We start from the raw sequence: 576,716 nt of genomic DNA, 5'->3' as shown, positions 1-576,716 counted from the left end.
TGAAGGTCAGGAGCATGGAGAAGAAGATGCCAAACAGAGTGGGGGCTGGGATACAACCCTGTGTCACTCCATTCTTCACTCCGAAACTGTCGGAAGTGGAGCCATCAAACTGTACAGTGCAGTGCAGGTCATCATGCAAGGAGTGGATGAGACTGAGGAGCTTCAGTGGACAGCCAATTTTTACCCAAATTTTGTAGATCCCTGTTCTGCTGATGGTGTTGAATGCCAGTGAGATTTAAAGTAAGGTAAAGGGTTATACTCTGTTCTCTACGCTTCTCTTGTAGTTGGTGTATGGAAAAAATCATATCCACAGTAGATCTGCCAGCACGGAAACCACACTGCACTTCCAGGTATGCTCGGTCTGAAAGTAAATGGAGTCTTTTAAGTATGACCCTAGCAAAGGCCTTCCCGGAGACACTAAAGAGTGAGATACCCCTCTAGTTATTGCAGTCTCCTCTGTCGCCTTGTCGTTTTTGCATGGTGTGATGATTTTGGCATCATACATCTCCTGTGGAACAGAGACTACTTTCCAGCAGAGAAGGAGAAGGTCATAAAGGTGTGGCAATAGATGGGACTTCCCCTGCTTGAGCAGTTGGGCTGGGATTCTGTCCTCACCAGGTGCCCTTTTGTTCGCTAGGTGCTCTATGGCCTTCTCGAGCTCCAGTGATGAAGGTTCTTCGTCTAACTCATCCATGACATTGGAAATTGCGGGAGAGCATTGAGAGCAGATTGGGAGATGTCCGATTCACCACTTCTCAAACCTGTCCTGCCATTTATTGAGATCATGCCTTATCTGTGACCTAACTCAGATACCCACCTTTTCTCCATATCCCTTAATTCCTTTGGTTAACAGAGATCTATAAATCTGCTCACCACCATATGCTCAGTGCAACTAGTGAAGGGTAATTAATGCAGCCTTGCCAGTGTCCCTCAACCTCCAAAAGGCATTTAAAAATATATGTTGAGAGAATTTGTATACTTCTATAGGAAAAAAGTTGCAGGAACATGAGGAGAGCACAAGGAAGTGGGACTTACTGGATAGTTCTTTGAAAGAGCCAACACAGGCATGATGGACCAAATGGTCGCCTGTGCTGTACGGTTCTATAATAAGAAATAGACCAAAAAAAATTGGATATATATTTTCTGATACAATTTTTTTTAGAAGGAGGAAAGTTTATTGTTCAATTTTTTGGCAAGAATTATGACATGGGATACTTGCTCTTGTATAGGCCATCAACCTGAAAGGTTAACTCTGTTTCTCCCTCCGCAGGTACTGGTGATGGTAGTGTAGTGGTAATGTTACTGGACTAGTATTCCAGAGGCTGGACTAATGATCCACAAACATGAGTTTGAATCCTACTGTGGCAGCCGTGGAATTTTAAATTCAATTAATAAATCTGGAATAAAATGCTAGTCTCATTAATAACAATCATGAAACTACAGGACTGTAGTAAAAACGTATCCGCTTCAGTAGTATCCTTCTAGGGAGGAAATCTGCTGTTCTAACCCTGGTCATAGGATCATAGGAAATAGGAGCAGGAGTGGGCCATTCAGACCATCAAGCTTGCTCTGCCATTCAAACAGATCATGGCTGATCATCCACCTCTATGCCATTTTTTCCCACTATCCCCATTGTGATGGAAATCACACCTACCAAATGGAAACATATTAATTTCATCATATGGAACACTATTTTAACACTTACTGGACATTGAAAATAACTTATTTAAAAAGACCACAGAGCAGTGGCTGAAAACATGACTGCACATGGACATTCTGAGACAGTTGCACAGAGACACAATGAAAGTGCCCCCTGATTCAATTAACCAGATGGGTTTTGTCCAATAGTGATGATCAAAAGACATTGAGAGTCATTGAATGTGTAACAGCCAGCATTCCACTTCCACCCACCCACCACCCCCCCCCCCCCCCCCCCACCGCCCCACACTGAGTGTGTCTGGTAAGCTTTGAAGATTCAACAAACCTTGCAGGCGATGCCGTTTCAAATACAGAGCTGGTCACATGACTAACCTGCTGGCCAACCTGACAATGATTGAATTGTGCTCATAGTAAAGTTTTGAGACAGACTGCTTTTGAAGACTAAAGAGAAGCAATGTCTCTCTCTCTCTCTCAGTACGTCTCTCACGCAAAGTTCCAGGGACCCACGGAGGTAACAAGCCTCGAGACAGAAGATCTCTGCAGTCTTCTGGTACCAGTGAAGCAAGTTTGAAATTCTGCATTGGGCCCCAAGGAGAACTGCAAGACTTAACTTCAATCAAAGAATTTACATCCAACCCAAAACCAGTAACTGAATTCCATCTACTACTTAAAATCTCCCCCCTTTAATTCTTTCTCCTCCTCTGTATCTATTTGTGTGTGTGTTTATCACGTATACATGCGAGCGTGGTTGTGTCACGTATTTTGAATAGTTTTAACTGATTTAGAGTTTTAAGGTTAATAAACTTACACCTTTCTTGTTTAAATCTGAGAAAACCTGTTTAGTTGATTCCTTTACAGTTACAATTGACAATTAGAGAGCAGTGAGCAAGGACTCACTGAGGGGGAAGCTAAAAAAACACTGCGTTTTAAAAGTTAAACCCTGTTACGGCCAAAGCATGAAAAGGCCGAGAGGGGAGCCCTAGACCCCTTCCTCACCTGGTCGTAACACCATATCCCTTGATGTCGTTCGTATTCAGAAATCTAACGATTTCTGTCTTGAACATGCTCAATGATTGAGCTTCCACAGTCCTCTGGGGTAGAGAATGCCATAGATTCACCACCCCCTGAGTAAAGAAATTTCTCCTCATCTAAATCTTCAATGGCCTGTCCCTTATTCTGAGACTGTGTCCCCTTGTTCTGGACTTACCAGCCAAGGAAACATCCTACCCACATCCATCCTGTCATGCCCTGTAAGACTTTTGGAAGTTTCGATGAGATCACCTCTCGTTCTTCGAAACTCTAGAGAACACTGGCCCAGTTTCTGCAATCTCTCCTCATAAGACAATCCCGCCATCCCAGGGATTAGTCAGGTAAACCTCATTGCACTTCCTCTATGGCATGTATATCCTTACTTTGATAAGGAGACCAAAACGGTACACAATACTCCAGGTGCAGTCTCACCAAGGCTTTATACAGTTGAAGCAATACATCTTTACTACTGTACTCAAATCCCTTTGCAATGAAGGCCAACATACCATTTGCCTTCTTAATTGCTTGCTGCACTGCATGCTAGCTTTTAGTGACTCATGAACAAGGACACCCAGGTCTCTTTGGGCATCAACACTTCCCAACCTCTCTCCATTTAAGAAATACTCTGCCTTTTTGTTTTTTTCCACCAAAGTGGATCACTTTACACTTATTCACATTATATTCCATCTGCCATGTTCTTGCCCATTCACTTAACCTGTCCAAATCCCCTTGAAACCTCTTGCATCTTCCTCACAACTTACATTCCCTCCTAGTTTTGTGTCACCTGCAAATTTGGAAATGTTACAATCGGTCCCCATATCCAAATCATTCTTTAGATTGTAAACAGCCGTGACCCAAGCACTGATCCTTGCGATATTCCACTAGTAACAGCCTGCCATCCTGAGAATGACCCATTTATTCCGATTCTCTGCTTTCTGTCTGTTAACCAATTCTCAATCCATTGCAGTATATTACCCCAATCCCATGTGCTCTAATTTTGTTTACTAACCTCCTGTGTGGGACCTTATCAAAAGTCTCCTGAAAATCCAAACACACCACATCCACAGGTTCTCCTTTATCTATGCTACAAGTAACATCCTCAAAAAACTCCAACAAGTTTGTCAAACATGATTTCCCTTTCAAAAATCCATGTTGTCTCTGCCTCTTACGACCAGGTGAGAAAGGTGTCTCAGGGTCTCTTTCAACCTTCACCTGGTCTTATTGTAACAGGATTTAATTTTAAACACACTGTGTTTTGAGCTCCCCCTTGGTGAATCTTTGTTCAACACTTGCCAATTATAAGGCAAAGAAACCAGCACACCAGGTTTTCTCAGGTTTAAAGAAGAAAAGTGAAATTTTATTAAACTTAAACACTAATTCGGTTAACGCCTACAGATACACAGCGCCCCATGCTAGCATGCATACATGATACGCACATGCAAATAGAGACAGAAAAGAGCAGAAGAAAAATAAAGCAGAGAGGTATCAAGCAATATTAGAAGAGTTTCTTGTTACTGTGCTTTGAGCTCAGTGTAGTCCTTTTGTAGGTAGTTCTTGCTTTTTGTTGGGGCCCAGTATTCTTCTTAAACCTTGTTCACTGAAGGAGACTTTTCTCTCTTGGTTCATGTGTCTTCAATGGGTCTTCAGTTCTGTGAGAAAGAGATGGGAGCAGACAGGAGAGAGGTCTTTTCCAGTCCAGGAGCAAATAGTTTTCTGAGTTCAAATTCTCTGTGGCAAGTTCAAATTCAAAAAATTTCAACCGCCAGTTAGTCATGTGACTAAACTGGTGTGACCAGGTCTTCGGTGTATTGGGGAAGCAGGGACAGGTTTCTTTGTTCCAACACTGTCTGCTAGTATGCAAAAAAGGTCTTTCCGGCGAGGGGCCTGGCAATTCCTTCAGATAGGCTCTCTTTTCTTCCCAGCCACACTTTTAAGTTTTAATGTTCATATGGCAAAATAATGTGTGCCTCATTCTTGGCAGGTGGGGGCCTGCATGACTCTGCCCAATCATATTATTTTCCAAGTGTCCTGTTATTTCATCCTTTATAATGGATTCCAACATTTTCCCTACTACAGACGTCAAACTAACAGGTCTGTGCTTCTCTGTTTTCTCTCTAGCTCCCTTCATAAGTAGTGGGGTTACATTTGCTACTTTCCAGTCTGCAGGAACCCTTCCAGAATCTATAGAATTTTGAATGATAACCATCCACTATCTCTTCAATACTCTGGGATGTAGCTCATCTGGTCGAGGGGATTTATCAACCTTCAATCCAATTAATTTTTTTGAGTACTACTTCTTTATTGATACTAATTACTCTCTGTTCCTCATTTTTACAAGTCTCTTGGTTCCCTCGTATTTCTGAGAGATTTTCTGGTTTGGCCTACATGATTCTGTGAGAATAAAAAATACTGAAATGTTGTTTCCAAGAAGTCATTTCTACACAACATAATGAAATCACTGAACAAGGGAACTGATAAGGGGATGTGAGTAAAGACCTTGAGACAGTACGGCAGTTAAAAATTGTGCTTATGCAGAGAAAAGAAAAACAGCAAGAGTTAGAACAAAGGATGTAGTGAATGAGTAACTGACAGCTGCAAGTTAAAACACACAAAATGGAGAGCCAAATAAGGTAAAACAAAAACAAGAGCTGGGGGCTAGAAAGTTAGAGTAGGGGGAGAAGTAAACAGAGGAGGAGACTGTAGCAACCATAGGATAGGTTAGTGTCATAATACGTTATAACCAATAATGTAAAATAAAGGCGTGGACAAATGGATTTGTATTGTATAAACATGAACTGAATATGTTGATCGGTGTGCCTGCTTGAAGGACACCCGATCTTGCAAGAACGTTTGACTTGGTGTAAATTATTATCAAGTGGGCTACGTTTCTCACAATTCTAGACCCATAGCAATGTGGTTGACTTTTAATGGTCCTCTGAAATGGTAACAAGCTACTCTGTTCGAAGGTGGCTCACTGCAAACTTCTCAAAATCACAGAATTGCTGCAGCGCAGGGCATTTAGGGATGGTTAATACATGCTGGCCTTGCCAGTGACGCACACATCACAAGAAAGAATTTTTTAAAAATGCCTGTTGAATATTTCCAGCATTTTCTGTTTTAATTTCAGATTTCCAGCAGCCACAGTATTTTGCTTTTTAAAAAAAATCCTTCCTACCTTTGGAGGGGAAGGTAGTGCCAGAACTTGATTGACATGCATATATAATAAAAGCAAAATACTACAGATGCTGGAAATCTGAAAGAAAAACAAGAAATGCTAGAAATACTCAGCAGATCTGGCTGCATCTGTGCAGAGAGTAGCAGAGTTAACGTTTCAGGTCAGTGACCCTTCTGTATTAACATGCACAGCCGTGTCCGTCGCTAGCGTACCATTGGTAGACTGGAATGTCAATCATTGTGCTGAGGCATGCGCATTTGGCGGTCTAGTGCCGGAGCTGATCGGCGAGGGGAAGGCGGTGCCAGAGTTTTGATTGACGTTCATCCTGGTCCCACCAACCGATGCTGACGATTGGTTCATCCGAATGTCAATCATTATAATACCGCATGTCCATTGGATGGACTGGTGACGGTGCTGATGGGCGGAAGGAAGGGGGTGCCAGAGCTTTGATTGACGTTCACCTTGGTCCCACCACCCCCCCCCCCCCGCCCCTGGCTTTGCGATTGGCTTTCCGGACGTCAATCATTGCACGAACGCATGCGCGTTGGGTGGGCTGGAGCAGAGGCTGCGGCTGGTGCTGGAGTGGATGGGCGAGGAGGCGATGAAATGTTCTTTGGTGTTTATCAGTTTGACGGATTATAACGGTAGGATTTTTGCATTAAACTATTGTAAATATTCCCAGGGAGGTGACATTTATTTATTCATTAACAAATAACGTTGCAGCTTAATCTCTGAGAACCAGCCTCACTAAATAAATAAATGTTGTTTTTGTTGAAGTCGAGACCAGGCCTCAAATCAGGCCTCGGGGTCTTTTCTCCTCCTCACTTTTGATTCTAACCTAGACAGAATCCGTGACACAATTTAAATACCGGGTTCAGTTTTCATTTTAAATATTTTTCATTGGTTCCATAATCAAAGACAAGTTAATGGTCGATGAGTGAGGCTGAATGGGTTTCACCAAAGGCCTGTTGCTGTGTGGCTTCCACCGATTTTAATAACGCTTCACCTGCCATAATGCTACCAAGTGGATGCCCAGAAAGGCTGGATTCATTTGGAACTTATACTTTGGGGCGATTCATCGCAGTATTTATTGGATGTGATATCTCCAATTACTTGGAAAAAGTGAATTTCCTCATGTTAGGAGTTGCTTTTCCACGCAGTTTCTGTTCTGTTAAAATTACACCTTTTGTATTTTTAAAGTTTATAAAATGTCTTTATTTTAAAATGGTTGGATGTATTAGAACTGAAACTTTTAAATATTGAAATTAAAATTGCAGGCTGAAATTTTATTTGCCATTTTGAATTTTTAATGTAGTGCTGCTTAATTAATTGTGCATCATATTCAAAAATAATGAAACTGTGATAATTCAAGTTTGCTAACATAATAGTGACTACATTTAAGAGTAATTAACTGTGCAGTACCTTGGGAGGATTTTACTTAGAAGTACTGTATAAAATACAGATTTCTTCCATGTAATGTCAGGAAGATGTGGTTAATGTGCTCCTTGATGTGAAACATTTTCTGAATGTTGATTTAGTAATTTGGTATACAAACACTTTTTGTGTTACTATAAGATATAGGTTGCTTAATCAACTACTGAGCTAATTTACTGCTTGGTAAATAATTTTAAAAATGTGTTGGACAAATTACAAGTTATAGAATTGAATAATCTAATGCTCTGAAGTACTGCTTTGGTCATGTTTAATGTGTAGTGGAACCTTGCTTTCCTAATTTTTTATGATCTCACCAAGGCTTCAAATAAAGCTAGAGAATTGAAATACATCTGTACAATGTAACTAATTAAAAGTAAAAACACTGCCAATGAACACTAATTTTGCAAATACTTTTTCTAGTCCTTCAAAACCTTAGACTCTAAATTTATATTTACACGATTATTGTATGCAAATGCCTTAATGCGTTCATTTGAAGTTTGTACCTCCACTACATATGCTAAGAGGGTGGTGGAAGTGGAGACAGTGATTTCAAAAGGAAATTGGGTGGGCACTTGGGAATAAACTTGCAGGGTTACGGGGTTAGAGCGGGGGAATGGGACTGACTCGATTGTCCTACAGAGAGCTGGCGTAGACATAGGTCGAATGGCCTCCTGTACCATAATGACTTTGACGACATCATTGGAGGAGTAACCAATTTGTTTGAATATCTCTGCTAAGATAGCAAAGAACAAACTAACAAAACAGTCGCAATCCAAATATAGAGAGACATGGCAGCCCATTTCCATACAGCAAGGTCATACACACACCAATGAGATAAATGACCAAATATTATGTTGCAGTGGGGTTAGCTGAGTGATTAGTGATGGCTAGGATGCTTAGGCTCTTGGAATCATGCCATAGGATCTTTTACAACCACCTAAGGGAGCAGACTGGATATTTATTTTGCCCCTCATCCAAAGGATGGCACCTTCAACAGTGCAGCACTCCCTCAGTAGTGCATTGATTATACACTCAAGCCTAGAATAGAACTTGAACAGAGAACAGACAGAAATGTGACAGCTAAGTTTTCACTGTTTATGACCTTTTGATGCAAATGATTAATTGCATTTTCCTGTATCTCTGCAGGTGTTGATCAGTAGAAGATGGTGTCAAGGACTCAAGATGATGAACTCTGTCTAATCGCAGGCGTTGATTAAGCTGAATACATTGTGATTTCCAATAATTGAGACAGTGATTCTGAAAGCTGTCTACTTTAATGAAAAGAACAATGTAGTCAGCTTAACTGAATCATCTGTAAAATTTGATTAGTACCATAACTTTCAGATAATTCACTTGGACTGGCATATGTTTAATTTTTTAGTTGGGTGGTTGAGTAAGATATAATTTATTTAGATTCTTTATAGCTTAGTATTAATAAGTTTTGAAAGATGGAGACATTTGCAAGTATACCACCTATGCCCAAAGAGCCACTGAATGTGGAGAATCAGCCGTGTCCCCCACCTCTTCCTCCAAGTACGCCGCCGCCTCCACCACCTCCCCTGCAAACGTCCAGTGACGCAGAAGTTATGGACGTTGGCTCTGGTGGTGATGGACTTTCAGATACTCCCACTGGGGACTGTAACACGTGCAGCCAAGACCAGCTTCTTACGATGGAATCCACTGTCTTTAACAACCAATTCACAGCAGTATCGGGAAGCTGTCCACTGAATCCAAGAACAGCACGTCATGCACCAGCTGTTCCTAAGTTTGCCCCTGATATTAAGTTGCTCAAAGATGTAAAAATTCGAGTTGTCTTTACAGATAATAGTAAAAGCAAAGACAGGCAAGTAGTTTATACCGGTGTTGAATCTGGTGAGAAAAATACCGAATTTACCAGAAGCATGAACGGAGATTTGCATGGCACTCCTTTTGACAGTAGTAGAGCAATGGGGTCAGGGGGCTTCTGTAGTAAAAGTACTGATAAGCAAGAGGTTGAAGACAATCAAGAGAAAAAAGTGGAGTTTGCAGTACTTGATGAACTAGAAGACTTTCCAGAAAACTTCGAAACAGATGATGTAGAGGGAACAGGTTTCAAATCTGAAATGATCATTCAACAGGATCACGTCGATGAAGAAGCTCTGAGTTATTCATTTGAGGTATGTGAGCAGGGTTCAAAATACTCACGTGCACATGTGATTGCACGTGGATTTTTCCTTGTGTTATATAAATGCCTTTCCTTCCTTTTTCCCTTTGGTCCCTTGCACCTGCCTGGTGCATGTAACCTTTCTTATTAAAGATTGGCCTGTCATTAAATTGCAAATAAAAATTCTTAACTGAGATTTGCAGGTCATTCTGATGAGATTTCTAATTGTTCACTCAAAATTTACATGCATCAGGTAATATGTATAGTATTTTGAACCCTGTGTATGTTTTTCTAGTCCTTTCTGACCAGAACATCTTGCCCATCTACATAACTTTTCAAGCTGGTAAAGCATCAAAAAGTTCTATTTATTTCTTTCCACAGTACAGCAAGCTATATTTATATTTATGCATAAAAATAGTAAGGGAAAACATTTGCATTATTGGTGAATATGCAGGTTGTCTTAAGTTTTTTTTTTAATGTAAAAGTATCCTTCCATTCCTACTTTTCTATTTCTGCAACTGTGGTTCTTCAGTCAATAGAGTGGATGAACAGAAATACAAACTGCTGCGTAGTTCAGATGCCAGTCCCTTGTCTATGAATTGGTTAGTCGGAGTTGTGTCCACCCATCTGTAGGTGTGTATGGATGAACCAACTCTGAAGACTGACCAGAGCATTAGATAAAGCTCAATACAGTGATGGCAACGAGCCCAGGCTGGAACTTTAAACTGTGACAACGGAAGTGTGCAACAAGTATCTTTTGCATCTTCAGTATATTGTATGTGTTTCAATTTGAGATAACCTGCCCACTTTATAAATAGCTGTAAAGCAATTTATTTGTAGATATACAAGAACCTATTTTCAGTGCTTCAAAGAAAGCTATTGTTATGACAATGACATCAAATTTAAATCATAGCATTCCATGCAATGTCATTGTAGTTATAAACTCCAGTGATAAAATACAGGTTTGACTTTGGGCTAACCATTGTAATGCTTAGGTATGTTATACTTTTATTAGTTTATGAAGCATTTTTTGAAGCACAGAACCATTTTTCATAACTTAAATGCTTTTGAAGCTAACAACTTTGGTATTATTAAATGCTTTAAAATTAGTCAGAAACAAATTGGAGGTACCGGGATGATTGATTCATCGTTTCTGTGTGAGCTGAAACTTTAATCCAGAGAGGAACATGAGCATTCTTTTTTAGTAACATGAGCTCTGAAATTAACTGATAGGCTTAAGGTGTATGTATTTATTTCAGTCATCTAGTATCTCTTGTTAGTTTTGGGACAGCTTGGTAAATGAATAGTATTGTGATAATTCTTATACAGATTGCTGCAGCATGCTATAATCTTTTAGTTTCAATTTAATGGGACAAACGAGATTTAAATTACACAATTGATGCAACTAAAGTTAAAAATCATTTTTTTTCTTTTGAAATGCCCCATTTAGAAATCTTCATACTATTATAGTAGGATGGCCTTCAATGCTGTATTTTACAGGATGATTTTGATAATGATGTTGATGCGCTCCTGGAGGCAGTACTACCTCCTCCCAGAAAGAAGAAACGGGTTGAAGAGGAGAATATTGGTGACAGCGACCACCAGTCTGATGAAGAAACAAGTGTGCAGCCAATGATGACCAAAATTAAAACTGTGTTAAAAAGTAAGTGGATTATACGACCTAACCTAGTTTTCTTCCCTTTCCTGTTGAAGATGTTGTGCACTTCAGTGGGTTCTAGCTATATCCCATACCTCAGTCATGACAATTTTTCGCATGTAATATTGAGTGTTGGCTGAAGATCTTGCTATGAAGAGCATCACAAATGAGTGCCATCCACATATGTACACTTTTCAGGGATCATTGGTGTCAATTAGAAGCTGTAACTCTGACTGATTTGTTTTTGCCTATGTTAATACCCCAGCTACCACTTGGGCTAAAATCAAATTGGGACAGGCACCGGTTTGAGCCTGGAACCTTTCTGGTCAGTTTGGCTTAGTAGCAGTATGTACACTATTGTTGAGGGAAGCTTGCACTATAAAGGTGCATTAATCCTCTGTTGGAGAGATTTTGACGAGTCTAGGGCGGCACAGTGGCGCAGTGGTTAGCACCGCAGCCTCACAGCTCCAGGGACCCGGGTTCGATTCCGGGTACTGCCTGTGTGGAGTTTGCAAGTTCTCCCTGTGTCTGCGTGGGTTTTCTCCGGGTGCTCCGGTTTCCTCCCACAAGCCAAAAGACTTGCAGGTTGATAGGTAAATTGGCCATTATAAATTGTCACTAGTATAGGTAGGTGGTAGGGAAATATAGGAACAGGTGGGGATGTTTGGTAGGAATATGGGATTAGTGTAGGATTAGTATAAATGGGTGGTTGATGTTCGGCACAGACTCGGTGGGCTGAAGGGCCTGTTTCAGTGCTGTATCTCTAATCTAAAAATTTAAGTCTGAGACAGGTTTCTACAGATCTGTCACGTTTGCAACAACAGCTTGATTGTTGGATGGCCATTGCTAAATGTGGCACAACTGTAAACTGCAAAATTTTATTGAATTTAAAAAAATTGTGTCCTTGTCTGAAAGAAGAGCTAGAGTGTTGGATAAAGCAAGTAATCTCATCCAACATTAATAAATTTGAAGCCCTCAGGCTTTAAACAGATGTTATATTGATTCCTGTCTCCTCTCAGCCAGTTCAGTGCTTATTATTCAAACACATTTAAAAGCAATACTTGGGGCATAAAAAATGTCATTTTTGTAGTAAAATTTGATGTTAGAAAAGGCAACTCATTATTCATTTTTGCATCCATGGTTGAAATCAAGTTTAACATGTGGTATACAGTAGATTTGGTGCAGGTGAAAGCTCTTTCTACTCTACCTTACTCCTACCCTTATGTGGCCATTATCTTTTGACATGAATCCTCGTTCCTGACACTGACATTGCTGTATTTTATTGAGATTATACTAAATATTATATGAACAGCTGTAGGACATTTAGTCCTTCAAGCCTGTTGCGCCATTCAGTGAGATCGTGGCTGATCTGTGACCTAATTGCATATACCTTGGGTTAACAGAAATGTATCAATCTTGGAAGAGAATTAGAAAATTCTGCCACATGTAGAAGTGTTTCCTAACTTAATTCCTGAATTTTTAGGCTATGTTCCCTAGTCATGGATTTCTTAACCTATGGCAATCGTTTCTGTCTACCAGTTCCCCTTAATATCTTGAAAACTTTGATCAAATTACTCCTTAATCTTGTAAATTCCAGGGGATACTACCCTAGTTAGTGTAGTTTTGTGTAATTAAGCCCTTGAAATTCGGGTATCATTCTAGTAAATCCATGCCACCCTCCTTTCAGGGTCAGTATATCCTTCCCAAGGTGTGGTGCCTAGAACTGAGCACGGTACTTCAGGTGGTCTGATTTGGGCTTTGTATAGCTGCAGCATGGCTTCTAACCTCTTGTATTCTAGTCCTCTGGATATGAAGGCCAACATTCCATTAGCCTTTTTGATTATTTTCTGTACCTGTTCGTGACATTTTAATGATCTGTGTACCTGGATCCCCAAGTCTCTTTCAATCTCCACTGATTCTAGTTCGTCACTATTTAGAAAGTACCATGATCTATTCTTTTTAGGTCCAAAGTGGATGACCTCACACTTGCCTATATTGAAATCCATTTGCCACAATTTTACCCATTCACTTAATCTATTAATATCCTTTGTAATGTTATGCTTCCATCTACACTGCTGACAATGCCGCCTATCTTTTGTGTCATTGGAAAACTTGGGTATGTGGCTCTCTGTCCTGTAATCTAAGTTACTAATAAATACAGTATGACAAATCCATGCTCATTCTCTCTGATCAGCTGAAAATTTAAGGTGTTCAGTTGCCCCATTCTTAATTATAGACTCTAATAATTTCATGACAACAGATGTTAGGCTAACCAGCCTCTAATTACCTGGTTTCCTCCTTTCATCTTTGTGCTGAATCATAGCTGAATGCAATTTTCCAGTCTAAAGTAACGGTTCCTGAATCAGGAGAACTTTGGAAAATTATAGTTCAGGCATCAGAAATGTTCTCACCTACTTTAAAACCCTGGATGGAAACCATCTGACCCTGGGGATTTGTCACTGTTATTTTCTTCACCCTGAATTTGCTTATGTTAATTTTGGTGAGACCCCATCCATGATTCAATATTTTTCTTGGGATGCTGACTCTCCTGTAAATATAATTTTGCATGTATCTGGTAGGGTTTTGGAGGGAGCAAGAGTGCCTTTTGTTGCTGAGTTCATATGCTGTAATTATGGACATCAGTTGTCATATGTGTAAGAAAATTTGAATCTGACAAACCAAATAGGGTTGCAGTGTAATTCATTGTTTGTGTTTGAACAAGTCTTTGACACACACACCGTCTTTAAAAGTAGGCTTAAAAAGCAGTAAATGCAATTATCCAGTTTTTCCCATGGTGAAACATAACCTTCATTAATCCTTTCATTTTAAGGAATTTAAGGAAAGCTCAGTATCTTTAAGGGCCACTTCGCATGCACCCTGTCCTAGATGATTCATTATAGCATAACAAGTGTATTGTGAACAAGATCTCCAGAAATGAGAACGTTCCTAGAAAACACCAAATGCAAACTTTTTCATCATGCTGGCCTATTGTCCCACTTCCTATTTCAAGACAGTCCTAACTATCTTGTTTCACTGTGGCCAGAAAAATAAGTCTCTAGACAAGAACCTCATCCTCCACCTCAGCGGAAGCTAAACAGCACAGTTAGCTAAATTGTACCCTAACACAATTGGGAATGAAAAATTTCATATTTTTAGCTGTAGTATAAATCCACAAGCCATTTATTACATTGAAAGCGCAAACGTTAATGATATGGGGTTAAACAAAATCCTAACCCTACATATACAACTAGGCTATCTTGTATCTGGAAAAGTTATCTCGCTCTGGTTGGCTCAGAATAAATAAAGGCAGTTTTGTAAATTGCAGTATTTTGATATATTGCAAAATAGATTCTAGTCTGTGGTCATTTCTGGCTTTAAGCTGAAAATTGATGTAGTGTATATGTACTGATAGACCCACCTTCCCTCAGTTAAGGAAGGAGTTTTGTCCTGTCATTCTGTGCTTAATTTTATTACTGTATTTTCCATTGAGATAACGTGAATGCAACAAGTCTAAACAGAGGCATTGGAACATCCCCTCTTTCTCCAGCATAAGATTTTAATATAATCTCTGAGGCTGCATTCATGCCAAAATAGGAGAAGTTTAGATTGTTTGCTAAGTAGAAATTTAATTTGAGACTGAATACATGCATATCACTTAGGATCCTTTGCAACCTTCTAAGAGAAGATGTTTATCACTTGAATCTGGCTCAATCACAGGCCCAAGCAGTTGAAGGGACTGCAAATTTATCCAAAGGTCTTGCACTTCCTGATTTGCCTCATTCTTTCCTTTTCAATTCCTGTTGGCATAGGATTATTGGCGAGGCCATCAGTCAGTTTCCTAAATCTCACCAGAATGCAGGCTGAAAACTGTGTTGAACCTTCCACTGCATGGTTTTCTGCAAAGTTTCAAACAGTCTGGTGATCTTCAGTGTTTTAGTATATCCACATATAACTGGGCCTTGCAATTATCGAATGTGCTTTGTTCTGCTTGAGCATGCTCTACAGTTCTGTGTTTTGGAATTATAAGGAAAACATAATGTGACAATTGTTTGTATTGGTCGGACTAAGGCGAGTTATCAGAGGGTGACCACCTTGCATAGAACCCAAGTTGTGGAGTTGGTGACTTCAGGAAAGGGAGGAAGGGAAAAAATTGCCAGTTGGTTACTGAGTTCTTTCAGTATGGAATTACAGCTTTCTTGTAGAGACTTCTTCAGTTTAAATAAAACTGTTACAAAAGCTATGTCTGGGTTTCTGCTGCAGTACAAATCATCAAAGCAAGTCCAGCACACAAGAACTAGGAGCAGCAGTAGACCATATGGCCCATCGAGCCTGCTCCGCCATTCAATATGATCATGGCTAATCTTGGGCTTCAATTCCAGTTTCCTGCCCGCTCCCCATATCCCTTGATTCCCTGCGAGACCAAAAATCTATCTATCCCAGTCTTAAATGTATTCAATGGTGGAGCATCCACAACCCTCTGGGGTAGAAAATTCCAAAGATTGACAATCCTTTAAGTGAAGTAATTTCTCCTCATCTCAGTCCTGAATGATTGACCCCTTATCCTGAGACTGTGTCCCCGTGTTCTAGATTCCCTGACCAGTGGGAACAATCTCTCCGCTTCTACCCTATCAAGCCCTTTCAGAATCTTGTATGTCTCAATTAGATCGCCTCTCATTCTTCTAAACTCCAGAGAATATGGGCCCAATTAACTCAGCCTCTCATCAAAGGACAACCCCTCATCCCAGGGACCAATTTAGTAAGTCTTCGCTGCACCGCCTCCAGTGCAAGTATATACTTATTTAAATGTGGAGACCAAAACTGCACACAGTATTACAGGTGCAGTCTCACCAAAGCCCTGTACAGTTTTAGTAAGACTTTTTTATTGCTGCACTCCAAACCCCTTGTAATAAAAACCAACATGCAATTTGCCTTCCTAATAGCCTGTTGCACCTGCATATTAGCTTTGTGCGTTCCTTATACGAGTACCCCCCAGTCTCTCTGAACATCAACACTAACCAGTTTCACACCTTTTGAAAAAATATTTTGCTTTTCTATTTGTACGACCAAAGTGAACAACTTCACACTTCCCTACATTATACTCCATTTGCCATCTTGTTGCCCACTCACTTAACCTGTCTATATCTCTTTGTAGCCTCTCTACATCCTCCCCGCAGCTTACCTTTCCACCGAGCTTTGTATCATCAAAACTAGATACATTATTCTCTGTCTCTTCATCCAAGTCATACTAATATAGAGTGTAAATAGCTGAGGCCCCAGCACTGATCCTTGTGGCACCCCACAATTCACTGCCTGCCAACTTGAAAATGCCCCATTTATGCCCAGTCTCTGCTTCCTGTCTGTTAACCAATCCTGTATCCATGCTAATATATTACCCCCAACACCATAAGCCCTTATTTTGCCTATTAATCTTATATGTGGCGCCTTATCGAATGCCTTTTGGAAATCCAGGTATACTACAGCTACTGGTTCCCCTTTATCTACCCTACTAGTTACAACCTCAAAAAAAAACTAATAAATTTGTCAAACAGGATCGCCCTTTTGTAAAACCATGCTGAATTGTTCGAATCATATTATGCTTTTCCAAGTGCAGTGTTAAGACTTCTTTGATAATAGTTTCCAGCATCTTCCCAACAACTGATGTTAGGCTTAACTGGCCTGTCGTTCCCTGTCTACTTCCTTTTTTGAAAAATGGTATTAGATTTGCCAACTTGCATTCTGACGGGATCAGCCCTGAATCTAAGGAATTCTGGAAAATCATATTTTCTGGAAAATTGCATCCACTATCTTTTCAGCTATCTCTTTTAGAACCCTAGGATGTCGGCCATCTGGTCCTGGGGACTTGTCAGATTTTAGTCCCTCAAGTTTCTCCAAAATTTTTTCTCACCTGATATCAAGATCTCATTCAGTCAATGAATGAATGAGAAAGAAAAGTTGGAACAGATGCTAATTTATTAGAACTAAAAATAAAATGTTAGAAATACTCAGTAGGTCTGACGAGCATCTGTGGAGAGAGAAACGGAGATAATATTTCAGGTCTGTGACTGAGAACTGGGAAAAGGTTAGCCTGAACTAAACTGGAGGTCTGTTACCCCCATGTTTGTTTTCATCCCTCATTCTGTTGTTATATTGTGACTGAATTAAGATGACTTGTGCTTTGCTTGGTATTTAATTTGTTTTAATCTTTATAGATCGTGGCCGACCACCAAGTGAACCCCTTCCCGATGGCTGGATCATGACATTCCATAATTCTGGTATTCCAGTTTACCTGCACAGGGAAACCAGAGTGGTTACCTGGTCGCGACCTTATTTCTTAGGAACCGGAAGCATCAGGGTAGGAAATTAATTTTAAAATATTGTAAATAGTTAAATCCATTTTCTGTCCAGGTGGCCCTCCAATTTTGTTTTAATTGATTCTGGGCATCGCTGATAAGGCCATCACTTGTTGCCATGACATGATGGTGTTGGGTCTTGCTTCATGAGCAACTGCAACCATGTGGTGAATGTACTTTCACTTGGGGCTCACTTCGTGAGTGTTGGTGAGCTGTTCTTGCATCTTTGCGCTTTCAGCAGAGGTTAACTGGATAGCGATTGATGGCTGATTTTGTTCTTGTGTAACCCAGGAATGTGGAATCCATTTATACCATCCCATTTGTTCCTCTGGTTAAGATAAAACTGCAGTAGGCCTTGGATTGAACTCAGGTTATTTTTGACCTGCATTCTGAATTCTCTGTTTTCCCACAAAGCCATTAGCATAGTTTGATTTATTTTCTTATACCTAATAAAGACGTTTAGTTTCCTGAGCTGTGTTTTGTCAGGGACGTTATGATTTATTATCTGTGATGGAGGGAGTTGACCATTCCTTTTTTTTTCTTCCCAACCCACCCTGTCAATTTAACTCAGTAGAAAATACATTGTGCTACTGACAGCAGTGGAAATCTATTCATTTTGAAGGCATTGGATTGGTTTGTGCGTAGGGTGGATTGTGATTATTTTAACTGATATGTGCAAGTCTGCATGTTGTCATTTCAGACTTCACGTGCTCTTATCTGCTGGAATGATAGATTATGCTACCTGCTTTCTTCTCCGCAGCCACAGCCCTTAATAAAACTTTTTTTTTGTTTTTCCATTTCTTCTTTCCCTCTATTCCCCAGCCCAAGGTTGGCCCTCATCCACGCTAGTTATATTGTTTACTGTTGTTCTCCCAACAGTCCCAATAATTTGTCTGTGGAGAAGATTTCTTCAGTCTCAACTTCCATGTACTGCTCTATTAGAATTTGCTATGTGAAGTGCAAGAAAAATGTAGGGTGACTTGAACTTGATATGTTTTATTTTTCCCATCCCCACTGTTTTCCCTTTACCAGTCCTTCATGGGACATGTAGTCTGCAGATGCCTTGTTCTGAGTTGATTGCCAGGAGAGTAGGCTCATGAGGATTGCGTTCTTTTTGGTACTTGACATTGTGGTCTTGTCTTGATGCTTCCATGCAAATATTCTTTCTTCATCAATCATCATAGTTAATTGTCTTTACCAATTGTCTCAGAAATCTTAAATATCAGTGGATTGAAAGTTTCTTTTTGTTCTGTGCAGAAACACGATCCTCCACAGAGCAGCATTCCCTGTCTGCACTATATGAAAATGAGAGACCAAGAAGAGAGAGAGCAGAATAAGCAGGCTAGTAATGGAGAGATAACCAAAGTGACCACGAATGGAGAAATGTCCCCAAACAATTGTGAGAACACACCTATAGAAATAAATGAGGAACCAGACTACACTGCCACTGATCACAACTCTGTTACTAATTCAGTACCTCTTAGTAGCTCAGGTACACTATACTCTAAATCCTTAGATGAAAGAGACACCTTGGGTGGAATCATTGCAGCAGGAGCCCTCGGACAGGTGAAGGCCAAAGTAGAAGTATGCAAAGAAGAATCTGTTGGTAAGATGATTCTTGTTCTCATCTAAAATAGAACAGTAAGTGGTTATTGGGGCTAAGAATTTAACACGTGGCTCATGGTGTGGAGGTGTACATGTGTGTGGTGGCTTTTGATTTTTTTCTCACCTTTTTAAGATCTCCATGGCAGAGGACCTGCTGCCATGCTTCTCCCAGGGCCGCTTGGGTTTTAGTTGCATGGAGGAGGTCTGATTTGACTTAGCCACTTTATTTTTTGTTGCATGTTGCCTTTCTCTTGGCAAGTATCAAGTCCATCAAGCTGCCCCATGATGACACAGCCAAGATTCAGAATACTTAATTTAAGGTTTTGAACTGTCTTACAAATTGTATTATGCAAGAAATTGGAAGGCAGTTCTGTGTACTCGGCATTACCACAGTTATAGGCACTGTAATGTATTTTATCAGATCCATATAAGTCACCATGCAAAATGAGAGCTGTTTTGTGCTTGCTCTTTGTAAATGTGGCCATTATATTACCTGACTTAATCATGTTAGCTGTCTAATTGGAATATAAACACAAAACTCTTGTGATGTTTTCTAAGGATTTATATTTGACCTCTGCACATCTGTCTTTTGGTGCATTGCATTGTTTCTTGGAGTGCATGCTACAAATCTGTGTTCGTGACATAGATGGTCATTTTGGTTTTTATTACGTTAAGATAGTTTCCATTATCCGTAGCTATCAAAAACAGTCTTTGATTAAGTAGTACAAAATGACTCTCAAGGAATTTTGCATTTCATACAGTATATTTTATGTAACCGTCTAAATGTATATCCTGGGACTGGCAGTCTGGAAAAGTACACTGAGTACACATAATTTCTACTGTTTGTTTCCATTTTCATTATTTATGCAATAAAAAAAATCCACAACATTTCCAGCTATTGAGGAATTTAAAAAATACCTGGAAAAGCGCTTTGATTTCGAACAAGTCACTGTGAAGAAGTTCAGGACCTGGGCTGAACGACGTCAGTTTAATCGGGAGATGAAGCGGAAGCAGGCAGAAGCTGAGCGACCGATATTGCCTGCCAATCAAAAGCTCATTACTCTCTCTGTCCAGGATGCACCCACAAAAAAAGGTACAGGCAGTGTGTAACTTTTCCACTAATTTCGAATATAAACTGTTTATAATTATGCCTGCAGCATCTCTCAGGAAATTAACTTGTAGTTTCTGTGAATACATTCAGAATAGTATGCAGACTTGACATCAAGCTTGTGTATTAGGGTGTTGACACTGGCACCCTAATATAAAAAATTCTAGCTATTGTGATTTTATTTTTCTTCCTCGAAACATCACCCTGACGTCTGCACCCCCAACTCCTCCCCAAACACACAGCCACGTGATTTGAACTGACAACAGGAAAAGCATTCAGTTTAAATTATTCCCATTTATTTGAGAGAGATTTGGTCATGTTGACATATCTCAATTATATAAAGCATTTAATTGACCATGTTTGTTTTGGTATTATAAAATAAAAGCCTGTGTAGTTTTGTTATTGGAAAGGTGTAATACAGTTGTTTGTACATACTGAGTCGACCAACTGCAGCACGTACTCATGGTTTTTATGCAGGTTGCTGCATAGCCCCAACAAGAGGAAATAATCTCTCCCTATTCAATACTGCTACTAACTGAGCCATGCTGACAGTATTACTGTATGAGTTAAGAATTTCTATTTTTTCTGATGAAACATACTTTTAAAAGCTTTACTCTTCATAGAATCTTGGTCACCTGCTAGGAAGTGAGCAAGAATGGCCTGGTGATGATGGCTTCCTTGTGATTTTTTTTTGTCCCCTGCCTTCCTGTGTGATATGTGCAGATTGACATTGCTCCAGTGTGATGTGCCTCTTCTATTAGATTGCTTTTTACATTACCATTGCGGTGTCTGGCTCGAAGCGCATCTGCAGCGCAATGTCGGTGAATTCCTGCTGGTACTGGCGCCCGAGGCTGTCGCACCTCACGGAGGACGCGGTGAGCTTTCTCGGCGGCGATGGTGGGAGCTGCTGAAATGTTTTATTACTTGCACCCCCTTCCTCCACCCCCTTCCCAGCTCCCCCCTTGTGGCCCATCCCAGACTGCCATCATTAACAACGAGCTCAGTAGACTCAGTGTGGACATTGCAGTACTTCAGGAGACATGCCTCCCTGCGAGCAGATCACTAACAGAGCAAGACTACACCTTCTACTGGCAGGATAGGGATCCTGAAGAACCAAGACAGCATGGAGTGGGCTTCGCCATCAGAAACTCTTTGCTCAGCATGATAGAGCCACCTTCAAATGGCTCGGAACGCATACTGTCCATCCGACTGCTCACCGCCTCTGGTCCAGTACACCTACATCTATGCTGCAACACTCTGCTCCCCACCTGAAGCTAAAGATCAGTTCTACAAGGAACTCCATAATATCATTAGTGGCATCCCCAATACCGAACATCTGTTTCTGCTGGAGGACTTTAATGCCAGGGCTGGGGCCGACCGTGACTCATGGCCCTCCTGCTGTGGGCGCTATGGCATTGGAAGGATGAATGAGACTGCTTGAGTTGTGTACCAATCACAACAACGGAAACATCAGAGTAATGTACAATGGCATTAAGAGAGCTTTTGGGCCAACCATCAAGAAGATTGCCCCCCCCCCTTCAAATCTAAATCGGGAGACACAATCACTGACCAACGCAAGCAAATGGATCACTGGGTGGAGCACTACCTAGAACTGTATTCCAGGAGAAATGTCAGAGACTGCCCTCAATGCAGCCAGTCTCTGCCAGTCATGGATGAGCTGGACACACAGCCAACAAAATCGGAACTCAGTGATGCCATTGATTCTCTAGCCAGCGGAAAAGCCCCTGGGAAGGACGGCATTACCCCTGAAATAATCAAGAGTGCCAAGCCTGCTATACTTCCAGCACTCTACGAACTGCTTTGCCTGTGCTGGGACGAGGGAGCAATACCACAGGACATGCACGATGCCAATATCATCACCCTCTATAAGAACAAGGGTGACCGCGGTGACTGCAACAACTACCATGGAATCTCCCTGCTCAGCATAGTGGGGAAAGTCTTTGCTCGAGTCGCTTTAAACAAGCTCCAGAAGCTGGCTGAGCGTGTCTACCTTGAGGCACAGTGTGGCTTTCAAGCAGAGAGATCGACCATTGACGTGCTGTTCTCCCTTCGCCAACTACAGGAGAAATGCCGCGAACAACAGATGCCCCTCTACGTTGCTTTCATAGATCTCACCAAAGCCTTTGACCTCGTCAGCAAACGTGGTCTCTTCAGACTACTAGAAAAGATCGGATGTCCACCAAAACTACTAAGTATCATCACCTCATTCCTTGGCAATATGAAAGGCACAATTCAGCATAGCGGCGCCTCATCAGACCCCTTTCCTATCCTGAGTGGCGTGAAACGGGGCTGTGTTCTCGCACCTACACTGTTTGGGGTCATCATCTCCCTGCTGCTCTCCATGCGTTCAAGTCTTCAGAAGAAGGAATTTTCCTCCACACAAGATCAGGTGGCAGGTTGTTCAACCTTGCCCGTCTTAGAGCGAAAACCAAAGTATAGAAATTCCTCATCAGGAAACTCCTCTTTGCTGACGATGCTGCATTAACATCTCACACTGAAGGGTGTCTGCAGAGACTCATCGACAGGATTGCGGCTGCCTGCAACGAATTTGGCCTAACCATCAGCCTCAAGAAAACTAACATCATGGGACAGGACATCAGAAATGCTCCATCCATCAATATCGGCGACCACGCTCTGTAAGTGGTTCAAGAGTTCACCTACCTAGGCTCAACTATCACCAGTGACCTGTCTCTTGATGCAGAATTCAACAAGTGCATGAGAAAGCCTTCCACTGCTATGTCCAGACTGGCCAAGAGAGTGCGGGAAAATGGCGCACTGACACAGAACACAAAAGTCCGAGTGTATCAAGCCTGTGTCCTCAGTACCTTGCTCTGCGGCAGTGAGGCCTGGACAGCATATGTCAGCCAAGAGCGACGTCTCAATTCATTCCATCTTCGCTGCCTCCGGAGAATCCTTGGCATCAGGTGGCAGGATCGTATCTCCAACGCAGAAGTCCTCGAGGCGGCCAACATCCCCAGCATATGCACCCTCCTGAGCCAGCGGCGCTTGAGATGGCTTGGCCATGTGAGCTGCATGGAAGATGGCAGGATCCCCAAGGACACATTGTACTGTGAGCTCGTCACTGGTATCAGACCCAACGGCCGTCCATGTCTCCGCTTTAAAGACGTCTACAAACGCGACATGAAGTCCTGTGATATTGATCACAAGTCATGGGAGTCAGTTGCCAGTGATCGCTAGAGCTGGCGGGCAGCCATAAAGGCGGGGCTAAAGTGTGGCGAGTCGAAGAGACTTCGCAGTTGGCAGGAAAAAAGACAGAAGCGCATGGGGAGAGCGAACTGTGTAACAACCCCGGCAACCAATTTTATTTGCAGCACCTGTGGAAGAGCCTGTCACTCTAGAATTGGCCTTTATAGCTATTCCAGGCGCTGCTTCACAAACCACTGACCACCTCCAGGCGCTTACCCATTGTCTCTCGAGACAAGGAGGCCAAAGAAGAAGAAGATTGTCCAAAAACATATTTTTGTTCTATTTCAAATATTTGACATATTCTTCATATGCATACACATCTGAAACATCCCCAACCAAAAAAGTTACCTCCGCTCTATATGTGAGCTGTTCTGGGACAAGTGATAGGGTAGACTTTGCTGATTGCTCTCCCTGGGAGGAAGTTCCTTGCCTCTTGAGTATCTCCTTATGGCATAGCTGACTTTGAGCGTGCCATTTTGATAGTAATGAGAATACCTAGGAAAATAGGCAAGAATTTCTCATTATTTTTCTTGGGCATTCTTTAAAAAGTTGCTTTGGATTGCTTTTTGTGAGAAGTTGCACCACAGATCATTGGGATACATGTGATCACCAGCATGTCAATTGTGGAATGGAATTATCTACTTTATATTTAGTGGCTCGGATAACTGCTATTTATTATACATTTGCGTAGGATAGACGTAGTTTTACTCTTAGTTATGTTTTTAGTTTAGGGAGTCTAGAACCAGGGGACGCAATTTCAAAATCAGGGGAAAGCCACTTAGGACAGAGATGAGGAGAAATTTCTTTACCCAGAGGGTTGTGAATCTTTGGAATTCTCTACCCAGAGAATTTCTTTACCCAGAGGGCTGTGGAAGTTCAATCATTGAGTATGTTTAAAGCAGGGATTGACAGATTTCTAAATACAAATGACATAAAGGGATATGAGGATAGTGTGGGAAAAAGGCATCGAAGTGGATGGTAAGCCATGATCATATTGAATGGCGGGGCAAGCTCGATGGGCTGAATGGCCTACTCCTGCTCCTATGTTCCTACGATTGTGCAGTGTTCAATTTCATTCGCAACTCCTAGGATAATGAAGCAGTCCATGACTGTGTGCAGCACAACCTGAACAACATTCAGGCCTGGGCTGATAAGTGCAAGGTACATTTGTGCCACAGAGGTGCCAGGCAATGCCCATCTCCAACGAGAGAGTCTAACCACCGCTCCATGACATTCAGCAGCATTACCATAATCAAATCCTCCACCACCAACATCTTGGAGACCACCATTGACCAGAAACCTAATTGGACCAACTGCATGAATACCATGGCTACAAGAGCAGGTCTGAGGTTGGGTATTGTGCGGCGAATGAATTTTTCTTCTGACTCTCCAAAGCCTGTCCACCATTTACAAGGCACAAGTCAGGAATGCAATGGAATACTGTCCACTTGTTGGATGGGTGTGGCTCCAACAACACTCAAGAACTCATGGACACCATCCAGGACAAAGCAGCCCGCTTGATCGGCACCCCATCCAGCACCTTAAGCATTCACTCCCCCCAACTCTGGCGCACAGTGGCAGAAGTGTGTACCATCTTCAAATGCACTACAAAAACGTGTCATGGCTTCTTTGACAGCACCTCCCAACTCACAACCTCTACCACCGAGAAGAACAAGGGAAGTACATGCATGGGAACGCCACCTCCAAGTTCCCTTCCAAGTCGCACATCATCCTGACTTGGAAATATATTGGCCATTCCATCATTGTCAATTGGTCAAAATCCTTCACCGCATGGTCTGCAGCGGTTCGAGAAGGGCAGTATATACTGGCCTTGCCAGCAATGCCCATATCCTGTGAATAAATGTTTAAAAATGACATCTACAGTTCATGTTCATCATCCTCAAATCTAAAAATGAAGTTGTTTTCTCTTTGCACTTTCACCTGCAGCAGATATACTCTTGCTATTTTCTGTGTCATATGGCTCTATTAATATCCCAAAGACCTTCAATTCCCTTTCTTGACTAGATTGCATTTGGTTGCACTTCTGGGTCGGGAGGAAAGGGAGTTCTTGTAAACCTGAAGCTTATGAATTTTGAAATTCTACCCTTAAGTTCTGTGCCTTATCAGCTCCTTTGTTTATTCTAAAGACCTGTATCATTTCTTTTCGGTCTTTTTCCAAGTGAAAATAAATTGTCACCTGAGTCATTCGTTTTAAATTAATCCATTAACACCTGGAATCATGCTCGTCATTCTTTGAACTCTTTCCAGTTTTTTGTGCAGGGGATGGTAACGTCTGTAATATTATGATTGTGAGTCCGTAATATTGGTGATTAGTTCATACTAACTGCATGATTCCACAGCTCTGTCAAGTTTGGGAGAAAAATTTCAGCAGTTTTCAGCTGCCATGAGCCCATTGCCCCCTCCTGTAATTCTCCTCCTGGGGATTTTTCCCCATTCTGCTTGTCTTTGTGCTTCAACTTGGCTCCTCCATCCCCAGTTCTCTAACCATGCTCTACGTTTTATCTCCAAGGCCCATCGAAGTGCTCCAGCTCTTCCTTTTTCCAATATCCAGATCCAGTCATGTATTCTAGGTCTGCCTCCACTCCCTTTCACAGGCACTATTTCAAGTGTTTCAACTTCCACTCTTAGGCCTTGTTTGTTCTGAGTTCCCACCCAAAAACTTGCTTTGCTGCATGCACCATAAGCCAGAAGTGGCCTCACCATGACCCATGCAATGTTATAACTTCTGGTTATCCATTTGCCCTCCACCTGCACCACAATATCCAATTTACCTTATTGACAGGTGCTTTAGCTTCAGCGTTGGAGTTCCATTAAGTTACATAACTTAAATTTACATAGCAAGAAATGCTGTTACCTAGAAATAAACATGTATAGAATGACCTTGAGTGATGGGGAAAATTGAGTCATTAGACATACTGTATAACAGATAATGAACCGTTAAAAAAAAAGCATTGATTTGTACTGTATGTGTTTATATGTTGCATTAATCATCATAACTGGATTGATCATTTAATGGAAATTTGATTGAACAAGTATGAGGCATTTATCAAGTGTATGATTTATTTCATAAGGGATGAATGATTAATTTAGTGATGGTACTTAATGTGGATGCTGCATTGCAGTTGATGAAATTTTAATAGTATTCTGAGCACAATGCACAAGGACTTGCAACTGCTTGTGATTGCAGCTTTCTTGGAAATAATTCAGAATTAATATTTTGTAATTTCTTTGTCAGAGTTTGTCATTAATCCAAATGGGAAATCAGAAGTTTGCATACTGCACGAATATATGCAAAGGGTCCTGAAGGTTCGCCCTGTTTACAATTTTTTTGAATGTGGTAAGTCTCCTTTAGTGAGCTTGTTTTACAAGTCTATTTTAAGCTGTTCCTGCTCCATTTGTCTCTGTTGAAGAGGGCAGCTCACCAGAACTGCAAACTGCTTTATGACAATACTGCGCAGTGGGAAGACCCTCCCCATTGACAGCTCTGCAGCTTGGGTCACCGCGTGTATAATTGGGCAAAGTGGCTGCTAATCTTAATCAGGGCTTCTTCATGTAGCCATAGAGCTGTGGGGAATGTACAAAAAATCCATGATATTGAGAGACCCAGCTTCTATTTTTGTAAAGTAGAATTATAGGGGTTTGCTGCAATTTGACAATGTCAATGCTGCTGGTATTGAGTGCACAGTATCGAAACAGGAGGTTTCCAGCCTCCAAGAACACCAACTGCCCTGACCTCTAATGTAAACACTACATGATGGTTGGAGGCAGTTGCAACTAAGCAAACCTACTCATGTATAAATTGTGAATGGTCACTGCCGTGGAGTGGCATTGCCCAGCCATTGGCAAAGATAGTGGCATGGAACAAAATATTTGCGAACAAATATAAGAAGCACAGTAGTGTCATGGTTATAATATTGGACTGATGGCAACCTAGGTGTTGAGAGCTCAAGTCTTGCTATAGTAAGCAATGAGATGGAATTCAGTAAATCTGTTAACTTGTGCATTGGTGCACAAATAAAACTGATCCAGGAGCTGTGAGGTTGTCATAAAAGCCCATCCCCTTCAGTAAGGTCCTTCAGGGAAGAGAACCTGCCTCCCCTACTTGGTCTGGCCTATGAAACTCTAGAGCACACTATCTGGCAAGCTGTTAATGTCCTCTGATGTACCCAAACAAGCTACTTAATTGTCAAGGTAACTCAGAATAAGCAATAAATACAACCTTGCTGTTATCGTCTCCATCCTGAGAACTATTTTTTTTAAAAGGAGGTGTGCCTGACCCATCTACTGTATAAACTGCCCTGCAAATACAACTGTGTTAAGTTCCACAGCAATGGGCCTGGGAGTAGGCAGTTCTTAGATATAAAAGTACTATTTATTTGGCTGAGCTTTAAGTGATTTGCCAATTTTTCCCTGCCTGGCTGTTTCCAAAAGACTTAATGTTTTTCTATAAAGCCTTGTTTTAAAAATAGACCACGATAAAGCTACAGCTTTAAATTATTCCACAATACATTAAGTTTGACATTTTTCTTCAAGAAATGCTAATTTTTCAATCATACATACATTTCAGAAAATCCAAGTGACCCTTTTGGAGCCTCAGTCGTTATTGATGGAGTAACCTACGGTACAGGAACTGCCAGCAGCAAAAAACTTGCCAAGAATAAAGCTGGTATTTATAGTTCATTAACAAATTAACTTTTCTTTGTATTTGTCACAGATCACCAAATAGGTTGTATGAAGAAAGCCCATTTAATTTCATTTCATACTAGCTCTCCATAGCAACATCCAGTTTTTTTTTATTCATTCACGGGATGTGGGTGTCGCTGGCTCGGCCAGCATTTATTGCCCATCCCTAATGGCCCTTGAGAAGGTGGTGGTGAGCTGCCGCCTTAAACCGCTGCAGTCCATGTGGGGGAGGTATACCCACAGTGCTATTAGTAAGAGAGTTCCAGGATTTTGACCCTGTGACAGTGAAGGAACAGTAATATCATTCCAAGTCAGGATGGTGTGTGGCTTGGAGGGGAACTTGCAGGTGGTGATACCATGTATCTGCTGCCCTTGTCCTTCTAGGTGGTAGAGGTGATGGGTTTGGAAGGTGCTGTCTAAGGAGCCTTGGTGAGTTGTTGCAGTACATCTTGTAGATGGTACTCACTGTTGCCACTGTGCATCGGTGTTGGAGGGAATGAACGTTTGTGGAGGGGGTGCCAATCAAACAGGCTGCTTGGTATTGATGGTGTCGAGTTTCTTGAGTGTTGTTGGAGCTGCACCCATCCAGGCAAGTGGAGAGTATTCCATCAGACTCCTGACTTGTGCCTTGTAGATGGTGGACATGCTTTGGGGTTTCAGGAGGTGAGTTACTTGCTGTTCTTGTAGCCACAGTAGTTATATGGCTACTCCAGTTCAGTTTCTGGTCAATGGTAACCCCCAGGATGTTGATAATGGAGGACTCAGCGACCGCTCAGGACAAAGACCCCAATCAAAATATATGATTCTGATTGCGTGGGAGCACGCACTGTCAGTTCAATCTCGTCGCTCCACAGGTCACATCATATTTCTTTAAGCTATCCAAATCGAAGAAAAAAGCGCCAAATTGAACAATCTAGCAACCCCTGGCATCTAACAAACAAGGTATCTTTAGATATCAACAAATTAACTTTATTAAAAAAAACTAAAATCTTAAACACTGCTCAGATCAAGACCTTATGACTTCTTTAAATAAAACTAACTCCCGCGTTCACATACACATATACTCAAACTCACAGTAGTTTGGTTTTTAATTAACTGCCCGCAAAAATTAAAAAATAAAGTCTTTGCAAGTTACGGTTCTTTTTTTTCCCAGCGATGAACACAGCAGATACCAAGTGTTACGACCAGGTGAGAAAGAGGTCTAGGGGTTCCCTGGCATCTAGCAAACAAGTTTAAAATCATTGTTCATGTGGTGAAATTAATATGCCTCATTCTTGGCAGGTGGGGGGCCTGCATGACCCAAGGAATTAATTTGGCTTGAAGCTTTGTAGAATTTTGAGGGAGAAACAACATAGCTTTTTTTACTTCAGTTTAAATTGACTCAGGGAGCTCTCCTTCCTTCACTTCCTGGAACAGTCTCTCAACTGACTGCTGTTCAGCTAATGTTTTTAAATGTCAAAACTGCAGCATTGAATCTCTGTCTTCTCTCTGTGTGGCTGCTGCTTGGCAACTCGAATGCACTTTGGCACACTGAGCTTCCAGAACTTGCTGCCTTAAAGATGCACTGATCTTTTACAGTGTTAACGGCGCACCACACTACTTCCGAGGAGGAAAAAAAACATTGGACTTTGACAAATGTCAAGGTGAGATGGTTAGATTCTCTCTTGTTTGAGATGGTCATTGCCATCCAGTTTTTTTTTTAGTGAGTCCAGTGATCATAAGATCATAAGAAATAGGAGCAGGAGTAGCCATTTGGTCCCTCTGTTTAATAAGATCATGTCTGATCTGATTGTGGCCTTAATTCCACTTGCTTGCCGGCTTCCCCCAAGACCCTTGATTCCCTTATAGATCAAAAATATAAGCCAGCCTTGAATATATTCAATGACCCTGCCTACACTGCTGTCTGGAGAAGAGAATTCCAAAGATTAACAACCCTCAGACAGAAGAAATTCCTCTTCATCTCCATCTTAAAGGAGTGACTCCTTATTTTTAAACTGTTCCCCAGTTCTAGCTTTCCCCACTAGGGCAAAGATCCCCTCAGCATCTACGGTGTCAAGCCCCCTCAAAATCGTGTATGTTTCAATAAGGTCACATCTTATTGTACTGAACTCGATTGGATACAGGCCCAACCTGCTCAACCTTTCCTTATTAGACAACCCCTTCATACGAGGAATCGGCCTAGTGAACCTTCTTTTAACTTCTTCAAATGCAGATATATCCCTCCTTAAGTAAGGAGACCAAAACTGTATGTAGTATTCTAGGTGCGGTCTCTCCAATGCCCTATACAGTTGTAGCAATACTTCCCTACTTTTATATTCCATCGCCTTTGCAATAAATGCCAATGTTCCATTTGCCTCCCTAATTACTTGCTGTACTTGCATGCTAACTTTTTGCGATTCATGTGCAAAGGCACCTAGATCACTCTGTACCGCAGCATCCTGCAGTCTCTCCATTTAAATAATATTTTGCTTCCTATTCTTCCTGCCAAGGTGGGCAATCTTACATTTTCCTACATTATACTCCATTTGGCATATTTTTTCACACTTACTTAACCTATCTATATCCCTTTGCAAATACTTTGTCCTCCTCACAACTTGCTTTCCTATCTATCTTTGTATTGTCTGCAAATTTGCCTACAATACACTTGATCCCTTCATCCAAGTCATTAATATAGATTGTAAACAGTTGAGACCCCAGCACAGATCCTTGTGGTGGTCCACTAGTTACAGTTTGCCAGCCTACCAATTTCGCCATAAGAGGCATCACAGTCTTGCCTAAAGCTCTCTTTACCCACATCTACAGACACACTTTTCCTACAAGGATGTTTGTTCAGCTGTCTGGAGACAGAGCCCCGACTTTTTTCCTATCCTCTCTAATCGAGGGATGCTGAAGCCATTATAACACTACCACTTTCATCCCAGCTGAGATCATCTAGGTTAGCGCAATCAAACCTAACCTTTCTCGTGTCTCTGGTTCAATTACCCGATGTATAAGCACTGAGATGATGCAGGAGTTTTTTATTAAAAGAAAACTTGAATGTTAGATACTAACAGCTCTCTCCTGGAATTGCTCACAGTGACTCAGAGAATATGCTGTTTTATACGTGAGGGCTGTGAACAACAAAATGTGACTGGGAAAGAACAGTGGGAAGTAACAGTATTTATAGCAAGCGTGCACAATATGCAAGATTTTTGATATGTTGACTGTAAACGTTTTTTAATTTTATAGTTATTTAATACTCTTTTATAAATAGTGGATTAACAATTTTTTTTCCTATGACACTTTTTTTTAGTGATTATAATTATAATAACCATTGTGCAAAACGATTATAATTTTATCTGCTAATTTTGCCAGCCCGCGCTACACTGGAAATCCTCATTCCTGATTTTATCAAACAGACCTCGGATGAGAAGCCCAAAGACAGTGATGAACTTGAGGTAACTGTGATGTAGTTTTAACTGTTCTTGTTTTCTGTTAGTTTTTCTATCCCTTGCATTCTCTGCTACTCCTCAATTGACGATCACATATAAAGTAAAAAAAATTAATGTACAATTCTTTACCATGTTCATTTTAATAGTCTTGTACTGCATTGTGTACAATGCGTTGCTATTAATTGTGTTTTTTTTACCTGCACTCTATGATCACCTGTTTCAATCCTGTGCTTTGTTTTCTATATAATTTTATTTCTTTTTATATGCTTCAAAATGGTGAGTTGAAGTAATTTTGTTTGAAAATTTTGTTGCTATTTTAATGCGTAATCTGTTTCTGACCCTCATCTCAAAGCTGAAAAAAAATCCTTCCGTGCCCAGAATGTCATTTCCAAAAGAACACAATGCATATTTAGTTTTTTCTCCTATGGGGGATTAAAGAAGGAAAGCTTAGAAATTACTTGGAGTTTTGTGTAAGGTTAAACCATGTAGATAACAAATATAGGGAGTACTTCTAGGAGTGGAAGTAAAAATCAGTATTACAAAATGCCATGTTATGAAGTATTCAGTTTGAATGTTTCTAGGCTTTGATGTAAGGAGTAAGCTGTGTCGTGCTGTTGTAGACATTTCTGACTTTTGAAATACAGAGAAAAGGCTTCTGCATGTAGTTGTAAGATGAAGTATCTCTAAATGTCATTCCTGATGTCTCAAGTCTACTATTTGTAGCTCATAGGAACTTACCTGGCAGCTTCTATTTTTTTTAAACTTACATCATATGGAGTACTTTTGTATGTCTAGCTGCATTCTAGTTCCACACACCAAATACTAAAGCACAAATTTATCAAATCACAACTGAGCAGGACATAAAAAGAATCCAATAACACCGGCTGACCTTCTGCATATATTAATGTTAACCTTTTATAGGAGAATTCCACTTCCAGTCAGCTGTTGTGAAGTCCAACTGCACAGTTGATCGTAATCTTTTTATAATTCCATCTGAGATTCTCACTTAGTTCTTTGATTCATGGTTGTTGGTGTTTGTGCTTCACGGGCTTGGGGAGGTGTTTGGAAGTTTTCTTTGTAGTTAGATAGAATTTCCATCTACCTGAAAGCACACCATGTAACATGAGTAATTGTTCGCAATATGAATCATTACCCTTCCATAAGCTATTTGAAAATTTCGCCCATATTAACCAGCAGTGTTTATTTTGGGAATTTTTGATGGCTGCTGCGTATCTGGCTTAAAAACGCCATTTTATACAGAGACACAGACCAGTTAGTATTTCATTTAAGTTAGGAGGAAAAAAGACTGAATCACTAAGGTTGGTATTTTGTACTCAAAAATTCAAAGTAGTTGAAAAGTCTTCTTACATTTTTTGAAAAGGAATATATTAAATTCTAGCTGGGTTCCATTGGCTTCCTGTTCCTTATGCATTGGATTCAAAGTCATTTGTTCTAAATTCTTCCATAGTTTAGCCTCCCGCTACCTCTAATACCACCTTCAGCCCTAAATATCAGCCTGTGTCCTTTGGGCCTCATACTTTTGGTTCAGCTTCCAATTAATCTTATCCTTATTCTCTGCAGCTTTTATTGTAAAACTACCTGCCTTGCTATTTCTCTTCAACTTCTCTTTTAAAAATGTCCTCTTTTTTTTCTAACTCTTCTGTGGCTGCTCAGTGCCCATTAAGTGATTTAGAATACTTCCATATGCAGCAAGACCTGGACAACATCCAGGCTTGGGCTGATGTGTGGCGTGAATGTTATTTGCCACTTAAGTGCCAGGCAACAACTATCTCAAACAAGAGAGAATCTAACCTTCTCCCCTTGATGTTCAACGGCATTACCATCGCTGAATCCCCCATTGTCAACGTCTTGGGGTCACCATTGACCAAAAATTGAACTGGAACAGCCCCGTAAATGTGGCTACAAGAGCAGGTCAGAGATTGGGAATTCCGAGTAACTCCTCTCCTGTCTCCCCAGTGCCTGTCCACCATCTACAAGGCACAAGTCAGGAGTGTGATGGAATTCTTTGCACTTGCCTGGATGGGTGCAACTCAAACTTGATACCAAGCGGCTTGTTTGACTGGCACCCCATCCACAAACATTCATTTCCTCCACCACTGATGCACAGTGGCAGCAGTGTGTACCATGTACAAGATGCACTGTAGCAACTCACCAAGGCTCCTTCAACAGCATGTTCAAAACCCACAACCTCTACCACCGAGAAGGACAAGGGCACCAGATGCATGGGAACACCACCACCTGCAAGTTCCCCTCAAAGCCACACACCATCCTGACATGGAACTATATCGCCGTTCCTTCATTCTCGCTGGGTCAAAGTCCAGGAACTCCCTTCCTAACAACACTTTTGATGTACCTACACCCCAGGGACTGCAGCAGTTCAAGAAGGCAGCTCACCGCCACCTTCTCAAGGGCAATTAGGGATGGGCAATAAATGCTGGCCTGGCCAGCGACACCCACATTCCCCAAACGAATAAAAGAAACTTCATATTATTAGGCTTCGAATATGAATGGAGGCAACAGTTTCCCTTTTACCCCTTTTGCCATCACAGCTCCACCCCCAATAGAAATTTAGTAGTTGTGTGCATTGGGAATTCATCTTGTCGAGGTCTGGCTATTTATCTCTGATTATCTGGACCTTTTGATTTTCAAGTATGTGGGTTGAGAGGCGTGGACATGGCTGAGATGCAGAACTTAGTGGAACAGTTAAACAAACCTGTGTCCCACCTCTCCATGTTAAGACACATTGGTAATGATAAATGATGTCTCAAATTTGACTTTTTCTTTAAGTTGCAGCAACACATTTCTACATAACTGCTTAAAATGTAACTGAGCTTTGAGTAGCCTTTTATTCATTACTTAACATAGTGTATATGTTCTCTACTGTGCCAAAAACTGATTGTAGTCTGCTATCAGTCAAGTTTTAATGTTTGCCATGGCTTGGGTGCAGTGGTGAGGGAGGGTGGGTACGTATTTGGAGACAATAATATTGCTCTTTTATGCAAGTCAGCACGAAAGTTTAGCCTTCAAACAGTTAACCTTTTAAACAACTATTTTGTGTAACTAGCAGTAGCAAACTAGGACAATAATTGGTTACCATTTTAACTAGTTATGAGTTACTTTTTTCTGCCCCCTCACTTCCCTGAAGATTTTGGCTCTCAGCCGTTGGTTTTCACATGCATTGGATGTCCTTGAATATCTCGCCCAAGGACCAATTCAGCTGGACAGTGAGTGTCAGCAATGTGTTTGAATGTGGGTGAGAGAAGATCACAGCTGTGCCTGTCTTCTCCCACCATCTATAATTGCTCACTTTTCAGCAGAGGTCATTAGAAAGCTATTGAGAAGAAAAAGCTAGCTGATTTTATTTTTCCACTTTGTCCTTGGACATTGGGATGCTGAGGCTAATGTAGCTATGATTGCTGAGATCATCTAACTTAGCGCAGGCCAGGAATTGAATCTGGGATCTCCAGAACTGATGGGCTCAGTAGCATATAGACTGAGCAATTGGGGCATATTATTTTTGGCTCATTGTGCGGCAGATGTCTTGGCCAAGGTGATGAGCTGGAGTCCTAATGTCAAGACTCACCAGCGCTATACTTCAGCTGACTGCAAGGAGTAAATCCAAGGCAGCCATGATTTATTTTAGCTTGTGGGAAGTAGCTCCTTCTCCAAACAGCGCATCTTGCCCTTTACAACCCTTAGCCTTTGTCTTTTTCACTCTGTTCTCTTTAAACCTTATCTCTGCAATCTTGCACAATTTCCCTTTTGATCAGTTTTTTTGTACTTGATATAGTTCGTCAGTGCCATCTAGTGTTAACACTTCACGTTGAACTACAACTAAACACATTGCACAGTAATTGGATTTTGTAGTATTAGTTGATGTTCAGAGCTCAAATTAATGTAAAGGAAAAGTGAGGTTTTGATTTGTACAGTTTTGATGTGGATTTCTTCCCATTTTAGTACTTCAACCACATCAGTATTGAGGACTCACGGGTATATGAACTGACCAATAAGGCTGGCCTCCTGTCACCATATCAAATTCTCCATGAGTGCCTTAAAAGGTAAGCCATAAAGTTGAAGCTTCCTTCGTGTGATTACCTGTATATCTTCACTTTTTAAGTAAAACCTTGTTTTTACCTTTGCTTTTTGGCATTTTGGTAAGAGCACTTCAGTTCCATACATACAAGTCCTCTATTTCTGTGTGAGAAACCTTGTTGGATTTTATTCTGAATGATTTTGTGGTTCATGAATAATAAGGGGCTGTGTAAATTTATTATTATCAGTTATACTTCAGTAATGTGCACGTTTTAGAAATGTTTTTAGACCCAGTGCAGTGGTATTAGATATAACAAAATTGTTGGCTTAAGGTTTAAATTTAGCAGTACATTAACAATCATCTGTGCAGTTAATTGTCATAAATTACAAGTGCGCTATAATTCATGAAAATGGGACCATAAAATTCATTCGTATTGACATGTTTATTCTTCTTAAGTCCTATGTTCCTAAAATAACCCTATACTGGTAGCACTCTCGCCTGAGTCAGTTTGTGGGTTTAAGTCCCATTCTAGAGACTTGAGCACAAAGATCTAGGCTGAAGTACTGAGGCCATGATGCTGCTGTCAGAGGGTCCATCTTTCAGGTGAGGCATTAAACCCAGGCTCATCTGCCCTCTCAAGTGCACATAAAAGATCCCAATCAACATCACTAAAACAGATGATCACTTTGCTGGTTATGGAGCTTGCTGTGCCCGTATTCCTATGTTACAACAGTGACAGTGCTTCAGAAGTGATTTGTTGGCTGTAAAGCGTTTTGGGATGTCCTGAGGTGGTGAAAGATGCTATATAAATGCAAGTCTGTCTTTGGGCAGCTGCATCACTGTCTGAGGAAAGAAATTGCTGGAATAGCATTCCTGTGCAAATTTTCATTCTTTGCCGTCATGACATTCACTGATTCCAAACTTGATAAATGTCGTGCTTGCTGGCCACCCTCTGGTTTCCTTTCCTATTTTCAGAGTCATCACTATTGCGTTTATTTTTGCCTTGTGCTCCAGACTTTACCCATTGCAGACTGTGCAGCCTTGCTGCCCTCTTCTGGGTTTGGTGGATGTTTCTATGTAGATATCACTGATTATTGTTCTTGCTAAGAGGAGGGATGTTAAGTTCAAACTCTGGTGCTTAAGGCAGACCTCAACATCAAATGTTAGTTGGCTCACGCCCATTTATTTACAACTTCGGTCTGATAAGATGTGGAATGTGATCTGATAAGGAAACCAGAAAGATTATCTACCAGTAGTATGTCTTTCTATATCCTTTGTACATACATTATTTTCCAAATGTTTCTACTTTGCCCTCCTCTGCCACAATTTTCTAACATTTGAGTATTTTGTGGTTTAATTTTTTCAATATGTTGAAAAAAGCTGAGAGGAGTCTGTGGAGAAACTGTCCCTGGTGATTTCCTGTTCTCCTTTCTCTACCCCACAGATAAGGTACGAAGAATGTGGAAAACTATGCTGAGGGAGGTTAATCTCTGCTGTGGGGTGGTGTTTGTTAGCCATTTCAGATTATCCTCCAACTCATTTTAACATAGATTTTTGTACATTTCATATTTACATTAGCATGATCCAAAAGTAGGTGCACCAAGGATTTTCAAAATTTTGAGCATCTTTTAATTTTGGTCTCATAAGCTGATGAGCTCAGTTCTTAAACTGCATTTTAAGATTGAAGTGGTTATGTATTTCGACCTGTTGCTTAGAAATCTCAACACAGCTTAAATATGTCTTTGGATGCAATAACTGTTTTAGGTGATAAGGAATGAATGAACCTTCCTGGCTGGTCTAGCTTGTTATGGTGACTTGATTTGAGGATGTAATGCAAGTGGAAAGAAAGAAAAGAAAAACTTGCATTTATATAGCGCCTTCACGATCTTGGGATGACCCAAAGTGCTTTACAGCTATTGAAATACTTTTTGTACTGTGGTAACGTAGGAAATTGGCAAGTCATGCTGCAGCTGTACAGAACCTTAGTTAGGCCACACTTAGAATATTGCGTGCAATTCTGGTCGCCACACTACCAGAAGGACGTGGAGGCTTTGGAGAGGGTACAGAAGAGGTTTACCAGGATGTTGCCTGGTCTGGAGGGCATTAGCTATGAGGAGAGGTTGGATAAACTCGGATTGTTTTCACTGGAACGACGGAGGTGGAGGGCCGACATGATAGAGGTTTACAAAGTTATGGACAGAGTGAATAGTCAGAAGCTTTTTCCCAGGGTGGAAGAGTCAGTTACTAGTGGACGTAGGTTTAAGGTGCGAGGGGCAAAGTTTGGAGGGGATGTGCGAGGCAAGTTCTTTACACAGAGGGTGGTGAGTGCCTGGAACTTGCTGTCCGGGTAGGTGCTGGAAGCAGGTACGATAGCGATGTTTAAGAGGCATCTTGACAAATACATGAATAGGATGGGAATAGAGGGATACGGTCCCGGAAGTGCAGAAGTTTTTAGTTTAGACAGGCATCAAGATCGGCGCAGACGTGGAGGGCCGAATGGCCTGTTGCTGTGCTGTACTGTTCTTCTTGAAATGTGGTGAGCAAATTTGTGCACAGCAACCTCCCGCAAGCAATATGACCAGATAATCTGAAATAAAAACAAGAAATGCTGGAACCACTCAGCAGGTCTGGCAGCATCTGTGGAAAGAGAAGCAGAGTTAACGTTTCGGGTCAGTGACCCTTCTTCTTTTATGCTTTTATGACCAGATAATCTGTTTGTGATGTTGGTTAAGGGATAAATATTTTCCAGGATGTAGGGAAGAACACCCCTGCTCTTCAAATTGTGCCCTGAGATCTTTTATGTGAGAGGGCATTTGGGACCTCTGTTTGATATTTCATCCAAAAGAGAGCACCTCACGCTGCAGTACTCCCTCAGTGCTGCACTAGAAGCTACTGGATTTTGTGCTCAAGTCTCTGGAGTAGGATTTGATCTCTCAATCTTTTGAGTTGGACGAGAATGCTACCTGTTAAGCCATAGTTAACATAACCGGTTTTGTGTGCGTGATGCCTCCATTCCATGACTCCAGTATTAAAAGTGGGCAGAGGGCAGGTGCTTCCCCATAAAGAGAAAAAACTGAGTTACCTGAGACAGTGCAAATACATTCTCTTGGTGATTTGGAAGTGTCAATTGGAGAAAGCAGGTCCCTTGGCTAAAAAAATACACAGTAGTTAAAGCAATAGCTGTCACAATAGGTGTGTTTGCGTCTTTTTAAAAAATCATTTTTCTTTTTTGTGCGTAATGGTGAGCCCCTCAGCAACATTTAAAAAGGAGATGCATATGTAATAAGTACATTTTGACCTGCCTCCCCCACCCATTGCCTCATCAGGACAAATCAGTTTTTCTGTTGATGTCTTTCATTTAGAGTCAGAGCCTTTTATGACAGAGGCCATTCAGCCCGTCCAATCCATGCCAGCTCTTTGCAGAGGAATCCAGTCAACCACACTCCCCCGCTTGATCCCTGTAGCCCTGCAAGTGCCAATTAGAGAAAGCAGGTCCCTTGGCTAAAAATATACACAGTAATTAAAGCAATAGCCTTCAGGTGTCCATCCAATTCCATTTTGAAATCATTGCTTGTCTCTGCTTCCACTACCCTCGTCGGCAGAGTGTTCCAGGTCATTATCACTCGGTGCGTAAAAAAGTTCTTCCACACATCCCCTATGTATCTCTTACCTAAAACCTTCAATCTGTGTCCCCAATCCTTATATCAACAGTTAATGGGAACCAATTTTCCTTGTCTACCGTATCTAAGCCTGTCATTATCTTGTACACCTCTATTAAATCTCCCCTCAGTCGTCTTTCCTCCAAGGAGAACAACCCAGCTTTTCCAACCTAACCTTGTAACTAAAATCCCCCATCCCTAGAACCATTCTGGTAAATCTCTGCACCCTCTCGAGGACCCTCACGTCCTTCCTAAAGTGTGGTGACCAGAATACAAAATTGATTATGGAACTCATAGAAAGAAACACCTTGTTATATAATCCCTGCAGTTTAACCCAAGCTGATCAGGAAGAAAATGTTACCTCTTTTGAGATCATAGAATCATGGAATGATACATCACATTCAGCCCATCGTGCCTTGAGACTGCAAGCTGCAGCTACAGAAATCTCTTTGCATATTTAGTTTGAGAGAATTCGAGTCTCAAAGGATGGATTGAAGTTTTTAGTTCAGGTTCAGATGTGCAACCATATATTAACGCTGTAAGTGCAGAAAGAAGGAATTATAGCCGCACAGGTTTAGGAACCACCCTGGTCATATTGGAGATCTGTAATTCTAAAAGCTGCTGCAGCACTACCTCTGGTTTTGCAGTGCAGTTGTATAGCCGATTCAGTCATGAGGGTCGGTGCTGGATAGCCCTCCCTTGGTAAGATTTCGGCCAGCACTCGTTCAGATGCCACAATAATCTGGTGGTGGGCTCTGCATGTGCTTTTTTGTTTAAACCCTTCCAATCTTCAAATTACAGGAAGGAGATAAAATCCCACGGTGGCAAATTGTGAATACATCTGTGGCTGGCACAGAAACATAATCATGGAAGCCGCTGAATTTTCATTTTTAAAAACCTAACTGCTGCATTGAAGTCCGTCAGGGAAGAGTACCTTCCGCCCCTAACTCGCATGAGTCCAGTTCCACATTATTGGGTTGACTATTTGTTTATGCCCATGGGGAAAACTAAGGATGGTGAATGAATACTGCCTTACCAGTGTTGCCCACATCCCAAGAAAAAAAAATCCTCGAGCTGCTTGAGCTTTCCAAGTATAACTGGAGAGCTCCACAAATCACTCTTGAGCATCTCTTTACCCTGAGTCTGTTATGATACCTTAAGGGGTATGTAAATGAGGGGCAGCCATAAGCATGCAGTTACAGTTGGCAGAGGTCGGACTCCAGTATTAAAGATGCTATTTCTAAGAGTGAAAGTATAATAAAAGTTAAAAATGTGTCCTTGTGTATTGCTAACTTGAAGCACAGGCCTAATTTGAGTTGTGTGTGCAGTGACATTGTTCATCTACATTCCATATTCTTGTCATGGTACCAGAATGTTTGACTTTAGTTGCTTCATTGCTGTGAGGTTATTAAAATCCGTTAAGTTGAACACTACAATTCAGAGTAAATACATTTTAATTTTCAGAAACCATGGAATGGGCGACACAACTATCAAGTTTGAGGTAATTCCTGGTAAAAACCAGAAAAGTGAATATATCATGACCTGTGGCAAGCACACAGTGAGAGGCTGGTGTAAGTATGGAAATGAATGTAGATGCACTTTTGTTTTACGTCCAGTATTCTGTAATGTTTCCTTCACAAAGTTAGTAGATAGTTAAAATGATTTACATGATTGTGATTTGATTACTGAAATATTTATTGCATACAGGTGTCTATTGGGTGCCCAAGTCATTGTTGGCTACAGAGACATTATACTCTTGAAGTCATGCCCCGGCCATTCATTAGAAAACTGGGGGGGGGGCGGGGGGAAATTCTTTCATTGTACTTTCACAATGCGGGGTTAGTTTGAAAATACCAAATTGTTATGATATGGGGTGCTCATGGATTCCTGTGTTTGCTTCGTTCCTTGTTATTTGATTTCATCTTCAAATATCTGACCCAGACAATACCATTATCAGAATTTTTGTAACAGACCTAGCTGGCTAATGTGCTGTCTGAGTGCAGATTACTGTTCATGAGATGCTTTTCTTAAAGGGATGAATTTTACTGGCCCCTCGACGCCGCAGGTCATGGTGTGGGGCCGGTAAAATGCTGCGGGGAGAGGCCCGCCTCGACCCACGATGTTGAGAAGGGCCCGCTGCATATTCCCAGCAGCGGCAGGACCTCGGTGTGCCCCCCCCCCTTGCCACCAGGTGGCAGGCCCTTCATCTCCAAATTAAAATAAGGCCTAATGAAATTCAAGTTAACCTGCCTGCAGGCGGTGGCTGTCCCACTCCGATATAATGGCTGCCATTCGTGCTCCGCGCGCCTTCAGAACTCCGCACTGAGTTCTGGGCAAGAACCTGGTGGGGAGGGGGGAGCAATAGAATTTTCAGGGCAGGAGGGGTGGAGGAGCGGGGAAATCAATTTTAATTGGATGTGGGGATGGTGAGAAGGTGTTGAGGGTCAAAGGGAACTAATTTTGGGGGGAAAGTTCTGGATACTAATAAAAGTTTATTATGGGGGGAGAGGGCAATTAATATATAAATTACTCATTGGGAGTGGAAGATGGGATTTAGAGTTAAAATTTAAATTTTTTATTTCCCAGAGATCAGGACCGTTAAATTTTAAAATGTTACTGAAGGACTTGAAGCCCTGTAAAAATGGTGCTGGCGCCTGCGCGGCGGCACTGGATGCCGTTGCTGGGGCCGTGGCGGCTGCCCCCTTAGGTCATTGGGGGCGGCAGCTCCGCCCCCTCTATTTAAATGAGCCCCCAAGCAAAATATTGCGGGGGCTCCATGGCGGTCGCAGAATGCAGGCACCGCGCTGAGTTTAAAGGGCACCGCCGCGGAGCGTGCACCCGAATAAAATCCAGCCTAAGATCTATAGCGGCATTTGTGTAAGATTTTAAAAAAATGTTACAATTATACACAAATGTAATATTTTCTGCAATTAGTAGAAATTTCAGTTAACTATTTTGGACACCCATGATTAATTGCTGCCATGAATCTGCACCAAAATCTCAAATTTGAGAAAGGCCCACTTGGAAGTGAGCTGCAGAACTGTAATGTAATTAAGTGGCTCTTGTTTTAAGCCGAGTTGGGCTTCAGCACTTTGTAAACCGCAAACTCTGTTGGGTATTAATCTTTTTGGTCTCATTACTACATCAACAGTTTTTTTTTAAGTTTGACTAATTCTTGAATATATTTATTTTCCCTTTTCCATTCCTAATTTTTTAATGCATTTTGAAATGCACTTTTGTTTTTAGTTTTTGTTTCTACTGATTAACATCTTGCCTATGGTTGGAAAGTTCATTCCTTGCTTTCACTTCAACCATTCATTATTGAATCCAGCCTATTCTAAAATGCAATTATGTGTTCAAGTTCGTCATTGAATGGTAATTACATGTCAGGATGTTTGTTTGTGGTATGGGAGGTTTTAAACTTGTGGTTGCTCATTATTTTTTCATATTAATAACCATCCTATTGGCCTTTGCAAATGATATAAGTAAATCAAATATCTGTGTAGGTTTGCTTGGAGCACTACAGACCTGATTAGATTAGATTAGAGATACAGCACTGAAACAGGCCCTTCGGCCCACCGAGTCTGTGCCGAACATCAACCACCCATTTATACTAATCCTACACTAATCCCATATTCCTACCACATCCCCACCTGTCCCTATATTTACCTACCACCTACCTATACTAGTGACAATTTATAATGGCCAATTTACCTATCAACCTCTGGTTGTATTCCTCATGATTTGTTTGTCTGTTCAGTGAATAGCTAAATTATACAGACCAGTTAAGCTCCTCGGTTTCAATCCCCAAACGCTGCTGAATTAAATTGTATGTCAGAACAAGAAAGGATTACTATAGTTAGTTTCAGAACCTGTAGGTTATGGGAGGGAAATTGGTCGGGGTTGCCACTGCTGATTGCTGCTCGGTGCCTGTGCTGTAAGGATTTGATGTGTCGACCCACGGTGAGGTTGTGACGCATTCCACCTTCACCCCTCTCCCAAAGTCATGTGGATGGCAACAGCTATTGTCAGCGTCCTGGTGTGGAGAATGGTTGCCCGAGAGAGGTACTGATGGGCATATAATACCAGTAACTAACATTGTACCCCAAAAAGGAGTCGACACCTTCAGAGGAAGAGTGAACCTTGATTGACAGTTCTTTGAGAAGTAGTGAATGCTTGCCTATCTTTTTAAAAAAAAAAAGCATTTAAATTGTTGCCAAAATTGGAGTTGTAGTTCAGTTTTCCACAATAAAATGAACTAATGTCTTTTTATTAAAAGGTTTCCTAGATTCTCTGGGGTAATGGTAGGTATCTTGTAGTGATGAAGCCTTATTTACATTTCACCATTTTATCTGTTTCTGGTTGGTGAAAGGAAGAGATAACTTTACTCCAAAAACCTAGACATTAAATTCAACAAACTGAAGCCTTTTGATGTGTTGACTATTAATAGTATAGTTTTACATAAATTCTGTGCAGACGATGGTAATGGATTTCAGTTCTTTGTTTTGTGAGATAGGATTATTTGATGGCTGAATTCAAGTTTCTGTCCTGTGCATCCATTCATCATGTAAATTAAGCTGCCAACTATAGTTATTGCTATGTTTTTGTTTTGTTTGCTGGGGAGACTTTTGTTTTTCTTCAGGTGTGGTAAGTGCGCTCTAAACCCAATACACTCTTGAATAAAATTTAAATCTCATGGCTAGTACTGTGATTCATACTTAAATCTGTATGCATGGTATTGGGGGTTACCTTAGTGTTTACATGTACCTGCTCACCTATCTGGCTTAAATCTGATATCTGACAGGAAAGGAGGTCATGGATAAATTGTCTGGTGTAATTAAAAACAACTGCAATTTTCAGGCAAGAACAAACGAGTTGGCAAACAGCTGGCATCTCAGAAAATCCTACAATTACTACACCCTCACGTCAAGAACTGGGGGTCACTACTACGCATGTACGGCAGGGAAAGCAATAAAATGGTCAAACAGGTAAATTGTGAGGTAATGAGATGAATGTAGTATTTCTGTGGCAGTGGAATCCAGGCTTGAACCACTGCATTTGACATAGAGCTGCTGTGTTTTTTGTGGGAACTTAGGTTTCATAAGGGGATGTAAATCTCACACTTGGTTTTAGGAGAAAGCGTATGTGTGAAATTTTTTAAGTGGGATGGGAAAATGTTTTAAATCTAGATGATAGAATTTCGGTAGAACCTTTTGCAGCATGAATTAAGTGAAATTTTCATTTTTCACTTGGAACACTGATAGGATTTTACCAACTGGTTAGATGTTATTCCAATATAGCCAAGAGAACCATAATTCCAACATAAACTTTCTGATGTCATTTTTGTGTCCTAAGGCACCATTTCATTGACGTATTTTTATTCCAGTTCCATGAGCAATTAAGCATTTTGCAAATGCTTTCCAAACCTCTTTTGACTATACATTTGAAAGGTTTGCAAGATAGGCTAAGTAAAACTTTATTTGATGTCAAAGGCACATTTGTTACATCCAAGTACTCAGGTTAAAATAATAAATTAGAGATTTTAATTGGCTTTTGCATCCTTGGCAGTGAGTCACAGCAATTTGTTCTTTTAGTTCCGCTGTTGTGATGTAGGCAGATGCAGCAGTCAATTTATGCTTGAGGTCTAACAAACAGAAATTAAGTAAACAACCGCTTAAATCTGTTTCTGCAGAGTTGGTATCCTGGCCGTTATTTATTCGACAACCAAGAGAACTAGCTCCCTGATGCCTCTTGGAAAAAGTACAATAGCATCTTGTATGTTCATGTGAAAGGGCAGACAAGGCTTCAGTTTAATTTCTGGATCTGAAAGATGGCACCTTGATTACTACAGTATTGTACTGATGTCAGTCTTGGCTATGTGATCAAATCCTGTAGTGGGGCTTGAACCTACAACAGCCTGACTCAAGTGAAACTTGAAAATGGAGTCAAGCTGTCCATTAAGTATGTATTCCCGAGGCTTTCTGGTGATAGTTTCGTGCTTTATTGGGGAATGCAATAGTAAGAACCAAAAAGATGTCTTTTAAAGTATTTTAATGTTTGAATGATAAAGGAAATTTATGGCTCTCTCAATTTTTCACTTTTTAAAAAGTATATTTTCTTGTATGAACTACTTCTACAAACAGAATTGATACAGTCCCTAATAATAGATCTCTGTTTGAATTCAATAAGGAAAAGGAATAATGTTCTCTATAGTCAATATAGAAATTCAGCAACATTGAGTTCCAACAGAGCAGCACATTCTGACTGTGAGGGTCCCAAGTGATTTTTTATTTTATTTTGAAGGTCTGTATTCAGTTCCCAGAGAGAGGACTTAATGTTCAAGGCACATATCAGCCTGTACTGTTGTACAGTTAAAGGCGATGACAGCCATGTCTAAAGAAATTTCACATTAAGTGTTGCGCATTTCACCACCTTGTTTTAAGGCACTCAGTAATGTGCCAGTAATTGCACCTGATGCACAATGGTCTTGCCCTGAGTGATTTTTGCAAGTGGAAAAATTCAACCTTTCCTTGGTATTCCTGTTACTTGACTTAATTAAGGCACTTTTTTTTTCTCCCACCTCTGCTATAACCTGTGGTAATTAGCTTTTTGGTGTATTTGTCCATAGTTTATATTCTACCTATTTAAAATGCATCTATTTCTGCTATTTTAACACAGGAAATGTCTGATAAAAGTGTGATCGAACTGCAGCAGTTTGCCAAAAAGAACAAACCGAATCTGCATATTTTGAACAAGTTACGCGATGAGATGAAGAAACTGGCACGGGATAGGGTAAATATTTATCTGGTTTTGGGTGGGTGGGGGAGCAGGAACTCGTACTTGGAGTGGTACAAAAAGCTTAAATTCTGCTAGGCATTTTTGGTTTATTTGAAATTTCTGTTTAGCAAGGCACTTTGTTCTTGGTTTTCTTGCCAAGTTTTTGCGCCCCGTTCTTTCTCTCCTGCCAACCTACTGTTCCAATGGTACTCAGCACTCACCTTACCTAGTTGGCGATCCTTCAATAGTGAGCCTTGACCACGTGTGTCAGCAAACTGCAGTACCAAGTCTGATCATGCCCACATATGATATGAAAACTAATTTATAAGGGTTTTAAAACAGATTCTAATTTGTTTTCTTCCCCGCCCACAAAGGAGGAAACTCGTAAGAAGCCGAAGATGACAATAATGGAATCAGCACAGCCAGGCAGCGAACCTCTTTGTACTGTTGATGTGTAAAGTACTGCAAAATGGAGAGCAATAACGCACTGGAGAAACTCATCCTCAACAATTTCTTTGTTACCTTCTTACAGAGAACTTAATATGTTGCAAAATGCAGAACAATTTTTAAAGGTTCCCCCACCTTGACAGTGTACCTACTGCTTTAATTATGCATTAGCATTTTGCATTACAAGGCAATATTACTGAACTTGAATTTTTACCTCTATGTTGGGAAAGGGCACAAGGCTAAAGGTAGATTGAGTGTGTATTGGATGATATTGGTGCCCCAAAAAAGAACCTTTAGACCTGTGAACTTTTTAATTTGATTTTTCAGGTAAATTTTAAGACTGATTTAATGGCCCACTGAGTTCCCTGTATCGGCCAACTACAGAATAGTGATTAAATTGTCATTGTGCACTGATCTGTTGGTCAGTTAGACCCTATGGGGGTAACCTGCTGGAAGAAGTTGTACTTTTCATTGTTTACTTGTAAGCTGGTGCCAGTGAGAAATGGCTTTCAGTAGACAAAATTTAAGTTATTTCTTTTAATATGAGCTATTCTTTTTGTAAACAAATTTTAAGCAATTTATCAAGGAACTTTGTCAGTAAGTTACATATTTTAATGAAGTGACACTCAGCTAGTCATCATTGAAGAAACACATAGTGTTTATATGTGGAGATCGTATGAATCAAGGGTTTTAGGAACCATGGATTTATATTGGAGATTTTAGAGCTTAGGTTACTGGCATTTTGACTGAATAACCTTTATAGGATGGTAATCATTAATGAACGGCTCTTAAATTAGAAGAAAGTGACTATCGTGGTCTCTAATACATGGACACAATGGCTTTTTAAATGCATTTTGTAGTAATTGTGTTGTGACCTTGATTTTGTTAAGGGAGTCTGTTAATATGCATCATTTTTATATGTAAATGGGTCAAAAAGTCTAGATCCTCTATAAGTAATCATAATGCATGTTTGAGACGACAAGATCCTCTTGAAGAGCTTGCAGCGTTTGTCTTTCACTCCATTTCTGTCATTTGGCACAAATACAGAGTGTGTATTTCTGTGGTGGTAGTTTAGTATAACCAATGCTAAACTGATGTTTAGCTTTGGAATTGTTGCATCAGAGCTGGAGTTGCAGCCATTTGTGTTTTCCTCTGATTCTGCTTTGCAATGATATGTTAAAAGACCAGATCTTTCAAGTTTGGACAGTTCCAATTCTCTGTCAGTATTTTTTTGTAGAAGCTTTATCATTGTTAAAGCTGTTGTCTGTATTCATTTTTTAAAATTATAGTCGGGCCCACTGTTTTAATTGGAACAAATCATTAATGATGCAAACAAACAGGTTTGATTTGTCTCACTGCTAGAAGTAGAGTTGATAAAAAGAATATAATGTTCCTCCACCTATAGTTTAACTTATTACCAGGCATGCAGATTTGGAGGTTTTGATATAGAAGCTTGAATTAGTTCTCATTGTCTTACACTTACTTTGTGTTGGGAAATGACTTTCCTTTCAACAACTTAGTTTTACCTCACTTAAACCCAGGATAATAACCTGAAGGAAACCAAGTACCATGACTAGCTCCTGTGCACTCTTGGTAATGTGAACCAAAGCTTAATAAAAGTGTCTTATGCAAACTGACAAACAAATAACTTTTTTTAATGCTTGCTGCAGGCTTCAACAGTGGCATAGAGAGGGGGAAACAAAAAGATTTAAAAATTGCAATAACTGCTGGAACAAAAACTTATACTTAAACTGCTGTGCACTGTCATTTTGTGAAGTTTTTTGTGTGTTCTAAATGTCTCTACTTTTCTCTGTTGAATGCAGCTTTTCTTGCCTTTGCACATAAGCACAAGTGCTGCTGCGAGAGAGTACAGATTGTGGTTTTGCGAATTTGCATTTGTGATCAACTAAAGTGTGAACTGAAATGAAAACTATTGTCTTGCCTTCATCCTAATTGATTTGTAGCTTTAACATTGGTATTTGTGCATATGGATTGTACCTTGTGAGTACATTATATTCAATGTGGATATCTTTTTTTAAAAAAAACTTAAACCCATCAACTAGATTTGCTGCCTATAAGGTAATCATGAAGTAAAGGATTGTAATTTGACTGCCTTTTTTTCAATCCATTGGAAGCAAAAATTGTGATTATGGGTTGTATCTTGATTGGGCATAGTGCATTGTTTCATCTTTTTAAGCATGCGTCTGTCTTATTGGTGCATCATTGTGTAAATGGTATTATAGGAAGAAACAACCAATAAGCCTGAAAAGATGTTAAACTCTATTAAATAATACATGATAAATCAGTTCCAGGATTCAGAAAAACGTTTACTCTTAAATGCATGTCAAATACGTAATAGATTTAATGTTCATTCAAAAGAGGAATTTTTTTAAAATTAAATTTTTGATTAAATACAGTAGCCCCTCTAACAATCCAAGAAAGTTATTGCTGTCTTACGCAATCTTTAAAATTTGGAGACAAAGTGAGAGGCAACTGCGTTTTTTTAAACTTGCATTTGTTTTGTTTAAAGATTCGAGGACTTGACCTCACTTTAAATGTAGCTATCATCCAGTTGCAATTACTACTGTTCTTGATGTCTGAAAATTTATTCCAGCAAAGCTAATGATATTTCGTATGATTGAAGTGTTTAGATGTGACTATTTACAAACTGGCATAAAGCAAATTAATTTCCAGTGATTATCGAAGCATTCATAGAAAGCTGAATTCTGATTAGTAAAATTCTCACAAGGTTTGATTTTTGTTTGGTATCCTTGGAGGCTACTAGCGATATTGTATTTGAATCAAGAAAGAACACTGCAGCTTCCCTGGTTTTACAAACTGGTTCACTTGTATCATCTCAGACTTACTTTATTCCTTCATTAACTGATTATGGCCTTCGTCTTAGAACTTCTGATTTTAAGTAAACCAATCACCAATATTACATTTCAGTCAAGAACACAATCTTGCCCTTCTCCAGTGACTAATTAATGAAGTTTCTCAAATTGAAGTGTAAATTTGTTTTCATTTGGGCAGTTAAAGGAATGAAGTCCTTAAGTAGTGGAATTTTAAAGGGTGAAGTCATTCAGAGTATATTATAATTTGTCCTGATTTGTGAAGAAACAAAATTATGCAATTGCATTACATGGAAAATTTGGTCTGGCATCTTTTTTAAACAAAAATTAGAATATACAGTTTAAGTTTTGCCCTCTGTTTTTAAGTCATTTGTGTTTGATTGGGGAACTTGCAGTGCAAGGGTGACGCTGCACTAATAAATTGTGCATTATGTGCAGTTGCCACAGTAACAGTGCTATTGTAAGTGGCTACTTTCAGGCTTCACATTCATGTCCTTTGGCCTATGCTTGCTGCAACCTGCACAGCCATCTGGATGTTTGTGTGGTCCTTTTCGTGTGACACGTATTTTTTTGCTCTGTAGTTTGAAGCAATAAAGTTTGATAATTCATTATAAAATGTTTATTTCCCTTGTCCTACTTTGATTTGAAAACAAGGTGTTTAGTAAAAAATGTAGAAACTTGATAAATGAGCAGTAGAAGTATTATACACTGGAACACTCTAGTTCATACGTCCTTATAGGCTTGGATTAAATTTTTGGCTGTCTGCAAACATGAGTTAAGATCAAAGCTGTGGACAATCGGTAAATCTTGAGTATGGATAAGAAATTGGCTAAAGGGTACTTGTTCAGATTTGTCAGGTTGGGAGGAAGGTATTGAATGGGGTGTCCTAGGAATCTGTATTGGAAGCACTATTGTTTTCATCAATGACTCAGGAATCCAATGCAAACTGGACAAATTTGTGCATGATAGTAAACAAGGAGGGGCAGTGAAATCTGAGACAACAGCTTAAATTACAGAATGTGCTGGACAAAGTCTATAAATAGCCAGAAAGGCTTAAGAAAATTGATGTAGACATATGAGGTGGTGCACATTGGAAGGAAAATGGACAACACACACGCCACAAAATGTGTAAGGATAAAGACGACCTCATGGTCGTTGTCGTAGACCCAGGGCTCAACATGTCCAACTGATGAAAAGCAGCAAGCCAAAGAACCAAAACAGAATATGTCAAAGGAAATCATACAGTTTATACAGTTCGTTGATCAGACCACATGAATACTGTGTAGTTTTGAAAGCCTGAATTAGATGAAAAACTTAGGCTTTTCAGCCTGGAAATTTGAGGTAGGATTTTATGGTACTAAATTGTACAGGCAAAATAAAACCAGATGATCAGTTTTGCGTAATGAGTGGAAGAAATTATAAGTTCAAACCAATAAAAGGCAAAAACTGATAGTTCTTGGGGCGTGATTAATAAATAGAATGGCCTCGTAAATATAATAGACAAAAGATGAGAAGCATTCAAGAATCAATTGGACATTAGAGTCAATAAGTGCCCCCCCCCCATCTTTCATGGTAAACTTAAAAACCAACTAAACAAATTAGGGATGTGATCTGAGTCACGGGTAAGCACTGTTGTTGACCAGGTGCCTAACTGGGCTATTAAAAGCATTTAACCTCTAACATGAAGTCGTACAAAATGTGTTTCATGGCTGAAGGTGTGTTTTTCCATTTTGCTGGTCTTAAATAATTGGCAGAGGAAAAGAAAGAAATTTAGTTAAATATGATACTGCCCCAAATGAATTTTCCTAGGAAGCAAATCTGCAGATAAATATTGGTTAGCTTCTACATTTTGAATTTTTGTGTATTTGCAATGAGAACTGCATAAGCACATTACATATTTCAGCAGCTTGCCCAGGCTGAAGCAGTACTCTATTGTTGGAGATGGTGTTATTGGAACAAGCTGTTAAACTGAGACCTCCTTATCTTCATGTTCCTGATTTAATGGCAATATTCAAAGAGCAGAGGGATTTCAATGTCTTCAACATTTGTCTCTCAACACCACCAACAACCTTGATTAGTTACTTATTAGCAGTTTGTGGGACATTGCTGTGGGCAAATTGGCTGCCACATTTCATATTACAATGTCAATACTACAGGACATCCTGAGGTCATGAAAGATGAAGAAAGGCAGGTCTTTTTAAAACCATTAAGTGGTTTCAGACATCAAGTTTTCCACAATGTAGTTTTCCCTTGCTCTCGGCTACGTCCTCAGTAGGAAACATCAATGCCTGCATCTCAAGCAGGGCAGAATCAAGTTAGAGGCAACTCCAGACACTTCAGTACATAATCTCAGCTTGACAGTCCAGTGCAGGACTGAGGAAGTGTTGCACTTTTGGTTGAGATGTTAGGTGTGCCATCTCGGGTGGATTTATAAAAATCTCTGTACTATTCAAAAAGGAAGGGAGTTCTTCTGGTGAGCTGGTCAACAATTATGCCTCAACCAACAAAATTGTTTAATTAGTTGTGTGCTTTTCTTGATGAGGTTTAAGGTACTGACCACATTTTATTTAGTTCCAACAAATTCATACATGTTAGGAACATATACAGAATACATGAACCATTCACACTGAAGTCCTAATTTTCATGACTGCAGCCATAGTGCTGACTTTGTTACAACAGTTATGCATGTTTAAGTAAATTTAAAGCAAAATTGTATTTCATCATACATTAAATTGTTACATGCTGAATAAGGTTATACACATGGTATATTAAGATGTGATTAACAAGGTAGCTTTTCTGATTAATCCCAATTAAAAAAAACACGGTCATTTGCATCAGCTTTAGTCTTGCTTTCTGTGCACAGCAGGAGGGTATAAAGCATTTGAGCTTATTCCACTCTCTCAAACAATATTAACAGCTCATAGTACATTGTATGTGGGAAGAGATCGACAGCCATGGCTTTAACTGGACGGAAAGGAGATCCCTTCACTCGGTGAGATGGGGCACGACAGAGGCTGTAGCAAAAGGTGGAGGAAAATAAGTCATTTATATAGTGCAGTTTTCTACAAAAACTATTCACATTAGAATGCTGCTGATTCAATTAGTCTGTAAAGTGTGCGGGTGAAGACCCCAACCATCCAGGAGATGGTAAAGAATCCTTATTTAGGGGGAAAAAAGTTAATTTTAAACTAAAGACATAACTCACATTTTAGCTGAACATTGGTAGAAGGAACAAAGATAAAGATAAAACAAAATTAGCAATTAATTTGTATTAACCTAATTCTTTTTACTGCAGCATCTCAAAATTGCTACTACTGATATTCAAAGTGCCAGTGCAGATCAACTTTGTTTAAATAACCTTTCATTCATATACTTTTACCACAATAAGCTTGTGGCACCACAACCTTCAGGAAATAAAATATACTAGTTAGGACATCTGGTGTTCTGTTAACTGAAATTTTCACATGCCAGCACTAATTTTATTGGAGCCTGGAATTTCAAATCCAAATGGTATCCATTCAATTTTCTAATTGTATTACTTTTCAATATATATTTCCCCATTCATTGCACACTTCACCTGCTGTGAAATATACTCAATTCTCTAATCAAGGTTCTTGATCATCCAGCTTTGCAAAAGTTCTGAATCCAGTGTTTGAGCCATGGGTTCATGTTAGTTTCTGCAGGTTGCATGTTCCCAGTGTGTTGGTCACACTTCAAAGGCCAAATTGCAAAAGTGGCTTCAACGCACCCATCTTCAAAACTACATTTCATAACCATTTCGCACAGAATGACTGTGCTCTGAACCCTGTCAAAAGATGGTACTTTGCGGCAGCAGATTGGACAATAGTACATTTAAGACTACTCTAAGGACCCACCCTTCATGATTGGAAAGTCAAATGCATGACAGAAATGTGAGGTGACGCCTTGTCTCACACCATTAGGGGCACTGCATACCAATACACAAGATGATCACAGATGAAAACTGGAGTGGTGCAGCTCTAACTGTAACTTACAGGTTCCATGGTGTTGTGTCTTTTATATACACCAGAGAAAAAACAAATTGGTATAAGAGTTCCTCAACTTAGTTTTTATATTGAGTGCGCTAAAATAATAAGTGCATAACTTACTCCACAAAATTGTTCATAGCTGCTCGGGCATTGCAAGCAACATAAATTAGACTTTTCAGGTGCTCTGCTCTCCTTATTGCTAATACAACTCTGGAATCTGAATGTCAAAAAAGCATATTGTTAATAGAATATAGAATCCTCAATTATCAAGAGAAAAAACAAAGGAAATGTCTCTAATTTTGGACCGGCAACATTCAATAATGCAGTGCTCAGTATCAAAATGGTTCTTACGCAGTCCTGCCCTGGGTGGGTCCACAATAGCAACCAGGTTTTGCGATGTTAAAGAGTTAATTACAGTGGGAAAGAGATCTTCAGCTTTCCCACACAAGAATTCCACATTAGATAGACCTGAATGGAAGCAAGAATTAAACTGTTACAAAGAAATGTAAACAGTGATTTAGATAAATATGCTTTCTGCCAGATTTGAATAGGAAAATTGAACTTGTGTAAATTGCCCAACATTAATACACTGATGAAGCAAATAGAGAACGTTTTTAAAATTTGATTTGATTCAAGTCAGATCAGGAAGCACTGAGTTTCAGTACTTAGCACAATCCAAACCTTGAACAACAATTGCTAGTAAATATTCCCTGGGAGACGTTCTGCAGGTTTAGCCTGTTTATCTGTGAGAAGCGACAAAAAAACAGAGCTTAGGGCTGAGGGAGGGAAACATACAAGATTGATCCCTTTCCCATATCCTTCATGAGCAGGTTGGTCAAGATGTGTCTTTGACAGCACCAGGGGCAGGGCCAAGAGATGGCCCACTCTGCTCTTATGACTAAGGAAGACACTATAGCAGTGAGGGATTAACATGGTGGTCTCAGGGTGAGGGTTCTGAAAGAGGGGAAACCTGAACTTGACATGGTTAAGAGATTAACAAGTAAATTTACTACAGATAGTACAGTAAGTACTAACCATTTAACTCTGCATTCACCTTAGCATCTTCTATAGCTTCCTGGCACATTTCAATTCCAATAACTTTCTTCACTCTCTGAGCAACAAGATAAAAAAAAGTTAATACTATTTATCAAAATATCTAATCCCAATATCAGCATTCCTTGTATTACTCTACTGCTTCAACAAATGTAAGAGTTAATAGTTGATCTCCAGGGAAGTCAGAAGAATCCAGAGCCTAGTTTTTGCTGTAATGTAAACCTTTTGCGGCCTCAGCTCAGGTGCCCCCTTGTTGGTCCTACTAGGTCCAGAGGGTTAATTAGGGCCTCTGATTTGTGGTGGCGGTGTGACTTTCATCACCAAATCCCATCTTGGTCTGCCTCCTCGCTCGTCTGGCACTTTCTTCTCCTTTCAGCATCTCATCTTGTTCCACCCTTCTCACCTCTCATCTAAAATCCTCGTTCTCTACCACCCATCCAAGATTCAAAAATTTTCTCACTAAGATATCTTCACTGCTTTCCTCCTTCAGCCTCTGCACCAAGTAGTCTCATCCTCGGTGATTTCAACCTCCATCTCAATTCATTATGCTCTCTTCTCATTTTATTGCCCTCTTATCCTCCCTTAATTTCCATGTAAACATCAACACATTCACAGCCAGCTCCTTGATCCTGCCATCTCACATGGCCTTGCTACTCCCATTGTATCAATATGGATAAGGTCATCCTCTTTCTTGTATCGTTCTCCACCCACACCCTCCTCCCAACCCTCAAATTCCCCCTCTCAGTTCCTTCTTACTTCCTTCTCAGTTCACCCCTAGGAAAAAACTCTCTCCCAATTCATTTACAACCGTGCTTTCAAAATCCCAACTGTCTAGGCTTTGGCCCTCCGTTCACCACAACATTTCTGCAGCTACCAATCTGTTCAACCTCACCCACACCTGCAACTTTGAAACACTAATCCCCATTAAAACCATTAGTCTCTCTCACCCTGGCCATTCCCCCTGTATGGCCCTCATCTCCGCTCCCTTAAGTCCAAGGGTTGCAGACTTGAACAGATATAGCAGACAACTGGTTTAGCCATTCACTGCCAGATCTGGCTGGACCACATAAAACACTAATGGGTTCTCCTCTAATCTGCCAAAACTGCTCATTAATCCAGGACCATAGAATGCAAAGATCATCCCCAGCTTCTTTTCACTACTGCAAAGATTCTTCTTAAACCTCTCTCCTCCACCCTCACCTCCAACAAGTACAAGAAGCTCAAGGGCTTCTCTGTCATTAAGACTGAGAACATTGCTCCACCATTGGCAGCTGTTTCTTCAGCTGCCAACTCCCTAAGCTCTGAAATTCCCTCTCTAAACTGCTCTGCCTCTCCTTCCTCCTTCAAGATGTTCATTAAGACCTAATTCTTTGATGAAGCCTTTGGTCATCTGCCCCAATATCTCCTTGTGCAGTTCGGTGCTAAATTTTGTTTTATAATACTCCTGTGAAGTGCCTTGAGATGTTTTATTAAGTTAAAGACGCTATATAAGAATAGTTGCTGTTTAAAGGAAGTTTGCAAATTCTCAGACTCTGCCATGACACTGACCATAGGGAAGACAACACATGGAGAGGTCAAATACTTTATACGTGGATAGAGAGCAGATGAGATCCCCTTCCAGCCTGACTTAAGTGGTGCAAACACAAAAGTCATCCACCAATTTCCCTTCCAGTGCTGTTTTAAGCAAGTGAAGATCAAAGATAAGACAGCAAAGATTGCTTTAGGTGACTTTGGCAGGATAAAAAAGTCTTTCAATCTACTTTTGGGTGCATAAAGCTCTTCTTTCTTGATACTGACTATTTACAGAGGAGAGCAGCAACTTGAGTAGAGATACCAACTGCCTTGAGGATGAAAGCAACATGGACATTAGTGTAATTTCAGTGAATCACTGCAAGGTAATAAAGTCCCAATCATTAACCTCCTGCATTTTCACTTTTTTTGAAATAGAGGTTCATGACAGAGTCTCCTATTCAAACTAATTTTCCCCCAGAGCCTTAAATCTGTGGAATTACTAAGTCTTCCCTTACCCCACCACCTTCTCAAGGGCAATTAGGGATGGGCAATAAATGCTGGCATAGCCAGTGATGCCCACATCCCATGAATTAATTAAAAAAAATTCCACAGCATTTCAAAACCCAAGCTTCATATCAACCTGCACTTCCCCAAATGATGTTGCCTTCTGTCTTCTCAGTATTGGTGATGCCTTATGCTATTGGCCCTTGGTCCTGCAAGGTTTCTCAGAACAAAACCTTTCACTTACCTTTGCGAGGGAAAGCCCAATAGTTCCAGTGCCGCAGCAAACATCCATCACAATACTGTCTTGGTTAAGATTGGCCCAGTCTCCAACTGCTGAATAAAGCACCTCTGCAGCCTGAGTATTCACCTAGATACAAAAATGTTTACATCCTTGTAATAATATTTGACTAGCCAAGACCCACAAAACATTTGCAGTCATATTAGTATCTTTATTGCAATAGTACTTCTTCACATTTCTACTTATTCTGTCACCAAAGACTTTACAAAAACAAAACTTCTTACTGTGGAAAAAGCTACATAAAGCTGTCCACGTGTAACAACAGGCCTAATATAAATAAATAAATACAAATTTTGTCAAGAGTCTGGCCTTTTGACTTGTTGATAGTCATAGAAAATGAAAGTCAAATCGGGAACTGTTCTCTCCTGAGTCGAAAAGGCAGGTTTACATCTGATGGCTCAATATTATTCAAGGAGTAAACACTCTTGTTTTCTTGAATAATGCCTGTTATAATTTCAGCATCTATCATCAAAGAAAACAGCTTCCTAACTATAAATCTTGTTCCATGACAAAGTCCTTGTTTAGGATTCAAGTTTCGTAGAAACATAATAACTGCTCTTTCCTCGAGTCTAGGTTTGTGTGGTGGCATGCCCATTGGAGTCAGACCAGGTTGTCCAAACTTTTCGGGTAGAGGGCCGCAATACAAATTTTGCTCGGCCCAGGAGACCAGTGAGCAAAATTCGCAAGATAAAGGCATTAAAAATTTATCTTACTAATAAAAACAACAAAAAATGTGCATTTTTGTGAAGAAGCTTTAAATGAGAAGACTAATTGACTGACTTACTTTCTCATCACTATATTGAAAACTGATTTAGTGACATACCTGGCATTGTTTTTGCTTGCATAAGTAGTCAATCTCTGCCCGCACATTTGATTTAGCGATGCAGAGTATTCTGAGAGTGAGAATCTCCCTCTCTCGTCCTCTCCGTGTTCCCCCCTGTATGTTCTTCCCCCCCACCTCTCTGTGTCGTCCTCGCTCTGTGTTCCCCATCCTCCCTGCTTCTCCCCCCTCTCTTTTTCTCCCCTGCATCTGTCTGTCTCTCTCCTTCTCACTGTGTTACCCCCTCCCTCCCCTTCTCAGTTCCCGCCCTCCCCTTCTGTGTTTCTCCCCCCCCCCTCTCTTTCTCTCTCCCATCTCTCTGTTTCTCCCCCCATCTCTCTCCCTCTGTTTCTCCCCTCCCATCTCTCCCCCCCCTTCTCTCTCTCTCTCCGCTCCCCCCTTCTCTCTCTCTCTCCGCTCCCCCCTTCTCTCTCTCTCTCTCCGCTCCCCCCTTCTCTCTCTCTCTCTCCGCTCCCCCCTTCTCTCTCTCTCTCTCCGCTCCCCCCTTCTCTCTCTCTCTCTCCGCTCCCCCCCTTCTCTCTCTCTCTCTCCGCTCCCCCCTTCTCTCTCTCTCTCTCCGCTCCCCCCTTCTCTCTCTCTCTCTCCGCTCCCCCCTTCTCTCTCTCTCTCTCCGCTCCCCCCTTCTCTCTCTCTCTCTCCGCTCCCCCCTTCTCTCTCTCTCCGCTCCCCCCTTCTCTCTCTCTCTCTCTCCGCTCCCCCCTTCTCTCTCTCTCTCCGCTCCCCCCTTCTCTCTCTCTCTCCGCTCCCCCCTTCTCTCTCTCTCTCTCTCCGCTCCCCCCTTCTCTCTCTCTCTCTCCGCTCCCCCCTTCTCTCTCTCTCTCTCCGCTCCCCCCTTCTCTCTCTCTCTCTCTCCGCTCCCCCCTTCTCTCTCTCTCTCTCCGCTCCCCCCTTCTCTCTCTCTCTCTCCGCTCCCCCCTTCTCTCTCTCTCTCTCCGCTCCCCCCTTCTCTCTCTCTCTCTCCGCTCCCCCCTTCTCTCTCTCTCTCTCCGCTCCCCCCTTCTCTCTCTCTCTCTCCGCTCCCCCCTTCTCTCTCTCTCTCTCCGCTCCCCCCTTCTCTCTCTCTCTCTCCGCTCCCCCCTTCTCTCTCTCTCTCTCCGCTCCCCCCTTCTCTCTCTCTCTCTCCGCTCCCCCCTTCTCTCTCTCTCTCTCCGCTCCCCCCTTCTCTCTCTCTCTCTCCGCTCCCCCCTTCTCTCTCTCTCTCTCCGCTCCCCCCTTCTCTCTCTCTCTCTCCGCTCCCCCCTTCTCTCTCTCTCTCTCCGCTCCCCCCTTCTCTCTCTCTCTCCGCTCCCCCCTTCTCTCTCTCTCTCCGCTCCCCCTTCTCTCTCTCTCTCCGCTCCCCCCTTCTCTCTCTCTCTCCGCTCCCCCCTTCTCTCTCTCTCTCCGCTCCCCCCCTTCTCTCTCTCTCTCCGCTCCCCCCTTCTCTCTCTCTCTCCGCTCCCCCCTTCTCTCTCTCTCTCCGCTCCTCCCCTTCTCTCTCTCTCTCTGCTCCTCCCCTTCTCTCTCTCTCTCTCCGCTCCTCCCCTTCTCTCTCTCTCTCTCCGCTCCTCCCCTTCTCTCTCTCTCTCTCCGCTCCTCCCCTTCTCTCTCTCCCCGCTCCTCCCCTCCCCCACTCCCTGTGTTTCTCCGCTCCCCCCTTCTCTCTCTCCCCGTTTCTCCCCTCCCCCCCATCCTCTGTGTTTCTCCGCTCCCCCCTTCTCTCTCTCCCCGTTTCTCCCCTCCCCCCCATCCTCTGTGTTTCTCCCCTCCCCCACCCATCTCTCAGTTTCTCCCCTCCCCCACCCATCTCTCAGTTTCTCCATCCCCCCCCCCATCTCTCAGTTTCTCCACCCCCTCCCCCCACATCTCTCTCTCTGTTTCTCCCCTCCCCTCTCCCCTTCTCTCTGCTCCCCCCCCCCCCCCCCCCCCCACCGACAGTTGCACTGAGCGGGAGCGCTGTGCTCAGCAGCTTTGTGATTGGTCAGTATGTTTTTAAAAATCACGCTGAGTTTCACAGATGACAGCTGCTGAAGTAGGAACACGCTTCCCAACATCAGACAGACTCAGGGATTTCCGGCGGGCTTTTTAAAAAAGTCGGAAAACCCAGAATCTGTCCTATGTTGGGAAGCGTGTTCCTACTTCAGCAGCTGTCATCTGTGAAACTGACAGCGGATGTTTTTAAAAAGGCTGCTGTGCAAGGCGACAAAGGGAAATTTCCCATCTCCATCATGGAGTCCCTGCGAGGATGAGGAACGGCCACAGGCCGGATGGAAACCTTCGGCCGGCTGGATCCTGGTCCATGGAACGTATGTTGGACAACACTGGTATAGACTGTTATCATCATCTTTATCTATAGAGTCAAAGCTGATGTGTTCTTTTAATTCACCTGACACAGCTTTTCTAAGACTTTTTCATTCAAATCTAGTGAATCTTCATTCTTTGCACAAAAATAGCTTTTGAATAATAAGTTGTGTCAAATAATTGCCCCTGCCATTTTGCCACACTTAAACAATTCCATCACCTCACTCACCCTTCCCATACAATCCTGCTCTTGCTGTCCCCATCCCTCACGGAAACAATCTTTCCAGCCAGGGTAACTTTGCTGTTGGGCTCCCCTTACCTTCCACAGTTTAAGTTCTCTGCCAACCCCCTACCGCCACCACCAACCGTCCTCCGCATGCCCCATGTGCCTCCATGCACCAGGCTTCGCCCATCAGATCAACCCACCAACAGACAAGCCCCTTAAACTGACCAATCAAAACAGTCCAGACGGACAAAAACTATTAGAATAGATTGATTAGGTTATGAAGATCCCAGCACAAAACACCCCTTTTTTTGTCCCTGTATATAATTGAACCAGGACATACTTCCTTCAATCAAGAGATCAACCTGGTTCCAGGCCACAAAAAAAAGCTACTTCTCAGTAAGACAAAAGCATCCAATTAATGATTTTCTTTCTCCTGATATGGGAAAATGTCTGGATCCCAATAAACACCTTTGGAGAGGCACTAGCCATCTTTGCTATGCAACATCGCCAACACTGGGAGGAGGGCATGCAGGTGAAAGGGAAAACAAATACATTCTACCACTCTATGCTGGAAAGGTTCACTGCAGAATCCAAGTTTAAAATATTTTGAGAGACCAGGCAGTGTGGTGGGTTAGCGCACTGTCCTTTTCCCCACCACCACATCCCCCCCCTCCCCACCACAGCCTGGTTTTAAATCCAGCCCAGATGTAGTTTGTTCTCTTTTCAGACTGTAAAGACACTATCTGGTTAATGTTTAGATAGTATAAACCCTCTTCCCAATGACCGCAGCACAAAAGTAGTTCATAATTTGATAGTAATTATCAAGTTTACTGAGCAGTCACAAGTGGGAGATGATACCCTTCTACAGCTAGGGTTTAAACACCTTGCTGCAGCAGAGCAGAGCTGTCCGTTTGGCTGTGCTATTCCCAAATGGGAATGCTTGATGCACTCACTAAGAACCTGCAATGGAATGTGCCCCATTTGGCAGCACTATATCCACAAATGAAAGTTCACTTCTCAAAGATTGAAAAAAAAAATCAATTTCACCTGGAAAAATGCATGAGGAGAAATCCTGAACTTAAGTCCAAGCAGCTCTTCATATATGTACTTCTCCCCAGTCACGTGGTCCAAAGGCAAGTCTTCCAAGTTGGGAGATTTTCTGGAAGTGTTCAAAACTAAACCATTAGATTCTAAACTGATACTTTTCCTCCAAAACTTTAGCTGCAACTTAAAAAAAGTTATATCAATTAGAGACTTTGACAACTGTCTGAAAAAGTATAACAACTTGCATTTTTACAGCACTTAACACATCCCCAGGATGTCCCTTTAAAACCTATAAATGTAATCCAGTGGGCAATTTGCAACAAGGTTCCACAAACAGCGAATACTGAATAAGTGGATAATTGCTTTCTGATGATTTTGGTCAGGACACTGCCAGAACTCTATTCCCTGCAGGAGATTACAGAAATGGGGAGGGGCCAGGCCATGGAGGATTTTGAAAACAAGGATGAGAATTTTTAAATCAAGGTGTTGCTTAACTTGCAGTCACTGTAGGTCAATGAGTACAGGGGCCACGGGTCCACAGCACCTGATGCCAGCAGGGACACGGGCAGCAGAGTTTTGGATCATCCAAGGTTTAGAGGGTAGAACATGGGAGGCCGGCCAGGTGCGTGTTGGAATAGTCAAGTGTAATGGTAACAATGGCACAGATAAGGGTTTCAACAGATTAGTTGAGGCAGGGGCAGAATTGGGTGATGTTACAGAGGTGGACATCGGCAGTCTGAGTGATGGAGCGGATGTGATTGGAAGCTCATCTCAGGGTCAAATATGACACCAAGGTTGCAAACAGTCTGGTTCAACTACAGGCAGCTGCTAGGGGGAGGGATGGGCAACATGGACCTGGGCTCATGCACACATCAGAGATGGATTGCAAGGTGAAGTTAGGACTGTTTTCCTTGGAGAAGGCCGAGAGGTGATTTGATAGAGGTATTCAAAATAGCCTGGACAGATTAGATAGAGAGAAACTGTTCCCACTCGTGAAAGGAGCAAGAACGAGAAGGCACAGATTTAAAAGCATTTGGTAAGAAGCAAAAGTGACATGAGGAAAAACTTTTTCATGCAGCGAGTGGTTAAGGTCCGGAATGCGCTGCCTAAGAACGTGGTGGAGGCAGGTTCAATTGAAGCATTCAGAAGGGAATTAGACAGTTATATGAAAAGGACGAATGTGCAGGGTTATGAGGAGAAGGCAGGGGAATGGAACTGAGGGAATTGCTCTTTCAGAGGTCCATTGCGGACACGATGGGCCGAATGGCATCCTTCTGCACTGTAACGATTCAGTGATGAAACAATTTAGGAAATTAAGCTGGATACAAAAACAACACTGAGCTAGACCAGATGGCGAATTTTCATGTTGTGGATGTGAGTGTATGCAAAATCCCCTACAAAATATTGACACATGCTTAAGGACCCCTGTCCTAACTTGTGAATGATAACATCACTTGTCCAAAAAAAAAAATACTATTGCAAAAAACATTTATTGGTACACAACAATAAACATGCTAGTAAGGAAAAAAATATAACAAACTGATGAGGCCGAATGATATCGGGGCTCCCATTGCAGACTTTATAGGTCCGAGGAACGTCAGTTTGAAAACCTGTGATTCAGAAGAACAACTTTCCATGCTTTTTGCTTTTGCACTTTGTTTAACCTGCTTGAGAGGGGGAGCCAGAGAGAAGACACTTTTCAATATCTGCTTGCTTTTATACTGGAGAGCTGTATTTCACAACTTAGTGGATTTTTTTTTGAATTCCAAAAACTATCGCTATATATTGCATAACGATATGCTTCATTTTAAGGACTGTCTATCATGGTCATCCTTTGGCACAGTTACACTGCAGGTATTGAGAGGGAAGCTAGTAGCTGCTCAGTGATATGAAACCAGAATTGCTGAGTACTTTATCTGTTCTCTGGTGAAAATGTGAAGCTCAGTGCAAGTATTTACCTACCCATAGGCAGACCTCCTTTCACAGGCATCTGAATATTGTTTTTTTTTTTAAATGGTAGAGTCAGATGTCCCATCAATTAACACTGCAAAGTTTAACAATTTTTACAAGTTCCCAGGCAATCCATCAAAATTGGTGCTAAACACAATTCACCAAATCTGGATCATTCTTTACCTCTGGCCTTCTTCTGCAAAGTAAAGTGAGGTGACTCCACAATCCTTCCCATCACCTTCTGTGAAATATTTGGCTAATTCACCTTGCAGTTCTTCTAGTTCTGGTTTGGTTAGTTTCTATAAATAGTGGGGAGGGGAATTAAAAGACACAGAAATTCATCAAGTAATGGAGGGAAAAATAGCAGCGCAACTACAAAAGACAAAACAAAAACCGAGCTCTAAAATTAAAAGCAATGTGTAATAGTTATACAGCAGACACACAGCCCCATGACAGAAATCTCTGAACAGTGGCTTTGTTGAGATTCAGAGGTGCAGATGAAAGACATGATGCCTTTCTACTGGGTAAGAATTATGTCCTCCTCCCTCTCTCTAATGGTCAGCTCAGAACAGCAGAATCTGGGTCCAGGTTATGAATGGGGAAGAATAGAGGAAGATGGAGAAGGAGGAAATAAAAAAGGAATTCATATCTTCAAAGGTGGTTGGAAATGTATTTGAATGTGCAATAAACTCTAAGGGTTCAGATGATGATGTAAACCTCATACTTCTTCTCCCATAGCTGCTGTTATCTAAACACATGCATTAATGTTTTGTAACAGACTCCCAGTATTACTTCAAAACTATATTCCCTCTTTTAAAAAAAACTACAGTCTTAATGGGGGTCAAAAAGTCAACAGTACGATGCAAAAGCCAAAATGATTGGTTCGATCGACCTTGACAGCTGATGGCCTCTCCTCCACTCAGATTCAACTAGATATATGTAATGTAATTACACTTTAGTTCATATTGATAAGGACTGTCAAGTAACATTCACATTATCAGCCAATAATAGATTTGCTTCACGAAAACACATGTTTCATGGGACTCAAGGCATCAGAGGTGGCAGAAAGTATAGCCTTGAACAATTCTCTATCCTTTGTTCCTGTATTTTATGATTTAGAACTGCTAGTCAATGCCAGCCCCAAAGCAGAGGTTTTTGTGGAATCTCTTTGATATGAAGTTACTTTACTCAGTGACGTAATGAAAGGGACAGAGGGCTGTGGACAGCATTCGCAATTCAAAATGTCACTGCAGCAGAAATTCAGGCTGCTGAAGACATTCCACACAAATGTTTGTTCCTAGGTTACCTCCAACAAGCAGATACGAGACATAAAAACACAGGAACAAAAGAAAGACAACCAAACTGGCAAGTGTACAAAAAGTTTTGCCACCTTTACATAAAACTTCAGACGAATTCTACATTTGGTAGATTAACTGTTCTTCACCCATTTTCTCTTGACTGGTACTAAAGAACAAAATTACCAAATATCAATCAAACTTCAAAAACTTAATTACTGCCAACAGTACCTGAGGGTTGAAGTAAATTATAGCCATGATCTGCTTGGCTCTAGTGATGCGTACAGTCAACTGCTTCCAGTGACCTTCATATGTTTCTGGGCTATACACAGAATAAGGAGATGACCTGCGAACCAAAACACATGATCAGAAACATGATAAACTGTTAAATAAAATGAGGGCTGGGGAAAAGGGGGGCCTTTCCATAGTTTCATCGGTGGCTTGAATATGAATTATTTCAGCACGATCCAATTTGCTGCTACTCTCCTTTCCATGACACCTTTTAACCAAATTAGCGAACAGGCTACAGCCAGGCTGTTCTGGAGTGACTCTTCTGGAGTGAATTTCCTCTATTGCTATTCTGATTTAATGTTGTATCACCAGACAATTGCCCAAAACAATGCTGCTGTTTTGTTTATAGCTGCGACAATGGCAACCACGTATCAACAACGACCACTCAAGCGTTTCAAAAGAAATCTCTCTGTGTCCGTGTGTTTTAGACTACAAAGTAGCTTGCAACAAAAAATGCCCTGATTACTGTGTAGAATTCTGCAGGGCATTGTGACAAAAATACAAGAATATTAGATTCTGGCAGAGGTAGGCATAGACAAACAGCACAAGTCTAAATCCCACCCTAGACTGCTGTTTGCATGGGCGTATTTCACAAGATCACTGAAAATAAACCAAGGCACCTAGTCTAAGACGAATACCTTCCTTCAAACCAATCCAAAGTGGTAAAGAGCAGAATTGGTAGAGAGGTAGGAGTTGGATTACACTGTTTTCCAGGTGAATGGGAGGCACCATTTCCAGGGCAGGCAGGGGGAAACAACAGCAGAAAAGGGATATGAAAAAAAGCGAATAACCCACAACTTAACAGGAAAAAGTAACAAGGTAATCCACTGAAATAGTAAGCGGATTTAATAACCTTATGTAATTTTGAAATGCCTTGACAACTTCCTTTGCTTTGGCTGGAATATGTACAGTATCAAATGGCTCTACAACTGCACACGATCCTCCCTTGTATTTACCCAAGCGACATCCTATAGTTTTATCTTCTCCATTTGCTCCAACGCCAATTAGAAATTCGCACTTGTTACGGTATTCAGTCTGAAACAGAAAATCGCAACGCTGGAAATAAACTGGCACGATTGAAGCCATAATTAATAAATACCAAATCTGCACTGTTGTAGCCACTACATTTCATGCCACTCAATGGATTCAGGCAGCATCTGTTTGGATTTTTCAAAGTTAGTTAACAATTCAAAGATGCTAAAGAATGTCTGTGTGTTTGCATGTGCACATGTATGCACATGCTTGTGTCAACAATGAGGTAGTTAGCCAAAATGGCTACTAACTAATTATCTGCAAACTTTGCAAGACCAGAAACACTCTATTAGCTAAAGACTGGGCTGTTTATTTCCATTTAGCATATAGGCTTTCAATATTCATGCTTCCCCAAAGGCCCTGGAACTATTTCCACTAACAAGACTCCATTTGACTCAACTACTGATTGGAGGTTTTGCAGCTCAATGTGCCATTTCCATCCTTCTAACTAAATTTACCAGATGGGATCTATCAGCATCTGGAAGAGTCGATCAATGTTCAGAATCAGAAAACCTGAGCATCAGCTTTTCTGCGCAATTACAATAATGTATCTGAACTTCAGCTGTCCTCCAACCCAACCTGAATCACTATTATTCACTCAAATCATAGGGGAAAGAGCCTGGCTACAAGAAACTGAGACCTGAGATGAATTCACATTGTCATGCGACTTACTGGATGTAAACGTACCTGCAGTGGTGACGGCTTCACTCCCTCTAAAGGGCAACAGCTGCCACCAAATATCTTTTTCTGTTGAAACACCCATGGCACAAAGGCTCGATTATGCGTTGCTATTTCTCTAATATTTAAAAAAAAACACATGGGAACAATTAGATTCCACTAAACTAAGTTGGTCCAATAAAAACCCAATCAACTGATCGATTTCAATGCTGTTTGTGGAGCATCTTGGTGCAGATTTGCTGCAACAATTGACTGTTTAATCAGTGCAGTTCAAATTTACAGCGTGAAGCACTGAGATGCAATAAGGTCTAATACAGACACAGATCTCTATTTTGGGGCACAGTAATTTTTGTATTTGAATTTGATTTTCCTTCTTCACTCCCCTTCCCAAATTTTGCTTACGAGCTTCAATACCTCATCGGTCAGGAAGGCCAACCCAGACTAGACTTCGCAGTGTTCACAGACCAATGCTACTCAGCAATACATTTATTTCAGATTCTGCCTCATGCTGCTCTGGCCCAACATTCATGGAAATATGTACAATGAGGTTGGCCAGATCCACCAAGGGCTCATGGACTCAGCATCTCACAGCACAGTGACACAGCAGAACACATGTGTTCATTTAAGTGAGGGAAGCTTTTTTAAAAATTCAGTTCAGAAAAGAGACCACCTCAAAAAAATGTCCCCTAAACACCCTCAGTTACTTTTTCCAGTCATATTGTCATTTCTCCATAGTTTTGCAGCCTAGACGGTGACACCTGCCTGCTCTCCAGCCACCATCAATACTTTGCCCAGCTGCCAGTGGGCCACTAGTAAAGACATCCCACCTGATTTGTCCTCTTTCTTGTGCTGCGCAGCTTAAAGAACTAAGCATTAGACTGAAAGCAAATGATGAATCATATTTACACAGCGCTTTAATGCAGTATGCCTTGACAGATGCACAAGGAAATATGGAACCCAGGCCAAAGCAGGGATGTGGATGGATGACCACGAGTTTGGTCAAAGAGGTGGGTTTAAATAAGGCTCTTAAAGAAGGAGAGGAAGGTCAAGAGATGGAAATCAGTGGAGGGGGTGCAGAGAATTCCAGAGTAGGGAGCCTAGGCAGCTATAGGTATTTCTGCTAATGGCTGGAAATGCTGAATAAGCCAGAGTGTTCTGGGAGGATGGGGTGCTACAGAAATGTAGCTCATGCTAATGGGAATGGCAAGACTACAGTACATCATCAATCAATATCATTAGGATTGTACTGGTGAGCTGTGGGCGCCAGTCGCAAAATCAACCAGGTAGAGTGCCATCCAAGGGCTCAACTAAGTTTTGGGAAAGGGGGGGGGGGAGTTGCAGTGGTCAGCACAACAATCAAGTTTCCACTAAAATTGTTTACAGCTCATTATTTAATCAAATTGATATTCGTTTGTAATTTGTTTTAAGCTCCTAACATTGAGGGATACTAGTGCTGGAGAATGGAACACACTCCTATTATGGACACTCAGTGGCAGCACTTCCATATCAAGTATAGGGTTATTCAATTCAAAGGAATGCTTCCTCTACTCAGTTCTAACAATGCACATGAACAGTCAAAATAGTGTTCAGAATTAAACTGTACTTATTCCACACTTAACCATCCTGGCCAACTGAGTGGGAATGCCATTATGGACTGCTGTGTAATGTGGACCCCAACCAGGAACTGGCCTGAGAAATTATCCAAACTCAATTCACTTCGAATCCCTACAGCCTGCAGAGACTTCCATTTCAGCACTCTGGGTTAGTGTTGGGTTTCTGACCAACAGACAGCTGCATTAAAAAAGGCCAAGTGGTGCGTGTGGCATGCACGTTATTATAAAAGACATGCCTTCACATTAGCTGCTTCACTATCAAACCCAGAATCCCAAGCCTAGCATACATACGTGGTCAATAATGTCAACACTTGCAAGACATTCTGCTCTTTCTTTTTCAGCTGTTCTTCATATGGAATATTCCACAGGGGTGTCACAACATCAGCAATTTGTTCACTTAAAGCTCTGTCCAAACCTTCCCCTGGAACAGCGCGTTTCTGTTCGTGATTATCATTCTCCGTGCCTTCCTGCTTTCGTTTCTTGGCAATAGGATCAGCTTTTGGTTTTGCTAATCGAACACGCAAATTCCTATTTTTCCAAACTTGCCCCTGAAGGACCTCCATGGCACGGTCTCGTTCTTGCTCTTCTTTAAAAGTCACAAATGCAAAAGGCCGTTTTCCAAAGAGTTTAATTTTATGAGGAACCAGGCTATTTCTGCTGAGGAATTTTCTTAAATCACTGAAACTTACAAATTTTGGGAGGTTCTGTATTTCAATCTTGTAGATCTCAGATGTAAAAAGATCACATTTGATATATCGATACACGTCAGCCTCAGTCCCTTCCATCTGAGTTTCATCTGAGATACTGGAATCTTGATTTTCCTCCGGCATGGTTAATTTAGTTGTTTCACTGGTTTCCTTTTGAACCTCTCCAGGAGGAATGCTGGTTCCTTCTTCCGCCATTGTTTCTCCAAGATTCTAAAATACATATATCATCATTACTATTCTGCAAACCCTTTCTGCTGACAGACACAAAACTAGCATTCAGTGCTCCCAGATCAGGCATTCTACTGCCAAATAATCCCTCAATTTCAAATTCAGAACAATACTTTAATGTATCAACATGAATCATTGATTTTTCATTCCCTGTCAGAGCAATGTTGATCATTGTCAAATTATGAATTTTTATTCTTGCATTGGCCTATGCCATTAGAACCAAGCCTGAATGGTTAAATGCTTTATTACTCTGCCCCCTCCCCATAGAAGACCCTTACAGCCATTGGCCAGCAAATTTTCATCACCTCTATCCAAAATGGATTCAATGTGAATAATGAAAGGATGCAGAGCATCATCCAGTCCCCTCTATTAAACTGAACACAGACAGAAAAGATATTCAAGAGCAGTCCAATGCAGTTTGACTTTAGATCGAGTGTCAACAAGTCATGAGTTCAGGATCTGAGCACATAAATCAAGGCTGATACTTTGATCTAGTACTGAAGTAATGCTGCATTGTCAAAGGTGCTGTCTTTTAAATAAGATATTAAACCAAGGCCCCATTTCCTCCCTCAGGTGAACATGAAAGATAAAGCAGCATTACTTGAACAGCAGGGAAGTTCTTATATGTCCAGGCTAACATTTATCCTTCAAACACCAATTCTACTATTCAAGAAAAGAGGGAGAGAGAAAACAGGGAACTAAAGGCCAACTAGCCTGACATCAGCAGTCAGAAAGATTTGAGAATTTATTAGGAAAATGTTAACAGAGCACTTAGAAAATCATAAATCTGTGTTGACACTGCCCAATCTTATGATAGGGAAATCATTTGAGGTTTTTTTTGAGGCTGTAACTAGCAGGTGTAAGATTTTAGCGGTATATGCCACCTTCTAAGGCAAGAACAGGCTTGGCAGCAAAGCTTTGTTGTGAATTGACTTTATTGAGACAAAGCTAGGACAAGTTTATTAAGTTTTAAGATAAAATATGGTCACATCCTCAGGCAGTGAATAACCGTCTAATGCAGATTATACTACACGTTTCAGGAACTGGACGGTAGAGCGCATGACTAGTTTCTCTTACAGCTTTTGGTCTTCAAGCTTTTTCTCTCTCTCTCGTCTTGTTTGTTTGAAGATTCTCTCAGCTGTACAGAGACAAAGTCAAGGCATTTTTATCTACCCCTCCCTTTCCCCAATCGTCTTCAGCCTCGTGCTAAAGCATGCTTTCCTTAACCAACCAAGGATTATTTTGTGGCTGTTGCTAACATTTCTGATTTATGGAGGTAATGCCCTTCGTATTGACTACTGTATCTCCATGCTTTTGCATTCCATGGTTCCTTATCGCATTGGGAGACAAATCTACATTTGGTTCTTTCAGAAGCTGCTCTCACTGACTGCCTTCAAAGTCTAGCCCTCTTTGCTGTCAGTAAGCTTTTTAAAATTTGATATAAAATCCTAGAATCCCTCTACCTTGACATCTTGTCTATACTGTGCCCTATTTTCTAAGTTTTCCCAATTTACCATACTACAAAGAAGAGTTCTATTAAAGTTTAATGTTACTTCATGATAATAAGTTAGTTGTTATTTTATAATAGTTAGATTTTAATCATTAGTATTCTGGTTAGTAACCTAACAATCTGATACAGGATAGAAAAGGGGAAAACCAGTGGATGTAGCATATTTGGATTTTCAAAAAGTATGTGGTAAGATTTATTTCGGGGTAGTGTGATTATGTTATTGAACTAGCAATCCAGAGACCTGGACCAATAATCAGGATACACAAGTTCAAATTCCATGCCTGCAGCTGGAGAATTTAAAGTAATTTAATTAGGGCGGCACAGTGGCGAGCACCGCAGTCTCACAGCTCCAGCGACACGGGTTCGGTTCTGGGTACTGCCTGTGCGGACTTTGCAAGTTCTCCCTGTGACCACGTGGGTTTCCTCCGGGTGCTCCGGTTTCCTCCCACATGCCAAAGACTTGCGGGTTGATAGGTAAATTGGCCATTGTAAAAAAAAAACATTGCCCCTAGTGTAGGTAGGTGGTAGGAGAATTGTGGGAATGTGAGAGGGAAAATGGGATTAATGTAGGATTAGTATAAATGGGTGGCTGATGGTTGGCGCGGACTCGGTGGGCCGAAGGGCCTGTTTCGGTGCTGTATCTCTCTTTGACTCTAAATAAATCTGGAATAAAAAGCTAGTATCAGTAATGGTAACCATGAAACTATTGGATTCTCAAAAAAGCCATCTGGTTCATGAATGCTTTAGAGAAGGAAATCCGCCATCCTTACCCAGTCTGGCCTGTATGTGAATGCAAACCCACAGCAATGTGGTTGAAACTTAGCTGCCCTCAAATGGCCTAGCAAGCCACTCAGTTGTATTCAAGGCAGTGGCTCACCATCACCTTCTCAAGGGCAATTAGGAACGGGCAATAAAAGTTGGCCTTGCCAGCAACGTTCACATCCCATGAAATAATAAAGGGTCACACAAAAGGTTATTGCACAAAATTGGGACTCATTTAATTGCTGGTAATGCATTAGCACAGATTCAGGATTGGTTAATGTACAGAAAACAGATTAGGAATTAACGGGTCATTTTTGGGTTAGCAGGCTACAACTGATGAGGTACTGCAAAGATCAGTGATCAGCTAGTTACAATCTACTTGGGGACCAGGTGTATTCAAGTTTGCTGTCGATACAAAGTTAGGTGGGAAAGTAAGCAGTGAGGAGGTTGCAAAGGAATATAGAGAGTTTAAAATCAGTGGGCAAGAATGTGGCAAATGAAACATAATGTGGGCAAGTGTGATGTTATCCACTTTGGTAAGAAAATAGACAAGCACAATATTTTTTTTAATGGAGAGAGACTGAGAAATGTTGGTATTCAGAGGAATCTGTGTATCTTTGTATATGAATCATAGAAGGTCAGCATGCAGGTACAGCAAGCAATTAGGAAAACAAATGATATGTCATCCTTTATTACAAGGGATTGGAGTAAGAAATCTTACAGAAATTATATAGGGCCTTGGTCAGAACACACCTGGAGTACGGTGTACAGTCTTGGTCTCCTTACATAAGGAAGGATAACTTGCCTTAAAGGAAGTGCAACTGAAGTTCACTGGACTGATTGCTGGGATAAGGGGAATCATCCGATGAGGGGACACCAAGTAAACTATATCTATATTCCCTAGAGGTTAGGAGAATGAGAGGTGATCTCAGTGAAACATAAAATTCTTAAGGGGCATGACAGGGTAGATGCTGGGAGGATGTTTCCCTTGGGTGGGAGCCTAAAACTAGGAGGTCACAGTCTCAGAATAAGGTTTTGCCATTTAGGAGTAAAATGAGAAATTTCTTCAAAGTATGTGAATATTTTGAATTTCTTACCTCAGAGCTCTGGATACTCGGACATTAAGAATATTCAAGACAGAGAATGATAGATTTTTGGATACTAAGAGAAATCAAGATTATATGGTATAGTGCAAGAAGGTGGAGTTGAGGTAGATCATCAGCCATGATCTTGTTAAATGGTGAAACAGGCTCGAAGGGCCAAATGCAGAGAGCCCTCATTATTCTTTATTAAATTTAGATAAACTAAAGGTAAATAGTGTTTAATTAACATGACTGAGTTTTTTGATGAGGTAACAGAGGGTTGATGAGGGCAATGCAGATGATGTGGTGTACAAAGACTTTTAAAAGGCATTTGACAAAGTGCCAATAATTAGCTTGTCAACAAAGTTGAGGCCCATGAAATAAAAGAGACAGTGGTGACATAGATACAAAGGAGACTTGAGTGACAGGAAAGGCAGAGACTATTGGCAAACAGTTGTTTTTTCAGACTGCAGGAAGCTATACAGTGGAGTTTCCCAGGGGTCAGTAATAGGACCACTGCTTTTCTTGATATATATTAATGACTTAGATGTACAGGGCACAATTTAAAAATTTGCAAATGACAAAATGTGTATGTATAGTGAACTGTGAGGAAGATAGCGATAGACTTCAAGAGGACAGACAAGTGGAATAGATGAACATTGGCAGATGAAATTTAATGCAGGGAAATGATACATTTTGGTAGGTAGAACAGGGAGAGGCAATATAAACTGAAAAACACATTTCTAAAAGGGGTGCAGGAACAGAGACAGGGTGAATATGTGTATAAATCGTTTAAGGTGGCAGGGCAGGTTGAGAAAGTGGTTAAAAAGGCATATGCGATCCTGGGCTTTATAAATCCAAGCGCAAAATAAAAAAAAGTTATGATGAATCTTTATGAAACACTGGTTCAGCTTCAACTAGAGTATGTGTCCAATTCTGGGCACCACACTTGAAAGATGTGAAGACATTAGAGCGGATGTAGAAACTATTTCCAAGAACGGTTCAGAGGATGAGGGACTTCAGTTATGAGGATAGATTGAAGAAGCTGGAGTTCTCCTAAAAGAAGGTTGAGGGGAGATTTAAGTCATTCAAAATCAAGGAGGGTTTGGACAGAGTAGATAAAGGAGAAACTGTTCCGTTTGGCAGAGGGATAGATAACCAGAGGACACAGATTTAAGGCGATTGGCAAAATAAAAGGTGACAAGAATATTTCTTTAATGCAGCAAATGGTTCGGATCTGGAACATACACCCTGTTAGGGTGGTGGAGGCAGATTCAAATGGGAATTGGATAAGTGCCTGAAGATTTTTTTTAAAATTGCTGGGCTATATGAAAAGGAGGGGAAGTGGGACGAGCTGAATTACTCTTGTAGAGAGCCGGTGTGGAATCAACGAGGTCAAATGGCCTCCTTCTGTGTTATAATCATTTGATTCTTTTGCCTGGAATCTGGTTTTGAATAATTACAAGTGCCCTACACAGAAAAGTCATCCAAAAATATTTGTACATTCAATGTGAAACCATGTTTTCAAAACAAGTTCAAGGCATTTTAAAAGCCAAAGAAGCAACAATAATGAAGAGTGCAAATTATTAAAGCAGCAATTCCAACAGCAAAGAACTCGTTAAGGACAGGAAAACACTGGCATTTGCGTTTTAGAACTAGTAAGAAAATAAAAATACGCATCTCGCTCAGAAAAATTAACTGCTAAACAGCCCAAGATTATATTATGAGGGAATTTGTCTCCTAATACTCTGAACACTGATGCAAAGGGGAAAAACACCCTGACATTCACTGTACAATTGAGAAGGCATAACTATACAATTGAAACATACACAAAGTACCCTAACCTGTTTATTTATTTATTCGATTATTTTACTCACTTCAACTAATTGACTCTCTAACAGTTCAGCAGACCACACTTGCAGGGCGCCGCCATTTTGTAAAGGCCAATGTGGGCCACGCCGCACAGCATTGTGGGAATAACCCTCCCGGGAATGAGATAAAACATAAAAATATTTAAATCCCTTAATAATCTCCGACAATTAAAGACTAGTTTGTTCTTTTAAAAAAACAATGTAAATTAATTTTGATTGCATTGATGTAAAGTGAGGCTGTTTCTGATTTTTGGGTGCCCACTCCCTGGTTGCTAGGGAGGCCATATTGGACTGAGGTAAGGTGGGTGAAAAATCAAGCGCGAAAGTAAAACGGGAGAAGGAGCTTTTATTGTTTCTCATCTATAATCTGAAGCCATCGTCCCTTAAAATGGCAGATGATAGAGTAAGTATTGGTATGCACTTGAAGTACAAGGACTCTACTATTCATCCAGGTTGATATTTCTGTTGGATTCAATAGCTAACGGGTTTTTTTTTAATTAGTGAAAGTCATGGGCTGTCTTTTTTTTGAGGGGGGGATGGATCCGCTAGAGCCGGCGGCTGGGATTTTACTCCTGAATCCAGAGAGAGAGCGTGAGTTGGAGAGGCCGTTGTCATTTAATTCGACGGTTATGATTTAAAGAATGGAGAGCAGGAAATCTAAATCTGTGAATTTGTTTTGTCTGTTAGTGTAAACTTAAATTTTACGGTATAGTTTATTTTCCTCGAGGCCTGATTTCCTCCCTCCCCCCCCCCCCCCCCACCACCATCCTTTGCAGTAAAGTTTACCCCGTGGTCCAGCGGTGGCCTAGATGGCGATGAATCATTCATTTTAAAATTAACAATTTTTTTCCGATGTAGTTTTATCAAAGTGATTCGATTTTGTTTTTCCGCATTAGTTATGATAATTAGGGTCCAATACTATGCAGAAGACACTGTTTGTAAAGACAACACTAGTTCGTGATCTAGTTGGAAAGAAATGAGGTAACGTCTATACTGTATGAATTTGTTAAAAATATACACCACCTTTCTTAAGCCATTAAATTTTAATTTGAAAATGATGGATTACTTATGGATTGGTCATACAATCTTCCTACCTAGTTAGTGTGACTAATTTATTTTTAGAGGAAAACACTTGTTACTGTGACTATATTATATTTTTAAAATGAGAGTACTTGTGATCACTATAGACCATTTTCGTGTTGAGTGTATAAAATAGTTCTCTTATCTATGTAACAGGTGAATTTCTCATGCCAATTATTAAATAAGTTCCAGCTGGCATCTGAATTTTATTCTAGGGAGCTGGTGGTATAAGTAAGTGTACAGACCCCTTTCCTATCCTGAGTGGCGTGAAACAGGGCTGTGTTCTCGCACCCACACTTTTTGGGATTTTTTTCTCCCTGCTGCTCTCACATGCATTCAAGTCTTCAGAAGAAGGAATTTTCCTCCACACAAGATCAGGGGGCAGGTTATTCAACCTTGCCCGTCTTGGAGCGAAGACCAAAGTATGGAAAGTCCTCATCAGGGAACTCCTCTTTGCTGACGATGCTGCTTTAACATCTCACACTGCAGAGTCTCATCGACAGGTTTGCGGCTGCCTGCAACAAATTTGGCCTAACCATCAGCCTCAAGAAAACGAACATCATGGGACAGGACGTTAGAAATGCTCCATCCATCAATATTGGCGACCACGCTCTGGAAGTGGTTCAAGAGTTCACCTACCTAGGCTCAACTATCACCAGTAACCTGTCTCTAGATGCAGAAATCAACAGGCGCATGGGAAAGGCTTCCACTGCTATGTCCAGACTGGCCAAGAGAGTGTGGGAAAATGGCGCACTGACACGGAACACAAAAGTCCGAGTGTATCAAGCCTGTGTCCTCAGGCCTTGAGGCCTGTGACCTTGCTATATGGCAGCGAGGCCTGGACAATGTATGTCAGCCAAGAGAGACGTCTCAATTCATTCCATCTTCGCTGCCTCCGGAGAATACTTGGCATCAGGTGGCAGGACCGTATCTCCAACACAGAAGTCCTCGAGGCGGCCAACATCCCCAGCTTATACACACTACTGAGTCAGCGGCGCTTGAGATGGCTTGGCCATGTGAGCCGCATGGAAGATGGCAGGATCCCCAAAGACACATTGTACAGTGAGTTCGCCACTGGTATCAGACCCACCGGCCGTCCATGTCTCCGCTTTAAAGATGTCTGCAAATGCGACATGAAGTCCTGTGACATTGATCACAAGTCGTGGGAGTCAGTTGCCAGCGTTCGCCAGAGCTGGCGGGCAGCCATAAAGACGGGGCTAAAGTGTGCCGAGTCAAAGAGACTTACCAGTTGGCAGGAAAAAGACAAAAGCGCAAGGGAAGAGCCAACTGTGTAATAGCCCCGACAAACAAATTTTTCTGCAGCACCTGTGGAAGAGCCTGTCACTCTAGAATTGGCCTTTATAGCCACTCCAGGCGCTGCTCCACACACCACTGACCACCTCCAGGTGCTTATGCATTGTCTCTCAAGATAAGGAGGCCAAAGGACAGGTCTAATTTTCACATCGTGTCTCATTCTTGCTGTTTTTTCATTTCTCCCTCTTGAAGTGAGTAGATGCTGATTTGTACCGTTTAACACAAAAGCAAAATACTGCAGATGCTGGAAATCTGAAATAAAAAAAAGAAATGCTGGAAATACACTAACCTGAAACGTTAACTCTGCTTCTCTCTCCACAGATGCAACGTTTCAGGTCAGTGTATTACCATCATTTTCTGTTTTTTATTTCAAATTTCCAGCATCCGCAGTATTTTGCTTTTATATTATTGTAAAACTCAGCAGGTTTGGCAGCATCAGTGGAGAGAGAAACAGTTAATGTTTCAGGTTGATGACGTTTCATCAGAACTGGTCTCTTATGACGAAAGGTCATCAACCTTTAAGGTAACTTTCTCCACAGATGCTGCCTGACTTGCTGAGTACCATTTAACTGTGCACTTTCTCTCTATGTAATATTATTTTGCATAATTTTTAGGAGGACTGCTGACTTGCTTGGTGTTTTTCTCCTCCCATTGGTAGGTTGGCTCGCCAGGTATATATGGGACATTTTCTGGGCAACCATCACCAGGTTTGAACTTGAGTCTCGTGTAAAATTAACATAACGCTATTTTTTTCCTTTTGTGTACTCATTACAAATTGTGACATTTACTACTGTTTTGAAGAAAAGATTTTATTTATGGTTTGATTATTGTGTTTGCAAGAAAGGCAAATGTAACTTTATTTTGGTGGAATGTTTGCAATTTTGATAAGTGTTTACCTTTTGATAGGTGCAACTCTCTGATTGCATTGCACACCTCAACCTCCATGTGCCTGATGAATGAATCCCAATGTAAATGTCTTCCATTATATAAATGCAGGTTTTCAAAATTAAATGTATACTTTCAGTTGTCTTTGCTTTGGAATCTCCAAGTCCTGAGATCTGGATCTGCATGCATTTCAATCAGTGAAGTGAAAGCTTTGTTTCTGATGCATGTATCTAAAATGAATTGAGGTTTTACAGCTGATTCCAGTTCATAGTGGACACACGTGTAGACACAAAGAGAAAACTGGCATCGCCACTTGGGTCACGAGTGACTTGTATGGGTAATGGAAATGTATTCCATTAAGAAACTCCGAGAGTTTTGGGCTTAAGCACATAGAATGTCTCTGGTATGACCCAATGGCACATTTAGGGAGCAGATTTTGTAACTCGCTCATGATGTACCTGTGTTGCACGTGCTTGATTAAAAAGCTTCTTTAAAAAATCATTTGCTTGGCACTGATATTTCTCCACTTGAACGTTACTCTCCTCTTCCCCTTCCCGCCGCAAAATTAAACTTTAGTTTATCCAGTCCTTCCAATAGCTTAAAAAATGCTGTGTGTCTCAGCATCTTAATTTAAGATAGGCATTGTGTCATACCAGAGAGGAGCTGGCATTCCATGTGCTTTCTAATTCCTGCTGCCGCCCCCCCCCCCCCCCCCCCCCCCCCCCCCATTCAGGTCATTTTTGACCAGTGTTTTGTTGTTTGTAAATGCTATTCACTCATTTAAGCTGACCTCAGTTTCTTCCCTGATGGCTGTGTGCGTTGTAAGCCCTGCAGTGATTGATCAGCATTTCAAAATAGTAGGCAGAACCTTGCAAATCAAAACTGGGCAAAATGACATAAATTAGTGAAGATTTGATGGTATACAGTCTATATTTCAGGCATTGGATTTAATAACTGCTCTTTCTCAAAGTACACTTCAAAAAATGCACACACAAAATGTAACACAGTCAACTAATTAAATGACATTCAGTTATGCTTTGGATTTTTTTTTTTATCCCTAATCATTTTTCCACCTCCTGTTTTGAAGCTACTTTTTCTTGAGGTATGGTGCCATGTGTGTTATACCCTTCAGGAAGTCTCCCAAGTGGCCACTGTTGAGGTGTAAATGTCGACAGTAAGTGTTAGTAAGCTAGTTATGCTTGGATGTATTGCAACTATACCTGATCCTGTTCTCTACTGATGACCACAAGTGCATGCTTGCATCCATCAGGGATTGCTGCTAAGTGATCAGAGATGAGAGCTCTGGCCATTGGAGTTTGAGGAGGAGGATGGGTTGCAATTTCTGAAATGAGATGGTTGGGAGGCCAACAATGAAGCAGTTGGACAGAAAACTTTGTATAATAATAAAACAAAAAGGGTTAGGAATTGTTTTATGCTGCACCCTGCATATAATCCATTTTTAACTGCAGTCTAAGAATTAGTGTTTGCGTACTGAAATGGCTTAACATCATTCACTGGATTTAGTGGGGTCTTGCTTGTACATTGTACTTTACTAGTTTAACCTGCATTCCAAATTTATTAAATTGTTGCCATGTAGGCATGTGTTAGAATTTCAATATTCATTTGTTATCCTAGATAACAGACAGAGAAGGTGCCTCTTAAATTGTCTAAACAGGTAAATGATATTCCAGCCAACAAAATTAATGTACCAGCCATTGTTTAGACTTGTTTCATGTATACCTGTTTTGTCTTTTCCATAGGAAGCAGGAGACCATGACACTTCCGCAGAGAATGTGACTGAAGATTCCAACCACGATCCTCACTTTGAACCAATAGTTTCTCTTCCTGAGCAAGAGGTAAAAACATTGGAAGAAGATGAGGAGGAACTTTTCAGAATGTAAGTAATATGTACTGAAGTACAGTGTAAATTCGTATAATATGCCTGGGGATAACTCAGTCAGACTTTTACCGGCAGGTCTATAGTGAACTTTTGGTGGCGTTCTTCATCTTTAGCTTGGTGACTTGTGCTCTATAGTACATGGTTTTGTAACTCCTGTTTCTGACTTGATAAGTTACTCTTGTCTTAGACTTGTCTGGTCTTCCAATTTCTCTCTATCCTGGTACTGCTGTGACTTGAGTTTATCTGGAAAAGTGCATTCACCTGCTTCTGGGCCTGTGCCCCATCCCCTGTCTGGTCTTGGGATCCCCAGCATTGGCTTCCTGTTCTCCTCTTGTCTCTTCTCTGTGTACAGTGATAGCAAGGAATAAATAAATAACTTGTGCTTATATAGAATCTTTCACGTGCTGTGGCATCCCAAAATATTTCATGGCCACTTTTGAAATGTAGTTACTGATATTTCTGTTGGGGAAACCTAACAAGCCAATTTGTATGCAGCAAGGTCCCACACACAACAATGAGTTGAATGATCAGTTAATCTGTTTTTGGCAGTGTTGGTTAAAGAAAGAACTTGCAATTATATGGCACATTTCTCAACTTCTGGGCATCCTAAAGTGCTTTACAGCCAGTGAAATGCTTTTCAAATGGAATTAGGGAAATGTAACAACCAATTTGTGCACAACAAGGTCCCACAAACAGCAATAAAATAATTAGAAGATCTGTTTTAGCGATTTTGGGTAAGGGGATAAATATTGGCCAGGACACTTGGAGAATACCCCTTCTCTTCTTCAAGTAGTGCCATGGGATTTTTATGCCCACCTGAAAGGGCAGTGGAGCCTTAGTTTAACATCTCATCCAAATGACAGCACCCCTGACTATACTGTCGTGTCATCCTTGAATATGTGCTCCAATGGAGTGGAACTTGAATCCATAACCTGCTAACTCAGAGGTGAGAGCTAAGGTTGACATGTAATGCATGAATGTTGGCTATAGCACTGGGAGAGGACTCTGCACTTTTTTTTTTGGTCTTTTTCTTCTACCTGAAGACAGGCCTTGCTTTAATGTCTGAAAAGACTACACCTCTGACAATGCAGCATTTCTTCACTACTGTAGTGAAGTGTCTGCCTTAATTACCTGCTGAAGTCTTGCATTGAGAGTGCTACTTAACCAGTCTTACACTTGTATGTGGAACAGCCATCCTGGAAGATGGAGAGAGGATGGTGCTGGAGCTTACAGCATATAGAATATCAGAACTTGTTTGAGAGTACATTCTCAAGTGTGGAGGTTACCGAGACAGGGAGCAGTGAGATGTGGGGATTTGAACGCAAGAATGAGAATTTTAAGTTTGAGGCATTGGTGGACCTGGAGCCAGTGTAGGTCAGTGAGCATAGTCTGATGGGTGAATGGGACTTGGTGCAAGTTAAGATACAGACAACAATTTTGGATGATCTCGAGCTTATGGAGGGCTGCTCAGGAAAGCATTGGCATATTCCAGTCTGGAGGTAACAAAAGCATGGACAAGGGTTTCAGCAACAGTTGGGCTGAGACAGATGCAGTATTACAGAGGTGGTAGTAGGCAGTCTTGGCGATGGGGAAGGAAGCTTAGTTCAAGGTTGAATAGGAAGCTGAGGTTGCAAACAGATTAGGACAATCTCAGACAGTGGCCTAGGCAGAAGATGGAATCTGTGGTATGGGAGCAGAGTTATCACATTTGTCTTCCTAATTTTGGCTCATCCAGAACTGAATGTTGGTCAAGCAGCATCAAGGTAGCGGTGGGGTGGAGAGGAGTTGCTGGTGAGGTAGAGCTGGATGTCGTCAACATGTGTGGAATATGAAGGGTTTTTGGGTGATGTCGCTGAGGGATAGCATGTAGATGAGGAATAGGAGGGGGGCGTAGAGAGATCCTTCGGGTCGCCAGAGGTAATGGGGCAGGAAGAGAAGCCAGTGTAAAATATTCTCTGGTTTTGACTGGATAGATAAAATTGAACCAGTTGAGGGCCGTTGGAAAGCATAGGGGAGGCATTAGAGGAGAATTATGTTTGGTAGTGTCAAAGGCTGCAGACAGGTTGAAAAGGAAGAGAAGGGAAGTGTGTCATGGTCAAAGTCATTGTGGCTTTGATTTGGGCCAAAAAAACAAGGTTGATGGTGATGTATGATGTCAAACAACTGGAGGAAGAGTGAGATCTTTAATTCTTCAGGAAATGAAAAATTCTGTTGTGTGTTTTCACATATATTAGGCTAGAAATTTTATGGCAGTTGTAAAAGTTTCATGACTCCTGTTTTTGTTTATTTCACATTTGGTTTGGAGAGTGAATTACAGGTGCATTCCTGTGACTTCAGCCCTAGTTTAGCTCTCTGCTATTCCAGGGAAGGGAGATGTTTGCAGAAGAACAGTGCAGACCTGTGATTGGCCCTTCCTTCTGAATGTGAAATGATTTGCTGCTATTGGGCGGTTCTGTATTTTTAATGGAAATTTCATTTATTTTTTTCCCCTCACTGCCTTCTAATCCATAAAAGATTCTGCAAAGCTCCTTTTTCTAAAAGCATTTAACAATGTTTTAATGCTCATTTGGGTTACAGTACATTACAGGTTATATTACAGTGCCAACCATTTATAGCCAGTACAGTGGATGCTGTAACAGAAATTTAAAAAGAGTACTTTGGTTCGAAGTCCTTGCCTCCTTCCAAAGCCCATGTGAAAATGTCGGGGCCGGGGTCATCACATACGTTCAATAGTTTTTCTTCCCACTGTCTCTTATTTGAGTGACTTCTCAGCAGCCAAGGATTATTTTTTTGAGAACTGCTGAAGGAAATGTTTGATCGAACCAAAAACGACAGTGCCGACTACACTTCCCATATTCTGCTTAGCGGAACCACTTCAGATAATAGAAATGAAACTGCCCTGATCAATTTCAAATTTTCCTGGACCACTGCTGCAGAGTTTATTCACTTATTTCAGAAAAGCACTGGCATATTTCAGTGTTCTTGAACCTTTTGCAGAGCAGATGGAAGATGACCAACTAGCTGCTTGAATTACCTGAAATAACCGGTCGACTTCTTATGGTTTAAGCAGCACCTTTATAATGGACACTTATGGTACTGGCAAATGGTTAGCGCCATTTGCTCAATGCAGGTAGCTGTCGGGGATAAATGGGGACTGTATATGGTACACAGTTATCTGCTGTGCTTGGTGAGACTTACTTCTGCTAGGGATGCTAAAACATCATACGCTCAAGCAGCCTTTGCACCCATAGACCCTCCCCTGCTATGGTTAATACTTAGTTTCAAGTTGCTAATTTCCCCTTTTAGTACAACACTCCTGAATGTGTTTGTGTTAAGAATTCAGCTGAGTATTCTTATTCACCTGTAGTTTGTTTTCCAGACAACAAGTAATAGCGGAGCTAGTACCGTTGGGTCACTGACCATAATAAATTCCAGATGTTCAGAAATAGTTGTTTTGAGGTAGTGTTACCTTTTTTCCAATCTGTATTGTTGGAACAAAAAAATCCTCCCTTTTTTGGGGCCAAAGTATCCAAGTATTACTTAAACTATGTTTGAATTTTTATGTTTATCAAAATGGGAGTTCTGTGTGAGGAAGTCTGACAAAAATTTGGGGGCCTTGCATTGTCCAAATTATTGAAATTAACTATAGGAGCATAGGAAGTAGGAGCAGGAATAGACCATTCAGCCCCTCGAGTCTGCTCCGCCACTCAACCAGATTATGGCTGATTTTCTACCTCAACACCATTTTCCCACACTATCCCCTTATCCCTTGATATCATGTATAAAAATCTGTCTTGAACATAGTCATAGAGTTATACAGCACAGAAACAGGTGCCGGCCATCAAGCTCCTATATATTCTAATCCCATTTTCCAGCACTTGGCCCGTAGCTTTGTATGCTATGGCATAACAAATGCCCATCTAAATACTTCTTAAATGTGAGGGTTCCTGCCTCTACCACCCCTTCAGGCAGTGCATTCCGGACATACTCAATGACAGAGCCTCCACATCCCTCTGGAGTAGAGAATGCCACAGATTTATCGCGAGTGAAGAAATTCCTCCTTATCTCAGTCCTACATGGTCTACCTCTTATTCTGAGACTTTGTCCTCTGGTTCTACACTCCCTCAGCCAGGGGAAACATCCTTCCAGCATCAACCTTGTCAAGTCCTGCATGCTTCAGTGAGATCACCTCTCATTCTTCTAAACTCTGGAGAATATGGGCTCAGTCTTCTCAATCTCTCCTCATAGGACTGTCCTGCCATCCCAGAAATCAGTCTGGTGAACCTTCATTGCACTTCCTCTATGGCAAGTATATCCTTCATTAGGTAAGGAGACCAAAACTGTAAACAATACTCCATGTCACACTAAGACGCTATACCGCAGGAAATTTCAGACTGAAACACTCTCTGCTTTGCCCAACGATACGCTTTAACCTCAACCAAGTGCACAGTATGGAACTGTAGGAATCTTTTGTGCTGAGCGCTCTTGTTATTAGGGGCCTTCCAAATCTATTTCGCTTAACACCTTTTATTTTGCTGGATTCCACTCCAGGTGAAAGGATAATACGTTGATCTACTTTATCTACCATTTAGTCTTTTTTTAAATAGGCATATAAAGTAGATAATGGCCACCACTAAATACTTTGAGAAAGAAAACGGTAAGATGTAAACTGGTCTAACCTTGTTTTTGTTTCATCAGGCGTGCAAAACTCTTTAGATACGCATCAGAGAATGATCCTCCTGAGTGGAAAGAACGAGGAACTGGGGATGTGAAGTTGCTGAAGCACAAGGAAAAGGGAACAATTCGCCTTCTGATGCGGAGAGATAAAACTCTCAAAATCTGTGCAAACCACTATCGTAGGTCCCTTACTCCCAAATTCTAAATTATACTTGTAGATTTGCCTGCAGTAGTTGTCGGTCATCTTAAATTCTTTGGGGATCACTATGTTTTTGAGTGATTGATTATGTAAGTCAGGGAATCTCAACCTTTTTGCTTCTGAGGCTCCCAGGTTATAAAAATTCCATGGACCTCCCTGCAAAATAGTTTTTTTTTGTATAAAAACTAGTTATACAATTAAATATGTATATTATTTATGTTTCAATTATCACGTGGCCGCTATCATCCAGTCTTCCTCTTGTTGGGCTGAGATTCTCTTTTCTCCATACTCTGACGAGAGTATCTAACATAATTATCCTTACAATTTGCAAATTCTTTGTACCATAAGCAAGCATTTTTTAAGATGCATATACTCTATAAATATGGAACAGGACACAATTCTAGTTCTCAATGGTACAGCAAACAGCAACTTTTTTTGGGAGGGGGTGTCACACGCATAAGATGGAACTAAGAAATCAGAAGCGCAAAGAAAACATGGAGACACCAAGAATATTGCCAACTGAGTTGACGCACGTAATCATGGCCCTGGGCAAACAACAGATAGAGCTTTAAGTCACAGCCTCTTTCTGGCACAGATTCTTGCTGTGTTATCTCCTTGCCCTTGCCCCTCTTCCTTCCTCTGGGGTCCAAACAACGATTTCTGCTACTGTCTTGCACAAGGGCTGTTATGCTTTCCCTACCCCTCTTTTTCTCTCTCTATACACTTCAACCTGTGCAAACACAGAGACTCTGTCTCAGACCCAATATCATTGGACGGCATTCCTTGATTGACTAGGCATCTTGGCCATTACTTGTCCCAACTCAGATTCTGATTAGTCCAATACCACGTCACTTTTTTCTTCGATATTCTCTGGTGGTTTTTGGCAGCTGCCTTAAAACCTTCTCACAGACACCCCCCCGCCCCCTCTTGAGACCTCCTGATTTAAGCTATTATCGCATATGGTAAAACTCTTGGGTTACACAGAACACACTGGGTATCCAGGTCTTTTGAAAATATTGACTACCTAAAACTGTGGAATAATCATCTTGAACTAAATTGAAGCCTATTGCTCAATTATGGTTGATTTTCTTTGCATTAAACAAATTGTTATATTAAATACTACAGTTACTTCAGACAACTGACCTAATGAAAATATTGCTGTTTGTATGATGAACAAATGGCCATTGTTTATTTTGATGAGTGAAATGCTAATTTTGTGTTCTTTCTTTCTAGTTACACCTACAATGGAGCTAAGGCCTAATGTAGGTAGTGACAGGGCATGGGTTTGGAATGCACCTGCTGATTTTGCTGATGAAGAACCCAAACCTGAGCTTTTGGCTATCCGGTTTTTGAATAAAGAAAGTAAGTATTTGTATTGCAGTCATAAGTTTTATTCCTGTAATCTATCCAAATGAAATTATACACTTAACCTGGATTAAGCAGTTTGCTGTATCTTCTACTGCATGAGTACTGTTCTGTATTTCGTAACCAGCCCAGATTGTCCAAATTAAAATGAGGCTGCACCTTACTGGGAATTTGCAGAGAGAGGCAGCTGTCATTTGCTCCTTTTTTGATATTTCTGTGCAAAGAATGTTAATATTTTACAAAAGTTTAAATTTTTTTTTAGTAAAAGTACATTTCAAGTAAAATATACTTGAGCCTACTGGACAAGCTTTGGGTACTACCTCCTGCCAAAAAAAGATTTTGTGATATGCTCTTCCTGCTGATGGAGCCCACAGTGAAATGCAGTCTGATGAACAAGTGTGCTTCCTGTGCCTCTTTTTTGCAATTCCTCGTCTTTTCCCTTTTTTCCTCTTTCTTTACAACTTCTCCCACTGACTTCCTTCCTCCAACTTAGCTTGTGCTGGAAATTTCAAATTGGTTTTGACCAACACATGTTGAAGATGAATTAGTAAGTTAAAAATGGTGTTTGGGTCACAAAATTCCAGTTAATGCATTAAATAGTTGTGGCAAGCTCTGCCTATGGAAATATCTATTTAAAAAGGTTAACATTTACCTGTAAGTGATACTACTATGATTGACATTTACTGTGTTACATCTCTCATAGTAACATTGGTTGCAAAGCACTTTACTGGTACAGAGTTTAGGCTGTGAGTCAGTATGCAGTTCAAATCCAAATCCACTGGGTGGCAGTGCAAGAACATGAGAGGTTCTAGTAAGATCAAAGTAGGTGGATTAAAGGTAAATGTGTCAAATCAAAATCAGGGAAAGCAATAGATGCAACACGTTTTTTGACTGAAGCCTGAAATGTGAACATTTTAACACAACTGAGTAAAATTCTACACACTTCCTGCTTAAGCCTTCTAGTTATGGCTGATGGTGATTTGAATTGAACAAATCTGGGAACTTGTGGGCTTGCATCAAAAAAAATAATCATGAGTGTCTGGATTTTCATAAAAAGACAACTGGTTCACTAATATCCTTCAGGAAAAAGAACCTTCCCCTATCCTGTCTGATCAACATGTGATTCCAGGTGCACATTTTGTGGTTGACTATTAGTGCCCTTGGGCAACTCGGGATGCGTATGAAATGCCAGATTCCCCTATGCATTCTCCACCACTGAAAACAGCCAGTCGCTTAAATTGGCCAAAAAGGAATAATAATTGCTCATTTGCACTAATGTCAATCTCAGTTGCCAGTTGTAGCATCTGAAGAACTCTGTTTGTTTTGTGCTGTGTTTACTCATTCGTTTGCACCTTGCAGATTTTGTGATGAATTTAAACTGAGATTCTCCTAAGCTGCAAACCAAACTAGGCTTAAGACAATGTACAGTCCCTGCTGCATATACACAGAGGGCGTTAAATGCACCAGACCCGCTAATCACTTCCACACCCATCAGAAATTAGGTACACATTTCAGTTGCACTATTTAGAGAGGAAAGCCTTAACCAGAAAATGATTTAGTGATGGTACCATTACCTGTTTGTCTATTAATTCCGATTACCTTTGGTTTTATCTTTTATCAGCTTCTATTTTTTAAATTATTCGTTAATGGGATGTGGGCGTCACTAACTAGGCCAGTATTTATTGCCCATCCCAAATTGCCCATGCGAAGGCGGTGGTGAGCTGCCTTCTTTAGCTGCTGCAGTCCATGTGGGGTAGGTGCACCTACAGTGCTAGTAGGAAGGGAGTTCCAAGATTTTGACCCAGTGACAGTGAAGGAATGGCAATATAGTTCCAAGTCAGGATGGTGTGTGGCTTGGAGAGGAACTTGCAGGTGTTGGTGTTCCCATGCATCTGCTGCCCTTATCCTTCTTGTTGGTAGAGGTCGCGGGTTTGGAAGGTGCTGTCTAAGGAGCCTTTGTGAGTTACTGCAGTGCATCTTGTAGGTGGTGGTGGAGGGAGTGAATGGCACCCCATTCACAAACAATCAAGCAGGCTGCTTTGTATTGGATGGTATCAAGTGTCTTGAGTGTTGTTGGAGCTGCACCCATCCAGGCAAGTAGACAGTATTCCATCACACTCCTGACGTGCCTTGTAGATGGTGGACATACTTTGGGGAGTCAGGAGGTGAGTTACTCACCTCAGGATTTCTAGCCTCTGACCTGCTCTTGAAGCCATGGTATTTATATGCCTACTCCAGTTTAGTTTCTGGTCAGTTGTAAGCCCCCAGGATGTTGATATTGGGGGATTTAGCGATCATAATACCATTGAACATCAAGGGGAGGTGGTTAGATTCTCTCGTTGGAGATGGTCATGCCTGGCACCTGTGTAGCGCAAATAGTACTTGCCACTTATCAGCCCCAAGTCTGGATATTGTCCTGGTTTTGCTAGATTTCTACACAGACTGCTTCAGTATCTGAGGAGTCGCGATCATCCCCTCTTCTGACCTTATGATTGAAGGAAGGTCATTGATGAAGCAGCTGAAGATGGTTGGACCTAGGACACTAGCCTGAGGAACTCCTGCAGTGATGTCCTGGAGCAGAGATGATTGACCTCCAACAACCAAAACCATCTTCCTTTGTGTTAGGTATGACTCCAACCAGCAGAGTGTTTTCCCCCTGATTCCCATTGACTCCAGATTTGCGAGGGCTCCTTGATGCCATATTCGGTCAAATGCTGCCTTGATGTCAAGGGCAATCACTTTCACCTCGCCTTTTGAGTTCAGCTCTTTTGTCCATGTTTGAACCAAGGCTGTAATGAAGTCAGGAGCTGGGTGGCCTTGGTGGGACCCAAACTGAGCGTCATTGAGCAGGTTATTGCTAAGCAAGTGCCGCTTGATAGCCCTGTTGATGACACCTTCCGTCACTTTACAGATGATTGAGAGTAGACTGATTAGCTGGGTTGGACTTGTCCTGCGTTTTGTGTACAGGACACACCTGGGCAATTTTCCACATTGCAGGGTAGATGCCAGTGTTGTAGCTGTACAGGAACAGCTTGGCTAGGGTCGCAGCAGGTTCTGGAGCACAGGTCTTCAGTACTGTTGCCAGAATGCTGTCAGGGCCCATAGCCTTTGCAGTATCCAGTGCCTTCATTAGTTTCTTGATATCACGCAGAATGAATCGAATTGGCTGAAGACTGGCAATTGTGATGCTGGGGACTTCAGGAGGTGGCTGAGTTGGATCATTCACTTGGTACTTCTGGCTGAAGATTGTTGCAAATGCTTCAGCCTTATCTTTTGCACAGATGTGCTGGGCTCCCCTATCATTGAGGATGGGGATATTTGTGGATCCACCTCCTCCAGTTAGTTGTTTAATTGTCCACCGCCATTCGCGACTGGATGTGGCAGGACAGCAGAGCTTAGATCTGATCCGTTGGTTATGGGATTGCTTAGCTGTGTCTGTCGCATGCTGCTTACGCAGTTTGGCATGCAAGTAGTCCTGGGTTGTAGCTTCACCAGGTTGACACCTCATTTTGAGGTATGCCTGGTGCTGCTCCTGGCAAGCCCTCCTGCACTCTTCATTGAACCAGGGTTGGTACCCTGGTTTGATGGTAATGATAGAGTGGGGGATATGCCAGGTCATGAGGTTACAGATTGTGGTTGAGTACAATTCTGCTGCTGCTGATGGCCCACAGCGCCTCATGGATGCCCAGTTTTGCATTGCTATATCTGTCCAAAACCTATCCAATTTAGCACATTGTTAGTGCCACACAACACGATGGAGGGTATCCTCAATGTGAAGACGGGACTTTGTCTCCACAAGGATTGTGCGATGGTCACTCTGTATTGACAATATTCCGGCAATAGTACAGAAGAGCTGTACTCCAGAACTTGCTGCGCCCCTAGCCAAGCTGTTCCAGTACAGCTACAACACTGGCATCTACCCTGCAATGTAGAAAATTGCCCAGGTATGTCCTGTACACACAAAGCAGGACAAGTCCAACCCGGCCAATTACCGCCCCATCAGCCTGTTCTCAATCGTCAGTAAAGTGATGGAAGGTGTCATCAACAGTGCCATCAAGCGGCACTTGCTTAGCAATAACCTGCTCAGTGGCGCTCAATTTGGGTTCCGTCAGGGCCACTCAGCTCCTGACCTCATTGCAGCCTTGGTTCAAACATGGACAAAAGAGCTGAAAAGAGGTGAGGTGAGAGTGACTGCCCTTGACATCAAGGCAGCATTTGACCGAGTATGGCATCAAGGAGCCCTAGCAAAACTGAGGTCAATGGGAATCGGGGAAAACCCTCCACTGCCTGGAGTCATACCTAGCACAAAGGAAGATGGTTGTGGTTGTTGGAGGTCAATCATCTGAGCTCCAGGACATCACTGCAGGAGTTCCTCAGGGTAGTGTCCTAGGCCCAACCATCTTCAGCTGCTTCATCAATGACCTTCCTTCAATCACAAGGTCAGAAATGGGGATGTTCGCTGATGATTGCACAATGTTCAGCACCATTCGTGACTCCTCTGATACCGAAGCAGTCCGTGTAGAAATGCAACAAGACCTGGACAATATCCAGGCTTGGGCTTATAAGTGGCAAGTAACATTCGCGCCACACAAGTGCCAGGCAATGACCATCTCCAACAAGAGAGAATCTGACCATCTTCCCTTGACATTCAACGGCATTACCATCGCTGAATTCCCCCACTATCAACATCCTAGGGGCTACCTTTGACCAGAAACTGAACTGGAGTAGCCATATAAATACCGTGGCTACAAGAGCAGTTCAGAGGCTAGGAATCCTGAGGCGAGTAACTCACCTCCTGACTCCCCAAAGCCTGTCCACCATCTACAAGGCACAAGTCAGGAGTGTGATGGAATACTCTCCAATTGCCTGGATGGGTGCAGCTACAACAACACTCGAAGCTCGACACCATCCAGGACAAAGCAGCCTGCTTGATTGGCACCCCATCCACAAACATTCACTCCCTGCACCACCGATGCAAAGTGGCAGCAATGTGTACCATCTACAAGATGCACTGCAGCAATGCACCAAGGCTCCTGAGACAGCACCTTCAAAACCCGCGACCTCTCCCAACTGGAAGGACAAGGGCAGCAAATACATGGGAACGCCACCACCTGCAAGTTCCCCTCCAAGTCACACACCATCCTGACTTGGAACGAGATCGCTGTTCCTTCACTGTCACTGGGTCAAAATCCCTGGAACTCCCTAACAGCATTGTGTGTGTCCCTACCCCACATGGACTGCAGCGGTTCAAGAAGGCAGCTCACCACCACCTTCTGAAGGGCATTTAGGGATGGGCAATAAATGCTGGCCTTGCCAGCGACGCCTACATCCCATGAATGAATTTTTAAAAAAGACCCAGACTAGCAGCAAAGTCCTTTAGGACTCAGCCAGCTCGATCAGTAGTGGTGATACCGAGCCACTCTTGATGATGGACATTAAAGTCCCCCACCCAGAGTACATTCTATACCCTTCCCACCCTCAGTGCTTCCTCCAAGTGCTGTTCAATATGGAGGAGTACTGATTCAACAGGTGGGGGGAGGGGGAGCGGGCAGTCGGTGGTCATCAACAGGAGGTTTCCTTGCCCATATTTGACCCGATGCCATGAGACTTCATGGGTTCCAGAGTCAATGTTGAGGACTCCTAGGGCAACTTTCCACGACTGTATACCACTGTGCTGCCGCCTCTGTTGGTCTGTCCTGCCCGTGGGACAGGACATACCTGGGGATTGTGATAGTGGTGTCTGGGACATGGTCTGTAAAGTATGATTCAGTGAGTATGGTTATGTCAGGCTGTTGCTTGACTGGTCTGTGAGACCAACTTTGGCACAAGCCCCCAGATGTTAGTAAGGAGGACTTTGCAAGGTCAACAGGGCTAGGTTTGCCATTGTTGTTCCCGGTGCCTAGGTCGATGCCGGTGGTCCGTCTGGTTTCATTCCTTTTTGATTTCGTAGCAGTTAGATACAACTGAGTGGCTTGATAGGCCATTTCAGAGGGCATTTAAGAGTTAACCACATTGCTGTGGGTCTGGAGTCACATATAGGCCAGACCAGGTCACAATAGCAGATTTCCTTCCCAAAAGGACATAAGTGAACCAGATGGGTTTTTACAACGATTGACAATGGTTTCATGGCCATCATTAGATTAGCTTTTTTTAATTCCATATTTATTAAATGAATCTAAATTCCACCTTCTTCTGTGGTGGGATTCGAACCCACGTCCCCAGAACAATACCCTGGGTCATATGTTCGTATAAGCAAGGGGGTGGAAGGTTATCGGCGGTGGGTGGAAATGTGGAGTAATTGGTTCAGCCATGAACTTATTGAATGGTGGAGCAGGCTCGAAGGGCCGAGTGGCCTATTCCTGCTCCTAATTCGTATGTTCGTCTCTGGGTTACTAGTCCAGTGACAATACCCCGATGCCACCGCCTCTCCTATTAAATGATGTGCTGAAATTGTGCAAAGCATCTTCCAAGAACTGTTAAATGTTGGTTACTAATAGTTTATTTTTTTATTTTGCTTTTTTCCTTGCACCATATTTAATACATAAATCAATAATTGTAAATTAACTTCTGCCAGACAAAGGAGCCATGATCAATACATAATGTGCTCTGATCATATACTGTGATAATGTCGCCCATTATACTGCCCATAGCTGGCAAATTGCATTTGCACAAATGTACCCACAATAAACAGTAGGGACTATATCACAAAAGCATTTTTTCAAAATGTTCCATTTGGACCACACCCATTTCTGTATATGCATGTACTTTGATCAAATGCCACTGCCAAAGGTTTTGACAAGCTGATGCAACGCACTGACTGGAGAAGGTAGAGGTTGGTGTCAGCCTGTCAAAAACTCACTGCGGTAGAAATTCAAAACTCAATTTAGCAAAGTGACCCCTCCACCACTGGCAGGTGGGTGTAATTAAGTATGTCCAGTTTACTTAAGTAGTTTCCATTAGAAATGTGGACATAACATTTTATAAAGACAAATGTATGATTTTAAAATGGGGGCCTAATTGTTCCTGCATGACTTCGCCCACTTATTTCCAGACCGCCAACCTTGCTTCCTCTGAAAATCACACTTGGTCCTGACTCTCCTAAGTATCATTATGGGAGAATGATTAGTGCCTTCTAAAAATAGGATGCCTCTGCTATCAACCATCATTTCCCACATGAAGGAAGATAGTTCCTCAAGTGGCAAAGTTGTGCTGAATTTTGACATCCAAATTCCACCAGATTTCAGTAACAGAACATGATGTACCTCTGTTCCGCAAATATCCAGGAAAATGAGCATTACTCTGAGTAATGGAATTGCTGCAGTACATTAAATCTGTCTTTACACTTATAAAATGGGTGCCTTATTCTGGGTAGTTAAATTGTTTATGCATTGGAGTACATCTCAGTTTCAGGAGAATTAAGTTTTATTCCTATAACTGTCATTGTTTTTCGCTTTCCTTTTTAGATGCACAGAAGTTTAAGGCAAAGTTTGAAGAATGCAAGGAGAAGATGAAACTAAAAGGTGAGACACATTAATTCTGAGTAGCAACATATTCAAAATAATAAAATGCTTATAAGTAGGGGTTTACTCCGTTGCGATCTCGTAGACTTCATGGAAATCATAAAAGACAGAATTGTCTGCAAAATTAACCTTCTCCAAATATTCAATATAAAATGTGAATTACTCACAAAATAGTTTGTTTTAAAACTTCATGGTTACAGTGATGCAAAAGCACTTTACTCCTTCCTTTGTGATGAAACCCCAGTCGTTAGCTCGTTGGAGTGCGTATACTTTGTATGACGTACAGTACTGGTGACATCACTTGGTTGAAAACCTTGTCAATTTATGCATTTAAAATAACCTCAAGGTGACAGACAAATGAAAAAAGGCAAAATATATTTAAACTCAGGATCGTGTGAAGCAGTTCCTAGTCAGAACCTTGCATGCAGATGGCAGTAAATTGTTTGCAAGAAAAATCTTGATTGATTCAGAATTCAATATTAAATGCAAGTCAACTGGCCAGAACAAAAAGCAAGTGGCAGAGACCTTGGCGTTTAAAGGAGCAACTGAAAGCAGTTCAGCAAGAAGAGAAGCAATGTTTGAGTTAGTGGAGGCTTTCACTGCTGCCAACATACCTTTGGAAAAACTGGATAATCTGAAACCAAGGGAGTACTTCAATAAATACGTAGCAAATGCTGAAAGTTTTCTTTGTGCGAGCAGACTTCAAGATTTTTTACAAGTAGTAATTGATTCGCATGTTGAGTCTGTTAAATCTGCATTGGTGGAATGTGATTTATTTTCAATCATAGCCAACAAAGCAACAGATGCACGGGACAACCATGTTTCAGTTGTACCTGGCAGCTGGACAATGACCTGCCCTTGTTTCTAACTGAGCCTGTTCATCTGGAGTCTGTAAATTTCTCAACAGTAGCACAATTCGTATTAAAAACTATCGTAAACTATGGCATAGAATTCAACAGTTTCTGCATTTATCTCTGACAATGCAGTGTACATGAACAAAGCTTTTTCTGATGTGCTTCAAGGAATTATGCCAAATGCAATACATGTTACCTGCAATGCACATATTCTTTCCTTGGCTAGTGACATGTGGTGCACAAGTTTTGCTGACGTGGATATCCTGGTTTCTTCTTTTAAAAAAAAAAACATGTAAGCATTGTCCAAGCCGTAAATTACGATTCCGGGAGTCAGTTGCCACTCAACGTGGCAACATACCTGCAGCAGTGTTGCTTCCACCAGAACCAGTGATTTACGAGGTGGAATTCATGGTTTAATGCAGTTAGTTACCATGCAAAGAATGTACAATACTACCAGAAATTTGTGTCTGACGAGCTTGCAATCACTCCAGGCACACAGTCCTTGCTTAAGCTCCATGATCTTTTAAAACATAGTGACATTGAAGACCAAGTGAAATTTGTGGCTGCAAATGCGAGTAGGTTCATGCAGCTTCTGACTTGGTTTGAAAGTCAGAAGATTTCTATTCAAGTATGCAATAAAGTGATCGATCTGATCAGTTGAGTTGAAGATATGGCCGTGCAACAACTTTCAGGCTGCCAAGCCGAAAACTGCTGCAGACAAGAAGTCTCAGTCAATAGCAGCAAAGTTAAATCAGTACTACAGGTACAACCAGTTAAAGCCACCTCTATTTTAAACAACCTGCTGCCTACTTTTTTAGTGCTGTTTGCATTTTTGACCCAAGTCAGGTATCTTCTCTGTGGTTTGACCCCAATCTAATTAAAGCAATACCTGGATGGCAGAAAAAGCATGACGATGAATGTGCTGCTTACTTAATCTTTGTCAAAGAATGCCAGATGCCGTTAAAAGTGACTGAGTTTTGGGACACTGTTTCCAACCGGTTTCCCCATCTGCACAAGTTGGCAAAGCGCTGCCTTACAATTCTATTTAATTCTGTGAATGCAGAATGTGCGATCTCAATGTACGGTCAAATATTTACACCCCAGAGACAAGGCTTGTCAGCTGCAACTGCTGGTGGATGCTGCATGCTGACATTCAAGAAATAAAACTGCCTGTTTATGGAGGTGAGCATAAATGTGTATTTCTAAGCTTTGGAGGTGATATACTTTATATGAATGCAGCCATGAAATATCTGCAGATTTTGCTATTTATGTCATGACAGACATTTAAAAAATGTTTAATTTTCCACTATTTAAATAGACCCCTACTTATAAACAATTGTAAATAATACATTATGATGTTTGAAAAATCAGTAATTGAGAACTTCGTTAGTTCATATTTAAGTTAACAGGTTTGTTGTATAATAGTTAATAACATTTTATATGTGTGTGAATGCATAGCTGGTTTGAGTCACCAAGGATGCTTGTCCACGCTATCCATGCATGTAGTTGTTGGTAGATTGTTCCAGGATGAGGAAATTTATCATTTGTAACCAGTATATAAATGTGTTTTCTGCAATAAGTTTGAATCGTACTATAATACTTCTATAGTTCAAGACCTTGATTTAATATCAATAGATATCATCAAAATCTGAAAGTTCTACCCAGTCATGTACACAAGGTACTATATTATTTCTATGACATGTTTATGCATTGCACCATGCAAATTATCTATTGGCAAGATAGCTTCTTAGAACCCAAGCACTACTTGCACACAGAAAAACACCTTGACTTGTTTCTTACAGGAGCATGTTTACTGTTGTCATTGAAATAAAGGAAAGTATTAATGCTTTCAAATAGTGCAATCCAGAGATTCCCTTATAGCTTGGTTGCAGAAGGACAATTTATTGGATGATTTTTATAAGATTTTTTTTTGTCCAGTATTTAATCGCTAGCTTTCCATTTGCAGGTGGAGAGTGATTTTTCTTTTCCTCTCTCCACCTCCCCAACTCGGGATTTAAGGTTAAGGAGAGATTGATCTAGAGAAAACTTGGAGGGCAAGTTTCTTCCTGTACATAGCTATTAATGCACAATATTCTTTAATTGCCCATTTATCTTAGTTAAAGAAAAAAACCTGTATTTATGTCTTCAGGATATCCCAAAGCACTTTACAGACAGTGAAGTTTTTGTTTTAATTCATTCACGGGATGTGGGTGTTGCTAGCCATTTATTGCCTGTCCCTAATTGCCCTTGAGAAGGTGTTGTTGAGCTGCTGCCTTGAACCGCGGCAGTCTGTTAGGATTATCGTTTTTCATATCTGTTTTAGTGCCGCTTATTTCTAAGAGCAGTCAACCATACTGCTGTGGGTCTGGAGTCACTTATAGGTCAGACCCGGTAAGGGCAGCAGGTTTCCTTTCCTAAAGGACATTCGTGAACCAGTTGGGTTTTTAACAACAATCCAGTAGTTTCATGGTCACCATTACTGATACCAGCTTTTTATTTTAGACTTGTTTAATTAACTGATTTTAAATCAGCTGCCGTGGTGGGATTTAACTTGTGCCTCTGGATTAAGTCCAATACAACCACTATGCCAAAATTTACTTTTGAAGTATAGTCAATGTTATTATGTAGGCAAGTATGGCAGCCAATTTTCATGCTACAAGGTCCCTTGAAGAGATGAGATAATTGGCCATATAATCTGTTTTTGTGGTGTTAGTTGAATGATCATTATTGGTCAGGGTACAGGGAGATCTCCCCTTGTCTTTGAATGGAGTTCTTATTCATAAGAAGCCTGTTGACACCCATTTCACTGTTTTCTATAAGGTAACAATGAAAGTGCAGACAAGGTTGCTGAAAAGCTAGAGGAGCTTTCCGTTAAGGAGGATAAAAAAGAATCCACCAAAGAGGAAGAATGCGAGAAGAAAGAAGCGACCAGTGAAAAAGCTGAAGAGAATTAAATAATCCTGGTCCTTGTTTCCCTTTTCCTTCTTTTACAGCAGACTGTAATGAACTGGGTTTGGACACGGATGAGCCCTTTTCTAGGCTTTTGCCCTGTGGTCCCAAATTGGTTATGAAGATATAGTACCTTCACAGAATGTCATTCCTCAGTCATCAGCCACCGTAAATGTCCTAATGTTTTTTCCTTTAGTGAAACTTCTAGGAGTGTTAACTACTGCCTTATCTATTTACAGTCTTCTGAGAGAATAATTTAATTCTATTGCTTTAATTCCTGAAAAATGGTGACTATAACATGCTTTACCATGTATGACTGACTTTTTTTTTAAATTCCTTTTTTAAAAAATTCCTTTTTTTTCTGTGAATAAGACTCGATGCCAGAATTCCCACATTGGGTAGCACGTGGTTTATAACTAAATAAAATTTAGTTAAGTTGTACATGAGAAAACTTGTTTTTTTTTTGGTTTTTTGCCCTACAGTGTTTCTGGATGGGTCAAATATGACACCAAAATGGAAATTGCATTTAAGGTTTTTTTAAACTCTTACTGTAGATTCTTACCCCCCCCCCCCTATCTAAATTGGTTACATTAATAACCGACATTGCACAATAGAAAGATTAGTGGTAAGTTCATTGCAGGTTTAAGTGAAGTTTTATCCCGAAAACTCTTAGACCTGGAGGAGGAAGAGACAAAATTTATGTTGTAAATTGGCTTCGCTTGACTAGAATATCCTGATCAGGAAACTGTCGAGCAATGATAGACTGGTGAAGTTCTAGTCTGTTGTACCCCTTGGAGCTACCCTAGAACAAATGTAAACCAGTACAGGTCCACATACATTGCTATCAAATCAAACATAAGATCTTGTACTGAAATCAAATACTATCTGTGATGGTACCAACATGATGCATGAATAATGCATGTGAAGAGTGAGAGTGATGGTGATAGTTTGACAGTGGACTGTTTTGATTTTCTACTGCCTACAGCTGTGCTGCCGCTACACAGCGGTATCTGTATTTGTAGCAGTGTGACATTTGGCATGTGCACAATTAGTTAAACTGACATTACCTACTGAAAGGGTCACTCAATTTAAGAGAGAAAACTTCTGATAAGTTTGCATATGCTTGACATGGACCACGAACATTTGTGTATAATCTTTTCTGTTGGAATGAACTAACCATCTTGATCTACTGTTTTGTAATTGGGAAACTTATAAAATGGAACTGTTGAAAATTGATAGTCTCGTTAGGAAATTTGCAATAAAGATTTTTGCAAACGGCATGCAGTGCAGAGAATTTGTTTTCTTGGTCTTTTTAACAGATAAATAACACATTTTTTTCCATCCCTTCATTCTCCTCCCCGCCCCAACGACTTTTTGGCACCTGAACGTTGCTCTCCCATTGTATTTGAGTGGTGCCGGATGGGTCCCACCAATTCCACTCTAAACTATTTGGTCGAAGCTAGTTTTTAGAACAAAACTATTAAGGGCCTGGACACCACAAAATTGCTGCATGGCTTGTCGGCCTGCTGGTGGCAGACTTTCCCCCGACATTTCAGGCGGGGCTACTGCCTGATGGTAAAATTCCAGCCATGGGAGGAGGACGATGTGGTCAACTGTGTCAAAGGCGGCGACAGGTTGAGAACGGCGAGGAGGGAAGGTTTACCTTTTGTCACAGTCACCTAGGATGTCATTTCTGTCAATTGTAGGTCTGAGATTTTTTTTCTTGAATCGCTGGTGTACTGTGCAAGATACAGCCTCTACCTATGTTGTGTCTTCAAACCCTTCTGCCTTGCTTCACCTCTTCCCACTTTCCAAACTCTTCTGAACCTAAATTATTTCAATATCTGCTCAGTATTCAGTTTGACTTCGTTCATACTGGAAAGGCTTCCCATAATATTCCAATATTCCCTGGATTGGTGGGAGCTGCCAGAGACTGGAGAGTGGCAAATGTGACCACCTTATTCAAGAAAGGTGTAAGGACAGTCCTAGCAACTCCAGGCCTGTTAGTTTAACATCAGTGGTGGGTAAGGTTTTAGAAGCAATCGGGGAATAAATAAATGGACACTTAGAGAGGTTCGAGTTAATTGAGGATAGCCAGCATGGATTTATAAACGGGAGATCACGCTTGACTATTTTGATGTAGTAACAGAAGGTTAATGATGGGGATGTGGTGGATGTTGTTTATATGGATTTTATGAAAGCGTTTGATAAGGATCCATAGAAAGGGCTTGTTAACAAAGTTGAGGCTCATGGAATAGGAGGGTCATTGTCCAATTGGATAAAAACCTGGCTTCAAGACAGAAAACAGTGAGTCATAGTAAATGGTTGCTTTTCAAACTGGAGGATGGTAGATAGTGGTGTTCCCCAAGGGTCAGCGCTGGGGCCACTTTTTTTTTTGCTATATATAAATGACTTGGATCTTGGAATACAATAGAATTTCAAATTTTATGATGACTTGGAGGTGTGGCAAACAGTAAGAATGATATGAACCGCCTGCAACAGGACATAGATCAGTTAGCTGCATGGGCAGACAGATGGCAAATGGAATTTAATACTGACAAATGTGAGATGATTTTGGCAGGAGGGAGAGGCAATATATACATAATGGCACAGTTCTAAAGAGGGACCTGGAGGCGCAAGTGCATTGATCTTTGAAGGTGGCAGGACATATTGAGAGCGCGGTTAGTAAAGCATTTGGGATCTTGGTCTTTGTAAATAGAGGCATTGAGTACAAAAGGGGACTCGGATTGAAGGTTTTGGGCAAGAGATGGATTATGAGGAAGAACTTTTTTACACAGTGGGTGGTAATGACCTGGAACACTGCTCAAATGGGTGGTGGAAGCGGAGACAATCGATGACTTCAAAAGGAAATTGGATGGCCACTTGAAGAAAATAAAGTTGCAGGGCTATGGGGAATGAGCAGGATGTGGGGCTGACTGCATATCTTTGTGGAGAGCTGGCATAGACTCGATGGGCCAAATGGTGGCTTCCTGTGCTGTAAACGACTCTGACACTCCTGTGAAATACTTCGGGATGTTTCATTATTTGCTTACAATGTATAATTGTAAGTTGGTGAATTGAGTCCTGGGAATATCAATGTATTTTGTTACAAATTCCAAGTCTTCAAATCCAGCCAGTCAATTTTCCATGAATAACATGCATTTTTATTGTTTCATTTGAAATGCCCTTCATGCGATGGTGGAACAATTACATACTGTGGGTACTAACAATAATATAAAAGCAAAATACTGCAGCTGCTGGAAATCTGAAATAAAAAGAAGAAATGCTGGAATACTCAGCAGGTCTGGCAGCATCTGTGGAGAGAGAAGCAGAGTTAACATTTCAGGTCAGTGACCCTTCATCGGAACTGGCAGAGGCTAGAAATGTAATAGGTTTTAAGCAAGTAAAGCGGGGGTAGGGCAATAGATAACCAAATAAAAGGTGTTGATAGGACAAGGTCACAGAGAATAACTGACCAGAAGGTCATGGAGCAAAGGCAAACGGTATGTTAATTGTGTGTTGAAAGAAAAAGCGTTAGTGCAGAGAGGGTATTAATTGACAGAAAAATATAACAACCTGGCCCAAAGCACAAATATGACTTTAAAAAGTAGTGGGTAGGCACATGGTAAAAGAAATGATGAAATAAAATAAACCAAAAAAAAGCTAAAAGTAAAAAGTGGATCCCGTCATGCTCTGAAATTATTGAACTCTATGTTCAGTCCAGCAGGCTGTAGTGTGCCTAATCGGTAAATGAGATGCTGTTCCTCAAGCTTGCGTTGATGTTCGCTGGAACACTGCAGCAATCGCAGGACAGTTATGTGGACATGAGAGCAGGGGGTGAGTTGAAATGGCCAGCAACTAGAAGCTCAGGGTTATGCTTTCGGACTGAGCGGAGGTGTTCTGCAAAGTGGTCATCCAATCTGCGTTTGGTCTCCCCAATGTAGAGGAGACCACATTGTGAGCAGCGAATACGGTATACTACATTGAAAGTACAAGTAAATCGCTCGATCACCTGAAAGGAGTGTTTGGGGCCTTGGTTAGTGAGGGGAGAGGAGGTGAATGGGCAGGTATTACACCTCCTGTGATGGCATAGGAAGGTGCTGTGGGAAGGGGACGCGGTGTTGGGGGTAATGGAGGAGTGGACCAGGGTGTCGCGGAGGGAACGATCCCTTCGGAATGCTGACGGGAGGGGAAGATGCATTTGGTACTGGTATCACGCTGGAGGTGGCGGAGGATGATGCTTTGGATGTGGAGGCTGGTGGGGTGGAAAGTGAGGACAAGGGGAACCCTGCCATGGTTCTGGGAGAGGGGAAGGGTTGAGGGTAGAGGTACGGGAAATGGGTCGGACATGGTTGAGGACCCTGTCAACCACAGTGGGGGGGAATGCTCAGTTGAGGAAAAAGGAGGACATATCAGAAGCGCTGTCGTGGAAGGTTGCAACATCAGAGCAGATGCATCGGAGACGGAGAAACTGGGAGAATGGAATGGAGTCCTTACAGGAGGCAGGATGTGAAGAAGTGTAGTCGAGGTAGCTGTGGGAGTCGGTGGACTTATAATGAATATTAGTAGACAGCCTATCCCCAGAGATGGAGACAGAGAAGTCGAGGAAGGGAAGTGTCGAAGATGGACCATGTAAAGGTGAGAGAAGGGTGGAAATTAGAAGCAAAGTCCAATCTCTCTACACCTCCATCCCCCACCAGGGCGGTTTGAGGTTCTACAGGGCTGGCGGCCTTTTACAAATGGTGCCAGCTTCTGCTCCCGCATCAGGTGGCACCGTTCACGGCGTCGCTGAGGTTGCCCCCGCCACATAATTGAGGGTGGCAGCTTCCCTGCATTTTATAATGAGGCGCTGGGCTGAAGATCACGGCGGTGTGATAGCACCCAGCCCAGGCTTGTGGGCTGCCATTTTGCACACCTGGTGCTGCGAGGTAAAAACATCCAGCCCATCTTGTGTGAGTCTGCATGATGAACTTCGGGTATTTCTGTTCAACTTTGAGTGGCATTGTAGTTGAGCCTGGTCTGTCCTTACTCAACATAGAATAGAATCATAGTTCTTTTGGGCCTCCTTATCTCGAGAGACAATGGATACGCGCCTGGAGGTGGTCAGTGGTTTGTGAAGCAGCGCCTGGAGTGGCTATAAAGGCCAATTCTAGAGTGACAGCCTCTTCCACAGGTGCTGCAGAGAAATTTGTTTGTCGGGGCTGTTGCACAGTTGGCTCTCTCCTTGCGCCTCTGTCTTTTTTCCTGCCAACTACTAAGTCTCTTCGACTCGCCACATTTTAGCCCTGTCTTTATGGCTGCCCGCCAGCTCTGGCAAACGCTGGCAACTGACTCCCACGACTTGGGATCAATGTCACAGGATTTCATGTCGCGTTTGCAGACTGTTTAAAGCGGAGACATGGACGGCTGGTGGGTCTGATGCCAGTGGCGAGCTCGCTATACAATGTGTCTTTGGGGATCCTGCCATCTTCCATGTGGCTCACATGGCCAAGCCATCTCAAGCGCCACTGACTCAGTAGGGTGTACAAGCTGGGGATGTTGGCCGCCTCGAGGACTTCTGTGTTGGAGATACGGTCCTGCCACCTGATGCCAAGTATTCTCCGGAGGCAGCGAAGATGGAATGAATTGAGACGTCGCTCTTGGCTGACATATGTTGTCCAGGCCTCGCTGCCATAGAGCAAGGTACTGAGGACACAGGCCTGATACACTCGGACTTTTGTGTTCCATGTCAGTGCGCCATTTTCCCACACTCTCTTGGCCAGTCTGGACATAGCAGTGGAAGCCTTACCCATGCGCTTGTTGATTTCTGCATTTAGAGACAGGTTACTGGTGATAGTTGAGCCTAGGTAGGTGAACTCTTGAACCACCTCCAGAGCGTGGTCGCCAATATTGATGGATGGAGCATTTCTGACGTCCTGCCCCATGATGTTCGTTTTCTTGAGTACAGCACAGAAAATCCCAAACATTTTCCAGCAGGAATCACTGGATGGAGATCAGGTCCAGGAATCTTTGCCTATTTTGTCCTACCCATCACCCCAACCACCAATCACTGCCATACTGACAGATCAACTGACTTGCACAGACCAACAATCATACCCGAAGTAGAAACAGAAAATGCTGGAATTATTCAGCAGGTCACTCAGCATCTGTGGAGAGTGAAACAGAATTAACATTTCAGGTCATGACCTTTCATCATGAAAAACATTTTCCAGCGCTTTCTGTTTTTATTTTCAGATTTCCAGCATCCGCAGTATTTTGCTCGTGAATCATACCCGAAGTTTTCTCAATCTCCAGACGGGACAGTATATTTATCTATTATCTACAGGGGGTCCCATGTCTCCCCTTTATGAATACTAGAGCAGAATGAGGGGTGGAGATGGACAGTGCAGTGGCATACTAAATTTTAACATTATACCCTGAAGCAGGAGCTTACCTGTTTGATAGAACATAACGAATTGCCATAGAAGTGTCCTGAAATATTATTTATTCCTGGATTTCATATCCAATTGGAATGTGATACAAAAATGTTTACTTAAAACTCGAAATAAGTCTAAACCACAAGAATTTTTAAATGCCTTCCTGTAATACTGGCTATTTCCAAAACAAGCTACGATTTCCTGTTTGTAAGGCTCTTTTCTCCCTGTCCAGTATTTCAATGGACTAAAGAGAAGCAATTTTCTATGACCCACACTGACTTTCAGTCTGACAATGCCTAAATTTTCAAGTTTTCATCCTTTAGATTAGATTAGATTAGAGATACAGCACTGAAACAGGCCCTTCGGCCCACCGAGTCTGTGCCGAACATCAACCACCCATTTATACTAATCCTACACTAATCCCATATTCCTACCAAACATCCCCACCTGTCCCTACATTCCCTACCACCTACCTATACTAGTGACAATTTATAATGGCCAATTTACCTATCAACCTGCAAGTCTTTTGGCTTGTGGGAGGAAACCGGAGTACCCGGAGAAAACCCACGCAGACACAGGGAGAACTTGCAAACTCCACACAGGCAGTACCCGGAATCGAACCCGGGTCCCTGGAGCTTATGTTCAAATTCCTCCATGGCCTTGATCCTCCCTATTTCCTTAACTACCTCCAGCCTTGCAAGCCCCCAAGATCTCTGCACCACTCAATTCTGGCCTCTTGTGCATCCCTGATTTTCATCACATTACCATTGATGGCCTTCCTTTAGCTGCCTGGGTCCTAAGCTCTGGCATTCCCTCCCTAAACTTCTCTACCTCTCTCGCCCGTTCCTTAAGACACTCCTTACAACTTAGCTCTTTGACCAAGCTTTTGGCCATCTGTCCCAATATCTCCATGTGGCTCAGTGTCAAGTTTGTGTCTGATAATGCTCCTGTGAAGTGCCTTGGGATGCTTTTACTACATTAAATGCAAGATGCTGTAATATATTTCAGTGACGTGAACTTTGACAATGAGCACAAGATAATTATGGATAGAGTCAGAGTCATTTACAGCACAGAAGGAGGCCATTCAGCCCATCAAGTCCATGCCAGCTCTCCACAGAGCTATGCAGTCAGTCCTATTCCCCCTGTCAATCCCCATAGCCCTGCAAGTCTCTTTCCCTCGTGGCCGTCCAACCTCCTCTTGAAGTCCTTGATTGTATCCGCTCCCACCACTCCTGTGGGCAGCAAGTTCCAGGTCATTACCACATGCTGCGTGAAAAAGTGCTTCTTCACATTCCCCCTGCATTTTTGCCCAAAACCCTCAATCTGACCCCTAGTCCTTGCACTGTTAGTTAATGGGAACAATTCTTCCTTGTCTAACTTAACTAAACCTGTCATAATCTTGTACACTTTGATTAAATCTCTCCTCAATCTCCTTTGTGGAAGGAAGAACTTGATCCTATCTTCATTCATCCATAAAAATTCTAAAGCATCCCCTGTTACAACATCTGAGTGCCTCTTAAATGGTTTCTACCTTCACTACTGTATCTGGAAATCCATTCTACACATTGATCACTTTGAAGGATCTCTTGATAAGTCTTATTGATTTGAACTGGTATGCCCTTGTACTTTGCAATTTATTTTACCTTTTTCATCCCCTTAACTATGCCCAGATGCCTCTACCAGATTACCACTTGGATTTATGCTTTCCCAGCTCAAAACACCCAATTTTTCAATACTAGTTGGTCAGTCTCATGGTATCTCTCTTGTGTTTCGACAACCTCTATTGAATGTTATACTCGAGGTGTGGTTTGACCAGAGCAAAGTACTGTTTGATCATTACTTACTTTGACTTTCATTATCCTGTTTCAGCTATGTAACTCAACATTCTATTAGTTTTTTGATTGCTGCTCTGCATCATTTGGGCACATTGAGTGTTGAATCTGCTAAGACTCTGGATATCCTTCAACTTTATCCGTAACCTTTTCACATCAATCATGGTGCATATGGGCTGACTATTCTCCCTTCCTTTACACTGGTCTACTGAACTTGATCTGCAATTGTTTTGTGTTTGCTCAGCTAAATATTACACTAGATCTTGCTGGAAAAATAACAGCATGTTATGAATGTGCAAGTTGGCCAGCAAGGTCAGGATATTAAGAGTTACGGTGTAACTTGGGGATCGATATAAGCCATTTGCTTCACATAAACAATACCTCACTCTCAGCCTTCCCACTATTTTTAAGAACTTGCTGGATTTGCATAGTAATTGCCCATGAAACTCACAGCAGAAAGTTAGGGCTGGAATTTAACAGAGTAAGTACCTTTTTAACAATCTGATAATTGTTAATGCAATGCCGATCAATCTCTCTGGTCCAGAAAGAGAACATTTAAATCATTCACTCATTACTGCATGTAGTAAATTGTTGTTACAGCTATTTAAAAGTTAAAATTTTTACATTTTTTGTCTTATGTTTTTTCTCTCTCAGTCCAATCTTTCCCTCTCTTTATTTCTCTTTCTGTATCTGATTTGACTCTAATACATGCTCCTATGATGTTCCTCTGTTTCTTTCTCAATCCTTAAATTTCATTGGTTAAGGAAATAGTCTATGCGTTCCACTGTTCACTGAAGTCCCAGATGCATCGCTATGATGTGTCAGCTCCCACTTCCAGCAAGTTATTTCCATGCAAAAATGTTATGAGTTGAAGAGTACAGGAATAACTGATGACATAAACCATGAGATACCCCACTCCAGCAAAATCTGAGCCAGTACAAGAACAACTTATATAGCATCTTTAATGTAACAAAACATCCCAAGGCATTTCACAGGAGCATGATGAAACAAAATATGACACAGAGTCACGTGAGATATTAGGTCAGATGACCAAAAACTTGGTCAAAGAGGTAGGTTTTAAGGCAAGTCTTAAAGGAGGAAAGCGAGGTGGAGAGGCAGAGGTGTAGGGAGGGTATTCCAGAGCTTGGGGCCTCGGCAACTGAAGGTGCGGCCACCAATGGTGGAACGTATAAATCGGGGATGCTCAAGAGCCCAGAATTGGAAGAGCGCAGATATGTCGGAGGGTTGTGAGGCTGGAGGAGATTACAGAAATAGGGAGGGGCGAGGCCATGGAGGGATTTGAAAAAAAGGGTGAGAATTTTAAAATCAGGACTTTGCTTGACCGGGAGCCAATGTAGGTCAGCAAGCACAGGGATGATAGGTGAACAGTACTTGGTACAAGTTAAGAACATAAGAAATAGAAGCAGGAGTAGGCCATTCAGCCCCTCAAGTCTGCCCCGCCATTCAATAAGATCATGGCTGATCTGTCCCAGGCCTCAACTCCTCATTTGGGCCTGCTCTGCATAACCCTTGACTCCCCGAGATTTCAAAAATCTATCTACCTGCTCCTTAAATACATTTAGTGACCTAGCCCCACAACTCTGAGGTGGAGAATTCCAGAGATTCACCACTTTCAGAGAAGAAATTCCTTCGCATCTCAGTTTTAAATGTGTGCTCCCTTATTCTGTAACTACGTCCCCTAGTTCGAGATACGGGCAGGAGAGTTTTAGATGACCTCAAGTTTATGGAGGGTAGATTGTGGGAGACCATCCAGGAGTGCATTGGAATAGTCAAGTCTAGAGGTAACAAAGGCATGAATGCGAGCTGCAGCAGCAGATGAGCTGAGACGGGGCGAAGTCGGACAATATTACAGAGTTGGAAGTAGGCGGTCTTAGTAATGATGTGAATATGAGGTCAGAAGCTCATCTCTGGGTTAAATGTGACACCAAAGTTGTGAACACTCTGTCTTAATCTCAAACTGTTGCCAGGAGAAGGGATGGAGTTGGTAGCTAGGGAATGCTGTTTGAAGCTATTGTATACAGATCCTGCTCCAATCTTCCCAATATTTAACAGGAGGAAGTTTCTGCTCATCCAGTACTGGATGTTGGATAAGTAGTTTGATAATTTAGCAATGGAGGAGGAGTCGAGACAGGTGGTGATGAGGTAGCGCTGAGTATCATCAGCGTACATATGAAAACTAATGCTGTTCTTTCGAATGATGTCACCGAGGGGCAGCATGTAGATGAGAAATAGGAGGGGGCCAAGGAGAAAGGGGGAACACCAGAGGTAATGGTGCGGGAGCAGAAAAATAAGTCATTGCAAATGATTCTCTGGTCCGATTAGATAGATAAGAATGGAACCAGTTGAGAGCTGTCCCATCCAGCTGGACAGCAGTGGAGAGGCGTTGGAGGAGGATGGTGTGGTCAGCGTTGTCAATGGCTGCAAACAGGTTGAGAAAAACGAGGAGGGAATGTTTATCTTTGTCACAGTCACATAGGATGTTGTAGTATATAAACTTTTTCTGTAATTCCTGCTCTGCCTTCACAGTTCCACTGCCCCTCCTAGTTATCAATTCTGGGAATTGTAGAAAATCAGCAAGCCTTCTGGAGTGACACTGGTGCATTCTGGGAGCCTGCTTGGTTGGTTAGCATCTTTCCATCTATGAAAGATGATGGACACGCAGCAAACAATCCATTTAGGTGGGGTGTCTTCTCTTGGTGCACCTTCGTTGATGGCTGTGAAGACCAATCTTTGAGAGGCAGGTTCTGCTGCACATGAAGCTGCCAAGTGATGCTATGAGTTGTTGTTTTTGACGTTCGTGCCTGTTGCCAAGCTGCTGTAGCCACTGGTCATCATGGTAATGCACACCAGTCCACAGGACGTGTCGCCATTTCCCTCTTCCACCAGCTAGTGACTCCCAGGTGCGATAGTCGACATTTCAGGCCTCCATGTCATGCTTGTAAGCATCCTTAAAGTGGAGCTTTGGGCACCCCACTGGCCGTCTGGCCCCGGCTACCTCACCATACAGAAGGTCTTTGGGTATGTGACTATCTTCCATCCTGCAGACGTGTCTGATCCACTGAAGCCGCCTCTGATTAGTGCCAACACACTTGGGAGCTCTGCCTTTGAGAGGACTGCCACATTTGTGATTTTGTCCTGCCAGGATATACCCAAAACGCACCACAGACAGTGAAGATGGAAATTATTGAGCTTTTCTTGGTAGCTGTAACTCACCCATGTTTCACAGCCATACAGCAAGGTGCTGAGAACACAGGCCTTATAAACCATCAGCTTGCTCCTAAGGGTCAGCTTGGTGTTATCCCATTGGTGTTGCAAGTCGGCCAAAGGTGGTAGCTGCTTTCCCTATGCGTGTATCGAGCTCTGCATCACGGGATAGATTGTCTGTCACTGTGGACCCACGGTAGAAGAACTTGCTAACCACTTCCAGTGGAGTGATATTTAGTGTGATCAGAGGATGAGATGCAACACCTTGTCCCATGACTGCAGTTTTCTTGACGCTTATAGTCAAGGAGAACAAGTTACAGGCACTTGATTCTGCTTCTTCAGACAGACTTGGAGAAGTTCAGTGAAATTCAAGTCCCAGGCTTCTACAACATGGAGTAACTTTTAATTAAAAACAAAGCAACAGAGCTAAGAAAAACCTTTTCCAATCCAACCAGTGAACAGAAAATATAAACACAAATGGGAGTGAATTGTCTGTGCTTCAGCATTAGATTTACAGGCTGCAATTTGCTTACACCTTACCTGAAAAGACCAATTGAGTCTTTAATACAACTTTAGTTGCTTCCTATTGGTTTTATTGACAATCCACCTTTTTAATTTTCACTTACCTACTTACTTTTATATGACTCAATCCTGATTACCTTTTGATCTCTTGCATATATTTTAAAATAATTCTTGGCATTTATTCTTGATTTCCTTATTAAAATGAGTATTGCTGTTTGTCTCCTGGGGATATTCTTTTCTGCATCTCTTGAACTTGAGGTTCCAAACTTCTGGACACAGCTGCGAATAAAACACTTTAATTTATTAGTAATAAAAATTATTGAAAATGGAAAGAAAATGTCAATGAATTCGGACTTTTTTTGGCAGTGGGAGGTCATGTGATGAAACCTCCAGGAATATGTTGAAGCACAATTGGCAAACCCACTCGGAAGTTACGAGCTTTCGTTTTCCAGTCCTGCCTCCTCCTCTCGCTTAATCCTCTCTTAGGCTTCTCATGGCATCAAAAGTTATTTTTGGCTTTCATCTTAATTAAAATATCATTGGAACACAAGTTTTCTTCCACCTCCAAGCTGTTAATCATTTCTAGTGCTCTATTGAGCAGGAGGTGGGGTTGGGAGTGTGCCATCTGTCCGGGTGCCCTTCATTGTGTGTTGGCTGAAGCAGCTCCTGATTATCGCTGAAATTGTTTCTACTTTTGCTCCTCTCTTATAATTGTCCCGAACCTGCACATCTTACTGAGAGATATTTAAATCACATTATGGGTCTCCATACCCTATCTTGCCTTCAAAAAAGCACCATATACCCGACACGTAGACTTGCTGGCTACTAGCCAATTTTCATTTCTTAAACAGTAGTTGTTGAATGGAAGCAAAATACTGTGGAGGCTGGAAATCTGAAAATGCTGGAAACACTCAGCAGGTCTGGCAGCATCTGTGGAGAGAGAAATAGAGTTAACGTTTCAGGTCGATGATCTTTCATCAGAGCTGGAAGTTAGAGATCAAACAGTTTTTAAACAAACATATAGGCAGGGAAAGTGGGGGGGGGGGGGGTGGTGGAGGAGGAAAGAACGAAAGGGAAGATTTGTGATAGGGTGGAGGACAGGAGAGATTAATTGATAAAAAGGATGATGGTGCAAGGCAAAAGGAAGTGGCAATGGGACAAGTGTAGAAGCAAATAATGGGTCCAGAGGAGCTGTAAATGGCAACAGCAGAATCATGACCTGCTGTCCAAAGCAGGATGGTTAAACAGGATTGATACCAGATTAGGTAAATATTCTTAACTCCATATTGCTATCAATGAAATGTATTGGTGCTGACCCCTGTTTTAACAACAGCCATTTGCGGACTTGTTTTATCTCAGAATCTGGATTCCTCATCAAGCAAAACGTCAGCTTGCTTTGGGAAAGGTTGCAAGGGTCAAGGAAGCATTTCTCCCATAGTACTCCCCTCAAACTATGTTCAACAGCAGGGGGAGTAAGATGCTTGGTTTTCTGCACCGATGGGAAACACATTGCATTACAGATTGGAGCGAGGCATCGAGACTTTAAGAATCAAATCAGGTACAGAAAGCGAAATAAAATGAGAGAAAAAAAATTGGATTAAGAGATAGAGAAAGAAGAGATATGAAGGCAAAGTAAAGTTAAAATTTGACATTTTTAAAGTCTGTAAGAAAAATTTACCACCTGAGGTATGTGACTCCAGAATTTAAATTGTTCAATTTCTCAGCCAGCGAGTTTGATTAGCATTCACAGAAATCACAGAATTGTTACCGTGCAGAAGGAGGCCATTCAGCCCATCGTGTCCCCACAGACTCTCCAAAAGAGCAACTCCCTCAGTTCTATTCCCCCGCCTTCTCCCCGTAACCCTGCACATTCTTCCTTTTCATAAAACTGTCTAATTCCCTTTTGAATTCTTCAATTGAACTTGCCTCCACCATGCTCTCAGGCAGTGCATTCCAGACCTTAACCACTCGCTACTTTAAATCTGTGCCCTCTCGTTCTCAAACCTTTCACGAGTGGAACAATTTCTCTCTATCTACTCTGTCCAAACCCCTCATGATTTTGAATACCTCTATCAAATCACCTCTCAGCCTTCTCTTCTCCATGGAAAATAGTCCTAACTTCTCCAATCTATCTTCATAACTGAAATTCCTCATCCCTGGAACCATTCTCATGAATCTTTTCTGTACTCTCTCTAATGCCCTTACGTCTTTCCTAAAGTGCGGTGCCCAAATTGGACACAATATTCCAGCTGAGGCTAAACTTCCTTGCTCTTGTACTCTATGCCCTATTAATAAAACCCAGGATACTGTATGCTTTATTAATCGGGCTCTCAACCTGTCCTGCCACTTTCAATGACTTATGCACAAACACACCCAGGACCCTCTGCTTCTGCACCCACTTTAGAATTATACCCTTTATGTTATATTGTCTCTCCATGTTCTTCCTACCAAAATGAATCACTTCACATTTCTCTGCATTGAACTTCTTACAGTTCACAATGCTTTCAAGTTTCGTATCATCTGCAAACTTTGATAATTATCACATTGTTAAAAAGTACTCCTACTGTTAGTTACAAGACTTAATGTTCTGAGGCAAGTTCAATGGCCAATTAATGTGCAAATCCAGCAAGTTCTTAAAAATAACGAGGAGGCTGAGGGCGAGATGCCATTTGTGCAAAGCAAGTGTAAATCAACCAACAAGTTCAGGAGAACTACAACTCACACCATAGCCCCTAATCCTTGAAGTTGCTGGCTGATTTGCACATTATTAACATGCGTGCATTGTTAATGCCATTATTTTTCCAGCTCAGTTTGGCCCATTATTTTTTAAAATATTCTCCTTTCTCTCCTGAAGGCGGCAATAAGGTTCCACAAGCATCAGCCAATTTCCAGCACTTTGCACAATTGGCCAATCTTCATGTGTGAATCCGCTTAATGATTGTTGGCAGGCTAGTAGACCACAGAAGCTATCACAGCCAAGGCTAATTCTGTTCCCATCCGATGTTCAATTACTGAGCACTTTATAGCAGGAGTCACAGGATAGCGATCAGGAACAGTGGGACCAATCAAGTAATCCCAAAGTTACACATAAACTTTTAGACTCGCATTTTGTTGCACTGGAGAAAGCCAGTTGGTGAAGGATAGAATTGGATCCAATCTTTACACAATTTTATAAGCATTTACAGAGTTACACATTATGAGCATATACCTCCTAACCCAATAACCACAGTTTCAATAAAAGCAAAATACTGCGGATGCTGGAAATCTGAAATAAAAACAAGAAATGCTGGAAATACTCAGCAGTTCTGGCAGCATCTGTGGAGAGAGAAGCAGGGTTAATGTTTCGGGTCAGTGACCCTTCTTTGGAACCCCCTTCGGAAGAAGGGTCACTGACCCGAAACGTTAACCCTGCTTCTCTCTCCACAGATGCTGCCAGACCTGCTGAGTATTTCCAGCATTTCTTGTTAACCACAATTTCAATCTGTGTCTATTTATAGGGGCACAAGTGAACCGTCAACGCCCACCACTTGCCTACAATTAAACACAATTCATATACATTTTGCTGAAGCCCAGTTCTAAACACCTACATATTCCATTTTTTCTTATATAGTGTACTGCAGTCCATTATTTTGAATCTATTACATAAAATAATATTTATATGCATTCAACAATTTATGTTATAGACCAGAAAAGGTGATTACTTCTTGATGACATTAATTGGTACTTATTTTAATTGCTTTTCCACTTGTGAGGTGTCCAAAATTAGGGGCCATAAATATTAAATGGTCACTAATAAATCCAATAAAGAAACTTCTTTGACCAAGAGAGTGGTTAGGATGTAGACTTTGCTACCACTTGTGGTAGTTGAGTTCAATAACATAGATGCATGTAAGGAGACACTACATAAATACATGAGGGAGAAGAGAATAAAAGGATATGTTGATAGAGTGAAAACTTAAGGTGGGAGGAGGCTCATTAACACCGGCACAGACCAGTTGGGTCGAATGGCCTATGTCTGCTGTACATTCTATGTCATTTTCTCAATCAACAAAACAGTTACTTATTGCTTAAAAACCCAGAAACAGCGATTGATAAAAAGCTCCAAAATCAGTTGGTAAACACTGACCTGATGTTTCATATGATTAAAAGTGAACTGCAAGGTTGGAAAAAGACAGTGTGTTACTAAGCCATGCAGCTCAGAAGACCCCAGCTTTTGATTATTAGTGTATGTTCAGTTGGCTTATCTCAACTGACCAGAAGCAACTACTACAATTGACTTAGCTCCCCTGCTAAGGGATAGAGAAGGTGAAATCGACCAGGGCTTCCACACCTGCTGCTGATGCCATGCTGGAAAGTGGACGTGTGCATACTTCAGATGAGGACAAGGCCGTCTGGCTGTGATGGCCTCCACAGTCGATTGGTCTGACACATAGTAACAATCCAGGCTCACAGGCAGAGAATAGTAAAGGTCGGTACTGGAAGGTAAAAAATGACTGCAGAATCTATTCCAGCATGGATCAAATGCCTTCAGAACAGGAGGAAGGGATGGGTCAAAAGGAGAAAAAAGGAGGGAGGAGCTGAAGATAAGCTTCGGTTCAGCTGTGATTCTTCCACAGTTGAATAGCCTACCTACACTCTCAATGCTTACACATCATTAATAGTCATGGCTGAGGTTTCTATGGAAACATATCCCAACAGAATCAACATTTTTACTCGAGGGGGAAATCAAAGAAAATTTCCAAGAATTGTTATTTGAAAAAAATTAAAGACGTGGAAATGGCATTTCAATAAAATTGTAAGCTCTGATATATCACAATGGATAAATTACCTCTCAAGTATGACAACTACATTTTATTAGATTACTAACAATCAAATTCAGGCACTCTTCAGGGATCAGAACTATCTTCAAGCTGAGGACTTGATTTTACTATAAAGCTGATTTTATAAAATAACAAAAAATAGTTGGAGGTAATGGCTACAACCCAATCTCAGGTAATATTCATGCAAATCTGTCATCACCCAACATTCACACTGTCACAGGGATCACTTGATACCGATCAGGATCCAGCAATGCTGGAAGATTTTCTCCTCCTTAACCCAGATGCATGAAGCTTACCTGTAGCACCCTTTTTCTCAGCTTCTATTGGACTTCTTTTCAAAGGCAATGTTTACATTGAAGGCAACAATTGAAAATAATGCTCTAGGTTCCAAATTCTTTTTCTTCCTGTTGGTCATGAAAAATAATTGAGTCACCAAAAGAGCTGATTCAGTGCATTTTATCTGGGTTAATCATCACTGATTTGTCTGATGATAGGATTTGATCTGAATGTTAATCCCTCTTGATGCCTCTTTAGATGCTGCTATTTACAAAGACTGTTTGAAGGCTCTTGGACTTGTCTCTCACACACTTTACAACAAAGCACTGCTGCTCTTACATAAAGTGGCAGCCCATATTTTCAACCCATACTCCCAGCAAGGGATTATCCAGCTGGAGCCAGATGGCAAGACTTGATGTAGATTGTGGGAGGAATGCTGTACATCATTTATATAGCACTGTGTGTAAACACAGTGTATTAGAATTCATCATTTGGCAATAACGGAGCCTTCATTGCTGCCTTGCTCTATTCTTGAACCATATAGACCAGATGGCTCCAGGTTTTTTGATCTTTGGTCTGTCTGTGCTCAGTTAGTTAATCTCAGTGTTTGTGGTGTTGCAACTGGCCTCAGTACTCCAGCCTAGAGAGTAGAAAACTCAGCCAGGATTCTCACTCCTGGATATAATTTAATGATTAAATGTCTGTGTGTGGATGCCGTGAGAACAAGATTAGACTGGGCTGTGATGCTGTCTACAATCTGCCAACACTAATTTTCCTAGATGCACACGAGAAGAACGACCACGGACGAAGTAGCAGAAAGTCGTTAGTATCCATGGAGCTGCATCAGAGCAAGACTCAGCACCTTCTGGGAGGGGGTGAGGGTGGGGGGAGGTGGGGGGAGCAGGGGCAGAGGTGGAGGAGGGGAAAGCAGACATAACCTGCCAACAGCAACAACAGCTTGCATTTATATTGCATTTTTAACGTAGTAAAACATTCCAAGGTGCTTCACAGAAGTGTCATCAGACAAAATTTGACACCAAGCCACATAAGGGGATATTAGACATCTGACCGAAAGCTTGTTCAAAGTAGCAGGTTTTAAGGAGAGTTTTAAAGGAGGAAAGAGAGGTGGAGAGCTTTAGGAAGGGAATTCCAGAGCTTAGGGTCTAGGCAGCTGAAGGCATGGTTACCAATGGTGGAGCGATTAAAATCAGGGATGGGCAAGTGGGCGGAATTGGATGAGTGCAGATATCTCAGAGGGCTGTAGAGCTGGAGGAGGTTACAGAGGTAGGGAGGAGCACAGTAAACTATTGAAAAGTTTTAATCTTATCATTTGTCCAATCTAATTTCCCAATAGTCCATCCCAAGACAACTATTGGTGATTTGTGCATGAAGTTAGAGTAATATGCTCGTAACTGTTCTGATTGGTGTGATGTAATAGGTCATTATAATTACACGGAGCATCTAGTTTGTTGATAAAACACAATTAGTTGGAAAAAGAAATTCCTTGAAATCGCAGTTCTACTTTGCCTGAGTAGTTTCTACTGTACGAGAAGGAAGAAGAGAGAAGAAAGAAAACAAATGACTTGATACAGTAGTACTTTATCATACCCCTCAAAATATTCCAGAGGACTTCATATTCATGAATTACTTTTGAAATGTAGTCACTGGCAAACACAGCAGCCAATTTGCAGAAGGCTATAAACATCGAAATGGAAAATATAATAGCATAGTAATAGTAACATTTATTTTGTAAATGCTATACTTTGACTTAGAAAGCATATTTCTGGTACTTCCCTAATTGTATTGCACAATACAGAATAGCCCAGATAAATCCAGCGAATTGAAATTGTATTTAAGATTAAACAGTTATTCTACACACAACCATTTCTATTTACTCTAAATATCAATACCATTGTCTAGAGCTATGAAATCAAATCATTCTGAGAGTGTAATTTTCGTCTATTGTTATTTGAGATCATATTTTTGACCTTGCTCTATACAAGAGCAGCTTGTTAATGAGACCTCTGTTGCTTGGTCAATAAGGCATTTTCTAGTGTGGAAGTAAATCATACATTGAGCATTAAGGTAGTTAAGGCAGTGATCAGCCCACTGAGCAAGGCAGAGGGATAGTCAGTCGGATTCTCACCCCGGATCACTTAGTAATACTTCCTGATGACATTCATACGTGTGTAAATGCTAAGTGGGGATAGTATTGGACTCACCTGTTTTGCCACCCCCATTGTAATTAGCTGACCCAGAATACTTAGCTGAGGTACTCATGATATCTCAGCAGAAGGAGAGTGCTTCAAGATAGAAGGAAAATTATCTGCTTTGAGAATCTTTTGTCAATTAATAATTCATATCTTGAAATTTGTAGAACATCATTACGGTATATATTGTCTAACGAACAGTTGGCATTGAAGGCATTCCCTGGATAGCATAGTAGCAATGTTGGCCCTTTTATCAAATCATAAGTCTTGCAATAAAATTGAAATTAACAAAAAAGTCTTTCTGGAAATGAGAAAATGTAATACCTCTATAATGGTACAATGTGAAAACCTAACAGAAGCTGAACTTGCACCAGTCATGGGAAGGCATGTCCTGTGGATATAACTTAATCTTGATTTCTCTGTCTCCAGTTTGTTTTGTAAGTTCAAGGGACACAGACTTGAAAGGATATGGTGGCCAACTGGTTTAGCCATCAACCCCAGATCAGGCTGGGCCGCATAAAACACTCTCATCTGCTAAAACTGCTCACTATACCAGGAACATCTGTGAATACACCATCCTCTTCCTACGCCTCTCAACTGTTGTCCAGCTGGGTGGGACTGCTCTTAACTGGCTCCGTTCTTATCTATATAACCATATCCAGAGAATCACTTGCAATGGCTCACTTCCAAATCACATTGAACAGTGAGAGCAGAGAAACAGAGAGCCGCTGGGGATCAGTATTCAGGTAAGTTTTTAATTTAATTTAATTGAAATCAAATATAGCGTAAGTCTTGATCGATTTCTTAGTATATAAACTAAAAACTAAAGCGGATTAAAAAACTAAAGACCCGTTGGAAATTTAAAAAACAAATTAAAATCTAATTAAATAAAATAAAGATGCAGGGCCACGCGATGTGTTGTACCTGCATGATGTGGGAGCTGGTGGACCACATTGTGATTCCTAGTGACCACATCTGTAGCAAGCGTTGGTTACTCGAAGAACTCCGGCTCAGAGTTTATGAGCTGGAGTCTGAGCTTTGGACACTACAACACATCAAGGAGGGGGACAGGAGACAGTCACACCCCTTAGATTAACTACCTTGAATTCGACCAGTGGTCAGGGACAGGAGGGTGTGACTATGAGTGAGGCAGATAGAGGGATCCAGGAGGTAGTGTTGCAGGAGCCTCAGCCCTTGTCCTTGTCCAACAGGTTTGAGATTCTTGCTCCCTGTGTAGATGAGAGCAGGGACTGTAGGGAGGATGAGCAAACTGACCACAGCACCGTGGTATAGGGAGCCATTTAAGTAGGGGGAGAAAAGAGAAATGTAGTCATAATTGGGCATAGTATAGTTAGGGGCATAGACACTGTTCTCTGTGGCCAGGATCAAGAGTCCCGAAGGCTCTGTTGCTTACCTGGTGCCAGGGTTCAGGATATCTCATCTGGGCTGCAGAAGAAAGATCCAGTTGTCGTGGTCTACGTAGGTACCAATAAAATGGGTAGAATGAGGTTAGAGGTTCTGCTGAGGGAATATGAGCAACTAGGGGCTAAATTAAAAAGCAGAACCAAAAAGGTAATAATCTCTGGATTACTACCTGAGCCACGAGCAAATAGGCAAAGGGTCAATAAGATTAAAGAGGTAAATGCGTGGCTCAAAGATTGGTGTGGGAAAAATGGGCTTGAATTCTGGGACATTGGCACCAGTACTGGGGAAGGAGGGAGCTGTTCCGATGGGACAGGTTCCACCTAAATCATGCTGGGTCTCGAGTCCTGGTAAATCGCAAAACTAGGGCTGTAGATAGGGCTTTAAACTAAATAGTGGGGGAAGGATTCCGTGACAAAGTAGACGTAGAGAGGATGTTTCCTCTTGTGGGGCAATCTAGAACGAGCAGTCATAGTTTTAGGATAAGGGTAGTGGATTTAAAACAGAGATGAGGAAAAATTACTTATCTGAAAGAGTCGTGAGTCTGTGGAATTCACTACCCCAGAGTGCGGTGGATGCTGGGACATTGAGTAAATTTAAGGAGGAGATGGACAGATTTTTAATAATGGGTTGAAGGGTTATGGAGAACGGGCAGGAAAGTGGAGCTGAGGCCGAGATGAGATCAGCCATGATCGTATTGAATGGCGGAGCAGGCTCGAGGAGCTGAATTGCCTACTCCTGCTCCTAGTTCTTATGTTCCTGCTCCTGCACCCGTTACCTCAGGTATCCTCCAAGGATCCATCTTTGGCCCCCTCCTATTTATCATCTACATGCTGCCCTTCAGCAACAGAATCCAAAAGCACAGCGTTAGTTTTCACATGTACTCTGATGACACCCAGCTCTACCTCACCACCACCACTATCAACTCCTCCACTGTTGCTAAATTATCAGACTGCTTATCTGACATCCAGTACTGAATGAGCAGATACTTCCTCCAATTAAATATTGGAAAGACTGAGGCCATTGTTTTCCGTCTCTGCTCCAAACAATGTGCCCGAGCTGCTGATTTAATCTTGCTCCCTGGCAACAATCTGAGATTAAACCAGTCTGTTTGCAACCTTGGTGTCACATTTGATCCTGAGATGAGTTTCTGACCACATATTCGCACCATCACTACGACCGCCTATTTCCACCTGCATTACATCGCCCAACATCCCCCATCTCAATTCATCTGTTGCTGAAACCCTCATTCATGCCTTTGTTACCTCTAGACTTGACTATTCTAATGAACTCCTGGCTGACCTCCAACACTCTATTATCTGCTGCCCGTGTCTTAACTCACAGCAAGTCCCGTTCCCCTATCACCCCTGTGCTTGCTGACCTACACTGGCTACCAGTCAAGAAACGTCTTGATTTTAAAATTCTCACCCATGTTTTCAAATCCCTCCATGGCCTCATCCCTCCCTGTATCTATGATCTTCTCCAGCCCCACAACCCTTCAAGACATTTGCATTTATCTAATTTTGGCCTTTTGAGCATCCTCAATTTTAATTGCGTCACCATTGTGACTGTGTCTTCAGTTACCTGGGCCCTAAGCTCTGGAATTCCCTCCTTACACCTCTCCACCTTGCTTTCCTCCTTTAAGACACTCCTTAAAACCTACCTCTTTGACCAAGGTTTTGCTCATCTGACCTAATGTCTCCTTATGTGGCTCGCTGTAATATTTTGTTTTATAATGCTCTTGTGAAGCACCTAGGGATGTTTTGTTACACTAAAGGTGCTATATAAATATGTTGTTGTTGTAATGTCATTCTTTCATTTCTACCTTTTTTCATTACTTCTCTCTAGTTTTGTACTTTACTGTTTACTAACTTGGTCCTTCTCCAGAATTGATAACTGATAACTAAACATGATGCTTTTGTAGGGACCGTATTTGAGCATATTTTATTAAAGACTTGCATTTATATAGCATCTTCCACAACCTCAGGATGTCCCAAAAGGCTTTACAGTCAAAGAAGTAATTTTGAAGTGTAGTCACTGTTGTAATGCAGGAAACGTAGCAACCACTTTGTGCATAGCTAGCTCCCACAAACAATGAGAAAATGACTAGATCTTCTCTTAGTATTGTTGGTTGAGGGATAAATAAATATTGTCTGGAACACTAGGCGGGAACGGCTGTGCACTTATTCAAGATAGTCCCATGGGACACACATCTGACTGAGAGGATAGACGGGGCCTCGGTTTAACGTCTCATCCAAAAGACATCACCTCCGCCTCCGAAATATCTACTTTTTTCTATGAAATTGAGGCCCCATCTGCCCTCTCAGGTGAATGTAAAAGATCCTATGGCACTATACCCCCGGTGTCCTGGCCAATATTTATCTCTCAATCAACATCGCAAAAAAATCGGATTAACTGGTCATTATCACATTGTTGTTTGTGGGAGTTTGTTGTTTGCAAATTGGCTGCACGATTCCTGCATTACAACCGTGACTGCCCTTAAAAAAAAGTACTTAATTGACCGTAAAATGCTTTGGGATGTGCTGAGGTCATGAAAGGTGCTAGATAAATACAAGTGTTTTCCTTTTGTGCGGCTTGATGTCAAATGTTGTTTGATGATGCTCCCTGTGAGTGCCTTGGTGTTTTATTATGCCAAAGGTGCCATATAAATGCAAATTGTTGAATAACAGAAGGATTGATAACCGGAGGACACAGATTTAAGGTCATCATGAGGAGAAAAACATGTTATGCAGCAAGTTGTTGGGATGATGAAGGATCACTGACCTGAAACGTTAACTCTGCTTCTCTCTCCACAGATGCTGCCAGACCTGCTGAATATTTCCTGCATTTCTTGTTTTTATTTCAGATTTCCAGCATCTGCGGCATTTTGCTTTTATTATATAAGTTGTTGGGATGATCTGGAATGCATGTAAGAGTGGTGGAAGCAGATTCAATAATAACTTTCATATAGACGCACGTGTAAAAAATAACTTTTGAAGGGGAATTGGATAACTGATGGATTCTCCTGTTGCTTCAACAGATGAGTGTTCAGCAAGGAAACTGTTTGGTCACCATCGAGGTTGGTGCCATCTCATGTGGGATGTTAAACCAAATCTTGATTTGCAGATCCTATTGCAAATATTACATATGAAATCACTATTGGAGGGTGGGTGAAGGCACCAGCACTGCGGCGTGCTTGCCTGTCCTGTAAGGATCTGACTCTGCTCTCCTCAAATGTTGAGACTGCTTGATGACGGCGAGGTCTCCATTTGGATCTGTCCATGTTTTTTTATATATGTAGTAAGGCCCAACTTACAAGCTTTGAGATAAAAGCAAAATACTGCAGATGCTGGAAATCTGAAATAAAAACAGAAAGTACTGGAAATATTCAGCAGGTCTGGCACCATCTGTGGAGAGAGAAGCAGAGTTAACGCTTCAGGTCAGTGACCTTTCATCAGAACATTATTACAGGCTCTGAGATTGGCTTTCAGAATGTATTTGTGTCTAAATTTGGGAAGTCCTATGGTGCGGGCTTGGAAGGAAAAAATTTGCAGGGCTGCGGGGAAAGAGCAGGTGTGAAGTGGATTGCTCATTCAAAGACCAGAGCTTGAATGGCCACCTTCCTAAACTGTCTCAGTCTCTTAACTCCTCCGCGCTCAGCATGAATGGAACAAACAGCAACCAGATCAGGTGGGCGGGATCCGCCCCGCCAGCCGAGCCAATAGGAAAAGTTTAGAGGGAGCGCGAGGTTCCAATCAAAAGGAGGGAGAATCTCCGGCCCATTGTTCTATGCAAATCAAGAGGGCGGAGATTCCGGGGGGGCGGGGGAACGGAATGTCCAATCAGGACGAAAGGGATGTTCCGGAGCTGGGCTGCGCTTGACGACAGCAAGCCCCGCCCCCTGGCGCTCACTGTCCATCTGGCGCGGTTGCTAGGGGGGATTTTTCTGCTGCCTTCCTCCTCCGTCCGGTCTGCCGGTCTCGGCCTCCTCACTCGCCCGTCAGCCTGTCGCTCAGCTCGGTCGGTGGCGACGTGTTTCACTTCATTTTATTTCATTTATTATTTTGTTTTATTTTTGTTGCGCGCGCGGCTCAGCCCCTCACTCTCTCCCTCTCGAGACTATGTGGAAATTACAGGATGCCCAGTGGAAAGAAATTTAAACCCACCAAATACATACCGGTCTCCACAGCCGCCGCCTTGCTAGTTGGTGCTACCACCTTGTTCTTCGTCTTCACGTAAGTAACGAGGGAGGGAATATTCTCCCCGTCCCCGGCTGGGGGACAGAAAGCCGAGTGGGTTTGGATTGATTTGTGTCTGGGGTTACTAGGCGGTTAGTTTGACAGAAGCTGCAGGCCCGACGGTGCTGTCTGGGCATCTGCTGCTCCATTTCCATGATCTGCTTCTCTATGCAATTGTATTTATGCACCAAATATGTATATCAGTGTCAAAGACAAATCTGAATGCGTTGCAATGTAAATTGCATTCTACTTTTTAATGTACATTGAAATCTATTCATCTGGTTGTGATTTATTTTGCATATTGCGATTGTGTATATTTTTATGTATGTATGTGTATATATATATATATATGCATAAGTAATGCATGGATGAGTGTATATACATAAAGTATTACATATGTGTGTGTGTGTATGTATATATATATATATATATATATTACATTGTTATAGATATAGTTGAAGGGCTTAGTCCATTTCGCGTCTCATTTACTGCAAATTGCTGCTTTCTCTCTGGGAAAGCAGGTTCAAACATTGTTGATTTGCGAATTTTTGTAATTCATAATATTTGCAGGATTAAAATTGTATTTTTGTGAATCAGGAAATAAAGTCTCCCCAATTGGTGTGAATTGTGAGATGCGACTTTGCATTGTGTCTTAACGTCTGTCCCGGGTTTCAAATCATTGGTAATAATTGGTGATATATATGGTCCGATAGTACGCGTTGGAAAAAAGGCGAGAAACATAAGTTTTCAGTGCGGGAAGTGTTGTGGATGAAACGCGCGTTGGAGAGAATAAAACAAATGAGAGCTATCTATTAAGGGTACTTCGTGTCTAATAATGTGATATTTGAAAATAGGAGTTAAAACTTGTTTTTTTCTGTTATGTACAAGAGACTTTATTTTTTAATGCTGGTTTGCACTGTTTTGAATATATATCTTAAACGTTTATGCTTACGGGGTGATTCTAAGGGAAACTAAATATAAAACCGTAGCCTAATCCTGACAAACTATAAACAAGAATAAGCGTATTGCATTAAACTCAACTCTTGGATTTCACTCTGCAAGCAGATGTCAACACAGCAGAAATGTAATTGCATTTGTAAAATAATTGTTGGCCCAAGAACTTTTTGATTTGTTTAAAAGGTATTGTGTTGAACTTAAATTATGTGCAACTCTTTAAGAACAAGGCCAACAATATGAATTATGTTGAGCTCTGTAAAAGGGCTCATTTATCTTCCCGTTTCTCGTGCTGATAGAGAGATACAGCACTGAAACAGGCCCTTCGGCCCACCGAGTCTGTGCCGACCAACAGCCACCCATTTATACTAATCCTACATTTAATCCCATATTCCCTACCACATCCCCACCTTCCCTCAATTCTCCTACCACCTACCTACACTAGGAGCAATTTACAATGGCCAATTTACCTATCAACCTGCAAGTCTTTAGCTGTGGGAGGAAACCGGAGTACCCAGCAGAAACCCACGCGGTCACAGGGAGAACTTGCAAACTCCGCACAGTCAGTACCCAGAACTGAATCTGGGTCGCTGGAGCTGTGAGGCTGCGGTGCTAACCACTGTGCTGCCCCATGATGAGTGGCCTGAAACTGAAACGTTAATATCTAACTTTCTTTTCAGATGCTGATGAGCCTGCTGTGTATTCTGTTTTTATTTCAGATTTCCAGACATTGCATATTATTTTTCTTGTCGCATCTGTTTGATTCATTGCTCTCTTTCTCTTCCAGCAACGGCAGCCTTGGAAAAAATCCTGTCCCTTTTCCCACCACCCCCGCCCCCCTGCCCAAAGTGATAGCCCTTTTCCAGTCTGTTCACTGTCACTGTTGTGCCTTTCTCTTAAAATCTGTTATACAGCTATATTTTTTTTCTTTCTAGCCAAGGTTACCATTTTTTTGTGCACTTGGTTCTTCAACTTTCTCATTTGTTCTTCAGTTCTTGTTGTGTGTTCTAACATGGCTCACTTGCTTTCCAATTCCCAGGCTGACCAAGGATCGATAACCTAACTTTTTTTTCTCTCTCTCTTTAAATGCCAATTGCGTTTTCTACTTTTTAATTTCAGGTTTCCAGCATTTGCAATTTTATTTTTGAAAAAATCGTACATTTAGTAGATATAATCTGGCATTTTCAGTCTCACAGTACTGCTGATCTGCAGTCTCGATCCTGCAGTGCTTTAACAACCTATCTGTGAATGGAACTGCTCCAGTCATTAAGTGTGGGTTGACAGGAAAAGGATTTGTTTGCGCTGTAGTTATTGGAAGTGATTCTGCTGCACTACATTTTGAGTCGGTGTAGAAACCTGTTTAGGATGTTATTTCTGTCCACGTCAATATTTTATGTAGATATTGAAAGAAAATGCGCGTTGTAAGTTGACAGACTGATTTTTGATGGTGCCTGCAATTCCTGGCATGTTAAGTGCTTCAAGCAGTGTGCTGTATGAAGATTTTATATTTGGCCACGGGAGGTTGGTTTTTTAAAGTGCAATATTAATCATACATTCTATCTTGCAATATAATTGACGGCTCCGTTTGCCGCCTCCTCGCATTCCCAGCTTTTTTTTTATATAGGATTGCAGGACTGTTGAAGGCTTCACCCTCCCAGTGCTCCCCTTACCCAGTATGAAATGCTGGGATTATGACAGAACAGGTCTCCTCCATACACTCGGTTGCTGTTTGCAAATTGGAGGTGGACTGGGGGCTGGGGTTGGTGGGGTTGGGGCTGGGGTGGTGGGTGGGAAATGCTCTTGTGACAGAAATTGGACACTGCATGACTTTAGTTTAAAAGTTTACTGTTCTATTGGCTCAATACTTTTAATTGAGCTGTCTTTTTTAAGGAGAGGTTGTGGGGGTGTGTGGTGGGAGGTGCGCTGATTTTGGGTTGAAGTGAAGGAATTCATACTGTTGAGTCGCAGCTGGAAATCCCATTGGTGGATGTTGCGGAAACCTCTGCATTCCTTGTGGGGTAGAGAACACTTGGTAAACTGTCCAGCATACAGCACAGTAAATGTGCTGAGGAAGCAAGGGCAGAAGCAATTACTGTATATCTCATTAACTAAAACTCCTAGAGCAGAAATCTATGGTCGGGGAGGGGCTGGTAGCAATACAATGTTGCAATAGAGCCATGTTTGGAGGTACATTGAATTATTGTAATTGATTTGTCTTAATTTCTTCAATTTTCGTCATGCCGTTGCCGCAGTACAATAGGTCAACAAAATATGTTTAGCTTTCAAGGGTTACTCCCAGTCCATTATGATCTTAAAATGCAATTGTTGGAGCATAATAAGAACATGAGAAATAGGAGTAGGCTATATGGCACTTGAACTTGCGGTGCCATTCAGTAAGATTATGGCTGATCTTCTACCTCAATTCCACTTTCCTGACCTATTCCTATATCTCTTGATTCCCTTAGTGCCCCAAAATCTTATTGATTCACCTTGAATATGCTCATTGAGCATCTGCAGTCCTGGGATAGAGAATTCCAAAGATTCACAACCCACTGAGTGAAGAAGTTGCTCCTCATCTCAGTCCTAAATGAGTGACCCCTCTGCTGAGACTATGACACTCCAGTCAGGGGAAACAGCCTCTCAGCAACTAACCTGTCAAGCCCTCTAAGGATTTTATACGTTCCCTACATTCCCATGAGATCACCTCTCATTCTTCTAAACTCCAGAGACTATGGGACCACGCTACTCAATCTGTTCTCATAGAGCAACCATCTCATCCCAGTATTCAATCTAGTGAATCTTCATTGTATCCCCTCCAAGGCTAATATATCCTTTCTTGGGGAAGGAGACCAAAACTGTATGCAGTACTTGCAGCAGACTTCCTTACCCGTGTTCTCCAATTCCCTTACAATAAAGGCTAACATACCATTTGCCTTCCGAATTGCTTGCTGTACCTCCATGTTAACTTTCTATGATTTATGTACAAGGATGCCCAAATCCCTTTATTGGGTAGCTGTGGTGTGTGGTTGACCAGCACAATGTATAATTCTGTTGATATAACATCTGACTTCTATTCCCCTTGTGGTACACTACAAGAGAGAAGTGCATTCAAGGTTTTGGTACTCCATAATGGGGCCCAGAGGTTACTTACAGTCTCTCTGTTCCCCTTCACCTGTGCCCTCAGCAGATGTACTGTTGGATATACTCTGGGGAAACTGTTGGTACCAAAATATATAATGGCGAGATTAGGACTGTGGGCTTTGATGAAGTAACCTCCCTTTCATCTTCAACGTCCTTGGAATGTGTTGTTGCCTCCCAAATTCATGCCCATCTTTCCAGAACTCTGTGTTTGAATCCTTCCAATTAGGTTTCCATCCCATGACAGTACTGAACTAGCTCTAATCAAAGTCACAAATGACATCCTATGTGACTGTGACAGAGGCATACTATCCCTCCTTGTCCTTCTGGACCTGTTTGCAGTCTTTGATACAGTTGATCACACCATCCTCCTCCAACGCCTCTCCACTGTTGTTCAGCTGGTGGGAACTGCACTTGTTTGTTTCCGTTCGTATCTATCTAATCGTAGCCAGAGAATCGCCATCACTGGCTTCTCTTCCCGTTCCCACACAATTACCCCTGGTGTCTTCCAATGATCTATCCTTGGCCTCCTCCTATTTCTCATCTACATGCTGCCCTTCGGCGATACCATCTGAAAACACAATGTCAGTTTCCACCAGTATGCTGATGATGTCCCGCTTTACCTCACCAATACCTTTCTTGACTCCTTCACTGCCTGTAAATTGTTAGACTGCTTGTCTGACATCTGGTACCTGATGAGCAGAAATTTCCTCCAGTTAAATATTGGGAAGACTGAAGCTGTTGTCTTTGGTCCCTGCCACAAACTTTTGCTCCCTTGTCTTGACTCCATTCCTCTCTCTGGCAACTATCTGAGGCCGAACCAGACTGTTCGCAACCTTAGTGTCATATTTGACCCCATGATGAGCTTTCAACCACATATCCGTGTCGTCACCTATTTCCACCTCTGTAGCATCGCATGACTCTGACCCTGCCTCCGCTTTTCCACTGCTGAAACCTTTATCAATGCCTTTGTTACTTCCGGACCTGACTATTCCAACACACTGTGGCTGATCTTCACCTTGCTACCTTCTGTAAACTTGAGGTCATCCAAAACTCTGCTGCCCCTGTTCTAACTTACACCAAAACCCATTCATCCATCACTCCTGTGCTCCCTGACCTATACTGGCTCCTGGTTAAGCAAAGCCTCAATTTTAAAATTCTCATTCTTGTTTTTAAATCCCTCCATGGCCTCATTCTTCCCTATCTCTGTAAATGTAATCTTCTCCAGCCCCACAGCCCTCTGATATGTGCACTCCTCTTGAGCATCCCCGATTTTAGTCGCTCCACTTTTGGTGGTGGTGTCTTCAGCTGCTGAGGCCCTAAGCTCTGGAATTCCTTCCCTAAACCTCTCTGCCTGTCTATCTTGCTTTCCTCCTTTATGGCACTCCTTAAAACCTACGTCTTTGACCAAGCTTTTGGTCATCCGCCCCAGTATCTCCCTATGTGGCTCGGTGTCATATTTTGTTTTATAATTCCTTTGTGAAACAACTTGTGACATTTTATTACATTAAAGGTGCTATATAAATACAGGTTGTTATTAATAACCCAGTACAGAATTAAGGATGAGTCAAACTGCAGCAAACTGGCATTGGGCAGATTTGGGACTTAAGTCTTGTTATCTTCTTGGCTACCAGTTAGTTGCATAGCAAAAGGCACTTCTTTATAGCACCAGCAGAGCAATGAGGTCTGTGCATCACCTTCCCTGTTTGGTGCTGCTGCCCTTGAACCCCATTAAAGTGGAAATTGATGGCAGTTTGTGGGATCCACAAAAATGTGCATTGCTGATGTTGGTCCCTCTCTCCAGGGTGGCAGAGGGAGAGCTTGTGGGTCGTGGCATTACTTTTAATGTGGTTGTGAGTTATCTGTGAGTTTCTTTTCCTCTAATAGTGTCAATGTTTAATATTATCCAGCTTTGTCACGATAATGCTTTCAACTTGTTGATCTAGGAACCACGATTCAGTTTTAGTTTGAAAAGAAACTTGTGTGAAGCATTACTGAGAGCTTTCTGAATATAGAATCATAGCACAGAAGGAGATCATTTGGCCCATCGAGTCCGTGCCAGCTTTATGCAAGAGCAATTTTGCTGGTCCCATTCCCCTTCCTTTTGCTGTAGCCCTGCAGATTTTTTCCTTTCAAGTGTTTATCCAATTTCCTTTTGAAAGCCAAGATTGAATCTGCTTCCACCTGCTCTCAGGCAGTGCATTCTAGATCATAACCACTCACTGTAAAAATGATTTTCCTCATCTCACTTTAATCACCATAAATCTATGTCCTCTGGTTCTGCCCCTTTTGCCAATGGGAACAGTTTCTCTCTCTACTCTGTCTAGACCACTCATGATTTTGAACACCTCTATCAAATCTCCTCTAAATCTTCTCTTCTCTTTAAAGAGAACAACCTTAGTTTCTCCAGTCTATCCTAATAGCTGAAGTCAGTCATCCCTGGAGCCATTCTAAATCTTAGAATCATAGAAAGTCTAAGGCACAGAACGAGGCCACTTGGCCCATCGTGTCCATGCCAGCCGAAAAACGATCCACCTATTATAATCCCACCTTCCAGCATTTGGTCCACAGCCCTGCGGATTATGGCACTTGAGGTGCATATCCAGACTCCTTTTGATTGAGTTGAGGGTTTCTGCCTCAACTACCCTTTCAGGCAGTGAGTTCCAGATCCCCACCACCCTCTGGGTGAAAAGATTTTTCCTCAAAAATCACTTTAAATCTATGCCCCCTAGTCACTGACCTCTCTGCCAAGGTAAATAGACCCTTTCATCTCCACCATAACCAGGCCCCTTAAAATTTTGTACGTTCCAGTCAGATCTCCCCTCAGTCTTCTCTGTTCCAAGGAGAACAACCCCAGCCTATCCAATCTTTCCTCATAGTTGCATTTTTCCAGTCCTGGCAACATCCTTGTAAATCTCCTCTGCACCGTCTCTAGTGCAATTACATCCAGAACTGCACACAGTACTCTTATCTGCACCCTGTATGAAGTCATCTCATCCTTCGTAAAGTGTGGTGCCCAGAATTTGACACACTACTGCAGTTGAGGCCGGACCAGTGTTTTGTAAAGATTCATTATGACTCATTATGCTTTTGTACGCTATGCCTCTATTTATAAAACCCAGGATCTTGTATTCCTTTTAACCACTTTCTCAACCTGCCCTGCCATTGCAGGTATCTTTGTTACTGTAACCCCTTTAGAATTGCCCCTTTTAGTTTATATTGCCTCTCTTCTTCGTACCAAAAAAAAATTATCACTTCACACTTCTCTGCATTAAATTTAATCTGCAGGTGTCCATCCATTCCACCTATCTATGTTTTCTTGAAGTCTATGGCTATCCTCCTCACAATTCACAGTAATTCCAAATTTTGTCGTGTTTGCAAATTGTTATTTGCAAATTTTGAAATTGTACCCTATACACCAAAGTCTTGGTCATTAATATATATCAAGAAAAGTGGTGTTGCTAGTACTGACCCTTGAGAACCCCACTGTACACCTTCCTGCAGTCCAAAAACAACAGTTCACCACTAATCTCTCTTTCCTGTCACTCAACCAACATCACATCTATGCTCCACTGTCCCTTTTATTCTATGGGCTTCTATTTGCTGGCAAGCCTGCCATGTAGCACTTTATCAAACATCTTTTGGAAGTCCATATACACCACATTAACCACATTACCCTCATCAACCCTCTCTCTCCTACTTCATCAAAAACGCAATCAGGTTAGTTAAACAAGATTTGCCTTTAACAAATCTGCGCTGGATTTCCTTAATAAATCCACCAGTCCAAATGACTGTTAATTTTGTCTCAGATTATCATTTATAAAAGCCTTCCCACCACAGAGGATAAACTAATTTGACCTGTAATTGCTGGGATTATCTTTCCATCCTTTTTTGAACAAGGGTATAAAATTAATCTCCAATCCTCTGGTACCACCCCTGTATTTCAAGAGGACTGAAAAATTATAGCCAGTACTTCTGCAATTTCCACCTTTACTTCCCTCAGCGTCCTCAGATGCATGCTATCCATTCCTGGTGACTTATAACTTTAAGTACAACCAGCCTTTCTAGTACCTCCTGTTTATCAATTTATAGCCCATCCAGTATCTCAACTACCTCCTCTTTCACTATAACTTGGGCAGCAGCATCTTCTTTCATAAAGGCAGACGCAAAGTACTCATTAGTACCTCAGCCATGTTCTCTACCTCCATTCACAGATCTACTTTTTGGTCCCTAATTGGCCCCACTCCTCTTGCTACCTTTTTATATTATATACCTTACTACTATTTATATGCTATAGAAGACTTTTGGGTTCCCTTTCACGTAAGCTGCCAGCCTCTTCTCATACTCTCTCTCTGCATCTTGTATTTCCTTTTTTACTTCTCTGAAATTTCAATATACTGCCTGGTTCTCACAATTTGAAAATCCTCCATAAGCTTGGGTGCATCTTTCCAGCTGGAAGGATGTGTTTGTCAACAGTACTGTATAATCAGTTGTAAGGAGATGACTTGTTTTCCAACAACAGCTTGCTTTTATATAACACCTTTAACTTAGTAAAATGTCTCAAGGCATTTCACAGGAGTGTAATCAAACAAAGTTGGACACCAACTACATAAGGAGATATTAAGACAGGTGGCCAAATGCTTGGTCAAAGAGTTAAGTTGTAAGGAGCATCTTAAACCTCTTTGCCTCTGTCTTGTTTAGGGAAGGAATTCCAGATCTTAGGGCCTAGGCAGCTGAAGGCACGAATGTCGGTGGTGGAGTGAAGAAAATTGGGAATGTGCAAGAGGCCAGAATTGGAGCACAGATACCTTGAAGGGTTGTAGGGCTGGAGGAAGTGACAGATCAGGAGGGGCGAGGCGAAGGATGGATTTGAAAACGACTGTGAATTTTAAAATCGATGTGCTGCTAGATCGGGAGTTAATGTAGGCTAGCAAGCACAGGAGTGTTGGTAAATGGGACTTGGTGCGAGTTATGATATAAGCAGCAGAGTTTTGGATGAGCTCAAGTTAATGGAGGGTGGTAGATGTGATGCCAGCCAGGAGAGCATTGGAATAGTTGAGTTTCGAGGTAACAAAGCCATGGATGAGAGTTTCAGCAGCAGATGACCTCAGACGGGCAGTGGAAGTAGGTGGTCTTGGTGATGGAGACGATAAATCTGTGCATCCCCATGACAGCTGAGGTTTGGGAGCCTGCCATGTGGTAAATCATGAGCACTAAAATATTTCCTACCACTCCAAGGTATAGTACTTTTGAGCTCCAATGTGTCTGTACTGTACTAGCCATATTAAGCTATTTCTGCTTTTGGATTTCAGGTTGGTAGTTGTGAAGATTCACCAGCAATTTTTCTATGATCTTAACATAAAACATTCATGTGTACTATTTATGAAGAAATTTGTTTTATTGCATGTGAATCTAAAGCCTGCCAGAACCACAGATTGTGTACTTGGCTGACTGTCTTTGATTATTCTCTTATTATTTATTATATTCTTGGAGCAGACTTGTAGTTTGAACATAGGTCCTGGCAGATGTTCGGATGAGATTAGTTTGCTTTGAAATCCATTTGACCCGTGTGTCTTGAGAGGATGTTGAATGTTTTAGTTACATTAGACAACACTAGAAACACGGTACGGTTGTAACATTTATTATCGTTCATACTTGGATTGCCTCGACACTTTGCCAGATGTATTATTGGTACATGTTCAAAAACAGTTTTTACTCTTTCATGGGATGTGGGCATCGCTGACAGGCCAGCATTTGTTGCCCATCCTTAATTGCCCTTGACAACTGAGTGGCTTGCTAGGCCATTTCAGAGAGCAGGTAAGAGTCAACCACATTGCTGTGGGTCTGGAGTCAGTTGTAGGCCAGACCAGGTAAGGACGGCAAATTTCTTCCCTAAAGGACATTAGTGAACCAGACAGGTTTTTTAGACAATCAATGATAGTTTCATGGCACCATTACTGAGACTGGCTTTAAATTCCAGATTTTTAAAATTAATTAATTGAACTTATTAATTAATTGAATTTAAATTCCACCAGCTGTCGTGGTGGGAAATTTGAACCCATGTCCCCAGGACATTGGTCTGGGCCTCTGGCTTATGAGTTCCGTGACATTACCACGACACCACCATCTCCCCCTGTTTGAAAGCCTTGCGTATATTGCAAAATTTTGGTATTTAAAAAAAAATTTGTTTGCAAGTTTTCTCCTCTCCTTTCACGGGAATGGTTCCAAAGCACTGATACATTTGTTCCCCAAGTGCCCATCTTTCAGACATCCTGTTGTTGTAAATGTCTCATGCCGTGCCAGTGTACTGCCCAAGGGCAGGTCCTTTGCTCTTTTTCTTCACACAGGAGAGATGAGCATGACCTAGGAAAGAGTGTATATGAGGTGGTTTCCTGTTGCCTTCCTCAGACTGGAATGCAAATTGAACCCGCACTGTTGACATTATTCTGAACCACATGTTAGCCATCAAGCCAACTGAGCTACCCAGTCCCCAAATGCCTTGTATTATCAGATAAAATAAACAAGATGTGTTTTGGGGGGCGGGGGGCCAAAAATGCTAGTTTCCACAAGTTTTCTCCAGAGGCTGCAGCACAGTCAAGTGTAATATAATTGGGAACCAGCCTTGGTGTTTGAAACAGGGGCGGCCTTCTGGCAGTTTTCACGCATTCAGCCTGCCCATACTGACCAAGAGAAACACTTGCTGCTCTAGACTGTTGAGTTTGAAAATGATTCCATGTGCATTGCTATATCGTTGCTAGGCCATTATCCTGGAATTCTCTACCTAACACCAGTGTGAAGACACCAACACCACAAGGACTGCAGCAGTTCAAGGATAAGGCTCATCGTTCACCACTTGAGGTTATTGAGCTCTCCTGGCTGGCATTACATCTACCACCACTAGCAGGGCCAAGAACTAATATATAAAATGGCACCGTGCAGTTGGGACCTAAAGCTGTTCTGCAACATACAAAATCCTTGAATTTTCAATGCAGTGTCTTCAGAATGAATTAGCAGTGTAAAGGTTTATCATGGCTTTGTTTTTAAAAAAAAAAGGCAATTTTTCTTCTGACTTAAATTCTGTACATTGGTATCAATGTCCCAAAGATTAAAAGTTTGCTTTCTTTAAACATGCCTCTGTTGATCCTGTACACTTTTAATTATTAAATTAACATTCAGTGTAACTGATAGTAATACTGGAATGGAACCAAATTCTTTTGGGCCTCCTTATCTCGAGAGACAATGGATACGCGCCTGGAGGTGGTCAGTGGTTTGTGAAGCAGCGCCTGGAGTGGCTATAAAGGCCAATTCTGGAGTGACAGGCTCTTCCACAGGTGCTGCAGAGAAATTTGTTTGTCGGGGCTGTTACACAGTTGGCTCTCCCCTTGCGCCTCTGTCTTTTTTCCTGCCAACTACTAAGTCTCTTCGACTCGCCACAATTTAGCCCTGTCTTTATGGCTGCCCGCCAGCTCTGGCGAACGCTGGCAACTGACTCCCACGACTTGTGATCAATGTCACACGATTTCATGTCGCGTTTGCAGACGTCTTTATAATGGAGACATGGACGGCCGGTGGGTCTGATACCAGTGGCGAGCTCGCTGTACAATTTGTCTTTGGGGATCCTGCCATCTTCCATGCGGCTCACGTGGCCAAGCCATCTCAAGCGCCGCTGACTCAGTAGTGTGTATAAGCTGGGGGTGTTGGCCGCTTCAAGGACTTCTGTGTTGGAGATATAGTCCTGCCACCTGATGCCAAGTATTCTCCGAAGGCAGCGAAGATGGAATGAATTGAGACGTCGCTCTTGGCTGGCATACGTTGTCCAGGCCTCGCTGCCGTAGAGCAAGGTACTGAGGACACAGGCCTGATACACTCGGACTTTTGTGTTCCGTGTCAGTGCGCCATTTTCCCACACTCTCTTGGCCAGTCTGGACATAGCAGTGGAAGCCTTACCCATGCGCTTGTTGATTTCTGCATCTAGAGACAGGTTACTGGTGATAGTTGAGCCTAGGTAGGTGAACTCTTGAACCACTTCCAGAGCGTGGTCGCCAATATTGATGGATGGAGCATTTCTGACATCCTGCCCCATGATGTTCGTTTTCTTGAGGCTGATGGTTAGGCCAAATTCATTGCAGGCAGACGCAAACCTGTCGATGAGACTCTGCAGGCATTCTTCAGTGTGAGATGTTAAAGCAGCATCGTCAGCAAAGAGGAGTTCTCTGATGAGGACTTTCCGTACTTTGGACTTCGCTCTTAGACGGGCAAGGTTGAACAACCTGCCCCCTGATCTTGTGTGGAGGAAAATTCCTTCTTCAGAGGATTTGAACGCATGTGAAAGCAGCAGGGAGAAGAAAATCCCAAAAAGTGTGGGTGCGAGAACACAGCCCTGTTTCACACCACTCAGGATAGGAAAGGGCTCTGATGAGGAGCCACCATGTTGAATTGTGCCTTTCATATTGTCATGGAATGAGGTGATGATACTTAGTAGCTTTGGTGGACATCCGATCTTTTCTAGTAGTCTGAAGAGACCACGTCTGCTGACGAGGTCAAAGGCTTTGGTGAGATCAATGAAAGCAATGTAGAGGGGCATCTGTTGTTCACGGCATTTCTCCTGTATCTGACGAAGGGAGAACAGCATGTCAATAGTCGATCTCTCTGCACGAAAGCCACACTGTGCCTCAGGGTAGACGCGCTCGGCCAGCTTCTGGAGCCTGTTCAGAGCGACTCGAGCAAAGACTTTCCCCACTATGCTGAGCAGGGAGATTCCACGGTAGTTGTTGCAGTCACCGCGGTCACCTTTGTTTTTATAGAGGGTGATGATGTTGGCATCGCGCATGTCCTGGGGTACTGCTCCCTCGTCCCAGCACAGGCATAGCAGTTCATGTAGTGCTGAGAGTATAGCAGGCTTGGCACTCTTGATTATTTCAGGGGTAATGCTGTCCTTCCCAGGGGCTTTTCCGCTGGCTAGGGAATCAATGGCATCACTGAGTTCCGATTTGGTTGGCTGTATGTCCAGCTCATCCATAGCTGCTGATTATGGGCACTAAGCTCATTACTGATATTAGCTCTTTATTTTCAATGTTTGACAGGGTAAAATCTGGAAGAACATTCTACCAATCGTAGGAGCTCCATTCAGGCATTAACAATTTTACAACTAAAAGTTTCTTGACCTAGATTTCCGGTTTTCAAATATCATCACTCGTCGTAGCTATGTACCTGCTTTCTAGTCAACTTGAAAATTTGCAGCTTGCTTGTTATCTGTTCTCGACCAGACTATTTTCAATTCAAAATGCTTGCATGGTCCCTAGTTTGTTTCCTGTTTGCTGGTCCAAGATGGGCACGGCTATAATCCGTTGTCATCAATTCTTTGTTAAGAGGAAATTGAGCAGGATTCCTGTTCTAGTTTGCTATGCAATGATTATGTTGGAACATGTATGTACGTGCGTGCACATGCTTTTGTGTTGATGTTGAGTAAGCTTAGATGGTTAACTTATGAGGACAGTTTGTGTAAACCTGGCTTGTATTCCCTTGAATATAGAAGATTTAGGGGTGATCTGATCAAGGGTGTTTAAAATGTTGAAAGGATTTAATGGGGTAAATACAGAGATACTATTCCCTTGGCGGGGGAATCAAGAAGAAAGAGACATCATAAAATTAGAGGTAGGCCATTTAGGAACAAAATCAGAAAGCACTTTCTGACACAAAGGGTAACAAAAATATGGAATTCTCTTTTCCAAAAGGCTGAGATTTGCGAGGACAGTTGGAGCTTTCAAGACTGAGATGATTGGATTTTTGTTGGGTAAGTATATGGAGCAAAGGTAGGTAAATGGAGTTGAGGTACAAATTAGACATGAGCTAATCAAATGGGGGAGCAGGCTTAAGGGACTGAATGGCCACCTCCTTTCTTAATATTCCTATGACGGGATCAGGCTTAATTGTGATAGCTCCTGCAGTTGAATAGCTTTCTGTCGCTACCTCTCAAGGTTCACATGTAGATAATGGGTACATGAGAGGTATTGGAAGATGACTGATATTCTTGGAGCTCTATCCCAGCAAGGAAATGATGCCTCTGGGAGGTGAAGGGAAAATGTTGGCAGAGCCAGAATAGAGCTTGTGCCATGAGGTGGCTTAGCCTGTGGTGCACCAGCTTGTTCCTCATATGCACTACAGTTACTGCCACAGCTGTGCCTTCTAGAGAGAGATTTTAAGCAGAGCCTGGATGTTTTCCCACATAGAGGGAAAAAAAAACTTTGGGCTATGTTTCTAAGCTCGCTGGTGACTTTTGATTGGCAGTGGTAGCGAAAGGGTGATATTTTTCTTTTGCCACCATCTCAGCTGGGGAACTGTACCATGCAGAAAACAGCATTTTATCTTGAGCTCTGCTGCAACTTTCAATGGGGGAAAAATATTAAAAATTTAATGTCGCCTGTGGCTCACTTGGTAGCACTCTTGCCTTTGAGTCAGAAGGTTGAGCACAAAAATCTAGGCTGATACTGAGGGAGTGCTGTACTGTAATAAAAACAAGAAATGCTGGAACCACTCAGCAGGTCTGGCAACATCTGTGAAAAGAGAAGCAGAGTTAACGTTTCGGGTCAGTGACCCTTCTTCGGAACTGACAAATATTAGAAAAGTCACAGGTTATAAGCAAGTGAGGTGGGGGTGGGTAATATTTGTCAGTTCCGAAGAAGGGTCACTGATCCGAAACGTTAACTCTGCTTCTCTTTTCCACAGATGCTGCCAGACCTGCTGAGTGGTTCCAGCATTTCTTGTTTTTATTTCAGATTTCCAGCATCTGCAGTATTTTGCTTTTATTTGAGTGCTGTACTGTTGCAGGTGCCGTCAGCTGATTGAAATGTTAAACTGAGGCCTCACCTGCCCCCTCGGGTAGATGCAATGGCTCCCATGATGCTATTTTGACGAAGAGCAGAGGAGTTTTCCCTGGTATCCTGGCCAATATTTATCCCTCATTCAACATCAGTAAAACAGATTGTCTGGTCATTATCTCCCAGCTGTTCGTGAGAGCTTGATGTGCCTCAATTGGCTGCCATGTTTCCTACATTACTACAGTCACTACACTTCAAAAGAAAGCTTTGTTGGCTTGTAAACCACTTTGATATCCTGAGGTCATGAAAGGTGCTATATAAATACAAGTCTATCCTTTTTCTCTTTCAGTCTGAAAAGTGTTGTAAATGGAAATCCAATTTATCAGTCAATGTAATGCATTTTCTTCGACATTTGTGACTGGAGTGAAGTACAAGATTTTTTTTCTTATACATTAACAAGTAATATGAGTTCCGACATTCCTGCTTACTCTTCAGCTAATAGACTTACAGTTCATCTGATAGCTGTTTGATGATCCCTGTTGCTGATCAGTAAAGTGTGTAAAACCCAGTGCTCTGCCAACTCCTGGAAAATGCAACAGGCTGTCAGTCAGGTGATGTACAGTAGTCATTTTGGCTTTTACTTCATGTTCGACTAACCAGTGAGGCAAATACTTTAGATTTAAAACTAGGATAATGCCTAAATTGCAAAAGGAATTCCTGCTTGCCACCCCAGAATGGAAGTGGTTGAATTATATTAAAATGTTGTGGAACAATTTCATGCTATTTCCACCTTTTGACCTGTGAAAAATAACCTAGGAGTACAACTAGATCATAGATTTTCTGTCTCCTCACCCCCACCCACCTATTCTTGAATTGCAGCGAGATAAGATTATACGGAGCCAGGATAAAACACTGATGGAGTAATCCGAGCAGATGAATGAAGTGTATGGCACAAGGAGCTTAAGTACAGTTTTCCTATAGCATAATGGCACCAGTTAGCCTTATAATAAAACTGTGGTGTGGAATCTCTACATGGACATTGTAAACCAACAAATGTATATCCCGGTGATCCTTCATTTAAAAAAAAAATCAATTGATGTACATTATTTTAAAGGTGCAGATGGGCATAATTAACAACCACAGCTCATCTTTTCCTGAACAAGAACCACTGTTAGATAGATCCAGGTAAAGATAAAACTGGGTACACGAAACATGCCCTAAAATTTTTATCTCCAGTTGGAAAAAAAGGGATGCAGATGTTCAGATGTGTACTGTTTTATATTTGATGTAGCTCCACTGACTCCCACAAGTCTCACAGCCATCAGTAACCCAACAAAAACTCATCTTTCATTTATATAATGTCTTTAATGTTCTAAAACGTGCCAAGGTCCTTCACAGGAGCGTTATCAAACACTTGGAAAATTGTTAAGTCAACACACATATCGCACCTAAGAATTTGTGTTGTCTTCCCTTGTATACACATGCCCCCTACCTACCCACTCCCACCCTTACCTGCCACAGTACCTCCTTCAACCAGTCCTGTGACTTTTTCTTCACACCAGCTGCCAGTATTGCACTGTGATCAATGAGAGATTCACTCCTGTGTATCTGCTGTTACCCACCACCTTTGAAAGTGATTGATTGCTGTCCTACATCTGGTGGCATTGGTAGGATGCTGGAAAAAATGCTGTCAGTTAACGAAGTTTGATCGGGGTTCTGTCCAAATTTCTACTGCTGCAGCATTTACATAATGAGTTTTGTGAATTATAGTCTGACATTTTAAAAGCAAAAGTAGCAGGTTCTCCCCCTCCACCTTCATTAGGCCACAGAGGTCTGACTATAGGTATAGGTGTATATTACCACTAAATATATTTTATAGTCTGCAGTGGTGGGGGTCATAATTAATAAGTTAATATTAATGGGCATCATAGTTTCTTAAGTCCATTTGTGAGACTGGAACATAGCAAAATTCAAGTAATTGTTATTGATGGCTTATTAAGCTTACATTTGTAAAACAAAGTGAAAATGTATTAAATCAAATACTGATCATTTCCTGCCCCCCCCCCCCCTCCAATCCCCAGTATGCATCAGAGACTAGTCTCTCGGAATGCTGTGATTTTAATTTTTCTCATGGTGATAACCAGTGCCTGCAGTTTAGCTTATTGGCAAACAAACAGTGCCTAGCTAATTGGACAGGCCTTGGACAATTCACAAGGTCGTTGAATCTTGGTGTTTGTATTGTGTTGTATGCTTCAGAGTCAAGGCATTCTGCTTTCTTGTCTAATGAATGACTTTGGTGAATAGCCCTATGTTGGAGGCGAGCCTATGAGATGAGCGTGGCCTTTGGGAGAATGTGTACAACAACAACAACATGCGCCTTTTTAATAAAATGTCCCAAGGCACTTCACAAGAGCATTATCAAAAAAAATTTGACATGAGCCACTTAAGGAGATAATAGGGCAGATGACCAAAAGCTTGGTCAAAGAGATAGGTTTTAAGGAAGAGAGAAGGTGAAGATGTTTAGGGAGGGAAATCCAGAGCTTAGGGCCTTGGCAGCTGAAAGCACATCCACCAATGGTGGAGTGATTACAGTGATAAACTGTTCACGTTTATCTTTTTCACCAGTATTCCCACTCCAAAGTCAAGGGGGGAAAAGGAGAAAAATCTTTGTGTACAAAAGCAAATGACTTGGTTTTAAAAGTGGCCCATGAGATTTGGCAAGGAAACTTTAGCTTCTACAAAAGACAAAATACTGTGGATGCTGGCAATCTGAAATATAAACAGGAAATACTGGAAATATTCAGCATCATGTAGCGTTACCTGTGATTCTCTCACCGCAGATGCTGCCTAACCTGATTTGCTAAGTATTTCCAGCTTTAGATTCTACTTGTGTGTAATAGTGTAAAACAATGATTTGAGGGTGCAGAATTGCACTTTTGGGAGCTGGCATTTGTATCTGGAAGGATTTTTTTGATTATAATTGATTTGTGAGATGTGTTGTTGCCCTGATGGAATGTGATCTGTTTGAATGTTATAGTTTAGGTATTCTATTGAAATTTTGAGAATTATTCTTTAATTGACTGTTCTGTATCAGCATTTGGTGTATTGTAATCTGGATTCGAAGTCATGTTCTGTGTTGATTCCGTTGTATAACCTGTGGCTAATGGTCCTGTAGTTAGATCCTGATGAAAGATGGATTCCAAGACCCAACTATTTTCTGCACTTAGTGATTTGCATTATTCAGTGGTGTGAGATTCAGGAGGGGTACTTAAAAAAAAGTAATTAGGAGAGCAAAGAGGGGATATGAAAAGCAGAATAAGCGGGCAAAATAAAGGAAAATCCCAAGGCATTTTATAAGTATATTAAGGGCAAACGGATAACCAGGGAAAAAGTAGGGCCCATTAGGGACCAAAGTGGCAATCTGTGTCTGGAGCTGGAGGGCGTAGGTGAGGTTTTAAATGATTACTTTTCATCTGTGTTCACTATGGAGAAGGACGATGTAGGTGTAGAGATCGGGGAGGGGGATTGTGATATACATGAACATATTAGCATTGAAAGGGAGGAAGTATTAGCTGTTTTAGTGGGCTTTAAAAGTGGATAAATCCCCAGGCCCAAATGAGATGTATCCCACGCTGTTATGTGAGGCAAGGGAGGAGTTAGCAGGGGCTCTGATACAAATTTTCACATCCTCTCTGGCCACAGGAGAGGTACCAAATGGATTGGAGGACAGCGAATGTGGTACCATTATTCAAGAAGGATAGCAGGGATAAACCAGGTAATTACAGGCTGGTGAGTCTAATATCAGTGGTTGGGAAACTATTGGAAAAAATTCTGAGGGACAGGATTAATCTCCATTTGGAGAGGCGGGGATTAATCAAGGATAGTCAGCATGGCTTTGTCAGGGGGAGATTGTGTCTAACTAACTTGATTGAATTTTTCGAGGTGGTGATGAGATGTGTAGATGAGGGTAAAGTAGTTGATTGTAGTCCACAGTTGATGGACCTCAGTAAGGCTTTTATTAAAGTCTCACATGGGAGATTGGTTAAGAAGGTAAGAGCCCATGGGATCCAGGGCAATTTGGCAAATTGGATCCAAAATTGGCTTAGTGGCAGGAGGCAGACAGTGATGGTCGAGGGTTGTTTCTGCGAGTGGAAGCCTGTGACCAGTGATGTGAATGTGGAGGTATGATCCATAAGTTCGCAGATGACACGAAAATTGGTGGTGTCGTAAATAGTGAGGAGGAAAGTCTTAGATTACAGGACGATATAGATGGGCTGGTAAGATGGGCGGAGCTGTGGCAAATGGAATTTAATTTAGTTTAGTTTAGAGATACAGCACTGAAACAGGTCCTTTGGCCCACCGAGTCTGTGCCGGCCATCAACCACCCATTTATACTAATCCTACACTAATTCCATATTCCTACCACACCTGTCCCTATATTTCCCTACCACCTACCTATACTAGGGGCAATTTATAATGGCCAATTAACCTATCAACCTGCAAGTCTTTGGCATGTGGGAGGAAACTGGAGCACCCGGAGGAAACCCACGCAGACACAGGGGGAACTTGCAAACTCCATACAGGCAGTACCCAGAATTGAACCCGCGTCGCTGGAGCTGTAAGGCTGCGGTGCTAACCACTGCGCCACTGTGCCGCCCTGAGAAGTGTGAGGTGATGCATTTTGGGAACTCTAACAAGACAAAGGAATAAACAATGGACGGTAGGACCCTCGGAAGTACAGAGGGACCTTGGTGTACTTGTCCATAGATCACTGAAGGCAGCAGCACAGGTAGAATAAAGTGGTTAGGAAGGCATATGGGATAGTTGCCTTTATTAGCCGAGGCATAGAATGTAAGAGCAGGGATGTTATGATGGAGCTGTATAAAATGCTAGTTAGGCCACAGCTGGAGTACTGTGTACAGTTCTGGGCACCACACTATAGGAAGGATGTGATTGCAATGGAGAGGGTGCGAAGGAGATTCACCAGGATGTTGCCTGGGCTGAAGCATTTCAGCTATGAATTGAGACTGGATAGGCTAGGATTGTTTTCCTTCGAGCAGAGAAGGCTGAGGGGGCACGTGATTGAGGTATACAAAATTATGAGGGGCAGAGATAGGAAGAAACTTTTTCCCTTAGCGGAGGCATCAATAACCAGGGGGCATGGATTTAAGATAAGGGGAAGGAGGTTTAGAGGGGATTTTGAGGAAAATGTTTTCACCCAGAGGGTGGTTGGAATCTGGAACACACTGCCTGAAGGGATGATAGAGGCAGGAACCCTCACAACATTTAAGATGTATTTAGATGAGCACTTGAAATGCCATAGCATACAAGGCTACGGGATTAGAATGTTAGGCGCTTGATGGCCGGCACAGACACGATGGGCTGAAGGGCCTGTTTCTGTGCTGTATAACTCTAGGACTTTGTACCTTTTTTGGGAGAGGGGCTTTGGACTCTGAATAAGTGCCGAGCATCCCAGTCCATAGGACAGTGGAAGCTAATTGATAAACTGTAACTTTAGCCCAGAGTTTGCAGGAGTAGGGCATCTCCAGAAAGATGTGTTCATAGAGTTAGATGAAGAGGAGTGGGAGGAGGCTCATGAGCATACATGCTGGCATTGACCTGTCGGGCTGATTGGCCTGTTTCTGTGCTATTCTATGTAATCTCACAGTGAGTACAGTGAGTTGGATTTTTTTCCTCACCCTTCAGCTCCAATTAATTTTGTACTGCAAATTGCTGGAAGTGCAGTTTGTGGCGGTTTGCAATTCACAGTATATCTTTTCTTCGTGATAAATTGCTGGGTTTTCACAGTCTAATAATGGCATGCACATTAAACTCAATGTTATTTTTCCAGAAAATTTGGGCCCTTTGTGGTAGTCAACATGCAATTCATAGAAGATGGAGAAGTCACAAACAATTGAATGTGGGGACAATGCTTTAATGGCCAGATGGCCTTAGGATTTAAACAATTTGTAAACTGCTAAAGGCTGGACCAGTTATAATTTTCAATGCTTAATTATAGTCTAATTAATTTAACTTTTTAGAATATACAGCTAGGAATCATTTCTGTTGTACTTAAACAAACTCATAATTTTATAAAGTTTCAACTGCACTTGCAAAATTGTTGCTAATCAATATAAGCAAATTAATACCAAGACTTCAGTAAACTATATTAAAGTATTTTCATTTACTGTACCATGTAAAGTGTCATTCTTGGCTCAGTGGTAGCATTCTCACTTCTGAGGCCCTGTCTGATGTAAAAGATCCAATGGCACAATTTCGAAGAGGAGTTCAGTTCTCCTGGTATACTGGACACTATTTATTTCTCCATCAACACCTAAAACAGATGATCTGGTTCTTTATTTTGTTGCTGTTTTTGGGAGCTTGCTGAGCACAGATTGGCTGCTGTGTTTCCTACATTACAACAGTGACTGTACTTCAAAAGTACTTAGCTGGCTGAAAAGCGCTTTGGGATGTCTTGAGGTCATGATAAATGCAAGGTGACCATATATAAATGCAAGTCTTTCTTTCCTTTTTACCATGAAATGGGAGGGAAGTGATTCAGATTTGTATAGTTTCCCTATTTTATTCCTGCAATATAGCCTGTTTCTGCTCTCAACTATGTCATTCGTTGGAAGCATCAGCAGCTGCCTCTCACAGGCAGGGAAGAATAAAGTTGGAGGCAAGCAACCTGAAGCCACTTTGTAACCCTACAAGATAATGGACCAAGGGGAGCATAGGCAGAGGCTTTAGGGCAGTGCACATGACCACCCCTGCTCAGTCAATGGTATATTATTGAACCTGGAGTACCTCAGAAGAATAGGAGGGGAAGCAAATTTTTATAGGCTCTTTCCAAATTGTTTTTATTTCAAAATGCAGAACATATGAATATTGCATGACATTTCCCCATTGCTGAGGCTCTGCAAATAAAATCAAGGAACAAACTTGGAAAAGTTCAACATACAGCGACAAATTTTAAATTCATGATTACGTTAGTCAATCTCTTACACAAAATTCATGTGATATATAGCGCTCCTTGGTGAGTGTTGGCAGGATCATGTTAATTACTATGTCAGAAAAAGCTACACCCTGAAGTCACGGCTGTTTGGTGAAATGAAGAGTTTTGCTGTGTTCAGTTGTAGCAAAAACACTCTAGGGAGAGTGCCACTCTACAACCACTTGATATTTGCTTCAAGTTAAAGCCAATTTTATTTTATTTTTTTGGGCTGTTGAGATAATTTGAAAAGAAATTGGAGTAGACTGTGCGATACTGCAAAGCAGGTTATAGTGACTTGAGGCCTGTTTAACATCTCAATTTTAATTTCCATTGTGGAAATTAAAATCTAGAGATGCAAAACCGGCTGCCAATTTGCTATCCCCCATTTTACATTATCGCACGAAGTCAAATCGCTGCCCCATTCTGTTTAGTAATTAGAATATTATCCCCTAGAGAATTCAGGGCTGAAGAATCCATGTGGGTAGTTCAAAAACCTGTTGAAGATGAAAATGAAAAAACTGTTCCTTTTAAGTTAACCAAATCCAATTGGTGGTTTTACAGCAGTGAAATATCAATTTGAAGGTTTTACACTGGCTTTTGAAAGGTCTCTTGAGTTTAGTAATATTATATTAGAAACCAAGCTTCTGTGTGTTTGCCCCCCACCCCATTCTCTCCAGTTTTCTCAATTTATTCAACCTACAACAGCAACGTTTTTTATATATAGCCATTTAACATTGTGAAACATCCCAAGGCATTTCACAGGAGCATTTTCAGACAAAATTTGACATTGAGCCACATAAGGAGATATTGGGAGAGATGACCAAAAGCCTGACCAAAGAGCTAGATTTAAGGGCGGCGCAGTGGTTAGCACCGCAGCCTCACAGCTCCAGGGACCCAGGTTCGATTCCGGGTACTGCCTGTGTGGAGTTTGCAAGTTCTCCCTGTGTCTGCGTGGGTTTTCTCCGGGTGCTCCGGTTTCCTCCCACAAGCCAAAAGACTTGCAGGTTGATAGGTAAATTGGCCATTATAAATTGTCACAAGTATAGGTAGGTGGTAGGGAAATATAGGGACAGGTGGGGATGTGGTAGGAATATGGGATTAGTGTAGGATTAGTATAAAATGGGTGGTTGATGTTCGGCACAGACTCGGTGGGCCAAAGGGCCTGTTTCAGTGCTGTATCTCTAATCAAAAAAAAAAAATTATAAGGAATGTTTTGAAAGAGGACAGAAGTGGAGAGAGTTAGGAAGAGAATTCCAGAGCTTAGGGCTTAGGCAGCTGAAGGCACAACTACCAATAGTGGAATGATTAAAATAGGGAATGTGCAAGATGCTAGAGTTAGAGGAGCACAGTGATATGGGTGGGGTGGTGGTTGTAGGGCTGGAAGAAGTTACAGAGACAGAGGCCAAGCCATATAAGATTTGAAAACAAGTTGAGAATTTTAAATTCGAGGTGTTGCTGGACCACGAACCACCGTAGGTCATTGAGCACAGAGTAATGTTCCACAGGCAGCAGCAACCTTTGGGTAGCTCACCAAAATGCCCACTCTTAATGAGAGTCCTGGCAGTCAATGAATGTTGTTAGACTATCTGAGCATATTGGCATTGTACCCAAGACAGACTCTGTCTGTAACGTCGACATGAACATTTTCTAACGGGTGTTCGGCAGAGATCAGGCATGGGCTCACTGGCATCCCTCATCCATTCCTCTTTGACCCACAGTTGCCCTTGATGAGACCGGCTAACCCAACATTCAGTGGACTGTTTGGTCAGATACACTGAAATATAAAGGTTTGACATATAGAAAGTGTACAACAGAATCTTGAAGAAAAATAAGCTGTCAGTTATTCAGAGAATATTGGTTTTATATTCCTATTTTCTGCCTTTTTTGTACGTGCTGTGTGAAGATGTTCTATCTTCTTCTTTGGCCTCCTTGTCTCGGGAGACGATGGGTAAGCGCCTGGAGGTGGTCAGTGGTTTGTGGAGCAGCGCCTGGAGTGGCTATAAAGGCCAATACTAGAGTGAGACTCTTCCACAGGCGGTGCAGATAAAATTGGTTGTCAGGGCTGTTTCGCAGTTGGCTCTCCCCTTGCGATGTTCTATCTGAAGTACCATATCCGTCAAGTACACACCAGGTTTCTTAACAAAACTTGTGCCCTCCCCGGTGGCAAGTAAAATTTTTTTTTATTCGTTTGTGAGATGTGGGCATGTGGGCTGGCTAGGCCAGTGTTTATTGCCCATCCCAAATTGTCCTTGAACACAGTGGCCATTTGCTAGGCCATTTCAGAGGGTATTTAAGAGTCAGCCACATTGCTGTGGGTCTGGAGTCACATGTAGGCCAGACCAGGTAAAGATGACAGACTTCCTTCCCTAAAGGACATTATTGAACCTTCATGGTCACCGTTAGACTTGCCTTTAATTCCAGCTTTCTTAGTTGAATTCAAATTTCACCACCTGCTGTGGTGGGATTCGAACCCATGTCCCTGGAGCATTAGCCTGGGCTCTGGATTACTAGTCCAGTGATATTACCACTATGCCACTGCCTCCCCAAAATGTTTGTTCTATTCAGTGCAAATACTGTGAAATGCTGTGGAATATGTAACACTGCACTTAGCCAGCATTGACTGTGTCTAAAATGTAATCTTACTGTGAAAGGGAAATCATGTTTAACCAGTTTATTGGAACTCTTTGAAGAAGTAACAAATGCTGTGGATAAAGGGGAACTGGTGGATATACTATACTTAGATTTCCAGAAGGCATTTGATAAGGTGCCACATCAAATGTTATTGTGGAAAATAAAAGCTCATGGTATAGGGGGTAACATAGTGGCATGGATAGAAGATTGGCTAGCTAACAGAAAACAGAGAGTAGACATAAATGGGTCATTTTCTGGTTGGCAGGATTTAACGAGTGGTGTGCTGCAGGGATCGGTACTGGGGCCTCAACTTTTTACAATTTATATAAATCATTTGGATGAAGGCAGCGAAGGTACGGTTGCAAAGTTTGCTGATGACACAAAAATAGGTAGGAAAGTAAATTGTGAAGAGGACATAAGGAGGCTACAAAGGGATTTGGATAGGTTAAGTGAGTGGGCAAAGATCTGCAAATGGAGTATAATGTGAGAAAATGTGAAATTGTCCATTTTGGCAGGAAGAATAAAAAAGCATATTATCTAAATGGTGATTGATTGCAGAGCTCTGCGATGCAGAGAGCTCTGAGGTGCAGAGGGATCTGGATGTCCTAATGCATGAATCACAAAAGGTTAGTATGCAGGTACAGCAAGTAATTAGGAAAGCTAATAGAATGTTACCGTTTAATGCAAGGGGAATTGAATACAAAAGTAGGGATGTTATACAGGCGTTGTTGAGACCACATCTGGAGTACTGTGTACAATACTGGTCTCCTTATTTAAGGAAGGAAGTCAATGCATTGGAGGCAGAACAGAGAAGGTTTACTAGACTAATACCTGGAATGGGTGAATTGTCTTGAGGAAAGATTGGACAGGCTGGGTTTGTATCCAATGGAATTTAGAAGAGTAAGAGGCGACTTGATTGAAATATATAAGATCCTGAGGGGTCTTGACAGGGTGGATGTGGAAAGGATATTCCCTTTTGCAGGAGAATCTAGAACAAGGGGTCACTATTTAACAATAAGGGGTCATCCATTTAAGACAAATGAGGAGAAACCTTTTCTCTGAAGGTTGAGAGTCTTTGGAACTCTTCTTCAAAAGATGGTTGAAGCAGAGTCTTTAAATATTTTTAAGACATAGGTAGATAGATTCTTGATGAGCAAGGGGGTGAAAGGTTATTGGGGATAGGCGGGAATGTGTAGTTGAGGTTACAATCAGATCAACCATGTTCTTATTGAATGGTGGGGCCATGTGGCCTACTCCTGCTCCTAGTTCATATGTTCGTATGAGAGCATGTGTCTTTGATAGTGAATTAGCAGTGCGTAGAGATGGTTTTTAATTTCTATTTGATGCTGTCTTCTTTTAGAGAAGGTGGCATTATTTTAATCTCTTGGTGACTGTTGGATTTTAAGATTTTCCTGAAAGAGATGTCTTTGGGTGTTCAGACAGTGGCACCTATTCAGTAAATTGGCTTGTGGCTGAATGTCTTAGAGGAGGGTGGGGCAGCACCATGTCTAAGCATAAAGCTGCTGCAAGCACAATAATTACATTTAAACCACATGAAGAGAGACTTGCTGTTGTGGTTTAACAACGTGAGACTTGCTATGTGACTAACCTGTTTTATCACTTTATTCAGTATAAATTGTAGATTCAAATGGTCTTTTAGTTTTTAATGCTCCTGTTTCCCACTGCATGATTTTTAGTAACTTGCAGAATAAGCATTTTAATGTTGTAAGTGTGTTCAGTTTTTCAATCTTTTGCATACTGTGTTTCATCCCTATTGAGAACAGTAAATAACTTCGTCAGATATACTTTCTCCGTGTTCTCTGCCTAGTGGTTGGGAAGTATCTACAGGACCAACATTCAACACGATGTGATGTGAGGGAGCAGAATGACTAAACATTGCTAACTGTGTTTGAAAATCTGCTTGGGTTTCACTTCAGTTGTCATTGCTAAATTTTTACCTACTGCTTGCTCTCTCCCCAATATCACTCAAGTTCACAGACTTAAGCAGTTTCTCTTACCCACCCACCCCCGCCCCAACCTTACATACTGTATGAGGAGGCTACATGATTTCAACCAAGAAAGAGAACCCTTGACTTTCACAAATATGCTTTCTGTTTTGATAAAGATTCAGACACAAGAAAAAAATTGAGGTATGAAGGAATTCAGACAATAACTTGGAAGTAGATGATCAGCTGATGAAGTTCTTGCTGCCACTTTGAGTCTGAGTGATATGGTTACTGATAAAGAATGGAAAACCACATTTTTGATGTCAAGAATGAGTTGCAGCAAGGAATTTCTTTGCATAGCAGCCAGGCATGACAAATGTTAGAATAATTTCCTGTTCATCTATGACTGTTTTGAGTTTTTCTTCGCATGTGGTATCTTAGAAAAGATAAGACAAAAACCTAAATAAGGACAAAATGTTTCGTAACATTATTTTGGGTTTCTGGCCCTCATGCTGACTTTTCTTTTACCAGACAAGCTCTTGTTCTGAGATGAGTGTCACTAAATGAGCTTTGCTTTGCAAAATTGTGTTGCTTTAAGAAAGGTCAAGTGTTCAGGGTAAATAAAATTATGTGCCCTTAAAAGAGAAATATTTTCTTCAAGTTTTTAAAATAAAGAGTGAAGCATATTTATATAGTTGCTTTTGTGACCTCAGGATGTCCTGAAGGTTTTATAGCCAATTAAGTATTTTTAAAGTGTAGTCAATGTTGTATTGTCAGAAACACAACAAATCTCTCACAAACAGCAGTGATGTTGGTTGAGGAATAAACACTGGCTAGGACACTGGGGAAGAATACCCCTCCAGTTCTTTGAAGTAGTGCTATGGGATATTTTACATCCATTTGAGAGGGCAGATCATAGCATTTGTTGAAAAATGTATCCAGCAAAAGCTTATCTCCAGGAGCTTCACCTCTAACATCAATCTACTATACCAATTAAAAACTAAAATTCCTTTCCTTTCACTCCCTTTTCCCCTCCCAAAATTGGATTCAGTATGAAGGATGGAATGCTTCATCCCAATTTCAGAATCACAGAATAATACAGTGCAGAAGAGGCCCTTCGGCCCATCGAGTCTGCACCGATGCATTAAAACACCTGACCTGTCTACCTAATCCCATTTGCCAGCACTTGGCCCATAGCCTTGAATGTTATGACGTGCCAAGTGCTCATCCAGGTACTTTTTAAAGGATGTGAGGCAACCTGCCTCTACCACCCTCCCAGGCAGGGCATTCCAGGCCATCACCACCCTCTGGGTAAAAAAGTTCTTCCTCAAATCCCTCTTAAACCTCCCACCCCTCACCTTAAACTTGTGACCCCTCGTAACTGACCCTTCAACTACGGGGAACAGCTGCTCCCTATCCACCCTGTCCATGCCCCTCATAATCTTGTACACCTCGATCAGGTCACCCCTCAGTCTTCTCTGCTCCAGTGAAAACAACCCAAGCCTGTCCAACCTCTCTTCATAGCTTAAATGTTCCATCCCAGGCAACATCCTGGTGAATTGCCCCTGCACCCCCTCCAATGCAATCACATCCTTCCTATAATGTGGTGACCAGAATTACACACAGTACTCCAGCTGTGGCCTTACCAAAGTTCTGTACAACTCCAACATGACCTCCCTACTTTTGTAATCTATGCCTCGATTGATAAAGGCAACTGTCCCATATTCCTTTTTCAACACCCTATTAACCTGCCCTTTTGCCTTCAGAGATCTATGGACAAACCCGCCAAGGTCCTCGGAACTTCCCAGTGTCAGGCCATTCATTGAATACTTCCGTGTCACATTACTCCTTCCAAAGTGTATCACCTCACACTTTTCAGTGTTAAATTCCATCTGCCACTTTTCTGCCCATTTGACCATCCCGTCTATATCTTCCTGTAACCTAAGACACTCCATCTCACTGTTAACCACTCGGCCAATCTTTGTGTCATCCGCGAACTTACTGATCCTACCCCCCACATAGTCATCTATGTTGTTTATATAAACGACAAACAATAGGGGACCCAGCACAGATCCCTGTGGTACGCCACTGGACACTGGCTTCCAGTCACTAAAACAGCCATCTGTCATCACTCTCTGTCTCCTACAGCGAAGCCAATTTTGAATCCACCTTATCAAGTTACCCTGTATCCCATGTGCATTTGCTTTCTTGATAAGTCTCCCATGTGGGACCTTGTCAAAGGCTTTGCTGAAATCCATGTAAACTACATCAACTGCACTATCCTCATCTACACACCTGGTCACATGCTCAAAAAATTCAATCAAATTTGTTAGGCATGACCTCCCTCTGACAAAGCCATGCTGACTATTCCTAATCAAATTTTGCCTCTCCAAGTGGTGATAGATTCTCTCCTTCAGAATTTTCTCCAATAGTTTTCCTACCACTGACGTGAGACTCACTGGTCTGTAGTTCCCTGGCCTATCTCGACAACCTTTCTTAAATAGTGGGACCACATTAGCTGTTCTCCAGTCCTCTGGCACCTCCCCCGTGGCCAGAGAGGAATTAAAAATTAGGGTCAGAGCCCCTGCAATCTCCACCCTCTCTTCCCACAGCATCCTGGGACACAAATCGTCCGGACCTGGAGATTTGTCCACTTTTAAGCCTTCCAAATCGTCCAATACCTTGTCACTCCCGATGACAATTTGCTCAAGACATTTCACAATGACATTAACGGGGTTCCTTGGCAGATGGGGCCTTGGTTTAGCAATTCATCAGAAAGACAGCATCTCCGACAGTGCTTCCTCCATACTGAAGTGTCAGTCTAGACATTGTGTTCAAGTCCCAGGAGTGGCATTAACAGGGTACCTTGGCAGATGGGGCCTCGGTTTAGCATCTCCGACAGTGCAGTACTTCCTCCATACTCGAGTGTTAGTCTAGATATTGTGTTCAAATCGCAGGTGTGGGACTTGAGCTCACAACCTTCTGACTCGGCGGCGAAGTCCTGCCATGGCTGACTCCATTATTTGTTTTTAATTTTGTGATGTATTGATTACACTGTTTGTGTGTGTGTGTGTTGAAATGATGATGGAAAATTGCATTAGAAATGGCTAATTTGGTAATTTGTAATTCTGTACATCTTTGATCGTAGTTTGTTAATGTTTCGGGTATCTGAGGAATGGATGGGAGCTGTTCCTTCTGTGCACATGTGAAGCAAATTTCCTGGACCTTGGCCAAGGAACCCTGTTAACGTCATTGTGGAATCGGAATGAAGCATTCCATCCTCCATACTGAATCTGATTTTGGAGAGGAAATGGAGTGAAAGGAAAGGAATATTTTTTAATATCAGTATTTACCAAACGTTAGAGGTGAAGCCCCTGGAGAGAGATGAGCTTTTGCTGGATAGGTTTTTCAACTAATGCTATGAAAGGGACTACAGTCATCTTGGTGTATGTACTTTGTTTTTACAAGATAGCTGATACCTGATGTCAGGTTTAAAGTTTAGAGCTTGCAATTGGATTGATGCCTTGGTTCCAGGGGAAGTAAGGGAACCAAGTAGGAAATGTGTACTGGGATAAATGACACACCTGAGTGTGTTAGCCCTGTAGATACAGGGCTAAATAACAAAAAATTCTTTGTTTCAGTACATAAGATGGACTCCAAAAGTTGCAGATTATAAATTTCACTTTGCCACAGCAATTTTTCTGCTGAAATTTTGTGTTTTTTTAAAAATAAGAAGTGTGATTGGTTTGTTTGAGTTAAGGTGATGAGCTGTTCTTTGACAGCTGGCAAGTGCTGGCTGTACACTGATGCACCTACCTCACCACAGCACCAAATCAAATCCCTCCATGGCCTCGCTCCTCCCTATCTCTGTAATCTCCTCCAGCCCCACAACTTTTGAAGATATCTGCACTCCTGTAATTCTGGCCTCTTGTGCATCCCTGATTTTAATCGCTCCACTATTGGTGGCCGCGTCTTCAGTTGCCTAGGCCCCAAGCTCTGGAGTACTCTCCTTACACCTCTGCCTCTCCACTTCGCTTTTCTCCTTTAAGACACTCCTTAAAATCTACCTCTTTAACCAAATTCTTGGTCATTGACCTAATATCTCCTTTGTTTTATAATGTTCCCGCAAAGTGTCTTGGGATGCTTTATTACGTTAAAGGTGCTATATAAATATAAGTTGGTGGTGGTGGCACAGCGGCCATTGTCATCCAGGATTTTGACCCAGCCACAATGGTATTCTTTGGTGTGCTTTCAGACATCTGAGTGGCCTAAGATAAATTCAAAGACACTTAAGTCATATTCATGTCGGACAGGAGTCACATATAGGTCAGAACAGGTGACGATAGCTGGTTTCCTTCCCTAACGGACATTAGTGAGTCAGTTGGTGTTTTTACAAACTATTCATCAGCTTCTGATCACTTTTACTGGTACCAATTTTTAAAATTTTAAATTTTTGTTTGAACTGAATTCAAATTGTCAAACTACCATAGTACGGTTTAAATTTACGTTCTCCATAAACCGCTTGTATGTTCAAGAGGCAAGACTGTTCCTGAGGAAACAAAGGAATGTCTCAAGACGGGTTAACTGTACTTGTGCACTTTTTAGCACCAAGCTTAGAGTGACATTGGTGTAATCTATTCTAAGGCTTCTAGTGCAGGGAATATTGCATGCTATGGCAGGAGTTTTTTTTTTTAAAAGGCGGCAGGGGAGAGAGCAAGTCAATCAGGGAACTTCTCCAGAACTTTGAGAGGGTTTGTCTGGGTTATTTTTAGAAAGTCAGATTTTGGACCCCAACAATTTATATGAATTACATATAATATGGTTCCTTTAACTCTGGTTTACAAACATACTGGAACACACTACTGCAGCTTTCATGCAGTAGGAGCTAGTTTACGTTGAGCAATCTAAAAGATGACTAACCTAGTTATGAGAAAATTGAAGGGTTACTGGAAGGCATATGTAAGTTATTAGCACAAAGCAGAACTGATACAGGATGAATGCTAGTGATGTGAAAAGTTTTAGTTTTGTTCTGTGTAGCAACATTGAAAAATAACCCATTCACTGTGTCCATACACAGCTAGAGAACTTCTATTCCCTCGGTGCCTCTTAGCAAGTGCACCTCCTATAGCTAAAGGTTAGATATTATATTCCCATGTCTCTGTCAGTGCTGAAAATAAACATTATTTGCATTCATTTAGCACCTTGTCTCAAATCACTTTATATAATGAATTTGCTTTTGGTGGGCAGTGAGTGACTGATGTGCAGTTATGTGTGCCATTAAATCTCTCAGATGGATGAATAACAACTTAATCTGGGTTTTTTTTTGTTGGCTAAGGAAGGAATGTTAACTATGGATTTTTACTGTCCATCTAAATCACTGGAACTGGCAGACCAGATCTTATAACAATGCAGCACTCAGTATTGCACTGGCATCTCAGCTTGGCTTCTGCACTCAAGTCCTGCTTTGAAGCCAGCTGCTTGAAGGCCTGCAATAAGAACATAAGAAATAGGAGCAGGAGTAGTCCATATGGCACCTCGAGTCTGGTTCGACATTCAATAAGATCATGGCTGATCTGATCTTGGCCTCAACTGCACTTTTCTGCCTGTTCCCTATAACCCTCTACTCCTTTATAGTTTAAAAATCTGTCTGTCTCAGCCTTGAATATACTCAATGAGTCAGCCTCTGCAGCTCTCTGGGGTAGAGAATTCCAAAGATACACTCTCAGAAGAAATTCCTCCTCATCTCCACTATAAATGGGCGACCCCTTTTTCTGAAATTATGCCATCTAGTTCTAAATTCAACAACCTCTCAGCATCTACCCTGTCAAGCCCCCTCAGAATCTTATGTTTCAATAAGATCACCTCTTATTCTCCTAAACTCCAATGAGTATAGGCCCAACCTCCCTGCTCAACCTTTCCTCATAAGACAACCCTTTCAATCCATGAATCAACCTAGTGAACCTTTTCTGAACTGCCTCCAATGCAAGTATATCCCTCCTTAAATAAGGAGACCTAAACTGTACATGGGAACTCTAGATGCCGTCTCACCAATGCTCTGTACAATTGTAGCAAGACTTCCCTACTTTTATACTCCATCCCCCTTGCAATAAAGACCAACATTCCATTTCCCTTCCTAATTACTTGCTGTACCTTCATGCTAACTTTTTGTATTTCATGTGCAAGGACACCCAGATCCCTCTGTACTGCAGCATTCTGTATTCCCTCATTTAAATAACATTTTGCTTTTCTATTCTTCCTACCAAAGTGGATAACCTCGCATTTTCCCACATTATACACCATCTGCCAAATTGTTGTCAACTCACTTAACCTATCTATTATCAGTTTGCAGATTCCCTGTCCTCACAACTTGCTTTTCCACCTACCTCTGTATGGCCAGCAAATTTGGCTACAAAACACTCGGTCCCTTCATCCTAGTCATTAATATAGATTGGAAGAGTTGAGGTTTCAGCACTGATCCCTGTGGCACCCCATTAGTTACAGTTTGACAACCTGAAAATGACCAATTTATCCTGACACTCTGTTTTCTGTTAGTTAGCCAATCCTCTATCCATGCTAATATGTTACCCCCAACATCATGAACTCTTTTTATGCAGTAACCTTTTATGTGGCACTTTATCAAATGCCTTTTGGAAATCCAAATACACTAGATCTACTAGTTCCCTTTTATCCACCCTGCTTGTTACATCCTCAAAGAACTTGTAAGAAATTTGTCAAACATGATTTCCCTTTCATAAAAGCATGCTGACTCTGCTTGATTCTGTGATGATTTTCTAAATGTCCTGCTACTACTTCCTTAATAATGGATTCCAGCATTTTCCCAAGGACAGATGTTTGGCTAATTGGCTTATAGTTTCCTGCTTTCCCTCTCCCTCATTTCTTGAATAGGGGCTTTACATTTTGGGTTTTACCAATCTACTGGGACCTTTCTGGGATTTAGGGAAGTTTGGAAATTACGACCAATGTATCCACTATCTTTGCAGCCACTTTTAAGACTCTAGGATGCAGGCCATCGTGTCCAGTGCCCCAGGATCATGCTCCGTCAATATTTTTCCCCCTGCCTGGTCTGTGTTTTGTCCTCATTCATAGTGACGTAACTGTGGGCAACTCAAATGCAGGTAGCATCATACAGGCCTGACCTGCTATACATGTGCACGCACACACACACACACACCTCTGCAGCAGAGATTGCTGGATAAAGACAAGGAGCTGAAATCCAAATGGTGCTGAGGTCAATTGTATTGGTCTTATTGCGGCCCCAGTTGAGAACAACTAGTTTAGCATAAACTGAGGATCAAGCTTGGAGTCTCCATGATCCATGTGGCTTGGATTACACTAACAGCTTGCATTTATATATCACCTATAAAATAGTAAAACATCGAAGATGCTTCACAGTAGTGATATCAAACAAAGTTTGACACCAAGCCAATAAGGACAGATGTCCAAAAACTTGGCCGAAGAGGTAGGTTTAAGGGGTGCCTTAAAGGAGTGGGGAGAGAAATGGAGAGGTTTAGGTAGAAAGTTCCAGAGTGTAGGGCCTAGACAATTGAGGGCACAGCTGCAAATGGTAGAGCGATTAAAATCAGGAATGTGCAATAGGTCAGAATTGGAGGAGCGCAGAGATCTGAGTGTTGTAGGGCTGGAGGAGGTTTGAGAGATGGGGAGGGGCGAGGCCATGGAGGAAATTGAAAACGAGGATGAGAATTTTAAAATTGAGGCAATACTGGGAGTCAACGTCGGTTAGCGAGCACAGGTGATGGATGAATGGGACTTGGTGCAAGTTAGGATATGGGCAGCAGAGTTTTGCGAGAGCTCAAATTTACTTGCCATATAAACTCAGAATGCTTCCTGGGGAGTTTTGGTTTTATTTTTAATTGTGTTCACAATTGTTTTTTTCAACCTAGTGGGTTACTAGTGGAATTTGTACTAGACTTACCTTGTGCATGGATCACGTGCTCAGCCGTGGAAGAAAAAAATAAATCACTTGTGACCTTGATTGATAGCAGGATTGGGATGTCCAAACTCCAGATCAGCCTGCCCTTCCAACTGAAGGTCAAAGCATTTGATTCAACTAAAGATGTTGAATATATAGAAATGGAAAATGTGTGTATGTGGTAGGATGGAGGGCCACTGTCAGACTTGAGTTCTGTAATCCAGTGGGCTGAAAGGTATCCTTTTAATTAGATACGTCAATGATGTGAGATTATATCGGGTTAAAGTGGTAGGAAAAACTTTGAATTGAACAAATGACAAAATGTTTGGGAACAAAATTTAAAACTACTTGATGTGGAGTTGAATTGTGCAAAACTTTTAACATTTGATATGATTTGTAAAAATATTACGTTGTATCATGTTGGCTCCACAGAATAATTTTTAAAAACATAGTTTGTCGATTTCAGAAATGCAGTTCTATAATTCACATTTTGTCAACTTATGAATAACCAGGAGTATTTCAATGACTAGGAACTGTTTTGCAGTCCATTTATGCCAGGGAACTGTTATAGTGGAGATTGCAGATTGTTGCTGCCTCTTTCTTAAAAATATCCTGTGATTCATTCATCTGTATTGCATGGATTTCAAGCAGCTTATGAATTAATTTATTCAAAACATGGCCAGTAAATGTGATGAGTTAAATCCTTTAATTGTACCTCTTCGGAATGATCTGTCAGAAGATTTGGCAAACAGAAGCGAGAAACTACCTGACTGTATTGCTATTTTGTGGCTTTTTGATAACTAACATGTTTGGTTGAAAGTAGGTGATGCTTCCACGTAGATTCACTTGCATTTTTCTCTCTCTTGGTTCAATTGCTGACTGAAAATGTTACATTGAGAGTGAAATTTCTATCATTATGCACTCTCTCTGATGTGTGAAAATGATTGTTGCTGGAGTACCTTAGGTTGTAATTCAAGCTTTTTCTCAAAAACCTTTTTGTGTTTACAGCTTGATGACAGTTTCTTAAAGTGATCCAAGACTCTTGTGAACCAAACCCCTATGTCTTTTATCTGTGCTATACATATTTTAGGATGGCCCACACCAAACAGTTAAACTTCATCTGCTGTAAATTGTTTGCTTAAGAATACATGGGTTGTCTGTAATGTTTTCTGGTCATCACAGAAGGCTGAAAATTGTACTGTTGCTCTCTTGAATTGACTGCACATGAATGTTGGATTTTAGGATTGAGTGAATGTATCTGGATTTGCTCATATGACTCTAATACGTTATTAATGTGCATAAGTATCCACTGATGGTACTGGCCAGAAAAACTCATTTCATAACCTTGTGCTAGGTTGTGTGTAGTTTTATTAATTAGTTTTGAAAAATTGATTTGATAAACAACCATTATTACTCAATTATTTACTATCTATGTTAATAACTTGGAGGAGGGGGCAGAGTGTAATATATCCAAATTTGCTGACAATACAAAAATGGTTGGGAGGGCATGTGATGAGGACATAGGAATCTGCAAGGGGATATAGATAGGTTGAGTGAGTGGGTAAAAATTTGGCAGATGGAGTTTAAAGTCGGAAAGTGTGAGGTCATGCAGTTTGGCAGGAAGAATGAAAAGGCAGACTATTATTTAAATGGCGAGAGACTCAAAAAAAAAAGTGCAGCACAGAGGGCTGCAGATGCAGCAAGTAATTAAGAAGACAAATGGAATTTTGGCCTTCATTGCTAGGGGGTTGGAGTTTAAAAATAGGGAAGTCTTGTTTTATTTTAATTAAACAGCACTGAAACAGACCCTTCCGCCCACTGAGTCTGTGCCAACCAACAACCACCCATTTATACTAATCCTACATTAATCCCATGTTCCCTACCACATCCCCACCATTCTCCTACCTACACTAGGGGCAATTTACAATGGCCAATTTACCTATCAACCTGCAAGTCTTTGGCTGTGGGAGGAAACCGGAGCACCTGGCGGAAACCAACGCGGTCACAGGGAGAACTTGCACACTCCACACAGGCAGTACCCAGAACTGAACCTGGGTCGCTGGAGCTGTGAGGCTGCGGTGCTAACCACTGCGCCACTGTGCTGCCCCAGTTGTTACAACTGTACAGGGTGTTGGTGAGGCTGCACCTGGAGTACTGTGTACAGTTTTGGTCCACGTATTTAAGAAAGGATATACTGGCATTGGAGGCAGTTCAAAAGAGATTTATTTATTTTATTTTTATTTAGAGATACAGCACTGAAACAGGCCCTTCGGCCCACCGAGTCTGTGCCGACCATTAACCACCCATTTATACTAATCCTACATTAATCCCATTACCCTCTCACATCCCCACCTCCCCTCAATTCCCCTACCACCTACCTATACTAGGGGCAATTTATAATGGCCAATTTACCTATCAACCGGCAAGTCTTCGGCTGTGGGAGGAAACCAGAGCACCCGGCGAAAACCCACGCAGACACGGAGAACTTGCAAACTCCACACAGGCAGTACCCAGAATTGAACCTGGGTCGCTGGAGCTGTGAGGCTGCGGTGCTAACCACTGCGCCGCTTTAGTACTGATATATGACCATGCCCGATTACCAGATTATGTTGCTTGCTTGGCCATTTCCATTTGTTTTCACCATACTGGTTTTTGCTTCTCAAAGTAGTTGTGGCTCCAGTTTTAATTTCAACTTCACCTTAACTTCATCTTGTGAAACCAGTTTAACAATAACTTGGATAAAATGCAAGGTGAATGCATGCAAATATGTGGTCTTTAGATATGTTAGGAATGTCATAAGTCATTCTCTGTTGGCAGCCAGTTCACAAGGTAGATATCATGATGATAAATCATATTACCTACTCTGACTACAGATTTCTCTGCTGTTCTGCTTCCTTCTGTCTCTGAATCGGAAGAGACTACCAAAATCCTTGAGTTGATGAAGATCATAATTTCTCAGCATCTGTGTGGTGCTGATATTATCTTCACTTGCCTGTCCAAGCCTGGGTGTTTTTTTATGTCTTAATATGCACTGTTTTCTTATTGGAAGAGTTATCAATGAAGCTGAATACCATTGAATTGCCTTACTCCTGACTTTATGTAGAAGGAATGGCCATTAATGAAATGGTTGAAGATGGTTCAGCCAAGGATGCTTCCCTGAGCTCTTGCATTGAAGTCTTGGGACTGTAATAATTGGTCTCTAACAACCATGACCTTTGTGTCAGATGTGGCTCCAGCCACTGGAAGGTTTTCCCCATGTCCTCATTGACCTTAGTCATTCTAGGAATCCTTGGTTCCAGGTTCGTCCAAATGCTGCTTTGATATCGATGGCAGTTACTCTCCCCTGTCTGCTGCTATTCAGTTCTTGTGCCCATGCTTGGAGTGATGAGGTCTGAAACTATGTGGTTCTGACAGAACCAAACTGCAGTGGTGAGCAGGTTATTTTTGAACATGTCTCACTGGATGGCACTATTGACAACTTCTTCCACCACTTTTCTGATGGTTCAGAGGAGGCTGATTAGGCAGGAATTGGCTTGGTTAGATCTGTTCTGCTTTTTGTGAATGGTATATACCTGTGCAATTTACCACAGTATCGCGTGGATGCCAGTGCTGCTCTTGCACTGGAATATCTTGCCTAGAAGGGGACAGCTAGTACTGGTGCACATCTTCAGCACTGCAGCTGGGATTCTGCCATGGGCCATAGCTTCGTTGTCTCCAGTGCACTAAGCTGCTTGATATCGTGCGGAGTGAACTGAGTTGCCTGGATGCTGGTATCTATGGGGTTTTCTTTGCTCTAGCTAACATCCTGCATCAAACACTCTGGCACAAGCTACTAGTTCTCTCCAAACAACCATCTGAGCTACATTGTAATCTCCTCTTACTATTTGTCCTCTCAGGTATCATGTTCTTCATCCTAATTTTGATGCCTTCATCCCCCAAAAGATTTTGTATGATGTCATTCCCTACCACTGTACCTCTGCTACCCCCAAGTGAACAGGTTCCTCTGAACTGAAATTTGTGCATTGCATAATAGACTCCAAGTGACGTTGCCTGATAGTTCACCCATACCTTTTATGAGTGACTATATCCATACCTCACCCGTACCATTTCCAGAAATGCTAATCCATGCTTTCATTAGCTAGAGGATTGTACCCTGTAGCATCTTCTAGGGTGCTTACAACCCTTCACATTTGAGCTAAGAAAGAAAGAATTAACTTGCATTGGTAGAGTGCCTTTCAGATCCTCTGGATGTCTTAAAGCGCTTGACAGCTCATTTAATACTTTTAGATGTATAATCACTGTTATTATGTAGGCAACTGAAGCAGCTGATTTGTACGTAGCAAGATCCCACAAAACATCAATGAGATAAATGACCAGTTTTGGTCATGTTGATTGCTAAATGTTGACCAGAAAACTGGGAGAACTCCCCTGCTCTTTTTCAGGTAGTGTCACAGGATCTTTAGCACCCTCCTGAGCAGGGAAATGAATTTTATTTTTCACCTTATCTGAAAGGTGAATACTCCAACAGTGAAGCACTCCCTCAGTACTGCACTGAAGTGCCAGCCTGGATTATGTGCTGAAGCCTTTGGAGTGGGGCTTCCGCCCAAGACCATCAGTGCTACCATTGAGCTGAAGTTGACAAGCTAATCCAGAACTCCACAACCCATGTCCTCTTTCACACAAAGTTTAACCCATCCCTCCAATCCTCGATCTGAGCTCCCTGTGCTTTGATGAATTGGCTTGAGTGTCCTTGCAGCTATCTAAAATCACTTTGGTGTCTCACTCCTCCAACCATACTCGCCCCTCCTGATCTTTGTAACCTCCTTCAGCCCTACAACCCTCAGAGAAATCTGCGCTCCTCCAAATTTGGCCTCGTGCATCCCTCATTTCCTTTGCCTCACTATTGGTGGCTGTGCTTTGAGCTGCCTAGGCCCTGAGCTCTGGAATTCCCTTCCTAAAACCTTCTACCTCTCCTTTTAAGATGCTCCTTTAAACCTACCTCTTTGACCAAGCTCTGGGTCATCTATCCTAATATCTGTGGCTCAGAGTCAAATTTTGTTCGACAATGCTCCTGTGCTTTGGGACATTTTACTATGTTAGCGGTGCTATATTAAGGCAAATTGTTGTTGCATTTGTTACATTGACTGAGTTATCGCACCACTATTTGGAGGTCAATCATTCTCTCTCAAAACTATTCTCCCTCTCCCTCTCTTTTCCCTCTCCACCCCCCTCCCCGCCCAACACCTTCAGAACCTCTCAAGAAAACATTTTTATTGTCTGTGCCTTTAGTTATCTTCCTCCTCTTTTCCTCCCTGCTCCATTTACTTCATTCTTGTTCAGTGCTCATTACTTCTACTTCTGAAATACTCAGATGTTCTTTTTTGTTGCTCTGCCCTTTTCAGATCTATGTTTGTTGCTAAAATACAAATGAGTGTACAAAAATCGTGAATATGTAGCTCATGCATAATGTACTGTTACCCAGGTATGTATTGAAGCCCTTTCCTGAGTGGTGTGAAACAGGGCTGTGTTCTCGCACCCACACTTTTTGGGATTTTCTTCTCCCTGCTGCTTTCACATGCGTTCAAATCCTCTGAAGAAGGAATTTTCCTCCACACAAGATCAGGGGGCAGGTTGTTCAACCTTGCCCGTCTAAGAGCGAAGTCCAAAGTACGGAAAGTCCTCATCAGAGAACTCCTCTTTGCTGACGATGCTGCTTTAACATCTCACACTGAAGAATGCCTGCAGAGTCTCATCGACAGGTTTGCGTCTGCCTGCAATGAATTTGGCCTAACCATCAGCCTCAAGAAAACGAACATCATGGGGCAGGATGTTAGAAATGCTCCATCCATCAATATTGGCGACCACGCTCTGGAAGTGGTTCAAGAGTTCACCTACCTAGGCTCAACTATCACCAGTAACCTGTCTCTAGATGCAGAAATCAACAAGCGCATGGGTAAGGCTTCCACTGCTATGTTCAGACTGGCCAAGAGAGTGTGGGAAAATGGCGCACTGACACGGAACACAAAAGTCCGAGTGTATCAGGCCTGTGTCCTCAGTACCTTGCTCTACGGCAGCGAGGCCTGGACAACATATGCCAGCCAAGAGCGACGTCTCAATTCATTCCATCTTCGCTGCCTTCGGAGAATACTTGGCATCAGGTGGCAGGACTATATCTCCAACACAGAAGTCCTTGAAGCGGCCAACATCCCCAGCTTATACACACTACTGAGTCAGCGGCGCTTGAGATGGCTTGGCCATGTGAGCTGCATGGAAGATGGCAGGATCCCCAAAGACACATTGTACAGCGAGCTCGCCACTGGTATCAGACCCACCGGCCGTCCATGTCTCCGTTATAAAGACGTCTGCAAACGCGACATGAAATCGTGTGACATTGATCACAAGTCGTGGGAGTCAGTTGCCAGCGTTCGCCAGAGCTGGCGGGCAGCCATAAAGACAGGGCTAAATTGTGGCGAGTCGAAGAGACTTAGTAGTTGGCAGGAAAAAAGACAGAGGCGCAAGGGGAGAGCCAACTGTGCAACAGCCCCAACAAACAAATTTCTCTGCAGCACCTGTGGAAGAGCCTGTCACTCCAGAATTGGCCTTTATAGCCACTCCAGGCGCTGCTTCACAAACCACTGACCACCTCCAGGCGCGTATCCATTGTCTCTCGAGATAAGGAGGCCCAAAAGAATATTGAAGGATTGAGTATAATTGTAGGGATACACTGCAGATGCCTTTGACTATTTTACTACAGGGCTACTTGACTAAAGACTAAGTTGTGAGCTTTGCAAATTTTGCAAAGCAGCTGCAAGATGTCTAGTACCTGCTATTACTGAAAAAGACTGAGAAGAGTCAAGGGAACATTTGGACTGTCTTATTTTTTGAATGACCATGATGCAGGTTAGCTTAATATGGCTCTCGTATGTATCCAAACACCACTTATTCATGATTCAGAACTCCTAGGCATGTAACCGAAGAACTTCTTCCGATTCATGTGTGAAATTCAGGATCAAACTTGTGAGACAGGGAAGTGGATGCAGGAAAGGAGGGCCCCAGAAGGATCACTGAGCGGCCTGGAGCAAAAGGCAGTCTCTAAATGGGTGCTCCTCTTTGTCAAAGCCCTTCATATGAGCATGTGGTTAAGCAGCTGGTGCTGAATAAGCCTAATACAAGGTACTGGACTTGGAGGTCTAGAGCATTAAGGTTGCAGGCACTATGCAAGCTATTATGTGGGTCTTTTTACCCAGCTGAAGCCAGATATCTGATAAAACCAATAGGGAAATCCTAGGAAATTGGACAACAGCTGATGGAATACATTAACTGGAGACTGGGTGTGAGAACATGGCATATATTTAGGGATCAGCATCTACCATGATTGGGTTGCAGAGAGGCAGTCAGCTGCTGCTGCTGAAATTACATAGCTCCACATTGTGCAATGGTGTAGAATGTGTGCATGTTGTTTGTGGCAATGCACTCCCAACCTTTATGGTGAATTGTGCTGCTGATGCACTTGAGCTTCTAATGCTTATTGAGAGCTACCATTTATGAGAGCTCAAAACTGTGTTTGTGATCTGTCTAGTGACTGTCTTGCTTGGGATTACGTAGCAACCATGCTGGGTTAGAGGTGATTTCAAGATAATACACTTAGCAATAGAAGTCTGGAAACAAGTTGACCTTGATGATCTGTTACTTGAACCAGGCAGGCCCTCAATAGCCCAAGGCACTGTTGATCAGCCAGTCAGCTTAACTCACTAACAGAACCTGTCACTAGTGGCTGGGGTTCTCCTCACTCACCTCCAGTGAATTCTGCAGACGAAAACCCCTAATGGATAGTATATTCCTAGCTGAAGGAGCAACAAGAATCTTTCTAGTAAGCTCAATGATTTTAGTTAGTCAAACTCCTCCACTAACAATGTTTTCAGCTGTAACACTTTTTTCTGTGTGTCTCTGGAGCTGTTCTCTGGAAGCGAGGAGAGGGGAGTCCTCAGGAGTGTGTCAGTATTTTCAGGTGGTTCTCGACAAGAAGTTTGCCAACCACTGGCCAAAGCACATGGCTTCAGTCCTCAAGGTACAGTATCATTAGAGGTTTTGTAAGTAAAGAACAGTGCTTGGATGAGATCATGTGATTGAGTTTATGTGGGAAGTAAAGGCATGTTTTAAAAAAAACTCCCAAGTAAATCAACAAGACATTAACAAAGCCTATTACTTTGGTTTGTTTTCTCTCATGCATTCTCCTCCAATTGTGAAACGTACCTGAAAAGTACCATAATTATTCCTTATTTGACTTGTTTTATTCCAACAAATTTAGAGAATTGCAGTAATTGTACACTTACCAGAGCCATCTTTTGTGTTTCTTTAAATGCTACTGCCTCGGGCTTTTTGTTTATTTTTAGTCTTTCTTACAATTAACTTTATCAACCCTACATAATTATGGATTTTGATTATTTTATGGAATTTAGGAGAATTGTATGTGGCAAGAAGTTTTGTAGTGAAGGTGTAAGAAAATAAATTAGAAGCTAGGCCTGGAAATTGAAACAGTTCAGAGCAGTGTGATATTTCTGTATTTGATTTAAAAGAAGTGACTGGGAAGCACACTGGTCCATACTGGCATTTGTATGTGCTATCATGTGATTTGTAATTGGTAAATGCATTCCTTTGCTGATTGTATGTTTGAAAACAGGAATTTCTGTTAAATAATTTTAAACATAAATCGCCCTATTAAAATTGGGCATTGACCAGTTGTGTGTCTGGGATGTCAGTGTGATATTTCCAATGTTAAGTAACAAAATGGGTCTGTAGATGCCCAATCTATATGGCTACTTTCAAGCAATTAGCTCTGGTAAACATTCCCAAGATAAATGCAGGTAGAGAAGGCCAGTCTGCCCATCATAGCTGACTAATCCAGAAAGACCTGACAGTCCCTCCATTGCAGCATCCAATTCCTTTTCATTCTGCCTCCAGGGCAGTGTCTTATTTATAAATAACTAGGTTTAAGAAGGAAGCTATCTTTCTAAACTGCTCGATGGAGTCAACAGCTCAGCTATCAGCAGGAACACAGGCCATGATCTCCTGGATGGGTTTTGATTGCCTGAGGCGGGGTTAGAGAATGGCCCTTTTGGGTGTTTTTTTTGTGTCTCCTAATTTTTCCTAATTAATGCTTAGTCAAAGCAAAGTCTGGATGACGCATAAACAGATGCACTGTCATGTCTTTGAACTTGATTGATTGACAGCTCTCTATTCAGAGCAGTTTTGATTTGAAATGTATGCTATTGATATAGTTAGTTCAGCCCAGTTTTTGAAATTGCCACTTGGATTCTGTATTCGAATTAATTGCATGGGCTACATACAAGCATCACATTAGGTAGTCTGAGAAAAGCTGTTTCCTCAAAATCCTGCAGGTTATCAGACTGTATAAGGGATACATGATGCATGATATTAGATGTTTTAACCCCTTGTGGATTGATTCATTTTATACAGTATCTCTCTGCTTCTGTGTATTCATAAATCTAAATCTTAATTTTAGCTTGAACTGAGTGACCTCACATGCATCGTCTTCGTCTTTTTAAGATAGCAGAAAAATTTAGTGGGCATCTTACATGGTCTCCAGCGCATTATGCTATAATTAAAAGGCAGTTGACCCCATGCTGCGATAACCCATTCACAAAACACATAAGGGTGCAGGTTTTAGTTCATAGGAGATTCTGCCTCCTTAGGGAAGCTGCAATTTAGTTGAGGACTAAATTAAGAGCCTGGAGAAAGCCTAACTCATCAATGGCATTGTAAAAAAAAAAAAAAAAATTTGAGTTGCAGTGTTGAATGAGGCTGAACGTTGATGCCTTGAGAGAAGTTGTTTCAAACAATGCTATGTTGAGTACAGAATTACTCATTGTATTTGATTCTTCCTCTAGCGGTTATAATTTGTTTTGCTTTTGCAAGGTGGAGGAGGATGGACAATGCTATGGAACTGTGCCCTTCATTGTATGAAAAGAATGACTTCCCATTTAACTTTCTCCTCCGAAGTTCTGGCAAGTAGCACAATGCAGGTTCCTACAATTTTCTGTAAAGTTCTGTTGTCAGTTCTGCCGCTAGGGAGGTGCTGAGTACCACCCACAGGGACAGAGATTGTTTCACCTGAAGCTGGTAGTTTACAATTAGCAAGATCAGGACAGGGGTTATAAACTCAATGATACAATATCGAGAGTCGTTACTCTGAATATTGATAGCCTATGAGTAGCAAGTTCAAGAGAAGGTTCAAGGGAAAAAAGCATGATTTTCAGGATGATTATTTAGGAGGAATGCAATTAAGACTGGAGCTAAGTATGTACAAATAAAATGGCGAGCGTTTTCATCATTGCAGCATTATGAAGGAGGCCTGCTCCAAGGAGATTATTTTTACTTTGGTGACTCCAGTATATTTACAGGCACCCTATAAGTATAATTTTTTTTTTTAAGCATTTTTACTTAAATCTCTTGAAGGTACCACCTTGGTGCTTATTAAAACTTAGACTCCTTTAAAGGAAGGTAATATGGTGAAAGAACTGAGGGCATTCCACATTGAGAAGATGTCAGATACAGATGAGGGCACTGAAGAGTAAGATACTGTCAGCATAAAGATCTGAGTTTTGGAGCAAAGAATGAAGATGTAAATTTTGTCTAACATGGAAGTGAATTGATGGAGACCTGAAAGGCCACTGGGTTCAAGCTGTAGGTTAGACACAACCTAGGAGTACAACTTGATTACCTTATGAGGTGTCTGTTTTTTATCCATGAGCCAAGAAAATGAATGTAAACATGTTATTCAAGCATGGTAGACATTACAACAGATCTGCTTCACGCATGGACTTTTCAGTAGGGGTGTCAGGTGGTGACCCCACATAAATTACCAATGTCCAGATGAGAGGAAAAATCAGAATAGTGTGTTCGACACATGGCTCTTCCAGTCCCAGGTTGGTTGCTTTCTATTTGTGTGCTTGTGTACATGAATTTCTACTGTTGGCTTCATCTGAGCCATTGAGCAAGTCTGCTGCCTTACTGATGGACTTAAACCAATCTGGAGCAGCCTTTACCAATACCTCTGATCCAGACGTTCAAATGTTGCAACAAATAGCAGAAAAAAGCAGAGGAAGCTTCAGTGGAGTTTGTGTACAAGAGAAATATCATACAGCTGCTGCAGGTGGAGAAGATTGCATTGAAGGAAACAATGATAGAAGCAGCAGAGGTAACACAAAATGGAACTGAGCAAACTGGACAGTGGCTGCAGTTGGAGCTGACCAGGTTCAGCTGTGAATGATGGAATAGTCCAGGGAGAGCAGCGTATCAGCTGAAGACAATAAAAAGAGAGAGGACCAAAAGGATAAGGGAGCAGCAGGCTCAGTATAAGATGGTAAATGTTTAATGTTACAGGGGTTTGATTTTTATTTGAAGCATTGGCTTGGATTTTTAGAATTTGAGTGTCAGTAGGAAACAACTCAAATGACAATGCATTTATATAACCGGAGCTTGCATTTACATATCATCTTTAACATAGAAAAAAGTCTTAAGTACCTTTTACAAAGGCAGAATCAGACAAAAATGGATGCTGAGCCAAAGAAGGTTATATTAGGAGGGCTTGTTTAGAGGTGGCTTTTAACAATTGGCCTTTAAAAGTGAGGAAGGAGCAGAGGCAGAGAACAGTGTTGTGAACGTTTTGCACACTGATGCTGATTTTTTTTTTTGCTGGTAAAGTACTTTGTTTGAATGCTTGTGAGTCGCATAGGAAATTTAAAATGTAAGGATAAATTTCCAATTGCGCTCTCTTGGCATGAAACTCTGTCTGCAGGAGCACAGATTAGGATATGGTTCTGATGCCTGCAATTTTCTGCCCTATAATTTTAGTGCATAGAAAGTTCTCACTGGGTGTGGTATATGAATCCAACTCCCCCACTCCAAAAGATTGGACACCCTTGCTTTATGTCACGCATGGGGGGAAAAAAACAAAAATTAACATGGGAAAACACTCGTTAACTTGATTGTAGATTTATAGCTGTAACTGATAGTAAACAGAATTGCAAGATATAAACCCAAAATAGTGCTCTATAAACATAAGAACATACGAAATTAGGAGCAGGAGTAGGCCACTCGACCCCTCAAGCCTGCTCCGCCATTCAATAAGTTCATGGCTGAACTGATTACTCCACATTTCCATCTACCCCTGATAACTTTCCATCCCCTTGCTTATCAAGAATCTATCTACCTCTGCCTTAAAAATATTCAAAGACTCTGCTTCCACTGCCTTTTGAGGAAGAGAATTCCAAAGACTCACGACCCTCTGAGAGAAAAAATTTCTCCATCTTAAATGGGTGACCCCTTATTTTTAAACAGTGACTCCTAGTTCTAGATTATCCCACAAGGGAAAACGTCCTTTCCACATCCACCCTGTCAAGACCCCTCAGGACCTTGTATGTTTCAATCAAGTCGCCTCTTACTCTTCTAAATTCCAGCGGATACGTGCCTAGCCTGTCCAATCTTTCTTCATAAGATAGCCCACTCATTCCAGGTACTAGTCTAGTAAACCTTCTCTGTACTGCCTCCAATGCATTTACATCCTTCCCTAAATAAGGAGACCAGTATTTTACACAGTACTCCAGATGTGATCTCACCAATGCCCTGTACAGCTGAAGCATAACCTCCCTACTTTTGTATTCAGTTCCCCTCACGATAAACAATAATATTCTATTAGCTTTCCTAATTACTTGCTGAACCTGCATACTAACCTTTTGTGATTCATGCACTAGGACACCCAGATCCCTCTGCATCTCAGAGCTCTGCAATCTTTCACCATTTAGATAATATGCTTTTTTATTCTTCCTGCCAAAGTGGGCAATTTCCCACTTTCCCACATTATACTCCATTTGCCAGATCTTTGCCCACTCACTTAACCTATCTATATCCCTTTGTAGCCTCCTTATGTCCTCTTCACAATTTACTTTCCTACCTATCTTTGTGTCATCAGCAAACTTTACAACCATACCTTTGGTCCCTTCATCTAAGTCATTCATATAAATTGTGAAAAGTTGAGGCCCCAGCACAGATCCCTGTGGCAGACCACTCGTTACATCTTACCAAGCAGAAAATGACCCATTTATGCCTATTCTCTGTTTCCTCTTAGCTAGTCAATCTTCTATCCATGCCAATATGTTACCCCCTACAACATGAGCTTTTATTTTCTGCAATAACCTTTGATGTGGCACATTATCAAATGCCTTCTGGAAATCTAAGTACAATACATCCACTGGTTCCCCTTTATCCACAGCACATGTAACTCCCTCAACGAACTCCAATAAATTGGTTAAACATGATTTCCCTTTCACAAAACCATGTTGACTCTGCCTGATACCTTGAATTTTTCTATATAACATCTTTAATAGCTTCCAACATTTTCCCTAAGACAGATGTTATGCTAACTGGCATGTAGTTTCCTGATTTCTGTCTCCCTCCATTTTGAATAAAGGAGTTACATTTGCTATTTTCCAATCTAACGGAACCTTCCCTGAATCTAGGGAATTTTTGAAAATTAAAACTAACGCATCAACTATCTCACTAGCCGCTGCTTTTAACATCCTCGGATGATGTCAGCCCACAGCTCCAATAATTTGTTCAGTACCACCTCCCTGGTGATGGTAAGTTTCTTGAGTTTCTCCCTCCTTTCCAATTTCCTGATTTACAGCTAATATTGGGATGTTACTTGTATTCTCAATAGTGAAGACCGATGCAAAATATCTGTTCAATTCATCTGTCATCTCCTTATTATCCATTATTAATTCCCCAGACTCACTTTTTATAGGATCAATGCTCACTTTGTTAACACTCTTTTCTTTTAAAAATATCGATAGAAACTCTTACTATCTGTCTTTATATTTCTAGCTAGTTTTCTCTCGTTCTCTAATTTTACCTTCCTTATCAATCTTTTAGTCATTGATTTATTCTGTCCAATCTTCTGACCTGCCTCCCATCTTTGCGCAATTATAGGCTTTTTCTTTAAGTTTGATACTATCTTTAACTGTTTTAGTTAACCACGGAGGACGGGTCCCACCCTTGGAATTTTTCTTTTTCGTTGAAATGTATCTATTCTGTGTATTCTGAAATATCCCCTTAAATGTCTGGCATTGCATCAAACCTTAACCTGGTTTGCCAGTTCACTTTAGCTAGCTCCACGTTCATGCCCTCATAATTGCCCTTACTTAAGTTTAAAATACTAGCCTTGGAACCACTCTTCTCTCCCTCAAACTGAATGTAAAATTCAATCATACTATGATTGCTGCTACCTAGGGGTGCCTTAACTATGAAGTGATTAATCCTATCTCGTTACACAATACCAGGTCTAGTATAGCCTGCTGTCTGGTTGGCTCCAGATGTATTGTCCCAAGAAATTATCCCGAAAAGATTCTATGTACTCCTCATCTAAGCTATGTCTGTTTTGTTTAGTTTTGTGCATATTATGTACGTGTAAAGTCAAATGTCAGAAAGTAGCACAATAAAAATAACGTCAGCAATCCAGGCTTTAATAGCACAATATTCGCTAGTTGAAATTAGTTCCTTGTTTCAATTATCCTCTGTGCAAGAGTGTGAGAGGCATCTGATTTCTTGGTTATTTTGCATGTGAACTATTCACTTAGAAGAATAAGAAGAGTATATGTTGATTTGACTTGCTTCATTCATTTTTCTTCCTCTTCCTTCCACTCCCTGTTTTTTGGAAAAATCTTATTCTCCATTTTGTGACACACAAAATATCCATACCAAACTGATAACTGCACAGGAATTCGCAGATTAAGCTTTTCAGTTGATCTTTTGTGGTATTGCTGCGGTGACTTGACCAAGTACAGCCTTCAGGTGCTGGGGCTGATCCTGAAGTCGGGGATATTTGGATCATCCCTTTCTTTCTCTCAACCCCCATCTTTTTGCCCTATTTAACTCTATTTCTATCTACTTCATTATTTCTCTCCTCTTTTCCCCCCCCCTCCATTTCTCTTTGCTTTTGTCTCCCCCTTCCCTTCTTTCCTCACTTTTTCTCCCCTTCGCTTCCTCTCCACTTCTTCCCTCGCTCTCTTCCCATCTCTGTCTTTCTCTCCCTCTCTAGCTGTCGTCTTTTGCCACCCCACCCTTCGCTCACACTCTCTTTCAAAAAGGTAGTCTGAATGTACACTATCTCAATTTGTTTTTAAAGTTTGTTTTTCAAAAGATTTATTTATTTATTCAAGAAGGGTAGCAGGGATAGACCAGGTAATTACAGGCCGGTGAGTCTAATATCAGTGGTTGGGAAACTATTGGAAAAAATTCTGAGGAACAGGATTAATCTCCGCTTGGAGAGGCAGGGATTAATCAGGAATAGTCAGCATGGCTTTGTCAGGGGGAGATTGTGTCTAACTAACGATTGAATTTTTCGAAGAGGTGACGAGTTGTCTAGCTGAGGGTAAAGCAGTTGATGTAGTCTACATGGACTTCAGTAAGGCTTTTGATAACTAATCTCCCCTGCGGGACCTTAAGAAGGTAAGAGCCCATGGGATTCAGGGCAATTTGGCAAATTGGATCCAATATTGGCTTAGTGGCAGGAGGCAGAGGCTAATGGTCGAGGGTTGTTTTTGCGAGTGGAAGCCTGTGACCAGTGGTGTGCCGCAGGGATCGGTGCTGGGACCCTTGCTGTTTGTAGTGTGCATGAATGATTTGGACGTGAATATAGGAGGTATGATAAGTAAGTTCGCAGATGACACGAAAATTGGTGGTGTCGTAAATAGTGAGGAGGAAAGCCTTAGATTACAGGACCATATAGATGAGCTGGTAAGATGGGCGGAGCAGTGGCAAATGGTATTTAATCCTGAGAAGTGTGAGGTGATGCATTTTGGGAGGACTAACAAGGCAAGGGAATATACAATGGATGGTAGGATCCTAGGGAGTACAGAAGGTCAGAGGGACCATGGTGTACTGGTCCATAGATCACTGAAGGCAGCAGCACAGGTAGATAAGGTGGTTCAGAAGGCATATGGGATACCTGCCTTTATTAGCCAAGGCATAGAATATAGGAGCAGGGAGGTTATGATGGAGCTGTATAAAATGCTAGTTAGGCCATAGCTGGAGTACTGTGTACAGTTCTGGGCACAAAAGAGGAGATTCACCAGGATGTTGCCTGGGCCGGAGCATTTCAGCTATGAAGAGACACTGAAAAGTCTAGGGTTGTTTTCCATAGAGCAGAGAAGGCTGGGGGGGGAGGGATGTGATTGAGGTATACAAAATTATGAGGGGCATTGATAGGTTAGATGGGAAGAGACTTTTTCCCTTAGCGGAGGAGTCAATAACCAGGGGGCATAGATTTAAGGTAAGGGGAAGGATGTTTAGAGGGGATTTGAGGAAAAAAAATTTCTCTGCGGGTGGTTGGAATCTGGAACGCACTGCCTGAAGGGGTGGTAGAGGCAGGAACCATCACAACATTTAAGCGCTTGAAACGTCATAGCATACAAGGCTACGGGCCAAGTGCTGGAAAATGGGTGCTTGATGGCCGGCATGGACATGATGGGCTGAAGGGCCTGTTTCTGTGCTGTATAACCTTATGACTCTATGAACATATTGTTGAATTTGAAGCAAAATATGGTTGATTGGTACTGATGTATCCTGGGAAACTTGGTGCATTGCACATGTTAAAGCTGCGTAATCCAAATTCAGCTCAGTTTCAGGCCTGAGCAAAAATGTAAACTGCAAGTTCAGGCTTTTGGGAGAGGCTGAGCCTTTCAAGCCATTAAAAGGCGCAAATAAATCAATGGATGCATCTAATAATGTTACTGTGAAATAAGTAATTATTTAATATTTTTGACATTAGAAATTTTAGTTACTGAAGAACAAAATGGCAATTGAAAAATAATTCAGTATAATTTTAAGAGAATTGTGAGAACCAGGCCATGGTTGCACAACTAAAATTGCACTTCTATTTGGGAAAAGCCCTTGATAAATGTGAACATCGGAATTATATAATGCATAAAGTGTGAGAAAAACATGACAACAGGAGTTTGTGTACTACAAGTGCAAGATATCTAATAGATTGTACATTGGTGCGTTGCAGCCTTAACACCAAAGTGTGTATTTAACACACTAACATTTGAATCACACAGCTTTTGGAATATCTTATTAAAGTAGAACATAATTTTTATGCAGGCAGGTGTACCTTAATCTGTTTAGGACTATGTTTTAGATGTAAAATGTAATTGTCCTAATTCTACAAATGAGTACAAAAAATAACATATTTTGATTGTTTCTTTGAATTTTTAATTCCCCAAGTGTTTAAAAACAACTAGGTTTAGAATGTTCTAGGCTGGAATGTAAAAGTATTTTAATGTGAATTGGTTTTGGGTTATGAAATTAATTCTCCCCCTCCCCCCCACCAACATACAGGATACAGAATGATGCAAAATGTTGAAAAGGTTTCCAGCAGGATTTTCTACTAGAAATGTTACATGGAATTCTCTTATTTCAGTCATATGCTACTACTGACATTCTATATTTTTCTGTACTACTTGTTGGTATGTTCCCATTTCAGAATAGTCAGCACAGAGCTTACATTTGTGACATAGGAATTGCTTGAGATAGCTATAAATTTCAAAAGCAGAGCATTATAAGAAATGTTACATTCAAAAGTCTGCAGTAGAATGGTTATTAGGTGTTTGTTATAGATTCAACGACTGCTGCAGTCATGTTATTGCACTGGTAGCCAGGGTGAGAGAGACAGCTGTAAAGCTGTTCATCATGGAAATAACAGCTGTATCTAGTGAGCTGTGTTGTAGTGGCAGGGACCAGATCACAGAATCCCAGGAAGATGATGACAAGTAGGTAACAGATGCTTGTGCTGTCAACCATATTCAGACATGAAGTCGGATTCTAAAGGACTAAATGGCAGGTTCTTCAAATATCAAAATGGACATAGAGCAAATGGGCTAGTAAAAATTCCAACGAGTCTTCTGTTTAAATCTTAAAGTTTAGCTTGCTTTGGGATGGATGAAATTGATTCAAATGCTGAAGTACTGGACTTAAAAATTCCAGTTACTTCACGATTACACTTGTATTTAGGCATGAGCGTATTTATTAAGAAAATTCAAGGTCAAAAATGGCCCTTCAGTCTACCGAAGCAACTGCAACTTAACCCTGCCTATCATCCAACTGTATTTTGAATTCCTTTAATGTCTTTGACTGCACTATCTTATATGGTAAATTGTCCCATATGTTCATCACCAGTTGAATAAAGGCATCTTTTCAAGAACCCTCCTTTCTGTTTTGCTTTTTGCTATTGTTGAATTATGTCATCTAGTCCTAATAATCTAACTCATTCACTGTGAGCTCATTTTATCTTTTGTTTTAATTCATTCATGGGATGTGGGCGACGCTGGTCAGGCCAGCATTTATTGCCCATCCCTAATTGCCCTTGAGCAGGTGGTGGTGAGCTACCTTCTTGAACCGCTGCAGTCCATTTGGGGTAGGTATACCCACAGTGCTGTTAGGAAGGGAGTTCCAGGATTTTGACCCAGCGACAGTGAAGGAACGCCGATATAGTTCCAAGTCAGGATGGTGTGTGACGTGGAGGGGAACTTGCAGGTGGTGGTGTTCCCATGTATTTGCTGCCCTTGTCCTTCTAGTTGGAGAGGTCGCGGGTTTGGAAGGTGCTGTCTAAAGAGCCTTGGTGCATTGCTGCAGTGAATCTTGTAGCGGGTACACACAGCTGCCACTGTGCGTCAGTGGGGGAGGGAGTGAATGTTTATAGATGGGGTGCCAGTCAAGCGGGTTGCTTTGTCCTGGATGGTGTCGAGCTTCTTGAGTGTTGTTGGAGCTGCACCCATCCAGGCAAGTGGAGAGTATTCCATCACACTCCTGACTTGTGCCTTGTAGATGGTGGACAGGCTTTGGGGAGTCAGGAGATGAGTTACTCGCCTCAGGATTCCTCGCCTCTGACCTGCTCTTGTAGCCACCGTATTTATATGGCTACTCCAGTTCAGTTTCTGGTCAATGGTAGCCCCTAGGATGTTGATAGTGGGGGATTCAGCGATGGTAATGTTGTTGAATGTCAAGGAGAGATGGTTATTTTTTTTAAAATTATAAATACAGCACTGAAACAGGCCCTTCGGCCCACCGAGTCAGTGCCGACCAACAACCACCCATTTATACTAACCCTGCAGTAATCCCATATTCCCTATCACCTATCTACACTAGGGCTCAGATGATTGACCTCCAACAACCACAACCACTGTAGCATTAAATTTTATTTTTTTATTTTATTTAGAGATACAGCACTGAAACAGGCCTTTCGGCCCACCGAGTCTGTGCTGACCATCAACCACCCATTTATACTAATCCTATACTAACCCTATATCCCTACCACATCTCAACCTGTCCCTATATTCCCCTACCACCTACCTATACTAGGGGCAATATATAATGGCCAATTTACCTATCAACCTGCAAGTTTTTTGGCCGGCGAAAACCCACGCAGACACAGGGAGAACTTGCAAGCTCCACACAGGCAGTACCCAGAATTGAACCCGGGTCGCTGGAGCTGTGAGGCTGCGGTGCTAACCACTGTGCCACTGTGAAGTCTTACCCTCTTGCCTTGCTTCCTATATGCTCATTGCTTCTAGACTGCAGAACTTCTGTAATCTTTGCTCATAGTTGATTCACTTTACATTTTAGATCATTTTTGTATGGCCCGGTATTGCAGTCTAAATTGTATGTAGTGCTTCACATGTCGTTCAACTAATGTATTATAACACTTCACCATAACGTTTGTATGCTTGCATGTCTCTATTCTACTCTATATATCCAATTCAATTAAAAAAAAAATCTCCTCTATATTGTTCTGATATTGGAAGGAGACATGTCTACTTTTTTTCTGGTTGCTTTCAAACTCTTCCTGTACGACTTCATTTGCCTTCATTGTATAGCTGTGTTGCTATTTTTTTTCCTTCCAAATAGGCAGTACTTAGCATTTTTCAGTAATAAGTTGCTTTTGTCATTTGTCCAATTGTATAAGAGATCTAAATCCTTCCATAAAATGTGACCTGCATCCTCCACCCTAATGCACTCCTGTTTTAAAATTAACAAGCATATAATTTGTTTCTCCAACTCCAACAAAGGCTTGAGCACTGACTCCTGTGATGCTGCACTCAGTACCTCTCCCTCAGTCGGACAGTATACCTATTGTGAGAGCTCCATGCTTTGCATTTCTTATTAATACTTAAGTCCAGTCCCATTTCTACTCTGGATTCAAGTAGGATTTCTGTGCATTCAGTAGGTACACATTTTTAGCTTTTATAATTTTATTAATACTGGCTGGCAGTGTTTTATGTTGTCTTGATATTTGTCTTTTTCTCTCTCTAGCCATGTCCTTTTTTGTTCTTGTTCATATATAAGTGCTTTCCAGGAAAAGGGAAGAAAAGAGGACAATGGAAAGTACCTGGTTCTGGAATCTGCTGTTTTTCCTGAAACACGTGCCAGCTTAGCTAGTTTTTTACATTTCTTGCACTTGTTCTATGGTTTTCGAAGTGTAGCGTGTTAACAGTGGTAGAGTTGATTCTTGGCATTGCAAAGGTCATTTTAGTAATGTAATATGGAAAATTCAGTGTAAACTGCACCATTTTCTGTAGCCCAGTTTGTATGATGACTACCTTCTGTCAGGCAAGCCCCCCCCACCTGCCAAGACTGAGGCACACATGATTTCACCACATTAACATTAAAACTTAAAATTGTAAGCTCCTGGCTGGAAGGACATTTACATAGTACCAGACGGTGTTGAAACAAAGGAACCAGTCCCTGCCCCAATATACAAAAGAGACCTGGTCAAACCAGTTGGTCACGTGACCATCTGCTGGCCAACTAGGGGAGTTTTAAACTGGAAAAACTGAATTTGAACTCTGAATGTTGTGCTCCTGGAACTGAAGCAAGAATTACCTCCCCTCCTGTTTGCCTACTCCTCTCTCAGGCAACTGAATCTTGTGAAGACATGTGAAACTCAAAGGGAGAAATGTTTCCTACGTGAACAATGTTTAAGCAGAATACTGGGCCCCAACGAAATGCAAGAATTATCTACAAAAGGACTATACTGTGAGTGAAGCACAGTAACAAGATACTGCCTCAAACTGTTCCACTTTTTTTTTTGTCCTTATCTGCGTGGACGCGTCATATATCCGTAGGCGTGAACCATATGAGAGTTTAAGTAAGTTTAATAAATTTCACTTTTCTTCTTTTAAACCAAAGAAAGCCTGTTTGCGCTCATTTCTTTGCCTTATAATTGGAAAGCTGTGAACAAGAATTCACAAAGGGGGAGCTAAAAATAGTGTGTTTAAAATTAAACCCTGTTACAATAAGACCAGGTGAAGATTGTAACAGACCGTAGCCATCTTTCTCGCCTGGTCGTAACACTTCCTTGATGCACTTCCTTGTAATTATGTTGTTTAAAAACATTTTAGGACTCGATTTACAAAATCCAAATTGAATAAGATTATTTTCATTATAACTGTAGGAAAACTATGATTTAAGCTTTTAGTAGAATTCACTTCTGTACTATGTGTTCAGCTTTTCTGTTTTCCAAAGCATTCAGTTGTTCATTAATCTGTTCACAAGCTGATGTGCTTATTGGAAAACTCTTGGGTTTGGCATTTGTGAAATTTGTATGCTTACATATTTGTTTGCTCTGTGTGCAATGTATTTTTGCATTTGTTAATCCACACAGATGAGATTTAAAAACCTAGTTGATTTTGAGAAACAACTGTGGATTAGTTAGTTTTTTTACATGTAGGTTCCTTCATATTCAACTTCTGTCTGTTTTCAGTTTTTTAGGTGGCATTTATGATTTCTACCCTCAATTTACATATTTCATCTGTGAATCAGGCCACAGAAATTGCAAATCACTTCTTTGTAGTAATGTGTTATTTCTCAAGTTCACTTATTTTCCATTATGGCATTTGGATTCCAGTATATTCCCATTCTTGAAATTGATTTCGATCTCCTGTTTTTTGTTTGTTCCACTGGGGATTGAAGTTGCTCTCGTGATAGAGTTTTTATTTTATGTATAGTGCTGAGTTGACATGTTGTGCTTCCTTAGTTATTCACGGTCCTGTACTGTGTATGTATACCAGTTATAGATATGTTGCTCAAATATGTTGGCAGATTATTTAATACAAGAGTGAACTGACTGCACACTTAAACCAGTATAAACGATGCAGTTCATGAAGTCAGTTATTCCAATAATGATGGAACAGAGTCCACACACAATAACAGCAACAACATGTGTTTAACATAGTGCCTTTAACATAGGAAAATGTTGCAAGGTACGTCTTGGAAGCCAATGATGAAACAATTAAAATCAGGGATGCTCAAGAGGCCAGAATTTTAGGATTGCAGATATCTCAGATGGTTAAGCAGCTGGAGGAGATTACAGAGTTGGAGAAGGATTTGAACACTAGGATGAGAATAGTTAAAATCAATCCATTTCCTAACTAGGAGCTGGTGTAGGTTAGCGAGGACAGGGATGAAGGGTGAAGGGATTTGGTATGAGTTAGGACGTGGACAGCAGAATTTTGGGTGACCTCAAGTTTATGGAAGGCAGAATATGGTGGGCTGGACAGGCATGTGTTGGAATAATCAAGTCTAGAGGTAACAAAGGAATGAATGAGGGTTTCAGCAGCAGATGAGCTGCGAAAGGGACAGTCAGGTGATATGGAGGTGGAAAATTGTGTCAGTCACAAGGGATCTAAGATAATGGCTTTGGCCTTCCCAGTATTAAATTGGAGAAAATTTCTGCTCATCCAGTACTGGATATTGGACCAGCAGTCTGCTAGCACAATGGAGAGGTTGAGAGAGGTGATGGTCAGGTAGAGCTGGGTGTTGTCAGCATAAAGTGGAAACTGATGCTGTGTTTTTGGATGATGTTGCTGAAAGGCAGCGTACAGTTAAGAAATCGGGGACTAAGGATATATCTTTGGGGTATGTTCGAGGTAACGGTGCACAAGCAGGAAGAGAAGTCGGTGTAGGCGTTTCTCTGGCTATGATTAGATAAGAATGGTACCAAGTGAATCCAAGCCTACCTAGCTTGATGTCATTGGCGAGGCATTGGAGCAGAATGGTGTGGTCAACCATATCAAATGCTGGAGACAGTTTGAGAAGGGATAGTTTACCTTTGTCACAGTCACATGGGATGTGACCTTGAGAGCTGTTTTGGTACTGTGGTGGGGCAGAAACCTGATTGCAGGGATTCAGACGTGGAGTTTTGGGAAAGATAGGCATGGAGTTGGGTGGTGACAACATGTTAAGAACTTTGGAGAGGAAAAGGAGGTTGGAAATGAGATGAAAGCTTGCAGGGATGGGGGGGGGGGGGGTGGTGGGTGGTGAAGGTTCTTTTTGACAGGGGTGATGACAGCAGATTTCAAGGACTGTGTATGTGTATATATATATTTCATCTTTTTTCCATCACCAATATTGAAAAGGTATTTTACTGAGTGTTTTTTCTGTTCTTTGTCCATACTGAGCAAACTTGTTCGTTGAACCCATCTTACCAGTGAGTATGCAATCCATGTTCATGTCCAAGGTGACCAAATCTGTGATTTCGCCAAGCAGTGTGCAAGCTTTTTGAGATTTGACCATTAGAAATATAGTTGCTACATTAGTCAAAGAACATGATAATACAGAGGAAGAATGTATCCTATCAAGGAGAATATATCAATTGTAGGTGTTAAAGTTGATGAAACTAATCTTGTCATTTTAAGTCAGAGATGGGTGTTGAACAGATATGATTTAGGACTTCCAGTTCAGTCCTGAAAGAAGCTTGGACTGTAGAGACAAGTTAACTTTCGAGCTCTATTGAGCATATACGTGCTTACAAGAAAGCAAGGAAGTCTATTATGCTTGCATGTAGGATGCCCATTGGAGACCAAAAGCTTCACCAATCCAGGCTAATTCTTGACCTAAAGTACCTCCTGAAAATGCATTACATTGTACATTTACACTTTTACCGTACTTATATACTTTTGGCCATAAGATAGCATCACGAGCTACCCCTTTGTCTGAAAACAGATTCAAACCAGATTTGTCCAACTCTGCAGTATATCATTTGGCTGTTCTGAGCACAAAACCATTAGACATGAGGCTCCATCTCATCTCTTGCTTAAGGCAAATGTTTTTGAGTGTCTCCCAGTACCTTTCCATGATACTTAGACTTCGCTGTTACATGGTAGCCTCCCACACTTGACTATTTTGACTTGTACATTCCTAAAGTCAAATGATATAAATTGAATGCAAGATTCTATTGTCTGAACCCATTTTTACAGGAATAAATTAATTATATTTGTGACAGCTACATTTAATTCTGCTATTATACTTCATCTTGCTCTATTTTGCACAAAGGTGTCTCTAGTTTGAAAAGATTGGCCTCATGTCTACACGTCTGCATACAACTGCAGGCTCTCTTGTTCTGTCTCTGTCTTTGCTCTCGCTGTATCTCTTGACATTAATCAGACTCTTATACCAGGTTGTTTACCCATTGCAGTTTAGTGTGTAATATTGTAGGTTAAAGTCATAGTTATACAGCACAGAAACAGGCCCTTTGGCCCATTGTGTCTGTGCTGGCCATCAAGCACCTATCTATTCTAATCCCATTTTCCAGCACTTGGCCCGTAGCCCTTTATGCTGTGGCGTTTCAAGTGCTCATCTAAATACTACTTAAATGTTGGACTGCATGAGGGAGAGACTGTTTCATAGTAGTCTCTGCTAATGCACAAAGAGGAACATCCTCATGACCTCAATTAACAATTAATAGGACAAGCCCAGTGTGTGTCTGATCTTTCACAAAGCTGAAGGGATTCTGTAGCCAGCAAACAACCAAGGCTCACAGTTTACAAATGGAAGAAATCAAACTCATAAATGGTTGCATCTTGCTGGCAATTTAATGGCACCTTTTCTGGCCCATTGGAATGGCTTATTCATCTGCGAACTACAGATATTTAGGTCAGCAGTGCACATGTAAAGGGTGACTTTGACAGCTGTCTGATCTTGCTCTCCCAGAAACCTCAATGCAATACTTTCACATATGCTGTTGCTTTGGTTACAGGTTTGATAGATAACGTAAGCTAAAATCGATTCAAGAGTGTAGAAACATTTAACTGCTTTTGATTTTTTTTTTGGTTTTATTAATGTAGAAAATGTACTGCAAAGTAATGCTAAGTTTACAAGAATTGCTGTCAGCATGTTTGATGATTATCTAGCTACAAAGGCCATTAGTACAGCTTAACATTCAATATCTTTTGCAAAAAAATATTTCTAAGTTGGGATATACTCAATGAATTTTAGAGATCTGTAATTGTAGTAAATGTTTTGTGAAAATTTTATCAAATGTCTTCAATTTTAACACTGAACAAAGAATATATTTAGGCAGTTTTGTTTCCTCTTTGCTCATCAGCATTTAATCTGCTAGAGGATGTTGCCAAGATACTGCTGCTTTTTAAGTTCATGCTTCAAGTCTATATTTTGGTTCTAGAATGTCATGGTTCTTAAACTTACAAATTGAGACAAGACCTGTTCTATGTGTCATGCAGGCCCCCACCAGCCAAGAATGAAGCATATTAATTTTGCCACATGGCATTAAATTTTAAATTGTTGCTGGGAAGAAGAGAAGGCCTATAACAAGACTGACAGACCTTGGCTGGAAAAAAGACAGTGCTTGGAAAGGACAAAGGATCATTCCCTGACATATAATACACAGATCCAAGACATGCTCAGACTAGTTGGTCACATGACTAACCTGCTTGGAAACCTGGGGGTTTCTGAATTGTACAGTTTGAACTGAGAGCCTGCAGAAAGCTGTTTGCTCCTGAATTGAAAAGACCTCTCCTGGCTGGCTCACCACAGCCTCTCCTGCCTGCTCCCATCTCTTTCTCATGGAACTCCAAAATCCACAAAGACACATGAACCCCAAGAGAGAGAGAAGTATCCTACAGTGAACAAAGTTTAAGAAGAATTCTGGGCCCCAACGAAAAGCAAGATCTACCGACAATCAAGGACTCTACAGCGAGTTGAAAGCACAGTAACAAAAAAGTCCTCTGAGATTGCCTCAAACGTTTCCATTTTATTTTTCTTCACTTTTCTATCCCTATCTGCATGTGTGTATCATGTATACATGCTAGCATGGGCGCGTCATGTATCCGTAGGAATTAACCAAATTACAGTTTATGTTTAATTTTCAACTTTTCTTCTTTAAACCTAAGCCTGTTTTCTGCTGGTTTCTTTGCCTTATAATTGGAAAGCAGTGAAGAAGGATTCACCAAGGGGGTGTTTAAAAATTATACGCTGTTACACTAAGACCAGGTGAAAGCTGAAAGGGACCCCTAGACCTCTTTCTCACCTGGTCATAACATATGCATCACACTAGTTTGCAGATGGTTTCTAAAGAATTATTGGCTTTCAGAGGTTTTGAAAGCTGTAGTACAATATTGAGTTGCGATTTGCAATCACAGCAACTTTATTTTGTAAAATTCAATTTTATAAGATGCTGGTAAGCATTTGTAAAACTGATCAGTATATTTCTCCCATTCGATAGGACTTTTGATGGATTTAGATCCTGAACTGTACAGCAATAATTTCCTTCAGTGTTATGCACATGTGCAGTAGCTGGCCATTACTGTTTTGTGTTCTGAATGTGTTTTCAAGGTTCTTGGTAGCTGAATGGTTAAGGTAGTGCACTGGCAACCTAGAGGTTGTGAGTTTGAATCCCACCGTGGGAAGTTGTGAAATTGAATTCAGTATATCTGGGCAATTGTGGGCTGTCACCAGAAAAAATATATTGAAAGTTGTTATAAAAATCCAACTGGTCCACTAATATGCTTTCAGGAAGTGGAACTAACCGCCCTGATCTAGTCTAGTCTGGCCTGGCCTACGTGCCACTCTTAATGCCTTCTGTATTGGCAACATCCCAAAGTCAAATATTTTTTTAAAAAATCCCCTGTCTGTGACATAGCCACAGGGATATTTTAATGTTTGTGTTGGAAGTACATGTATATGGATGTAGGGTAGGATAAGGACAGGATTAATTTCAGTTGTGACATTGCATGGTGAAATAAACTGGCCACATTTACTGTCAGTGCTCAAGAAAGAGTAGTGATCACTTGGGCAAAGTATCAAAGGGTGTGATTGGTGTCTGTGGAGTTTTACTGTTAATTTTCAGTTCTAAACTAATTTTTGTATGCAAGACTTGAATATTAAATAGTGTCCTTACTGTGTCTGTCTTTCCTTGATTTAGAACAGGTTTCAGAAAACTAAAGCCATATTGGAAGATGTGCAAAAGGTTTTAGTTCAGCAACCTAGAGCTTCTTGTCCACTTGGCTAAACCATCAACATTTTTGATCACAAGAACATTTAAATCTTTTTTCTTTCATATTTCTTATTCATCTTTTCTTTACATGAAATCCATGTCATCACAAAGCAGAACAGAGCTCCAGAATCTGATTTGTGTTTTTGCTTCTTTGTTGGTCTATGTACATGCCAGAAGTCTGCATATCTCCATCTGGAGGCTAATCTGGGTGAGGCAGAATCCTGTTAACAACCATTACTATATCTATTTCAGAACCTCCATAATACTGTGGTGTTATGTGTTAATTTTGGCTATTGTCCAGACTTGGAAGGACATAGCATAGGAATAGACATCCATGGTCCCTGTTTTAGGGTGTTGTAATTTTTCCTTCCAATTACGCTGTTTGTTAATCTAATGTCTTCCTATTGGGATTGAACTCTCAAAATTTGCATAATCAGGTATCTTTGTACTCACTTTTCACTGTATTTTGTTTTCTTTTAGCCATTGGTTTAATCTGATAATTACTACCTGTTGCATTTTCACTGCAAACTCTGCATATTTTGTGCATCTAATATAATTTGTAGTATTTCTATTGGGAATTTTTGAAAAAATTAAAGAATCATGGTAAAATATGGCGATGTTTCTATCTTAGTGAATACTGCATGCTATAAATGTGTTGACAAGCTGGAATGTTGAGGATCCATAAGGTACAAACCAAAAATAAATGCTTAAAATGAGCCAGACGATTTATTGCATTAGCAGAAAAGTGCTTGCGTCATAGTTTTCTGGTTGCAGCTTTTGATCCTTAGATGGGGCAAATTTCCTGCTGCAACTGCTGTTTGAAACATGGAATTCAGTACACTGGGCTAACACTCATTCCTTTAAAACCTTGGGCCTGAGTTTGAATCTCTCACAGCCTTTTGAATGAAGGTCTCTTCTGGCTGTAGAAGGCCTAAATAAAATAAATTTAAATAATTTCGATCCAATTCTTAATGGTTTATGTGAGACGGTCCATGTGTGCTCAGTTTGACTTGGGAAAAGTCACCGGTATGGTGTGTGTTAAATTGAAATAACAGACTGAGCTCTTCAGGTGGGATAGTGGAATGCATTGTCTGGTGTGGTACTCAACCACGCAGACCAAGAATGTCAGGTTCAATCCCTGACTTGACTTGAGTTAACTCTGGGTGGGATACAGTTCTTTGGACACCAGCTGCTCCCAGTTTGTAAAATACTTTAATGGAGAAAAATTCTAGTGCTGTGGCAACAAAGCTGAGGAATATGAGCTGGCACCTCCTGTGTTGCATCAATCTATGATTCTAACTAATCTTAGTTGTGAGAACTGTTGGAGGTGTTTTAGTTTACCTCACTGTTCGTACGATAGGGAAGGGAAAATTAGTCAAAGTTCTGATTGCTGTCCAGTAATCTGTATTAGAAAGTGGTCATGTTTGTGTACAGGATGGGGATGTGCTGTGATGTGCTACGGTGTCAAATAGTCCATCACTGTTCATTGTTGCGAACAATGGCCACTTGGCGCAGGTACCGAGTCCCACCAATTGTAGTTGCCTTCTGGAAATCAGGGAAGGGCGGGAAGTCCTATTAGTGCACTGAGGACACTCTTCTGGTATTGGAATTAAGGCACATAATAAGGGTAGAACATTAGGAACTATACTCTACATCTGAGTTGGTTTGGCAGACCCAAAATTGGTTGATCTAAATGCTGGGTACCCAAAATGTCCTGTTACTCCCTTTAAATATAAAAATGGATCAGAAAAATTAGATCTGCATTTGTGGAGAACATAATACTTAGTATATTGACTGCTGTAGTTTTCAAAATCTTGAAATGGAACAACCTAGGCATAAGTTTTAAAAAAAGGTTCAAGGTATAGTGCATTTCCACCTAATGAAATATTAATATTTTACCATTGAACTCTTTAGTGAGCTCTACAAACTGAACTGATGGAAATAAAAGTTAAAACCATTAAGAAAAATGTGGCTAGGGAGTAAGGGCTGAAATAAAGCCAATGGGCTTGATTTTTGCTGTGCAGGTAACAATGGAGCTCACCATTATTTATGTGAAAATTGAACAGCAACTTCAGTTAAACACGGAAATCCAGAAGTTGCTATCAAAGATGAAATGTTCCTCCGCAAGCTTTGCCTCACGGTCCAAATGTATTCAATAACATGACGTTGCTATACCGAACTCGTAGATATAGACTAAACTTGCCAGAAAAAGTGATTTTTTTTTCCATTACAGTCTAAGTACTCATTTAATGGTGTGATTAGTCTAAATTACTTAATTACTGCCACTGAAAATTAACTTTTACAATTGTGGAATCTCTCCTTCAGCTTTTAATTTGGAGATCAAAAAAAAAGCAGGGAATTAGTTTCTCTGTCTCTCTCTCTGTCTCTCTCTCTGTCTCTCTCTCTGTCTCTCTCTCTGTCTCTCTCTCTGTCTCTCTCTCTGTCTCTCTCTCTGTCTCTCTCTCTGTCTCTCTCTCTGTCTCTCTCTCTGTCTCTCTCTCTGTCTGTCTCTCTGTCTGTCTGTCTGTCTGTCTGTCTCTCTCTGTCTGTCTGTCTGTCTGTCTCTCTCTGTCTCTCTGTCTGTCTCTCTGTCTGTCTCTCTGTCTGTCTCTCTGTCTGTCTCTCTGTCTGTCTGTCTGTCTGTCTCTCTCTGTCTGTCTGTCTGTCTGTCTGTCTCTCTCTGTCTGTCTGTCTGTCTGTCTCTCTCTCTCTCTGTCTGTCTCTCTCTCTCTCTCTGTCTCTCTCTCTCTCTCTGTCTCTCTCTCTCTCTCTGTCTCAATCCAATCCCTCAATTTTGTTTTCTATACTTGATTTAAATTCAGTATTCTTCCTGCTTCAGACTCACTGCTGCTTGTTAACGATTCTTCAATCTGTTTGGTTAAGGAGATACGCAGCTACTTTCCCTGTTCTCACAGGTTCCAGATGCCCTGTACCCTACCGAGGGCACTGTGCCATTTGGGTGTTTTGCTGACAACTTGCCAAGCAAAACCTCATAGGAAGTCTCTAGGCAAGTGAAAATCTAATGAATGACTGGTGCTGTTTGTTACCATGTACAGCAAAATCAAGCCCATGACTGCTACTTATTCAGTTTACCTACTGTCCCTTAGATTGAGATCAATCATACATTTCTTGTCAGTTGTACATGCCACTTATCACTGACGGCTAAGTAAAGTGCTTTATAAATGTATTGCTCTCAGTATCATTTTTTGGGTTTGCTTTATTTTCTGCTAGCATTTTTGAGATTAAGAAAAGTAGCCACCAAACCCATCTTCCCCTCTCTTCCCCTTTCAGCATTCTGTTTATGTTTAGAGATACAGCACTGAAACAGGCCCCTCGGCCCACCGAGTCCGTACCGACCATCAACCACCCATTTATACTAATCCTACACTAATCCCATATTCCTACCACATCCCCACCGGTCCCTATATTTCCCTACCACCTACCTATACTAGTGGCAATTTATAATGGCCAATTTACCTACCGACCTGCAAGTCTTTTGGTTTGTGGGAGGAAACCGGAGCACCCGGAGAAAACCCACGCAGACACAGGGAGAACTTGCAAACTCCACACAGGCAGTACCCAGAATTGAACCCGGGTCGCTGGAGCTGTGAGGCTGCGGTGCTAACCACTGCGCCACTGTGCCGCCCATTCTGAAGGGACCATTCGCTCTGTGACTCCCTAGTCCACTCCTCACTGACCCGCAACAACATCTCCCTTTCCAATCTTTCCATGCAAACGCAGGAGCTGCATCACCTGTCTTTTTACTTCCTTCCTTCTCACTGTCCAAGGCCACAAAACTCCTTCCAAGTGAAGCAGGGATTTACTTCTACTTCATTCAACTTAGTATACTGTATTTGCTGCTCACGATGTGGTCTCCTTTGCATTGGAGAGATCAAACACAGAGTGGGTGACTGTTTTGTGGAATGCCTCCATTCAGACTTCAGGAATACGTACATACAAACATATGAATTAGGAGCAGGAGTAGGCCCCTCGAGCCTGCTCTGCCATTCAATAGGATCATGGCTGATCTGATTGTAACCTCAACTCCACATTCCTGCCTACCCCCAATAACCTTTCACCCCCTTGCTTATCAAGAATCTATCTACCTGTGCCTCAAAAATATTCGAAGACTCTACTTCCACCGCCTTTTGAGGAAGAGTTCCAAAGACTCATGATCCTCTGAGAAAAAATTTCTCCTCGACTCTTATTTTTAAACAGTGACCTCTAGTTCTAGATTCTCCCACAGGAAGAAACATTCTTTCCACATCCACCCTTTAAAGACCCCTCAAGATCATATATATTTCAATCAAGTCGTCTCTTACTCTTCTAAACTCCAGTGGAATCAAGTTGCCTCTTACTCTTCCAAACTCCAGCAGATACAAGCCCAGCCTGTCTAACCTTTCCTCATAAGACAACCCTCCCATTCCTGGTACTAGTCCAGTAAACTTTCTCTGAACTGCTTCCAACACATTTACATCCTTCCTTAAATAAGAAGACCAATATTGTATACAGTACTCCAGATGTGGCCTCACCAATGCCCTGTATAACTGTAGCATAGTCTCCTCCCTACTTTTGTATTCAGTTTCCCTTGCAATAAATCATAACATTTTATTAGCTTTCCTAATTACTTGCTGAACCTGCATACTAACGTTTGCAATTCATGTTCTAGGACACCCAGATCCCTTTGCATCTCAGAGCTCTGCAATATCTCACCATTTAGATAAAATGCTTCTTTTTATTCTGCCTGCCAAAATGGACAATTTCACATTTTCCCACATTATACTCCATTTGCCAGATCTTTGCCCACTCACATAACCTATCTATATCCCTTTGTAGCCTCCTTATGTCATCTTCACAACTTGCTTTCCTACCTATCTTTGTGTCATCAGCAAATTTAGCAACCATGCCTTCGGACCCTTCAACCAAGTCATTTATATAAATAGCCGTTTGGTAGTACAGAACTTGAGTATTGCTGAAAACGGAGACATTTTGTTGAAGCTTTTCGTCTTGCATTCATCAGGACAAGCCACAAGAATAAGGGAAAGCAACAAGTTTATACTGAATGAGTACTGATTGGTTGGCAAGTGGACTCTGGTAGAGGCCTTACCATGGAGAATGCACCAGTTTATGGTGACTGACAGTTAACTGCCAAGCTTTGTTTGAAATTTAAACCAGGTAGCTTGATTTTGATTGGTCAAGGCATTGCCCTGAGGAATGAACTGCCGAATATTGTGAGCCTCGTCAAAAAGAAAAAGGAAGCATTCGTAAGGGCTGGAAGGCTAGGAACAGACGAATCCCTCGAGGAATATAAAGACAGTAGGAAGGAACTTAAGCAAGGAGTCAGGAGGGCTAAAAGGGGTTATGAGAAGTCATTGGCAAACAGGATTAAGGAAAATCCCAAGGCTTTTTATACATATATAAAGAGCAAGAGAGTAACCAGGGAAAGGGTTGGCCCACTCAAGGACAGAGAAGGGAATCTAGGAGTGGAGCCAGAGGAAATGGGCGAGGTACTAAATGAGTACTTTGCATCAGTATTCACCAAGGAGAAGGACTTGGTGGATGATGAGCCTAGGGAAGGGAGTGTAGATAGTCTCAGTCATCTCATTATCAAAAAGGAGGAGGTGTTGGGTGTCTTGCAAAGCATTAAGGTAGATAAGTCCCCAGGGCCTGATGGGATCTACCCTAGAATACTGAGGGAGGCAAGGGAAGAAATTGCTGGGGCCTTGACAGAAATCTTTGCATCCTCATTGGCTACAGGTAAGGTCCCAGAGGACTGGAGAATAGCCAATGTTGTTCCTTTGTTTAAGAAGGGTGGTAAGGATAATCCAGGAAATTATAGGCCGGTGAGCCGTGCGTCAGTGGTAGGGAAATTATTAGAGCGGATTCTTCGGGACAGGATTTACTCCTATTTGGAAACAAATGGACTTATTAGTGAGAGGCAGCATGGTTTTGTGAAGGGGAGGTCGTGTCTCACTAATTTGATTGAGTTTTTTGAGGAAGTGACGAAGATGATTGATGAAGGAAGGGCAGTGGATGTTATCTATATGGACTTCAGTAAAGCCTTTGACGAGGTCCCTCATAGCAGACTGATACAAAAGGTGAAGTCAGAGGGGAGCTGGCAAGATGGATACAGAACTGGCTCGGTCATAGAAGACAGAGGGTAGCAGTGGAAGGGTGCTTTTCTGAATGGAGGGATGTGACTAGTGGTGTTCCGCAGGGATCAGTGCTGGGACCTTTGCTGTTTGTAGTATATATAAATGATTTGGAGGAAAATGTAGCTGGTCTGATTAGTAAGTTTGCGGACGATACAAAGGTTGGTGGAGTTGCGGACAGTGATGAGGATTGTCAGAGGATACAGCAGGATATAGATCGGTTGGAGACTTGGGTGGAGAAATGGCAGATGGAGTTTAATCCGGACAAATGTGAGGTAATGCATTTTGAAAGGTCTAATGCAGGTGGGAGGTATACAGTAAATGGCAGAACCCTTAGGAGTATTGACAGGCAGAGAGGTCTGGGTGTACAGGTCCACAGGTCACTGAAAGTGGCAACGCAGGTGGATAAGGTAGTCAAGAAGGCATACGGCATGCTTGCCTTTGGTCGGGGCATAGACTATAAAAATAGGCAAGTCATTCTGCAGCTGTACAGAACTTTAGTTAGGCCACACTTAGAATGTTGCGTGCAATTCTGGTCGCCACACTACCAGAAGGACGTGGAGGCTTTGGAGAGGGTACAGAAGAGGTTTACCAGGATATTGCCTGGTCTGGAGGGCATTAGCTATGAGGAAAGGTTGGATAAACTCGGATTGTTTTTACTGGAACGACGGAGGTGGAGAGGCGACATGATAGAGCTTTACAAAGTTATAAGCGGCATGGACAGAGCTTCATAAGTAGGGCTATAGAGTACCGAAGCAAGGAAGTTATGATAAACGGGTATAAAACGCTGGTTCGGCCTCAACCGGAATAGTGTCTAGTTCTGGGCACTGCACTTTAGGAAGGATGTGAAGGCATTACAGAAGATGCAGAAAAGAGGTATGAGAGTGGTTCCAGGGATGAAGAACTCCAGTTACCTGGATAGATTGAAAAACCTGGGGCTGTTCTCATTGGAAAAGAGATTTAAATCGAGATTTTGTGGAGGTGCTCAAAATCATGAGGGGTCTGGACAGAGTAGATAGAGATAAACTGTTCCTGTTGACGGAAGGATTGAAAACCATAGGGGCATGATTTAAGGTGATTGAAGAAAGAACAATGGCAATATGAAGAAAAGCTACTTTAAGTAGCGATTGGTTAGGCTCTGGAGTGCATTGCCTGAGAATGTGGTGGAGGCTGATTCAACGAGGCATTCAAAGAGAATTGGACAATTATCTAAAGAGAGAAAATTTGCAGGGCTACAGGGAAAAGACATGAGAGTGGGACTAGATGAGTTGCTCTTGCAGAGAGCCGGCATAGACATGGTGGGCCAAAAGGCCTCCTTCTGTATTCTAACCATTCTTTTATGATTCTGTTTTATGATTTTCTGTTAGTTGGGATGTTGTTTGCAGTTGTTTCCCTACATAACAGTAATGCCCTATCTCTAAGTATTATGTTGATTGTGAAGTGTTCTGGGATGTGATACTCTGCTGTACAAATGCAATTTCCTTTTTTTTCTTCTGGTCCTGTTCACTGAAGTCATTGTCACAGCTTGTCTTAGGCTGGTCACTGTTGTCCTTCTCTTGGAAGATGGTTTGGGTGTAGATGGGGAGGTAGGGAAAAAGGGTTTCCCCAATTGACTTTTTGTGAGATGGATGCAAGCTGGCATTTCTCCAGTTTCAGCTGGTAGCTAAACATTGTTCATTCACATTAGGTTATATATTGCACAGGTGCTTAGGCGCAGATGTTGTGCAGAGGGGAGGCAGCTACAGGAAACATGGGAATGAGTCCTAGGCAACTGGTTAATGTATGTGGAATGGAAAAAAATATGGAGGCAGATGCTCAACACCACATTCAACAGCAAAAATTCTTCCCCTCCTGATTCTGACCCTTTTATACCATATAATTGGAGGATGGGCTTCAGTCAAAACAATTTTCACCTACAACAACTTATATTTATATAGCACTTTAAATGTAATAAAATGTCCCAAGGCACTCTACAGGAGCAAAACAAAATATGACACTGAGCCACATAAGGAGATATTAGGTCAGCTGACCAATAGCTTGGTCAAAGAAGTAGTTTTTAAGGAGCATCTTAAAGGAGGCAAGTGAGGTAGAGACAGAGGTGTAGGGAGGGAATTCCAGAGCTAGGGTCCAAGCCAACATATTTTGGTTGTGTTTCTGCATTCACATGTTCCGAACGAAGGTCTGGAGGACTACAGAGACCATGACCAGCCTTGCAATTTCAAAGAACCTGTTTGAATTCATGAATCTGCTCACTGGAAAAATGAGGGCAAGAGGCTATCAGCATCACGTACAGGAGCAAAATACTTGAGAATTTTCTGTGGATGACATTTTCTCTTATTTTTAGAAGTGTTACGACCAAGGCGGGAGGAGTGCATTGTTAATTCAGTCCGACTTCTCCACAGGTCATAACATATTATTTAAAATTTTCCTACTGTTGAAACAGTCAATCGGATACTACTATTTTCCCCCCAGAATACAACACCCTAAACCAGGTCTCTTTACTGAACAACAAAATCAACATTTTATTATAAAACAAGTCTTAACTTGTAACAAAGTAAAACAATAGCACATAGATCAAATTTTTAAATATCCAACATTAATTTTTAAAAAGTCCTCTTTTCAACCTTAGTCCCTTCACACTCTCGCTCACATACACACTTTTATATATTCCTATACCTAAATCTGTTAACTGGAAAGTTTATATTTCTGCTTCCTTCCTCGTAATGCAATGTAATATCAATACTGTGCTATATTTAGAGACCTGCTGTGTGTCGAAGAGGATTTCCATTAAAATAATTATCGAAATAAATCTTGTGATATATTCTGTTAGTTTGGTAATGTAGAAGTTTACTTTCAAACCAAAGCAAATATTGCCTGTGCTTTCCAGCTTTAGGTTTGGAACTGGTGTTCATTGTTGGTGAATCGCCCTCTTTGTTTCCGTCACTTTGTTATGAAACTGGGGGATATTCTTAATGGCAATTCAATAATTTATAAAAAAAAAAGAATTGATTTATAAAATACACACTTTAAAAAATTATTCAACAATCAATGAAAAATCTACTGGCCTTTTTCACAGTGGTGAATTGAATACAGTTATCATTTGGCTTTTAGAATATCACAGACTGCTATTGTCTCCTTTTGTGTATGATTACTTTCAACTGATTAGTCTGCTTTAACCACTGTACTTAACAGAATAGTTTGTAGCTGTAGATAACCAATTATATTTTGCCCCAGTTCCAAATTATGGTTCGGCTATAATATGAGGTATGAAAGGAATTAATGACTACGAATCAGTCATTCTGCTCTACTCTGACTTCTGGATTTTGTATTCTACTCCATAATTTTTTATATTTAAAATACAAAATGACTTTTCATCTTTATTTTTTTTTTGTCTTCTCTTGTTCTTAGCTCCTTCCTTATATGATTGTCATGTTTGACTTCCCTTAATTATAATTCTTAACCATGTTCCAATGTGCCGATGGAACTATTCTATAGGAAATGGGGCCAAGTGAATTTAGAGGGAGATTCCATCCAAATCAGTCCAGTAACTATTTCAAGAGCCACAAAAGCCAAAGCCATGGAGGAAGGAAACAATGGTCAGGGGATATTTGTCTGTCTTGAGATGCTAAACTGAGATGCCATCTTTTTTTCTCAAGATCACATGACATGATTCAAAAAAGAGCAGAGGAGTTCTCCCAGTGGCCTAGCCAATATTTATCCCTCAACCAACATCATTAAAACAGATTATATGATCATATACTTCATTGCTGTTTGTGGAACCTTGCAGTGTACAAATTGCCTGCTGCAGTTCCTACATTACAGCCGTGAGACTACACTTCAAAAGTATTTCATGCACTGTGAAGTACTTTGGGACATCCTGAGATTATGAAAGGCGCTATAGAAATACTAGTTCTTTCTTGCTTTTGTGGTATTGGGGGTGAAGGTTGATGAGAAGCACAAGAACAAGTGTGTGAACATTTGTACACGTTCCAAAAAAAACTGTCACACTTAGTAACTCCTCCGAGTCAAATCCTTGACGTTATCACCAATTGCTGTGTAAACAAAGTTGTTTGAGTGATGCAGTATGCTGTATGTTCTGTGTCGTGACACGATAGGATATGTGATCACGGCTCATGGTCCCTGAACTGAATAAAATCTTAGCGGCAATGTTCAGTTAATCATGTCATTTAAATGGTTTTATATTCTAATGATTTTATATTCTTAGACTGAAATATAGCAACAAGTATGACAAAATTAGTGTTTTAACATCAGATTAATCAGGAATGTTTGCCTTTTTCAGTACAGATTTCATTTGTGCTGCATTTGGAAAATACTGCTTTCAACAATAATTATACTTGATACTGAGTGAGACGTTTCACCTATTCTTAGTGGGCAGAAAATCAGGATCAAATGATACAGTAGATGCACTGGTAGTTCTGATTTGGCCAAAATTATGGCGTTTTCTCTGTTTAATATTATAAAACAGTTTTAAAAAAAAAAGCTGGCAAAATGGCAGGTGTAGAGACAATACTGCCATTGGTCCCTTTGAACTGGAATAGATGACGGGAGGTTTGGCTGGATGAAATTTAAGATGACATTTAAATGGATTCTATAAATAGGGTCGTTGCCAGGAGACTCTCCAGATCTCAGATTCCAAAGGAAACAGCTGATGCAGTGTTGGAAAAAGTGCAGTTGACATTGATCTCTAATACAGGACTTTAACTTCTAAAATGAATTGCAAATAATCCTAAAGCTACCTTTACAGAAAAGCTAAAGTAGCAGTTAAAGTAGTTCCAGGTTTTATTTTCTCAAACCTCCACTTTATCTCTCCACTATGCTCACTTTTTAGCCTCCTAGGAAACAATCTCAAGTTTCTCTTTCAGGATGAGAACAAAAATTTTCTTCTTGCTCTGTTCAGCCTACTCACTACAACATCACTGCAATCACATTTGCAGCCCATGCCATACAGTTTTAACTTTCCAGGCAGCTGTTCTTTGGCTATTCTAAAGACTGTGATCATTGCAAATTCAGTTATGTAGAAAAGTAATTGAATTTTGCAATGGTACAATCCCACAAAATGATTGGGAGCAATAGGAACAGGAATAGGCCATTTAGCCCCTCGAGCCTGTTCCATCACTCAATGCAATTATGGCTGATCTGCGACCTAACTCCATTTACTCGCTTCTGTCCCATATCCATTAATACTTTTGGTTAACAAAAATCTATCACTCAAATTTAAAATTAATCAATGATCTAGCATCAATTGCCATTTGTGGAGGAGAGTTCCAAACTACTATCACCCTTTGTGTGTAGAAGTATTTCCTAATTTCGCTCCTGAAAGGTCTGGCTCTAATTTTTAGACCATGCCCCCCAGTCCTAGACTCTTGAACCAGCGGAAATAGTTTCTTCTGTTTACTCTATCTGTTCCCCTTAATAACTTGAAAAGTTAGATCAAATTACCCCTTAACCTTTTAAATTCCAGACAATGCAACCCTACTTTGTGTAATCTCTCCTCGTCCATTGAGGACCAGGTGTCAGTCTGGTAAATCTATGTGCATTCCCTCCAAGGCCAATATATCCTTTCTAAGGTATGGTGCCCGAACTGCTCACAGTCAATACTCCAGGTGTGCTCCAACCAGGGCTTTGCATATCTGTAGCACAAATTCTACCCCCTGGTATTCTAGTCCTTTGGATATAAAGGCCACCATTTCATTCGCCTTTTTGATTAACAGGAAGTTGGGATTGAGGCTTGTGGGCTTCCTGGTGTCACAAGTTCAAATATTTTGAAATACTCTACTGATTTCAAGTCTTTTGGGAAAAAAGTTTATGAAGTACATTTGGATCAGACGCTAAATTGCAGATCCAAATATCCCCTTGGGTGCGGGTAAAAGATCCCAGCACACTTTCAAAGAGGAGTGGGGCAGTTCTCCCAGTGTTCTGTCCAATATTTATTCCTCAAACCTACTTCACTTGAAAACAGATTATCTGGACATTATCTCATATCTGTTTCTGGGACCCTGCTGTGCACAAATTGGCTGGTACAATTCCCTCTATTACAATAGTGACTACACATCAAAAATACTTCGAGGTCATGAAGGATCCTCTTCCCCCCCCCCCCTCCCCCCCCACCCCCACTCCTCTCCAACCCCCTACTCCTCGCCACCCCTTCCGGCATTATAAAATTGCTTTGCAAAAACACAGCTAGCAATACTTTTGACCCCTTGAGATTTATAATCATATACTTTCGGCATGTCATTGATCCTGATGAGCTCATCTTTGTTTGGGAAACCACACTTAAAGCACAATTCATTGAACACAGAAATTATGACCTTTAGGGTTTCCAACAATAACTCCCTTCAGTGCCTAAGTACTGAAAACCTGCTGCCTCAATGTGAAAACCTGAGGTTGAAAGAAAAGCCTGAAGTTTGCACATAATTGGCAAACTTATCTTGGGAAAGAACCATCAAAGGGACTTATTTACCACAGCCCTTCCATTGTGAGCAAGAAAAACATTTGGTATCGGGAACCAGAAAAAGGTGATTCTAACCCAAGAGGGAACCAAAGCAGCTGCTGTTAAGGGAATATAAAAATGAGGAAAGAACATTTCAAAACAAAAGAATGACTACTGTATCTTAGCCACTATGTTTAGTTCCTCCAGAAGTGACCACAAAATATTAAATAATCCTCGTTCCAGGATAAAATAAGTCATGCTGATGCTGCATAGTGTGCTGGTCAGGCTAAGCACTAATTGCTGCAATATAAGGTTGGGGTTTTGGGGTGAAGGAGTTGTTCAGGCTCTTGCTGTACAGATTGGAGCAACAAAACAGCTTCAGTCTTCAAAAGAGATATCCCAGAAGACATCTTTAGAGGCATACAAGATTCTTGGTTAGAAAAAATGGAACTGAGTAATACTTTCAGATATGTCAAGTTAAGAGTGTATGGCACAGACTTGGGATTCTGAAGGGCCAAGTTATGACCGATGCCAGAAGGTATTTCTTTACACATGTGATGAACAGCTGGAATGAATTCTTAAGAAAATGGGTTTTGGCGAGAGCATTGGATTTATTTGAAGAGACCACAGTGGCAACAGTGTACCATCTACAAGGTGCACTGCAGCAACTCAAGGCTCCTTCGATAGCACCTTCCAAACCCACGACCTCTACCACCTAGAAGGACAAGGGCAGCAGATGCATGGAAACACCACCACCTGCAAGTTCCCCTCCAAGTTGCACACCATCCTGACTTGGAAGTATATCACGTTCCTTCACTGTCATTGGGTCAAAATCCTGGGACTTCCTTCCTAATAGCACTGTGGGTGTATCAACACCATATGGACGGCAACATGGTTCAAGAAGGCAGCTCACCACCACCTTCTTGAGAGCAATTAGGGATGAGCAATAAATGCTGTCATTGCTACCGATGCCCACATTCCCCAAACGAATTAAAAAAAAATGCACAATAGGGTTGGTATTGTGGAGAGATTAAATCAAATGGCCAAAGGAATCATTTCAATGAGGAAATCTGATGAAACTCATGCTTGAAATATTGTGCAGAATTTTGTGGTCAGTGTCAAAGGAATGGCGTTTGCCATTCATTTCGCTGACAGTTGCTCACAAAGTTTTCAGGGACTTTAGGGCACAGACCTGGCTTAATCTGGTTTCTGGTTCTGCATGGCATGCTCTACAAGGGACCTGTGACAAGGACAAGAAATAGCAAGACTCTTCAATCAGTCAGACTGAGGAATTCTGACTGAGAAATGCCAAGTCTGAACCAGCTTGTATGAAGCAGGAGCTATGAATTAGATTTAAATGGTGTACAGAATTGAAATTATGATTGGGAAGTACAGATGGGATTAATGAAGAAAAATAAAAGACACGACAGAGAAAGTAAAAAAAAAATTTAAAATGAAATAACCAACATTAACTGGATACATGGGCTCCGACAACATTCCAGCAATAGTAGTGAAGACCTGTAGTCCAGAACTTGCTGCGCCTCTAGCCAAGCTGTTCCTGTACAGTTACAACACTGGCATCTATCTGGTAATGTTGAAAACTGCCCAGGTATGTCCTGTACACAGAAAGCAGGACAAATCCAACCCAGCCAATTACTGCCCCATCAGTCTACTCTTGATTGTAAAGTGATGGATGGTGTTGTAGACAGTGTTGTCAAGCAGCACTTGCTTAGCAATAACCTGCTCAGTGATGCTCAGTTTGGGTTCTGCCTTTGCCACTCAGCTCCTGACCTCATTACAGCCTTGGTTCAAACATGGACCAAAGAGCTGAACTCAAGAGATGAGGTGAGAGTGACTGTCCTTGACATCAAGGCAGCATTTGACCGAGTATGGCATCAAGGAGCCCTAGCAAAACTGGAGTCAATGGGAATCCGAGGGAAAACTCTCCGCTGGTTGGAGTCATACCTAGCACAGAGGAATGTGGTTGTAGTTGTTGGAAGTCAATCATCTCAGCTCCAGCACATCACTGCAGGAGTTCCTCAGGGTTGTGTCCTCGGCCCAACATCTTCAGCTGCTTCATCAATGACCTTCCTTCAATCATAAGGTCAGAAGTGGGGATGTTCGCTGATTGCATAATGTTCACCACTCGCGACTCCTCAGATACTGAAGCAGTCCGTGTAGAAATGCAGCAAGATCTGGACAATATCCAGGCTTGGGCTGATATGTGGCAAGTACCATTTGCACCACGCAAGTGCCAGGCAATGACTATTTCAAGTAAGAGAGAATCTAACCATCTCCTCATGGCATTCAATGGCATTGCCATCACTGAATCCCCCACTTTCAACATCCTGGGGTTGCCATTGACCAGAAACTGAACTGGAGTAGCCATATAAATACCATGGCTGGGGATCCTGTGGCGAGTAACTTGCCTGACTCCCCAAAGACTATTTGCCATCTACAAGGCACAAGTGGGAGTGTGATGGAATACTCTCCACTTGCCTGGATGGGTGCAGCTCCAACAACACTCAAGAAGCTTGACACTATCCAGGACTAAGCAGCCCGCTTGATTGGCGCCCCATCTACAAACATCACTCTCTCCACCACCGATGCTCAGTGGCAGCAGTGTGTACCATCTACAAGATGCAACGCACCAAGGCTTCTTAGACAGCACCTTCCAAACCCACGATCTCTGCCACCTATAAGGACAAGGGTAGCAATTGCATGAAAACACCACGACCTGCAAGTTCCCCTCCAAGCCACACACCATCCTGACATGGAACTCTATCGCCGTTCCTTCACTGTTGCTGGGTCAAAATCCTGAAACTAGCTTCCTAACAGCACTGTGGGTGTACCTGCACCACATAGACTGCAGCAGTTCAAGAAGGTGGCTCGCCACCACCTTCTCGAAGGCAATTATGGATGCACAATAAATGCTGGCCCACATCCCCTGAATGAATAATAAAAAAAAATTAATTGTTTGCAGGTAGTGGACATGAATTGGTATTCACTTGTGTTCCTATAAATAGGCACAAACAAACTTTGGTGGTTGGGTTAGGAGTTGCATGCTTAGAGTTATAGATGCTTGTACTTGTAACTCTGTAAATGAATGTTTATAAAAGTGTGTAAAGATTGGCTCCAGTTCTGTCTTTCATAACTGGCTTTCTAGAATATATCATGGTAACAGAAGATGGTTGCTTAAAGTTGAAGGTTGGAAACTAAAAAGAATTTTCAGACAGAAAACTATAATCCTGAAACCATTGTGGAAAACTGCAGAAAGCCAGTGATTTACCCTCTGATGTTCTCCAGAATCTGAATCATATGACAAGTGGAAGAAGGTAGTGGCTATGTGAACACTGATTCTGTACCTACCAAAAAGGGAACAAGGTATGGTCTTGGTGTTGCTTCCTACAAGTAATAAAATCAAAAGGTGGCACACTGGCACAGTGGTTAGCACCGCAGCCTTACCGCTGCAGCGACCCGGGTCCGGTTCTGGGTCTTGCCTGTGCGGAGTTTGCAAGTTCTCCCTGTGGCTGCGTGGGTTTCCGCCGGGTGCTCCAGTTTCCTCCCACAGCCAAAGACTTGCAGGTTGATAGGTAAATTGGCCATTGTAAATTGCTCCTAGTGTAGGTAGGTGGTAGGAGAATTGAGGGAAGTTGGGGATGTGGTAGGAAATATGGGATTAATGAAATATGGAATTAATGTAGGATTAGTATAAATGGGTGGCTGATGGTCGGCACAGACTCGGTGGACTGAAGGGCCTGTTTCAGTGCTGTATCTCTAATAAAAAAAAGTAAAGTATTTTGTGAGATGGACGCCTGTCAGTTGAATAGTTATGAAGGTTTGGACCACCTTCTTGGATGAAATCTATAAGAAAGATGATCTGTTAGATGCCTATGAGACTTGCTCATTCTTTGATAGATTCTGGAAAACAGATGTTTAGTTGTATCCTTTTCCAACTGACTTTCTGGAATATACCATCCGACACCAATTTTCGTCTGAGGGAATAAGACTCCACATTTATAAAATTAAATTTTCAGGGCCAGTGAGGTGGTTTAGCAGCAATGATCATTTATCACGCTGTTTACAAATTCACTCATGAATACACCAGCCCTAATTTTTTCAGCTGTTTTCAGTGCAGAACTAGTGGGCAAGTAGAACAACTTCACACCATTACATCCATTTTATTGCTGAGTCTATTGACGAGGACTGCAACTGCGCAAGTTGTGGAGGACCGGAGTATCTTTGACAGCAGCTTCCAGAATTGCATGTGTAACTGCGCATGTGCAGATGATAAATTGTTCTCCAGTTTGCCTCATTATAATGGTGAGTGTTTATAGCCTCACTGTATTTCTTAGTGTACAATCTGGCCCGTTGTTTGTGTATTTGAGGGTCACTTCTTTCTGACTTTTAGGATGCCAATTGCTTTGTTGCATATTTTTAAAAAATTGATATTTGCCCATTTCTGTCTTTATATTTAAGATATTAAGGCAATTTCTTTTATTCTCTGCATCACATCTCTTCTGTTTGGAGCACACTCCATGACTGTTCCATCACTTTTAGACAATGATCAATTGACAATGAAAATCCCAGATTGACTACTCTATCTGCACTTCAGCCTTGTAGAAGTAATGTGCATTGTGGCAAATGGATTGCTGACATTTATGAACTTTGGTGAGCTAGTAAATTCTTAGCCACTAACTTGGCTTTCCATGTCAGCTGTTCATGCTCGGCAGGTTTTAAACATTTTCTTCTACTCACAGACATCCAATTTGCGTTGTGCTAGCCCTATATTCTCCTTTCCCACTAACCTCACTCATTATTTGTGCTCCTACTGCTATTAGTTTGTCTTTTGTTTTCGGAGGTTTAATTGTTCCTTGAAACGGAAAGTAAATTGATTTCAGAATGGTTATGTAGTGTAACAGTCTTAAAATTGCAGCTTCAAATCGGAGCATTTGATATATATATATTTGGTAGGGGATTCCTTTTACTACATTAAAGATCAAGCTTAAACCTGCTTAAAATGTCTGCATTTCCAGTTGGTTCTGCAAAAACATCTGGGTCACCATTCAGCCCCTTAATGTTCTCCACCAATTTCCCTTCCCCCAACATGTTGATTTTGAAATCTTCACCCTTGCATATAAATCCCACACCCCCATTTAAAACTTTGACCAGCCTTATGTCCCAGTTCATGCCCTTTCCTCTTTTGAAATTGGCTGTGCTTCCCCTCCCACTCCCATCCATTATGTCATAGTGGCTGAGCTATCAAGCATCACACCATGCACTCTATAATTTTCTATCCTCATCCCTTGCACCTTGCTACATTTTCCCATCTCCAAAAATAACCTTATACTGTGCCTCTTTAGCCACCAACCCAACCCTTCTCACACCTGCTCCATATCCTCCTGCCTCCATGTGCAAGCACTTTGAGACATTTCATTATATTGAAGGTGCAACTTTTTGCTATCCGCCAAGCTAATATTTTGTTCAATATTCTGAGTCTAAATTGCTAATTCTTTGTAAATGATTTGTTGTATTTGGAGGTACTTCATTTTGAGTGTTACTGTGCTTTAGAAGGGGACAAATTAAAACTCTAAGTTGGTCCCAGAAGAGATGGGAAAATATTTGGATCTTTACTACTAAGTTTACACCCATTGCTTGCCTCTGGCTGCTAATTTGATACTGTGCTGTATTTATTACACAGTGCTGTTTGTATCTGTAGTTTCACATTCCTGTGCCTTTTGTTGACGTAAGATGCCTGATTCTATTTCTGTTGAGAATGTTTGGGGTCAAAGCCTTCTGGATTAATGTAATTTTGTCACTTTCCTCAGATAATAGGCATTGTAATCCCAGCAGTTCCGAGGCAGTAATCTCTGAAGACTTCCCAATAAGACTTCTTTAAAAATACTTTCATGGGATGTGGGCATTGCTGGAAAGGCCAGCATTTGTTGCCCATCCCTAATTACCCTTGAGAAGGTGGTGGTGAGCCGTCGCCTTGAAGTGCTGCAGTCCATCTGGTGCAGGTATACTCGCACTGCTGTTCGGAAGGGAATTCCAGGATTTTGATCTCAACAATGAAGGAACAATGATATAGTTCCAAATCAGGATGGTGTGTGGCTTGGAGGAAAACTTGCAGATGGCGGTGTTCCCATGCATCTGCTGTGCTTGTCCTTCTAGGTGGTAGAGGTCACAGGTTTGGAAGGTGCTGTCTAAGAAGCCTTGGTCAGTTGCTGCAGTGCATCTTGTATATAGTACACACTGCAGCCATTGTGCATCAGTGGTGAAGGGAGTGAAAGTTTAAGGTGGTGGATGGGGTGGCGATCATGCGGGCTGCTTTGTCCTGGTATCGAGCTTCGTGAATGTTGGAGCCGCACACATCCAGGCGAGTGGAGAGTATTCCATCACACTCCTGAGTTGTGCCTTGTAGATGGTGCACAGGCTTTGGGGAGTCAGGAGGTGGGTTACTCACCTCAGAATTCCCAGCCTCTGACCTGCTGTTGTAACCACAGTATTTATATGGCTGGTCCAGTTCAGTTTCTGGTCGGTGCACAAATTGAGTACGCTAATAGATCAATTCCTGCTTATGGCCAAAACGGAGGAAGACCGAAAGCAGGAAACTACAGGCCAGTTATCTTAACGTCTGTCCTAGGGAAAATGTTAGCTATTACTAAAGATGTTATCGCAGGGCACTTAGAAAAATTTAAGATAATAAGGCAGAGACAACATGGTTTGTGAAAGGGAAATCATCTTTAACCAATTTATTGGAATTCTTTAAACAAGTAACATGTGCTGTGGATAAAGGGGAACTGTTGGATGTACTATACTTAGATTTCCAGAAGGCATTTGATAAGGTGCCACATCAAATATTGCAGAAAATAAAAGCTCATGGTGTAGGGGGTAACATATTGGCATGGAGTGAAGATTGGCTAACTAACAGGAAACAGAGAAGTGGCATAAATGAGTCATTTTCTGATTGGCAAGATGTAACAAGTGGTGTGCTACAGAGATCAGTTCTGGAGCCTCAACCTTTTACAGTTTATATAAATGACTTGGATGAAGGGACCGAAGGCATAGTTATTAAATTTGCTGATAAAGTAATTTGTGAAGAGGATATAAGGAGGCTACAAAGGGATATAGATAGGTTAAGTGAGTGAGCAAAGATCTGACAAATGGAGTATAATGTGGGAAAATGTGGAATTGTCCATTTTTGCAGGCAGAATAAAAACAAAGCATATTATCTAAATGGTGAGAGATTGCAGAACTCTGAGATGCAGAGGGCTTTGGGTGTCCTAGAACGTGATTCGCAAAAGGTTAGTATGCAAGTACAGCAAGTAATTAGGAAAGCTAATAGAATGTTATCATTTATTGTGAGGGGAATTGAGTACAAAAGTAGGGAGGTTATGCTACAATTATACAGGGCATTGGTGAGACCACATCTGGAGTACTGTGTATAGTATTGATCTCCTTATTTAAGGAAGTATGTAAATGTGTTGGAAGCAGTTCAGAGAAGGTTTACTGGACTAATATCTGGAATGGGTGGGTTGTCTTATGAGGAAAGGTTGGACAGGCTGTTGTATCTGCTGGAATTTAGAAGAGTATGAGGCGACCTGATTGAAATATATAAGATTCTGAGGGATCTTGACCGGGTGAATGTTGAAAGGATGTTTCCTCTTGTGGGAGAATCTAGAACTAAGGGTCACTATTAAAAGTAAGGGATCGCCCATTTAAGACAGAGATGAGGAGAAATTTTTTCTCAGAGGGTTGTGAGTCTTTGAAACTCTCTTCCTCAAAAGGTGGTGGAAGCAGAGTCTTTGCATATTTTTTAAGGCAGAGGTAGATAGATTCTTGATGAACAAGGAGGTGAAAGGTTATCGGGGGTAGGTGGAAATGTGGAGTTGAGGTTACAACCAGATCTGCCATGATCTTGTTGAATGGCAGAGCAGGCTCGAGGGGCCGAGTGGCATACTCCTCTTAATTCGTATGTTCGTATCAATGCTCCTGTCTAGGAAGTGTCAATACTTCTCAATTTCTCTCTTCTCACTTCTTCCCTTCAAAAAGTGGTAGCCGAAGTGGCTCTGGCACAGATGCAGTGGGCCAAATGGTCTCCTTCTTTGCCATAAATCTATTTTTCTAAGTGATGTGGGGGGAAACTAAATCAGATCATGTCCATTCTCAGTTTGGTCTAATTTCCTGTTGGAAGACGCGCTCGGATCATGGATAGCTAGCAGAAGCCCTGACTGTTCTTTTTTTATCCACCCCTCCCCTTCCTTAACTTGGGACTTGCCGGGGTGGGGGTGGTGGGGGGGTGGTGCAGAAGGTGGGGTGTGGTGGGAAGATGCTAAGGCCAATTGTACAGCTCCAAATGCCATCCTGACTGAGATCAGGTGATTTGGCGTTAGGGTTTGAACATAAATTTTCCTTGTTCATGTGCCTCATCTGCTTGCTGAAGCATCAAGTGAATCAGTGTCAATACATGTAGTGAATCAAAAGAAAATAATTTGACTATTGAATTGATAGTCATCCAGGCTAACATCTCACTGGAATAGGCAACATCCGAAAGAAAACAGTTATTGGTGCCTATTAGCTGGACTTGCGGATAAGGTAGCAGACAGCATAGTAACAATGATTCAAAGCTTTTATTCTGTTAAACTGCTAATCAACATGGAGCTGAAAAAGAGAATCAAAGGAATGTTGGTGGTTTGGATAGGTGGCCTCAATCACAAGGCACTTTGGGTGGAGGGATTCCATGTTGTTGTTCCTGAACAGGTTCACCATGGAGATTCTTAAAAGGACCATGATGAGTCTCCACTGTGAGAACTTCCAATTTTTACCGTCATATATAATGGTATCGAATTCTAGAGAAAGAAAACTATTTCTACAGGACTCTGACCAGAGTTGGCCAAAGTGGGCAACGTTGTTAAAATCAGTCTTTTTTGCCTTTTGGTATATTTGTCCTCCTTTATGTGAAGTTTCTCGCAGCTTTTGGAGTGGACCTGGAGGGGAGAGTTCATTCAGGTCATAGAGAGATACAGCACTGAAACAGGCCCTTCGGCCCACTGAGTCTGTACTGACCAACAACCACCCATTTATACTAATCCTACATTAATCCCGTATTCCCTACCACATCCCCACCATGCTCCTACCACCTACCTACACTAGGGGTAATTTATAATGGCCAATTTACCTATCAACCTGCAAGTCTTTGGCTGTGGGAGGAAACCGGAGCAGCCGGCGAAAACCCACGCGGTCACAGGGAGAACTTGCAAATTCCACACAGGCAGTACCCAGAACCGAACCCGGGTCACTGGAGCTGTGAGGCTGCGGTGCTAACCACTGTGCTACTGTGCTGCCCCCTTTCTCTTTCAGATTAGTTATAACAGAAATTTCAGCAGCTGGGATGGATGGATGGTGGTCTGCTGGATTCTGTGCTTTTTGGTAATCAGGAGATGACAGAAGTGGAATGAGATTTAATTGAATCCCTGACCTAGTTGCTTGGGATATAGTAAAAGGTACCCAGTTAAGTGAGATTGAATGATGCCAGTTTGGGTCTTGAATTCACAATCTTGAGATCTGCAATAATTTGCATTAAAATGTTGCTACAGATAGGATTGAGCTGCATTTGGTATGAGAGGATTATGCATAAAATAAAAAATAAGATGTGAATGTTTTTAAGCTATCATAGTGTTGTCATATAGGCTGGAAAAGTAACTTTGTAAATATAATTTCAAGGAAATTGCTGACTAAAGCTCAAGTTCTATTTGAGTGCTGATTTATGCCAATGTGAAAATTAGCTAAATATCATTTTAGTTGAAGCTTTCATTACCTAGCTCTGCAGTATGCCGTTATGGCAGTTGCAATGCAGTGTTTCTATGTGAAGCACATTTCCAAATCTGGGATGATTCTTATTTCAAATATATTTTTTATACTTTTTTTTATTTTTGCAAAGTTTCTCTTCGTTATAAATCTTCCAGGCAGGGTGTCACAACATCCTGCATCAGCACACCTCTGAACAGCTGGTAGCAGCCATGATTCAAGGAGTCGGTGTCCAGTTTTCCCTTTCTCTTTCCCCCCCCCCCCCGCCCCCCAACTCAAAGGCAGACTGTCTCAGTTCTATACTGGTTCATTTGTTTGACCGGCAGAGACCCAATCAACCTTCAATTTGAGGAAAAAAGTGATTTTGAGTGGCAAACTGGAAGCAGGAGCTATAATGTAAAGAAAAGCTTATCTGTCCTTTTACCTTCCAAAGGAACAACAGTGTAAGGGTATTGCATTATGTCTTATGTTTTGGGTATGCAGCATTAGTCTATTTGACATGAAGAACAGCACAGTAACTACCACAACAACATATCCTGTGCATGCAAGTACTGGGGTGAAGTAAACCAACCTTATCTGAATGGCTGATTCAAAAGAAAACTGTTGAAAGTAATTTCTCTATGAAATTTACAAAATATTGTGTTTGAGTGGTGCTGCTACACACTTTCCACCAGATTTAACACTTGAATATATCAAACATCTGTCGTTATGATGTGTAATATATGCATCATTATATTGAATGACATTGATCACAAGTCGTGGGAGTCAGTTGCCAGCGATCGCCAGAGCTGGTGGGCAACCATAAAGGCAGGGCTAAAGCGTGGCAAGTCGAAGAGACTTAGCAGTTGGCAGGAAAAAAGACAGAAGCGCAAGGAGGGAGCCAACTGTGTAACAGCCCCGACAACCAATTTTATCTGCAGCACCTGTGGAAGAGTCTGTCACTCTAGAATTGGCCTTTATAGCCACTCCAGGCGCTGCTGCACAAACCACTGGCCACCTCCAGGCACTTACCCATTGTCGCTCGAGACAAGGAGGCCGAAGAAGAAGAAGATATTGAATGATGTGTGCAAAGTGAGACAGCATTGCTTCTGGTCTGAAGCTGCTATAATTGTTATTGGCATAAATAGTTGAATATGGAATCCTATTTAGAAGTATGCAAGGACATTGTTCTGTATGATGCATTGGATTTTAGCTTGTACTGTTTTTTAAAAAATAATTTTATTTATCTAAATATAGGAAGATAATAAAAATCTGTTGCTGTGAAATGCCAACGGAGATTGTGGAAAAATGTTGGCAATTTTTCTTTGTCTTGAATATTTATGCTCCTTTATGTCATGCGAATAAATGTTTCAAATAAATATAGTAAAAATGAAGCAACTGCCAGGAACTAAAAGAGATAATACTAAGCTTTGGCTGGAGACCTTGCATCATGATGGTTGTTCAGCCCAATTATCTAATGATGGGATCAGGAGTAGGTCTTTCAGCCCCTCAAGCCTGCTCCATCAGTTCGACCATGTCTGATCTGTATCTTAACTTCATCTTGGTTCCGTAACCCTTAATAGCCTAGCCTAACAAAAATCTATAAATCTGTTTTCAAATTTTCAATTGATCCAGCCTCAGCAGCTGTTAGAAGAGAGTTCCAGACTTTCACCACCTTTTGTGTAAAGAAGTGCTTTCTGGCATCAGCCCTGTCAAATGACCTACCTCTGATTTTAACATTATGCCCCCTTGTTCTGGACTCTCCCAGCAGAAGAAATAGTTTCTCTCTGTTTATCCTGTAGATGACACTAACCATCTTAAACGTGTCCATTAGATCACCCCTTAATCTTCTCTCTTCAAGTGAATGTAATTCTAGTCTTGTAACCTATCCTCATAATTTAACCCTTTTAACCCTGGAATTATTCTGGTGAATCTACAGTGCACTCCCTCCAAGTCCAATATATCCTCCTTGAGGTGCAGTACCCAGAAGTGAACACAGTACTCCAGATAAGGTCTAAACAGAGCTCTATGCATCAGTAACATATCTTCCACCCCTTTGCATTTCAACCCTCTTGAGGTAAAGGCTAACATTCCATTAGCCTTTCAAAATTATTTTTGTACCTGTCCAATAGCTTTTAGAGATTTCTGCACTTGGATCCTTAAACGTTTCTGCTCATTTTCAGTTCCTAGCTTCTTGCCATTTAGAAAAAACCCTATCTATATAGTATATTGAATCTTATATCTGCATATATCCATTATAAATTCCTATGTCCATATTTATAATGGAAGTTGCATTTGTAAACTGGTTGTGCTGTAATTACACCCTCCTGCCAGTTTGTATCACCTAGCTACTCAACACTCACTCTCACACTCCTATGCTCCATCCAAATCTATTTCTCTACTTCCCAGATTGCTCAAAGTTTTGCTATTTATAAATAATATTAAATCGAAGTCAAAGGAACAAGTGTATGACTTTGAGTCCCCATTTTAGTTACAACTGAAAACCCTGGTCCAATTATTCCTTGTCCTGCAACCCTGTTTTGTCTGAAAAACCACACTTGGTCTGACTCCTCATGTGTATTGCCATGGGAGATTGACCAGTTTGGTTATTAAAATATGAATAGCAATAATCAGAGATGTTTGTGATCAGACTGTTTTGTTTTCCCTTTTGACTGAGGATAAGCTTAGGTGTCTCAGTGGAATGCACAGCATATTTCAGTCAGAGAATAGCATTCTACAATATTTGGTATCTTTTACAATCATCTATTTCATTTAAATAGAACAATCCATCTCGGAGTTGTGTTAAAGCCATCCATCAGGAGTTGCACAAAAATGATCAGGGTACTGGCAAGCATATAGGAACATAGAAACAGGAGTAGGCCATTTAGTGTTCCACTATTCAATGAGATCATGGCTGACCTGCAACCTAACTCCATATACCTGCTTTTGCTCCATATCCCTTAATATCTTTGGTTAATAAAAATCTGTCAATCTCCGTTTTAAATTTAACAATTGATCTAGCATCAATTGCTTTTTGTAGAACAGAATTCCACGCTTCTACCACCCTTTGTGTGAAAAAGTGATTCCTAATTTCACTCCTGCAAGGTCTGGCTATAATGACTAGACTATGCCCCCAGTCCTAGAGTTCCCAACCAGCGGAGATGGTTTCTCTCTGTCTACTCCATTTGTTCCCTTTAATATATTGAAAACTTTGATCAAATCAACCATCTAAATTCCAGGAAATTCATTCCTAGTTTGTGTAATCCCTTCTTGTAATATATCTCTTGGGGTCCAGGGTCCAGTTATCATTCTGGTAAATTGACGCTGCACTCTCTCCAAGGTAAATATATCCTTCCGAAGGTGTGGTGACCAGAAGTGCCTGTGTGCACATTTGATTGAGATCATTGGATAATTGGATAATTTTTCAGAAGTAGGAAACCTGTTGCCCAGCGATCTTCCCAGAGGTGGGATAGGCAGACAACGGCCTTCCTACCCAGAGACCAATCGAGGCCCTTAAGTGGCCAATCACCTGCCAATTAAGGGCCTCTTCCCGCCACCGCTGGGATCCTACCAGCAGCGGGGGTCCCTCCACCAAGCGGGGAGGATGCCTCGTAACATGAGGCGCCCTCCCTGCGGGCTTTGGAGGGATAGGTTTCTTGGTGGGCATGGAGAGACCTCTTCCAGGAAACTGTTTACCCTTGGGACCCCCTCCCTGTGGGCTGCATGATCACCCCGCCGACCCCCCCCCCCTCCCCCCCCCACCCCCCAGCTCCCCCTTGCTGGAGCCTTCTGGACTGACCTTGGCAACCCCCGCCTCATCTACCTCTGGTCTGGGTTCCAGCGCTGGACCTGGAGCCGAGGTCTCTCCATTACCGGCAGTGGGCCCCACTCCTGGTGGCGCTGCCAGCCCTCTGGCCGAATTCTTGGAGGCGGGATCCCTGTCTTTAAAGGGATCCTGGCTCATGAAACTTTGATTGAAAAAGACTGGAGGATCGCTCTAGAGGCTGGTGGTTGGGTGTGGGGGAGGGGTGGCACAAAAAGGCCGAAGTGGTGATTCCTCCTGCCTTTAAAGCTGGCGCCAGTAGCACTGGTTCCAGTGCAAAATCTTGCCCATCGTCTTCAGCCACTGCCATAAATTCCATACCCTTGCTATCAACTTCAGCCCTTGCCGAGCCATTGTCTTCAGCTGAACCAAACTGTTGACAATCTTGGCATTTCATTCCACTGTTGAGTTGTCAACCCTATGATTCTCCATCACAAAGACTACCTGCCTCCATCCCTATCTCAGCTCATGTGCTGAATCCCTTTTATCACTGCCAGACTTGATTTACTCCAGCCTTCCATCCATTACCCTATGTAATATTTTGCTCGTCTAAAACTCTGCAGATCGCATCTTAACCCACTCACCCATCACTCCTATTCTACTGATCTATATTAATTCCCAGTGCCTCAATTGTAAAATTCTCATCTTATGTTCAAGTTCCTCCTTAATCCATCCCTTCCAATCTCTGTGACCTTCTTGCTGTGCAACCTCCCTTACTTGACCCCCCCCCCTCCCCCCTCACAGTCCCACACCCCAGCCCCACATTTCAACACTCTGTCACTCTGTTTTTCTGACTCGGGCCTCTTTTGCATGTCCTCTCCTTTCACCGCACCCTGCCTGCATTAACTGTCGTCTGGAATTACATCTCTAAAACCTCTCCACTTCCATCTCATCCTTTAAGACACTTCTTAAAGCTAATTTTTTGAGCTGTTAGTCACTTCTAAACTTTGCTTTTTTTGGGTCAACATCCATTGATCTTCTGCCTTTGAAGAGTCTTTGGGTATTCTGTTATGTTAAAGATGCAATATTAATCAATTTTTTATTATGTAGGGAAATAGTGCACGTGAGGTCAACTTGGCTTGAATATCTTTGTTTTACAACACAATGTTATAACAATACTGCAAAGTATGTGATATCGGCAAGTATGCAGAAAACGGGTATACCCCAATGTGCAAATAAAAGTACCTGTAAAATTAAATGGCATCAATATGCCTGTAGTGCAATGGCAGGTGTATGGAAACAAGTTGTTCTTCTACCAGCAGTCGCTCACACATTCCAAGAAACCAACCTGAGTGGATGATTTTTTGTGCTGCTTTGTTGTCCTTCAGTGCAATTTTAAGGCATTGTTGTTTATATCCCTCCACCTCCACACCCACATCCCCAACTTTTATCACGGGAAGCTGTGTTTCCTTTTGCACAAAACAGTAATTAAGTTTCATTCTGGCAGGATGACTTTTGCTTTCAATATATTTGTCTACTTTGACTACTTTTTTACTGTACGAGTGAAATTTGACATTGTTGTTTGGCATTTTTCATAATAAGTACCTGAAACCATACAGCTTTGAATTCATTGAATGTTATTACAGCCCATGCTGTAATTCATGGTGTCAGTTGTGTTCTCTGACTTTCCTGCTGTTTAACAGTCATGTTACCCAAATATATCCATATACTTATGCATGTCAAGAAATTTTAAAATATTCATTCTGTGGGCTGGAGCCAGAGTAGCATAAATGGATATCCAATAAAGATGTGGATGTGTGAATCCATAAATCTTTAAGCCTGATTCAACAAATTGTTTACTGGTTCTGCTGGCTTTATGCAGCCTAAAGGGATAGGAATTGCTTGACACTATTTAAATACCAGCATAACTTTATAGTGCAAGCATGGAAGTCTGATTGAAGTTAATATTTCTCTCTCTCTCTGTCTGTCTCTCTGTCTGTCTCTCTGTCTGTCTCTCTCTCTCAAGAAGAATGCATTGTGCTCTCTGTTTCAATCAGTGTCATCTACTGTTTCCAGAAGTCTATCCATCCTTGGTTGTACCAAAAGATGAGAATCAAAAGAAAATGGTGTTTTAGCCTGACTTGGGGTTTTATCTTTGAGTGAGTCAGAGTCAAGTGTAACATTTTTTTAAAATATAAAATAAAAACAAGAAATGCTGGAAATACTCAGCAGGTCTGGCAACATCTGTGGAGAGAGAAGCAGAGTTAATGTTTTGAAACCTAGTTTGAAAGTTAGGATTGCCTATTGTGATTGAACATACTCCTGGAGGTTTCATCACATGACCTAACATTAATCACTCCACTCCCACATTCCATTGGTTGCCCAACACATCTACCATCACTGCGCTCCACCTTCCCATGCCAGTTGGAAATCAGAATGGTTCCTCCTTAATTCGATTGGATGATTCTTGACTTTCAGTCAAACAGCTGTACCCCCCCCCCCCCCCCCAATACTTTTACAACAAATAAACAAAACCACTTTTTTTTTTAGTGTCCCAATGATTTTACTCCCTGGGTTGCTCCGAGCAGCATCCGGGATACCCCAGGACAATCCTTGATGGTTGGTAGCCCAAGACGAAAACCAGACTCTGCAAATGTTCTTTGTTTATTCTGCTTTAATTTTTAATTAGTATCTGCCTCTTTGGCATATCTCATCAAAGGCAAGGTCCACTGAAGTTGCCTGAAAACCATGATCTGTTTGTAAATAATTAATAATCAGTGTTGTCCATGTCATGTTTTATTGAGGTCTCTTGTTCAGCATCTGATGGCCAGCTGCCAACTGGAATTCCTGATATTCCCACTCATGATGTTTCTATTTGAAACTGGAACATTCCTTACCTCCATAATCGTGCTCTTTATTCGCCCACCCCTCCACCCCCCAGTCAAATTGTCGTCTTAAACTGAGAAGTGCCTTGGAAATGGAAATAGACTCCCACTTGTCACATGCAATAGTATTGTAGCATTGATCATAAGAATGACATTTAACCACACCAACTAAGTATTTTGTTTTGCTGTTGTTTTGTACACGGAAAATCTAAGAAATGGACAATTTTGTTTGAGATAGATGGGCATTGGCCAAAGAGAATTTGTTTTTTTTTGAAGTTTGAAAATTTTATACCCCCTCCCTCATCCATCGACTTCAGGGCAGTAACTGAGGGAAAATATAACAATTGATATGTCTGCAATCTTTGTGCTGTTATGTTGTCAGCTGGCTGTGCTGAGATAGAACTTGTTCTTTTTTCCTATTTGTCCCGCACCTCAGTTCCATCGATTAGGTAAGTTGCATGAGATTCATGCAGCATGTGCCCACGTGGAACAGTTCTGCCAGCCCAACTGCAGGTGTCTGTCCAGATGAGGTTCCAACTCAACTTGTTTCTTTTTTAAAAAAAAAAGTGCAGTGGGTAAAGTTTACTAGTTTTATCAACGCAATCTGGGTGAAATCGGCCAAATCAGTGAATTGTAAACATAAGTTACGTCAAGCATATATGCATATTCTGTGATCTTCGCTGTAGATCGAAATAATGGGGTTGGCAAGTTTCTGCCAGTTGTGGCTGTTTGAGGAGGTTCTTCAATTTGAGCTTAGAGACTTAAAATCAGACGGAGGACTAAATACTCTTATAAACATTTATTTGTTTGTGATAGCCCTTTTCAGCCGTATTAATAAAACTGCACCCAGTTACTACTGTTAAATACACTAATGAATATTTTTTAATTCGAATAAAAAGAAATAAATAGGAAAGTTCTATTATGCTGAACGAGTGCCCCAAAGTGGAAACTTGTCCCACATAACTCAAAATGTATGCTATACCAAGGCCAAACATTTGTAGGTGCCTGGCCATATAGTTGTTAGCAGGTCTGTACAATCAATAATAACAACTTACATTTATATAGCATCTTTAACATAATAAAATGTCCCAAGGCACTTCACAGGAGCATGATTTAAAAAAAATGTATGACACCAAGCCACAGAAGGCAATATTAGGTCAGATGACCAAAAGCTTGGTCAAAGAGGTAGGTATTAAGGAGTGTATTAAAGGAGGAAAGCGAGTTGGAGGAAGAGAGCTTGGGGCAACTGCAGGTATGAGCACCAATGGTGGAGCGATTAAAATCAAGGCTGCACAAGAGGCCAGAATTAGAGGGGCACATATCTGGAGGGTTGCGGGGCTGGAGGAGATTAGAGATGAGGAGTGAGGCCATAGAGGGATTTGAAAATGAGGATGTGAATTTTAAGATCAAGACATTGCTTGATCGGGAGCCAATGTAGGTCAGTAAGCACAGGGTTGATAGGTGAATGGGACTTGGTGCAAGATAAGACACAGGCAGCAGAGTATTGGATGACCTTAAGGTTAAGGAAGGTAGATGGTGGGAGACCAGCAAGGATTGTGTTGGAATAGTCAAATCTAGAAGTAACATGAATGAAGGTTTCAGCAGCAAAAGAGCTCAGCTGGGCAACGTTGGGCGGTTAAGGAGGTGGAAGTAGGCGGTCTTAGCGATGGTGCAAATATGAGGTCAGTAAACAGCTACAATCTGTTAAACTGCTGCTGCATCCCCTGAGTTAGACGCCCAAACTGTGGTGTGTTTTGTCCTTAAAAGTGACAGTATCACCCAATTCCCTAGTAAAACTGAAGTCAGTGGAAATCAGGGGGAAAATTCTCCGCTGGTTGGAAACATACCTAGCACAAAGCAAGATGGTTGTGGTTGTTGGAGGTCAATCATCTCAGTCCCAGGACACCACTGCAGGAGTTCCTCAGGGTAGTGTCCTAGGCCCAACCATCTTCAGCTGCTTCAATGACCTTCCCTCCATCATAAGGTCAGAAGTGGGGATGTTCACTGATGATTGCACAATGTTCACCATTCATGACTCCTCAGATACTGAAACAGCAGGCTTGGACTGATATGTGGCAAGGACTTGCAGATTGATAGGTAAATTGGCCATTGTAAATTGCCCCTAGTGTAGGTCGGTGGTAGGAGAATGGTGGGGACGTAGTAGGGAATATTGGATTAATGTAGGATTAGTATAAATGGGTGGTTGTTGGTCAGCACGGACTCGGTGGGCCGAAGGGCCTGTTTCAGTGCGGTATCTCTAAATTAAATAAATAAATAAGCGCCAGGCAGTGACCATCTCAAATAAGAGAGAATCCAACCATCTCCCCTTGATGTTCAATGGCCTTACCATTGCTGAATCCCCCACTATCAACATCCTGGGGGTTGCCATTGACCAAAAACTGAACTGGACCAGCCACATAAATGCTGTGGCTATAAGAGCAGGTCAGAGGCTGGGAATTCTGCGGCGAATAACTCTCACCACCTGTCTGCCCAATGCCTGTCCACCATCTACAAGGGACAAGTCAGGAGTGTGATGGAATACTCTCCACTTGCATGGATGAGTGCAGCTCCAACATCACTCAAGTAGCTCAACACCATCCAGGGCAAAGCAGCCCACTTGATTGGCACCCCGTCCACCATCTTCAACATTGACTCCCTACACCACCAACGCACAGTGGCAGCAGTGTGTAACAGCTACAAGATGCACTGCAGCAACTCACCAAGGCTCCTTTTGACAGCACCTTCCAAACTTGCGACCTCTTCCACCTAGAAGGACAAGGCCATCAGGTGCATGAGAACACCACCACCAGCAAGTTTTCCTCCAAATCTCACACCATCCTGACTTGGAACTATAAAACCATTCCTTCGCTGTCACTGGATCAAAATTCTGGAACTTTCTTCTTTACAGCACTGTGGGTGTACCTATACCCCAAGGACTGCAGCGGTTCAAGAATGCAGCTCACAACCATCTTCTCGAGGGTAATTAGGGATGGGCAATAAAGGCTGGCCTAGTCAGCGACGCCCACACCCCATGAATGAATGGAAAAAAGATGTTTTTGGTCAGATGCTTTTCCACTTCGTTTTTTTTTGTAAATGCGTAACTTCAAATGACATCATCTGCAACAGATGTTTCTGTGTTCTGTGGCTCTTTCAGGCTCCCCCCGGCTTCACCCCCCTCCCCCAAGGAAGTGATGAATTCCCTTTCATGATTCATGTAGCGACACATACACTCAGACACTCGCACTCACACAGACAAACAAAATATTCAAAGTGCTGTTGAAAGCGATGGTTGTCCCACTCTTCACCCAAAAATAATCTCAATTTAGCTGTACCTTGCCATGCAAATGCCTACTTGGGGAGCGGAGTGCATACTGTGCTGACCGGGCTAGTCAGACGAAAGCAGGTCACTTAGTTACTCCCAAAGAATGGTACATTTTAAAATAACCCTTAAAAGTCATTAGCTGGAAGATGAAAAGGCCTAATTTGCAGCACAAGGGAAATTGAATAATTTAATTGATTAAATTTGAAGTCCTATAGGACCTCAATTTGCAAATTGGCCATCTGGCACAACTCTGTTGTGATGGTATTTCAGTCAGTGTAATCTAGAAAGCGTGGATTGATGCAGAGCCACATTGTTACTTAGAATGTCAGCGCTGTGGTACGTTTTGCTACATTATAAATTCAAGTTGTTGTTGTTGTACTGGTATTTCTCTTTGCCATGTATCATTCACTATCAGGGTTGGAGGTTTCAGAGATATTTGCAGCTGTGTCACTGGATGCTGGAGTGGGTTGCCTCCCTTTCAACTTTTATTGCTTCCTCCTTTTCTCAGGGTTTGCCTTCTGAGATAGGGGAACTTGCTGCGAGGAGAATTTCAGTTGCATCCTCCCAAAGCTGGCTGGCAGAGCATTATGGAGTGTTATCGCCTGATGTTGTGACAGTTCCTGTGGAAGTACTTGCACTTAATGGAGTATGCAATTGATGACTGCACTAATGCAAATAGAAAGGCTTATAATATACAACAGAGAAATGCTTCTCAGTCTTATCACTAATTCCTTGAAATAGCTTTTCCCAATGTTAGCTATAATTCTTTTGTGGGAGGAAGAGGTGGGATATTGAAATTTGTATTACTTTTTGAATGCTTGTTTACCTTGTTTTATCATTGTCAGTGTGAAGTGATAATGGCTGATTATGAATTAGCTTAGAAGGCTGTATCGAATGTGCCTATCGCCAGCTGATTTTGATTAACAGTTTTAATGATTGGGCTGAATACTCAATTTTTGGTGGTACATAGGCAAAATTTTTAATTAAGTTGAATTTCAAAACCTTGGATAATTATCATACACAGAAGCACTTCATAGGGATGCTGTGGTCACCTATTTGGTGTGTTCTCTGAGTGGTTTCATTATCTAATTGAGTAAGCCTTTGTGTTGAACCCTATGCCGTAGGGTAGTTTTGTAGAGCTTCAGAATAGCATTGACTAGTTAATTTGTATTCATTTATCACTAATTATAATTCCAGTTAGTTTAAATAATTCATAATTATAGTGTGTTCACTTGCCGTGGGTGTCTATTTTTTACAGTGGGCTCACTGGTCCAGAGCTTTACAATACCAGTGTTCAGATCAAAGTATTTATCTCCAGGATGCATTGGCTTTAATCATACTGGCTCAAAGGGAATTCTTTTTGTCGAATGGGACTGATTAGAGGTTGAATAATGTATATTGTATTGTGAGGTTAATTTCTGTAAATATCTGCTCCCTTCAGCACTGGCACTATGTAATTGCTGTGTGTACCTTCTATAAGATCTACTGCAGCAACTCTACAAGGATTTTTTGACAGCACCTCCTTAACCCGCGACCTCTGCAACTTAGATGGGCAAGGGCAAATGGCACAAGGGAATAATGCCATCTCCAAGTCTCTCACTATCCTGACTTGGACATCCAATACCATTACTTGATTGTCACTGGGTGAAAATACTGGAACTCTCTGAATTACGCCACTGTGGGTGTAGCCACACCACTATACAATATGGACTGCAGTGGCTCACGAACGCAGCTCACCACCACCATCTCGAGGACAATTAGGGACGAGCACTAATTGCTGGCTTGCTAGTAATGCCCATGTTCCAAGAATTAATTTTAGTGTGTATGTGTGTATCTTTATTTTTGGAATCAAATTTTAGTTATTTTTGGAGTCAAGTTTTAGTGTTTCCTATAATGTCATTCAGGAAATGAAATAAGGGCTGATTTCTTTACCCTGTCCCTCCTCTACAGGACAAGGCTGCTGAGATCTCTTGTGTCCCTCACCTGCTGCCCTGCCAGAGATCAGTTGACGAAGCCACATTAGGAATTGGACCTGGGTTCATCTGGGTCATACAGTGACCCAGTTCAAACTTAGAACTCTAAATCATTCTTTACCAGGCCTTAAAAACTGTGGAAATCATTAGTTCCAGTTTCGTTAGTTCATTCTGCAAGTGTAACCCTTAACTTTCGGTCACTTGCCATTTTAATTTTCTGTCCCACTCCCTATTTGACCCCTCTGTCTTGGGCCACTTATACCGTTCCAGTGAAGTTCAGCGGAAGCTCAAGGAATGGCATGTCATCTTTTCATTTTGGCAGTTTACCGCCTTCTGGACTCAACATTGAGCTCACAATTTCAGATCATAACTGCTGCTCCTATTTTTTTGGACATCAGGTGCTGGTATTGGTTCTGCTGTTGGGAATTACAGCTCCTCTCAACCCATCTTTTGTTTCGTTACTTGTCCTATTACCACCCCATTTTGCCTTGCGCCATCATACCTTTTGTTATTAGTTATGGATTGATTGTGTTACGGGAAAGAGAGGGAGGCAGTAGGATTAATTGATGACTGATACAGTGCCAGGGAGAGAGAGGGGCAGTGGGATTAGTTTGAGGTAGATAAAAGGCTATGGGGAGACAGTAGGGCAGTAGGATTACATGGGGATTAATACAAAGCTATGGGAAGAGAGTGGAGCAGAGCGATTACTTTGGGATTAATACAGGACTACAGGGAGAGAGTGGGGCAGTGGTGTTGTACATGGATCAGTGCTGGGAGCATTATTGATCATTTACATTAATGATTTGGAGTTAGATTTAAGTCACTCAGTATTAAAATTTGCAGATGATACCAAAAGTGCAAGTATAGCTGGCACTGAAGAAGAACGCAACATAAATACAAGAAGACATTAAAAAATTAGCAGATTGGGCAGTTTAGTTGCAAATGAACCTTGACATACATAAATATGAGGTGATGTACTTTGGTAGGAAAAACAGAAACACCGCCTGCAGCTTGAAAATAAGAAATTGAGTGGGGTAGAAGAGTAAAGGGAGCTAAGGCTATAGGTGAACAAATCATTAAAAGCAGCATTGCAGATCAGCAAAGCAGTTAAAATGGCTGACGAAGCTTTGGGATTTATTTCTAGGGATATAGAATTTAAAGTAGTGAAGTTAAGTTAAACTTGTATAGGATCCTGGTCAGGCTGCAGTTAGAGTACTATGCACATTTCTGATCTCCACATGTCTAAGAGGACGATAGAAGTACTGGAGAAGATGCAAAAAAGATTTACAGCGACGGTATTAGAACTGAGAGAGTGCAGCTATCAGGAAAGCCTGGGGCTTTTTTCCTCAGAAAAGAGAAGACTTTGAGGTGACGTGATAGACATCTACAAATTTCTGAATGCGTTGGACAGAGTAGATGTGGAGCGAATGTTTCTACTTGGAGAATCTGAAACTAGGGGCCATAACTAAAATAATATAATAAAAGCAAAATACTGCAGATGGAAATCTGAAATAACATAATGCTGGAAATACTCTGCAGTTCTGGCAGCATCTGTGGAGAGAGAGAAGCAGATTAACGTTTCAGGTCAGTGACCTTTCATACCTTTTATAGGCCATAGGCACAAGATAGTTACTCTCGAGGGTAATGAGATTAGCAAAATAATTGCAACGTAGGCTGTATTTTTGGGTTTAACCTCTAGGTTGTGCCTAAGGAGGTAACTATAGGCCCTAGGGTGAAAATCTTTTTTTGAAGTAGCCCTGATGAAAGGATGTTAATCAAGGTAATTCATGGAAATCGTGACTTGCCAGAAATATTTATTTTATTTTTATTTGTTTGTTTATTTCGCGATACAGCACTGAAACAGGCCCTTCGGCCCACCGAGTCTGTGCCGACCATCAACCACCCATTTATACTAATCCTACAATAATCCCATATTCCTACCACATCCCCACCTTCCCTCAATTTCCCTACCACCTACCTATACTAGGGGCAATTTATAATGGCCAATTTACCTATCAACCTGCAAGTCTTTGGCTGTGGGAGGAAACCGGAGCACCTGTCGAAAATCCATGCAGTCACAGGGAGAACTTGCAAACTCCGCACAGGAAGTACCCAGAATTGAACCCGGGTCGCTGGAGCTGTGAGGCTACAGTGCTAACCACTGTGCCACCCAATATCTTCCAATTAAAACACTGCCAACTGCTGTATAAAGAAAGCTTGATATTAAACTGCTTTATTAAAATTGAGCATAAAAATGGTGACCATTAAACTGAGTTGCTGTATGATCACAGGGATTCAATGAAGTTAGAAGCTAAAGTGTGAACTGTTGAGTAATAAGTACAGTGTACTTAATGTGATGAAATTCATATTGAGAAACACCATTGCTTCAGGTGCACATGTTTCTGTGATGAAAATATTTTGGCGCTTGTCTATCTTAGTGACGATTGTGTTCTTTTGCCTTTTAATGTCAAATGAGTTTTGACAAACATTTTCTATGCCTATAACTCTGTTTGGGGTTTGTTTACAAATCTAGAGCAAGGTTTGGCAGACTCTTTCATAAAGATGAAGCATAGCCTTGAGAGTCCAAGAGTAGGGAATAAAATTGACATTTCTATAAAAGCATCAGAGTTTTTTAAAAATAAAATGGGGGAACACTTTGAACAATAAGTCCTTCCACTGGATTTATCTACCCTATTGAGCAACATAACTAAAATATTTGAAGAATAGGGTATATAACTCTATTGGTTCTGATGAAGGGTACACACCTGAAATGTTATAACATTATTTACAAATACTGATTGACCTGCTTTTTCTGCTTTTATTCCAAGTTTGCTTTATTTCTGCTCAACGTGTGAAAAATTAAAATAAGTTGTTCACAATAAGTACACAATCAAGGCCGAGACTTCAGCACGAGTAAGTGAGTGCTGCATTGTTGTCTTTTGGATCAGAGATTAAACTGAGGCTCCAGATGCTTGTCCAAGGGATGTAAAACATCCTTTGACACTATTAGAAAAGGGAAATGAGTAATTCTGCTGGTTAAAAACAGAAAATGTTGGATTGCTGGTAGCTTCTGGGGAGAGAGAAATGGAGTTAATGTTTCAGGTCGATGACCTTACATCAAGTTCTCCTGGTCTCCTGAGGAACATTCTTCCCTTGGTCAACACTATCAAAAAAACAGCTGAAAAGTAAATGAGATAAATGATCAGTTAGTGTGACTTGCTATGTACAGTTGACTGCTGTGTTTGCCTATCTAACGTGTAACTGCAGTTCATAGGACAAATGGTAATTCATTGATTCTGATGTGTTTTGGAATTTTTGAAGATTAGATGCTTAATAAATGCAAATATGTTATTTATTTCCTGTGACAGTGTATTGTTGCAGGTTGTATTCTGTAAATTTATAGATGAAAGGGATTGAGAAACAGGATTAATTTAGATGATTATCAGTTCATACAAGGTTAATTTTGGCATTGTTTTCCTACGTTAAGATGGTGACAACCCCCCCCCAGAAATATAACAGGCCAAATTTCAATTAAATGTTTCTATTCGAGCAGTAATGTCGTCTTTTTTTTTCCTGGTGCTCAATGTGCATCTCCAAACCAAAAACTAAATCAGTTTTGAGACTGGTAGTGAAAAGTGTTCAGAGGCACTTATAGCACTGCACCCCACCTTTCTCTGCTGTTCACCTTTCTCCCCTACTTCAGATCCCGCTATGATCAAGACAAGTGCAAAGCGCATTCATTATTGATCACTCATTGATAGACCATATAAGATGGTATGCTCACTTTAACATTCTTGTATGGATTTCAAGGACAACATTGTAGAGGGTGCAGTGTATTTATGTATCCAGTCAATAGTATTTCATTTCATAACTATTAGGAGAGTGTCATAGTTTGTATGTTAAGGTAAGATAAAAGTAAATGTATATGTCTTTATACTATCAGGAGATAGAGTTGAATGGATTTGTCCTTCTTGACATTTTTACTGTTCAATACGTTACACGCTTTGTGTAGTGGTGTACACTGGCATTCTTTCAACATGTTGTTAATTGTGAAAGGCTGCAGATATAATAGATCTCCCTTTTAAGTCAGAGATGAGGAGAATTTTTTTTCCCCCCTCAAAAGGTCATTAGTCTGTGGAAAACTCTGCCCCAGAAAGCAGTGGAGGCTGAGTTACTGAAATTATTCAAGACTGGGTTAGATTTTTGATAGACAGTTGAGTCAAGGGTTATGGGAGCAGACAGGAAAGTGGAGATGAGACCACAACCAGATCAGCCATGATCTTATCGAATGGCAAAGCAGGCTTGAAGGGCCAAATGGCCTACTCCTGCTCCCAAGTCCCATGTTCCTATATATTGGGTGGAAACTTCCTGGTCCTGCGGAGGCAGGCTTGAAGTTGGAACTGGAAGGTGTTGGGTCAGCAGTCTGACCAGTTCCTTCCTGCCTCTGGGGAATCTTGCCGGAGGCATCATCACTGGCAACAGCTACCAGCCCCTGATTTACTGCGAACTGTGCTACAGGAGATCCGGTTTAAAAATTCTTTTCTATGGTTGACTCTGATCTGATGTTCCTGGTGGCAGCTCTGCTGCAAACATCTTCAGAGCACTGAGATTTGAAGACTTCACTGATGATGGGGTTTAAAATAATTCTTAGGCAATAATACCATTTTAAAAATAAATGGTTATTGTTCATTTCCTCTATTTTGTGTTTCGATCCCAAATCTAAAACTTGGGCAAAGGCATCTTTTTTTTTTAGTGGATTTAATATGGTGTCTTGATCAGTAATGGATGGAAGGAAATAAAGACTTGCATTTATATAGTGTCTTTTAAAGGTCTGCTTGGGTCTGCAAAAAAAAAAAAACCCGACCCGAGCCTGACAGAACCACATCTGACCTGAGCCCGACCTGGCCTGAGTCCTTCCATTTTTTTCCCGTACCCGACCCGACTATCAGTTAACTTAACTTCCATTTTTCACTTTCTTGCTGATCTGCTGTAACAAAACCACTTTTCTAGTCCAAAAATTAAATGAACAGTCAAGCCACTTACTTGTGATAGTGTGTTCAACCTGGCCCAACCCGAGCCCGAATGCCAGACCCGGGAGTGCAACCCGACCCGACCCCGACGCATGTCGTCGGGTTTGAGTCAGGTAGCAGGCCTTTAGTGTCTTTTACAACCCCAGGACGTCGAAAAGCCAATTATTACTTTTTGAAGTTTAGTCACTGTTCTACTGTAAGGACACACAGCAGCCAATTTCTGCATGGCAAGGTCCCACAAATAGCAATGGGATGATGATCTATTTTGTGTGTTAATTGAGGGCTCAATCTTGGCCAGGACATGGGTGAAAACTTCTGTTCTTCGAATAGTGCCATTGGATCTTTTATGTCCACTAGAGAGGGCAGAAAGGTCCTCAGTTTAATGTTGTGGAAATGATGCCATGTTACTCATCAGCTCAATGCCAGTGTACTACAAGTAGCATCCCTTTTATACTGCATACCACACCATCATCTTGGGTGGTGACAGGATGACATTTAAAACAGTGCATTGTGAAATAGTTGCTAAAGGTGTATGAAAGTCTGTAATAATTATGTAAAGCCTACTCTGAACTGTTGGATTCAATTATTTTTTCATTTGTGGGATGTGGGCATCGCTGGCTAGGCCAGCGTTTATTGCCCATCCCCAATTGCCCTTGAACTGAGTGGCTTGCTAGGCCACTTCAGAGGGCATTTGTCAGCTACATTGCTGTGGGTCTGGAGTCACATGTAGGCCAAACCAGGTAAAGCCAGCAGATTTCCTTCCCTAAAAGGCATTAGTGAACCAGATGGGTTTTTATGACAATCGACAATGGTTTCATGGTCACCATTAGGCTAGCTTTTAATTCCATTTTTTTTATTAATTGAATTCAAATTTCACCATCTGCCATAGTGCGGTTCGAACCCATGTCCCCAGAGCATTAGCCAAGGCCTCTGGATTACAAGTCCAGTGACATTACCACTATGCCACCACCTCCCCCTATTGCTATGCAATTTTCTGCTAGCTAGCTTATTATATTAAAGCCATTTCCTTTTTATAGCTATTGGCTTTAATTCTGACTGCTCACTGCGTGGGCTCGCTTGGTAAACTGAGAATGGCAACAAATTCCCAGCATCCAGTGTTCCATGGTTGAGCCAATGTATCTCACATTCAAAGTTTTGTTCTTTCTATATTTAGAGTTTTCACTTCTTCCCACTTTCTAGAAATTGCTGATTGGCTTATCCTTAGTTGTTCCTGTAAGGAAGAGTTTGTACATTAATTGGTGATTTCTTTTTTTAAAACCTAAACTCTACAGTGAAGACCTAAGCTGCATTTATAATTGTATATTCCAATGTTATATGCCTAGACTAATATTTGCATTATTTTTAAATACTTAATACTAAAAATATAGGAAGATTCTGATGTTTATTTGTGCCAATTGAGATGTGTTTTACTTGTGCTATGAAAGTGCTTCAATTTTTTGTTAAATATTTTTTGAGGACTCATATTTAAAGTGTGGAAGTGGATTCATTTTGGAAAACAAGATTTCGTAGATGCTGGACTTTATTTTTTGTTTTTTGTTGCAAGGACACTGAGAGGTCTTGTTTGAAAGCAACCTTCACTAGATATCACATGCCTTAAGTTCAATAAACAACAAAAACCTTGGTGATCTGCGGGAGATGTTTACAGAGAAATGACATGTCAAGATTTATGATGGTCAGGAGGTATTTCGCTTCTGAGATATTGTTTTGGTTCAGTTGGGGTGTGGACAGTGTTAAAAAGCAGTTGGTTTTGTAGCCTACTGAAATGAAACCCCCAGCTCATCCTTCCTGCACCTCTTTAAGAGACCAGGAGAAATCCAGTGTGTCAGCTCCTCTTTCTCTACCTCTTTGAAAAAACCCTGCAAATCCAGAGTGTGATAACTGAAATCCCTGATGACACATTTCACCTAGAAAGCCGACCAGACTATTTCTCAATGTCTCCAACACACAAGTCCTCGAGGCGACCAACATCCCCAGCATATACACCCTACTAAGCCAGCGGTGCCTGAGATGGCTTGGCCATGTGAGCCGCATGGAAGATGGCAGGATCCCCAAGGACATTGTACAGCGAGCTCGTCACTGGTATCAGACCCACCGGCTGTCCATGTCTCCGCTTTAAAGGCATCTGCAAACGCGACATGAAGTCCTGTGACATTGATCACTAGTAGTGGGAGTCAGTTGCCAGCGATCGCCAGAGCTGGCGGGCAACCATAAAGGCGGGGCTAAAGTGTGGCGAGTTGAAGAGACTTAGCAGTTGGCAGGAAAAAAGACAGAGGCGCAAGGAGAGAGCCAACTGTGTAACAGCCCCGACAACCAATTTTATCTGCAGCACGTGTGCAAGAGTCTGTCACTGTAGAATTGGCCTTTATAGCCACTCCAGGCGCTGCTTCACAAACCACTGACCACCTCCAGGTGCTTACCCATTGTCTCTCGAGACAAGGAGGCCAAAGAAGTAGTAGTATGGGGTATTTAAAAAGGGAACTTTCATATTTCAATCTGTGTGTTCATGCTTTGCTTCGTTATTTGATAAGTCTTGTTTTATAATAAACTGATAATTTTGTTTATTAAAGAAACCTGGTTGGTGTATTTTATTCTGGGAGATAAAGTAGAGTATAGGTACACGGGTAAACATTTAAAATATATGTTGTGACCTGTGGAAAAGTGGAACTAGAAAAGACAGTGCACTCCTCCCGCCTTGTTCGTAACACTTGCTGTTTCTGTTTTCAACCTGAAGTACTTCTAAGTCAGATGTAGGTGGGTTTGCTTACAGGGTAAACCTGCTGCTACATTTCCCCAGTAGGTATGGGTGAGCTTTAACCTCAGAAGAGCACTTCCTGCTGCAGCCAGTATGAGACTTCCAGTTCACAATCTCATCTGGGTGATGTTGCCTAATTATGGACAGTATTCCAGTTGCTGCAACCTCCTAGGTTTCCCATTGCTTTGCATACTAGGAACTGCTGATTTATAAAATTCACATCCTATGTGCTCAAATCCCTTCATGGCCTCACCCCTCCCTATAATCTATATCTCTATCTTTCTCTGGCCCTTGTACTCTCTGGGATCTTTGCTGGCCTCTTATGCATCCTGAATTTCATTGCTTCACCTTTGGCAGTTGCCTGAGCTCTGGAATTCCCTTCCTGAACCTCTCCATTTCTACCTTTCTCCTTTCAAGTCATGCCTTAAAACCTACTTCTTTGACCAAGCTTTTGGTCACCTCTGCTAATATCTCCTTATGTGGCTCAGTGTCAAAATTTTGTTTGGTAACGCTCCTATGAAGTGCTTTGAGACATTTTTGCTACGTTAAAGGTGCTATATAAATGCAAGTTGATATTGTTTTCTATGTCCATTCTTTAGACATTAACTGCTACCTGTAAAAACCCATAGAATACATAAAGTTTGAATTTAGTTTGCTTTTGAAAAGTGTTTGACATTGTTTGAAAATTCAAAAATGTGACTGCAAATTCTGAAAACTCTATTGTGCAAAATGTTATCCAGACAGATTCACGAATGAATTCTGTAATGGCTGTTGCTGTACTGCACCATCCTTTGCTGCTGCTAGTTATGATTCTGAGCTCCTAGTGCAACTACTTCAGCTAGAGAAGTTTGTTCGAAGTCTGGTTTCAGTGCTAGACAGAATTTAGTCATTAAGTTCTCTGAATAAGTGAGCATAGTTATTCAGTCTGTTTTTGCTAGTGGCCTGTTATGGAAGGATTATTTAAAGATTGCTTTATTCTTTCGAGTCGGTGCTCAGCAAAACAACTATGATTAGGGGAAAATACTGTTGGCTGTCTATGACCTCATTTTTATTAAATATGAATTATAATGATTTTTTAAAAACCAAGAAGTGTTTGTTGTCAATCCTTTGTAACAAATGGAAAGCAAATGATTCAAGCTGCCGCCCTGTAATTGTTGAAATAATTAAATGATGCCACATTCAACAGGTATATATTTATGTGTACACACATGGATTTTGTTCTGTATGTGTGTGATGTGTACATGTTATCAACACTTAAGATCATGAGCTTGAAGCATTTAGCCTATTGTTTGCCTAAATATAGACTTAGTTTTGGGTATCTGTTTCAGATTTCTGAGAGACTGCTGGTACACCATTACTTGTTATTTACTATTTATCTATCATTTGGAAGGTTTTAGTTATCCAGAAACAATTAGTTCAGTTTCCAAAAAGTACAAGGGAAATAATTCCCCACTCTTTATTTTCCTGTGGTGGACACCCAACTCCGAGGCCTCAATCCTCTGCCCCTCGTAGCATGTCTGAGAATAGGAACAAGGATCAGTTTTGTGCCCAACCCATTTGTAATGACACACATTGGTGACCGACCCAAAAAAAACTCTTGTTATTGTAGTGTGATTAAATTTTGCAAGAATTTTTCTATAATAAATACATTTCCATTTAAGGAAATTTGCCTGATCACAGTTTGCATTTAATGATGTTTCCATTTTTAATCTGTGGAAAAATTCCCATGGTGAGGAATGTTTATGCTTGAATAATGTTGGCAGGCCTTGAACACATTTTTAGTAGCAAGAAGTACTGCAGTCCTTTTACTGGGGGTGGGAGAAGTGGGGCTCGGCCCTTCTCGTCATTTTACATTGTGATCCATTTAAGACTATTTTTATGAGCAAAGCATGGTTTAATATGTACAGTAGCACAGATTTATTGCCGTGGCTGAAGATATCTTTTTAATGAGTTCAGATAAATGAGCTGCTCCCTCACTGAAATGATGCAGTGCATTGTGAATAAGTATTTTGACTGCTGAATGATTGTTTGGAATGTCTCAACGGTTTCTCAATAAAAATATTTGTTCTGTTCAGTGTAAAGTGGTACCTTTTCATTAACTTGAGTTTTAGAAGATTATTTTAAAGGGCATTATGTTGAGAGAGTTTTTCTTTTATACTTAATTCTTTCACCCTTAGACCTACTCACTTGCAGAGTCATCTGATGACAAGCTAATGATTGATTTAGTCTGCCGCTGTTAATGCAGTCAGCTCCAAGAATTTGATTAATTTTTCTGTATCTGCGCAAAATTCATGCATTTCAACGTGACCAAACCCTGGCTTATGTTATCCAGCTTCAATGTACTTCTGAAAATTCCATGTCAGTGAGTGTCGTTGAACTACATTTCATTAAGCCTCCAAAGACTGTCTGAATCTCAAAAGCTGATGAAATGCACCGGGGGTTGGGAGGCATAGTTCACATGCTCATTGTCAAACAATCTAAGACAGACCTAGATAAAGATGCACCTTGTTGTTGCAGGATACCATTCGAATGTGCCTTCATTTGAAATATTAAAGAAGAATTTTCAGAGAGGTGTATGCTCTTTCTGACTAGAAAGATATGCTGAAAGGCTGAAATGAGGTAAATAGAATGGGAGGAGACTTGTGTGGAATATAAATACCAGCACAGACTATTTGGGGTGAATGGTCTGTTTCTGTGCTGTATTTTCTAATTCTATGTAAAACATCTTAATATACATCACATCTAAAGAAAGAACTTGCATTGATATAATGCCTTTCATAATTATAAGCTCCAAAGCATCATAAATATTGCAGACTTGGATGTGAGAGTTATATTGCTGAGCAAAGCTGACATTCTAAATATTGCAATTGAACAGTTTCTCTAACATAATGCAATCCAGAACAAGATGTAAAAGAACGAGGCAAAATGACAATTGTAGTCAATTTAGTAACTATATTATATTCACAACCGCAGGACGTCCCAAAGCACTTCACAGCCAGTACTTTTGAAGTGTAGTCACCGTTGTAATGTAGGAGAATGCAGCAGTCAATTTATATACAGCAATTTCCAACAAACGGCAGTGAGATAATGACCAGATAATCTCTCTCCATGATGTTGGGAGAGGGATAAATATTGATCAGGATTCCAGGGAGAACTCCCCTCCTTCTTGTAGATTGTCAATGGATCTTTTATATCCACCTGAAGGGACAGACAAGACTTAGTTTAATGCCTCATCTGATGGGCAGTGCCTTCGACAGTGCAGCCCTCGGTCAGTACTGCACTGAGGTGTTAACCTGGATTCTGTGCTCAAATAACTGGAATGAGATTTGAACCCACAACCTTCTGACTCAGGTGTGAGAGTTCTATTGTTGAGCAAGGCTGACATTCTAAATATTAACTATTGAACGGTTTCTCTAACATAATACAATCTAGAACAAGATGCAAAGGAAATGGGTAATCTGGCAATTAATAAATCAGCTGAGACACTTTGGGAAGGGGAATAGTCTATTAGGATTTATCTGTAAGTGGTTGTTTTAAACAGAATTTCACAACACAGAATGATATCTTAATGGAGATATTACATTTTGGACAATAAGACCAAAGCACCTTAAGGTCAAACAAGCACATTGGGTGAAGACTGTATCAATTAAGCCATACAGAATAAGAACGTGTGAATTATAGCTTTGTACGGAATTAACTCCTCTCAACAAAGATGGCAGTAGGAGCTAATAAAAACAGAAAGTGCTGGAAATACTCAGCAGGTCTGACAGCGTCAATGGAGCGAGAAACAGTGTTGGTGTTTAGAGTCGATATGACTTCTTCAGTAGGGGGTTTTGTAGTTGGCTTCTGCAGCTCTGAGTTAGAGAAAAGTCAGCTAGGGTGCTCGCTCCTGATCACTAGCCAGTGACCCCGCTGGGAAGTGGATGTTGGATGAGGACATGATCTGGCTTGGCTGTGATGCCTTCTGTAGTGGAATAGCTGGTCTTGAATGAAGAATGGTCCTGCAAGTTCTGGAGAACTTCAGACACCAGCATGAATCTGCAAGACTGCAAGGGATAAGATTTGAACAGGGTGTGGGGTGAAATGAAAATTAAAAGTGAAACATCATGTTTTAACTTTCTGTGCATTATGTCACAGACGAGCAATTTGCATACTCTTCTGAGTTTCTGGGCAAATCATCAGTAAGGCACTGAACAAATAGTTGGGCATTTTTCTATACGGAGAGCAAAATTGGAGGGCAATGCAGTGCTTTGCACCATTGGAATGTATTTGAAGAATAGTTTTACAAGAGACGAAACAATAAGTCGTGTTCTGTCTGATCGCACCTGGGTTTTCAGAATGGTGCATTTACTGAGTAAAAGTAAGGCCCGGGGCGGGGGCTGAGTCAAACACAGACAATCACTTGCTTTAACATCTAAGAAATAGTACAAAATTTGTTAAAGACAAAACAAGATCAAACATAGGCATTTCTGCTGCAGAAATAGCATCACAGGTCACTGAGCTATCAGGAATTTCAATCTTTTCCCAATTAAGTCACCAAGTAAGATAATGCCCACTTTAACCAGAGCAACACTTTGATTTGGGTGTGCAGGTTTGATGTAAATTTCTTTGACGTGAAAATGTAGTCACTGTACTTTGACATGCTGTCACAAGAGTAGTAATGTTTGCTAAGTACCATGTTGTAACTGCTTCGTCATAGTGACTCAGTCCCATGTGTTAGCTGTAAAGTTCCTAGACTATAAATAGATATTTCACATGTTCCAAGATTGTCCTGATGGTGCAGAATGTGTACCAGATTATTTTGATAGGATGAAAATTCAGCTGTTTCATAGTGCTGGTTGGATTATCATTTGTAATTTTTTTTGACAAGTACTAGTTATTCAGTGTTAAACCGATCCAATACTGGTGTCATTTTAATTCTGAATTATAATTCGTCACAATGATAAAAAAGGACTCTCGGTTGCAGGTTATACACTAATAATAAAGGAACTGTAAAATTTAAAATATTTCTCTTTTCTCCCAGCATCATAAAATGCAGCATTAAGTCTCATTTGTTTCCATGCATTTTTGGGGAGGAAAAACAGGTGGAGCAACTACATTCTTAGTAGATATGGTCTTGGTATAGCTAGCGTAAAATGACAGTAATTAATGGTACCCCAGCCCTGCAAGTTAAGCAAAGTAATATCAGTTTTGTGCTGACAGTAGACTTGTGGAGTGTAAATTGGTGTTTAAGTCCAAACTGACAGTGAAGCGGAATGACGCTGCTTCCTCTGGGGAGTCTTGCTCCATTTTGTTCCATTGGCAGATTGGGCCTTTACTCTGAATTCAAGACTGTGTGGACATACAACTCCAAAACAGCTTTACACCAACACTGCAATTGTATTGTGAGTGTGTTTGTTACGTGGTAAGCTTGCGGTCTGGCTAGCTCATGCTGTCCTAATCGTCTTCCTTCGTAAACAGATTGATAGAAAGATTGGCATTTATACCGAGCCCTATTGTGTCTCTTCGAAACACCTCGTGTGCCTTAACTTATAATTAATTATTTTCAAGTGCAGAGACTATTATGTTGGCAAATATGGCTACAATTTGTCTGCAACAAGTTATCGGCAATGGGGTGAATGATCAGTTAACTTTCTGTGGTGGTTTTAGCTAAGGGAAGAATGTTGACCAAGACACTAGAGCCTCCCTGATCTAATATAAAAAGGACTGTAGAATGTCTTAACATTAACAGGAATATTAAAGGATATGGAGAGCAAACAGGAGAGTAGGGATAGACTGGAGAACAATGTGAAGTAAAAATAGCAGAGTTGATCAACTGAATGGCCTGTTTCCATGTTGGAAAATTCTATGATTTTGTCCTTTGCTAGTTAGCTAAAGTTTCCTTTTTTTAAATCTTTGTTTCCTCATAAAAGTATGTACTTGTGTTGCAATTCGTATATCTGCTTAATATTTGTTGCATTTTGGAGGAAGGAGTCAACATGACATGAATATTGTTCAATGTTGACTGTTTCATCTCTGCCTAATGGTTACAGTCCTGTCAATCTTCCAAATGGTGAGGAAATGTGTATATAAGATATCAAGCCTGGTATAAGAAAATAAAAGCAAAATACTGCAGATGCTGGAAATCTGAAATAAAAACAAAGAGCTGGAAATACTCAGCAGTTCACGCAACATCTGTGGAGAGAGAAGTAGAGTTAACGTTTTGGTTCTGATGGAAGGTCACAGACCTGAAATGTTAACGCTGCTTCTCTCTCCACAGTTGCTGCCTGACCTGCTGTGTATTTCCAGCACTTTGTTTTTATTTCTGGAATAAGAAAATGTCATTTGGCCTATCAAGCCATTAGAGTCATAGTCGTACAGCATAGAAACAGGCCCTTCGGCCCACTGTGTCCATGCCGATAATAATGCCTATCTATACTAATCCCACTTGCCTGCATTAATTCCATATCCCTCTATGCTTTTCTCATTCAAGTACCTGTCCACATGCCTCTTAAATGTTGCTACTGTTCCTGCCTCCACCACCACCTCTGGCAGCTCATTCCAGATACCCACTATTCTTTGTGTGAAAAATTTACCCCTTTGATTCCCTTTAAACCTCCTCCCTCTCACCTTAAATCTATGCCCTCTAGTTTTAGTCACCCCTACCATGGGAAACAGACTCTGGCTATCTACCCTATCTATGCCACTCATAATTTTATATACCTCTATCATGTCCCCCTCTCAGCCTCCTTCACTCCAGGAAAAACAGACCCAGCCTATCCAACCTCTCTTTATAACTCAAGCCCTCCAAACCAGGCAACATCCTTGTGAATCTTTTCTGCACCCTCTCGAGCTTAATCACATCTTTCCTGTTGTGCGGCGACCAGAACTGCACACAGTACTTCAAGTGCAGCCTAACCAACGTTATGTACAACTGTAACATGACGTCCCAACTCTTGTATCAATGCCTCGGCTGATGAAGGCAAGCATGCCGTCTTCACCACCCTGTCTACCTGTGTTGCCACTTTCAGGGAACTATGTACTTGCACCCCAAGGTGTCTCTGCTCAACAACACTCCCCAGGGCCCTGCCATTCACTGTATATGTCCTGCCCTGGTTTAACTTCCCAAAATGCATCATTTTGCACTTGTCTGCATTAAATTCCATTTGACAATCCCTTGCCCACTTTCCCAGTTTATCTATACCCTGTTGTAATCTTAGACAACCTTCTTCACTGTCCACTATACCACTAATTTTGGTGTCATCTGCAAACTTACTAATCATGCCCCTGACATTCACATCCAAATCATTAATATATATGACAAACAACAGAGGGCCCAGCACTGGTCCAATATGAAAAACAACCCTCCACTACCACCCTCTGCCTCCTATCACCAAGCCAATTTTGTATCCAGTTGGCTAGCTCACCCTGGATCCCATGTGTTCAAACCCTCTGGACCAGCCTACCATGCGGGACCTTGTCAAAGGCCTTGCTAAAGTCCGTGTAGACAGTGTCCATTGCCCTGCCCTCGTCAATCCTCTTGGTCACCTCCTCAAAAAACTCAATCAAATTCGTGAGACATGATTTCCCACGCACAAAGCCATGCTGACTATCCCTAATCAGACCTTGCTTTTCCAAATGCATATAAATCCTGTCTCTCAGAATCCCTTCCAATAACTTTCCCACCACTGATGTAAGGCTCACCGGCCTGTAGTTCCCTGGCTTATCCCTGCTGTCCTTCTTAAATAAAGGCACAACATTTGCTATCCTCCAGTCTTCCGGTACCTCACCCAGGGCTAACGATGATACAAAAATCTCTGCCAGGGCCCCAGCAATCTCCTCCCTTGCTCCAGGATATCGCTGTTCCCTCCCTTGAACTCATTAGCTTCCATGACCACCTCCATGGTAAATACAGACGAGAAGTATTCATTTAAGACATCGCTCATTTCACGTGGCTCCACACATAGATTACCACACTGATCCTTAAGGGGACCTACTCTTTCCCTAGCTACCCTTTTACTCTTAATATACTTAAAGAATCTTTTAGGATTCTCCTTTATCTTATCTGCCAGGGAAATCTCATGGCCCCTTTTTGCCTTCCTAATTTCCTTAAGTGTAGTCCTACATCCCCTATTCTCCTCGAGGGACTCTCTTGATCCCAGCTGCCTATACCTGACATATGCCTCCTTCTTTATCCTGACCAGACCCTCAATATCACTCGTCAACCAAGGTTCCCTAAATTTGCCAGCCTTGCTCTTCTATCTAACAGGAACATGCCGGCCCTGAACTCTTCCTATTTCACTTGCCAGACATTCCTTTACCTGTAAACATTCTCTCCCATTCAACTTTTGAAAGTTCCTGTCTGATGCAATCAAAATTAGCCTTCCTCCAATTTAGGACTTCAACCTGAGGACCAGTCCTGTCCTTTTCCATAACTATCTTGAAGCTAATAGAGTTATGGTCACTGGTCCCAAAGTGCTCCCCCACTGACGCATCAACCACATGCCCAGCCTCATTTCCAAAGAGGAGGTAGAGTGTAGCCCCTTATCTAGTAGGGCCATCCACAAACTGCTTCAGAAAACTATCCTGGACACACTTCACAAATTCTTCCCCATCTGATCCCTTAGCACTAAGGCAGTCCCAGTCAATATTAGGGAAGTTAAAATCACCTACTATTCCAACCCTGCAATTCCTGCACCTATCTGTGATTTCCCTGCATATATGCTCCTCCAATTCCCTCTGACTATTGGGGGGGCCTATAGTATAATCCCATCAAAGTGATCACCCCTTTCTTATTTCTAAATTCTACCCATATGGCCTCGCTGGACATTCCCCCCGGGTTATCCTCTCCAAGTACTGCTGTGATGTCCTCCCTAATCAACAGTGCAACTCCCCCTCCTCTCTTACCTCCACCTCTGTCATGCCGGAAGCATCGGTACCCCAGAACCTTGAGCTGCCAGACCTGGCAATCCTTCAACCACGTTTCCGTAATTGCTATAATATCACAATCCCATGTAATTGTTTTTAAAACATTGTTTTCCATTATTGATTATTTTTGATATATGTCAACGTTGACTGTGCCCAATTTATTTATTGCGCTGAGGAAGGTGAGTACAGGCAATACTTGCAAGATGTGAAACCTCTCCTTGATCCCATTTGGTAATCTAGTGAAACTCCAGCTGGCATGTAAGCAAGGATTGGACTAAATTGAGACCGGGAAGAGCTCCGTCTGTTTTCATTAGCTGGTTTACACACCAGCTGATGAGTCAACAGTCTGCCTTATTTTTCATTATAGTTTGTGGAATCATTGGTTTTCTTTCATCCTTCCATCAGTTTTCTCCTTTGAGGTCAAGCTTAGCTCGCCAGGTTACGAATGGAAGGTAGAGTACGAACAAAATTGGGATGATATTAAAAATATGAATTAATTGTTCAATTCTGTGTTGTACATACAGATATAAATGGAACATTATGTTTTAAAAGGAATTTGTGTGATATAGGTGCTCTTGTTTCATATTTTCTCCAGCCTTCTGTGGGCAATGACATATAGCTAGTTTTGCTTTTGGAAACTGATTTGTTGCTTTAGATTAGCAGTATAGCAGCATTTCAAATCACGTTCAGCTTGCTAACGACCTGTGCCAAATTAATTTTAACTGACAAAGCTAAACCCTCACTCTGTGACTCTGCTAAGTACCCCAAAACCGACAAGCTGAGACTTGCACCAATGTCAAACTGTCCCTAGTCATTCGCAATGAGAATCTAATTGTGTAGTTGGAGTTGGATGTTCATTGTGCAAACATTATGAAATTTGGTTTATAGATTCTAAATCTCTGCTTTCCTTGTTAGTTGTCATGCATTTAAAATTATATTTAAGTGGAGGAAAGTTCCTTTACAGATGTGTGTTTCAGTGCATCCAATTTTACGATATTTTCTGCACTCATTGCACACAGGCCCATGAATAACTTACCTTGGTGTCTATCTGCTGATGTGTACAAGAGTCAGCAATTACAGTAACTTGTTAAAAATCCGTTATTGTGGGATGTGGGCGTCACTGGCGATGCCAGCATTAGTTGCCCATCCCTAATTGCCTTTGAGAAGGTGGTGGTGAGCTGCCTTCATGAACCGCTGCAGTCCATCTGGTGCAGGTACACCCACAGTGCTGCTAGGGAGGGTGTTCCAGGATTTTGGTCCAGCGACAGTGAAGGAACGGCAATATATTTCCAAGTCAGGATGTTGCTTAGAGGGCAACTTGCAGGTAGTGGTGTTTCCATGCGTCTGCTGCCCTTATGCTTCTAGGTGGTAGAGGTCGTGGGTTTGGAAGGTGCTGTTGAAGTAGCCTTAGTGAGTTGCTGCAGTGCATCTTATATATGGTACACACTGCTCCCACTGTGCGTCAGTGCTTGTGGGAGTGAACGTTTAAGCTGGTGGATGGGATGCCAATCTAGCGGACTGCTTTGTCCTGGATGGTGTTGAGCTTCCTGAGTGTTGTTGGAGCCACACTCATCCAGGCAAGTGGAGAGTACTTCATCACATTCCTGACTTGTGCCTTGTAGATGGTGGACAGGCTTTGGGGAGTCAAGAGGTGGGTTACATGTCGCAGAATTCCCAGCCTTTGCCCTGCTCTTGTAGCCACAGTATTTATGTGGCTGTTCCAGTTAAGTTTCTGGTCAATGGTAACCCCCAGGATGTTGATAGCGAGGGATTCAGTGATGGTAATGCCATTGAATGTCAAGGAGAGATGGTCAGATTCTCTCTTATTTGAGATGGTCATTGTCTGGCACTTAAGTGGCAAATGACATTCGTGCCACACATCAGCCCAAGCCTGAATGTTGTCCAGGTTTTGACTGCTTCAGTATCTGAGGAGTTGCGAATGGTACTGAACTTCGTACAATTATCAGTGAACATCCCCACCTCTGACCTTATGATGGAGGGAAGATCATTGATGAAGCAGCTGAAGATAGTTGGGTCTAGGACACTACCCAAAGGACCTCCTGCAGCAATGTCCTGGGACTGAACAACCATGTTCCTTTGTGTTAGGTCGGACTCCAACCAGTGGAGAGTTTCTCCCCCCTCCCCGCCGATTCCCATTGACTTCATTTTTGCTAGGGCTTCTTGATGCCACAATCGATCAAATGCTGCCTAGATATCTAGGCCAATCACTCTTACCTCACCTCAGTTTAGCTCTTCTGTCCATATTTGGACTAAGGCTGTAATGCGGTCAGGAGCCGAGTGGCCCTTGCGGAACCCAAACTGAGCAGATTGTTGCAGTTTAAGTGGCACTTGATAGCAATCTTGATGCCCGTTCCATCATTTTGATGATTGAGAGTAGACTGACTGGGCAGTAATTGGCTGGATTGGATTTGTCCTGCTTTTTGTGGACAGGACATTTCTGGACAATTTTCCACATTGATGCTAGTGTTGTAGCTAGAAGATAGGGGCGCAGCAGGTTCTGCAGCATAGAGTCATAGAGTTATACAGCACAGAAACAGGCCCTTTGGCCCATTGTGTCTATGCCGGCCATCGAGCACCTGACTACTCTAATCCCATTTTGCAGCACTGTAGCCTTGTATGCTATGGCATTTCAAGTGCTCATTTAAATACTACTAAAATGTTGTGAGGGTTCCTGCCTCTACCACCCCTTCAGGCAGTGTGTTCCTGATTCCAACCACCCTCTAGGTGAAAAATCTTTTCCTCAAATCCCCTCTAAACCTCCTTCCCCTAACCTTAAATCTATGCTCGCTGGTTATTGACTCCTCCGCTAAGGGAAAAAGTTTCTTCCTATCTAACCTATCAATGCCCCTCATAATTTTGTATACCTCAATCATGTCCCCACTCAGCCTTCTCTGCTCTAAGGAAAACAACCCCAGCCTATCCAGTCTCTCTTCATAGCTGAAATGCTCCAGCCCATGCAACATCCTGGTGAATCTCCTCTGCACCCTCTCCAGTGCATTCACATCCTTCCTATATTGTGGTGCCCAGAACTGTACACAGTACTCCAGCTGTGGCCTAACTAGTGTTTTATGCAGCTCTATCATAACCTCCCTGCTCTTATATTCTATGCCTTGGCTAATAAAGGCAAGCATCCCATATGCCTCCCTAACCACTGTATCTACCTGTGCTGCTGCCTTCAGTGATCTATGGACAAGTACACCAAGGTCCCTCTGACCCTCTATTTCCTAGGGTCCTACCATCCATTGTTTATTCCCTTGCCTTGTTAGTCCTCCCAAAATGCATCACCTCACACTTCTCAGGATTAAGTTCCATTTGCCACTGCTCCGCCCATCTCACCAGCCCATCTGTATGGTCCTGTATCCTAAGGCTTTCCTCCTCACTATTTACAACACCACCAATTTTCGTGTCATCTGCGAACTTACTTATCATACCTCCTATATTCATGTCTAAATCATTAATGTACACTACAAACAGTAAGAGTCCCAGCACTGCTCCCTGTGGTACACCGCTGGTCACAGGCTTCCACTTGCAAAAACAACCCTCGACCATCACCCTCTGCCTCCTGCCACTAAGCCAATTTTGGATCCAAATTGCTCTGGATCCCATGGACTCTGACCTTCTTAACCAATCTCCCATACAGGACCTTATCAAAAGCCTTACTGAAGTCAATGTAGACAACATCAACTGTCTTACCCTCATCTACACATCTAGTCACCACTTCGAAAAATTCAATCAAGTTAGTTAGACACGATCTCTCCCTGACACAGCCATGCTGACTATCCCTGATTCATCCCTGCCTCTCCAAGCGGAGATTAATCCTGTCCCTCAGAATTTTTTCCAATAGTTTCCCAACCACCACTCATTGGCCTGTAATTACCTGGTTTATCCCTGCTACCCTTCTTGAATAATGGTACCACATTCGCTGTCCTTCAATCCTCCGGTACCCCTCCTGTGGCCAGAGAGGATTTGAAAATTTGTGTGAGTCCCTGCAATCTCCTCCCTTGCCTCACATAATAGCCTGGGATACATCTCATCTGGGCCTGGGGATTTATCCACTTTTAAGCCTGCTAAAACAGCTACTACTTCCTCCCTTTCAAAGCTAATGTGTTCAAGTCTATCACAATCCCCCTCCCTGATCTCTACACCCACATCGTCCTTCTCCCTAGTGAACACAGATGAAAAGTAATCATTTAAAACCTCACCTATGTCCTCCGGCTCCACACACAGATTGCCACTTTGATCCCTAACTTTCCTAGTTATCCTCTTGCCCTTAATATACTTATAAAACGCCTTGGGATTTTCCTTTATCTTGCCCGCCAGTGTTTTTTCACGTCCCCTCTTTGCTCTCCTAATTACATTTTTACGGAATCCCCTACACTACAGCACAAATCTTCAGTGTTACAACTGGGATGTTGTTGGGACCCATAACATTTGCAGTATCGAGTGCCTTCAACCATTTCTTGATATCACATGGCATGAATTGAATTGGCTGAAGACTGGCAGCAGTGATGTTGGGGACCTTCAGGAGGAAGCCGAGATGGTCATCAACTTGGCACTTCTGCCTGAAGATAGTCACAAATGCTGCAGCCTTTTCTTTTGCGCTGATGTGCTGGGCTCCTCCATTTACTTGTTACTTGTGTATTTTCCCAACAGCTTGGGTCTCTGTACAACTGTTAATTACTCGTTGGTGTTTGCTGTTTGACATTGGTGCAAGTCTCAACTAGTTTGTGGTTTTGGGGTACTTGGGGGAGGGTTAAGCATTGTCAATTAAAATTAATTTGGCAAAGGTCGTTAGAGAGCGGAACATGATTTGAAACGCTGCCATTGTTGCTAACCTAAAGCAACAAAAGAGTTTCCAAAAGCAAATCTGGCCCTGCATCATTGCCCGCGAAGGTTAGAGAAAATATTGAGCAAGAGCCCTGCGATTGCCACTTTTTCATCTAAATTTTGTAATGAATTGCTCAAATTTTTATTAATTTTCATTAAATCAGACTTTTAAAAATATTTGTCATGTTTGTCATCGGAGAATGTCCCACTTCTACTTCCTTTTTTTTGTCTGTTTCACTCCGCATCAGAACAGATATGTTGTTTCTAGAAAGCAGTGCAAACCATGAACAAAATTATTTAATGCGAATTGATTGCTAAATAGAAATGAGTAAAGAAAATAGTAACGGCTTGCATTATATAAGTGTCTTTCATGATCACAGGTCATCCCAAAGCACTTCACAGGCAATGAAGTGCTTTTGAAGTGTAATTACTGTTGTAATGTCGGAAATGCGGCAGCCAATTGGCACACAGCAAGCTCCCACAAACAGCAATGTAATAATGGAAACATAGAAAATAGGAGCAGGAGTAGGCCATCGGCCCTTCGAGCCCGCTCTGCCATTCATTATGATCATGGCTGATCATCCAACTCAGTAGCCTGTTCCGGCTTTTGCCCCATACCCAAGTGCTATATCTAACTCCTTTTTGAAAACATACAATGTTTTGGCCTCAACTGCTTTCTGTGGTAGCGATTTCCACAGGTTCACCATTCTCTGGGTGAAGAAGTTTCTCCTTATCTCAGTCCTGAAAGGTTTACTCCATATCCTGTTAATCCGGATAATCTGTTTCTGTGGTGTAGGTTGAGGGATAAATATTGGCCAGGACACTGGGGATTATTTTCCTGCTTTACTTTAAAATAGTGCCATGGGATCTTGTAAAAATAATCAGAGCGTGGCAGGAAGGGACAAAATGTACAAAATTTAGAGTGTGCAAGTAGCTAAGGCTAGAGGTTGCATAAAATGTAAAAAGACAGAAGTAAAGGCTCTGTATTTGAATGCACATAGGATTCATAACAAAACAAATGAATTGATAGCTCAAATAGAAATAAATATGTATGATTTGATGGCCATTACAGAGACATGGCTGCAAGGTGACAAAGGCTGGTACCTGAATGTTCAAGGGTACATGACATTTCGCAAGCACAGGAAACTAGGTGAAGGGGCAGCTCTGTTAATTAAGGGTGACATTCGTAGAATTGAGAGGTGACCTTGGTTCTAAAAATCAAGATATAGAATCAGTTTGGGTGGAGATAAGAAATAGTAAAAATAGGAAGTCACTTGTGGGAGTAGTTTATCGGTCCCCTAACAGTAACCACACTGTAGGGCAGGGTATACAGGAAGAAATAATGGGGGGTTGTGATAAAGGTACGACGATAATCATGGGTGATTTTAATCCACAGATAGATTGGAGAAATCAGATTGGCAAAGGTAGCCTGGAAGATGTGCTCATGGAGTGTTTTCGGGACAGTTTCTTAGAGCAGCAGGTTCTAGAGCCAACCAGAGAGCAGGCTACTCTAGATCTGGTAGTGTGCAACGAGACAGGATTAATTATTGATCTCATTGTAAAGGCGCCCCTCGGTAGCAATGATCACAAGATGATTGAATTTGGCATTCAGTTTAATGGGGGGAAAGAGTGGATCTAAGAGTAATGTTTTAAATTTAAATAAGGGTAGTTATGAGGGTTTGAGGTCAGAGCTGGTTAAAGTAAACTGGAAAATTAGGTTAAGAGATAGGTCATAAGTGATGCAGTGGCAAACGTATAAGGAGATCTTTCATAACACTCAGCAAAGATACATTCCAGTGAGAAAGAAAGACTCTAGGGGAAGGACACACCATCTGTGGCTAACTAAGGAAGTTAAAGATAGTATCAAATGGAAAGAAAAGGCATACAATTCAGTGACAAGTAGCGGCAGGTCAGAAGATTGGACAGAATATAAAAAACTGCAAAGAATGACTCAAAGAATAATGAGAGAGAAATTAGAGTACAAGAGTAAGCTGGCTAGAAATATAAAAAAGGATAGTAAGAGTTTGGACAGGTATTTAAAAAGGAAGAGTAAGTAAAGTGAGTGTTGGTCCTCGAGAGTGAGTCAGGGAAGTTAATGGAAAATAAGGAAGTGGAAGAGGAATTGAACAGGTCTTTTGCATCTGTCTTCACTGTAGAGGATACAAATAACATCTCAGAAATAATAGTGAATCAAGAGTTGAAAGGGACGGAAGAACGTAAAATAATTACCATCACCAGGGAAAGGGTGCTGAGAAAATTATTAGAACTAAAAGCTGACGAGTCCCCAGGTCATGATGGACTTCATCCTAGGGTCTTAAAAGAAGTGGTTGTTGAGATAGTGGATGCATTGGTTTTAATTTTCCAAAATTCCCTCGATTCTGGAAAGGTCCCATCAAATTGGAAAATAGCGAATGTAAGTCCGCTATTCAAGAAAGGAGGAAGACAGAAAGCAGAAAACTACAGGCCAGTTAGCTTAACATCTGTCATAGGGAAAATGCTGGAATCTATTATTAAAGAGGTTATAGCAGGTCGTTTAGAAAATCTCAATGCAATCAGGCAGAGTCAACATGGTTTTGTGAAAGGGAAATCGTGTTTGACTAATTTATTAGAGTTCATTGAGGACGTAGCAAGCAACATGGATAAAGGGGAACCTGTGGATGTGGTGTACACAAGGTGCCACCTCAAAGGTTACTAAACAAAATAAGAGCCCATGGTATAGGGGTAAATTATTGGAATGGATAGAGTTTTGGTTCACTAACAAGAAATAGAGAGTAGGCATAAATGGGTCTTTTTCAGGTTGGCAAGCTGTAACTAGTGGAATGCCACAAGGATCAGTGCTGGAACCTCAACTATTTATAATCTGTATCAAAGACCTGGGTGAAGGGACAGAATGTTTGGTTGCTAAATTTGCTGATGGCACAAAGATAGGTAGGAGAATAAGTTGTGAAGAGGACATAAGGAGTCTGCAAAGGGATATAGGTAGGTTAAGTGAGTGGGCAAAGATTTTGCAGATGGAGTATAATGTGGGGAAAGTGTGAACTTGTCCACTTTGGCCGGAAGAATAGAAAAGCAGCATATTATTTAAATAGAGAGAGATTGCAGAGGGATCTGGGTGTCCGAGTACATGAAACACAAGTTAGTCTGCAGGTACAGAAGGCAATTGCAATGTTGTCCTTTATTGCAAGGGGAATGTTTTGCTACAGTTGTACAGGGCATTGGTGAGACGACATCTAGAGTATTGTGTACAGTTTTGTCTCCTTACTTAAGAAAGGATATCATTGCATTGAAAGCAGTTCAGAGAAGGCTCACTCGACTGATTCCTGGGATGAGAGGGTTATCTTGTGTGGAAAGGTTGGACAGGTTGGGCCTGTATTCATTGGAGTTTAGAAGGATGAGAGGTCATCTTATTGAAGCATACAAGATCCTGAGGGGACATGACAGGGTGGATGTTGAAAGGATGTTTCAACTTGTGGGAGAGACTAAAACTAGGGGGCATAGTTTAAAAATAAGGGGTCTCCCATTTAAGACAGAGATGAGAAGAAATTTTGTTCTGAGGGTCGTGAGTCTGTGGCACTCTCTTCCCCGAAAAGTGGTGGAGGCAGGGTCATTGAATGTTTTTAAGGCAGAGATAGACAGATTCTTAAACAAGGGAGTCAAAGAGTATCAGGGGTAGATAGGAAAGTGGAGTTGAGTCCACAAACCGATCAGCCAAGATCTTATAGAATGGCGGAGCAGGCTCGAGGGGCCGAATAGCCTACCCCTGCTCCTTGTATGTATGTTCGTATGTTTATGTATTGGATTGGAACTTGAACCCACAGCCTTACGACTCAGGCACAAGAGCTACCAACTGAGCCACAGCTGACATGAGAGCTGAAGAATGAAAGGAAACTAACTTTTATCCATGATAGTATTATAACTAAGGTTTCAGTTTGCATGAAGGATGATTACGTCGGCATGCTTTCATTGGCAACAGTGGTTACCTTTGTTTGCCGTCACCATCAGCAGAATTGAGTGTCATCTTTGACCTCAACTGCTGGGATCTAGTTTGATCCTTGGTTCACAGTTCAGCGTGTTCCACTTCTGCCCTCAGCTATCCTGAGCCCAGCTGGCACAGTGAAAAAGTTAAGATGCACTGGAGTTTCAGTTGACCGCCAAGAGTGTTTTGTGAAGTGTGGAGTGCAGTGCCATATAATGTGCACGGGTTGACATTAGATCAGTTGGATGTTTTTGGTGGTGTATCTGGGTGAAGCTGTGTGATGCATGGCACAGTATTGATATTGCAAGCTGAGTAGGTGCTTGAAAACAAAATAATCTGGACCTCCCAGCTGTCTGCTGAGAAATCATTTTAAGACTGACATCCTTTTATAGATTCTAAACGTCCTGCTTGTGAGTCCAGTTTTTTTTTGAGCTCAGTGATAGCACAGTTACTTCTGAGTCAAGTTGTTGATTCAAACCTCAAGATAGACTTGAGGGCATAATGTGGACCAACACTTCAGTGTATTAGTAAGGGAATACTGAATTGTTGAAGATGGTGTTCTTCAGATCAGAAGTTAAATTAAATGGAGACCACATCTGCCTGTTCGGTAGATGTAAAATATCCATTGGTACTATCTGAGGAAGAGCTGAGAGTTCTCCTGATGTACCAACCAACATTCCTCCCTTACGAAGAAAAACATTAACTGATCGTTACCTCATTTGTTGGTGGGATCTTGTTGTGGACAAATTGGTTGGAGTACTTGCTTGCATTAATAGTGACTGCCCTTCTAAAGAACTTCACTGGCTTTTAGACAATGTGTGACACAGTTGACGATAAGTTGTTAAATGCTTAGTCTCTGTGAAAATTCAAGGTCATTTCAATATGATTACATTCTGGAAATAGAAAGTTTTTCACTGATTATTTTCTTGCACTTTAATTTGGACATCTGACACTGTAGTGTACCTTTGTAACAAGTGAAATAAAAAGCACATTACATCAGCCAATCACGTTTATACATGTGTGGGTGTAGGGCTTTTATTAAAATCTCCTTTTTTTAGAAATGGTGCATCAAACCCATGCCATCTGGACTGGGATTTTTTTTCAATCCAATAAAGTGTTGATATAAAAACAAAAAATGCTGGAAATGCTCAGCAGGCCATGCAGCATCTGGGAGAGAGTTAGGATTTCAGGTTGATCTTTTGTAAGAATACAAAGTGTTATGTTTTCTAGTGCTAAAATAACTAACATCTCTGTCTAATGCACATAATGAATTCTGACACTAATTTGCTGTTGTCACTGACAGGTCAGTGGGAAACGAAAGGTTTGTTGTACAGAGATCACAGAATTGTTACAGTGTAGAAGGAGGTCATTCAGCCCATCGTATCTGCACCGGCTCTCTGAATGAGTTCACCAAATGCCATTCTCCCGCCTTCTCCCTGTAACCCTGCACATTCTTCCTTTTCAAGATAACAGTCTAATTCCCTTTTGAATGCATTGATTGAATCTGCCTCCACCACACACTCGGGCAGTGCATTCCAGATCCTAACCACTCGCTGAAAGTGTTCAAAGAAAAAGTACGTATTTTAATGCCCCTATGATTTTTCTCCTGGGTTTTTGCTTCCAGCAGTGTCCTGGAGATTAACCTTTAGTTCCAGGAGATTCCAGGCCAATCCTGGAGGGTTGGCCACTCTCTTGCCACAACTGAGCCTGGCATTACCAACCATCAAGGAGAACTGTAGAGACTTTTGCACCACACTTTCACTTTTTATTCTCAAAAAGTTGAGTCTTGGAAAGCTATAAAAGGCAAATCTTATCTGTCTCATGAGCTTTACAGCCATCCATCTATTCATAAATTAATGATTACTGCACTAATTAAATCTGCCCTTTTTATACCAGACCGATGCAGACGTACAAAAGATTTCCCCCCCCCCCAAAAAATATACTTTGTTCATAAAATTTGTAAAAATACATTACTGAACAGTTCAGGTATAAAAGAAATTAAAAGATAGCTGATATAATGGGTTGCATGTTAAAGAGGTATTAAATATTCATTGTCCTGTGATGTACAGTCACACGCATTTAAGGGAGACACTGAAGAGTACTGGAGCAGAAAGCTAAAGTAAAGTTTATATTTTTATTTTTCATTCTTCTATTCAGGTTTCCGAGGCTGTTCGTATTTATTGTGTGATGCCAAAATTCTGTTAGTAAAGCTTGGCAAATGGTTATTTTGTCCCTGGAATTAGCACATTATTTAAATCAGCACAGACCAGGGACTAAATCTAACGCCTTGTACTGTGAGTTTTAATTCGTGCTGTATTTTTCCTTATTAAGGTTGATATAGCTTGAAGCCTACCTACCTTCATGATTTCTACTCAGTTACAGTGAATCAATATTCATGATTTCAGGGAATTGGATTAAAATATTCTCATCTGTTTAGGTGTAAATGTCCTGATTTACCAGTTACCCTAATTATAGGGCCATAGATGTTACAACACTCAAGGGGGCCATTCAGTTCTCTGAAAGAGCTATCTGTAAAGTCCCTGCCCTTTCCCCACGTATTTCTGGATTTCAAATAGTTAGCCATTTCCTTTTCGAAAGCTCTATTAAGGATTCTGCTTTCAGCATTGTATCTAGTGGGGCATTCCATGTCCTAATAATTTTCTGAATTTTAAAATTTTCTAATTTTTCACTTCATTCTAAAAGCACTGATAAGTTTGGAATGAAAGCAGTGCTGGAAATACAGATCAGGTCTGGCAGCATCTGTGGAGAGAGAACAGAGTTAATTCTTCAGGTCAATGACCTTTCTTTCTTGAAAGGTCACCGATCTGAAACATTAACTGTGTTCCTTCACAGATGCTGCCAAACCTCCTGAATGTTTACAGCACTTTGTTTTTATTTCAGATTTCCACCATCTGCAATATTTTGCTTTTTTTGTAATAAATTTGGTTTTATTTTCTTCTGGGCTTCTGCCAGCTTTTCATGATTGCAATTGTAGATACTGTAGTAGAAATTGAATCACATCTTTGATCTGTTGATATGTTCTGTGTCTCATATGTCTTTTATTTCTTTGATTTCTCTCATTATGCCTCCTATTGTCTCATACTAATATCACTTCTGCCATTTAGCCATTTCCTGTTTTCCAGAGTTTTACAGCTTTTAGTTTCTTGATGTATGTTTTCCCTCCCTCTTCCCTCTGTTTTGTCCCTTTTAAAATGCTGTTTAATATCTTGCGGTTTTAATAAAGACTCCAAACCTGAAGCTCGTCACTTCTTTGTCCACAGATCCTGCCTCGCTTGTTGTGTGCTTCCAGCATTTTCTATTTTTCTTTTCAGATTTCCAGAATCTCCTTTTTTCATCTTTTGTTTATACATCTATAATTGTTCAATTACTATGGCCCATAATTTCCTCAGAGCTGCTTCCACTCCATCAACATAATTTTGCTAAAACTGCAACAGGGTTTCCATTGCACATCTGGTCAAGTTAAATTTCTGGATCTATGTTGACCTATTCACTCACACATGCAATTTGGCCACTTCTGTCAGTTTTATTCATTGCTCATTGGCAAACTATTTCTCTTTTAATTGCATTCACCTGCTTCTGATTTCACTTTAATCTGATGGTAATTTCTTCTGACTTTAAGCTACAAATCTGGTGTTTTAAATCAGATAGAATTGTCTGCCTTAACTGCATTTTTGTAAAGCACCATAGTTTGTTAATTTCAGGACGATGTAACTGCATTCAAGACCTACTTAACTGTAATGAGCATACAATTTTATTTTAATCCTGTCAAATTCTAAAGGTTATTTTTGCTGTCAGCAAATCATCTAACTGAAATGTATTGACATTGGCATGCAAAAATGAAATTAAGCAGCTGAGAAGTTTTTTGTTTTTCACTTTTTGTGAGATGCACCTCTTTTAAATATATTTTGTTTTTGGAGCCTGGAAAGAAACAAGCAATAGTTTGTTTAAGCTTCTATCTAATTTGGTTGTGCCGATTTAGTTTTTCCATTGAGTACTGTACAATGCAGAACACTGGCCTGAAGCAAGATGTTTTGTCATCAAATGCACTGAATTGCATTTTGTAGCTGATGCCTTTGATTGTTCAGGTTGAGAGGGGTACGATAGGATGGTGAAGCTTATGGGCATCAGTGGGAGATGAACTGAAGGAATTCAGTTGCTCCAATGTGCTGTAGCACCAGATGCTCAGTGTCCTTTAAGTGAACTCTTCCACTTCCTACTCAATGTCCACTGCTGCTGATTGTAGTTGTACTGAGTGAAAGGTGCTGTATAAATGTTTGGTGATGTTGTAGTAGGTGATCCTTTCAGCCCAAAATTGGAACTAAATAAACAATTGGATGTTCGTGGTGCTGACGACAAAACCCCGATGAAATATTTGAGTCCATTTTCTTACTACTTCATGGGATGTGACTGACATTTATTGCTGTGAGAAGGTAATGCTGGGCCACCTTCTTGATCTATTACAGTCCTTGCAGTGATGGTCTTCCTATTATTAGTGAAGATTATGATACCTTGTCAGAAGCAGCCTTAGTAACATAGGTAGGTATTATTGAACTGCCTATGCATGGTCCTAGTCAGTTAACTATACTTGGATTTGTGAATTCCTTGATCTAAGTTTAAAATGTTTAATCTGTTGCCCATTATATAGCCGATGCAAAGTAATATGATTTTATTGCCCATGTTAATTTTCATTGCCAACTGTCCAAGCAGCAACATGGGTTCCAGTAGAAGGCAAATTAATGTTAATGCCAAGTTTGATCCATGTCCGCAAATTTGGTAGCAAAATTTAAAAACTACTGTCACGGTGTACTTTAAATGGCACATGTTTGGCACTGTAGAAATTTATAAGAGGAGAATTAACGAGCTTCAAAGATGCATAACTTCTAAACACTGAGGCATGAGCGAGTTATGTACTTCACAGGAGTAACAATGTCTGCAGCTACCAGTCATAGCTCTCTGTTGAGGTGGGTGGCACACAGCCTTCTCTGATGTCTGCCCGTGGTATGTGAAATCTGGTCATGAGAAGTTGTGTGAACTTGCCTAGTGTTCACTTACTCAGCACTTTGCTATGAAATCTTGTGTTCAAACCTACATTTGACCACTCCATGTGTAGGGCAGTGGTGCTCCAATGTGCTGTAGCACCAGATGCTCAGTGTCCTTTAAGTGAACTCCAGTACCACATTCTTCTTTCTTCACCATTTTTTACCACATTCTTCTCCTTTTATGTCGATCCTGTGAGCCATGGTGTATTACTTTCACCAACGCTTCTCTGTTGTTTTCTAGCCTGCACTTCAAATGTCATTTTTATTCATAAATGTCAAATTTAAACATTGGGTGGACACTTGCAGGCTTTTACTATAACCTGCAAAAATTACACATGATTCCTTCACTAAGTTAAATTACCAGCGTGTGAATGTCTCCACTTTGTTTGATTGCATGTTCTGCGATCTCCACCCCAGATCAAATAGCAGAAAGGGGGTCTGTTAAAGCTCAGAAGTGTTTTTCAATTCAAATGTGTACAGCAGCAAGCATTGAATTAATCTGGACAAATGATGACTGCAGATTTCGACTGTACGAGGCTATAGAGTAGCAGCTTGTAAATGATGCGTATCAGGTTTTTTTAATATCAGATTGTTACGACCAGATGAGAAAGGGGTTTAGGGTTCCCTCTGAGCCTTCACCTGGTCTTACTGTAACAGGGTTTAATTTTAAACACACCGTTTTTTTAGCTCCCCCTTGGTGAACTAAGTTCACTAACTTCCAATTGTAAGGCAAAGAAACTACCCAAACAGGTTTTCTCGGGTTTAAAGAAAAAGGTTGAACGTTTATTAAACTTAAACTCTAATTCGGTTAATGCCTACGGGCACATGATGCACCCACGTTAGCATGCATATGTGATACACACATGCAGATAGAGACAGAAAAGAGCAGAAGAAAAATTAATGGAAAGGTTTGAGGCAATATCTGAAGAGGGTTTTTGTTATGGTTCTTCGAGCTCACTGTAGAGTCCTTGATTGTAGGTAGATCTTACTTTTCATTGGGATCCAGTATTCTTCTTAAACCTTGTTCGCTGTAGGAGACTCTTCTCTCTTGGGACTCGTGTCTTCAATGGATTTGGAGTTCCATGAGAAAGAGATGGGAGTAGACAGACAGGAGAGGTCTTCTTTGGTCCGGGAGCATTCTGCAGTCTCTTCTAGTTCAAACTCTTTGTACGATTCAAATAAACCCAGGTTGCCAAGCAGGTTAGTCATGTGACTAGCTGGTCTGACCACGTCTGTTTGTGGATTCTCTTGTCTTAGTCGACCCTGGATTGTTTCGTACACACAATACCTGGTGCTCAAAGTCCATTGTGGGTTAAATTGGAGCAGGGAATAGCCCCTTTGTCCTTCCAAGCACTTTCTCTTAGTATGCAAATGTTTTTTCCAGGCACGGCTGAACTGTTTAACAAGTCATTTCCTTGCTGCAGCAACAGTTTAAAATCAATGTTCATATGACAAAATTAATGTGCCTCATTCTTGGCAGGTGGGGGGTTTGCATGACGCACGTATGTTTGAAGAAATCTTTGTTATTACACTGCATGCTTGTAACTGCAGGCTAATGATATACAGACATTGTCAAAAGTCTAATCTAGTGTTGGATAGTATAGTTTTAATTTCCTCAGAGGGCAGTTATTGTGTTTGAAATGCATCCAAATGTTGTAAAGTTGTAGGATCCATTGTGCCATTGATTCAACAGCAAAATACTGCGAATCTTGAAATGAAAACAGTAAATGCTGGTATCACTCAGCAGGTCAGGCAGCATCTGGAGAGAGAAACAGAGTTAACATTTGAGGTTAATAACTTTTTGTCAGAACTGGAAAAAAACCCCTGCTGGAATGCACTGCCTGAGAGTGTGGTGGCGGCAGATTCAAACAAGACTTTCAAAAGAGTATTGGATAATTATATGAAGAGAAAAAATTTGCAGGGCTACAGGTAAAAGGCAGGGGTGTGGAATTAGGTGAGTTGCTCTTGCAGAGAGCCGGCAGGAACACAAGTCGAATAGCCTTCTGTGCTGTAATCGTTTTATTATTCTATATCTGTAATCATGGGTGGGTCCGAAACATGAATGGTGGAATTTAAGTTGGAATCCATGTGGAGTAAATTGAAGCCGGAGGCACTTGCTGAGGAAAGAGATGTGGCTGTGAATTTTCGTAGATTCCTGGTCAAACCTGAGAGAAACAGAAGGCAATGCAGATGAACAAGGTAGAAGAGACAAATGGAAATCCTGTCTGAGGGAAAAGCAGAACTTCTTAATGGTGGGCATTCTTGGAAGAGAAGTGGTAGTGAATTCAATACCAAAACAAAAGCAAAATACTGTGGATGCTGAGAATCTAAAATACAAGCAGAAAATGTTGGAAATACTCAGCAGATTAGACAGAATTTGTGGCACAGGAAACAAAGTTAATATTTCAGGTTGGTGTTCCTTCTTTAGAATCTATGATTATAAGATTGTCAGAAAGAGAGTGTAGGAATGCTACAGTTAAATAATGAATATTGTATCTGAATGGTAGATTGAGTGAGTGAACAAGATTATGAATCTCGGTGGAAGAGATAAGACAATTATCCTTACCTGGTTTTATAGGGATTTTAAAGAAAAAGATCTCCTTGTTTTACATAGCCTTTACGTGAAAATATGTAGGAGGAACATTAACTTTCACAGATCATTGACGTTTTATGGAATGTAGTATTTCAAATAGCCCACTTGTCTGTGTTGTCCTACAATTTAATGTTATGAAAGTGTTTCTGTTTTTGCTCAAAATATTTTATTGAGAATTCATAGTCAAACTGAAGAAATGTTGGACCAGATTTTTTGCAAGAGGTTCATCAAGAGAATGCTGAGAGGATTTGTTTGACAACATTTACTGGTTGTCACATGATGTCACTGGTTGTCGGGTTAAAAATCGAACAGAAACCCTGGTAATTGGGGGAGATGTGTGCAGAGAAGTGACAGGTCGGAAGGTGGACTTTCTGTTTCTGGCTTTTTTGAATTGTTTGGAGTTGGGAATGACCCTGTTTAAAAGGAGTTGGAGTTTTTAAAAAAACTGAAGGACAGAAGCTCAGCTCAGCTCAGCCTGTTCCATCTCTTAAAAAGCCTGCAGAAAAAGGAAGAGAATTTCCAAGGAGAGAAGAGAATTTCCAAGGAGAGAAGAGAAGACCATAACCCAACTTAGCTTTCCAGCACTACTGGTAGCTAAAATCATGTAACCTAGCAATGAAAAGCATTTGTGAGAAGTCTACTGTGTCAACTCATCTCGTCTCTTATCTTTGAAGAAAAGCCTGCTAAATTAATTCTCCATGCCGCCTGAAAAGAACTGTTTTAAAAGATCCCAGTGACCTGTCTGTGTGTACTCGGAGGTCAGACTGTATGCCAGTTTTTGGAACATAACCTGCATCATCTGTTTTCTTCAGGAATGAGCAAGTATTCGGCCCTAGTGGGGTTTTTTTGTCTGTAACAGAGCTCTAAACAGAAATCCCTTTTTATTTTTCGATTTAATGGGTGTATGCGAGAGTGAGAGGGGCTAAGGTAAAAAGGAACTTTAAAATTTCAATCTGTGTGATTATGCTTTACTTCATTACTGGTTAAGTCTTGTTTTATGATAAACTGATAATTTTGTTGTTCATTAAAGAAACCTGGTTAGTGTGTTTTATTCTGGGAAAAACAGAGCTTATGATTGACCGTATTGGTAAGTGGGATAATTTAAATATGTGTTGTAACCTGTGGAGAAGTGGAACTAGAATAAAGAGTGCACTCCTCAGTCGTAAAAAAAAACCCCCTAAATTCAGAGTTTACGTTCGATTTGATAGTGAAAGTTTAGGGATCCCCAAATGCATTTAACAGCACTGCTGGTAGCTAAAATCATGTAACCTAGCAATGAAAAGCATTTGTGACCTTCTGTTGGTCATCCAGGACCACTAAGATTTGGGATATTTTCCTACATTGTAACAGTGGTTGCACATCGGAAGTACTTCAAGTACTTCAATGGATGTAAAGCATTTTTAGATGTCCAGTGGTCATGAAAAGTGGTATATAAATGCAAGACTTTATTTTTTTTCTTTATTGATGTGTGGTTATCTAAAGCCACATAGGATGCCCCTAGCCCCTGTGAGCCAGGTTGGCTAGTTAGTTACCAGGGCTCAGGACTACTGTGGATTTGTGTGTCTTTGGTATTGGATTACAGTCTGATGTTGATCTGTTTCTGAACTTCCATCAGCAGGTCTGGCATCTGGAGGCCATCTTGATACCTCATCTACCTTTTACCCAACTCCTCTCAGAATGGTACAGCTCAGAGGAGGCTAATCATGCCTGTGCTGGCTTTTTGAAAGAGTTATGTAATCAGGCCCACAGCCTTGCTCTTTGCCCAAAGCCTTACAAGTTTTTCATTTTGATGTATTTATCCAATACCCTTCTGAAACTTATTAGTGAATCTGCTTCCACCACCCTTTCAGGCAGTGCATTCCAGATGTACTTGCAAAACCAGAATTAATAGGTTAATCTCCCTTGATGGCTCACCAAACATATTTGGTGAGCAGCTGAGCTATAAAGAACGCAACAACCTTAAATTCAATGCCAAGTCAGTACTGAGTTTAAGGCTACTCTGAGCTAGGTTGTTTGTACAGTGCAATGGTTTCCGTTTTCCCTGAATTAGGAAAGAAAAATTAACCAAGGTTTATGCTTCAGTTCTGGTATGTGGATGTCCGGTAAGGACCGGATCAGACGAGCTGTAAAAGGTGGATATTTTCTAGTTGCTCCTTGGGTAGCTGACAAGTGCAGGTTGAGGTCTCACTTGGAAGTATGCAGGTAGCAGGAGCTCCTGATGAACATAGGAGCAGGAGTAGACCATTCAACCCCTTGAGCTTGCTCTGCTATTAAATTGGTTCATGCCTGATGTGTACCTCAACTCTGCCTTAGCTCCATACCCTTGATCCGCTTACCCAACAAAAATCTCTCTGTCTTGAAAACTCTAATTGTCCCCCAGCATCTATAGCCTATTGGTGGAGGGAATTCCAGCTCACAACTGCTGCTGTAACATGGTGAGCAGCGCAATCCAACACAAAATGAATGATTACATTGTCACCATCCCGAGAATAGCATGGCTTACTAGTTTAGAAATGTGAAGCTTAAGCTGAATTTGCTTGCCTATCTGCAGTACGGACTTGGTAGTCATCGCACCCTAGATATGTGTTTTTTTTCTCCTACCTAGCCTCCAGGTAAAATATAATGGCAGCTGGCACTCCCAAGTCAGTGTGTTCTCATCGGATGTACAAATGGATATGTACCTTCAGTGTGGGGAAAGGACCCCACAGGGCAGCAGGTGATGTACCAGCTGTCCCTGTAAAGCACCTTGGGACCCTTTTACATTAAAGGTGCTACAGAAATGCAAACTGTTGATTTCTAGATGTCCAAGTACAGGCTTATCAACAACTTAGTTATGGTCCTTATAAACAGGTTTACAGTATGGCTACATAAATGCAGAGAAACCCTTCCCCCAAGAAGTTTTTTTAAAATAGTGAAATTATGCAGGAATCACTTCTTTAAGTATATTGCTCAACACATCAGTACAAAGAAAAATCAAAGAAGCATTAAAAAAGTGTAAATTGATTTTACTTTTAAGTAAATGTAAATTCCTATGTTCTAGTTTGTGTAAATACGGCACTAACTCCACAGTATTGTACACATTGTAAGTTTGAATAAATGTTAGTTGTTTTATGTCTGTCTTTTGTTCTCCTGAGTTCTTTTTCATTTTTGTTTTAATGCTAGCAGTTGGAGGTTGGATGAGACCTGATACTTGACTGGGACAAATCCTCATTTTTTAAATTTATTTCATGGGATGTGGATGTTGCTGGCAGGCCAGCATTTATTGCCCACCCCTAATTGTCCTTGAACTGAGTGCCTTGCTAGGCCATTTCAGAGGGCAGTTAAGAGTCAACCACATTGCTGTGGGTCTGGAGTCACATGTAGGCCAGACAGCAGATTTCCTTCCCTAAAGTAACATTCACTGCTCAAGTGCCAGGCAATGACTATCTCAAACAAGAGAGAATCTTACCATTGACCAGAAACTGAACTGGACCAGCCACATACATGCTGTGGCTACAAGAGCAGGTCAGAGGCAGGGAATTCTGCAGCGAGTGACTTGCCTCCTGTTTCCCCAATGCCTGTCCACCATCTACAAGGCACCAGTCAGGAGTATGATGAAATACTTTCCACCTGCCTGGATGAGTGCAGCTCCAATAACACTTGAGAAGCTTAACACCACCCCAGGACAAAGCAGCCCGTTTTATTGGCACCCCATCCACCGCCTTCAACATTCACTCCCCCCCCCCCCCACTGACAGAGTGGCAGCAGTATGTACCATCTACAAGATGCACTGCGCCAACTCGCCAAAGCTCCTTCGATAGCATCTTCTAAACCCGTGACCTCTACCACCTAGAAGGACAAGGGCAGCAGATGCATGTGAATGCTACCACCTTCAAGTTCCCTTCTAAGCCACACACCATTCTGATTTGGAACTATATTGCCGTTGCTTTACTGTCACTGGGTCAAAATCCTGGAATCCCTTCCTGACAGCACTGTTGGTGTACCTACACACCAAGGACTGCAGCGGTTCAAGAAAGCAGCTCACCACCTTCTCAAGGGCAATTAGGGAAGGACAATAAATACTGGCCTAGCCAGTGATGCTGACATCCCACGAATGAAAAAAAAAGGACATTAGTGAACCAGATGGGTTTTTACGACACTCAGTTATAGTTTCATGGCACCATTACTGACTAACTTTCAGTTCGAGAATTTTATTAATTGAATTTAAATTCCACCAGCTGCCGTGGTGAGATTTGAAGTGTCTCCAGGGCATTAGCCTGGGCCTCAGGATTACTAGTCCAGTGACATTACCACTCTGCCACCGTCTCTCAATACTTGACAACTCTGAATTCACTGCTCAATTCAACCCCAATTTTTAACTCTTAGAGGGTTGGATACCCAAATGAAACCTCAGTTATCAGTGAATATGATGCCTTATTTTTCTTTGTTTAAATGAGAAGTCATCTCTTGATAGAGCAGGGGTATTAAATTTCTGGGTGGGATTCCAGTTTCTGTGTTCCAAATTTCTGATACAATTTGTTCTCTCTTCCCTCCCTTTGTTGGCCCATTCCCCAAACAGATAGCGAGCAGTTGCTCCAAGGAGCCGTTGCAGCTCCAGTGCCAAATCTCAGCCTCAGTTCTGTGTAATATTGGAGCTGCTACTACAGCAATGGTTGTAGATTGGTTTCATCGAGTTTTCCTTTTGTGTGTTTCCACCCAGGAACGTTGTAGCAATTCAATGTGTAATGGTGCCTTTCCTTATAGTTCAGCTTTCAGTTATGTTGAAGTACATCTGACGAAGAAAAAACTGACACTACAGAAATTAGCTGTCAGATTTGTAAAATTACTGTGCAATGGCATAACTGAACTTTGTGAAGCTTCTAGTAAAATATTGAAAAACCTGGAGTGCATATTTTGGCAGTTCCATATTAAAGCCTATCTAACCTATAATTAAAATGTTAATTGCTTTTTAATTCTATTCATTAGTAAGGCATTCCTTTGGATTCTATAATCCAGATGAATATGATCATAAAATGATCGGCTTTTGCATTTTAGTGCTATATTTGCTGAAAAGTGATCTTGTATTAAGTTATATAAAATAATTAGTTTACAAAATGTAAATAAGGGCAGTAGGTCATAGTAATAATATGCAAGTTTAGAACAGAGATCAGCAAGTTCTTCACTGAGTAATGATCATGTCATATTGACTTCTGTTTGGCAAAGGCAAATAACCAGAGTCATTTAAGAAACAGCTCAACACCATAAAGGAGGAATTGTAGGGTGTTTGGATGGATGAGCTAAGATGGGCTAACAGATGGGTTTACTTTTCTTCCCTCTCGAAGGTGAGGGCTCGTGCTGAGATACGTTTATGGGTACTGGAAGCTTTCTGGTCTCTTGCTCAAGTGGTCATTAATCTGTGAGCATTGACTGAGAGTGTTTAGAAGCTGTTTGACTGTGGAGGGATTCATAGCCTTGTCCTCATCTGACATCCATACATTACCTTTCCAACAGGGGTCTCTGGGTAACAATCAGGACCAGAGGAATCCTAGTCTGTTTTTCTTCCCCTTCTCCTAATTTGGGGTTAAACTGTAGCACCCCAATTGCTGGCTTGACTAAGATCAGCTACTTGGCACAGACTAAGGATCAAACTTTGGACCAACTTGCCTTTGCTTAGAACCAGCAAACCAGTTATCCGTTAAGCCATGGTGGAAACTGGAAGTTTTGTTGCTGCTCTAATTCGTGTGACTGAATTTTATGAAACTCCTAGTAAAATACTGAACGCATGGGGTGTGAGGGCGAGAGGTTGGCACTTAATTACCATCAAAAACAGCTTGCATTTATATAGCACCTTTAACAACCACAACCAACAATAACTTTTATTTATTTAGCACCCTTAACGTAATAAAGGTGCTTCACAGGAGGGTTATAGCCATAATTTAACACCAAGCCACATCTGATATTAGGACAAATGACCAAAAGCTTGGTCAAAGAGTTAGGTTTTAAGGATCGTCTTCGTGGAGAAGAGAGAGGGGAAATGAAAAGGGACACAATGACGGCAGAGAAAGTAAGAAGAAAGAAAAGGGGAATAGAAGTAAATGGTTCAGGCCCACAGTGTTGCTTGAACGTTCTTCAGATGGACAGCTGTATCAAGTTCCAGTTGGGAACATCTCACCAACAACTGAAGGAAACTTGCCAGAGCTGAGTTCACACGTGGGTTATTTATTATGATGGAATTGGTATTAAATTTCCTTATGCGCAAGAAACATTGTGTAGTCTTTGCATAAGAAGTCTTCAGTATAGAATGCAGTTCATAAGCTAGTTATTTTACAAATATTATTGGTAAGAGCCAGGAATGAGAATGAAGTGAGTTTGAGTTTGCTATGGCAGTTGGATCGTTGGGCTACATCGGTATATCCTTTTTATCTATAATGAAGAATAAGCTACTGAAGCTCATTTGATGTCGCTCGAACATAAGTTACAGCTGTTTACTAAGTTCTGTTAATTTAGCAAAGTCCTCTGAGCATTAAAATCACAATCACACCAGAATCTCAGAATTGTTACAGCACAGAAGGAGGCCTTTCAGCCCATCATTTTGTTTGATAAAATATCTGCGTTTACTGTGTCATTCATTTAGCCCAGAACAGCAGTGAGTTTTTTTACAATTAGTAATGTGTTGTGTGTGATAGCAGTTTAATTGTTTATCCTAATGTGTCAGACACACAGGCCCATATATATTTAGCAAGCTGCTGGATATCAGTTTACTGTCAGAACGCTAAGGTTAATGGTAACGCTTTACAGCCAAGGCAGCAAATTTAGAATTGTACACCCTTCTTCCAAATGTTGGCTACTTCCCCACCGCACCTGTGGCCACTAACGACAAATTAGGGATTCTAAGGGCATTAGCCCCAAAGATAATTTTTATATTAAATCTGAGTTCTGATTAATGTTACAAATTTTACTTCATAATTTTTTTTTGTGGAAAGATCAGTGGCATTTGGATGTATCCAACATGCTGACCAGATTTTCCTAAGAGGTACTTCAACAACCATTCTCTTAGACTCCCTACTCTCACTCATCCCCCACCTACCTACGCAGAGGCAGTTCTTACTTTCGATTCAGCCCAATTCACAGAAGCACTCTCTCTCTCTCTCTCTCTCTCTCTTTCCCCGCCCCCCCCCCCCTTCTACAAGTTCTCAGGGTCGCTTTTTCCCTCTCCAACTGCTCTCCAATTCACAAAGGCACTTTTCCTTTCCACCATTTCCCCTCCACTACTCCTGATTTATAAAAGCATTCTTCCTCATTGATATTCTGCTCCTCCTTACTGGTGTTGGCTACAATACCAACAATAGGATGTCCCACTTGTAGCATGGAGTCCAGTCCTGGAAGGAAGCCACAGTCTGCTGCTGGCTGTGGTCGGGGCCTCCAGTAAGAGAACATCGATAAAAGCAGCTGAGCACTTCCCAACTAGATTACGAAAGATGGCAAATCACACTGCAGCAGCTAGTATGCAGCCTCAAGGGAATAAAAAGTTTATGTATTTGCATACAGAGTTTACACCTAACTACACTCATTTATAGCATTATTTTGGGGGAGTTGTGTGCATGCCAAAGACCAGCTCTTTCTGATTGGTGTATGGTAAATATTTTCCAGTAATCTTACACAAGAGGAAAAGAAACATTAGAACTAAGACTTAACGAATTGGATATACGTGGCATCACATCATGTGGCAACACCTTAGCTCTCAAATTTCAGCCTGTTAGCCTGTAGTGCTTTTAACAATCACAATCACTACCAACAACAATTTATATCTACCTCACAGCTATAACAGTGAACACACCTGTCATGTTACAGGGGAGAAAATAAGATCAACGTGTGTCTTAGTTCAAACAAAATCAAGAGAAATTTCAGCTACTTATCTGGGAAATTGTGTGACTTAACTGAATTACACCTTGACCTCGAAGGATACCATTCAGATGCGCATTCATTTGGAATATTCAAGTAGAATTCTCAGAGAGGTACATGCTCACTCTGTATGAGTACTGGAAAGATATGCTGAAAAGCTGAGATGATGTTGAGGGGAGACTCATGTGGTGTGTAAGCACCAGCACAGACTAGTTGGGTTGAATGGCCTGTTTCTGTCATGTATATTCTATGCAATTCTGTGCAGTCTTGTTCTAATCTCATATCAGGGCATTAAAGAATAAGACACACATTCTGACTTGATTGTATAAAATGGGTAAACTTTAAAATACAATACTAATTTTATATAGTTTCTTTGCAAAAGTCAGAAATTGAAGTTAAGACTTGTTTTGTGAGATTCAAAAAAGCATATTTGCTGAATAAACAATTGAAGGTTTTGGCTTATAGCCAAACTGTTCTAAACAAACTGTTGTAGAATGATGTGCTTAACGCAATTTTCGCTGTTTTTAATCATGTATCTGAACCATAGTGATGAATACGTGATCTAGATGCTGAAGTAACAGCATGGCATTCATCCAAGACAAGGGACTTTATTACTTTGCATGCACATCTCTCAACACATTATCACTGAAATAATATACGATATCTCATTGTCCAAATACTCTTTTGATATTTCAGTAAATGGCAGTTACTATTCTACATAATTGGTGGAAAAGCCATTTGTGCCTGAAGATTAAAGAAGTCTATTTTGCACAATGCAGGAAGCTGATTTTTTGTTCTTCTACTGTGAGTATTGGCTTCACAATCTTTGTCCAGAGGGAAGGGGAGGAAATCTCAGGAAGAAGTAACATTATACTTACAAAACCAATCTTCAGTTTCCTATGCTAACTTTGATGCACACACTTTATTTTTTGGATCAGAAATTAGGAAAAGCAAGTGCATTAACTTCTACAGCATTAGAGGACAAAAATATTAAAATACTGTGTGGATCAAGACAACTCTTTCCATGCATCCCCTGAAAATTATTCAAAATAAACCTCACCCTTTCCAAAATACAAGGCTGGATTTTATTTTCCTGCCACCGAGAGTGGCGGCAGGTGAAAAAAATGACCTGCTGCAATCTAGTGCGCAGCATCTCCTGTTTTTGCGTAGGCACTGGCGTCATTTTTAAAGGGCTGCCAGACTTGTATTGACAGATCAAAGTTGACCCCATCTGTCCCCCCATCTCTCCCCCACCACCCCCACTCCCCACCAACTGCAACAAAAAATAAAGTTTAACCCCCCTCCCCAACGACACTAGAGAAGTCCAGATTACCCCTTTCCCATCCCAACGCAACTAAGTGCAGCGCTGACCCCTTTCACCCCCCCCATCTGACCTAAGTGCAGAGTTCAATTTCCCCCCCCCCCCCCCCCCCCCCACGCTAACCATGCAGAGTTGACCCCTTCGCTTCCCCCAAGCATTTCACTACAAATGCAGAGTTCTGCTCTTCCCCACCTTGATGACGCCAGCATTCCCTGGAGGGGAAAGTGAAGGCACGGGAGTGAACGTGTCACTCAGAAGATCAGGAACTGCTGCGAAGATTGCTGCAGCTTCTATTTCAATGAGGAGTCCCGCCGCAGAGTAGCGGATGTGCTGCCACCGTGTTTCCCTGCCGCCGGGAAGATCGGGCCCGACATTCCTGGCGTCGGGCTCCGTGGCAGGCCGCTCCGATCTTCCGGCCACCCTCCACCTCCCCCAGCCACGGAGCCCAACGTCGGGTGCTCAACAAAATCCAGCCCACAATGTGAGATTCAGGACATGTACACCAATTTAAAACAAACTTCCCCCCCAACTGCTATATTATCTCCAACGAATATGTCCAAGAGCCTGCCTTTTAATTTAAACTAGCATTAAATCAATTTTTTTTCCCTTTCAGTTCTGCACAAGTTTACTTTGTTACTCTAATGTGGCACTGAGAATAGTTTTCCATTTGGAACATGAGGATAGAATGTGAAAGGGCCATTCAGCCCATTATGTTAGTTCCTGTTGACATGAACTCCAGCTAATCACTTAAATTTCCTCAGGGAAAGTTCTGCAAGTTTTTTTTCCTGCCCTAAAAGGCAAGTTGAGCAGAATGGCTACATAACCTCGCATCTCACATTTGTTCTTTAACAGTCACCTTCCTTGACATGAATTGAATGCATTTCTGTGGGGAGGTAATGGAGTAGCGATTCATTTTGGGCGATGGCACAGAGAGGGGGGGGATTATTGAATTGACCACCGGTTTTGTATTCTCATATTTGCAAATGTTTATCATCTGAACATTGCGGTTTTAAGTTTGAACTTTCCTTTAGGTTAGCTTCAAAAACCCCAAAATCTCTGTAACCAATGAGAACATCTTTCTGTAGCCTGTACCTAACCGATTTCAAAATTGTTGGATTAATTAGATCTGTGATCCTTTTTTAAAATTTCAGCTTTTTAAATCTTTGAAGAGTCTTTGTAGGAGATGGAATTTTTGTGTGCAAGAAACTTTTGAATCTATCAAGTATCCATTTTTAATGCTAGTGATTGAAATATTAGTTACTAAAAATGTAATACAGTCTACACATAATTCCAAGTCACTTAATTTGAGTTACTGGATATGTGGATTTTCTTAGCCTACTGATTTTTTTGCTATCTATTTAATGCTATATTCTAAATATTAAAATAATATAACACTAAAGTATTTTTTATTTTGGATTTTAAGACATCTCTTGCCTGATCAAATTTCTATAACAGAAATTACTCTTATGGTTGGGATTGTTATTGAACTGTCAAATATTGATTGCACTGATTGAGAAGAAAATCACAATAAGCAATAATTTGCTATGTCCACTTATAGTAATTGTCACAGGTTCTTTAATGAAAATCAGTGGAATCATCACCATATGTCACAACTTTTCTGAGTACAGTAAGATGGGGTTGGCAAATCTGCAGCTCATTTAGTACATTATTGAGAATACTTAAAATCCTAATACAGTTTAATATCTTATTTTAAGCCTAGTTTAGGAGGAAAAGGTATTTGATTATGTTAAAACGTTTGAAGTTTGACGGTGCAGAAATGGAATCAATCTCCTCTAGCATGGAGTTTTAATGATCTGGCAACCTCAGTTGGATTAACGAATGTAGCATTAGTGAGTGCACTATTCAAAGATCTTAACAGTGTATTGGTCCTCAATCGTTACTTGTGTAAACATAGCATTGCCAGTAACCCTATTAATTTTAAAATTGTCAAACTTTGGATAAGAGCCTATATACGTGACACTGCTTGCATTTTGCTGATTTGTTAACTATGGTTTAGAGCTTGGGCTGATGGAATAAAATGCTTTTCCATATTTTTCTCAAGTATTTCTGGATCAAGCATAGACAACACCCTTGTTAAAACCGGTTGAAACCAGCTAGACATCTGTGCCATTGGCAGAGGGAATTGTTTGTCAGAATAGAAATGTGAATCATTGAATGCTTGAAACTAGATGATCATCCGACTGCGCTTTGCATCGTTGATTAGTCAATACTCGTTAGTGGCACTGAGCAATCAATACGGCTTGTATTAATGGTTAACGGAGCTGAAAGCAGTATTTGTGAGATGACGGCAAATTTCTGTGGATTGAAAGTACTGTGTTTGATTACAGCAGGGGAAATAGATTGAATTTAAAAACCATCAATGTGTCCATAACTTAAACTTTTCAGTTAAATTTTTTCAGTTGTATTGATTTTGTGACTAATATTAGACTTTTCTGGTTTCCCTTTAGTGTACACATTTCTACATTTAAAAAAAGGCTATGGCTTTGCAATACATTAAGATGCAGTATCAACATTCCTCACACAAGGGCAGAAAAATAATCACTAAAGGCCATTTTTAACCCAGAAATGGCAGCACTTCATAATAGCAATGCTTGTCTACTGTCCTTAAAAATGTGTTCTTTTTCAATTAAACTCTTTAACTTGCATAGAAATATCTTGAACAAATGTTGGTGGCCTGCTGATAGTCGTCAACCTCAAGTTCCAGGTGGACAGGGACCACTGAGATTAGACATGCATGTCCCTGATTTTATTCATTTGCGAAATGTAAATGACACAGGCAAGGCCATTTATTGTCCACCCATACTTGCCCTTGAGAAGGTGGTGCTGAGTGACCTTTTTGAACCACAGCAGTCCATGTGTTATAGCTACTCCCACAGTGGTATTAGGTAGGGAGTTCCACTGATGATGAAAGAATGGCAATTATATTTCCAAGTCAGTATAGTGTGCAACTTAGTGGGGAACTTGGAGGTGGTGGTGGTCCTGTGCTGCCCTTGCCCATCTAATTCTTCTCATACTGCTACTACTACTTATATTTATATAGCGCCTTTAATGTAATGAAATATTCCAAGGCACTTTACAGGAGCATTATAAAACAAAGTATGACACCGAGCCACAAAAGGAGATATTAGGTCAGATGACAAAAGATTGGTCAAAGAGATAGGTTTTAAGGAATGTCCTAAAGGGGGAAAGCGAGGTGGAGAGGAGTAGGGAGGGTATTCCATAGCTTGGGGCTTAGGTAACGAGAGGCCTGCTCAGGTCTGCAAATGAGACCCGACCTGGCCCGAGTCCTTCCATTTTTTCCCGCACCCGAGCCGACCCGACCATCAGTCAACTTACCTTCCGCTTTTCACTTTGTTCCTTACCTGCACAAGCTTAAAATAACTGTAGCAAAACCACCTTTAAAGTTCAAAAAGTAAATTAACATTAAAGTCTCTTACCTGAGGTGGCGATAGAGCGTGTCCGATCTGGCCAGACCCGGAAGTGCGATCCAACAAGTCATCGGGTCCCGTCGGGTTCAGGTCGGGTAACAGGCCTTTATAGGTAATTGACTATGTAGTCAGCAATGGTGGAGCGATTAAAGTCAGGGTTGAACAAGAGGCCAGAATTAGAGGAGGGTTGTGGGGCTGCAGAGATTACAGAGATAGGGAGGGGCAAGGCCATGGAGGATTTTGAAAACAAGAATGAGAATTTTAAAATCAACTGTTGCTTGACTGGGAGCTAATGTAGGTCAGCGAGCACACGGGTGATAGGGGAACTTGACTTGGAGCGAGTTAAGACACGGGCTACAGAGTTTTGGATGACCTCAAGTTTACGGAGAGTAGAATGTGGGAGATCAGCCAGGACTGCTTTGGAATAGTGAAGTCTCGAGGTAATGAAGGCATGAATGAGGCTTTCAGCAGATGAGCTGAGACGAGGGTGGCGTTCTAGATGGTAGAGGTCGCAGATTTGGGAAGTGCTGTTTGAAGCCTTGGCTAGTTACTGAAGTACATCTTGTAGAAGGTATACATGGTAGCCACGGTGCACCAGTGGTGGATGGGGTTCCAGTCAAGCGGGCTGCTTTGTTCTGGAGTGTCTTGAGTGTTGTTGGACCTGCACTCATCCAGGCAAGTGGAGAGTATTCCAACTCCTGACTTGTGCCTTGTAGATGGTAAAAAGGCTTTGGGGAGTCAGGCGGTGAGTCACTCACCACAGAATATCCAGCCTCTGATCTGCAAGTAGCCATAGTATTTTATGTAGCTGATACAGTTAAGTTTCTGGTCAATGGTGACGCCTAAGATGTTGATGGTGGGGGATTTGACAATGGTAATGCCATTGAATGTCAAGGGAATGTGGTAAGACTCTCTTTTGTTGGAGACATTTGTGAGGCATGAATGCTACTTGCTATTTATAAGCCCAATTCTAGTATGTTGTCCAGGTCTTGCATGTGGGCATGGACTGCTTCATTATCTGAGGAGTTGTGAATGGAACTGAACACTGTGCAACCATCAACCAATATCCTCACTTCTTGACCTTTTGGAGGGAAGGTCAAGTCTCTGCAATCGCGGAGGAACACCCATGAGTGGTTTGTGCCATATGGTTTCACGTGGCTTGTGGTCAGTCTCCACGGCAAAATGTATTCCAAGCAAGTAGGTATGAAACCTAACGATACCAAAAACCAGAGCTGAGGTTTCACGTTCGATGTTAGAATTATTGGATTGGGTTTGTGACAAACTCTTCGACGCAAAGGTGATTGGTTTCCCATCATGCATGATGCAGCGCCTCATCCTTTCTGGGACACATTCACCTCGAGTTTGGTCTCTTTGGTTGGGTTGTAATACTGTAGCACGCTGTCTTGACTTGACAAAACTAACTTTAAGGACTCAAACGCTTGCTGGTGTCTTCTTGCCACAAGTAAGGGGTATCTTTATGCAGCAGTTCCCTAAATGGTGCTGCTCACTTAGTGAAATTGGGGATTTCCAAGGCTATAAAGTTGAACAGCACTTGAGACTGTTGTAGGTCTTCCTGGTCCTGGGGAGTTGCCATTGGCTCTGAGATCTTCAATCTTATCTGGTTCAGGGCATATTCCTGTAGCAGAATGCATCGACCTAAAGACGTTGATGTGCCCAATGTTGACCTAGCACGTCTTGCTATTAAACACAAGCCCTCATGACGAGCAGCCAGCATTAGCAAATGCAAGTTTAAGTCCCGCTGTGCCTTGGTCCGCCCCATGACTGCAATATCGTCAACTAAAAAGATACAGCCTGGGACATTTTCTGTTATCCTGCCCAAGTATTGTTGGAAAATGGCCTGGCTACGCACAGACCAAATGGTAATGGTCTCTAACAGTATCTCCGGATTGGCGTTCTAAATGTTGAGTAGCTGGACGGCTAAGTGGACAGACCAGGAGCCATGCTTCGCCTTGAGTTTTGAAAAATACTTAGCATCAGTAAACTTAGGATTCACTCTTCCAGGGCCTGGATTTTATGCTGGCATCTCGAGGATTAAATTCAGTCCCGGGTCTAAGCAAATCCTGAGATTGCCATCTTTTTCACACAGATAATGGAGCTGCACCAATTGGAATGCTGGTGCATTCGGCAGATGACTCCATTGCACTCCGTCTCATCCAGCTCCACTTGAAACTTCTCTTGAATGTGCACGCTGCACTTCCTTTGCATGTCGATTGTAGGAACTGCATCGTCCCTCAGATGCAAAATGCCATCTGCCTTGAAATTGCCCATTACATCAAACCTGTCTAGGTAAAGTAGTTTCAGGTGTCCTAACAACTCAGTGATGGAACCTCTCGGTGTGGTGCTGACCTCATATATTGCGATGATTCATAAATCTTGCAACAGCTGGTCCAGTTGAGTTTACAATTTAAACATCTGTGGAGCTTCCATAGCTGCACTGCAAGGTTATCATCCCAATGAAGTTGATTGGAGAACCATTATAGGCAGTCAGCCTAGCTGTGGTGGGTCATACCATGGATTCCCATTTAAGTACATATCCTTCTATTTATGGACGGGCAAAATATTTGCAGTTGCTTGGGTGTCAATTTTTACTCTCAGTTTATGCTTGCCACTCTTCTGCGAACATATAATCCCGATCATTACAAATTCCTCAGATTGCGGAATTGCATTGACACGTTGATCCAGATTAATTGTGTGAAATGCTTGCTCGCTGTTCGCACGAGTGCACTCTTCATCCGTGTCCTCCTGGCCATCTGTCTCTCTGCTGACCTAATGTATCTGCTTGGACTTTTGTTTTGTGTTGGCATACCTTTGCCATCCTGTCTTGCAGATGATCTTTCTGCATGTGATTTGCCACCCATTCCTGAGCTTGGCATTCTGTACTGCCTTGCAGGCCACAAGCTTTGCACTGGTCCTGGTATGCCGGAGAACTGCGAATTGGGTGAGTCAGGCCACATTTGTCACAGGCTTAGCAGACTTCCGAGCCTTGGTTACCATACCAATTGTTGTAGCTGCCCCAAAGGCTTGTAACTGTTGGCGCTCAGCCATGATGGCTTCAAATTACCTTCCATCATTAAGTAATGCATCTATGGTGTGTCCCTTTTTTAGCAGGTCTTTTTGAAAGGCCTCTATTGGGATAGACACGATTACTAGCTTTATAACCCATTCCAACAATTCGATATCTGCAAAGTCGCATTCTTGAGCTTTGTCTCAGCACCATCACAGAATTGTTATAGCACAGAAGGAGACCATTTGGCCAATTGTGTCCGCACTGGCTCTCTGAAAGAACAATTCCCTCAGTCCCATTCCCCTGCCTTCTCCCCATAATCCTTTACCGTCTGTTGCTGCTCCAGGAACATCCATAGCTTGTTCGGGTGCTTCTGATCCTCCGCTGACAATTCTGATGTATTGGTCGGTTGCAAGCCTTCATTGCCCAGTGTGATATTAAATTTGATAGCTTGTTTCTCTGGTTTGCTCCCTTCTTGATCCAGGAAACACAGGGTGGCGCAGTGGTTAGCACTGCAGCCTCACAGCTCCAGCGACCCGGGTTCAATTCTGGGTACTGCCTGTGTGGAGTTTGCAAGTTCTCCCTGTGTCTGCGTGGGTTTCCTCCGGGTGCTCCGGTTTCCTCCCACAAGCCAAAAGACTTGCAGGTTGGTAGGTAAATTGGCCATTATAAATTGCCCCTAGTATAGGTAGGTGGTAGGGAAATATAGGGACAGGTGGGGATGTGGTAGGAATATGGGATTAGTGTAGGATTAGTATAAATGGGTGGTTGATGGTCGGCACAGACCCGGTGGGCCGAGGGGCCTGTTTCAGTGCTGTATCTCTAAACATAAACAAGTTCCATTTGCTTTCAGAACAGTTTAAATTCAGGCAATATGCCTAACGCCTTCCAGACCATAACTGGATACCTGAAAGCCATTGTCTTAATTCTGCTTTTTTTAAAAATAATAAATATAGGACTTTATGAACATACAAATTAGGAGCCAGATTAGGACACTCTCACCTTTGTACAGGTTTTCTTTTTCACGGGCACACTTTTTGTTTCCTTTTTAAGATATATTTGTTTTTATCCGGCCTGCCACTTTTAAGAGTGAGAGACTACGGTTTTCATTGTTTACAGTGTTCTTTTAAAACTGACAGATCAGCTCATTGTTTACACAGCTGTTCATTTTTTTAAACTGAAAATTTTTTTGAGAGCTGCAATTTGCAGTACCAGCAGCTGCCACAGCCAGCCTTTTACTTTGTGCTGGACCTCCAGTGGCGCTGTCGAGTTCTTCCTGGTCGTTTTGGCTTAGGCCCTGCCCACAAAGCAAAACAAAACAGGAAAACTAAAACAGTAATAGTTTCCACTACTGCTTTTCAAATATTTTGACTCACTGCCAGATTAGTTGAAAGCTCTGATCCCCTGGAAGATTGCCTGCCATACTCGGAGTTTCAACACCTACCAGGGTCCTGTCTGTAGTCCTGGCTCGTTGCAGTGTTGTGGGGTCTCCTGCTCACTGCTCTCCTGCCAGATCTTCATTCACTCCAGGTTGGCAATTAGCTGTTCTGTGTTTGCTATTAGTATGTTCTTCAGAAAAAACTTTATGTTGCAACAATGTAATATTTGGTGGTCTTCAGAAAAAATATATCCCAAATGTTGTTACCATGTAATATTGTTTCTTTGGTATGTGGACTATAAGTAATATCCAAAGAAAACATTGGTTTTATTATAATTTAACTAGAATATGTAACAGTTACTGCTCGAGCAAATATAAACGCATCTCACTCTGTCGAGCCACATCCACGACTATCTGGTCATGTGTGACGCGACATCATTTCCTCCAGTGACCTTCACTCAAGGTGGTCTGCTTTTAAGGTTGTCCCACAACAATATGCTCAGGATGTCCCAAAGTGCTTTGCCACAATAAATTGCTTTTGAAGTATGGTTACTGTTGACACATAAACAAACACGACAGCCAATTTTCACATGGCAAGATGAATAACCAATTAATCTGTGATTAATTGTGGTAGTGGCTGAGGGATAAATGTTGGCCAAGACACCGGGAGAACTTCCTCAAATGGTGCCACGTGATCTTTTACATCCAGCTGAATGGGTAGAGGGAGCCTTGGTTTAATGTCCCATGAAAAATAGCAATATTTTATATTGATTACTCAATTACTGAGTCAAGATCATTTCTGTACATAGTGAATAACAATTACATCAACATATCCCATCACCCAAACACATCCTTTTAATCCTGCCCTTTCTGATCAAATATTTCTCCACCCATGAGGCTAACTTCAAGCGAATTCTCTCCTTCGCCTTTTTAGGTGCTTAAATAATGGAGGAAAACAATGTTGTCTGTTTGCTTGTCTTCCGTTATTCTGTGTTGTAGTCACAGCTAGTGAATTTCCTGTGGTGTTGCTCACAGTTAAACAAGAGAGAGCAAAGATGCCAGGTAGTGGGCAAAAAGCGATGGCAAGTGGCAGCAATAATGGGCAGAAAATGGTGATGAACAGGCTGAGTGGTTCCAGCACTACTCTGAAGAAACAACAGCAGACATTACTGTTACAGCATTACCCATTCATTTCAATAGACGAGACATTACACTGTTTCCAACTCGAGGTTTTAATAGAACAGTGTTGTGATCAACTGAATGCTGTCCAGTAGAGCTCTATATTTAAGAACACCCTGACCCAGATCCACACTGCCTGCTCCCAGGCTCGCTAGCTGGACATGCTGCCTTTGTGTATGTATTAGTCTCCGTCCGTGTAGCGGAGCCTGGTCTCCAATCATCTCTGCCATCCCTGCCATTGGACAAAGACCTTGCTTCACTTGGACCGTGTGGTAGTCGGTGTGCAACGGCCACCCCGCATTAAAAGAACCCACGCGCAGGTGTCTTCCACCCCCTCAAAATGAATCTTGGGAACCTGGAGTATCAGGATTGGACTATTCAGTCACCTAAGGACCCACAACCCAGGAGTGGAAGAAAGTCGTCCTCGTTCCTGAGGGATTGCCTAAGAAGAAGATGATATTTAAGAAAGCTCTTGTTAGACAGTCTAGTCAATTTGCTGTCAAACAGTTTTCTTCAGTGTGTTGGGAACATTGAAACATCGGATGAGGAGTAGGCCATTCAAACCCTTGGGCCTGTTCTACCATTCTATTAGATCAAAGCTGATCTGCACATCACCACTGCTACTGTGTTGTGACAGGTATTACTTTTTGAAAGTGGCGAAGGGCAAGAAGACTTGCACCATAGCAGAAAGTGTAATCGAATAATGCTGGGTTCTGGCTGTATTTTATTGTTTCTTCATTTCATTCCAGTCCAGTGCAGGAGGGTAGCTATGATTAGTTATTGTACATTGAAAGCAAGTAGAAATTTCAGACTTTTCTCAGCTGTCTGAGGTGGAATTGTTTAATTTTGAATGATGAAGTTATTGTTTCCTCCCCTTTTTTTTAAATTCACTTGCATCGTCTTTTGGTCAGGACTGCCACTGTGGTTTAATTACTGCTTAATGAATTAGCTAATAGGTTGAATGCAATTCTAAGACAAATGATGGTGCTTTACATTGCTTTCCTCCGATTACATCTTGCCATGACAATCGAGTGGCCATTTTGAGAGGTTGTTTGTCAGACCATGGTGCTAGTGCTGTAACATAGCATTTTGACCTGGATGCACTCCAGAGCAGTACTGAGAGTGCTGCACTGTCTGAGGTGCTGTTTCTTGGATAAGACTGTAAACAGAGGCCCCATCTGTCCCATCAGGTAGGTGTAAAAGATCCCACAGCACTATGCAAAGAAGAAAGAGCGTGGGAGTTCTCCCCAGTCTCCTGGTCAACATTTATCTTTCAACCAATACTTAGAAAATACATTATCTGGTCATTTATTTCATTGCTGTTTCAGAACAGCAGTGACTACACTTCAAAAGTGCTTCAATGTAAAGGGCTTTGGGATGTTCTGAGGTTATGAAAAATGCTGAAAAATGCAATTCCTTCTTTTCTTTCAACACTTAGTGTGAAAGAAGTGCTTTTACTGCTGCCTGGAGTTGTATTTAAATATAGTGAAATCAGGTTAAAAGGCCTAAAGTTGAGTACAACATGTTTTACCATGCTACTGGATATGTTGAGGCTGCGATGTACTTTGAAAAACTATACATTGATTTTGTACTAAGAAATTTCTCCATATAAAAGTTAAAATGTATAACATTTAAATGATAAATCAGATATTTCAAAAATGTCTATTTTTGCTTTTCTTGGTGAAACTAATTTCTGGAACTTAGCTATTCATCATTCTTGACTTTGATGGGAGATAAATTGGACATGGCAACAGTTTATTTATATCGAGGCATTGCCAAGAATTGGCTTGTCAGGAATGCATGTGAATGGATTTAACTGTAAAATTATTTCAGTATCCCATTTCTTAAATCTGGCAACCCAGCTCAGTGCCACTGTAAGTTCTTATGACTAATTGAACTGCTTTCAATTATAACCCAAGCAGTGACAGAGGAAAACAGTATTGATACATGATGTACAGTTTTTAGTCATGAACAGGCTCAGGAAGTTATGATTTTGTGCGGTCATGTAGTGTTCAAAGAAGAATGGAAGATTGGTTTGGCAGCCAAGATCAGTTAAGTGCTCAATCAAGGCAGTCTGCCTTTTAGTGCAATTCAAATGGCTGATCAATATGTTTGTCATTTTTCACAACAACTTTATTGATGGCTGCCTCCAAGTTATCGAGGGAGGTGCACCTCTGAACACTACACAACTTGTGAAAATGTGGAGCAGGCAATCTATTCCAGAAATATTGTTTATCTTAACAGTGCTGGATTATTCAACTTTTGAGGATGCTGATATTGTAATCTCATCTGTTTAGGTGTCAGTGGGTAGCACTGTTGCCTTTATTATCTCTTAGAGAGTCATAGAGCACTGAAACAGGCCCTTCGGCCCACCGAGTCTGTGCTGACCATCAACCACCCATTTATACTAATCCTACATTAATCCCATATTAATGGAATCAGAGCTAATCAGATCAGATCTAAGCTCTGCAGTCTTGCCACATCCAGTCGTGAAAGTTGGGGGTTCAAGTCCCACTCCAGAGACTTAAACACATAATCAAGGTTGACACTTCAGTACAGTACAGAGAGAGAACTGCTCTGTCGGAGTGGCCATCGTTTGGATGAGATGCTCAACGATCCCATACAATAATTCAAAGCAGAGCAGCGGAGTTTTTTCAGGTGCCATAGCAAATAATTATCCCTCAAGAAACATCACTAAAAAAGATTATAATGAAAGCAAAATACTGCAGATGCTGGAAATCTGAAATAAAAATGGGAAGTGTTGGAAATACTCAGCAGGTCTGGCAACATCTGTGGAGAGAAAAGCAGATCTCTGATGAAAGGTCACAGACCTGAAACGTTAACTCTGTGTCTTTCTCCACAGATGCTCCCTGACCAGCTGAGTATTCCCAGCACTTTCTGTTGTTATCACTAAAAAAGATCATCTGGTATTATATATATCTTTGCTGTTTGCAGGACCTTGCTGTGCACAGATTGGCCAACAGGCTGTAAAGCACGTTGCGATGTCTTGAGGTCATGAAAGATGCTTAATCAAAATTATTTATTTCATATGCTGTGATTTGATCATTTTATATTCAAATGGTAATGCTTGAGTGTTGAAGCTGCACTCATCCAGGCAAATGGAGAGTATTCCATCACACTCCTGACTATGCCTTGTGGACAGGCATTGGGGAATTAGGAGGTGAGTTAATCGCCATGGAATTCCCAGCCTCTGGCCTGCCCTTGTAGCCACAGTGTTTATGTGGCTGGACCTATTATGTATCTGGTAAATGGTAACCCCCAGGATGTTGATGGTGGGGGACTCAGCCATTGAATGTCAAGGGGAGATGGTTAGATTATCTCTTAGAGAGTCAGAGAAAGATAGAGCACTGAAACAGGCCCTTCGGCCCACCAAGTTAGTGCTGACCATCAGCCACCCATTTATATTAATCCTACATTAATCACATATTAATGGAATCCGATCTAATCGGATCAGATCTAAGCTCTGCAGTCCTGCCACATCCAGTCGTGAATGGTGGTGGACAATTAAACAACTAACTGGAGGAGGTGGCTCCACAAATATCCCCAGCCTCAATGATGGGGGAGCCCAGCCCATCAGTGCGAAAGATAAAGCTGAAGCATTTGCAACAATCTTCAGCCAGAAGTGCTGAGTTGATGATTCATCTCGGCCTACTCCTGAAGTCCCCAGCATCACAGATGCCAGACTTCAGCCAATTCGATTCACTCCGCGTGATATCAAGAAATGACTGAAGGCACTGGATGCTGTAAAAGCTATGGGCCCTGACAATATTCCGGCAATAGTACTGAAGACCTCTGCTCCAGAACTTGCCGCGCCCCTAGCCAAGCTGTTCCAGTACAGCTACAACACTGGCATCTACCGGCAATGTGGAAAATTGCCCAGGTATGTCCTGTACACAAAAAGCAGGACAAGTCCAACCGGGCCAATTACCGCCCCATCAGCCTACTCTCAAACATCAGTAAAGTGATGGAAGGTGTCATCAACAGTGCCATCAAGTGGCACTTGCTTAGCAATAACCTGCTTAGTGACGCTCAGTTTGGGTTCCGCCAGGGCCACTCAGCTCCTGATCTCATTACAGCCTTGGTTCAAACATGGACAAAAGAGCTGAACTCAAGAGGCGAGGTGAGAGTGACTGCCCTTGACATCAAGGCAGCATTTGACTGAGTATGGCATCAAGGAGCCCTAGCAAAACTGAGGTCAATGGGAATCAGGGGGAAAACCCTCCGCTGGCTGGAGTCAACCTAGCGCAAAGGAAGATGGTTGTGGTTGTTGGAGGTCAATCATCTGAGCTCCAGGACATCACTGCAGGAGTTCCTCAGGGTAGTGTCCTAGGCCCAACCATCTTCAGCTGCTTCATCAATGACCTTCCTTCAATCATAAGGTCAGAAGTGGGGATGTTCGCTGATGATTGCACAATGTTCACCATTCATGACTCCTCAGATACTGAAGCAGTCAGTGTAGAAATGCAGCAAATGTAGACATTGTCCAGGCTCGGGCTGATAAGTGGCAAGTAACATTTGCGCCACACAAGTGCCAGGCAATGACCATCTCCAACAAGAGAGAATCTGACCATCTCCCCTTGACATTCAACGGCATTACCATTGCTGAATCCCCCACTATCAACATCCTAGGGGCTACCATTGACCAGAAACTGAACTGGAGTAGCCATATAAATACCGTGGCTATAAGAGCAGGTCAGAGGCTAGGAATCCTGAGGCGAGTAACTCACCTCCTGACTCCCCAAAGCCTGTCCACCATCTACAAGGCACAGGTCAGGAGTGTGATGGAATACTCTCCACTTGCCTGGATGGGTGCAGCTCCAACAACATTCAAGAAGCTCGACACCATCCAGGACAAAGCAGCCTGCTTGATTGGCACCCCAATCTACAAACATTCACTCCCTCCACCACCGACGCACAGAGGCAGCAGTGTGTACCATCTACAAGATGCACTGCGGCAATGCACCAAGGCTCCTTCGACAGCCCCTTCCAAACCCACGACCTCTACCAACTAGAAGGACAAGAGCAGCACCACCTGCAAATTCCCCTCCACGTCACTCACCATCCTGACTTGGAACTATATCGCCGTTCCTTCACTGTCGCTGGGTCAAAATTCTGGAACTCCCTTCCTAACTGCACTGTGGGTATACCTACCCCAAATGGAGTGCAGCGGTTCAAGAAGGCAGCTCAACGGCATATAAAGATGGGCAATAAATCGTGGCCAGCGTCGCCCACATCCCATGAATGAATTTTTAAAAAAAAATTCCCTACCAATTCCCCTCCTTCCCTCAATTCTCCTACCACCTACCTACACTAGGGGCAATTTACAATGGCCAATTTACCTATCAACCTGCAAGTCTTTGGCTGTGGGAGGAAACCGGAGCATCTGGCGGAAACTCACGCGGTCACGGGGAGAACTTGCAAACTCCGCACAGGCAGTACCCAGAGCTGAACCCGGGTCGCTGGAGCTGTGAGGCTGCAGTGCTAACCACTGTGCTGCCCCTTGTTGGAGATGGTTGTTGCGTTGCACTTGTGTGGCATGAATGTTACTTGCCACTTATCAGCCCAAGTCCGAATGTCGTCCAGGTCTTGCTGCATATGGATACAGACTGCTTCAGTATCTGAGGAGCATGAATGGTGGTGAACATTGTGCAATCATCATTGAATATCCCACTTCTGACCTTATGATGGAGGGTAGGTCATTGATGAAGCAGCTGAAGATTATTATTTTTCCCAAAGTTCATTTAAATGATGCTCAGAAGGTGATCTCTTCCCATGAGAGGCACATTTAGTTTAGAGATACAGCACTGAAACAGGCCCTTCGGCCCAGCTAGTCTGTGCCGACCATCAACCACCCACTTATACAAATCCTACACTAATCCCATATCCCTACCACATCCCCACCTGTCCCTATATTTCCCTACCACCTACCTATACTAGGGGCAATTTTTATAATGGCCAATTAACCTATCAACCTGCAAGTCTTTGGCATGTGGGAGGAAACCGGAGCACCTGGAGGAAACCCATGCAGACACAGGGAGAACTTGCAAACTCCACACAGGCAGTACCCGGAATTGAACCCAGGTCGCTGGAGCTGTGAGGCTGCAGTGCTATGTAAGTAAATCCCGTTGGCAATCTTTTGGAAAATATTCCACTTCCCAGCATTCTTTCTCTCTCCCAGTCGGACGCTGTCTCACCCCTCGAGTCCAATGACATGGGTTTAGGTTTGACGGGCTTGAGTTGAACCAATTCAAGAATGTAAGCAGTTGCAAACTCACTCACTCTGATTGCTCCAGTTGTTCCTTTTTAAGACACCAGCAGCTTCCCACAAAACACACCACATGAACCTATGCCTGTTTTGATAAGTCTTTATGGGCATGGACATGCTTGTTCAATTTGATGGAAAATTGATTTACAAATACAAAAATCACTATTCTACTGCATCATTCTTGTAAAAAGGACTAGAAATCTATGTCCCGTTTGGCGCTTTGTTTTGTATCTGGGTTATATTGTGCTAGGGTTCCTTTTGTGCTGGTTTTCCAATTTCTCAAAAGGTGGTAGACCAGCAGCAGCAGCATGCCCATCAGTTGTCTCACTTCATTGCTTCCGTACTGTGATACTTCAATGACTTGCACTGCAGTACAGATCCACAAGGTAGTCCTTTATCACCTTGCCCAAGTTATACACATTGACACACACGTGTGCTCGAAGGATAATCAACCTGTGGGGAGAGGATGGAAATCACAGCTGGATCTGATCATGTCCTCACATTATGGCCCACCCATACAGGTCACTGGATCACAGTCAGGAGCAGGAACTTTGGCTGATTGTTCCCCAGATCAGGACAGGTTCAGTGAGGTCAACTGTAATGCCCTACGTAATAGCCCAGCTAAGAGCAGACTAACTAAGTTACTGAAATACCATTTGTCAGGTTTTGATTGAATGAGCAAATTACATGGGATTATGCATTCATTTGATTCTGACATTAACGGGGTTAATTATTCTTATTTGAATCCCTGAAAAGCACAATCTTCAGCTAACTGTGAATTGTCTTATATAGTTATACCTCATTTAGAATGCACAGACTTGGCAAATCTCCCATTTTAGAACCAATCCTCTAATCTTGGCATAAACCCCATTCGCTGTAGAGGGGCCCCAGTCTTTGATGAAATAATCAGAATCACTTTGCTCTACTCCAAGTATGTGTAATGCTGAAATACACAGGACTTATTCAGAAATAACTCTTGTGACGTATTAGTCCATTAGAAGTTTTGCAAATAGAGTATTTCCAGTTAAGTATAAACTTCCTGCAATACATTCATGCAACACTTAAAAAGTGCCTACTCCTTATACTTGTATCTGGCTTCCCCCAAATTCTATTGCCAAGGTATGTGATACTGTTCTCCACCATGCTACCCACTCAGTGCACTTTCCTGGCACCTCCCTTGATCCTCAGCAACCTCTGTGTTGGCCTTTTCCACTGTCCTCCCTTTTGCTGATTCCCCTCTCAGCACCCGTACCTTCTCCTCCCAAAGCCCAGCATCCATACCTCCTCATTGTTCTCATGCTCTCTCAAGACCCGAAGTCCACCCCCGAAAACTATCAGTGCAGCAACTTGAATGTGCTTTAAAGATAATTTTCTCTTTAGGACCCCACTGCTGACACAGTACGTGGACACATAACGCAAGCACATCTGTATCCTTATTATTGTTGAGGTTGCATCTGTCTTCAATAGCTACAGTTCTGCTGTCAGTCATGTGCGCTTCATTTATATTCCCTGAGTGAAACCTGAATTCAAAAGTCCAGGACAGAGCTTTGTACATAGATGGATACTTGCATAGTCAGTCACATTCACAGCAGTTTAATTTTAATCGTTTAGGTAAACTGTGTATGGACAGCAAGTCTCCCTAGCTGTGATGGTGGGAATAGGGCCTGACGTAAAAATGAATAGGTCAAAAATAAGGTGGTTGGAATACATACAAACATACGAATTAGGAGCAGGAGTAGGCCACTCGGCCCTTCAAGTCTGGTCCGCCATTCAATAAGTTCATGGCTGAACTGATTACTCCACATTTCTACCTCCACCCCCCCCCCCACTCCACCCCACCCCATAACCTTCCACCCCCCCCTTGCTCATCGAATCTATCTACCTCTGCCTTAAAAATATTCAAAGACTCTGTTTCTACCTCCTTTTGAGGAAGAGAATTCCAAAGACTAACGACCCTCTGAGAGAAAAAATTTCTCCTCATCTGTCTTAAATGGGCGACCTCTTATTTTTAAACAGTGACCCCTAGTTCCAGATTCTCCCATAAGAGGAAACGTCCTTTCCACATCCACCCTTTCAGGACCCCTCAGGATCGTATGTTTCAATCAAGTCGGCTCTTACTCTTCTAAATTCCAGCAGATACAAGCCTAGCCTCTCCAATCTTTCCTTGTAAGACAGCCTGCCCATTCCAGGTATTAGTCTTGTAAACCTTCTCTGTACTGCCTCCAATGCATTTACATGCTTCCTTAAATAAGGAGACCAATACTATACACAGTACTCCAGATGTGGTCTCACCAATGCCCTGTATAGCTGAAGCATATCCTCCCTACTTTTGTATTCAGTTCCCCTCAAGATAAAACAATAACATTCTATTAGCTTTCCTAATTACATGCTGTACCTGCATACTAACCTTTTTGTGATTCCTGCACTAGGACACCCAAAGCCCTCTGCATCTCAGAGCTCTGCAATCTCTCGCCATTTAGATAATATGCTTTTTTAAAATTCTTCCTGCCAAAATGGACAAATTCACATTTTCCCACATTATACTCCATTTGCCAGGTCTTTGCCTACTCACCTAACCTATCCAAATCCCTTTTTAATGTCCTAATGTCCTCTTCACAAGTTACTTTCCGACCTATCTTTGTGTCCTCAGCAAATATAGCAACCATACCTTCGGTCCCTTCATCTAAGTCATTTATATACTTTGTAAAAGGTTGAGGCCCCAGCACAGATCCCTGCAGCACACCACTTGTTACATATTGCCAACCAGAAAATGACCCATTTATGCCTATTCTCTGTTTTCTGTTAGCTAGTCAATCTTCTATCCATGCCAATATGTTACCCCCTACACCATGAGCTTTTACTTTCTGCAATAACCTTTGATGTGGCACCTTATCAAATGCCTTCTGGAAATCTAAGTACAATACATCCACCGGTTCCCCTTTATCCACAGCACATGTAACTCCCTCAAAGAACTCCAATAAATTGGTTAAACGTGATTTCCCTTTCACAAAACCATGTTGACTCTGCCTGATTACCTTGAATTTTTCTAAATGCCCTGCTGTACCGTATTTAATAATAGCTTCTAACGTTTTCCCTAAGACAGATGTTAAGCTAACTGGCCTGTAGTTTCCTGCTTTCTGTCTCCCTCCCTTTGATGTAGGGCATTGATGAGACCACATCTGGAGTACTGTGTACAGTACTGGTCTCCTTATTTAAGGAAGAATGTAAATGCGTTGGGGGTATTGGAGGAAAGATTGAACAGGCTAGGCTTGTATCCACTGGAATTTTGAAGAGTAAGAGGCGACTTGTCATTGCAGTGCTCAGGATTAAACAAAATGTAAACTGAACAGCTAAATTCTTTGCTGCACAATTAGATCCTCCTTAGATAAGCCACTCCATGCATCATTTCAACTTGCATCCACTTCAAACTGTCTCTTATTTCTACAGAGAACTTGCTAACCAAAACAAACAGGGAAATCCCAAAGTAATTTGCAATAGATAAAGCAAGATTTGATCAGGATATAAACTAAGAGGAGCTGCTAACAAGCTAATGAAACTGTTATAGTTTCACTTGGAAAAATTAGTTTTAGGTCTCGTTTATCACAGTTTCTTCCAGTCGGTCCAAAGGTGTTGGAAAATGTGTTTTTATAATGCATTTGATTTTGGTAGCAAATCAGCAAGTTTTCTTTTGTTAGGGAGCAGGCAGAAGAGGAGGAGGACAGATTTGACTCTAACTACTATAATGTAAATCAGATCAACTGCAGAATGAATAAAGTTGTATTTCAAACATAATTTTGTTCCTCTAGATTTGTAAGGGCTGCTCGTTTGGAATAATGGTGACATCTGTCTGATTGTGCTGCCACCTAGAGGTAACTGCAATCTAACTCGAGAAAGAGGAAAAGAATCTCATCAGCTCAATTTTCATTTGTGCCTGACCTACTGTATTCAGAAAGTAGTTAGTTATCAAGAACATGCACAGTTTTTTGTGGAATATTATTCTACATTAGTCATAAATAATGCAGCATATTGCAAATTTGTTTCAAGTTTGGTGATGAGATCAAATAAGTGGAAGGGTCTTCTTTATCTTAACTGATATCTGACTGCATTTATATAGTGCCGTTGTGTAGGAAAATGTTCGCAAGGCGCTTCATGGAAACGTGATCAAAAAAAGATGCCAAACCAAAGGAGGTACTAGGCAAGGTTGAACAAAACCTTGGTCCAAGAGCTGGGTTTTAAGAAAGGTCTTAAAGGAGTGGAGTGGGAGGTGGAGAGGCACAGGGTTTAGGGAGGGAATACTAGAATGTGGGACATAGACAACTAAAGGTGTAGCTGTTGGGATAAGGCGGGGGTGGGGGGCATACAAAAGAGAGCATATTACTTTGTTGGAAGGAACACTGACACTTGGTCTTTAGCTTAACCTCCAGAACTGCTGAAGAAGCCGTATACAAGAGCAAAGACTGCTCAGAGAGAACACTGATGAACCATATTGCTAAAATGTGCAAACTGCTGAACAATTAAAAAGCACTAAAGCACCAGGTTGGGATAGGATGTCTGGAAAAGTGCGCCTACATTGGAGAGCTTTTAACCAAAAAGTATAAAAGAATCTGTTGCAAGTAATTTTGAATGCATGAGTCATTACCATTTCTGAGCAAAAGCTGGTGTGCTATGGTCATCTTTGTTTCAAAGTACCTTTGTATTATTACGCACATACATTCCATGATTCATTATAAATCATTTAATGTTTTGTGCCTCTGCAACATGCAAGCTTGGTTAATAGTCCATTTGTGCCAACTAGTTAGTTGAAGGCTTCAACATGCCTCAAGGTTATTTTATTGGTAAAAGGATTGTGTTCAGTTTTAGCTGTGGCTCATGGCACAGCCGTTTAAATATTTGAGCATTAACATGTGCAACATCTGAGCCCTGTAGGAGAATGGTATTTTAGTTTCCAGCCATTCTGTGCCATACATGAAGAAAACTAATTCAATACAAGCTGTGGTATTTCATTAATTATTACAGTGCTTTCTTGCACACTAACTCATGGGACAAGATGTGAGAAAGAGTGAAAGAGTTAGTGTGCAGCAGAGCAAAAAACACGAACCGATCATTTTTAAAAATAGCAATCCCATTCGGTCTATTGTAATCAGTGGAATTAGTCATGTAAATTAGATATGAATAGGTCGCCAAGTGATGCTTTGAAATTTAACATCTCTCAGTAGTTGAAGTAAGCAGCTCATTTCAGACTGGTATTTTTTTCCATTTAAGTATATAATTTGGAATATGACCTAATAGTGGTCCTTTGGAGTTCTTGCAGTAAGAAGATAGTTTGTAATGTTGTCTATGCTGTTTGGGAAAGGCAATGCCTGGAGATTAGGTAAATTCTGCCAGGTAGTGGGGAGATATCAGCCTGTCTGTAATTCTTTGCCATTGAGATGCTAGCTGAGGAGCTTCAATCAGCAAAGGCTTGAAATGAGTCATTCAATGAGCAAAGTGTAAGGTCTATGAGGGTGAGGGAAGGATGAAAAACAGCAATACAAAAGTAAAATTACTTTGGGGATAGTATCACTTTGAAGGTGGCAAGACAAGTTGATAAAGCTGTTTAAAAAGCATATGGGATCCTTGGCTTTATAAATAGAGGCATGAGTGCAACAAGGAAGATATACAAAAACTTTGTAAATTACTGGTTAGGGCTCAGCTGGACGATTGTGTCCAGTTCTGTGCATCACATTTTTAGGAAGGATGTCAAAGCCTTAGAGAGGATGGAGAGGAGATTTACCAGAATGATATCTGGAATGAATGAGGATAAGTGGCGAGATGGAGAAGCTGGGATTGTTGTCCTTAGAGCAGAGAAGGTTAAGGAGCGATTTAATAGAGTTGTTTAAAATCATGAGGGGTTTTGATTGAGTAAATAAAGGAAAACTATTTCCATTGGCAGGAGGGTCAGTAGCCAGAGAACACAGATTTAGAGAGAAGAAAAAAATGAAGTATTATTGTAAGTGAATTCTGCTAATTAGCTCTATGCTTTTGTTTTGCTACTTATTTTTCCTTGTCTCTATTTATAGAACTGCATATCGTTCAATCGTCAGGAAACTACTGTGGATTGTATATACTTACAATGTCGCAGGTTACACAGATGTCGACCCTTTTGAGATGTTTAAAGAGTTTTCAAATTGAATGGATTTGACCAGCTCTTTTGTCAACTGTTAGTTTTAGCAGAAACAATTCCAGCAGTTGCACCTATTGCAATTTGGAGTCTTCAATTGTATGAAACTGTGAAGCCAAATACAAAAAACATCCCAGGCAGGAGTTGTACTTTTTATTCTTCTATAAGATGGCTCTAAATTTGTTTCTTACCTCAGTATACACAATACAAGGATCGTAATTGAGAAATTCAAATTTAATCTCCACTAACAACAGGACTCAGGCTATGCCCTGAAAGTTAATGTAAAAGTTTGGTTTTTTGTTAGATAAGGGTATTGAAGGTGCTTTGATAGAATTAAGTAACAATTAGTCATGATCTAATTGAATGGTGGAATAGGCTTGAGGGGCTGAATGGCCACTTTCTGTTCCTATAATACTGAGCGAAGAGAGATCTTTTTCAATAGTCATACACAAGGCCTTTAGTTTGACCACTGTTATTTATGGAAGCGCCTTTGAACTCCTGCCGTCAGACGGAAGGAGAGTGTAAGGTTTTTTTTGGGAAGTGAATGGGAGGCTGAGTGGAGGTGGAGGAAAAAGAGGGAAGTGGGAATTTGAAAACATAAAATTCTGTACTTTGCAGAAGAAGGAACTATTCAGAAATCAAAAATGGGGCAGAAGAAATATTGCCAATTCACTGGGTTGATCAACATCTGAAATAGAGCAAATGGTTATTTAGAGCCACACCCTAAATGTTAAATTGTTTTTCTTTTTCAGTTGCTGACCATCAGATATTACTATTTCAGGTTTTTCTTTTATCTCCTTAAAGGCAAGAACATCCAAGCTTTTTATTTTTGTAGATATACACTATAAAGCCTTGCTAGGCTGCATACCTTCAATCCCTGTTCCCATTCATTTGCGTAGATCTCAAATTCCTCAAACCAACAGATCTTGATGTTCTGATTGGGAATGTATCCACCATTTAGGCAACAGATTAATTAACAGCCCTTTCTAAGCCTCCAAGGCCATAATACCTGAGCAGAATGAATAAGCAAACTCAAAATATAAGTGCATACAGTCTGCATTATTTGGGTTTGGAAAGCTGAATTTCTGGGATCAGTCCTGAAGTTTGGACATTCCTGCTTTAAGACACCCTGATGGGCGGGGAGTTTAACAACCAACGGCTAGTGCAAAACATCGCTTTACTTTTTTTTACTGGAATGACATCTGTTGTGCTTTCAGCTGTATTTGATCTGGTGAATCATTCGGACCTCAGCAACAGAGACAGATGTTTTGGCAGATGAATGAAAAGGGCCAATCTGGGATACGTTACACAGGAGCTGTAGCCAACTGTTATGGTTAAAAATGTTTTTTAACTCTGCAATGTGAAAAAAAATACAAAGACAATATTAGTAATTATAGATTTCATCATCTATAATTAATGTTTACGTATCTTTTGAAGACCAACTTGTTTTTATCATGACTAGGAGATCTCTTGTGGTGGATCTAACAATGAGTTAAGGACTCACTAATGGGTTAGTGGTTCACTAATGTCCTTTAGTAAAGGAAATCTGCTCTTCTTACCTGGTCTGGCCTACATGTGACTCAGACCCACAGAAATGTGATTGACTCTTACATGTTCCCTGAAATACTCATTTGTATCTAACCGCTATGAAGTCAATAAAAAGAAATGAAACCGGACGGACCACCCGGCATCGAGCTAGGCACCGGAAACGACAACAGCAAACCCAGCCCAGTCGACCCTGCAAAGTCCTCCTTACTAACATCTGAGGGCTTGTGCCAAAGTTGGGAGAGCTGACCCACAGACTAGTCAAGCAACAGCCTGACATAGTCATACTCACGGAATCAAACCTGATAGACAATGTCCCAGACACTACCATCACCATCCCCGGGTATATCCTGTCCCCCGGGTATATCCTGTCCCACCGGCAGGACAGACCCAGCGGAGGTGGTGGCACAGTGGTACACAGTAGGGAGGGAGTTGCCCTGGGAGTCCTCAACATCGACTCTGGATCCCATGAGGTCTCATGGCATCAGGTCAAACATGGACAAGGAAACCTCCTGCTGATTACCACTTACTGCTCTCCCTCAGCTGCTGAATCAGTACTCTTCCATGTTGAGCACCACGAGGAAGCACTGAGGGTGGCAAGGGCACAGAATGTACTTTGGGTGGGCGATTCCAATGTCCATCACCAAGAGTGGCTTGGTAGCAGCACTACTGACCAAGCTGGCCGAGTCCTAATGGACATATCTGCTAGACTGGGTATGCGGCAGGTGGTGAGGGAACCAACAGGAGGGGAAAACATACATGACCTCATCCTCACAAATCTGCCTGCCACAGATGCATCTGTCCATGACAGTATTGGTCGGAGTGACCACCGCACAGTCTTTGTGGAGACAACTCCTTCGTGTTGTGTAGCACTACACCATGCTAAATGGGATAGATTTCGAACAGCAATACAAAACTGGGCATCCGTGAGGTGCTGTAGGCCATCAGCAGCAGCAGAATTGTATTCAACCACAATCTGTAACCTCATGGCCTGGCATATCCCCACTCTACCATTGCCATCCAGCCAGGAGACCAACCCTGGTTCAATGAAGAGTGCAGGAGGGCATGCCAGGAGCAGCACCAGGCATACCTCAAAATGAGGTGTCAACCTGGTGAAGCTACAACACAGGACTATCTGCGTGCCAAACCGTGTAAGCAGCATGCAATAGACAGAGCTAAGCCATCCCATAACCAACGGATCAGATCTAAGCTCTGCAGTCCTGCCACATCCAGCCGTGAATGGTGGTGGACAATTAAACAACTAACTGGAGGAGGTGGCCCAACCAATATCTCCATCCTCAATGATGGGGGAGCCCAGCACATCAGTGCGAAAGATAAGGCTGAAGCATTTGCAACAATCTTCAGCCAGAAGTGCCGAGTTGTTGATCCATCTCTGCCTCATACTGAAGTCCCCAGCATCACAGATGCCAGACATCAGCCAATTCGATTCACTCCGCATGATATCAAGAAACTACTGAAGGCCCTGGATACTGCAAAGACTATGGGCCCTGACAATATTCCGGCAATAATAGTGAAGACCTGTACTCCAGAACTTGCCACGCCCCTAGCCAAGCTGTTCCAGTACAGCTACAACACTGGCATCTACCGGCAATGTGGAAAATTGCCCAGGTATGTCCTGTACACAAAAAGCAGGACAAGTCCAACCCAGCCAATTACCGCCCCATCAGCCTACTCTCAATCATCGGTAAAGTGATGGAAGGTGTCATCAACAGTGCCATCAAGCGGCACTTGCTTAGCAATAACCTGCTTGGTGATGCTCAGCTTGGGTTCCGCCAGGGCCACTCAGCTCCTGATCTCATTACAGCCTTGGTTCAAACATGGACAAAAGAGCAGAATTCGAGGTGAGGTGAGAGTGACTGCCCTTGACATCAAGGCAGCATTTGACCGAGTACGGCATCAAGGAGCCCTAGCAAAACTGAGGTCAATGGGAATCGGGGAAAACCCTCCACTTGCTGGAGTCAACCTAGCGCAAAGGAAGATGGTTGTGGTTGTTGGAGGTCAATCATCTGAGCTCCAGGACATCACTGCAGGAGTTCCTCAGGGTAGTGTCCTAGGCCCAACCATCTTCAGCTGCTTCATCAATGACCTTCCTTCAATCATAAGGTCAGAAGTAGGGATGTTCGCTGATGATTGCACAATGTTCACCATTCATGACTCCTCAGATACTGAAGCAGTCCGTGTAGAAATGCAGCAAGACCTGGACAATATCCAAGCGAGGGCTGATGAGTGGCAAGTAACATTCGTGCCACACAAGTGCCAGGCAATGACCATCTCCAACAAGAGAGAATCTAACCATCTCCCCTTGACATTCAACAACATTACCATTGCTGAATCCCCCACTAACAACATCCTAGGGGCTACCTTTGACCAGAAACTGAACTGGAGTAGCCATATAAATACCGTGGCTACAAGAGCAGGTCGGAGGCTAGGAATCCTGCGGCGAGTAACTCGCCTCCTGACTCCCCAAAGCCTGTCCACCATCTACAAGGCACAAGTCAGGAGTGTGATGGAATACTCTCCACTTGCCTGGATGGGTGCAGCTCCAGCAACACTCAAGAAGCTCGACCATCCAGGACAAAGCAGCCTGCTTGATTGGCACCCCATCTACAAACATTTACTCCCTCCACCACCGACGCACAGTGGCAGCAGTGTGTACCATCTACAAGATTCACTGCAGCAACGCACCAAGGCTCCTTAGACAACACCTTCCAAACCCACGACCTCTACCAACTAGAAGGACAAGGGCAGCAAATGCATGGGAACACCACCTGCAAGTTCCCCTCCAAGTCACCCACCATCTTAACTTGGAACTATATCGCCATTCCTTCACTGTCGCTGGGTCAAAATCCTGGAACCCTCTTCCAAACAGCACTGTGGGTGTACCTACCCTACATGGACTGCAGCGGTTCAAGAAGGCAGCTCACCACCACCTTCTCAAGGGCAATTAGGGATGGGCAATAAAGGCTGGCCTGGCCGGCGACGCCCACATCCCATGAATGAATAAAAAAAACCTCAAATTCAAACAGGAAGGAATGAGAGCATTCAGCCCATTGTGCTTATGCTGGCTCTTTGAAAAAGCTATCCAATTAGTCCCACTCCCCTGCTCTCTCCCCAAAGCCTTGTAAATCTTTCCCCTTCAAGTATTTATCCAGTTCACTTTTGAAAGTTGTTGTATCTGCTTCCACCACCTCTTCAGATACGCTTCTGTAATGTGCTCTTACTGCAGTTGTGTCTCCTGTTTCTGGCAGCTACAGAAATTTCCCTCCCAAGATAAGGGCAGGAATTTAATGCTTGCCAGACGGGAGCCGTCCACCGACTGAAAAGTCGGTGATCCTACCTCAGCCAGGCCTGGAGATCCAGACCGGATTTTACCGTCCCGAGACTCTTAATTGATCTTGGGCAGGACTTTCACCTCATTGAGGCAGGAAGTCCCGCCTAATGGAGTTGCTGGCCAATCAACATGCTGGCAGCTCTTAGTCCCAGCAGCGCCACTGGGAGCAGTGGCCACTGCTGCAACAACACCCAGCTTCAGCAGGAAGAGGAAGGATAGCCCCATAACAGAGGTAAGTTTTTAGGGCCTCGCCAGAGGTGATCAGTCGGGCCCTGGCGAGGCTAGGAGGGGTTGATTTTTGGGGGGTGGGGGAGCGCATTGGGGGTGGTTGGGGCACCGGGGGCAGTGGTCAATTGGGCACAGGATGCCCAATCAAGAGGCCCCCCTCCCGGCTGTCAGAAGGTCTCCTACTTCTATCAGGTGGCCATTCTCAGTCCTGGGTCACCCACCTGCCAATGGTAAAATCCCCATGGTGGCGGGCGGAGGCCCTTAAGTGGCCATTAATTAGCCACTTAAGGGCCTTGATTGACCAGGGGTGGGCGGGCCATTTCTCATTGCCACACCTGAAATGGAGGCGGGAGCAGGTTGGCAAGGGTCCCTCCCGAGCCTCCCACTCTATTTTACGCCCCAAATTCCAGCCTTCTCTCCTTATCTTCCTGTGCTCTAATCAGGTCTTGCCCTGTCCCCACTCAACTATTTATTCATTCTTTTTCCCACCCCTAATAGAAGCTGTCTCTGTCTCTGATCCCTTCGCCCATTCCCTGAATAGGCCAACATTTTGTCTTCCTTTTCCACACAACCCTCCCTCAGCTAGCGAGGTGTCTTCCTAGTTCTTAACTGTCTGTCTCTCCAAGTACAGTAAGATGGAAAGATTTGTTTGTATTTCTTGCTTCAAGATCTTCGATTGAACTTGCTAAATTAACAACAGGTTAAGTGGTTAAAGAGCTTAATTTAAAGTTTTAGACCACAGAAGACTTGAACTTGAACTGAATGTTAAACTTTTGGTGCAGTTACTCAATTTGATTTTGTAGATGAAAGCTTGCAACACACCAAGACTTCTTCAACAGCACCTTCCAAACCTGTGACCTCTACCAACTAGAAGGACAAGGGCAGTAGATGCATGGGAACACCACCACCTGCAAGTTACCCTCCAAGCCACACACCATCCTGACTTGGAACTATATCGCCGTTCCTTCACTGTCGCTGGGTCAAAATCCTGGAACTCCCTTTCTAACAGCACTGTAGGTGTACCTGCCCCACATCGACTGCAGTGATTCAAGAAGGCAGCTCACCACCACCTTCTCAAGGGCAATTAGGGATGGGCAATATTTGCTGGCCTAGCCAGCGACGCCCACATCCCATGAATGAATTTTTAAAAATTATGTTCTCTGAGCATGCACGTAAATTGGCATCATGGTGCTGTACGGAAATAGAAATGATTTTTTCTCATTTGGCATGGGTTGGAACATTGGCCAACTGTTGTGACTCCAGATAATTATCTTGTTGGGGATACACATTGAAAGAGAGAAAGACTTCCATTTCGCGACCTCAGGACGTCCCAAAGCGTTTCACAGCCAATAAAGTACTTTTGAACTGTAGTCACTGTTATCATGTAGGAAGCACTGCAGCCAGTTTACACGTTGCAAGCTCCCACAAACAGCAATGATAATGACCAGATAATCTCTCTTTAGATGTTAGTTAATAGGTGTTGATTGAGGGATAAATATTGGTCAACCCACCAGGGAGAACTCCTCCCCTGCTCTTCCTTGAATAGTACCATGAGATTTTTTACTTCCATCTGATAATCTGGGGCCCTGTCCACCTTGACGTCTCCTCTGACAATGCAGCATTCCCTCAGTACCGCAATGGAATGTCATCCTAGATTTGTGCTCAGGGCTCTGGAGCAGTCTTGAACCCACAACTTTCTGACTGAGAGTTGAGTGTGTTACCTGACACAGCCCCAGCTGACACTCACTGACCTTTTTTGGGTGTCTGTGTTGAGGCTTCCAACTATTGGCAAACTTGAAATATGGGTGTGGCAAGAACTGTAGCCAGAATCCAAAATGTTGAGGTCAAACTGGCTGCATTTTGCTGTGTGTTTGGAAGGTCAGGCCAAAGAGTGCATAGAATCAATAGAGCACAGGAGGAAGCCATTCAGCCCATCATGCCAGTGCTGGCTCTTTGAAAGAATTATCCAATTCATGCCACTCGCAATGTTGCCTTTGTTGGACAAAGTTTGTGGGGGTTTTTTGTATGATAAATTTTAAACATGATCAGCAGGGAGACGGGTGGTGTAGTGGTAATGTCACTGAACTAGTAATCCACAGGTCCAGTCTAATTCCCTGCGGGCATGGCTTCAAATCCCACCATGGCAGCATTAAATTAATTAATTATTTTTTTAATATCTGGAATTGAAAGCTAGTCTCAGTAATGATGCCATGAAGCTATCATTGATTGTTGTAAAAACCCATCAGGTTCACTAATGCCCTTTAGGGAAGGAAATCTGCTGTCCTTACCTGGTCTGTCCTACATGTGACTCCAGACCTACAGCAATGTGGTTGACTCTTAACTGCCCTCTGAAATGGCCTAGCAAGCCGCTCCGTTCAAGGGCAATTAGGGATGGGCAACAAATGCTGGCCTTGCCAGTGACGCCCACATCCCATGAAAGAATAAAAAAAGAAAATAGCTGACAGGCTCAATGTCCATGACAGATATGAGAACCTTATAGATGTAATTTGTCAGAATCTATAAATAAAGTGATGACTGTGCACCAGAACACAATATGTTACTATTCATAGCGCAAAATGTGAAGGACATTTTTTAAAATATCAATTCTGGAGATGTGGTTGAATTTTGATTATGAAACAGGAATTATATGCAGGTTTGTGCAACACTGGAAAAAAATACCAAAATATACATTGCCTTGTGTTCATCATCGCATCTCCTGTAATTAGCATGCTTTTAACAGCAACTTACTTAAATTGCTTTGATTTATCTAGCCTCCTGTCCTGCTCATTTTACCATTGCTGGTTTCCTGCACAATGGGATCTGACCTTTCTGTTGAGGCTTTCAATAAAAATAATTTTTAATTTTTACTTCCATAGAACCACCAGTTATATTTTTAATGAGCTGTGTTCTCTTTTCAATGGGCTGTATACCCTAGAGCAGTTTCTCACTGGATATTGTTTGCAAGGTTTTATATTTTTTTAGGTCTGTGCAGTTTCTAAGAAAGAACAGCACATCTGAGTTAAATTTAGCACTACAGTAAAAAAAAGTCTCTGTGCATTGTAACCAGGCTGATTCTGTCTATAGCTGCAACAAGCAAAGAAAGTAAACAAGGCCATAAATAGTAAAACAACGATGAATGTTTGAAATCTTGCATTTTCACTGTGTTACTCATTTTCTAATGATACCTGGGATGTGAGACTTCAATTACGTGAAGTGACTAAGGAAGTTGGGATTGTTCTCCGTTAAGCAGAGGTGGTTATGAGGTGATTTAATAGAGGTGTTCAAAGTTGAGAAGGGTTTTCATAGATTAAATAGGGATACTGGCAGGTGATCAGTAACTAGAGTACACAGCTATAAGGTTATTGGCAAAAGAACGGTGAGGAAACAGAAAATTGCAGTGAGTGTTATGATCTGGAATGCATTGCGTGAAAGGCTGGTGGAAGCAGTTTCAATAATAATTTTCATAAGGGAAGTAGATAAATACTTGAAGGGGAGGATTTTGGAGAAAGTTCCTAATTTGATAGATCTTACAAAGAGCTGGAACAGGCACAATGGGCCAAAGTGCCGCCTCCTGCGTTGTATGATTCTATTATTCTGTTAATTCCTGGAGCCTCCAGGACAATATTGGATGGTTGATAACTTTAAACCCCACAGTTGAAGACAATTATTCCTGCTCTGCTGCTGGGATCATCATTTTTGAGGTGGGCAGGCAGTGTTGCATCTATAGCCAAGCTAATATCTGTCTCTATCAGTACAGTCATGTAATGGCCAAGATTGACTCGCATCACAGCAGTTATGAGTTCAAATCCCGCCATGCTAAAATTGAATTCAATAGATCAGGTAATTTGTGGGCTGATACCAGGGAAACAAATGGCCAAGAATAATATTGGGGAAAAACCCTTCTTTCTTTGAAGTGTCATAGATCTTTGACACCTACTTGAGTAGACAGACAGTGCCTCTGTTTAAGGTGCTTAAGTGTCCGCCTAGATTACATGCTTAAATCCTAGAATGGAGAGCATCTTCATGATATTTTGCAAGATGTTATATTTATTTTGATATTTATGTGCATGTCACCGGAAATAACTGTCGACAAACTTCTGAACTTCTGCAAATATCATTTTTGTGTTTTTTTTAAGAAAATATCATTACTAAAGCTTAATAGAGGCCTCTATTAGTTTCCCTGACAATTATATCTGCACTCACGTTTAGCACTAATGTAACTGTGGTAGAGATATGACCATTGCAATGTGATAATTCAGCTTCTTCACACCAGTTGGGTGCCACTGTAACTAGTTTCTCAGTGCCATTTGTGTTCCATAGTTACATTAAAAAATGGAAAGGATTGCAATATTCCAAGGTTTTTGATGGTTATTCATGACTAAAATGCATCTTAAAACTAACACTGCAGCTCACTAAAGCTTTGCACAGTTGAAGACAATTAGCACTTTAGCTCTTTACATGATGACCTAGTATTTTTTTCCAGAGAGGTGCAACTGTCCCAGTGTCATGCGGTAGCGAGAGTAGAAATAGGAAGATAGGGAGGAACAATGCTTGGCTGGAGGAAGGGCTGCAGATTTTTGGGAGAGTGGGACTAGTTCTGGGGCAGGAAGCACTTATACAAAAGGGATGGGTTACATCTTAAAAGGACTAGAGGTTCGCTAGTGTGGTTGGGCAGGGTTTAAAGTAAATTGGCATGGGATGGGCACCAGCATATAGAAGTATGAAAGAAGAATAAGGTGCATAAAGGAGTGAGAGTGTTGGATAGTACTGAAGAAGGAAGTCAATACCATATTAGTATTGCTGAAAACAGACATTTTGTCGAAGCTTTTCGTCTTGTACTCATCAGGACAATGTGCAAGAATACCAATATAAGAGAAAAAAACAAATCTATACTGTATGAGAAAAGAGTGCTGATTGGTTGGTAGAGGCGCTGCCATGGAGAATGTACCAGTTTATGGTGACTGACAGTTAACTGCCAAGCATTGTTTGAAATTTAAACCAGGCAGCTTGACTCTGGTCAAGGCATTGCCCTGAGGAATGAACCAGCGAATGGCTGTCACTTACCTTGTTTAGCTGAAACAGACACAATGTGTGTACATGTTCTTTCTGTCTGCGAAGAGCAGGGCCCTGTGTATTAATATATGTAGCTTCCAGTACGCACAAATGTGCCTCACTGCGAGCCTGACTTAAATTGCTTGTTGGCATAATTCTTAGCACACTGAGGATTATTTAGCAAATGTTGTCCAATCATGGAATCACATCTCATGTTGGATACTGTGTTTTGAGTTTTGCAAGCATGGGTTGGTTAGTTATGGTCTGTACCTTGCCCGTTGTGATCTGCCAGTCTTTGGGAGTACGTCCTAAATACCTAGTATCACACTGACATTGAAATTCATATATCGCATTATTCATTTGTGTGATAGGCAGAACATCTTATTCTCAGTGTGCTAAGAATTATGCTGACAACCAGTTTAAGTCAGACTCGCAGTGTGGCACATTTGTGCATACTGGAAGCTCGAGAGAGAGAGAGAGGGAAGAGAAAATCTGTGGGGAAATAACAGATGTGCAAGGCAAAGGAGGGGGAGGAATTTCTGAAATATGTTGAGCAGAACTTACTAGATCCAACTAGGAAGGAGGCATTGCTGGATCTGGTGCTGGGGAATGAGGTGGGCCAAGTGGATCAAGTGTCTGTGGAGTAAGAGTGATCATCGTATCATTAAGGTTTAGATTAGTAATGGAGAAGAGCAAGGAACAATATAAAGTAGAACTTCTAAATTGCAAGAAGACCAACTTCAGTGGGAGAAGAGGGGATCTGGCATAAAGGCCTGCTCAGGTCTGGAAAAAAAATCCGACCCGAATCCGACAGAACCACATCGGACCCGAACCTGACCCGGTCCGAGTACTTCCATTTTTTCCTGAGTCTGACCTGACAACCGGAATGTTCACTTTTTCCAGTTGACAGCATTCGTTTTGCATCCATAGTGCACTCACAGTACTTACCATTTTTGAATGGGTGGAATGGAAGGAAGCTGCAGCATGAGCACGATGACATCATAGAGACTCTCACTCGCTCACTGCGCAGGCTCAGAGTCTTTGGAGTCTGGATGCACATTTCCTTCCTTGACGTCAGGCTTTTCAAATTTTGACGCGTACTTACTCAACTTCCCTTTTCCTCCCAAAGGACCCGACCCGACCCGAGCCCGAAAGCCGGACCCGGAAGAGTGACCCGACCCGAACCCAATACGCCATCGGGTTCAGGTTGGGTAGCAGGCCTTTAATCTAGCAAGGGTAAAATGGAACCAAAGATTGACAGGAAAAACAGTAACGGAACAGTGGGTGATTTTAAGGAGGCGATGTTTCAGCTGCAGGCTAGGTACATTCCAATAAGGGCAAAAGATAAGGGACCCAAAACCAGAGCTCCTTGGATGACAAGGGAGGTAGAGAATCTGATGAAACAACAAAGGAGGGTGTGCAATGTATGTCAGGTGAATTCTTCAAGCGAGAATCAGGCCAAATACAATAAGTTGAGAGGGAAAGTGAAGAGGAAAAGACTGGCAATGAGTGAATCTGAAAATGGAATTGAAGTTAACATAAAAGGGCATACTAATGTATGATCTAAGTGGGTAGTAAGAGATGGCGTGGATCCTGTTGGTGACAAAGAAGATATATGTTTAGAGGCACAAGCAAGGGTAGAATACTTAATGAGTACTTTGTATCGGTGTTAACTAAGGAAAAGAATGCTGACAAAATATTGGTAGAAGCGGAGATGGTAGAAGTGATGGATGAGGTGAAAATTGATAGGAAGGATGTACTGGAAAGGCTGGCTATTCTTAGAGCGGGTAAGTTGCCTTGTCTGAATGGTTTGCATCCTAGGTTGCTAAAGGAAGTGGGATTGGAGATAGTAGAAGGGCTTGCCATAATCTTCCAATCTTCCCAAGATATCAGGGAGGTGCCAGAGGATTGGAGAGTGGCAAATGTGACACCCTTATTCAAGAAAGGGGGTAAGGGCATTCCTTGTAACTACAGGCCAATCAGTTTAACATGAGTGGTGAGTGAGGTTTTAGAAACAATAATTGGGGGGAAAGAATCAACAGGCACTTGGAGAGGTTTGAGTTAATTAAGGAGAGCCAGCACAGATCTATGAAAGGCTTGTCTAATCTAATTGAATTTTTTGTGAAGTAACAAAAGTTTGATGAAGGGAATGTGGTGGATGCTGTCCTATATAGATTTTAAGAAAGCATTTGATAAAGTACCACATAAAAGGCTCGTTCCAAAATTGAGGCTTTTGGAATAGGAGGGTCAATTTTTCAGTCTAGAAGGTGGTAGCTTGTTGCCCAAGCTTCAGTGCTAGGACCACATAAAATGACTTGGATATTGGAGTGCAGAGTAAAATTTCAAAGTTTGCCTATGATACCAACCTTGGAAGTGTGTCAAACAATGAGGGTGATGCCAATTGACTACAACAAGACATAGATAGGCTAGAAGAATGGGCAGACAAGTGGCAAATGGAATTTAATACAGAGAAGTGTGAGGGGATGCATTTTGGCAGAAGGGTTAGAAAGAGGCAATATAGGCTTACTGCCACAGATCTAAAGAGTGTGCAAGAGCAGAGGGACCTGGGGGTTCATGTGCATAGATCTTTGAATAGTTGACAAAGCATATGGGTTCTTGGGCTTCGTAAATAGAGGTATTAAGTACAAAAGCAGGGAAGTTAGGCCACATCTAGAGTATTGTGTCCAGTTCTGGTCACCACACTTTGGGAAGGATGAGAGGGGACATTTGCCAGAATGCTTCCAGGGATGAGAGATTTTAGCTACAAGGCTTGTTTGGAGAAGCTGGGGTTGTTCTCCTTGGAACAAAGGAGATTGAAGGGAGATTTTATCGAGGTGTACAAGATTTTGACAGGCTTAGATAAGGTAGACAAAGAAAAACTGTTCTCATTAGCTGATAGTACAAGGACTAGGGGATATAGATTTATGGTTTTGGGCAAAAGATGCCGGGGGGATGTGAGGAAGAACTTTTTTACGCAGCGAGTGGTAAAGACCTGGAATTCACTGCCTATTAGGGTGGTGAAAACCGAGGTAATGAATGATTTCAAAGGGAAATTGGATGGGCACTTGAAAAACATGCAGGGATAGAGCAGAGGATGGGACTGATTGGATTGCTCTGCAGAGAGTCGGCATGGATCTGATGACTGGCTGGCTTCTGTGCCATTATGACTCTTATGTTCCTTCAGGATTACACCATTTATGAACTGCAAGGGTGTCTAATTATATAGCCTGTGGGCCATTTCTACCCCTGAGCCCTGGTTATGAGAACCTATAAAATCCAGACCACTCCTTGCAATTTTGTAATTGCTATTTTGTTCGCTTTCGATTTTGTGGCTCTGGAAGTTTGATGAGGACTGTTTTTGCTGCTATTGCTTCATGTGTAAATAAATCCTACAGTGGACCACCAATAAGAGCAGCTTAGATATATACAAAGAATCAAAACCTTAACCTTTATATGTGGTGCTTGAGAATCCATAGTATGCACCTAAATGGCTGGGGAAGATATAAAGGTTAGACATATCTGGTGTGTGTATGTATTTACAGCAATGATCAGAGTAACTGTGAAGGGAACAGAATTATATTGCAATGTTCAAGCATTAGATGACATCATCTTAGAATGAACTGAAGTTGGTTGAGCTTTGTAGGTCTCCACTTTAATACGGCAAACAAGATTCCACCGCTACCTGAACCAAACCAGGAGGTTTAGGCGCGTGCTGAATGTCGCCTGCCACTGTTCCATTAGTCATTGTAAACAGCTGCACTGAGATTTTATTGATTGGAACTTGAAATATGAAGCATTCGGTACCATTCCAATTGCACAGGTGTCCCAGTGGTTGAGATACAGGTCTCATTCTGGGGTTACATTTTATGCTCCAACAGCTGAGAGAGATTGTCCACACTTTGTTGCTAAGGAGATGACCTCCAAGATCACTTATGACATTTAGTAATGTTCTTACAATTCAGGTTTCTGTGGAAACATGTGATTCTGTAGTTATATGTTTGTTTAATGTGGAGTGCATTTAATGGAAGATGAGCATCGATAATGCTCCAAAACTTTTTATCGAGGCTGATTATAACTTAACAACATACTATTTAAAAGAAAATTCTGCTTTCACTTAGTTTCACACTTTGCTCTTACAGTTATTTTTCCTTTGTGTGCATCATTATATATTTTCCACACATAATTCTCTGACCTGCTGAAGCCACTGGTTTGATTGCTGTCTTTGCTGGTTTGTAAGTGAAGAGAAAGATCACAGTGGTTGAATTGCAGACATCATTCTGGAGTAAAATGTGAAGCTGTGAAATTCCAGAAACTTTTCCAGTTTCACCATTTAGTTATTCTAAACCAGTGCTGTCTTTTCCCGTCTGTGACTATGACCAGTCAAAAGTGATCTATTTTTAAAAAGGCTTTTCAGGAACTGAATGGCAGAAACACCAATAAAGGTACAGCAACAGTTTACATTTATATATCACCTTTAATGCAGTTAAATGCCCTGAGGAGAGTTATCAAACAAAATTTGACACCAAGCCACGTGAGGAGATATCAGGACAGGTGAGCATTAGCTTGGTCAAAGAGGTAGGTTTTAAGGAGCGTCTTAAAGGAGGAGAGCGAGGTAGAGAGGTGAAGAGGTTTAGCAAGGGTATTCCAGAGCTTAGGGCTTTGGCAGCTGAATGCACAGCTGCCAATGGTGGAGTGATTAAAATCAGGGACATTAGAGTCTAATTCTCATTCCCTGATGTTTATTACATGTTGTATACTTTGAACCTAAATTTTATAGATGGACTTGACATGTACAAAATTTAAACGTTGCTTATTCTCGAGTCCTTTAAAATATTTAAATAATCACATAGTATATAAGAACAATGCTATAGAAGTTATATTGCCGTGTCCAAAGTGTCAATGAATTACATAACTACTTATGATCTGCAACTATTAAAATGCATTTGCTATTTAGAAAAGTTTTTTTCTGATTGCTCATCAGGACACCCATACATTTTATTTTGTTGTTTCCTCCACTCACTGCTTGTTGAAGAAGATGAGACTCGTGTTGGTGTCTGGTGCCAAAGGTGTTAACTGCACTCAAACACTCTGGCATATGCTGGAGACTAGAATGTTGAAGCACTGTTCAATCACTATTCTCACTTCCCAACAGGATTGTCTGGGTAGAAATTAAGAACAAGGGGCATTGTTTGATTCTTTTCCCAACCTGTATCATTTTTTGTTTCACACAGGTGCCCTTGGTTAACAAAAGAAATATCTCCAGCAATTCCAGTCTACAATGGCCTCATGTTTCTGTTTGTTTTGGCTAACTTCAGCATGGCAACATTTATGGACCCTGGAATATTTCCACGAGGTTGGTGTGCAAAGATTATACAACTACGGTTTGCAGGTTCTCTGCATTGTTTAAGAGTAAAGAACTACTTATTGCAGAACTTCAGAAGTGCCGGTCATTTTAATTTGCAAGAAATTTTGCTGATAACTCAATAGCAGCGTAAACCACTGGTCTAAACTCAACATGTGTGCATAATAAAACTTAATGGACATAAAATGATCTGAGATTTTCTCTTTAAATTAGTAGCACTGTTCTAAATATCCTCCTAACAAAATTGCATTCTTGCTTTGAGTATTTTAACTTGCACTATTTGCAGCTGCTTATGGATTACCATTATACTACTCCCTGCATGATCACTTTTGTCTTGCCCCAAATTGTCCCTTAGGAACAGTATCAGTGAGGCTAAACCTAGCCACATATAATCTTTATAGTGTTCAATTCAACAGTGAGATCATCTCGCTATTTTCACTTCTAAAATATCACCCTAATCCACATCTGTCTGTCATTCTCATTTCTGGTCTTTGCCACCTCTGGGCTTAATTTTATTCACTTTCCTGGCAGGTTCCCCAATCCTGGTTCATCCAAAGCTCCACCATCTGCATCCTATTCAATGCTAAGTTCTGTTCACCCATCGTCACTAACCTCCACTGGTGGTTGAACCTCCAATGCATTGATTCCATTCCCTCACTGGCTTATTTCTGCAACTTCCTTCAGCTCTACATTCATGTTCTGTTTTCCTGAAATCTGGATGACTGTGAGCACGTTTTGCCTCTGCTCCCCCTCTCACCCTTGCTCCATCACCCGTGGCAGAACTTTCAGCCATCCTGATCTTAGTCGCTCACTCTTCCTCCTAAATTACTCTGTCAAATCACCCTTCACCCATTATCTACTTGGTGTCTAAATTAAATTCTTCCCTTTTGTGAAGAATCTCTCAACATTATCATTACCCATCTCTAGAATCATTCCTACCTCATATAGTAATCAGTAATACACCTACTGAAGGAAATAAAGCATATCTAACTCTCTGTTAATTAGAAAATCAAGGCAGTATAGTTGTAATTGACGTCAGGTTATTGAAAATGCTGTCCTTTGAGCACAGTGCTCAATTTATGCTAAAGTCACCCTAACCACATTATTAACTTTGCTCTCTGAAAATATGTTATCCATTGAAACAAAAGCAAAGCCGTCTTTGCCGCAGCATTATTGCTGTAACAGTTTGTTCTTTCATTTTTTTAGAATTGGTGCTGAAGTGCACAGCTTGACATTTACCAAGCAAATTGGATTGCTTTTTAAAATTTTTATTTATAAATTTGGTGCTAGTTATTATGACTATTGGCAGGACTATAAATACATTGGCTCGATTCAGCTGTTTACTAGCCTTTTGCTTTGATTTCCCCATTAAAATTGGACACTAGAACATGTACAGTGAAGAACCAATTTAGCTTACTATTGTCAACTTGAATTTTCTTATTGCTGCAGATTTGAGTTTCCTGTGTTCTGCCTCTGACTGCCCAAACACTTGCCATGTTGAAAAGTAGCCAGGTTTATTCAAATTGTCATGTCTTGCAACGAGAAGGCTTATGTTTCTGCTTGTCTCCTTCCACTCCTCCCTATCCCATGTTTGTTGCCTCATACCAGCAAGTCTAATCAAACATCTTGGAACCAGCTGTCAAGCAATGTGTAGGACGGGCTTTGGATAATGTGCCCATAGATTTCATTTAAAAGATGCTGCAGTTTGTAAATCAACAACATGGAATGTTTCTTTAATGTTGCTGTTGTGTTGCCAAATGGTACATATTGATGGGTAGTACACCCTGTAAATTTGGTCAATTTTATGTAAAACTTATTTAATGGCTGTTTATAAGTCACATTCCTATTTACTGAAGAGTCAAAAACTTGCATGAAATTGTAATTTATACATTAGACTTTACAGTCAGTCACAACTAGACAATAATGTTCAGCCAGGGTGAGGAGGCCTACTTAGAATACAGACATAAATTGTGCATTTAAAGTGATGACAATAGTGAGATGCTGTGAACACAGCACGGATTTATTTACTTAAACCCAAGGAAAACAGGTTCCTTCCTTAAGGTGACCTATAAATTGTGATTTGAATCAGACTGATGAGAGACTTGGAGTAACATCATTCTAGTCCTTATTTTGTAATCTGTGGAATCAAATATTTGGCAAGAATGTTCTAGAAGTTAGAACAATTGCAGTAACAATAGCAAGGATGGCATTAACGGGGGAGGGAATTAGAAGAGAAAGAGAGATTTGGAAATTGCATCTTGGCAGCTGGCCAAGGAAATTCTGCTGATCATATGATCTCTGATTCACTTTGGGTTATTGAGTATTGAATAATTTGGCTGTACTGCAGATAATAGTTTTCCAATGATCTCAGCATGCTGTGCAAAATATTTAGATTGATTCCTGAGTTACTAAAATAATTTCCACCTTTGCAAGTTCTGTATCAGCCAGGTGTCTTTCACTGGTCACATCAATCTTAAACTATTCATGAGTTGGATTTTTCATTATGTATGATGGATTGGAATTATGTGTACTTCATGGACAGTTTTGATAGAGTAAATAAGGGGAAACTGTTCCAACTAGCAGGTGGGTTGGTAATTAGAGAACACAAAGTTAAGGTAATTGGCAAAAGCACCAGAGGGGATGCAAGGCAAAAAAAATTACGCAGTGAGATGTTATGATCTGGAATGCACCTCCTGAAAGGGTATTGAAAGCAGACTCAATAGTAACTTTCTATAGGGAATTGGATAAATATTTGAAAGGGAGAAAATTACAGCGCTACAGAGAAAAAGCAAGAGAGTGGGATTAATTAGATAGCTCTTTTTATAAAAAAAAAACTAAAAAAAACTGGCACAGGCATGAGTGTTAGCTCTGGCTCATTGGATAGCACACTCGCCTCTGAATCAAAAGATTGTGGCTCCAAGTCCTACTCCAGGACTTGGGCACAAAATCTGGGCTGATTCTCCAGTGCAATACTAAGGGAGTGCTGCACTGTCAGAGATGCTGTCTCTCAGATGAGATATTAAACTGCCCCCTCAGGTGGACAAAAATGACCCCATGGCATTATTTCGAAGAAGGGCCAGGGGAGTTATCCCCAGTGTCCTATCCATCAATCAACATCAGAAAAACGGATTATCTGGATATTATGTTGTTGTTTGTGCACAAATTGGCTGCTGTATTTCCTATATTACACAGTAACAACACTTTAAAAATACTTCATTGGTTGTGAAGTGCTTTGGGATGTCTGGTGGTCATGAAAGGTGCTATATAAATGCAAGTCTGCCTTTTCACAATAGGTCAAATGGCTGCCTCATGTCTGTATGTTTCTATGATTGTATGCTATACATATTTCATGGAAAAATGCAAATACTCTATATAAAGTGTGTTAATGTGGTTAAGTCAGAGGGTTGCTGATGCATTTTGTTTCTTAACATAGTTAAATAATTCACCATTTAAAAAAAATTCTTGCATCTTTCCTATTTGTGTATCAGAGTTTGGACTGTCATCCTTTTGTCCATTTCACTTTAGGTTAACTTGCTGGCATTCAATGTGACACTGCTTGAAATCGACACACAAGGTTCTCCCTTCGACTATCCATTTTAATAAAGCTGCTCAGTCTGACTAATGCACACGCCAGATGTGGTTTCAGTGAACATGGGAGGAGCTAAGACGAAGACTGAGTTGAAGAATTATTTAGAACCAGAATCACATGGAAGACTAAGACTAGTTTGGAGCTTTGACCAGGCTTAAGTAGGGAATGTTCATCTCTCAGCAACTAAGGTTTTGTTGAAAAGGTTGAGCTGCAGCAGAAAGAAATATGGTCAGACTGCCCGAGGTGAGCTTGAGACAGGCGTTCAAGGTAGAAAACGGATAGAGAAATTACAACTCTTTAAATCCAATAAGGTCAGAGAAAAACTGAAATTCCTCAGTTAAAAAAAATGGAAAGAGAGTTTAGACAACCAAGTAACAACAATTAAAGTGAACTGTTTGAGTCGGTGGAAGTTTTAAGCTAACCACGCACGTGATCATTTTAACAATGAGGATTTTTCACACCATCCCTTTATTCACCTAAAATGGTGAATTCACCATGTTATAGTTTATCATGTTCAGATGTCTCACCAGTGCAAAGGACTCATGAATTTATTTTGTTGAACTGAAGTTCACGCTACAGTTATGCCATTACTTATATTTTTGACACAGTTGAGTTATCATCCCAGGACACAAAACCCCGTAGTCTGAAATCTGTACAATGGACAGAAGCTATTTCAAATTCTAACCTGGTTTCTGTTTTATAAAAGTAATTGATTTCTTTCAGCTAATGAGGATGAGGATAAGGATGATGACTTTCGAGCTCCACTCTACAAGAACGTGGAAATCAAAGGAATCCAAGTACGGATGAAATGGTGTGCGACATGTCATTTTTATAGGCCACCGCGGTGCTCTCATTGCAGTGTGTGTGACAACTGTGTTGAGGTAAGAGATGCTGTCGTTAGAGTTGCTTGTTAACTTATTGCTGACATTGTCATGAAGTTACTTCCATTATTATTTTTTGAGGACTGGTGTTTAAAAGACTGAAAATTGGTTCATTTGGAAGACTGAGGAGATGCCTGGATTTGTTTTTTAAAGGTTGCTGGAAGGACACTTCAGATTTTTATTTTAAAAAAACACTTAGTGGAAGAGATGATGAAGGGCTAAATAAACATGAGCCTTGCTGGCTATTGGAGTTGCATACAGAGAAGTCACATGTCTAGGTTTATGGTTGTCAGGAGTTTTTGGCTTTCTTTTTTGGGGCTGGACTGTTTGGTCATTTGGAGTTGCAGCTTGCAGAGAGAGTGGAGCAACCAACCCATCCTGTTCCACCTCTTTGAGAAACCCGGAGAATCCAATGTGAGAGCTGGAGAAACTGATGCAGCATTTCTCCTGGGAAGTTTCAGGAAGACTTTCTCTCAACATCTCCTGAACGAACTGCTTCTGAAAAGATCCCAGTGACAACCACATGTGTCTAGTGACACCGTCTACATGGACCAGGATGCCAGACCGAAAGTCATTTGTAACATTCCATATCTTATCCTATTTCTTCAAGAATTGACAATAAATTGGCCAAAGTATTTTTTTTTTAAGTTGATCTCTGCAGAGGCAGTTTGTTCATTTTTCTTTAATCTGAGTCTGTGTCTGTGTGTGTGTGTGTGTGTGAGAGAGAGAGAGGTTATTTTAGAAGGGTAGATATTGATACTTTCATATTTCAAACTGTGTTAATAAGTTTTGCATCTTTCACGAAAAAGTCTTGTTTTATAATAAATCAACAATTTTGTTACTTATTAAAGAAACCTGGTTGGTGGATTTTTATTCTGAAACTAATATAAAGTATATAATTGGCCGTATTGGTAACTGGGCAAAACATTTAATTATGTTTTGTGACCAGTGTAGTGGAACTAGAGAAAGACAGTGTATTCCTCTGACCTTGGTTGTAACAACATGATAATACACTGGCGTTTTTATTTTATTCATTTGCCTCACCCATTTTTTTCCCCTCCTCCTGAAGATGTTGATTCTCTGTGTATGGTTCTGTGAATGCTTACTTTGCCTAAATAACCATTCCTCATGTGTGAATCTTGCTAGTGTAATTTTTACGACCTAATTGTATATTTTCACTGTTAGAACATAGAACATTACAGCGCAGTACAGGCCCTTCGGCCCTCGATGTTGCGCCGACCTGTGAAACCATCTGACCTACACTATTCCATTTTCATCCATATGTCTATCCAATGACCACTTAAATGCCCTTAAAGTTGGCGAGTCTACTACTGTTGCAGGCAGGGCGTTCCACGCCCCTACTACTCTCTGAGTAAAGAAACTACCTCTGACATCTGTCCTATATCTATCACCCCTCAACTTAAAGCTATGTCCCCTCATGTTTGCCATCATCATCCGAGGAAAAAGACTCTCACTATCCACCCTATCTAACCCTCTGATTATCTTATATGTCTCTATTAAGTCACCTCTCCTCCTCCTTCTCTCCAACGAAAACAACCTCAAGTCCCTCAGCCTTTCCTCGTAAGACCTTCCCTCCATACCAGGCAACATCCTAGTAAATCTCCTCTGCACCCTTTCCAAAGCTTCCACATCCTTCCTATAATGCGGTGACCAGAACTGCACGCAATACTCCAGGTGCGGCCGCACCAGAGTTTTGTACAGCTGCAGCATGACCTCGTGGCTCCGAAACTCGATCCCCCTACTAATAAAAGCTAACACACCATATGCCTTCTTAACAGCCCTATTAACCTGGGTGGCAACTTTCAGGGATTTATGTACCTGGACACCAAGATCTCTCTGCTCATCTACACTACCAAGAATCTTCCCATTAGCCCAGTACTCTGCATTCCTGTTACTCCTTCCAAAGTGAATCACCTCACACTTTTCCGCATTAAACTCCATTTGCCATCTCTCAGCCCAGCTCTGCAGCCTATCTATGTCCCTCTGTACCCTACAACATCCTTCGGCACTTTCCACAACTCCACCGACCTTCGTGTCATCCGCAAATTTACTAACCCACCCTTCTACACCCTCATCCAGGTCATTTATAAAAATGACAAACAGCAGTGGCCCCAAAACAGATCCTTGCGGTACACCACTAGTAACTAAACTCCAGGGTGAACATTTGCCATCAACCACCACCCTCTGTCTTCTTTCAGCTAGCCAATTTCTGATCCAAAGCACTAAATCACCTTCAATCCCATACTTCCGTATTTTCTGCAATAGCCTACCGTGGGGAACCTTATCAAACGCCTTACTGAAATCCATATACACCACATCCACGGCTTTACCCTCATCCACCTGTTTGGTCACCTTCTGAAAAAACTCAATAAGGTTTGTGAGGCACGACCTACCCTTCACAAAACCGTGCTGACTATCGCTAATGAACTTATTCTTTTCAAGATGATTATAAATCCTATCTCTTATAATCTTTTCCAACCTTTTACCCACAACCGAAGTAAGGCTCACAGGTCTATAATTACCTGTCTCTACTCCCCTTCTTGAACAAGGGGACAACATTTGCTATCCTCCAGTCTTCCGGCACTATTCCTGTCGACAATGACGACATAAAGATCAAGGACAAAGGCTCTGCAATCTCCTCCCTGGCTTCCCAGAGAATCCTAGGATAAATCCCATCTGGCCCAGGGGACTTATCTATTTTCACACTTTCCAAAATTGCTAACACCTCCTCCTTGTGAACCTCAATCCCATCTAGCCTAGTAGTTTGTAGCTCAGTATTCTCCTCGAAAACATTTTCTTTCTCTACTGTAAATACTGACGAAAAATATTCATTTAACGCTTCCCCATCTCCTCTGATGTTGGATACTATATGCCTCAAGTCATACTTTCTGAGTGCAGTTTTGATGGTGACTGGTTGGCATGTTCATTATTCATAAGGTTCACTTGTGGTCTCTAAGTTATTTTATCATTACCATTGTCTTTACTCGAGGTCCACGCATGCACTTCCAGTAGGGGTCTCTGAGTCGTGATCAGAAACTGCAACAATGGATTGTTCTCCTTCCCCATCCCCCAAACTTCCCTTGTCACTAAGGTCAGTTATCCTGTCCCTAACACCACCCTGGTTTGTATTAGCTCACTGTGCATAGAATGGGATTGAACCTTGGGCCTTCCTGGTCTACACAGCTCACAACTCACTGAGCTTCAACTACTGATGGCTTTTATTGTATTAAAGGACATCTTCTTATGTATATATTGTCATGGTCCTGTAGTTTTTTTTTGGAATATGCGGTTTGCCTTTAAGGCTTGCAAGGGATCAGTATTGCTTTAAGAGCCGGCAAGCCTGAGGAATTACAGGAAGGTGCATTTTCGTTGCCTTAGAAACAGCCATTTGGCGACTGCGAATCCAAGGCTGCATTCTCGTTACCATAGATACAGCCACTGGGAGTGAGCCTGATGCGATACATTTGTTACAGTTCAGTTTTGAACGGGCTTATGAGTTGAAGACGGTTTGTTCTAACAGACACAGAGGACACAGCTGTGATGAGCACACCTGGAAAAGAGCTCTCTACCATTTAAACTGAAAGAATAGGATTTTAGTCTGTTTAATTATTATCTCAAAATTCTAAAAAGTCAAGCCAAGACAGAGATCTCTGGTCATTTAAACTGAAGGATGGGAAGTCAGAATGTGACAATCTTTTATCCCTCAAAAACTCTAAAGTCAGATTGATTCTGTTGAAAGTGTTTGCAAATCATTAATTGTTGAAATTCGCTGGAGAAGGAAAGCAACATCCTGTGAGGGCTTCGAGCAACATTGGCTTGTAAATTTGCAAGGACTGTAATTTTTTTATTTTAATTGTTGTTTATATCTTCATTGTGTTTAAGAATTTAGTTCTTCTAATTAAAGAGTTAATTTATTGATTTAAAGACACCTGGTTAGGTTAGCCTCATTCGGGGGTTAATTGATGGTACAATTTGGCTGGGTCTTTCTTTAATTTGGAAAGTTTTTAAATGATATGTTAGCTGATCTGTAGAACAGCAGGATTGAATTAACAGTGCGTTGGTCCCAGCACAATCAGAATCGTATATTTTGATTGGGGGCTTTGACGAGCGGTCGGTCGTAACACTATTGTATAGTGGGATGCAAACAGAATAGTTAAACCAAAGCTTGCAAAGTTAATGTCACATTGTGAACAAACCTCTTAAACTGAAATTGGTTGAAAGGGGAAAATCAGAATGGCATTTGCAGTGGAAAGCATCTTGCTGTACAACTACTAACTCAGCTGATCTTGGTATCTTTGTTTTGCTTACATGCCACTTCAAGGAGTTCTCATTGGCGCTGTTTAATGTCATAACTAAAAATATTGTTGAACAGTACATTTGTGAACATACATGCATCATAGTCAACATCAATTAAATGGACACTATAAGAAAATCGAATAGCTGGTACCGCTTATTTGTGTTGAGGGAGCGCTTGGGTTGCATTTCCTGCCATTGATTCCCAATACACTGAAAAAGGTGATGGACAGAAGATAAATGAAGGAAATATCTGTGCCTGTATCCTCTAAGGAAGTGTAGTGGTTGTTCTTAATGCAAAAGACATCATGTTAAATTTTGACTGCTATTATGGATAGGTAGGAAATGATCAGGATGGTTTCCCTTTTCAGCTCTCAGGGTAAGCAGTGGCGTAGTGATATTATCACTGGACTAGTAACCTGGAGACCCAGGGTATTTCTTGGGGTCATGGGTTCGAATCCCACCACAGCAGAAGGTGGAATTTGAATTTAATTAATAAATCTGGAATTAAAAGCTAGTCTAATGATGGCTATGAAACCATTGTCAATTGTTGTAAAAACCCATCTGGTTCACTAATGTCCTTTAGGGAAGCAAACCTGTTGTCCTTACCTGGTCTGGCCTACATGTGACTCCAGACCCACAGCAATGTGGTTAACTCTTACATGCCCTCTGAAATGGCCTAGCAAACCACTCAGTTGTACCTAACCACTACGAAGCCAATAAAAAGGAGTGAAACCGGACGGACCACCCGGCATCGATCGAGGCACCGGAAACAACAACGGCAGACCCTGCAAAGTCCTCCTTACTAAAATCTGGGGGCTTGACCCAAAGTTTGGAGAGCTGTCCCAAAGACTAGTCAAGCAACAATCTGACATAGGCATACTCACGGAATCATACCTTACAGACAATGTCCCAGACACTGCCATCACCGGCAGGACAGACCCACCAGAGGTGGCGGGACAGTGGTATACAGTAGGGAGGGAGTTTCCCTGGGAGTCCTCAACATCGACTCCGGACCCCATGAAGTCTCATGGCATCAGGTCAAACATGGGCAAGGTAACCTCCTACTGATTACCACCTACCGCCCTCCCTCAGCTGATGACTCCGTACTCCTCCATGTTGAACACCACTTGCAGGAAGCACTGAGGGTGCAAGGGCACAAAATGTACTCTGGGTGGGGGACTTCAATGTCCTTCACCAAGAATGGCTCGGTAGCACCACTACTGACCGAGCTGGCCGAGTCCTAAAGGACATAGCTGATAGACTGGGTCTGCGGCAGGTGGTGGGGGAACCAACACGAGGGAAAAACATACTTGACCTCGTCCTCCCCAATCTGCTGCTGCAGATGCATCTGTCCATGACTGTATTGGTAGGAGTGACCACCGCACAGCCCTTGTGGAGACAAAGTCCCGCCTTCACGTTGAGGATACCGTCCGTCGTGTTGTGTGGCACTATCACCGTGCTAAATGGGATAGATTTCGAACAGATCTAGCAGTGCAAAACTGGGCATCCATGAGGCGCTGTGGGCCATCAGCAGCAGCAGAATTGTACTCTACCACAATCTGTAACCTCATGGTCTGGCATATCCCCATCAAGCCAGGAGACCAACCCTGGTTCAATGAAAAGTGCAGGAGGGCATGCCAGGAGCAGCACCAGGCATACCTCAAAATGAGGTGTCAACCTGGTGAAGCTACAACACAGGACTATCTGTGTGCCAAACTGTGTAAGCAGCATGTGATAGACAGAACTAAGCGATCCCATAACCAACGGATCAGATCTAAGCTCTGCAGTCCTGCCACATCCAGCCGTGAATGGTGGTGGACAATTAAACAACTAACTGGAGGAGGTGGCTCCACAAATATCCCCATCCTCAATGATGGGGAAGCCCAGCACACCAGTGCGAAAGATAAGGCTGAAGCATTTGCAACAATCTTCAGCCAGAAGTGCCGAGTTGATGATCCATCTCGGCCTCCTCCTGAAGTCCCCAGCATCACAGATGCCAGACATCAGCCAATTCGATTCACTCCACGTGATATCAAGAAACGACTGAAGGCACTGGATACTGCAAAAGCTATGGGCCCTGACAATATTCCAGCAATAGTACTGAAGACCTGTGCTCCAGAACTTGCCGCGTCCCTAGCCAAGCTGTTCCAGTTCAGCTACAACACTGGCATCTACCCTGCAATGTGGAAAATTGCCCAGGTATGTCCTGTAAACAAAACGCAGGAAAAGTCCAACCCAGCCAATTACCGCCCCATCAGCCTACTCTCAATCATCAGTAAAATGATGGAAGGTGTCATCAACAGTGCCATCAAGCGGCACTTGCTTAGCAATCACCTGTTCAGTGACGTTCAGTTTGGGTTCCGCCAGGGCCACTCAGCTCCTGACTCATTACAGCCTTGGTTCAAACATGGACAAAAGAGCTGAACTCAAGAGGTGAGGTGAGAGTGACTGCCCTTGACATCAAGGCAGCATTTGACCGAGTATGGCATCAAGGAGCCATAGCAAAACTGAGGTCAATGGGAATCGGGGAAAACCCTCCGCTGGCTGGAGTCATACTTAGCGCAAAGGAAGATGGTTGTTGTTGTTGGAGGTCAATCATCTGAGCTCCAGGACATCACTGCAGGAGTTCCTCAGGGTAGTGTCCTGGGCCCAACCATCTTCAGCTGCTTCATCAATCACCTTCCTTCAATCATAAGGTCAGAAGTGGGGATGTTCGCTGATTGCACAATGTTCAGCACCATTCGTGACTCCTCAGATACTGAAGCAGTCCGTGTAGAGATGCAGCAAGACCTGGACAATATCCAGGCTTTGGCTGATAAGTGGCAAGTAACATTCGCCACACAAGTGCCAGGCAATGACCATCTCCAACAAGAGAGAATCTAACCATCTCCCCTTGACATTCAACGGCATTACCATCGCTGAATCCCCCACTATCAACATCCTAGGGGCTACCATTGACTAGAAAATGAACTGGAGTAGCCATATAAATACTGTTGCTACAAGAGCAGGTCAGAGGTTAGGAATCCTGAGGCGAGTAACTCACCTCCTGACTCCCCAAAGCCTGTCCACCATCTACAAGGCACAAGTCAGGAGTGTGATGGAATACTCTCCACTTGCCTGGATGGGTGCAGCTCCAAGAACACTCGAAGCTTGACACCATCCAGGACAAAGCAGCCCGCTTGATTGGCACCCCATCTACAAACATTCATTCCCTCCTCCACCGATGCACAGTGGCAGCGGTGTGTACCATCTACAAGATGCACTGCAGCAATGCACCAAGGCTCCTTAGACAGCACCTTCCAAACCCGCGACCTCTACTAACTAGAAGGACAAGAGCAGCAAATACATGGGAACACCACCACCTGCAAGTTCCCCTCCAAGTCATACACCATCCTGACTTGGAACTATATTGCCGTTCCTTCGCTGTTGCTGGGTCAAAATCCTGGAACTCCCTTCCTAACAGCACTGTGGGTATACCTACCCCAAATGGACTGCAGCGGTTTAAGAAGGCAGCTCACCACCACCTTCTCAAGGGCAATTAGGGATGGGCAATAAATGCTGGCCTGGCCAGCGTCGCCGACATCCCATGAATTAATTTTTAAAAACTGACCGCGGACAGTATTTTTATTAGAATCCTGTTTTAACCCTTTAGCGTTTTAATGGTCAATAAACGGACAAATGACTTGGTTTTCTTGTAGGTTTTAAGAAAGATAAATGTTTATTCACAAAATACGAAAATTTGCAACTTCACTCTCTGTTACGACCAAGGTGGGAGGAGTGCACTGTCTCTTCTACTTCCACTTCCCAACAGGTCACAACATATATTGAAGTGTATACCCAGTTACCAATATGGTCAATCATATACTCTACTCTTTATCCCCGAATAAAATAGACCAACCAAGTTTCTTCAATAAACGACAAAACTATCAGTTTATTATAAAACAACACTTATCCAGTAACAAAGCAAAGCATCAACACACAGAATGTAATATGAAAATTCCCTTTTTACCTTAGCCACACACACACAGACATGCACCGATTAACTGAAAAATAGAGATTTTCTCTGCAGAGCTCTTCTACAAAAAAAAAAACCCAAAATACTTTGGCCAAATACTTGTTAATTCCTCAAGAAGGATGAAATATGTTGTGTTCCAAATTTGCATACAGTCTGGTGCCCAAGTACACATAGACAGGTCACACAGATCTTTTCTGGAGTAGTTCTTTTCAAGAGGCATCAAGGATTAATCTGGCAGGCCTTCCAGGAGCATCTCTGGAGAAATGCTCATTCAGTTTCTCTATTTCTTACGCTTGATTCCCAGGGCTTCTTAAAGAGATGGAAAAGGATGAGTTGTGGTGGCTGCTCTCTGGTAGGCTTATCGCCAACTGCTTTCAACACAGTCCACACCCCAACTGAACCAAAACAATATCTCAAGTGAAACCAAACAGCAAGTCAGAACCTCCTGACCCTCATTAATCATGACACATCACTTCTCTGAAAACATGTGATTTCCAGTAAAAGTTGTTTTCAAACAGGACCTCAAGTGCCCTTCCAGTGACCTCTTTTTTAAAAAAAAAACAATGTCCAATATCTACGGAATTACTTCAGTTCCCAATGAATCCATCTGCACATTTTAAATGAGTCCTCAGAAATTAAAAGATAGCATACATTTAGGTCTGGTGATTTTAAAAAGAGTTCATTGTGAAACCTTGTTTTCCCGGGAGGAAAATTTAAATGGTGCAGTCCTGTTCTTTTCTCCTGGTTCACCGGAGTCAAGCTTTGGAGAGTTTCAGGTGGACGGATGCTTGGCTGAAGACTTCTTTGGTTACATCTCAGTTACAGTCTGTTGATGAAGATCCTGTTTCAGTCTCTCAGATGGGGAGCTTTCAAAGGTCACCTTTTCGTGTCTGCCTCTTGGTAGTTTTTAAGATAGTATTCGGCAGGGTCTCCTTGGCTGGAACAGATCTCTCTCAGCCTCCTGGCTAGCTTGCTTGCTGTCTTCTGCTCTGCTCTGGCTACCTGCACAGAAAAGTCTCTCTTTTTAAAAATAAAAAACCTTATTAGGCTTGGTTCCTGTTAGGTGACCAAAGTTGTTCTTGCCTGGTGTTTTCATACAATGTCTCTGAATGTGTGGCCATTGTTAAACAATGGTGTTTGAATGTCGTGTGTTTGGTCACACTTATTATCCAGAGTTGGGGTCTGGAGGTGCTTTGTCTGCAAAGGTCATTGTTAGTCCAACTGGTTGAAGAGGTAGCCACTAACATGGAATGCGGCCATTAGCATTTCTAATGCTTTCTTCAAGACTGGCCTAGACATCATGATGGTTTCAGTTTCCAGCAGTCACTGTGTATATTCGCAGTACAGGAGAGGTCACCTGACCTCTTCATTTTGTCTGGTAGCAAAACGGTGTCCATTTTTTTGGGAAGTTAATTTATCTGTTCATTTTTTTTATAGTTCATAATTGTTCTTTGCATGAGCATGACGCTGCTCTATAGTACAAAAAAATAATATTTATTTCATGATTTTATTTTGTTTTCAGGACTTTGATCATCACTGTCCGTGGGTGAACAACTGCATAGGGCGAAGAAACTACCGCTACTTCTTCCTTTTCCTCCTCTCCCTTAGTACACACATGATTGGTGTGTTTACCTTTGGACTGATTTATGTTTTAAACCATATTGAAGAACTTGCTGCCCCACACACTGCCATCACGTATCCTTTGCTGTATTAGTGCACTATCAGACAAAATGTGACACCAAACAAAAAGGAGATATTAAGACAGGTGACCAAAAGCTTGGGCAAAGAGAGAGGTTTTAAGGAGCGTCTTAAAGAATTAAGCCTTAAATGTCTAAAGCATTTAGTGCCTCTGGTATTCAGATTTGCTTAACATGACTGAAAACTTCATGGAACTTGACAAAAAAGCTGCAAATTTAGTACTAAACCAGCTTTGAAATAAATTATAAAGCAAAATACTGAATGCTGAAAATCAAAGAAAAACAAGATGCTGGAAATGCTCAGCAGGTTAGGCAGCATCTGGAGAGAGAGAAACAGAGTTAATGTTTCAGGTTGATGACAAATCTGAACAGGAAAAAATTAGAGATGTAACAGATTTTAAGCAAGTACAGAGGCAGGAAAAGGGTGCCATTTTTGAGAGGGGTGATGATGGCAGATTTGCATTATCACAGTCTGTTTCAAAGGTGAGTTTAAATGCTTGATATGTACTTGTGTGTTACGATTGATTTTGGTTTAAATTGTATTTTAGTTGCAATCAAATCTATGAATTCATCAAATGATCAGCGCTGTCCGTAGGAAGCCTTTCACCTTCTTTATTAGTTTCTTGAGTAAAACTATTATTTTGCTTCGTCATCAAACAATGTGAAACAATCTATTGAAATTCATTTGTTAATTTTAATTTACTTTAAACCTTGTTTGTCAGTGTGTTCAGTTATTAGAAATTAATGAAAATGTTAATGAACTTTTTTTGGTCCACCATAAAGGTCTGCTCAGGCCATTAAAAAAAAAACCCGACCCGAACCAATTCGGACCCGACCCCTACCCGGCCTGAGTCCTTCCATTTTTTCCCTTTCCCCTATGTTGCGACTCCCAATCTTCAGGAAGCTGCAGCGTGAGCATGATGATGTCATAGAGTCGCTCACTGCGCAGACTCCTTCTTTGACGTCCTGGATTCCCAGCTCAGGTAGGTTTTTAACTTTTAACACCTCTTGTTGTGTGTCCCCGACCCGGACCCGGCCGGAGTCCAAAAGTCGAACCCGGAAGAGCGACCCGACCTGAACCAGATGCATGTGTTCGGTCGGGTAGCAGGCCTTTAGTCCACCATGTCTTGTTTGCTTTTAATTCTAACTAAACACTTTGCAAAATATAAATGGTTTCATAATGTCACAGTATTGGTTTTAACTTGCAATAGTTTGGCAAAATACAGCAATTCTAAAAGTCTGCAATATTTTATATAGAGCATGGCAATGATTTGAGTTTTAAAGAACTTTTCAAAAACTCTTTTTTCCCCCCCGCAACCCCACCACTGCACATACATTGTTCGCCCTCCTGACTAGCATTCCATTTGGCCTTGGCCTTGACTGGAAAGCTCACTGAGATGCACATGTTGGTCACTGACCCTCTTCAACTTGATATGGCATCATAATGGATCAGTAGATCAGAATTTAGGCCTGACCCTAAATTGCTGTTGAATAGTCTTGGAATTGCACTGGGCTCAAGAGGTCACCTATCTATCATTCTGCTGTGCTGTATGACGGAAATGGATTCTGTGTGGTTGGGCAGGATTTTGATTCAAATGCGAGGGCGGGAATGGAGGTGGGCGGGCGGTCGCTTAAGCCCACCCTTAAGATTAGCGTACCGGATTCCCAACGCGAAACCGACACGCTCAAAGGTTAAGTGGCTCCAAGGAGAGCAGGAAGAGGCAACCCACCCAAAATGGATGAATGGCCAGTTAAGGCTCTTAACGAGTTTCAGTTCAGCAAGAGTCAGTTTTGAATTTTTTTGAAGCACGGGATTTATGCAGGGTCTCAACCATGACAGGCAGGAGGAGACTAACATTCCGAGGAGTGGGACAGCAGCAAAAGGTACCATTGAAGAGAGAAGGCTCCGAGAAGGCCCTCATTCACAGGCAACTAGTGGTACAGCGTCAGGACAATTATCTGTAATATGCCTTCACTCTTGATGAGGGCATTTTGGGTGGCAGGAGCTCTTTTGTGGGGTGGATGGGTCCTTCTGCATATAGGCCTCATGGGTTCATGAGAAGGTGGTTCAGGAAAACTCAACATTCCAATTGAAAGGAAGGAAGGAAATTAGATTAAGCTACTCCAAGATTGGATCTACCTGCGATGATGAACAGCATCTGCAGAAGCAGAGGCAGACCCCTGCGCAGCAGGGACGCAGGGATGAGGATCAAGGGCGGAAAGGCACCGAAAGGGCGGTGCAGTGGTTAGCACCGCAGCCTCACAGCTCCAGCAACCCGGGTTCGATTCTGGGTACTGCCTGTGCGGAGTTTGCAAGTTCTCCCTGTGACCGCGTGGGTTTCCGCCAGGTGCTCCGGTTTCCTCCCACAGCCAAAGACTTGCAGGTTGATAGGTAAATTGGCCATTATAAATTGCCCCTAGTATAGGTAGGTGGTAGGGGAATTGAGGGAATGTGGGGATGTGAGAGGGTAATGGGATTAATGTAGGATGAGTATAAATGGGTGGTTGATGTCGGCATAGACTCGGTGGGCAGAAGGGCCTGTTTCAGTGCTGTATCTCTAAATAAATAAATAAAGGCAATATCCTCAGCTTAGGGACTTACGCCAAAGGAGAAGCTACCTGGACCTGTCGGAGTGTCAGTACTGCAGAAAGCTGCGCCTGTCCAGACAGATGGTTGTCCTCATTGAGGGTTCGCAGGAACTGTGGCCGTAAAAGTCACAGTGGCCTTGCACTTTTTTGCAACCAGTTCCTTCCAAGGAGCGGCAGCAGACATTGGTGGCATCTTGCAGGCAGCAAGACATCATTGCATCATAGAGGAGATGGATTCTCTGTTCAAAAGGGCAGGGGATTAAATTGAGTTCCAGGTGGATAGTGGCACTCAAGCTCAAAGGGCAGTGGGAATTGCCTCCCTCATTGAATTCCCTCAGGTGCAGGGGATTATTGATTGTACCCATGTAGCCATCAAGGCACTGACTGATCAGCCAGGTAGATTCCTCAATAGTCAAGGATTCCAATCTAAACATTCAGCTTGGATGCGATCACAGCAAGCACTTTATGCTGGTGTGTGCACGCCATCCTAGAAGCTGCCATGACGCCTTCATTGTCCAGCATTCATCAATGACCTTCCTTCAATCGTAAGGTCAGAAGTGGGGATGTTCGCTGATGATTGCACAGTGTTCAACACCATTCGTGACTCCTCAGATACTGAAGCAGTCCGTGTAGAGATGCAGCAAGACCTGGACAATGTTGGCATTCAATGGCATTACCATTGCTGAATCCCCCACTATCAACATCCTAGGGGCTACCATTGACCAGAAACTGAATTGGAGTAGCCATATAAATACCGTGGCTACAAGAGCAGGTCAGAGGCTAGGAATCCTGAGGTGAGTAACTCACCTCCTGACTCCCCAAAGCCTGTCCACCATCTACAAGGCACAAGTCAGGAGTGTGATGGAATACTCTCCACTTGCCTGGATGGGTGCAGCTCCAACAACACTCAAGAAGCTCGACACCATCCAGGACAAAGCAGCCCGCTTGATTGGCATCCCATCTATAAACATTCACTCCCTCCACCACCGACGTACAGTGGCAGCAGTGTGTACCATCTACAAGATGCACTGCAGCAATGCACCAAGGCTCCTTAGACAGCACCTTCAAAACCCGCGACCTCTACCAACTAAAAGGACAAGGGCAGCAAATACATGGGAACACCACCACCTGCAAGTTCCCCTCCAAGTCACACACTATCCTGACTTGGAACTATATCGCCATTCCTTCACTGTCGCTGAGTCAAAATCCTGGAACTCCCTTCCTTAGAGCACTGTGGATGTACCTACCCAACATGGACTGCAGCGGTTCAAGAAGGCAGCTCGCCACTACCTTCTCAAGGGCAATAAATGCTGGCCTGGCCAGTGATGCCCACATCCCATGAAAGAATAAAAAAAAACTTGAGCACAAAAGGTTGTCACTGAGCAATGACAAATGGAGCAATGAACCATCAGCCTCCTGAAAATGAGGTTCAAGTGTCTTGACCAGTCAGGTGGCGCCCTCCAGTACACTCGAAGGGTCTCATGCATTGTGATGGTCTGCTATGCTCTCCATAACACAATCCTCCAGTGAGATGTCAATCTTGAAGCGGGAGAAGTGCTGGAATGGCACTGGAATGGAAGAGAAAGAGGAGGAGGCTGATGGAGAACTGGAGAATGGTCCCCATGCTTTGCAGGTACGTCACTGGTAGACTCAGGAGGCAAAGCACTCATCGGGATGGCAGGACGCTCGGGCCACTCTGATCCAGATGCATTTCACCTGCGCAGGACTTAGTCTGCAGGACATTTGGAGAGGCGAGTCTCCTTCATCTCCGTGAGAGCAAGCATCCATTAATAACAGAAGTCAGCAACATTCCATTGGCACAAACACTGCAAGGTTCCAGAGTCTCCACGTGACACACTCTTCTCCACTGTCCTTTGCCTTTCTAACCCTTATTTTCCATTCTTCTGCTCCTCGCCACGATGAAATGGAAACACACAAGTCCCCGTTAATGCAACAACATGCCCAATGCTTTATCACATAACCATTTGATATTATTTACAACAGAAAACCCAAGTTATCCACAAAGTGACATCATTGGCATGGTGGCCTCTGCTCTCAGCCACACTTACGAGTTGCTTCTCCTTTGGCTGAAGATGAGGTGGAGACAGACTACTAGTGTCTGTCTGGGACTGAGACGGCCATGGCAGTTAGCCTTGTCGTGGAAGAACCGGGTGGGGGCACCTCCAAAGGCTGCTGCACCGGCATCACTGCTGGGGCAGCCTCTGTCACAGGGCATAACTCTACACATGCTTTGTCTGTCAGCGGGACCATGAAGGCAGATGATGATGACAGAGTCCCATGTACGGTGGCCCCTTCATAACTATCTGTTGCCTCCTCCAGCCTTTCATGGTGCCCTTGATAGCTGGAGGTGACCACAAGCTAAAGTTAAGATACAGATCACCTATGATCTTGTTGAATGGCCTCTTCCTGTTCCTACATTATCTTACACTGTACGTGACTGAAAGTTATGGTCTTATTGTTTTTATTTTCTTCATGTCCTGCAACCCTTCACATTTCAGGTGCAAATGTGAGGCAGCCTGGTCTCTACAGTTCTCCTTGATGGTTGGTAATGCCAGGCTCAGTTGTGGCAGGAGAGTACCAATCCTCCAGGAATGGCCTGGAATCTCCAGGAACTAAAGATTGATCTCCAGGAAACTGCTGGAAGCAAAATCCCAGGAGAAAAATCATAGGGGCAGTAAAATGTTAATTTTTTCTTTGAACACTTTCAGCGAGTGGTTAGGATCTGAAATGCACTGCCTGAGAGTGTGGTGGAGGCAGATTCAATCGATGCATTCAAAAGGGAATTAGACTGTTGTCTGAAAAGGAAGAATGTGCAGGGTTATGGTGAGAAGGCAGAGGAATGGCATTAAGTGAACTGCTCATTTGGAGAGCCGGTGCAGATACGATGGGCTGAATGGCCTCCTTCTGCACTCTAACAATTCTGTGATTCTCTAAGCGTAGCTGGAATCCACTCCATGCTTCTTTGCAGCATTTGAGCCAATGACCTGTCAATACTACTGACTGCAGCATGCATTCTGTGCATGTCAGTGCACTATTCCTGCATCCACTCTGAGTGATGCCACATATGGCTCTCCATGAGGTTGGCCATTTTATTATTGGAGGAGCTCGTATGCTTAAAGCACTGAGACATTTGTGGAGCACATGAGATGAATGGACTCCTCCATTCTGCTGCCATGACTCTGCAGTGCCTCAGGTAACTCTAACATGTGGGCACACACCTCATGCTGGTTCTCTAGGTCCAGGCCTGTTTAGTGACTCCCTAGGCTCTGCATCACTGCCCTGTTGGGCAGGGCTGCCCTTGTCCTCATCCTTCGAGGGGCAATGCTCACAGCTGACTCTGCCTCCCCCATATCCTCCTACTCTGAAATGATGTGTGCTTCACCTTCTGCCATTGTTTCTAATAATGCGCAAGGACCCAAGAGTTGCAAGTGTCTGCGCTAGTGGAGAGTGCACAAGAAGGATGTGATGTTGCAGGCTCTGATGTTTCTTCCTTCTCTGACTCCTCCAGAACATGCTGGCGATGTGTCAACTCCTCCCCCTCTGCAGCTGACCCTGTGGGAGACATCGAGAAGGTGGTCATGAGAAATTGGCACAATCAACAGATGCTTCTGTTGCTTAAAATAATTATATGACAGCTTATGCATTGACATCCCATTGCATGACGAGCATTGCCATGCATCCCCTGAAACTGGAGATGTTGAGATCTTTTCACTCTGTCTGTGTTGGACTTCTTTTTCTCTGTCTTCGACATCCTGGTGGCTTGCTACTCTGGCCAGATCAATGAGTCAGTGACGCGAGTTAGGGAAACCCACAATCCAGATGTGCCCTCTTGCTGTCCATGGCGCTATTCTCCCATTTGGCCTGCAAGTTGAAGAAAGATGCCATTGGAGCAATCAATGCCTCTCTCCCTCACCACTTGCATCTTTTCATTTGCACAAACTGTTTAAAAGATGGCATTTGCTGACAATGCTATCGGTAGGTGGCGCTGTTGTGGCACATGTGCAAATGCAGCATGTGCCACTAAAACGTCAGTTTGCGACTGTAGCAGCTGCCAGGACTAAAGATGGCGCTGCTCAAAGAATCACACAGAGGCAACCTAACAAACACGAGGCAGCACACAGTGGCGGAGTGAGAGAGTGGAGCGGGCCGGGGAGAGCAGCGCGGGGGGTGGGGGGGTGCAGAGGAGGAGTGCGTTTTTCTGTGCATGCGCCATAAACGCAACAGCAAAAGACTTACCAGCTGGTCCCCACACCCGGCGACACCAAGGTCTTCGGCCGCTCGCTCCCTGCGGCTCTCTACGGCCTCTCGCTTCCGGCCCTCTCCGTTCCCTCCAGCTGCGGATCCCCAATCCAGTTGCTTTCTCCCCTACTTCTCAACAGTACTTCAGGCATTGCAACTGTCTGGTCCCTGCCTTTTGCATGCTCCCTCTCCCCACCCCTCCCGCTTCACCCACCCCTCCCTCTCCCGCTTCACCCACCCCTCCCTCTCCCGCTTCACCCACCCCTCCCTCTCCCGCTTCACCCACCCCTCCCTCCCCCGCTTCACCCACCCACTGTACCCCCGTACCTCCGTCCCTCCACCACAGTTGAATATATGAAGTGCAGTTGCAAAGTCAGGGAAATAGCATCCAAAACCTCGACAATTCTGGGTTTAATTATTGAGAAGTTTTATTAAGTACATTAAGCATCCGAGGAACTGCTGTGCATGGATGCATGAGTGTTGTGTCGCCAGCATTCCCGTTAGACAGACAGGCCGAGTCTCTGCTATGCACAGCTAAAGAGATTGTTCCTGGAGAGCCTTGTGGTGAATGAACGCTTGGCTCTCTATTCCACTACTGTATTGTCCATGTGAAGAAGGCAAAGTCACAAGAGTCTGAGCTCAGTCTATTCTTGGTGAATGTTCTCCAAGCGCATCCCAATGTGCACTCCCACTTCATCCATAAATGCAAGGTTCCTTTCCACATCGTGACAAGCTCCGCAGCATGATCCAGTTGCCTTCGTTGCTTGAATGCTGACCTTAAGTCTCAAGGATTGTTTTTGCGACGGCATGTTTTACATGAAAAGAAATAAAGCAAATCAATGTCAGAGCTTGCCTCCCTCCATCCACTGAAATTACTGTTGTGCACACCTTTTTAAGTTCTGCAGTGAAGGCACCAATTGATAACGTCGCCAATGAAGCACTTATTACCCACCTCAGATGCAGGAATCAGCACATCCTTTTGTCCTCTCCTGCACTGCCTCCGTTGCTTGAATGCCGTCCTTAAGTCTCGAGGATTGTTTTCTCAAGGGCACGTTTTACATGAAAAGAAATAAGGAAAGAACATCAGTGTCAGAGCTTCCCCCCCCCTCTAATGAAATTACTGTTGAGCATGCTTTATGTTCTGCAGTATAGGCATGTACTGATAACACCGCCAATGAATCACTTAGTACCCACCTCAGCTGTAGGAGTCAGGATGATGTTACTGCCCCTATCTCGTGATGGTTCAATGCTGCTCTCAGGGAAAACATGAATGATGTGAGGGTGCTGGAAAAAGAAGCACATTTCTTTTGGACTATGAACGTAAAGCAGGCCATTTAGCCCAGCTGTTCCCTGCTAGTAGTTATGCTACTCCTGCACCTTCCCATCCGCTCCCATTTAATCCTGCCTACTACTATCAGCATCACCTTCCATTTCTTTCACTCTTATCTACCTTTGCCTTAAAGCAACATTGAGGATGGAGAACGGTGTGGCTGCACTCCCACCTCACCAGTTGTGTACGCAGCAAGAGCATTCACATTCGTGCTACCACTGGACACTGCATGCTTGTTTCTTTTAGTGCTCAGTCTCTTCTTGCTGAATGTTCCCCAAGTGCTTGACCCCTTTGGATGCCCTCTCTGCTTGACAGGCAGCAGCTGGCAATTGCGGAGTCTCACAAGGCTCTGCGTGGTTGTTTCAAGGGCGGATGGGGAAACAGGTGGCTGTGTGTCCATGTGCACTGCTCTGATGGGTGCAGGAACAGGTGGCTGTGTGTCCATGTGCACTGCTCGGATGGGTGCAGGAACAGGTGGCTGTGTAACTGAACAGCAAGGAAAGGGTACCGCAGGTGGGGGAAGTGGAGCTTTGAACAGGCAGGCGTATGTGTGGTCCATCAGATCATTAGGCCAGGGGGTGAAACGCTCAGGATCCATGGATTGTGGCACGCGACTGATGTTCAGTGCTGTCATCCCCTGTTTTGAGCTAGGATTTTGCATTTCTAATGTCACTAAGGGTCACGGTCTTATTGAATGAATGCTCGATATAATCCTTCAGCTGTTTGTTCCCAGCCTGCAGCTTGACCAACTCTTCTACCTTCTGCCTTTCATTGTCGTTCAGTTGTCGTCTCTTTGCATAGAAGCGTAAACATTCTGGATGCAAAACATGACCGGTATGTACAAGATGGTAGGAGCTGACACACAGTTTGTTCTTGCTCGTATTGAATTTCACACTGATGAAGACCTCACAGCCCAGGGCGAGATACCTGAAAAGTTGCACAGACATTCAATGAGCATGCCCCAAGTTCCTCGTGCCCTCACCAAAACGTCAGCCATCCCCAGGTGTGTTGTTGGCAGCAGTTTACATGTGCACCATGACAAGGTCCCAAAATCTGGTGCGCACCTGTTTTGCAGTGCAGAGGAGGTTGCGCAGAGGTGGTCGACCAGCCATTGCTCCATCCAGGAATTCAGAACAAAGGCAGTCCATAGACACGGGGGTGGTATGCGCGTGGCTTTGTGGGCACAGGATCTCACTGACGAGATGTATTGATACCGCAAATCTAATCTTGGTTCGATGAGCATCAAGGAACAGCTTTACAGGACTGACAAGCTACACAAGTGGAAATGTAGTGACCGCAGCACCTACCTCTGATTTAGTCTCACCCCAGTAGAACGGATGCGTGGCTGCCCATAGTGTACACAGCACAGCCTCACTGAGGCATACTTAAAGCGGATGGGAATTTCAACTCGCCGTCTCTTGTTCTCCCCCTCAAGCGTATGGGTGCTCACTTTTTTAAATAGACTCCCCGTTGCCTGTAAGCAGAACAGCAAATTGCATTTAAGCAGCATTGTTAACACAGTGAAACATAAGGCACATCACAGAATGTGCCTGCAGACCGTGCTACCTGTCGAAACATCTCCAGTTTACTGCTGAAGTCGTCATAACTCTCGAACTCCTGGGTTGTGAAGGTGGCAAGGAACTGCTCTGTGGAATCTACTGACGTTGCCATCATCAACGTTTGCAGTTCAGGAAGGCTAATAAGGGACCACACAGGAAACATGAGATGAGATAAGAAATACGGAATGCACTCCATTGAAACGTTACAAAAACGAAAGTGACCATTTAGATGGAAAGCTGTTCGCTGGACTGCAGCACATGTACTGCCTGCACACAGCCCCAGACAATGGAAATGTTTTCAGAGCAGCTTACAACAGGGACTGGAGCACATGCAGTGCCCCAGACAATGAAAATGTTTTCAGAGCAACTTACCTTGGAGCAATCTCCTCTTTCTAATAAAAATGAAGCAGACTGAAATCTCCTTCCACTTTCAGGAACTCGCGCCGAAGCTTTGATGCATGCGTGAATACCCGTTGGCGTTGCATAAAGCGCATGTGCAGAGGCCGACCAGGCACGTTGCCCGAAGAATCCCACGTCACGCGATGACATCATCGGCGCATGCTCTAACCAGTCCTGGCAAGCCGGAATGCAGCGCATGCGCAGAGAGCAGGAGACCGTCTGCGCATGTGCGCACCGCGGCGCAGCTTGATGATGTCAGTGGGGGGCTGCGTTGTCAGGAATCACTTTGTTTAGTTTTCACTATAGCCTACTGTCCAATAGCACTATGATTGTGAACCATGCTTATGAGTCATCAAGGTTACTGAACACTCATCTCTCCTATGGTCAGGAGAATTCTATGCACCATCAGAATGCCCCTCTCTTTTGCATTCTGGTGACTGCTGACCAGGAGGCATGTATCTGGATCTATCTTTGGACTCACTTTGCCAGACCAAAGCAGGTCACTGAAACATTTTTGACATTGAACCCCATTTCTCCTCACCACTCCTATGCTGCAGACCTCATGAACCACCTCCAGCCATGCTGCTTTGGTCAGCTTTGCAGGCTTTCTCATGCTGCCAACAGGGAAAAGGCTATGTCTCTGCTGTCACTGTCTCCAGCAGCACCTCAAGTGAAGTGTCAGAAAAATGGGGGACTGCCTTGTACGGGAGCCCTCCCTACCCATGACCTTTTGCTCCACTCCTCCTTCCGTTATTCAGGTGAACAGCAGCCACTGCAATGGGTTACCTTTTAAATCAGGCCTGCTACTTCCAATGTCCTACCTCCTTCCCTTTTCGCCTCTGCTAATTGGGCAGTGAATGCGATTCTAAGCTAATTAAGTTAATTTTCCATTCAAATAGCAATGCGTGCACGTTGCCAACACAGTGTGGGATTGGAACCGGAAATGAATGTGTCGTCGGGGGTCCTGACCTCAATAGAAATCCCGCCCGATATGTGCAAGGCAGTCAGCTATGTTGTAGGCAAATGTAAAATGGTCAAAAGCTGTTCATTGTGGTAGCAAAGAGTTAAGTAAAACTTGTATTTTAAAACAGCTTTAAGGTAACAGCATTGGATGTGAATAAAGAAAGGCATATATTCAGGAATCATTTTGCCTGTGTACTAACATGCATTCCGTTTCACAGTAATTCATTACGTGTGAAGTGCTGCGAGACATTGGAGAGATGTGATAAGGTGCTGTGTAATTGGATGTCTGTCTTATTCGTTGCTATCAACAGTTGGCAAAATGTAAAGCTCTTAAGAGCTGCAGGCGCAACATGCGGTAGTTTTTGGGATGTTACTTTCATGCAGTGTCTTCAGAGCAATCCCAAGGTTTGCCTAAAGAATGATTAATCAATTATTATTTGGATAAAGCTGCAACTAGAGATGCGCAGCTTGACAAGACTGATGAGTCCTCTACTTTGGGTCTTAGTCATGCCTTCTCCTGCAGCGTACCCGAATGAGATACTTGCTGATTATATGTGGAGAACAGTGTATGAAAGTGAATGATTACTCATTGCATGTGTATTTCACATACACACTTTAGGTTAGCAGTTATTTTGCCCTTTCAATAGAATAAAGAAATAAATACTTGAATTTATATAGCACCTTTCATGACCTCAGGACTTCCCAAAGTGCTTTACAGCTAATGAAGTACTTTTGAAGTGTAGTCACTGTTGCAATGCAAGAAACCCGACAGCCAATTTGCGCACAACAAGCTCCCACAAACCGCAATGTGACAGTGACCGGATAATCTGTTTTTGTGCATTTGAGTGAGGGATAAATATTGGCCAGGACACCTGCTCCTCTTAACAATGGTGCCATTGGATATTTTACGTCTATCTGAGGAGACAGGTGGGATCTTGGTTTAACATTTCATCTGAAAGATGGCAACTCCATCAGTGCAGCACTGCCTCAGTAACAACAACAGTAACTTGTATTTATACAGCACCTTTAAGGTAATAAAACGTCCCAAAGTGTTTCATCGGCCCATTATGAAGCGCCTTGGGAAAATTGGACACTGAACCACATGAGGCAACAGGGCAGATGACCAAAAGCTTGGTCAAAAAGGTAGATTTTAAGGTGCATCTTAAAGGAAGGCAGAGCAGTAGAGAGACAGAGGTTTAGGGAGGGAATTCCAAAGCTTAGGGTCTAGGCAGCTGGAGGCACTGCCACCAGTGGTGGAGCCATTTAAATTGGCTATGCTCGAGGCCAGAATTAGAGGAGCACAGATATCTGAGGATTATGGGGCTGGAGGAGATTACAGAGATGGGGAGGGGCAAGGCCTTGGAGGGGCTTGAAAACAAAGATGAGAATTTTAAAATCAAGGCGTTGCTTGACCAGGGGTCAGTGTAGGTCAGCAAACATGGGGCTGATGGGTGAACTAGACTTGAGAACACAACTGAGCCACAGCTGGCATGCTGACAGGAAGAAGCATTTCCTTTCTTAATTGCCAAGTGAGTATTTGTCTCCCACTTTATATGATCTTCACTTTTATCTTCTACTTTTCACATTAATTTTATCAAAACGTCAAGTGAAGTTGCATAGTGATCACTTCTATTCAAATGTTCACACCTCCAAATTGCAAATTATTTCTGTGTGGCTATTTAAATACTCTGGTGGGAACTGTCCCGTACTTTATTAGCTGTAAAGCGCTTTGAGAAATCCTGAAGTTGTGCAAGTTGCTATATAAATGCAAGACTTTTCTTTTCCTTCCCACCTCAGTAAAATGTGTCCTGCTGGATATTGAAATTCTCTTATTAGCATAATATGCTTGAACAGCTCATCTTTTCACCTTCAGCTTGGTGCCTATTGCCAGGAATTGGTTTGTTGCCCTTGCTGTTAATTTCTATCCAGATTTCTTCTGCTGTCACATCTTGACCTTATTTGTAGTATTTCAATTCTACTTTACCATTAGCAGCACTTCTACAACTATTCTGTTCAAAACATTCAGTACTTCTTAGTTCTTTATGAGAATAATGTGGGATTAGTTCACAGTGAGTTTGTGGGTCTTTGTGTGTCAAGTCTGTGGAGCAACAGGAAACAAAATGAACAGAATGGTGATTTCTGCTAAATCGATGAAATATAAGTCCGTGCATTTTATGCTAAATCTCTATATTGCTCAGGTCACACTCAATCCTGAGCACCGTCCAGTATCAGTCAGGCAGACGCACAGAAAGTTTTGAATCATGGAGGCCTGAACTATGAAGGTAGACTGGAGTTCTTTGCTTTGAGAAAAGGCAACTGAGAGAGGGTCATAGAAGTATATGATACTAAATGATATAGGACAGAAATCCAGAGCACTATTGCAAGGTAAACCATGACAATCTGGCAAGGGAGCATAAGTGGAAGCTGATGAAAAATAAATTATAATTCTGATGTGAGAAAAGTTTTTTAACCACAAGAAACTAACCTGATTATGGTAATAAGATGTATGCTATGATGCACCTTTAAGTATTCTTCTCAATAGATAGCTCAAGATGTCAGCCTTGGCTCAGTGGGTAACATCCTCGCATCTAAGTCAGAAAGTCATGTGTTCAAGCCCCACTCCAGGACATGAGCACATAATCCAGGCTGACACTCCAGTGCAGTGCTGAGCAATGTTCCCTCAGATTTCTCTTTGCTGTGCATGGTCAGCTTGTTGCACTGCATGATTTCTTTAAGATCGACCCACAGTTGGGCATGCACGTATCTTAAAGGTAGTGTTGCTTGTGCATGGCCCGTTTGTTCCCTGTGCAGTAGGTTCTCAATTGCTGTGCGGCCACACACCCGCACACCTTAGGGGACATTGATGCTGAGGGAGCGCTGCACTATTGGAGCTGCCCTCTTTCAGATGACGCGTTTAAACCAAAGCCCTTCTGCCCTCTCAGGTGGAAGAAGTGTAGGGGAATTCCTCCTGTATGCTGGTAAAACCTTATTCCTCAATCTACACCTGCAGTGGATTATCTGGTAATTATCTGCTTGCTGTTTGAGACCTTGCTGTGTGCAAATTGGCTGCCACATTTCTTACATTACAATATTAATGTTTTGAGTTTGTGAAAGGTGCTACATAAATGAAAGTTCTTGCTTTTCTTTCGTTTAAGATGGGCCAAATGGAATTCCTTGTTTGTACTTCGATGTAAAAGAGATCACAAGATATTTGCAGCCATACTTCTTGTTGCAGATTCAAGTCGCTAGTGTAGTGCTGACGTAGCTGACCTCAGCTAGAGATTACATAGCTTCTGGGGAATAGAGGAGGGAAAGAAAAATCAGCCGTGTTTCTTATTCCTGGTCACTCACTTTCACAGTGAAGTGAGTGCTGGTGTGTGGACATGAGACAAGAACAGGATCCGGCTTAGCTGTGATATTCCCATGATCAAATACCATACTAACACTTGATTAAGTTGATACTTTGTGCTTTTTGGAACTGTTTTGTAATGTATTTTTTTTTACAGTTTTTTATGAATAAAGTATATTAGGGCGGCGCAGTGGTTAGCACTGCAGCCTCACAACTCCAGCAACCCGGGTTCAATTCTGGGTACTGTCTGTGTGGAGTTTGCAAGTTCTCCATATGACTGCGTGGGTTTTCTCCGGGTGCTCCGGTTTCCTCCCACAGCCAAAGACTTGCAGGTTGATAGGTAAATTGGCCATTGTAAATTGCCCCTAGTGTAGGTAGGTGGTAGGCGAATGGTGGGGATGTGGTAGGGAATATGGGGTTAATGTAGGATTGGTATAAAGGGGTGGTTGTTGGTCAGCACAGACGGTGGGCCGAAGGGCCTGTTTCAGTGCTGTATCTATAAATAAAAAAATAAATATTTTGGAAATTAAAAAAGACTTGATTAAGTTGATATACCAGGAATGAACAATTGAGTCTGAGAGTGTGTAGCATCTATTAACCAGTAAGAGTCAACTCGTTCTGAAGGGATGGGGAAAAATTAGCTATGAAAATAAAATTTATTGCAAATATTCTTTTCAAAAATGTCCTTGTCACTTGTACAGGCAATTAAGTGTCAAGTTCAGCACTCATAGTCAAAGAAATGCAGCAAGACCTGGACAATATCCAGGCTTGGGCTGACAAGTGGCAAGTAACATTCGCGCCACACAAGTGCCAGGCATTGACCATCTCCAACAAGAGAGAATCTAACCATCTTCCCTTGACATTCAACGGCGTTACCATCGCTGAATCTCTCACTATCAACATCCTAGGGGCTACCATTGACCAGAAACTGAACTGGAGTAGCCATATAAATACCGTGGCTACAAGAGCAGGTCAGAGGCTAGGAGTCCTGAGGCGAGTAACTCACCTCCTGACTCCCCAAAGCCTGTCCACCATCTACAAGGCACAAGTCAGGAGTGTGATGGAATACTCTCCGCTTGCCTGGATGGGTGCAGCTCCAACAACACTCAAGAAGCTCGACACCATCCAGGACAAAGCAGCCCGCTTGATTGGCACCCCATCTACAAACATTCATTCCCTCCTCCACCGATGCACAGTGGCAGCAGTGTGTACCATCTACAAGATTCACTGCAGCAATACACCAAGGCTCCTTAGACAGCACCTTCCAAACCCGTGACCTCTACCAACTAGAAGGACAAGGGCAGCAAATACATGGGACCACCACCACCTGCAAGTTCCCCTCCAAGTCACACACCATCCTGACTTGGAACTATATCACCGTTCCTTCACTGTCGCTGAGTCAAAATCCTGGAACTCCCTTCCTAACAGCACTGTGGGTGTACCTACCCCACATGGACTGTAGCGGTTCAAGAAGGCAGCTCACCACAAGGGCAATTAGGGATTGGCAATAAATGCTGGCCTGGCCAGCGACACCTACATCCAATGAATGAATTAAAAAAAAAAGGGGGAACTACCTCATATTTGAATGAGACCCATTCACAGAAGAACATGAATTTCAAGCAGCTTCTCGCTTTTTGAAAATTCTTCTGAAAAGTGAAATAATTTTATATAAAGCATGAAACAGATGCATTGGGTTTAAATTGATGAGAAAATTTGCTGCACAGTTTTTGCTGTTAGTCACTGGTTCTAGTAGATAAGAAAAATTAAAATTGTGCATGTTGAAATTAATTTGTGTATGTAGAATTTATCTTTATTCATCGTGAATATGTGATATTTCCTTGACTAAAGTAAATAGCATGGCTGTCATGTGTGTAGCAGGTCTTTTCTTCATTCCTGTTGTAGGTCTTACAGGATTCCATATGGTTTTAGTCGCCAGGGGACGGACAACAAATGAACAGGTAAGTTAATTAGACACAACATTGAATCATAACATTGAAGGCACTGAAACATCAAAACTGTCCTATTCAGCTTCAAAAGTAATTTTGCTGCCTTACTCATTTTATCTTTTAATCACTGGCTCAATTAAGTTGAAGGTTTATAAAATTGAAATAAAGTTACCACAGTTTTGTAATATATAATTTTGCTATTTCCACTCAGACCATAGAGTACTGAATTGGTTTACTATGTACACTAAATCAACACTGTGTATGTCATACAGGTAACGGGCAAATTTCGAGGTGGCGTAAACCCATTCACCCGAGGATGCTGCGGTAATGTGGAATATGTACTTTGTAGTCCTTTAGCTCCAAGGTAAGCGTTTCTATTAAAATTGCTCAATTTTAGGAACAAGAAATTTAAAATGATAAATCTGACAACCAGCTTCTATACATGGCACATTTATCATGAGTGAAATTCAAGGTCAAATTGGGATTTATTAATAAATTAAAATGGACTCATTTTTGTAGAGTACTGTTGTGGTGCAGGAGGAGAAGCAACTGAGAATTTCATGATACAGTTTGCAGAGGTTAAAATAAAAGCTGGGGTGTGTTGCTATTAGTGTAAGGTTTTCAGAAATTCTCTTGAACATTGAAGTTTTGTGTCATAGGTTTATAAAGCATACAGTACATTTAAAAAAATATATATTCTGTCATGGAATGTGGGCGTCGCTGGCAAGACCAGCATTCGTTGCCCATCCCCAATTTCCCTTGAGTGGCTTGCGAAGCCATTTCAGAAGGTAGTTAAGAGTCAACCACATTGCTGTGGGTCTGGAGTCATGTAGACCAGACCAGGTAAGGACAGCAGATTTCCTTCCCTAAATGACATTAGTGAACCAGGTGGGTTCTTCTGACGATCCGTGATCGTTTCATGGCACCATTACTGAGACTAGGTTTCAATTCCAGATTTTTAATATTTAATTGAATTCAAATTCCACCAGCTTGCCATGGTGGGATTTGAACCTAGGTATTAGCCTGGGCAATGGCACTTAATCATGTACTTAAGAGATAGTACTCACAACCACACTTGATGGCTGGTTGGGGATCCAAACATGGTACAGTTCTGAGGTTAGTATCTTGGACCTTACTGAATCCAAATACTCATTACAATCAGACAATATTTTATACATTTCTCTCACTCCCTCTACAAGAGCCACAGAAATCTGCATTACGTAATTATATAAAAGTTACAATGCAGCTCTGGATAAGGAGAATTTTGTTGACTTAGCCCTCATCAATGACTCTAATTTGGCTTACTTATCAAACTGTTTTTCCATTGTACACACGAACGGTATAACTCCTCACTTTTGTTCTTAGTTTCCTCTTGTTTCATTTAATTGCTATTCTACCAAGTAAAACCTTTCAAATCTGTCTGTTTCTGTATCATTCATACCAATTAAAAAGGATGACGTATGCCCAGATGTTTTCCTTTGCTAATTTTTTTTTAACACTGTTATCAAATGATTGAAGTTCTCTGAAACTTATATGCCAATGTGCAAGGGATTTCTTTAATGAAGTATCTCATTACTTCATTCTGAAACTGATCATTGCTGCAGGGTCAGTTCTGGCCCAACAGCTCAGTAATACTTTAAATTGACTTTTAAATTTCCCTGCTTAACAGGCAAAGTCTAAGGGCTAACGGTACTACACTAAAAAGAGAAATCAGGAAAATCTGATTAATGCTTTCTTTACACTGCATAATTCCAATGCAAGTTTCTTTGACAAAGGTTTTAAAATGGGCTACTCTGTATAATGATTATGCATAATATACATTGAACTTTGTGAGTAAACTTGTTTTCAGTAAGTTTTTAAATTTATACAAGATGTACTAATGGATAGCTGGCTTTTGTGATCGAGCTGCATGGTTTAAGCATAGTGATATTGTGTGTTATAATGGTATTATGTATGTTAGAAATATTTATCTGCAGTGTTCCTTTTATTTTAATGTGTTTGATCCCTGTCCCAGGTATGTGGTCGATTACAAAAAGAAACAGTTGATAACAGTAAAATCTCCTTTCGTCAGACTTCCATTGTCTGAAAGACAAATTACACTCAAGATAAATGACAATGGAATTCAGGGCAATCTGAAAAGAACCAAGGTAAGGACACCAAAATTATGTTTTTAATACTTAAAATATTTTTAGTATTCTGTCCATTCCCCTCATTTATTTGAATGCTGAGTTTTATGAACCTCAGGCTGATCAAACTTTTAATACCTTTGCACTACTTTGAGTTGACTGCCAAGCATTGTACATCCACAAAACAGCATCGGAGTGTTAGACTTTCAGCATTGCGGTACCCCACTCAAAGTTTGCCCAGTAGTGTCCATCGCATTTGTTGCAATATAGGCCAAGGTTCAGGACTTACTACTGGGTACTTAGTGGTATGAAATCAATTTCTTCTTTGTGATAGTATGGGTTTGCTCCACTTCATGTTTGATACGTTAGTACCAAGAGTTCAGAAATTCTCTTAGGTCTTCAGTTGCGCCACTCATGTTATCCTGTTTATAATCCAATTAGTTCAGTACATTTTGGAGTCCCAATGTACAGTAGGACACTGGCTTTCCTAGTAACTTCCTGATGCAATAAGTTACAGATATCAGCTGTGTTGTCATCAGATGCTTCTTAAGAGCAAAAATTGGGGAGATCTAAACAGATTTTGTTTACATGCTAATAGGTCAGGTCTCACACTTTACGCAGCAAAAAAAGTTTAATCATAAGACTGGGGAGAAGGGAAAATTTGAGCTTGAAGGCAAATAAACCAGGCCAATTAAAATGTTTAATCCTGATTTCAGAAATTTTGCCATTAATTTTACATTGCCAGTTCCCTCTTGCGTCCTTGTAACCATATCCCTGACCTCACTACTCCAAATATCGACTGGTATGTTGCCTCCCAGGTGCCAGGGTTCGTGATGTCTCGGATCGTGTTTTTGGGATCCTTAATGGGGAGGGGGAGCAGCCCCAAGTCGTGGTCCACATAGGCACCAACGACATAGGTAGGAAGAGAGATGGGGATTTAAGACAGAAATTTAGGGAGCTAGGGTGGAAGCTTAGAGCAAGAACAAACAGAGTTGTTATCTCTGGGTTGTTGCCCGTGCCACGTGATAGCGAAGCGAGGAATAGGGAGAGAGATGAGTTGAACACGTGGCTGCAGGGATGGTGCAGGAGGGAGGGATTTGGTTTCCTGGATAATTGGGGCTCTTTCTGGGGTAGGTGGGACCTCTGCAAACAGGATGGTCTTCACCTGAACCAGAGGGGTACCAATATCCTGGGGGGGAGGTTTGCTAGTGCTCTTCAGGGGGGTTTAAACTAATTCAGCAGGGGAATGGGAACCCAAATTGTAGTGCCAGTGTACAGGATGTTGAGAGTAGTGAGGTCAGGGATATGGTTACAAGGACGCAAGAGGGCACTGGCAAGCAAGAACCTGGTTTAAAGTGTGTCTATTTCAACGCCAGGAGCATCCGGAATAAGGTGGGTGAGCTTGCAGCATGGGTTGGTACCTGGGATCTCGATGTAGTGGCCATTTCGGAGACATGGGTAGAGCAGGGGCAGGAATGGATGTTGCAGATTCCGGGATTTAGATGTTTCAGTAAGAACAGAGAAGATGGTAAAAGAGGGGGGGGTGTGGCATTGTTAATCAAGGAGAGTATTACAGTGACAGAAAGGACGTTTGAGGACTCGTCTACTGAGGTAGTATGGGCTGAGGTTAGAAACAGGAGAGGAGAGGTCACCCTGTTGGGAGTTTTCTATAGACCTCCGAATAGTTCCAGAGATGTAGAGGAAAGGATAGCGAAGATGATTCTCGACAGGGGTGAGAGTAACAGGGTAGTTGTTATGGGGGACTTTAACTTTCCAAATATCGACTGGAAATACTATAGTTCGAGTACTTTAGATGGGTCAGTTTTTGTCCAGTGTGTGCAGGAGGGTTTTCTGACACAGTATGTAGACAGGCCAACCAGGGGCGATGCCACATTGGATTTGGTACTGGGAAATGAACCCGGCCAGGTGTTAGATTTAGATGTAGGTGAGCACTTTGGTGACAGTGATCACAATTCGGTTAGGTTTACCTTAGCGATGGGCAGGGACAGGTATATACCGCAGGGTAAGAATTATAACTGGGGGAAAGGAAATTATGATGCAATTAGGCAAGATTTAGGATGCGTAGGATGGGGAAGGAAACTGCAGGGGATGGGAACAATCGAAATGTGGAGCTTATTCAAGGAGCAGCTACTGCGTGTCCTTGATAAGTATGTACCTGTGAGGCAGGGAGGAAGTTGTCGTGCGAGGGAGCCGTGGTTTACTAAAGAAGTTGAAGCGCTTGTCAAGAGGAAGAAGAAGGCTTATGTTAGGATGAGACGTGAAGGCTCAGTTAGGGCGCTTGAGAGCTACAAGCTAGCCAGGAAGGATCTAAAGGGAGAGCTAAGAAGAGCAAGGAGAGGACACGAGAAGTCATTGGTGGATCGGATCAGGGAAAACCCTAAGGCTTTCTATAGGTATATCAGGAATAAAAGAATGACTAGAGTTAGATTAGGGCCAATCAAGGATAGTAGTGGGAAGTTGTGTGTGGAATCAGAGGAGATAGGGGAAGTGTTAAATGAATATTTTGCGTCAGTATTTACAGTAGAGAAAGAAAATGTTGTTGAGAATACTGAGATTCAGGCTACGAGGCTAGATGGGATTGAGGTTCACAAGGAGGAGGTGTTAGCAATTTTGGAAAGTGTGAAAATAGACAAGTCCCCTGGGCCAGATGGGATTTATCCTAGGATTCTCTGGGAAGCTAGGGAGGAGATTGCAGAGCCTTTGTCCTTGATCTTTATGTCGTCATTGTCGACAGGAATAGTGCCGGAAGACTGGAGGATTGCAAATGTTGTCCCCTTGTTCAAGAAGGGGAGTAGAGACAGCCCTGGTAATTATAGACCTGTGAGCCTCACTTCGGTTGTGGGTAAAATGTTGGAAAAGGTTATAAGAGACAGGATTTATAATCATCTTGAAAAGAATAAGTACATTAGAGATAGTCAGCACGGTTTTGTGACGGGTAGGTCGTGCCTCACAAACCTTATTGAGTTTTTCGAGAAGGTGACCAAACAGGTGGATGAGGGTAAAGCAGTGGATGTGGTGTATATGGATTTCAGTAAGGCGTTTGATAAGGTTCCCCACGGTAGGCTATTGCAGAAAATACGGAAGTATGGGGTTGAAGGTGATTTAGAGCTTTGGATCAGAAATTGGCTAGCTGAAAGAAGACAGAGGGTGGTGGTTGATGGCAAATGTTCATCCTGGAGTTTAGTTACTAGTGGTGTACCGCAAGGATCTGTTTTGGGGCCATTGCTGTTTGTCATTTTTATAAATGACCTGGAAGAGGGTGTAGAAGGGTGGGTTAGTAAATTTGCAGATGACACTAAGGTCGGTGGAGTTGTGGATAGTGCCGAAGGATGTTGTAGGGTACAGAGAGACATAGATAGGCTGCAGAGCTGGGCTGAGAGATGGCAAATGGAGTTTAATGCGGAAAAGTGTGAGGTGATTCACTTTGGAAGGAGTAACAGGAATGCAGAGTACTGGGCTAATGGGAAGATTCTTGTTAGTGTAGATGAGCAGAGAGATCTTGGTGTCCAGGTGCATAAATCCCTGAAGGTTGCTAACCAGGTTAATAGGGCTGTCAAGAAGGCATATGGTGTGTTAGCTTTTATTAGTAGGGGGGTCGAGTTTCGGAGCCACGACGTCATGCTGCAGCTGTACAAGACTCTGGTGAGACCGCACCTGGAGTATTGCGTGCAGTTCTGGTCACCGCATTATAGAAAGGATGTGGAAGCTATGGAAAGGGTGCAGAGGAGATTTACTAGGATGTTGCCTGGTATGGAGGGAAGGTCTTACGAGGAAAGGCTGAGGGACTTGAGGTTGTTTTCGTTGGAGAGAAGGAGGAGGAGAGGTGACTTAATAGAGACATACAAGATAATCAGAGGGTTAGATAGGGTGGATAGTGAGCGTCTTTTTCCTCGGATGGTGATGGCAAACACGAGGGGACACAGCTTCAAGTTGAGGGGTGATAGATATAGGACAGATGTGAGAGGTAGTTTCTTTACTCAGAGAGTAGTAAGGGCGTGGAATGCCCTGCCTGCAGCAGTAGTAGATTCGCCAACTTTAAGGGCATTTAAGTGGACATTGGATAGACACATGGATGAAAATGGAATAGTGTAGGTCAGATGGTTTCACAGCTCGGCGCAACATCGAGGGCCGAAGGGCCTGTACTGCGCTGTAATATTCTAAAAAAAAAATGTCCTGTTACTTCGAGCAGACATTCTGGCCTAAAGAATGAATTTATCCAAGGATATATAAATTAATGCACTATGAGCAGTCCAAAAAATTTCATTGGTAGACAACCTGATCAATCCATATATGCTACCCTCCGTCAAGATTTGTTAATATGTTTTAATATTTGCGTTGTCATCACTATAATCTATTGTCGGTTTAGTAGTAGTCGGTTAAATGCACCTCTGGTATTTCTTTTTTAAATCCAGTTACTTCATATTAATGAAATCCTTATCTTCCTTGTGCAAGTTATATAAAAACAGAGTTCACCATTCCTGACGTGAGCACAGTACTGATCCTCCAGTAATTGCTTATAATTACATACATTCAATAAGATACATGGATATAAGGACACAACAGAAATGTGCTTCCAAATGGTTACTGTCCTGTTTAAAAACACAAGTTACATCTGTTCTCTGTTAATCGTTGTTTGTTTTAGTCCAAAGGAAGTTTGGAAGCTTTGGAAGTTCAATCAACGGATGTCGAGCCCCCACTCCCGCCTAAACTAGGCCCAAGCAAATATGCAAACCTTAAAAACCAGCTCGGCACTTCAGCCAATGAAGGTAATAAATTCGGCTGAGAAACAGCAAAACAATTATGGTTAGAACTAATGTATAAATAGTTACTGTTTTCTTGAAATTATTTTACATGGATATGTGCCTGAGAAATGAACAATTACCATTATTTGATGGTGATACATTTTAAGTGGATATTGAAATGGGGATTTCAAGGGTACGTAATAGTGGTGTATTTTCTTAACGTCACTTTGCACATTGACCTTTAAGTGTGCTCAGAGAGAATGCATCCATCAGGCAAACAGGTGTACATTTACACCTATGTATACCTTTAGTGAGCGCACCCTATCACTTGCCTCCCTATGTCCTTGGTAAAAGTGATAGGTTATCCAATGATCGATCCTTGTGCAGAACATACAGAAAATTTTCTCCAACTTTGAGATCCTTCGTTCTTCACCAGCTTTAACTTGTCCTTCCATTTTACAAAAATAAGGGAAGTATATTTTCTTCTTACCTCTAATAACTTCAGATATAAATTATCATTGGAGTTCTTTCTGATAATCAACTTCTAAATGTAAATTATAGAGGAAAAAATGCAAATGCTGGAAATCAAATGAAGCGTCACTGCCCAGAACACAATCTTTTTCAGGTACTGATGGACTTGCTCCAGCATTTTTCAGTTCTTATTTCTGAATATAAACGGATACACAAAAGTCCGAGCGTATCAAGCCTGTGTCCTCAGTACCTTGCTCTATGGCAGCGAGGCCTGGACAACGTATGTCAGCCAAGAGCGACGTCTCAATTCATTCCATCTTCGCTGCCTCCGGAGAATACTTGGCATCAGGTGGCAGGACCGTATCTCCAACACAGAGGTCCTCGAGGCAGCCAACATCCCCAGCTTACACACACTACTGAGTCAGCGACGCTTGAGATGGCTTGGCCATGTGAGCCGCATGGAAGATGGCAGGATCCCCAAAGACACGTTGTACAGCGAGCTCGCCACTGGTATCAGACCCACCGGCCGTCCATGTCTCCGCTTTAAAGACGTCTGCAAACGCGACATGAAATCCTGTGACATTGATCACAAGTCGTGGGAGTCAGTTGCCAGCGATTGGCAGAACTGGCGGGCAGCCATAAAGGCGGGGCTAAAGTGTGGCGGGGCTAAAGTGTGGCGAGTCGAAGAGACTTAGCAGTTGGCAGGAAAAAAGACAGAAGCGCAAGGGGAGAGCCAACTGTGCAACAGCCCCGACAAACAAATTTTTCTGCAGCACCTGTGGAAGAGCCTGTCACTCTAGAATTGGCCTTTATAGCCACTGTAGGTGCTGCTACACACACCACTGACCACCTCCAGGTGCTTGCCCATTGTCTCTCGAGATAAGGAGGCCAAAGACTAAATGGATACACTCTGAGAATGAAATGTGTCTAAAGCTCTAATATAATTTGAGCTCTCTGTGCCCCAATATCTTTGTTACTTATTCTCTGAAGCATAATTTTTTTCATCATGCAATGACAAGTTCAGACCATTATTGGCAAATAATCAGGAGTTCTCCTGGTGATTGTAGATAATCCATATCCTGCTGTGTGGCTAAATGACTTGTGTACAGTTAATAAATTCAGTATTCAGTTTACTGTGAATTATTCTGTTAGTCCCACAAATGTTTTTATGGTGATGTCTGAAGTATGTGACAGGATATTTCTTCCCTGAATATGCATGCAAGTAACTTGTGTCTATCGCTGAGTGGAAGGCAGGACAGTGTTGACCAGGAGCTGTCCCATGTGTAAAAAGAACGGAGATTGTGAGAGTGGGCAGGGCAATTTTGTTTCCGACAGAAAGCTCTGTAGTAGAAGTGTGCAGCATTGTAGTTGAGAACAAAGAACAGTACAGCACAGGAACAGGCCATTCGGCCCTCCAAGCCTGCGCCGGTCTTGATGCCTGCCTAAACTAACACATTCTGCACTTCCGGGGCCCATATCCCTCTATTCCCTTCCTATTCATGTATTTGTCAAGATGTCTGTTAAACATCGCTATCGTATCTGCTTCCACCACCTCCCCTGGCAGCAAGTTCCAGGCACTCACCACCCTCTGTGTAAAAATACTTGCCTCGCACATCCCCTCTAAACTTTGCCCCTCGCACCTTAAACCCATGTCCCCTAGTAACTGACTCTTCCACCCTGGGAAAAAGCTTCTGACTATCCACTCTGTCCATGCCGCTCATAAATTTGTAAACCTCTATCATGTCGCCCCTCCATCTCCGTCGTTCCAGTGAAAACAATCTGGGTTTTTCAAACCTCTCCTCATAGCTAATGCCCTCCAGACCAGGCAACATCCTGGTAAACCTCCTCTGTACCCTCTCCAAAGCCTCCACGTCCTTCTGGTAGTGTGGCGACCAGAATTGCACGCAATATTCTAAGTGTGGCCTAACTAAGGTTCTGTACAGCTGCAACATGACTTGCCAATTTTTATACTCTATGCCCCGACCGATGAAGGCAAGCATGCCGTATGCCTTCTTGACTACCTTATCCACCTGCGTTGCCATTTTCAGTGACCTGTGGACCTGTACACCCAGATCTGTCTGCCTGTCAATACTCCTAAGGGTTCTGCCATTTACTGTATACCTCCCACCTGCATTAGACCTTCCAAAATGCATTACTTCACATTTGTCCGGATTAAACTCCATCTGCCATTTCTCCGCCCAAGTCTCCAACCGATCTATATCCTGCTGTATCCTCTGACAGTCCTCATCATTATCCGCAACTCCACCAACCTTTGTGTCGCCCGCAAACTTACTAATCAGACCAGCTACATTTTCCTCCAAATCATTTATATATACTACAAACAGCAAAGGTCCCAGCACTGATCCCTGCGGAACACCACTAGTCACATCCCTCCATTCAGAAAAACACCCATCCACTGATACCCTCTGTCTTCTATGACCGAGCCAGTTCTGTATCCATCTTGCCAGCTCACCTCTGATCCCGTGTGACTTCACCTTTTGTTCCAGTCTGCCATGCGGGACCTTGTCAAAGGCTTTACTAACGTCCATATAGATAATATCCACTGCCCTTCCTTCATCAATCATCTTCGTCACTTCCTCAAAAAACTCAATCAAATTAGTAAGACACGACCTTCCCTTCACAAAACCATGCTGTCTCTCGCTAATAAGTTTGTTTGTTTCCAAATGGGAGTAAATCCTGTCCCGAATAATCCTCTCTAATAATTTCCCTACCACTGACGTAAGGCTCACCGGCCTATAATTTCCTGGATTATCCTTGCCACCCTTCTTAAACAAAGGCACAACATTGGCTATTCTCCAGTCCTCTGGGACCTCACCTGTAGCCAATGAGGATGCAAAGATTTCTGTCAAGGCCCCAGCAATTTCTTCCCTTGCCTCCCTCAGTATTCTAGGGTAGATCCCATCAGGCCCTGGGGACTTATCTACCTTAATGCTTTGCAAGACACCCAACACCACCTCTTTGATAATGAGATGACTGAAACTATCTGCACTTCCTTCCCTAGGCTCATCATCCACCAAGTCCTTCTCTTCGGTGAATACTGATGCAAAGTACTCATTTAGCACCTCGCCCATTTCCTCTGGCTGCACACATAGATTCCCATCTCTGTCCTTGAGTGGGCCAACCCTTTCCCTGGTTATCCTCTTGCTCTTTATATATGTATAAAAAGCCTTGGAATTTTCCTTAATCCTGTTTGCCAATGACTTTTCATGACCCCTTTTAGCCCTCCTAACTCCTTGCTTAAGTTCCTTCCTACTGTCTTTATATTCCTCAAGTGCTTCATCTGTTCCTAGCCTTCCAGCCCTTACAAATGCTTCCTTTTTCTTTTAGACTAGGCTCACAATATCCCATGTTATCCAAGCTTCCCAAAACTTGCCAAACTTGTCTTTCTTCCTCACAGGAACATGCTGGTCCTGGATTCTAATCCGCTGATGTTTGAAAGACTCCCACATGTCAGATGTTGATTTACCCTCAAACAGCCACTCCCAATCTAAATTCTTCAATTCCTGCCTAATATTGTTATAATTAGCCTTCCCCCAATTTAGCACCTTCACCCGAGGACTACTCTTATCCTTATCCACAAGTACCTTAAAACTTATGGAATTATGGTCACTGCTCCCGAAATGCTCCCCCACTGAAACTTCGACCACCTGGCCGGGCTCATTCCCCAATACCAGGTCCAGAATGGCCCCATCCCTAGTTGGACTATCTACGTACTGTTTCAAGAAGCCCTCCTGGATGTTCCTCACAAATTCTGCCCCATCCAAGCCCCTAGCACTAAGTGAGTCCCAGTCAATATAGGGGGTTAAAATCACCCACCACCACAACCCTGTTACCTTTACATCTTTCCAAAATCTGTTTACATATCTGCTCCCCTACTTCCCGCTGGCTGTTGGGAGGCCTGTAGTAAACCCCCAACATCGTGACTCCACCCTTCCTATTCCTGAGCTCCACCCATATTGCCTCGCTGCATGACCCCTCTGAGGTGTCCTCCCGCAGTACAGCTATGATATTCTCCTTAACCAGTAATGCAACTCCCCCACCCCTTTTACATCCCCCTCTATCCTGCCTGAAGCTTCTAAAGCCTGGAACATTTAGCTGCCAATCCTGCCCTTGCCTCAACCAAGTCTCTGTAATAGCAACAACATCATAGTTCCAAGTACTAATCCAAGCTCTAAGTTCATCTGCCTTACCTGTTATACTTCTCGCATTGAAACAAATGTACTTCAGACCACCAGTCCCGCTGTGCTCAGCAACATCTCCCTGCCTGCTCTTCCTCTTAGTCCTACTGGCCTTATTTACTATGTCCTCCTCATTTATTTCACTAGCTGTCCTACTGCTCTGGTTCCCACCCCCCTGCCACACTAGTTTAAACCCTCCCGAGTGACGCTAGCAAACCTTGCAGCCAGGATATTTGTGCCCCTCCAGTTTAGATGCAACCCGTCCTTCTTGTACAGGTCCCATCTGTCCCTGAAGAGAGCCCAATGGTCCAGATATCTGAAACCCTCCCTTCTACACCAGCTGCTCAGCCACCTGTTTAGCTGCACTATCTTCCTATTTCTAGCCTCACTGGCACGTGGCACAGGGAGTAATCCAGAGATTACAACCCTCGAGGTCCTGTTCTTCTGAGAATGAGAGTGTGCGAAATGAGGCATTTTCAACTTAGAATGTGGGGCTACAATTTTTGAGAGCTGAAGTGTATAGCTGTGGCATGAGCAAAGATAATTCACTGTGCTGGTGGGGGGGGAGATGATATTTGGTGTCATGAATAGGGATTGTTGGTGAGAGTTGCTAATTGGATTATTAGTTGTGTACAGAGATTTATTGCTGGAGATATTCTCACCTTACTTAGAAAGTGTAACGGAAATGAAGTTAGAGATTTTACCATGGTGTGCTGACAATGGTCTAAATCTTATACTTGCAGAATAAATAGACTTTCATTGTTTTAAAAGGCAACCCAACGTTTACAATAGAAAGGATTTAATTTCTAAAACAAAATTCCAGGTTATATGGGTAAAAGACTTGCTATGAAATAAAGCAGTTCTCCCAAGTTCATCAAATACTTTTTATGTTTATTCTGCACTCCCAAAAATAAATTGTTTTATTGTGTGATACTGCATAGTCTATAATGATTATGCCATAAGCTCTGTCTAACTTGAGTTATAATTAATATGCTGGTACTTTGCTGCCTGCTTTAATTTTTCTTCCATTTTGTATTCTCTTTTCCTGGTTGTTGTCTTATATCCCCCCTCCGCTCATTGACGTTCCCCACAGGAAAGTAACTATTGATCTGTGACATGGTTCTGCAAATAGCAACAGCTACCTTGCCCAAATAGCTACACTTCAAGTGTGGATGTGGACAGTGAATGTTGGGGGGTTCGCTGAAACTGATCCTGATCTGGTCATATGTGAATGTCTACACATGCCTACTTTTCATCCGAGGGTCACTGGATAATAATCAGGACCAGGAGCCCTGGTTGATTGTTCTCTCTGCATCCCAGTGGACCCTGAGGGAAACTCTGGGGATTCAGTCATCACCTCGATTGAAATTGGCTCACTTGGGTCATAACGATGGTTACTTTTGGGGCAGCCTTCATGTGTGTGAATCCTTAGCACACCATATAATATGTTTATTCACCCAGTCCTTTGGGAGTGCCTGTTTTTTCCTAAAAGCATAATCTGAGTATTTCCTTTTAAGTTTCAGATGGCTAACAGTAGAGTTAAACTAAGTGTTGCTATAATTACCCGACTTTGGTTAGATAAAGATTTATAGAAAAGGTCCACATAGATGTCTTTGTGTTGATGATCTTCTAATTATACATAGCTGTGTAATAGGTTTCAAGGTTTATGTAGAACATTGAATTCACAGTTAGAACATCTTGCAGTTCAATTTACATTTTAAACCTTTTGAGTACTTTTATTCACATTATATAACTTGACTAGTTGAGAGCAATAAATTGCTAAGCCAGTCCTAACCTATTCCGCATTATGTCTTTATTTTAAAAAAAATCAACGTTGATGACATATTGACTGATGGGCCTTTACATATTTGAAAATTGGCAATAAACTGGTTGCTTATATAAATCCTCTTAACCATTACTTAAATACTGCCCCAGTACTCAAAAGGTTTATTGTTGTCTATTCCAATTCCCTTAATACACCCCACCCTCATTATATTCCAATCTGTCATAAAGCTATTGTAGCTTTGCATTCGACTTTCATTTTTATGCTGTGTCCTGGAATGGGATCATTGAGTTATAATGCACATCTGGTGCCAACATGCAAAAGCTCCTGAAAACCTTATAATAAGGATGGTGTGTACCTAGATTCCTCTGACCTAGCCCGTCTGTTGTATTTCAGTTGTTAGAGTGTACCTTTGTGTCTGTGTGTACTGCTACCTGTACTACATTGTCGTTGTCTTATTGCAGATAGTGGTTTCTCATCCAAGCCCATCAACCCACCCACTCCTGCCATGTTTAAGTATCGACCAACATTCAGCAATTCAGATGCAAACCCCAAAGTCCTCTACCATGCTGCTAGTGATAAGGTGAGGAAAATGCAGCATCCGGTGCTAGACAATAAGCCTTGCACAATGCTTTTTTTGCAGGGACGTTTTCATTGTTTTGTTAGGTAACATGGCTAAAATACAAAGTTTAATAGACAAAGTGACTGAAACTTGAGCCCAGCACTGAAATGACACAGTCATCCACTGCATTCACTTTCGACAAGCCATTACAATACTTGTCTGTAGATGTTCAAGAATATATTAATATTGCATAATATTTTAACTACTGGTTATTGATTACCACATAACATGCGCATCATGTTTTGGATCTCAATAACAAAAATGAGTCTTGGATTTGTATAGAACCATTTCATATTAATCTCAAAGTGTTTCACACAATGAATTTCTCTTGCCACGCAGTGACTGTTTGGTAGGTTTAGAAGGTAGCTATTTGCTGCAAAAAGTTGTGATTTATAAACTGGAAACTCTGGGCAACAAATATGTTCCTATACAGTTTGTGAAAAATAATTATGATGTTTTGATATTTATAACCAACATTTGTTTCACCTTCTAAACGCATTAAGTTGCCAATGGACAGTAATTTCACTCTGCCTCCAGATGCCATGAAATGAAAAACCAGCCCTCTAATTTACATGTGTTTCCTTTTTTAAAATGATTTAAAATGGGTATCCGTTGATCAATGTTGGGGCTTTGATGGTGGCTATTAAAGGTCCATGCTATCTTGCCCTTTTGCAGGGGGAGGAGCATGCATGTTGAATTTGTATAAGATGCTAGTTCGGCCTCAGCTGGAGTATTGCGTCCAATTCTGGGTGCCACATGTGAAAGACGTGAGGGCATTGGAGAGAGTACAGAAAAGATTCACGAGAATGGTTCCAGGGATAGGGAATTTCAGTTGTGAAGATAGACTGAAAAAGTTAGGACTGTTTTCCTTGGAGAAGAGAAGGCTGAGGTGATTTGATAGAGGTATTCAAAATCATGAGGGGTCTAGACAGAGTAGATAGAGAGAAACTGTTCCCACTCATGAAAGGATTGAGAACGAGAGGGCACAGATTTAACGTATTTGGTAAGAGAAGCAAAAGTGACATGAGGAAAAACCTTTTCATGCGGCGAATGGTTAAGGTCAGAATTGCACTGCCTGAGAGCCTGGTGGAGGCAGGTTCAGTTGAAGCATTCAAAAAAGGAATTAGACCGTTATATGAAAAGGAAGAATGTGCAGGGTTATGGGGAGAAGGCAGGGTAATGGAACTGAGGGAGTTGCTCTTTCAGAGAGCCGGTGCGGACACGATAGGCCGAACGGCCTCCTTCTGCACTGTAACGATTCTGTGAAGAGGACAGCAGTTGGAAAGAAGGAACCTTTCTGTTTATTTCTTGCTATTTAATTGGGGGGGAAGCAAATTGCCATAAAATGTGGTACACTTGGTGGTGTCTTGCTTGGATCTCAAAGTAGGTAGTTCTTTTGGGTGTAGATTGGTTCTTACAGCCGTACTTGTATAAAATATTATTAGTCTAGTAATGGCCGATTACCAAATAAAACTCAACTGTCTTTTTGAATATTGGATTCTCCCAGAATGAAAGCATTCAAAAATTTAGATGAAACATAAAGCCATATTGCAGTCGAGTCCATTTTGAGGTGATGCCTGATTCCAGTGCTATACTCTGCATTACCCTGTGCCTTGAAGCTTTGAATCAGACATGTATAGCATATTAACAATTAAAGTAACATCAGCTGCATTGTGATTTTAATATGATGCGAGAGAGATTCAGATTGCAACAACTAATCAATGTCACAACCTTTGAGAGTGCTTATTTACTCATCCTCCCATGATCTTTCTGCACTCTCCTTCATGTAGTAATTTTTATGTAATAGTTGAAAATTGTGGTGTCAGTAATGTCAAAATTACTTACCTTTAATTTGAACAGGAAAAAATTGAATCACAACTGAAGAATTAAAAAGTTGATGGCAACAGCTGTGATTGTTGTAATGAAATTGATTATTCCTGGTAATTGTCTGATTTCCCGTTTTATAGATTTCCATGCAGGAGGGACATAAAGAGGCAGCTATCATGGAAGAGTGCAGCAGGGCCCATGATTACAGATCCGAGCCAAATCTCGATATCCCTGACTACAGATCACCATCACTTCACAAGACCTACCAGTCATCCCCGTTTCAACTTGACTCGCTTTCTGTTAGCTCTCGTTCTCTGAGCCTGAAATCTGCCCATAGGAGAGGAGCGGATAAGGTTCAGTTACACCAAATGAAGTCGGACGGCTCAGCCCCCAATCCACACAAAAACATTTTTGGTTCAAATTCGTTGTCCAACAGGAATGGAAGCCTGTCCTATGATAGTTTGCTGAATCCCACCGCCCCACATCCTGGGGAAGATTCTACAGCACATACTGGAGTTTCGGCTGTGGGATACCATTCACCGTACCTGTCGGCCAAAATGTGCCAGATCCGAGGGGCAAATCTCCAGCGTCAGCCTGTGCAAGGTTACAGCCCAATTCATAGAGTATCACCACCGCACCAACGGGAACCTTCACCAGTCCGATATGACAACCTCTCTAAGCAAATCATGGCCTCCATTCAGGAGAGAAAGACACTGGAAGAACGAGGGAAGCTCCTTCGCGCATCACCTGATTCGGTGTTTCGAGATTCAGGGGCACATGACACGCCAGGATCATATAACCTGCAACAGGTGAACATTTTATCGGACGACTCGAGAAAAACAACCACTGGCAGATACGGTTCTCGAGATAATCTTGTGTCGCCAGCTAATTATGGCACAAGGAACCCTCTGATACGTGCATCTGCATCCTCTCTGTCGAGCACAGTGTCAAGGATAGCGAGGACTTCTACGAGTTCCCTTCACGCAGACATAGCGAACAACAATGTGCAATCCCACCACACTTTGCAAAGCAGAGCTGTTGAGACCGCATACAGGTCTCCGGGTCATCAAATCACACCTTCCTTGTTAGTCAGGTCCCCCTCTTATGGAAGCCAAAAGCCTCTGTCCTTCGTCACTGCGATGGAAATGTCAGAAGGTGTGCCTCATCCACTGATAGCTCCATGGTAGGTAGTGCATCTTGTCTTTTGAGCCCTTCTGAACTGCTGAGGTGGCAGCATTATTTCAGACTGACTTGTATAGATTGAATAAGAAATTAGACTATTATTGAGCCTGTACAATAATGGTGGGTTATTACACGGATTGTATTTTAATTGAGATAGTGACCTCGTGTGTTTCTGTCTAAACAGGCTTCGGAGAAATACATGAATTGAACCAGTGCACCAATTGTCTTCTTTCTGTTTTTCAGTGATGAGTTTCAGATGAAAGCAGTTCACAGCAAAATTAACGGACAGCCAAAACGTTTATCCAGAGTGGATAGTCGGCTAAGCTCAACTTCTAGTTCCCATGGTGCTACAGTCAGTCCCACCAGACAGTCCAACGTAAAAAAAGTGTCGGGCGTAGGTGGGACCACCTACGAGATCTCGGTGTGAACAGCCATCAACCACGGCAGCTGTAAAGCTGGATGCACTGTGAAGACTCTTTAGCAGCAGCTATGTGTTATTTTTGCCCAATGAGCTGCAGCCTTATTTCTCCAGGCATTGTTGTACAACCAATCAGAAACGTGATGTCAGTTCAGGGCAGGCCCACCGCAAACTTTTGCTTTTGTTTTGTTTTCTCTTCTGCGCCATAAAGTGATATTTTATCATACAAGGGAAGTACGGTTTTGATTGAAGCCACTGTTGTACACTTGCCTGTCCATGGGAATCTTGTGTAAAAGTTTGTGCTGTGATGGTTTAATATTAACCTGGACTTCTGTAATGATTTTATGGTGGTGAAGAATTTTAATCTGGGCTGCCATTCAAACTTGTCAATGCCAGTTTGACAAATGTAATACCTTTTTATTTTGTGTTAATAGATGCTGACACAACTGTGCGGCACCAAAGCTTGTTGGTTCCCTTCCTTCTCTGGAGGAAGTGATGCTCATACATCAGCCAAAAGATGTTTTAAAACACTCTCCTCTCAAAGGAGACTTTATGCCATTAGACAACCTGTCAGATACCCTTGTGTGTGAGTATATGTGCGTGTGTGCACCTGTGTGTCCATTAGGGCTTGTATGAAATGTTAAGGGGGAGTGCATTGTTACAGGGCTTAAAACCCTCAAAGCTTTAAGGATGTTTGTATTGATAAACAATGCAATTTATTAAAACATTAAAGATTCCTATCAGTAATCAAATGTTGGAATTGACAATGTATACAGTTTTATAGACACCTAGGAGAGGAGTTAACCTATGCTAAGATAATTATGAAAGAGTATTATAAAATTTTCTCATGTAAGCAAATTCGCTGTTTTGCCATCTCTAGACTGATGGGGTATCAGAATTCAGGCCATTTTCACACTGCCACAAAATAGTCGAACAAGGGGTGTTTGCACCATGGTAAATTTTTGATTATTACCATAATTTTAAGGATCTGCTGAGGTGAGGTAACTTCACCTTAGACAGTTAGGGGACAAGTCAACGTATATCCCTCCCCTGCATCTCATAATAGTATCGGTGCAGGACTGGGAAAGGGTTTCCAGCTTCTCCATTTTTGGCCTGGAAAGAGGCAGGAGAAAATCAGTTCCAATATCAACTTTTTTTCAGTGCGATGTCTGGCATACCATTTTATTAATTGTCAGCAAAGAACTCAAATGTGTGTTTTTCATGAGTTTTAGGATAACATCGAATGTGTGAAATAGTGAAATTAACCACTTAAATGGAGCCCAGTTTACCAATACCAAGGTAAGCCTTTGAGCTGCACTTGTGGCCATTAGCCTTGTGGGTATAAATATTTTTTGTATTTAATTGAGACTTTTTCATTCTTAATTTTGGTCCTTTTGACTTAACAGCTGCAGCAGGTCTGATATAGATCAATGGAAGGTTTCAACATGGAATAAAATTTGAAGTGTGTCCGATTTTGTTATTGTTTTAAGTGAAATGCAGCCATCTTTTTTTCTAATTTTTAATTCTGTTAGTATATGCAGTAACCTTCTCATGGGAGCCCCTCAGTGGCTATTCCTTAAAGAACATGCTGAGTATCCATAATCCCTAATGTCACAAAATACAGTATTAACAATCCATTTCTAATTATCATGAAGAGAGAACTGTAAGTTAATAGTTCATTGTGCTAGTAAAGTTTGAACTCGAAAGGGTTCAGCCCATCAAGCTTGTTTTGCTGTTTGGCACCCTCCCCCACAACCCCAAGCTCCCAGTTCTCTATTGCAAGACAAAGCAAAGGTTTATTTTACAGTACTTTGCAGAATCAACATCAGGTTGTAATTTATTCCATAAGCTTGAGCTTTGGCCAAAGTTACTCCTTCAGCTTCATCTCGCTAACCTTTTCTCTACTTTTGTTATATCATTGTTTGTTTCCCCTGTGATTCCACATCTCTGGATCCATCTCATTTGAGTTTGCCTCCATTGTTTTAAATTCCAGAATCATGTCTTACTAGGGCTTTGTTTTAATCTATCTCCCTCCCCTTCTGACCACTGCCCCCACCCCCCCAAAATCAAGTTGATGTCGTTGATTGAATAATCAGAAATGTGTTCCAGGCCTCTTTGTCTTTTCAAAGGTACAGTTAGAGCAGCACATAATCCAGTTTGGGTTGAATCAGTGCTTTGTTAGTAGTCATAACCTCCCAGACTTGGACTCCACCCATCTGTTGTCTTTGGCAGTTTCTGCTGCATAGTGTTTAAAAGATTTCCAACATATTGTAAATTAACTATTTCTCATGTTACAATACAGATAACACCAAATATTTACAATTTCAGGATTAATGTGCATTACCTTTCATCTTTCAGTGTTAACTTCTATCTGCCCAGTCATTTAATCTATGTAAAACTCCTTGAACAATATCTGTTGCCATAGAACATCTTGTTTTTCCACATAATTTGGTGTAATCTGTACAATTGACATGTGACTGCATCCCAGTATCCTCCTCAAGGTCAGTACAGCACTTAATATCACATAGATAGACATCCTACCATTGATCATTGCAGCTCAGTTCGAAGTGGTGCCATTGACAACTGCTCTCTGGTTCCCATTGCTAAGCTTTGTACAGCTTGGTCTATTATGAAGCAGCAAAAAGAGTTTATGCAAAATTCCCTCCAACCTCTGTGCCAGATGTACCTCATCAACTTTTGAAAACCTAGTCAAGATTTGGGGGGGTCAACTGGTTAATTAATGACATGCAAGCATCTCATGTTAATGTTGCTTCTATTTTAAATACTTGAAGACAAAATATTATACAACTGTCTGAGAATTGTGCTTGTAAAATGGCAAGCACAGTCTAACCTGTTCCTATGAGACAATTTTTCTATGTTCAGGGCATTGAAATGTGCTGTTCACAGATGCCCAGGACCCTGTGGTGAATGGTTAGTTATAAGTTTGTCTAAATATGGAAATTCTATGATAGGACAAACACAGATGAAATCTGGAAGTAACAGTGCATGCCCTATTGTGCAACAGACACCAAAGCAATATTACAATTGTAAATCAGTAATATATGTGTTTGACCATTCAAATGCATAGAGTGCTGAAGTGGGTTAGAAAATTGTGAACAATTGCCCAGGTATGTCCTGTACACAAAAAGCAGGACAAGTCTAACCCGGCCAATTACTGCCCCATCAGTCTACTCTCAATCATCAGAAAAGTGATGGAGGGTATCATCAACAGTGCCATCAAGCGGCACGTGCTTAGCAATAACCTGCTGAGAGACTCTCAGTTTGGGTTTCGCCAGGGCCACTCAGCTCCTGACCTCATTACAGCCTTGGTTCAAACATTGAAAAAAGAGCTGAACTCGAGGTGAGGTGAGAGTGACTGCCCTTGACAGCAAGGCAGCATTTGACCGAGTGTGGCATCAAGGAGCCCTAGTAAAACTGAAGTCACTGAGAATCAGGGGGAAAACTCTCCGCTGGTTGGAGTCATACCAAGCGCAAAGGATGATGGTTGTGGTTGTTGGAAGTCAATCATCTGAGCTCCAGGACATCACTGCAGGAGTTCCTCAGGGTAGTGTCCTAGACCCAACCACCTTCAGCTGCTTCACCAATGACCTTCCTTGAATTACTAGGTCAGAAGTGGGGATGTTCACTGATGATCACACAAAGTTCAGCACCATTCGTGACTCCTCAGACATTAAAGCAGTCTGTGTAGAAATGCAGCAAGACCTGGATATTATCCAGGTTTGGGCTGATAAGTGGCAAGCAATATTCGCGCCACACAAGTGCCAGGCAATGACCACCTCCAACAAGAATCTAACCAATTCGCCTTGACATTCAATGGGGTTACAATCGCTGAATCCCCCGCTATCAACATCCTAGGGGCTACCATTGACCAGAAACTGAACTGGAGTAGCCATATAAATACCGTGGCTACAAGAGCAGGTCAGAGGCTAGGAATCCTGCAGCGAGTAACTCACCTCCTGACTCCCCAAAGCCTGTCTACCATCTACAAGGCACAAGTCAAGAGTGTGATGGAACACTCGCCTGGATGGGTGCAGCTCCAACAACACTCAAGAAGCTCAACACCATCCAAAACAAAGCAGCCTGCTTGATTGGCACCCCATCCACAAACATTTACTCACTCCACCACCGACACACAGTGGCAGCAGTGTGTACCATCTACAAGATGCACTGCAGCAACGCACCAAGGCTCCTTAGACAGCACCTTCCAAACCTGCCACCTCTACCAACTCGAAGGACAAGGGCAGCAAATACATGGGAACATCACCACCTGCAAGTTCCCCTCCAAGTCGCACACCATCCTGACTTGAAACGATATCGCTGGTTCTTCCCTGTCGCTGGGTCAAAATCCTGGAACTCCCTTCCTAACGGTACTGTGGGTGTACCTACCTCACATGGACTGCAGTAGTTCAAGAAGACAGCTCACCACCACCTTCTCAAGGGCAATTAGGGATGGGTAATAAATGCTGGCCGAGCCAGTGATGCCAACATCCCATGAATGAATTTTTTAAAAAAAGGACAAAGTGAATGCTACTGTTGGATTCTGCTGGGATCAATGATTTGTAATAATCCTACCAGTGAGAAGAATTGCTTTAACTGGCTGAAGATCTTTTGTTCTAGAATAGAAGTTTCACTATGCAGCCATCATAGACTGATCACAAGTGGTGCTGTTTTCAAAGAGTATTCTTAGAGAGCCTTATCCATTTGCCAGTTCGTCAGAATACGTGAAACAATATTGCTTGCTTATTTGCCGAACGTGACCGCGGGTTAGAATTCTGTTGTCTTGTCGTGTACCCCTTCTCTCTGTTGAAACTTCGTAATGGAACTTTGAGAATTATTGTTCATAAAAATAAATAAAATTCATAAAAATAGTCTTGATCTGAGCTTAACCGGCTTAAAGTTTCCCCTTTCTAGAAAAAATAACATGCATTTATATAGTGCCTTTCATGACATCAGGACATCCCAAAGTGCTTTACAGCCACTGAAGTACTTTTTGAATTGTATCACTGTTGTAATGTAGGAAACATGACAGACAGTTTGTGTACAGCAAGCTCCAACAAACTGAAATATGATAATGAAATAAAAACAGAAAATGCTGGAAATACTCAGCAGGTCTGGCAGCATCTGTGGAGAGAAACAGAGTTAACATTTCAGGTCATTAACCTTTTGTCAGTTCTGAATATTTCCAGTATTTTTCTGTGTTTATTTCAGATTTCCAGCATCTGCAATACTTTGCTCTTGTAATGTGATAATGACCAGATAATCTGTTTTTGTGATGTTGATTGAGGGATAACTATTTCTTCCTGAGTTAATGCAGGTAGAGATGAAGAATGTATCTTGGCAAGCAGGATGATATAAGAATTCTCTAAATTGCAACGTTTCTACAGTGACTACACATCAAAAGTGCTTCATTGGTTGTAAAACACTTTGGGACGTTCTGAGATCATGAAAGATGCTATGTGAATGCAAGTCTTTTTTTTTATAAGTGAGGTTGACTGGGGAAATCATGAGAGATGATTAGTCTATGGTCAGACTTGTGAGTAGGGATTTTCATATAGAGCTGTTGTGTACAACCAATTCTCTTTATAACACTTTATATTTTCAATAAAAATATAATGAATATCATAATTGCCCAAGCAGGTTAATTGAAGAACATCCTTAAATCTCCCAACGGTTGAGCCCCTTTAAGATGCAGGTTTGACTCAGTGTCCTCTTTTCTTCATGTGACGTGCTTTATATGGTGTGATAAAGCTGTCCTCAGTGTTTGATTCTCCTGCTAGTCATGCAACTGAGCAACATTTTGAACTAGATAATTATTGTGAGGTAATTTAATATTTTCTATATTCTACCGATAGTGACGGTTAACAGACCACCTTTTCAAATTATTTGACAAAATGTCTTTGTCAAATTACAGATAAATTACTATTGCCATTCCTACTTTTCATGTGCCCATTGGTTTTTAATTTCTACCCCAAGACCTCAGCGACTTGACTTTTATTGCAATCCAGTTTGTTCATCATCTCCACAAGTTCAAATTAGAGTTTAACCAAAGCTTATTAAACAGTGCAAAACTGGGGAGGCTAGGAGCTGTGCACTTGATCTGTGAACACTGAACAGTCAGCACAATGAATTAAAAGCCTTGTATCTGGAACACTGCCAAAACGTCAAATTGAATTGTCCCCCCACCCCACCCCGCCTCCCACCAATCCTTTGGGTTTCTTTAGAAAATGGGCACAGGTCCAATCCCAGTATATAAACAGCTTATTCTAGTGCAATAGATTATCATCTCAGGGATATGATTTATCTGTTCAGTAAAATCTAATAAAAGATTTGCTATCATACTGAAGATCCCCTTGACAGTGGGTTTTAGTGTCTTTGCAATATCTTAGTCTTTTTTATTCTCCACCCGCTCAGCTGTTTTTCTCGTTCCTCCTAGAGCCTGTCACTCCAAAATAATGTGCATCATTCCAAAATTGAGTAAACAGACGCACAACATCAGGCATTTGCCAGTGCCATTTTGTAACTAGCAGGGTTACCATGGGTGTGCAGAAAGAGCCCAGTATGACTGATTTAGTTTGTCCCAGACCCCAAGGATGGGGAAGGGTAGGGACACAACCTCCTGCAGATGGCATGGTGGCACTTTGTAAAATCAGTAAATGAACTTTGTTTTTGTCTTGATTCTGTGAAATATTGCCCCATCATGAAGGTTTCTGAAGTAATACAAGAGAGAGGCGGGTAATCCGTATTTGGCAGGAATTGTCCTGGTTAAATTTTTGGATTTGGCTAATAACTACTGTAACTTCTGAGTCAGAAGGTTGTGGGTGCAAATTCCACTGCAGAGGCTTGCGCACGTAATCTAAGCCGACACTCCCAATGCAGTACAGCGGGCGTGCTGCATTGTTGGAGGTTCCGTCCTGCAGGTGAGCTGTTAAAGCGAGGTGGACATAAAAGATCTACTTGACGCTATTGGAAGATGAGCAAGGGAGTTCTCCTCGGTGTCCTGGACAATATTGATCTCTTGGCCAACATTGTTAAAACAGATTATCTGGTCATTATCACATTACTGTTAGTGTGAGCTTGCTGTGCATAAATTGGCTGTCACATTTGAACATTACAAGTGATTACACTTCAAAAGTATTTCATTGGCTGTAAAGCACTTTGGGATGTCCTGAGGTCGTCTAAAGGTGCTGAATAAATGCAATTCTTTTTAATGTTCAGTAAGCTTTTGGTCATCCCCCTAATGATCTCTAACTTGAAATGCCTTTCATTTCATATATTTCATAAGTGAGAAGATATATTACCATAGATTGTGACACTTGCTTGTTATAACATAGGCTGGATTCTATATAAGGCAATGTACAATGAGTAATCAGATATCATAAATTACAATATCAGTTTGACCAAAGTTATCCTATTTACTTGCGGTTTGTGGAATCCAGTTATTTTGGCTTTTGGCAAGATTCCTTTTGGCATTGTTAGTGAGCTTCTTTAGTTGAACAGCTTCATTTGAACTGAAGTGCAAGTACATGTCATCATTTAGTTGTTCATTCTCTTTGTGGGATCTTGTGTACAAATTGGCTGCTGTATTTGCCTACATAAATACCCCTCAAAAGAATTGAATTGGCTATTTAGCTAGGATCTTGAGTCTGTGATGAGGTGTTATGTAAATGCACCTTCTTTCATATCTGGTTTGTGCATGTTGTCGAAGAATAGCCTATTCTATTGTATCTGCAGCTTGATGATAAAGGAGTGTTAATAGTGGCATGAATAGATGCAGAGTGGCTCATACCTGTCAGTCTGCACAGAGCAAGTGTCCATCAGAGAAGACTGTTATTCATACTTGTCTTCTTTAATTGAAAGTAACCGGTTAACTCCAGGGAAAGCATCAGAACACATAACTAAAATAAAAGCAAAATACTGCGGATGCTGGAAATCTGAAATAAAAACAAGGAATGCTGGAACCACTCAGCAGGTCTGGCAGCATCTGTGGAAAGAGAAGCAGAGTTAACGTTTCGGGTCAGTGACCCTTCTTCGGAACACATAACTAGTTGATTAATGGAAAGATTAATGACAAATCAAGAGCAGTGCAATGATCGCATCTCTTCACACAAAAATGCAGATAGGTTTTCTCTTGTTTATTACTTTGACCGCTACATTTTGCACTTATGTTGTCTCCTCCAGTCTGCTGTCCAGTTAATCTAAAAATAATTGATCCAGCTCATTTATTTTTCAATCCCGAACAATTAAGAATTGTTTCATTTCTTATCAGCCACTTGAATTTTCTAGATTTTATTACACTCAGACACCAACTCCTAGCAGACGCCTCTCTGCTTATAAGTGTAAGAGACGAGAGTCCTGTGGTGACCCTAAGCCATATAATGGGCTGGATTTTATTATCCCGCAGCTGAGAGCAGCAGTGGGTAGGCAAAATTGCGGCCTTCCTGCCTGTGAGGTTAGTGGCCGCACTGCCGCTATTTTGTGGTGGGCAGCCATTTAGCGTAAAGACGACAGCCGATCCCCTCTTCCCCCCCCCAAAATCATGTGGCGGGGGTTGCATTGGCAAAGCCATTAATGGCATCTCCTGATGTTGGATTGCAGAAGTCCCTCCTTCATGCACCCACTCACCCCCAACAGTATCCACTTGCAGAGGTCCCTCCTTCCCTCACATCTGCAGATTGAGCTCAGCGGCAATGTCCAATGTGGGAAAAAAATTCCACAAGAAAACAACAGATCACTCACCTAATCTTTGCAGGCACTGATGACTCTCACTTCGGTGGCGGCAACCTTTCAAAGATGGAAAAGTGAAGGCACGTGAGTGCCGCACGTCATGCATAAGATTGCGAACGCCTGGTAGGGTCATGGCAAATTAGATGCAAGCTCATACAAAAATGATGATCCAGTCGCGTTGCAGCGGAGGTGCTGCCACAGAATTTCACTGTCTCCGAGAAAATCGGAAACCAGCATTACGGCATCTGGTTCCATGGTGGACAGCACTGCGCCAATTCTCCGGCCTCCCCCGCCAAAAAAACCCGCCTTCTAATGGAGCATAAAATCCAGCCTAACGTGGGCAAATCACTTTCTAGTATGATTAATGCAAAAAGTACTTTGTTCAAAAGGTTCTACTTTTAAAGCTATTATCTAGAAAGACCAAGTTATGCAAAGAAAACAAGACCCTAATTATTTCTGTTGAAAGAAAATATGCAAGGAAGTCTAGTTACTATTTGGCTTTTGGCTCCATTTATTCTCCTTTTCAATGTTCTATCATAGGCACTCACCTCCATCCCTCTTTCAGGTAGGAAGTTTGTTACCATGGGATTCCATAATTCTATGACTTGGTTGTAATATGAGCTAAGTGTAGCCACACGTTTTATTCGTGTGATTGCTATATGCAGGCTCCCAAGAGCTGTTAGACCCCCTGCGTTCCTCCCCCTCCTTCACCAAAACTTGTCCAAATTTGAATATCCATAGAGGCATCAGACATAGACCAGAGGTGCAAAATTAGAATCTTGTGTTGCTGGATTATCTGGACTATGCATGCATATGGCAAAAGGGGTCTAACCCCTACCAAATGTTCTCACCCCCATCCCATTAACATCTAGTGCTCAGGGTATGTTTTTTTTTCTTCTAAATCTATTTGTGTCTCTGATATTTGTTTGGGGCTGACTGACCTGCCGTGTTCCATGAGTATATGACCGGTTCTTGTAATTCATGCAGTTTTGAAGGACAACCAATCGCCCTATTTAATAATTAGTATTGGAGATTCAGATCTATACTACATCTCAGAGCAATTTCAGCTTTACTGCATCCTTCCTGCGAATTGTTGCACATGCATCATGGCAGAGAACCTTAGCCCTTATGCCAATTTGAAAGTTTGTGGTCAGCAAAGGGCACAAATATATTTTGGGTGGTGATGTGTTGCGTAACTATTTTGGGTTTGATCGATATGTTTTGCATGTCAGTTCTTGCTTTTAAGTTAACATTCTGCAGTAATGTAGCATTTGATTGCAGTGTGAACATTTGCATATTCACTTGATGCATCATTGAGGCAGACTCCTTCATTATTGGTGCTAGGTAATCAAAGTGACACGAAATAAAAACAGCAAGTGCTGAAAATATTCAGGTCAGGCAGCATCTGTGGAGAGAGAAACAAGTTAATGCTTCAGGACAATGACCTTTCGTCAGATCCCTCTTGAAATGCTCATGGAATATAGTGGCCCCGTCAAGAAGATGTTTTTAACAGTATGAAGAATAAAAAATGGCTGCTTGTCAATTTTTAATTCTTGCAATCAAGGGTTCAGTGAATGCAACTTTAGATTCTGCAAATAAAAGAAGTGGAACAAAAATCTAAGATCATTGGTGTAAAAAGGAAACTGTGCATGGTGGAAATCTGAATCAACAATTGCAAATTGTAGAGATACACAACACGTCTGTCTACATCTGCGAAGAGGAAAGATGATCAACTTTTAGGGTTCAGATACCTTGTCAAAACTCCAGCTCTGACCAAGGCTGTGCACCTTACCACAGTGTCAGTTGGCAGCACTCTCACCTGAGTCAGAAGGTCGTGGGTTCAAATCCCACTCCAGAGACTTGAACACAAAATCTTGGCTGATACTGCAGTAGTACTGAGGGGTTGTGGCACTGTTGGATGTGCTGTGTCTCTGATGTGACATTTAAACCAAGGCCCTATCTGTTCCCTCAGGTAAATATAAAAGATCCCATAACACTATTTTGAAGTAGAGCAATCATGCACTTTGGAATGTCCGGAGATGGTGAAAATGCCATATAAATGCAAATCTTTCTATTTACACCTGAAGCACTTGTCTGTTCAGGTGTGGACCTTCTGTATATTTCCACAGTTTTGTGCTTATGTTTACCCACTACACAGATTTTGGTTATAGCACAGTGTATAACTGATTCACAGAGTTACTAAAGGGGTACCCAAAACATCCCTCCAGCTTAGCTGTTTATGAAATAAAAACTTCCAGCTCATGTTTTAGTATGAATTGCTCAGAAAGAGCTCTTCGGGGCAAAAAAAAAACACATAGACTTTTGAACCACAAACAAAATTACAGGGATGGTGTTCTGTGTGCGTGCGTGTAAATATGTTTGCATGAGTTTATTTAAATGTAAAAAAAAAGAAAAAATATTTATTTTCACTTGTATTTAAGCACAGAATGGCTACATTTATCTTGTAAATCTTTGAAGATAAGGAATTACCCAGCTGTTAACATCTTTCAAAATTCAAGGCTTTGTTCTGTATTGTTGATCCTGTCCCATTAAACTCAAATAAATGTTTTCTGTGTTTTATGTATATCACAGTTTCTACTGGAATGTAATAGCACCTCTTTTTCTGAGAATCAGATACACTAGTGAAATGAGCAGGTTTTGTTTCTTTTGTACATATTCAAATTGTTTTAACTGGTCAAATATTGGAATGATCTTTAACCAATATTGTTCTGCTAATAGCATTCTTAAATGTTAACAATCAGGTTTGAAGTTTTTGTATCTTTTACAAAAAGACCAATGGACTTTAATCACAATCAATTCATGTAATTGCCTGCCTTTTTTCCCCCTCTCTGTAACAGTCCAAGTTACATGGATGATGTGATAGTGGATGGTTATGCAGCCACCAAAGAGCTTTCGATTTATGTAGCAGTCTGTTGTAAATTTGTCAAAGAGGATCTGAGTGGGGAAACAATGAATCGTTGCACCATTTGCTACCTGTAGTTAGTGTTCTGTAAAGCTAAGCAATTGGAAATGTACATTTTGGGTAAAGGTTGATGCTTGTTTAAAGTGTATTATTATCCACGTATTTGAGTAAATTACATATTTTCACCAGGTTCAGAAATTAAAACAGTTAACATCCTTTGTGGTTCAGTGTAAAATTTACTGCCTAATGGGGAGCTGGGTCACACAAACCAGGAAAGTCCCAGACTTGATCCTAGGTCTGTTTAGAGTTAACTGTGGTTAGCACCGCAGCCTCTCAATCCAGCAACCCGGGTTCAGTTCTGGGTACTGCCTGTGCGGAGTTTGCAAGTTCTCCCTGTGACTACGTGGGTTTCCGCCGGGTGCTCCGGTTTCCTCCCACGGCCAAAGAATTGCAGGTTGATGGGTAAATTGGCCATTGTAAATTGCCCCTAGTGTAGGTAGGTGGTAGGAGAATGGTGGGGATCTGGTAGAGAAAGGGCGGCACAGTGGCGCTGTGGTTAGCACCGCAGCCTCACAGCTCCAGGTACCCGGGTTCAATTCTGGGTACTGCCTGTGCGGAGTTTGCAAGTTCTCCCTGTGACCGCGTGGGTTTTTGCCGGGTGCTCCGGTTTCCTCCCACAGCCAAAGACTTGCAGGTGATAGGTAAATTGGCCGTTGTAAATTGCCCCTAGTGTAGGTAGGTGGTAGGGAATATGGGATTACTGTCGGGTTAGTATAAATGGGTGGTTGTTGGTCGGCACAGACTCGGTGGGCCGAAGGGCCTGTTTCAGTGCTGTATCTCTAAATAAAATAAAATTTAAAAAAAATATGGGATTAATGTCGGATTAGTATAAATGGGTGGTTGTTGGTCGGCACAGACTCGGTGGGCTGAAGGGCCTGTTTCAGTGCTGTATCTCTAAATAAATAAATAAATAAACCAGAGCGGCACTAGGATTGGTTCTGGGTAGGGGACACAGTGGTGGGGAGGTGGCAGTGTTGTGGGTGGGGGTATTAGACAGCATCCCATTCGTGTTTCCTATTCAGTGATCCCGTGTTCGAAATGGGCACCCATTCAGAACAGGATCAGGTGTGTTTGTGATGAACCATGCAGCCAAATAGCCCAGTGATGCTGCCTAAATGTACATGTAAAGGCTGCCCATTAAGACACGCATGATACCTGTGGAACCCCAAATGAGAATGAGTTGGCAATACTAACAGGGTGAGTGGGGAATTTCATTAGTAGCTGGTTATGATGCAGTCTGTCTTCCAGAAGAGCCTTTTGTACCATTTCAGTAATGATGTTCTTAAAAGCAGAGCAGGAAGTTCAGAAGGAAACTTATTATGTATTAGCGGGCAAAAAATTTGAAATGATTAGTAAGTGGATAATAGTAACATGATTCGAGCTTTGCCTTGTAATGTCATATGGTTGTTGTACTTAAAACATTAGTAGAAATGGCTTTTGGGTTCCAATCAACCTTTTAGCCCCCTTAACCACATTTATTACTGTGTTTAGTAGTAATATAAAGTCTTGTTTTATTGTAGAAGCCATTACAAAAGACAAGTCTATAAAAACTTTATATTTTCAGAATTTGCTTTTAAATAAATTTAATAGAAACCCTAAAACATTTCAAATGATTTTTTTTATAAACAAATATATTCTTCATCGTTTAAAAATATGTTTACTAGTGCCTAGAATTTAAACATCACTTAGAAGAGGGTATTACTTAGAATGTTATAAACTGGAAGTGTGACTAAAGATCACAGAAAAATAAAGTTTGGCTGAAGAAAGTTACTCAGCCCAAGTAGCTCATCCTTCCAAAGAAACCCACAACCCTCATTACAGCATCACACTTCCTCCTAGTGGATAGATCCCGTGGTACTAATTTGAAGAAGAGCAGGGGACTTCTCCCAGAATTGTGAACAGTATTTATTCTTCAACCAACATCATTAAAAGAGATTATCTGATCATTATTATATTGCTGTTTTTGGGAGCTTGTTCTGTGTAAATTGGCTGCTGCGTTTCCTTAGATTACAACAGTGATGGCATTTCAAAAGTGCTTTGGGATTCCCTGAGGTGATTGAAGGTGCTGTATAAATCCAAGTATTCCTTTTTTTTTATTGAACGTTGCCAGAATTTTAGCCCTAATCGCCTTACCCAAAGGCGCTTTCAAGGTACTCTTTGGTTCAGGACATCAGTCAGTCCTGATCTTGCCGTTACTACGTCCCCTTATCCTTCCATCATGATTTAACTAGAAATGATGTTCTGGATAACCTTTTCTATTAAACTTAGCACCTTGTAAATTTTATGAAGTCTCCTCTCAATCACTTATTTTCAAGGTTGAAGCATCTGAGTATTTCTGACCTTTCCTCATATCTCAGCCCTTCATATCTCAGTCCTCTGTCACTAGGGATCCATCTCATGGCCATTTCCTGCTCCTCTTTGGTGCTTGGATGTTTCACCTGTACTTTGGTGACCAGAACTAAACACACTGCCCAAGGTTGACAAGAACACTCTTCCATTACCTTCAACATGCTCACTGCTTGCAATTCCAAAAGGATTCCATTGCAGCAATAATATACTTTCAGCAGGGTATTTTAATAAAGTATTCAATAGCATTATTTCAAATTGTTAAATGTTTTCTACCATTTTTACCCACTTCTTCCCTGAAAGTGCTGATTCCTTGCTAGGGTATGGCTCCTTTTGGTATCTGCTGCCCCCTCAGTGGCCTTGCTTTATGTGCAAGACTTGATGCTGAGGGTCGGCAGGCTATTAAAATGTGGAAATGTGTTGCCACTGAGTCCAATCTCTTATCTAATGCCAGTTTGGGTAGTTTTTTCTGGATGGCGATGGGGAGTGGGAGCTCTGGTCAATTTTCTCTTCCCTAATCTTGCGCTCAGTGGTGGGGTTGATACAGTTGACACAACTATCTCCGCACAGGTTAGGGATTGAACCTAGGATCTTCCTTTTCTGTATGCCTTAGTTGATTAAACTCACTGAGCCATTAGGATAATCCTAGAATGGAAGTTTAATCCTGCGATCCCACATGTTTATCCCAGATTCTGCTTCTGGAGGGACCACTGATTGGAAGTATGGAGTTTCCCCAATGGAGGGAAAGATCTGAGGTCAATCAATCTTCACCGCTCACACAATCAGTCAGATGGCTGGTTACAGGTAGGCACTGATCAAGACTTGAGTGAAATGTGTATGAAGTTTAAAAACCATGTTTGGTGTGGTGTGGAAACCAAAGGGATGATGCAGCTGAAATTCCTCAACCTCGCTCTGCTTCCAAAATGAGGTGAAATGGGAATCCCAATGTCAATGACCTCCTATTCCCAACCCTGCCAGAGTATCCAGTGCCAGGACACACCGTGAGCCCACACCAGTCTGGCTGCATTTGCCAAATCACCAGTGAAAGAAGCTAATATGACTGACTTAAAAATCAGTAAAATGTGCCATTTAGCTTCCTTCAATTTGCTGGCCTACCTCCTTTTTAAATATCAGGCCATTTATGATGGACAGAACTACCTCCACTTGCAGGAAACCTCCAAAATGACACCTTCAAGGTCCACAGTGCTTCCAGGTCCCACTGTTAAAGGATGGTTTTTATTTATGATAGGATGTTCTATCTAATCGTGTTGAACTGAGGTCCCACCTGCCCTCTCAGGTGGATGGAAATGATTCCATGACATTATTTGAAGAAGAGCAGGGGAGTTCTCCCTGGTGTTCTGACCAATATTTATCCCTCAACCAACATCACTAAAATAAATTATGTGGTCATGATCACATTGCTGTTGTGAAACCTTTCTGTGTGCAAATTGGCTACATTTCCCACATTACAGCAGTGACTACACTTCAAAAGTACTTAAGTAATAAATAAAATAAATTTACTTAATAAAAGTTTTATTAAGCATACAGTGCATAAAATAGCATTTAAGCATACATTTAAAAGTTAGTACTTATAACCCATACTTGATAGTTGGGTATTACAGTTCTGAGCTCAGTATTCAGGTTGATCAAACCCAATGAATCCAACTGCTCATTGGAATCAAAAATTGTTTTCTATATTTTGTGAGCTACAAGTTCTTGATCATAATGTCCATATGTGGCAAGCTACACAATGCTGATATCTTGTATAGCCTTGTATATTTAAACTGCACAGTAGTTTCCTACATTACAAGAGTGACGACATCTCAAAAGTATTTCATTGGCTATAAAGCACTTTGGGACATCCTGAGGTTGTGAAAGGTGCTCTGGAAATGCAGATCTTTCTTTACTTTCTGTCCTTCTGGTGGGTAATTTTACATGGGGGTATTAAATATAAAAGCAATCAAGTATTAAATTTATACCAGATACACAGGTTAGGTCACATTAATGCTATTACATACATTTCTGGGCACCCCATAACTGGAAGGGTATTGATGATATGGAAGATTCACTACAGTGATACCAGGAGTGAAAGGTTATCGTTAGGAAGAAAATCAGAATTTTTTCCACTGGAATAATGTAGGATGTTTTCAATAGTTTGAAAGGTATTGAGATGAGTAGTAAATGTTTGTTCCAACAGTTGACTATTTGGTATTAAAGGGACATAAACTCAGGATTATCACCAGAAACTATGACAAAAATTAGAATGACCTTTTTTGAAAATACGATTATTGGAACATACAGCAGGTTACCACAAGCGGCTGATTAGGCATAAACTGTAATATCATTTAAAAGGGAATAGGATAAGTGTTTGAGAAGAAAAACAAAGTGTACAGGGAAAAGGTAAGAAAATGGCTAGTACATTAAGCAGACATTGTAGCTTAGATTTAGAATCACTGGGGAGACATAAACTTAATGGACCTGGCACCCGTTTAAATCGAGAAAGTTGGGAGTGTGGTGGAACGTGCAGAAGCTTTATTTTTCAAAGAGGCTGATCAGGTTGTGGAACTGTATTCCGGAGATAGTGGTGGGGGCTGACTTCTTTCAGTCTTTCAAGAAGATTAGTGGAAGGAGGCAGAGGGTGATGGTAGAGGGTTGTTTTTGTGAATGGAGGCCTGTGAGGTATCGCAGGGATTGGTGCTGAGACCCTTACTGTTTGTAGTGTACATTAATGATTTAGGTGTGAATACAGGAGGTATGATCAGTAAGTTTGCAGACAACACGAAAATTGGTGGGGTCATAAATAGTGAGGAGGAAAGCCTTAGACTACAGGACGATATAGATGGGCTAGTAAGATAAGCAGAGCAGTGGAAAATGGAGTTTAATCCTGAGATGTGTGAGGTGATGCACTTTGAGAGGTCTAACAAGGCAATGGAATATACAATGGATGGTAGGGCCCTAGGGAGTACAGATGGTCAGAAGGACCTTGGTGTACTTGTCCATTGATCACTGAAGGCAGCAGCACAGGTAGATAATGTGGTTAGGAAGGCATACAGGATACATGCCTTTATTAGCCGAGGCATAGAATACAAGAGCAGGGAGGTTATGATGGAGCTGTATAAAATGCTAGTTAGGCCACAGCTGGAGTACTGTGTACAGTTCTGGGCACCACACTATGGGAAGGATGTGATTGCAATGGAGAGGGTGCAGAGGAGATTCACTAGGATGTTGCCTGGGCTGGAGCATTTCAGTTATGAAGAGAGACTGGATAGGCTGGGGTTGTTTTCCTTGGAGCAGAGAAGGCTGAGGCTGAACATGATTGAGGTATACAAAATTATGAGGGGCAAAGATAGGATAGATAGGAAGAAACTTTTTCCCTTAGCGAAGGGGTCAATAACTCGGGGGCATAGGTTTAAGATAAGGGGCAGAAGGTTTAGAGGGGAGTTGACGAGAAATGTTTTCACCCAGAGGGTGGTTGGAATCTGGAACACACTGCCTGAAGAGATGGTAGAGGTAGGAACACTCTCGACATTCAAGAAGTATTTAGACGAGCACTTGAAACACCATAACATACGAGGCTACGGGCCAAGTGCGGGGAAATGGGATTAGTTAGGACGGGTGGTTGATGGTCATCGCAGGCTCCGTTGGACCGAAGGGCCTGTTTCTGTGCTGTAAAACTCTGACTCTAAGATGTTGGATGCATTATTGGGGAACTACAAGATCACAGTGGGAGGAAAGTAAGATTTTGGGTAATAACCAATGAGATGGGGAATTTTTGACAGAGGTTTCCTGAGTTGCCTAGAGGTGTCTGTTTTTTCTGCTTCACCAAGAAGGTTGGGGAGATGGGGATGAAATTCAGTACGGGACTGATGGTATTTTATCATTCTGATTACACAGCAATAACAAAAAATGGAATTGGAGTCAATAGCTTCAGTTGAAAAGCTAGTACCAGCACAGACGTGATGGATTGACTATGGAAAGCATACTAGCTGAGCTCAATCCTGGCCTCATCTGACATTCCCATGTACACAAGAGAAACAACTTGGACTTGAATAATGCTTTTAACATAGCAAAGCATCCCAAGGAGCTTCAAGACAGCAGGAAAATAGGACAGAAAGCATGAAACAGAAGAGTTAGTAGAGGTGACCAAAGATGAGACTGAAGATGTAAGTTTTGAGCCTTTTGAAGCAGGGGAGAGATGAACCAGAGCTGGAGGGAGAGAGTCCCTTAGTGCAGGCTTTGTCACTGTGATGAATAAATTTTCTCATAATTCAAATCTTAAAGTCTCTTTTAAATTATTTTTATAGAAAGAGCCTAATCATTAGGTTTGCAAATGTAGAGTTTGTGTTTAGCAAGGATCCACATTACAGAGATGTGGCTGGAAATTAGGAGTAAGGAAAACCAGATACATGGCTACCATGACACAAGATGGGCTTCATATGTTGATCCAAAGCCATTCGAGTTGATCCAACCAGAGACCCTTTCTGATGACTTGGCTGATGTCAGCTTGACATCCTGGTTGGATGGAGACGGACCGGTTGGCCAATCATTCGGATGTCTTTGAAGCCAGCTCTGAATGACAGCCATATTGGGTAAACACAGTTTTGATTTTATTTTGTCCTGGAAATGGATAAACGTTTTGAACTCGATTATCGTGGTTAGAGGAGGGTCCCACAATACGTCTCTGAGGTGGGGGTATGTTGATAGTACCATTCACAGGTAGATGTATATCTTGGAGCCCTCTCTCAGCTTGCTGTTTTTCTTGTACCTCTGTATTGCAGAACACATAGAGGTGGTGAGTGGACACCAACCAGGTAAATCAATAAGGTTAGTAACATGTTGCATGTTTTTTTTTTAATATGTCCGAGGGCACATCAGTTAAAAGTTCTGTAAAGTCCTGTAATCTGTTGGATTGTCTTTATTACTGCTATCTGTTAATAGCTTCAAGTCACAGTCTGATGGAGTGCCTATTCTACCACTTTATGAAGTCTAAGAAATCATGAGAGTATGACAGATGTTTCTATTTAATCTTTGGGCTCACTATATTGCCAATTACTTCATTATAAGTTCATTCTTAGGATGTGGACATCACTACCAATGCCAGCATTTATTGCCCATCCTTAGTTGCCCTTTAGGAGGTGGTGGTGAGCCACCTTCTTGAACCACTGCAGTCAATGTGGTGAAGATGCTCCAACAGTGCAGTTAGGTAGGGAGTTCCAGGATTTTGATGATGAAATAATGATGATGTATGTCCAAGTGGAGATGGTGTGTGACTTGGATATGCTGGTGTTCCTCTGCGGGTGGGGAACGGAGACTAGAGCAGAGGATGCATGTAGGGCTGAAGAAGTTCCAAAGTTAGAATGGACCAAGGTCATGATAAGATTTTTGAAATCAATATAATGGGAGACTTGTGGAGGTTACAAAGAACTGGTGTGGTAGGTAAGTGTGATGTTTTACAGGACTTTGAAACGGGAGCCACTTGACATCGATCATGAGTGGGAAGCCACCATATTCCAGGGTGTTGAAATTAGCCCGCTCAGAACAGGCTTATAACTATTAACTGAATAGCGCAGTGCTACGCCAAGCATAGCTATTAACATTAGTAAGTTACTGGGGAATTTTTCACTCCATATTTGATAGCTGTGTTATGACCAGCTGAGGAAGGGGTCTAGGGCTCCCCTCTCGGCCCTTTTCTGGTTTGGCCGTAACAGGGTTTAACTTTTAAAAACACAATGTTTTTAACTTCCCTTCAGTGAGTCCTTGCTCACTGCTCTCTAATTGTAATTGTAAAGGAATCAATCAGACAGATTTTCTCAGATTTAAACAAGAAAGGTGTAGGTTTATTAACCTTAAAACTCTAACTCAGTAAAAACTACTAAAAATACGAGACGCAACCATGCTAGCGTGCATACACGATAAACACAAATAGATACAGAGGAGGAGAAAGAATTAAAGGAGAAAGGTTTGAAGTAGTAGATGGAATTCAGTTACTGGTTTTGGGTTGGATATAAAGTCTTTGATTGAAGTAAAGTCTTGCAGTTCTCTTTGGGGCCCAGTGCACACTTTCAAACTTGTTTAGCTAGTACCAGAAGGCTGCAGGGGCTTCCGTGGGTCCCTGGAACTTTGCGTGAGAGACAGAGAGAGACCTTGCTTCCCTTTTGGTCTTCGAAAGCAGTCTACCTCAAAACTTTTCTGAGCACAATTCAATCAATTGCCAGGTTGGCCAGCAGGTTAGTCATGTGACTTGTTCTTTGTTTGAAACCGCATCGTCTGCAAGGTTTGCAGATTCTTCAAAGCTTACCAGACACACTCAGTCAGGGTGGCTGGCTCTTACACAGACAATGACTCTCAATGTCTTTTGATCATTACTATTGACAAAACCCATCTGGCTAACTGAATCAGGGGGCACTTCCATTGTCTCTCTGTGCAACGGTCTCTCAGAATGCAATTGTGCAGCCATGTTTTCAGCCACTGCTCTGTGGTCTTTTTAAACAAGTTATTTTCAATGTCCAGTAAGCGTTCAAATAGTGTTCCATATGGTGAAATTAATATGTTTCCATATGGTTTCCATCACACCTCCACATCCGGCCAAATGAAATGTGTCATTAGGGGCAGCATTTCATTGTAAATCAGAAGGAAGAGGAAGTACAGGAAAACACACGTGTTTCTCTCATTCATTCAGAAATTGTAAAATTGTTGCAGTCTGTCTTTCCTTTTTAGCAGTGCGGCTTTAAACTGCCCTATTTCTCTTGAGGTGGGTCTGAGATAGTTATGTGTTGCCCGAGGGGTTTAAAGTTTCTTCAGTATCAGCCTGTAATATGTTGGGAATGGGCATCCCATTAAACATGTGATTTTTGGGGAGGTTTGCATATTTCCATGATTGTCTAGGGTGCCTTTGTTCTTGTTGAGGTCTGCAGGGGGATGGTTAGATGTAATTAGCCCTGGTCTGGTGTTCTGATCATGGCAGTCGGCAGTGGATGGATCCACTCTGATCTCTCTTTCAGTGCTCTGATGAGTCATGCAAGTGCTTTTCACTTTAGGTTATGGTTGGTTCCCTTTTCTCCTGACTGTGGGCGAGGATTCTTTGCTAATCTTCCCTTTGCCCTCTGTTACATTCCTGCTTGCAGGTATTGTCCAGATTCTACTGCACTCCCCTGCAGTACTCTAATTAGGTGAGGCTTCACCCTCACTGTTTCTCTACCCGCTGAAAGACTTTCTTTGTCACTGCAGGTTTCGGTAAATGCTGTCGGCAACTCTGGTGGGATGCTTCTGGTGTCTGCATTTACACAGGAGGATAGAAACATAGAAAAGGATGTGGGGTCTAATTTTTTTCAACGTTTCAGGGTTGGCTGACCGGACAGTAGGGGTTTTCATTTGGGAATCCTCCCGGACTTACTTTAACTTGTCCTCTTTGTCCCTTTTTCCTCTTTCCTCTCTAACTTTTTGCCAGCCCTGTGCCTGTCTGTCCCCTTTTGTTCTCGGCAGGGGTCCCTTACAATTCACCAGCCCTCTGCTGGAGGGTCCTCCAAATGCCGGTACAGGACTTAGGGGTGCAGATATCACTGCAGGTTGGGGTTTCCCCTTAACCTGGCACATGTGGCAACTCCTATGGTACTCCACCACATCTTTGTGGAGTTTTGGCCAGTCAAACTGCTTTGATTTTTCGTACACCGACATGTACAGCCACTGTACTCTCGTGGGCCATTCTTAATATTTCTCTCTGGTACCTCTGCGGCACCACTACTTGGTGAACCACTATCCACTCTTTGTCCTCAGGTCTGTGAGGAGAACTCCATTCCCTCATCAGTACCTCATTCTTTAAACAATAGCAATCAGGGACTCCCTCTGCTTCAATTTCAGTCTGGGCAGCCTGTGCTAACTTTTTCAGTACTGGGTCGGCTCACTGAGCCTCAGCAAGGGAAGATCTATTTAATCCATTCCCTGGGTCCTCTAACTTTCCAAAGAAAGTTTAAGACAGACATCATGGTCATCTGCCTACAATGCCAATTCAGTCTCCTCTGGGGAGCTGGTTTGGTCATAGCCCGATTCACTACCCATTCAGGGGAACTGCGTCTCCTGCCAATGCCCTGTCTCCCTGACCTCCTTCAGTGTCTCTTTCACTATGGGTGGGGGGGCAGGTACTACCTTCGCCCCCGCCAGATCATTACCTAGGAGCAGGTCAAACCCATTCATAGACAAACTAAGGACAATCCCCTTCAGACACAAAATCCAGATAATCTTCTGGAATCCTCTTAAATTTTCCTGCACCCACAGCAGTATTTTTCCTGGGTCTTACTATTGCTGCAGTTAAAGCCACAGCTTGTTCAGCTGTGCTTTCCATCAGGGTCCTTTCTCCTTCATTGAGCAGGTGTGCCCTGATTAACCCTCTAAGCTTTCCCTATAGTTTCCAGCCGTCAGCTTTCCGATAACCTGCCTAATTACAATGGAAGCACACAAGTCTCTGGGTCTCACTCCTACTTACAGCACTATGCTTTTTGGCTAGAGGAGGGCCCCCTGTGTGTCCTGCTTTTTTTCTCTCTCCCAGGACTGCTTGGGCTCCTATCACCTTCCCACCCTTTGTCCTTTTCAGGTTTGTGGGGGTGACTAGGAAAGGTTTTCCCCTGGGGAACCGACTTGTATATTAGAGCAAACTCATCAGCCAGAACTGTGGCTTGCCTTGCTCTACGTACTTTTTATTCCTCCACATGGGTCTTTATGGAGAGGGGGAGAGAGTTTTGAAATTCCTCTAGCAAAATCACCTCTCTGAGGTTTTCATAGCTGGGCTGCACTTTAAGAGCCCTCAACCACTGGTCAAAAGCCAGCTGCTTACTTCGCCCAAAACTCCAACTAAGTTTGATCAGTCTGTTTCTTGAGGGTTCGGAACTTCTGGCGGTAGGCTTCTGGTACTAGTTCATATGACCCAAGGATAGCATTTTTTGTCAATTCATAATTTGATGAGGTCTTATCTGGCAACAGGGAATAAACCTTATGGGCTTTTCCGTTAGCTTACTTTGCAACAGAAGAGTCCAACTCTCAGCCGGCCATTTTAACTGCATTGCAAGTTTCTCAAAAGATACAAAAAATGCTTCCACGTCTCATTGAATTTTGGAATCAGTTGGGAAAATTTTAAACATTCAGTACACAGCCCCGCACCACTTGTATTTTCCAGGCTTTCACTGGGGTTACTCTGTCGACCCCTAGCTAACTCAAGCCACCTCAGCTCTCTTTCCTCCCATTCCTTCTGGAAATTTCTTTCTCTCTCTCCTCTTTTTCCTGTCTCTCCCTTTCTCTCTCTCTCTGTCTTCTAATTCAAGTTTCCTCTGTTCCAGTTGTATCTTTGCTAGCAATACCCCGTCAGAGTCTATTTCTAACCCTGTTTCTGATACTTTAGATTCGAGGGAAAAATGGTTGGCCACTAGTCTTAGGAGTTTGGACTTACTAGCCTTGGCATGGAAAGTGATCCCACACTGCTCAGCCATATTTCTCAACCCTTCCATAGACAGTGCCTTTAACTTATCCCAAGTTACTTCACCCTGGCTTGGGGAGTTACTGGCTTCAGTCACGGATATGATAGTATTCTAGCACACACAATCATAAGAAAACCCGTATTGAAATCTTTTCTCTTTTTTTTGATTGGAATCAATTTGATTTCCCACTTCCAATTTCTCGTTTGTCTGTGGGTCCAATCTCGGAAGCGAGCCCCCAAATTTCTGTTACAACCAGGTGAGGAAGGGGTCTCGGGCTCCCCTCTTGGCCCTTTGCTGGTTTGGCCGTAACAGGGTTTAACTTTTAAAAAAACACATTGTTTTTAACTTCCCTTCAGTGAGTCCTTGCTCACTGCTCTCTAATTGTAATTGTAAAGGAATCAACCAGACAGATTTTCTCAGATTTAAACAAGAAAGGTGTAGGTTTATTAACCTTAAAACTCCAAACTCAGTAAAAACTACTAAAAATACGAGACACAACCATGCTAGCATGCATACACGATAAACACAAATAGATACAGAGGAGGAGAAACAATTAAAGGGAGAAGGTTTGAAGTAGTTGATTTAAGTAATGTCTTACAGTTCTCGTTGAGGCCCAATGCACACTTCCAAACTTGTTCAGCTGGTACCAGAAGGCTGCAGGGTCTTCTGTCTTGAGGCTTATGTTACTTCCGTGGATCCTGGAACTTTGTGTGTGTGAGAGAGAGAGAGACCTTGCCTCTCTTTTGGTCTTCAAAAGCAGTCTGCCTCAAAACCTTTCTGTGAGCACAATTCAATCAATTCCCAGGTTGGCCAGCAGGTTAGGCATGTGACTAGCTCTTTGTTTGAAACCACATCGCCTGCGAGGTTTGTTGATTCTTCAAAGCTTACCAGACACACTCAGTTGGGGGGTGGTTGGCGGGGAATGGAATGCTGGCTCTTACACAGACAATGACTCTTGATCATCACTATTGACAAAACCCATCTGGCTAATTGAATCAGGGGGCACTTCCATTGTCTCTCTGTGCAACTGTCTCTCAGAGTGCAAATGTGCAGCCATGTTTTCAGCCACTGCTCTGTGGTCTTTTTAAACAAGTTATTTTCAATGTCCAGTAAGCATTCAAATAGTGTTCCATATGGTGAAACTAATATGTTTCCCTTTTGCAGGTGTGGTTTCCGTCACATATGGAATAAAGTTAATGTTTTCGTCCAGTGCGATTAGATCACCTATTTTGACTAGTCAGAATTTAAAATGGCCTCAACAGAATGTTAAAAGTTAACTGGATAATTCCACAATCCAATACATCGGTTTAGTTGAATACTGCCAGTGCCTGATTGGTTTTACATCAGTTGCCATAATCCTGACAATTCAAGGATCCTCCTCAGAGAACAGCCACTAGGCTGATCCCTAACATGAGATCTGAATTATAAGGAAAGACTAAAGAAACTTGGGCTTTTCCACCTTGAAGAGAGATTTCTGCAAGGTGATTTTATTGAGGTGCAAGATAGTAAACAGTAAAAGGTAAATCCAGGATGTTATTTCAAACTAAATTAGATCAGAACGAGGAGGCACATGTTTGAATTAGTAAAAGGCAAATTTAGGGCTGGAGTCAGGAAATTCTCCTTCACACAGTCTTTCAAAACTTGGAATCAGTTCCAAGGTAGAATAGTGGAGGTGAAAACCTTGACTTTATTTAAGAACCTGTTGGATGCTGCAAGGGGGATGTTGGGATCTTTCTGAATGGATGAACTAAGATGGGAAAAACAGCCTTCCTCATCTGTAATAATCTTGTGTAGTTACGGTGTTCGAAGTCTTTGGAGCTTTTTAAGGCTTCATTGAGAACGCAGAACTAATTGGTCTCTATATTTTGCGTTTAAAACATTGGACATCAACTAACTAAATTATCCATTGGGTTTTCATCTGTCCATATGTAATGCTGCTTTTAACTGTAGGCCAAAGATGGTGATGTGCAATTAGTTAATCTAATGGATATGGAAACATTATTTTATCCCTCAATCTTGTAATCAAAGTTTTATTTTTATTAACCTATTAACCCAGACATATGAAGGAAGATCTTGGGCCTGATTTTGCAGTCAGTGGCAAATGAGCGCCGTCAGCCCCTCATTAAGCTTGCACTGGCCCACAGACTTTCAATGGGATTTTGCACTGGCACTTATAATGAGAGCCAAAACAGCAGTGCCTCCTACAGGACAGGGCAACAGTGTATCTCCTTAAACCAATAATACTGAAGAATCATTAATAAGCATCAGATAAAATATCAAACTTGTTATGTAAGTGCTTCTATTTTTTTTGAGGACTCATGGTTGAAGATTGTAGAGATGGATTTATTTGGAGGACTGGAGTGATTCCATGGATGCTGGACTTTTAATTTAAAAAAAAACAGGTCACTGGAAGGACTTGAGCTTTCTGTTTAAAAACAACATTTACTGGATGTCACATGTCTTAAGCTAAATAAACAACAGAAGCCTTGGTGACTAGGGGGAGTTGTTTACAGAGAAGTGACAACTTTATGGTGGTCAAGAGTTGGTTTGGTTTTAGACTGTTTTGTGTCAGTTGGGGGTCAGCCTGCTAAAAGAGACCAGTTCATCTTTTTCCACCTCTTTGAGAATCCCTGAGAATCAAGTGTACGAAATAGAGAAACTGAAGCAGCATTTCTCCTGAGAAGCTTCTGGAAAATTTCCTCTCAACATCTCCTGAACGAACTACTTCTGAAAGGATCCCAGTGACCTGTCTACGTGTACTCGGACGTCAGACTGTATGCCATCTGGAACATAAATTATCCTTTTTCTTAAAGTATTAATAAGTACTTTGGCCAAAGCAACTTTATTTTTCCTTTAACCGGTGTGTGCGTGTTGGGTATTTAGAAGGAAATATATACTGTCATATTTTAAAGTGTGTGTTAAAGCTATGCATCTTTATTGACTAAGTCTTGTTTTATAATATATTAATACTTTTGTTATTTATTAAAGAAACTTGGTGGGTGGATTTTATTCTGAAACTAAAATAGATCAAATATATAATTGGCCGTATCAGTAACTGGGTAAAACATTTAAAAATATGTTGTGACCTGTGGAGAAGTGGAACTGGAATAAACTGTGCACTCCTCCCGCCTCAGTCGTAACAAATTCAATGTCAAATCCTGTACAGAAAGCTAAATAAAGAGAGGGAATGAAAGATCAGATTAGGAGAGATAAGAGACAGGAAAAAAAGTATTAAAAGCAGTTAAATTTTATTCATTAAAATCTCCAACACTAATTAAGAGCTGAAGGAATGAGACGCCATGCTTTCAAAAGTTAATTTTCAGTGCCAGAGAGGTTCTTTGACAGTAGTTAAGACTTAGCACACCATTAAAAATTTACTTACACTGAAATTGGCACAGTCTAACTCTTGCGTCTTTAGTCGGTATCAGCTATATATCACGCTATTCCATGTATTTGAATACTGAGTCTCTTAGCAATATAAAGGTAGAGTGCAGCCTCTGGAGAAGCGGGATAACTCTAACAGCAACTTCCTGATTGCTGTTTTAAACTGTGTGAGTGCGGATGTTGGCAGTTGCTGTGAATTTATACTTTAATAATATTCTGTTACTTCGACAGCAAAAAACGTGTCTGTAGCGCACCTTATCGCATTTCTCAGGACTTCTCAAAGCACTTTTCATGATGTAAATTGCACTTGAAATGTCATCGCTCTTAGGTGAACATGACAACCATTTTGTTCACAGCATGGTCCCACAAAAAGTATTGAGATAAATGGTCAATCAATTTTTGGTGCAGTTGGTTGAAATTTTTGTTCCAGCAAAGACTTATTTTAAGCTCCCTTTTTTTCAAACATGTATCATTTTATTCAAGATTAGAAATGATTGTACACTGTAATGTACCTGGGGTGGAAAAATGACTGGAAGGTAGGCTGTTCTCCACAATCAGTATCTAACTGAGTGAAAATGCACAAGTTAAATTGATTTATTGGATTTGTTTTATCAGAAAGCAGAAAGAGCTCATTGAAACTGGGTGTAGAAGAATTCTCCACATGATTGAATGCTTTGTTAACTTGTATTTTTTTAAAATGAATTTGTGGTGAAATATCAATAAGGTGAACTTTGACTATAAGCCTCTGGTTACAACTATTTTTTACCTGGTTCCAGTGAAGGTTTCATGAAGAAATCAATATCGAAATGGTAGCTCTCAGGAACAGAAACCTCGCTGTTCCCAGGAGTACACAATAATTGGATTCAACTGTGTTTTATTTACATGATTTAGTTCCTGCTTGAACATCTGTTAATTAATGGTGTTACATTACTGCTGAGACTGTTAGTAAATTAGAGCCTTTGGTAAAAGGTAGTATATTGTGAGATACAGCATGACAAAAATTATATATAAAACACATTATTATAGGTGAATACGTATGATTTAATTCAGTCACCCATTATTTGAGGACAGTGACAGCTGTAAAATGCTGATCCATTTGTGCAGTAAGTTTTGAGGGATTCACTGATATTCTGCACCCAATTCGTAATGAGAGCTTTCTTTGTTTCCAATTGTTTGAGCTATTAATGTCTGTACAAGATAACTGGGGATGGGAGTTCTACACTCGTGATTACAGGGAAATTCCACTTAATATATTATCAGCACTTTTACAGACCATCCAAAAGCACATTTCCTTCTGAAAATAAATCATGGCTTGTTCAAAACAGGACTTTTCTCTGTGATCCCTTTTTCCTCTGACATAATTAAGGAAACATTTTTATGAAAGTAATAAATAAATAAGCATTGATTTGTTTGACACAATCCTGTTTGGTGTAAGGATGAATAGACTGTTTTGAAATTGAACCTGAATTTTCAAGTGTTACATAATTCCTGATCCCCAACCTATTCAATATCTGAAAAGCATACTGAAGAAATAGGATAAATACTTTTTAATTTCATCCAAGTTTGAAATAAAATATTCACCAAGCATAAAACAATGTAGCATTCTGAGTAAGAGCAGCAATGGTAAACTGCCGTTTTGTTGTATAATGCAGTGGTTTTCAAACTTTTGATGGGGCTTTCCTCTATAAATATCACCACACTCCTAGGGACCCTCTGCAAACATTGCCACACTGAGAAGGCAGACAGAGCCTTGTCTTAACATCGCATCTGAAAGACAGCACCTCTGACAGTGCAGCACTCCCTCAGTACTGCACTGAAGTCTCAGCCTAGATTTTTGTGCTCAAGTCTCTGGAGTGGGACTTGAACCCACAACCTTCTGACTCAGCAGTGAGAGAGTTACCCACTGAGGCACGGTTGACATGATGTATATACGTTAATGCATTGTACTAACAATATAGAGGGATGGATAGCCAGAGGAGCATGGGGACAGGAGTAGGCAATTCAGCCCATCGAGCCTGACCCGCCATTCAATATGATAATGGCTGATCATCCATTTCAATGTCTTTTTCCCACACTATCCTCATATCCCCCTATGTCATTGGTATTTAGAAATCTGTCAATCTCTGCTTTAAACATATTCGATGACTGAGCTTCCACAGCCCTCTGCGGTAGAGAATTCCAAAGATTCACAACCCTCTGAGTAAAGAAATTTCTCCTCATCTCTGTTCTAAGTGGCTTCCCCCTTATTTTGAAATTGTGTTCCCTGGTTCTAGACTCCTCAACCAGGGAAAACATCTTACCTGCATCTACCCTGTCTATCCCTTTAAGTATTTTGTAGGTTTCAATGAGATCACCTCTCATTCTTCGAAACTCTAGAGAATACAGGCCCAGTTTCCCCAATCTCTCTTCATAGGACAGTCCCACCATCCTGGGAACAAGTCTGGTGAATCTTCGTTGCACTCCCTCTACGGCAATAATATCCTTCCTAAGGTAAGGGGACCAAAACTGCACGCAGTACTCCAGGTGCAGTCTAACCAAGGTTCTATACAATTGAAGCAAGACTTCATTATTTCTGTACTCCTGTACTTAAAGCAGTCAATGGTGATCAGTTTCTAACTGTTAGAATAGTGGGGCCCAGGTCCAAATTCACCTGAAAGTATACAGCACAGAAATGTTTACACCTTGAAATCAGACGAAGTTCAAGAGGTCACACGTACCAATATTCTGCTTTAAATGTTACTCACCATGAGTTTTAATGAGATCACACAGAGAACAAGGCTCAAACCTGACTCATGACTTATAGGCACTGTTCATCTGTTATTTCCTCTGGTGCTTTGCAACCAGCCCCTGTTGGGTCCCAATGCAGATTCTTAGAACAGCTGGCAATAATCACAACTTGCATTTATACAATACTTGTTGTGTAGCAAAAGTCCCAAAATGCTTTACAGAAATAGACATGGAGCCAAAGAAGGAGTGACTTAGAAGGGGTAAACTTCATCAGAGAGGCAGGTTTTAACAGGAACAACTTTCATTTGGATAACACCTTTAACGCAGTCCCCATTCTATAATAAAGTGCTGATGTAAAAGTAAAAGTAGCACAAAATTCTAATACTGTTTCAACAAAGATTATTTCTCATATTTTATATGTATTGGATGCTGCTGCTGTGTTTTACTGGTTGGTTGCTATGTGATTTGGTTGCCATTGTTGTATAAACAAATTAGTTGTAAATGGAGGACATTGGTTCAGTCACATTGAGGATGTAATATTACACCCAGGATAACACTTTCATTAAGGAGATTCATGAAGGTCACTCAATGTTTAATTTACCAGCGTAAGTGCATCTCCAGTGAATAACAGACATTTGTAATTATTTATATGTTGTCATTTTAAATAATGTTAAGTCTTATAAATTTTAATATAAACAAACGCAGCTTTAAATACATCAAGAATCTGCTAACACTCCACCATGTAGAATTTTGCTAGCCAAGGGTATTAAGGGATAGGGAACCAAGGAGGGTGGATGGAGTTGGGATACAGATCAGCTATGATCTTGCTGAATGGCCTCCTCCTGTTACTACGTTGTCTTACACTGTACGTGACTGAAAGTCATGGTCTTATTTTCTTTACCTCCTGCAACCCTTCACTCTTTTATTTCAAGTGCAAAAGTGAGGCAGCCCGGTCTCTACAGTTCTCCTTGATGGTTGGTAATGCCAGGCTCAGTTGTGGCAGGAGAGTACCAATCCTCCAGGATTGGCCTGGAATCTCCTGGAACTAAAGGTTAATCTCCAGGACACTGCTGGAAGCAAAAACCCAGGAGAAAAATCATAGGGGCAGTAAAATATGTATTTTTTCTTTGAACACTTTCAGCGAGTGGTTAGGATCTGAAATGCGCTGCCTGAGAGTGTGGTGGAGGCAGATTCAATCGATGCATTCAAAAGGGAATTAGACTGTTATCTTGAAAAGGAAGAATGTGCAGGGTTACAGGGAGAAGGCAGGAGAATGGCATTCGGTGAACTGCTTATTCAGAGAGCCGGTGCAGATACGAAGACGCCAAACCAGAGTTGGTGACCCTTTGTGGCAGAGTGCCCTGGGACCTGGCAGTTAACTTCAGCATGACTGGGCTTCGTATAAAGGCTCTTTCATCGAAACAGAATTTGTAAGCAATTTGCCAGTTTAAACATCCAAACATTCATTGCAAATAATTCTGTTACTCGAGGATGGCTTTGGAGAAGAAAAGTCCTTCAGCTCATTTGATTTGAAACTGCCAGAATACTAACCTTTTCATCTCGTCTTATACAATAGCAGGTCGATCTGCCTTATTTAACATCTCTCCCCAGTTTTATTTCCATTGGCTTCAAAGGGAGAGATGTAAACTGGATGTCGATTCACTGTCACCTGTTTTACACTGTCACACAAAATCAAGGTGTATTTCCCCCCCCCCCACTTCCCAATTCTTAACTGAGGCCTGTCTCTGTGTATGAAGGGTAGCAGGCTGCTAGGGAGGGGAGGGTTGCCAACCCTACAGGATTTCCATGAAATCTTCAGGAATTAAAGAGTAATCTCCAGGACACTGCTGCCATCCTGGGAGAAAAAGTCATCAGGAAGAAAGGGCCGGTTGACTGACAGTCAAGTATCATCCAATCAGGTAATAAAGGGGGTTCCAAAGAAGGGTCACTGACCCGAAACGTTAACTCTGCTTCTCTTTCCACAGATGCTGCCAGACCTGCTGAGTGAATCCAGCATTTCTTGTTTTTGTTTCAGATTTCCAGCATCCGCAGTATTTTGCTTTTTATAATAAAGTGTCTATTTGCTTTCCAATTAGTGTGGGAAGGCAGGTCATAGCGTGGACCGGCAAATTGGGCAGGTGTGTGGGGTTGGAGGTAGGAGGTCATAAGGAAATATGTCCAAACAGAGTTGCCAAGCCCGAGGGGAGGAGAGGTGAGGTTATGATGATGAACAACAAACCATGGCCCTAGTCTCTCACAATGTCATTCGTGACTTTGACTAGCACAGTCTCTGTGCTATGGGGAGAGCAGAAGTCTGCTGTGTCTCAAACAGCGCATGGACCCCACTCGCCGCCCAACACACTGCTATTCTCACTTGGTGTGTTATCACTGGGCCTGATGTTCCCACAACCCATCTATTGGCTGCACTCCAAAGGCCAGACTGATGCTCCTAAATAAAAGGGCAATTTTTCACAAATGTATTGATCATAAATTTCATTACAAATGGAAATGTACTGATTGTTTTACATTATTCAGCTAGATAATTTATTGGGTTCAATATGCTCTTAATGCTTATATCCTTATTAAGTAACAAATCTCTAGTGAAACTCAGTTTCTTAAAGTTCTTAATTTTTTGGGTGCGGGAAGAACAGATGTGATTTTCTATTATGCTAATATAATTTATCTCTTCTAGAATGCTAATTATTGAGAACAGTAACTTACTCCTTTTGTCTTTAAATTGCAGCTCCCCCCACCCCCATTTTACTCTATTAAATTAAATGTTAAATGTCAGTATTTGTAGTTTGAACCAAGGTGTTAAACACTGGACTTTTACAACAGTTTTGTCACCAGAATTTCAGTGAACTCCAAGGGTGGGTCATCATCTTGTGCCTCTTGAATTGTGTGAAATACCCAACCACACAATTATAGATTCTGTCCTGTCAAACTTGGGGCATAAATATTAACATCAACAACTCGCATTTATATAGCACGTTTAATGTAGTAAAGCAACCCAAAGTGCTTCACAGGAGGATTATCAAACAAAATTACACACCCAAGCCTCAGTAAAGGGAACATTAAGATCGGTAACTAAAAACTTGGCCAAAAGTGGTAGCTTTAAGGAGCATTTTAATGTAAGTGGCTGCTCAGCACCTACCACTCTTGCCTCTAAAGGTTGTAGATTCAATCTAGCAGGGGTGTCCGCCTAGGTTTCTGTAGGTGCAAAGTCTGAGGTGCTGTCTTTTGGATATGATAAACTGAGGTCCCATCTGCTCTGTCAATTGCATGTAAAAGATTCCATGGCACTGGTTTGAAAAGAGCACAAGGGTTCTCCCTAGCGTCCTGGGCCATATTTATCCCTCAGTCTTAACATCACTAAAACCAGATTATCTGGTCATTTTCACCTTGCTGTTTGTGGGATCTTGCTGTGCATAGATTGGCTGCCATACAACAATGATTACACTTCAAAAGTACTCTGTTCACAATTAAGCACTTTGGGACATCCTGACGTTCTAAAAGACCTGCATTTATATAGCACCTATCTTTTTTTGCCTCTCCACTTCGCCTTTTTAAAAAAAAAAAGTTTGAGGGAATTGCAAAGCTTAAGGCCCAGGCAGCTGAAGGCTCGGCCCACAATGGGGGAGTGATCAAAAGGGGTGTCAGGCTGGGGTAACAGAGATCTTGTCCATACATAAACATATTTATTTTCCTTCGGAGGATGTTGGGTTAACAATGAGTATCAGTGAGGAATTGTTAAGATGATATTTATCACTTCCTATTTTTGCTTGTAGGCATTAGAACAGAAGACAAGGGGAAATGAAAGGAGACATTGGGGGGAAAAGGCCTCATTGCGCAGTTGAAATTAAAGTGGGAGATTTATTTAGAAACGAGCTGTGGAGATTAATTACACAAACCTGCTGGATGAGGAAGAAGGAAATTCCAAGTCCTATTTATTTTCTGCTCTACCCGCGACCAGAAGGAGGGAGCTGGGAATTCTGACTTTTCCCCAAAACATTTTGGCGACAAATCTGAATTAAGCTGAAAGTACTCGCGCTGTCGAACGATTCGCAACCGCCGTTTGTCCCCTTTCGGCTTCCGTAGCCGGAAATGTGTCTGGCGTTTACCGTTCCCCCGCTAACCGGGGCCCGGGGCTTTAATTCCTAGGTCCCCAAACTGCGCGTTTTTCAGCCCCGGCTCCATGGCGTTCCGGAAAGCCTTCCATGTGGCGTGTGGCATCGCCGGCACGGCGGCCGTGGTGGCGGCGGCTGCAGCGACTCAGAGGCGCGGCGAGGGCAGGGTGGAGGCGGCGGTTTGCTGGAGCCCGAGTGCGGGTCTGGAGCAGCGAGCGGCCGCGGGCTGGGACTCCAACTGGGACAAGTGAGTGCGGGAGAGGCCGGGGCTCCGGGCCCGGGGTTTGGCAGCGTGAATCCCCCTTCCCTCTGAGGCAGAAGGTTCCGGGTTCAAGTCCTACTCCAGAGACTAAATCCAGGCTGACACTGCAGTACTGAGGGAGTGCTGCACTGTTGGAGGTGCCCTCTGTCAGCTGAGATGTTAAACCTGCTTTCCCCCTCAGGTGGTTGTAAAAGATCCCATGGCACTGTTTCAAAGAGCAGAAGAGTTAACCCCAGTGTCCTGGCCAATATTTATCCTTTGTTCAACATTACAAAAACATTTTATTTGGTCGTTATCATATTGCTGTAATTGGGATCTTGCTGTGCAGAAATTGACTGCCACCTTTCCTACATTACAACAGTGATAACGCTTCAAAAGCACTTCATTGGCTTTAAAGTACTTTGGGGTGTCCTGAGGCTGTAAAAGGTGTTATAGAAATGAAATTAAAACAGGGCGGCGCAGTGGTTAGCACCGCAGCCTCACAGCTCCAGCGACCCGGGTTCAATTCTGGGTACTGCCTGTGTGGAGTTTGCAAGTTCTCCCTGTGTCTGCGTGGGTTTTCTCCGGGTGCTCCGGTTTCCTCCCACAAGCCAAAAGACTTGCAGGTTGGTAGGTAAATTGGCCATTATAAATTGTCACTAGTATAGGTAGGTGGTAGGGAAATATAGGGACAGGTGGGGATGTTTGGTAGGAATATGGGATTAGTGTAGGATTAGTATAAATGGGTGGTTGATGGTCGGCACAGACTCGGTGGGCCAAAGGGCCTGTTTCAGTGCTGTATCTCTAATCTAATCTAATCTAGAAAGTACTGAAAATACTCAGCAGGTCAGGCAGTATCCCTGGAGAGAGAAGCAGAGTTAACATTTCACATCTGTCACCTTCAATCAGAACTTCTGAAGAAGGGTCACTGACCTGAAACGTTAACTCTGCTTCTCTCTCCACAAATGCTGCCAGACCTGCTCAGTATTTGCAGCATTTTCTGTTTTTATTTCCGATTTCCAGCTTCTACAGTTTTTTGCTTTTATGCTATAGAAATTAATGTTGTTGTTAAATCCCTCTATTTGATCATCTCTCATTCCTCTGGAGGTTGGAGACTCGGGTTTCTCCAATCCTTTTTCAGTTTCAATTTTATTACCTAGAAAACTTGCAGGTTGATAGGTAAATTGGCCATTGTAAATTGCCCCTAGTGTAGGCAGGTGGTAGGAGAATTGAGGGAAGGTGGGGATGTGGTAGGGAACATGGGATTAATATAAATGGTTGATGGTCGGCACAGACTTGGTGGGCCGAAGGGCCTGTTTCAGTGCTGTATTTCTCTATGATTGTTGTTGGGAATGGGTATTGAGGGATGGGCCAAAGACCGATACAAATCAGGCATAGAACACCTATGAGGGTCAGAATGGCCTTCTCCTGTTCCTATGTCACTAAAACACTTACAATATATAGCTGATGTTAGTCAGTCTGCTTTAAGCTGTGTTTTTCTAGTTTAGTCATTATAGTATTGTAAAAATACTGTGGTGCTGGTAGAATTCGAAGTACACTGCTGAATGGGTTCCATCCACTTTGCTGCACTATTGCTGGTAAATGCTGCCAGAATTTAATACAGTTGTGTGGAAGTAGTTGTGCTGAAGGGAATTGGCTCTTGTTAAGGTGAGTTATCCAGTTTTCAGCCAGATAGTTCAAGTGCCAGCGAAGCATTTTATTGTCGGAGAGCAGAGCTCTGGCGTGGTGGTTCATATTTGTATTTTCTTTGTTTTAGGAGGGAGCCAATTTCACTTATTAAACCCAACAAGAAAAATAAAGAGGAGTCTGAGGACTTGTCTACTCAACTTGAAAATCACAAAGTCAAAGCCACAAGGCATATCCTCCTGATCAGACATTCCCAGTACAACCTGAGTGCCTCAACAGACAAAGAAAGAATTCTGACATCGCTGGGTTTGTACTTCATGAAATTATTGTGCGAGACCTTTTGCAGAGTTTGTTTGTATTTAGTATTATTTTGTGATGTTTGTCCATGTGCAGGGAAAAAGACTGGACCAGGGAATGACTGTTGTTGAGAAACCAGGGGCCAAGGTCTTGCGCTGGAAAATGTGCTGGCCTTAGGGGAAAGGGCAAGGGATTAATTGGACAATTCTTACAAAGAGCTGGCACAGGCATGATGGGCCAAATGGCCTCCATCTCTGCTGTATTATTTTATGATTCTCATCCTCATTTCCAAATCCCCCCATGGCCTCGCCCCTCCCTATCTCAGTAATCTCCTCCAGCCTCACAACCCTCCAAGATCTCTGCACTCATCTAAATCTGCCCTCTTGAGCATCCCTAATTTTAATCGCTGTGCCATTGGTGGCCATGCCTTCTGCTGCCAAGGCCCCAAGCTCTGGAATTCCCTCCTTAAAACTTACCTCTTTGACCAAGCTTTTGGCCATCAGCCCTAATATCACCTTATGTGGCTTGATGTCTTAATTTTGTTTTATAACACTCCTGTAAAGAGCCTTGGGATGTTTTGTTACGTTAAAGGCGCTATATAAACATATGTCGTTGTTGTGCAGGACACCAGCACAGTGGGAGAGTAGGAGAGGAGATTCGAGAGATCAGTTACAAGTGACAATGCCAAACTTAGATTTTAACAGTTGGAGAAAGGGCGATTGAACCAAGGAGTTCCACTGTTCTGAGCTCCTGTGTCAGAAAGGATGAATAAGAGACAGTGCAGTGAGTGCTTTGCCACACCCTGATTAAAGGAACGATGTTCAGGATATCACTAAGTTATTGCATTAGTACTTAAGCAATGTGCAGTCCACCAGACATTTGAAGGCTATTTATTTTGTTAGTTGAAAAAGTTGTGCCATTATCATCAATAACCGGGTCATTACGTTCAGGATGAAATTTATTTCTTTGCAGGACGTGAACAGGCTGAGCTGACGGGTCAGCGATTGGCCAGTTTGGGATTGAACTTTGACATCTTGATTCACTCCAGTATGACCAGAGCAAAAGAGACGGCGACAATTATTAGTAAATACCTGCCAGGTGGGTCGGAGCTTCACCCTGTTCTCAGCAAAAATAGTTTCTGTGTCTTATGAGCACTTTGCAGACTGGCATTTTTTAAAACTGTTTTTGATAACCAATTATAGTGCAGTGGCTTAGCAGAAAAAGTTCTATCTGTTGAGACTCGGGTATTTATCAGTGACAAGGCACAATGACGTTAGGTTTATTTATTCTGCCTCTCTTTCCTTCTTTAAGATGCTCCTTAAAACTTTGTCCAAGCTTTTGGTCACCTGTCCCAATATCTCTTTATGTGGCTCGGTGTCAAATTTTGGCTGATAAATCGCTCCTGTGAAGCGCCTTGGGACGTTTTACTATGGTAAAGGCGCTATATAAATGTAAGTTGTTGTGCATATCCATGATGTATAGATGGATATAACATTTTGTGATCCAGTGTGTGAGTAATTTGAGACCTGACGTGTGGTGAGTGGAACGTGCTTAGGAGGAACAGGTGACTTTGGGCCTATGGTTCCCAAAGCTCTCCATCATTGGGGGTTTTCCCCACCTCATGTATGGTTCTGTTATAGACTCATTGATAGAGATTGATCACTGTGATTGGTCAACAACTCCATTATCATTGTATCATGTGATTACCTGGCTGGGAGAAGGCGAAATAGAGGAACCTGGGTCTTTTTTTCATTTAGCAATTCCTATGTTCCTAGATGTGAAAGGATAATGTTGTAAAACGGAGAGGGTATCGAGGGCATAAATTCTGTAACAACCTGAATCTAGTCAGTGCTTCATTATTTATTTCATTAATATTAGCTTGTTTCACTTGTTAGCCCTCTTGCCTTTGAGTCAGAAGGTTGTGGGTTTAAGTCCCACTGCAGGGCTTGAATGCATAATCTAGGCTGAGGCCTGAGTGCAGTACTGAGGGAGCACTGTATCGTCAGAGATGAGATATTGAACCGAGGCCCCATCTGGCTGCTCAGGTGGATATAAAAGATTCCAATGCAAAATTTATAGAAGAGGAGTTTCCCTGGTGTCTGGCAACATTCCTGCTTCAACCAACACCAACATTAGCCCACTCCGAATTCAAAGTTGCTTAATTTAGCTTGGGGTTTCTGCAAAGAAGTGCTGTTTTATTTAAAGTAAAAACAGAAAATGCTGGAAATACTCAGCAGGTCGGTCGCAACTCTGTGGCATGAGAGACAGAGTTAACATTTCAAGTCAATTTTTCTCAATTTCCAGCATTTTCTGTTTATGTTTCAGATTTCCAGTATACACAGTATTTTGCTTTTGTATCACTGTTTTATTTCAATTGCTTTATTCCAGTTACTGATAATTCAAATTTTGACCCAAAAAAGCCCTTTGAATTAATTGTATTTGGAGAAGCTGTAACTGGTCACCTATCCCATTTTCTGTTTGTGGGATCTTTTTGTATGCAACGTGGCAGCTGTTTGCCCATGTAGCAATAGTGACAGTGCATCAAAAGTAACTCATTACATATTACATAGGATATAATGTACAGAAACAGGCCATTCGGCCCAACCAGTCCATACTGGTGTTTATGTTTCACTTGTGCATCCCCCCATCTTTCCTAATCTAAATCTATCATTGTAACCCTCTATTCCCTTCTCCCTCATATGCTCACTTTCCCTTAAATGCATCTCTACTGTTCACTTCAGCTGCTCCCTGTGGTAGTGAGTACCACATTCTCAGCACTCTCCGGGTAAAGAAGTTTCTTCTGAATTCCCTGTTGGATTTCTTGCTATCTCATATCGATGGCCTCTAGTTATGCTCTTCCCCACAAGTGGAAACTTTCTCCCTCAGTTTACTCTATCAAAACCTTTCATAATTTTAAAGACTTTAGCTACCTTGTTTCAAGAGAAAAGAGATCCATTTTGTTGGCTATGAAGATTTTGGAATGTCCTGAGGATGTGAAAAGTGATATAAATCGCTGCATCACTGAAGCAATGTTATGGAGGAATGTGCATTTTATTCCTATTTCTGCAACATTTTCTGTACCAGCTGTTGTACAACAGGATTTCTTTTCAGACTGACTTCCATAGGTTTATTATTTCAAACAGAGCCATGTGTAGGACCTTCCTATGTTGTTTTTACTGCACGTTTACTCCAAAAGCCTAGTCAGCACCATGGACACATGTTGCCAGGTGTTCTAGCACACACAGACTTAAGACTTAACATGAAACCCTCGTTTAGGAACCCAGAGAATGAGAAGGTGAAAACGCAGCATGTTTTGACTATCCCTTTTCTCAAAGTCTTACTACTTTAAGGGCATTATAGAAATGCAGGTTGTAACTGTTGATGTAGTGGCAGAATATGTGAGTCCCAGTTTGCGAAACTGGTCATTGAAGTTGCTTAGGATCCAGTGTATAAATGGGCTTCACTGGTTCTCATGACATCCGGACAGAATCTGCAGCATGCAAGCTAATTTGGCAGTTTAGAGGCTTCAGTCATTTAGTTGTGCTGGTGCAAGAAACACAGTCAGCTGTGGACTGTTAGCACAGTCATAGAATTCTCGGGAATCAACTCGAAGAAGAAATTCAAATTCCAAAGGTGGCTGGCTGTTCTATAGCAGCTAGAAGCAACTTTTACCGAATCTTGAAGACAACTCCCAGTGACTTAACTTGGGACCAACGGAGAATAGTAGAAATTATAAAGAGAAAGAAAAGAAGTTTTGCATTTATTTAACCCCTTTCGCAATATCAAGGTGTCCCAAAGCACTTTACAACCAATGAAGTACTTTTCAAGTAAAAACAGAAAATGCTCAGCAGCTCAGGCAGTATCTGTGGAGAAACAGATTTCACATTTTGGATCGATAGCCCATCATCAGAACTTTTGAAGTGTAGTCACTGTTGGAAACGTGACAGCCAATGTTGTGCACTGAAATGATAGAAGTTTTGTGTAGACCGTGTGATGGAGCAGTGGGATGTGGAAAGATGCAATGTTCCCTTTAAAATTTAGTTGTGCACGGCCATTTTTTTTCCCGGTGTGCAGTCCCTTTCCATTTTCTGTGCGTGCTGGTTGTGGTCGCACATGCGTGGTATTTTGCACTGACCAGGACCTGTGTACTACCTTCCAGGCTGCTGCGCAACTTAGTGAGAACATTGGTACAGGGTATGATGGGGCGGTGGGATATGGATAGAGGTACTGTGCATGGGGTACGGTGGAGCAGTGGGGTATGAGTCATAGAATTAAATCATCGCATGGTTACAACACAGAAGGAGGACATTCGGCCCATGGAGTCCATGCTGGCTCTCTGCAAGAGCAATTTAGCTAGTCCCACTCCCTGGTGCTCTCCCCATAGCTCTGCACTTTTTTCCCCCCTTAAGGTGCCTATCCAGTTCCCTTTTGAAAGCCATGATTAAATCTGTCTCCACCACCCTTTCAGGCAGTGCATTCCGGATCGTAACCACTCGTTGTATAAAAAGGTTTTTCCCCATGTTGCCTTGAGCTCTTTGAGCACTTTGGTCACTTTAAATTGGGGTCCTTTGATTCTCAACCCTTCTGCCAATTGGAACAGTTTCTCTCTGTCTAGATTTTGAACATTTCTATCACATCTCCTCTCAACTTTCTCTTCTCTAAGGAAAACAACCCCAGCTTCTCCACTCTCTCCACATAATTGAAGTTTTTCATCCCCACAATGATTCTCACATATCTTTTCTGCACCCTCTCGAACGCCTTTTTGTCCTTTTGAAAGTGCTGTACCAGAATTGGACACTCTACAAACACTGACAAACTAATGGCACTAAAGGCAGACAAGTCACCAGGACCTGATGGCCTACATCCAAGAGTTTTAAAGTAGCAGGACATTTAGAAAAGCTTAACATAATCAAACAGAGTCAATATGTTTTGTGAAAGGGAAATCATGTTTGACAAATTTGCTAGAGTTCTTTGAGGATATGACAAGCAGAGTTGATAAAGGGGAACCGGTAGATGTAGTGTATTTAGATTTCCAGAAGGCATTCGATAAGGTGCTACATAAGAGATTATTGCTCAAGATAGGAGCTCACAGGATTGGTTAACACACAGAAGACAGAGAGTCGGGATTAATGGGTCTTTTTCAGGTTGGAAAGACGTAACTAATGGAGTGCCACAAGGATCAGTCCTCGGGCCTCAATTATTTACTATCTATATTAGTGACTTGGAGGAGGGGGCAGAGTGTAATATATCCAAATTTGCTGACAATACAAAAATAGGTGAGAGGGTATGTTGTGATGAGGACAAAAGGAATCTGCAAGGGGATATAGATAGGTTGAGTGAGTGGGTAAAAACTTGGCCAATGGAGTTTAATGTAGGAAAGTGTGAGGTCATGCACTTTGGTAGGAAGAATCAAAAGGCAGACTATTATTTAAATGGAGAGAGACTTCAAAAAAGTGTAGCACAGAGGGATCTGGGGATGTTCTTGTGCATGAAACACAAAAAGTTAGGATGCAGGTGCAGCAAGTAATTAAGAAGGCAAATGGAATGTTGGCCTTTATTGCTAGGGGGTTGGAGTTTAAAAAAGGAATGTCTTGTTACAACTGTACAGGGTGTTGGTGAGGCCGCACCTGGAGTACTGTGTACAGTTTTGGTCTCCGTATTTAAGAAAGAATATACTAGCATTGGAGACAGTTCAAAAGAGATTTACTAGGCTGATTCCTGGGGTGAGGGGGTTGACTTATCAAGAACGGCTAAACAGGTTAGGCCTTTATTCATTGGAGTTTAGAAGATTAAGGGGTGATCTTATTGAAATGTATAAGATTCTGAGGGGGCTTGACAGGGTAGATGTTGAGAAGATGTCTCCACTATTGGGGGAATCTCGAACTAGGGGATATAGTTACAGAATAAGGGGGCACACATTTAAAACTCAGATGTGAAGGAACTTCTTCTCTCAGAGGGTAGTGAATGTCTGGAACTCTCTACCCCAGTGAGTTGTGGAGGCTAGATCACGAAGTATTTAAAGAGGAGGTAGATAGATTTTTGAAATATTGGGGAGTTGAGGGCTATGAGGAGCTGGCACGAAAGAGGAGTTGAGGTCTGGGGCAGATCAGCCATGATCTTATTGAATGGTGGGGCAGGCTTGAGGGGCCGAATGGCCTACTCCTGCTCCTATTTCTTTTGTTCTTATGTACTCCAGTTGAGACTGAACCAATGTTTTATAAAGGTTCAACATAATTTCCTAGTTTTTGTACTCTGTGTCTATTTATAAAGCCCAGGATCCTGTAAGCCTTTTTAACTACTTTCTCACTCTCCTCTGTTACTGTCAACAATTGTGCACATATACCACCAGGTCCCTCTGCTACTGCACCACTTTTAGAATTGTATGTTGTGTATTGCCTCTTTGTTGTTCCTACCAAAATGTATCACTTCATACTCCTTTGCGTTAAATTGCCTCTGCCACGTGTCTGCCTGGTCCCCCAGCCTGTGTCCTCCTTGAAGTCTATCACTGGCTCCTCACAGTTCACAATTCTTCCCAGTTTTGTATCTTCTGCAAATTTTGAAAGTGTGCTTTGTACAGCAGCTCACCTCCAGCTTCTCAAGGGCAACTTGGGATGGGCAACAAATGCTGGCCTTGCCAGCAATGCCCACATCCCATGAAAGAATATAAAAAAACTAAGTCATTAATATAGATCAAGAAAAGCAGTGGTCCTAGTACTGACCCCTGGGGAACCCGACTATATACCATCCTCCAGTCCAAAAAATAACTGTTCACCACTACTTTCTGTTTTCTGTCACTCAGCCAACTTTGTATCCATGCTGTCACTGTCCCTTTTATTCCATGGGCTTCAACTTTGTGGCACTTTATCAAATGCCTTTTGGAAGTCCCTCATCAACCTTCTCTCTGTTACCTCATCAAAAAACTCAATCAAATTAGTTAAACACGATTTGACTTTAACAAATCCGTGCTGGCTTTCTTTAATTATTCCACTCTTGTTCAAGTGACTGTTAATTTTGTCCTGGATTATTGTTTCTAAAAGCTTTCCCACCACCGAGGTTAAACTTTCTGGCCTATAGTTGCTGGGTTTATCCTTACACCCTGTTTTGAACATGGTTGCAACATTTGCAATCTCCAGTCCTCTGGAATCACCTAAGAAGGATTGGAAGATTATGGCCAGTACCTGTGCACTTTCCACCTTTACTTCCCTCAGTAGCCTCAGATGCATCCCATTCACTCCTGGTGACTTATCAACTTTAAGTACAGCCAGCCTTTCTAATACATCCTCTTTATCAATGTTTAACCCATCTAGTATCTCGACTATCTCCTCTTTCACTATGACTTTGGACTTCTTCCTTGGTAAAAGAAATATTAGAAGTGATAAATGTATTGTGTACAGGGTGTGATGGAGCAGTGGGATATGGATTTGTGTTTGGCTGTGGCTGGATGTTGGATTCCTCCCATGGCATGTCGCTGATCTCAGTTGCATCTTTGTAAGGAAATAGAAGAACATTGACATGGGGCTACAGAAGGGGAATGGGAAGAAACATAATTACCAGGAAAAAATGAGTAATTTTTTTTTTGTTATATAGCAGTTGAGCGTGAAATTATCAGTCTTCATATTAAGAGCATTCTTTGCTGTGATTCTAGGTTTGGAAATGATGAGTTGTGACTTGCTGAGAGAAGGAGCACCGATTGAACCTGACCCACCAGTGAGCCATTGGAAGCCAGAGGCTATGGTAAGAATGAAGCTTAAGGTGAACTGCATTAAACTGCTTCTGTAGAGAAATACCAATGCAAATCAAAACATTACAGTATCTCCCCTTGGTACAATGGTGGTTAATGTTCCACTATAGTTCACCTCCATGTTGAAATATGGACATCTTGGCATGTTTTTTTTTGTTGTGGAGCCATGTCGATTTAAGAGTCTTTGTTCTTGACTGTCACTTGTTTCTTAGGCCAAAAGTGCTGAATACAACATAGAAGATCGGGTCTGATCTTCCTAACTCCATCCACTGCCTTGGCTCCATATCCCTCAACAAGCTTGACTAGCAAAAAATTTGTCGCTCTCATTTAAAATTATTAATTGAGCCCCAGCATCTACTGCTTTTTGTGGGAGAGAGTTCCACATTTCTACCACCCTCTGTATGAAGAGGGGTTTTCTAACATATCTCCTGAATGGCCTGGCTCTGATTTTAAACTTATGTCCCCTTGTCCTAATTTCCCCCCCCCCCCCCCCCCCCCCCCAGCAGAAAAGGTTTCTCTCCATCTGATTAATTCCTTTCAAAATCATATAAAGCTCCATCAAATCACCCCTTAATCTGTATTCCAGGAATTACAGACCAAGTTTATGTGATCCCTCATAATCTAACCCATGGAGCCCTGGTAACATTCTGGTGAATCTGCACTGCACTCCTTCCAAGAGCAATATAATGCCTTTTAATTGTGGTCTAACCAGTGCTTTGTCAAGAGTTACAAGCAGTACAAGGCCAAGAAGTATATGTATATATATCTGCATCTCTTTCCCTTCATCTGTCTTTGTGTGCCAGAACATGCTCCAGGACATTACTGCAGGAGTTCCTCAGGGTAGTGTCCTAGGCCCAACCATCTTCAACTGCTTTATCAATGACCTTCCTTCAATCCTTCGGTCAGAAGTGGGGATGTTTGCTGATGATTGCACAATGATCAGCACCGTTCGTGACTCCTCAGATACTGAAGCAGTCTGTGTAGATATGCAGCAAGACCTGGACAATATCCAGGCTTGGTCTGATAAGTGGTAAGTAACATTCACGCCACACAAGTGCCAGGCAATGACCATCTCCAACAAGAGAGAATCTATCTATCTCCCCTTGACGTTCAATGGCATTACGGTCGCTGAATCCCCCACTATCAACATCCTGGATGTTACCATTGACCAGAAACTGAACTGGAGTAGCCATATAAATACCGTAGCTACGAGAGCAGGTCAGAGGCTAGGAATCCTGCGGCGAGTAACTCACCTCCTGACTGCCCAAAGCCTGTCCACCATCGACAAGGCACAAGTCAGGAGTGTGATGGAATACTCTCCAATTGCCTGGATGGGTGCAGCTCCAACAACACTCAAGAAGCTCAACACCATCCAGGCCAAAGCAGCCCACTTTATTGGCACCCCATCCACAAACATTCACTCCCTCCACCACCATGCACAGTGGCAGTAGTGTGTACCATCTACAAGATGCACTGCAGCAATGCACCAAGGCTCCTTAAACAGCACCATCCAAACCCACGACCCCTACCACCAGATGCATGGGAACACCACCACCTGTAGGTTCTCCGAGCCACACACCATCCTGACTTGGAACTATATCTTTGTTCCTTCATTGTCGCTCGGTCAAAGTCCTCTAATTTCTTTCCTAACAGCACTGTAGGTGCACCTATCCCACATGGACTGCAGCAGTTCGAGAAGGCAGCTCACCACCACCTTCTCGAGGGCAATTAGGAATGGGCAATAAATGCTGGCCTAGCCAGCGACACCCACATCCCAGGTACGAATAAAAAAAATGTTATTTTTTGTTCCAGATGTGAAAGTCTTTTCGGGAAAAAAGCCAGTTTCTTCATGCTAGGTTCTTCTCACTTGGAGCCAAGTTTGCAATTGAACTCTGACCTGTGTTTACTTGCATTTTTGGTATTAAAAGGATACTGTTCTACATTTAGTAGAATAATACTTTGTACATTGTTCACATGCTAAAACTCCTGTCTTTATAAAACAGCAATGATGATCTGACTTATAGTGAACCATGTTATGGGCAAAACATACAGGAGAAATGGAGGTATCTGTATTTAACAAAAATTTAAGCATACTTGTACTTCTAGTCTGTTAAACTGTGAGTGATTGTTGTAGCTTAGAAACCTGTCTGAAGTGCAAGTAAATATTAAAGAAACAAAGGCAGCCATTTGTGAATTACAGAAGAACTCACCAGGGACACACAATACAGAGCCACAATATCTGCAAGCTCCTAACTGAGCACAAACAAAGATAGGGTTCCTGTCTCCAGACATGAGTAACTTTAACCTCTGGCTGAATTAATTCAGTGTTTACCTGACAATAATAGGGCAACACATCTACATTTTAGTAGCAGAATGCTACATGGTATAAAACAGTGCATCCTTCAGCTTACCTTGAGCAGTGCCACTAGTGATATAACAAAAGTAGTACATCAAACATTCCTTGCCAATCATTTTTAAATACAACATAAAATAAACAATTATAGTTATATGGGAGTATGGAGAAAACCCGTCAGCAATTGAAAATACCTTTTTTGCAGGAGTCAGAATGGTGGCACTATTGATTAATATATGCACTGGAACTGGGGATTTACAAATTTAGAGAATTTTTTTCCAGTAATATAAAAAGTACCCTCTGGATTGATCTGCCTAAGAGCATTTAACCTGGGAGAACTGTTAAACCTAGGTCAAAAGGTCAAGGATACAAGACCTACTCCAGACACTTGAGCACATAATCCAGGCTGATGCCATTCCAGTATTGAGGGAGTGCTGCACTGTCAAAAATGCTATCTTTAGGAAACGTTAAACCGCGGCATTACCTACCTGTCTTTTTCAGATGGATATAAAATATCGTGTGGCACTTCGTCAAAGAAGAGCAGGGACTTCTGGTGGTCTGGCCAACGTTCTTCAGCCAACCAATGTTAATTGGTCATTTATCTCATTGCTGTTTGTGGGACCTTGCTGTGTACAAATTGGCTGCCTTGTTTGCATACAACTGTGACTGCACCTCAAAAATGATTCATTGGCTGAAGGGTTTGGATACATCCTGAGGCACTACCTTAATTCAAGTTCTTCCTGTAACTGATCTTGACATGTGTCTATTCAGTAATTAGAGCTTGTGGTCTTAGAGGCACGGGTTTCACACAGCTGCCCTTTCCAGCAGAATAATACATTTGCCTAATATGGTATAATGCTCCTATGCTTTATTTCAATTGAAAGGTCGTCGTGAATACGTTTTGTTAACATGTTTCTAATTTCCAGGCCGGTACTTTAATTTTTGAGTTTGAGCAGTCAGTCTACATGTGAAGTTAAGTGGTTTACATGCTTTTTAAATGTCCTCAGCAGTATCATGAAGATGGTGCAAGGATTGAAGCTGCCTTCCGTCGCTACATCCACAGAGCGGATCTGAAGCAACAGAATGATAGTTACGAGATCATTGTCTGTCACGCAAACGTTATCCGCTATTTTGTTTGCAGGTAATTATTTAATGTTTTGTGTTTTTACAGATATACTGGAGAAAGAGTGAAGGTTTTTATACATGACAGTGAATTTCCAAATAATTATTAGAGCCATGGAGTCTGAGTTCCATGAAATAAATTCCAGTTTGATCACAAATGTATACAAAAACCATTTAATTTCTATCATCCATAAAAATGTGTTGTATATTAAAAGTTTTGCCTATGCACTTTTTCAGTCATACATATATTTTATTAAAATTCTATATTAAAATGTTGCCAGGGATGAGAGACTTCAGTTATACGGAGAGACTGGAGAAGCTGGGATTGTTTTCTTAGAGCAGAGAAGGTTAAGGGGAGATTTAATGGAGGTGTTCAGAATCAGTAAGGGTTTTGATAGCATATTGAGATACTGTTTCCAGGGGAGGAGCAGTAACCAGAAGGGACACAATTTTAATGTCTCATCCAAAAAAAAACCCCAAAGTGCAGCAGTATCTCAGTGCTGCAGTGAAGTGATGTTCTAGGTTATGTGCTCAAATGTCCGGCTTGGGACTTGAACCCACACCATTCAGAGGCAGAGTGCCAAGGCTAACACCAACTTATCACAGACCCATCAAAATGAAAAAAAAGCATTCACTTGAGTGCCTCCTGCCTTACTTGATTTCTTTTTAAACTCATTAATGGGATGTGGGCATTGCTGGCAAGGCCAGCATTTATTAATGGCCCTTGAGAAGGTGGTGGTGAGTTGCCTTCATTCAATACAACTGTATGGCCATTTCACATGGCAGTTCAGAGTCACATATAGACCAGACTGCATAAGGACAACAAATTTCCTTCCCTGAATGACATTAGTGAACTAGATGGGTTATTACAACAATTCAGTCATTTCATGGTCATTACTAATACTAGCTTTTTAATTCCAGATTTATTTAACTAACCTTAAATTCCCCCAAGTACCATGGAAGGATTTGAACTCATGGCTCTGGATCATAAATCCAGCTCGCTGGATTACTAGTCCAGTTACATAAGCACTATGCTAACATACTTACCTGTTGTCTTTGTTTTCGCACCCCTTGTTCTTGCAGGGGTGCCAATGTTGATCCCCCTATTATTTCACAATTCTTCTTTACATCCCTGGTGAATCTATGGTTTATCTTTTCCCTTTAGAGCTTTACAGTTCCCGCCAGAAGGATGGCTGAGAATGTGTCTCAATAATGGCAGCATTACCTGGCTTACCATCCGCCCTAATGGAAGGGTTGCACTTCGAACATTAGGCGACACGGGCTTCATGCCTCCTGACAAAGTAACGCGCTAAAACAAAACTGCTGCTTTTCATTTGGAAATCTTGTGCTTCACTTTCACAGTGCAAAATAATTGCCTAATACTTGAAATATCAGTTGTCACAGTGTGTTTACAATATTTTCAGATTTTTCTTTTAATTTTTCCAAGTTTTCTTATCACACGCCTGAATCCTGGATGTGTGTCTGGGCTAGAATCAATGTCGATCGGTGTAGACTGATGATGTCTCTTCCTCTACCTCTGTGTGTTTTGGTTCTCTTTCACTCCCTTACCTCATCTTGTAACCTTGTTAAATAGTAAAACGTAACTTCTAGGGAGATGTAAAGCCTGGTCCTCTAACACTGTACGAGTATCTTGCTGTTTTTTAAATTTCAAATGATGCAGGTTTTTAAGCATTTTGTTTTGCCTACAGAAGTTACTTTTCTCCTGCAGTTGCTGTATGCTGTTTCGGAATTAAATCACCACAGAGAACTGGTATCTATGCAAGACCCCTATTGCCAATACAACTTAAACTAACCAACCACTAATTAGTGTAAAACAATGAGGCATGTTTGTTATTCACTGAGCCAGGGAGCAGTCCTGACAAAGTCTTGCAGCCCAGGAAGGCCCTTCCTTGCCTATGCTGTTAACTGACCTCAGCATTCTTGGGTCATGGGAGGTGGGGAGAGCATTTGGATGAATCTTGCTCTCCAGCAATTGTGGATCTGGCTGTGATGCCCCCATAGTTAAATAGCCCACTCAAGTGCCCATTAAGGCTCACTTGAAATAGAGCGGTAGGGGGCCTTGCATTCAATAAATTGTAAGATAAAGAACCTGTATTAATGTAGCACATCCCAGAGTGCTTCACAACTGATGAATTAATTTTGAAATACAGACGCTATTATGCAAGATTTCAGCACCTTGGAGAGAGAGAGTGTGAGTGTAAATAAAAGCATTAGAATCAATGAGTCAAACAGTTAGACTTGGTCATTTGTGATCAAGATAATGGAGCTTGTATCATGTCTTTACATTAAGCAGTTTACCTGATTGTATCAATTTTTTTTCCAGGCTAGTACATCAATGCAATATTAAATTTAATACAGGATTCCTCAATAAAGTGTTTTTAACAAATTGTTGTCACTTACTTAGCAATATGCCTATTATCAGAGTGCTGCACTACAAACATCCTATCCAGAAAGTTTATTTTAAATGTTTTACTAATCTTGCTCACCACATTCTTTAATATTCCTGAGGCTCTCCTTTCCATTCATTTTAAAGAAACTTATGTGTCAAAAAACCTTTTGTGTTAAAGAATTCCACATTCTGCTCATCCTGCCTAACGAAATTCTAGGAAATAAATATATCCTTTAACTTCTTTCAGCGCAGATGGAAGGATCAAATTCCCCCTCTACATAACTCGAAGTTTCAAAAAAAAACCCCACTAAACTGAGATTACCAGTTACAAATTACTCTGTGCTGCAACCTTGCATGGGGCTGTGAAGGACTGGACTAATAAGCAAGTCCTGTTAAATAAGTTGAGCAGGAGTGGCCTTTGCGAGCCAAAGGGAAGGGTTATAAAATACTGTACTACTCTTTCTGCAGAGTGACCACAAAGACTTTTTCCATTCAATCTCCAGTGACCTTCTACCAGACTATCTGATTTCAGCAGTGGATCCAAGAGTTTTTTTTTAAACCAATCACTCAGAAGGCTACAATTGTAGCTAGAGTGCTGTGATGTATTCTACAGCCTAGCTGGCACTAGAACACTTCACAACAGCAATACGGCACAGTGGTTAGCACTGCAGCTGTGGCTCCAGCAACCCGGGTTCAATTCTGGGTACTGCCTGTGTGGAGTTTGCAAGTTCTCCCTGTGTCTGCATAGGTTTCCTCCCACATGCCAAACACTTGCAGGTTGATATTGCCCCTAGTATAGGTAGGTGGTTAGGGAAATATAGGGACAGGTGGGGATGTGGAGTTAGAGTAGGATTAGTATAAATGGGTGGTTGATGGTCTGCACAGACTCGGTGGGCCGAAGGGCCTGTTTCAGTGCTGGATCTCTAAACTAAACCTGTGGGAGAAATTAATCCCTCCAACAATTTGCTGTTACACAGTTAACTAGAAACCTTCCAGTTATAGGTCAGTACACAGCTTCTGCAATAGTAAAGATACAGAACAATTTATTTTTTTTTCAGTTAATCCATAGCTGTAGTTCCAGGTATGCCAACAGTAAAACAAAGGAACATAGATTAAAACTGGTGAAAGTTCAGATGTCACAAAAAGCTTCATTATGCAAAGAGTAATCTAAACGCAGAATGATAAAGCAGTGAAGACAGGTGATGTAAGCGAGGAACTGTCTGGTTAATTTTGACTCTTCTAAACAATTATCCATTTTACCTAAGGCAGAACGAGGGAACCAAGAAAAAAAATGCACACGCAGATTAGTGAGGTTTATATATCTGCTATAACAAGTCTGAATCAAATTATAGCCAGTCAACCGAAACCTACACTTTGCAGCTCTGGTATGCTCCAGAGTACAGCACGGCATTAAAGGTAACAATAAAACTAGTTCACAGCTCAAAATTTTTTTTTCTTTTTAAAAATCACTAAAAAAGCATGCAGGAGTCAGAGGACACTTTCACTTACTGCAGATAAGCTGGAATCAATGACTCCCTTTGCTAAGGACAAGGCGGCTGAACAGAACTGAGTTGCAAACTGGTCAACCTTAAAAAGCCAAGCAAGTAACTAGGTAGAGGGAGCAGAAAGGCTGCCAAATGTCATGTGTGGTTCCCCAAGCCAATGTAGGAGCATCTTTAAGCTAGGCCATCAGCAGGACCTGTATGCCAGATGCTCCCTTCCAATGAGATCATCTGTTCAATGGGCAGAGAATCATGACTATTAAATCCATTGGGGATCTACAATGATTATTAATGCTAATTTTTTTTATTACTTAGAAGCATAGTGGAATTGAAGGAAATGCATGCAACAGAAGACGCTGTTAGCTACTTGCATTCCTGTAGTTTGTTTTCTCACCTCTGCCCTTACTGTAAGTTTGACATAGCACTTGTAGGAAACCTTTATAGGGTTGTCAAACCTGGTTTGATGTATTCCTGGAGGTTTCATCACATGACCTCTCACCTCCAACCATCCCACCCACATAGCCTTTCTCCCATGACCAATATTTTTATAACAAATAAATGTGTTAAATGAAACCTTTTTTAAAATGCACCTTTTTTTCCCTCCCAAGTTGCTTGCAGCCCTTTCCGGGAGATTAATCTTTAAATTTCTGGAGATTCCAGGCCAATCTTGAAATGTTGGCAACCCTAAAGTTTTAACCAGCAAGCGGTTTACTAATATTTCATGCATGTTATTTTCTGTGCAGTCCAGAAAGCATGGTGTATCTTTTATCAGAATAACCTGGACTCTATTTTGGTGATTCTTCCTATGCACTCAGTAAAGTAAAAATTCAAACTTTCCAAATTCAATACTAAAATGAAAAGTTCAGAGAATGCGTGTCACATCTTTATGTAAAGCTGAACTTCATAGTCACAACTCCTTGAAGTATTTATCATATCATTGTTCTTGGTAGAAGTTATATTTTGTTTTTTTAAAAAATCCTATATCTCCAATTTCTTAACATACTGAATTTATTAATATTTTCTTCTTTTAACAACACGTTCAGCTTTAGGTCATCAAGTTACAGAATTTCTATTGTTTAGGAAACCTTTTCACAGTTTACCTAAGCAGAGCCCTGGCTTCAGCTTAACAGTCAGTCATTGGCTGGGCTCACAATAAAATGAAGCAGTAAGGAGGTCACCACAGCATTAACAGAGTTTAAAATTACTAATGGTAGAAACAGGCAACTCTCGTCAGCAAAGGAGCTTCCTGTCCCCACTGAATTACAACAGTTTCTTCACTTAAAAAAGCAAAGGGGCTCACTGTGTACAAATGTCCATTAAATCACCATCTACATTAGGTTGCTTTTTAAATTTCTAACTTCAGTTCAATCAAATAAAGGTGGAGGGGGGGCATGACCCACCTGCTTTCCATCAACTGGCAACTACAGTACTTTGAAGGCATCACAAGTGAGAATTTAACATGGTCACAACAGTAACTGTACTGCATTTCAGTTGGAAGCACATTGAACAAATTGAAAATCTAGAGAAAACCAGGATACAGATAAACACACAATATAAAAGTTCACAAATTACTACCTGCAGGAGAATGAATCAAACATTTTTAGTTACACACTGTTAAGAAACTAATTTACTCATGACGACTCATCAACTTGCATTTGCACATTGAACACTCATATGTACATTATTCAATGGCCTTTTAAAAAAATTAACCATGTGCTGAAACTCCACAGTAACAATTAAAATGCTTTAATTTTGTGCACTTGTTTTTTGTTTATTCTTTTCTCCGCAGTTATTTCACATTTACACAGTAAGAAATGTACCGTAAATACGTTCTGCATCCCAGAGGTGCAGTGGGAAAGGTCAGACCCAATAAGATCAAACATTTTCACACATCCACAGCACCAATCTGTTGGCACTTGTGGGTGTGGAAGCAACTGTAAAAGCCACTTTGTCCAGGGACGAGATAGGACACAATACTAACCTGAAAGCACAGGTATCTGTGCTATAACAACTTGGACTCTATAGTAGTTGGTCTCCCGCAATTATCCAGTCACCCCAAACCTACATGCTGCATTTAATTACATTAAAGGCAACAGTAAAACTAGTTCACAGCTCAATTAAAAAAATTTTTTTTTTTTTAAAAAGGCACTAAAAAGTTTGCAAAAGCCATGGATGCAATTTTCTTGTAACAAATGTTTTAATACAATTGATAAATATTCTGATAATACCTTATGACCAATGCAAACAAGGTGTCAGGATGACACTCATTGTTGTATGCCAGTACCTTCCTTACTTTATATGCACAACTTGTACATTTTTCATCTTCTTAAATCGCCAATTATATGAACTTTCTGTGGCACATTAGTCTTCAGTTCCATGCAATATAATGTTTAATAACACACCCACAAATGTATTTCTCAGCAATAACAGTGGATTAACATTTATTCCCCCTGCACAACACCACCCTCCCCCCAGATTAGTGGACTTCTACAGAAATTTCACAGAAATTAAATCAAATAAAACCATACATAACTGGGAGTGTTACTGACATTATCAGCCTGGATCTGGACCAGGATTCTTTTCAATCCTCGGAGCTGTATTGGTTGTGAAGTTCTCTAAAAAGGTAATTCTTTTTTCCTCACTGCCATTCTTTTTGGGAAAGTCTAAATGGGGGATGACATTTATTACAGTATAGTGTAAACAAGTTAAAATATATTTATTTTTAGATGAAGAAATGGCAGAGAAATCAGGGTTAACACTGATTACAGAAATGGGAAACTTGGGATAATGCAGCAAGTAGTAAAGAAATGCAATAAAATTGATTTACAGCAACAGAATCAAAGAATACAGTAACCATGAAACAGCCATTGTACATTATAGACATATTTAGGAAACTACAATTTATCTTTTTTAAAATATAAAATCAATTCCCCCTCTAAAGTGGGGCAACATAGTGGTATCAGAACAGTAAGTGTTAGAGCTCAGATGGTTCAGAGAAGTGCAGGAGTCGCAGCACCTGGATATGGCTGGCATAGGCTGGACTATATCGTCCTGGGCTTCCAAACTCTGAGTAAGGGGAGCTCCCAAATCGTCCTGGACTGTGGCACTGCGGACTAGGTCTCCCATGAATGGAGAGACCAGGGCTGCATGGAGAACTCGTAATGGACTGCATTTTTGGTCTCCCTTTTAGCATAGCAGGGCTTGGCCAACTGCAGGAACAAACAAATAAAAAGTTGTAAAAGCAACTGCATATCAATTTAACAAATTATTATAGATGCTGGAACTCTGAAAGAGATCAGAAAGTACCAGAAATACTCAGCAGGTCTGGCAGCATCTGTGTAAAGAGAAACAGAATTAACGTTTCAGGTCTCTGACCCTTCATCAGAACTGGCAAAAGTTAGATTTACATTTCTAACTTTTCCCACTTCTGATGAAAGGTCACAGACCTGAATCGTTAACTCTGTTTCTCTCTACACAGATGCTGCCAGACCTGCTGAGTATTTCCGGCACCTTCTGATCTCATTGACAATTTTAAGCATTGACAGCAAGATACTTTTCTAATCAGAATGACTTAATTATAACCAGAACTACAATATGACAACTGCTTCACTGCAGGCAGTCTTGGTCAACATCCCACACAACTGATCAAGCAAGGAGCTAAATACCATTGCGTCTAATGTACATTATCAGAGGAAAACCTCCCAGTGCATCAGCCAGCTCTAGGACGACAACATACGTGCACATAAAGAAAAAGTTGGCCAAATCAAACTGTTGCCTTCAGTGACTTCACTCAAATACGATGGATTAAGTATGAGGATAAGTCACTTATCAACAATGATTCACATGGTTTTGGGGTGGGGGGGCCACGAAGGTGGGGCAATCAGAATGTCAAACTGCAGAGCAAATAATTGGATGGTGTTAAAGATTTGTCTGGGTAAATACCAACTATGCCTTCACAAACAGTGAACAAAGGTTACATGAATGTATTAAATATTTGTATGAGCCCTTTCAAGGCCTACATGTAATTTGCAATCACATTTTCTGCAGGGCCTCAGCAGAGCAACCTGAGATATTGAGGGAATACAAGTTGTTCAAGCCCATTTCAGGACTTGAGAACGTGATCTAAACTTAACATTCAGCTCTGCTGCAGTTCCTGTCCTTTGGATGATGCATGGAAAAAGCAGATGGGACCTTGGTTTAAGTGGATTTGTAAAGTTTCCACTGCACTCTAAGAGAAGCAGAAAATTCTCCCTGGTGTCCTAGCCAACAATGCTCCCTCAACCAAACACCACTAAAAACATCAACTGGTTATACATCCCATTGCTGTTTTGGGGATTTGTGCACAAAATGGCTGCTCTTCAAAGAGTGCGGAATGCTTTGGCTCTTCCTGTGAAATATGATATAAATGGTCCCATTTCCCCTCTTGTGGTCTGCTTGTAATACCTGATATATTAGAAAGCATTTTAAATAGCTGGGAGGGGGGCAAGAGAGTAATCAAAGCTTGCAATAATCAGCATGTTGGAATAATCCCACGCAAATTCTGCTTGTCCAGATTTCTAATATCAGAACTATTCAACTGAATTAATTCAATAGAAACCATTCATAGAATCAGAGCAATTTAGCTCGACCTACTCCCCAGCTCTTTCTCTGTAGACCTGCAACTTTTTTTTCCCTTCAGGTGCCTATCCAATTCGCTTTTGAAAGCCACAATTGAATCTGCCTTCACCACACTCTCAAGCAGCACGTTCCAGATCATAGCCACTTGCTGTGTAAAAAAGACTTTTCTTGTGTTGCCTTTGGTTCTTTTGCCAATCACCTTAAATTGGTGTCCTTGGATTCTCGTCCGCTTCTGCCAATGGGAACAGTCTCTCCCTACCTACTCTGTCCAGACCCCTCATGATTGTGAACATCTCTATCAAAGTTCCTCTCAACGTTTCTTCTCTAAGGAGAACAACCCCAGCTTCTCCAATATATCCACATAAGTGAAGTCCCTCAACCCTGGAACCATTCATATAAAATTATTTCTAAGTACCAAGTTATTTTGTTAATGAAATATATATTGTAATTGCTTTGCTTCATATTGCATCTTTTCTTGTTTTTCCAAAGGCAACTGCTGCCTACTCTACTGGTGATATGATGTTCACACTGAGGGAATTAAAAGTTGTCCTAACTGTACAAAGTACAGTTTGGGGCGGCACAGTGGCGCAGTGGTTAGCACCGCAGCCTCACAGCTCCAGTGACCTGGGTTCAATTCCGGGTACTGCCTGTGTGGAGTTTGCAAGTTCTCCCTGTGTCTGTGTGGGTTTCCTCCGGGTGCTCCGGTTTCCTCCCACATGCCAAAGACTTGCAGGTTGATAGGTAAATTGGCCATTAGAAATTGCCCCTAGTGTAGGTAGGTGGTAGGGAAAATATAGGGACAGGTGGGGATGTGGTAGGAATATGGGATTAGTATAAGTGGGTGGTTGATGGTCGGCACAGACTCGGTGGGCCGAAGGGCCTGTTTCAGTGCTGTATCTCTAAACATCCCAAAGTGCTTTGCAACCAATTAAGTATTTCTGAAGTGTAGTCACTGCTGTAGTCTAGGAAATGCAGCAATTTGTGCACAGCAAGCTCCCATGAACAGTAAAGTGACGTGGATAATTTTCTTTTTTAAAAAGTGATCTCGGTCAAGGATTAAATATTGGCCAAGACACGGAGAACTCTCCTGCTCATCTTTGAAGAGTTAGTTTGACTTTTGGAGAGATAAAGCATGTGACTGAAACAGCACCTTGAGAAAGAGTCATTACAATTTAGCATTAGACTGGGAAATGGTTATCACATTTAGAACGCAGTCTGTTCTTTTAATATGGTCCAAATGCCCATGTTTGGCAGGAATTAGTTTGGTTTTTTAGAATGTTTTCCCTTCCTTTTTCTCAAGTCTCTGTGCACTGCAGCATCTAGCTGGGGTCACTCACACCCTGGTAGCCTGCTCGAGAACAACCCTGATTCAGGCTTTGCCAATCACCAGGAGTGACTCTCCTCCTGTCACCCCAGCTAGCTCTTTCTCCCTATGGGAAGCATCTGGCTTCCTCCCCAGATTAAAGTGTTACTTAAAGTAAATCTATGACACTATGCATGTAAACATTACGAGAACAGTAGCATAGTGGTTATGTCACTGAGCTAGTAATCCAGAGGCCTGGACGAATGATCCAAAGCAGAGTTCAAATCCCACCTCAGTAGCAGGGAAATTTAAATTCAGTTAATCAATAAATCTGGAATAAGAAGTTAGTATGAGTAATGGTGACCATAATACCACCAGAGTGTTGTAAAAACCCATCTGGTTCACTAATGTCCTTTTGGGAAGGAAAACTGCTGTCCTCACCCAGTGTGGCTTTATACATGACTTCAGACCCAGAGCAATGTGGTTGACTCTTAACTGCCCTCTGATATGGCCTAGCAAGCCACACATTTAAAGACAATTAGGGATGAGCAAACAATGCTGTCCTCACCTGTGATGCTCACCTCCCATGAATAAAGAAAAAATGCATGGTGGATTAGCGTCAGTTCGCAATACACATTGAAACAATGCAGAGCTTCATGTTTTAAATATAGTAAATAAATAACAAAAAAAATTAGAATTCACCTACATGCTATGAAAAAAAAATCACAACTTTCAGATGGCAAGTTAAAAAAAAGAGTTGGCAGTTGAGTAAGAAGCATAATAGCCTTACCAATAGAGTTGCACCATATTGGGCAATAAGAAAATTCGGGAGAATTGACTGTGACACACCTCCACTCACCATCACAGAAGAATGACAGTTGGATAATACAATCTTCCCAATCTACAGAGTGGAGATATCCTTCCTACTAATTTCACGGGGATTGGGTTCCAAATCTCTACTGGGTTTTGGTCAATAAGTTGCCAATGGCTTGGTGGATAAAGGCATTTGTTGGATGTTGGTCCTGAGCCATTTAAACCAGTATAGTCCCAGGTCTGATTCACAGGCAGAGAGTTAGCTGATCACCTCCATGGCCAATGTAATTGATCATAGCTCCCCTGGTCTAGCAGAGGGAAAAATCAGCACAGGAGTTCCAGATCCTGAATGCTATCCAGTCACTTGTTACAGAACAGCCGCATTTCTTCTCTTACTTTTCCCTGCATAGTGGGAAATTGCCTCAAGTGTGATAACTGAATGAGGTATCCAAGGTCCGAATGCTGTAAACCCATATACCAGAATCTTCAAAAGGGTTGGGAAACAGTAGCTAGTGAATGATGCCAACAACTATGCACTCCTTCCTATGCACTTTATAACACATTTATACTGTAATTTTAATCAAAATATCTTAATAAAGTAATACAAAAACTTCACAAATTTATTGCCAAGAACTTTACTGTAGAGTGGCTCACTGCATATACAAAGGTCTCACTGTTCAACATAAAACAGGATCAGTAAGAAGCATTTGCTGTTCACCATAACAATAATTCAGCTCCCAAGGAAACATCTATATATAACCAGAAAATGAAACACCATTATTGAATCATCAATGTATCACTGCATCCTAGTTTGCTACCGAGTGACATCGACCATCCTGTGGCCATACTGGATCACATGGCTACCTCTACTGGATGATCATTTAGATAAGTATCTATTATTTTCTAGCATTTGTGCAAAACTCAAAAATATATAACTTCACAGAAACGCAAAATATGCTGAAAACAGCAAATTCTATACCAAATATTTGGTACGTGGGAATTAAATCCTTTCACATACACAACACTTGCTTTTCAACACAAAAGGCTACACTGTCTTGGTCAGTTTTCTCTTGTTCCCTCTTGAAAGTGGTGACATTATTTGGGATACAGTTGATGGCAGCAACACTCTAGCACCTTGGACCCAGGCTATTTTTTGTGTATGAGCTTAGAGCATGAGCATCAGCAGGTTGCTTGATTCTGGGAGCCCAATGATGACAATTCTGTCTCTAGCTACATATGCACACTTCCCAGTGGGGATCAACGGACAGCATTCAAGACCAGGACTTTTCTCCTCCTGAGTGAAGAGGGCGCTGAACCGGAGGTCAGCATCAGGCACCGAGATGAACCAACTCAGTACAGACAAGGAATCAGAGAGACTCAATGATCTGCATGACCTGATACTGGGCTTTTGGGAATCTGATATATAAGCTCAAAACACTATATATTTTTGGGTGATGTAGTATAGTGATTGTGGTACTGGACTATCAACCCAGAAGCTGAAAGTTCAAATGCTACCAAGGAAAGGAGTAAAACTAGATTCAAGTGAATCTAGTCATTTGTGGAATGGGGGCAGAAAAAAAAAATGAACATGAAGGATGCTGGACAGTAAAAACTAAACTAGCACACGACTATCCTGCAAAGAAGGGAATCTGTCATCCCCATATCTGGCCTGGCCTGGCCTCCACACAAATCCAGTCCCATACTATGTAGTTTAGCCCTTTTAAAAGGCCAAAAACAAGTGCAACAGAAGGCTCACCATTACCATCTTAGGTTAACTAGCAAGTCTCACCAGAATCAATCATATCCCGAAAAGGCTATATTTCAATTAGAATTTATAAATATACAAGAAAAAAAGCAGACCACTAGGAAATACACTTTTACTACCTCCCTGCGTATGTAATATATTATAAGATACATTAAGGCAGTGTGGATTTGATTTCTTCAAAGTTAGGAACTTAAGGATAGGTCACCGTAAAAGGATCCTCCTTCTTCTGAAGAGGATGTGCCAGTTATATTTTCGATACTTATGTTCACATGTCTGAGTGTGAGAGGCTTTCTTTGCTTTCAAAACCCACCTCTGCATATCTGACATGGAGTAGGAGTGCATTCTGCTCTTCCACTGACTCAAACATGGGAACGTTTGAGGGTCAATGTCAATACCATTCAGTGCAGCTAAAACATCACTGTCAAGCTTCGTTGGTTCATCCCTGGAGGGGAGAAAAGAGGATTGTATATGCTTCAATGTTAATTGTTAACTTCAATGGCTTTACTTAAATAAAAAGCACAATATTCCAACTGTTCAGAACATTCTTTTAGTTTTCTCCTTTCCTTTGCTGGAGTATGTTTCACACATCGAGCAATCTTTCCTTTCCTAGGTCAAGTGGCCATCTTTTATTTCTGAACCTAGCGAAGCTATTTGGCCTTTGGAAGGCATTGTATTCTGGCCTAATGTCTATACCATGCAGCAGTTTCCTGGAGGAGTCATTACACAGCAATAAGAAGCAGGACCCTTGCCCCTATCCCAGAGTGCTCAAGCCATTTGGAAGAACTGAACTAGACTCAGATCTACCAATTCAACACTGATCAGGAATGAAACCTCCCTTATGCCTGGTTCTAAACAGAGGGAGGAAGCTCAGCAAATTCCATTTTAAATGCATTTATTACTTGTATAATTTATGGTTACAAAATTCCATCCTCCTACAACAGAAGAATGCGGATTATAACTTGACTCTAAAGGAAAATACTCCTGCAAATAAATTAGCAATAACGGTTCTCCGAGGCTGATTCCAGTAATCAAATCAGTGGTTTCCAGATAGTCTGACCATTGGATTTTCACTGTCATATAATGTCAGATTAGATCACTGTTTTGAAATCAGTGACAAGTATTTTATTTTCTGGCAAACACCTTGTTTTAATCAGGATGTGCAATGTCAGGGTTGAGGAATGGTACACTGCATTCACTTTGGATATCCAGAGTCAGCATCAAGCACTCACACCACCAATAGGAAGGGCTATATGGGGAATAAAGCTCTGTTCCAATAACTCGCTTTAATCCAACTCCCTCCACGGCACCAATGTGACATTTTCCATTTCCTACAGCTGTGTGAGCAAGCCAAGTGCGAAATCATGACTAGTCTGTGGAACAAATTACTCCATCAGTCCAGGCAAGAATTCAAAATAGGTCCAAAGACATGAAAGAACAGTGTGTCAACACAAGTTGCTCGGGGAATTCTGTCCCTCTATCCACTCATTTTGTTCAGTTCCAGCTCCATTTCTGGTGCTCACAGCTGTCCATACTGTCCATGTCCAATGATATTTTTACAGTGAAAGATAAATTTTGAATTTATTGCATGCTTGCTGAATCATTTTGCAGTTGATTACTAGGAAATTTCAGTGGTCTGTACGTTTCACTTGAAATATTAATCTGCTGATCTGGGGCAGGCAGTGGGGTATGAAATATACATACAGCCTCAGTGGCCCTGGGAGGCGAGAAGGGAAGAATAAACTCAGAGCTATCTGATGGAAGGTCACAGACCTGAAACGTTAAATCTGTTTCTCTCTCTATAGATGCTGCCAGGCCTGCTGAGTGTTTCCAGCACTGTTTTTATTATATTATATTTTATATTGTGTTTTATAATAAAAAGAGCTCCTGCTCCCATTCAACATATACCCTCAGTTAGAAAGTGCCTGCACATATAGTTACATATACTCTCTCTCATACAGATTAGGCAAGGACAATGTTAGGCTGGGCTGAATAACCCAAGGCAGTAATGGTTCAAGTGCTTGAATAAAGAAGGACTGTCAATGCCTTCAAAACCTTCCAGTATAGTTTGGTGCCTTCAAGCGAGGAGTGAAGGAAGTCCTTAAACTTACTGCACAACCAACATTACTCCAATAGATAGATTATTATTTTCTGTGTAAACTAGTAGAATTGTGCAAAGTCGTTAAAAAAAGCATATAGGATAATTTCCTTTATTGGCTGAGGCATAGAATGCAAGAGCAGGGAGGTTATGCTAGAACTGTACAAAACACTAGTTAGGTCACAACAAAAGTACTGCGGACAGGAAGAATGCGATCACTAGAGAGGGTACAGAGGAGATTTCCGAAGATGTTACCAGGACTGCAGAATTTTAGCTATAAAAACAAAGGGCTGGATAGGCTAGAGTTGATTTCTTTGGAACAGAGGAGTCTGAGGAGAGATTTAATTGAGATGCATAAAATTATGAGGGACCTAGATAGAGTGGAGAGGAAAGACCTATTTCCCTGAGGTCAATAATCAAGGGGCATAGATTTAAAGCAATTGGTAGAAGGATTAGAGGGGAGTTGAGGAGAAACTTTTTCACCCAGAGGGCGATGGGGGTCTGGAACTCTCAGCCTGAAAAGGATGGTAGAGACAGAAACCCTCAATGAATTTAAAAATTACTTGGATAAGTGTTGGAAATGTTGTAACCTACAGGGCTACAGATCAAGAGCTGGAAAGTAGGATTAAGCTGGATAGGTCTTTTTCAGCTGGCATAGGCACAATGGGCCAAATGGCCTCCTTCCATGCTGTAAATTTTCTATGTTTCTTATATGAAGCCAAGTTCTAGTAAGCTGAAGTAAATGACAGCAAGAAATACTTTACTAAAGTGATGAGATGTTTGCACTAATGATAGAAGCAAGCTCCTGCATTTTAAAGTAGGAAAATAAACAAAAGTAGGTTGGACTAGTTGGATACTCAAGCAAGTTGGATTGAGACATCTAGTTGCATTCACCCTTCAGGAAATGCCCAGCACCTCCCCATCAACAATATCAGCAGTTCCTTACCCAACCAGAAATATTCCCTTGATAGATCCTTTTCCTAAAGACCCTGGGGTGTGCTTGGGAAGAAGTTGCTGTATATCTTCTGGGGATCTGTAGGTGACGCTCTCCAACCTGGAGTTCAGCTTGTTTTGAGACGCATTGGATTCCTGTGTTGGAAAATGTACAGAAACGTCCATCTCCAAATCAGGAGAGCTCTCGGTCCTATAGGACAAGGTGCTGCTATGTGCATAGTTCCTCTGATTTTCAAGCTGTAAAGTTGCCACCTTTGATGTGCATAATGGCAATAAGTCTGAGATTTCATCACCATCTTCGACTACAGGCTGCTTCTGGTTGGGACTGAGTAATGGATTCTCTTTCCTGGTTTCTATTTCAGTCAACCCATCAGTCTCAATTAGATCAGCCTTATAATAGTGAGTGTCCTGGTTATACACAGAGCTTTTTTCACAAGCTACCAATTCCGACACATTCCCGCCCATTAACTCTGCTGTTATTTCACTCGCCTCAGAAAAATTTCTCTCTTCGTTATCATGCAGCGAAAGCTTTTCAAATTCAGCCATGAGATTAGAAACAGGAGAAAGGATATCTTTTGATCCAGACGTGGTAAATGAATGAGAACATCGTCCTCCAGGCTTTTCATTACCAACAGGGGAACAAATTCCATTTAAATTAGACGAGATCTCCCTGTCAGGCTTATTTAGATTGTCTGTGGAATCAATAATGTCTGCTGTGCGCTGCACAGGAAGTATATGGCACCCGTTTTCTTCAATGGCACCAGGGCTATTTCCAGGTATAAGAACTGACTTGCTGACTTTCAATGCAGCATTTTGTCTATTTTTCAATTCTTCTAAACTAATGTCATCATCATCCAGAAAAGCACCAACAGAGATGGAGTTGCAGTATTTACTGGTTTTACCTGGGGAAGAAAAGAAGAAGTTTTGATTGCACTTTGCCAGCACAAAGTCCTCAATAATCCTAGTAATGACTCAAGTTTAGTTGAAAATTATTATTCATCATTATTCCTATTTGAAAATCAGAGTGAAAAGAATGGGGAACTCACTATCCCATGGAGTGGTTGAGGTACATAGTATAGATGTTTTTCAGGGGAAGCCAGATAAGTACTTGAGGAAGAAAGGAATAAAAGATATGTTGACAGGGTAAGATGAAGTAAGGTGGGGAGAGGCTTGTGTGGAGCATGAGTTTGCACAAACCACTTGGGCTGGTTTCTGTACTGTAAATTCTACGTAGTTATGAATGACTAAGATTGTTGATTTGTTGAATGTGTCCATTCAAACCTTATCATGGAAACTGCCCCAAATAAAGTAATAGAAGTAAATGAAGGTACTCCCATCGTTCCTATTATATTCCAGAAAGCCAGTGGGTGAAGGATGATACTGGAGCCAGTCTTAGTCTAACGTTTATTTACAGAGTGAAACATTACAAGCATACACCTCCTAACTCAAACGACACCCCAGTTTCAGCGAGTGTCTCTTCGTGTCTGTTCAAGTGAAGCCGCAATTAATGCCCTCCACCTGCATGATTAAAAACTGACATACAATTAGCAACCACACGCAGATCCAAGGGAACAGCGGAATGCCCTGCTCTTTAACTTGCCCTCCTTTTCCTGCATGGAAATGCTTTGCCTCTACTGGGTGCCTTCTCCCGAATTAAGGTTTGCAATCTGGTGGTTACAAAGAGTGTCTTGAGGTAGCAAACCTTACCCCTGACTGGGACAGATTAGAGCCTACATCCACATTGGTGCTCCAAACCCACTTCAGTAACCGTCTACCCCTTTGAAAGATTACAAATAGCCACGTGGCCATCATTGCAAGAAAAATTCTGTTTGAAATACAGTCAAGTCTACATCCACACAAGCAAGCTTTTGTTAAAAGCTTCAACTATTTATAATGTTGAAAATGAAAAGTGGTCTGGATCTGGATTTGCAAGTAGCAATGCCTGCATTATGTTATCTTTAACATGGCCAGCTGCTGCCTCATGAGAACTGGAACAGGAAACCAATTTCCTGTTCTTCCACAAAAAGGGTTAAGCATTTTTTCCCTGCAGTACAGTGTATACTGTATACTGGCAAATACATTCAACCTTTATTTGGGAATTAATGAAAGTGCATTGAGGGGTGTGGGGATTATTAAAGCTGTGTTTTACAGTAGACTCCTTATTAAACTGCATTATAGATAGGCCATTATGGAGGCAATCTGTTTCCTGGGTTTTAGTAAAGGATCGGTATAAATCCAGTCACAACTGCTCTGCCAGGAAGGTAAAAGCCTTACTTTTTGTTCCATCAAACCAAAAAAAAAATAAACTAACTTTGCATTGGCCAAATAGATTCACATACAAATCTACAAAAAGCTTGACAAAAATTATGTAATTCTCAAATCCTAATTAAATGTTTGCATAAGTTTTTCATTGGAACAAAGAAAATTAAGGGAGTGAATCTAAGAGGTTTCAAAGGTACAGAAGATTTTTAAAGAGTTAAAGAGAAAGGTTATTTCCACCTGGCTTGTGAAATAAGAGCAGTGGAGATTATCAAAGGAAGAAATATTTTAACACAGAACTACTAAAATCCTAAGTGTTATAATACAAATGGCTGATGAAGTAGAGATTATAAAATTTAGGAAGGAATTGGAAAATGAAAAATATAAAAGGGGACGGAAAGTGAAGGTAAACAGTATTAGGCCAATGTAGAATTAGGCCAAGTAGAAATAGTTGACCTTGCCACAAGCATGGCAATGGCGATATAGTTTTAGCCACTTTACACAGATTTTAGAAGAAATTGCCATAGACACACACAGGTAAATGTACTTCATGCATATATTATCTTAAAACTTTGTAGTCTTTCTCCTGCATCAAAGTTTGGAATTTGGCCATGAATTTACCAGACACAGAACATCTCAGTACAGCTTCTAGATTGTTGTCCAGTCGTTGTGAGTGGTATTTTGACTTCATCAGAGGGACTGCTGAGGTCTCACAATGCCATCCGTCAGACCCACCCCAGCTCTTCATCCAGAATGTGGTTGGATACAGTTTGCCCTTTGTTGTGATCAGCTCTGTTGTAGCCACTTGTTATTGATTGAGTTTGCTTTCATTTGCTGGCCTGGACCAGATATTCACATTGTGCTCAAGCTCACCACCATGGCAGCTCCCCTCTCCACATAAAGTTATTGCTGTTTTCATGGTGCTGAATGCAATTAGCCACATCTGGATTCCCAATTAGCCCCATGCAGCTAGTGGCTAATGTATTGGACTACTCAGTTGGGAGTATGTAGCTCAGGTGGAAGAGTTGTATCAGCACAGGGACAATGGACCAAACGGCATCTTTTTGTGCTATAATTTCTATGCTTCTAGGTTACTTTTACACTTACCACTTGGTAGAGGACCTTGGAATCTGTTGCAGATATAGATGTCCCCACCATCCTGTTCAGCTTTTTTACTCAGGTATTCTTCTATTTTTCTGATTCCTTCTGGTGTTGCAAGATCAATAAAGCAGCCAAGAAATTCCCAGTACTCAGACCACGGATGCCCCATTTCATGAGCTAAATCCCTGCAGATTATTGCAATACAGATGTACTTATTGAAAACACAACAGTGAATGATTTAAAAGCCTTCTTGGATAATCTTTTAATTTGTCTATAGCAGAAATAAATGTAAGTTTTACTACCATTTCAATAAAGGACTGAAGTTCCAAACATGGAATACACAAATTATACAGGTCTTGTATATTGTGTGTAATACAAGGGTAAGTGAAGTGATTCTGCATCCCATTGGGGAGTGCCCTACAATTTATAAGCTTATCAATCCCATTAACTATTCCATTTTAATCATTTATGTAGTTTTATATCTGTTTTGATCTTTGAGCCAGTTAACAGACTGGACCTTGTCCTACCACAGTTTCCTTCCTCTTTCCGCTCTGAAGGTACCGACTCTTGCTTAGGTCGGGCTGAGTGGGTGCCAGCAGTGGCCACACTTCACGTGGCTCAGACAGGAGCTATCAGCAGGCTATTCAACTGTTGAGGGAATCATGACACAGTCTGATGGTGTTCCAGCTGATGCCCACAATTGACTCCTTGCTGTAAGGTATGCAATCAGGAAAGGGAGCCCTGGCTGAACCTTTACCACCCTGACCCAAGAAGCACTCAAATTGAAGTCAACTAAGTCAGCATAAATTGGGAATTAACCCCAGCACCTTCGGAGCTGCAAAGCTTGGGTACGATACTAGGTTGGCAGCTTTACTTCCTAAACAAAGGGGGGAATGCCAGCTCTAGCCATTTTATGCTTAAATGCTACCTGAAAACCTCTACAGTTAAGTGTGACAGATTTTTTCTGTGGGGGTATCTACGGTGTACATGGCTGGACCATATCTGGAAGGAATGGGCTTGAAACCAGATGGCCTATTCATGTTCTCCTTTTCAGATGTAACAGGATTAGAAAGTGTGAAGCTTGCTGTTTCTAAACATCAATGTCGAAATTCAATATTGAGCTCCACAACATGCACATCTTGAGGTTTTACTATTCAAACATTAAAGTAAGCAACAAAATGGAAAAAGTGCACCTTTTCTTCTAAATGGAAGAGTAGCAACAGGAAATCAAGGAAGTAAAATACTTTCACTATCTTAACAACTTACCTTACTCAGACAGCAGTTTTATGCAGCTTGATTTATGCTATGACCTCTCCTACGATTGTGTTGTGTTGCCCTTACCTTCCAACTCTCTCATAGCCTCGCTCAGCATCCGCCTTTTTAAATTCGCTTGTTTTCTCTCGGGATGGAGTTTTCCATACTCTCCGAAATTCCTCTGCCTAAATTGAAAGAAAAAAAAATTGACTGTAGTACAAATAAATTGCATCTATTCTAATTTATATTGTATATACAGTAGGTTTGAGAGCTTGGCTAGTATGAGATCATTAGTATGACATTGGTTCCTTCTGCGAACATGCCCCTCCTGAACCATCGCAATAGGTTGAATTTATTTATGGATATTAAAGGGAAAGGGAAACATCCTACTACAAGGCAGAGATTTGCTCCAATGACTCAACTGGCCAAAAATGGTCACAGAGTTGAACATTTCTCTGTCACGTACACATCTAATGATGATCTTTTGAATGCTTGTTCACTTGTGAGTTAAGATGTGGTAACTTTGGTGTTAGCTGGTGAAAAGTAAAGTCTTTCCAATAATTGAGTAAATTCAGCTCCATTGGATGACATTTTAATTAATTTAAAAATTAATATTTGGAAAATTCAACTTACGCAAACTGTTAAATCTTAACTTTCCTGAGTCATTGACCTGAAATGTTGACTCTATTTCTCTCTCCACAGATGTTGTCAAACCTGCTGAGTGTTTCCAGCATTTTTTGTTTATATTGCCCCAGAGCACTGCCCTTTCCTGTCATTCCTTCAACTGCTCTTCCCATCATAATAAATGACCCCTGTTGTTAGTGGGGAGGCAGTGAATGAGCCAAGAATCGACACAATACAGGATAAATAATTTCCAATGATCACTGAGCATCATGAGGATGCTTTGTTTGGAGATCTCACAAGGAAAGGTAATCATGACTTCTTTCAAAAGGCTTTTAATTGACGTGGATCTATTAAAAGCTAAGAGTTTGTGTGTGTTTGTAAGACACAATTCTAAGGATAATGCTATGACATATATGTACCATCAGAATAGTTGCGTCATATAAACATACTTTATTGAAATACCATGCATTTGAATGCAAGAAATTTAATTTAAAAAAAAGGGAAATTGTTACCTTGGATGGAGTCATGGGTCCTGCAAATGCTCTAACTTCCATAACTGGATCCTTGGGATTCCCAGTATGCCTGGATAAAGATATACAGTGCAGCTTATCTGACTGATCAGGTGACCAGGGAGAACCAATGACAGGTGGGGATGAGTTGCCAGTATCTCTTAGCAATGGCACATAATAGCGATCTGAAACAGAATATCGGCAGTTCAATTCTGGCACCAGCGACAATTTGTACTTGCTGTAACCGAAACTCCTAAAACAGTACAAGACACTTAAAAATAAGAGGTCGAAGACAGCCAACATGATAGCAGAGCAGCTGAAATTGGGAAACAGAAGAGAGCCAGATATTTAATTGTGGTCTTTATATTAAATCTTCCAGATCATCAGAACCTTTGGACAGCAATTAATTCACATTAACAAGTCATTGTTTTCAAAAAAAGCAGTTCTACAAACTGACACACATAGCTTGAGCTGGGCAAGAGATTATACAGTCTGTACAAACTATTCTTGAAAAGCTGAGACTGAAGATCTATCTGTTCAAGGTAGAATCTACAGAATTAGCACCACCTTCTGGACAGACATCAGTACAACTAGATAATATGCACCATTTGTTGCAAGTTCCCATGTCTGCTGGTCCTAAACATGACAGAAGATCACAACTCAAGTTATTTGCAAGAAGGTACGTTACACACACTTTGCATCTAGATGCAACAGCGTGACTATATTCCAATTAGAACAAACATTTGGCAATCACCTGAAAATGAGGAAATACTAACTAAGCAGTCTGGGGACACATCCTAGAGGATAATGTGGCACAGAATTCATTCTTCTCCCACCCCTCTATTAACACCACCTGGAAGCAGAGATGATGGAAATAAGCCAATAACTGAGTGAAGAACAAGGAAAGTGATCCAGCTTATAGGAAAAATCATTAGAACAAAATCAGGCAGGTTTTAAACAGGGTGGGCGAGTCACTCCTTCAGATCACGAGGAGAAAATTACCCCCTTAGCAAACTCCTTAGACCAAACAAAATGAACTGCTTGAACCCTTCAATATACACAGTGCGTCCAGCGGCATTGCCATGCCAACAAACTTAATGTATTTTCCTACAGTGAAAATATACAATGTCACTGTAAACGTTTTGAAAATTTAAATTAAAAACATCTAAATTGCACAACAATTGTTCAATATATGCCCCCTTGCCTCTGCTTGAAAATATAGTCAGAAATACAATACGTTTCCTGTTAGAAAGCATTACCTTCAGAGTCTCATGGAGCATTGCCGTTTTGGGTCTCCATCACTCCTCTGTTGTTCCAGTGACTTATGTCCCTGCAACCCTCCCATAACACCTAACGGGCCAGCTTCTCAGACTAGCCAGAAAGCTGATTAAGAGCCATTCAATGCAGAAGGCTCTTCACGGACACGCACACTGCAGCATAACATTATAGTGGAATGACAGCATCCATTTTATTAAATCCTTACAGAACAACTAACCTTGTAAATACTCTCTGATCTTTTCCTTTAGGTCCTCAGATTTAGTTTCACTCCTTTCGCAGATAACCTGCAGAGGGAAAAAAAATCTTTATTTTGCTAACTTCAATTTAGCATAATTTGGGAGAAAAAGGGTACTGAAATCCTACCTCTATAGGAGTTTGGTCATACTTGTTCTTTGAAACTTTGCTGGTATCAGGATGCGAGCACAATACATTAACCACCTCTGCGTGCCCAAACTTACAGGCAAAGTGCAATGGTGTGTCAAAACCCTGAAAGTAAAGGTAAAGGATTTTTAGAGGACCTTTGATGCATCAGATGTTATCTAAAAATAATTCTTACAATTGAACATGGCAAACCAATGTATCTTTCAGCAATAAAACCCTACATTCCGAGCTTACGAAATAAACAATGACATGGATTTTAAGTGCTTTAGTAGGAAAAAGAGTAGTGTTTTGTTGATTAGCAGAGCACATGAAGAAAATACATTCTTTCCTTTAAAACATTGTCAATTTTTTTTTTATTTGCAGAGATTTAATAAACGCAGGCTAGGCTGCATTTATTGCCTATCCTGAGCTGCGCTGTGAAGATGGTGGTGTGCCTTCTCCTTCAATTGCTGAAGTCCTTATGGCTATGGTGCTCCCAAGATGGTGCCAGGATGGGAATTCCATGACTGTGAAGAACACACAGCAGTATATATCCAAGTCAGAAGGGTGAGACACAGAGGGGAACTTGGAAGGGATGATGCTCCGAAGACATTGCTGCTTTTGTCTATCTCGGAGGTAGAGGATACGGGGCTGAGAGGTACCACTGAAGTAAGCCTGGTGATTGCTACTGTGTATCTCTAGATAATACATATATACAGCCATAGTGTGCTGTCGTGAAGAGAAGGACACAAGTTCAGTGGCAGAGCAATGATCAACAAGACTACAGCGCCATGGATGAGCTTTGAATGTTGTTGATGTTACGATGTGATGCAACATCTCAGGGCTTGAGATCTTCCACTCATTATCCAGTGACCTCCAATGGAACATGCATGTGTACCTATGTGGGCAGTTTTAATATGTTAAAGGGGCTATATAAATGCAAGTTGTTGTTGACAGAACCAAGCTGACTGCTGTGTAACAATAGTTTGCTGACGGCAGTTGTCTAGAACATATGAACATCATCCACTCAGGTGAGATACGAGCCAACTGCTAGTGATTGTGTTTACTGTACCCCAGCAAGAATGGGTGTCTTCTTCCCAAGTATAATCGCTACTAGCTTGTGAAAATATTGAAAATATGAATGACCTTCAACCAGATGCATTAATATTTTGAGGTTCCAACAGTAATAAGTTTAGGTTCTTTAAGGTTAGATGGCTATTGAGATTTAGGTATCCATTTCCAATAGTTGAAGACATCATTGTCAACTTCCAAATGCAGGGTCTGCAAGATAATATGCAAGCCCTGTCTCAGAGCTCGGTGCTGATTTCCATTGATATCAATGATTGAGACATAGAACAAGAATGATACTAAAATGTGTTAATACCAAACAAGGAGATATGGAAAACTGAGAACAAACAAATGAGATGGTAGGACAGTGACAAGTTAATTAAATGGGCAGGTAACTGGTAGATGCATTTCAATGCACAGACATGCAAAGCACAAATTTTGGGAACAAGAACCGAGTTTGGGAAGTTTACCCTGAAGAGTAAGATGCTTAACGCAGTAGAAGACAAAAAAGATTTTGGGGTTACATGCTGGATTTTTTTTCAGCATTCTCATACAGACCACACTGGAAATATAGGTCCCTTAATGTACAACTCAACAGACAAACCTTACAAACTACAGTCCATCCTGAATCCCAGGCAACATACTGCCCTGTGTAGTTAGACCTAATTAACTAGTCACTTCGCATTTTTTTAATAGAACAATCATGCTCGTTCTTAATTGAAGGCAACACCTGCATGTTAATTTATTTAAAGACTTTTGGAAAAACAATATAAGTCACATTAATATTGATTGGGGGGAAATCATGCAATACCAACCACTTTATCAGGTGTGTTGAGATAAAGGTCAACTATGTATTTGATGCGTTTTTGCAGCATAACTTCATTATCATCTGGATACATCAGTAGCATAAATTCAGGGTTCTCCAATGTGTCCAGTAGAAGTTGGCAAATTTGAGGCTGATTCTCTTTAGCAGCAACATGCATAGCATTGTACCGACATCCTTCCTGTAGTTTATGCACAAGAAATATTTTATTTCTGTTAGGAAATGCATTTTCTTATCCTCCATCTTATTGCTGTTACCCCTTCAGGTCTCCGCCCCTGTTCTGTGCTCCATTCCCTTGCTGCGGTAGGTAGGTGACTTCCTTTCAGGATTCCAGCAACAAGCTGGATAACCAGATACCAGGAAGTTCTCAGCAGTCCTACTAATCCTGCTTTGTACAAACTTGGCACCTCAACTTACCCTCCCCTTCAAAATAAAACCTCAAATGCTTTGCTGGTGTCCATGTTATTGCAAACTGGCATAAGTCTCTACACCACTTCCACCGCCCCCCCCACCCCCCCAAACATATATCCAGATAACAGGGAGCTCAAGTATATCATCACTGTACTAACGTACAGTCTTCCCAGTGGGCATAACAGAAAGTAGAAATGTCAGTAATCCAGATCAGACTGGTACATGCTGTGAACCTGAAGTTTATCTGAGTACCATCACAAACATGACACAAGGATGAGTGAGCCAAGATTATGTGCAATATTTAGCAGGTCCTAAGAAGACTCTTATTCCACTTTCTGCTGTGCAACATGCTTAGCTGGTTTGGTTAAATGTTTTCTTATGCTTTAGAGTAACAGACCAATGAGTATTAGCAAGCACCCAGTGAATGAAATACCAAACCACAGGGGGCAAAACCACAAAACCAAAGTCAGCAAAGTGACTGAGAAATACAGGCAACTTCTATTCCAGGCACAATGCAGTGTCAGGACAGTGCTTCCAGTTACCACTGCACATATGTGTTGTTTCTATTTGAGCATCTCCCAATGTCTCACTCTCTCAAAATCATGAATTCTTTATTCATGAAGGTGAAGGTAATTTCCTGCAGTATTTGAACTATTCGGTGACAGGGTATGGTAGTAATCAACACTACAGTTTAACAAAAATATTTTGCATTGAATCCCCAAACCTGTAGAACTGTAGGGTTGTCTCCAGATCCGATTAGGTAACGTGGATTACTCCGCACAAGGCCAAGAAAAGCTGTCTTGTCTCCTTTTTCAACAGCCTTCCGCAGCTTGGATGTTAAGTCCTGAGAGCGTGGGCTTTTGAAACTATTGGGTCGCTCTCTGTTGGTGCTTTCTACTTCCAGAGAACTTGTGCCATCTGGCAGAAAATTCAAATAAGTAGAAAAACCTCAATAAATGTACTACTTTGATTGGAGGAAAAAGGACATATCTAAAATGTTCAAAGCATACAGATAAGCCCACTGTACCCTGATATAAAAAAACTCACCTCTCATTACTGCTTGTTAGAATGCTTTAAGATGACTCAAATGGTCAAACTATTGCAGCATCCTTTTGCTTAGGTTTTTAGTGCTTTAGCAACAGTGCAGTGTTACAAAAGTACTTCCATTTTTTGTTAAATTTTGAGGACTTGTGTTTTAAAACTGAAGAAAGGATTCCATAGGTGCTGGACTTTTTTTTTAAAAAAAAGTCATCAGAAGGTCTTTTGGACTTGGTTTGCAAACATGTACTGGAAGTCACCCGTCTTCAGAGAAATGACCAGCAGGTTTTTTTTTTGACTTGGGCAAGATGTTTACAGAGAAATGACAGGTCAAGATTTACAGGGGTCAGGAGGCTTGACTCGAAATATTGTTTTTGGCTTCACTTTGGATAGTGTGTTGGATTTTTAAAAAAACAGCCAAGAGAACAGTCATCCTAGCTAAGCTTTTCCATCTCTGTGAAAAACTCCTAGAAGCGAGTGTAAGAAATAGAGAAATTGATGCTACATTCATCCTGAAAAGGCTGCTTGCAACCCTTGTTGTCGCATTTCTCCTGAGATGCTGGAGAAACCTGCTGGATAAATCCTTGACGCCGCCTAAACGAACTGTTTCAGACAAAGATCCCAATGACGGCCATCTATGCGTATTTGGGACGCTAAACCAAAAAAAGGACAACTGACGTTTTTCCATATCTTCGCTTTTCTCGTCAACAATTAGCAAGTATTTGGCCAAGGTATTCTTTTTTGTCTTTTTGTAACAGAGCTCTAAAACGAAAATCTATGTTTTTCGGTTAACCGGGGTTATGTCTGTGTGTGTGCACGAGAGCGAGGCTAAGTTAAAAAGGAAATTTTCATATTTCAATCTGTATGTTTATGCTTTGCTTCATTACTGTTTAAATCTTGTTTTATAATAAACAACAAAATTATCAGTTTATTCAAGAGGCACAGTGGCGCAGTGGTTAGCAGTGCAGCCTCACAGCTCCAGTGACCCGGGTTCAATTCTGTGTACTGCCTGTGTGGAGTTTGCAAGTTCTCCCTGTGTTTGCGTGGGTTTCCTCCGGGTGCTCCTGTTTCCTCCCACATGCCAAAGACTTGCAGGTTGATAGGTAAATTGGCCATTAGCAATTGCACCTAGTATAGGTAGGTGGTAGGGAAATATAGGGACAGGTGGGGATGTGGTAAGAATATGGAATTAGTGTAGGATTAGTATAAATGGGTGGTTGATGGTCGGCACAGACTCGGTGGGCCAAAGGGCCTGTTTCAGTGCTGTATCTCTAAACTAAACTAAACCTGGTTGGTGTATTTTATTCTGGGATAAAGAGTAGAGTCTATGATTGACTGTATTGGTAACTGGGTAAACATTTAAATATATGTTGTGATCTGTGGAGAAGTGGAACTAGAAAAGACAGTGCACTCCTCCCACCTCGGTCGTAACAGGAAGAAAGGGAAAATCTTAATCTTGTCTCTATGAATGAACAGTTAACAATATGGAAACGCAAGGACAGCGAATGATAAACACCCATTTTAAGAAAAGGCTCATACTTTGATAGGAGACTAGTTGCCAAGACACACATGCCACAGCAAACGATAAAGATTTGGCCTACACACTTACAATATAAAAAAAGACTGTAGTTGAAAAGATTATAAGCTGGGTAAACATGTGACCTCAGCTAAACTATGTATTACGCAGGCACAGACCAAGTTTGTATTTATAGTACAAGAATAGAACCCGTTGCCTCCTCATCCCCACCACTGCCTCCTACCAAAGGGGGAGGGCTCTTGGGACAATCAGGAGCCAGGTACCCACTTGAACTGCCTGAAGGGCTGCAGCTGGTCACTCCAGGTCTTAGGAAACAGAAATGTGTTGTTCTCTTGCAAGGCTCAGACGTACTTGCAGTCAGTTGGAAGCCCACAGCCACAGAGGCAACCTAGACAACCAAAAATGATCACTCCAGGTCTGAGATTTCATCGTCATTTAATATAATAACACTGTAGAACAGTTATATAAAATCTAATACTGTTCTTAGTCAATGTAATAAAGATTATAAAAAGCACTACAGTATGAATCATAAGCAGAGTTATTGTCGCCCGACTAACAACCCTTTGTTGTGATGATAACCATGGAGGAAATCCACCAACACTGTTGTATGGCATTATTTTTTAAAAAGCTGAAGATATTGTAAAGTTCTTGGAATCTAAGCTTTTCTCATTCTAAGACAAAGCAAAGGTCACTATTCCATAGGACAGTGGCGCAATGTAGTATGGTGGTGTTTACAAAGAACAGACTAGTGGCAAGGAGGATTTGGTCCTGTAGCTGTACATGGGAACTAACAAGCTTCTGTGGCAGGAAAGGAAGGGAAACAGGAGTATGGAAAAGAAAACTGGCACAAAGAACATTCCTGGGCTACTTTTGATCATTGTTCCTATGAAAAGCATCAATGGGCAGTATTATCAAACTCAGAGAAAGCAAGAACTGCAATTCTTTTCTATTTGGATAGCTTGCTCGGCGTTGAGTAAATGAATGCTGAAATCTTTTCCATATCCTCAGTATTATATATTTCCTGTATCAGGACTAATATTTTCCCCACATATTGAAACAAGTATTTCACCAGAAATATCTCAGGTTGCATTTTACTCCCTTTAAATCAGAGCTTTCTGATAATTTGTACATTTCCATAAGAATTACAAAAATCCTCTCAAGAATGCATATATGGATCTGACATAACAGTCCAATTTTTAAAAATATATTTTTGTTCCATATCCTGATATTCTTAATCTTTGGGTTTTAAAAATCAACTTTTATCAGTTAGCTGTTTCAAATGGAGAGAGAACATTTTTGACCAATCTGAATTTTCTGCAATGATCAGCCTGTAGGATAGTGCAGAGGAAGAACAACATGATCACAGATTTGCAACAGAAGCCAAAAAATAAACAAGAACAAATCTATATTTTGTTCTTGCATTAGCAGAATCCAACCTAACATTCAAAATACATTAACACTTAAACTGGAAACAATCCTTTATCCAAGCAGGATGTGATTGAAGTATAATTTGTTTTCCCTGACCTAAAATGTTGTAATGTGTAATTCTACAAGGAATGCTAGCCCTCCAGTATTGTGCCCAAATGGCCATTCTACATTTGACAGCCTGCACAGCAAGTGCTGGCGATTTTTTGACCATGAGGTCACTGCAGATTAGCTCAAACCTGCCCTCACCTGACAGTCACTTTCACATTCCCAGCTGAGGTTCCCGGAAAGTGAATGGGAACCTTGGCAGGCTTGATTTTCAAGAGGAGAGGGAGGGAAAAAAAATAATTTAATTGGTTTTATTCCTTCACATCATACTTGTGTGATCTGTAATTAAGGACATACATCTAGCAATAGTGTTTTATGATAAAGTATTGCAGGAGCTTATGAGAAATAGACTCGTGCTCAAACTAGCATTTACTGGAACACAAAAGTAAGTTACACTACGCGAAAATTATCATTGGTCTACCCAATCCAGAGTCAAAATCTGAAAAAGGTATTAATTTCACCTTTTGGTTGTGAATTTGTTATGAAGGTTAGAACAGTGGAAATAATTCTCCGACATAACACATTTACTTTTAGAAAAATATCAAAGTAGGTTTTAAATCTGAAAGTCAAACACATTTTTGGTGAAGTCATAGGAAAAGCACAAAACTGTCAAAATGCACAAGAAGCAAGATGACAACAGTTTACCTCTGTTACCAATCACACTGGCTTTCAATGGAGATATGCACGCAGATGACTTGCTCGGGGAGGGGTAGTAGTCGCAAATACCTCTGGCAAACTTTTCTGCATCTTCTCTGTTAGTGAAAGCTTTGAACCGAGATCCTCTCATCATCTTTACAGCTTGAAGAGCTTCTTTCTTATCCAAATAGACATACACTTTGTCTGTTAGGAAAGCATAGAAAGCAATTGCAAAAAAGGATTTGCTAAGCCAATGCTCATGTACAGAAAACACCAATTATAACAATCAACATCACCATGTCTCTGAAACTAGTTTTACTGCCATCAAGATGAAGCGTAGTGGATTGGGCAACCTCTTCCCATTTTGGCATAGTGGTAATGTCACTGGACTAGTGATCAAGAAGCCCAGGCTAATGCCCGGGGGACAGAGGTTCAAATCCCACCATGGCAGCGAGTGGAATTTAAATTCAATTCATTAATAAAAATCTGGAATTGAAAGCTAGTCTCAGTAATGGTGCCACAAAACTATCATTGATTGTTGTAAAAGCCCATCAGGTTCACTAATGCCCTTTAGGGAAGGGAATCTGCTGCCCTGACCTGGTCTGGCCTACATGTAACTCCAGACCTACAGCAATGTGGTGGACTTTCAACTGCCCTCTGAAATGGCCTAGTAAGCCACTCAGTTGTTCAAGGGCAATTAGGGATGGCAACAAATGCTGGCCTTGCCAGTGACGCCCATATCCCATGAAAGAATTTTTAAAAATTCATATGATTGCACAGAACACAGATTTGGAGTTGGAAATAATTAGTTTAAATTGTTACCTAGGACATCCTGCATTGCTATGGAGGTAGATGACGCAGAGGGTGCCTTTTGGTGGTTTGATATGTATGCTTGCTAACAGACAAGTAGTTGGCTTTTGGAAAGCTGCTGGCTTCAGACAGGCAATTGGTCACAGAGAAAGCAGTTGGCTTTGGGAGCAGCTGGGCTTAGGAACAAAGAGGTCATTGGGAACCAGGGGTGTTTCTGTTTTGAGTAAGGCCCGTGCTCAAGCTGGAAAGTCCAGATTCGGGAGGTGTTCCAAGAGAACTGGAGGATTTGCCTAGCCAAAGCTAGAGGGAAAAATCCCCAGGAGACCTCAAAACTTGGAAGACTGCGAAGAAACAACAAAGTGATTGATGACAACGCTACTTCATCAGGATGCGCCGCGGTGCGCATATGCGCACACGGTCTCAGGCCCTCTGCGCATGCGCAGATGACGTCATCGTGTAACGTCATCTTCCTCGGGGAACACGCCAGGTTGGCCTTTGCGCATGCGCAAACTGGTCCTGGCAATCCGGACCGCAGCGCATGCGCAGAGGGCCTGAGACCATGTGCGCATGTGCGTCAATCTTCCGAAAGCTTCGGCGCGAGTTTTTGAAAATGGAAGGAGGAGAGGTTTCGTCGGGCATTTTATTTCAATTATTTAGTCATTTTGGACATTTGCTTCATTTTTATTAGACAGAGGAGATTGTTCCAAGGTAAGTTGCTCTGAAAATACATTTCAAGGGAGGGGGGGGGGGGGGGGGGGGGGGGGAGAGGGAAGGGGAGGGGGGGAGAGGGAAGGGGGGGGGGGGGAGGGAAGGGGGGGGGGGAGGAAGGGGGGGGGGGGGGGAGGGAAGGGGGGGGGGGAGAGGGAAGGGGGGGGGGGGGGAGAGGGGAAGGGGGGGGGGGAGAGGGAAGGGGGGGGGGGGAGAGGGAAGGGGGGGGGAAGAGGGAAGGGGGGGGGAGAGGGAAGGGGGGGGGGGAGAGGGAAGGGGGGGGGGGGAGAGGGAAGGGGGGGGGGGAGAGGGAAGGGGGGGGGGGAGAGGGAAGGGGGGGGGGGAGAGGGAAGGGGGGGGGCGAGAGGGAAGGGGGGGGGGGAGAGGAAGGGGGGGGGAGAGGGAAGGGGGGGGGGGGAGAGGGAAGGGGGGGGGAGAGGGAAGGGGGGGGGGAGAGGGAAGGGGGGGGGGAGAGGGAAGGGGGGGGAGAGGGAAGGGGGAAGGGGGGGGAGGAGGGAAGGGGGGGGGGGGAAGAGGGAAGGGGGGGGGGAAGAGGGAAGGGGGGGGGGGGAGGGCAGGGGGGGGGGGGGAGGGCAGGGGGGGGGGGGGGGGAGGGAAGGGGGGGGGGGGGGGGAGGGAAGGGGGGGGGGGGGGGGGGGAGGGAAGGGGGGGGGGGGGGGGGAGGGGGGGTAATTTGCCCAACAATTGCCCTGAAGCACCTTCGGATGGAGGTGGCCACGCGCTGGACATCAGTCGCGTGCCACAATCCAGGGATCCTGAGCTTTTCACCCCCATGGCCTAATGATCTGATGGACCATACATACGCTGCCTGTTCAAAGCTCCACTTCCCCCACCTGTGGTACCCTCTCCTTGCTGTTCAGTTACACAGTCACCTGTTCCTGCACCCATCCAAGCAGTGCACGTGGACACACAGCCACATGTTTCCCCATCCGCCCTTGAAACAACCATGCAGAGCCTTGTGAGACTCCGCAATTGCCAGCTGCTGCCTGTCAAGCAGAGAAGGCATCCAAAGGGGGTCAAGCACTTGGGGAACATTCAGCAAGAAGAGACTGAGCACTAAAAGAAACAAGCATGCAGTGTCCAGTGGTAGCACAAACGTGAATGCTCTTGCTGCGTACACAACTGGTGAGGTGGGAGTGCAGCCACACCGTTCTCCATCCTCAGTGTTGCTTTAAGGCAAAGGTAGATAAAAGAGAAAGAAATGGAAGATGATGCTGATAGTAGTAGGCAGGATTAAATGGGAATGGATGGGAAGACGCACGAGTAGCATAACCACTAGCAGGGAACAGCTGGGCTAAATGGCCTGCTTTATGTTCATAGTCCAAAAGAAATGTGCTTCTTTTTCCAGCACCCTCACATCATTCATGTTTTCCCTGAGAGCAGCATTGAACCATCACGAGATAGGGGCAGTTACATCATCCTGACTGCTACAGCTGAGGTAGGTACTAAGTGATTCATTGGCCTATACTGCAGAGCATAAAGCATGCGCAACAGTAATTTCATTGGAGGGAGGGAAGCTCTGACACTGATGTTCTTTCATTATTTCCTTTCATGTAAAATGTGCCCTTGAGAAAACAATCCTTGACACTTAAGGACGGCATTCCAGCAAAGGAGGCAGTGCGGGAGATGACGCAAGGATGTGATGATTCCTGCATCTGAGGTGGGTAATAAGTGCTTCATTGGCGACGTTATCAATTGGTGCCTTCACTGCAGAACTTAAAAAGGTGTGCGCAACAGTAATTTCAGTGGATGGAGGGAGGCAGCTCTGACACTGATTTGCTTTTCTTCTTTTCATGTAAAACATGCCGTCGAGAAAACAATCCTCGAGACTTACGGTCAGCATTCAAGCAACGAAGGCAACTGGATCATGCTGCGGAGCTCATCACGATGTGGAAAGGAACATTGCATTTATGGATGAATTGGGAATGCACATTGGGATGCGCTTGGGGAACATTCACCAAGAATAGACTGAGCTCAGACTCTTGTGACTTTGCCTTCTTTACATGGACAATACAGTAGTGGAATAGAGAGCCAAGCGTTCATTCACCACAAGGCTCTCCAGGAACAATCTCTTTAGCTGTGCATAGCAGAGACTCGGCCTGTCTGTCTAACGGGAATGCTGGACACAACACTCATGTATCCATGCACAGCAGTTCCTCGGATACTTAATGAACTTAATAAAACGTTTCAATAATTAAACCCAGAATTGTTGAGGTTTTGTTTTGCATGCTATTTCCCCGACTTTGCAACTGCACCAGATATTCAACTATGGTGGAAGGGGGGAGGGGTGGGTGAAAAGGGGGGAGGGGTGGGTGAAGAGGGGGGAGGGGTGGGTGAAGAGGGAGCATGCAAAATGCAGGGACCAGACAGTTGCAATGCCTGAAGTACTGTGGAGAAGGGGAGAAAGCAACTGGATTGGGCATCCGCAGCTGGAGGGAACGGCTGAATGGAGGGGGCCGGAAGCGAGAGGCCGTAGAGAGCCGCGGGGAGCGAGCGTGCGAAGACCTTGGTGTCACCGGGTCCAGGGACTGGGCATTAAATCTTTTGCTGTTGTGTTTATGGCGCATGCACAGAAAAAGGCAGTCCTCTTCCGTTCCCCAGCTCCCCCCCCCCCACTCTCTCCCCTTCCCCCCCCCCCCTCCCTTCCCCCCCCTCAGCACCGCTACCACTGCTCTCCCCGCCCCCCGCGCTGCTCTCCCCGGCCCGCTCCACTCTCACTCCAGCCATTGTATTCTGCCACGTGTTCGTTAGGTTGCCTCTGTGTGATTCTTTGACCAGCGCCATCTTTAGTCCTGGCAGCTGCTACAGTCGCAAGCTGTGACGTTATGGTGGCACATGCTGTAATTGCGCATGTGCCAAAACAGCGCCACCTACCGATTGCGTTGTCAACAATTGCGGTCAAGAAACAAAGGAAAAACGAAGTGAATTCCTAAGAGATGTGTAACACTTTGGATTGGTCCCAAGATCCTGTAATGTACAGGGGAACTCTTGGGGTGGAAGTAACAGTCAAACAGGAGCATTCTGTTGAGATTTAGAGTTTAAAGTATACATCTTCATGTTCAGTTAAAATTTTAAGTTGAAAGTATGTGTTTCCAAATCATAGCGTTGTGTTAGTCGTGTTGTGCTTTGTTTAACTTTTGTACAGTAAAGTTTTTTGTTTTAAATGTGAAATCTTGTGGTGTAATTCTTTCAGTAATAACTGGAAATTAGACTTTCTCTTTCTAAAAAAAAGTGTCCCTAAAGGGATTGTAACATCATGAAAATGGAAAAACAAGAAGGATATTAGAAGTAAATAATACCTGTTTCAAAATCAAACTAAGAATTCCTGTCCAGTTGTATTTCAAATCATCTGTACAGGAGAAGGAGGTTGTAAGCAGGAGTAGGCCATTGGGTCCCTCGAGCCTGCTCTGCCATTTAGTAAGGTCATGGTTGAACTTTCTACCTCACTTTCCCGTTCTATCCCCATATCCTTTGATGCCTTTACTTTCAATATAAAAGGAAATATTTTTTAATTTGCTTAAAAGTCTCTCTCTCACTGGATAGATGCCCCAAGGCCTTGATCCTTTTTGTCTTTGCGACCCCCTTCAGTTCCATGTGCCAGAACATGCCTTCAGATCGAAACAGTGACCTTAAAGGGTCAGACCAGATTAGCTAAACATTACAGTGTCCACCAGACTCCAAATAATTGGTGAAAAACATCTTTGTCATTGACACTTTTTTTTTGTTAAATTATTTGCTTCCTCCAGTTACTTTTCTCTCCATTCTTTTTCTGTTGTCTTTCTCCTGCTTGTTCTTTGTTTGTAACAGCTTCTTTTATGAAATTTATTTCCCTGTGCAAGGTGTCAGGGAGCTGAATCGTGTCAAGAGCAGCATTTAATCAAACAATACAGAGCCAAACTTGAACCAGTGGTGTGAAGCAAGTATTCCTTAGGTCAGGCCAGCATCTGCATTTTGACCACAAATAAAATTAAACAATCAGCGAAGCTTTTCAGACTGAAATGCCCGGCCGGCTATAAGAAATATTGCATTGAAGCCCTTCAAAAATGGTGACCGGAACTATCAAATGTGTGAATTATCTGCCAGCTTATCAGTGCAGGTATGGTTTACAAAACACTGGATAAGCACGTTAAAATACTGGGTTTTAATAGTATTATAGTGTTAAGCCTCAGTGCCTAGCATTTGAATTTGTTACTGTTGTTTTAACAGAATTGGTACCTTTAGGTTGTTACTACACTGAATAAATGAGATATACCTCCGCAGGCTTTAGATACGTTTAAACTGCCAGCTCCTCCCCATCCTACTGGTATTGTTTTGCTCCATTCGGCTTACCCCACACACAGGCATCAATAGGTAAATGACTTAAAATGTAAAACAGATTTAAAAGCCTGAGATAAATAGCCAGCGAGAAGTAGCAGACAATGAAAGCAGAAATTTGCAATACTCATGCCCCTGCTCCCAAAATAAGAACGCACGAATGCACAGCACAATTTTATGTATGTGTGGCCATATCCTATCAGCATGTTCAAGCATAAAAATAATTTATAATAGCATGCTAGGTCAGTGGCGGTATGGTGGAGAAGAACCAGCAAACAGGAATCTAAGTTTTTACTGCATACAGTTGAATCACCCCTGGGGTAAGAAATGCCTCCATGACAGCTTTGTTGATTCAGGAGTCAATTCAGCAGTACAGCTCAGCATTTTAAAACTTATAACAAAAGATAGATTTTGGGACAAATGTGGCCACTAAACATCAGATATTGCACTGATTTAACATCCAGTCATCTGAAATTCACACTCCTGATTAAAAAAGGGTTTTGATTTCAGTAAAATGGAAGAGAGAATTGATTTTGTTCTGAGGTGCTGAAGCCTTAGCTTGAAAAATTATATCCTGACATGCCAAAATTTATCTGTTATACAGAGCCTGTATGACACGCATCACTTCATCTCTCATTTCATTTTCAGAATAAATGCTTTGCGCTTAAGAAAAGCTAAGAAATTGCTGCCACAAGCACCAAAGCTAAAGTGTATAAACAGTACACAGCCAATTCTGTGCAACCAGGTCATTGAAATTAATTTCACTTAACATTCTTATAACTATTAGGAGGGCAGAAATCTCTATTCTATTATTTTAAACTGCACAGTGGCGTAGTAGTTAGCACCGCAGCCTCACAGCTCCAGGGACCCGGGTTCGATTCTGGGTACTGCCTGTGTGGAGTTTGCAAGTTCTCCCTGTGACCGCGTGGGTTTCTGCCGGGTGCTCCGGTTTCCTCCCACAGCAAAAGACTTGCAGGTGATAGGTAAATTGGCTGTTGTAAATTGCCCCTAGTGTAGGTAGGTGGTAGGGAATATGGGATTACTGTAGGGTTAGTATAAATGGGTGGTTGTTGGTCGGCACAGACTCGGTGAGCCGAATGGCCTGTTTCAGTGCTGTATCTCTAAATAAATAAATAAATTTGAACCCAGCTCGCAGAACTAAAGGGGAAAACGTTATAACCCACATCACCCAGTTCCTTCCTTCAGCCCTGCTCTACAGTTGGGTGCATATAATCCTTCAGGAGGCGGACTGATCATCTTGAAGAGGATGTTACGGTACTTAAAAGTTGACCTTTGAGGTTTCACTAACGACGAGCAGTACAAAGTCATGATAAAATTACATTTGGCATAACTATAATATTTAAATACTCACCACTCCTGGACAATATGTCATCCCAGACTGGACAAACCCCATAATAAAGTGAAGCGGAGGCAGTTAACCCTCCCGACATCTGCTCGGTACTGTTCCGTAAATCACTCGAATCTTTTGGCAAGTCTGACATTGCCGCCTCATCTGGAGGGTTCAGTCCCACATCATATCCAAAATGCCCATCTCTGCTAGCATTAGCATCTCTAGACGGATGGGACTCGCCAGTATGCGCCACAGAGCTGGAGTGAGATGCATCCATGGAGCGGCTACACAAAGCACTGATATCTTCAGGTTTTTCTGAATCATTGGTTAACTCAGGCGGCCCATCTGCTTCTCCCCCTCCCTGGCACTTCAACAAAGCCTGAGCTAACTTCTTCTCAAAAATGAAGCGGGTGGTCAAAGTTATGGGCCCATAGTTCAATCCTGCATTGAGAATTTCTTGTCTGAGTTCAGCAGGGGTAAGCTGCTTCAGTCTCATCAAAATAGCTTCCATCCTGTCTTTACCTGTGGAAAAGAGGGAAATAAATGTAAGAAAAAGTACAAAACGCTTGTCATAATATTGCTTTTACAAACTGACAAGAGTTCAACCTTCAATCCTTCAGTTTGAGTGTAACTGTGCAACTTTTGATCCTTTGTAGTAATTTTAACAAAAAAGCTCCATGTAACATGCAATAGCATTTCAGTAATTGATTTTACTATTTTGGATGGCAGGTAAAAGAACTAGATTCATAGCATTTCTCATGGAAGTTGAATAATATTAAGTTATATCTTTTTCCTCCCTTTACCCTGCCCTTCATTCCAATAAAACACATTGGGCAGATGCTATTCAGCACATAATTTAATGCAGTAGTTAAAAAAAGCATGATTTGGTTACAATAGCAAAATACTGCAAATTAAAGGCCTGCTACCTGACCCGAACCCGACGACGTGTCTGGTTCGGGTCGGGTCACACTTCCGGGTCCAGCATTCGGGGTCGGGTCGGACTGGATCGTACACGCTCTACCACCACCTCAGGTAAGTGACTTTAATGTTAATTTACTTTTTGGATTTTAAAGGTGGTTTTACTACAGTTATTTTAAGCTTGTGCAGGTAAGGAACAAAGTGAAAAATGGAAGATAGGTTAACTGATGGTCGGGTCGGTTGTGGGGAAAAAATGGAAGGACTCGGGCCGGGTCAGGCTCGGGGTCGGAGAGGGTTCTGTCGGGCTCGGGTCGGGTCTCATTTGCAGACCTGAGCAGGCCTTTATTGCAAATGCTGCAAATCTGAACTAAACAGAAAATGCTGGAAATACTCAGCTGGTCTGGCAGCATCTGTAGAGAAAACAGCGAATGTTTCAGGTTGATGACTTTTTGTCAACAAACGGGCCAGTTCAAACACACAGAAATGCTGATTGCTATTTTGTCACTAACATCTTTGACAAATTGTCTGCATCCTAGTGACATTACAGCAACGAGACCCTTTTCCACATATGAATTCTAGAATAAAACTAATGGAAAAACCTGTAAACTGAAAAAAAGGTAGCAAGTATTTATGGATCCCTTTAGTCTCCATTCTCAAAATGCATGCTATTTCACAGAAAAATTCATCTCTTCATTCAAACAGATTTGTTTCGGAATGAAAAACTCAGACAAATTATAAAATTAATCTGCTCCAAAAGAACGTATTTCATAGAATAATACAGCTCAGGAGGCCATTCATGCCCGTGCCAGCTCTTTGGTAGAGCTATCGTACTAGTCCCATTCCCCCTGCTTTCCACGTAATCCCGCAAATTTTTCCCCTTCAAGTATTTATCCAATTCCCTTTTGAAAGTTACAATCAAATCTGCTTCCGACATTCTTTCAAGCAACACATTCCAGATCACAAATGACACGCTATTTAAAAGAATGTTTTCTCATGACACTTGATTCTTTGCCCATAAATCTGTGTCTTCTGGTTACCACCCCAGAGTTTTCCTTATTTACTCTATCTAAAGCATTCATGATTTTGAGCACACTTATTAAATCTCCTCTTAACCTTTTCTACTCTGAGAACAAGCCTAGATTCTCCAGTCTCTCCACATAACTGAGACCTTCAGCCCTGGTCCCATTTTTGTACACCTCTTTGCTACTTCTGCCTTGAAATCTTTCCCGAAGTGTGGTGCCCAAAATTTAACACCCGAGGCCTAACTAGTGTTTTAGAAAGTTTTAGCAAAATTTCCTTACTTTTGCACCCGACGCCTATACTAATAAAGCCAAAGATCCCGTGCTTTTATTTTTAAAAAACTTTGGTTCTTTTAAAAAGAAATAATGCATCTGAAGAATGAAGGGTGAATAAATTGTGAACCCTGGTGTTCATCTCATGAGATCACAAACTGCCTCCAAACATGGAATAGAAACATAGAAACAGAAAATAGGAGCAGGAGTTGGCCATTCAGCCCTTTGAGCCTGCACCGCCATTCAATACGATCATGGCTGATTGTCCAAACTCAGTACCCTGTTCCCACTTTCTCCCCGTATCCCTTGATCCCATTAGCCCCAAGAACTATATCTAACTTTTCTTGAATATATTTAATGATTTGGCCTCAACTGCTTTCTGTGGCAGAGAATTCCACAGGTTCAACACTCTCTGGGTGAAGAAATCCCTCCTCATCTCAGCCCTAAATGGCTTACCCCTTATCCTTAGACTGTGACCCCTGGTCCTGGACTCTCCTTCCATTGGGAACATCCTTCCTGCATCTGGTCTGTCCAGTCCTGTTAGAATTTTGTAGATTTCGATGAGATCCCCTCTCATTCATCTAAACTCTAACGAATACAAGCCTAATCGACCCAATCGCTCTTCATACGTCAGTCCTGCCATCCCAGCAATCAGTCTGGCGAAGCTTCGCTGCACTCCCTCCATAATAAGAACATCCTTCCTCAAATAAGGAGACCAAAACTGCACACAATACTCCAGACGTAGTCTCACCAAGGCCTTGTATAATTGCAGCAAGACATCCTTGCTCTTGTACTCAAATCCTCTCGCTATGAAGGCCAACATACCATTTGCCATCTTAACTGCCTGCTGCACCTGCATGCTTACTTTCAGCGACTGGTGCACAAGGACACCCAGGTCTCGCTGCACCTCCCCCTTTCCCAATCTATCACTGTTCAGATAATCTGCCTTTCTGTTTTTGCCACCAAAGTGGATAACCTCACATTTATCCACATTATACTGCATGTGCCACATATATGTCCACTCACTCAACCTGTCCAAATCACACTGGAGCTTCTCTGCATCCTCCTCACGGCTCACACTCCCACCCAGCTTTGGATCGTCTGCAAACTTGGATATATTACATTTAATTCCCTCATCTATATCATTAATATATATTGTGAATAGCTGGGGTCCTAGCACTGATCCCTGCAACACCCCACTAGTCACTGCCTGCCACTCGGAAAAAGACCCGTTTATTCTTATCTAGTATATCTAGTATAGCTCTTGGCCATCCACAAAGAAAATCTTTTTTTAATAACGGTTTAATATTTCAGACTTTCCAAAAAAATTGCTATCTACAATAGATCCTTCATCCGAGTGTCACGGAAATGATCTTTACTGAAGAAAAATGTTTTCCCTTTTCTGTATTAAAAATACATTTTCGATTCTTTTTGTATTACCATAAATAAAGTGTGTAACATTTAAATTTGGGTCTTATGAGTAATCTCCAACACAAGGAGGTTCAAAACAGCACTTAATCATAAATCTCTTGTAACTTTACAATTAATCTGCAATTTAACTTTGGCTTCATCTATGCTCTTAGCAGGATTTCTGGGGGGAAAATTGCTGATCAATAAAATACAATAAGCAATGGATGCTGGTTTGTGTGTTTTGTCCAACCCAGCATGATAATTCTCAACATGGTTACCATCTTGCTCATCTGTTTACTTAAGGCACTCCAATTACTAAAATTAGAATTCATTTTTAAAATGTTATATTTCTGTCTAAACATGTCTTAGCTTATAAAAGACAGCTTTTACCTCACATTTGCCCGCTCTAACAAACTTTCAACTTACAGATGGTTCTTCTGCTCATTGTCCCATACTGCAACTGGGCAATAACCCATGACCTTTATATCAACAAGAAATAATCATATAGAAGCCAATGTTCTTTGCATATTTATTAGATCATGCGATCATTTACAGGAACATTTATAGAATTGGTTTGTGCAATGCTGCAGTCTTACTTTGTCAGATGTTAAGATTGGGCAAATTCATTTGTCCTGGTCATGAAAACCCTTTATGCCAAATGGGACATATTAATTTCATCGGCTGGAAAATTAGCTTAGACTTTTAATGGAAAAACTCCTAGAAGTTGACTTTTAAAAAAACTAGCAGCCAAGATAGCCACTGCAATTTACATTTGAAACACCAGGAGACTGGACTGGAGACAGAGTCTAACAGAAGCTCAGCCAGAACAATGGCTTGCCCTAAGTGATTGAATTACCTAAAATATCTTTATCAGCACAGCCGTCAAGGCCATTCCCACCCACTGACTTTGAAAGAGCCAAGCCCCTCCAAGTGTGGATGAACACCCTGTGGCATGTAGCACTTTGAATTTCATTAGAAGATTCCAGAAAAAGCCTCATTGGAAACAAAGGAGAGTGACCGACCCACATGACTGCCAGCTCATCTCTAAGTAAACTAAAGTTTTGTGACACAGTAGGCAGACAGGCAGTAACTGAGGGTACAGCGGTGAAGATGGCAGCTGCTCCCAGAGTCTCTCTCTCTTTCGCGCTCTCTCTCTCTCCCCAGGAAAGATCAAGAAAAGAACCGTCTGCGACTGGGGGACCCCCTCTGAGCCTACAGACTGCTACAGCCAGCAACTAGGGGAAAGAGAATCAACCAATTCTGCCTTCAGGAACACCACCACCTGCAAGTTCCCCTCCAAGCCACACACAATCCTGACTTGGAACTATATCGCCGTTCCTTCACTGTTGCTGGGTCAAAATCCTGGAACTCACTTCCTAACAGCACTGTGGGTATACCTACCACGCATGGACTGCAGCGGTTCAAGGCAGCAGCTCACCACCAGCTTCTCAAGGGCAATTAGAGATGCGCAATAAATGCTGACCTAACCAGTGACGCCCACATCCCATTATCGAATAAAAGAAAAACCTTGAGCAAAGCAAGCCAACCACAGTGCACTTGGACCAGTGAGGACTTCAAGACTGCAGCTTCAACCGAGGACTACTGGACTTGCAAACTGTATTTAAGTTCCATTTATTCTGGACTTTAATCCAACCACCAAATCGGTTTCCCTCTGTAATCTATTTGTGTGTGCGCGCGTGCGTGTGACTCTCGCGTGAATGTGTAGTGTATTTTTAGTATTTTAAATCGGGTTAAAGTGGCAAGTGTAATAAACTTACCTCTTTCTTGTTTAAACTCGAGAAAACCTGTCCGATTGGTTCTTTGCAATCACATTAGAGGAGTGAGGTAAAACACTCACTGAGGTGGTAAGCATAACCACTGTTTTTAACAAAGGAGTAAACCCTGAGACCACCCCCGCCCCCCCAACCAAAACCTGGCTGTAACTGTCTTATTTATTTTCATTAATGGAGGGAGGGTACACAACCTTTTTTGAGAAAGTGACAAATACAGAATTCAGTAATTTATCAAATACAGTATCACAGGATCCAACATTACTTATCATAATTAAACAATTGTGGCATTTGTGACAATTTGTGACATACCAACAAAACTAAATATAATTTTCATACAGCTTAACTAAAATTACTTTTGCTAACCAACATAAGAGTCATTTTAATTCTGAATGTAAAGATCTTCCTTATTGTGATTATAGCAAGGAGATTGGTTGACTAGATGATGATTACAGGGCAGCAATCCAAATTGCGGGGGTTCAGGTGGCAAAGCAAGCTGCAACAGCAAAGTTCCAGCAGTCTGTCAACTGGACCCTGAGATTGGAATAATGCCTGCAATCCTTTGACATCTAGTATTGTTAAATACATGCTTTCAAAAATAAATCAGCTTCTCTTAACTTTGCAATTTGGTGCATGACTATCCGGTTACAGTAGAGAGCTCACTATCCTCCATAAAATTGTACAAGTTTCCTAAAATGTTCCATCTTTCGCCTTGTGTCTACTGCGGCTTTTATGCTGTATACATGACTTCCTTATGAAGTTAATTCAGTGCAACACAATGCTACAAATTTTCCATGGAAGAATGCCAGAAGTAAAAATAACAGATGGATAGGGATGTGAATCAGACTTACTAATCTGAAACCTTAGCTTCGCATAAAGTTTTAATTCCCTCTTCAGAATCTTACACATTATGAACACTTGTAAAGATAAAGGATCTGTCCCATTTTGAAATCTTCTGCCATGACTGAATGTCAGTCTCAAGTGTGCTTGAAGCCCTAGTGCATGCTGTGGTATAAGTCACCCGGATCCCACTTTTGATTCCTGCTCGGTGTTGAGTTAATTGCTCGTAACGAAGGCAACAATTAGGATGCAATAGTAAGCCACAGTGTTTCGGGACTGGGGAGGGGAAATCAGCAAGCATACGTGTGTGTGGTGTGTGTTTGTGTCCATGCGCGCACAAGAGAGACCAGTCACACTATGGTTTCCGAGTGAAACTACTAATGTTGCTAAATTATGGACAGTGTTACAACTGGATTGCAATTTGGGTGAAACTCAAAGAGCCTTTATGGCCATCAGAGAGTCTGAGTTGGACTGAAAATTCCAGAGAAGGAGGATTGGGTGCTTGATCCACTTTATCATCTAGTCCCATCTTTGGTCAATAGTTGGTTTCCAAGAAAGGAATGCACCCAGAAAGAAGTGCCTCACTATACTGGGTAATGTTGAATGCATGCATCTCCCCCTCCCCACCACGTGACTGATGATCCAAATCCATTTCTACACAACAAGCAAACCTTTGAAATAAGTATAATAGCTTCCGTCACCAAGAAAAAATTGTTCTATCCTTATACAAAAGAGTAGGTAACTTGCACCCAGGCTTTCACCAATGCCACTCTTCTGATAGCAGTAAGAGTTGTGCGGCAGTTACTAAATTGACTCAAGCTCCCAAATTACGGGCACAGTGAATATAAATGTGGGCACACAACCACTGCATCCAGTATGTGCCCGGAAAGGTGGCAGGTGACAGTGGTGCAGATATTTAAATATGGTATTAATGGAAGCCAGATGACTTCACTCATGGCCTTCCTCTACTTCTGCTGGACTCAGATAAGGGACAGGCTGCCCATTTTAAAAATCTGGTACTACTGATCGCAGTGCTAGTGATTGTGTGAGCTTATCGAAAGGAACAGGCCATTTCTTGGAAATAAGTTTTGCTTCTTAGCGAGTTTGCCTTGGGATTCATTTAGAAACTCCATCCCTTGCTGAAGGTTGAAAGTCCCTGAGAATTATAAAGGGAGACCACGTGCATTCCTCCCTGCATTCGCTGGTACATGGTGTATTTGGAAGTAACAGTGTTGGCAGTGTAGCACAGGGCATCAACTTAGCTGTCCCTTCCCTCTAGGAAGAATATACAGACTGTAAGGCAGTTATGCGGACCTCTGTCGCAACAGTAAGATATGCTGACCTTGCTCATGGAATAAAAGCGACAGTAGTAACATGGATACAAAACTGGCCAAGTGACAGGAAACAGAGTGTAGTGGTTAATAGATATTTTTGGACTGGAGAAAGGTTTGTAGCATAGTTCCCCAGGGGTTGGTGTTCGGACCCTTGCTCTTCCTGATATATATTAATGACCTAGACCTTGGTATACAGGGCACAATTTCAAAATTTGCAGATGATATGAAACTTGGAAGCATTGTGAACTGTGAGGAGGATAATTTAGAATGTCAAAAGGACATAGATAGGTTGGTGGAATGGGTGGACAGATGGCAGATGAAATTTAAAGTAGAGAAGTGTGAAGTGATTCATTTTAGTAGGAAGAACGTGGAGAGACAATATAGAATAAAGGGTTCAATTCTAAGGTGGGTGCAAGAGCAGAGGGTTCCTCCCACAGCCAAAGACTTGCAGGTTGATAGGTAAATTGGCCATTGTAAATTGCCCCTAGTGTAGGTAGGTGGTAGGAGAATTGTGGGGATGTGGTAGGGAATATGGGATTAAATGTAGGATTAGTATAAATGGGTGGTTGTTGGTTGGCACAGACTCGGTGGGCCGAAGGGCCTGTCTCAGTGCTGTATCTCTCTATGACTCTATGACCTGGGTGTATATGTGCAATAATCATTATAGGTGGCAAGACAGGTTGAGCGCAGTTAATAAAACATACAGCATCTAAGTTAATTGGGGCAGGGAATACAAAAGCAAGAAAGTTATGCTAAACTTGTACAGAACACTGGTTCAGCCTCAACTGGAGTATTGTGTCCCGTGTTGGGCACCCCACTTTGGGAAAGATGTGAAGGCATCAGTGCAGAAAAATCCATGAGAATGGTTCCAGGGATGAGGAACTTCAGTTATGTAGATTGGAGAAGCCGGGACTGTTTTCCTTGGAGAAGCTTGAGAGGAGATTTGATGGGGCTATTCAAAAACATGAGGGGTCTGGACAGAGTAGATAGGGAAAGACTGTTCCCATTGGTAGAAGGATTGAGAACACGAGGGCACAGATTTAAGGTCATTGCCAAAAGAGCAATGGCGACATGAGGAAAACCTTATTCACATAGCGAGTGGTTAGGATCTGGAATGTACTGCCTGAGAGTGTGGTGATGGAGGCAGATTCAACCAAGGCATTCAGAGGGAACTGGATTGTTACAGAGTCAGTGTCATCTACGGCACAGAAGGAGGCCATTCAGCCCATCGAGTCCATGCCAGCTCTCCACAGAGCAATCCAGTCAGCTCCACTCCCCTGCTCAATCGCCATAGCCCTGCAAGTGTATTTGCTTCAAGTGGCCATCCAATTTCTTTTGGAAATCATTGATTGTATCTGCTTCCACCACCCTCGTACGCTACGAATTCCAGGTCATTACCACCACTGCATTAAAAAAAAAAATTCCTCCTCATATTCCACCTGCATCGCTTGCCCAAAACCTTCAATCTGTGTCCCCTAGTCTTAGTACAGAGGCGCAAGGGGAGAGCCAACTGTGCAACAGCCCCAACAAACAAATTTCTCTGCAGCACCTGTGGAAGAGCCTGTCACTCCAGAATTGGCCTTTATAGCCACTCCAGGCGTTGCTTCACAAACCACTGACCACCTCCAGGCGCGTATCCATTGTCTCTCGAGATAAGGAGGCCCAAAAGAAAGTCTTAGTACTATAAGTTAATAGGAACAGTTTTTCCTTGTCTAACTTATTTAAGCCTGTCACAATCATGTACACATCTATAAATCTCCCCTCGATCTCCTTTGCTCCAAGGAGAACAAGCCCAGCTTTTCAAACCTAACCTTGTAACTAAAATCCTCCATACCTGGAACCATTCTGGTAAATCTTCTCTGCACCCTCTCAAGGATCCTCACATCCTTCCTAAAGTGTGGTGACCAGAACTGGACGCAATACTCCAGTTGGGGCCTAACTAGAGCTTTATAAAGGTTCAGCATAACTTCCCTGCTTATCTGAAAAGGAAGAATGTGCAGGACTACTGGGAGGAGGGTGAGTGGCATTAGGTAAATTGCTCCTTTGGAGAGCCAGTGCAGACACAATGGGCTGAAGGGCCTCCTTCTATGCTGTAATAATTCTGTGATCCTGTTTCCCCTGAGAAAGCAGTACAGGAAATGTGTGATGTGCTGTGTGACAAGCTGCAAAAAGCCAGTGTAAAAGCACAGCACAGGTTAGAGACAGTTATGGTCACTATGGATTTAAATTTCCAAGCCACGGAGATGTTGTAAGGGGTGGTTGGGGACTCAGCAGCACAAATCAGTCTGCTTTTCGTTGGGCCAACAACTTCAAAGCATATGAAGCTCATGAACAGCAAGCCCCCTTGAGAGCTACTCAGATATTTGTGTAGCCTTGAGCTACTTATTCCTTACCACTGACCAACAGTCCTACCATTCCCAACCATATGAAGTGCCCAAATAAAGAGAAGCCAAATGTTACCCACAACACCTCTTAGTCTCAGCATCATTCCTCTGAGCAACAAATGGTCAGACTGCTTTTCTATGATCAATATGTTCAGGTGATCAAATTAATTGATTTACAATAGTGCTTAATTTAAACCAATTTGTGTGTGTATATATAGCCTGGTTGTCACCATGGTGATTCCCTTCCCCCTTCTTCCAAAGTGGTGTTTGTGATGCACAGCTATCTAACCTAGTGCTTTTATGTGCAAACTCCTGCTGATGGAAAACTGGGAGAAGGGGTGCAGTTCTGTGTCTGCGAAACATTCCTGACCATGACTGCTGTCGATCCCTACTGAAAATGTACACGTGCCATTGGGTAAAGTCTGGACTGGGGCTTTTTTGTGACATCTACCGTTGGATAGCCTGCCAACATTCATTGGTGAACAATGGTCACTTAGCAAGATATCAAACTGCAACTGGCACACAACGAACTGTAACTCAGTGAGGGAGTCAATATCTGCAGCAAAGCAGGGGAGAGGGAGAAAACTGGAGGGGAAATTCTAAAAAAAAAAAATCAGTTTAATGAGAAGGAAAACTAGACAATAGTTTCCTTGGATTGCCTCCCTCCATTCATTCTTTGGCGGTGAAGCACTTTGGGACATCCTGAGGTTATGAAGGCGCGATATAAACGCATGATCTTTCTTTCTCTCACCTCCTCAGCTTTTCACATGCTCTTCGTTTCTCTAATGTCTTCAACTTTTTCAATGCTTCTTTCCCTGGCCTGATGAAAAGATCACCTCAGTCATCAAACAATCTCCTGTATTTTTCTTTTAAGCAGCATACAAGGCATTTTATTTCATTTGAGATATATATATTACAGAGATATTATACATATCAATCAAATGTCAAATTAAAGCCTTCTGCCATTTTCAATTAGACTGGCTCATTTAAAAAACAACACAACCTCTGGGCAGTGCTAAATAGCAGCAATGAACAAATAAACAATTAATCGAGAAAATATATTTGACTGGCTGCCACAATCTTTAATGGGCACCATATTTGATCTCAGGAGAATGTCCTTGCAGGTCTTTTAAAAATGATAACAAATACTAATTATACCGAACATTTTAACAGGCATTTTTTGTCTGTTTTCAGTACACCCTCAATCCCTATCAAACCAGATATATCCTTGTATGGATGAAGAGACACAATCATTAGGTATCTGGAATATGGGAAGCAGTAGCAAAAACAAAAAATGCTGGAAATATTCACCAGGTCTGGCCGCATCTGTGAAGAGAAAAGCAGAGTTAACGTTTCAGGCCAGTGACCAGTATTTCCAGCTTTTTTGTTTTTATTTCAGATTTCCAGCATCTGCAGTATTTTAGAGACATGGAGTCAGAGTTATACAGCAAGAAACAGGCCCATCAGCCCATCATGTCTGTGCCGGCCATCAAGCACCTATCTATTCTAATCCCATTTTCCAGCACTTGGCCCATAGCCTTGTATGCTATGGCGTTTCAAGTGCTCATCCAAACACTTCTTAAATGTTGTGAGGGTTCCTGCCTCTACCATCCCTTCAGGCTGTGTGTTCCAGATTCCAACCACCCTCTGGGTGAAAATATTTTTCCTCAAATCCCCTCCAAACCTCCTGCCCCTTACCTTAAATCTCTTCCCCCTGGTTATTGATCTCTCCACTAAGGGAAAAAGTTTTCTTCCTATCTAACCTATCAATGCCCCTCATAATTTTGTATACCTCAATCAGGTCCCCCCTCAGCCTTCTCTGCTCTAAGGAAAACAACCCGAGCCTATCCAGTCTGTCTTCATAGCTGAAATGCTCCAGCCCAGGCAACAACCTGGTGAATCTCCTCTGTACCCTCTCAGATCTTTCCTATAGTGCAGCGACCAGATCTGTACACAGCACTCCAGCTGTGGCCTAACTAGCATTTTATACAGCTCCATCATAACCTCCCTGCTCTTATATTCTATGCCTCGGCTAATAAAGGCAAGTATCCCATATGCCTTCCTAACCACCTTATCTACCTGTGCTGCTGCCTTCAGTGATCTATGGACAAGTACATCAAGGTCCCTCTAACCCGCTCTACTTCCTAGGGTCCTACCATCCATTGTATATTCCCTTGCCTTGTTAGTCCTCCCAAAATGCATCACCTCACACTTTTCAGGATTAAATTCCAATTGCTACTGCTCCGCCCATCTATATCATCCTGTAATCTAAGGCTTTCCTCCTCACTATTTACGATACCAATTTTCATGTCTTCTGCGAACTTACTGATCATATCGCCTACATTCATATCTAAATCATTAATGTATGCTACAAACAGCAAGGGTCCCAGAACCGATCCCTGTGGTACACCACTAGTCACAGGCTTCCATTCGCAAAAACAACCCTCTACCATCAACCTCTGCCTCCTGCCACTAAGCCAATTTTGGATCCAATTTGCCAAATTGCCCTGGATCCCATGGACTCTTATCTTCTTAACCAATCTCCCAGGCAGGACCTTATCAAAAGCCTTACTGAAGTCCATGTAGACTACATCAACTGCTTTACCCTCATCTCGACATCTAGTCACCTTCTCGAAAAATTTAACCGTTTGTTAGACACCATCTCCCCTTGACAAAGCCATGCTGACTATCCCTGATTAATCCCTGCCTCTCCAAGTGGAGAGTAATCCTGTCCCTCAGAATTTTTTCCAATAGTTTCCCTACCACTGATTTTGCTTTTATTTATGGAAAGCAGTAGGCCTATTTCTGGATTACAGAAGCAACAAGTATAAGATAGCTGATAAATTGTACATTAAGAAATTTTGATTTCCCTAATCCAATCATTTCAGCATATAAGCAGAACTGTCTTGGTTGTTTTTAAAAAATTCTTTCATGGGATGTGAGCATCGCTGGCAAGGCCAGGGAGGTTATGATGGAGCTGTATAAAATGCTAGTTAGGCCACAGCTGGAGTACTGTGTACAGTTCTGGGCACCACACTATAGGAAGGATGTGATTGCAATGGAGAGGGTGCAGAGGAGATTCACCAGGATGTTGCCTAGGCTGGAGCATTTCAGTTATGAAGAGAGAATAGATAGGCTAGGGTTGTTTTCCTTAGAGTAGAGAAGATTGAGGGGGGACCCGATTGAGGTATACAAAATTATGAGTGCTATAGATAGGAAGAAACTTTTTCCCTCAGTGGAGGTGTCAACAACCCGCGGGCATAGATTTAAGGTAAGGGGCAGGAGGTTTCGAGGGGAGTTGAGGAAAAATGTTTTCACCCAGTGGGTGGTTGGAATCTGGAACACTCTGCCTGAAGGAGTAGTAGAGGCAGGAACCCTCAACATTTAAGAAGTATTTAGATGAGCACTTGAAACGTCATTGCATCCAAGGCCAAAGGGCAAGTGCTGGAAAATGGGATTAGAATAGATAGGTGCTTGATGACTGGCAAGGCCCAATGGGCTGAAGGGCCTGTTTCTGTGCTGTATAACTATGACTATTTGTTGCCCATCCCCAATTGCCCTTGAACAACTGAGTGGCTTGCTGGGCAGTTAAGAGTCAACCACATTGCTGTGGGTCTGGAGTCACACGTAGGCCAGACCAGGTAAGGACAGCAGATTTCCTTCACTACAGGATATTAGTGAACCAGATTGATTTTTACAACAATGATAGTAATGGTGCCATTACTGAGACTAGCTTTCAATTCCGGATTTTTAAAATTAATTAATTTTATTTTAATTTTACTAGTACATTACCACTATGCCATCATCTCCCCTACAAATTGCACAACACAAATAAAGCAAAAGGTTACAGAGCCGCATTGAGATTTTGGCACAAAATGCATTGAATGAACATTTTGCATATAAACTGCCCTATCAGAAACAATGCTGACAATTTTTTTTATTCATTCACGGGATGGGGCATTGCTGAATTGCCCATCCCTAGCACGCAGTTCATAATATTTCCAATAAATCACATTTTTTGAATACTTTATACATTCAGTACAGAAAACATTTAGTACAGAACCCAAAAATATTCTAATAATTGAACACTAGGTTCATAACCCAGATCTACAACCCAGGACACCAAAAAAAAAGAATAAAACTAGTTTCAAATCAAATGAGCAAAATACTATGGATACTGGAAATCTGAAATAAAAACAGAAAATGTTGGAAATATTTCTGGTAGCATTTGTGGAGAGTGTTTCAAGGAAAGATGGGTTTTAAAGTCAGTCTTTTTATGTTGGAAATATTTGAGTCTTTGGAACAGTATTTTACACATGAATTCCACAATGCTTGATTTAGTTGCATAATTACCCCTTTGTATTGTAACCCGTCACAGTATAAACAACTGACAGCAAAAATACATAATCCTATTTTCAAATTTAGAACTCAAACCGTTACTGAAATTCTTCTTTGTTCGCTGAATTTCTCAATCGACAGGATATGACTTCTTCTATGTTTGTTGCCAATGCTGGTTTGGAGGTCCCCACAATAAAAAGACACCAGCTTCTTGAATCAAACAATAGATAAATCCCATTTCTTTATATAGTTTGTTGCGTGTAGGAGGAAAAATTGAAGCACTGGATCAATTTATGTAAAGAGGAAGAACTTGGTATTGCTACCCTCTGAAGCACAAAACACATTAATAAAGCTTCTCAAATGGACGAGAGAGAATAAAACAATGTAGGGAGCAGCCTGAAGATTATTGACACGGGGAGAGTCCCCGCGCATGCGCGCTGCGGCCGGGCCCGGCCAGGCAAGAGGAGGCGCGGGCGATCCGCGTTCAGCAATTCCGCTGTGTCCGCTCTCCACTCCCCGGCCCGTACTGAGACAATTAAGCGCCTCTTTTAACACAGCGATAAATTTGTAAGTATTTTTAATCACCGACCTGACGAGCATTCCACGTCCCCGGGCTCTACTCCGGCGACACGTCTCACAGCAACCGCGACCCGTTCAAACTGCACAACCAGAGGACCTTTCCCTTCACAGGCGTGGCCAGCACGCTGCCTGCGCAGGAAAATCAACAGCACATCCGGGAATCGAGCAAACCGTCCACTGACCCCGCCCCCTCCCCCCCTCGAGCTGGCCTGCGTCGCGCAGCTACTCCTCCACACCACCAGCGGCGCTGCGGAGCCGGCCCGCTGGGCTCAACAGCATCACCTGACGTGGAGTGGGGAACTTTTTTAATTTAATTCAGAGACAACAGTGCCAAGGCGATGAATGGAAAACACCATTCATTAAAAAAATGACCAATTTGGTCAGGAAATAAAAGACATGTATTTATACAGAATCTGTCACGATTAGTCTGCAACGTCAATTCTGTATCTCACACCATGGGTCCTCCAGACCTACTGAGTATTTCCAGCATTTTCTGTTTTTATTTCAGATTTCCAGCATCTTCAGTATTTTGTTTTTCTTTCAGTGTTTGATTTGTTTAATATCTATAGAATTCATAGATGTTCTATGGATTGACGTAGATCTCGCCCAATGATCTATGATATAGATGTATGTAGTGAACTGCCAGATGTTGGGAAGTTTGGAAGGTACAGTTACTGTCATGTGTTCTTTGTGTTGTCTTACACAACACAATGAGGTATGTGGACTCCAGTTTCTTTGAAGATCTCTAACAGGTTTATTAACAGCTGAACTAGTATATACAATACAGAGCAAACTATGTACAGAAACTTTGTCTAGGGTATTACAGTTGCAGAGTGACTGTGGCTTCTGGTCACATGACTACATCCTGGTACTTAGCTCATTAGTATGCTGAGTTTTTAAAGGGACATCACTCAGCAATCATACAACAGTTACCAGTGGGTAACCGGTGACACTGTAGATACAAGATACTACCAAACTTTGTGGGCACAGAGCCAGGGAGCAAGGCATTCACACAACATAGTCCAGCCATGTGTGGAAGTAACGGGTTTGTGCAAAAGCCTTGAAGTCAGCAGAAAAGTGCTGCAGCACTTGCCAGACCATTCCCTATAGATGTAACACTTTAAACAACTATAGAAAGCAGGCAAAACCTTTAGGGTTGCAGCAGGAGCCAGCAACTAACCTGTAAGTAGTTGATGATTCTGTTAAATAGCACTAGTGGGGCTCCTTCCTGCTGTTTAATGTTGTGTTCAGCTATATGAGGTGAAGAAAGGGAGGACCAAAATGGCAGCACTGGCATCTGATCAGCATTGCACACTAATTGTTGTCATGATCTGCCCCCTGTGCACACTGCCACCAGACATTAGGTATGTATTTGGGGCAGCACAGTGGTTAGCAGCGCAGCCTCACTACTCCAGCGATCCGGGTTCGGTTCTGGGTACTGCCTGTGCGGAGTTTGCAAGTTCTTCCTGTGTCTGCGTGGGTTTCCGCCGGGTGCTCCAGTTTCCTCCCACAGCCAAAGACTTGCAGGTTGATAGGTAAATTGGTCATTATAAATTGCCCCTAGTACAGGTAGGTGGTAGGGAAATTGAGGGAAGGTGGGGATGTGGTAGGAATATGGGATTAATGTAGGATTAGTATAAATGGGTGGTTGATGGTCGGCACAGACTTGGTGGGCTGAAGGGCCTGTTTCAGTGCTGTATCTCTAAATAAATAAATGAACAAACCACTTTACCAATATGGTACACTTTATATCAAAAGTGTACATGCCTGCTGAGGACACCATTTTGGAATCTTAAAAGGCCCAATGACAAGGCACTACTGATCTCAATTTCACCCTCTTGGTTTTGTAGGTGATTTTACCTCTTTCTTAAGTTCGGAGACCAAAATTGACACAATCTCTCATTAAATCCAGCACCTTTATTGAGAACTTTAAACATAACAGCTACAATTAAATCATGCAGTCACTCCTCTGGTGGTCAATCTGAGATGACTGTAGGTCGCTTAGGAGTGATCTTGACTGGGAACTTCCTGCTTGTTCACCAGGAATCTTTCTATAGATACATACCTTCTTTCTTAAGCACGCTGTAAAAGACTTTTTCAGAGGTTTAAATACAGAATGCTGTTTTTGATTAAGCCCATCGTGATCCTCTTCTGTGGATTGGTTAGTTGGGTATGTGATCAGCTGTTGGTTGGTTAGCATATTCCCAAGTTGCCTGCCATTGGCTTAACCATATCTGGACTTCTTCCTGTCCGACTCTGATTACACATCTGGCTTCTATCAGTCTGCTGCAATTAACAGTTCTATTCAACTCAAATTGTTCTATTCAATTCAGCAGGTATCCCTTTAATTCAGCAGTTAACTGTACCGCAGCATCTTGTTTCCACATAATAAGCACCACTCTGAGCTCATTTCCAGTCAGTTAACCCTTTCCTTACAGTTTCTTGCATCCCAGTAACTATGGATTCTGGCATCCATAAGCCTGCCAAATAGAAATTATCTATGAGAACACAGAGGTGGTGTTAAGCAATGCATGGCCATACATTGTTTATCATCTGGTAGTCCTAAAATTTGGGAACTTTATGAAAAAATAGTACACCATGTGAGTTAAATAACAATATTTTTCTCTCTCACATATAGTGATAGCTAGTATGTATATTGCTTTGACTTTATGGCCTGGAATGGCACATCAACGGAACATATGAACGTATGACATAAATGAGTTTTGCCACGCTTCACACTTCATAATTTCTTGGGACTTCTGTGTTGCTCCACCTAAACACCCAACAAAACTGAGAACCAGGCCAAATAGAATAAGTTGAGCGGGGAGGTGAAGAGTAAAATAAGACTAGGAGACTAGAATGGCAGTCAACAGAAAAGGGAACCCAAATATCTTCTACCAGCATGTAAATAGTAAACGAGTAGTAAGAGGTGGAATGTGACCTATCAAGGCAAAGAGGGTACTATATGCTTAGAGATGCGAGGCAAGGATAGAATACTCAATGAGTACTATCTACCAGTGTTCACTAAGGCAGAGGAATCTGACAAAATATCAATAGAAGCGGGGAGAGTAGAGGCAATAGATAAAAATTAAGATGGTGATACTGGAAAGGCTGGCTATACTTAGGGTATTTAAGTAACATGGTCCAGACGGCTTGCATCCCAGGTTGCTAAAGGAAGTGGGGATGGAGATAGCGGAAGGGCTTGCTGTAATCTTCCAATCTTCCCTAGATATAGGGGAGGTGCCAGAGGAATGGAGAGTGGCAAATGTGACCCCGTTATTCAAGAAAGGATGTAAGGACAGTCCTAGCAACTACAGTGGCGCAGTGGTTAGCACCGCAGCCTCACAGTTCTAGGGACCCGGGTTCGATTCCGGGTACAGCCTGTGTGGAGTTTGCAAGTTCTCCCTGTGTCTGCGTGGGTTTTCTCCGGGTGCTCCGGTTTCCTCCCACAAGCCAAAAGACTTGCAGGTTGATAGGTAAATTGGCCATTATAAATTGTCACTAGTATAGGTAGGTGGTAGGGAAATATAGGGACAGGTGGGGATGTTTGGTAGGAATGTAGGATTAGTATAAATGGGTGGTTGATGTTCGGCACAGACTCGGTGGGCCGAAGGGCCTGTTTCAGTGCTGTATCTCTAATCTAATCTAATCTACAGACCAGTTAGTTTAACATCAGTGATGGGTAAGGTTTTAGAAACAATAATCAGGGAAAACATCAACAGGAACCTGGAGAGGTTTGAGTTAAGGAGAGCCAGCTCGGATTTGTAAAAGGCAGATCATGCTCGATTAATCTCATTGAATTTTTTGATGAAGTAACAGAGAATGTTGAAGGGAATATGGTGAATGTTGTCTATATTGATTTTAAGAAAGCATTCGATAAAGTACCATTAACAAAATTGAGGCTCATGGAATAGGAGAGTCAATGTCCAATTGGATAAAAAAAAATTGTTATAAGGACAGCAAACAGCAAGTTGTGGTAAATGGTTGTTTTTCAGACTGGAGGATGATAGACAATGGTGTTCCCCAAGGGTTAGTCCTCGGACCACTGCTTTTTTTTGCTATATATAAGTGACTCGGATCTTGGAATACAGAGTAGAATTTCATAATTTGCACATGATACCAAACCTGGAGGAGCGGCAAACAGTGAGGATAATACAAACCACCTGCAACAGGACATAGATAGGCTAACAGAATGGGCAGACAAGTGGCAGATGGAACTTAATACAGCCAAGTGTAAGGTGATGCATTTTGGCAGAAGTGATAGGGTGAGGCAATATAGACTTATAGTTCAAAGAATGTGCAGGAACATAGGTAGCTGGGGCTGCATGTGTATCGATCTTTGAAGGTGACAGGACATATTGAGAATGGTTAGCAAAGCATATAGGATCTTGGGCTTCATAAATAGAAGCCTTGAGTACAAAAGCAGAGAAGTTATGCTGAACCTTTATAAAACTCTGGTGCTGCTCCAACTAGAGTATTGTGTCCAGTTCTGATCACCACACTTTAGGAAGGATGTGAGGGAGTTTGAGAGGATGCAGAGGAGATTTACCAGAATGGTTCTAGGGATGGGGGATTTTAGTTACAAGGTTAGGTTGGAAAAGCTGGGGTTGTTCTGCTTGGAGCAAAGGAGATTGAGGGGAGATTTGATAAAGGTGTACAAGATTATGACAGGCTTAGATAAGTTATAAAAGGAAAAACTGTTCTCATTAACTGATGCTACAAGGACTATGTGACACAGATTAAAGGTTTTAGGCAAGAAATGCGGGGGAAATGTGAGTAAGAACTATTTTATGCCGCGAGTGGTAATGACCTGGAACACTCTGCCCACAAGGGTGGTGGAAGCAAAGACAATCAATGATTTTAAAAGGAAATAGGATGGGCTTGAAGGAAATAAATTTGCAGGGCTATGGGGATCGAGCGGGATAGTGGGACTGAATGGATTACTCCATGGAAGCACCAGCCTGGACTCAATAAGCCAAATGGCCTCTTTCTATGCTGTAAATGACTGTCTCTAAATTTGACAATTTCCAAAGGGTTACAAATTTTCCCTGTGCTATGGTGAAAGTAGAGATGGAACCAGGAATAACTGACACATGGGGCTGTTATGGCAGGGGATGCCAAAGGAGGTTAGTTTCATCCTTCTACCCACTTAATCGAAAAGGAAATTTGCTTACTTCAATTGTCCTTTGAGGCCCATTTCAGAGACCTCGTAATTTTTGATGGTATTTCCTAAAATATTCCATATTCCTCCAATCTGTTCTCCAAAGAAGGGCATTCCCTTCATAAGGGATCTGTGACAGCTTTACCTGATGCCATGATATGCATAAATAACCAAGTCTACCTACAGAATAGGAAGTCATTAGCTGCGACCCCATTGGTAGCACTGGCACACATTTGAAGCGAGAATTGAATCAGCAGCAGTGCAGCAATACAATTGACCTCAGTATTCCCAAGGTAGGGCAAGGGTTTAAATTTGTTCATGGTCATAATTCTGGGAATTTGAAGATGGAACCAACTATGATGACTTTTAGAGTTAAATAGCTCACTGACGTTCACTAGCCAAGTTGATAATCACCTTAGCAAAGTACAGGATGGCAATAACTGCCTCTGGTACTATACCCTAGCTTAAGTGAATGCCTTCAAGAGAGTCAGTCATAATGAAAATTGGAAGAGCAAAAGAATTGTAGCAAAAGTACCTCAGTGATATTTTCCCCCATGTCCCTGCAACCTCACTCGTCACCCTTCCCAATTAGCTGATACAACTATCCACATGGATTATAAACAAAGGAGGAAAAGTAGTGCCAGGTTTTACAATGTAAGGTTTGGGAGATCCACTTATAGCAAATACAGCCTTTATGTCACCCTTCCTTCACTGTCGCTGGGTCAAAATCCTGGAACTCCCCAACAGCACTGTAGGTGTACCTACCCCACATGGACTGCAGAGGTTCAAAAAGGCAGCTCACCAGCACCTTCTCAAGGGCAATTAGGGATGGGCAATAAATGCTGGCCTAGCCAGCTCAGCCTCATCCCAGGAACAAATAAATAAAAAAATACAGTAAGAGGTCACTAAAATACCATAAAATTATGCCAGATAGTAGTAAGTTGAGACACAATGTCAAACAGGAGGCATTTTTGTCAAAGATTTAGTTCGGTGTTGGGTTCTTTGATTCCTGAGCGTAAAGGCGCTCAAAAGAACATTCACCCTTTTTGATACAACTGGTTCTAAATCAGTGGTCGTCAGACAGGTACCCAAGATACTAAATTTAAATAGAAACATCATGTGTAATTTCTTTAAGTATATTTTTGATTGGTAGTTCATTGAGTTTATTATTTAAAATTCACCAGTCTCAATAGATTAATTAGTTTGATTGGAAATTTAAAAAACAGGCTTCAAAGAGAAATATGCAAGACTACTTCTCGATGCAAAAAGAGCCATTATGCAAGAAAATTACATGCATCTATTTAGCACAAGAATCTAAGTTTAACTATCAAATCTAGTTGCTATTATTTGCTTTTTCTTTTATTAAGTTTGATCAATAGTTAAGGTCATAAAGCCAAGTGCAAGATTATTTTGCTTTCTGAAACCTTGATAAAAATCAGAAGCAAAATTCACTGTTCATTCCTTGGCTAGATTCCAAATTAGATTTCTGAACTCTTTTAATTGATTTACTTAAATACTTCTGTTGCCATATACCAATAAAAAAAAATGACTCGGCAGTGATGGTACTTGTTTCCTTTAAGTGGCCAACATGATTGTTTGGAGGTTAGGAAACAGGATTCTCAAGGGTGTATAAATTATTGCAGGGACACGTTGACACAGAAAAGTTCAAAAACCACTACAATTGCATTATATGACACTTAAAAAGGAACAAGACAATGTATCGTGAAAAGTCTTTAATCATGTACAATATGATTCGATATATATACAAACATACACTCATGTCAAGAACAAACTGATCTATGCATAATCCTGAATCAAGAACAGTTTCCTCAAATACTGCAACTTAAATCATCATTGAATTTCAGCTCTATACAGCAGTTAGAGCCCAATCCAGGTCCAGCACAGAGGTGGGCCTAAACCACTGGTAGGAGATTTAGAGTGCACTGCAACATTAGCATTGGCACAAAGTAGTTTCATTTCTACACCCAAGCCAATAATTTGTTGCGTAGTTCTGGAGTCAGAGCACATCCTGACTTTGAAGTAAAGTGAGACTCATTTAGAAGTGAAATTAGGCTCTGACTCCAGATTACATTTCACCTCTAATGTTGGTGTGCAATGAAGCAGGTTGGCACTTTGCTGTAGTGTAAGTATAGCCATGGCTAAAAATGGCAATTCTTGAAATGACAGAACCACCTGCACTCTTGCAGAGACAACATTCTCATTGGGCAAACTGCTTCTGCCTATGCTTTGCAAAGTGGTTTAGTCAAGAAAAGCTTTGGAACTAAAACTATGAAAAAAATCATCCTGTCCCATAAAGTCAGTAATGTAACGTCACCGTGCACCAAAACATCTTATAGGACCCGTGGGCAGTCTTGTAAGAGAAGTTACTTTTAATAACCTTGAACTTTCCATCCCCCTGTGTAAAGGCAGTTGATTTTTTTCTGCATAATACTGTATTTATAATATTGTATTTTGTTTTATTACAAGAAAAGATACTAAACATAGCAGAATATTTTGATATGTAGTTTTAGTATCCAGTCAGCTTTGCAATCCTAAACAGATGTACCATTAGCTTGCTGATCTCAGGAAAAGGACAGGGTGAATTACTTGCACCTCCCTTTCAGGTTAGCGACAGGATACAAAAAGTTACTAGAAGCAGGTAGTTTTCTTCGTTGTGCTGTTCAAACTTATTTGGTGAAACTCTGGCTTCGAAAGCAAAATAATGCATGGGAAATAGCTCATCTTGTATAGTTTGTCAAAAGATCCTTCTACAAATACATTATAGACTATCCTCCCAATGACGTAAAGCGTGTATGTTGGGAGGCGTGCACACAAGAGAACGTCAACTTGGTATCCTTCCTTACCACTGTACTCCCTACACATCCAATGGACAATGAGATACAAGCACAAACCAATGTAAACAAGTGTGCAAAGATCATTCAGAGCAGATACAATTTCACAACGAAGAATACAAAATTATAAAAGGGCAAAAGGAAGTTTAATATTTACAATTGCACAGCAAAACTATTACAAACTAATAAAAAGTGCAAAAATTAATAGTTTCCAAAGATTTAATATATGCATATCATTGTGCTTGTTAAATGTTAGAATTGAGACTAAAAGAACAAATTTGCATTTATATAGCATCTTTCACAATCTTAGGGCATCCTAAAGTACTTTACAGCCAAATTAAGTATTTTCTGAAACATGGTGACTGTTGTAATATAGGAAATATTATTCCATCAGACTAGGAGTAAGACAAAGCTTTACTTTATCTCCAAACTCCTTTAAGAGAATTGTAATATAAATTGTTCGTAATTAATAGTTGCTTTCTTTTGCTCAGACTTTGGCCCCAATCTCATCTGCAGATATAAAGATACAGGTTCACAAACAAGTTTTTATTTTAAACAAGTTACTCATAATTTTACAAACAAATGCTGCATAAATAAATCAGAATTTTTTCAACATTTATAGTTTATATCATCAGTTCTATCAAATCTTACTGTCGATATGCCACAAATTGCAAGGAATGCTAAACTTGCTATTTGCATGTGCAGTGTATATAATGAGGTGGGATGCCGAAAAAGCTCCTTCTAATCTGCCCCACTACAGAACAGCACCCTTTCTACACCAGTGGGATATATTTTGTGATCACCAAGTATGATTACCAATTTAGTATCAACTTGTGGCAGCTTTGTTCTGTAATCCCTTGCCCACTAGGAACTGGATTGAGATTTCATAAATTCATTTCACACATGGGACCCTTACAGGTAGCAGACAGATGAGCCTGTTATCCTGTCAATCTAGGCCACATCTGAACTTGGGTTACTACAATAAGACAAATGTCTAACTCACCACGGATACTTTAGCAAAGTACCCTGCAAATAGTGGCAGTACTCTTCATTTCGACAGCAAAGATACAACATTTATCAGTGCCTTGTGCAATGCTATACTGGAATGGTACGAAAAAATGTCAATTAATAAGCATTCCGGTTCTGAAGCAGACAAACAAACAAGCAGAAGCAGCAGGATTTTTAATTATAGACTTTTATTCATTTCATTGAACAAAAGAATGCAGTTATTCTCAGTTAAAACTAGTAGCTTATCCTTGTTAAAAGTTTGGGGAAATGCTATGAAATACAACATGATCCATGAATTGCACAAGGGCTGAGGAGTAATCTGCACAGTGTCACTAAGGTTGGCTGGAACATTTGCAAGGATAAAATTAAGAGAAACAGACTTTTTCCTCATCTTAGATGACCCATTCATAGTTTTAATGCTTTTTAAAAAAATGCAATGTTTTTAAACCACATGCTTTATATAATTCTGAAAATGTCATTTTCTGGACAGTTGTGCTATATTAGAATACATACACTGAATCATAGAATGGTTACAGCACAGAAGGAGGCCATTCAGCTTGTAATGTCCACGCCAGGTTTCTGCAAGTGCAACTGAGCTAGTTCCATTCCCCTGCCTTTTTTCTGTAGCCTTGAAAATCTTCTCTGCAGATAATTATCCAACTCCCTTTTGAAAGCCACAATTGAATCTGCTTCCACTATATTCTCAGGCAGTGCATTCCAGTTTACTGGACATACAATTTCCTTTAATTAACTAGTGTTTTCAGCTTCAGTAATGTCACTGCAATGTTAAACAATCCTGCAAAGAAATACCATGACATGCCAAGGCCACAGAGTACTGAATATTCAGTGCTGGTAAAATGACAGAAAAAATTAACACCCTATATAAAATGAGATTTATATATATAAATATCTCAGATATCAGCATGATTTTTATGCTCCTGGATTTAGGCAATTATTCTAAGCAGTTGGAGTTTTATCCTGTTTGACATTATGACCCTTTACAATCATTTCCTTATAATCAATTCCTCCCATATAAACATTAATTTGTGTGTATTCTTTGACCATATAAGGACATATTGTTTTAGTGGCTGAGTCATGGAATTGTGGAATCTAAGCTCCCATTGAGTTATAAAATACTTGCTCTTAAGCAGAATTCTGTATTCTTTTGCTCCCATTATTTTTATCTAGAGTAAAATATGAACTATTAAACAGGCTATACACTTAACTGATCATGTTCAGTTGTTTCATACATGCATCCTTAAAATAATCTGAATTGCTACTTATAGAAAATTGCAGAAGTAAAACAAACATGGAAAACCATTACCAAAAATAGTTTATTGCACAATGCTCTCCAGCAATATTATGCACAAATTTAAGTCCCTTAACATGCTTACAGAACTTCCATACTATACAAGGTAGTTTTGCTAATTAGATCCAGAGGGTACAGATCAAACTGAAAACAAAAAATAAACAGAAAGCAAAAGTCAAATTAAACTGAACAGTGAGTAGTTACTGAGCAAACTATTCCACCATCTCAGGGCAGCAGCAGTTACTGATTTAGAAACAATAATTGATGTAGTGCACAAATGTCGAAAAGATAGTCAAAGCAGCTCTCGTTAAGCTTATACATTACTTTGGCTGAGCATCTATGCCACTGTTGAAAAAGGAATTTGCTTTTCAGCTCACTTGACAGTGATATAAACATGCTTTTTCCATGACAGAACATCTTAAGTAAATGGCAGTGGGATTTTCTGTTAAATATATTCATAATTTTTCTAAATTGTTCTTTTTTAAAAATGCACCAGTAACCCAAGATATACAGAAATATCTTTTCTTTCCGTTCGCCAAGGTGAGGATGCTTAGTGCTGGGAAATTAACTACTCTTCCATTGTAGGCACCAAGTGTTGGCAACTGGTACTCCTAGGTGACAGGCACCAGCAGCTTAAAGCTGCCCTTGCATTACCCAACAATGCTTCTTAGTCTCAAACAGAGAAGAGCACCATCTCGGGCCACTTTTTGACAATTCCATTTTTCTGAATGCAGTTGTCAACTAGAGGCCATTTTGAGCTGTGAGCCCATATCTACTGATGGCTGAGTTGAAACCTTCATCCTTCCATTTCAGTCAGATTCAAACCCAGACTGCTAAACTTATTGTGCGACCCAATTCCCTACCAGCGTTGTAAAGAAACAAAATTGCAACATTTAGATGAATTCATACATTCGTGCGTGCACAGAAGCAAAATATAATACACATTCAAAAGAGCATCTTCAGCATTTGCTGCTAAGGTTAGGTCAAGTCAGTTTATATTATTTCGGCTTGCCTTAGCTCCACCAACTTGGAGATCAAAAGGTGCTATTTATGTTTTTAACTATGGTTTCTTCCAAGAGGAAGTAAAAGCTTTCTTGAAGGTGAAAGTGTACAAAACATATTAATGTCGTCAGGTTAAACTTTGACTTATTCAGTACCAACATAATGCTGCCCGACTCAAACGAGCAAATACATCTCAAACATCAAGAACTTTCAGAACTGTAAAACAAAACTTACAACCATTTTTTTTTTTTTTAAAGGTAAAATGTAATTTTAATAAGTTAGAATATTTTTTCTTATCCTTTTAAGCCCTTCCTGTATTCATACCCCTCCCCCATCAATAAGGGCAGGGATCCCCAAATGGACAGTGGTGAATTTTTCCAAAACTTACCTCCTGAAGTTACCCCCTCCCCCCCACCCACCATCTCCTTTTCTTTTATTTCCCTTCTCTTTATCTGGACCCAGTAGCCTAACCAAAAAAAAAAATCACATCTGGAAGGTGGATTCAAACAGCTACAGGTGATATTTAAATCCATAACCAGTTGTATGAAGGAGCACTTTGCTGCTAGGCTGCCAAGAAAATCAGAATGTAAATAAAGCACAAGGAGGTTTGGAAAACATTCCTACTCTTCAGCATTGCCGAGGGCTTTTATATGCATGGCGGTGCAGAAATTGTTCCTTACTGACAGGTCGTATCTGCATGTTTACTATTTGCACTGTTGTCGAGGTCAGTTTCTGTACTATTGCTGGACTGCTCTGCTGCTGCTGCTGGGATGGTGCCATCAGCAGTAAGTTCCATCAACTGTCCTTCGATTTGTGTCCATGACGACATAGACTGGTGTACAGTTACTGTGTGCTCCTCCATCTGTCGCTGTAAACTGTCCATCTCTTGCCTTTGGATAGAAGAGACACATTTTTTTTAGAATTATAATTAGATCACCCATGCCATATTGCCCACAATTAGTCCAGGATCCAGACAGTGCTGCTGCCATGTATTGTGACAATGACTTAACCATCATAATAAAATAAACTTTACTGAAGCAAACATTGATATATAAAGAACCACTATTGTAGTTGTGACACCATTGCGTCAAAAAAAAACTTGCTTAAGATGCAAGAAATATGCTTGGACTCCACAAAACTCTCTTATTTTGCCCAATTTCCCACAATGGAGTTGCAGTATTTGCTTAAAATGCAAGTTATCTTTCCTCCTCCAACCTGATATCACATAGAACAGTACAGCACAGTACAGGCCCTTCGGCCCACGATGTTGTGCCGAACATTTAACCTACTCTAAGATCAAACTAACTACCTACCCTTCATTCTACTATCATCCATGTACCTATCCAAGAGTCTCTTAAATGCCCCTAATGTATCTGCTTCTACTACCACCGCTGGCAGCGCATTCCACGCACCCACCACTCTCTGTGTAAAGAACCTACCTCTGACATCTCCCCGAAACCTTCCTCCAATCACCTTAAAATTATGCCCCCTGGTGATAGCCCTTTCCACCCTGGGAAAAAGTCTCTGGCTATCCACTCTATCTATGCCTCTCATCATCTTGTACCCCTCTATCAAGTCACCTCTCATCCTTCTTCGCTCCAATGAGAAAAGCCCTAGCTCCCTCAATCTTCTTCGTAAGACATGCCCTCCAGTCCAGGCAGCATCCTGGTAAATCTCCTCTGCACCCTCTCTAAAGCTTCCACATCCTTCCTATAATGAGGCGACCAGAACTGAACACAATATTCCAAGTGTGGTCGAACCATAGGATTTAGATAATATAAAAATGGTTCTTTCTTCCCCTTTACTTCCCACAGTGGATTTACAATTTTTGCTCAAGCTGTCCTCAATGCAGCACTGCAGCAAACTGGTTTGTCCTCCTGTTAAGTCTCCAACTTGCAGCATCTTGAAGAGGTGGTCATTCGCCATGGACTGGCACAGCTATTTTTAATGGACACTGGCAAGAGCACAACATCAAATGCTGTATAAACATTCTCTTCTGACCCTGTCAAAAACATCAGCCCCACTAAGCAACAGAAAGCGTGTGTCAAATGCTATCTGTAGTTCAGAATTCTTAACATTTTAATCTGTATAAAACATTGCAAAAATTAAACGTCCATAGTGTTACGAGAGTGCTTTTTTTGCAAAATATGTTTTAAGGGCTTATAGTTGAATTATGGACATTGTTTCATCTGGTGAGATGCCGAACTTTGTTTTTTTTTTAAAAAAGAGGTCATGAGAAGGATTCCTGGACTTGGCTTGCAAACAAGCCTTTACTGGAAGGCACCTGCTTTCCGATTAACACCAGCAGGGAGCTTGTTGTTTTGACAGGAGGCTTGACTTCGGAAATGTTTTTGGTTTCATTTTGAATTGTTACAAAAGATAGTTGGTTTTTGCCTGCCAAGAAAAACCTAGCTCATCTTGCTCTCTTAGAATGTCCAATGTGTCAGTCTCCTCTTTCCTCCTGTATTTGAAGAAACACTGCATTTTGACTGTGTGGGAACTGAAACCCCTGTTGCCCCATTTCTGCTGTAAGGACTATCTGAAGCCTCTGCAGCTGCATTTCTTGGAAAGCCTACCCAAACTGATCTTCAACATCGCCTGGAAAGAACTGTTCTAGGAAGATCCCAGTGACAGCCATCTATACGCATTTAGGATGCCAAACAAGAACAAAGGACATCTTTCCATATCTTCTCTTTCTTCAAGAATTAGCAAGTATTTAACCCAAGTGTTTTTTGGTCTGTTTTTTTTTGGTAACAGAGCATGAAGCATTGGTACTTACACGCTAGATATGTCACAGAAAGTTAGAATTGTGCATTCAAATGTGTGAATTTTTAAATGGTGTGCCAAGTCATAATTACTGCCAAATAACCTCTCTGCAATGAAAATTTATTTTACAAGCATGGAGTCTCATTCCTTCAGATTTTAATTACTGTTGGAGATTTAATTTTTTTTTTAAACTTTTTCTTTCCATCTCCTCTCTTAATCCCATCTTCTTTCCCTCTCCATTTTGCTTTCTGTACATGATTTTACTTTGAATAAAATATTTTAATTTATACTTCCTGGTTTAGATTCTGTGTCTCGGTTAGTATTCTTCAATTACATTAGCCGAAGAGACACATGTTCCAGATTCCCTGTAGATAGCGCAGCAGCACTGAAATGGCTTTTTAATAACTAAGTTGCTGCACAAAAGCCCACTAAAAGTCTGTGAACAACTCTAAGTGCAATGAATGGCAATCGCAGTTCCTTCGCTGCTGACAGCAAAATCCAGGCCATTACTTAAACTCTCAACTATGTTAAGCGAGAGTCTATCAATGTTTATTGGTGGACAATAATTGGTGAATATGGTTACGAAAATTTATATTGTAATTAAACAGAGCTTTGGGAAATTAGTAGTGTAGCCAGCTCCTGATACATAAATCTTGCGCAACTGGTTTCAACAGCAAAATGATTAAGGTTGCCAGCTGGGAAGACTTTTTTTTTTAAAGCTGTGTTTTAATATATTAATTGTCCCACAGCCTAATTTTGAGGCTATGGAGAATTGGAGACTGATGGTAGTGATAAAATCTTGTCAAGTGCCCAAATGTTAAACTATGACTGCAAAGCTCAAAGGGTTTGTCACTTTTTAATTCACTCTCAGGATGTGAGCATTGCTAGCAAGGTCAGCATTTATTGCCCATCCTCAATTACCCTGGAGGAAGTGGTAGCAAGCACCTTTTTGAACAGCTACAAGCATAGTGATTTGATACAACTGAGTGGCTTGCTAGGCCCCTTCAGAGGGAATTCAAGAGTCAACCACAATGCTGTGGGTCTGAAGTCATATAGGCCTGACCGAGTAAGGACAGATTTCCTTCCCTAAAGGACATTAGTGAACCATATTTTTTTTTTTTAAAACGACAATCCAGTAGTTTCATGGTCATCATTTCTGATACTACTAGCTTTTTAATTCCAGATTTATTTAATTTACTGCATTCAAATTCCCCAGAGATATTATTTTATTCTAATCGCTTCTACCCACAGTAGTTTTGTAAAGCTTGGAGGTTACTTGCAAGATTATTCCATGATCCAATCAAAAATGGATTACTGCAAAATACTGCACCATACATTAATAGCATTTTGTAAGCAACTAGTCATAGTGCTGAATATTTTAATGAGTACCAGGTTATGGATGGAAAAACAAGTGGTTTTAATATTGGTATTAATTTAATGCAGTTTTCAGGATACCTTTGTGAGCCAGCTTCTGGCATTTACACCATTAAATCCAGATCGCTCATCTCAGCAACAAGTTTATAAGCCCCCAAATAATGCGAGTTACAAGACAGTTCTGGGGTTTGGTGGTGTAAACACAGAAGACAGCTCACAGATGTCGGTCTTCTGCAATAAGTGGAGATAGTATAAAATCTTTAATTTTCTTCAGGCACCATTGGTGCAATACCCTGACTAGCAATTCTGACATCAAAATGTTGTATCTTTCCCCATTGCAGAGGGGGTAAGAATAGCACACTGCTCTGCCATTTTGGATGTTTAGGGCTGCTTAGACTCCAATTACAATAGAGTCTTCATTATCTGGACACATTGAGATTAGAATAATATCCATATATTAAAATGGATGAGCTATAATGTGCACATTTCTGACATGAACCACAATTGAACCACTTCACATTGTTTCAAACATCACCTGTACATTTTAAGCTTCAATCCAACTTTTGTTGACTGAGTGACACCTGCTATTGTTGTCGGGTTCCAGAAGCATCACATGCAGCAACTTTGGTCCAACTATTAACTAACTGCTGCAAAAGCCACATTGCAGAGGATTTTTATTTGTAACCAGAGTAGCTGCTGTAGATCAATATCGCATCTCCCTTTAAGCTGAATGCTTTTGTAAATTTAATCCAGTTGTTGTACTTCAATCTGGAGTTCTATTTGCATTGACCTTTTTCACTCCCACCTGCTTCTCATCTCACAATGCGAAATGTTAGCCAGGAAGCTGAGGTCTTGAGAAAATTGAGAGCCAGATAGCTCAGGTTATTCTACAAACTCGCCATCCAATCTCCGATCAACCACCATGGTGGTCAGCAATAATGTTTCTCTGTTCTGTGTACACATGAAAACTTCACAAAAAAATCCCAAACCAAACCCACCTTTTTGCAAAGAACTTACCTCAGCTGCTTTAAACAACTATGGAGGTTTTGGAGAGGCTCTTTACTCACAGCCGCTGGTGGCCTGAGTAATTCCTCAAGAAGGGAAGCAGGTACAGGGCAATCAGGGATCTTTACTGGGGTCACAGGATTTGATGAAACGGCATCTCCTTTCAACTCTATTCTCTGTTCAAAAACAAAGAATATTTAAATGATTGCATTACATTGTATTTACAGCACAGAAACAGGCTATTCAACTCAATGGGTCTATGCTGGTATTTATGCTCCACATGAGCCTCTTCCCACCATATTTCATCTCACCCTACCAACATATCCTTCTATTTCTATCTCCCTCATGTACTTAGCTAGCTTACCCTTAAATGCATCAATGCTTTAATCCTACACAAAAGCCTAAGTAAACCAGATTGTTTAATAGTGGAATTAAAAATAAAAAATCTGTTTAGTTACACAACATGCCAAAAAATCCAGCACTGCAGCAACATTTAGTAGCAAGCAGGTGTTTATATCATAAGCAAAAGCAAAATACTGCGGATGCTGGAAATCTGAAATAAAAATAAGAAACGCTGAGCAGGTCTGGCAGCATCTGTGGAGAGAGAAGCAGAATTAATGTTTCAGGTCAGTGACCCTTCTTCAGAATGGGTCACTGACCTGAAATGTTAACTCTGCTTCTCTCTCCACAGATGCTGCCAGACCTGCTGAATGTTTCCAGCGTTTCTGGTGTTTATATCTGTTACAACTAGTTAAATGAACCAAAACTTAACACAGCTCTTTATCAAGTTTCTTCTTCTTCTTTGGCCTCTTTGTCTCGAGAGACAATGGGTAAGCGCCTGGAGGTGGTCAGTGGTTTGTGCTGCAGCGCCTGGAGTGGCTATAAAGGCCAATTCTAGAGTGACAGACTCTTCCACAGGTGCTGCAGATAAAATTGGTTGTCGGGGCTGTTACACAATTGGTTCTCTCCTTGCGCTTCTGTCTTTTTTCCTGCCAACTGATCGCTGACAACTGACTCCCACGACTTGTGATCAATGTCACAGGACTTCATGTCGCGTTTGCAGATGTCTTTAAAGCGGAGCCATGGACAGCCGGTGGGTCTGGTATCAGTGACGAGCTCGCAGTACAATGTGTCCTTGGGGATCCTGCCATCTTCCATGCGGCTCACATGGCCAAGCCATCTCAGGCGCTGCTGGCTTAGTAGGGTGTATATGCTGGGGATGTTGACCGCCTCGAGGACTTCTGTGCTGGTAGTACGGTCCTGCCACCTGATGCCAAGGATTCTCCGGAGGCGGCGAAGACGGAATGAATTGAGACGTGGCTCTTGGCTGACGTACGTTGTCCAGGCCTTGCTGCCGTAGAGCAAGGTACTGAGGACACAGGCTTGATACACTCGGACTTTTGTGTTCTGTGTCAGTGCGCCATTTTCCCACACTCTCTTGGCCAGTCTGAACATAGCAGAGGAAGCCTTTCCCATGCGCTTGTTTAATTCTGCATCGAGAGACAGGTTACTGGTGATAGCCGAGCCTAGGTAGGTGAACTCTTGAACCACATCCAGAGCGTGGTCGCCGATATTGATAGATGGGACGTTTCTGACGTCCTGTCCCATGATGTTCGTTTTCTTGAGGCTGATGGTTAGGCCAAATTCATTGCAGGCAGCCGCAAACCTGTCGATGAGACTCTGCAGACACTCTTCAGTGCAAGATGTTAATGCAGCATCGTCAGCAAAGAGGAGTTCCCTGATGAGGACTTTCCGTACTTTGGTCATTGAGGCCATTGATTCTCTAGCTAGCGGAAAAGCCCCTGGGAAGGACGGCATTACCCCTGAAATCATCAAGAGTGCCAAGCCTGCTATACTTTCAGCTCTGCACAAACTGCTTTGCCTGTGCTGGGATGAGGGAGCAGTACCACAGGACATGCACGATGCCAATATCATCACCCTCTATAAGAACAAGGGTGACCGCGGTGACTGCAATAACTACCGTGGAATCTCCCTGCTCAGCATAGTGGGAAAGGTCTTCGCTTGTGTCGCTTTAAACAGGCTCCAGAAGCTGGCTGAGCGGGTCTATCCTGAGGCACAGTGTGGCTTTCGAGCAGAGAGATCCACCATTGACGCTGTTCTCCCTTCACCAGCTACAGGAGAAATGCCGTGAACAACAGATGCCCCTCTATAATAAAAGCAAAATACTACGGATGCTGGAAATCTGAAATAAAAACAAGAAATGCTGGAATCACTCAGCAGGTCTGGCAGCATCTGTGGAAAGAGAAGCAGAGTTAACGTTTCGGGTTAGTGACCCTTCTTCGTACCCGAAACGTTAACTCTGCTTCTCTTTCCACAGATGCTGCCAGACCTGCTGAGTGATTCCAGCATTTCTTGTTTTTATTACAGATGCCCCTCTATGTTGCTTTCATTGATCTCACCAAAGCCTTTGACCTCGTCAGCAGAAGTGGTCACTTCAGACTACTAGAAAAGATTGGATGCCCACCAAAGCTACTAAGTATCATCACCTCATTCCATGACAATATGAAAGGCACAATTCAGCATAGCGGCACCTCATCAGACCCCTTTCCAATCCTGAGTGGTGTGAAACAGGGCTGTGTTCTTGCACTTACACTGTTTGGGATCTTCTTCTCCTTGCTGCTCTCACATGCATTTAAGTCCTCAGAAGAAGGAATTTTCCTCCACACAAGATCAGGTGGCAGGTTGTTCAACCTTGCCCGTCTTATCACGTTTGCACATAAATAAAGCTGGTACTAAATGATGCATTTCAGAAAAGTGCTGCAGAATTCTCCAAGAAGTTTTTGCTGTCGTTCATGCAGACAGGATTAAAATTACTACAATATCATTTAATTTTACTGTGTTGATACTATTTAAATATTATCTGGAGAAAGAAAGATCTAATACATTTTCTGATGGTACTATGCTATGTTGCCAGGTGACAAAGGGACTAGTTCAACAGGGATCTGGGCTAGTAAAGTAGATGGGCTAAGGAATGGCAAATATGCATAAATATAAAACACATCGGTCAGGGAACATGAAACATCAGACAGAGCATAATTAGATTCAATACTTCACTTTCTTTTCTGAAAACTAATTTCAGGCACATTAGCAATCAATGCAAATGGCAACTGATGCTGGGTTAATGCTTAGATATAAATCTCAGATTGATTTTTTTTTGTTAACCAAAGGTATTAAGGGATATGGGGCGAAGGCAGGTATATGAAGTCAGGTCACAGATCAGCCATGAACTCATTGAATGGCATGGAACAGGCTCTAGGGGCTAAATGACCTCCTCCTGTTCCTAGGATCAGCTGAGTTAGGCAAGGTCACACCAGCCCACACACTTAAACATTCAGACATCTGGAGAAAGTTCCTTTGTTTTGCCGAATCCAAACATTTCAGGGCATAAACGACTCTATTGTGGAAACCATTCTGTCCTGGAGTTACCCACTTACCTTGCGCGTTTTTGTCTGTTTGAGGTCCATCTTTAGTTGCTGATTTTGCTGCAGTAAAGTCTTCATAGTGTTTCTTAGTTCTGTAACCTTAGTTTGGAGCATGAACTTGTCCTTACGGGTTACTGTTAGCTCCTCCTGCAGTTCCTCCAGATTAGCCTTAATACCCTGCAAAATACAGTGCAAGGAAGAATCAGCTAAATTTTAAGCTATTTTAAATTTTAATAAGCTAGTATTAAGCGCAAGCTACTAAATACAAAAATAAAAGCAAAATACTGCGGATGCTGGAAATCTGAAATAAAAACAGAAAGTGCTGGAAAAACTCAGCAGGTCTGGCAGCATCTGTGGAGAGAGAAGCAGAGTTAACGTTTCAGGTCAGTGACCCTTCTTCACAACTGCTACTAAATACATGCTGGAAATGTGTAAATTCTGGTGAAAAATGTTTAGCAACATTAGCACAATAGTTAGCAGTTTGAACAAAATGAAGCCAACTGAAATAAATGCAGATTTTGTGCCAATTTTGAGGGTAGTTTAGTCGAGGACAACATCCATTTGAAACTTGATTGAAAACGGATTGTCCAAAAAAAAATAACGCTTGGGACCTTCCCTTTCAAAAATCAAATCGCATATAAAAATAAAAAGCTATATTCATCTCCCCACGGATTGTGGATCAAAAAGGCATGTTGGTACATCAGTGATGTTCCTGAATTGGTTACCCAAGAACAGGTGCTTAACAGCCCAAGGCAGATTGACGTTCCAATTCCTCAATCCTCTCCTCTTTCCAATTTTTTGTGAAAAGTACTCCTTTTGCATCCCAGCTGAGATCTGGAACTCAATGCATGAAGCTCAGTGTATGAAGCTGCTCACAGTCAGTGACATTTCATATCTTTCCACAGCATGTTAATATGGTACCAGGGCATGCATAGATTACACATTTACATATTATTCCCACTTCGTTTTGGCACTGTATCACTAAACAGCACACGCATGTATTGAGTTGCCTGAATGCATAACCCAGTAATTGTGACTATTCAGTTATAAGTTGAATATTTTTCACATTAAATTTCTGCTGCCTATTTTGTTTCCATTCTGAACTTTCCATGTCACACGTCTTTTAACCAAATGGTGATGGGGAAAGTTTACTAAATTGCCAAAAGTCTCAAGCTCATTCAGCAGTTAACATTTTAGGATAACTATCAAGTAACCAAAGTGCGCAAACTTTAGATACAGAGACACCGAAATATGGATGTTCTTGGTAACATCTCCTACCTGTAAAGCTTCCTGTAGTCCCTCCAACTCCTTCTGACTTCGCTGTTCAGTCAGTGAGAGTTGCTGCCTTAAGGCTTGTAGATCTCTTTCCTTCTGCTCAACTTCCCATTTCAAGTCCTCCACCTGGAAAGAAAGAATTTTTACTTTGCCATAATCACAATTATCAGCCTACGGGTAGGAGGCATTCCCCAAACTAATTCCCATTGCTGGCAACCAATTCCATCCTTCTTTGCTGAAAGGACAGATGGCAATCACAGGGTTCAGTTGCATGGAAAATTAGGAAGTCAAAATTAAAGGAGAAGGTAGGCGTGCAGGTTAGTGATGAGGCTGGTTGTTACCAGAAAATAAAAGGTAGGGACAGAACGTGTGAACGTCATATTGCATCAAGGAATCGTACAAGAGTAGGGAAATTTGATAATGGAACAAACTTAAAGGCTTTGTATCTGAATGCACGAAGCATTCAGAATAAAATTAATGAATTAACAGCGCAAATAGAGACGAATGGGTATGATTTAGTGTCGATTACTGAGACGTGGTTGCAGGGAAACCAGGTTTGGGAATTGAATATCCAAGGGTATTCAGTATTTCGGAAGGATAGGCAGGAAGGAAAAGGAGGTGGTGTAGCTTTGGTAGTAAAGGAAGAGATCAGTGCTGTAGTGAGAAACGATACAGGCACTGGAGATCAAGACGTAGAATCAGTCTGGGTAGAATCAAGAAACAGCAAGGGAAAGACGACACTGGTGGGAGTAATCTATAGGTCCCCAAACAGTAGTTCCACATTGGGGCACATTATAAACCAGGAAATATTGGGGGCTTGTAAGAAAGGTACGGCAATAATCATGGGTAATTTTAATATAGACTGGCAAGGGTAGCCTCGAGCGAGAGTTCATTGAACGTATTAGAGATTGTTTTTTGGAGCAATATGTTGTGGAACCAACCAGGGAGCAGGCTATTCTAGATTTGGTATTGTGTAATGAGGTAGGATTAATGAATGATCTCATAGTTAAGGATCCTCGAGGGAAGAGTGATCATATCATGCTGGAATTTCAAATTCAGTTTGAGGGCGAGAAACTGGAGTCCCACGCTAGCGTTCTGGAGTTAAACAAAGGTAATTACATAGGCAAGAGGACAGATTTGGACTGGGCAGGAAGACTAAAAGGTAGGATAGTTGATGAGCAGTGGCAGATGTTTGAGATATTAAATTCCTCCCAACTAAAATGTATTCCAGAGAGGAAGAAAGATTGTAAGAGGGGGAAAAAAACATCCATGGCTAAGCAAGGAAGTTAAGGATAACAAAGACAAAAACTAAGGCATACCATATTGCAAAGGCCAGTGGCAGGCTGCAAGATTGGGAAACTTTTAAAGATCAACAAAGGGTTACTAAAAAAGTAATAAAAAGAGCAAAGGTAAATTATGAAAGAAAACTAGCGCAAAATATAACGGACAGCAAAAGCTTCTATAAGTATATAAAGGGGAAAAGAGTAGCTAAAGTGAATGTTGGTCCCTTGGAGGATGAGACTGGGGAGTTAATAGTGAGGAACACAGAAATGGTGGAGACTTTAAATCAGTATTTTTCCTCAGTTTTCATGTTGGAGGACACTAGTACCATCCCAATAGTAACAGGTAATGCAGAGGTAATAGAAAGGGAGGAATTTAGAACAATCACTAGGGAAAAAGTATTGAGCAAACTATTGGGATTGAAGGCAGACAAGTCCCCAGGGCCTGATGGCCTACATCCTCGGGTCGTAAAGGAAGTGGCAGCGGAGATAGTGGATCCATTGGTTATAATATTCCAAAATTCCCTGGATGCAGGAAAGGTTCCAGTGGATTGGAAAAATGCTAATATAACACCCTTATTCAAAAAGGGAGGGAGGCAGAAAGTAGGAAACTATAGACCAGTTGGTTTAACATAAAGTTATAGAAGATACAGCACCGAAACAGGCCCTTCAGCCCACCGAGTCCATGCCGACCATCAACCACCCATTTATACTAATCCCATTATACCTCTCACATCCCCAACTTCCCTCAATTCTCCTACCACCTACCGACACAAGGGGTAATTTTTTTTTTTTTTTACAATGGCCAATTTACCTATCAACCCACAAGTCTTTGGCATGAGGGGAAACCGGAGCACCCGGAGGAAACCCACGCAGTCACAGGGAGAAACTGCAAACTCCGCACAGGCAGTACCCAGAACCAAACCCGAGTTGCTGGAGCCGTGATGCTGTGGTGCTAGCCACTGTGCCGTTGGAAAATTGTTAGAATCCATTATTAAGGAAGTAATAACAGGACATTTAGAACCTGGAGTTTTCTGAATTGTACAAACAAATTGAACTCAGAAAGACTGTTTGCTCCTGGATTGAGAAGATCTCTCCTGTCTGCTAACATCTCTTTCTCACAAGCCTCTGAATCCACTGAAGACACATGAACCCCAAGAGAGAAAAATCTCCTACAGCGAACAAGGTTTAAGAAGAATACTGGGCTCCAATGAAAAGCAAGATCTACCTACAATTAAGGACTCTACAGTGAGCTCGAAGAACCATAACAAAATCTCTTTAGATATTGCCTCAAACTTTTCCACTTTATTTTTCTTCTGCTCTTTTCAGTCTCTATTTGCATGTGTGTATCGCATATGCATACTAGCATGGGCGCGTCGTGTATCCGGAGGTGTCAACCAAATTAGAGTTTAAGTTTAATAAATTTCAACTTTTCTTTAAACCTAAGAAAACCGGTTTGTGCTGATTTCTTTGCCTTATAATTGGAAAGCGGTGAACAAGGATTCACCAAGGGGGAGCTAAAAACAGTGTGTTTAAAATTAAACCCTGTTACAGTAAGACCAGGTGAAGGCTGAAAGGAAGCCCTAGACATCTTTCTCACCTGGTCGTAACACTGCAGTTACATCATTAAGGCATCAGCACCTATTAGTAATCACACCTTTGTTATATTGTTCGACAAGACCTTTCAAAATCAAGGTCCTCTAGGGATCCAAAAAATATATATATTTTTTTAAAAAGCTAATACAACATGAATATCCCAAATAAGTATTTCTAACCACTCCAGCTATTTCCACCATCTACACCCTATGCAGCAGGGTACAGCATATTTCAGAGGGAAATACATTAAATACCAGTGAAGCAGCTGCAAAATAAACAAGGCTGTTATTCAAAGTATTCTCAGCTCCTCGCTCTTCATTCCTCTTAGGGAGTTGGCCTTTCATTTAATTCCCCCACCCTACCCGTGCTGGCATATTGTTCGACAGGTGCCAGCTGTCCTCCAGTATCTTGACTGAATGGTTGTCCTTTGTAGGTAGTGTATGGAAGTGGACTATTCGACTGCAGAAGCATTATAGCTCAGGCTAATCTTGTCCTCACGATGTACAAAGAGAGATAGGAAAGGGGTAGAGGAAAATTTTCTTACTCCTGAAGGGATACTGGACAGTGAGCAGGAGTTTTAGCTGATTTGTCCCTTCTGTAATCCAGGGTAGAGTGAAATTATATCAGCACCACTGCTGTCCCAGAACAACAGCAGAGTCTGGATATTCAGCATGGCCCCTCTGATCTGCAGACTTAAGAGACCAGGCCATACCTTTACCCACATAGTTTAAATGTACAAATCTAAAGCTATTTTCATAGCATCCTTCCACACTGCAGCATAACCCCTGGGGTAACTTTTCACTATCACTAGGGCTGCAGCACAGATGGTCTTAAACAAAGATTAAGTCAAAGAGTAAACTCTGTGTGACCCTGACAAAATATTTCCATTTAAAAAGGTATATATACAAAAAAATTCACTGAAAATGACTTGGATGCAGGGATAGAAGGTACTATAGCCAAATTTGCAGATGACACTAAAATAGGTGGGATAGTAAGTTGCAATAAATAAATAAGAAATTTACAAATGGATGTGGATAGGTTAGGTGAATGGGGCAAAATTTGGCAGATGGAGTTTAACGTGAATAAGTGAGGGGTTATCCACTTTGATAAGAATAGAAAGGCAAATTATCTAAATGGAGAGAAACTTCAGAATGCTTCGGTGCCGAGGGATCTGGGTGTCCTTGTGCATGAATCGCAGAAAACTAGTATGCAGGTACAGCAGGTAATAAGGAAGGCAAAGGGAATTTTGGCATTTATTGCTAAAGGAATAGAATATAAAAGTAGGGAAGTGTTGCTGTAACAGTACAAGGCATTAGTGTGACTGCACCTGGAGTATTGCGTACAGTTTTAGTCCCCTTACTTGAGGAGGGATGTAGTTGTATTGGAGACAGAGGAGGTTCACTAGATTGATTCCAGGGATGAGGGGTTTGACTTATGAAGAGAGATTGAGCAGTTTAGGCCTTTACTCTAGAATTTAGAAGAATGAGAGGAGATCTAATTGAGGTATATAAGATGATTAAAGGGATTGACAAAGTAGACAGAGAGCATGTTTCCTCTTGTGGGGCAATCTAGAACGAGAGGTCATAGTTTTAGGATAAAAGGTAGCATATTTAAAACAGAGATGAGGAGAAATTACTTCTCTCAAAGGGTCGTGAATCTGTGGAATTCACTACCCCAGAGTGCGGTGGATGCCGGGACATTGAGTAAATTTAAGGAAGAGAGAGACACAGAATTTTAATTAGTAATGGGTTGAAGGGTTATGGAGAACAGGCAGGAAAGTGGAGTTGAGGCCGAGATGAGATCAGCCATGATCGTATTAAATGGCGGAGCAGGCTCGAGGGGCTGAATTGCCTACTCCTGCTCCTAGTCCTTATTACCAAGATCTTTTCAAATGATTAAAACTCTCCATATACCCTTAAATCAAATCTGTCCTTCCCTTCCCCTACTCATTCACCAAGAAAACAGAACTCCTATCGATAAGACTGTTTTCTCAGACGGTATAGATCATTATGAAGTTATCTGTGTGCTCTGTAAAAATCCCACAATCCAGTATTGCTACACTTTGATGGAGAAAATTCTTTACCTTGGGAGTATTGACTCAAGTATTGAGTGCCAAACTTGGTTCAAGCATCTCCATAGTCAAATGGAGATTAGTAAATTTCTGCTACAACAGTACTGCAATTTAGTCTTGGGAAAGTCAATATTGGACGAGCATGCAAACCCATCGCTTATATAAAGCTGCTGTATTTCTCGGCATTACCTGCTCGGATATTCTTCAGATCCATAAAACGTCTTGAGAATGCAAATGACATGACCATTCATAAAAATGCAACAGCAATGTTTATCAGCTGGCAGTCACAACATTAATCTCACAATGAAAGCATTCTGTTCCTCAGATTCTACTACACATCTCCAATAAATTTGTTCACGTTTTTTGGAAAGGGGCCATCAGCCTATTTAAATTTCCAACCCTGTCTCATAGATTTGATGTTTATGCTTATTCGGCCAACTGTTCTGTAGGGATACAAGAAACATGGCTGACCTTAGGAAATAATAATGAGCATACGTGCAGTGGTACATTGTGCTCAGGAAAAAAAAGACAGTGGACAGGAAGAGGTGGTGTGACCCTATACGGGAGGTTGAGGTTGATGCTATGGGAGCTCATCTACCCTGGTTGAACATCTTTAATGTGAAAAGATCAAAGCTAACACTGTAGGTATGCTAAAGAACACGAGGGCAAGGAATAGGAAGAGGGCCATGTTTTCTCTATAAATAGATTTGAAGAGCATGTGAAAATGAAGCTCATTTTCATGGGTTGGAGGCTTTAATCAATCAAACATAGACTGGGACTACCCAAGCGATGCATTCCAAAGTGAGTAAGCATAATGCCCCAGGGCATCAGGAAAGCTGTGAGATACCTTCATTTGGTAATGGTAAGACATGGATAAGGATTTTACGAAGTACCATGTTGGGGGTGGGCGGGGGTTGCAGGAGATCAATTACATCCATCTGAATCGACAGACAGGATCTTGTTAGAAATTCTTGCATAAAGAACAGCACTTCCAACAATGCAGCACTCCCTCAGTGCTGTGGTGCCACTAGATTATTTATTAACGTGTGGCTTGAGCCTATGAGCACACTCATTCAGGACACTGGCTGGAATATTGAAGAAAATGGAAGAGTCAAGGGAAGGCAAATACAGGTGAGTGAGGCATAAAACTATTTTCACTCATCAGGGTTTGAAATTCAGTGCAATTGGGGTCAAGGCCAGTGTTGAAACCAAACTTATCAAGATGTGCGAGGTATTGAGACACCACTGTACATAAAGATTTAGCTGCAAGGCAAGTTGTACCTCCTGGTTTACTGTAGTTGGTTTGTTAAGCTGCTCATCCAGCTGTTTCTGCAGTAGCTTAAGCTGAGAGTGAGCTGCAGCCAATTCCTCCTGGAACTGTGCTACTTCCTGAGTGTGTTTCTTATCCTGGGCTCTGCAATAGAACACAATGGGAGCAAGGGTAGATTAATCCAATCATAACATAGCAGGGACACTAGGAACCATTAAGAAATCAAATTATTTAAGGGGTACTACTTTTATCCAGCTGAAAATATCTGACAGAACTGAAGACGGTGCAATCTGAGCTATGAGCTGGGTTTCCAAAAAAAAAAAGGCATCATGTTTTGGACACTGAGCAACTGTACAAGTAAAAATGCTGTGGATTCAAAAATGCTGTGGATTCTATGACCATGATAAGTCAGGCCATTTCTTATCTTCCAGCTGGGTACATTCATATTTCATAGCAAATATTTGCTTCTGATGAAAGGTCACTGACAACGTTAACTCTGCTTCTCTCTCCACAGATGCTGCCAGACCTGCTGAGTATTTCCAGCACTTTTTGTTTTTATTTGTTTCTAAAAATTGACTGAAGAGAAACTTCAAAAATTTTGCAAATTCTAGAAAATATTTACATGAAGTTTTTCAAACTTCTTTTTCCTTTCATTTATAGTTAGATTTTCAGGAGCTAGGGGAGAAAGTTAAAAAGACAGACCTCGAAGATACTAATCTCTGGATTACTCCCCATCCCACGCACTAGCGGGAGCAGAAATAGGAAGATTGGGAGGATCAATGCGTGTCTTGAGGCATGGTGCAGGAGGGAGGCCTTCAGATTCTAGGGACATTGGGACCAGTCCTGAGGTAGGAGGCACCTATTCAAAAGGGATGGGCGCGCCTCAACAAGACTGGAACCAATTTGCTCGTGATGAGGTTCACTAGTGTGGCTGGGAGGGTATAATTAATTTGGCAAGGGAACGGAAACCAGCATATAGAAGTAGAAAAGAGGAATAAGGTACATAAAGTAGTGAGAATGTCAGATAGTACTAGAGAAGGAAGTTCCATATTAGACAGGAGCAGAGTAAGAAGGACTACAATGCATGTATGTAAATGTACGAAGTATGGTGAAAAAAAGTTGGTTAGCTACAAGTGCAAATAGCTGTGTGGGAATATGATGTAGTAGGAATGGAAATGTGGCTTAAAAATAGTGATGTCTGGGTGTTTAATATTTAAGGATACTGTTGCGAGGATTTCCATTTTTTGTATTAAAACTTGGGATTATATATTTTTAAAAACTGAAAAGGATTTCAGTGGACATTGAGACATCTGGAGATAGCTGAATTTTATGGATGTTTTGAAAGGAAGTTCAACAAAAGTTGAACTCTTAAACAAGGACTGGAAAGCAGGTAATTTCAAGGAAACCAGCAGGGGGTTTGACCTAAGAGCTACCCTCTGTTGTGACGAGAAAATTTAGGACTTGGCATGTGACTTGTTTCTGGAAGGTTTTGGTTTCATTTTTGAACTTTAAAAGCCAGTGGGTTTGGACTGAAGCAATTGGAATTTGATTTTGACCTACCTGGAGATCAAAAGAACCACCAGGCAAGTATTACCTCTCTGTAAAGAATCTTTGCTCTTGAAAACCAAAAGCTTTTATGAAGCGGCACTGTTGCCTCCTGCATTTTTAAAGAAACCTTTGCATATTTAAAAAAGGACTTTTGCATCAAATGCGAGAACTGACATGTCGGGTTCGGGTCAGGTAGGGTTGCACTTCCGGGTCCGGCATTTGGGCTCGATCGGGCCGGGTCAGACATGGTCTATCACAACCTCAGGTAAGTGGCTCCAATGTTAATGTAATTTTTGGACTCGAAAGGTGGTTTTGTTAGTTATTTTAAGCTTGTGCTGATCAGCAACAAAGTGAAAAACCGAAGGTAGGTTAAATGATGGTCGGGTTGGGCCGGGCTGGGCCGTGCGTGAGGAAAAAATGGAAGGACTCGGGCTGGGTCAGGCTCTGGATCAGATGTGGTTCTGGCAGGCTCGGGTCGGGTTTCATTTACAGACCCGAACCAGCCTTTACCTGTTGCTACACCCCTGATGGAAGACCTGTGTGAAGCCTTCTATAATTGAATTTCTTTGAACATCTACCCATCACAGATTATTCATCAACCTCGCCTAGAAAGACTTCCAGTGGCATCCAATTATTTGATTTTGGGACACCACACCAAACCGAAGAACTTCCTTCCAGATCACGACAGTCTAATTTTTTTTTTATTCCTATGAAACTGCTGTAAACCAAAATCCCTTTTTTTCCCCAGTTAACCGTTTTTGGATGTGTGTGCACATATGCATGAGGGTTAGGGAAAAAATAAGGAGCTTTAATATCTCAATTCGTATATAAATTTACTTCAGCATTTGGTTAAGTCTTGGTTTTGTAATAAATGGTTCATTTTGTTGTTTAAGAAACCTGGTTGGTGTGCTTTATTCCGGGGGACAAATAGTGTATCTATCTGGCTGTTTCAGTAAGTGGGAAAATTTATTGATATGCTGTGACCTGTGGAGAAGTGGGACTGAATTAACAGTGTACTCCTCCCACCTCAGTCATAACAATACACAGTGTTCAGAAAAGATAGGGAAGGGGGGAAAAAAAAAAAGGAGGTGGGGTGGCAGTACTGATTAGGGAAAACATCGTAGTGTTGGAAAGAGAGGATGTCCTTGAAGGGCCTGAGACAGAATCCATTTGGTTAATTGAGAAGCAAAAAGATATGATCATGCTACTAAGGTATTCTACAGGCCTCCAAATAGAGAAAGATAAAGGAGCAAATCTGCAAGGAAATCAGAGATTTGCTAGAACTACAGGGTGGTGATTGATACTGGAGGACTTTACCCAATTATTGATTGAGATAATGTTAAAAAAGTAAAGAGGGGAGGAATTTCTGACATATGTTCAGGAAAACTCCTTTGATCAGTATGTTCTCAGTCCAACTAGGAAGGAGGGATTGCTGGATCTGGTGCTGGGGAATGAGGTGGGCCAAGTGAACCAAGTGTCTGTGGGGTAACACTTGGGTAAGAGAGATCATTGTATCATAAGGTTTAGATCAGCAATGGAAAAGTGCAAGGAACAATCTAAAGTAGAAATTCTAAATTGGAAGAGGGCTAACCTCAATGGAATGAGGGGGGGATCTAGTCAGGGTAAAAGATCTACAGGAAAAATGGCTATGGAACAATGGGTGATCTTTCGGAAGATATTGTTTCAGGTACAAGTTAGGTACATTCCAACAAGGGCAAAAGGTAAGGAAAATCAATAACAGGGCTCCTTAGATGAAGAGGGGGGGGGAAGAGAGAGAATATGATGAAACAAAAAAAAAGGTGTATGATGCACGTCAGGTGAATTCTTCAAGCAAGAGCCAGGCCAAATACAATAAGTTGAGAGGGGAAGTGAAGAGAAAAATAAGACTGGTAAAGAGAGAGTGAGAATAGAATAGCAGTTAACCATAAACAGGAAGCAAGAAACTTCTATCAATGTGCAAATAGTAAGCAAGTAGTAAGAGGCAGCATGAAGCCTATTATGGACAATGAGGGTGATATATGCTTAGAGATGCAGAGCAAGGCTAGAATACTAAATGAGTAAAAGCAAAATATGACGGATACTGAAAATCTGAAATAAAAATAGAAAGTGCTGAAAATACATAGCAAGTCTGTATTTCGGTGTTCATTAAGGAAGAGGATGCTGACAAAATATCAGTAGAAGCGGAGATGGCAGTGGTAATACATGGGGTGAAAATTGATAAGAAGGATGTATTGGAAAAGGCTGGCTATGCTTAGGGTAGATAGTCACTTGGTCTGGATAGTTTGCATCTCAAGGTGTGAAAGGAAGCAGGACTGGTGATAGTGGAAGGGCTTCCCATAATCTTCCAATCTTCCCTAGATATGGGGAAGATGCCAGAGGATTGGAGAGTGGCAAATGTGACACACTTATTTAAAAAGGGCGTAAGGACATTCTGAGTAATTACAGGCCAGTCAGTTTAACATCAGTGGTGGATAAAGGTTTTAGGAACAAGAATCAGGGGGGTGAAATCAATAAGCACATGATGTTTGAGTTGTTTAAGGAGAGCCAAGTGTGGATTTGTAAAAGGCACATCATGCTCCATTAATGTAATTGAATTTTTTGATGCAATAACAGAGAAGACTGATGAAAGGAAATCAATGAATGTTGTCTATATGGATTTTAAGAAAGTACCACATAAAAGGATGATGAACAAAATTGAGGCTTGTGGAATAGGAGGGTCAGTGTCAGGTTGGATAAAAAAAAGTTGGCTTAAGGACAGAAAATAGCAAGTCATGGTTAATGGTTGTTTTTCAGACTGGAGGATGGTAGACTGTGGTGTTCCCCAAGATTCAGTGCTAGGACCACTGCTTTTATTAAATAATATATATAAATAAATAATTGACTTGGATATTGAAATACAGAATAAAATTTCAAAATGTGCCAATGATACCAAATTTGGGAGTGTGGCAAACAGTGAGGATGACACCAATCGACTACAACAGGACATAGACAGGCTACCAGAATGCGCAGACAAGTGGCAGATGGAATTTAATATAGAGAAGGATGAGATGATGCATTGTTGGCAGAAGGTACAGGGAGAGGCAGTATAGACTAAATGGCACAGTTCTAAAGAACGTGCAGGAACAGAGGACGCGGGGGTTCATATGCATAGGTCTTTGAAGGTGGCAGACATATTGAGTGAGTAATTAGCAAAGCAAATGGGATCTAGAGCCTCAAATACAGTACAAAAGCAGGGAAATTATGCTGAACTTTTGTAAAGCTTTGGTTGGGCCCCAATTGGAGTACTGCATCCAGTTCTGGTCACCACACTTTAGGAAGGATGTGAGGGTGCAGAAGAGATTTACCAGAATGGTTCCAGGGATGAAAAATTTTAGTTACAAGGTTAGTTTGGAGAAGTTGGGGTTATTTTCCTTGGAGCAAAGGAGATTGAGAGGAAATTTGATCGAGGTGTACAAGATTATGACAGGTTTAGATAAGATAGCCAAAGAAAAACTGTTCCCATTAGCTGATGGTACAAGGACTAGGGGACACAGATCAAAGGTTTGGGCAAAACATGCAGGGGGGCATGTGAGGAAGAACTTTTATGCAGTGAGTGGTAATAACCTGGAATTCGCTGCCTACTAGGGTGGCAGAAGTGGAGACGACGAAAGATTTCTGAAGGACATAAGATGGGCACTTGAGGGAAATAAACGTGCAGGACGAGGATAGAGCCAGGGAACAGGACTGACTGGATTGCTCTACAGAGAGCTGGCATGGACTCAATAGGCTGAATGGCTTCCTTCTGTGCTGTTATGACTATTTAGTAGAACGATATAGGCCAGAAAATACAGGAATTGATACCTTAGAAAGAGACCATTCTGCCCGACCTTCTAAGTGAGCCAACAGTCCCAAATATATTTACCTATCTAAATCTCACACCTCTTCATTCTATTCTCTTGAGTAGATAGTTAGCAGTGACACAGGCATGATAGGCTAATATGGTCAACTCTGGCCTTGTATTCCTAAGGTTCTATAAAATGCATCAAACCCAAATCACTGAACAAGTCCAGTTGACATCACTCCAGCCATGGATTCCACATAGAACGCTGCACGGGGGTAGGGCCTGGAACTTCCCAAACTTGAGAATTTAAGCCAACCTGGCAAAGCTGGGCAATTCTGCACCCCACCAAAGACTAGCTTATTGTGTAAGAAGGATTCACGAGGTGATATAGTGCAGGAGAGGTTGTGGTGAGGGGAAACATCACCGACAGAGCGGACATGATGGGGTTTTAACCTTGGGGTTTCAAAATTCCTACTATACAGTTCCGTTACTCAGCTCAACCATTAAATGTCAGATATGTATAACAGTTACTACCACACAGCTGTCTTACTGGAGTTTATCAGCTTCTGCCTGCAGAGCTTCGACAAGCTGTTCTTTGGCATACAGCTCTTTCTTCACCTCGCTGAGTTCAAGGGCAGCTGCTCTGTAGTGACGACGATTGTGTCCAGCCTCAGCCTTGTTTGATGAAACCTATAAGTAATTTAAACAAAGACCAAAAAAAATAGACATACAATAAAAGGCAATGCAAAAATAGTATTGTACTTTTAATTCCTTTAGTGAGGTGGAAATATTGCATTATCTCAGCAGATTTCCGTTCTTCCCCCTTCATTTTTATCTTGAAGTTGGTACCTCTTGCTTGTGTATAGTTTAACAAGTGCTGTCAGCCCTTCAGAACACAAGAAATAGGAGCAGAAGTAGACCATATGGTCCATCGAGCCTGCTCTGCCATTCAATACGATCATGGCTAATCTTGGGCTTCAATTCCACTTTCCTGTCCACTCCCCATATCCCTTCATTCCCTGTGAGACCAAAAATCTATCTATGCCAGTCTTAGATGTATTCAATGATGGAGCATCCACAACCCTCTGGAGTAGAGAATTCCAATGATTTACAATCCTTTGAATGAAATAATTTCTCCTCATCTCAGTCCGGAATGATTGACCCCTTATCCTGAGACTGTGTCCCCGTGCTCTAGATTCCCTGACCAGTGGGAACAATCTCTCAGCTTCTACTCTATCAAACCCTTTCAGAATCTCAATTAGATCGTGCCTCATTCTTCTAAACTCCACAGAATATAGGCCCAATTTACTCAGCCTCTCATCAAAAGGACAACCCCCTCTTCCCAGGGACCAATTTAGTAAATCTTCGCTGCACTGCCTCCAGTGCAAGTATATCCTTTCTTAAATGTGGAGATCAAAACTGCACACAGTACTCCAGGTGCGGTCTCACCAAAGCCCTGTACAATTTTAGTAAGACTTCTTTATTCCCGTACTCCAAACCCCTTGCAATAAAGGCCAACATGCCATTTACCTTCCTAATAGCCTGCTGCACCTGCATGTTAATTTTGTGCGTTCCTTGTACGAGTACCCCAAGTCTCTCTGAATATCAACACTTACCAGTTTCACACCTTTTAAAAAATATTCTGCTTTTCTATTTTTACGACCAAAGTGAACAACCTTACACTTCCCGACATTATACTCCATTTGCCATCTTGTTGCCCAATCACTTAACCTGTCTATATCTCTTTGCAGCCTCTCTACATCCTCCACGCAGCTTACCTTTCCACCAAGCTTTGTATATGAGTACCCCATCCAGGTGATTATTCTTAGACAGTGAACATCAACAGCCATTGAACTATACAGGGCAACAAAGCAGAGCACTCTGCTGTCCTCATCCATGGTCCATACGTGCATTGTCCAATAGGAATCACTAGACGGAAAAAGGAGCAGGAACTCTGGCTGACAGTGACCAGCCTAGCACAGGAATATTGATGCCAACTGTCGCAATTTCAATTGCTGACCAGGCTGAGACCCACTTACTTAGCAGAGAGTCTGTATGATTCAATCCCACGCTGAGCTGTGCCCTAACCATCCTTTGGTACAGAGGAGATGTAGATTAAAGCAACTGGTTTGTTATATTTTGGGATCGTTTAAGACAATTTGCCTCACTGTCCTTATTTACAGACTGCCGAGGTCAGCATACAAAGCAAGAAGGGCAATTTTGTGCAATTGTCAGAATTGTAGTTCAAATGAAGTGTTTGAATTTTCGCTAAAACCTCTACTTGTGGAGTAAAAGTGTTAAAACATTAATGAGGTAAACTGATTCATTGGTTTTCAACTGTTATCATTAAAAGTTTACCATCCTTTGAAATGAACACTTGAGGACACCATTACCTGCTGTTTTAGTTCATGAACATTTCCTTTCTCCTTTTCCAGTGCAATCTGCAGGGCTTGTACTAACTGCTTCATCTGATGGTCCTCCTCCTCTTTTCGTTTTAGCACTGCTTGTACCTGTCCCAAAAAAAGGTCACTCCATGAAATTTTGCTTCTATTGGGTGTTACTAAGAGAGATCACATTCCTGTCATTTGTTTTCCCCATTTTGAAGTAGTGCAGTGTTAATCACAAAGTTAGGGGAGCGGAAAGGGACAGGATGGTTTTTCATATGGGTTTGACAAGATCACGGATTTTTGACAAGACAGATTTTGGGCTGACCACAGTATAGTTTGCCGTTGGTTTATTTAGCCCTTGGAGCAGCACCAAGTTATGGACGTGGCACAAACAAACTGCTGAGGCAGTATGTGAGAAACAAACTGAGCATCTGTGATTCTTTATCTGACACGAGATGAGCAAAAATTGACCAGGTTGTATCTATAATGTGACCGTCTGGGTCTTTTCAATTCTGGATCGTGATGGCTCAGGAACTGGTTCTTTGCCAGACGGAGAGCAACTATACACTGTTGGCCTCAATTCCAAAAAAGCTGGTAGATGGAGGAAAACAGATCAAGTGTTTACAGGTCCCAGTTAGAAAGTAGAATTCATAAAAAAGGGAAGGTGGAGGGCGTTGTTCCCTCTAACTTCTGTTTGCTGTGTGCATTCGATCTGTTGCGCTACAGGGTCCCTTTAAGATTGACACGCAGGCATGCATGTGCGCATCGTAAAGGGAATGTTACTTGTGCGTGACACATTCCTGATTGCTACGCAGCTGTGCACACACGCAGCTTAGAGGGAACATTAGTGGGGTGGGGAGTGGGAGTGAAAGATAAGCAAGCAGAAGTGGCTAAAAATTAAAAAATTTGAGTTACACAGGATTATTAGAATAGCAAAGCTACTCGCAAAATTTCTATAGTTGTATTACTTACTGGAGTGTATTTCAGTATTAAAGGACAGAGCTGATTTTTATTTTAAATGCTCACAGTATCTGGAATTCCTTTGACCTGCAGCATACACGGAATTAAGCAGCATAAATCACTCCTTACTAAAAGGAAAATCCTTCTGTTTTGAGCTCCTACCTGCAGGTTAAGTTGTACAAGATCTGCTTCTCTCTTGGACAGGGCTGTCTCCAGGATGCTGGTGTGCTCTTTCAGTGCAGCATGAGACTGACTCAGGCCAACAAGTTTCCCCCGTTCACGTTCCAACTCGAGAGTCAGCTTTTTATTGGCTTCCTCCAAGCGTTTTATCTTTTTCCGATAACCTCTCGACTCTTGAAGCTAAGTGGAAGAGAACTGAAGCCAGTGAACAGAGAATTTATAATCAACCCCACAAGAAATATGGAAGGACTTTGGTTTCAAAAATAAAATGTGGACTTGGTACACAAAGGGATAATAGGAGCTGTTCAATAGCTTTGACTGTGTATTTTACAAATTGCAATACATTATTCATCTCTGGAAAATAGTTTCAACTACAATCCTTCTAATCCAGGCCATTTCACAGACACCTGTATGAGAAGCAGTCTATACCTTCAAATCAGAACTACACCTTCCAACAGCCCTCAGAACAGCACACACTCCTAAATTTTGCATGAAAGAAAATCACAGCAGTTCAAGAGAAAAAAATACAAATGCTTGAATTAGATTGCTTTTAAAGAGCAAATGAATAGAATAATTCTCATGAAAGGCTTGATAACAGATACTTTCACTCAAAAAAACATATCAAAGGCAGCCCTTTGAAATTACAAATTGTAGGGGAAGTGTGGGAGAAGAGGAGCAAGAGAGATGGAAAAAGACAATCAAGGGAAATGATTAAAGGCATTTACAGGTGAATGTAACAAGCAGCGTCTCATTTGACATTTACAATTGTAGAAGAACAGAAGTTTTGGTTTCCTCCTGAACTTAAACTTTGGTTTTACCTCTCCGGAGACTGACTGATTTGTAATGCACAATGAGCTGGTGAGTATGTCATCTAAAGCACCATTTTTGATGCATGAATCCAAGGCTGAGAGTCAGGACAGGCTTTTCACCATCGCAGCCAAGGAAGACCCTGTCTTCATCTGAAATCCATACACACGTACCTTCCAGCTCAACAGTGGCTGACCTTTGCCTTAATGGCCTGGCTAGAATCTAACTAAATCTGTGATCTAACTAAAAGAGGAGGAACAAAACCCAACAGCTAACCAACTTGTTCGGTGTAGTACATTAGAACACTGAACTTCTGTGGGGCACTGGACAAAGACGCATCTCCATCAGAATTCTGAATATGCAAGTATTTGGTCAATCTAAGGCTTGGAGTACTAGAATTTTACACATTCTCAAATGCATAACCTTAAAATGAAGTTTTAATAGGTTTTTTTGCTAAATTTCTCTGCTGCTTATTTTGCAAGAGAAAGATGATTGATGACAACATTCTTCCGGAGTATACTGGACCTTAGTTTGTACTCTCAAACAGAAAGTCAGAAATGTTTCGTTATTGTTCAGTCATGCCAGTAATTTGTAGAGGAAATAAAGCTGAACAAAAAGGATAGATTCACTGCATTTTGAGAATGAGCCCAGAAAGCTCAAAATATTCCAACTGAAGTACTAATCTTACAGCTGATCAACATCTCAACAAAAATTTATGTTCAACAAATGTTTTATTTAGGACTGTGTGGGACAAATTCGACTTTAAAATGTATTTTCACTATGCAGGAATACCTTGAAGACGATTAAACAAATGACAGCACCAGATATCTTCTTCTTTGGCCTCCTTATCTCGAGAGACAATGGATAAGCGCCTGGAGGTGGTCAGTGGTTTGTGAAGCAGCGCCTGGAGTGGCTATAAAGGCCAATTCTAGAGTGACAGGCTCTTCCACAGGTGCTGCAGAGAAATTTGTTTGTCGGGGCTGTTACACAGTTGGCTCTCCCCTTGCGCCTCTGTCTTTTTTCCTGCCAACTACTAAGTCTCTTCGACTCGCCACACTTTAGCCCCGTCTTTATATAATGCACCTCAAAACCTATTTTCTTACAGTTCAACAGTGACTACATTTCAAAAGTACTTTGTTGGCTTTCAGCCATCCCAAGATCGCGACAGGCGCTAAATAAATGTAAGTTCTTGTGTTTTTAAAATGGTTTCTATACAATTTTGTAAAACACAACAGTCATCATACCACAAAGAGAAGGAAAGGCTAAAAGTAGTTAAGAAACAAAGAATAATGTGTTTTGCAACGACAGTGGCTCACCACTTTGGCTCGAGTTATTTTTTGGGAGGTTTGGGAAGGAGGGAGTGGGGCGGGGGGGCGGGGGGGGGAGTGGTTGAGGACACAATAGAATAGAACCCCAGAATTACTCCATTAATTTCCACAATACTCTGTGCACAGTCTTGCTGCAGCAAGCTATAATAAAGGAAAGTTGACTCACTAGGAGTAATCCCAGCAAGGTATAAACTGCACCAGAATGAAATCAAGGTGGGTTTGACTGGTTAATACTGCTCATGCACAGAGTTTGGTTTGGTTTAGTTTAGTTTTTACCTCATCCTCCAGATCCAAAACCTTCTCTCTGTAATCCTCCAGCTCCTGGCTGGTAAGTGAGATGATTGCCTGCAGCTCCTTCTCAAGCGTGGCTTTGCTATGGTTTACTGCCTGCAGCTCCAGTTGCAAAGCTTGAATCCGTTCCTATTAACATATAAAGGATAGTGAGATCATTTGCCATCACAGTTCTAAGTAACATTGCCAATATACCTAGTACTGCCAAAAGCCACATTCCATGTTTATGCCAAAAAGTAACCAAACTGTAGCAACCCCGGTGGACAAGAGCAAACATCGTATATTGGCACCACACTTCTAAGTAAAATCCAGCACGAGATGTATTCATTGGAGACCTTTTGAAAAACAAATAGCACTTTTTTTTTTGAACAAAAGAGCTTCCTGAAAAGAAATTCCATCCTTTAAATGTTCCCCTGCCTTGCACACTACCAGCAGGCTGAGAAGATGGGTAGCCTTTGCTGATACTATTCAAGAGTTTGATACAATAAGGGCCAACTCTGCCAAGGTATCAAAATGACCCGACTTCCAATTTTTACCTCTCCTCAGGGGAAGCGCCTGGATCCATGTTTGTGTTTTATCTGTCGGGTTCAACTGAGATCACATGCTTAGCAAGTGGGAACTATTGTTGGAAACCTGCTGCCCATCAGTCTGTGGCTCCAATGAGCTGCACCATTCTTTGTTATTTATTTCAACCAATTAAACTCCAGGCATACAAAAGCAAAGTACTGCAGATGCTGGAAATCTGAAATAAAAATAGAAAATTCTGGCAATACTTAGCAGATCTGATAGCATCTGTGGAGAGAGAAACAGAGTTAACATTTCAGGTTGATAACCTTTCATCAGTTCTGAAGAAAGGTCATTGACCTGAAAGTTAACTGTTTCTCTCTCCACAGATGCTGCCAGACCTGAATATTTCCAGCATTTTCTGTTTTTATTATAAGCTCTTGCATGTTTTACACACATGCAAGCATTGAAATGGGATCGCTAACTCAGATTTTATCAGCTTGGGAAAAATTGTGTTTTATTGATTTAATCCCACAGTCATCTAATTCTGTTCTTGATCAATTTTCAAATAACAAAATACCTCTGTGGCAAAGTGAACTTCATTTAACTAGTAAAAAAACACTAGTGAAAAAAATAAAGCCACAATTGGAGTTCTGTTTCTCAGTTTATCTTTGTTATGAACAGGTAGTTAATTTTCAAAATAAATTTTACTATATTTACAACAACCTGTCCATAAGCAGATTGTGATTTAAACTTTTCCTTTTTAAAAAAGAAAAAACTCCTGATGGCGTATTTCTCCACTCCCTCCGTTTGTGAACCCTAACTTTTAAAGGACTGCAACAACACTGTTACAGTTAAGCAAAAGCAGGGTTTAATAACACATGCTCAAACTCAGGAGGGGGTTAACTTTGCAACGTACGCTCACAAGTAAAGGTAAAGGCATCAAAAAGGGCAAGAACATTTACCAAGTAAAAAATAGCTTAATTACAAACTGAGGGGGGGCCCCAGTTGAAACCAGAGTCCTTTTTTTTCTAACTAATTTAGAAGTCCAAAGCTGGAATTAACCGACTGGAAATGCCAAGTGGAGTAAGAGTCGTAGGAAATCTCAGAGATAAGCTGAGGCAGCTTAGTTTCTGATTTTGCCCTTTTCGAATAGAGAGAAACTGGCAGAGAGCAAAGACAGATTTTCTTGCTGCTTTTCAGACTGTGGCTTTTTTCTTCTTGCACGCAGGCCCCAGAGATAGTGAGGTGCACAGCTTCTAGGCAGCTGTTTTTTTGTACGAGCTGTTCTCTTTAACTGAAACAGTTTCAAAATTCGACAGGCTAAAAAGGGTGGCTTCTAGGTCATGTGACCAGACCCCTTCAAGTAGCTGTCCCACCTCCTGTTGAAGTGATCTTCCCCCTCCATTTTAAACAGGTTGAATACAGAAGTAAATCAACTTAACATGCTGTGTATAATGGCAGCTGGCAACACCACCCAAATGCACAAAAATACTATAATTTACAGTTAGCTTTCATCTGTTCGTGACACTTGTCATAATTTTTTCTCAGGCTGTGACACACCTGCAAGGGTGCTTTCATTGCCTACCCCTAAGCTGTTATGAGAAAATGGTTGTGGGCCTTCGTGGTGGTTATTTTACAACTGAGTGGCAATTAAAAGTTAACCACACAATGTGACGAGAGGCATGCACAGGCAAGACCAGGTAAAGGTGGCAGGTTCCTTCCCTGCAGGACATGAAACCAGATAGGTGTTTAAAGCCATACGGCAACTTTCATGGTCACAAATTCCCAGGCTATGGTGGGATCTGACTTTTAGCCTGTGGCTGGTTAGTCCAGTACCACAATCACTTGACACAGAACATTTTCTTATTAAATGAAATTCAATTTCAGCCCTTAGTTTATCTTTTGAACCTTTTAAAGTTGCCTTTATTATGTCTTCTCACTAAAACTACTGCAGTTGACAGTTTGCGACACCAAGAGAAAAATTATTAAGGCTGTGGGATGAATTGGCTAGCTCTTTCAAAGAGGAAGCACAGGTAAAATGGGCCAAATGGCCGCCTTCTGTGCTGTAAGATTCTATGGAACTCCTTTTCCCTTTTAATACTTTCCCCCTAATTTTATTTTGTCTCAGATAGCTATCTACAAACTGTAGGATATAAATACATTTGCAAACTGCAACTAAGAGTTTAGAAAGGGTAACATACTTGCAGAACCTTATCGTTTCCGCCCTCTGTGATCTGATCTTTCATCTTGCTCAGCTCTCCCTCAGCAGATTCCTTTGCTCCAAGGGCCTCCTGCAGGCGACGGCTCAGAATGCCAACAGCGCTTTCATAAGCTTTATGTTTGGCTCTCATTTCTTTCTGTGCGCTGCTGAGATCAGTGCCAAGCTTCTTCATTCGGGTCTTCTGTTCAGAGATACCTCTGGAAAAAAAAAGCAACACAGGTTCAATACAATCAGAAAAATGAAGTTCATTTAGAACCCAACAATTCTTTATACGTAGCAGCAAAAGGATGAGAACAAGGACATGAGGCCTCTTTTTGTGCCTTAAACTTTCTATGATTCTAAGAAATGAGGGAAGGGGTCACAATCAAGAGGCCTTTGAAACATCAGCACTTCACTGAAGGCAAAGCAGATTCAATAGTGACATTCAAAAGAGAACTGGATCAATACTTGGGGAAAGAATTTGCAGGGCTACGAAGAAAGAGGAGAGTGAGATTAATTGATAGCTCTACCAAAGAGCCAGCATAGTCAGGATGGGCCAAATGGCCTCCTTCTGTGCTGTAATATTCTATGATTCTATGTTCTGGTACAGGCAGGTACCTTGTAATTACACTGCATACATCTGAACCAGTGAAAATGCTGGGTGGATAATAACATTTTCTTATAAATTAGAATGATACCTTAAAGTGAGGCTATGGATAGTATTAGATTAAAAGAGGAGGTTTATAATGTTGCAAATAGTAGTAAGCCTGAAGATTGGAAGTGTTTTCGAAATCAGCAAAGGGTAACCAAAAATTTGATAAAAAGGGAAAAAGAGAATCAGAGTAAATTAGTCAGGAATATAAAAACAGATTGTAAGAGCTTTTACAAGTACATAAAAATGAAAGTAGCTAAAGTAAACATTGTCCCTTAAAAGCAGAGACAGGAGAAATTATGGGGAATGAGGAAATGGCACAGACATTGAGCAAATATTTTGTTTCTTTCTTCACAGTAGAAGACACAGATTACATACCAGAAATAAAGGGTAACCAAGGGGCTAATAAGGAACTTAAGGTAATTAATTTCAGCAGAGAAAAACTATTGGAGAAACTTAAGGGACTAAAAGCCAGCAAATCCCCAGGACCTGTGGCCTACATCCAAGGGTCCAAAAGAGGTCATTGCAGATAATGGATGCACTGGTTATGATTTTCAAAAAGTTCCCTACATGGTCCTAGTGGATTGGAAGTTAGCAAATGTAACTCCACAATTCAAGAAAGGAGGGGGAGAGAAAACAAGGAACTACTGGCCAGTTAGCCTGACATCAGTCATCAGGAAAATGCTCGAATCTATTATTAAAGAAGTCGTAACAATGCACTTAGAAAACCATAGTATAGAACATAGAACAGTACAGCACAGTACAGGCCCTTCGGCCCACGATGTTGTGCCGAACATTTAACCTACTCCAAGATCAAACTAACTACCTACCCTTCATTCTACTATCATCCATGTTCCTATCCAAGAGTCTCTTAAATGCCCCTAATGTATCTGCTTCTACTACCACCGCTGGCAGCGCATTCCACGCACCCACCACTCTCTGTGTAAAGAACCTACCTCTGACATCTCCCCGAAACCTTCCTCCAATCACCTTAAAATTATGCCCCCTGGTGATAGCCCTTTCCACCCTGGGAAAAAGTCTCTGGCTATCCACTCTATCTATGCCTATCATCATCTTGTACCCCTCTATCAAGTCACCTCTCATCCTTCTTCGCTCCAATGAGAAAAGCCCTAGCTCCCTTAATATTTCTTCGTAGGACATGCCCTCCAGTCCAGGCAGCATCCTGGTAAATCTCCTCTGCACCCTCTCTAAAGCTTCCACATCCTTCCTATAATGAGGCGACCAGAACTGAACACAATATTCCAAGTGTGGTTGAACCAGGGCCTTATAGAGCTGCAGCATAACCTCGCGGCTCTTAAACTCAATCCCCCTGTTAATGTATGGTCAGACAAAGTCAACATGGTTTTACAAAAGGGAAATCGTGTTTGACAAATTTAGAGTTTTCTCAGGATGTAACGAGTAGGATAGATAAAGGGAAACCAGTAGATGTAGTATACTTGGATTTCCAAAAATGCATTCGATAAGGTGCCACAAAACAGGTTAATATGCAAGAGGAGGACTCATGGCGCTGGGATAATATTAGCATGGATGGAAGATTAGTTAATGGACAGGAAGCAAAGAGTAGGAATAAATGGAACATTTTCAAGTTGGCAGGCTATAACTAGTACAGTGCTGCAAGGATCAATGCTGGGGCCTCAGCTATTTACAATCTATATTAATGATTTAGTTGAAGAGACCAAGAGTAATGTATCGAAATTTGCTGACGATACTAAGTTAGGTGCGAATATAAGCTGAGAGGAAGACACAAACAGACTGCAAAAGTGAGTGGGCAACGAGGCGGAAGTGCGAAGTTATTCACTTAGGTACGAAGAATAGCAAAGCAGAATATTTTCAAAAGGAGTGAGTGAAACTTTTAAATGATGTTCAGAGAGACTTTGGTGTACACGTACAAGGAACACAAAGTTAGCATGCAGGTACAACAAGCAATTAGGAAGGCAAATGGCATGTTGATCTTTATTGCAAAGGGACTGGAGTACAAGAAAAAGGAAGCCTTGCTACAATAGTGGATTACAGTGTGCAGTTGTGGTCTCTATATCCAAGAAAGGATATACTTGCCTTGGAAAAAGTACATCAAACGATTCACTAGATTGGTTCCGGTTGTCCTATGATGAGAGGCCAAGTAAATTCGGCCTATTTTCTCTGGAGTTTAGAAGAATGAGAGGTGATCTCAACGAAACAGACAAGATTCTGAAGGACTTGACAGGGTAGACACAGAGGTTGCTTCCCCTGACTGGGGAATGTCGAACATGGGTCACAGCCTCAAGATAAGGGGTTGATCATTCAGGAATGAGATAAGGAGAAATTTCTTCACTCAGAGGGTTGTGAATCTTTGGAATTCTCTACCCCAGAGAGTTATGGATGCTCCATCATTGAGTATATTCGAGACTGAGATCAAATCAAGGGATATGGGAAGCAGGCAGGAGTGTGGAGGTGAAGTAGAAGATCAACCATGATCGTATTGAATGGCAGAGCAGTCTCAAGGGGCCGAATGGTCTACTCCTATTTATGTTCTTATATCCCATTATACAACAAAAATTCCTCCCTTGAACGGTCTACATTCTCACCTAATTGTTATTCGATAAACTTTTACGAAACCTTTTACAAAGCCATGACTATTCTGGGCTGTAACATTACAGTAAAACTTGCAGTGAAATATCTAATGAATGATTTGCTTATTTTTCCTGTTGGTTTGTGTAAAGCAATTATGTAAATAAAACAAATTTTAGTAGCCATGTGGAAGCGTTACTAGGAAGTTTAAAAGTAGCAAGTGTTAATCGTCAATACTCGGTCACTTCCGCCTAAACTTGAATTTGGAAATTTCTCTAATAAAGTACATTCCTTAATTAGAAGGCAAAGCATATCAAGTTTAAACAAAAGTTTTTCTCACTTTTTAGCTTCTTCCTGCATCTGCTCCAGTTGCTTCTTTAGTTCTTCATTCCCGTGAGAGAGTGACATTAGCTGGTTTCTATCAAACTGCACCGACTATAAGAAAGTATAATAAGACAGGTTTAATAGTCTGTTAAAAACAGCAATGAAGTTAAACAATGCCAACTCATTGATACTAACATCAGGTTGCTCATGTTTAATGCTGGTGATATTGACCGTGTACCTGAAGTTCTGTGTTCAATTCATCACGTTCTTCCTGTGCCAACTGCAGCTGGGCTTCCAGATCAGTCATTTGCTGGCGAACTCGAGAAATCTCTTTCTGCATCCATACATGCTCGTTCTGCGCAGATTTTTTGTCAGTCTGCAGTGTGATCACTTCTTGCTTCAGCTCTTTCACCTCCAACTCCAGCTTTTTCTTTGTTGACTTTAACTCATTTATTAGTTGATCTTTTGAATTTGCATCACGTCGATACGCTTCCACCATCACCTGAAGGAAAGTGCCATTAACAGTGCATTTAACTCGAGAACCCTCAGCTCGCTATTCCACTAATAGCATTCCTCTGATTACCATCATTAGCTCAATCTATGCAAATATATAAACACTGCAAAGCAGACAGCACTTTCAAGTGACTGGACTACATATTACAAATCTCAGGAACATTTACCTTCTGTTGAACGAGCTGTTCTTTCAGTTTCTGGGTCTGTTTCTTAAAGCTGGTATTCTCTTGCTGCATATTTTCTACCTATAAAATTAGTAAATAAATCGCAGTGTAAACAGATATCTTCTGTAAAGATACTAACACTGGAGAGTAATGTAAATTTCAGAGTAAGAATCGCATAATGTTTCACAACGATCCTCAGTGATAATTTTTTCTGGTTATCCCAAAACATAGTTCCTTACCACAGACATTCCCTGCAAAAATTTATTCCCCATTTTGACTACTCCCATGATGAATCTATTATAACTGTTCTTTGCCATTTTTAATCTATTTATAGAGCCTGTGTTGTGTACACTAAGACCAGAATGCATCCAAAAAATAAGAGATTCCTGACTTGTTAAATAAAACTATTTTCCTTAAACTTCTTTTGTGCTCAAGTTGAGGGATGTTATTTTTGGGAAATGAACTTGTGCCTTCTCAGGCACCCAGGTTTGGTAATACCGAAGACAATGCAAAGTTAATCTACTCCTACTCTGCCCCCACAACTGCATCGGTATGATACGCTTTTCAATTCCTACACCTGCACTCCTGAAGCATCTGTGTGGTATTACCAATTAGTACTAAATTGTTGGCCATTTTGTACACTACAGCCACACCAACAAGAAAGTGGATTAAGATCTGCGTAACTAATGTCACATAGTATCCAATAAGCAGCAGTCACAGGAGACTTCCAACCCAACAGCCTGGGATGGATTTAAACTCAACAGTCCCAGAGGGGAAAGACCACTGTCTGTGGCTTAGTGTGCCAATCCACTTCCCTCTCCCTAGTAAATACTAAAGCAAAATAATTATTTAATATTTATGCCATTTCGCTACTGCTGCCTAGGATTTTATCCTGACTGTCCCTTTTAGGCCCCATTCCGACTTTCCTTTTTTCAAATTTCTGTGCCTGTAGACTATTTTGTTTTATGTTCCTTGATAATTTACCTTCATAACTCCCCTTTGCCTTCCTAATTTTTTTTCACTTCTCTCCTAGATTCTTCACGTTGTATCTCATCATGTTCTCCTCTGTTGAACATGTGCTTAGTCTGTGCCTCTTTTCTCACCCTCAATTTTTTCCTCATGTCTTTCTTCATCCACGGTGCTTTATTAGTGTTTGGTTTGTTCATGATTTTTAGCGGGATATATTTTTCCACGGGCCCTGTTGAACACCATTTTAAATGTTTCCCACTGTCGTTCTACATCATTGTTTGCCAATATTGTTAATTTTATTGTGCTATTCTCAACCCCTCAAAATAACCCAGGACTGAAAATATGATCTGTATCAGAAGGGATTTACTCTTATGGGTCGCAATACATTGTGTTATGTTAATGAAATCTTCCTTAATTTTTTAAGCATGGTGTATTGCAGTGCAGCTAAATTCCAAATACCTGCCCAGTCTTGACAGCAACTTCCTGCCGAAGCTGTTCTAGGATTTCAGAAACCATCTCTGTGTCCTCCTCCAGCTTTTTAGTTGCTTCGTCCAGTACACCCTTATCCATCTTTCCAGCTTGTAATGCTACTTCCAGCACAATCTTCTCATTCTGCAACAACTGGATTGCTTCATCTTTGGCATTTGCTTCAGTTTGTACCTCTGCGAGGCGGGCCTCCAGCTCATCGTAACGTGCCTGCAACTCATTCAAGGATTGGTCCTTGGTGTGCAAGGCCTCTTGGGAGATTGTCAGCTGCTTCAGCAGCTCTAATTGTTCCTGTTCCAAAGCTTCAAATTGGAGTTCACGTTGATGCAAGGTTAACCTAACCTGAAAAGGAGCCACATTTTCAATATATCCATGAGTTAGAATCACAAATGCAACCAATATTAATAAAAGTCACTCACGGAAAATTACAGTTAATCAATATCAGAAGAGCACACAGATTCATATTTAGGAACAAAGGTGAGAAAAACATTCACACAATTACTTAACATGTAGGCTGTATTTCCAGGTAGCGCTGTGGAGGCAAAATCCTTGGAATCTTTAAGAAACAGATGGATAATGTAATGGGGGAATTGTTGGTTCTTTCTGTACAGATGAGCTAGTATGGACTGAATTGGCGCTCTCATCTCATATGTGTTGAGAGCAGAGCAGACCTAGTGACCATGAAATTACATTTACCATCTTGGTCACAGGAAGCTGCCACAGACTAACAGCTTGGCTCAGCAGTAACACTCCTGAAAAGTCAGAAAGTTGCAATTTCAAGCTCAACTGTGAACTTAAGTACATACGCTAGGGCTGACATTTCAGCGCATATTGAAGGAGTACTGCATTGTCGGAGGTTCTATCTTTCAATGGAGACATTAAATTTAGGCCTTGTCTGCCTGTTCAAACATCTTGTAAAAAGATTCCATGGCACCAAAGAAAGGCAAGGATTTCTTCTGGTATCTTGTCCTGACATTATTCCCTCAACAAAAACCACCAGTAAGTTAAGTAGTCATCCACTCATCTGCTGTTGTCAGACCTTGCTGTGAGCAAATATCTACGTTTCCATAAAACAACAGTAACATACATCAAAAAGAAACATAAACTTGGAGGTGGAACATTTTGTGATGTTCAAAGGACACAAACAAAATTACTAAATAAATGAAAGTTCATTCTTTTCTTTCTTTATATAACAGATATCCTTAATTCCTTTGCTCTCTTCTCACCCCACATCATCAGCTGGGCAGCACCACTCTAACAGAGGAATAGCACGGGTTCCTCAAATATTGCTGGTTAAATAGGCAGCATACTAACAGAAAAAATACATTTGTTGGATTTGGTGTAAAGTTTCGACATTTGGTCGAAATTTTTTGCAAATTCCTTTTCACTCTCCATTTTTACTATCTCTTTTGACAGAGTTGGCCAGAATTGAACAGTCAACCGGCTGATACCTTCAAGCAGAGGAACCAGTGAAAATACTTGGCTTAGTTGCCAGACGACATGTTTCGAGTCTCCTTTTGAATTCCAGACAGTGGATTTGTAACATTTTCAAAACCAAGCAGCCATTTTGACAAAGCTAGGGCTCCTTACCTCCTCAAGCTGTCTCTCCAATGCTGTAGCCGAATTAGCCAGTTTCTGAAGGTGCTCATGCTCTACCTCAAACTCTTCAAGTTTCCGTGACAGATCATCTTCCACCATTGCCTTAGCCTCTTGAATCTGCTGGAAAGCCTTTTCCTGATCCAACATATCAACCTGTTGTGGAAAACGTCACGTCACATTCAAATACTAAAACACTGCAAAACTTGTTACAACCCCAACCTTGCGGACTGACTACGTTATGTTTTGCATGGAAGGTTTTGTTAATAAAGGTTCAAGTATGGATTAGTCAAGAAGTTATACTGAAGTGATTAAGAGCAGGTTCCCTCAAGCCAGAATATTCTGTATAACAAAGAAAGCAGAAGGAGTTTCTACAATCCACTCTCTAGCAGTGTACAAAGGCACAAGAGACTGGCTAAGGTCCCTATGTTTGGCACAATGAATCCCACTTATTGTAGCTTTTAGCAGATTAACTACTAAAGATGACTCTACTAATGCATTTGGTGTATGTGCATAGTGATGAAATTTCATATTGTAATGAAGGACATTAATCCAATTAAAATAATTTTTAAAAATTATAAACGTATCCCCATTCTTTTTCAGGAGGATATGTTAAAAATGTAAACCGTGTACACCAACTCACTCAATCCCTCTTCTCTCCATATCAGCTGGTGTGAAGGAAACGATAATGATCCCATGCTATTGACCAGTACCTGGCAAAATGGGTTAGGCTATAGGTTTTTTAAAACATATTACACATTTTAAACAGCTCAGATTGCTGATGGTAGGATTACAACAGTATTCTATTGTCAAGACCAACAGGTATGCTGCTGTTCTAACAGGTTACATCTTTCAGAACAGAAAATATTTGTGCCAAGCTGTTTATAAAACTAATGTACTCTTGCTTAAAAAAACAGTTGGAGCAGGATCAAAATTGAACTTTGTTGAAGATTATACTCTCATGCAAATAACTGCCATTAGTCACAATAATTTAGTACAGTTCAATGACTGAGTTTAATTTTCACCTCAATATTTTGGAGGTGCATTGCAATGCGCTCCTTTTCCTTGATGGATCTCTGTTGAGTGTCTGTAAGTTGTTGAGACAGAGACACATTCTCAATCTTCAGGTGCTCCAGCATGGCTGTTTGGGTCATGTGGCCAGCCTGTGAATAAAACAAAAACATATCCAATCATTCTGAAACATTATAGCTGCAGAACCACTGAGCTTAGCATGAAATTGTAGTCTTAAGTGTACCCTATATTATGCTGCCAGACCTGCTGAGTGGTTCCAGCATTTCTTGTTTTTATTTCAGATTTCCAGCATCCGCAGTATTTTGCTTTTATATTACTATATTATCCTTTACTTGGTTTCACTACAAGCTGCAGTTTACCTCAGATAAACTATTTTCTAAGAGTCACTGTAACTATGTTCTGTAGACATTTATAGAGCGTCCAAGGTAAATAGTAGCCATATGTTTAAGTGTACAATTTAAAGTGATCCAATTTAAAAAGATATTGAGTATGAACTCCAAACTAAACTGGATTGATTTAAATTTATATTCTCAATGACATTGGCTGACTCCAGTGCGTCTGTTTCTCTTCCTGGTGGCCAGGTAGCACCATAGTTTAGGCTAAGTGGAACACTCGTGCCTCCAAAGCTTGTAAAAGTTTGCTGCGGTGCCTTACCTGCACATTTGCCATTTCACTCTGTAACCGGACCCTTGCTTCTTGTGCCAGTGCCAGTTGCTGCTGGTACCACTGCCTGACCTGCTGCAGAGAAGTTATTTCAGACTGGGATGCTTTGAGCTGGCTTGTCAGAGTGGCACGGTCCAACTGTACTTGCTGAAGCTGGCTCTGTAGGACTGTCATTTGTTGTTGAATAGCATGAACTGGAAAAAAAGAAAACACTTTAGAACAACAATCGGTAGGTTAGTTTCCTACATTTTATGAATGTGTTTTCTTTAAAACAAGGTCCAGGAAGATGTAATTGGACTAGACAAGAGCAAACAAAATGACTACACCTTTCATGGTCAACTGATTGGATTGTAGGTTACTTACTCATCCTCAAACACTAATTATTTGTGTGACTATCAAATTTTCCCGTGTGTGAATATAACTCAGTGACAACTATTAGCAGCTACCCAACAAGAACAATGATGTCTAAAAAGCAACACTAATCAAACAACAGACTGTGGAAAATAAGTTATGAACAAATATCTAAGTAGTTATGAAATTACACTCCAGCAATCCTAAAAGACCAGTTTTCTCGTGAAAATTCCAAAAATATTTGAAACATTTTAAATGAATGGAAAAATAAACTGTTTAATCTTCAAATCAGCTAATTAAGGCTAAACATATCATTATAAAGCCAAATAATGCAAAAAACAGTTAAACTAGCTGCAAAATTCACCAGGACCCCAGCAAGCATTCCAAATGACTTTGCATTATCAGTCAAATCCATACAGAATTTCACCATACTACAAAGTCATTATATTTAAAACCTTGTACAATTCTGGAGATAGAATGGGCTTATGGCAGATTGGACCAAGCCTATTAAAAATGCTATGACTAGCAACTTACATTTTTACGGTACCTTTAAAAGTAGCAAATACTCTAGGCTCTTCACAGCTGGGGAATCAGTTCCCCCAATAGCCCAAGAAGTCTGATTCCCCATCTATGCTGAATTAGTTATTCCAATAGTTGGGGGTGATGCAATGGCCCAACTGCCCCTGAGCTGCGAGTGGATAGGTAGGAAGACGGTAGACAGGAAGGCTGTGGCTGCCAAATAAGATCATTCAGCTACTCGTTCTGGGAAGCGAGTGAGAGAGAACTGGATGGGGCTCTATAATGCCTCTACAATCAAATAGTCCCCCGTACACATTAGCTGGGTTCACACAACAAAAAGGTAATGGTTAGCTGCAAGCATTATATAAACAGTCTCCCAGCAAGAATTTGTATGTTAAGGAGAGAAGATTAAAAATAAAAAGGCGAGCATGCTCCTACTGAGCAGAATCAAACATTCCATAAAGACATACCTGAATCATCTCTGCTAGAAAGTGCCTGCTGCATTTCTGTAACTTTTCCCATCAGTCTCTGATACTGCTCCTCAGCCATCTGAAGATCATTATTTAGCGCAACTAAACTGGCATTCTTAGCCTCAAGATCGGTCTGCAGCTCAGTCATGGTCTGTTCCAGACTGGAACATGTTTGCCGTAAGGTGCTTACTTCAGAGTTCAACTTGCTTTGCTTTTGCTCACTGAGCACCTTCTGCTCATCCTGTGCCTGTAGTCGTGCATTTAAAGCAGCTAATTGTGCCTGCAATTCAGTCTTCTCCTTCAAACCCTAAGAAGTTAAAGAGAATGGCAATGGTCATCTTTTTTCATTTAGAACATTAGAACATTAGAGCGCAGTACAGGCCCTTCGGCCCTCGATGTTGCATCGACCATCTGACCTACACTATTCCATTTTCATCCATATGTCTATCCAATGACCACTTAAATGCCCTTAAAGTTGGCGAGTCTACTACTGTTGCAGGCAGGGCGTTCCACGCCCCTACTACTCTCTGCGTAAAGAAACTACCTCTGACATCTGTCCTATATCTTTCACCCCTCAACTTAAAGCTATGTCCCCTCGTGTTTGCCATCATCATCCGAGGAAAAAGACTCTCACTATCCACCCTATCTAACCCTCTGATTATCTTGTATGTCTCTATTAAGTCACCTCTCCTCCTCCTTCTCTCTAACGAAAACAACCCCAAGTCCCTCAGCCTTTCCTCGTAAGACCTTCCCTCCATACCAGGCAACATCCTAGTAAATCTCCTCTGCACCCTTTCCAAAGCTTCCACATCCTTCCTATAATGCGGTGACCAGAACTGCACGCAATACTCAAGGTGCGGCCTCACCAGAGTTTTGTACAGCTGCATCATGACCTCGTGGCTCCGAAACTCGATCCCCCTAATAATAAAAGCTAACACACCATATGCCTTCTTAACAGCCCTATTAACCTGGGTAGCAACTTTCAGGGATTTATGTACCTGGACACCAAGATCTCTCTGCTCATCTACACTACCAAGAATCTTCCCATTAGCCCAGTACTCTGCATTCCTGTTACTCCTTCCAAAGTGAATCACCTCACACTTCTCCGCATTAAACTCCATTTGCCATCTCTCAGCCCAGCTCTGCAGCCTATCTATGTCCCTCTGTACCCTACAACACCCTTCGACACTATCCACAACTCCACCGACCTTCGTGTCATCCGCAAATTTACTAACCCACCCTTCTACACCCTCATCCAGGTCATTTATAAAAATGACAAACAGCAGTGGCCCCAAAACAGAACCTTGCGGTACACCACTAGTAACTAAACTCCAGGATGAACATTTGCCATCAACCACCACCCTCTGTCTTCTTTCAGCTAGCCAATTTCTGATCCAAAGCTCTAAATCACCTTCAACCCCATACTTCCGTATTTTCTGCAATAGCCTACCGTGGGGAACCTTATCAAACGCCTTACTGAAATCCATATACACCACATCCACGGCTTTACCCTCATCCACCTGTTTGGTCACCTTCTCGAAAAACTCAATAAGGTTTGTGAGGCACGACCTACCTTTCACAAAACCGTGCTGACTATCGCAAATGAACTTATTCTTTTCAAAATGATTATAAATCCTATCTCTTATAATCTTTTCCAACATTTTACCCACAACCGAAGTAAGGCTCACAGGTCTATAATTACCAGGGCTGTCTCTACTCCCCTTCTTGAACAAGGGGACAACATTTGCTATCCTCCAGTCTTCCGGCACTACTCCTGTCGACAATGACGACATAAAGATCAACAACAACGGCTCTGCAATCTCCTCCCTGGCTTCCCAGAGAATCCTAGGATAAATCCCATCTGGCCCAGGGGACTTATCTATTTTCACTCTTTCCAAAATTGCTAACACCTCCTCCTTGTGAACCTCAATCCCATCTAGCCTAGTAGTCTGTATCTCAGTAATCTCCTCGGCAACATTTTCTTTCTCTACTGTAAATACTGACGAAAAATATTCATTTAACGCTTCCTCTATCTCCTCTGATACTAAGGATTGGTTATGCTTTCCTCTAATTGTTGTGACATCAGTATCAGAACACCTGAGGTCGAGTCTATAAACTTCTTTTAAAGAGAAATTACATAGAAACTCTATTCATATGGACACAAAAAATTTCAGTTCCAGGAATTGAAAAAAAACCTAAAAACTATATAAGCCCCAAATGAGTGATATTTTGAATTTGTACTTTCCCTGTGGGAGCTATAAAGAGGGAGAAAGTGCTTACACAAATATACCTACATTACCATGAGCAGTTGAAAGTTTACCGTTACAAAACCAGGATCATAGTAGATAGGCAATGATCAAAAAACTAGACAATACACACAGATTACAAGGTAGCCTTTTTTCTTTGAAAATCAAATGAGGTACAATGGTACATATGCAATGCAATTTACTGACAGGTAATGGGCTCTCTATTTAAAGAGCGGTTATAGAAACTTAGAAGTATCATTATTTCCATGTGGTCTTTTGATCAATATATTGATGATTCAACAATAGATCTGGTGGATTAAAGTCTGTCTCATGGTTCAACTGGTTTGCATTGATAAAGGAGCACCAAAGATGCAGGAGAGCTCATGAGTATAGATCAACGGGAAACAAATGATTAAAAACTAACTGGGGTAACTGAATGCAAGTCTTCTACATTTTTGTAGTAGCTACAGGCATCAAATGTCATTTCATTTTTTCCCCCAATGCTAAGCAAAGGTGAAATAAGGTAATATTTTTCACCTCATTAGCTTCAGAAGACAGAGCTTCCAATTGTCCTTCAAGCCGCATTTTTTCTTTAAGAATCTGCATTAGGTCATCATGGGATTCTGCCACAGAGCTTTCCATGGAAACACTGCATAATGAAATTACAACACAGATGACCTGAACACACCATACATAACATAGTCAACAATGAACAAAAAACAACTCCAGCAACCTCATTTGATCTGGTATTTATGTGAGATCACCAAGTTCTGTGTACTTATTTGTGGTGGAGCAGATGCTCCACTAATGAAACTCAAAACTTTTGCTAACAGTTGCTCACAGATTACAAGGTAACACAATAATGAATGTACCATAAATCACAAAACTGATCGCAATGCAAATCTAGCCATTTTGCAATCAGCATCATCAGTTAAACCATTATTTTCTTAAGTTTTTAAAAATTCATTCACAGAATCTGGGCTTTGCTGTCAAAGCCCATCTCCAATTGCCTCGACAAGATGGTGGAGAGCCACCTTCATGACAAATGAATGGCTTGTTTGGCCATTTCAGAGGGCAGTTAAGAGTCAACTACATTGTTGAGAGTCTGGAGTCTTATACAGGCTAGACGGGGTAAGGACAGCAGAATTCCTTCCCAAAGGATAATAGTAAACCAGTTGGGTTTTTACGACAATCGGATAGTTTCACCACTGATACTAGCTTTTTATTCCAGACTTTATTTCATTAATTGAACTTAAATTCCTCAGCTGCAGTGGTGGGATCTGAATTCGTGTCTCTGGAACATTAGTCCAGGCCTTTGGATTACTAGACTAGTAACATGACCACTGTACAATTGTTCCTGCTAATATTGGTCTAACACCTACAAATTAAAAAAAGGAACAGAATCAATAATACTTACTTTGCATGCCCTTTGTCACAAGAGTTTTTTTGTTGAAAGCTAAGAATTCTGTGTGTTTTTGAAAGCTGGGAAAAGGGATTTTCTGCGAACACTGAATGCTGACACTTGGTGTTTGAAGTGTGCAGACTGCAAGACCTGTTTTCAAGCTACCAGGAAGATTTATGACTGTCTTGTGACTTGACTGTTCAAAAGTTTTGAGTTTCATTTTGGGATTAAAAGAGACCAGTGAACTCTACAAGGAGCAGGCTTTGAAATCTTTGCTTTACCTTGTCTGGAAAGACAGTAAGACTCAGAAAAGTGTTTACCAATCTCTGCAAAAGAAGTCTTGCATCTCTTAGAAAGAAATTCTACATTTAAGGTGTGGTTTTGACCTGCCTGAACTGAAGGAAAGACTCAGGAAAAGAGGGGTTGCTATACTCTGTGGAGGAACACTGCTTTGGAGAGAGGAAGCTTTGTGTTTTGGGTGTGGCAGATTACTATTGCCTCCAGTCTTTCAGGAATCCCTACCTCAAGAGTGATTCCTTTTACTCCTGTGCTTTTTTGGGAGATCCTGAAATCTCAAGAAAGCTTCTGTTAGACTGCTACTTCAAAATCCAAAAATAGACATGTTGCTACGCCCTTTTGTTGAAATATTGTGACGCCTGCTGCAGACAACTTGCCTTGAATGCAGACATCACAGACTGATGAGCAATTTCAGGTGGAGAGACTTTGAGTGGCATCCGACTATTCGACTCTGGGACACCTCACCAATCCAGAAATATCCTACCAGACTGTGACAACCAATTATTTTTTATTCCTAAGAAACCGTTGCAACTTAAAACATCCTTTGCCCCCGGTTAACCAGTTTTTTTGAATGTATGTGTGCGCGGACGTGGGTTAAGAAGAATTAGTTGTTATAAAATCTTTTCATACAAATAGATTTATCTCATTATTGTTTAAGATTTAGTTTATTAATAAATAGTTCATTTTGTTGTTGTCTAAGGAAACCTGGTTTGGTGTGCTTTATTTGGGGGGATAAATAAAGTGTTAAAGTGGCTATTTGTCGGTAGGTGAGAAACTTTACCAATATGCTCTGACCTGTGGGATTGAATTAACTGTGCATTACTCCCAACTTAGTCGTAACACCTTCCTTATCTTTGAATGAAACAATCCTTTTATAATAGGGGAAATGAGACCAGGATGGCAATGAGGAGATTCACCCTTGGATGGAGTCCTTTTAAGGCTTTGACAATGCCAGGATAAGTTTAAATTCATTTGGGCTTTTTGCCCACCATTAGAAATTATGAAAGGATGGGGCAGGGCAGATAGAAGCCAGTGTGGAATCCTTGTACAGTGCCTTGCAGCCCCACAACCTTGATTGATACTGCCCAGTGTGGGTGGTGTTATTTTGAAACTTTCACCAAGAGTTGAGAGTAGAACTGCGTTTCTGCCTAGTGTTTTAACCTTGCACCTGCTGATGAAACACAACTAAAAATATAGAAAACTTCATAAGCATAAAACATTACGGAGATGATTCCTGTAGAATAGTCCAATCCAGCAATCAAAGGATATGGCTGACCTGGGGCCTTCCTGCACCCTCACATGGCAATTTGAGGCTTTCAAGTTGCAACCCATCTTTCTATTAAGTATTTTTAAGGACTGGGCCGATATAATTCCAGAAGATTCAAACAGAAAGTTGTATTTACATTGTATCTTTAACATAAAGCATCCCAAGGCACTACACAGAAGAATTATGAAACAAAATTAGGCATTGATTTACATAAGGCAATTATTAGGGCAGATGGTCAAATAGAAATGTCCTAAAAGAGGATAGAGAGGTCGAGAGTTAGAGAGGTAGAGAGGTGTGGGGAGTGAATTCCAGAGCTTAGGGCCTTGGGAGCTGAAGGCACAGCTGCCAATGATGGGTCAATTAAAATCAGGGATGCTAAAGAGGCCAGAATTAGAGGAATGCAGACATCTGAGTTGTGGGGCTGAAGGAGATTACAGAAAATAGGGAGGGGCGAGGCCATGGAGAGATTTGAAAACAAGGACGAGAATTTATTTATTTATTTTTAAACCGAGACATTATTTAACTGGGAGTCAATGTAGGCCAGCGAGCACAAGGGTGACAGGTGAATAGGCCTTGGTCCAAGTAAGGACATGGACAGCAGAGTTTTGGATAACCTCAAGTTTACGGAGGATAGAATGAGAGGGGCTGGTCAGGAGTGCATTAGAATAGTTAAGTCTAGAAGTAACAAAGGCATGGATGAGAATTTCAGCAGATGAGCGGAGGCAGGGTTGACGGAGTCAGTGATGTTAGACGTGGAAATAGGTGGTCTGAGTGATGGCATGAATATGTGGTCAGAAGTTCATCTTGGGGTTGAGTATGACACCAAGATTGCAACAGTCTGGTTCAGCCTCAGATAGTTGCCAGGGAAGGGATGGAGTTAATGGCAGAGACCAAAAATGGCTGCGGTCTTCCCAATATTTAATTGGAGGAAATTTCTGCTCATTCAATACCAGATGTCAGACAAGCAGTCTGGAAAAGCAGTATAGGAAAGAGGGCTTCACTGCTATTTCATCCAGACAAAATAGTAAACAGTGCGGACTCCAAAATTACTGAGGGTGGGGTTACAATAAACAACAGCAACCTGAACCTACCAACCCTCAAAGTTATCTCATTTAGACAGGAAACCTTCTTACTGTAAAAGAATCTAAAATTGGGAGTGAACAGGGCAAGTCTCAGAACTTAGAAATAATTCCAAATCTTTTAGTTTTTTTTTAATTAAGTAGGAAATGCTGATGACTGTACTGGTTTAATAGAATTGGGGCAGTGGGGAGGGAGAAAATAAAGAGGAAAACTGCATGGACTTTGGAGGATCTCCTGAGTTTGTCCATTTAAGGTAGGTCATTTTTAAATCTCTATGGGTTAATGACAATGTACACAGTGCTATTAACTTCACTTCTTTATATTGATTGACTCAGCATCTTTCCTAATGAAGCCATTAGAATCATCAAAATAAAATACCTTAATGGTAGAACAGGCATGGCATTAAGGCTCTGTGGAACAATTTAGTCTTTCAATACCATAAAAAAATTCCGATTGCAAAGTTCAATTCTTAAAAGCACCAAACAATATTGGCTTCTTTTCAGAACTCGCTCACAGCTCGTTTTTACAGATTTTGTTCCAGCATATGCCCAATGAAATAATATTTCAAATTCTGAATATAATTTGAGCAGCTCCTATGTAAGGCTATTTAAATCATATTAATGGCATAGTTACCTGCTGGAAATGCTGTCTCTACGGCTCCGCACTGCTCCATTCACTTCCTGCTGTTCACTCTGATGTTCTGCTGCTGCAGCTTGCAACACCTCCCCAATAGAAGGGAACTGCCCCATATCATCTGATAACATTTCTTGCCCATCAATAGTGTACGTGTTTTTTTGCCTGATGTCCAGTGAGGGCATGTCCCCATAAATACCAGTGGTAGATATACTGCTGTATGAAGAGCTGTCACTTTCATTCTCATCTTGTCTCGCACCCAGCTCACTGCCATCTACCTCAGAGTTGCTGTCCTCTGCGTGTAACAAAATCTCTAATTTATTGTCATTTTCTGATGCAAAGCCTATTTCAGATATGACAGATGTGGATGAACCAGTTCTGTTCTGGGATCCCAATGTTTCCACACTGGAAGACCTTCCAATACTACTCCTGGACTCCGGACTATCCGTTTTATAATCCGCAAGAGATCGTATTTTGCTGGTCTTGGAACTCCTTGAGGTCTTTGAAGTCTTTTCATGTTTGGAAACATTTGGCATTCCAAGGCTGCCCACCTTGGGTCCTCGTGGAACGCTGGTCCGCAGGAACGAGTATTCCGTAGTCAAGGCGAGGGTATTAGCTCGTGGAAGTACTTCTGGATGGAACATCAACTCCGGGTCCAAAGTACTGGTGAGTCGATTTTTTGGTGTCGATTGCTTAGACTGAAAGATAAAAGTGGAAACATTTTTCGAAAAAATTCATCCACAACAAGACAGGGATTTGTTCTGTGAAATACTTAAGTGAGGCTTCTCAAACATTGTTACTCACCAGATTGGCCATCTTTCACACTCAGTAAAATGGAAATTTTAATAGTAATTACAATTAGGATAACAAGAAAAATCAAAAGTCTGTGTGTAAAGTCTGACTCGGGCATTCAACATTAGGTAGAACGTTTCCTCATATCTCACACAATTTACATCTCTGTGCTCCAACCCCACTAACCTCGGCTCCTTCCGTAACATCCAACTCCCCTGTTCTCACCCTCCCTATGATATTGCTGCCTCATTTGAGCTGCTCAACAGATCACACTTCTACCTGTGATTCCTTTCCCCATTACAATTCCTAGCACCACATGCCTCTTACCCGCTGTATTCAGACACACTTACTCTCTGCTGATGCCTTTGTACTCTGTACTGCTTGAGTTGCTCTTCAAGACACTGTTGAGCCTGTGAACGTATCTGTTCTTCATTCTGTTCTTTCAAAGACGGATCCACAGTACCTGATTTCAAAACAAAAATCATAATTTCAAATGATCTACATAAATCTTTTGTTAACTCAACCTAAACATAAGCCAGCAGAGCAATTACAATTAAATGATAAAAGATCTGTTCTTACTACATATTTATAAAAAAATGTCTTCAGACGGTTTGCAAACTAATTTGCAAAAGCTATAATCATTTAATCACAAAAGGCCCAGTCACCTGAAGCACTTGTATCATCTTTTCCGTACTTTCATGCTGCCATAGAAACCACAATTCCCAATTTAAATATAGACCATTCTTGCAGACACCAGCCTCATTTGATCTGGGTCATATGTGAATACTCCCCTTTCACTAATAAAATTCTCTTTCCCTTCATTATGACCATCACTCCCATTCCATGTACCGGGCTTTAACCAGCAGACCTGTTCCATATACTCTGCCAGTGCCAGTCACCAATAGATCCAACACACCAATCAAGGTTGACTTGCCTTTAGATCCCCCTCCCCGCTTCCTTTTAAGTATTCATCCAATTTTTGAAAATTATTGAGTCTGCTTCTACCGCCATTTCAGGCAGTGCATTCCAGATTATTAAAGACAAAATTCACCTAATTTTTATTTATTCATTTTTCATGGGATGTAGGCGTCGCTGGCCAGGCCAGCATTTATTGCTCACCCATAATTGCCCATGAGAAGGTGGTGGTGAGCTGCCTTCTTGAACCGCTGCAGCCATGTGAGGTAGGTACACCCACAGTGCAATTAGGAAGGGAGTTCCAGGATTTTGACTCAGCGACAGTGAAGGAACGGCAATATAGTTCCAAGTCAGGATGATGTGTGGTTTGGAAAGGAACTTGCAGGTGGTGTTCCCACGTATCTGCTGCCCTTATCCCTCTAGGTGGTAGAGATCACAGGTTCGGAAGGTACTGCCTGAGTAGCCTTGCTGCGGTGCATCTTGGAGATGGTACACATTGCTGCCACTGTGCGTCGGTGGTGGAGGGAGTGAATGTTTGTGCACAGGGCGACAATCAAGTGGGCTGCTTTGTCCTGGATTGCGTTGAGTTTCTTGAGTGTTGTTGGAACTGCACCCATTCAGGCAACTGCAGAGTATTCCATCATACTCTTGACTTATGCCTTGTAGATGGTGGACAGGCTTTGGGGAGTCAGGAGGCGAGTTACTCGCCGCAGGATTCCTAGCCTCTGTCCTGCTCTCGTAGCCACAGTATTTATATAGAAACATAGAAAAATAGGAGGAAAAATAGGTCTTGGTGAGACCACATGCTCTGCAGAAGGGTCACTGACCTGAAACGTTAACTCTGCTTCTCTCTCCACAGATGCTGCCAGACCTGCTGAGTATTTCTAGCGTTTCTTGTTTTTATTCCACATGTTTCTTGTCTTGCATTTCAGAGGGCATTTTAAGAGTCAACCACATTGCTGTGGGTCTGGAGTCACATGTAGGCCAGACCAGGTAAAGACAGCAAATTTCCTTTCCTAAAGAACATTAGTGAACCAGATGGGGTTTTTTTTTTTACAACAATTGACAATGGTTTCATGGCCATCATTAGACAGCTTTTTAATTCCAGGTTTTTTTTATTAATTGAATTCAAATTCCACCTTCTGCCATGGTGGAATTCAAACCCATGTCTCCAGAGGAATACCCTAATCTCCCCTCTGCATCTTTTGCTAATAACTCTTGAATCTGTTTCCTCTGTTATCTGACCACCCACCAGGGGAAACACTTTCTCCATACTTACTCCATCAAAACCCTTCATAATTTTGAACACCTTTATTCGATCTCGCCTCACCACAAAAATGAAAACCATCCAACATTACCAGAACCTAAACTTAACTAATATCTCAGCAGGCACATTCTGGTTATGGCTTGTTTTACAGGAGACAACCCACACAGTTTCAACAAAATGTAATCATTTGTGTGTCTTTGTTCCATTAGCAGGTGGCCGATGATAGTCGGATGAAAACAAGCCGAGACTTACTCAGTGTGGCAGCTCATTACGATTGTCAGTAAAGTTAATATAATGCAGAGAAATTCATTACAACATAAATAGATAGCAAAAAATTTGATGGTCATATTTGGATAGCTGTGAAAAGATCTGTTACAGAAATTGACAAAAGCTCACTTCATTTTATTTAAAAATTTCTTGCAGAATCTCATTATGAACACATGGCAAGAACCAACTTGCAAAGCAGAAACAACAAAAGTTCAGGCAGTGGGATATGGGCAATGTTGGCAAGGCTGCATTCATTGTCCATCCCTAGTTGTCCCAAGAAGACATGTTAATGAGGTGGTACTAGGGGACCTTCTGCTTTGTAGCAATTGTTCACAAAACTAAAGTAGATGGCAGGGCCATTTTATTAAGAGACAACACATATTGTGGGATTGGGGTCATGTGTGGGTGAAATCAGGTAGGGAATAGGATATTACTTTTCCTAAAGGGCACTGGTGAACCAATTGGGTTTTTACTGTAATCCAGTCACTTTTCTGATGTTAGCCCACAAATGTATTTAATTAAATTTCACAACTTGTCATGGTATGATTTGAATTTACAATCTCTGGGTTGCCAGACTAGTACCATAACTACCGCCACTACTGTACTGCAAGTCCAGACCACTGTGGAAAGCTGTCTAATAACAAGGTTAACACAGGTGGCATGTTACTCATTCTTTCAGCTGTAGGTGGTATGTGGCATGGCAACGCCACAAAGTAAAAGTTAACAGAAAACAAAAAAATGCAAATGGAGATTACAGTAAGGACAAGGTGGCTCCCTGGATGGCTTCGTAGGTAAAACTATTGCAAAAGTAAGCCACAGGGATCAGAATGTTATAGGATCCATCCTCAGCGTGTGTCGAGTTAGCTCACCATCGCAGCGCAAGAAGGAAACAGTTATAATTGGCCTCAGCACCACAGAGTTGAGAGGGAGGGGGACAAGACAGATTAAAAGCAAATCCTGACACGTGTGGACATCAAGTGAGGAGAAGGTGGATTCAGCTGAGATACCCCTTGTGAAAAGTCAGCTGACTACGCTTGCTGAACAAGGGCAGCCACCTGGCAAGCAGTCACCTGTACAACTATGCCCCAGTAAAAGTAAATAGAGTAAGTGTAATTCAAGCAGAACATGTCAAGTAGCAGGAACTGGCCTGCTGACCCTGTTGGAAGTTATGGTGACATACAGTACCTCTGCCCATATATAGGTGGGCATAATGCATTGCTATATCAATGATAAAAAGCATTTTGTCCTTGGTGTCCAGTGATGTTATTAACTGCGGGAGATTGTTAAAATTTAATAGGAAAAAAAAATCCAATCACAAAACAATTAATCAATCACATAGGCCTAAGTGCTTCTTCTGTTAAAAAAGGTTACTTTTTCCTTTACAAACCAGCAGCACTGTGGCTTCCAGCCATGCTACCCCCCCAGTTGGCAGACCTCAAAGCCCTACCGCAGTATATTTTCAACATCATGTCAGGCTAAACAATTGACTGGGATTGGAGCACCTCCTTGTGGTATGAACAAATGTCACCATGCCCACACATCCACCAACCTAATGACTAAACTGAAGATCCGGGCTAATGGGTTTGATGCAGGAGGAGAATATACAGGGATTTTTTTTTCATTTAATGGCTGGCCTTACTGGTTGGTACATTAAACAGGCAACCCACAACACTCTGCACATTCTGCAATCACCAATGCAAGCTGAATTTGGCAAAGTAAATAACTTCAATCCTTACTCACAATTGCAGCATGCAGGAATTTATACGAAAAGCAAAATCCAAAGGATTCAGAATCTCTCAATTATCATATACAGTAAATATGGGTACATCAAATCTGGATACAAAGCATTTTCATGAACACCAAACTCATTTACATAGACACAAACAATAAATGCAAAGCAGGAGCACAATGCAAAAGAACCAAAGGCATCAGGTTTCAGAGCAGCAACATACAATGCTACACAAAATGGGGACTGTTTTTGTATACATGTGGGCAAAAAGAACAAAGAAACTAAAACAAACCACAAACACACTTTTCTTTTAAAATTCTCTGCTCCATCCCTCACCCTTATTTCCTTCAACTGAATTTGATGGTGGGGCAGGAACTTCAGCATCGCTCGCATCAACACCATCCCACAATCTAAAAAAGTAAAGGAAAATGGTTCCTGCAGGCAGGGGCTGGTCTTGAAGCTTCATCTCCTCCCCAATATTGTGACAATGTAACAGTGAGGAGGTCCATCCAAAGCTGCACAAACCGGAAAAGTTTACTCTACCGTCATAGAGTCAGTTATACAGCACAGGAACAGGCACATCAGCCCATCATGTCTGTGCCGGCCATCAAGAACCTATCTATTCTAATCCCATTTTCCAGCATTTGGCCCGTAGCCTTTTATGCTATGGCGTTTCAAGTGCTCATCTAAACACTTCTTAAATGTTGTGATGGTTCCTGCCTCTACCACCCCTTCAGGCTGTGTGTTCCAGATTCCAACCACCCTCTGGGTGAAATCATTTTTCCTCAAATCCCCTCCAAACCTCCTGCCCCTTACCTTAAATCCATGCCCCCTGGTTATTGACACCTGTGCTAAGGGAAAAAGTTTCTTCCCATCTATCCTCTCTAAGCCCCTCATAATTTTATATACCTCAATCAGGTCCCCCCTCAGCCTTCTCTGCTCTAAGGAAAACAACCCTAGCCTGTCCAGTCTGTCTTCATAGCTGAAACGCTCCAGCCCAGGCAACATCCTGGTGCATCTCCTTCACACCCTCTCCAGTACAATCACATCCTTCCTATACTGTGGGGATCAGAACTGTACACAGTACTCCAGCTGTGGCCTAACTAGCATTTTATGCACCTCCATTATAACCTCCATGCTCTTATATTCTATGCCTCGGCTAATAAAGGCAAGTATCCCACATGCCTTCTTAACCAACTTATCTACCTGTACTGCTGCCTTCAGTGATCTACGGACAAGGACACCAAGGTACCTCTGATCCTCTGTACTTCCTAGGATCCTACCATCCATTGTATATTCCCTTGCCTCGTTAGTCCTTCCAAAATGCATCACCTCAATTCTCAGGATTAAATTCCATTTGCCACTGCCCCACCCATCTACATAGTCCTATAATCTAAGGCTTTCCCCCTCACTATTTATGACACCACCAATTTTCGTGTCATCTGCGAACTTACTGATCATACCTCCTACATTCATGTCCAAATCATTAATGAACAGCAAGGGTCCCAGCACCGATCCCTGCGGTACACCACTGGTCACTGGCTTCCAATCATAGAAACAACTCTGCCTCCTGCCACTAAGCCAATTTTGGATCCAATTTGCCAAATTGCCCTGGATCCCATGGGCTCTTACCTTCTTGACAAATCTCCCATGCAGGACCTTATCAAAAGCCTTACTGAAGTCCATGTAGACATCAACTGCTTTATCCTCATCAACACACCTAATCACCTCCTCGAAAAATTCAATCAAATTTGTTAGACATGATCTCCCCCTGACAAAGCCATGCTGACTATCCTTGATTAATCCCCGCCTCTCCAAATGGAGATTAATCCTGTCCCTCAGAATTTTTTCCAATAGTTTCCCTACCACTGATGTCAGACTCACTGGCCTGTAATTACCAGGTTAATCCCTACTACCCTTCTTGAATAATGGTACCACATTTACTGTCCTCCAGTCCTCTGGCACCTCTCCTGTGTGAGAGAGGTTTTGAAAATTTGTGTCAGAGTCCCTGCAATCTCCTTCCTTGCCTCACATAGCAGCCTGGGATACATCTCATCTGGGCCTGGGGATTTATCCACTTTTAAGCCCGCTAAAACTGCCAATACCTCCTCCCTTTCAATGCTGATTTGTTCAAGTATATCACACTCCCCCTCCCCGATCTCTACACCTATATCATCCTTCACCATAGTGAACACAGATGAAAAGTAATAATTTAAAACCTCACTATGTCCTCCGGCTCCACACACAGATTGCCATTTTGGTCCCTAATGGGCCCTACTCTTTCCCTGGTTATCCTCTTGCCCTTAATATACTTATAAAACGCCTTGGGATTTTCCTTTATCTTGCCCGCCAGTGTTTTTTCATGTCCCCTCTTCGTTCTCCTAATTACTTTTTTTTTTAAGTACTCCCCCTACACTTTCTATGCTCCTCTAGGGCCTCTGCTGTTTTCAGCCCTCTGAATCTGCCACAAGCCTCCTTTTTTTTTTCCCCCCTTATCTAATCCTCTACATCCCAGTTTCCCTGGACTTGTTGGTCCTATCCTTCACCTTTACAGGAACATGTTGGCCCTGAACTCTCTATATTTCCTTTTTGAATGACTCCCACTGGTCTGATGTAGACTTTCCTACAAGTAGCTGCTCCCAGTCCACTTTGGCCAGATCCTGTTTTATCATATTGAAATCAGCCTTCCCCCATTTCATACCTTTATTTCCAGTCCATCTTTGTCCTTTTCCATAACTACCTTAAATCTTACACAATTATGGTCACTATCCCTGAAATGCTCCCCCATTGACACTTCTATCACTTGTCCAGCTTCATTCCCCAAGATTAGGTCCAGTACTGCCCCATCTGTTGTAGGACTATCTACATGCTGGCGCAAAGAATTCTCCTGGATGCACGTTAATAATTCTGCCCCCTTTAAGCCTTTTGCACCAAGACTATCCCAGTTAATATTGGGAAAGTTGAAATCCCCTACTATTATTACCCTATTATTTTTACACAGTGGCGCAGTGGTTAGCACCGCAGCCTCACAGCTCCAGCGACCCAGGTTCAATTCTGGGTACTGCCTGTGTGAAGTTTGCAAGTTCTCCCCGTGTCTGCGTGGGTTTCCTCCGGGTGCTCCGGTTTCCTCCCACATGCCAAAAGACTTGCAGGTTGATAGGTAAATTGGCCATTATAAATTGCCCCTAGTATAGGTAGGTGGTAGGGAAATATAGGGACAGGTGGGGATGTGGCAGGAATATGGAATTAGTGTAGGAGTGGTATAAATGGGTGGTTGATGGTCGGCACAGACTCGGTGGGCCGAAGGGCCTGTTTCAGTGCTGTATCTCTAAAACTAAAACACCTCTCTGAGATTTGCCTACATATCTGTCCTCTACCTCTCCCTGACTGTGTGGAGGCTTGTAGTACACTCCCAGCAACGTGATGCCCCCTTTTTGTTTTTAAGTTGTACCCATATGGCCTCATTTGAGGAACCTTCTAAGATATCATCCCTCCTTACTGCAGTAATTGACTCCTTGATCAATAGTGCAATGCCACCTCTTTTACACCCCCGCCCCTCCGTCACACCTGAAGATTCTATATCCTGGAATATTGAGCTGCCAGTCCTGCCCTTCCCTCAACGTTGTCTCTGTGATAGCAATAATATTATATTCCCATGTGTTAATCAGCACCCTCAATTCAACAGCCATTCTGGTAAGACTCCTTGTGTTAAAATAGGTGCAATCCAGCCTTGCATTATTCACTTGTGTCTCAACAGGTCTATATTTTCTCTGCCTTCCAGACTGACTCAGTTTCTCATATTTGGCTGTGCATCACCCCCTAATGTACCTCCACTCTGTATCCCATCCCCCTGCCAAATTAGTTTAAACCCCCCCCCACCCCCCCAACAGCACTAGCAAACCTCCCCGCATTCAGTCTCCTGTAAACATACAAATTTTGTAATAGTAATAAAGGTCTGTATGGGTAAACAATTTCATAATTAACTTGTATAAAAGCAAAATACTGCAGATGCTGGAAATCTGAAACACAAACAAGAAATGCTGGAAACACTCAGCAGATCTGGCAGCATCTGTGGAGAGAGAAGCAGAGTTAACGTTTCAGGTCAGTGACCCTTCTTCAGAAGTTCTGATGAACGGTCACTGACCTGAAACGTTAACTCTGCTTCTCTCTCCACAGATGCTGCCAGACCTGCTGAGTATTTCCAGCATTTGTTTGCATTTCATAATTAACTTGGGTTGCTTCTTTGTCACTATTTTTAAGAATGCAGGTTAATTACATTGCAAAAGACCATAGCAGAGCGGATTTTCAAATCTATTCTACCCGTTTCTTTTAAGGTTAGATTTTTGCAATGAGTTTTTCTGACACTATAGTTTTAACTGTTGACCTCACTTCATTAACTCTTGTTACTTAAAAAAAAAAACTGCAGATACTGGAGACAATCAGTGCCTAAAACAGGGGTACAGCAACTAGGCAGCTGCACAAATAAAGATTCTGGAAAACGTGATCTAATTTATATTTTAGTGTATGTAATCACACAGTTAGGAGAACATAATTAACAAGTACCAACAAAAAGACATGCATGATTGTAAACCAAAAGTTGAAAATGGCATCATACTATATCATGGCAGCTGCCAAAACAAATTGAAACACAAACTTCAATTTGTCTAAAAACCCTGCTGCCTACATTAAACTGCACCTGCTCCTTAATTCACCAGCCTCCATTCGCTCCCTGTCACACAGCAGATTTAAATTCAAAATCCATGTCCTCACTTACAATTCCCTCTATGGCTTCATCCCACCTCTGCTAGTCCCCCACCCCAGCCATATGCCCAATTCCGGCTTCCTCTGCACCCACGTCCAAACCTGCTCTCAGTAGCAGGCAGGGAAAAATAAGTTTTTTGGGGGTGAGGGGAAAGAGGAGACATAGTAACAATTTCCAAAATCATGAATGGAAATTGAAACGAATTATTTGTACTGAAGCAGAAGACGACCTGGCGACATGATTCAGATAAACAAAGTTCCATCTTAAAACATAAACTACTTCACTCCTAACTTACCCACTACAATACCATCCAGCAAGCTCTGTCCCTTATTCTCGCAGACACCTGTAATATCTGATATCTGCAAACGTCACTTTTTAGCTACTGACATTTGGAATAGAACAGCTTTTCATGTCCCAACTTTTTCTTAAAAGACAGTCTCTATGGTAGCACATGCACAGAAAGAGATAGCACATGGAGTTGCCAGCTTGATCAATTAAGCTTAAAAAGCATGCCAATGTTGGCAAAGAGGAAAATTCAAAAAAGGAGGAAGGAGGGTGGAAGAGCCACCACTGTAAATAAATGCTTACACAAATCGGTTTCTTGCATAGGAAGACTTAGAATGAGCGACTGCAAAGCTTCACTTTTTTGAACAAGCATCTCAGATTTAGCTCCCTGAGGCTTCTTTAAGTTGCCATGGAAACCATCCACACCTGGGGAAGGCTCTGTGCTCTCATCAGATCTGCACTTTGGTGGCTGACTTTCTGGTGAGTTAGAGACAGCCAGGGGAATGCCAGAAGGCCCAGTGGACCTGCAAACGGACTTAGATCCATTCTGACAACTGTCTCCTTCACCATCAGCACCTTTATCACTGGAAGCACACTGTTGCTGGATCTTGCCCTCATGTTTGCCTGAGATACTGCTGGCGTCCAAAGCTGTTCCAATGTTTGGCACTTTATCAGTACTGTTCACATAGGCACCTATGAAAAATGAAGCAGAGTTAGCAACTAGTACCACCCTATTCTACCACTTAAACCTGACACTAGCTGAAAAGCAAAGTTCTAATCTTATTTTTCTCAGTCTTCTAACTAAGTTTATGGCATTTTTTAAGCATTCCAGATTTGGCAATGCGATGAGGGGGTAGGGGAGAAAATTCACAGAAAGCAGCAAGGAGGAAAATAATGGACAACTGAAATAAGTGAAATTAATTTTCTTTTGGCTCATCAAACCCATCAGCCCAAGTTCAGATTCTTTCTTGTTTTACCAAGGATGGAAAACAGAAAACTACTTTTCATTATAGATATAATCTTAAGAAGGAAGACAAAGACTCAGAATTCTTTTCTTCTGTCTCAAAATGCTCATCTGGCATATACTGGAAGGAAAGTTTCAGAGCATAAAAACATAGCTTAGAGCCACAAATTGTCGATTTTCCAATGTACATCTATTTTTAGGATAGCTCCACAAGCTGTCCTTGAGAACTTTCACTCCTATTCAACTTCCTTTAAGCTTGTAGTGTGTACAAACAAGCCAATAACTTATTGTTGACTTTCAGTGCCAGCACCACTCTAAACTTATTAAAGAATACGTACATACAGGGTGAATGACCAAACTACACTCAGCCAGAATTAGGAATTAGTAATTCATCATAAATCAAAACATAAATTGTCTTTTGAGAAACACCATTGACATTCCAAAAGTCACAATAAAGCTCTGTAAAGTTTGCTCCTAGAAAAAAAAGAGAGAGGGGGTTTGAAAATAACACATCTCCATCAGTTTGTTGGCTGACCATACCCATTCAGCGCTGAAACCTAAATGTTAAGGACATTTTGGCAATTTTATTTTAATCAATGAATAATTGTTGATGAATATTTGTTCTCATTCCTTCCCCACCACCACCACCATAAACGGTTCTACCGCGTTTCTGGTTTTCCAGGCCAAGCATCAAAGGTGAGCAAGGGACAGTTATCCTTTCCCAAGCCAATACATATGCTGCTCAAACTGGCAGAGACGCGAATCAGAAACCTGATTATGGCGCCCTCTTTAATTTTCTGCCTCCTCCACCCAACTCTGCATGGAAAAGTACCCACGCTGTGATCAGTACTTTCCCACAATGGTACAAGGGTCAGCAACAGGAGTAACTGCAGGCATGAATCCACCACTGAATGCAGTACAAGGTCTTAAAGTTGCACAGTCTAAGCACTATATCATTTCACAACCAGCCAACAGAAGGTACTCTTATGCAAGATAAGACACGCCTTGCTAGATTTTTCTCTCTTCCAACTCTCTCTTTCTCCCTCCTCCTAATATGGCTACATCTGAAGTGTCAACCGTACAACCAGCCTAAACTCCAACTTAATTTTGGTTGATTCTTTGGATTTGAGCATCACTGACATTTATTGCACATCCTTAGATACCCTGAGGTGACAGTGATGATGGTGTGCTATCTTCTTCATTGCAAACTTTGCAACTGAATGGCTTCTAGGCAACTTCAGAAGTCAGTTAAGAGCGAGCCACTTTGGAATGGGGCTGGAATCACATAGACCAGACTGGGTAAGAACCGCAAGTTCCCTTCTCCAGAGGACATTAGTGAACCAACTAGGATTTATGACAATCTGACAACTTCATAGTCACTTTCACTGACAGCAGCTTTTTATTTCTGGGTTTGTTTATTTCAACAGAGTTCAAATTCTCAAACTGGCGTGCTGGGATTTGAACTCATTCACGTTCTCTGGATTACTGGCGTACTCCCACTCAACGCGGGAGTTAAACTGACCAAAGAAAGATCAGAACTCAATCCTCTCTCTGTGCATCCAATTTTATACCACTAGAAAATTCTGTCCCTCTTCAGTATGCAGTCCACTGAATTATTATGGACAAGAAAAATGTTACCAGGAAAGTCAGTCCAATTTTTCTGTCAACCACAATTTTACTTTTTTAAACTTCTGGAACTTGCTACAATTTATCCTTATACATTTTCTGCCCAGACAAGCGGAAGCTATCCAGGACATTAAACACACCCATTATCAATGGTACATTTAAAGCAATGTAGACTAAAGCCTGGCTACCCAACCCGAACCCGACTATATGTGTCTATATTCTGAGTCCAGCATTCGAACTTGGACCGGCCTATACAGGGCTGCTTCCGGGAAGTCACGGGATCAGGCTTACCCATGATTCCCCACAATTCCATCTGCAGGAATAACCTGCTGCCAGAACGGATGAACGATATTCGTGTCGGGTTGGGTGCAAAAAATAATTAAAGGACTCGGGCGCCGAGTCGGGTTTCAATTTTATACCCGAGCCAGACTTTAACGTGGACTTGGTTACAATGAAACCAATATGTTGCAGCCTCACTCTGTACATGCAGTTGTCACATTTGACAGCTCTCTTAACAGAATTCCATCCTCCGTATCAAAACACTGTCCCTCATTTTCTCTCTCTCCCTTCTTCCCATCCAAACATTCAAGGTACTGTAACAGCGCAACTTCCAGCCAATGACTTTGGCACTTAATGTTAATCTTGATCATACATGCAGATACTAACTAAAACTGACACACAAGAAAAGCAATGACTAGGAAAAATATTTCCAAGGAAAATGAAACTGGCTAGATCAATTTCACACATCCACAAAACTACTTTAATGCACAATGAATGTATTCCTCTAATCTAGTCAGATTTACAATTATTGCATTTCAGAACTTTACCCTATTACCTGGCATTTCTCAAGCTGAAAAAATTAAGTTTATATGTGAACCAAACTTGTGTACTTTACTTTGACATCTAAAACATCTATAACAAACAATAGGAACAGTTCAATGATCACAGGAAAAAGACAAGCTTAATTTATCAGAAATAATGAGGTGGGGGTGCAGTGGAGAAGGGGAAAATGCCAGAGGCACCTATGGAACAAAGCATCAGCAAAATCTGGTGTTGTATTAGAGTGGTGAGATCCATCAAAAACACAAGTTACTTTTCTACAATATTAGGAACCGAGAATAAAACTCCAACTGTTGCATTAGTACAAAGCAGCTCAGCTTCACACCAACATTAAATTTGTAATGTTGATCTAGAGTCGGAGCCCTAAATTATATTTACTTTCCATAAAATGCTTTTTTTTTAATGTCCGTTCCCGGTATGTGAGCATCACTGGCAAGGTCAAAATTTATTGCCCATCTCTAATTGCCCTTGCAAAGATGGCGGAGAGTCGTCACCTTGAACCACTGGAGTACATGTGGTGCAGGTACACCCATAGTGTTATTAGGAAGGGAGTTCCAGGTTTTTGACTCAGCGACAGTGAAGGAACGATGATATATTTCCAAGTTAGGATGGTGTGTGGTTGGAGGGAAGTGGCAGGTAGTGGTAGGTGGAACTACATCTGAGCGATGAAAGGATTTTTTAAGCGACAGTTTCCCTCCTTTACAGATATTAAATTTGCCTGGTCTTGTAATAATAGGTTTAAGTATTTTTTCTATTATACATCACACAGACACAGCAATTTTACTCAGTGAATAATCTCCATTGCAACCTTTACTAGTTGCATATTTCATATATAGTTTCTTGCTTTGGTGTAGTGGTTATGGTAATGGTCCAGCCACCCACAGCTCATGAGGTCAAACCAAATTTAAAACATGAATAACTTGTAGCCTAGCACCAGAGGAATAACTGTGAAAGCTTCCGGATTGCAATTAAAACCCAAGTGGCTCACTAATGTCCTTTGGAGAATGGAGCCTGACACCCCTGCTTGTGACTCCAGTGACACCAAATGGTTAATTCATAACACCATTTGAAACAACCAAGGAAACCATTCAGCTATAAACAATGTGAAGGATTTACCGCATGGACTGCGACAGTACAAGGCAGCCCATCACCACCACCTTCTCCAAGCAACTTGAGATGGGCAATTAATGCAGCCCTGCCACCATCACCCACGTCCAGCGAACAAGTAAAAACACATTTACATTTTTTCCCATCTGTTGAATAATTTTTATGTTCCAACTTCAGAGAAAATGTGTATGTCACAAAATAGTAAACAGCAAGACTGGAGTTATACAGTGCATTTCACGACCTCAGGAGGTCCTAAAGCTCTTTATACCCAATTAAGTAGCTCTGAAGTTCAGTCCCTGTTGCAATGTCAGAAACTTACCAACCAACTTGTACATAGCAAGTCTCACAAACAGCAATGTGATTATAATCATTTTTTTTTTTAATGTTGTTAGTTGAGGGATAAATTTTGGCCAGTTCAGGGAGAACTCCCCTGCTCTGCTTCAAACCAGCACCATGGAATCTTTTATGCCCAATCGAGAGGGGAGACAGGATCTCAGTTTTAATGTCTCATCCAAAAGACGGTTCCTCCAAAGGTGCAACAGTCTAGAGTACCAGCCTAGATACTGTGCTCAAGCCTCTGGAGTGTGACATAATTGATGCATAAAGGTGGCTACTTTTGTTCACCTTTAGGGCAGTTAACAGTTAGGTCAATGAACCATCAATCTGACAGAACCCTTTGATCTGGTCAACTGAACCATTCCAAAATAAAAATTCAGCAGATTTTTGATTGTATAGCCAGCACCCACCAATGCTCTATGATTCCACAGTCATGGAAAACACAATGTTTTGCATTCCAGGTGCTAGGGTGGGGGAAATCGCATCTGCTGTCACTGGCTCAGAGATTGGCTACAATTTCACCAATGCAATCTGCAAACAGTGAGTGGGAGGTGAACACAAAGGAACAGCACTGTAGGCATTGCATCACTCGGGTATGGTTTCAGGTACAAGATTTTCAGCTCCAATTATCCTTCACAATTTGCACAATTATAACTGAGTGGCTTCCTTGCCTGTATGTAAAAACATTCCTTATCTGAAACTTCCGTCAAATGATCTTTCGCTCCATACTTTTCAAAGTGTGTTTTTTCAATCAGGTCATATAATTTATCAGCTTTCTGACAATCTGCAACAGGCAAATGCTGAGGAGATTTGGGAAGTTGCAAATTTTAGCCCATTTCTTCAAAATTCTTTGGTCTTTTCAGAAATACTGCTGGTGCTGTGAAAGGCATTATACTTTGTTTTTATTTGTCCTTTTTTTCCACCTGGTTACTTCATTAAAAAACATCCCCTACTCCTCTTTAGGACTCAGTACATAGCTGCCATTTCCCTGCAGATAGGCAGTTGACTCATTCTCAGGTACGTTTGTAAGCACCTAGGTAATAAAAGCAAAATACTGCAGATGCTGGAAATCTGAAATACAAACAAGAAATGCTGAAAATACTCAGCAAATCTGTCAGCATCTGTGGAGAGAGGCAGAGTTAACGTTTCAGGTCAGCGACCCTTTGTCAGAACTGGCAAATGTTAGAAATGTAATAGGTTTTAAGCAAATAAAATGGGGGTGGCGCAAAAGGTAACAAAAGGCAACAAAAGGCAAGGTGTTGATAGGACAGAAGATCACAGAATAACTGACAAGGTGGTCATGTTAATGCGTGCTGAAACACAAAGAGCTAGTGCAGACAGGGTGTTAATTGACGGAAAATGAACAGCCCTGGCCCAAAGTACAAACATGAAAAAAAGTGGGTAGGCACATAGTTAAAAAAATGAAAACTAAAACAAAACAAAAAAAAATTAAAAATAAAATTAAATTAAAAGGGGGGCCCGTCATGCTCTGAAATTATTGAACTCAATGTTCAGTCTGGCAGGCTGGAGAGTGCCTAATCAGTAAATGAGATGCTGTTCCTCGAGCTTTTGTTGATGTTCACTGTAACACTGCAGCAAGTCCAGGACAGAGATGTGAGCATGAGAGCAGTGGGCTGTGTTGAAATGGCAAATGCCAGGAAGCTTGGAGTCATGCTTTTGGACTGAGCGGAGGTGTTCCGCAAAGCGGTCACCCAATCTGCGTTTGGTCTCCCCAGTGTAGAGGACACCACATTGTGAGTAGCGAATACAGTAGACTAAATTGAAGGAAGTACAAGTAAATCGCTGCTTCACCTGGCGGGGAATGGAGGTGCAAGGTATGTTTTAAAAACATTGCCGATTTCTAATTTCACGCGCCCCCACCCCACAATCCCCAGGAAACTCAAAGATTGGGCTAATGCAGCAATTTCACCACAAGATTTATTGCTAAGAAATATAAATAAGTTAAAAAAGGAGGAAACCCCAAACAACCTTTAAAAGTCAAAGTCTCAATTAGCAGTACAGCATATTGAAGTTTATTAAAATGGAAAGGAATATTGTCTCCAGGTCATCCAGAGATTTCCAGCAGTTAGCTCATGAGCAACATTGGTCCTGTGATATTTAGGAAGCTACTTACTCCACCACAGAAGCAACACTCAATTTGATCAGAAAGGAGAGAAAATTTAGAGGATAACAAACTCAAAAATATTACTCTTGCAATAACGTGCAATTAAAGGACATCTTTAATGTAAAAAAAAACCTAAGATTCATCAAAGAAAGGCACGAGGAAAATGGGGCAATGAGCCAGGGTTTGAGAAAGTAGGAACAGTAACCAAAAGCTTGATCAAAGAAATGGCTTTTAAAGATTATTTCTTTTTTTAAAAAAAGTTGGAGAAATGGTTTAAACATAATTCCAGAGCAGATCCAAGGAATTGGTGGGCCAAATGGAGGGGAAGATGTACAGAAAGCCAGAGAATAGATTGCAGAGATAAGATGAAGTGAGGCCATACAGGGTTTTTAAGGATGGAAATGTTAAATTCAATTCATTGGAGAACAGGGAACCACTCTAGGTCAGCGAGGATAAGGATGGTAGGTGAGGAGGACGGGATACATGCATTATAGTTTTGGACTAGTTGCTGAAGGGAAGCCAACAAGAACAGCAGTGGAGCAGTTGGGTCTGGAGGCGACAAAGGCATGTGCAAAGCCTAAGGGCTACAGCAGAGGTGGAAGTTCGTCGTCTTTGTAGTGGAAAGGATACAGGACCTGAAACCCAGCTCCTGGTTAAACAGGATACTAAGATTGTAAACAGTCTGGTTTAGTCCAAGACAGTGCTTGGAGACACAGATTGAATCAGTGGCAAGTGAGCAGAGTTTGTGGTCGCAGCACAGGTGGGAGGGCAGGGAAAGATTATGGCTTCAGCCTTCCCAATGTTTAACTGGAGAAAGTTATGGCATTCACAACGGGATGCTGGACAAACGTGACAGCACAGAGGTTGTGCGGTGGCCTAAAGGAGCGATGGAGAGGTAGAGCTTGGTGTCACTGACATGCACACAAAGTTGAACATAAGAATATAAGAAATAGGAGTAGGCCATTCGGCCCCTTAAGCCTGCCCCGCCATTCAATAAGATCATAGCAGATCTGCCCCAGACCTCAACTCCTCTTTCGTGCCAGCTCCTCATAGCCCTCAACTCCCCGATATTTCAAAAATCTATCTACCTGCTCTTTAAATACTTACTCTCTGGGGTAGAGAGTTCCAGATATTCACTACTCTCTGAGAAGAAATAATAGTCTGCCTTTTGATTCTTCCTACCAAAGTGCATGACCTCACACTTTCCTACATTAAACTCCATCTGCCAAGTTTTTGCCCACTCACTCAACCTATCTATATCCCCTTGCAGATTCCGAATGTCCTCATCACAACATGCCCTCCCACCTATTTTTGTATCGTCAGCAAATTTAGATATATTACACTCTGCCCCCTCCTCCTAGTCATTAATATGGATAAATAATTGAGGCCCTAGGACTGATCCTCATGGCACTCCACTAGTTACGTCTTTCCAAAATGAAAAAGACCCATTAATCCAGACACTCTGTCTTCTGTGGGCTAACCAATCTTCAATCCATGCTAATACATTATCCCCAATACCGTGAGCAATAATCTTTTATGTGGCACCTTATCGAATGCCTTCTGGAAATCTAAATACACTACATCTACTGGTTCCCCTTTATCAACTCTGCTTGTCATATCCTCAAAGAACTCTAGCAAATTTGTCAAACATGATTTCCTTTTCACAAAACCAGGTTGACTCTGTTTGATTGCATTAAGCTTTTCTAAATGTCCTGCTATTTCTTCCCTAATAATGGACTCTAGCATTTTCCCAACGACCGATGTCAGGCTGACTGGCCTATAGTTTCCTGCTTTTTGTCTCCCTCCCTTCTTGAACAGGGGCGTCACATTAGCGGTTTTGACCATGTAGATAATATCACTTGAGTGGCAGGATGTAGACATGGAAAGGGAGTGGGGGTGGGAGCAAAGCCAAAGATCTTTGTGGGACTTCAGAGGTGAACTAAAAAGAGATCACTGCCTATCCTTAGATAATATTAGATTTTCCCTTTCTATATTTACTTCAAACAGGGAGTGCTCGTAACATCACAATCATCTGTGTTTATATATAAACTATAGTGACATTTGCAGCCCTGGGTTATTGACTCCATTTATGCCTATGATAATTTCACTTAGTCACATAGTTAGCTCATCAGCACCACTCACTGTGTAGAAAAACATTCACAAAATAATTAAATAAAATGCATGTTGAAATGCATGGCTCTTCTACAATCTGAATTTGAAAATACTAAAATTCAGTTCCTCCTCTTAGAACTATGATTCAAAATTACACAATGATTTAACAATAACTGCATTTCTCCAGCTAAATAGCACAGAGAGAGCTGGTATAGACATGATGGGCCAACTGTAGCCATTCTATGAAAGAAGCACACAACACTAAATTTATACAGACAAGTACTTTAAAACAAGCAGCGATTTCACCTACTCAGCAAAACAAAACCTGGCATTGGCACCTCCTATTAACATCAGCTCTCAATAGATACATCTTCACATGTGTGAACTTCAAATTTTTCATATTTTAATAAAAATTTAAAAATACCCTAGGAAGTACATTAGTGGAGAATTTAACAAAACTAGACATTGGTACTGATTACTCACCATTTATATCGACTCCTGTAACAGATAATCCAGACACAGATGCATCATCGGGAAGCTCCTCTGTGCTCCCAGAGGTTATGGAGCATGTTGAATTAGCCAGCAAAACATCCTGTGCATGGGATGGGGCTTCCATCATTCTACAAACTTGACAGTAAGCGATAACACTTTATGGGGCTTCGCACGGCAAGCCAAAGGTCAATTTGTGCCATTAAAAGAAAATGTGTTCTGCTCTGACGATAGTTCAGGAGATTGCAAAGAGTCTGAAATGCAGCATCATGATCTGTCAACTAGGAGCTGTGGCATTTAGCAGATTCCAATGCGTCGAGGAGTAAGGCCTTTCTTACACGATCAGTAAGAAAGATATTACAGGCACTGTGGAAAGACAATACTATAATCAGTACTTACAGTAGGAGGCTGAATGACATCAGGAATTATATGGTCATAAAAATACATAGCAAGGAAATGAAATGCAAGGAAGCCTGATTGTAGTCATGCTGGTAATAGAGAGGGAGAGCACTGCTGCTGAAAGGTGGAAGATAACCCAAAGTATTGTTTTAAACAAAAACAAGAAATGCTGGATTCACTCAGCAGGTCTGGCAGCATCTGTGGAAAGAGAAGCAGAGTTAACGTTTCGGGTCAGTGACCCTTCTTCGGAACTGACAAATATTAGAAAAGTCACAGATTATAAACAAGTGAGGTGGGGGTTGGGCAAGAGATAACAAAGGAGAAGGTGCAGATTGGACCAGGCCACATAGCTGACCAAAAGGTCACGGAGCAAAGGCAAACAATATGTTAATGGTGTGTTGAAAGACAAAGCATTAGTACAGATTAGGTGTGAATATACTGAATATTGAACATCAGCAAGTGCAAACCTGAAGAAAAACAACCTGAAAAAAACAGTGGGTGAGCAAACTGAACAAACTAAGATGAACTGAAATAAATACAAAAAAAGATTGTAAAAAATGTAAAAAGGAATGCCAAAAAAAAGGAAGAAAAAATGACTAAAAATGAAAGTAAAGTGGGGGGCTGTCATGCTCTGAAATTATTGAACTCAATGTTCAGACCGGCAGGCTGTAGTGTGCCTAATCGATAGATGAGATGCTGTTCCTCGAGCTTGCGTTGATGTTCACTGGAACACTGCAGCAATCCCAGGACAGAGATGTGAGCATGAGAGCAGGGGGGAGTGTTGAAATGGCAAGCAACCGGAAGCTCAGGGTCCTGCTTGCGGACTGAGTGGAGATGTTCCGCAAAGCGGTCACCCAGTCTGCGCTTGGTCTCCCCAATGTAGAGGAGACCACACTGTGAGCAGCGAATACAGTATACTACATTGAAAGAAGTACAAGTAAATCGCTGCTTCACCTGAAAGGAGTGTTTGGGGCCTGGGATAGTGAGGAGAGAGGAGGTAAAGGGACAGGTATTACACCTCCTGCGATTGCAAGGGAAGGTGCCCTGGGACGGGGACGAGGTGGTGGGGGTAATGGAGGAGTGGACCAGGGTGTCGCGGAGGGAACGATCCCTTCGGAATGCTGACAGGGGAAGGGAGGGGAAGATGCGACTGGTAGTGGCATCACGCTGGAGGTGGCGAAAATGGCGGAGGATGATCCTTTGGATATGGAGGCTGGTGGGATGAAAAGTGAGGACAAGGGGAACCCTGTCACGGTTCTGGGAGGGAGGGGAAGGGGTGAGGGTAGAGGTGCGGGGAATGGGTCGGACACGGTTGAGGGCCCTGTCAACCACAGTGGGGGGAAATCCTCGGTTGAGGAAAAAGGAGGTCATATCAGAAGCACCGTCATGGAAGGTAGCATCATCAGAGCAGATGCGTCGGAGACGGAGAAACTGGGAGAATGGAATGGAGTCCTTACAGGAGGTAGGGTGTGAAGAAGTGTAGTCGAGGTAGCTGTGGGAGTCAGTGGGCTTATAATGGATATTGGTAGACAACCTATCCCCAGAGATGGAGACAGAGAAGTCGAGGAAGGGAAGGGAAGTGTCAGAGATGGACCATGTAAAGGTGAGAGAAGGGTGGAAATTGGAAGCAAAGTTGATAAAGTTTTCTAGTTCGGGGCGGGAGCAGGAAACGGCACCGATACAGTCATCAATGTACCGGAAAAAGAGTTGGGGGAGGGGGCCTGAGTAGGACTGGAACAAAGAATGCTCGACATATCCCACAAAAAGACAGGCATAACTAGGACCCATGCGGGTACCCATAGCGACACCTTTTATTTGAAGGAAATGCATGGAGTTGAAGGAGAAGTTGTTCAATGTGAGAACAAGTTCAGCCAGGCGGAGGAGGGTGTTGGTGGATGGGGACTGGTTGGGCCTCTGTTCCAGGAAGAAGCGGAGAGCCCTCAAACCATCCTGGTGGGGGATGGAGGTGTAGAGCGATTGGACGTCCATAGTGAAGAGGAGGCGGTTGGGACCAGGAAACTGGAAATTGTCAAAATGACGTAGGGCGTCAGAAGAGTCACGGATGTAGGTGGGAAGAGACTGGACCAGCGGAGAAAAGATAGAGTCTAGATAGGAAGAAATAAGTTCAGTTGGGCAGGAGCAGGCTGACACAATGGGTCTGCCAGGACAGTCCCGTTTGTGGATTTTGGGAAGGAGGTAGAAGCGGGCTGTCCGGGGTTGCGGGACTATGAGGTTGGAAGCTGTAGAGGGAAGATCTCCAGAGGAGATGAGGTCAGTGACAGTCCTTTGGACGGTGGCTTGATGTTCGGTGGTGGGGTCATGGTCCAGAGGGAGGTAGGAAGAGGTGTCTGTGAGTTGGCGTTGAGCTTCTGCAAGGTAGAGGTCGGTACGCCATACAACAACAGCACCACCCTTGTCTGCAGGTTTGATGACCATGTCGGGGTTAGACCTGAGAGAACGGAGTGCCTCAAGTTCAGAGGGGGACAGGTTAGAGTGAGTGAGGGGGGCAGAGAATTGTTTTAAACCTCTTTATCAAATTGATTTAGACTGCAGTCTAAATCTCCACATTACAACAGTGACTATACTTTAAAAGTACTTTATTGGCTGTAAAGCACTTTGGGACGCCCTAAGGTCATGATAGGCACCATACAAATACAAGTCTTTCCTTCTTTCACTACAGTAAGCTCTGCTGGTAAAGCAGGGAATAATTATTATAAGCACTGCACTCAGTACTAAGCAGGTTCAATAGAGATTAACATGGTTTTAAAATAACTGAATTAACCCCTGTAGCTTCTCTCTCCTCCCTTGACTCCACTAACAAGAATATAAAAATATCAAACTACATTCAGCTGTATCTGTATGTGTATTGTATGCAACCTCTAAAGATAGTGCCCTAAAGTAAGTTTCATAGCAACTTGAAAATACATTTAACACACTGGCAAAGAAAGCTTTAGAAACTGAGAAAATACTGGCATTAAACATCCTAAATACATGTAACGATGGCAGAAAAGGCAGTTAATATTTCAACATTTTGATGGCTGAAATGAATTAAAAGCCTTAAAACAAAGTCACCCGCACCTCACTTATTTAATACCAATCAGCAGTTTGAGAGTTCTGTCGTGTGTCAAGCTCTGAACATCACCTAATACACCAGTTGCTTAACTGTTGGCACTGCATTTCTCCACCAATATAAATTCTTTCCATTACAAAAACTGAAACCAAATTGAAATACTCAACGAAAAAGCGTACATTTTACATTGAGAGACAACCCCAGTTAATCGCAGGCGACATGAAAACCTGTACTTTTGAGTTGCTTTTCTTCAGCAAAATAACTTGCATTTATAATAACACTTTTAAAACGTCCCAAGGCGCTTCACAGGATTATCAAACAAAATGTGACTCTGAAACACACAAGGAGATATTTGGACAGGTGACCAAAAGCTTACTCAAAGAGTTAGGCTCTGAGGAGCATCTTAAAAGGAGAAAGAGTTAGAGAGATGCAGAGGTTTAGTGAGGGAATTCCAGAGCTTAGGACCCAGGCATTTGAAGACACAACTGTCAATGGTGGAGTGATGAAAATCAGGAAGGCACAAAATGCCAGAAATGGAGGAGCACAGAGATTGGAGGGCTGTAGGCCTCGAGGAGGTTGCAGATAGGGAGGGGTGAGACCATGGAAGAATTTGAAAAGAATGAGGATTTTTTAAAATAAGAGTAATTGCCAGAGAGGAGCCAGTGTAGTTTAGCGAGCCCAGCAGTGATGAACAAAACGTGGAGCGAATTAGGATACGGGAAGCAGCGTTTTGGATTAGTTCAAGTTTACAGAGAGTTAAGGTGGGAGACCAGCCAGGCAAGCACTGGAATAGTCAAGTCTAGAGGTAACTAAGGCACTTATTAGGGTTTTAACACCAGACAAGCTGGAGCAGGAACGGACAGAGTTACAGATTACTGCATGGAACTTATTTAGATTTTTTTCTTACAACATAGAATTATGCATTTCAAAAAGGGCTTTATGGAGCTTACATCAAATCACAGAACTGAACAGAAATATTAGCTCTGTTGCACTGGCAAGACTAGTTATCATGTCCTTGTGGCTTTTAAAGTTATCATGGGGGCATGGAAGGACACAAGTCGTCGAGCTTGCTTGATAACACTGAATGTGTATTTCAGTTTGAAATGTAAAGCTACACAGCAGTAATGTGAATGCCACAACCAACACATTCATTACTGTTTACTCCTGAGAGTAAAAATGGAATGACTCAACAATTTGAATTGAGTAATATAAATAACACAGTAAAGTAGAAATTTATTACTGGAACAAATGAATCAGATAGTTTTAATGAAGTGACTTTGAATTAGGTGTTGGACCGTGAATTGCTGAAAATAGAGACATGTCAAAGCTTTTCATCTTGTACTCATCAGGACACTACACAAGAATAACCAATGTAAGGGAAAAAAATTTATACTGCGTGAGAAGAGAGTGCTGAATGGTTGGCAGATGAACTCTGATTGATAGAGGCATTGCCATGGAGAATGCACCCACTTACGGTGACTGACATTGAAATTCATATATCACATTATTCAAGATCGTGCTTGCAAAACTCAAAACAGTGTCCAACATTAGATGTGATTCCACGATTGGACAACATTAGCTAAATAATCCGCACTGTGCTAAGAATTATGCTGACAACCAATTTCAAAGTGATTCCTGACAACGCTTCCCCCCACTGATGTCATCAGGCTGCGCCGCGGTGCGCACATGCGCAGACGGTCTCCTGCTCTCTGCGCATGCGCTGCGTTCCGGCTTGCCAGGACTGGTCAGCGCATGCGCCGATGACGTCACCGCGTGACGTGTTCATCTTCGGGCAACGCGCCTGGTTGGCCTCTGCGCATGCGTTTTGTGCAACGCCAACGGGTATTCACGCATGCGTCAACCTTCAGATATTCACGCATGCGTCAAGCTTCGGCGCGAGTTTCTGAAAGTGGAGGAGGAGAGGTTTCGTCGAGCATTTTCTCGCAATTATTTAGTCGTTTTGAAGATTTCAGTCTGCTTCATTTTTATCAGAAAGAGGAGATTGCTCCAAGGTAAGTTGTTCTGAAAACATTTCCATTGTCTGGGGCACTGCAGGTGCTCCAGAACCCTGTTGCAAATTGCTCTGAAAACATTTCCATTGTCTAGGGCACTGCATGTGCTCCAGTCCCTGTTGTAAATTGCTCTGAGAACATTCCCATTGTCTGGGGCACTGCATGTGCTCCAGTCCCTGTTGTAAATTGCTCTGAGACCATTTCCATTGTCTGGGGCACTGCATGTGCTCCAGTCTCTGTTGGAAGTTGCTCTGAAAATATTTCCATTGCCTGGGCCACTGCATGTGCTCCAGTCCCTGTTGTAAATTGCTCTGAAAACATTTCCATTGTCTGGGGCACTGCATGCGCTCCAGTCCACTGCACTGCATTAAAATCCTTTCCATTGTCTGAGGCTGTGCGCAGGTAGTGCATGTGCTCCAGTCCCTGTTGTAAACTGCTCTGTTCCTGCACCCATCACAGCAGTGCACATGGACACACAGCCACCTGCTCCTGCACCCATTAGAGCCGTGCACATGGACACACAGTCACGTGTTTCCCCATCCGCCCGTGAAACAACCATGCAGAGCCTTGTGAGACTCCGCAATTGCCAGCTGCTGCCTGTCAAGCAGAGAGGGCATCCAAAGCGGTCAAGCACTTGGGGAACAGTCAACAAGAAGAGTCTGAGCACTAAAAGAAACAAGCATGCCATGTCCAGTGGTAGCACAAATGTGAATGCTTTTGCTGCGTACACAACTGGCGAGGTGGGAGTGCAGCCACACCGTTCTCCATCCTTAATGTTGCTTTAAGGCAAAGGTAGATAAGAGAGAAAGAAATGGAAGGTGATGCTGAGAGTAGTAGGCAGGATTAAATGGGAGCGGATGGGAAGGCACGTGAGTAGCATAACCACTAGCAGGGAACAGCTGGGCTAAATGGCCTGCTTTATGTTCATATTCCAAAAGAAATGTGCTTCTTTTTCCAGCACCCTCACATCATTCATGTTTTCCCTGACAGCAGCATTGAACCATCATGAGATAGGGGCAGTAACATCATCCTGACTCCTACAGCTGAGGTGGGTACTAAGTGATTCATTGGCCGTGTTATCAGTACATGCCTATACTGCAGAACATAAAGCATGCTCAACAGTAATTTCATTGGAGGGGGGAAGCTCTGACACTGATGTTCTTTCCTTATTTCTTTTCATGTAAAACATGCAGTCGAGAAAACAATCCTTGAGACTTAAGTTCAGCATTCAAGCAGCGAAGGCAACTGGATCATGATGCGGAGTTTGTCACGATGTGGAAAGGAACCTTGCATTTATGGATGAAGTGGGAGTGCACATTGGGATGCGCTTGGGGAACATTCACCAAGAATAGACTGAGCTCAGACTCTTGTGACTTTGCCTTCTTCGCATGGACAATACAGTAGTGGAATAGAGAGCCAAGCGTTCATTCACCACAAGGCCCACCTACATCCGTGACTCTTCTGACGCCCTACGTCATTTTGACAATTTCCAGTTTCCTGGTCCCTACCGCCTCCCCTTCACTATGGACGTCCAATCGCTCTACACCTCCATCCCCCACCAGGATGGTTTGAGGGCTCTCCGCTTCTTCCTGGAACAGAGGCCCAACCAGTCCCCATCCACCAACACCCTCCTCCGCCTGGCTGAACTTGTTCTCACATTGAACAACTTCTCCTTCAACTCCATGCACTTCCTTCAAGTAAAAGATGTCGCTATGGGTACCCGCATGGGTCCTAGTTATGCCTGTTTTTTTGTGGGATATGTCGAGCATTCTTTGTTCCAGTCCTACTCAGACCCCCTCCCCCAACTCTTTTACCGGTACATTGATGACTGTATCGGTGCCGTTTCCTGCTCCTGCCCCGAACTAGAAAACTTTATCAACTTTGCTTCCAATTTCCACCCTTCTCTCACCTTTACATGGTCCATCTCTGACACTTCCCTTCCCTGACTTCTCTGTCTCCATCTCTGGGGATAGGTTGTCTACCAATATCCATTATAAGCCCACTGACTCCCACAGCTACGTCGACTACACTTCTTCACACCCTACCTCCTGTAAGGACTCCATTCCATTGTCCCAGTTTCTCCGTCTCCGACGCATCTGCTCTGATGATGCTACCTTCCATGGCGGTGCTTCTGATATGACCTCCTTTTTCCTCAACCGAGGATTTCCCCCCACTGTGGTTGACAGGGCCCTCAACCGTGTCCGACCCATTCCCCGCACCTCTACCCTCACCCCTTCCCCTCCCTCCCAGAACCGTGACAGGGTTCCCCTTGTCCTCACTTTTCATCCCACCAGCCTCCATATCCAAAGGATCATCCTCCGCCATTTTCGCCACCTCCAGCGTGATGCCACTACCAGTCGCATCTTCCCCTCCCTTCCCCTGTCAGCATTCCGAAGGGATCGTTCCCTCCGCGACACCCTGGTCCACTCCTCCATTACCCCCACCACCTCGTCCCCGTCCCAGGGCACCTTCCCCTGCAATCGCAGGAGGTGTAATACCTGCCCATTTACCTCCTCTCTCCTCACTATCCCAGGCGCCAAATACTCCTTTCAGGTGAAGCAGCGATTTACTTGTACTTCTTTCAATGTAGTATACTATATTCGCTGCTCACAGTGTGGTCTCCTCTACATTGGGGAGACCAAGCGCAGACTGGGTGACCGCTTTGCGGAACATCTCCACTCAGTCCGCAAGCAGGACCCTGAGCTTCCGGTTGCTTGCCATTTCAACACTCCCCCCTGCTCTCATGCTCACATCTCTATCCTGGGATTGCTGCAGTGTTCCAGTGAACATCAACGCAAGCTCGAGGAACAGCATCTCATCTACCGATTAGGCACACTACAGCCTGCTGGACTGAACATTGAGTTCAATAATTTCAGAGCATGACAGCCCCCCATTTTACTTTCATTTTTAGTTATTTTTTCTTCCTTTTTTTTACATTCCTTTTTACATTTTTTACAATCTTTTTTTGCATTTATTTCATTTCATCTTAGTTTGTTCAGTTGGCTTACCCACTGTTTTTTTCAGGTTGGCACTTGCTGCTGTTCAATATTCAGTGTATTCACACCTATTCTGTACTAATGCTTTGTCTTTCAACACACCATTAACATATTGTTTGCCTTTGCTACGTGACCTTTTGGTCAGCTATGTGGCCTGGTCCAATCTGCACCTTCTCCTTTGTTATCTCTTGCCCCACCCCCACCTCACTTGTTTATAATCTGTGACTTTTCTAATATTTGTCAGTTCCGAAGAAGGGTCACTGACCCGAAACGTTAACTCTGCTTCTCTTTCCACAGATGCTGCCAGACCTGCTGAGTGACTCCAGCATTTCTTGTTTGTGTCTCCGGGAACAATATCTTTAGTTCTGCATAGCAGAGACTCGGCCTGTCTGGCGCGCGGGAATGCTGGCGACACAACACTCATGTATCCATGCACAGCAGTGCCTCGAATGTTTAATGCACTTAATAAAATTTCTCAATAATTAAATCTGGAATTGTTGAGGTTTTTGATGTTATTTTCCCGACTTTGCAACTGCACTTCAGATATTCAACTGTGGTGTGGTCCTTGGGGGGTGGGGGAAGAGGGGAGCAGAGGGGGGGTGGGAGAGGCAGAGAGGGGGGTGGGAGAGGCAGAGAGGGGGGTGGGAGAGGCAGAGAGGGGGGTGGGAGAGGCAGAGAGGGGGGTGGGAGAGGCAGAGAGGGGGGTGGGAGAGGCAGAGAGGGGGGTGGGAGAGGCAGAGAGGGGGGTGGGAGAGGCAGAGAGGGGGGTGGGAGAGGCAGAGAGGGGGGTGGGGGTGTAGTGGGAGGGAGTTGGGGTGTAGTGGGAGGGAGTTAAATTCAGAAGTTCCTGAAGAGGATGCAAAAGGCAGGGACCAGACAGCTGCAATGCCTGAAGTACAGTTGAGAAGTAGGGGAGAAAGCGGCTGGATGGGGGATCTGCAGCTGGAGGGAACGGCTTGATGGAGGGGGCCGGAAGCGAGAGGCCGTAGAGAGCCACGGGGAGCGAGCGGCTGAAGACCTTGGTGTCGCCAGGTGCGGGGACCGGCCGGTAAGTCTGCCATTGCAAATTTATGGCGCATGCGCAGAAAAATGCACTCCCCCCTCCCCCCCCCCCCCCCATGCTGCTGTCTCCTGCCGCTCCGCTCCGTCACTGGCCCGTTCACTCGGCCGCTCCGCTCCCCCCAGGCCCTCTCTGCTCCCCTCCGTCACCGGGCCGCTCGCTCGCCCACTCGCCGGCTGCTCTGCTCCTACCAGGCCCCCCTCCCCACCGCTCCCCGGCCTCGGCCTGCTCTCTGGCCCCAGCCCGCACCTCGGCCCGCTGGTTCACTCTCTCACTCCGCCATTGTGTGCTGACATGTGTTTGTTCGGTTGCCTCAGTGTGATTATTTGAGCAGCGCCATCTTTAGTCCTGGCAGCTGCCTAAAGTCGCAGTCTGTGACGTTTTAGTGGCACATGCTGTATTTGCGCATGTGCCACAGCAGCGCCCCCTAGCGGCAGCGTTGTCAGCAAATGCAGCCTTTAAGATGATCAATAGGGTTCACAGTGTGGTGCATTTGCGCGCACTGGAATCTACAAATATTAATACACAGGGCCCTTTGAAGACAGAAAGAACATGTACACACACTGCGCCTGTTTCAGCTGAACAAAATAAGTGACATCCATTCGCTGGTTCATTCCTCAGCGTAATGCCTTCACCAATCAGAGTCAAGCTGCCTGGTTTAAATTTCAAACAAAGCTTGACAGTTAACTGTCAGTCACCATACTGGTACATTCTCCATGGCAACGCCTCTACTAATCAGAGTTCACTTGCCAACCAATCAGCACTCTCTTCTCACGCAGTATAAGATGTTGTTTCCCTTACATTGGTTATTCTTGCGTATTGTCCTGATGAGTGCAAGACAAAAAGCTTCAACAACATGTCTCTATTTTCAGCAATTCTCAAGTTAGACTGTAGTGCTTGCACAGAACTCCAAGCAACAGGAATTTCTTCCTGTATCTGATCAGGTTCTGTCCGGGCTGGCTGGCCATCTCCTCCTATTCGATTGCTCTATAGAAGTATAATTTTTTGAAAAAGCCGCCAAATGTACAGCAGAAAAGTTTAATTTATAACCATGAAAGTAAAAGAAAGCAAAACTATTTGGTTTAAGTAGTTATGCTGGGACAGAGAAGATCTTGAATTAGGAACTGGAAGTTTATGGGTCCTCATTAGAAGTCTCTAGTAGGGGTTGTGTCCTAAAACCAAGAGGACAAGGATCTTGCTCCTGACAGCTACCAAAAGCCAGCTGCCAAGAGACACGCAGAGTGGCCCAATAAAGACTATCAATATATTCATTGTTTCATTTCCCCTTCTTCCCTTATAGTTGGCCATCTGGCCTGTGCTCATCACTGCCTGAAACCAGAGAGTGGAGGGGAAGGAGAATACAATCACTACAGTAAACTGCTCAAAAACTTTTAAAGCGACAGAGCGGAAATCCTCATTTGTAACTACATCAGCAGAAGATAACGTCAACACATTTTATAAATCACGAGTACAAAGGCTTACATTTATACAGTGCTTTTCATGACCATAGGATGACTCAAAGTGCTTCACAGCCAATGAAGTACTTTAAGTATAGTCACTGTTGCAATGTAGGAAACACGGCAGCAAATGTGCGCACAGCAAGCTCCCACGAACAGCAATGTAATAATGACCAGATTTCTTTTTTGTGATGTTGATTGAGGGATTAATATTGGTCAGGATACCAGGGATAACTCCAATGCTCTTCTTCGGACTAGTGTCATAGGATCTTTAAGGGGGCAAATGGAGCCTCGGTTTAACGTCTCACCCAAAAGACGGCACCTCCAACAGTGCAGCACTCCTTCAGTATTGCACTGCAGCGTCAGCCTTGATTCTTGTGCTCAAGTCCCGGAATGGGACTTGAACCCAAATGATTGTTCTTGCCAGTGTATTGGAAACTTTGGCATTCGCTACACAATTCTGCACAACTTTACACGTTGTGTCTTGGATTCCTTTCTGCCCTGCTGCTACAGAAACTGGTCACCTCAAAAATTCATATAACAGAAGTTTTATTGGAAACTTACCTTATTACTCTCCTAAAAAAAAATTGTAAATTGGTTACATCCTGTGGTCAGCCTATTCTTATTTTTAAAAAGGCCAGGTGTTTTCAATAAGAACTTTGTTAATGTTATACAATACGCTCACCATTTTATGCTCAAATCAAGATGGTCTAACTTAGACAAAACGAGCACAAAAACTGATCCAAACGAGTGAAGGTCAACACTGCCCTTGTCTTACCACTCGAGGCTATTCCTCCATTCAGCTTGATCATGGATGATCTGCACCTCAACTCCATTTGCCAACCTTAGCTCCATACCTCTCAATGCCCCTACCCAATGAGAGCTCCAGTTGTCCCTAGAATCTGCAGCCTTTTCAGAAAATTCCAGATTTTTACTATCCTTTATACGCGAAAGTACGTCCCGATTTCCCTCTTGAAGGCTTAGCCCTAATTTTAAGATTCTGTCTTTTGGTTCTTGATTCCCCAACCAGAGGAAATAGTTTCCCTCTATCTACCCAATCGAATCCTCTAAACATTAGAAACACCTCGACCAGATCACCCCTCAATCACTCGTGAAGAGATATTGCACAGTTTTAGTCTGCAGCTCCATTAATCATTGACTTAATCGCGTGTGCAAGTTGTACAACATTAAACTTTTGAATACCAGGACACTTGTCTTTCTACAACTATATCTGCGTATTAAAATTTGCAATGACATCATAAAAGCTTCATTGTCTCTTCAGCAGAAAGTTTTGTGACCAGCTTGGTTTTAAAATCCAGAACACAACCCGAATATTGAGCCATTCAACTCAAAGTATTTGCGGAATGAAAGTAATGGAGAATAAGATTTTTAAAAAGTTGAAAACATGCCACGCCCAAATCCTAAACGAGTTAGGCAGACCTCGTTATTCTGGTTCTAGAGCTTTTACCACATTTTCACCCACTGCACCATTATAATCCATCCATGGTCACGAACATCAATAAAAATGGTCTTAGAATGTGGGGGGGCGCAGTGGTTAGCACCGCAGCCTCACAGCTCCAGCGACCCGGGTTCGATTCTGGGTACTGCCTGTGTGGAGTTTGCAAGTTCTCCCTGTGACTGCGTGGGTTTTCGCCGGGTGCTCCGGTTTCCTCCCACAGCCAAAGACTTGCAGGTTGATAGGTAAATTGGCCATTATAAATTGCCCCTTGTATAGGTAGGTGGTAGGGGAATTGTGGGGAGGTGGTAGGAATATGGGATTAATGGAACACAAAAGTCCGAGTGTATCAAGCCTGTGTCCTCAGTACCTTGCTCTATGGCAGCGAGGCCTGGACAACGTAAGTCAGCCAAGAGTGACGTCTCAATTCATTCCATCTTCGCTGCCTCCGGAGAATCCTTGGCATCAGGTGGCAGGACCGTATCTTCAACACAGAAGTCCTCGAGGCGGCCAACATCCCCAGCTTACACACACTACTGAGTCAGCGGCACTTGAGATGGCTTGGCCATGTGAGCCACATGGAAGATGGCAGGATCCCCAAAGACACATTGTACAGCGAGCTCGCCACTGGTATCAGAACCACCGGACGTCCATGTCTCCGCTTTAAAGACGTCTGCAAACGCGACATGAAGTCCTGTGACATTGATCACAAGTCGTGGGAGTCAGTTGCCAGCGATCGCCAGAGCTGGCGGGCAGCCATAAAGGCAGGGCTAAAGTGTGGCGAGTCGAAGAGACTTAGCAGTTGTCAGGAAAAAAGACAAAAGTGCAAGGAGAGAGCCAACTGTGTAACAGCCCCGACAAACAAATTTTTCTGCAGCACCTGTGCAAGAGTCTGTCACTCTAATATTGGCCTTTATAGCCACTCCAGGCGCTGCTCCACAAACCACTGACCACCTCCAGGCGCTTACCCATTGTCTCTCGAGACAAGGAGGCCAAAGAAGAAGAAGAAGTAGTATAAATGGGTGGTTGATGGATGGCACAGACTCGGTGGGCCGAAGGGCCTGTTTCAGTGCTGTATCTCTATTAAAAAAAAAATACTCGGACAAAAAAATTGTCGGGAGAGGTGCAACTCTAAAACAGATAGTTCTGAGTAGACACTTTAGCCAAACATCGGCAAGATTAAAAAAAAAATAGTGGACAGGAAGTTGGTGCATGGTCTAACGTACTGCCCAGTTTATTTATAAGTAGAGGTAGCTGACATTATGCTCATGGAACAGAAAAGCATTGTTCTAAATGAAAATCTGATTTAGGTGCTGCTTATCCTCCTCTTTGCTTTGATTGATCAATTTATCTCCTGCCAGGCAGCAAGTGGAAGGAGTGTAGGGTTTCAATCAAACTAGCCACATCAGCTGTCTTTGAAAATGCCTCACTGGAGAACAGATTTAAATTAATAATGAGACTGGAGCACTTAAATCTCTGACCAATAACTAACTCAAGTAAATTTACACTGCTTATAGGCTATACTACATTTCTGGAAAACATCTACAAGCACAAATTTCAGATTCAAATTTAATGGTTTTAAAAATCCTGTCCTTTAGGTCGCAGAATATTAAGTGGAGTCCAGTTCAACACTAATGGACTTTATGTAGCTCCAGACATATAAAGGGCTTGGAACTCCAAAGAGCAATGCAAGTCTATTACCGCAGTCAAAGTTGTTCTTTCTTTACTTTTCCCTACTGCCAAACCCTTTTTAAAACAAACAGCAAATCCAGACACAAAAAAAATAATCTCTTTTAACCAGTGTAAAAGGCATTTAAAAGACAAACTCCCTATTAAATTATAAGTACATCAATAACAATTGCGTAATGTAATTTAGCTTCACATACGTTGATTATATAGAACACCTTCTGACAATACAATATCACTTTACAAACAAATTCAATTTCTGAATTAAGAGTAGCTGCAATAACAAACAAGGTTAGCACTTGGTTCAAATGTGAAAGAAAAAAAAATGTAGCTGTGAACACAATCCCTTTTAGCCGAGATGCACAAACTGGCACGTTATAAATTAACATATTAACTGGTTAAATAAATTAATAAGGTTTGTAAACTCAAAGTGTAGCACTTAACTGCTAACCAGTCTCACTGGGAATACTCGCGTATCAAGGTTTGCAGTAAAGCGTGGCTACCCGACCCGAACCCGACCAGACCAGACGACCTGTATCGGGTTCGGGTCAGGTCGAGTCTCTCTTCCGAATCCAGCATTCGGGCTCGGGTCGGGTTGGACGTGGACAATGCTGCCTTGCTCCAGGAAGTAATCTTCAATTGAATATTCAGGTCAAGGCAGGAAACGTGCAATATGGACTCCGCACTCTGCAGTGAGCGTCTCTGACGTCATCGCGCTCATGCTGTAGCTTCCATGCATCCAAAAGTGATTCTACACTACAGTGCACTATGGATGCTCGTGTGTGAAAGTTGGGAGGGGCAGGGGGCGTGCGTTGGTTCCCTGTGAAGCGATCAAGCTCAGATTCCCAACTCCATCTGCACTATTCTGCAGGAATAGCCTGCTGCTGGAACAGATGAACAGGATCACATCATTTGGACAAGGGAGAGCACAATAACCTGTTTGATATCATTAACTTCATTCCGGTAGTCGGGTCGGACACGGAAAAAAATTAAAGGACTCGGACCCAGGCTGGATGTGGTCGGGTTGGGCCCGGGTCGGGTTTCAATTTTATACCCGAGCAGGCCTTTAGTTTGCAGAACAATTAACCCACTTTCTGATCACCAGATTGTGTCTCTGGAAACACTAACCATTGAGAAAGAATAATCTATACAGATTGGGTTTTTGGTGTTGGGAGATATTTAACTATAGTGCAAGTTGCAATTGTGATGTACTATGTTTTATGGCACATTTATACCACATTAATACAAAACAGTTCACTACAAGCGTCATTGCCGTCTGAACCCAGAATAGAAAGCTGACCAGAGTAAACCCTCCCGGGAGTAAAGCGTCTCGTTCTGCTTCTGCAGTCAGCTCCACTTTCAACACCAGATTTTTACTATGCGGGTTGGGTATAGGTGTGAAGCTGGAACTACTTCAGTGATGTAAAACTTAAGTGTAAATGCACTCAAAAGAATAGAAAGACTGCTCCCCTGACTGCTCAGCGATGAAGTCATACATTCCTTCACCATCACTGGGTCAAAACCCGAGAACATCCCACCTAACACCACTGTGGGAACGCCTTCACCACAAAGACTGCAGTGTTTCAAGAAGGCAGCTCACCACCATCTCCTCAAAGGCAATAAATGCTGCCCTTGCCAGCAACACCCATATCCCAAGAATGAATTACAAAAATACAGACCACATAGATTGCAGTTTGTTATGTCTGATTTCAATCAGTATAACAGGAGACACACTACAGCTGGCCTAAGCACTTTTGAATTAGGCACAGTAAGGCCTTGGGGAAGAACATGAATGGAGCTGTCTGGTCACTGTGTCGTGATCAAGACAATGTGTGGACTTCCAGTAGCAAATTGTGGCTCAGCTGGGAGGTGCTCCACAACCAGATGGCACATCAACACTTCGTCAAGACTCACAGGTTAATAATTGCCATTTGAATGAGGTATCAGAGGACAAGAACTGCCTATGGAATAATAAGAGAGCCAACATCTTCAGAATAGGTAAATAGACCAAGTTATCAAGCTAAAACTACAATCTACAAAGACCAGTTGAATTCCACTGATAAGCTCCCAAAGAACTAGACCCACAATGTTTGGTGGACAACTTGATCATCTATCTGCATTTATCCCTACAATAGAAATGCCAAGAGTTTTGGAAGCTCAAAGCAGAAAAAAAGAAAAGAAGTCAGGTCACCATATTTTACTGAAAAATGTGGAAAATCCCCATGAAATACTGCAAGTGGGTATCTCTGCTTAAATCTTCAATGCATTTCATAAACATATTTTTAATTAACTTGATAGGGGTATATTCCAGATTTTAATTAAAGGAACCAAAATGAAGGGTTAAGGCCCATAGTGTGGAGCAGAGTGGTGTCGAAAGAAATGAAAATGTCAAAGTAAATCATAAAGTAATGATTTGGTGACATCAAGCTTGGGGTTTTAAAAAAGCCTAAAGATAACAGGAGGAAGCCAAGGAGGATCATTCAGGTACCCTGCAAACAATAAACTACAGGAGGAGATTGTGTGTTGAGTAAGAGAGTAGGGAGGAGAAGAGCATTTAGACAGTGTCTGTGGAGCCTAGGAGGAACAGAGGAACATCCAGAGCATTAATGAGTGCGCTGGGGAACATTTCCTTTAATCTCACTTGAAGCTTTCAGTCCCATCTCCACTGTCCTACAACTGTAATAATCTGCTGCTTCCAGCAGCTTAAAAATAACCTCGCCCTTTTTTCAGTAAGGACAAAAACACCTCCAGTGCTGTAACTGGAATTTTACTAAAATAACATGGTAGGAAAATCCGATTCTTTTACAGAGTCTACTCAGCGAAAAGCAACCGGTGCTACAATTACAGATTTTGACTTTCAAATACGACCTTACACCTGGAAAATGCATTTTGAACTAATACAAAACCTAAACGTTAGATGCTGGTGGCTAGTGTCATTCGTGCGCAGCAGCGATTTGAGGTGATAAAGCAAATAGAAGTAATTTTTTTAGCAAACAACAAGAAATTGCATATATTGAGCACCTTTTAACATTATAAAACATCCCAAGGTGCTTCATAGGAGCGATACGAAAACAAAACTCAACACTGAGCCACATAAGGAGATATTAGGGCAGGTAATCAAGAGCTTGATCAAAAGGTAGGTTTTAAGGAACGTCTTAAAGGAGGAGAGAGGTGGAGAGGTTTAGGGAGGGAATTCCAGAGCTTAGGGCCTAGGCAGCTGAAGGCGCAGCCACCATATGGTGGAACAATCGAAATCAGGGATGCTCAAGAGGCCAGAATTAGAGGAGTGCAGCTATATTGGAGGGTTGTGGGGCTGGAGGAGATTATAGAGATAGCAAGGGGCGAGGCCATGGAGGGATTTGAAAACAAGGATGAGAATTTTAAAATCAAGGCTTTGCAAAAAGCTATAATAGATAAAATGACTTCTATCTGCCTACCTGCAATCAGGAAGGTAGACTAACAAAAACTCAAAACAGATCAGTTTATAGATAAATGATCAACTGGATTCCTAGGTCTATAAAAGCAAAGTGCTCAAACTTCTCTTTCGTCATTAACAGAAACTCTCGTTTAAATAATTCAGTGCCACAACATACTGACAAAGCTGCCTCGGAACATCAAGGGCAATCAATAAAAAACAGTGCAAAATTACCAGCAAACAGGATGTTCAGAACAGCCAAAATAATTACTAAAATCCAAAAGCCACCTAACCATTCACTGAACATGTTTAGCCAGTGAGCAGTTGATCCAGACAGACCAGAATTCCCAAGTTGATCCAAAACCAGCATGGCTATAGGAATGTTGTAATTAACCTCAGTGGCCCTCGACTTTGAAAGGTGAGAACACGAATCAACTAATTTCAGTCCCCATCACTCTCCAGTGGCCCTGCTGGAGATGCTTGTGTATGGATGGGATCAGGTTTGGTAGCAATACTCCAACCGTCAAACAGCCTTGACACTCTCAGTCAACATCACACAATAATGGCCACTTGGGAATGAAAGGCAGTAGATTGGGAGCTTAAAACAGAGAGGCGAGACACTTGCCAAACAAAAGTACAAGTGAAGTATTATAAGAAGCTCCCAGATACAGGACCAGTATTCCAAGCTAAAACAGACTTGGGTATTACAGTATTAAGAATTATTGAAGAAAACTGAGCTTCTGCAATGCAGCTTCAGCAATGGAGATGTTTTAATTTGAGGTTACAGGAGAAGGAGGGGCTAACAGTCTCAACAGATCGAAGAGCACGATGGTCGGAACAAAAGGCAAGAGATGATAGCCACCAGACATATTTAAATAAACATGAAGAAACACTGAAGAACTGAACGAAACAAGATTTTCAGTACCCTACTGAAGGGGTAGAGGAGATCAAAAGGTATTGGGTTGGCTAATACACTGAGGGACCAACTTCAGGTGGTAAATTGTGAGGGAGAGTGACCCAAAGGTGGTGAATGTAGCATATAATCGTCATGGAAACAACGGCTACGATCAAATGATGGATTAAGCAGTTTAATGATAAGCAACAGAATAACAGAAGGGGGAGAGCCTGGGAACCCTATGATAAATAAAGCCAAGTCATTAACTGCAACACAGAAAAAAACAATTTGAATAGAAATGAGTTAGTCTTTTGTAACTGGAGGGTGATTATATAAGTTGGTTAGAAGCACAGTGTCTGCATGACCCTCTATGTTTAAGAGCAGAGTTCCAGGGGTGCACAGTATTGGTAACCTGATTGCCATTATGTTGAAACCTGTACTGGTTTCATGAATTACACCAGAACTTCAAAAGTGAGTAATAATCTGAAAATTAAAAGCAGCTTCCATAACTAGAAGCTAGAAATAGTGCTGAAGAGGACAAGTGCAGAGTATTCTTTGAGATAGGAGACAATGTCAGAGCCCAAAAAACAAATACAGTACAAGAGTTAGAACTGGAGGTGAAGGAAAGTTTTAAATTATCTGAATTCAAGTTAATACTGAATGTTGAATTCTTAGTCATTCAGGTTGGCAAAACCTCAATGCAGGTTAGATCAGCGGAGGCAACACTGATACTGACCACTGAAACTATCAAGAGGGTAAATTAAAAATTGATGGCAATAAATTTGATTTCAAATCAAGATTAAAAACAACAAAGATAGAAGATGGCATTAATGAGGTTGGGGTGGCGGTGAGAGAGTAAAATCTTCAATACGTTATCAAAGTCAGATGATTCAAAGGCACACAGCAAGCAGACCAGAACATACAAAGTATTGAAAGGTACAAAAGTGTGAAAGGAAATTACTAAAACAATGCAATTTAATAAACACTGGCCACAGTTAATCCAAACATATTTGGCATATTAAAATCATCCATATTAATTCTTCATTTCAATAAATATTTACATATCTATAGAGGGCAAATTTAGCATACAATGTGGGGAGACATTCAGGACATTAATTAGAACCCAAAAGCCCCTCTTGGCCGTTAGGCTCAGAATTGTTTTCTTATTTTCTTGCCCATTACCTCCCTCCCACAGTTCTTTTGATCCTACAAGCGTTTAAATCCTGGTGTGGCACCATTTGGCCACTAACATTTCCTTCCTACTATCTACCATTCTGCTGTAGGGAACCCCCACAGTGGTTAGCACCGCAGCCTCACAGCTCCAGCGACCCGGGTTCAATTCTGGGTACTGCCTGTGTGGAGTTTGCAAGTTCTCCCTGTGTCTGCGTGGGTTTCCTCCGGTTTCCTCCCACATGCCAAAGACTTGCAGGGTGATAGGTAAATTGGCCATTAGAAATTGCCCCTAGTATAGGTAGGTGGTAGGGAAATATAGGGACAGGTGGGGATGTGGTAGGAATATGGAATTAGTGTAGGATTAGTATAAATGGGTGGTTGATGGTCAGCACAGACTCGGTGGGCCGAAGGGCCTGTTTCAGTGCTGTATCTCTAAACTAAACTTTCCCCCAAAACACAAACACACCGCCTGTTTCAGGCTGCTCTGGCCGAGGATGGGCGCGATTTTAACCCCCATAGCCGCAGGATAATGCAATGGTGTTTTAATATTTTCAGGTGACCCGGGTGGGGAGTTAAAGGCAGAGGCAGCTCGGCCCTCCAGCGCCTGCCCCCTCATCGGGGCCCCCGACCGGCCCTCCAGCCCCAGTTTCCCTCCTCGCCAGCTCCCGGCTTTAGGCCGCGACACCTCCACAGAGGGAAAATATAAATATTTAAAAGGCCTCCTCCCCGCTGATAAATCCGCCCCGCCGCCATTTACCGTTCGGGAGACGAGCGGCCGCTGGGCACCATACGTGGCTCCTTCAGTCCGTCAGCATCTTCATTCCCCCAGCAAACCCTCCCTTAGCAACACACTTACAACCTCAGGCTCACCCAACCAATATTAGAATATTTTTAAAAATTATTAATAACTGGCACCGTTTTCCATAGATGCTACTTTTAGAAGAGAAATCTGCAATGATCATTTTATTTAAAAGTTTTTTTTTGCACTTACCTGGGGAAAATCCAAGCAACCCGGCTCACTGAGAAGGACGGACCTTCCTGTTGAGGCGGAGCAGTGATTGACAGGTGCCAGGACTGGTGGGCGGGGCCAGTCTGTGCTCAGCCAAGCAGCTTTGACGAGGTTCAGCCCACGTGTTGGAATGAAGAAACTCAGGCTATTCTTAATGCATCCCACTCTGAGGGGAAAAAATGTGCATATCTTTAAATGGGCTTCATGCATTCATGCCAAACTGGACAACTAATTAAAGCTAAAATAAAAGTAGAATACTGCAGATGCTGGAAATCTGAAATAAAAACAAGAAATGCTGGAAATACTCAGCAGGTCTGGCAGCATCTGTGGAGAGAGAAGCAGAGTTAACGTTTCGGGTCAGTGACCCTTCATCAGAACTGGCTGACTGTCTCAAAAAAGTGATATAGCTCCTGCAAAGCTGACAACTCATAAGAAATAGGAGCAGGAGAAGGCCAAACAGGCCCTCGAGCCAGCTCAGCCATTCAATAAGATCATGGCTGATTTTCTGACTTACTTTCACTTTCCCACTTTCCCATATCCCTTTGATTCCTTTGGTGTCCAAAAATCTATCAATCTCGGTCTTGAACATATTCAACGACTGAGCATCCACAGTTCTCTCGGGTCGCCAATTCCAAAGATTCACAGCCCTATGAGTGAAGAAAAATCTCATGTAGTCTGAAATGGCCGATCCCTTATCCTAAGACTATGCCCCCAAGTTCTAAACTTTACCGCCAGGGAAACAGCCTCTCAGCATAGACCCTGTCAAGCCCTTTAAGAATTTTATATGTGTCAATGAGATCATCTCATTCTTCTATACTCCAGAGAATATAGGAAACTGAAGAATAACTCTGATTATAACCTATCACTGCACATTTGCACAGATATTGTAATTTGTAGGTTTAGGCAACATTTTTTCACTGGTATTGAAGCTTCTAAAAATCAAACAAAAAAATGAAAAACAGAGTGTCATTTGGATTTTTAATAGATTAACTATACCATCACTTCCCCAAAGTCAATACAACATTTACTCTTCCAATTGTAATTCACCTCCTAACCCAGTGAACGGAGGCACGCTATCTCCCCTAGAGCCAATTCGCAGTGAAACTGTACCCCAGCCATTTCCCCACTCCTCACAGAGACACTCCCATCACCCACCCTTCCAGTTTATTCTGGAACTCTTCTCCCTCTCCCCCCTCAATTTAAACTGGCCATCTTCGTCCACCCCTGTCAAGCTGACAACCTCCTCCATCTCCTCAATTCAACCTGGTACACATCTTTTCCCCCAATCCAGTTTGAACTGACACTATTTTTCCTCCCCCAAACCCCCAGACTCCTTTCTCTGCCTTCTCAAAATGATACCCCTATTGCCTGCTCACTTCCCTCTCCCCTTCATTGCCCCTTGCCTCTTACTTTCACTGCCATCCATTCACCGCTTTCCCTCTCATCTCATTACCAACATTCCACATGTTCCCTCCCCCAATTTCATTCATTTCCCCACATGCCCTCTCTGCTGCTCTTGAAGTGATTGCTGCCACTGCACATTGCAGGCAAAATTCCTGTTCTCATGAGAATTCCTACCTGCAGAAAGTTAATAAATGACCCAAAACGCATTGATGTTTGACATCTGAACAATCCTCAGATGTCTGCACCTCTGCATAGAGTTGCACCATTTTAGTAATTAAATGTTGCTTGGAACATCACAGGGATACAGAACCTCCTCAGAGGTGCAGGAATAGAAACGATCTCCTATATCTAACCTGACACCCAGGCCAGTCTAAGACCTTGGCTGGAATTGGAATCAAACTGAGATTCAGCTCTGGGCATCTAGAAAAGAGTCTCCAATCCCTCTAAGGTGAACTGATACAAAACCCAAAGCAGCCATCACTCACACACATAACCCAAAGCTCACATGGTTAGTGTCAGGAAATGGCAAAATAGAAATTCCATGCAAGTTCTCCTGATCTCCCACTGAAATTACGGCTGGGGTTCAAGAGAACCTTCATGGATATTCGGGAGTAATATGTCTATTAGCTGAGTCCAAAGGTGGTGGGCTCAAGTCCCACTCCAGGACTTGAATACAAAAATCAGGGCTGACACTCCCAGTGTGAGTGCTGCACTGCCAGCGGTGCTGTCTTTCGGATGAGATGTTAAACTGACGCCCCATCTCAGGTGAATGTAAAAAGTCCCATGGTGCTGTTTTGAAGACTAGCAGGGGAGTTCTCCCCAGTGTCCTGGCCAATATTTATCCCTCAACCAACATCACAGAAACAGATTATCCAGGTATTATTACATTAATGGCTACCATGTTTCCTACCTCACAACAGTGACTACACTTAAAAAGTACTTCATTGGCTGTAAAGCACTTTGGGACGTCCTGTGGTCATGAAAGACGCTATAGAAATGCAAGTTTTTTTTTCTTTTTAGCTGTGTTTGTTCTAACAAGCTGAGTGAGGTTACAACACCATCTCCAGAGCAAGCAAGAATTGCAAGCATTAATATTACTTTTACCGTATTATCTATTAAATTCAATGGACTGAGGATGTGACAACATTACCAACTCAAACATTTTATAATATTATAGATATAAAAATATAAAATCTTTCACCTAGGTCATATCAGTTGCCTTAAATTTTCACTTGAAATATCATTCATGAGACAAAAAAACTGAAATTGAACAGGTAGGAAAACTACAAATGGATAAGTACCATGGCTGAATGAAAAAACTACCAATTTCAAATCAGCAGTCTGCAAAAAAATAGCCAGCAAGGCAGAGAAGGGGAACCAATGAAATCACCCAAAATCTCTTTTTAAAAATATGCTTATGGCCACTGCCTTGTGTTTTCAGCCAGTAAACTGTATACAGGTATAAATTTCATTTATAATTCAACAAGCATGAAAAAAATCAACTTATATAATTAGAATTAGCCAACTCCTGTCAGAAATGTGTGCCATACACCCACAGGCTTAAATTCTATCAGGGTCCACACTCACATGAACATTCTGCCACTCAGTGCAGAATATTACTTTAAATGTAGGTGTGGAACTCAGGGACCTAGGTTCAAATTAATAAAAGGTAATTTTAGAACAACTTTCAGGAAATTGTTCTTCACAGTCAGATTGATCAATGTGTGGAAACATCTTCTAGAGGCAAAACCTTGCAATCATTTCAGAACAATTGGATGCTATGGGGAGGAGGTGAAGAGCACGAGGATCTCTGTAAATGAATGAATTAAGATGGGCTGAATGGCCTTCCTCATCTGTAATTATCTTGTGATCTCAAGTCACTGGTACTAACAAATCTGGGTGTTCTTATTTAGGATTTATTCAAAGTGCCATTCCAGGCTTGCAGACTCACAAAAGACAAACTGTAGAGAACAGCTAATAAGAAAAGAACAACTAGGACTGAATTACTGGATCAGTATGTGTATGTGGCCCTCGGCAGTATGTCAGTTGGGTGTATGTGGCCCTAGGCAGCAGGATCAACACCTTTAACTCATAGAAAGAGGCAGAGACAAATAAAGTCAGTCAACAAAAGAAAATTTCTGGGAGAATCCTGGAGAGAAATAATAAAAAGAGTGGAAACAAACAGAGAGAGCCCAGAGGACAGAAAGAGTTAGGGAGAAAAAACATGCATATACCCAAACCCACACAGACTCACACACACACATTCTCACCCACACTCACACATACATTCTCACCCAGACTCACACATACATTCTCACCCAGACTCACACACACACATTCTCACCCAGACTCACACACACACATTCGCACCCACACCCACACTCACACTCACACACACACATTCTCACCCACACTCACACACACATTCTCACCCAGACTCACACACACATTCTCACCCACACTCACACACACATTCTCACCCAGACTCACACACTCATTCTCACCCAGACTCACACATACATTCTCACCCAGACTCTCACACATACATTCTCACCCAGACTCACACACACACATTCTCACCCAGACTCACACATACATTCTCACCCAGACTCTCACACATACATTCTCACCCAGACTCACACACACATTCTCACCCAGACTCTCACACATACATTCTCACCCAGACTCACACACACATTCTCACCCACACTCACACACACACATTCTCACCCACACTCACACATTCTCACCCAGACTCACACACACACATTCTCACCCACACTCACACACACATTCTCACCCAGACTCACACACACATTCTCACCCACACTCACACACACATTCTCACCCAGACTCACACACTCATTCTCACCCAGACTCACACACACATTCTCACCCAGACTCACACACACACATTCTCACCCAGACTCACACACACATTCTCACCCAGACTCACACACACACATTCTCACCCAGACTCTCACACACACATTCTCACCCAGACTCACACATACATTCTCACCCAGACTCACACACACACATTCTCACCCAGACTCACACACACACATTCTCACCCAGACTCACACACTCATTCTCACCCAGACTCACACACTCATTCTCACCCAGACTCACACACACATTCTCACCCAGACTCACACACACACACATTCTCACCCAGACTCACACACACATTCTCACCCAGACTCACACACACATTCTCACCCAGACTCACACACTCATTCTCACCCACACTCACACACACACATTCTCACCCAGACTCTCACACACACATTCTCACCCAGACTCACACATACATTCTCACCCAGACTCACACACACACATTCTCACCCAGACTCACACACTCATTCTCACCCACACTCACACACTCATTCTCACCCACACTCACACACACACATTCTCACCCAGACTCACACACACATTCTCACCCAGACTCACACATACATTCTCACCCAGACTCACACACACACATTCTCACCCACACACATTCTCACCCAGACTCACACACACATTCTCACCCACACTCACACACACACATTATCACCCAGACTCACACACACATTCTCACCCAGACTCACACATACATTCTCACCCAGACTCACACACATACATTCTCACCCAGACTCACACACACTCATTCTCACCCACACTCACACACACACATTCTCACCCAGACTCACACACTCATTCTCACCCACACTCACACACACACATTCTCACCCACACTCACACACACACATTCTCACCCAGACTCACACACTCATTCTCACCCACACTCACACACTCATTCTCACCCAGACTCACACATACATTCTCACCCACACTCACACACACACATTCTCACCCAGACTCACATACACACATTCTCACCCAGACTCACACACACATTCTCACCCAGACTCACACACACATTCTCACCCAGACTCACACACACATTCTCACCCACACTCACACATTCTCACCCAGACTCACACACACACATTCTCACCCAGACTCTCACACATACATTCTCACCCAGACTCACACACACATTCTCACCCAGACTCTCACACATACATTCTCACCCAGACTCACACACACATTCTCACCCACACTCACACACACACATTCTCACCCACACTCACACATTCTCACCCAGACTCACACACACACATTCTCACCCAGACTCACACACACACATTCTCACCCAGACTCACACATACATTCTCACCCAGACTCTCACTCACACATTCTCACCCAGACTCACACACACACATTCTCACCCAGACTCACACACACACATTCTCACCCAGACTCACACATACATTCTCACCCAGACTCTCACACATACATTCTCACCCAGACTCACACACACATTCTCACCCAGACTCTCACACATACATTCTCACCCAGACTCACACACACATTCTCACCCACACTCACACACACACATTCTCACCCACACTCACACATTCTCACCCAGACTCACACACACACATTCTCACCCAGACTCACACATACATTCTCACCCAGACTCACACACACACATTCTCACCCAGACTCACACACACACATTCTCACCCAGACTCCCACACACACATTCTCACCCACACTCACACACACACATTCTCACCCAGACTCTCACACACACATTCTCACCCAGACTCACACACACACATTCTCACCCAGACTCACACACACACATTCTCACCCAGACTCACACACACACATTCTCACCCAGACTCACACACATACATTCTCACCCAGACTCACACACACACATTCTCACCCAGACTCCCACACACACATTCTCACCCACACTCACACACACACATTCTCACCCAGACTCTCACACACACATTCTCACCCAGACTCACACACACACATTCTCACCCAGACTCACACACACACATTCTCACCCACACTCACACACTCATTCTCACCCACACTCACACACACACATTCTCACCCAGACTCACACACACACATTCTCACCCAGACTCACACATACATTCTCACCCAGACTCACACACACACATTCTCACCCAGACTCCCACACACACATTCTCACCCAGACTCCCACACACACATTCTCACCCAGACTCTCACACACACATTCTCACCCAGACTCACACACTCATTCTCAGCCACACTCACACACACACATTCTCACCCACACTCACACACACATTCTCACCCAGACTCACACACACACATTCTCACCCAGACTCACACACTCATTCTCACCCAGACTCACACACTCATTCTCACCCAGACTCACACACTCATTCTCACCCAGACTCACACACACATTCTCACCCAGACTCACACACTCATTCTCACCCACACTCACACACACACATTCTCACCCAGACTCACACACACATTCTCACCCACACTCACACACACATTCTCACCCAGACTCACACACACATTCTCACCCAGACTCACACACTCATTCTCACCCACACTCACACACACACATTCTCACCCAGACTCATACACACACATTCTCACCCAGACTCACACACACACATTCTCACCCAGACTCACACACACTTTCTCACCCAGACTCACACACACATTCTCACCCAGACTCACACACACATTCTCACCCAGACTCACACACACACATTCTCACCCAGACTCACACACACATTCTCACCCAGACTCACACACACACATTCTCACCCAGACTCACACACACACATTCTCACCCAGACTCACACACACATTCTCACCCAGACTCACACACACACATTCTCACCCAGACTCACACACACACATTCTCACCCAGACTCACACACACACATTCTCACCCAGACTCACACACTCATTCTCACCCAGACTCACACACACATTCTCACCCAGACTCATACACACACATTCTCACCCACACTCACACACACATTCTCACCCAGACTCACACACACATTCTCACCCAGACTCACACACTCATTCTCACCCAGACTCACACACACATTCTCACCCACACTCATTCTCACCCAGACTCACACACACATTCTCACCCACACTCACACACACACATTCTCACCCAGACTCACACACATTCTCACCCAGACTCACACACACACATTCTCACCCAGACTCACACACACTCATTCTCACCCACACTCACACACACACATTCTCAGCCAGACTCACACACACATTCTCACCCAGACTCACAAACACATTCTCACCCAGACTCACACACACACATTCTCACCCAGACTCACACACACATTCTCACCCAGACTCACATACACACATTCTCACCCACACTCACATTCTCACCCACACTCACATTCTCACCCACACTCACACACACACATTCTCAGCCAGACTCACACACACACATTCTCAGCCAGACTCACACACACACATTCTCAGCCAGACTCACACACACATTCTCACCCAGACTCACACACACATTCTCACCCAGACTCACACACACATTCTCACCCAGACTCTCACACACACATTCTCAGCCACACTCACACACACACATTCTCAGCCAGACTCACACACACATTCTCACCCAGACTCACACACTCATTCTCACCCAGACTCACACACACACATTCTCACCCAGACTCACACACACACATTCTCACCCAGACTCACACACACACATTCTCACCCAGACTCACATACACACATTCTCACCCACACTCACATTCTCACCCACACTCACACACACTCATTCTCACCCAAACTCACATACACAAACACACATGCAAAAACCTTTCCATACTCACAAATGCATTCTCACACACACACGTAAACACATACACAGCAAACCCCACACACAGACACAGTTACATAAAGAGCGATAGCTCAGTCTGTGAGCAGTGCTAGGGAGATTAAATCATTTTGGGTAAATATAGATGGACTGCTTGACCCATTAATTCATCCCACTGAAATTAATTTCTCCAATGTTATAACTTTGGTTTCAATGGTTTTCAAATATTGCCCATTTGCCCATTTAATTTGTCTCAGTGAAGTTTTCTCATTTATCCTGTGCTTGAATCTGTCAGACTAGGTTTTCACTGATGTAAAGGACCTCACATACAGCATGAGTAGCATTAGGATATTTATTTGAATTCTCTCTTCATATGAAAGCTCACTCTGTGTCCGGAATTTCTGCAGGCTAGTTACCTTACAAAGAAATATGTCACTCAGACTCAACTTCACTTGTCTATCTGCCTTTCCTCCAGCAGAGGGCAACAATTAATCACTCAGAACTGCCAGAGTGCCCAATATAAACCTGTAAAGTACCAGGGGAGGGAATAATTTCATAAGAAATAGGGGCAGGATGGAGCCATTAGGCCCTCAGGCCTGCTCCACAATTCAATAAGATCATAGATGATCTTCTACCTCAACTCCACTGTCCCGCCTGACCCCCAAATCCCTTAATTCTTTTTTATTTGTTCGTGGGATGTGGGCGTCACTGGATAGGCCAGCATTTATTGCCCATCCCGAATTGCCCTTGAGAAGATGGTGGTGAGCTCCATTCTTGAACCGCTGCAGTCCATGTGGGGTAGGTACACCCACAGTGCCGTTAGGAAGGGAGTTCCAGGATTTTGACCCAGCGACAGTAAAGCAACGGTGATATAGTTCCAAGTCAGGATGGTGTGTGACGTGGAGGGGAACTTGCAGGTGGTGATGTTCCAATGCATCTGCTGCCCTTGTCCTTCTAGTTGGTAGAGGTTGCGTGTTTGGAAGTTGCTGTTGAAGGAGCCTTGGTGAGTTGCTGCAGTGCATCTTGTAGATGGTACACACTGCTGCCACTGTGCGTCGGTGGTGGAGGGAGTGAATGTTTGTAGATGGAGTGCCAATCAAGCGGGCTGCTTTGTCTTGGATGGCGTCGAGCGTCTTGAGTGTTGTTGGAGCTGCACCCATCCAGGCAAGTGGAGAGTATTCCATCACACTCCTGACCTGTGCCTTGTAGATGGTGGACAGGCTTTGGGGAGTCAGGAGGTGAGTTACTCACCTCAGAATTCCCAGCCTCTGACCTGCTCTTGTAGCCACGGTATTTATATGGCTACTCCAGTTCAGTTTGTGGTCAGTGGTAACCCCCAGGATGTTGATAGTGGTGGATTCAGCAATGGTAATGCCACTGAATGTCAAGGGGAGATGGTTAGATTCTCTCTTGTTTGAGATGGTCATTGCCTGGCACTTGTGTGGCATGAATGTTACTTGCCACTTATCAGCCCAAGCCTGATTGTTGTTCAGGTCTTGCTGCATATGGACACGGGCTGCTTCATTATCTGAGGAGTCATGAATGGTGCTGAACATTGTGCAATCATCAGTGAACATCCCCACTTCTGACCTTATGATGGAGGGAAGGTCATTGAAGCAGCTGAAGATGGTTGGGCCTAGGACACTACCCTGAGGAACTCCTGCAGTGATGTCCTGGAGCTCAGATGATTGACCTCCAACAACCACAACCATCTTCCTTTGTGCTTGGTATGACTCCAACCAGCAGAGAGTTTTCCCCCGATTCCCATTGACTCCAGTTTTGCTTGAGCTCCTTGATGCCATACTTGGTCAAATGCTGCCTTGATGTCAAGGGCAGTCACTCTCACCTCTGGAGTTCAGCTCTTTTGTCCATGTTTGAACCAAGGTTCTAATGAGGTCAGGAGCTGGTGGAACCAAACTGAGTGTCAGTGAGCAGGTTATTGCTGAGCAAGTGCCGCTTGATAGCACTGTCGATGACCCCTTCCATCATTTTACTGAGAGTAGACTGATAGGGTGGTAATTGGCTGGGATGGATTTGTCCTGCTTTTTATGTAAGGATATACTTGAGCAATTTTCCATATTGCCGGGAAGATGCCAGTGTTGTAGCTGTACTGAAACAGCTTGGCTAGGGGCACAGCTAGTTCTGGAGCACAAGTCTTCAGTACTATTGCCAGAATGTTGTCAGGGCCCATAGCCTTTGCAGTGTCCAGTGCCTTCAGTCATTTCTTAATATCAAGTGGAGTGAATCAGATTGGCTGAAGACTAGCACCTGTGATGCTGGGGACCTCAGGAGGAGGCCGAGATGGATCATCCACTTGGCACTTCTGGCTGAAGATGGATGCAAATGCTCCAGCCTTATTTTCTGCACTGATGTGCTGGGCTCCCCCATCATTGAGGATGGGGATATTTGTGGAGCCTCCTCCTCCAGTCAGTTGTTTAATTGTCCACCACCATTCACGACTAGATGTGGCAGGAATGCAGAGCTTAGATCTGATCCGTTGGTTATGGGATCGCTTAGCTCGGTCTATTGCATGCTGCTTATGCAATTTGGCCCGCAAGTAGTCCTGGCTTCACCAGGTTGACACCTCATTTTGAGGTATGCCCGGTGCTGCTCCTGGCATGCCCTCCTGCACTCTTCATTGTACTAGGGTTGGTCTCCTGGCTTGATGGTAATGGTAGAGTGGGAGGTGTCCAATGTCTGTCAAAGATATTTGACTCACACATAAAAAGCAGTCATGTGAATGAGGTGTTGATGAGCAGCCTGCAACCATAGAACATCAGCCCAGCATGAGGCAGCACATTGGAGAGAGGATGAGCAAAAAAAAACAGAACGTTAGAAAGGAAAGGACTTGTATTTATAGTTAGTTCATTTCACAACCTCAGGAATTCCTAAAGCGCTTTACAGGTAATGAAGTTTAAATGTCATCACTACTGTAATGTAGGAACTGCGGAAGCCAATTTGCACACAGCAAGTTCCACAAACAGCAATGTGATAATGTTTTTGTGATGTTGGCTGAGGTATAAATATTGACCAGGACACCGGGAAGAACACGACTGCTCTCCTTCAAAAATAGAGCTGTGGGTTTTACACCTGTCTGAGAGGACAGAGAGGACTTTGGTTTAATGTCTCCTCGAAAAGATAGCACCTCCAACGGTGCAGCACTCCCTCAGTATGCACTGAGGTGTCAGCCTAGGTTATGTGCTCATGTTTCTGGAGCAGCACTTGAATCCACGATCCTCTGATCCTGTTGCTGCATCTGGGCATACTGAACCTGGGAGAAGCACATAAAGGAAAATCAGATGGGGTGCATCTAACAACAACAACAGCAACAACTTGCATTTATATGGTGCTTTTAACATGGTAAAATGTCCCAAGGCACTTCACAGAAATGGTATCAATACGGAGATATTAGGACAGGTGAGAGGTAGGTTTTAAGGAGCGCCTTAAAAGAGGAGAGAGAGATATAGTGGTGGAGAGGGTTAGGGAGGGAATTCCAGAGCTTAGGACCCAGGCAGCTGAAGGCACGGCCGCCGATGGTGGAGCGATGGAAATTGAGGTGTGTAAATGGCCACAGTGAGAGGAGTGCAGAGATTTCAGAGGATTTTAGGGCTGGAGAAGATTCCAGAGATAGGGAGGGATGAGACTGTGGAGGGATTTAAAACAAGGATGAGAATTTTAAAATCATGGTGTTGCCAGACTGGGACCCAATGCAGGTCATTGAGCGCAGGGCTTTTAAAAACATTATTTATTCTAACACGGGATGTGAGTGTTACTGCCCGGCCAGCATTTATTGTGCATCCCTAATTGCCCTTGGGAAGATGGTGGTGAACAGGATTTGGTGCGAGTTAAAATATGAGCAGCAGAGTTTTGGATGGGCTCAAGTTGACAAGGTGAGAGGCTAGCCAGGGGAGTGTTGGAAGAGGTAATGCCACTAAAAGACCTTGATCAGGCACAATAGCAGGAGAATCTGCCAGTATCTCTTAATGGTTGGTTTGAAACAAAATGTGCATCACCCTGGAAGCAAGCAGACATTAGAAAGGATAAATACCTCCAAAATAAAAAATATAACGAGAGAAATGTATTTTGAACTGATCATTTCCTATCATTGCCAATTTTATTAAAGGAATTAAATTGCTCTGATGAAAAGTGACTAAATTCTCTGAATGTACCCCATAGCTGTGGAACTAGACCTCCATAACTGTCAGTACCTTCCTCCTGCCTCTGATTTCTATGTTTAAAAATCTTCCTCCCTGGGAGATAATGAAATATAAAATAATTTGTGTGTGCTGGACCGGGGTGAAATCAGAAAACAATTGGCCAGATCTAATTGGTTGGATGAAATTTTGTTGCCCCAAAGAGATTACATGTTTACCAGGGGGGTGGGGTAGGGGGTAAAGGGGGCAGGGGTTAGGGATGGGGAAGGATGTATCTAGTTATGATGATGCGTGTGAGGGAGGCTAGATAACCAAAATAAAAGCAAAATACTGCAGATGCTGGAAATCTGAAATAAAAACAAGAAATGCTGAAAATATTCAGCAGGTCTGGCAGCATCTGTGGAGAGAGAAGCAGAGTTAACGTTTCAGGTCAGTGACCCTTCATCAGAACCAGCCAATTTTTCCCGCCCATCCATTTTTGGATGTTCATAAAAGAAAGGGATCCAGTTTTAGATAAAAGAATTGAAAATCCTTCACATTTTATTGAGCTGGCTGTAATTGGCATGCCAAAGACTTGCAGGTTGGTAGGTAAATTGGCCATTATAAATTGTCCCTAGTATAGGTAGGTGGTAGGGAAATATAGGGACAGGTGGGGATGTGGTAGGAATATGGAATTAGTGTTCTTTCTTTTGGGCCTCCTTATCTCGAGAGACAATGGATACGCGCCTGGAGGTGGTCAGTGGTTTGTGAAGCAGCGCCTGGAGTGGCTATAAAGGCCAATTCTGGAGTGACAGGCTCTTCCACAGGTGCTGCAGAGAAATTTGTTTGTTGGGGCTGTTGCACAGTTGGCTCTCCCCTTGCGCCTCTGTCTTTTTTCCTGCCAACTACTAAGTCTCTTCGACTCGCCACAATTTAGCCCTGTCTTTATGGCTGCCCGCCAGCTCTGGCGAATGCTGGCAACTGACTCCCACGACTTGTGATCAATGTCACACGATTTCATGTCGCGTTTGCAGACGTCTTTATAACGGAGACATGGACGGCCGGTGGGTCTGATACCAGTGGCGAGCTCGCTGTACAATGTGTCTTTGGGGATCCTGCCATCTTCCATGCGGCTCACATGGCCAAGCCATCTCAAGCGCCGCTGACTCAGTAGTGTGTATAAGCTGGGGATGTTGGCCGCTTCAAGGACTTCTGTGTTGGAGATATAGTCCTGCCACCTGATGCCAAGTATTCTCCGAAGGCAGCGAAGATGGAATGAATTGAGACGTCGCTCTTGGCTGGCATACGTTGTCCAGGCCTCGCTGCCGTAGAGCAAGGTACTGAGGACACAGGCCTGATACACTCGGACTTTTGTGTTCCGTGTCAGTGCGCCATTTTCCCACACTCTCTTGGCCAGTCTGAACATAGCAGTGGAAGCCTTACCCATGCGCTTGTTGATTTCTGCATCGAGAGACAGGTTACTGGTGATAGTTGAGCCTAGGTAGGTGAACTCTTGAACCACTTCCAGAGCGTGGTCGCCAATATTGATGGATGGAGCATTTCTGACATCCTGCCCCATGATGTTCGTTTTCTTGAGGCTGATGGTTAGGCCAAATTCATTGCAGGCAGACGCAAACCTGTCGATGAGACTCTGCAGGCATTCTTCAGTGTGAGATGTTAAAGCAGCATCGTCAGCAAAGAGGAGTTCTCTGATGAGGACTTTCCGTACTTTGGACTTCGCTCTTAGACGGGCAAGGTTGAACAACCTGCCCCCTGATCTTGTGTGGAGGAAAATTCCTTCTTCAGAGGATTTGAACGCATGTGAAAGCAGCAGGGAGAAGAAAATCCCAAAAAGTGTGGGTGCGAGAACACAGCCCTGTTTCACACCACTCAGGATAGGAAAGGGCTCTGATGAGGAGCCACCATGTTGAATTGTGCCTTTCATATTGTCATGGAATGAGGTGATGATACTTAGTAGCTTTGGTGGACATCCGATCTTTTCTAGTAGTCTGAAGAGACCACGTCTGCTGACGAGGTCAAAGGCTTTGGTGAGATCAATGAAAGCAATGTAGAGGGGCATCTGTGGGATTAGTATAAATGGGTGGTTGATGGTCGGCACAGACTCGGTAGGCTGAAGGGCCTGTTTCAGTGCTGTATCTCTAAACTAAACTAAACAATAAAAAGAGAAAATGTTGGAAGTACTCAGCAATTTGCACAGCATCAGTGGAGAGAGAAGCAGAGTTAATGTTGTAGACTGATGACCTTTAGTCAGGGTGGTATGACCTGGTATGGGAGCGTTGGATACTGAAAGGAAAGATGTCACGTCAGTAAAGGGAGCTGAATACCACTGCCCAAAGTGCTCTGAGTGATAGCTGTTCTTCGATATCCGTGTTAGCAAACTATTCAACTCCGGGTTCCTCACAGCCAAGGTCAATGCTGTCCTTGTGACATATTCACAGACCTGGACTTTCACCTGAGTTACTTAAATAATAAAAATCAGGAATACAAACTCTTGCTGATTTTTCCTCTCGGAGCCCTGGGACACTGAGGTGAACTGTAATACCTCAATGAATGTGGACAATTTAATGATAATATCTGATTGCTGTCTCAAAATTTATGCTGCAGTTGTGGGCTCGTCTGGATATATTTTATGGATGAACAAATTAATTCCAGGTTTAAAGAATATTTATGTTTTGTCCGATTAAGCAGCTGTGAAATGCATTGGGGATTTTTACTACGTTAATGGCACTATACAGCTTTAATTTACTTGTTCATGGGATGTGATGTCACTGGCAAGGACAGCATTTATTATCCATCCCTAAAGGCCCTGAGAAGGTGGTGAGCTGCCTTCTTGAACTGCTGCAGTTAATACAATGTAGGTACACCCACAGTCACCAGGTTTCGGACCGAGTGATAATGTGGGAATGGCAATATAGTGACAAGACAGGATGGTGTGAGTAATTGTTATAGTTTGTGGGCCCGACCCAATGTAATACCGATACCCTCCCCGGACAATGTAATACCGATACAGTCACCAGACAATGTAATACCGATACCCTCCCCAGACAATGTAATACCGATACCCTCCCCAGACAATGTAATACCGATACCCTCCCCAGACAATGTAATACCGATACCCTCCCCAGACAATGTAATACCGATACCCTCTCCAACCAATGTAATACTGATACCCTCCCCAGACAATGTAATACTGATACCCTCTCCACCCAATGTAATACCGATACCTTCTCCAGACAATGTAATACCGGTACCTTCCCCAGACAATGAAATACTGAATCCCTACCCAGACAATGTAATACCGATACCCTCTCCAGACAATGTAATACCGATACCCTCTCCACCCAATGTAATACCGATACCCTCTCCAGACAATGTAATACCGATACCCTCCTCAGACAATGTAATACCGATACCCTCTCCACCCAATGTAATACTGATACCCTCTCCAGACAATGTAATACCGATACCCTCTCCAGACAATGTAATAACGATACCCTCTCCACCCAATGTAATACCGATACCCTCCCCAGACAATGTAATACCGATACCCTCTCCACCCAATATAATACCGATACCCTCCCCAGACAATGTAATACAGATACCCTCTCCACCCAATGTAATACCGATAGCCTCCCAGACAATGTAATACCGATACCCTCTCCACCCAATGTAATACCGATACCCTCTCCAGACCATGTAATACCGATACGCTCTCCAGACAATGTAATACCGATACCCTCTCCAGACAATGTAATACCGATACGCTCTCCAGACAATGTAATACCGATACCCTCTCCAGACCATGTAATACCGATACGTTCCCCAGACAATGTAATACCGATACCCTCTCCAGACTATGTAATACCGATACGCTCTCCAGACAATGTAATACCGATACGCTCCCCAGACAATGTAATACCGATACCCTCTCCAGACTATGTAATACCGATACGGTCTCCAGACAATGTAATACCGATACCCTCCACAGACCATGTAATACCGATACCCTCTCCACCCAAAGTAATACTGATACCCTCTCCAAACAATGTAATACCGATACCCGCCCCAGACAATGTAATACCGATACCCTCTCCAGACAATGTAATACCGATACCATCCCCAGACAATGTAATACCGACACCCTCTCCACCTAATGTAATACTGATACCCTCTCCAGGCAATGTAATACCGATACCCTCCCCAGACAATGTAATACCGATACCCTCCCCAGACAATGTAATACCGATACGATCTCCAGACAATGTAATACCGATACCCTCTCCAGACAATGTAATACCGATACCCTCTCCACCCAATATAATACCGATACCCTCACAGACCATGTAATACCGATACCCTCTCCACCCAATGTAATACCGATACCCTCTCCAGACCATGTAATACCGATACCCTCTCCAGACAATGTAAAACCGATACCCTCTCCAGACAATGTAATACCGATACCCTCCCCAGACAATGTAATACCGATACCCTCTCCAGACAATGTTATACCGATACCCTCCCCAGACAATATAATACCGATACCTTCTCCAGACAATGTAATACCGGTACCTTCCCCAGACAATGAAATACCGATACCCTCTCCAGACAATGTAATACCGATACCCTCCCCAGACAATGTAATACCGATACCCTCTCCAGACAATGTAATACTGATACCCTCCCCAGACAAAGTAATACCGATACCCTCCCCAGACAATGTAATACTGATACCCTCTCCACCCAATGTAATACTGATACCCTCCCCAGACAATGTAATACCGATACCCTCTCCAGACAATGTAATACTGATACCCTCCCCAGACAATGTAATACCGATACCCTCCCCAGACTATGTAATACCGATACCCTGTCCACCCAATGTAATACTGATACCCTCCCCAGACAATGTAATACTGATACCCTCTCCACCCAATGTAATACCGATACCTTCTCCAGACAATGTAATACCGGTACCTTCCCCAGACAATGAAATACTGAATCCCTACCCAGACAATGTAATACCGATACCCTCTCCAGACAATGTAATACCGATACCCTCTCCATCCAATGTAAGACCGATACCCTCTCCAGACAATGTAATACCGATACCCTCCCCAGACAATGTAATACCGATACCCTCTCCACCCAATGTAATACTGATACCCTCCCCAGAAAATGTAATACCGATACCCTCTCCAGACAATGTAATACCGATACCCTCTCCAGACAATGTAATACTGATACCCTCTCCACCCAATGTAATACCGATACCCTCCCCAGACAATGTAAGACAGATACCCTCCCCACCCAATGTAATACCGATACCCTCTCCAGACAATGTAATACCGATGCACTCCCCAGACAATGTAATACCGATACCCTCTCCAGACAATGTAATACCGATGCACTCCCCAGACAATGTAATACCGATACCCTCTCCAGACAATGTAATAACGATACCCTCTCCAGACAATGTAAGACCGATACCCTCCCCAGACAATGTAATACTGATACCCTCTCCAGACAATGTAATACCGATACCCTCCCCAGACAATGTAATACCGATACCCTCTCCACCCAATGTAATACCGATACCCTCCCCAGACAATGTAATACCGATACCCTCTCCACCCAATGTAATACCGATGCACTCTCCAGACAATGTAATACTGATACCCTCCTCAGACAATGTAATTCCGATACCCTCTCCACCCAATGTAATACCGATACCCTCCCCAGACAATGTAATACCGATACCCTCTCCACCCAATGTAATACCGATACCCTCCCCAGACAATGTAATACCGATACCCTCTCCACCCAATGTAATACCGATGCACTCTCCAGACAATGTAATACTGATACCCTCCCCAGACAACGTAATACCGATACCCTCTCCACCCAATGTAATACCGATGCACTCCCCAGACAATGTAATACCGATACCCTCCCCAGACAATGTAATACTGATACCCTCTCCACCCAATGTAATACCGATACCTTCTCCAGACAATGTAATACCGGTACCTTCCCCAGACAATGAAATACTGAATCCCTACCCAGACAATGTAATACCGATACCCTCTCCACCCAATGTAATACCGATACCCTCTCCAGACAATGTAATACCGATACCCTCCCCAGACAATGTAATACCGATACCCTCCCCAGACAATGTAATACCGACACCCTCTCCACCCAATGTAATACCGATACCCTCTCCAGACAATGTAATACCGATACCCTCTCCAGACAATGTAATACTGATACCCTCCCCAGACTAATGTAATACCGATACCCTCCCCAGACAATGTAATACCGATACCCTCTCCACTCAATGTAATACTGATACCCTCCCCAGACAATGTAATACCGATACCCTCTCCAGACAATGTAATACTGATACCCTCCCCAGACAATGTAATACCGATACCCTCCCCAGAATATGTAATACCGATACCCTGTCCACCCAATGTAATACTGATACCCTCCCCAGACAATGTAATACTGATACCCTCTCCACCCAATGTAATACCGATGCACTCCCCAGACAATGTAATACCGATACCCTCCCCACCCAATGTAATACCGATACCCTCTCCACCCAAGGTAATACCGATGCACTCCCCAGACAATGTAATACCGATACCCTCTCCAGACAATGTAATAACGATACCCTCTCCACCCAATGTAATATCGATGCACTCCCCAGACAATGTAATACCGATACCCTCTCCAGACAATGTAATAACGATACCCTCTCCAGACAATGTAATACCGATACCCTCCCCAGACAATGTAATACCGATACCCTCTCCACCCAATATAATACCGATACACTCCCCAGACAATGTAATACCGATACCCTCTCCAGACAATGTAATAACGATACCCTCTCCAGACAATGTAATACCGATACCCTCCCCAGACAATGTAATACCGATACCCTCTCCACCCAATATAATACCGATACACTCCCCAGACAATGTAATACCGATACCCTCTCCAGACAATGTAATACCGATACCCTACCCAGACAATGTAATACCGATACCCTCCCAGACAATGTAATACCGATACCCTCTCCACCCAATGTAATACCGATACCCTCTCTAGACCATGTAATACCGAAACGCTCTCCAGACAATGTAATACCGATACCCTCCCCAGACAATGTAATACCGATACCCTCTCCAGACCATGTAATACCGATACGCTCTCCAGACAATGTAATACCGATACCCTCCCCAGACCATGTAATACCGATACCCTCTCCACCCAATGTAATACTGATACCCTCTCCAAACAATGTAATACCGATACCCGCCCCAGACAATGTAATACCGATACCCTCCCCAGACAATGTAATACCGACACCCTCTCCACCCAATGTAATACTGATACCCTCTCCAGAGCATGTAATACCGATACCCTCTCCAGACAATGTAAAACCGATACCCTCTCCAGACAATGTAATACCGATACCCTCCCCAGACAATGTAATACCGATACCCTCTCCAGACAATGTTATACCGATACCCTCCCCAGACAATGTAATACCGATACCCTCCCCAGACAATGTAATACCGATACCCTCTCCAGACAATGGAATACTGATACCCTCCCCAGACAATGTAATACCGATACCCTCCCCAGACAATGTAATACAGATACCCTCTCCACCCAATGTAATACTGATACCCTCCCCAGACAATGTAATACCGATACCCTCTCCAGACAATGTAATACTGATACCCTCCCCAGACAATGTAATACCGATACCCTCCCCAGACTATGTAATACCGATACCCTGTCCACCCAATGTAATACTGATACCCTCCCCAGACAATGTAATACTGATACCCTCTCCACCCAATGTAATACCGATACCTTCTCCAGACAATGTAATACCGGTACCTTCCCCAGACAATGAAATACTGAATCCCTACACAGACAATGTAATACCGATACCCTCCCCAGACAATGTAATACCGATACCCTCTCCACCCAATGTAATACTGATACCCTCCCCAGACAATGTAATACCGATACCCTCTCCAGACAATGTAATACCGATACCCTCTCCAGACAATGTAATACTGATACCCTCTCCACCCAATGTAATACCGATACCCTCCCCAGACAATGTAAGACCGATACCCTCCCCAGACAATGTAAGACCGATACCCTCCCCACCCAATGTAATACCGATACCCTCTCCAGACAATGTAATACCGATGCACTCCCCAGACAATGTAATACCGATACCCTCTCCAGACAATGTAATACCGATGCACTCCCCAGACAATGTAATACCGATACCCTCCCAGACAATGTAAGACCGATACCCTCCCCAGACAATGTAATACTGATACCCTCTCCAGACAATGTAATACCGATACCCTCCCCAGACAATGTAATACCGATACCCTCTCCACCCAATGTAATACCGATACCCTCCCCAGACAATGTAATACCGATACCCTCTCCACCCAATGTAATACCGATGCACTCTCCAGACAATGTAATACTGATACCCTCCTCAGACAATGTAATTCCGATACCCTCTCCACCCAATGTAATACCGATACCCTCCCCAGACAATGTAATACCGATACCCTCTCCACCCAATGTAATACCGATACCCTCCCCAGACAATGTAATACCGATACCCTCTCCACCCAATGTAATACCGATGCACTCTCCAGACAATGTAATACTGATACCCTCCCCAGACAACGTAATACCGATACCCTCTCCACCCAATGTAATACCGATGCACTCCCCAGACAATGTAATACCGATACCCTCCCCAGACAATGTAATACTGATACCCTCTCCACCCAATGTAATACCGATACCTTCTCCAGACAATGTAATACCGGTACCTTCCCCAGACAATGAAATACTGAATCCCTACCCAGACAATGTAATACCGATACCCTCTCCACCCAATGTAATACCGATACCCTCTCCAGACAATGTAATACCGATACCCTCCCCAGACAATGTAATACCGATACCCTCCCCAGACAATGTAATACCGACACCCTCTCCACCCAATGTAATACCGATACCCTCTCCAGACAATGTAATACCGATACCCTCTCCAGACAATGTAATACTGATACCCTCCCCAGACTAATGTAATACCGATACCCTCCCCAGACAATGTAATACCGATACCCTCTCCACCCAATGTAATACTGATACCCTCCCCAGACAATGTAATACCGATACCCTCTCCAGACAATGTAATACTGATACCCTCCCCAGACAATGTAATACCGATACCCTCCCCAGAATATGTAATACCGATACCCTGTCCACCCAATGTAATACTGATACCCTCCCCAGACAATGTAATACTGATACCCTCTCCACCCAATGTAATACCGATGCACTCCCCAGACAATGTAATACCGATACCCTCCCCACCCAATGTAATACCGATACCCTCTCCACCCAAGGTAATACCGATGCACTCCCCAGACAATGTAATACCGATACCCTCTCCAGACAATGTAATAACGATACCCTCTCCACCCAATGTAATATCGATGCACTCCCCAGACAATGTAATACCGATACCCTCTCCAGACAATGTAATAACGATACCCTCTCCAGACAATGTAATACCGATACCCTCTCCACCCAATATAATACCGATACCCTCCCCAGACAATGTAATACCGATACCCTCTCCAGACAATGTAATACCGATACCCTACCCAGACAATGTAATACCGATACCCTCCCAGACAATGTAATACCGATACCCTCTCCACCCAATGTAATACCGATACCCTCTCTAGACCATGTAATACCGAAACGCTCTCCAGACAATGTAATACCGATACCCTCCCCAGACAATGTAATACCGATACCCTCTCCAGACCATGTAATACCGATACGCTCTCCAGACAATGTAATACCGATACCCTCCCCAGACCATGTAATACCGATACCCTCTCCACCCAATGTAATACTGATACCCTCTCCAAACAATGTAATACCGATACCCGCCCCAGACAATGTAATACCGATACCCTCCCCAGACAATGTAATACCGACACCCTCTCCACCCAATGTAATACTGATACCCTCTCCAGAGCATGTAATACCGATACCCTCTCCAGACAATGTAAAACCGATACCCTCTCCAGACAATGTAATACCGATACCCTCCCCAGACAATGTAATACCGATACCCTCTCCAGACAATGTTATACCGATACCCTCCCCAGACAATGTAATACCGATACCCTCCCCAGACAATGTAATACCGATACCCTCTCCAGACAATGGAATACTGATACCCTCCCCAGACAATGTAATACCGATACCCTCCCCAGACAATGTAATACAGATACCCTCTCCACCCAATGTAATACTGATACCCTCCCCAGACAATGTAATACCGATACCCTCTCCAGACAATGTAATACTGATACCCTCCCCAGACAATGTAATACCGATACCCTCCCCAGACTATGTAATACCGATACCCTGTCCACCCAATGTAATACTGATACCCTCCCCAGACAATGTAATACTGATACCCTCTCCACCCAATGTACTACCGATACCTTCTCCAGACAATGTAATACCGGTACCTTCCCCAGACAATGAAATACTGAATCCCTACCCAGACAATGTAATACCGATACCCTCTCCAGACAATGTAATACCGATACCCTCTCCAGACAATGTAATACCGATACCCTCCCCAGACAATGTAATACCGATACCCTCTCCACCCAATGTAATACTGATACCCTCCCCAGACAATGTAATACCGATACCCTCTCCAGACAATGTAATACCGATACCCTCTCCAGACAATGTAATACTGATACCCTCTCCACCCAATGTAATACCGATACCCTCCCCAGACAATGTAAGACCGATACCCTCCCCACCCAATGTAATACCGATACCCTCTCCAGACAATGTAATACCGATACCCTCTCCAGACAATGTAATACCGATGCACGCCCCAGACAATGTAATACCGATACCCTCTCCAGACAATGTAATACCGATACCCTCCCCAGACAATGTAATACCGATACCCTCTCCAGACAATGTAATACCGATGCACTCCCCAGACAATGTAATACCGATACCCTCTCCAGACAATGTAATAACGATACCCTCTCCAGACAATGTAATACCGACACCCTCCCCAGACAATGTAATACTGATACCCTCTCCAGACAATGTAATACTGATACCCTCCCCAGACAATGTAATACCGATACCCTCTCCAGACAATGTAATACCGATACCCTCTCCACCCAATGTAATACCGATACCCTCCCCAGACAATGTAATACCGATACCCTCTCCACCCAATGTAATACCGATACCCTCCCCAGAAAATGTAATACCGATACCCTCTCCACCCAATGTAATACCGATACCCTCCCCAGACAATGTAATACCGATACCCTCTCCAGGCAATGTAATACCGATACCCTCCCCAAACAATGTAATACCGATACCCTCTCCAGACAATGTAATACCGATACCCTCCCCACCCAATGTAATACCGATACCCTCTCCAGACAATGTAATACCGATACCCTCCCCAGACAATGTAATACCGATACCCTCTCCAGACAATGTAATACCGATACCATCCCCAGACAATGTAATACCGATACCCTCTCCAGGCAATGTAATACCGATACCCTCCCCAGACATTGTAATACCGATACCATCCCCAGACCATGTAATACCGATACCCTCTCCACCCAATGTAATACCGATACCCTCTCCAGACAATGTAATACCGATGCACTCCCCAGACAATGTAATACCGATGCACTCCCCAGACAATGTAATACCGATACCCTCCCAGACAATGTAATACCGATACCCTCTCCACCCAATGTAATACCGATACCCTCCCAGACAATGTAATACCGATACCCTCTCCACCCAATGTAATACCGATCCCCTCTCCAGACCATGTAATACCGATACCCTCTCCAGACAATGTAATACCGATACCCTCCCCAGACAATGTAATACCGATACCCTCCCCAGACAATGTAATGCCGATACCCTCTCCAGACAATGTAATACCGATACCCTCCCCAGACAATGTAATACCGATACCCTCCCCAGACAATGTAATGCCGATACCCTCTCCAGACAATGTAATACCGATACCCTCTCCACCCAATGTAATACCGATACCCTCCCAGAGAATGTAATACCGATACACTCTCCACCCAATGTAATACCGATACCCTACCCAGACAATGTAATACCGATACCCTCCCAGACAATGTAATACCGATACCCTCTCCAGACCATGTAATACTGATACGCTCTCCAGACAATGTAATACCGATACCCTCCACAGACAATGTAATACCGATACCCTCTCCACCCAATGTAATACCGATACCCTCTCCAGACAATGTAATACCGATACCCTCTCCACCCAATGTAATACCGATACCCTCCCAGACAATGTAATACCGATACCCTCTCCACCCAATGTAATACCGATCCCCTCTCCAGACCATGTAATACCGATACCCTCTCCAGACAATGTAATACCGATACCCTCCCCAGACAATGTAATACCGATACCCTCCCCAGACAATGTAATGCCGATACCCTCTCCAGACAATGTAATACCGATACCCTCCCCAGACAATGTAATACCGATACCCTCCCCAGACAATGTAATGCCGATACCCTCTCCAGACAATGTAATACCGATACCCTCTCCACCCAATGTAATACCGATACCCTCCCAGAGAATGTAATACCGATACACTCTCCACCCAATGTAATACCGATACCCAACCCAGACAATGTAATACCGATACCCTCCCAGACAATGTAATACCGATACCCTCTCCAGACCATGTAATACTGATACGCTCTCCAGACAATGTAATACCGATACCCTCCACAGACAATGTAATACCGATACCCTCCCCAGACAATGTAATACCGATACCCTCTCCAGACAATGTAATACCGATACCCTCCCCAGACAATGTAATACCGATACCCTCCCCAGACCATGTAATACCGATACCCTCTCCACCCAATGTAATACTGATACCCTCTCCAGACAATGTAATACCGATACCCTCCATAGACAATGTAATACCGATAAACTCTCCAGACAATGTAATACCGATACCCTCTCCACCCAATGTAATACTGATACCCTCTCCAGACAATGTAATACCGATACCATCTCCAGACAATGTAATACCGATACCATCTCCAGACAATGTAATACCGATACCCTCCCCAGACAATGTAATACCGATACCCTCCCCAGACAATGTAATACCGATACCCTCTCCACCCAATGTAATACTGATACCCTCCCCAGGCAATGTAATACCGATACCCTCTCCACCCAATGTAATACCGATACCCTCCCAGACAATGTAATACCGATACCCTCTCCACCCAATGTAATACCGAGACCCTACCCAGACAATGTAATACCGATACCCTCCCATACAATGTAATACCGATACCCTCCCCAGACCATGTAATACCGTTACCCTCTCCACCCAATGTAATACCGATATCCTCTCCAGACCATGTAATACCGATACGCTCTCCAGACAATGTAATACCGATACCCTCCCCAGACAATTTAATACCGATACCCTCCCCAGACAATGTAATACCGATACCCTCTCCAGACCATGTAATACCGATACGCTCTCCAGACAATGTAATACCGATACCCTCCCCAGACAATGTAATACCGATACCCTCCCCAGACCATGTAATACCGATACCCTCCCCAGACCATGTAATACCGATACCCTCCCCAGACCATGTAATACCGATACCCTCTCCACCCAATGTAATACTGATACCGTCTCCACCCAATGTAATACTGATACCCTCTCCAAACAATGTAATACCGATACCCTCCCCAGACAATGTCATACCGATACCCTCTCCAGACAATGTAATACCGATACCCTCTCCAGACAATGTAATACCGACACCCTCTCCACCCAATGTCATACTGATACCCTCTCCAGGCAATGTAATACCTATACCCTCCCCAGACAATGTAATACCGATACCCTCCCCAGACAATGTAATACCGATACCCTCCCCAGACAATGTAATACCGATACCCACTCCACCCAATATAATACCGATACCCTCCCAGACAATGTAATACCGATACCCTCTCCACCCAATGAAATACCGATACCCTCTCCAGACCATGTAATACCGATACCCTCTCCAGACAATGTAAAACCAATACCCTCTCCAGACAATGTAATACCGATACCCTCCCCAGACAATGTAATACCGATACCCTCTCCAGACAATGTTATACCGATACCCTCCCCAGACAATATAATACTGATACCCTCACCACCCAATATAATACCGATACCTTCTCCAGACAATGTAATACCGGTACCTTCCCCAGACAATGAAATACTGAATCCCTACCCAGACAATGTAATACCGATACCCTCTCCAGACAATATAATACCGATACCCTCTCCACCCAATGTAATACCGATACCCTCTCCAGACAATGTAATACCGATACCCTCCCCAGACAATGTAATACCGATACCCTCTCCACCCAATGTAATACTGATACCCTCCCCAGACGATGTAATACCGATACCCTCTCCAACCAATGTAATACTGATACCCTCCCCAGACAATGTAATACCGATACCCTCTCCAGACAATGTAATACTGATACCCTCCCCAGACAATGTAATACCGATACCCTCCCCAGACTATGTAATACCGATACCCTGTCCACCCAATGTAATACTGATACCCTCCCCAGACAATGTAATACTGATACCCTCTCCACCCAATGTAATACCGATACCTTCTCCAGACAATGTAATACCGGTACCTTCCCCAGACAATGAAATACTGAATCCCTACCCAGACAATGTAATACCGATACCCTCTCCAGACAATGTAATACCGATACCCTCCCCAGACAATGTAATACCGATACCCTGTCCACCCAATGTAATACTGATACCCTCACCAGACAATGTAATACTGATAGCCTCTCCACCCAATGTAATACCGATGCACTCCCCAGACAATGTAATACCGATACCCTCGCCACCCAATGTAATACCGATACCCTCTCCACCCAATGTAATACCGATGCACTCCCCAGACAATGTAATACCGATACCCTCTCCAGACAATGTAATAACGATACCCTCTCCACCCAATGTAATACCGATACCCTCTCCAGACAATGTAATACCGATACCCTCTCCACCCAATATAATACCGATACCCTCCCCAGACAATGTAATACCGATACCCTCTCCACCCAATGTAATACCGATAGCCTCCCAGACAATGTAATACCGATACCCTCTCCACCCAATGTAATACCGATACCCTACCCAGACAATGTAATACCGATACCCTCCCAGACAATGTAATACCGATACCCTCTCCACCCAATGTAATACCGATACCCTCTCCAGACCATGTAATACCGATACGCTCTCCAGACAATGTAATACCGATACCCTCCCCAGACAATGTAATACCGATACCCTCTCCAGACCATGTAATACCGATACGCTCTCCAGACAATGTAATACCGATACCCTCCCCAGACAATGTAATACCGATACCCTCCCCAGACCATGTAATACCGATACCCTCTCCACCCAATGTAATACTGATACCCTCTCCAAACAATGTAATACCGATACCCTCCCCAGACAATGTAATACCGATAACCTCCCCAGACAATGTAATACCGATACCCTCTCCAGACAATGTAATACCGATACCATCCCCAGACAATGTAATACCGACACCCTCTCCACCCAATGTAATACTGATACCCTCTCCAGGCAATGTAATACCGATACCCTCCCCAGACAATGTAATACCGATACCCTCCCCAGACAATGTAATACCGATACGATCTCCAGACAATGTAATACCGATACCCTCCCCAGACAATGTCATACCGATACCCTCTCCACCCAATATAATACCGATACCCTCCCAGACAATGTAATACCGATACCCTCTCCACCCAATGAAATACCGATACCCTCTCCAGACCATGTAATACCGATACCCTCTCCAGACAATGTAAAACCAATACCCTCTCCAGACAATGTAATACCGATACCCTCCCCAGACAATGTAATACCGATACCCTCTCCAGACAATGTTATACCGATACCCTCCCCAGACAATATAATACTGATACCCTCACCACCCAATATAATACCGATACCTTCTCCAGACAATGTAATACCGGTACCTTCCCCAGACAATGTAATACCGAGACCCTCCCCAGACTATGTAATACCGATACCCTGTCCACCCAATGTAATACTGATACCCTCCCCAGACAATGTAATACTGATACCCTCTCCACCCAATGTAATACCGATACCTTCTCCAGACAATGTAATACCGGTACCTTCCCCAGACAATGAAATACTGAATCCCTACCCAGACAATGTAATACCGATACCCTCTCCAGACAATGTAATACCGATACCCTCTCCACCCAATGTAATACCGATACCCTCTCCAGACAATGTAATACCGATACCCTCCCCAGACAATGTAATACCGATACCCTCTCCACCCAATGTAATACTGATACCCTCCCCAGACAATGTAATACTGATACCCTCTCCACCCAATGTAATACCGATACCCTCCCCAGACAATGTAAGACCGATACCCTCCCCACCCAATGTAACACCGATACCCTCTCCAGACAATGTAATACCGATGCACTCCCCAGACAATGTAATACCGATACCCTCTCCAGACAATGTAATAACGATACCCTCTCCAGACAATGTAATACCGATACCCTCCCCAGACAATGTAATACCGATACCCTCCCCAGACAATGTAATACCGATACCCTCCCCAGACAATGTAATACCGATACCCTCCCCAGACAATGTAATACCGATACCCTCTCCAGACAATGTAATACCGATACCCTCTCCACCCAATGTAATACCGATACCCTCCCCAGACAATGTAATACCGATACCCTCTCCACCCAATGTAATACCGATGCACTCTCCAGACAATGTAATACTGATACCCTCCCCAGACAATGTAATACCGATACCCTCTCCATCCAATGTAATTCCGATACCCTCCCCAGACAATATAATACCGATACCCTCTCCACCCAATGTAATACCGATACCCTCTCCGCCCAATGTAATACCGATGCACTCCCCAGACAATGTAATACCGATACCCTCCCCAGACAATATAATACCGATACCGTCTCCACCCAATGTATTACCGATACCCTCCCCAGACAATGTAATACCGATACCCTCTCCACCCAATGTAATACCGATACCCTCCCCAGACAATGTAAGACCGATACCCTCTCCAGGCAATGTAATACCGATACCCTCCCCAAATAATGTAATACCGATACCCTCTCCAGACAATGTAATACCGATACCCTCCCCACCCAATGTAATACCGATACCCTCTCCACCCAATGTAATACCGATACCCTCCCCAGACAATGTAAGACCGATACCCTCTCCAGGCAATGTAATACCGATACCCTCCCCAAACAATGTAATACCGATACCCTCCCCACCCAATGTAATACCGATACCCTCCCCAGACAATGTAATACCGATACCATCCCCAGACAATGTAATACCGATACCCTCCCCAGACTATGTAATACCGATACCCTGTCCACCCAATGTAATACTGATACCCTCCCCAGACAATGTAATACTGATACCCTCTCCACCCAATGTAATACCGATACCTTCTCCAGACAATGTAATACCGGTACCTTCCCCAGACAATGAAATACTGAATCCCTACCCAGACAATGTAATACCGATACCCTCTCCAGACAATGTAATACCGATACCCTCTCCAGACAATGAAATACTGAATCCCTACCCAGACAATGTTTTACCGATACCCTCTCCAGACAATGTAACACCGATACCCTCTCCACCCAATGTAATACCGATACCCTCTCCAGACAATGTAATACCGATACCCTCCCCAGACAATGTAATACCGATACCCTCTCCACCCAATGTAATACCGATACCCTCCCCAGACAATGTAATACCGATACCCTCTCCAGACAATGTAACACCGATACCCTCTCCACCCAATGTAATACCGATACCCTCTCCACCCAATGTAATACCGATACCCTCCCCAGACAATGTAATACCGATACCCTCTCCAGACAATGTAATACCGATACCCTCTCCAGACAATGTAATACCGATACCCTCTCCAGACAATGTAATAACGATACCCTCTCCACCCAATGTAATACCGATACCCTCCCCAGACAATGTAATACCGATACCCTCTCCACCCAATGTAATACCGATAGCCTCCCAGACAATGTAATACCGATACCCTCTCCACCCAATGTAATACCGATACCCTACCCAGACAATGTAATACCGATACCCTCCCAGACAATGTAATACCGATACCCTCTCCACCCAATGTAATACCGATACCCTCTCCAGACCATGTAATACCGATACGCTCTCCAGACAATGTAATACCGATACCCTCCCCAGAAAATGTAATACCGATACGCTCGCCAGACAATGTAATACCGATACCCTCCCCAGACAATGTAATACCGATACCCTCCCCAGACCATGTAATACCGATACCCTCTCCACCCAATGTAATACTGATACCCTCTCCAAACAATGTAATACCGATACCCTCCCCAGACAATGTAATACCGATACCCTCTCCAGACAATGTAATACCGATACCATCCCCAGACAATGTAATACCGACACCCTCTCCACCCAATGTAATACTGATACCCTCTCCAGGCAATGTAATACCGATACCCTCCCCAGACAATGTAATACCGATACCCTCCCCAGACAATGTAATACCGATACGATCTCCAGACAATGTAATACCGATACCCTCCCCAGACCATGTAATACCGATACCCTCTCCAGACAATGTAAAACCGATACCCTCTCCAGACAATGTAATACCGATACCCTCCCCAGACCATGTAATACCGATACCCTCTCCACCCAATGTAATACTGATACCCTCTCCAGGCAATGTAATACCGATACCCTCCCCAGACAATGTAATACCGATACCCTCCCAGACAATGTAATACCGATACCCTCTCCACCCAATGTAATACCGATACCCTCTCCAGACCATGTAATACCGATACCCTCTCCAGACAATGTAAAACCGATACCCTCTCCAGACAATGTAATACCGATACCATCCCCAGACAATGTAATACCGATACCCTCCCCAGACTATGTAATACCGATACCCTGTCCACCCAATGTAATACTGATACCCTCCCCAGACAATGTAATACTGATACCCTCTCCACCCAATGTAATACCGATACCTTCTCCAGACAATGTAATACCGGTACCTTCCCCAGACAATGAAATACTGAATCCCTACCCAGACAATGTAATACCGATACCCTCTCCAGACAATGTAATACCGATACCCTCTCCAGACAATGAAATACTGAATCCCTACCCAGACAATGTTTTACCGATACCCTCTCCAGACAATGTAACACCGATACCCTCTCCACCCAATGTAATACCGATACCCTCTCCAGACAATGTAATACCGATACCCTCCCCAGACAATGTAATACCGATACCCTCTCCACCCAATGTAATACCGATACCCTCCCCAGACAATGTAATACCGATACCCTCTCCAGACAATGTAACACCGATACCCTCTCCACCCAATGTAATACCGATACCCTCTCCACCCAATGTAATACCGATACCCTCCCCAGACAATGTAATACCGATACCCTCTCCAGACAATGTAATACCGATACCCTCTCCAGACAATGTAATACCGATACCCTCTCCAGACAATGTAATAACGATACCCTCTCCACCCAATGTAATACCGATACCCTCCCCAGACAATGTAATACCGATACCCTCTCCACCCAATATAATACCGATACCCTCCCCAGACAATGTAATACCGATACCCTCTCCACCCAATGTAATACCGATACCCTACCCAGACAATGTAATACCGATACCCTCCCAGACAATGTAATACCGATACCCTCTCCACCCAATGTAATACCGATACCCTCTCCAGACCATGTAATACCGATACGCTCTCCAGACAATGTAATACCGATACCCTCCCCAGAAAATGTAATACCGATACGCTCTCCAGACAATGTAATACCGATACCCTCCCCAGACAATGTAATACCGATACCCTCCCCAGACCATGTAATACCGATACCCTCTCCACCCAATGTAATACTGATACCCTCTCCAAACAATGTAATACCGATACCCTCCCCAGACAATGTAATACCGATACCCTCTCCAGACAATGTAATACCGATACCATCCCCAGACAATGTAATACCGACACCCTCTCCACCCAATGTAATACTGATACCCTCTCCAGGCAATGTAATACCGATACCCTCCCCAGACAATGTAATACCGATACCCTCCCCAGACAATGTAATACCGATACGATCTCCAGACAATGTAATACCGATACCCTCCCCAGACCATGTAATACCGATACCCTCTCCAGACAATGTAAAACCGATACCCTCTCCAGACAATGTAATACCGATACCCTCCCCAGACCATGTAATACCGATACCCTCTCCACCCAATGTAATACTGATAC

At 42.1% G+C, this 576,716-nt stretch overlaps 7 protein-coding genes and 1 long non-coding RNA gene across 17 annotated transcripts; 4 read left to right on the top strand and 4 right to left on the bottom strand.

The window, feature by feature from the left end:
• The first annotated feature begins 6,404 nt into the window (after window positions 1-6,404).
• Window positions 6,405-49,928, top strand: dgcr8 (DGCR8 microprocessor complex subunit). 2 transcript variants are annotated; one of them, XM_068054654.1, is made up of 14 exons: window positions 6,405-6,507; window positions 8,444-9,453; window positions 10,941-11,103; window positions 17,307-17,449; window positions 18,705-19,053; window positions 19,948-20,145; window positions 26,645-26,746; window positions 27,977-28,075; window positions 31,447-31,529; window positions 35,502-35,602; window positions 40,701-40,807; window positions 44,097-44,224; window positions 45,915-46,028; window positions 46,388-49,928. In XM_068054654.1, the coding sequence occupies exons 2-14, from the start codon at window positions 8,746-8,748 to the stop codon at window positions 46,469-46,471; spliced, it is 2,379 nt and encodes a 792-aa protein (XP_067910755.1). In that variant the 5' UTR covers window positions 6,405-6,507; window positions 8,444-8,745; the 3' UTR covers window positions 46,472-49,928. The 2 variants fall into 2 exon arrangements, with proteins under 2 accessions (XP_067910755.1, XP_067910754.1); XM_068054653.1 differs by having other exon boundaries at window positions 44,097-44,236.
• Window positions 49,929-51,855: 1,927 nt separating this feature from the next.
• On the bottom strand, window positions 51,856-74,169 carry trmt2a (tRNA methyltransferase 2 homolog A). The gene is made up of 12 exons (XM_068054655.1): window positions 74,100-74,169; window positions 68,225-68,850; window positions 66,330-66,438; window positions 65,464-65,645; window positions 64,551-64,665; window positions 63,208-63,323; window positions 61,078-61,189; window positions 56,633-56,755; window positions 54,355-54,430; window positions 53,671-53,787; window positions 53,440-53,536; window positions 51,856-52,326 (listed from the first exon to the last, which is right to left on the bottom strand). The coding sequence occupies exons 2-12, from the start codon at window positions 68,833-68,835 to the stop codon at window positions 52,200-52,202; spliced, it is 1,785 nt and encodes a 594-aa protein (XP_067910756.1). The 5' UTR covers window positions 68,836-68,850; window positions 74,100-74,169; the 3' UTR covers window positions 51,856-52,199.
• Window positions 74,170-74,377: 208 nt separating this feature from the next.
• Window positions 74,378-98,116, top strand: ranbp1 (RAN binding protein 1). The gene is made up of 6 exons (XM_068054652.1): window positions 74,378-74,496; window positions 79,133-79,269; window positions 83,971-84,128; window positions 85,382-85,510; window positions 92,977-93,033; window positions 96,708-98,116. Exons 1-6 carry the CDS (start codon window positions 74,482-74,484, stop codon window positions 96,839-96,841), a joined length of 630 nt encoding a protein of 209 aa, XP_067910753.1. The 5' UTR covers window positions 74,378-74,481; the 3' UTR covers window positions 96,842-98,116.
• A 23,359-nt stretch (window positions 98,117-121,475) lies between these two features.
• Window positions 121,476-358,254, top strand: zdhhc8b (zinc finger DHHC-type palmitoyltransferase 8b). 2 transcript variants are annotated; one of them, XM_068054650.1, is made up of 11 exons: window positions 121,476-121,794; window positions 297,202-297,323; window positions 301,645-301,802; window positions 311,657-311,829; window positions 328,136-328,238; window positions 328,499-328,590; window positions 330,241-330,373; window positions 335,016-335,139; window positions 342,033-342,151; window positions 344,158-345,200; window positions 345,443-358,251. In XM_068054650.1, the coding sequence occupies exons 1-11, from the start codon at window positions 121,697-121,699 to the stop codon at window positions 345,624-345,626; spliced, it is 2,349 nt and encodes a 782-aa protein (XP_067910751.1). In that variant the 5' UTR covers window positions 121,476-121,696; the 3' UTR covers window positions 345,627-358,251. The 2 variants fall into 2 exon arrangements, with proteins under 2 accessions (XP_067910751.1, XP_067910752.1); XM_068054651.1 differs by lacking the exon at window positions 121,476-121,794 and adding an exon at window positions 300,858-301,164 and having other exon boundaries at window positions 297,238-297,323; window positions 345,443-358,254.
• Window positions 358,255-361,259: 3,005 nt separating this feature from the next.
• Window positions 361,260-379,728, bottom strand: LOC137382561 (uncharacterized). 2 transcript variants are annotated; one of them, XR_010977218.1, is made up of 3 exons: window positions 379,178-379,722; window positions 375,284-375,386; window positions 361,260-364,458 (listed from the first exon to the last, which is right to left on the bottom strand). It is a non-coding gene; the product is annotated as an uncharacterized lncRNA (long non-coding RNA). The 2 variants fall into 2 exon arrangements; XR_010977219.1 differs by lacking the exon at window positions 361,260-364,458 and adding an exon at window positions 369,641-372,325 and having other exon boundaries at window positions 379,178-379,728.
• pgam5 (PGAM family member 5, serine/threonine protein phosphatase, mitochondrial) lies at window positions 379,052-395,201 on the top strand. Of its 3 annotated transcripts, none has more exons than XM_068054647.1 (6): window positions 379,058-379,640; window positions 381,412-381,587; window positions 382,551-382,676; window positions 389,224-389,312; window positions 392,680-392,813; window positions 393,960-395,201. In XM_068054647.1, exons 1-6 carry the CDS (start codon window positions 379,462-379,464, stop codon window positions 394,105-394,107), a joined length of 852 nt encoding a protein of 283 aa, XP_067910748.1. In that variant the 5' UTR covers window positions 379,058-379,461; the 3' UTR covers window positions 394,108-395,201. The 3 variants fall into 3 exon arrangements, with proteins under 3 accessions (XP_067910750.1, XP_067910748.1, XP_067910749.1); XM_068054648.1 differs by having other exon boundaries at window positions 379,060-379,640; window positions 392,683-392,813; XM_068054649.1 differs by lacking the exons at window positions 392,680-392,813; window positions 393,960-395,201 and adding an exon at window positions 390,973-392,655 and having other exon boundaries at window positions 379,052-379,640.
• Window positions 395,202-399,405: 4,204 nt separating this feature from the next.
• Window positions 399,406-444,898, bottom strand: ankle2 (ankyrin repeat and LEM domain containing 2). Of its 3 annotated transcripts, XM_068054645.1 has the most exons (14): window positions 444,784-444,898; window positions 440,608-440,676; window positions 429,910-430,410; window positions 422,694-422,888; window positions 418,665-418,858; window positions 417,522-417,710; window positions 415,642-415,764; window positions 415,496-415,562; window positions 414,004-414,185; window positions 412,955-413,052; window positions 411,620-411,798; window positions 408,246-409,155; window positions 405,515-405,646; window positions 399,406-399,915 (listed from the first exon to the last, which is right to left on the bottom strand). In XM_068054645.1, exons 3-14 carry the CDS (start codon window positions 430,397-430,399, stop codon window positions 399,681-399,683), a joined length of 2,994 nt encoding a protein of 997 aa, XP_067910746.1. In that variant the 5' UTR covers window positions 430,400-430,410; window positions 440,608-440,676; window positions 444,784-444,898; the 3' UTR covers window positions 399,406-399,680. The 3 variants fall into 3 exon arrangements, with proteins under 3 accessions (XP_067910746.1, XP_067910745.1, XP_067910747.1); XM_068054644.1 differs by lacking the exon at window positions 440,608-440,676; XM_068054646.1 differs by lacking the exon at window positions 440,608-440,676 and having other exon boundaries at window positions 422,775-422,888.
• Window positions 444,899-455,109: 10,211 nt separating this feature from the next.
• golga3 (golgin A3) lies at window positions 455,110-543,503 on the bottom strand. 3 transcript variants are annotated; one of them, XM_068054641.1, is made up of 24 exons: window positions 543,438-543,503; window positions 523,056-523,427; window positions 513,766-514,155; window positions 504,588-504,700; window positions 503,446-504,143; window positions 499,304-499,415; window positions 496,521-496,827; window positions 495,172-495,374; window positions 494,511-494,648; window positions 493,480-493,641; window positions 491,863-492,231; window positions 490,438-490,515; window positions 489,996-490,259; window positions 489,774-489,868; window positions 486,215-486,431; window positions 483,492-483,635; window positions 481,063-481,260; window positions 479,947-480,063; window positions 478,104-478,243; window positions 472,197-472,329; window positions 465,972-466,094; window positions 464,706-464,870; window positions 461,263-461,426; window positions 455,110-456,995 (listed from the first exon to the last, which is right to left on the bottom strand). In XM_068054641.1, exons 2-24 carry the CDS (start codon window positions 523,189-523,191, stop codon window positions 456,782-456,784), a joined length of 4,680 nt encoding a protein of 1,559 aa, XP_067910742.1. In that variant the 5' UTR covers window positions 523,192-523,427; window positions 543,438-543,503; the 3' UTR covers window positions 455,110-456,781. The 3 variants fall into 3 exon arrangements, with proteins under 3 accessions (XP_067910742.1, XP_067910743.1, XP_067910744.1); XM_068054642.1 differs by having other exon boundaries at window positions 513,889-514,155; XM_068054643.1 differs by lacking the exon at window positions 513,766-514,155.
• Window positions 543,504-576,716: the final 33,213 nt, after the last annotated feature.

This window comes from Heterodontus francisci, chromosome 23 (genome assembly GCF_036365525.1).
Source record: "Heterodontus francisci isolate sHetFra1 chromosome 23, sHetFra1.hap1, whole genome shotgun sequence".
Classification (NCBI taxonomy): domain Eukaryota; kingdom Metazoa; phylum Chordata; class Chondrichthyes; order Heterodontiformes; family Heterodontidae; genus Heterodontus; species Heterodontus francisci.
The sequence above is the reverse complement of the archived record's forward strand: the minus strand, read 5'-3'. Positions and strand labels throughout refer to the sequence as shown.

Excerpts from the sequence above, each read along its gene's own strand:
- ankle2 (XM_068054645.1), bottom strand. The coding sequence starts at position 430,399 with ATGGAAGCTATTTTGATGAGACTGAAGCAGCTTACCCCTGCTGAACTC. Across the intron at positions 415,765-417,521 it reads TCAACACACCTGATAAAGTG|GGTTTTGACACACCATTGCA; the intron begins GTTGGTATTGCA and ends CTTTACTTTCAG. Across the intron at positions 415,563-415,641 it reads ATGACCAAACTCCTATAGAG|GTTATCTGCGAAAGGAGTGA; the intron begins GTAGGATTTCAG and ends TTCCCTCTGCAG.
- golga3 (XM_068054641.1), bottom strand. The coding sequence starts at position 523,191 with ATGATGGAAGCCCCATCCCATGCACAGGATGTTTTGCTGGCTAATTCA. Across the intron at positions 492,232-493,479 it reads TGGAGAGACAGCTTGAGGAG|GTTAGGTTAACCTTGCATCA; the intron begins GTAAGGAGCCCT and ends GCTCCTTTTCAG. Across the intron at positions 456,996-461,262 it reads AGTTGTTTAAAGCAGCTGAG|GCAAGAGATGGACAGTTTAC; the intron begins GTAAGTTCTTTG and ends TTCTATCCAAAG.
- pgam5 (XM_068054647.1), top strand. The coding sequence starts at position 379,462 with ATGGCGTTCCGGAAAGCCTTCCATGTGGCGTGTGGCATCGCCGGCACG. Across the intron at positions 389,313-392,679 it reads ATTGGAAGCCAGAGGCTATG|CAGTATCATGAAGATGGTGC; the intron begins GTAAGAATGAAG and ends AAATGTCCTCAG. Across the intron at positions 392,814-393,959 it reads ATCCGCTATTTTGTTTGCAG|AGCTTTACAGTTCCCGCCAG; the intron begins GTAATTATTTAA and ends TTTTCCCTTTAG.
- zdhhc8b (XM_068054650.1), top strand. The coding sequence starts at position 121,697 with ATGCCCAGTGGAAAGAAATTTAAACCCACCAAATACATACCGGTCTCC. Across the intron at positions 121,795-297,201 it reads ACCTTGTTCTTCGTCTTCAC|GTGCCCTTGGTTAACAAAAG; the intron begins GTAAGTAACGAG and ends TGTTTCACACAG. Across the intron at positions 328,239-328,498 it reads GACGGACAACAAATGAACAG|GTAACGGGCAAATTTCGAGG; the intron begins GTAAGTTAATTA and ends TATGTCATACAG.
- trmt2a (XM_068054655.1), bottom strand. The coding sequence starts at position 68,835 with ATGGCGGAAGAAGGAACCAGCATTCCTCCTGGAGAGGTTCAAAAGGAA. Across the intron at positions 56,756-61,077 it reads CTCCTCATGCATTTTTCCAG|GTGAATACTCAGGCTGCAGA; the intron begins GTGAAATTGATT and ends TTTTGTATCTAG. Across the intron at positions 52,327-53,439 it reads GCTATGAACAATTTTGTGGA|CCTCTGTCGTGCCCCATCTC; the intron begins GTAAGTTATGCA and ends CTTTTGCTACAG.
- dgcr8 (XM_068054653.1), top strand. The coding sequence starts at position 8,746 with ATGGAGACATTTGCAAGTATACCACCTATGCCCAAAGAGCCACTGAAT. Across the intron at positions 26,747-27,976 it reads TTACAATTTTTTTGAATGTG|AAAATCCAAGTGACCCTTTT; the intron begins GTAAGTCTCCTT and ends CATACATTTCAG. Across the intron at positions 46,029-46,387 it reads AGAAACTGGCACGGGATAGG|GAGGAAACTCGTAAGAAGCC; the intron begins GTAAATATTTAT and ends CCGCCCACAAAG.
- ranbp1 (XM_068054652.1), top strand. Across the intron at positions 79,270-83,970 it reads GAGGAGGAACTTTTCAGAAT|GCGTGCAAAACTCTTTAGAT; the intron begins GTAAGTAATATG and ends TTGTTTCATCAG. Across the intron at positions 85,511-92,976 it reads CCGGTTTTTGAATAAAGAAA|ATGCACAGAAGTTTAAGGCA; the intron begins GTAAGTATTTGT and ends TTTCCTTTTTAG.